Source organism: Mesoplodon densirostris, chromosome 2 (assembly GCF_025265405.1).
Source record: "Mesoplodon densirostris isolate mMesDen1 chromosome 2, mMesDen1 primary haplotype, whole genome shotgun sequence".
Taxonomy (NCBI): domain Eukaryota; kingdom Metazoa; phylum Chordata; class Mammalia; order Artiodactyla; family Ziphiidae; genus Mesoplodon; species Mesoplodon densirostris.
The window spans coordinates 32,770,315-33,314,811 of NC_082662.1; the positions used below are offsets into that span (position 1 = coordinate 32,770,315).

Genomic DNA, 544,497 nt, shown 5'->3' on the forward strand with positions numbered 1-544,497 from the left:
AGCATCTATCTTTATTCCTGATACCTAAAAGACAGTGTGGCATCATAGAACGTAGTCAGTTTGGGGAGCTTATGACTTCCCTATGGCACTTACAAGCTATGAGACCTTGCACAAGCCACTTATGCTTTCTGAGCCCTAATTTCCTCATCCGTAAAATGGGATGATGACAACACATACCTTGTAGGGCTGTAAGGACTGAATATACTGAAATTTGCGAAGCATGTGGCACCGCACCGTGCCTGAACAGTAAGGGTTCAACACATGGTAGATGTTTGAGTTTTGTATGCCAGAACCAGGAGCCTTGTGCAGAGGGCTTGGAAGGGAGAGTGACTCAGCATGCAGGAACTGGGACAAGAGAACAGAAGAGCGGAAAGGAGAAGCAGGCTCTAGGCAGCTGTCCCCAGCCGGAGCACAGGAGCTCAGAGCGGATGGAGAAGCGGCAGACGGTGGGCAGGAGCCCTCCCAGGATCACCTCTGCTCTGGGGGGTGTCTGAGAGCAACTAGCAAAGAAGAGTGGGCAGCAGGGCTGAGACAGCCCATGGGTCCCAGGAATCCAGATGGCGAAGGGACAGGGGCTACAGAAGGCTGGAACAGAGGCAGCCGAGCCTGCCGCCACCAAGTCCCCTACCTTCATCCCTGCTTACCCTTCTTCCACTCTACAGCCGGTCCCTCCCGCTTCTTCAGGAGCCTCACATCATCTGTACGCCATTCTTTCCAACCTCCCCCTCTTTATTACTTCTTTCAGATCCTGCTTAAAAACAAATAAGCAAACAAACACCCAACTCCACATCCCCTCTGTCACTACCCTATCATTCTTCCTTCCCTTCACTGCCAAACTTCTCTGTCTCCTTCCCACTCCTCCACTCGCTCCAGCCTGGCTTCTCCCTGCAAAAATCTGCTGAGGGCTTCCCTGGTGGCGCAGTGGTTGAGAGTCCGCCTGCCAATGCAGGGGACACGGGTTCGTGCCCCGGTCCGGGAAGATCCCACATGCCACGGAGCAGCTGGGCCCGTGAGCCATGGCCGCTGAGCCTGCGCGTCCGGAGCCTGTGCTCCCCAACGGGAGAGGTCACAACAGTAAGAGGCCCGCGTACCGCAAAAAAAAAAAAAAAAATCTGCTGAGCCTGCCCCTGCCCAATCACCAAGAACAATAGAAGACTTGCTGTGCATCCTGGTGCAGGCCTTCTATGTCTCTGGACCTCTAGTGCACAAATGAGAAACGAGAGGTAGCTGGTTTCCTTGTGCAGCAGAAGAGGGATAGAGGGCCCCACGCTGCCTCCCCTGTAACAGGAAACAGTAGAATGATAAGGAACATCTGCACTGCATTTCGTGTCACAATGGGACAGAATATGTTCCCTGCTCAGAGCCCTTTAGCGGTTTTCCAGTCACACTGGGAATGAGCCTCAAACTGCTTGTACAAGGCCTCCCAGGGACTATGGCTCCTGCCCTTCTCTTCAGCCAGCCTCGTCGTCTGTCACACCACCCACGTACCCCTCGCTCCTTTCTGTCCCTCCTGGCTCTCCTCAAACACACACAACGTACTCTTGCCACCCCTGCTTCGGCACTTTTGCACTTACTGTTTCCTTTGCCTGAAATGTTTTTCCTCTACGTTCTCCAGTGCAGAATCTACTAGCCCCCAGTGGCTCCTGAATACCTGAAACGTGGCTCCTCCAAATTGAAATGGGCCATAAGTGTAAAATGTACACGGAATTTTGAGGACTCAGTTCACAAAAAAAAGAATTTTAAATATCAAATGAATGCTTTTGATATGGACTGCATTCTGAAATGATAATATTTGGGGTATGTTAGATATGTAGGATTGTTGTGAGGACCTAATATGATGATATTCGAAATATATTATTGAAATATATTGTTAAAGTTAATTTTACCTGTTGCTTTTTATTTTTATTTTTTAAATAGACTTTTTTTTAATAGCAGTTTTAGATTCACAGCAAAATTGAATGGAAAGTACAGAGAGTTCCCGTATACTTCCTGCCCCCATAAACGTGCAATCTCCTCCACTATCAACATCCCACATCCTGTTACCTTCAGTACAGTACCTACCTACATAAACACATCATTATCATCCAAGGTCCTTAGTTTACATGAAGGTTCAATTTTAGTGTTGTACATTCTATGAGTTTTGACAAATGTGTAGTGACATGTGTGCACTATACAGAAGAGTTTCACTGCTCTAAAAATCCTCTGTGCTCTGCGGATTCTTCCCTTCCTCCCCCATAACCCTTGGCAACTACTCTGCTTTTTTACATTTCTAATGTGCTACTAGAAAATTTAAAATTGCAGGTGCGGCAGCAGTATATTTCTATTGGACAGCACTGCTCTGGATGGTCACAGGGCTGCTCTCTTCCTCTGTTCAAGTCTCTGTTCAACTATCACCTCCTCCATGTGTCTCTCTCTGACTACCCACCCTATTTAAAACACTAGCTCCCATGGGAGTTTCCTGGCAGGCCAGTGATTAGGACTTGGCGCTTTCACTGCTGTGGGCTGGGTTCAGTCCCTGGTAGGGGACCTGGCTCCCAAACTAAGATCCTGGCCCTGCATGGCGCCGCCCAAAAAAAAGAAAGAAAGAAAAGAAAAAGCAGCTCCCACTCTCATGTTTTCCTTTCTACTTTATTCTTCCTCATAGCAGTTATTATTAATTGCACTATACTGCAAATTTAGCTATTTGTTTAATATCTGTCTCCCCTATTAGAATTTAAGTTTTATGAGGGCAGAAATTTCTTTGGTCTTGTTTATCACTGTATCCCCAGCTCCTCTAACAGTACCTGGCACACAGTAGGCTCCCAATAAGTACTTGTTTAATTAATTAATAAGTGTAATTGTCACGAAATCCAAAGGTCTCTTGAGTCAAGTAACTGAAATGACGACAGGGACGACAGGAACGAAGTGATGACAGCAAGAAAAGCAACAGCAAAAGTGTCTCCTGGTAACTCTCTTGAGAGTAAGGAATCTTTACCAGTGTTCTTTGTGTCTCTGGTCTGAAGTGGTCCCAGGTCCATGCCAAAACCAGTCCCCATGGCCAGAGGAAAACCCATCACTGACTGGGTTAGGTGATGTCAATTTCATTCCTTTTCTTTTCTTTTTTTAAAATTAATTAATTATTTATTTATTTGGTTGCGCCAGGTCTTAGCTGTGGCATGCGGGCTCTTTTAGTTGCGGCATGCAGGATCTAGTTCCCTGACGAGGGATTGAACCCCGGCCCCCTGCATTGGGGGCACAGAGTCTTAACCACTGGACCACCAGGGAAGTCCCTTCATTCCCTTTCAGGTTTAACTTTTCAACCACTCCCTTCTTACTGAACGTGGCCTTTCCATTGTTCCATGACTCTCCTAGTTTTTCTCTTACCTCTCTGGGTTCTTCTCTTCCACCTAACCCTTAACTGTTGATACAGCTCAGGGCTCTGTCCTCAATCTTCTCTCCTCACTCTTCATACTTGTCTTGGGTGGGTACAACACGGAGTCACTTTCTATCCTTATGCAGACAAATTCCCACATCTATTTCCAGACCTGGCCTTTCTCCTGAGCTCCAGGCCTGGAGACCTCCACTGGGTAGCCCAAGGGCACTTCAAAGGGAACGTATCTAAAAATGAACACAACATCTTTCTCCCAAACCTGCTCCTCCTTCTATGTAGCCTTAGAGAATGACACTATTAATCTACCTGAGACAGAGATCTGGAAGTCACTCTTTGGCACCTCTTCTCCCTCACCCCGCAAGGACTTCATCCTTAAGTCCTGTGGATGCCATTCTCTATACCTTTGATTCTGTGCACTTCTCCCCATCTTCACTGCTATCACTCTCATCCGAGATCTTGTCCAATCTTGCCAGGACACGTTTAAATGTCTTCTAACTGACACCTATTTGTGGCTTTCTCACACTCAATTTAGGCTCCCTCTAGTCTGTTCTCCTACAGCACCCAGAGTGATTTGTTTTCTAGAATGCATATTGGATGCAGTCCTTCCCTGTTTCAAATGTTAGAATGGCTACCATCAAAAAGACAAGTGATTACAAGTGTTAGGATGGGGAGAAAATGGAACTCTTGTGCACTGTTGATGGGAATGTAATTTGGTACAGCCACTACGAAAAACTATATGAAGGTCCCTCAAAATATTAAAATAGAACTACCATATGATACAGCAGTCTCACTTCTAGGTATACATCCAAAGGAAATGAAAACAGAATATAAAAGAAATATCTTCACTCCCATGTTCATTGCAGCATTATTTACAGTAGCCAAGATATGGAAACCATCTGAGTGTCCATCAATAGATGAATGGATAAAGAAGATGTGGTATATATATATATATATGCATACAAGGGGGTATTATTCAGCCATGAGAAAGAAGGGAATTCTGCCATTTATGACAAAATGGATGGACCTTGAGGGCATTATGCTTAGTGAAATAAGCCAGACAAAGACAAATACTGTACAGCATCACTTATGTGTTCAATCTAAAAAAAAAAAAAGAAAAAAAAAAAGTCAAACTCATAGAAAGAGAGAGTAGAAAAGTGGTTGCCGGGGCTGGGGGGTGGGGGAAATAGGAAGAGGTTGGTAAAATGGTACGAACTTTCTGCTATAAAAAGAACACGTTCCAGGGGCTTCCCTGGTGGCGCAGTGGTGGAGAGTCCGCCTGCCGATGCAGGGGACACGGGTTCGTGCCCCGGTCCAGGAAGATCCCACATGCCGCGGAGCGGCTGGGCCCGTGAGCCATGGCCGCTGAGCCTGCGCGTCCGGAGCCTGTGCTCCGCAACGGGAGAGGCCACAGCAGTGAGAGGCCCGTGTACCGCAAAAAAAAAAAAAAAAAAAAAAAAAAAAAAAAAAAAAAAAAAAGAACACGTTCTGAAGCTCTAATGTAAAACATGGCGACTATAGTTGATAACACTATATTGTATAATGGAAATTTTCTAAGACAGTATAACTTAAATGTTCTCACCCCTCCAAAAAATAAAAATAAAAAGACAAATATGTGAAGTGATGGCTGTGTTAATTAAATAAACGAGGGGAATCCTTTTACAATGTATATGTATACCAAATCACCATGATGCACACTTTAAATATCTTACAATTTTATTTGCAGTTAAACCTCAATAAAACTGAAAATAAATCAACTGTCCAATGGCTTCACATGGAACTTGGAAGACAGTCTGAAACCCAACATTCTCCAGCCTCATTTTGGACAACTTATTCCCGTAGTGCTCTCTCTTTATGCCAATTATTCTGAACTTCTTCAATTCCTTGAGCACCCTGTCCTCTCAACTGCAGGTCTTTGTACATATTGATCTGGTTAGTCTCTTCCTCTGCTGTCCTCACTTCATTGATCCATTTGATTCAAGCTTTCATTCATTCAACAAGTATCTGTTGAAAGCCTGCCATGAGCTCGGCACCGTAGGGATACAGCAGTGAAGAGCACAGACACGGTCCTCCCTCTCATGAAGCATCCTGGAGAGGGAGACAAAAAATAAACCAGTAAACACATAAGCAAGATGATGGCAAAATAATAAATGTTAAGAAGGAAATAGGGCTTCCCTGGTGGCGCAGTGGTTGAGAGTCCGCCTGCCGATGCAGGGGACACAGGTTCGTGCCCCGGTCCGGGAAGATCCCACATGCCGCGGAGGGGCTGGGCCCATGAGCCTTGGCCGCTGAGCCTGTGCGTCCGGAGCCTGTGAAGGAAATAAAACAAGGTTTAAAGGAAGTCGCTACTTTAGATGGGTGGTCAAAAGCGCCTCTTTGTGAAGGGGACTTGCAAGCTGAGTCTTGGATGATGAAAAAGCCACCAGTTATGCATAGACTTTAGGCAGGGGGCAGGAGGGGGGTGGATTTCAGGCGACCAGAACAGCTTTGTGAAGCCCTAAGATGAGAATGAGATGTTTATTAAAGGAACAGGAAGGTCTGATTTGTTGGAATCCAGTGACCATGGGATCTTGAGATTAGGTCTAAGCAAGGGCCAGATTGTATAAAGCATTATGGACAATTATATGGAGTTGATATTTTATTCTAAGTGCAAATTGGAACTGTGTATGACATGATATGATTTATGTTTAAAAAGATTCACTTTGGCTGCTTCATGGATTGAAATGGGGTGGGAGCCAGAGTGGAAACAGATGATTCAGAAGGTGAGTGCAGCTGTCCAGGTGAGCGATGGATTAAGGTAGTAAGAGGAAAATGGAAGAAGTGGATGAATTCAGGATACATTATGGAGGGCTTTTGTCAGAACTTCCTGCTGGGGCTGAGGGGAATGAGAGAAAGAAAAATCAAGAGTAACTACTAGGGACTTCCCTGGTTGCGCAGTGGTTAAGACTCTGTGCTCCCAATGCAGGGGGCCCGGGTTCCAGCCCTGGTCAGGGAACTAGATCCCACATGCACGTTGCAACTAAGAGTTCGCATGCCACAACTAAGGAGCTCACCCACCGCAACTAAGGAGCCTGTGTGCTGCAACTAAGACCTGGTGCAACCAAATAAATAAATAAATATTTTTAAAAAAATAGAGTAACTACTAGATCTTTGACTTGAGTAAGTGGGCAGGTAGTGGAGCCATTTTCTGAGATGGCCAAGACTGGGAGAGAAACAATTTTGTAGGTGGTAGGGGGCAGATATCAAGAGTTCTATGTGGGACATTTTGAGTTTGAGATGCCTATGAGACATCCAGGTAGTGATGGGGATGTCAAGGAGGCAGTGGGATGTGAGTCTGGAGCCAGGAGGAGAGAGATGAGAGCTGGAGCTACAGATGGGACATAAGTCTGGATGTCATCAGTGTACGGATTGGGGGGAATCAATCAGAGAAAGATGGAAGGAAAACATTCTAGGGAGAGCTTAGAAATCTGTAAGGTCCCATCCAGTTTGGGGATTCTGTGCTACTTCCACTGTGTGGATACTTGAACTTTACAAGGCTCCAGCCTCTACCCATGCTCATGTTTCATCTTCACCTTTAGTCAGACACCTGTCTAATTCCAGAGGGTCCAGAGGAGGAGGTGGGGATAGAGGACAACAGTGGAAGGAACAGCCACTGTTGAAGAGCAAGCTTTTCCATGAAGCTGGATGACTGAAATTTTCCACTGGAACAAGAACCTAGAAGGACAAGGATGAAATGCCTGGTAAAAATACCTGGCCTCAAGCTTCTAGAAAGTGTCCCTTCTCTGTGCTCCCTTCCAGGGTATCCTGTACTTTCCCCATCTCAGCGTGAATCAGTAGAAGTATAATTGCCCTTTTGCTCGTCTATCTCCCACCTAGGCTGTGAGCAACACAAGGACAGGGGCTGTGTTTTTCTGGTTCATTTTAAAAGTGAATCAGCACAAAGCTTAGTGCTTGGCACTGAGTCGATGCTTAATTAGTGTTTGCTGAATGGAGAGTGAGTGTCATTCTTCTGATGTGTCTGGAAAGCTGGTGGCCCAAGCAGCAGTCTGGGAACCTAGTTCAGGACTCCAAATAGGATAAAAAGTTGTTCTGGCACCCCTCCAAGGAGAGAACTCTGCTCAAGTGTACAGGGTGTGAGGTTCCCTAGTTCCAAGGCCACTAACTTCTGGAGGGAATCGGCAGAGACCTCCAGTTGGTGAAATAAGGGACAGTAGAGGGGAACACTTATCGGGCCCAGAGGACATTTCAGAAGGGAATAATTTTTTTTTTTAAGGCTGCGCTGTGTGGCATGCACGATACAGGATCTTAGATTCCCCGACCAGGGATCAAACCCGTGCCCCCTGCGTTGTGAGCTTGGAGTCTTAACCACTGGACAGCCTGGGAAGTCCCATAGAAGGCAATGATTTTTAAATGCCTGCCCCCTCTATCACCCTGTGAATCCTCAAGGACAAAGACCTGATCAGATTCACATCCGTGTTCCCAACAGAACTCAAAACTCTCCCCAGCGCATAGTATTCCTCAATAAAAAATTGCTGAAATGAATCGAAGCCCAGTAGCCCAAGGTTACTGGCCAGCTGCCAGCTGCAAAAAACTTGGCATGTCTCACCAGCAACTCAACCCCAGGGTAGCACTGCTGGAGCTGGAGCGCCAGGGAGACACAACTGAATGTCCTAAGTCCAGAAGCTTCCAGAAGCTCCACCTTCTCACAGCCCACAGCATGAATAATTCAGGACAGGATTGGTGGTCAGATTTGGGAAGGACACTGAGGTTGGAGAGGAGGAAAACCTTTCGATGTTCTCTAGTCAGAGAGGCTGGGACTGCAGGCGTCCTAGGGGACTTGACAGCCCTCCCCCATGAGCTCCCCTCAGCTGGCCCAAGGTCCTGCCCACAGATCCCGGCACCTATGGAGACTCAGCTTCATCTTTCAGCTGGTCTTCCCCCTTGGCACCCATGTTCCCGTCTCACCAGGGAAGGGTTTTTGCACTCATTTCTAAGTTGAGAGTGATTCCTTTATTGCTTCTTCAGCTTTTTGCCTCAAGGCATAAAGGAACTTTAGAATCAGGCTGAAGAATTCTCCTGGGCTGAGGCCTCTGCAGGTTTCTGTGGAGAGATATCCCACACAGGAACCTGCACTACCGGCCCAGGTACCCTTTAGGTTACAACTGTGGACTCCTGACCTTTCTCTGGAAGTCTAAGCGGTACCTGTAGTCCAAGGAAAAGAACACTTGACTGAGTCAGAGGACTTGGGTTCCTTGCTTTGGCTTCAGACAGTGGAGACTGATGGTTAGAGCATGAAGTTTGGAGGCAGGCCTGGCAAGCCTCAACACTAGTTTGCTTTGTGGGCTTTAGTAAGTCACATAACCTCTCAAAGTCTCTATTTCCTTATTTGTAAAATGAGGATAATAAAGGTACCTACTGTACAAGGTTATGGGGAGGATTTAACAAGATAATATATACAAAAATACCCAGGGCATTGTCTAGTTCTTAGTAGGAGTTTAGTAAGTGATAGTTCCTTTCCCTTATTTAATGGGGGAGAATGCATGCAAACAGAAATCTAGAAGGTTTCAGTGAGTGGAAATCATCCTTTCCCATCCCCACTGTCCCTCCCTGGGATCAGAGCTTCCTTACCTTTTGCTGGGACTACTGCAGTAGTCCCCCAGCATAACCATCCACACTTATCTTGAGCCTGTCCTTGGTTTCTTTCACTCTTCTGCTTTCCACCTTCCTTGGCTGCTCATAACCATAAAATTTAGACCAAATTTCTTTTTTTTTTTAAGTACCGGTTTTTAAAGAAATATTTTATTTATTTATTTTTGGCTGTGTCGGGTGTTAGTTGCAGCCCGTGAGCTTCTCTATAGTTGAGGTGTGCGGGCTCAGTAGTTGTGGCAGGGGGGGTTGCCCGGTGGCATGTGGGATCTTAGATCTCCCACCAGAGATGGAACCCACATCCCCTGCACTGGAAGGCGGATTCTTTACCACTGGACCATCAAGGAAGTCCCTAGACCAAACTTCTTTGCTTGAAGATCAAGGGCCTCAGTAGTTTGGACCAACGCACATTTCCCCAATAGTTACAGTGAAAAAGAACACAGGACGCGGGGTGTGAAGACACGGATTCCAGTCTTGGATTGGCTCCTTTCTTCCCAGATGACTGAATAAATCATCTAATCTGTTTCCACATCCAGAAATTGAAGTATTGATCTTAACACTGCCTCATGGGATGCACTATGATTTACAGCTAATTGTCCATCTTTATTGCTAACCCAGTGGAGCCAGTGGGCAGGGACCATATGCATCTTGCTCATCACTGTATCCTTAGCGCCAGGCACAGGGCCTGGCACAGGGTACATATTTGTTGAATGAATGAATGAATAGCATGGTGAGGATTAGGTGTGGCATGACCCAGGTGAAGCAGCTTGCACGGTCTCCAGGAGGCACGCCCAAATGGTAGCTGTTGCTGTGCAGACTACTAGTGAAGTGACTTTAGACAAATACCCTTCCTTCTCTGGACATGTACATGGATCTGTACTAGGAGAGCATTGAAGGCACTCTTTCTTGGCTCTTACTTACTGGATCACTAGGCAGAGCATACAGAAGGAGCTCAATAAATGTTTCTCAGTGGATGAAGCCTCTTCCAAGGCTCTGAATGGGGCTACTGCTGTCTAAACCAGAGTCTGAGTTTCTTCCTGGGGCCTGGTTCCCCTCTGCCCTTTACCCCGCGGGGAAGACGGGGCCTCCTTCTGGTCCCTCCTACATTCAGTTCCCGAAGCCCGGAGTGTAAGTGGACCCGCAGGGCGCTCTCGGAGGGGGAGCAGGAGCCCCAGAAGTAGGGACGGAATATGGGTTTAGGGGAAGCAGGCAAAAGGGGGGCAGGCAGGGGGACGGGCTGTTCGAGAACCGGGTCCGGGCTGAGAGACAGCCCCGCAGCCTGGGAGAGCGACCCGGGGACCTGGGGTGAGGAGCTCCAAGGGGGCGGGCCGCGTGAGCCAGGCCCGGGTCAGCGAGCGGCCGCGGGGCCGGGACAGAGAGGGCGCCGGAGCCGAAGGCGGGGAACGTGGGGGTGTGAGTTGGCCCCGGGGACGCGGGCGGCCTCAAGGGAGGAGTCACGGGGGGAAGGACCCTGAGAGAGGGCGCGGGGTCAGTACGGAAGGCTTGTGGGCTCGAGGAAGCTGCCGCGGGTGGGGTGCAGGGCGGGGAGCGCGCATCGGGGAGTGGGGGCGGCGTCAGCGCCGGGGGTGGGGGAGCGAGTTGGGCGGCTGCGCCGGCTCCGCTTCAGCCGCCGCCTCTAGGGCGCGGGGGGCGGGGGGCTCGGCGCCGCGAGCTCGGCCATTGTGGGAGCCGCTCCCCTCGGCTCCGCGGCGCTCCCCTCCGCTGCGCTTCTGACCGGGGCGCGCCGAGCCGCCGCCGCCTTCGCTGCCGCTGCCGCTGCCGCAGGTCCTCCGCCGCTCCGGCTTCCAGGGTAAGGCGCGGGGCGCGGGGCTGGCGGCAGGCTCCCCGCCCGGCTGCACGGGGTGCACGGCGGCGGCCGGGGCGCGGTGCCTGATCTCGCGGGGCGGCCGCGCCCGAGCCCGGGTAGCGGGCCGCAGCGGGAGGGCGGGTTGACCGGCACAGGCATCGCGGCCGTCCGGGCCTCGCACCTGCAGTCCCGGCGGCGGGCAGCGCCGAGCGCGCGGACCCGGGGTTTCCCTCAGCGGGCGCTGCCCGGGCCAAAGGGAGGCGTGTTCTCCGGGAAAATGGGACACCGAGCCCTCCCGGGCCGGGCGAGAGACCTGCGGGGGCGGGCAGGGGCGGGCGGGGAAGGTGGCTTCACGGTCCCAGGTCTCGGCAGCTGGCCCAGGCGCCTGCTGGGTCCCTGGTCGCGCGTCCGCATGGCGCGGCCCCGCTCTTTGTCAGCCGCGCGCGGCGGGCACGCGGACCCACCCGCGTCGCCCCTGGCTCTCGGTGCGCCCCTCCCCTACCGTGGGGAATGGGACTAGAGGCAAGAGGGAGGGAGGCCCGCCACCGGAGAGCTGCAGGTGAGGTGCCCGTCGCCGGCCTGGCCTGCGACCTTCGGAACGGATTGGGGGCGTGGGCACGCGCTCCAGTAAATTGGGAATTGATGGAGTGGCTCAGGTGACCAAGGGGTGGGGCGGCAGCCCCGAGGTCAAACAGGTGTTTGTGAGGGTCCGGAGACTGACCCGGGTCGAGCCAAGGAGGGACGGGTTCTCCGGCAGGAGGCCTTGGCTGAGCGGGCCTTTGTAGTAAAATGGGCGTCTCGGGGAGGGAGCAGGTGGTCTGAGAGGAGAGGCGTTTTCCTGCCCCGGGCTGAGGGTAGGGATGGAAGCCCGGGCTGAATTTCCCTGCGATGGGGCATTCGTTCATGCACCTGACTAGGCTATACGAAGTGGAAGGCAGGCACCAGAAGGTAATGGGGGTTACATGCTAGGATAAAAGGCAAAGCTGTGCCAGGACCTGGGTCCTTTCCTTTCTGCCTTCTGGGGCTGGATTCCTTCTTGATCTTGCACGGGAAGAAGGCCCAAATGCTGCTGGCACAGGAGGTGCCCTGGCAGTGCTGTTCTGCCTGCTGGAGGCTGCTTAGAAGCCTTCTGCACCGTTGGATGTTTCTTTTGTTATCTCTCCTCACTCTGTGCCTATGGTAGGGATCTGCCAGTGACCCAGGAGGTGCTTCTGACCCTTGCTGCCTCCAGGCTGAGATTCCCAGAATCCAGGAGGGGCTGTGACCAGAGACCCATGGTGTCTGGCCATTTAGGCCACCTCCCAGTCTCCACACAGCCCTGTGTGCAGGTATTCCCCATAAGGGAGAGGCGATAGTCTCCTGCCCTCCCTGGACCCTGGAGCCAAAGTGAGAGTTGGTTACTTGGGCTGGATTTGGGGCTTGCAGGAAGGCTGGTAGCTGCGGGCATGCGCCATCGGGGGGCTCTGACGAGGCTGTTGGGGTGGTGGGCCGTGTGCAGCAGATGTGGTTCCGGGCAGTGAGCTTGGCCTGGCCAAGGGAAGGCCGCCCAGTCTGGCTAGTGGAGCCCAGCTGGCCCCAGAGTGGTTGTATTTCCACTCAGATCCCTCCACTGGCTAAACTGACCAGAAAAATGGACTTTCTGTACCACCTCGCCCACCCCCACTCTGTGCCACTTACTTCCACAACAGCCCCTGGAAAAGAATAGGCAAATGCACATTTTATCTAATGCCTGTTTTATGCCACGCATGGCACCAGCCAGTGTTTTACATTTGCATTTTGCTGTGTTCTTAAAACGTCAACTTAGAAGTTGAAATATTACCCCATTTTGCAGATGGGGAAACTGAGTCTCTGAGAAGTGAAATGACTTGCCCCAGATCACACCAGTTTTTAGTGGCCAAAACGGAAGCTATACCCAGGTCTGTCTTACTTCAAGTTTAGTGCTTTTTCTAATCTCTGTCTTTTGCCAGAGACAGTACAGGAGAAATCAAGAATTTCTGCCTATTCTAACTCATGCTTTATTGCATGCCTACCACTGAGATTGTGCTTTAGCTTTTTGAAAATACTTCCCATCTGTTGCCCCATTTTATCCTTATAACATTCCCAGGAGGTAAGTAGAACAGGAATGTAATAATAGATGCTGTTTGTTGAGTGCTTATTGGACACCGGGCTCTGTTAAGCACTTTACCTGCATGATCTCATATATTCCTTGCAAACAACCCTGTGAGGTAGGTGCTATTACATTCCCATTTTATAGATGAGGATGCTGAGGCTCAAAGAGGTTAAATGGCTTCCCCAGGGTCACTACAACTAGTAAATGATGGGGTAGAATTTGAATCCATATCTATCTGTAAGACTTGAAAGCTTAATCCTCCACAAGTACTAAGTAAGAAAAATAGTGGTTACTAATAGCTAACTTTTTTGGTGGGGGGGCCTCATGGCATGTGGGATCTTAGTTCCCTGACCCCGGATCAAACCCATGCCCCCTGCAGTGGAAGCGTGGAGTCTTAACCACTGGACTGCCAGGGAAGTCCCTAATAGGAGCTAACTTTTACATAGTGTTTTAAGATTTATAGGCACCTTCACATATATTACTTCATGTGATTTCCCCCAAATCCCATGAGTTAGTTTTGTCATGTAGTATAATTATCCCCATTTTCCAGATAAGGAAACTGAGGTTCAGAGAGGTAAAGAAATCAAGTCAGTGCCAGAACCAGGACTAGAACCTCCGCTTCCCAAGTATCAGCGTCCCTTTTGTGACCCCTTCGGTCTGTTCACATGCACTCCTCTCCCCTGCAGATCACTTCTCCCTGGGCCCTTCTGCTGCAGCCCCTGCCTGGGCCATGTCTTCCTCAGATGAAGAAACGCTCAGTGAGCGGTCATGCCGGAGCGAGCGGTCATGTCGGAGCGAGCGGTCTTACAGGAGTGAGCGGTCAGGGAGCCTGTCTCCCTGTCCCCCAGGGGACACCTTACCCTGGAACCTGCCACTGCATGAACAGAAAAAGCGGAAAAGCCAGGACTCGGTGCTGGACCCTGCGGAGCGTGCTGTGGTCAGAGTCGCTGGTAAGAGAGACCCCGAGTGAGCTGGAGACCAAGGGTGTGCTGGATGGGGGTGGGGGGGTGGAGGGGCCCTCCCCGGGCTCTCTGACAGCTGGAGTCCAATTTGGTATTATTACTACTGGAAAGATGATGAAAAGACATTAAAGAAAAATGTGAAAGAGGAAAGTCAGCCACTTCTAATGCCTGTGTGCTAAAGCCAGCCCCGTTTTCCTTTTTTTATCTTCTTCCCTGCCTCTGTCCACATGCAGTTATATTTTCCGTGTAGTCGCCTTCATGGCTCATGTACCATTCTGGATCTGACTTTTTTCACTTAACAACTCCTACATCGAAAAGATTTTCCATGTTACATCTTAGGCTTTATAGTTACCATTTTTAAAGGCTGTGTAATATTTCATGATTTAAAAATCCTACTAATTTTTCACTTTTTTTTTTTTTTTGCCACAATGGACAATGCTGCAGCGAACATCTTTATGAATAACAATACTTGACTTCCACTGAGTTATTTCCTTGGAATAAAGTCCTTGGAGAAGGCAGTTTCATGCACATGGCCTTCTGAAAATGTGGTCCATGTTTACCCTGTCTGCAGGGCAAGGGCTGGGGCTGCTGCCCCTTTGCCAAGCAGCAGAGCAGTGCAGTGCAGTGGTCACAAGCCCAGACTTTGGAGTCAGAGAGGGGAGGTGCTGGACTGTGGCCCAGCCGCCAACCAGCTGTGTGACTGTGGGCAAGTCTCTCACCCTGCCTAAGCCTCACCTTCCTCATCCTGAGAATGCTTCCTGTGCAGGGCTGTTTTGAGGATTAGATGAGCTAATGTACGTAAAGCTCTTCGCAAGGTTCTTTGCTCTGTAAGGGGGAAGTGCTCTCTCTGCTGCTTCCACCAGAGGCATCCAGAGCTGCCTCCGTGGGTTGTGTTCAACATCTCAGCAGGTGCTGGTGCCAGAGTGCAGACAGAGAGACAGACAAAGCAGCGCCTGCAGCGAATTCAGTGACATCACCCACTTTCAGTCCATCACCAAGGCCTGTCCCGCTACCTCCTTTGGGTCCCTCAAACAAGGCACCCTGCCTGCCTCCACTTTGTCATCTCTCACCTGGACCTTCCAACCTCCATCCAATAGTTCTCTTCCTTCTGGTCTTGCCCCCCTTCCTCCACATGACTGACAGAGTATTTTGTTCAAAAATGCAGAACTGATCCTGTTACTCAGCTGCTTACACACCCTCTTTGGCTTTTCTTCCCTGTGGAATAAAGGCTATGGCATAAACACCCATCAAAATCAGCCCTACGTCCAGGCACCCTGCCACATTGAGCTGTACCTCAGGTCCCACAGGCGTGCCTCCTGCAGGATCAGGCCTCCATGCCTGAACTTTCTCCTCTGCGAGGTGCCAGGAGCGCCTCCTGTTGTAAGGGCCGCCTCCCCTCTCCCTGTTACCCCCAGAGGTATCCAGAGCTCCCTCCTCCGCTCTCATTTCATACTTTTCTCTCCTCTGTTCCCTGGTACAGCATAGCAGGCATCCCACGGGGTGCCCGTCACTCCCTTAGGACTGTAAGCAATTGCAGACCATGTCTTATGTTTTTACCCCCAGCTCCTTTCACAGGGCCTTGTGCATGTTGGAGATCAACCAGTATTGAATGAACGAATGCAAGGAGTGCTTAGAGGACAATATGTGACCAATTGTGATCCAGGAACAGGCAGTGGGCTGTAGTGGAAAGCTAGGCGGGGAGAGGGCTGTGTGGGCTCAAGTAATCAGGAAAGGATTCGAGAGGGGGTGAGCTTCAAGGGAGGAGACTGGAAGACAGGCTGGAGAGCTTGAACCCCTTCTGTGGGCAATAGGAAGCCCTTGAGGAAAGACTCTTTAGTCCTTCTCGAGACCTTTGGGCCTATGGCATCAGCCAGTCAATAGGGTTTCAGAGCTGTCCCTACGATGCAGGAAGGGCTTTATTTGTCTGCAGCCTTGAAGGGTCCCCACTGAGGGGCCTCTGGACACACAAACCCCTCATTCTCCTGAAGGCAGCAGAGTGGAGGCCTCCTTCTCCCTTCCTCACACCCTCCAGCCCCATCCTCCATCACACATGAACACAGTGGGCCTTCCGTATCCATAGATGTGGAACCCGCAGATATGGAGGATCAACTGTATTACATCAATTTGTATATAAGGGACTTGAGCATCCATGGATTTTGGTATCTGCTGGGGTTCTGGAACCAATCCCCCCGCACATACCGAGGCATGACTGTACTTATAGATCCCTTTGTGACGAATTCCCCTTCCAGTCTTCTCTGAAGAACCGCAAGGGATGATTTGCCTGCTGTTTAACATTCCGAGTCTAGAACAGAAATGGAGTGGACCCAAGGGGGCTTAATCCTTCAGAACGCTGCTGGGTCCACTGAGCAAAGGGATGGGGGGTTGCTGTGCCATTTCTGGCATCCGTGGCTGATCTTCTTTACGTCCTGACACTGCCACATAACTCTCTTGAGAAGGGGGCTGGGCCAGTGAGGCTGAAAACAGGGAGACTGCCATGGTTAAAAATAACTTGTGCGCTGCAGTTGGGCGTGTTTCGTTAGCAGGAGAGAAGAGAGGCAGCAGAGAAGAGGCGGGACCGCTACTTCAGGGCCTGGCTGAGATCTTCCTGTGATTTAGAACATCATGGGGGTTCTACCAGAGTAATTAAAAAGGCAGCCTTCCTTCTTCGGGGATTGCTTCCTGTGAGGTGCAGGAAGGGCACGTCTGGGAGACCCTGTGTGCGCTGAAGCTCTCTGAAGTTAGAACTTACATTCTGGGAGGAAATGAAGTCAGTCTCATCCTGGAAGCCAGCTGTGGCCTGTGCAGAAATTTCTCCTCCCCATGGGCCTGGGTTCTGAAGCCAAGCAGGGGCGTCTGAATCAGTCTCACCAAATACACAGACCGCCCCCTTCCCTGGCCCCATTCGGTGTCCTGCGCTGGTCTCAGGGCCTCCCCTATGCTGGAGAGGCCGGATGGGGGACCCCTGCTGATCACACGTGTCAGATGGAGAGGCATGTCAGGGCCGGGAAAACTGCCGATCTCAGTCTACAAAGTCAGAACAGGTTCTAGGGGCCCCACGCATGATGTAACCCTATTCTTCCCATCCTCATCCTTTCCCTCCATTTTTTCTTTCTCTCGTCCTTGCTAGCCCTATTCTCAACTCCTTAAGCCCGGCCACATGGAAGTGGAATAATAGTCATTAACGAGAAAACCTTGTTTCTGTTGATCACAGAGATTTCACAGTGACAGTGCGTTAGGTGGGACACGTGTTAGGATCTGAGGCCCAAAGGGTTTAAGGGACTTGCCTATAGTCATACAGGACTGGTAGACCCAGATCTTCTAACTCCGGGTACATTGCTATTTCCATTCCCTTAGGCAATACCCGGCAACCAGGCCAGCCGGAAACTTCTGCAGGGGACAATCTAAATAGCTGCCTTGGTCTCCAGACTCACCAGAGAGTCATTCTGGTCACTTCTGGGAGAGGCCTCGGGATCCTGACCTATAGAGAAAAGCCGAGACAAAGATCTAGTAAACTGGCTCTTCGAAGCCCTTTAGCTCTCTGTTATTTTTTTATTTTTATTTTTTAAAATTTATTTTTATTTATTTATTTATTTTTAATTTTTAATTTTTTGCTTTATAACAAATTTAATCAGTTATACATATACATATGTTCCCATAACCCCTCCCTTTTGCGTCTCCCTCCCACCCTCCCTATCCCACCCCTCCAGGCGGTCACAAAGCACCGTAGCTCTCTGTTATTGAATAGCAATAGAAATATCCTTATTCATTGGTGGGGTGGCGGGGTGATAGGAAGCGGGGAGCTGAGGAGGGTACTTGAGCAAGGAACACAACCCCATAGCGTGGAACAGGGGAGAGGAGAGAAGGCTGTATCCCTTGGGGCTTATGAGAAGTGGGGGGGGAAAAAACAAGAGTGCAGGACCATGTCACATGGTTGTACACTGCATGACTCTAGGGGGCACCATTCATACTTTTGTCATTGTAGGTTTGTATTGTGGCAAATCTCCTGCAGATGGCAGTAAAGTATCTGGAGGAAGGAACCCTGTTTGGGCCGGGCTGGGTGCAGGAAGGATTCTTTATCTACCTATCAATCAGGTGTTCAACCATCTTAACATCACATATTCAGGACCCTCCCCGTTTTTGGCATTGATACTTAAGGATGACTGAAGATGTGATCCCTTCTTCATGGAACTCAGTCTAGTTAAGAGGACAGAAGGGACCAAATAATTACATTCCTGCACATATTGTGAAAGAAGGGAGCACAGGGACTCAGCGCTAAGGACTGGCCTCCCGGTGAACCAGTAGAAATCTATAGGATTTGTTTTTGGGAACCTCTCAGCAGGTGCTGGTGAAGTCATCATTCCCAACATTTGCTTCAACGTGGTCTCCCCCAGGAAGCCTTCCCTGATCTCTCCAGTCAGACAGCAATCGTATCTCTACCCAGCCCTTGTTTCAGCTGGCCTTATATTAAAGTTCATTGTTGCCACGTATGTTTCCCCCTCCAGATCTCGCTGGTGAGAGCTCGCTGTAGTCAGGAGGCCCATCTCATCCTTCATGGTGTTGCCCCAGGATCTCACTCTGAAAGCGTGGGCTCTAGAAGCTAGAGGCTCAGGGAGGGCTGTGAAATGCAGCTCGGATGCTGGTGTTTGCCCCTGCTTTCAGAGCCTAAGCTCAGCTGCTGGAATCACTCAAGGGCTCACTCCTGGGGAGATAGCTTTAAGAGCTTGTGCCTGGTCAGAGGAAGAAGCCTAATCCTCTGTGCCCACGTGTCTCTCCTCCAGGATGGAAGCTCTCAGAAGGCGCCTCTCTGCTTGTTCATTCATTCATTCATTCAGTTTAAAAAGTGGGTTTAGCCCCGGCTATGTGCCAGGCACTGTGAAGACAAGTGGATCTGGAGTCAGAAAACTTGGGCAGATGACTTCACTTCTTAGGGCTTCGGTTTCCTTATCTGTATAGGGGAGATAATGACATCTGCTTCAAATGATCATTGGATGAAAGTCAGAACATACTAGACAAACATGGGTTAACATGTCTATTACTGCACTTAGTGTGTCATTCTTTGTATCTTCCCTGGGCAACTAGAAGGGGCAGTGGGGACTCCAGGAAGCCAGTAGTCTCCTAAGTGAGCAAGGAAGTGGCCCCAGGCCTTAGTCCTGTCCCTTTCTTTTGTTCAGGGCTTTGTCAGAGAGCAGATGGGCGCGCGCGCGTGTGTGTGTGTGTGTGTGTGTGTGTGTGTGTGTGTGTGTGTGTTTCTGGCCAAGCCATTATGGGAAAAAGGGGATGCAGGGGTGGAATATGGAGCCCTAAAAGCAATTCTGTTGGGAATCCCTACTCCTGAGCCCAAGGCTCCTCCTCCTTTCCAGCTTCTCTACTTCTTCCTGGCAATATCCTCAGAGTCCCTGACCCTGTCTTGGAGCTCCGTTTCAGTAGCAGGAGAGATGAACAGGAGAGAATCCCTGAAAGTGGGGCAGAATGGATTGCAGCTACACACCACCGGCTCAGCTCCAGCTCTTTGAAAGTAAATCTGGGTCACATTAGCTGCAGGGATGGAAAATGACCACGTGGGCAGAATTCTGTGCAGGCAGCAGAAAAGACAGCCAAGCTGTCCTTTTTCCGAGGTTGAGGGTCCCTGTGGGACCACAGCTAGTCAGGGAAGGCGGTTGTCACATTGCAAGGTGCCGTCTTTTTTTTTTTTTTTTTTTTTTTTTTTTTTGCGGTACGCGGGCCTCTCACTGTTGTGGCCCCTCCCGTTGCGGAGCACAGGCTCCCGATGCGCAGGCTCAGCGGCCATGGCTCACGGGCCCAGCCGCTCCGTGGCATGTGGGATCTTCCCGGACCGGGGCACGAACCCGTGTCCGCTGCATAGGCAGGCGGACTCTCAACCACTGCGCCACCAGGGAAGCCCAAGGTGCTGTCTTTATGCCACTCGATTCCCATCATGCTTTTCTAGTGACTTCGCCGGTGACACAAAGACAGGTTTGGAATGTCGGTCTGACTCACGCCTTTCTGTTCTGGAGCAGCCTAGGACTGAGGTTAGGAATGCGGAGGAAGGATGGGTTAATTTGGGGGCTGTGGAAAGCTGTCATTTCTCAGCCCCGTGGGGTTAGAGACTTGATGCCTCCAGAGGCGCTGACAGTGCAGCAAGATCTGGGGCTGCACTTGTCTTTTATTCCAGCAGTCCTCCTGGGGAAAGGTCTGTGAACACACCTGGGCGTGAGTGTTAAGAACCCATCATTGCCAAAGTGCTATCCTGAGCCTGGCCAGTTGCTGTGGCTAGGACCTGCTGTGATTTGGCCCCTGGTCTGCCTGTTGCCACCTGTCGGGTAGAAGCCAGCCAGCTTCCTGGCTCTGCCTTGGCTCTCCTGCAGAAGCAGAACTGGTGCCCCTGGCTCAGATCTCCGCCCCGACTTAGGATGCTGCTGCAGAGAAGGTCTGGAAGCCCCTGTAACTTGAAGAGTGATTATGGGCTGAAGTTTCTGTTCTCAGCTGTGTCCCACCCCTACCCCAGAAGGTACCAGGCTTTTGCCTTGTGGTCAAGGGGAGGATTCTGCCTGGAGCATCAGTGGGTGTGTCTCTAGGCATCCTCTTCCCTTCTCATTCCCTCTTAAATCTTCCATTCATTCACTCCAGGGAATGGCTTTGGGAGTCAGCTGGAGTCCCAGTTCCATCACTTTATCAGTTGGGTGACCCTGAGAAGTTACTAACCTCACTGAGCCTCACTTTCTCACGGGTAAAATGGGGGAGCAAGAGTGCCACCGCCAGGTCTTGCAGAGTGGGTTAGATGAGATAGTGGGAGTGAGGGGCCTGGCCCATGCCTGCTATGTGGTCAGACTTGATACGTGTTGGCTATTCTCATTAATATCATTCATTCACTCATACACTTGTTCACTAATTCATGACTGCATTGATTCATTTCTTTGCTCATTCATTGATCATGCACATGTTCATTTAACACATATTCCTAGGACTGCTTTGTGCTAGGCTCAGACTGGGCTTCAGAACGCAGCTCCCACCTGTAAAGGCAGCCAGGATGTGACATGAGCTGCGCACATTGTCAGCCCAGAGTTGTGAGGACGTTCTGAGAGGGAGGGGCTTCCTCCTACTTCTGCCCTGCCTCCTAGCTTAGAGCAATGATGGCATTTGATCTGGGACTTGGAAAAGAAATAGGAATTTGCCAGGACGGTCTGAAAAGAGAGGGCATGTCCCTGTTGCTTGTTTCTATTCTTGCTCTCCTTTCTTTGGCCTCAATAGAAAGGAAGGAAGGGAAATGAAGAGAGAACAGCTGGTGGGAGTTAGGAGTTAAAGAATCCAGAGGTTAGTCTGGGGGATTGAACTCTGGACTCAGTCCAGGAGCTCCTGAGAGCTGATGCCAGCTGGGATCCCCTAGTAAATGGTAGTTGGAAAAGCTCCTGTGTATTGAGTCTGAGATGTGTGCCAGGCATTTTCCATATATTGTTTAAAACTCATGGAACCTTGGGAAGTAGGTGCTATTCTCCCTGTTTACAGAGAGGAGAGTTAAGGAACTTGTTTGAGCTCATACAGTTGGCCAGTAGTGGAGCTGGGATGCAGCATTGCTGAATGTGCACAGCGTCCCCTGAAACACAACACGGGCATGTGCCCTTTGGAATTGTTCATTGCTGGGGTTCAGGTTGGCCTAACTTCAAGTTCCCAGCTTTCTTCAGAACACTTTAAACGTGTACTAAAGTAGTGAGAATACAATGAACCCCTATCAGTCATCCAGATTCAAGAGTTATCAATTCACGGCTAGTCTTATTTCATACACACACCCCAATTCTGCCTCCCCAGTTACATAGGTGGAAGTTCCAGAAATCGCATACTTTCACCTCCCACACTTTTAAACTCTGATATTATATTGCCTTTCCCCCAGTAGGAAATATATCAGTTTATCTGCTCAGTAGTTCTATCTGAAGTCTGCTCAAGTTCCACTGAACCATTTCACAGAAATGTCAGGAGGAATCCTGCCTCCTGGCCCAGGGGTATTTCAGTGTCGCTTGTCTGATCCTCCATTCCTTCTAGCTTGAGATTCATGCCCTCCTCCCAGAAACACAGAGCCAGGCTGGAGCATACCTGGTTCTGTGAGTGAACTTGGTTTCGGAGGAATGTGTCCGTCTGTTTTGCCTAAAACATTTCAAATCCACAGACCCTGGGTTTGAATCAGCGCCCTGCCAATGTACTTGAGGAAAGTACCCCTAACATAGATTTTGAGGATTCTGTCTTGAGAGACTGAAAGTTGAGACGCAGTAGGAGTGAAGTCTTTTAAATCATAGAGGGAAGGAATTTTGTTCTTGTGGGTGGGGCCTATGCCCCAGGCCTGCCCTGTTGCTGGTGAACTGTTCCTGAGGGAGTACTGGTTGGGGAGATGTTGTGTCAACTGGAGGGAGCTTTGTCGGTCAGGAGCCACAGCTCCTAATCTGGGGAAGCTCCCAATTCCCCAAAGGGTACAGACTGCCCATGGCCCTGTTTGGTAGGAACTCGGGAGGGCCCACACAGGATGAGGCCCTCCCCTGCCCCAGAGAGAGGTTGGGTGCGGTTGAGCAAATAGGGCTCAGGTTGGCCTGATTCCTTAAAAAGGGAAAATGGAGCAGTTATATTCACAGAGACTGGGAGATAGGCGAGGGGCCAGTACCTTTTCCAGCTACTATTGATATGTTCCAAATGCTGGGCTTTGTGCTTAGGATCTTACATGCTATGTTTGACCTAATCCTCAAAATAACTTTAGGAGGCCGACGTGCTGTAGTAGAGGAAACAGAAACCCAGAGAGTTGGGTAACTTGCTCAAGGTCTCCCAGCCAGTGAGGGGACCAAGCTGGGAATGGCACTAGCTCTGCTTAGGGCAACCCACTGCCTTCCCCATTACAAGGAACAGTGGTTTAATGACAGCTAACATCTGTGTACCACTTCAGGGTTCACAGAGTGCCTTAACACCCATTATCTCCACTGAGCCTCGGGAAGCCCAGGGCGGGCAAGGCGTTCCACGCCCCTTTGGGACAGCTGCCTATCAGGGGTCCAGCTTCTGCTCATTTCCCCCAGTAAAGAGGGAAGATTCTTTGGCATTGGCTCTGACAAGCCAGGGGAGAAGGCCCAGGGAGAGGCTGAGGTGGAGAGACTTGGCCAGTTGCTATGGTAACCCAGATGGCTGAGTAACCATTTTGAAGGTTGCTATGGTGACGGGGTGATGGGCTGCCCGTTGGCTGGGATCTTGTCTTCCTGGGTGGCTGGCACCATCCCGGCCTCTTAAATTAGCAATTTTTCACTTTGTGAACAGAAGAGGGCAGCGCAATAGTAGGCAAAGCCTTCCTACCCCAGAGCAGATTTGGGAACTTGAGGCAAAGTTTAGCAAGGGTTTCCAGGGTCTGGGCCGAAAAGGAGCTTTGGCTGGGATTGGCTAAAGCTGGTGTCTAAAAGGATGGTGGGGCTGGACCTGGAGACGGGTCTTCTGAGCCTAGAACTAGATTTTCTCCCAAGAGCTGGCCAAAGGATAGGGCTTGGGGCAGCCCCTTCAGTGTCTGGCTGTCTGGCTCCAGCTACTATTAGGGCACAGGAGACAGCTAACCCCTTCAAAGAGGAACAGAGAAAACACACACACAGACACACACACACACACACCCTACTAGCAAAGAATTTATAAAGCATCAATTAACACGTGTAAAATAATGCCACATGAGCCAAGCTGAAGAAGTGCTAGGAGTAAACCTTCCAGAGATTGGAAGAGGAGCAGTAACAGGAGAAATGATTTTGCACTTCCCTCTTTCCTCCCTGCACATGAAATGCCGTCAGCTCTTGGCCACTGAGTGGACACTATGTTGGACTCTCAACTGCCTTGAATCGCAGATCTAGCTCACACCCCCATCTCCATATGTCTTCAGCGAGGCATCCACGCCTTCAGCACATATTTACTGAACACCCACTAGGTGCAAAGCATTGTGTTAGGCCCTATGATGAAGAAGGTGAAATAGATGCCTGCGCCTCAAAGAACTTATGAACCAGGAGGTTAAGGAGGCAGCGATGCAGACATGCACAGTGTGTGTGGTTGCCCGAGGAATAGGGGAAAGAAAATGCAGTTGGGATTTTGAGAAGAGCCTCTTCTACCTGGATTGACTAAAAATAACTTCAAGTCGTTTCAGGTGAGCTTTCAAGATGGGTAAAGGTTCAGTAGGTGGAGTTGAGGGTGGAGGACATTCCAGGCAAAGGCTCCGAGTTTGATTACAGGGGAAGAAGCTGAATGTGAGGGTATAAGGGGAGATCAGACTGTAAGGGAAGGTAGATGTCAAAATATGGAGGACTTTGAATGCCAGGCAGAGATAAGGGAAGCTGTGAGAGAAGCATAGTCTCTTCTTAAATACACTAGCCTTCTAGCTAGTCAGAAGCTACAGGCAGCTGAGTATTTTAGGATCATCTGGTTCACTCGTTCATGCATTTAATCAAAAGCTAAAACAAATATTTAATGAATGCCCTCTATGTGCCAGGTCATTTGCTAAATGCTAAGGACCCTGTGGTGAACAAGACACACAACAGCCCCAGCCCTCAGGGAGCTAATGATTTAGTAAGGATGAAAGACACTGAACCTATAACAACCCAAATAACTGGCTATTACTAAAGGGGAGTAGAGAGGCAGGAGGGCCTACTAATCTGGGGGATGAAGGCAGGCTTCCCTGCAGGATTTTCAGCAGAGGCCTGAGTAGGAGTGAGCCAGGCCCAAAGAGGAGAGCAGTGAAGGGTTCTGGCCTGGGAGAAAAGCAGGTGGGAAGGCCCTGAGGCGAGAGAACCCCTTAGAGGAGCTGAAAGAAGTTGAGCTTCAGGGAGAGGCACCTGGTGAGGCTTAAGTGGGGGAGGACACTCAGAAAAAGGGCTTTATTTACTTGCACTACCCCTTCCCCCCACTAGATGCCCTTCTGAGTACACCCTGCCTCCTTCAGCTTACCCCACTGCAGCCTCTTTAGAAATGCAACAGCATTCTCACCATTGGAGCAAAGGAAAATCATAGACCAAAAGGAGAAAGCCTCAGAGCTGTCCCAGTTGTGTGGTCTGGCTATAAATTTAGACTGTGGCTTGGAAAACCCCAAAAACCTCCCCTTCCTATGCTTCCTTCTTCCCATCCCCCCAGCAGCCGCTTTGTTCCTCTATCCTTGTAAAATTTTCTCTGTATAAAACAGGAACATCAGCCAAACATGTGGACTTCCCCCTTTCCATTCATTAGAAGAATGCATTACTTCGAAATCTCTTAGGAGCATTTAAATGCAAATCTTGTCAAGAAAGCTACTTGAGTCTGAGAAGCCCTTCTAGCCACAACCCAAACCAGAACTTTCTTCCTTGATTATCATGCTTCTTAATGGTAATCTCAATCCCTTGCCCTCTCCCCCAAATCGCCCCCAGGCCTTCAACAAAGCCTGGTTCCCAGAACAGACTCTTAATCCCTTCCTGCCCTGGTCTTTCCCCACCTTTGGCAAACCTCAGTCACAATTCTTGAGGAACCTGCTAAGTGGTGTATGTAGCGGCCCCAGGAGGGGATGGAGGGACTTTCCTATTTACTGTGATGAAAATGAGGAGGCAGATGTCTGTTTGGGGGCAAGGGTGGAGGTGTGTGTCTGTGTGTTTGTGTCTGGGCCTTCCTAGCCCCACTGGTATAAAATACTATAGGAAATGCAGATGACTCAGCACTGATACAGTCAAGATCCTCAGAGTTAGCATTTGATCCTCAGAGTGAGCATTTCTGTATTCTCTGCTGTTTACGAAAAATGTGCTTATGCCATCAATCACCGACTCCTTCATTCTGCATCTTCTACTAAAAGCTTCATATTTATTTTAAAAAGAATAAACCTCAAGCTTCTTCTCTTCCTTTTCTTTCTTTTTTTTTTTTCCCCCGGTATGTGGGCCTCTCACTGTTGTGGACTCTTACATTGCGGAGCGCAGGCTCAGCGGCCATGGCTCACGGGCCCAGACGCTCCGCGGCATGTGGGATCTTCCTGGACCGGGGCACGAACCTGTGTCCCCTGCATCAGCAGGTGGACTCCCAACTGCGCCACCAGGGAAGCCCCCTCTTTCTTTTCTTAAACTGAGCTCACTAGCCACTGATGCCAAACTGCAAACTACCTTTTTTTTAAGCACACAGGACTAAACTGGAAGGAAATGAGCATTTGCCCAAGGATCCTCCCTGTCCGTCCTCTTTCAGGCCTTTCCCTGTATGGTCTCTACGCCTAGAACTTGGGCAGGCCAGCAAAACTTGATGGAAAAAGATATGATTAATGACTTGCTCACCCGGTTTCTGATCGTGGTATGATGTGGAAACAACCATCGTGCACCTATTAGTGAAAAACATCAACTCGTCTTTTTTTTTTTTTTTTGGCTGCGTTGGGTCTTCGTTGCTGTGCGCAGGCTGTTCTCTAGTTGCGGTGAGCAGGGGCTACTCTTTGTTGCGGTGCGCGGGCTTCTCATTGCGGTGACTTCTCCTGCGGAGCACGGGCTCTAGGCACGCGGGCTTCAGTAGTTGTGGCACGTGGGCTCAGTAGTTGTGGCTTGCGGGCTCTAGAGCGCATGCTCAGTAGTTGTGGCGCACGGGCTTAGTTGCTCCCTGGCATGTGGGATCTTCCCGGACCTGGCCTCGAACCCGTGTCCCTTGTATTGGCAGGCGGATTCTTAACCACCGCGCCACCAGGGAAGCCCTATCATCTCTTCTTGTTATTAATGTGCTTGCTGAGCATTGACCAAATACTTGGCACTACTCATAGCGTACAGAGATGCAGGCCTTGCCCTGGGGGTGAGAAGCTTCTCTTAAAAATCTCAGAATGGGCACTGAAATGGAAGCCTGAGTCCCAGTTTTGTCTGCTCAGTGTCACATGAATTCTCCTTTTGCTTGCTAGCGTGCTGTTACTATGAGATCAGCCAGCCTAGCTTTTAACCCACAACTACTTTTCCACCTGCTCCCCCCATCCCCCAAATCAACAGGCTTGTTGAGGCTGGGGAGGATAATGGCTGGATGGGGGTAGATGTGGGCAAAAAATCACCTGCATTTACCTGAGTTCCTCGTTCACTGCTCTTGGCCCCAATGCAGTCCGTGAATATTGGATCTGAAGAATACACACTGAATGCAGGATCAGAGGATACTGGGAACTCCCTCCTCAAAATTTTTCCCAATACATCCCTACCCATATTTATCAGCGTCCTTTCTTCATTCTTTCCTTTTCCCTGATGACAGAGAATAATTGGCTTCCCTTTTTCTTCCCTGAGCAGCTATGCTCCAGAATTCTTTTCTTTGTTCCATAGCAGTCTTGATTCAGTCTCAGGTTCCCACGTTTCTCCCTTTTGATCTAAGCCTTTCTGTGCCTGAGGCTGTCACAGTATAATAATCCTGTTGCATCTTTTCCCCATAGATGTGTGTCCTCCTGTCTCTCCTCTTATTCACCCCACGGTGCAGTCAGAATCCTGTTTTCATTCCCTCAGTTATCATTTCTCAGGCTCTGGCTCCTCGTTCTCGGCCTGGTTTACTTCATGGTGCTGGGTAGGCTCTCTCATTTCGAGTTCAGTTTCTTCCGTTTCTGGAAAGCCCTTTGTTCCTGGGATTCTTTGTGGTCTGAGTGTTCCCTTGGCTTCACCCGGCAGCCCGTCTGGATCTTGCCCCGGCCTCATTCGGACTGCGTCTGGCCCTGCGATCTATCTAGGTCTTTGGCTCGCTCCCTTCCGTTCAGTGTCTCTGGGTTCTTCTCCAGCCGCCGCACAGGCCCAGCTCGGTTTCTCTCCAGCCAGCGGGCTCCCTCCTTTGTCCCAGTTCCGGGTGTGGGTCCGCCCCGAGCGGGGCAGCCCTCCTGCCCCGCAGAGGGGGCTCCGGCCTCTCGCGGCCCCTGCGGCCGGCCAGGCCTTTCATCCCGACGCGCCAGGGGCCTCCCACCCAGCGGGGCTCCGGCGGAACGCCCCCGCGGGGGGCGGCCTCCCGGCCCCCTCCCCTGCCCGGCCGCGCGGAGGTCCACAGCCCCCGGTGTGTGTGTGGTGGCGGGGGGCACCTGGGTGGGCCGCCCCGGGGCCGAGGACGCGCCGGGCCGCGGAGGCGGCGGGAAGAGGGGCGGGGAGCGGGCCGGGCCTGGCGCTCCTGACGGGAGGAGCCGCTGCCGCCGCCGCCGGCGGCGGGGTGGGCTGAGGGAGGAGCGGAGCCGAGGGGTGGGGAGGCGGAAACGCCAGCGGGACCGGCGGCGGAGCGCGAGCGGGCTGAGGAGCGGAGAGCGAGCGGCAGGCCGGCAGGGCAGGCGCGGAGCGGAGGACCGAGAGCCAGGGCGCCGCCGCCGCCGTCCCCGGGCCGCACAAAGGGCCGAGGCTGGGGCCGTCGCCTCAGCGCGCGGACCTGCAAGCGGCGCCCGCCGGGGCCCCGGGAGAGCGCGGCGCGGGCGGCCATGGCTGGCTACGTGCCGGGTCAGCAGCCGGCCAACCGCAGCCAGGAGAAGGAGTTCGTGCAGGCGTACGAGGATGTGCTGGAGCGCTACAAAGGTGCGGCGGCGGGCGGGCGGCCCGGGGACTGGCCGGAGCCGGGGCCCGCGGCAGGTGGGGCGGCGGGCGGGGTGGCACCCACCGGCGCTGGGGCCGGGCCGGAGCCGCCGGGGGCCGGGACCGGCTCGTTTCCAGAGTTGAGATGAGCCTCCCCTCTCCCACCTGGGACGGCGCCTTCACAGCACTAGTTACATTCTGTGCCCTGTTATCTGGCCCCCGCTGGAAGGAGGCGAGGCCGGGCGCTGTTTCGGAGACCTAACGCGGCGGGGAGTGCGGGGAGGGGGAGGAGAGGAGGAGGAGGAGCTGGGGCGGGAGAAGCCACCCGTTCCTGGAGAGGCTCGGACCTCCGCGTGCCCTCCGAGGGTCCCTCGTCCCCTTTTGTCTCCCTCGGCCTCCGCTCAGTCGCGTGGCAGCCGAGGTTGTGAACCACCTTGGTGACTTGGGGGTTGGGGGGGCAGCGGTCGAGCGTCGGCCGGGGTCGGTGAATGTGCAGTTTTGGTGGCGAGGCCTCCTCCCACCCCCAGCCCCCTGGGCTTCCAGCCTGATCGAGGCAGGGGTCTATGCTCCCCTGCGCCAAAGATTTGTCTTGGAGCTCGGATTTCCGCCCCTGGAAGCCCGTTTGCTAAGCATTTCTGCAAGTTAATGCCTTATCCAAAGCCCGGGTATCTGCAGAGAAAGTTTTGACAGGCCCAGAGTCTCGGTGGACGGCCTTTCCCTAACTGCTGTAGGTGCCCCTTAGTGGAAGCCAGGGATGCGTGGCCTTAGGAGGCCCCTGCTTTGATCTTTAACATCCAGTTCTGGGATTTTGCTTTGTGTGGCAGTTGTGCTTTCCACAGACATGGAGATTTTCCCAGAAACTACATAGGCAGCACTTTCTCCTATTTTATTCAGCTGGAGCCCTTGTGACTGGGCCTTTAGTTTCTTTTCATCTGAAGGAGAGGAAACTTCAGCCCTTCTGACCGAGTCCAGCATACTTGCTTACGGCAGCTACTCAGTGAAGGGAAACTAATAAAGAAGCTGTGAAACGCTTTTTTTTTTTTTTTTTTTTTCCTCGTGCCATTAGAGTTCTGCTTGGGAATGCAGCAGAGAGAGAGGGAGGGAGGGAGGGAGAGAGAGAGAGAGGTAAAATGCTGAAATGGACCTGCTTGGGAGTTCTACTTGTTCCCTTCTGCATTAGCTCCTGTAAGCTGTCCAGGTTTTCCTGCCTGCAGCAAGTTTTCTGTCACCCCCCTGTGGTCTTTCTTTTAAGAAATGTGGTTCATTTCAGAGCACAAAGAGGTTAGATTGTGCTGCTGAACTTCATTGAACAAAAATACTGCTAAGTGGATGGTTTCATTCAGTTTCCTTTGCAGGCTTTTGAGCAACTCTGCATTCTTCAGAGGGAGGACCCTCTGAGCCTGTCTCGGCTGTTACAGCTTTAAAAACCAGCAGAATTAAAACAAAAATAGGTGAAGAAATCCCAGTACTTCAGTGAATCATATTGCTGGTGGCCTCCAGCTGAAAGGAAGTTGAATCGCTGCCGTATGAAACTAGGAAAGCAGGGGGAAGTAGAGCGTATTCCAGGAGAGGCTCCTGTGTCCAGTCCTGTTAGCTGTCTCTCTCAGTTTGGCCTTCCTCTGAAGGACTTTGATCAGGTGTATAGGAATTCGGTCCTTCCCAGACACAGATCTCTCTCTTGAGGGGAAGAATGAGTCAAAAATGGTTGGCCAGAGTAAATTAACTTGAGCTGTGTGCGACTGTTGTGCAGTCCGCTTTATGATAGGTGTAGAAGAATTTCTCTTCCCCCCACTGCACCATTCTCACTGGGAAGTCAGGGTGGATTAGCACCCTGGCCTTTGTTACTTTGCTGTGTGGAATTCCTGCATTTTCCAGACTTAGAAATCCCCTTACTCCCTTATTGGAGAACTGTTTGCCTAAGCTGGAATCAATAGAGTGAGCAGGGGAGGTAGTTTGTGAGGTTAAAGCCAGGAATTAGATTTGGAGAGACTTGGGGAAAGAGATATTGATGATGATGGGGTCCTAGACACTCACTGTTTGGCCACTAAATTACTTGGATCTCTCCTTCTGCTGCTGTTAATTTGTAGTCACCTCATTCTACAAATGTAATAGGATTTTCGTATTCTGAAGGAGAGCTAAAGTTTTCAGCTGCATAAACTGCCCTGGAAGGGGCAAAGATGAGAAGGGAAGTGATGCATTTGCATTGTGAAGGGAGTAGAACAGTGTGTATTGCAGCTGTATTAAGGATGGTTGTCAAGCACTGGTTTTCCAGAATTGTGCTTGGCAACCATTTCCCTGTATGTTGGTCATGAGCATGGTTTTGGCAGGATTAAGATGATTTAGCATGGACGTAAACACTCTGTTTCATTTCCTAAATATCCCAAAGCCTCTTTCAGAGCCTGACTGGCCAGCAAACAGGAGGTATTAGGTAATAACTCTGGATCCTAACATTTCAGAGTGGGCAGCACCCCGACAGAGTCAGGGTAGGTTCTTCATTCTTCCAGTCCTCCAACGAACAATTATTATATATCTGTTAGAGATAACACAGCGTTAGCCACTGGAGATGCCAGAATTATGAATGAGATCTGGATCCTGCCCTTGGTTATTCAGTCTAGCACGGGAAAGATATATGCAAAACATGATAAATGCTAGAACAGAGGTGTGGATACAGTACTATAGAAGCAAGAGGAGGGATGACTATCCTACTTGGGGTCCACTGGGAGATTTGACAAAAGTGGTGACACTTGAGAGAGCCTTTAGGGATGAATGGGATTTAGACTGATGGAGGGCGGTAGGGAGGGGAGAAGGCAGAGGGAATAAATAACACGTGCAAAGGCATGAAGGGATGAACGGTTTGAGGAACAGGAGTAGTTGGATGCGACTGAAGGGCTAGAGTTTTGTGGGAGCAGATGATACTGTAAAGAACTCAGAGTCCAGCTTGTAAAGATTCTTTTGTGGCTTTATTCCGTGGGCACTGGGGGAGTCAGTCATTGAAAGTTAAAAAAAAAAAAGCAGCCATTTGTATGCCAATTTTATTACTTCATAATAGAGGACATACCTATTCAGTGATTGGAAATATTTACATTGCTATCTGGAGCACCCTTTTCCTTATACCAAAGTGCTTATGAAGCTTGTAATCAGATGGTTGCTTGGTAAACATGAAAACAAAAGAGGAATGTTTCATCCAGATGATGATATGGGCCCATCTCACAAAGTTCTCTTCTCTGTAGACTGAGGTCCCTGTGAACACCAACGGAAACTAAGAAAGAACAGTAGTCGAAGAGGTAGGAGGACCTGGATCTGATTCTTTTCTTGGTGTAGAGTCAAACTCTATTCTAGGCCACATATGGACAGAGTTTTAGGTTTTAGGGAGGAGGTTTAAAAACAAACACAATCTGGATTCGAGGTGGTTGGTTAAGCAGCAAGGGTAATATGTAAGTTGGTTCAGGAGGAATTATACTTTCTGTTTTCACAAAGCCCTAAAGACTGAAAAGCCTTTACATGCCAGGCTGGACTAGGAATAAAAGAGAACATTCACATTTCAACGTTGGTAACATGGACTATCTGGTACTTAAAAACTTCAGAGTTCTCACTAGGTGCCATGGGTTATACGAAGCTAATTAGGACTGATTTTTATTTATCATATCATAGAAAAGAACTTAAAAAACTTACTGCACAGAGAGTTAGGAGTGAAGGGTCTACCTACTATTTAATATGTAGAACCAGCAAGGCAGCATGATATAGTAGAAAGAGACAAGGCTTTGAATTTCTTCAGTCCTAATTTTGCCTCTTACCTTCTGCTGTGTGACCTTGGAAAAGTTGCTTAACCTCTGATCTTTGTGTTTCTCATCTGTTAAAATGGGGATGATAATACTAACTCCTTGGGATTCATGAGAATATAAATGAGCTCTTGGCACATATTAGGCCATTAATGTTTAGAAAAACCATCATGTATATAGTACCTTGTATTTTACAGAGCAGCTTCATATTCATTATCTTATTTGATCTCCATAATATCCTGTAAGGAAAGTGTTATATATACACCTGGGCAAATTTAGGCAGAGACTTAAATTATTGTCCAAGAGCCAGAGGATCCAGGCTTCTAGATGAAGGTTTCCTATTATAATTTCCTATTATAGAAGGAAATTAAAAAATCAGAGCAGTGACTTGGTTGATTGTGACAATGCTTTAGTTGTTAGTATCATTGTATATAAGTATCATTATTGTTATCAGTTTTTAGCCTCTGAACTACAGTCACACACCTTATGTGGCTTACCGGATCTCTGAACTGTGAAGGATTTCTTTTATTATGGGAGAGGTTTCATGGTATGTAAATCACTTTGAAATTTTTATACAAAAGCAGTGTAGTGCAAAGTGATAAAGTTTTGTTAACACAGTGGTTGGAAAGTACAGGTTTAGGATTTGGTATTGTTTAAGCGATACTCTGAAGCAACCTCTTGGTTAAATGTACACTCAGTTTTTAAGTTCCTTTTTAGAACACAGCCCATGAACTGGAGTGGATAGCTTCTAGACAGAACAATAGACTAATTGCTACTTTTGGACATGAACACTGTTAATTCAGAAAGTGAGTCAAGTCTGTCTGCTGGGAAATCACAAGCTTTGGCCACGTTCATGCTGTTGAAATCATAAAATGTGTGCGTGTGCTAACAGTGCTTATGAGAGCTACTGCTTGCTTGCTTGCTTGGCAGGTGACATCATGCACGCCAGGGAAATGCATCAGCTGAGGCCTTATTATCCTGGTACTTTTCAGTGCCAATTTCAGGTTTTAGAGATCACAGTAGAGAGAATACTTCAGAGTGCACATCTGGGAACAGGATCAAAGTCACAAGTGAACAATTATGGGTTGCACAATGAGTTGGTAGTGTTTTCTCAATGATCCTGAAAACACTCAGGCCCTCCTTTTACTAAGTAAGGTTCGCCCTTTCAGCTTCTGGTAATTATATGTTGAGCCACGTTGCAGCTAGGTTGTGTGGTGTGCTAAAGCTCCTGCTTCTGCTCTTCATGGTTTTGATTGGAGTTTAAGCCTCTGTTCTCTTGCTTCTGTCAGGAGCATTTACTAATTTCCTGGCCAGTAGGAGCCCTTTCAGGCCCATTGGCTTGGTTTGCAGTATCTAAGAATGTTTATTCCAACTTTTTTTGCTACTTCTAATAAAATATTATTTTTCCTTCCAGAACTCCTCAGTTCCTGGAATAAATTACACTGAATTTCTGATTCTTTGTCTCCAGCTTTTGGGGCCTTCCATAATTTGACTTGTCCTGCATACCTAACTATATCCACTGTGATTGGTTCTCTGCTTCATTTGGGCAGGTCTCAGTAATCCTTCCCCCTGGGTCCTCATACCTGCCTCTGTGTCTTTCTGTTCTCTCTTCCTGGAATGCCCTCTCCCTTTCTCTCTGATTCTTCAAGTCTTATCTCTTTCTTCTTAATTAAAGCTAAGCACGAGCCCTGTGTCCTCCATGCAGCTTTCTTCCATTCCTCTATCAAACATTCATCTCTCCCTTCCCTGATCTCTTAGAATGTCTACCTCATAATTAGTCCTTTAACTATATACTGTTTTGTGTTATTCTTGCATTGCCTGATGTCTGTTAGAATTGTTTCCCTAATGAGGTTTTATACTCTTACATTGTAGGGACTTTTTATACTTCTTTTGCATGTGGTCGATTGGCAGGGAATTTCTCTCAAGAGAAAGGGCAGGCATAGCACTTTCAAGTCATATTTTAAAACAATTTTATTTTCATATTGTAAAAGTAGTATGTGTTTAATGTAGAAAATGGTAAAAAATACAGGACAATGTATAGAACTTTAGATAATATGCCTTCCGTGTGTGTGTGGCGGGGGGTGGGGGGGAGTGTGGAGAGGCAGGCCAATTAACAGATAGATGTGCTTTAGCTGGAGAGAATGCAGCTCTCAAGGATAGGCCCTTTTTAGCCAGCCTGGGATCTGATACCCTTAGCTTGCTTTTGGCTCCATAAATTTGTGTTACATTGTGAGTCTGCTTTCACTGGGCCCAAACACTTATTTTTCTTTCTCTGTTCAAAACTGCTTTCTTCTGCATGACCATGTGTCAGTCATCAGGGATGTATGCCTGTTATCAGGAATGATTTGGGTTGTTGCCTAGGACAAGTTAATTAATTGGTCAGTCAGCATCTTTCTTTTGGGCAAGGGCTTTGCCAGCTGTACTGCTGGCTTCCCTCTTACCATAGCAAATTTCTCTCATCATTTTTCCTCAGAAATGTAAACACAGTTCCTTTGTGTTGATGAAAAGAACAAGCTTGCTTGAAGTGTCTTTTGGAGTTCAGATGGTTTCAACCCGCAGGAGCATGTTGGATTGAGATATATAGGAAGGGATTTTTTTTTTTTTTGGCTGTGTTTTTCAGTTGGTCACTAACAGTGAATAAGCTCACTGCGCACACTGTATTCTGCCAGTAGCTATAAGCAGATACTGTGTTGGGGAGTGTGTTAGTGGGGAGGTGGGAGGCACTTAGGAGCATTGAAAAAATATTAAGATTAGGGGTGGAGGGAAAGAAGGTCCTGTGAATGTTCATATGGGGAGCCTGAGTTTTATGCAATGGACAGGATTAACGTAGTGGCTGTGTAAATGATGGATGAGAGCGGAGACTGACTCTCTAGGAGGTCACTGTTGTAATTGAGTCAGGAGGTTAGATTAAGGGATATTTAAAGAGGGAGGGGCATATTTGAGAGACATTTTGGGCAGGTACAGGGACTTAAGTTCAGATACTATACTAACATTGCTAACTCTTTTCTAGAAGATTTTGCCTTAAAAAAAAAGAATGAACTACCCTTCATGCGAGGGCTATTCCAAAACAAACTCTTATTTCTTGTATAAAAATCTTCTTTTAAACATTTTACTCCATTCTGAACTTGTTAGATAGGGCTTTGCCTTTGAACCTATGACTTGAGGTTGTGATTCTGGGTCTTTACTTCTCATTTAAACTAACAATGCTGAGTACCTCAGAATACCTATTCTACCCATTCTCTGGACAGCCTTCATTGTATGCTTCCAGGAATACCTGCCGAGAATTGCATAAGAAATCCTCTTAAATCCCTTCTGAAATCTTCCATTATATCTTGAAGTGCTAATCCCCCAGGGTGTCAGGGGGCTTGTTTGGAGGATCCATTCATTCATTTAATTAGTAATCATTTATTGAATGTGTCTACTCTGAACCAGGCAATAGGCAAGGTGCTGAAGGAACAAAGATATTGTCCTTGCATCTCTATGACCTTACAGTTTAACAGGGAAAACATATTGGTAAACTGACAATTACTGTCCATTGTAGGGAGTGCTATCGAACGAATGAGTCTGGTGCCATGGTAGTGAAGAGGAATGCCCATGACAGCCAGGGTGGGAAAGGGCCAGGGAAGGCATCCAAGAGGAAATGACTGAGCTGTCACCTAAAGAATTCAGAACTCTGGGCAAAAAGCTCAGGTAAGGGGCATTCTGGGCAGCATGAACAGAAGTAGGGCTGAGAGAGCCTTAGGAGAGGAAATATGGAATCTTAGTAAGGTTGGAGTGCAGGATGTGAGGGAAGGAGAAGTAAGATGAGGTAGGAGAAGTAGGCAGAGCTAGAATGTTGACTGGCTGTGTATATCATACTGCAGAGTTTAGACTTCATCCTACAGGCTTTTGGGAGCCATTGAAGGATCTTAGGCAAGGAAGACTAGGGTTGGGTTTACATTTTAGAAATATCCCTGCTCTGGCAGAGTCGTGAAGGAGGCTTGGAGAGGGGCAAGTCTAGTGACAGACTAGTTAGGAGGCTGTTACCGTAATTTAGGAGTGATTAGAGTGTAAACTAAGGTTGTGGACCTAGTAATGTAAAGTGGACAAATCGAGAAACGTTAAGGGGTAAAATCCATATATTTATTTATTTATTTATTTTGGCTGCGTTGGGTCTTTGTTGCTGCGCGCGGGCTTTCTCTAGTTGCTGCGAGCGGGGGCTACTCTTCCTCTAGTTGCTGCGAGCGGGGGCTACTCTTCGTTACGGTGCGCAGGCTTCTCACTGAGGCGGCTTCTCGTTGCAGAACACGGGCTCTACGCGTGTGGGCTTCAGTAGTTGTGGGTCGCGGGCTCTAGAGCACAGGCTCAGTAGCTGTGGCGCACGGGCTTAGTTGCTCCGCGGCATGTGGGATCTTCCCAGACAAGGGCTCGAACCCGTGTCCCCTGCATTGGCAGGGGGATTCTTAACCACTGTGCCACCAGGGAAGCCCCCATGTATTTTGATGCCTATAATTGAATGTGGCATATGAGGGGAGAGGGAAGAACCTAGGATGACTTGCAGGTTTCTGTGTGGGTGGGTGGTGTCATTAACTAAAATTGGGAGTATAAGGAGAGGAAGGTTATTTGCAGTGACGTGGTGGCAGTGCTGGTGCCGGGGATGGTACTGAGTTCAGCTTTGGTTGCGTTGAGGTTGAGGTTTCTGTGGGATGCTGGCAGAGGTGCCCTGCAGTAGGTGGTTGTATACAATGTGGAGCTCAGGAGAGCTATAGATGGGGCAGCTGTCGGCTTCTGGAATCAGAGCCACAGGAGTGGACGGACCAGGAGATTGCTGAGCAAGTGTGTGTACAGTGAGAAGAGGTTTAAGACAGAAAAACTCTGGGGAACTCCAAAGAGAGGGTGGTTTGGGGAACAGAGGAAGGGGATCTTGTGAAGGAAACTGTCCACCAAAAGGGAGTGGCCAGAGATGTAGGAGGAAGAGGAGAGAAGTGAGTTCTAGAAGCAAGGTGTACCATACATTGTCAGATTATATAGAGGTCAAGCGAGGTAAGGGCTGCAGGCTCTGATAGAAAGGTCACCTATCCTGGAGCATTTTCAGTGGCAATGTGGGAAGTGCAGTCCAGTGGGCTGGGGAGTGAATGAGAACTGTGTTTTGAAACCTAGACTGATGGAACAGAGAGGAGGAAGGCATGACTATGTAGAGGGGGATGCAAGGTAGAGGGCGTTTTGTTTGTTAATTGTAACGCAGAAGAGACTTCAAGCGTGTTTAAGTGCTGTTTGGGAAGAGTCCGCAGAGGAAAGAATAAAATTCAAGGGAGGGAGAGAATAATCGATGAGAGCATGGGATCTGGAGTCAAAAGAGGAATGTGTCTGGTGAGAAAGGTAAGAGGGAGGAAGGCAAGAATGCAGGTGGTCAAGTTGGTTGATTAGAGGCGAGGGAATTTCCCCTGATGGCTCCTGTTCTCTCTAAAAGTAGGGGGTGAAGTTATCTGCTGAGAGTAAGGGCTGTGTGTGTGCGCGAGTGCAAGGGTGCATTCGTTCGTTCTTTCCCTCTAGCCCCCGAAGCACTCAACAACCTGAGTGTAGATACTGAGAAAGCAGACAGGTGGATTGATCCAGGATCCAAGTTTTCCAGTGTAGGTTTGATGGAAGAATAAGGGGTCCTTACAGAATAAGGGGGTCTTTCTAAAAAAAACCCAGTAACATCTGCTTTGTTATAGATTGTATTCTCTGGCTGACTTGTAGTTTGTGCCCCCAGCAAAATCATAAGCTCTTTCAGGGCAGGAACCATATATGTAACTTTTGTATTCTTTTACATCGTTTACTAAATTGCATGTCAGAAATTGATTTTTCTCTATTTGTTGACTTAATCTGACTTTTGTGGTCAGGGGCATCTTGACTCTTGACATAGAGAGAGGCTTTTGTCACCTGTGGTCTTTAATCCTCATCTCACTGTCTGATGTGGAGAGTGGCTTAGCATCGGCGTACACCTCAGGGGCTAGCTTCACTTACTCTCCCCAGGACAGTTGAGTTTAGGAATGTTTGTGCTTTCCATGAAGACTGCAGGATTAGTATTCCCTATTCTATTTGGACCGGACTTGTGAAGATCAGGTTCTTTGCAAGACTAGACAGAGTGGCTGTTGTGGAGGATGCAGCCTCCTTTTTGTTTATTTTGGCAGGCGGACAGCGAATGGGATGGATTTGTTCGCATGACTGAGAACCTTCCCTGCCTTAACCTTAGCAGGTTCAATATAATCACTACTTTTCAAATCATGATAGTGTCCTTCAGAGTTTATCTGACCTTTATATCTACAAAGTGTATTAGTTACCCTTTCCTTTGTCCTCTACTTGCTTGGGTTCTTCACCTTTAGTCTACTGTAGAGGATATTTCCTAGTGTGTTAGGTTACCTTCAGAATTGACTTAGGTCTTATTCCTTTGACCCACTCTACCTGCTTTAGCTGTTAACTGGTATGTTCTCCACATTGTGACTTGTTTTCTGCTCTTTGTTTTGTAAATTTGGACTCTGTTGGGTAAACTTGATGTGAGTCACCCCTGGGAGTGGAAGGTGTGTCTCCACTAATTTGGAGAATGCTTGATCTCATTTCTGTTCCTAGTTTGGCTGATCCGGTACAATTTCTCTCTTAAGTCCTGCGAGAGTTGTGTGTGTATGCTTGTTTGTCCCTTGCCTCTGGTTTCACAAAGTGCAGCGGACGGTCTACTCCAGGGCAGGCTGCTTTGCATGTATGGATGCCCTCTACTATCCTTGTCATCACCATCAGCAAAAATGCCTCTGTTAAGAGCCTCTTTGAATGTAGTACAGTATCTAACACTGAATAAGTAGAGCTCATAAACCCTCTGTCTGCCCCTGGGAGTTAAAGTATACAATAGACGATACAAATGACAAGAGACAATAAAGAATGTATAAGCAGTTGAACAAATAATAGATGGCTGCTCCTCATGCAGCTATCATCTTCCCGGTAGAAGGTTTCCTAAAAAGTGACCCCGTGCAGAGGGAAAGGGGTTCGACAGAGTCAAGCTTATCTTCTGTTCCAGCCAGAGTGACAGGGAGCTCCCATCCATGACCCTTTGGTGCCAGGCAGTTCCTCTCAATGTCCTTTCTAGTCATGCAGGACCTTATTGCCCTGTACCCTCTCCATACAGCTGGGTCAGGATCCTAATGGGGCCCTCACTCTCTGTGACCTGTGGCTGGAGTGGTAGGCAGGAGAACACCCGGAAGACCTGGGTCCTCTGTACAATTGTAACGTGAGGAAATTCATCCCAGACCTACTGCAAACGCTGGTGTGCACACAAACACCAGAAATGAGCCATGGGGTTAGTGTTGGGTTGGAAAGAAGCTGGTCTGGCCTGGTCTGGGGCATCTCTGGGGGTTAGAATGTAGGACCCATCCCAGCCTCTGTTTGGTTAGTTTCCCAAACGGAGAACAGGAACCAGACTAGTTCAGGTGGGGTGCTTTGAGATCCTCACCTCTCCCAGAAGACTGATTCATTGTTTTTATCGTTATTATTTTTAATTAGTATAATAACACTGTTCATGTAGTACTGCCTTTATTAAGAAGAATGGGCGGCTGTGAAGGGCTGGAATTTCCCTCCACCTTCCCTGTGGAAGACAAGAGCTAGAGGGAGCGTTAGATTCCCATCGCTCAGGCCTCCTCAGCCTTTGGGCGGCTCCAGGGAAGGGGTGAGGCGGTGGAGGCCCTAGCATGAATATGCCATTGAGAAGGGATGAGAGACAGGAGCTGACCTAGCTGTGGCACAGTTGGTATGTTAATAAGAGACGATCGGTGTGGGGGACACTACTAAGGGGGCTAACAGAGGCAGCGGATAATCTTTGTGGCTGTCATTAGCTGCTTCCCTTTGCCTTTGTCTAAAAGCAGAGACAAAACCCCTGCATCCTTTCCTCCTCTACATCCTTCTGTTGATTACATCTCATTTTCTGACTTGTAAAGATGTATAATACCTTCAACAAATAGGCTTGTGATGATATGGAAAGTTGAATAAATAAAAGCTCCAGAGATTAGAAAGCGGAGTGGGGATGGATTTTTTTTTTTTTTTTTGGCTGCGTTGGGTCTTCGTTGCCGCATGCAGGCTTTCTCTAGTAGCAGCGAGCCGGGGCTCCTCTTCGTTGTGGTTGCAGGCTTCTCACTGCGGTGGCTTCTCTTTGTTGCAGAGCACGGGCTCTAGGCGCGCGAACTTCAGTAGTTGTGGCTTGCGGGCTCTAGAGTGTAGGTTCAGTAGTTTTGGCGCACGGGATTAGTTGCTCCGCGGGATGTGGGACCTTCCTGGACCAGGGATCGAACCTGTGTCCCCTGCATTGGCAGGCGGATTCTTAACCACTGTGCCACCAGGGAAGTCCCGGGGATTTGATTATTGTGTTTAAGTATAACAAGTATTTTTCTTGCAATTCATCACAAACCAAAATTGCCTTGTAGCATTTCTTGTTTTTTTTTTGTTACTTAACTTTTTGTGTATATTTGTCTGAACTTTCCAACCTAATTGTGATCTTGTTCAGGGTGTAGATTGTGTCAAATGAGATGCATATGATGCACTTCACAATCGGAACCACTTTGCAAATGGTGGTGGTGGTCATATTTCTTTGTTTTTCCGGCAGCTTCCAGCACTCGTCTCAATGGCTTCTTCCATACGATTGTCCCACAGACATCTCAGAGTTGATACGTCCCAAATGGGCATCATTGTCCTCCTCCCTACTCCCAGACCTGCTTCTCTTCCTGGGTCCCCCAGCTCAGTGAATGCCTTCCTCACCCATCCAATTGTCCAAGCCAGGAACCTGGGCTTCATGCAAGCCTCCTCCCTCTCCTGCATCCTGCCGGGGGGGTGGGGGGGTGGGCAGTCTTTCAGCAAGTCCCGTGGATTCCATCTCCTACAACTCTCTCTACCTGTCATCTCCTCCAGCCCCACTGCTAATAGATGAGTTCAGGGCCTTATCTCTTACTGGGACTGCTGTGATTGCTCTGAAGTGCTCCAACATCACTCTTTCTTCCAAACTCCTACCTGAAAAAAACTTCCAAAAGTGCAAAACTAATTACATTTGGTAGTATGTTAATAAGAGAAGATAGTGTGGGGGCAGTTTTAAGGGAGCTAATAAGGCAGGAAATATTTGTTGCTGTTATTAGCTGTTTCCCTTTGTTTACATATTTGTCTGAGAGCAGAGCTGAAGCTCCTGCATTCTTTTGTTTATTAACTTTTGTATTCCTAGCACCCAGAAGAGTGCCTGGTATATAGCAGGTGCTCAGTAAATATTTGCTGAATGAGTGAACTGGAAATGATCAGTTCAGGTCACTCCTGTTCCTTGGAAGGAAATGAAATGAGGCATGGAAGGGTGCAGTAACTTGCTCAGGGTCATGTACCAGTTGGTGCTACACACAGCCAGATCTCACCAGGTGAGTGGTGTTTTTTTATGAAACCATGCTTAATCACAGTTCCTTTGTGTGATTTGATACTGATGTGCATTATCAGCTTAACTGTATATCCCTGTGAGCAGGGGTGGGCCTTACTAAATGCCAGGTGGTTTATCTCATTTAATCATCACAAATAGCATCCTATGACAGTCCAATGACTTTGATAGATATTACAGATGAGGAAACCAAAGCTTAAGGAACCTAAATAAGTTCCCTGAGGATCACACAGCTGGTAAGTGACTGCACTGGGTTTTGCACCCAGGCCTGCTGAACTCCACTGGCCCTCTTACCTTAAGGGGCAATATAAATTTTGATTTTGTAGTCTAAGTTGCTTTAAGATTTTCAAGTCAGACTACTCTTGAAAATGGTCTGATTTGAACTGCTCAGACAGAGTTGCAGTATTGTTTACCTTAAGACAACCCCATGGAACAGTGGGGTCATGGTAATAAAGAGGAGTCTGCAGGGCTCTTGAGTCCAACAACAGTCCTGTGCTCTGGGTAATGCTGTATCCCTCCGTTCAGTTATATCACGTATAACTGAATTTCACAGTTGTTTTCTAACCCAGGCATCCAGGACCACTGTAGAAAGGCTCGTGCAGTGCAGCACTTCTGTCTATGTTTGGTAGAGCTAGTAAACACTTAAGAGCACAAAGACAGTGCCTAAAATGTAGGACAGGTAGAGCAGGAGAGGACTGAGCCCGACTGAAACTAGCTGTTTCTGTAGGAAGTAGGCAGACCGTAATTACCTGTGTTGCTCAGAGACCTGAGCTGAGAGTGGGGGTGGGGAGAGGTCACACCCATTATCTTTGGAGAAATTATGGGAGTAAATAATCCTTAGTTTCCAGCTTACTCCAGAAACTTTTGCTCACTGTTCAGAGTCACAGTAGTCATGTGGACTTCGAGGTGGCACCTTGTCACCCCAGATCATCCACCCATTAGGTTAACATTTTTTTCGTTAGAGGTCTCCTTAGGTACGGCAGCCGTTCATTTTGAACTCCCTATTAGCTTCTCTCGGTAGCTTTGTGTAGCCTGCCTTAGAAAGGAGAGTGGAGACTGAGCTGAGGGGCCCAGGAGGGGAGAGGAAGGAATAGTGAAGGTGGCCGAGAAACAAAGGCTTAATTAGGAGGTTCCTCTGTCTTTGGGGAGTTAAAATCCTTTCCATTAGCTGATTGCTGAGATGAGGGTGGAGACCCAGGAGGGGGAGGAGGAGGAGTTGTTGTGATGGAAGCAGAATAGTCAGACACTTGGTGGTGATCCAGGACCAGCAGCATCTGTAGCACCTGGGAGCTTGTTAGGACTGCACAGTTTTAGGCTCCACCCCAGACCTGCTAAATCAGTTTTTATTTTAGCAAGATTCCCAGGTGATTCCACGCACATTAAAGTTTGAGCAGCACCGAGTTGGTAAAAAGTGGTTCAGTGTAAGGGGTTTTGGAGTCTGACAAATCTGGGATTGAAACCCAGTTTGGCCATTGAATAGCTGTGTGACCTTGGATGAATTCTTTAACCTCTCAGTGTCTCAGTTTCTTATCTGCAGAATAGGGGAACTCTCTACTTCATAGTGCTGTTGGGGAGAGTAAATGAAATATTGGTTCTTTCTGCAATTGATGGTGTCTTAAATTTAATGAAATTTAGTAATGGCTGTAACATACCAAGTACTGGGCCTGGTACAGAGTAAATAATAAATGTTATTACTAATAATTAAGGCAAATTTACGGGAACAAAGAGCCTCCTTCTCTTTTTCCTCTCTCTCTTTATCTCTCAATGAGTGCATTTGTCTGCAGTTTTATAAAACTATAGTCAGTGTGTATATACTCTTCGGTGTTTTACTTAGCTTTATTTAATAATAGTTGTAGCAGAAGTAGTTAACAAACATAATGCTTATTAATGTGCCAGGCACTATTTTAAGTACTTTATGTATATATTCATTCAGTCCTAAGAGTAACCATGTGAGATAGGTATTACTGTCTCCGTTTTTAGATGAGGAAACAGAACAGAGAGGTTAAGTGACTTGCCCAAGATCATGCAGTTGGAAAATTGCAGAGCCAAGATTTGAACTGAGGTAGTCAGATTCTAGCATCCATGCTCTCAATTTTCATGTACTGCTGTTGTCCTCAAACTTATGTGACGGAATGGAAATCAGGAGACTTGGGTTGGATACCTAATTCTGACACTAACTTAGTTGTGACTCTGGTCAAGTCAATCTACTTCTTTGGCCCCATCGCCTTACTGTAAAAATGGGAGAACTAGATGGGATTTATAAGGTCTCTTCATTGATTCACTCAAAACGTAGTGATTGAAATCAAAAGTCTGGTAGAAAATCATATCTAGGGAATTGGTTCAAAAGTACTTATTCAAGCAGATTGGTTTAGTTAAAAACAAGGGTTTTGAATCTTGGCTCAGCCACTCTCTGGCTGTGTGATGTTGGGCAACTTAACCTTTCTAAGCATTGATTTCCTCACTAGTAATGGGGAGGATAGTTCATACCTTGCAGGGATGTTGTGAAGTTTGAATAAGACAATGTGTATTAGCACCTAACATGTGAGGCACACAGTAGATACTCAATGTACAAGAGTTCTCTTACCTTCTTTCTTTTTATCCAGCAGTGGTTAGGGAAGCAGATATACCAGATTCAAAAGGAGTAAGAATCTGTCTTGGTCCTAGTGTCTTTTTCCCACAAGGGTATTTTCATTGTTGGTAGATGAGAATTAGCAAAGAAAAATGTAAGTATACCTATAGTCAGGTCCTGTCATTTATTTTATCATTTAATTTTTAAAAAAAATATTTATTTATTTATTTGGCTGCACCGGGTCTTAGTTGCGGCACGCGGGATCTTCATTGCGGCACGCGGGATCTTCGTTGCGGCTTGCAGGATCTTTTAGTTTTGGCATGCATACCCTTAGTTGAGGCATGCGGAATCAGTTCCCTGGCCTGGGATTGAACCCGGGCCCCCTGCATTGGGAGCGTGGAGTCTTTTTTTTTTTTTTTAAACATCTTTATTGAAGTATAATAGCTTTACAGTGTTGTGCTAGTTTCCACTGTATAACAAGGTGTATCCGCTATGTGTATACATATATCCTCATATCCCCTCCCTCTTGTGTCTCCCTCCCACCCTCCCTAACCACCCACCTAGGTGATCACAAAGCACTGAGCTGATCTCCCTCTGCTATGCAGCTGCTTCCCACCAGCCATCCATTTTACATTTGGTAGTGTATATATGTCCATGCCACTCTCTCACTTCATCCCAGCTTACCCTTCTCCCACCCTGTGTCCTCAAGTCCATTCTCTACGTCTGTGTCTTTATTCCTGTCCTGCCCCTAGGTTCATGAGAACGTTTTTTTTTTTTTTTTTTAGATTCCATATATATGTGTTAGCATATGGTATTTGTTTTTCTCTTTCTGACTTACTTCACTGTGTATGACAGACCCTAGGTCCATCCACCTCACTACAAATAGTTCAGTTTCGTTTCTTTTTATGGCTGAGTAATATTCCATTGTATATATGTGTCACATCTTTATGCATTCATCTGTCGATGGACACTTAGGTTGCTTCCATGTCCTGGCTATTGTAAATAGTGCAGCAATGAGCATTGTGGTACATGTCTCTTTTTGAATTATGTTTTTCCTAGGGTATATGCCCAGTAGTGGGATTGCTGGGTCATATGGTAGTTCTAATTTTAGTTTTTTAAGGAAACTCCATACTGTTCTCCATAGTGGCTCTATCAGTTTACATTCCCAGCAACAGTGCAAGAGGGTTCCCTTTTCTCCACACCCTCTGCAGCATTTGTTGGTTGTAGATTTTTTTTTTTTTTTTTTTTTTTTTTTTTTTGCGGTACGCGGGCCTCTCACTGTTGTAGCCTCTCCCGTTGTGGAGCACAGGCTCCGGACGCGCAGGCTCAGCAGCCATGGCTCACGGGCCCAGCCGCTTAGCGGCATGTGGGATCTTCCCGGACTGGGGCACGAACCCGAGTCCCCTGCATCGGCAGGCGGACTCTCAACCACTGCGCCACCAGGGAAGCCCTGGTTATAGAATTTTTGATGATGGCCATTCTGACTGGTATGAGGTGATACCTCACTGTAGTTTTGATTTGCATTTTTCTAATGATTAGTGATGTTGAGCACCCTTTCATGTGTTTGTTGGCAATCTGTATACCTTCTTTGGAGAAATGTCTATCTAGGTCTTCGGCCCATTTTTGGATTGGGTTGTTTGCTTTTTTTATATGGAGCTGCATGAGCTGCTTGTATTATTTTGGAGATTAATCCTTTGTCAGTTGCTTTGTTAGCAAATATTTTCTCCCATTCTGAGGGTTGTCTTTTCGTCTTGTTTATGGTTTCCTTTGCTGTGCAAAAGCTTTTAAGTTTCATTAGGTCCCATTTGTTTATTTTTGTTTTTATTTCCATTTCTCTAGGAGGTGGGTCAAAAAGGATCTTGCTGTGATTTATGTCAAAGAGTGTTCTTCCTATGTTTTTCTCTAAGACTTTTATAGTGTCTGGTCTTACATTTAGGTCTTTAATCCATTTAGAGTTTATTTTTTTTAATTTTTTTATTTTTGCGGTACGCGGGCCTCTCACTGTTGTAGCCTCTCCCGTTGCGGAGCACAGGCTCCGGACGCGCAGGCTCAGCGGCCATGGCTCACGGGCCCAGCCGCTCCGTGGCATATGGGATCCTCCCGGACCGGGGCACGAACCCGTATCCCCTGCTTCGGCAGGCGGACTCTCAACCACTGCGCCACCAGGGAGGCCCTAGAGTTTATTTTATTTATTTATTTATTTTTTTTGCTGTACGCGGGCCTCTCACTGCTGTGGCCTCTCCCGTTGCGGAGCACAGGCTCCGGACACACAGGCTCCGCGGCCATGGCTCGCGGGCCCAGCCGCTCCGCGGCATGTGGGATCTTCCGGGATCGGGGCACGAACCCGTGTCCCCTGCATCGGCAGGCGGACTCTCAACCACTGCGCCACCAGGGAAGCCCCCCTAGAGTTTATTTTTGTGTATGGTCTTAGGGAGTATTCTAATTTCATTCTTTTACATGTAGCTGTCCAGTTTTCCCAGCACCACTTATGAAGAGGCTGTCTTTTCTCCAGTGTATATCCTTGCCTCCTTTGTCATAGATTAGCTGACATAGGTGTGTGGGTTTATCTCTGGGCTTTCTATCCTGTTGCACTGATCTATCTTTCTGTTTTTGTGCCAGTACCATACTGTCTTGATTACTGTAGCTTTGTAGTATAGTCTGAAGTCAGGGAGCCTGATTCCTCCAGGGAGTGTGGAGTCTTAACTGCTGGACCACCAGGGAAGTCCCCAGGTCCTGTCTTTTTTTTTTTTTTTTTTTTTTTTTTGCGGTACGCAGGCCTCTCACTGTTGGGGCCTCTCCCGCTGTGGAGCACAGGCTCCGGACGCGCAGGCTCAGCGGCCAAGGCTCACAGGCCCAGCCGCTCCGCGGCATGTGGGATCTTCCCAGACCGGGGCACGAACCCGTGTCCCCTGCATCGGCAGGCGGACTCTCAACCACTGCACCACCAGGGAAGCCTATCCTGTCATTTTTTTTTTTTTTGCTGTACGCGGACCTCTCACTGTTGTGGCCTCTCCCATTGCGGAGCACAGGCTCCGGACGCACAGGCCCAGCGGCCATGGCTCACGGGCCCAGCCTCTCCGCGGCATGTGGGATCTTCCCAGACCGGGGCACGAACCCGTATCCCCTGCATCGGCAGGCGGACTCTCAACCACTGCGCCACCAGGGAAGCCCTATCCTGTCATTTTTAAATAACCCACCTTTTGATTTTAAATTAAAATTCCTTTAAAAAATACAGTTTATAATAGGATAAATGCCAATTAAAAAAAAACCATGGTGTATTATTACTTAACTGGGGCTGCCATAATAAAGTACCACAAACTGGGTGGCTTAAACAACAAAAATTTATTGTCTTACAGTTCTGGAAGCTAGATGTCTGAAGTCAAGGTGTCAGCAGGGTTGAGGGCTGTGAGGAAGGATCTGTTCCAGGCCTTTTGCCCAGCTTCTGCTAGCCTCAGGCGTTCGTTGGCTTGTAAATGACCTTTCTCTGTGTGCTTTCACATCACTTGTATGTGTCTGTCTTTGTGTCCAAATTTCCCCTTTTTATAAGAATACCAGTCTTATATTGGGTTAGAGTCCACCCTAGTGACCTCATTTTAACTTGATCATTTGTAAAGAGCCTATTTCCAAATAAAATCGTGTTCACAGGTGCTCCGAGGTAGGACTTCAGCATCTTTTGGGGGATATAATTCAACCTGTAACAGATAGTTTAGTTTAGCTACTTCTAACCTGGAGAGAAGAACATGTATGAAATTAACTTTTGCCTGTCTCTTAGCACTTATTACTAAGATTCTTTTGGTAGGGACCCAGGGAGAACCCAGGTTCACACCTCGTCCTGCTAATTCTGCACCTTGGTTTTGGCATTCTTTACGAAAGAGAGCGTAAATGGATCTGGTCCATAGCGTTGGTCGGAGATGTCTTCCTTTTATGAGCCGAATGGATTAATAATAATAATAGCTCCCATTAGTTGAGTTTTTACTGTGTGCCCGGGACTGTGTTAAGCACTTTATATGCACTAGCCCATTTAATTCTCATAACAGTGTCATGAAGTAGATATTATTATTATCATCATCATTTTACAGAGGAGAAAAGTGAGACTCATGCCAGTGAAATAACTTGCCCAAGGTCACATCTAGTAAACGGTAGAGTAGGAATTCAGATCTAATTCTGTGGGACTACAGAACTCCGGCTATTAACCACCATATTATACATCTCCTTGAATAGAATTGTCTGTCCTGAGTCTCCTTCTTTTCTCTAAACACTCCTAGTTCTGGAAACATGCCGACTGAAGGGTCAGGGGAGTGACCTTTACGTGCAGTCTTGGAAGCTCTTATTGTTTGTGAGTGGGGAAGGGCGTGTGACTTTAGTTGGCACTTCTTACCTAGTGGTTTAAGTCTTGCCAAGGGGCCCTAGTCAGGTGTGGGACATTGTGAGTTACTTTAAAACAAAAAATACTGCTCTAGAACTGAAGAGGAAAAAACACAGTCTTTCTATGCTTATCTAACTCTCTTATTACTATAGAATTACACGTGCTTATTGTAAATTTGAGCAGTACAGAGAAAAAGGTAAAAGTTCTCTTTTCTAGTCTTTCTCCATCTAGTGCCACTGGTTAGGGTAACTGGAGTTTAGTTTGTATTCTTTCAGCTTTTTCGTTGCCAGGCTTACTTTTTTTTTTTTTTTTTAATTGAAGGATAGTTGATTTACAATGTTGTGTTAGTTTCAGGTGTACAACAAAGTGATTCAGTTATATATGTATACATATATATTCTTTTAAAAATTAATTAATTAATTAATTAATGACTACTTTGGCTCTTCATTGTTGGGTCTTAGTTGCTGTGAGCGGGCTTTCTCTAGTTGCGGCGAGCGGGGGCTACTGTTCGTTGCGGTGTGTGGGCTTCTCATTGCAGTGGCTTCTCTTGTTGCAGAGCTTGGGCTCTAGGTGCATGGGCTTCAGTAGTTGTGGCACGCGGGTTCAGCAGCCGTGGCTCACGGGCTCCAGAGTGCAGGCTCAGTAGTTGTGGTGCACAGGCCTAGTTGCTCCACGGCAGGTGGGATCCACCCGGACCAGGGCTCAAACCCGTGTCCCCTGCACTGGCAGGCAGATTCCCAACCACCGCGCCACCAGGGAAGTCCCTCATATTATTTTTGAATATACTTTGTTGTAAAGATATTGAATATAGTTCCACGTGCTATACAGTAGGACCTTGTTGTTTACTTATTTTATATGTAGTAGCTTGTATCTGCTAATCCTAAACTCCTAATTTATTCTTCCCCTACCCCCTTTCCCCTTTGGTAACCATAAGTTTATTTTCTATGTCTGTGAGTCTGTTTCTGTTTGTAAATAAGTTCATCTGTATCATATATATATTTTTTTTCTTTTTTCAAAAATTTTTTGGCTGGGCCGTGTGGCATGTGGGATCTCATTTCCCCGATCAGGGATCGAACTTGTGCCCCTTGCATTGGAAGCACAGAGTCTTAACCACTGGACCGTCAGGGAAGTCCCTGTATCATATTTTTGATTCCACATATAAGTGATATCATATGATATGTGTCTTTTTCTTTCTGACTTACTTCACTTAGTATGATAATCTCTAGGTCTATCCATGTTGCTGCAGTGGCATTATTTCATTCTTTTTTATTGCCAGGCTTACTTTGAAACTGCCCCTCACCCTCCTTTACTCTTTCATGTTGGTCATGTCTCCTCTTATCTCAAAGCCTGACCTCTATTTTATTTATATCTATATTATTTATTTATTTATTTATTTATTTAGTCAGGGTGGCATTCACCTACATACCCTGTAAAAAGCAGCCTTTTATTGGGAAGGGCTATGTAGGAGAGATAGGCTGTAGATTGTATGCCAGTATAGCATATGGCCAAAATTTCTTAGTAGAAGACACGGTCTCTCCACACCCTGGCTACTCACTGCATTTCTTGCCTTATACCCCTGTAATCCTTTGCTGTATTCATACCCCTCTGCATGCAGTTTACTCATACTCCAAGTTGTTTCTAGTTCATTTGTCTTGCTCATATTACTGCCTCTGTCTGCAGAGTCCTCCTAAATCTGTTCTCTTGAAAAATTTTTCCTCCCTTACTCAGTCCAAATGTTATGTTCTTTTTTTTTTTTTTTTTTTTTTTGCGGTACGCAGGCCTCTCACCGCTGTGGCCTCTCTCGTTGCGGAGCACAGGCTCCGGACGTGCAGGCTCAGCGGCCATGGCTCACGGGCCCAGCTCCTCCGCGGCGTGTGGGATCTTCCCGGACCGGGGCACGAACCCGTGTCCCCCTGCATCGGCAGGCGGACTCTCAACCACTGTGCCACCAGGGAAGCCCTGTTATGTTCTTAATCTTAATGATAACTTTTTGAGTTCTTCTGAGTGAGTGAATTAGCCACTCTCTTCTCTCTGCTTTAATATTCCATGCATGCATATATTATTTTTTTAATCATAGCATTTATTTTTAATGCAAATGTTTTAGTATATTTTTCTTATGTTTATTAAGTAAATAAAAAACCCATTATGATTATTATTGCTTTATGCAGACAATATTCATTTAGATTTACCAAATATTTACCTTTTTAAAAAGTTGCTTTTCCTTTCTCCTAGCATGTCCAGTCTTCCATTTGGGATAATTCTCCTTCTGCCTGAAAAACTCCCTGTACTAATATTCTGTAGTGTGGCCTGCTGGGTGATACATTCTTTTAGTTTATATTTGCCTCATTTATTTTTGTTGCCATATATCTGCCTTTCTTTGGGGCCTTCGTTTGGTATTTAGGACTTGTGCCTCTGCTAGAGCCATCCCCTTTTCTGTAAGGTCTTTTCTCACCTCACCTAATGAAATCCTCCTTGTCTTTGGAGCTCAGCTTGAGTCCTCCCTTTTCCCATTAATCCTTTGCAACCCATGCTAACCTGTGATAACTCATTCTGCTTCTGAACTCACAGTGTTAATTTCTGTCACTCATTGGCCAGTTGACCATGTATATTATCACTTGTATTTTATCATTTGTTATTTAACTTTCCGTGTATTTGCCCAATTAGATTGTGCTCCTGGGGCTCACAGATTATTTGTCATTTTGCCTAGCACAGTGCCCTACATTTAGCAGGTATTCGCCAAATGTCAGTGAGATTGGATTTTCTTAGTATTTCACACCCTGTTAAAGATCTGGTGCTCAGAGCCGGAAGCCTGAGGGAGCATTCAACTGATGACATCATGTTGGCTGCCTATCACAAGGGGTGTGTGCCACTGAGGAGTGTTGGCAGATGAAATACTTGTGCAAGAGCTTATGCTTCCTCTTCATGAATGGGATTCAGACTCCACATTGGGGAAAAGAGATAGTAAGTGTAGGAGGAGGGCTGACAAGGGGATGGAAGGGAGGATGCTATATCATTAGATATGAGGATATGACTTTATTAAAAACATAAATAAAAGAATGGTGTAAGGCAGAGAGAAGCTTCTTGGAACCAGTAGGCTGATTAGGTAAACCAGCTTCTCTGGTGCTAACCAGTTATTAATTGCCATTCATTTTCTTTGCCATAAAACTGTACCACCCAGCTACTTGCTTTCTCATTCGGGTGAGTCTGGAGAGAGGGCTTAGTTTAGAATTAGGAAATCCAAAAGAGATGCAGAATAGTAAGGGTGGGCAAAGGGGTGGGGATATTCCTTTCATTTGTCTTTCCAGCCCTAGACCTTAGGGGCTGCCAGAATCTCCTTGAGTTTGCTAGTAGGGGTTGCTACTGGAGTAGTATAAAACCTCTTATTTCTACCCCTACTTCTTCCTTTTGCCCATCTTTCTTTCTTCCTTCACCGATGCCCACTTACCACACACACTAGTCATCAGCCGCATCTCTGAGGCCCAGGTATGCAGTGGACATTCTGCCGTTAACTGCCCAGGCCTTGAATGTAATCTGTCTTTCTATCCTCCACTTCTCTGCCCTCCCCAAATGGTAGGAAGGTAGAGAAAAGGAAACAGAGTATGATAGTTTAAACTCTTCTGTGGCTTAGAGAGCAGAATGGTTTTTGGGTTTTGTTTTGTTTTGTTTTGTTTTGGGTCGCGCTGTGTGGCATGCGGTATCTTAGTTCCCTGACCAGGGATCGAACTCGTGCCCCCTGCATTGGGAGCGTGGAGTCTTAATCACTGGACCACCAGGGAAGTCCCAAGGGCAGAATGTTTTGATTGCTTGGTTTAGGGGTCTTGGGGTCTCCTAATAGGAGAATCTATTCTTTTGTTGATAGAAAGGCCTCACTTCATTCTTCATTCTTTTTCTGTGAGTAATGTGGACCTAGAAAAAGTCTTGTGTTGAGGGTTTGGTACCTGCCCCCGAAGGGAAAAAGATCACTCTTGGACTTGATTTTTTTTTCCATTAGTGGTTTCCCATTATCAGAAGTTGAAAATTAGTGCTTTGAACAGAGTATAGAGTATAACAGTATAAATATAGCTAAGACCCTAGTACGTTTATAGTGATTGGGCTTTTTTTTTTTTTTTTTTTTGCTGCATTGGGTCTTTATTGCTGCGTGCGGGCTTTCTTTATTTGAGGTGAGTGGGAGCTACTCTTCGTTGCAGTGCACGGCTTCTTGTTGCAGTGGCTTCTCTTGCTGTGGAGCATGGGCTCTAGGCACGTGAGCTTCAGTAGTTGTGGCATGTGAGCTCAGTAGTTGTGGCTCACGGGCTCTAGAGCACAGGCTCAGTAGTTGTGGCGCACGGGCTTAGTTGCCCCGTGGCCTGTGGGATCTTCCCGGACCAGGGATTGAACCTGTGTCCCCTGCATTGGCAGGCGGATTCTTAACCACTCTGCCATCAGGGAAGTCTGGGCCTTTGGTTTTAAAAATACCTTTTTAAAGTACGTTGTTTTAGGCTAGATGTCTCCCCACTTTTTGTGGGATGATTTAGCTGCGGACTAATCTGGAGGGAATAACAATACTAAATGACTTTTTTTTTTTTTTGCAGTACGCGGGCCTCTCACTGCTGTGGCCTCTCCCGTTGCGGAGCACAGGCTCCGGACGTGCAGGCTCAGCGGCCATAGCTCATGGGCCCAGCCGCTCTGCGGCACATGGGATCTTCCCGGACCGGGGCACGAACCCGTGTCCCCTGCATCGGCAGGCAGACCCTCAACCACTGCGCCACCAGGGAAGCCCACTAAATGACTTTTAAATCATCAAACGTTGTGATGTTACTGAGACTGTCTTGGTGGGGAGAGTTTTGGTCCACAGGAATAATGTGGGTTTCCTTTCTTTCCCTTCAGATAAATCCTCCTACGTGTCCCATTTTCTGGCTATGGGAGGGATGGACAGTGGGGAAAAGTTTGTACACTCATCTCATTGTTCAGGTCATTTCCTGGGTGCGGTTCTGCTGAGCTTCCTCTGAGAGCTGACTCAGGAGTTTTCTTCCATTGTGGTAGTGTTCTTGTTTTTACATGCCATACCAATTTATAGCCTTGGCAACAAATTTGAGTTTGGGGCAACTTCATTTTGAGGTGTCAAGTTGGGAATGAGGAAAGTAAAAATATTTTCAGAGGATCCTTGAGAGAAAGGTTCCTTTCGTTGGGCACACCAGTTCTCGCTAGATGCTATGGCTTGAGAACTGAAGCATTCTAAGCGTATGTTCTTCCTTTTTGATGTCACCGATCCCTCTGAATAACAGTTATTTGTTTGTCTTTCTGTGCCCCATGAGACTGTGCATCTTGAGAGCTAACATCTCATCCATCTTTTTGTCCCCAAAGTTTAGCGCAGTGCCCAACTTGAAGTAAGTGTTTACAAATGTATGTTGAGTTGAATAATGGGGGGAGGCTTTAAATGCATTGTGTGCCGGCAGATGCATGCCTAGCATATTGAGTTGGGAGGCATTAGTAGAAAGCGGAGATAGGAGAGAGAGATAAATAAAGGAATTTTTGTGAATAGGACATAGGGAATTTTTGTTGCTGAAGAATTTCTTGAGAAACAGTTGTTTTGCAGTCTTCCTTTATGTGAGAAAGCATTTAAAAATTGAGCCTTAGGGGACTTCCCTGGTGGTTCAGTGGTTAAGACTCTGCCCTCCCAATGCAGGGGGCCGGGGTTCGAGCCCTGGTCAGGGAACTAGATCCCGCATGCTGCAACTAAAACAATCCCACATGCCACAACCAAGACCCAGCGCAGCCAAACAAACAAATAAATTAAAGAAATAAAATAAAATTAAAAAGTTGAGTGTTAGTTCCATCTGACTAGCTAATGACCTTCCATAAGGCTTCCAGTCACTGACCTTCTTTGTAGCAAGGACTAAAGATATGTGCCTGTACCTCTTAAATGGAGAGATTCAGCAAAGGGAGGGGATCAGGATTAGACTGTGCATGGGAAAGAAAGCATTGAGACCCTGCTAACCAGCACTGTGGAAATATAAAGCTGTTATTATGGCGGTTGCTGTTGGCAAACAGAAAGTCTCAGCCTCTTCCCTGGTTTGTATCCCACACCCAGCCACAACCTCAGATTGGGTGGATGCAGACTTTAAATACTGGGGTCACCTGTACCTGTTGGCAAATGTCCCTTGTGGTTTCTCTGAGTCTTGTGCCAACATTACTTTTTGGCTCTTTCCTACATCAGGAAAAAGTGGGAAGTTTGTGGAGTTGTGCTTTTGGTTGGCATTAGGGCACGAGGGGCCTTCATTTTCCACTTTTAACTAGTAACTATCTAAACTAGTGAATAGCTATAACAAAACAGCCCTGGCTTGGAAATTCTTACCTAGGTAGTGACTGAAGCTTGAGAGGAACTTGGCGTTCCTAAGCCCCAGCGTTGAGAAGAGGGCTGTCATTTCCCTGACATGGCTGGGATCGTGGTCGGCTGATTTCCTGTCTCTATAGGGATGTGATTCCTCCCCCTTCCTTCTGGAAGAATGGGAGTTTTTTCATTTCCTGTTGGATAGCATATTTTCTGAGTACTGGGAGATACTTGCTGGCTATAAATCATCTGGGTTGTGGGGTGGGATGGAAGCCACTTTTGTTTTCAGCAGAACTGCTTTCCTCTGAGGGATATACATATACACGAACCTAAGCTTCCCTGTGCCCCCGGGAGAGACACAGGGCCCCGAGGGATTGTTTTGAATCCTTTCCTGGGCTGTGCCTACTTGACCTGTGGTAGTGGAGCCCCTTCTCCCACTTAGGCCAGAAGAGCTTGGCCCCTCACGGGGCCGGCATGCCATGGATTCCACTCTTGCCTCATCCTGTGGTCAGCCCTTTTGGTGCCTGAATCTACCGGGGAGCAACTGTTGGTCCCTGGTGGAAGTGACACCATTCTTGGAATGGAACCTGGCAGGATGCCCCCCTGAGCCCTGACCGAGTGACACAGGCTGGGACTGGAATCTGGCCGTCCAGATTTCCTGCCCTCTGTCCTTACTTGCAGCTTCCTCTCTGGTGGCGTGGGAGCTGGTCATTAACAAGCGGGGCCACCTGTGGACCCACACAGCTGTTTCTGTTCTGCCCATCCAGACTGGCCTGCTCCTCATCCATCTGGAGGGAGAGCAGAAGACAGAAAAGGGAGGAATGGGGAGGTAGTCATTGTGATCCCCTTTGCTTCTCCTGGAGTTTTGCTTAGTGTCTGGGGACCTGGGGTTTAATTTTGTGGCACACTAAATCTTAGGGTTTTTTTTCTTGACTTTGGAGAAGTCCTTAAAAATTCTTACAAAATAGGACATTGCTTGGTAGGTTATGAGAAATGTCATTTCTGGGTTTTGTGTGTAACACAGCTTTTCTTACTGTGCCAGGGTTTACATGACTAGGTAATTGGTATATTTAAAGTTCTTAGAGGTCATCAGAAGAAGAACAGCCTTAGAAGTGGAATTAGTGAGCATGCTGTGACTTTAAAAAAAAATAAATTTATTTATTTATGTTTTGGCTGTGTTGGGTCTTCGTTGTGGGCTTTCTCTAGCTGCGGCGAGCCGGGGCTACTCTATGTTGTGGTGCACGGGCTTCTCATTGTGGTGGCTTCTCTTATTGTGGAGCACAGGCTCTAGGCGCACAGGCTTCAGTAGTTGTGGCATATGAGCTTAGCAGTTGTGGCTTGTGGGCTCTAGAGCGCAGGCTCAGTAGTTGTGGCGCACAGGCTTAGTTGCTCTGCAGCATGTGGGATCTTCCCGGACCAGGGCTTGAACCCGTGTCCCCTGCATCGGCAGGCGGATTCTTAACCACTGCGCCACCAGGGAAGTCCTAATATGATTTTTTTAATGTGGTAAAATGTACATAAAATTTACCATTTTAACCATTTTTAAGTGTACAGTTCAGTGGCATTAAGTACATTCACACTGTTGTGTAACCAGTACCACTGTCCATCTCCAGAACGTCCCAAACTTAAATTTCATACCCATTAAACATAATTTCCATTCCTCCCCTCCCCCAGCAACCACAATTCTGTTCTCTGTCTCTGTAAGTTTGACTGTTCTAGGTACTTCATGTAAGTAGACTCATACAATATCTATACTTTTGTGATTGACTTATTTCACTTAGCATAATGTCTTTAAAGTCCATCCATATTGTAGTATATGTCATAATTTTATTCCTTTTTAAGGCTGAATAATATTCCTTTGTATGTATGTACCACATTTTGTTTATTCATTCATCCGTTGATGGACCCTTAGGTTGCTAATAATATGATTATTTTTAGTGACAATATTGTTGGACTGATTCTCTATAGTTAGAACTCCCAAAGCTGGGAGGAAGAGGTTGAAGTGACGGAAGATACCGTTGTTTGTGTGTCGATGTCATCTCTCTGCGTTTTGGTTGCAGGACATATTTTGATTGGAGTCTGACAAATAATGGAGCCCATTCTGATTGGAGCCCATGTAGAGGGCCCAGGTCTGGCAGAACTCCAGGGGGAAAAGTATTGCTTCTTAGCCTAAGCAAGGATTAGACTTTTCCCCAGGAATAGACTGCTTTTCAGTGCCTGTAGCTTACCAGCTTTGCCTTTCCTCCTGCCCTCTTCTGCTCTTACTATGAATAGGACTCTTGCTGTTGTGACATACCTAGACTCTTAATTTGTTTTACACAGGTCAGGGCCTGAGGGGGAATTGTCGTACAACCGTACAATGAACGGCCAGCTGTGTGCCAACCTGGCTTGTAGGATTTGTAGGATATATACACACATGTGTGTACACGTATACAAATATATGTGTGTGTTCATATATATGCATGTGTATATGCACACACATATCCTGTCATTGACAGTTGACACAATATAGAAGCTACATGCTCTCCTTTGGCTTCCCCTCAACCAAGTCCACCACTAAAATGTGTACATTGGCAACAGGGGGTCCCAGGATAATGGGAGAGGTCTCCAAGGGGATTGAAGCACAAGAATCTAAGCACGGTGGTCTTGACAGCTTGAATAGTCTCTTGCAGTTTCTACCAAAATTCTGAAGAGAGTACTCTGCAGCTCTGACTTCTTTGCCCATCTTCAGGCCTGAGTTTGACCTGGAAAAGTCCAAGAGCTCAGGCTTCTGCATCCTTCACTTATGCTGGACATAGTGAGTGGAGGTCTAGAAGGAGAGGCCGCCCCTCCAAACTCCTGGATCCCTCTGTGTGGACTCTCTTGTTTGTTTATAGAGGTTAAAGGACAGTCTGTACTGATTTGTCCCCAGTCCCTCTCTGGGCTTAAGGGGACTTCGGTGTCATTGGGGTTTTTTGGCCCATTGTGTCAGGGATACAGGGGCACGTCCCCTCAGTGCACTCCTCCACCCATGTTGATCTACCTGCATATTTCCTGTTCCATACCTTCATTGTCTTCATACCAGTTATCTTTCAGAAGCTATTCAGGATGATTTTATGTTGTCAATATAATGTGAGTGAACTAATTCTATATTAAGTTAATGAAGATCACACTTATTATTCAGTTCTAGTTGTATAAATACTTATGATTAAAGAATTATGGTCATGCTTTGCGAAGGCTGCTACAGAAGAGGATCTAAAAATAAACCTTAAAAAAATCTATTTTAGAGAAACATAGATTAAATATGAACGACAGTAGGGGGCACTTGTATGACAGTGGAGTAAAGACAAGCACAAGTGTGTTCAGTTTGATTTTTGAACTTTAACTTGTTCCTTGGAAAGTTAATATTTTTTCCTTAGGCAATCCTCTTTAGGTAAAACTGACAGTTGAATTTTAAAGATAAAGATATTTGACATGATCAACAAGTTATATTTAACCCTTTGTTGACTAAAAATGGACTTTCTTCAAAGTTTGTTAAGTTTATTTTCTTACTTCAGATACTCTTTGGCAAGCAAGAATTACTAGGTTAAAATTATATTATTTCATTCAAGTGTAACAACATATAAAGCTTTAAAAATTTGTCTGAAACAATCTATTGGAAGCCTCAATTTCTGTATCAACAAATTTGTGCTCCTCTAGATTATGCGTTTACCGATCACTCAAGGATCTTGTTTAAACACTTTCTCCTACAAAAACAATGAGTGAAAACAAACAAAAAAACAAAGTAAATGTACTCATGTGTATTTAAATAGAGGTACCAGCAAACACTTGAAAAATGGCTAAGAGGGTTGAACACTTTGCACTTCATTTTGTAGCTGGTGTTAGGTGAACAAAGATTTGTCTTAATTGAATAATGATGTCGAATGGTCCGAAAGGCCCAGTCTTTGTGAGCTGTCTCTCTCCTGGATTCCCGAGGAGCAGCTTTGATGAGGAATAACAGTATCGTTTTCAAGCTGGCCCCTGCACAAACTACATAATTATAGTTATTCCATTTTCTATACATACAGTATAGCTGGCTCTTGACCCCTGAAAATGGAGCAGAGGCATGCTGAATACTTCAGGCTTATAGATAAATCCGGAAACTAATTTTAACCCACTGTTTCATCATTTACTCCTACTTGAAGTACCAAAGATGCTTAGAGGAGGAAAAGTGAACAGTGAACAGATTCTTCCCCCTTGTTTGCTCTTTTCCTGCCTTTTTAATGTTATCTCCCATTATTCTTTACAGCTGGAATGAACTAGTGCCCCCACCCCCACCCCCCATATATGCCCTGTGTTTTCATGCCTTTGCTTATGCTCTTTCCTCTACCTGGATTTTCCTTTCATTTCCATATCTTACTTGTCCTTCCGCATCCATCTCTCATGTCACTTTTTGGGGGGCAACATTTCCTGGTCCCTTCAGGTACAAGTCATATCTTTCTAAACTTACATAACATTATTGAAAGAAATTCACTTAAAAGTAATAGCAGTAGTAACAACTGACAACTGACATTCATACAGCCTTTTACAGAATGCTTTCGCATGTATTAGCTCTTTTGTGCCTCACAGGTAGTTATTTTGCTTGACAGCCCTGGAAACTAAGGCTCAAGGAGGTAAGGTGACTTGCCTGAGGTCACACACAGCTGGAACTGAGCCTAAGTATTGTGACCTCAAGTGCAGTGTTCTTCCCATCAAAGAATGCTATCTGCTGATTCTTATCACTTGCTGCTATGTGTTGCAGTTACTTCTGTAGATGTCATGCCTGATGCACTGCTTTGTGCTGTCCTTAAAGGAAGGGTTAATGCCTTGTTCTTTGTGGCCTTCATAATCCCATAGCACAGAGTACTGCATGTAATAAGGCATCGACAAACATTTGAAAGGCTGATGATGTGTTGGGGAGATGTTGATGAATGCATTGCCTGGCACAGTGCCTGGCACATAGATGCCTAATAAATATTTGTTGAATTTAGTTGTAAAATGAATCAAAGGCCATAGTTAATAAGAGCGTATATGGCACTTACCAGGTGCCACACACTTTTATAATTGCTTTGCCTGATACCAAGTCATTTAATCCTCACAACAATAAAATGAGGTGGGTACTGCTATTTCCATCTTACACTTGATGAAACTGAGCAACAGGAAGGCTAAGTGATGTGCCGAGGTCACACAGGTGGTGAGCAGTAGAGCTGGGCTTTATACTGACAGGCGGTCGGCCCTAGAATCCGCACGTACTCTTAACCATCATGCCACAATCAGTTGTTCGGGATATTTTTACACTGTTAAGTTCCTCCTGAACTCCTTTCTGTCTTGGGTGTGTCTCAAATAAAGCAAGCAGAAGCAGCACAGCTTGTGAATTGAGCAGTGGTTCTCAAACTTTAGCCTGCATCAGAATCACCTGGAGGGCTTTTTAAGCCATAGATTGCCGGGCCCCACCCCCAGCTTCTGATTCAGTAAGTCTGGGGTGGGGCTTGAGAATTTATATTTCTAACAAGTTCCCAGGAGATGCTGCCGGTGTGGGACCACTTGGGTAGAGTATAGGGGTTGAGAGCATGGACTCTTGAGGTTAAGCTACCAGGGTTTGAATCTTAGCTCTGCTGTCTACCATCAGTCCTCATCTGTAAAGTGTCTGCACTGATAGTACCTACGTCGTAGGATTCTCATGGAGAGCGAATGAAATAATACATGTAAAGTGCTTAGAATGGTGCTTGGTGCTTAGTAAACGTGCATTGTTAGCTACAGTAATGGTGATAAGACATGGTTCCTGCCTTTGTAGAGTTTGCAGTCTAATGACCATATAGACTTAAACCTAATAAATGATAAAATGATGTGAAATTAGGTATTAGTTCACGAGGTTCTGACTGTCAAGGGCCTTAGAGGTGAAGTGTGTGTATGCTGTGGGGCGGGAGAAGCAGTGAGGGAACAGGAGGAGGAGAAGTACCCGGGACGAGGAGGTAATGGAAAATTACACAGAGTTGAGGGAGGTTGGGGCGGTCAATGGTTTCCATTTTACAACCAGAGAATTGGGGGTGGGGGTGTTGGAGAGAGAGACACAGAGAGAGAGAGACTGAGAGACGCAGAGAGAGACTGAGAGACACATAGAGAGACTAAGAGACACAGAGAAAGAGAGACTGAGAGACACAGAGAGACAGAGAGACACAGAGAAAGAGACAGAGAGACCCAGAGAAAGAGAGACCTAGAGACACAGAAAGAGAGACTGAGAGACACAGAGAGACTGAGAGACACAGAGAAAGAGAGACTGAAAGACAGACAGAAACTGAGAGACACAGAGAAAGAGAGACTGAGACACAGAGAAAGAGACTGAGAGAGAGAGAGATGCTTGCACTCTGTTGGCCAGAGAGAGAACTAACTCGTTTTCCCTTTTCTCGGAGCTGGTAGCTGGTCTGAAGGTGAAGCTGCTGGCAGTGTGCTCTTTGTTGGGAACAGTGGCTAAGGAAGTGGCTTGCTACTGGCTTCTGGAACTGGGCTCTGCAGCCTTTATCCTCCACAGCTGATTCACATACTTTTGATTCTTGCTGAGAAAGGCAGTTGTTAGATTTGGAAGTTTTCAGATTCCAGCGCCAGCTGGACAGCTGACCCTCTGGTAACTGTTTCCCAAACTGCCAGCCCTCTGTTGCCTCATCTCCCTGGGCCCCTTCTTTTCGACTTTGAAGCCATATCCTATATTTAGTGAAGTAGCCAGTTAGGGGTTGGAGGAGGATTGGCGGGGAGTCTCTCCCACCTCAGAATTCTGGATGGATGGAGTATGGGCCTAGGAACAAGATGTATCCTGCTTAAAAACTTTAACCCCTTCTTTGTCGGGCATGCTCAGGTGACAGCTTACAGTGCTAAGAATGTGCCTCTCTCTAGCTCATGGGTAAGGAAGGAGCAGTGTTTATTTTTGGGTGTCCTGAAGAAAATATTTGGGAGAAGGAGTGGGGAGAAGCCCAGACAGCTCCATTTATGGTTGAGCAATGCTCGGTATTCTACAGAGGGACCGTATGGGCCGCGGGAAAGAGCTTAGCAGTCTCGTTGTTCACCTCTTGCTCCCTCCATTCAGGGATGATCAGGGACACCGTATGAGCCATCACAATGGGACAGGTGTTCCTTGGGCTGACATGAGCCTCACCCTCAAATCCCCGGCGTCTTCTGCTCCGCCAGCCTGCTGAATCACCACCTAGGAATGGCAGTAGCCAGGATGTCTCCTGCAGTGCCTGGAGCACTCTCGGCATGGTGCGCCGTTGACTGGTCTTGGTCTCCTAGACACTACAGCTCGGGCCTCTCCAGGCCTGCTGGAGTGTTAGGCTGGGTCTTAGCTCCCCTTCCAGCTTGTTCCACAAGGCGATGACCTACTTTTCAGAGACAACTAAGTGTTTGTGAGCAGAAGAAGGCGGTGACCCGAGTGAAGGTGAAGCAGAGCTGCATTAAACAAACATTGGGAGTTACTTTTTTTTGTCTCGCATAGCAGGGCCCACCCACCTCAGTCCCAATGGAACGGCTGACCAGGCTAATGTGGGGGCCAAGTTCCAGAAGCTTATGAAGATAGGCAGCCACCCTTGAATGCTCGTTTCTTCCATCGATGTACTTTAGTGTAAGAGAGAGCCTTTTATAATCATTGTACCCTTTGTCTTTTGGGTGATAGGGGAAGGCTTGAAAGGAAGTTGGGGCTCTTAACAGTGTGTCAGCGCTATAAGCCAGCAGTCCCTTCTGGTGACAGTATTCTGCTTCATTTGTAGTCCCTCTGAGAGGATTTGAATCTTTTTCTTTTGTACAGGCTGGGATAATAAGCTGGATGGGAGCCCAGATATTTAGGGAACAAGTGAGTAGCTTGTTTAGGTTTTCCTGTCCTTGTGAGACAAGGTTTAGATTCAGTTTTTGCAAGTGAAAGGAATTGAACTCACTTTTCTCTTCCCTGGATGTCACTTACCTTATTACCAGACCTCCAACTTCTGCTTCCCTGTTGAATGTGATTATTATGCTCGAGTTGTCACCCTTACAGTTGTAAGTTAGCACTGGGGGAAGGATCCAAGGCCCTGACATGAGATGGACAGTGACTCTTGTCCTATATCAGCTGGCTCTAGGGCCCTGGGGGAATTGCTATACTTGCAATTGGGCCGTTTCCTAAACTTTTATTTTCAGCAACTCCATACACACGACAGCTCCCAAATCTCCCTGTTAATAAAAAGAAGAGTTACTGATGTTGCACCCAGAGATCCAGATCAAATCTTAAAGTCCAGGAAGGAAGATGCTTAGGAGAAGAACTCAACCCTGCCACTCTCTCCCTGGAATTCCTTCTGATAACCTTAGAGGTGTCAGTCCCACTTGAAGAACTAGTTTACGTATCAGAGCAGGGCTTGGAAGGCAGCATGGCATCAATGTTGGTCTTGTAGATGGCTAAGTTTCTTGGGGAAGAGATTTGAGGTGACCTGAAATTGCCCCCCTCCTCCTAGGAATCCCAGAATCTGGTCACAACCTCCTTTCTTCCACTTTTCCCATCCCTTTATGCCCAGGAAACCTGGTCTCTGCTTATTTCGTAGTCTCTCAGCCTCTTCGTGGTGTCATTGTCCTCCCATCTGTCCTACATGGCCACTCTTGCACTGACGTTCTCAGGTCTCTTTCTTTCTGCCACGCCTTCCTGTCCTTCCTGGCAAAGCCAGACCCATGTTCACTTTCCCCACGGAGCTGCCGAGTTCTGCTGCAGAGCATTGTGCTGACGGGCTCCTTCACAGGTTCATGAGCTCCAGCCATAGCTTGACTCTCAACCCTGCCCTGAAAATCTCTCTGTTCTCTCCTGGGTGACTCCCATTCCTTTTCCTTACAGCAGCCATTCCAGACTTGCACCACTCTCCTCCAACTTGCTCCACCCCACCTTGTAAACTCTCAGCAAGCCAGTTAGCCTTTTACTGTCCACAGCTCTGCCTCTCAGCTTAACTGTAATCTTCCCCAGTCCTCACCTCATTCCCTCTTGTTTCAGAGGCAGTCCTCCGGGCAAGTACATAGTTTGTATGCTTAGTGTCTCCCCACCTAGTGACTCTTCATAAGTTTTCTCCATCCTAAGGAAGAAACATCTTTTAAGCTGTCTCTTCTTCGGCCTAACTCTGCTTTTTATTTTTTTAAACTCCTAAACCTCTTTAATAGCCTTTCTTATATTCCTTTAGTCATCTTGACCCATGATAGCATGGCTTTTGTGCTCACTGGCCCAGCTGAAATCGCTCTCACTTACGATGACCTACCTGCAGAATTCACTGTTTCTTTTCAGTTCTCACGTTTGACCTTGTTACAGCTTTTTAAAAAAATATTTATTTATTTATATTTATTTTTTCTGCGCCAAGTCTTAGTTTTGGTGCTCGGGATCTTCGTTGAGGCGTGCATGCAGGATCTAGTTCGCCAAGTAGGGATCGAACATGGGCCCCCTGCATTGGGAGCATGGAGTCTTACCCACTGGACCACCAGGGAAGTCCCTTGTCACAGCTTTTGACACTGTATTTGGGCCTCTTTTTTTCCCTTCATTGTGTGCTCTCCCTGGACGAGTTTACCTACTCTGGTGATTTCATTTATCAACATTGTCTACGTGTACAGTGATGACTCTAAAATCAAAATCCCTGAATACGAACTTTCCCCTGAGGTCCAAAATTGTATTACCAGATGACTATTGCCTTTTTCCACTTTGAAGTCTATAGAAGTTCTAATGTAACATATCCAAAACCAAGTTTATCCTCATCCCCCTTTTTTTCCCTGCCCAAACCTGCTTCGCTTCCTATTGATATATATACTATCTCAGATACCAGTATCACTCTCTGCCTGTTTGCCCAAGCTGGGAAATTCAGGTTTGTTTGTTTTTTTGTCTTCCTTCGTTCTCCACATCTGACACTAAGTTCTATTCGTTCTAGCACAGAAACATTTCCACATCCATCCTTTCCTCCCATCCATGCTGACTGGACCCACTGCCCTATTTTATTTTATTTTCATTTTTTAACATCTTTACTGGAGTATAATTGCTTTACAATGTTGTGTTAGTTTCTGCTGTATAACAAAGTGAATCAGCTATATGTATACATATATTCCCATATCCCCTCCCTCTTGCGTCTCCCTCCCACCCTCCCTATCCCACCCCTCTAGGTGGTCACAAAGCACTGAGCTGGTCTCCCTGTGCTATGCAGCTACTCTCTCACTTCATCCCAGCTTACCTTTCCCCCTCCCCGTGTCCTCAGGTCCATTCTCTACATCTGCGTCTTTATTCCTGTCCTGCCCCTAGGTTCTTCAGAACCTTTTTTTTTTTTGATTCCGTATATATGTGTTAGCGTACGGTATTTGTTCTTCTCTTTCTGACTTACTTCACTCTGTATGACAGACTCTGGGTCCATCCACCTCACTACAAATAACTCAGTTTCGTTTCTTTTTATGGCTGAGTAATATTCCATTGTATATATGTGCCACATCTTCTTTATCCATTCATCTGTGATGGACACTTAGGTTGCTTTCATATCCTGCCGTTGCCCTGTTTTAGGCACTCATCATCTTTGGCTGTCAGTGATCATGCCGTATCTCTTCTTAAAAACTCCAATTCTCACTGCCTTCTGTTCTTACACAAGGTAAAGTTCAGACTTGGCTTGGGTATGATTCTCAGTTGTATCCCTTGTTTATGTTGTTTCCTATGCCTTGGATGTTCTTTCCATTTTATCAGCTTCACAAACTCCTATTCATACTGTTAAATAATCTTCATCCCAGCTAAAATGAACTAGCCGCCTGTGATGTTCCAGCTTCTTTCCTTCTCTCGAGGAAAAATTTAACTTACCTCCTCATCTGAGTTTTCATGGTACTTTATACATCCCTTTGTGATAGTACTTATCGTCTTGTTTTACAGTTGTCTGTGTAATTGGCTCCCCTAGACCATGAACCATGAGTTCACTGAGGGCAGACTGTGCCTTCTTCTTCCTTTTTTTTTTTTTCTTTTTTTTTTTTGGTAGTATAATAATTGCTTGAATTGTTGTGTTGGTTGAATTGTATACAAAGGTCTTGCTATCTCCAGATAAAGGATGTTTGGAAAGTCTAAAAGAGCTATGTTGCTGTTGGATATTAGCTGTGGTAGAATCTGCTCTTCTCTTTTTATTTCACAAAATACCCTTGTTTATTGTATGAAAATTATAAAACAATAAACAAAACTAAAATTAAACTCACCTAAATTCCCACCACTTTTGAATAACCACTGTAAGTATTTTGCTGTATTTTCTTTCAGACATTTTCTTCTGCAAATATATACATATAAATACACATTTTGTAAAAATATACTATTTATAACTTGTTTTCTTCACTTACTGTATGGTGAAAATCTTTCAGTGTCAAAGGTATGTATTCCTATCATAGTTTACCTTGTTGTCAATATTCCTGTGTGTGGTGCAGTGAGACTTGAGCTGGCCTCCTAATTGTTGGACTTTTAGGTAATTTTGCATCATTTGATGTTATAAACAATGGGATGAATATACTTTGTGTGTGTGTGTATTTGCACATTTAACCACATTTCTTTTATATAAATTCCTAGGCGTGAGGTTGCTGTGTCAGAAGTTATTGGACACTTAAAAAATTTTTAGGTACATTTTGCTAAAGCCCTCTCCATAAAAGTTGTACCATGTGGTTGAGTTTTTATACTTCATTGAGATTTTTTCCGCCTGTGGTAGGTTTTATGTTTCTGTCAGAGGTTTTATCTATTGGAATGATTGAATTAAGGCTATGTTTTAGGAAGACTGATCTAGCAGCACGTGCAACATGGATTGGGTGAGAAAGAGGGAACTCCTTTTTTTTTTTTTTCTTTTTAAGGCTGTTTAAGCAATCCAGGTGAGAGGTAGTGAGAATTAGACAGGAGAGGTTGACTGTTGAATAAAGGAGAAGGTGACTGAGAGGTATTTGGGAGAACCGATAGGACTTGATAGTGGGTTGAGCAGAGGATGGTGCCATTACTCAAAGGGGGAAATTCAAAGGAGGCATTGATTTGAGGAGGAAAGATGTGGATTCACTTTTAATAACTTGAGTTCTAGTTGCTGTGGCATGCTCGGGTGGAAGTGCCCCACAGGCAGCGGGCACTGCAGAGCAGCAGTCAGGAGAGAGGCCGGGCTCAGTCTCCTCAGCCTGATCTTTAAAGCCCTCCATAATAACCTTCCCAGCATCCTCTCCAGCTACCTCCTCACATCGAAGCCCGACAAGACTGTCTTTCTGGAGCGTCTTCACTCACTGTGTGTGCTGTACAGATCTTACCCCTTGTTCATAACCCACCCCAAAGTCCTCTAGGAAACCTTCTTCAATCACCCCACTGGAAGTTAGTTCCTAGTTTCCTAAATTCTAGTGGTAATTTTTAAAAGTATCATTTATATTGTACTTTAACATCCTATTTGTACATATGCTTTATTTTCTTCTGCAAGATTGGAAGCTCCTAGAGGTTGAGGACTATATTGTAAACTCCATTTTATCTCCAACATTGCCAGCTCTGTATTTGGCACATAAGTGTCCCAAAATGTTTGGTGATTTATGGAGTAAGTGGAACCAGTTTTAATGTAGTAGTAATAATACACTGGATTATTATCATTCTACAGCTAACACCTAATAAAGTGCGAACACTATGTTTTGTGCATTTTCCTACTTATTTTTCTTAAAATAATACTCAGATATATCAATATTATGGGAGGGGAAGTGGAAGACAGGAGCTGTTCAGTGAGAATCCTCTTTTACTTGTTCGTTGTTTCCCCCAAGATTCTTAAGAGTAGTATATATCTGACCTTTAGCTTTTAACCCCCTCTGCTCTCCTGAAATTGCTGTTGTTAAGGCCACCGATCATCTCCTAATTGCCAAATCCAGTGGTAATTTTTCAGCCCTGATCTTACCTGACCTTTCTGTGGTACTTGACACCATGAAATGAAACACTCCATCCTCCTTGAAAGCTCTCCATCCTTAACCTTTTGTGACCTCATCCTTCCCTGATTTTCTTCCTTTGTTTACAGGTTTATCTTCCATTAAACAAAGGTGCTTTCTGGGATTCTGTCTTCGGCCCTCTACATAGTTTTCTTGAGTGGCCTTATTCGTACTCATGGCTTCAACTGCTGGGCCTGATCTCTCTCCTGAGCTCCAGACACTTGTCTCTGAGTGCTGGAGGACTTCTTTTGGATACTGTATAGGTGTCTTTTACTCAACATGTTCCAAACTGAACCCTTCATCTTCTTTCCAGGAAACCTGCTGTTCCTCCCTTTATTTAAGGTATTGTCTTCTACCCAGTCACACAAGTGACTTGACAGTCTTCCCTCTCTTGGTCCATCTCCCCTACCCCACCCTAACTCAAACAGTGATCAAATGCTGTGTAATTTTACTCTCACATTCCTTCATTTCTTCCCATCCTCAATACTACTTTCTTAGTTCAGATTCTCAGCATACAACCATAACAGTGTCCTAACTAGTCTCCCTCCCTTCTGTTTTGCTTCCCTCCTTTTCACTGCTGCTAAATGCTCTTTCTAGAATTAAAATCTGATCATAAAAAAAGTCATTCCCAAGCTTAAACCCTTTCAATGGCTTTCCATTGTCTTTAGGATGAGATACGGTTTCTTTAGCATGGCATACAAAGCTTACATGTCCTGCCATCCTTCCTCCAGGGCAGAGTGTACCCTGCACGCTATCCATATCAAACTTTTTTTCTTTTTTTTTTTTTTTCGCGGTACACGGGCCTCTCACTGTTGTGGCTTCTCTCGCTGCGGAGCACAGGCTCCGGACGCGCAGGCTCAGCGGCCATGGCTCACGGGCCCAGCTGCTCCGCGGCTTGTGGGATCCTCCCGGACCGGGACATGAACCCGTGTCCCCTGCATCGGCAGGTGGACTCTCAACCACTGCGTCACCAGGGAAGCCCTACTTATTGTATCTTGACGATTAATCCATATCAGCACATATAGACCTCTTTTTCCTCCATGCTTATTATTTCATTGAATGGATGTACTATTGATGGACATTAAGGGTGCTGCCAATCTTTTGCTCTTACAAAATGCTAAAATGAAAAACTTTGTTGTACACTTGTCATTTTACATATGTATATCTTTAGGAAAAATTCTTAGGTGTGGAATTGTTGGATCAAAGGGTATGCATATTTGTAAATTTGATGGATAGTTTCATCCATTGCTTTAACTTTTTATTATGACTATTTCAAGCATATAAACAGGTATAGGTAATACTGTAGCATATACATATGTATCCTCTACATATGTACCCACTACTCATTAAACAGGTGTTGCGCTGACACCCTCATTGAGGTTCTGTCTGCTGGGTGCTTTTAGTACCTCCTTAACATTGTAGAGTACTCCAACAGAATGTTATCTTAGACTCAGAGTAAGAAGATTCTCAGAACTCATACCCTGCCATCCTAGAGTCACCATTGAGCAGTCTATCTTGAACTTAAAAAAATATGTATAACCTCATTGTTAGCAAAAGACAGTTTCAGAGGAGAATTCCATTGTGTTATTTTTAGTACCTGCAATCTGACTCTCAAAAATGTTTATTTTGCTTCCTTTCTCTGCTCAAAAGCAACAAAGAAATGCTACCGGAAGTGGGTGGCCTGTCTTTTTGGAGACTTGTTTTATTTGATGGTGGAGGAGCCCAGTTGAATTGAGCCAGAAGCACAGCATCCCACCCCACTTTGTCAGAATAAGTAAATGTGGTTCTCCTTAGCAGGCACTTACCTTTAACTGACTTGGAGGTGCAGCTGTGTCTGGGTCCTCATGGAGTTGATGAGAGAAACTGTTCTTGGAGGGGGGAAGCTGTTGATCTCTATTACACCTGCATACCTGTAGCCGTTTCAGTAGGCTTTTGTTGAAATAAATTTCCTTCCCTCCCATCTGTCTGCTGGAGACCTCTAACCTTGTTCCAGTGGTAGGTGACTCTTCTGACCTTTTTCGTAGGTCCTCAGAGTGCCCAGCAGTGAGGCTTTTACATTATTTTATGATTTTATAAACCTAGTTTCAGTTGGGGCTATTATAATCTGAGGTCATGCAGGTTCAGATTCACCCTAGAAGCAGGTATTTCTGCCTTCCCTCCCAACTGCTCATTTTTTTTTTTTTTTTTTTTACTTTGTTTGGACTTGTACTATTATGTAATCACTGTAGGGAGGAGAGGATGCATAGGATTCACCCATTTCTCCATGGACCACACAGCCAAGAAGAAAAGGATCAAGGAGAGGGAGCTGGTTTGAGGGTCTGTGGCCTAAAGCACAAACTCCCTTTAAGCCTGTTGTCGGGCCTTAGTATAGGTCTGACCACACAAAGTACCTCTCCAGGCCACGGGCGAGCGCAGCGTGGGCAGAGCTCCTTGGGTGGGCAGAACTCCTTGGACCTGCACTTAGTTCCCGTTACAGCTTCCCTTTGTCTTGCCCTTTCAGTCCTTTCCTTCTAAGCAGGAGGTCTGACTTCTTTTGTCTTCAGTTCCTCAGCCCTGCAGAGACTGCCTTGGCCCTGGGGACAACCCTTCTTCAGATGGTAAACTCATTTTCTCTGTATAGGACCAGTGGGACAAGGTGTAATTCAACCCCGTGCTCCATCAGACACTGCTGCCAGGAGAGACAATGAAGAAAGTGATCTTTGTTGCTCCCTGAATAGGACTGTGAACCTGGCACCTGCTTTTGTTACTGGCTTCTTAAGTCACTGGAAACATTTTTGTTGTCTTCCTGGGTCAGCAGCTGCTCGGGGGTAACGGTAGCGACTGGCTGTCAGGGTGTCAGTCCTGCCTCAAAGAAAATGATGTCTTCAAGCAGCATTACCTTTTTTTTTTTTTTTAATTTATTTATTTTTGACTGTGTTGGGTCTTCGTTGCTGCACGCGGGCTTTCTCTAGTTGTGGCCAATGGGGGCTACTCTTCGTTGCGGTGCGGCGGCTTCTCTTCTTGTGGAGCACAGGCTCTCGGCGCACAGGCTTTAGCAGTTGTGGAGCGCAGGCTCTAGAGCGCAGGCTCAGTAGTTGTGGCAAACGGGTTTAGTTGCTCCGCGGCATATGGGATCTTCCCGGACCAGGGATTGTACCTACGTCCCCTGCATTGGCAGGCGAACTCCCAACCACTGCACCACCAGGGAAGTCCCAAGCAGCATTCTTTCATGTCTCTAGACCTCTTGTCTTCAGGGCTGGTGTTGAGAGTGAGCAGCTGGGCCTTCACTTTGACCACCCGTGACCCTTATTTTCTCTTGAGTCTGAGGAGACAGTTTCCTTCCTTTTTCCTTCTGCTCTCTCCTTAGGCTCTGAGTTCCGTGTTCCAGGCACGTAGGTTGGGGCCTGGCGCATGGTGAGTATGCAACAGATGTGTGTGGAATGGGTGAATTCCTTAACTGACTGTGCATATTTAGTGTCACTGACCCTGATGACGTGAGGGTGCCTTGTTGGAGGACAACCTTTGTTTTTAAGAGAAAGGTTGCCTCAAAGGAATATGGAAGGTCTTGATTTCTAGAGGCTTTGGGGAACTGTGGGAACTCCAACATAGGACTTGTTCTCTCCTTCTGGGCCTCGAACTTTCTCCTCAGCTGAAACTCTGCTGGCGGACTTGCCTTCCTGTTTCAGGAGTAATATCCTGCATCTGACTCAGGCCTTCTCTCTACCTGGGCTCCAGCGTCCCTGAGCCCACCCGAGGGCAGGGCAGGTAATTCCTTTTTAGCTGTCATCCTGTCACTATCCTGTCATGGTGTCCTTGAGGACCACACCTCATGCACTGTAGTCTGGACTTCCTGATCTGCCTGCATTCGGTGAAGCTCCACTCAGCTCTTTGGTGTCTGCGCCTTTGTAAAGGCTGTTGGAGACGGCAGGGCTCCCCCTCGTCAGCAGCTGGCCAGAGTGCCTGTTAGACTGCCAGATCCTGAGCCTTTCACATTTGTCTGCGTCTGCCTGGAACTTAGGGCAGGCTCTCTCTTACCACCCGAGGTTACCTCTCACTGTTCGCCATCATGGGACCTATGAGGATAAAAGATGAACGGCCACGAGGAGCACAGAGAAGTGTTGGACTGTGGTGCTTTGAAATGTTCTGATTCTGGGGAAAGGTCCCTGGTGTGCAAGAAAACAACTGGAGTCTGGGCCACTGTCCCCCCTCCCCCCTTCCCAAGAGCCTCAAGTTGGAACCATCCCTCATGTCATAGTTCTAAACATCCTTCTTTTTGTTTAATTTTTATCTGATAAAATGGTACTAAACAATTTCAGTGGTGAAACACACAGAGGAAATGACAGACTAGCATGTGTTGCCTTTTAAATGCACTTAGTTCAAGTGGCTATTTTAAAAGTCAGTTGTTCCTGCCGTTAGATTCCTGTTGTCTGGGCTGCTTTCCTCCCTTAGGTGGGAGGAGTCTCAGATAGAATTTTACGGGGGCATTAAAGGAAGGGGGCCCAGCTCTTCCCCTGCTGATTGACCATTCCTTTGCAGCTTGTTCTTTTCAGTACTTACATTCAGATTGTTCTATGTTAATTGCTCTCAGATCTTGACACAGAGGAGGTCTTAGAAATCAGCTCAGAGGTTCTTTACCTATGGTTCACTAACCCCTATCCACTTGTAAACAAAAGTTTGTAGGTAGGTGAATATGTGCCTTTTCCTAGGGGAGAGTATCTTTAGTTTTCATCATACTCTGACTGGAGTTTGTGGCCTAAAACAAAACAAAACAAGAAGTAGCATTTTATAGGAATTTGGAGCTCCTGCTCACATAGTTAGTTAAGGGCAAAGTTGGATCTAGAGATAAACTCTGGAATCCAGGTATCTTGACTCTGTAACCAAAGTTATTTCCACTGTGCTCTCTTGCCCATACTCTTCCAGGGGAAATAGTAGAATAAAGCCAGGAAACAGACATATGTGATCTGAACTGTCATTTAATGTTTGCCTTTCTCATCCACAGCTTCATTTCACAGATGAGGAATCCAAGGCACCTGGTCTGTTGGACTAGGTGACCTCAAAGACACTTTGATTCTCACAGTAGTATGTTGTAGAATCTATATTTGGTGTTGTGCATGTGTTTACTGTTTCCCCCTGTCTGTTATGCTCTGTAAGCATCAAACTCCCCCCCCCCTTTTTTTTTCTTCGGTACACGGGCCTCTCACTGTTGTGGCCTCTCCCGTTGCGGAGCACAGGCTCCGGACGCACAGGCTCAGCGGCCATGGCTCACAGGCCTAGCCGCTCTGCGGCATGTGAGATCTTCCCGGACCCGGGCACGAACCCGTGTCCCCTGCATTGGCAGGCGGACTCTCAACCACTGCGCCACCAGGGAAGCCCTCAAACTCCCTTTTAATCTTGCCCATTAAATGGTTCTTTGAGAAAAGAAACCACGTGTTGTGTGCCCCGTGACTCCTAACACTCAAGATCTGTACAGTGGCTGGCTACCTTGTTGGCACTGTTGACCGACTAGTAGCATGGGAAGGCACAAAAGCTTGGGATGGTTATTTTTAGTATCCAGAGATTTTCCCTTTCCATTATCTTAGCAGCTGTTAATTTTATTTAGCCCGATCTTTTCAAGTAGACATACTCCCTTTTTTTCTTTGTTTTCATAATGCTACTTACACAGTTTCTCCACCTGCATCCAGCCTGCATCATTGGGAGTTCTGTGGAGCATTGTATTTGGCACACTGTGAGTTCTTCCAGGTCACTGAATGGCAGCCTGCCTGGCAGGTTACTCTGAAAAACTTCAGACCTGGGAGAGGGGTGTCTTTCTTATGAGGGGTTGTTCAGTGGAGTCTGGCTTGGTTGTTGCTCATGGATACTTAGCTCAGGTTTGGGAAATGTATGTTCTTTTCATGCTGTCTTATTGGCCTAATGTGTGACTTTTGGATAGTTTGCTTAACCTCTGTGTATTTTCTCATCTGTAAATGAAAATTACGTACTTTCATATGTATGTTAATTTCACATGTTAACTTTTCATAAAAACATTTTCAAAGATGAATATAACAATGCAGATGAACTTCTTTGCCTTACAACAAAGATGCTAAGAAATTTAAAGATGCTAAGGAATTTGAAGAAATTTAAGAAATTTGCTAATTTTTCCCTCTAATTATAATCTGTGTAGCTTATCCTAAGAGCCTGTGACGGTTGTGGGGTTAGTCATCTTTTTGAGGCTGATGGAGTAGAAGGAAATTTGCATCAGCTACTGACATCACTAAAGCAAACTACAAACAAATTAGCTGAGTGAAACAGTGCCCCAGAATGGGGAGAATGCAGGTGGTGTCTGGGCTGCATTTTCCCCCTTGTTGCTTTTGGGGAAGGTCTTGCCTCCCTGAATTGGGCTTTTAGCATTTGGGGAGTGGCGTCCCAGAACAGTTTCTGCTTCTCTCCGGACTGTGTTCATATGCAGTGTCTCCTCTGTGTGTGACTGTATTCCAGTCTGTAAACGTGACTGCTGTGAGGAGAGTGCAGAGTTAGTTGTTTATTTTGTAAAACCTGTCTCATTGCCATGTGATATTTGCCCAGGAACTCGTGTTGTGACATTCTTGTGGTGAGTGTGGCCCTTTAAAAGTTTCATTCTCAGATGTTAGATGAGCCCCTAACGGGTGTCCTGAGGAGCATTTAAGCCTCTCTCCCTAGAGTTTAAACCAGAGGAGCAGTAATCCCAGTGGAGCCTGGGCTGGGGTCTAAAGAGAAGGTAGCAGATGAGGTGGCAGATGATAGGCAGGGGCTGCTGCGGTCTCCTGACTCATTTGCACAAAGGAGGGGCTGGCCTCTCCTGGGGAGGTATTTCCGCTCATTGCAACAAATGAGGGCGCACAAAGGGCTGTAATGTAATGAGGCTCCTCTGGTGACGTCACTTGCAAATGTGGTCAAAGTCCAGTTCTTGGGGGCTAGGAGACGGCAGTGGAGCTCTCCCTTCTCAGCTGTCACTGTGCCATGGTGCCTACTTCCAGCCACTGAGCCAGCACAGCTAGGCCCGGGGCATGAACGCTTACAAGTACCAGAAGTTCCTGGAGGGGCTCAACCACCTGAGAGGTATTCCAGGGCTTCTGGCTCCCCGCCTTTTGTCCTTGCTGTTTGTGTGAACACTTGCTGTGGTGTGTGTTGTATGGGGTCTTTACTCTCCATCAATCCCTAGGGGCTTAGAAAGGCCTCTGACTCAGAGCTGGCCATAGTTTTTTCTGTGTTTGGGCAATTACATAGAAGGGATAGAGTTCGTAAACGCAGTAGTGGGTGACGGGAGGGAATCCTCTCAGCTGCTCCAGCCGCAGCCTGTTCTCTTGCTTGAATGGGCACTGAAGCCACGTTGGGCCCCTTGAACTCAGCAGCGCTCAGGGTGCTCCTGGCAGGGTGGGCGGAGGGCTCCTGCTTTGGGCCCTGCGCCCTCACCTAGGTGTAGCTGGGGTTCTTGGGACAGATTTTCCACTTGCCTGTGTCTACAGTGAGTCAGAGCCCCATCTGGAGAGAACAGGGAGTTGGGAATGGTTGTGGAGGGGAGGAGGAATGCAGGTTGATAGGGCAGAGACGCCACTATAAAGGGTAAATCAGTGACTTTAAAGGGGACAGCTTTTTACTAAAATAATATTTAAGGGGATTAGTGTTTGCTTTGCATGGTTGGCAAGCTTTTCACTGATTATATAATATATGAGAAAAATGCTTCCAGGTATGATGATGCAAGACTCTTTTTGGCTATTAAGGAGGAAAATGAATGAACTCTTTTTACTTCCCTTTTTCTTATTAAGAGGTAGTTTTATTTCCATCTCTTAGGAAGGTGCTCAAACCATCCCTCTTCCATTGGCAGTCAGGGTTGTGGATCCAGAGTGGCCATGGGGTGTGGAGAGAGTCAGGGGAAATAGAGGAAAAGGGTAAAGTTGCTTCCTTCAGGGTTGAGGGGAATGGCAGGCGATCTGGACTCACATCCTGCCAGGGTCTATAGATACTTTACTTTCTTTCATTATCTGTAGAAGAACAGTTTCTAAGAGAACATGAAGAGCTTTGTTTGCTACAAAGGGATATACAACTAAAAAGTATTGTTCCATTGATCTCTATCTTCTCTTCCCTTGTCTCTCCCCCCATGCCATACAAACATTTTTTCCAGAACTTCTGACAGCTGGAGCCAGTCGCTTTTAGGTTGAGGGCTCTTCAAGCTCATCACACATCAGACAGGTCTTAGCAAGAATGAGCAACATCAACTGTTGCTTCCCTGTCAAGGAAGTTTTGAGAGGACAGGACAAGTCTGAACTCCTTTATCCAGACTCATGGGGAAGAGGTAGCAGGTGGGGAAAGAAAACAGTGGCGCTTCTCAGTGACTCTTCCAGTTCCTGGGCTTTGTTGCGGTCTGTATGAAGGTGCAGGACTGTACCCTTGTCCCGTACAAGAGCCCCTTTTCTTGCCTTCTTTCCTGTCTTAGGGAATCCTTCTATATTCCTGGGCATGAAGCCCACCCAACAGCAGGAGCCTTTTTCCCCCTGTGTTTACAAAACTCATGGAAGGATTATCAAACTTAATTAACCTGCATATTCCTTCAGGAGAGGAAAAGCCGCAGAGTAGGAATCCTAGGCCTCTCCTTGGATGCTGATCTCCGTAATATAGTTTTATTCCCTGTTATTCTTACTGTCATTCTTCTGATAAAAGGCCAGAACTTTCTAAAGACGTATTGGTGGTGGGTGGAAACTATAGGAGGTTAATATAACTTTTCCTTTTGGTTCCCCTTTTTTCAAGGGTTTAGAGGAGCAGTGAACCACAATAGGATGGCCACAGCCTATGTGGATCAGGTTTAGCAGTGACCTAAGTGGATTCCTGAGGTTCTCAGGAGACCATACCACTCATAACTCTGTCTTCCTCTGCTGTATGTGCTTCAGGAACAAAGTGCAGGTATGAGGGGTCGGGGGCACTTCTTGTTCTCCTCCCATAAAACATGCATGGGATGTTTACTCCCTAAATAGGAGTTGTTTTGGTCCCCAGTTTCCTGTAACTCTCCTGACTTTCTCAGGGGACTAATGGAACAAGTAGCTCTTGATTTGATCTTCTCAGGGCTGTAGAGGTTTGAAGTTACACCCTACATACATATTTTTGCTTTTGGAAGACGTTATATTGAAATCAGCTTGGCAATCATTTGTTTTCTCAGTTCACCTATAAAGTTTTTTTTTCTCCTTTGCCCTGTTTTTACTAGGAATGAATGAATTACATGGCTAGGAATGAATGAGTGACAGACTAGAAGTACCTGTCATAGTAAGTGTCCTGTATGGGGCTGAAATCAGAGAAGAGAAATGACCACAACAGCAGCAGCTCCCACTCCACTCTTCCTACCCAGACACTGGGGCTCTCTGCCGTGTTATTTTGGCTCTGCACGTCTAAGGTGAACTCAGAAACACTTACTGCAGTGGACATTAAGTAAGAAGACATATGCACTTAGTTCAGTGTCTGGTATGTGGTCGGAATTTACCAAATGTTCTGCCTCTTCTTTCTCCTGTTCCTCCCACAGACTTCTTTGAATCACAGTGAGTCTTGTGCCTGCAGTGGTCCAGGATGAGCTGGATCAGGGCACCTTCTGACTGAGGAGTTGTAGCCCTAGTCACCCATCCACATGTTTGGTTCCAGGTCTTACTTGATCTCACTGATTGTTGAGACTGGAAGACAGCAGCACTAGTGGTATTCTTAAAAATACTATGCACTCAGCAAATGTTAGTTATGGGCTAGGCACTGTTCTAAGCACTTCCCTGTACTAATCCATGCAGCGCTTATAATATTCCCATAACATAGGCTCTTTACAGTGGTATAACCAAAGCTTGGCTGGCCCGAGAACAGGGTCATCTGTCCTGCTAAGGAGATAACAGTGCCTGGGAGTATAGCAGCCAAGATGGCTGTATTGTATAGCTGCCTGATACTGGGGACCATATGAAGTAGGGAGAATACCCAAGTCTGACTGAGTGTATGTGTGAAACACACTTGGTACTACCTTCCTCTGAGGGACAGCAGCAGTAAGGTGCTTTGGAGTGAGGGCAATAGATGTCTCTCTCTGCACTAGCCTCCTCGAGCTGTGTTCTGTTTTCTAATCCTTCATTCACATATATACACTGTATAATAGTCTTTATGGCATTAAATGTATAATATACAGTAGTTTGTCCTGTTCACTCAAAGAAAGCATCTGATTCACTCCCTTGTCTCTCAGAACCTGACTCTTTTTCGGGTGGGAGAGGTGCCCAGAACGAGGGCATGTAGTTGTTTTGGTTTAGTCCTTATAATCATTTCTGGAACATTGCTACAGGTGTTAGATAAGTATTCCCCCAACTCTGAGTTGACAGGCCAACATCTAGACACAAACCGTGGCCTTTGTCAAACTCTCCTCTGGGTTGAGTTTCACCCACTGTCCCCTGATTATGGTGAATAGCTACTCCCCTTCTTCATTTCACCTGTACCTTTGTGTGTTCTGGAGGGCCTGACGGAAGCAGGTAATTGGCTCCCCTCTTTGTTTAGTTACAGACTTTGCTTTTCTTGACATGGTTCAGCTTGCAGCCACTCCTCCATCTAGTGGGTAACTGTTGAAGGGAGCCCTGTGGGAGAATAGAGACATTGTGTAAGTCTTGAAGTTCCTGTCTCCAATTTCCTGTGAATCTTTGATGCCAGGATTGAGGTGCAGTATATTCCATTGCTGCTGTTTCCTCTGGAAGGCTCTGACCTTTATTTGTCAAGCTCGCCAGCACCCACAGCTATTGAATGATTTCTGCCTAGATGCACCACTTTTATGGGCACGACAGGTTGAACTGTTTGCCCAAGTCCCGCCCTTTGGCAGAGCCCAGGCCTGTGCTGTAATTAGGGAGGCAGAGAGGTAGGTGAAGTTGAGTGATGAGAAAGTGGTTCTCTAGCCTTTGCTAAGAAAAGTTTGTGATAGGTCTGTGGGATAATAGCTGACTTTTTAAAGCAAATGTACCCCAACATACCCATGTACTTTCACCCTTCTCTTCCTTTGCATATATATACTGTCCTGTTCCCTCTGCCTGGAAGACCACTATCCTTTTCTCCTTGTGTCAAGCTCAATCTTACTTTAGTGCCTAGCTCAATCTTACTTTCCCCCCATGGTTTTTTGTTTGTTTGTTTTGTTTTGTTTGCAGTTCCACATATAATTTATTCTCTCTTTCTCGTCTGTGTTACTGTAGCACTTTAAACATATTTATTTTAAGGGTATCACATTATGGTATAGTTACTTTATTAAACATTTGATTTTTCCTGCTAGTCTTTACTTCTTGGGCAAGTTTCCTGTAACTTCTGTAAGCCTCAGTTTTTTTTTGTTTTTTTGTTTTTTTTTTTTCATTTGTAAGATGGGGATGATAATCTCACCAGTTAAATGAGACAGTAAATGTAATAACATCTAGCACAGATTAAGATCCCAGGAGATGTTAGCTATACTGTTGCTAAAGGTGGGAACTGTGTCTCATTTATTCTTGTATCTTCCTGACCCAGTAGTACCTGGCACAAATTAGGCATGAAAGAAACATTTGAAGAACTGAATTACACTAAACTCGTGTATCCAAATGTCATTCAATAGTCACAAAGACAGTTTAAAAAAAGAAAAATACCAAAACAACTCTGACAGTGGTGCCCATGCTCTATACATTTATAAAATCCTTTTTGTAGTTTTTCTCTTCAGCACCAGATTGTGATGCCCATAAGAAATTCCATACTTATTTTATAGTCGTACCTAATTTTTGGTCAGAAAATGATATTATCTGGGGCTTTCCTGGTGGTGCAGTGGTTGAGAATCTGCCTGCCAATGCAGGGGACACGGGTTCGAGCCCTGGTCCGGGAACATCCCACATGCTGCAGAGCAACTAGGCCTGTGAGCCACAACTACTGAGCCTGCGCGTCTGGAGCCTGTGCTCCGCAACAAGAGAGGCCGCGATAGTGAGAGGCCTGTGCACCGTGATGAAGAGTGGCCCCCGCTTGCCGCAACTAGAGAAAGCCCTTGCACAGAAACGAAGACCCAACACAGCCAAAAATAAATATAAAAATAAAATAATTAATTTTAAAAAATGATATTATCCAAGATTGGCTCTTTGAAACATTAACTCCAGTCTCAAAGAATGAAATGTACTGCTCTGGAAGACATTGGAAAGATGGTACTACTAGTCTGTAGGCACTTCCGAAGGAGGGGTTCCAGGTATATTTTGGGCAGCGGCAATGTTGTTGAATAAGTGAACTAGGTGACTCCTAAGGAGGCATGCTCATTTTTGGTTCTCTTAGTTCTGATGTGTTTGTCAAGTCATCTTTCTCATTATCTTACAGCTTTACTTTGGACATCCACTCAGTTGACCAGCCTGGAAGCCTGTTCCCAGTTGGCACATCTGGGCTAGCAGGACAAGCCCTCACATCCTGACATGTGCCTTCCCAAAGTGGCCTTTTTTGGGGGACTTTTCTCCCCTCTTCAGTGTGACTAATAAAGAACCCTAGGAAAAAAAACTTAGATTCCCCCCCGCCGCCCCCCCACAATTAAATAGATGCGGTATTTTGTCCTTATAGAAAGAATAGAAAAGCAAAACACCCAAATTACCAAAATCCTACAACCCAAAGATCACTGTTCCTATTTTATCGTATTTTCATCAAGTCTTTTTCTATCTCTCTCTCTATATATAATGTTGTGTTTTTATATATTTGGTATCATTGTAATTTAGTTCTGTCTTGCCCTTTATTATTTTGTGAGCATTTTTTTATGCCTTTAACTGTTTGTCTGCAATATCATTTCTTAACAGCTGTGTGGAATTTCATCAAATGTAAGGGTCATTTATGTAACGTCCCCCAATTGTGGGGCGTGTACGTTGCTAATTTTTCAGTGCTATAATATGATAATGAACATCCTTGTAAATAAACTTTTCTGTGCATCTCTGATTATATTTTTTGGATAGATTTCTAGAAGTGGAATTACTGGTCTTAATACATACATTCAGAGCTCTGGATGTTGGTTTTTAACTTTACTTCACCTTTAAAAGCTACTGAGGTTACCTGTAACCCTTTGAATACCTTTCTGAGAGCTCTCGGCCCTTGCCCTCCGGGGACAGCCCTGTCTTCGGGCTTAGTGGCCAGCTGGTTCAGATGTTTTATTATCCAGTTAATTTCATCATGGGACGGGTGCCAAGCGTCTCTTTCACTTAGTCAGCAGCTCCCACATGGCATCATCACATCACTGCCCTGTCTTACTCTGATGCTTTTTCCCCAGCAGCTCCAGCCTTCATTGAAAAATGGCTTCATTGATTCTCCCCACCCTAGTACCTTTTCCTTTTCTATCAGGAGAGATCCATAATGTTGATCTGGAAACTGTAGTACCAAGAATGACCTAATCAATGCTGTATAGAGATCCCACATTGGAACAAGGTTGAGATTCTCTTTTTCTTTTGCTGTTGTTACTGAGCTAGCATCTACCTAGTAAATTGCGCCAGCTTAACCTGATATAATAGGGTGACAACTTCTACTGTGTCATCACGCTTGCTTATGGTAGGTGTCTGCCTCTGGAAGAAACGGAAATGGTGCTGTGTGTTTAAATCAACATATTGCAGTCGAGTGCAAATTGGCTTCTGTTACTTGGGACTGGCAGCCCTTAGGGTTATTATTATGGACATGATGAGAGTACAGTCTTGTTTCTGACTTGGAGTTGACATCCTGCAGTAGACAATGTGGGGTTTTCCAGCTGATGATAGACTGGATAGACGGTGTTTGGAGATTAGCTTGAGGACTGAGAGAAGGAAGACACATGTGTGGGGCTTTGTGTGCCGGGGTCAATAAGAACATCCCGACAGCATCCAGGATGTTGGAAAATGGCTTGAGTTACCCCCAGGATTGCATCTTTCCCAGTGAGAACTGCCTGCCTCTCCCGTTCCCAGAGCCCTTAAACAAGCCTATCACAATGGGTTGGTTCTCTCCTCTGCAAGGAATTCAGGAGTCTGCATGTTTCTGGGGTGAGACCTGTCAACACCTTTTACACCTACTAGACCCTCAGTATATCCTATACTTTTTGGATGCTTGGCAGTTTTGTACTGTTAAAGTTTATCCCCTCCTTAATTGTATATTTTTAGGCTTACTGCTTGTCACTGGGCTGGAGAGGGGCATTCTGTGCTGGTTTGAAATGTGTGGGGAATATGGGGTTCCATGGTGTAATGGTTAGTACTCTAGACTGTCAAATGTGTGGGTTAGTTCTGTGGTGGGATGGGGCTTTTTTTTTTTTGGTTACAACAGGGGATGAGTGTTATATTCTCCCTCTTTCTCAAAGAGTGAGCCTATATGCTAACAAAGAATAAATTATCATTTCCCCCCCCATCCTTGGTCTTGTGTTTTTTTGAAGTAGGCAGTTCTGAAAGGTAAGGCTCTTGTCTGCACTATTCTGCCACAGTTTCCTTTGGCTACTCTCCTAGAGAAACCCCAGGCTAGTTGTCCTAACTGTGTATGTTCCTCGTTACAACTGTGGGGATGGTCCCTCTGAATGAATACCAGTTGCTAAACAGTGTCTTTTGCTCATTGTGGGGTGGCAGGAACCTTGTAGACTTCCTGGTTTGATGTATTTTGGAATCTTTTGATGTGGAAGATCATTTTTTACAATTTGTTATCAATTAACTACTTCACTCGCTCATAATGTTTCATGCTTCCTGTCTCTTTCACTGGAAGCCCCCATATCTGTTTCCTTCCTTCCTTTCTTTGAGAACCTTCTCTCTGCCGCGCCCTGTACAAGGCATTGGGGATACGAAGATAAATGACAGTCCCTGTCCTTGAGAGGTAGTCAGTCCTATACACAGCCTAGTGGGGATGGAGATATATAAATACATTTGTGGCCGGTGCTATTATAGAAATATGAACAAAGTGCTGTGAGGACAGAGGTGGAGTGATTACTAGGGGCAGATGGTGGGGGATTGGGAAGACTTTACAGTGGAGTTGGTATTTAAGCTGAATCTTGAACTTAGATAGAGTTTGCCAGTCAAAAAGGAAGAAAAGGTATTCTGGGAAGACAACAGGGTGTACAAAGGAATAGACTCATGAAGGTCTCTGTTTCCTCTGGGGAAGGTGAGAAGTGTTATGAAGTAGGAAGCTGGAGAGAATGGGTATAGTTGTTTAGGCTAGAATGGAAAGTTGAGCCTGTGTTATAAAAGGCTAAGGAATAATGTAGGTAGTAGGGGGCACTCAGTATTTTTAAGGCAAAGGAATGATATAAACAGGAGGTTTTTTTGGTGGAGAAGTATAACTCTGGCAGCAGAATGAAAGGTCATTTATAGGGAGGTAAGGCTGCAGCTAAAGTGGGGCTGTATGTACCTGATTTTATTTGTCTAGGATAAGAGAAGAAATAAAGAGAGCAGGCATGTGAAACTTCTAAAAGAGAGTTTGGTTTTAGAAACAAACAAATTTTTGTTGAACTATAGCCTGAGTGGAGATCCACTTTCCCCACAGCTCAAGTTGAACCCGACCCCGGGTTGTGCAATGTTCTGTGTTTGGGTTGATATTTCCTGGGACTGGTCAGATGATGCACCTTGGCATGAGGCCTGTGGAGTAGCTGAGACCAGCAGCCCCAGGTGTCTGTCAGTGATAAGAGGGAGAAAAGAGGCCCATTTAGGTCTGGGTAGGACTTTTGTTTCTTTGAAATTCTCTGGGCTGCAGTACCTGGCCCAGGGCTCCATCTTTACATGACTCTACAGAGAGATTTCATGTGTTGACGTCGTTCTGTGTTGAGTGTTGGCGTTTGACACTGTTGATCACATCCCTGCCTATTTAAAATATTCTGTTAGCTTCAATGAGGGCATTTCTTGGTTTTCCTTTACCTATCTGATTGCTGTTTGTCTGCCTTTGCTGGATCTTTTCCTTCTTCTGACTCACTCTCATAGTTTCCTAAGGGGTGAGGCAGTGTGGGGAGCTGGGAAGAGCATGGGCTTTGGATCCAGGCTAGGTTGGGTTACTTTCTACATTTACCAGGTGAGTGACTTAGACAAGCTACTCACTTTCTCTGAGCTTCAATTTTCTCATCTGTAAAACAGGGATAATAATATCTCCCACATAAAATTATCAGGGCTAAAGTAATGGCATAGGTAAAGCTCCTAACGAGGCTGGCACATAAACACATAACAAACATAGCTGGCATTATTATTAGGCTGTTCTTGACCTTCTTTTCTTTCTCTAGCCATTTCTTCTGGCTCCAGCTTTTCTTTTAAATTGCAAACTCCCATATCTGTCTTCTACTGTTTAAAATCTCTCAATTAAAAATTTTAAAAAAATTGTAGTAAAGACCATTTAACATGAAATCTACCCTCTTAACAAATTTTTATTAACTATATGAACATTTGTCGTACAGGAGATCTCTAGAACTTTTTCATCTTGCAGGACTGAAACTCTATACTGGTTGAACAGCAACTTCCCATTTCCCCATCCCCTCAGCCCCTGGCAACCACCATTCTACTCTCTGCTTCTTTAAGTTTGACTACTTTAAAAACCTCATATAAGTGCAATCATGCAGCATTTGCCCTCCTGTGACTGGCTTATTTCATTTAGCATAACATCCTTAAGGTTCATCCATGTTTAGCATATGAAGAATTTACTTCTTTTTAAAGGCTGAATAATATTCCATTATGTGTATAAAAATCTCTCAGTGTTTTAATCTCTCTTTTTCCAATTGCGTACAGGACATCCATACTTGGATACTGCTTCGAACTCAGCTTGGCTTCCCTCCTTCTTCCCCAGTTTTGACAACTGTGCCCACATTCTCTAGTCTCCGAGATCAGAAACCCTGGAGACATCTTTGACTCTTCTCTCTTCATCAACCCCCATTTTCATTCTGTCATCGAGTTCTTTTGTTTCTTCAGAATTTCTCCTAAATTTGCCCTTTCCTCCCCATTCCCTTTGCCAAGACTCTTGTCCGGTCACTCATTACCTCACGCCTGAATTACTGTGACAGCCTCATATTTTGTTTCCTGTGTCCTGTCTCTCCCTTCCAGTTAACGCTGCCAGCTACTTCCTACTGTTTTCTGTTACCCAAAGTAAGACAGACCTTTTATGCTCTGACCCGCTTCCTCCTTATCAAGGTTTATCTCACATGATTTCCTGGAACACACCTTTAGCTCCAGACAGATCCGCCTCCTCATCTCCTCTTGCCCTTTCTGTGCAGTTCTCTTTACCTGGAGTGCCCTGGTTCTTTATACTTCACTGAAATCCATCCATTCCTTCAAGCCTCACTGCAGGTCTTTCTTCTCCACGAAGATGTCTCTGATTATCATTGTCCATGTCGATGTGTCACTTTCCCACACTCTAGTTTTGTCTGCCTATGGAAACTGTAAGCTTTTTGAGGAGACTGAGCACTTACTTATAAGGCATGATGACCAAAAGCAAATCCTTCTTTCAGTTGACAAATATTTATGAGCACCTACCGTGTGTGCTGGGCTGTGCACAGGGGTCCAGCAATAAACCACATAGTGAGGAGACTAGTTACACTGTATATAAGCAGATAAATACTGGTTGGTCAACTGAATTTGAGGAAACCAGGTCAGACTCTTTAAGTGAGGACAAATGAAAAGAAGAGGGAGACTTCAGAAAACATGGCCTAAAGGAAACAATTATTGTAGGACAGAGGCATTTAATGGATTCATCGAGCAAATAGTCTACTGAGTATCCACTGATATCAATTTATTCTGGGTATTAAGGATATACCAGAAGACAAGATCAAGTCCCTTTCCTGGTAAAGCTTATATTCTAACATTTAGAGGCATTTATTTTTTTAAATGAAAAGCACTTAATATTGGGTGAAGCCCATCTGTAAGAGGTCAGCAGTGAAGGAGTTAATATGCTTGTAGGGCTCTAGGCTTTGTTGAAACAGATGGTTTCTCAGCCCTAGGGAGTGTTTTTAAGGGGGATTAGAGGACTGGGCTGAAGAGGGCCTGAGACCTCTCTCCCTCACCCCATAGCACACACACCTGCTGTTCGGCGCCTGATGAGCTATGTAACTTGTCCCACACTTGGGTAGACACTTATTTGCAGGTTTGTGGTTGTGGCTTTAGGGCTGGCTGTATGCTTCGGGCATTTTTATTTTCCTTTCCTGATTTTTATTTATCATCTAACATCAGCGAAGTCCCACTTTAATTTAACAGATGTTGGGACTTGTCAGTGTTCCTTTCTGATCCATATTTACTTTTACATAATTATGATCCTGGTCTGTATATACATTTTTTTCAATCCAGTTTTTTTATTGTGGTAAAATACTCATGACATAAAATTTACTATTGTAACAGTTTTAAAGTGTACAATTCATTGACATTAAGTACATTTACAGTGTTGAACAACCATCGTGACTATCTAGTTGCAGAACTTTTTCATGACCCCAAATGGAAATCCCATACCCATTAGGCAGTCACTCCCCTCCCCTCCCCTCTTCCCCTCCCCTCCCCTCTTCCCCTCCCCTCTTCCCCTCCCCTCTTCCCCTCCCCTCTTCCCCTCCCCTCCCCTCTTCCCCTCCCCTCTTCCCCTCCCCTCTTCCCCTCCCCCCTCCCCTCTTCTCTTCCCCTCCCCTCCCCTCTTCTCTTCCCCTCCCCTCTTCCCCTCCCCTCCCCCCTCCCCCAACCCCTGGCAACCACTAATCTGCTTGTTCACTTGCTTGTTCTTGATATTTCGTATAAGTGGAATCATATAACAGGTGGCCTTTTATATTTGGCTTCTTTCAGTTAGTTGTATATATATATATATATATATATATATATATGCCTTTTTCATGTGACATTATAAGGATTTTTTTAGTGTTTCCTTATAGTTATTATAATTTTACATTATAATGTTGATAATGGTTTCACTTAGCCATTATGTTAAATGTTGAATATTTGGATTGTTTCCAAGTTGTTGCTGTTATCAGAACTGCTGCAATGGACGTCTCCCTGACTGTGCTCTGCCTTCTTTCAGAGGACTCTGTATGTTGCACACCAGCTGCAGAAGAACCGTTGTCATCGATTAGGATAGTGTGGCCTGTTAGCCAACTCTCAGGGAGAACAGGAGAGAAATGATTTTTATACAGAAGGGAGCATTATACTTTGCAACAGGAGAGCTTGATCGCCAGGGAATGGCAGGGAAAAGAAAGGTTCCTCCCCCCCCCCCACTGTCTAGAATTCTTCTCTGACACTCCCTCCACCCCCTTGGGTGTAGGAAGGAACTGAGTATAGCAGTTGAAGATGAAATGTCTTATTCATTTATTCATTCAACAAATATTTGAGAGCCTACTATATGCCAGACATTTGAAGCTTGCCAGTGGTTTGAGCCCGGCCAAGCAGTACCTTTTACTCTACAGGCCTTTGGTCCTGCCTGGGAGCAAGATGCTGGAACTGCTTCCAGGGCAACCAGGATTCAGAGTCCTGAGCCACACAGGACCTTATTACCTCTTGGTTTAACACCTCAAGGTTTGGGAATGCTTCCTCTGGGAGATTTTACAGCCAGGCTGGGACTCCTCATACACAGCTACTCTTTTTCCCCATTGTGACAGAGACCTGGCTGCTAAGAGATGTGCCATTGGGCCTGTGGCCTCAGAGTGTTTTTATTCACAATATCCTGGCAAAGCAGCAAGGGGAAGGTGCTGTTGCCTGGGTCTAAAGGCTTCAGGCACTTTGTTATAGTGAAGTTACCATGTTCATGCAAAGCATGGAGGGTGGAGTGTCAATTCTGAGTTTAGCCCAGATAGCTCTGGGATTAGTGCTGCTGGGACCCTCTTGTCTTCTGGCAGACTGTCCCCCCGCTCCTTTTTATTTCCTTACTGACCCATTTTATAAAATAGTCTTAATGTCTCTTTACCCTGCTGGGAAAATGTCTACCACTTAAGGCCATTTAGGGCCACACTATGTCTTTAAAATCCAGTGTAGGGGCTTCCCTGGTGGCGCAGTGGTTGAGGGTCCGCCTGCCGATGCAGGGGACACGGGTTCGTGCCCCGGTCCGGGAAGATCCCGCGTGCCGCGGAGCGGCTGGGCCCGTGAGCCATGGCCGCTGAGCCTGCGCGTCCGGAGCCTGTGCTCCGCAACAGGAGAGGCCACAACTGTGAGAGGCCCGCGTACCGCAAAAAAAAAAAAAAAAAAAAAAAATCCAGTGTAAGTAGAGCAAGCACTGAAAGCCAGATCTTACCAGTTACCCTTAAGAAAGTGCTAAAACTCTGAATTGTTGCTGACTTGGGGTAAGAAGCACAGAGGTTGGTGAGAGGGCCAGAGTTAGGCCTAATCCCTGCCTCTTGCACCTACCACTTGTTACATTTCTTTCACTGTCAGAACTTGATCCATTATGTGTCTGTATCTTCAGATGCATCTTTCCTAGTGTACTTTTAAAACTGTTGAACATTCCCTCTCAAGTAGAGGAGAAAGGAGTTAGACCACCAGGAATAGAGACTCTGCTGTCTCTCCCCCTACACTGTGGAGTTAAGGGAATTGGCCTAGAGTTGCTGAGGGGCTGCTGTGTTTGTGTTTCAGTGGGCTGGCTTTACTGAGTGGGACACAAAAGCCCAAAGCACAAGCCATTCCCACAAGCCTAACATTTTCATATTTCTTTCTCTGCCAAAGAATCTTTGGTTAGGGTTAAGAATAACCAGTCTGTCTGTGGAGATACCAAGGCCTTTTGTTTGCCAGAAGAAAAGGGCTTTTGATTAAGGCTGTCTTCTCTCTCTCTCTTTTTTTTTTTTTCCTTAAGCTGCTGTGAGAAGACTTCAGAGCCTCTGAAGGTGCTGTGCTTGGGGGAAGGAAAGGTAGCTAAACAGAACCAGGAGAGACTTAACCATGCTCTGCCACCCATTTGTGAAGAGATTAAAATAAATAAATAAAATCAGTCCCATTTTTGGTGATTGCTTTTACTAGCCTTTCTTTCTTCCTGTCTTTTATGAAATCCATCCAAAACAGTAGTTCCCCAAGGACCTACCATACAGATGTCCTTGAAACCCACTCTATCACTTAGTGCGACCGTGGGCAAGTTATTTAACCTTTCTCTTTAGGTGAGTTTCTCAGCTACAAATTGAGGATTATAATAGTGCTATTTTCATAGAGTTTTAATGAGGATTGAATGAGGTAATATGTAGAAAGTACTTAGAACAGTGCTGGGCACATAGTAAGTGCTCAGTAAATATTGACAGCTATCTCAGTAAATACTATTCCTCCTATCTGTATCAAATGCTGAGTGTAGCTTTATTTTCCTGATTCCAGCTGTGGATTGCTAGGGCTGTCAGAGTCAGGCCTTTGTCTTTTTAGAGTGAAAAGGAGGCAGACATTCCCATTGGGCATGATCTTTTTATCAGTCAGAGGCAAAGGGAAAGATATATTCTCTGTGTGGACACTTCTTAGAGGCTCAGTGTGTCCTTAATTGAATGTCAGTAAGGGAATCCATTTCATTAGGAGGAACTTACTATTCTTTGGCAAAAGCAGTTCCTGTTTGTTGGATGGGAGTGGGTCATGACTAAGGCAGGTAATGACTTTCTTTCTTGGTCTTTGACTGAGGATAGTGAGGTTTCTTGTGCCCCAGGAGAGCCTGAACTAAGCTAAAGAGGAGGGCCCTCTGGTCCTTCAAATATACAGCAGTGGGAGAAGCAGGAGGCATGTTAATAGGGAAAGGGGGCATCCTCAGGGCTGGGCTGGTCCCCGTGACTTTAGTACCAGGTTTGGGAGTGTCATTAATGGAGGCTCCGAGAAAGTGCCTGGCCACTGCATTTCCCTGGCCGTAAGTAAGCGACCCGCTGCATGACTCACCCTAAGCCTCTGAGCTGTTTTATAAAGCTGCCACCTCCTTTCCCAGGTTGCTGGGGGTGGCTAAGGTAGTGACACAGAAATTTACGTTTGTTGTCTCTTTCTTGCCCTTGTCTGTATTGCCTTTAGCTTTTAGGAAGGATTTCCATGTCTGCCCCGCACCCACCCCCCAATCCCTCAAGGTGAAGTCTCATCTCACCTCTTGCAGGAGGTTCGTTTCTAAAGTTAGCACATAAAGTGAAAGTCCCAAATAATCAAAATTATCCTTGAAAAATATCTCAAATGATCCATAAATCCAAGTATATAAACCCGGCTTTGTATACATGTCAGGACAGAGTTGGAACACCATATGAAGTAGTTGGCCTGCAATCAGGGGGAAATTTATATGAAAGGATAAGTGTTCTCAAACACTAGAATCATATTCAGGATTCAAGGTGCTCATAACGTGAGAGGTACGCTGGAGCCAAGACTTGCTGATGTCTCAGATTCAAGTCCTGTCACCTCATGTTCACCTTGTACATAACCTCACCTTGGTGTGAAACCTCATTGAGTGGAATCTGAGTAAACCTCTGCACGTGTTTAAATTATTTCTCTCTCTCTCTCGTCAAATTTCTTTAGTTCAATGCAAGTGTTGAGATTCTCCATATTCTTCTTTTGTGCTTTCTGTTTTTCTTATTTCACTTTTTAAATCTTTATTTTCTTCTTCTAAACATGTTTCATAGCTCTCTGCATTCTTCTCTTATCCAAAATGCTTATTTGTGTGGCTGCTTGTTGCATTTCTTAATTATTTTCAGTGTTCAGGATTCTTTAAAGGGGGCTTGGGGGAGAGAGCGCGAGTGGGAGGGGAAGGCCTCTAACAGTCTTCATTTAATTCTGTAGTCATAGCTTCCACTCTCCTCCGCTCTGGTCCTCTGCTAACTTACAGTTCTTACCCCTTGCACATAAGGCCCTTTCTTTCCTTCATTTTCTTCCCCCTTTGGGTTATTCTTCAATAGAAAATTTCTGCTTGTGTTAGGCCAGTTAGAAATGAATTCTTGTTATACCTACTATGCATCACTGTTTTAGCTCTAGATGATTAGTTGGTTCATGGATCAACCCCAAAATCATAGTATCATGAAGAGATAGATGAGGAATGCAGCCCACCTAGAGAGGTCAAGGGACACTTTCCCCAAGTCACACAGCTGATTATTGACAAGCTAAAGTCATGACCCAGGTTCCTGACTTGGAGTTGAATTCCTTTTCCCCTAATCACATTGCTTGCCTTTGAAGCCTTGGATGGGAGCAGTCCTTTGTAACTGTTTTTTTTTTTTTTTTCCTTCTCCCAGCCTTTGGGGAATTGTGACTTCTTTTCTTTCGTTTAATTTTATTTCAGTTCCTTTCCTTAACAAAAATGCTAGATAATATGAACTTCAAGAGGGTTAAATTTAGTTCCTTGTCAAAGATCTATTTGAGAATTATGTCGCATCTCTTGACAAAAACTTAGAGCTGTGTTACAGCTTCTAGGACTGGGAATCACTGTCACTGGCATAGAGGTTTGAGACAAGGGAGTTTGGTGACCATAGTTCCAGGAGGGCGAGGGTTTGTGTAGGGAATCAGCTGGCACACAGAGGATAGTCAAGGTCAATAAACATTTGTTGAATTCCACTCTTTGCAAGGTACATGACTAGGTGTTGAGAATATACAGTCCCTGCTTTCAAGGGGCTCATGGTCCCTTGGTTCAACTTGAGAAAAGGAGGTAGTATGTGTATTTAGAGAGAGAGCTCAGCGAGGCTGTAATTCCTCTTGTCCTGATTTGGTCACAGAACTGGAGGAGATGGAATTGCTGTTCATTGGGACCTTGAAAAAATCTGAAAATATAAGGTACTGAATGCTAGTTTAGTACTCAAATAGGGCAAGGTGGGGTTTCGCAGGGCCTCAAGGGCCAGTTGTATCTACTCAGTGAAAAGGTTAGGTGGGGAAAATGGAGTTCTTTATCCCCTTTCCTCCCCCTTTCTACTGGTAAGTATTAAGCTAGGTACTTTCTAAAAAAAATTTTTTTTAAACTATTTCTTTTGAGCGGAGGGTGGGGGGCGGTATCAGAAAAAAATAACTAATGAGAAAAATGATTTGCAAAAGATAACCCTTGCTTCACGTAGATCAAGCAGTCAGTCAGGCCTGGGAGAAGTTTATGCGGTGTGTTCAGACATTGAGGCGGCAGGAGCTTCTGGCTGGGAGGAGCATACAGTTGTTCTGACCTTTGCAACCCTGCCCCAGCCATCCATTGTGAGTTTGCCCAGTTCCTTCAGCTTTTGTTGTTTTAAAACATCACATTGTAACAAAGTTCAAAGCTGTATTCCTTGTTTTCTCAATCCTAAGGAAAATGGGTTATTTTCAGCCAGGTACCTTTCTTCTTTGTCCCAGAAAAACTGTAAAACTAAAAACAAAACAAAAAGATGAGCAACTAAACCCTCCAATAAAACAAAAACTTCAACAGCTGTGATAGACTTGTGGAGCCTCTGGTGTTGGACCACCTAATGGGGTTTCTTATACTGCAGGAGTTTTCCAGATTGATGGCTAATGTACAAATAACTGTGTCAGGTTCTGGCTGTCGTCATTTTGCTGTTCAAGAAGGGAACATCAAAGAGGGGCCCAGGAACCACTCCATGTGACATTCTTAACATTTTTGGTGTTCACCGAGAGGGGGCTGGTGGTGGTGGGGGGAGTGTTTGGTCATGTAGAGGAAGGTAGGTGTGCACGGCCCATGCCCAGTTTCTGATTGGCATCCGTAATGCAGCCTTCTCTCAGAAAGCTCCAAGACGTGACTTTGTGGAACAGTCTCAGTTCTGCTCTGTGCACTGTTTACTTTGCTATCTCCACCAGCAGCTGTGTGAATGGGAGAGCCATTGCCTTCTGAAATACCCTTAGGCTGTTCCCACTGACCTTCAAGTCTTCAGAAGCATTTGAGTGAGAATAATGCTAAAATCCTTTAGCTATTTGGCTCAAAGGAAAAGCTTCACTGCCATAGTGATAAAGCTCCCAATTGAATAAGGAAAATGGCAATTTCCAAGAATCTGGGTGGTAGTTATTTTAATCAAGTTGAGAAATGGGAATCATTGAGAAGGGGATTTCCGCAGTACCTAGGCTGTCAGGGAAACAGTTATTCCCGTCTGCCTCCTGTTTACAAATTCCAGGAAAGGAGCATGAGGCCTAAGGTTGTATCCCTGTCCTCAGTAAGACAGGCAGTCCGCAGGGGCCCGCCAGCGTACTGCCTTATAGTTACACTGTAAAAAATACTTTATATACGGAACATAATCTTAGTATTTGCACATGTATGAACATCCTTCCTAAAATCTGCAAATATAAGAAATATAGAAATACACTGTAGTCTATAAGCCTTTGTTCTTGGAGAAGCCGACTGGGGATTTCCCTCATCTTTGTGTCCTATCAGACTCCTTGAGAGGGGTGACAAGAACATTTCTCTCTTTTTCCCCTCTCTTTCATTCACCCTAATGGGACAAATAGTTGCTGGATTCAACAACATTCTTTCCCAAATGATTCTTAAGGCATGAGGGTCACCGAGATTTATTTTTAAACTAATAACCTCAGGCTGAGGGAAAGCAGTTGTCCTTACTGAATTCCCTTGGGGGCTTTCAGCTGCCCAGACACCCCACGTCTTTATGGGGCACATTCCAGCGGTTTTAAAGCCCTGACCCTCAGAGTGAAATCTGGTCTGGCGTCTCACTCATGGAATCCCTGCATGAGCCATGGCCATGGCATGAAGTAGGTGTCAGATTGGAAAGCTGAAGGAACAGGTGGCCTGTGAGCTTAATATAATACTTCCGGCTTGGTAAAGTGGTTTTGGAGCCTTATGCTTATTGAAAGTTTCCTTCTGCTTTCTTGTCAGCTTTAGCCATCTCTTGATGGTTTCTTTTTTTTTTTTTTTTTTTTTTTTTGCGGTATGCGGGCCTCTCACTGTTGTGGCCTCCCCCGTTGCGGAGCACAGGCTCCGGACGCGCAGGCTCCGGACGCGCAGGCTCAGCGGCCATGGCTCACGGGCCCAGCCGCTCCGCGGCATATGGGATCCTCCCAGACCGGGGCACGAACCCGTATCCCCTGCATCGGCAGGCGGACTCTCAACCACTTGCGCCACCAGGGAGGCCCTTGATGGTTTCTTTAGTTCCCTTCCTGGATGTTTTAGGAGCATGCTGGAGACTGTCAGAATATAAGGAGTTAAAGCGCAGTGAACTTGTGGAGAATAATTAAGCAGTGATTACGTGATATTTTAACTCCTGTTTACAGGGGAGAAATGGAAATCATCAGGAAAAAAAGTTTGACTGAGGTCATCTTTGTTGGCCAGAGTTTGTCTGCCCTTATTCAGTTTCATTTTTAGCTGTAAGGGGAACTCCCACACATACTTCTTTACTGATGTCCATCTTTGTCTTTGGTCATATTTCTCCTTCTTCCCCTTCCCCTTTCCCCCTCTCCCCTTCTCTCTCACCCCACTTCACCTCTGCCTCGTTCCCTACCTCCCCTGTGTTGCTTTAATTGGTCTGGGAAAACCAGTTTCACCCAGAACAGTTGGAGTGGGACTCCCTTCTGTGTCTTCTCTTCCTTGAAGGTCTTGGGATGAAGCATAGATAGGCGATTTGGGATATTTGGAAAGCCACTGGACTAGTGGGAAAAGCACCAGATAAGGAATTGAAGATGCCTGGGTTTGAATCCCAGCTCTGCTACTTATTAGCTGTATAATCCTGAGCAAGTTACTTAATCTCTTTAAGTCTCAGTTTCCTCTTCTATAAAATGGGAGTGATAATTCCTACTTGAAAGAGTAGGAATTAGAGAGGATTAGAGTTATGTATGTAAAGATCATTGTCTGGCACACACAGTAGGCATTTAATTGTGTTTGAAAGTAGGAGCTTTGTGGGACTTCCCTGGCAGTCCAGTGGTTAAGAACTCCACGCTTCCACTGCAGGGTTGTGGGTTCGATCCCTGGTTGGGGAACTAAGATCCCGCATGCCAGGCGGCCAAGAAAAAGAAAAAAAGTAGGAGTTTTGCTGTGTGACTGGAGAGGTGAGAGTTGATGGTAGGGTTTAGATTGCCTTTGGTTAGCTTTTTGCCTATCTAACTACATGTTAATTGTATAGTTTATATATTGTAATATGAAGTTATGTTATTCTTTGCCTTTATTCCTGTCTGGTAAGTGTAGTAGCAACCCAAAGGAGAGCTAAGAGGGCCTTTAGCCCCCCTCCCCATAGTCTTCATCACCTTCCCCTCCTCAGCCACTCTAAATAAACAAATTTAAGGGAAAAGAGTTTATATATAAATGTAGAATTAAGACTTACTATGATTGCTTCTCTTCTTCCAACTGGATTGTTATATTTGAGTCCATTTTATATAAAATTTCTGTTTTCCTACTCTAATACTGATGCAAAGGTTTATTTCTCTCAGGAATGATTTGTGGCCAGTTTATATAAAGGAAGATGTTAATTTCTGAACACTTTTTATTTTGTCATATTTGAGGCATTTGTGGTGGAGAAGTGGCTCATGGTTATTCCATCCTTTTTCCTTTACTGAAGTGGAATGAGCCAAAGCCAGTGGGGCCTGGCAGAGCACAGGGCCTTTGTTGTTCCTTTCAGCACTAGTATGCTTGGCGATGTCTCTAGGTCTTAGGACTTTGGGTGCTCAGCTGTTTTGGAAACTTGTTATACAGCGTAATGTGTTGCTTTGCAATATGAAAGACATGTTGTGGCTTTATAATCAGTATCTTTTAGCGTATCACTTCTATTTATTTATTTATTTATTTTTGTCTTATTTCATTTTATTTTTCTGGCTGTGTTGGGTCTTCGTTGCTGTGTGTGGGCTTTCTCTAGTTGTGGTGAGCGGGGACTGCTCTTCGTTGCAGTGCGTGGGCTTCTCATTGCAGTGGCCTCTCTTGTTACGGAGCACGGGCTCTATGCGCGCGGGCTTCAGTAGTTGTGGCTCGCAGGCTCTAGAGCGCAGGCTCTGTAATTGTGGTTCACGGGCTTAGTTGCTCCGCAGCACAGCATATCACTTCTTTTGGGGAGGAATCTTCAAAATCAAGTGTCTCCAGTATATTTAATATTTGATAGAGTATAAGGAAATTTGAGTAGTTTTGTCTCAAAGTATCAGAAAACAGTGGCTCAGATTTCTTTTTATTTTATATGTTCATGAATTGGAAGACTTAATATTGTTAAGATGGCAGTACTCCCAAGATTGATCTACAGATCAATCAGTCCCTACCAAAATCCCTGCTGGCTTTTTTTTTTTTTTTTTTGTAGAAATTGGCAAGCTGATCTTAAAATTCATATGGAAATGCAAGGGACCCATAAGAGCCAAAATAATCTTGAAAAAAGAGGAACAAATTGGAGGACTCACACTTCCCAATTTGAAAACTTACTCCAAAACTACAGTAATTAAGACAGTGTGGTAATGGTATAAGAATAGACATTTAGATCAATGGAATAGAATTGAGAATCGAAAAATAACCCCCTACATTTATGGTCAATTGACTTTTGACAGAAATACCAAGACAGTTCAATGTGGGAAGAATTCTCTTTTCAACAAATTATACTGGGACAAATGGATATCCATATGCAAAAGAATGAAGTTGGACCCCTACCTCACACGATGTGCAAAAGTTAACTCGAAATGGCTCATAGACCTATGTGTAAGAGCTAAAACTATAAAACCGTTAGAAGAAAATTTAGTAATAAATCTTTATGACCTTGGATTAAGCAATGGTTTCTTGACTATGACACGAAAAGCACAAGCAACAGAAGAAAAAAGTAGATAAATCAGATTTGGTCAAAATTAAAAACTTTTGTGCTTCAAAGGATACTATTAGGAAAGTGAAAAGACACCCCACAGAATGGGAGAAGATATTTGTGAATCATATATATAATAAGGGACTTTTGTCTAAAATATATTAAGTCCTCTTAGAACTTAACAGTAGGAAGACAAATAATTTAATCACAAACAGGCATGAGATTTGAATAGACATTTCTCCAAAGAAGATATATAAATGGCCAATAAGCACATGAAAAGATACTCAACATCATTAGTCATTAGGGAAATGCAAGTCAAAGCTGCTGTGAGGTACCACTTCATACCCACTAGAATGGTTACTATAATCAAAAAGACACAGGATGTGGAGAAATTGGAACCCTCATACATTGCTGTTGGGAATGTAAAACTGTATAGCTGCTTTGGAAAACAATTCGGTGTTTCCTCAAAAAGTTAAAGACAGAGTTGCCAAATGATCCAGCAATTCCACTAAGTATATATCCAAGAGAAAGGAAAATGTATATCTGACAAAACTTGTACACAGATGCTTATAGCAGCATTATTCATATTAGCTAAAAAAGTGGATACAACCCACGTATCCATCAACTGATGAATGGATAAGCAAAATATGGTATATCCATATAATGGAATATTATTCATCAATAAAAAGGAATGAAGTACTAATTGGTGCTAACATGGATCACACTTGAAAATATGCTAAGAGAAAGGAGCCAACTTGAAAAAGTTCTGCTAGGCAAAAGAAGCCTGACGCAAAAGTCCACATATTGTATGACTCCATTATACAGAGTAGGCAAATTCATAGAGAAAGAAATAGATTAGTGGTTGCCAAGGTTAGGGGAGGGTGGAATGGGAAATGACTGCTGATGGATATAGGGTTTCTTTTGGGGGTAGTGAAATGTTCTAAAATTACACGGTGGTGATGGTGTACAATTCTATGAATATGCTTCCATTGAATTATATACTTTAAAAGGTATGGGTATGGTATATGAATGAAATTCAATAAAGCTGTTATGCCATAAACAAGATGAAAAGACAGCCCTCAGAATGGGAGAAAGTATTTGCAAATGAAGCAACTGACAGAGGATTAATCTCCAAAATATACAAGCAGCTCATGCAGCTCAATATAAAAAAAAACAAACAACCCAATCCAAAAATGGGCGGAAGACCTAAATAGACATTTCTCCAAAGAAGGTATACAGATTGCCAACAAACACATGAAAGGATACTGAACATCACTAACGTCAGAGAAATGCAAATCAAAACTACAATGAGGTATCACCTCACACCGGTCAGAATGGCCATCATCAAAAAATCTACAAACAATAAATGCTGCAGAGGGTGTGAAGAAAAGGGAACCCTCTTGCACTGTTGGTGGGAATATAAATTGATACAGCCGCTATGGAGAACAGTATGGAGGTTCCTTAAAAAACTAAAAATAGAACTACCATATGACCCAGCAATCCCACTATTGGGCATATACCTTGAGAAAACCACCATAATTCAGAAAGACACAGGTACCACAGTGTTCATTGCAGCACTATTTACAATAGCCAGGACATGGAAGCAACCTAAGTGTCCATCAACAGATGAATGGATAAAGAAGATGTGACACATATATACAATGGAATATTACTCAGCCATAAAAAGACACGATATTGAACTATTTGTAGTGAGGTGGATGGACCTAGAGTCTGTCATGCGGGGTGAAGTAAGTCAGAAAGAGAAGAACAAATACTGTATGCTAACACATACATGGAATCTAAAAAAAAGAAAAAATGGTTCTGATGGACCTAGGGGCAGGACAGGAATAAAGATGCAGATATAGAGAATGGACTTGAGGACACTGGGAGGGGGAAGGGTAATCTGGGAGAAGTGAGAGAGCAGCACTGACATATATACACTACCAAATGTAAAATGGATGGCTAGTGGGAAGCAGCTGCATAGCAGAGGGAGGTCAGCTCGGTGCTTTGTGACCACCTAAGGGGTGGATAGGGAGGGTGGGAGGGAGACGCAAGAGGGAGGAGATATGAGGATATATGTATATGTATAGCTGATTCACTTTGTTATACAGCGGAAACTAGCACAACAATTTAAAGCAATTATACTCCAGTAAAGATGTTAAAAAAAATAAAGCTGTTATGCAAAAAATTTAGGGTGATTTGTATGTCTGAATAGCATTTTGTCAGTTTGAACTTGACTCCTATCCCTGCCACCATGCATCTTGAAGTTAGAGCATCACTGTCTTGAGCACTGGGGCAGGTGACTGTTGCCCGAAAGCCTTTCTCATCTTGAGGTGAGAAATTATGTTTGCAATTATTTCTTGCAGGAGAATAGCTGATGGCACTTTGTATCAGGAACCAAATCTTTTAAGGTGAATGTTCTGAGGTTGAAGCCTTTGCAAGTTTTAAGTGTGACTGTGCCCTACCTTAGTGCTTATTTATCCTCTCAACTGTGTGTCCCACTGGAATAGATAGTTTATGTTTTGTGTCCCATGCCCCATTCCCACCTCCACCAAGAACCTTGATTCTTTTCACTTCTTACATTTTGCCTCCTGGCTGTTGATCTTGCTCTGAGGCATTCTTTCCTGGGAGGTATGGAGGTAGCTGAAGGAGCCTCTGGGTGGCGCCTTGCCCCCAGAAGATTGACAAATGAGAATGACTTGCCTGATAGAGGCTTAGGGCCTGTGTTGGCAGGAAGAGGTGACTCATTTTTCATCAGAAGCATTTCAAAGAAAATATAATGACAGGATGATGTCAGAGGAGCAGGTGGAGACAGGAACCTTGATTGAGGTGCTGGAGGGAGGTTTTGGGTAGTATCGTTGCCAAGGTAGTCAGAATGATTGACTGGCATGGATCACAAGAAACGTCACCTGTTTTTCACTTCCTTTCTCATGAGCCCTGTTGCGGGCAGTGCTGTTCAGTGCCTTCAGAGCATGCAAGTCTATGCCTGTCTTAGGTGTACTGTGTTTCTATCTGGGTGAGACATCTCATGACATCCGGTGCCAGTCATGGACTTATTTCACACATGGTGTGGTGTGTATGGGCTCCTGTACTCTGTGCATCAGCTCCATGGCTTGCAGGGTCTGTGTCTGAGAATTGAAAATCACATGCTCATGGTGGTTCGAGGTGTGGCATTTCCCCTGAGGTATTATCAATAGATATAGGAACTTGCCTAGATATCAGAAGGTCAGATCTCAGGGACTTTACCTTATTGCCAGAAGTGCTCTGGTTCCCTCCAGTGTTTTGGCAAGAGCTGGATCTTTGCTCTAATCTTAGTTAAGTCTCCTGTTTTTCATTTTTCTTCTTTGAGTTGGGTCCTCTCCTTGGTGTGTTTGGATGAAGCTGATAAGTGGGGGAAACTTACAGTCAGGAGGACGGATAGATAAGTTTTCGAATCTTTTCATATAAGTACTCAAGTTGGTTAGGTGTTCAGGCTCCCATTTACATTAAGACTGTAAGGAGTGCTCCTTGTCATCACTATGTTTTAGCACCTACCAGAGTCTGTGTGATTGTGAGGTTGGAGGCTAAATCAGCAGTTTACAAAAAGATAAAAGAGAAGGTATTTATTGCTAGTACTCTGCCTTAGGATTCAGGTCTCAAGGAATATCTGGGGAGGGACAGCTTTGCAATATCAATTTCTGCTTTTGTGCTTTATGTATTGTTCATCTGAAAGTGGTGTGGAGATAGGGACCTTTAGGTAGCATAGGAGACTGCCAAGAAATAGGAGGTATTGCTTCTCTTTAAGATATATCGTAAGCAAGAAGAACAAACAAAAACAAACCCCAAAACAGACAAAAAAGAAAACCCCTGAAATTGGAAAGGGAGGGAGGACAGCTTTATTTATTACTTGGTGCTGTCTTTAATGGTTGCATCCTCTGGCTGATCATGAGTTCTGTTTTTGGACAATACTGCTAGGTACACTGTGGGACTAAAGCTGATCTTTGGAGTAGGGTATGAAGGACATGAATCAGACAGCTTGTTTCTTAGAGAAGAGTGCTGGGCTTCCTTGGGCCCCAGTTAGCACTATTCCTCCTCCCTGCTAGTTGTGCTTCTCTCTGTATCTCTCCATGAAATAACAAGTCATTAGAAGAGACTTTTAACTTGAAGTGCCAAAGAACCCAGGGGAAAATATTCTCTAGGGTGGGTTTGATATGGGAGCCCCTTGAGGATAATTTGTGATGACAGTGTTTCAGAAATCACCACCTGACTCACTGAGCAGAAGCAGCAGTCTTGACCTGAACATGTTCTTTATATCTGCCCCATAATATATACAGGTCCTCTTTCCCTTTGGTTATGAGCTCAAGGCCTTTAATCATGAGGTTGAGCAGTGGTAAGGGAGAACTATTCTGATGTGCCAATTTACCAGAATGTTAAGAGAATCCACGTATGAGCTGGGATCCCAAACATCTCTTTGATTTTTTTGGTGGGGAAAGAAAAGGACTCCTTTAGGGGCTCATTATCACCTATAGAATAAATAAAATCCAAACTCATATTGTCACTTAAGACCTTTCATAATCCAGTGCAACTTTCTATAAAATTGTTTTTATCAAAACGATATTTATTCTAATTTTAAAAGGTCAAATATTACTATGAGGCTTCTAACAAAAGTAATCTGTTCTATCCCTCCGCACGTCTGAGAACTGCTTCCAAGTCTTCTAGCTGTTTCTTTTAGTATTTTCCACTACATTTCGTAAATATACCCTTCTACTAGTTATTCTTGAATTTTCAGTTTTAGACATTATCTGTTGATGTTCTACTCTAGGAAATTAGGGTTTAGTTCTTTCATCCCTGTCCCCTTTACACAGTCCCCCTCCCCCTTCTTTCTGCTGTTATACCTTACTACCATTGCCTGGTACTCAAGTGTTTAGATTATTATGATTATATAAACATTGCTTAAAGCTGAGCCACATAGTATTCTACAATTACATTTCCTTTCTTGACCAACTTAAAATTTTTTTTTCCTGGAATTAATAATTGCCCTATTTTATCATTTGTCTACTGTTCTATGTACCTATCTCCACACTCTCCTACAGGACTCTAAGACAACTCTTAGTATGTTGGAACATGTCAGATAATCTTTTGGTTCAGTATTTTCTTTGGAGACATCCCGCAAGAGCTTTCTGTTCTCCACCTGTAGCCTTTAGTAAAGCTATCACCCTGAGACTTCCCTTCATCATCATACTAGGAAATTCCTTTGCTTCTCTTCTGTATTGGATGCCATGTTTCCTGGATCTCATGCAGTCAGTTTTCTTGGTTTACTCCATCTCTTCATTGGAATATATCTTAGAGTAGCTTCCTGAGAAAGGATACATGAGAGGTTAATATTTTTGAGACTTTGCTTATTTGAAAATGTCTGTATTCTACTTTTCATTTCATGCGGGGTTTGGGCATAGAGTTCTAGGTTACAAATGACTTTCCATCAGAATTTTGAAGGTGTTCCTTCTTCTGGCTTTCAGTGTTGCTCTTGAGAAGTCCTGTGCCATTCTGGTTCCTGACTTTTGTTTTGTGATCTGTTTTCTTTTGATAGCCTTTAAGATTTTATTTTTATCCCTGGTATTCTGAAATATGATGATGATGTACATTGATGAGGATCTTTTTTCATTTGCTGAGTTGAGTTCTCTGTGGACCTTCTTTATTTGAAAACACATCTTCCGTTTATTAGTTCTTTGATAATTTCCTCTCTTCCATTTTCTCCTTCTGGTATTAGTTGGATATTGGACTCAATTTCTGTCCTCTCCCCCACTCTATATTCCTCTGTCTCTTTTTGTTCTTGTTTATGGTGAAGATCCTCAGCTCCATCTTCCAACTCTTCTTTGAATTATTTTTTTTTCTCTCGTAGTTTTTATTTTAAGCATGTCCCCCCTTACTCTCTTCATGTTCCATTTTTATATACTTGTTCTTTTCTTATAGCAATATTGCCTTTTAGGGCTCCTCTGAAGGTATTAATTATCAGTGTTTTCCTCTGCTTCCAGTATTGTCTCTGTCTCAAGCTCATTCTGTTTGTTCATTTGGTCTCTGTCTTTCATGTTAGAGGCTCTGAATGTCTGATGTTTCTTGGTGATCTTCATAATTAAGAGCCCCTAAAAAAGCTGATTGGAAGCCTAAAAAGCTGATTGGTGGGGCTTGTTGCCTGGTATGCTCTACTGAATGACCAGGTAGGGGGAGGTCCATTTCCCCAGGGAGGAACTGGCCGATCTCCTATCTGGGACCTCTTTAGCCTGGAAGCCAGATCTCTGGGGTTGCCAAGCAGGGCAGTAGGGCAGGGGGAGAGTCTTGTTGTTCATTATGTCATATTTCATTTAATGCTACTGTTTTCAGTGAGATACCTCACTTCTGACCTCATGTGAGCCTGAAGACATTCAACCAGCCTGTGTTCTGCCTCACCCTGCAGCTCTTCTTCCCCTCCCCCCAAGCCTTCAGGGGTACCTAGTGCTTCTAATTCTTGAGCCTTTCTGGAGTCCTGCAGCACTGTTTGCCTCGTCCCCGGTCCCCCACAAGCACTTAGCAGAAACAGAAAGCTGAAATTTAAATCAGGTACCATTTATCTTTCCATTCTCCAGTTTGTCAAATTTCTGTTGATATTTTGAATCCTTTATTCCTGTGGTTTTGTGCCATTTTTATTCCTTTAGTGTCATTTTTCTGAGGTTTCAGAAGGGAGTGGAGATAAATATGCATATTAAGTCTGCCATGTGTAACCTAAGGTGGGCAGAAGTGAATCTTCCCAACTTCTCCTTCTCTCTCTCAAATACACAAACCCTGTGCTCTAGCTTCGCTTGTTTCTTCCTCTTTTTCCATAATCTTGCTTGTGCCCTCTCTCCTCCTGGAACATCTACTCTTCTCATTTCAGACTGTTGAAATCCTACATATTCTTCCAGGCCCCTAATCGATGGAAGCCTTTCCCCCCACCTCCTCCCACATAATGACCATTCCATTGACTGAGTTACTAAAGTTCCGTTACTGAATTTTTGTGGTCTTGCCCTCCTCATGACAAAGCATATATTGCCTTATACTATAATTTTTTATACACTCACTGCTTCCCTGTTAGATTGTGAACTCTTAAAGGATAGTATAAGACTATTTTGTAAATTTTCAATTGTTGGTAACAATTAACATAGAACCTAGGCAACTAAATATTTCACGGAACCGCAGAGTTTTAGAACTGGAAAAGAATTTAGAGATCTAGACTATCAAATCATTTTATGAATAAATAAATAGATCCAGTGTGATTAAACGATGCTAGAGTCATATAATAAGCTAGGGACTGAACTGGAGCTGTAACCTCATCATCTAGCTCTCAAACTGCTAAATGTAGTGATAAAATCTGATATATGCTTAATTAAATATTCTGGTTAATCCAGAGTTAACCAGCAGGCACTTTCTGTTTCATTCTTGTTGAAAATTTTTATACATATCTTTTGGTCTTAGTAATGTAGGTAATTTTGTCATAGGTAATTTCTTTTTTCTTTTTTTTTTGACAAATCAGGATATTGAATATTCTGAATTTTGTCAAAAACTGAGTTGCATAACAGTTTTCTTCCAAGGCCTCAGGGACCCATGGATTATAGGTGAGAAAAATATAAGCAACTGAACTGAAAATGCCCTGATTTCAGGAAAATTAAAAAAAAAATCCGATTATGATGTTATGTGGGGTGATTCTTTTTCTTCTTCAGTGGTAGAGTGCGTACAGTAGGGGGCAGACCCAGTCTAGTTGGGTCCTAGTTAAAGTTTTGCTGTTTGATAATACACCAAGGATTATTGCTTGAAGTACTTTAAGGTAAATTGTCTGTGCCAGAGATCCTCCTTGATTTCCCTGAGTTATTTAGCTCTTGGCAGTCATTTCCAGAATGTTTGAGATGGCTCCATAGATTCATCATGTCTGAGGGGTTAGAAGATCTAGGAATATCTGTTGGGAGAAGGTTGAACAATAGCTATTGTGCATTTAGGATTTATTGAATATCAACTGTGCCAGTCACTAATCAAAAAAGCCAGGTGCCATTCTTTTCCTCACTCCCTACTTTGGGCACTTGGGGGTGGATGGGCATGTACTTAAGAGGCTGCCTCTTCCTCTGAGATGTGGTTTTCATCATGCTTTGCCTCACAGTATAAGGCTGCATGATAGCAGATGGTCTGATGCTGGGGCTGGCTTGCAGTCCGCATTGGGCAGAGCTGTTGCTAGACAAGCAGTCTATGGTGGAATGAACCAGAACTGACCAGTAGGCTGGGCTGGGCTCTGCTTCATGCCCATCCCTTTTGGTTTTATCCAAAATAGAAACTGTGGTCCTCAAATTTTAGATGTACTCATTGGTGTTTCTGCCTTTGCCTCTTTCTTCATTGCCACCTGGCTGTCATCGGAGGGAATTCACTATAGCTCTGAGTCCCTGCAGGGGGTTGAGAGGAGCTATCACTGTTTCCAGGACGGGGTGTGTGTTCTCTTCCATTAAAACTGTTACCCACATTTCCTTTTATTACTTGTTAAGTCAGAATCAGCTGGGAGGGTGCATTACTCACCAGGCACACACAGTGGCCCTGGCTGCGGGCGGGGAGAGTGAGAGTGAGTCAGCTCAGGGAATGGGAAAATTGCAGGGTAGTGGCGGGGGGTGGGGGTGGGTAGGAGTTGTGTGCCAGTGACTGTTCCTTCTCTGCCTGTGCTGTTCTCTATAAGGACTCATCACAAAGCTGTGAATACTGGGCATCCAGTTGGGGGTGCCAGTAAGCCAACCAAATTGTGGTGATGATGTCTCCTGTGAAAGGAATGAGCTGACAGTCTTCTATGTTATGGGTGTATGTGGGTTTTGAGGCAAGCTTGAGCTTGTATAATATTAAGTTCTGTGTGTAAGGGTTTCGCTAGAATAAAGCAATCACAGAGTCTCTGTCTTGGTTATAAAATTCAGTCTTCTGCATCTATCTTTGTCCAGTAGGGGTCACTGGGGTATTAAGCTCTAAATGAGAGAAACTCCAAATCCTATGATAGACCAATCAGATTCCTTGTCTTTATTGTACAGAGTACTATCTATTTTTTTTTATATTAGAGCAGAAACAAAAGATGTGAACTTGTTTTAAGAACGTTGTGGATGGGCTTCCCTGGTGGCACAGTGGTTAAGGATCCGCCTGCCAGTGCAGGGGACACAGGTTTGAGCCCTGGTCCGGGGAGATCCCACATGCCACGGAGCAACTAAGCCCGTGCACCACAACTACTGAGCCTGCGCTCTAGAGTCCGCGAGCCACAACTCCTGAGCCCACGTGCCACAACTCCTGAAGCCTGTGCACCTAGAGCCCATGCTCTGCAATGAGAAGCCCGGGCACTGCAACAAAGAGAAGTCCCCGCTCGCTGCAACTAGAGAAAGCCCGCGTGCGACAGCGAAGGCCCAATGCAGCCAAAAATAAATACATTTAAAAAAAGGGGGGCTTCCCTGGTGGCGCAGTGGTTGAGAGTCCGCCTGCCGATGCAGGGGACACGGGTTCGTGCCCCGGTCCGGGAAGATCCCACATGCTGCGGAGCGGCTAGGCCCGTGAGCCATGGCCACTGAGCCTGCGCATCCGGAGCCTGTGCTCCGCAACGGGAGAGGCCACGGCAGTGAGAGGCCCGCGTACCGCCAAAAAAAAAGAACGTTGTGGATCATTAAGTATTTGAAGAGCAGATTATTCCAAAGGCTGAGATGGAATCGATTTTATGAGTAAGATTTGAAGAGCAATTTTTAAAGAAAATGAAAGGAGATAGGGGAAGAAAACTGTTTATTAAGTATCTGATGTATACCTACATATTTTACATATATTTCTTATTTAATCTTATCAACAATGCTGAGAAACAGGATTTATATACACATTGTACATATCACGAACCCAAAGTTCAGAAACATTAAGTGGCTTCCCTAAGGTCACATAATTCTGAAGTGATACTGTCAGGAGAGATCCTACTAGCCATGTTTCATTTGACTTTGGTCCTTGGGCCCTGGTAAGGGGTCACGAGAGCAGAAGGTTTGATTAGAAGGTAAGCAGAGCCTGGTGGTAGACTCTCCTGAGAAAGACTAAAATAATTCTTGTGATGAATTAGGGTTTGGAGCAGGCTCCAAGGGTTCACAAGTGGAAAGAAGCTGACAAATCTGTCTTTGTCTTCAGTGGGCAAGTTCTACATCTTTTTCACTTAGGGCTGCTGCCTGGATGTGGAAAACTGTCTCACAGAGATCTAAAATTAGCTCTTTGTTTGTGTGCAAAGCTTGGTTTCCATGAATAAATAGTTTAAGTTGGTCTCTCTTACCTACCTCTTATCTCGGCCTGGACAACTCTTTTGAACCTTGAATGTTGCTACCTTAGGCATTCTCAAGCCTGCCTGGTTACATCATTGTTGAGCTCCTGACCCCTCTGTCAGCTGCATGCTTATTCTACTCTCTTGTGTTCTTGATTTTCTGGTATCTCAGGAAAACTGAAGTTGATCACGTGTTCTTAGCCAGACCACACTAAAAGACATTTTCCATTGAGACCATTTTTTGTTTTTATCTGGAAAAGCATTTAAAAAATGCATTTAGGCGGGATATGAGTAAGATGCTAACTCTCCTTCAATGTGCATTTACTTGGGATGACAGATATTTCTGGACAAAAATAACAGCCTTGGCAAAATTCAGAAGCAACCCCCATAGACAGGGCCTCTTATTCTTATATCATCTTTTCTCCATTTACTTAAGGTACTGACTCTCAGAGTATCCTGGAAAAAGTTTAATAGCTAGATCTTATTATTTTTACTTTCTTGGGGGAAACGGTCAGAACCCCAAAGAGAGGGATTATTTAAAATGGTAATATGGATACTATGGTTGACTAATAATGCTTGTCTTTTTCCTTTTTGAAGCAGTGCCATTGAAGCTCAATTTGTTTTATTCATGGAGTTGGTGGTTTAGAGCTGTTAAATACCACACACTTTGCTTTGACTTACCTCCTTGCATTGGCCACTGAAGATGATTTGATGCTTTGCTAGGGCATAAATGTTCTAGTGTAGGAACAATGGTAACAATAGTTAACATTAATGAGAGAATGTTTAATATTTAAAAAATAGTTAATAGTGCTTACTGCGTGCCGAATAGCCCATGCATTTTCTCACCTAATTCACACTGTAACACTGTGAAGAGGTAAGTTTATTATCCCCATTTTACAGATGGAGAAATTGAGGATTAAAGAGATTAAGTAATTGGTCCAAAGATACAGCTAGAAACTATGAAGTCAGAATTTGAGTCGAGGTTTGGCTAACAGATTATGTTAAGTTTAGAGTTCTGGGAAGAGGGAGAGAGAGGGAAAGAGAAGAACGGGGTTTGGGGAAAGTTTGGCTGTTGGACAGAATCCGTATCTGGAGAGACTTCTAGAAGTGGAATTTCTGAATCAATAAGTTAACTTTTTCTCTTAAACTAGTGGAGCATATTGAGTTATTTCTGCCATAAGAACAGTTTTCCAGGCAGTTGCTCTCTGGTGTATGTTTTTGTGGTGAAAATAGATGGATTCTCAAGGAAAGCTTATATTTTGGGAATCTTCATGATTTGTTGGACCCATTTTTACTCTTTCTAGTTTGCTCCCCCCTTGTACTCCTGGCCCTCACAGTGCTCTTCAGATCCTCTTGCTCTTTTTGTTCATTCATTCATTCGTTTATTCACTCATTCCACAAGTAGTTATTTAGTGATGAGATTTTATACAGGAGAACATTCATCTAACTTCAAAAACTTTAGTGGAGTCAAAATATACACACAACTATATTCTAAAGTAGAAACGTTATGAGAGAGAAACACATAAAGTATAAATTCAAGGGAGGTGTTTACTTCTAACTGGGATGGAGGGAGTCACCAGGGAAAATTCTGTGGAAGTACTGGTTTAAACTGACCCGTAGGAGTGGGACTTTGACTTGCGGAGATGGGAAGGAAATACAGTACATTCCAGGGTAAGCGAGGGAAATATTGTAAAGCCAGAGAGTTTTGGACTTAATTTGCTGACTGTGGAGAATTGAAAACTTTAGAATTAAATTACAAATGAGCATTTATTGAGCATTTAAGATGCACCAGTCATTATGCATGCTTCAGGGAGATTAATCTCACAGTGAATGAGGATAGGGTTGGCAGGTTGGAGACGGGGATCAGGTAAATTAGATTCGGTAATTTTGGTTATAGGTTAGGTAAATTATCAGTTTACCAAGGTTTTGTAAAGTCTGAGCAGTATTCAGAAGTCTTGTGATCAGATGTAGTTTGTTTGCTGTTCCGCCAAATAATGATAATAATAGGCAATATTTATTGAGCACATACTATGTGCCAGGCACTATCTAAACACTTTAAATACATTAACTCATTTAATACTCACTACAGCTCTGTGGGACAGGTACTATTACTGTCATCATTTTACAGGTGAGGAGATTGAGGTTCCTTGAAGTCATTTAAGTAACTTGCCCACAGGTGCTAATGTGGCATATCTAGTAGAGTCTGGATTTGAACTCAAGCAGCCTGGCTTCAGATTGGGCCTGTAATTGCCATTCTACTAAAATACTTATGGCATCTAGGGTACTGAGCAAGAAATTTGGATATTTTCCTAACTTTATTGTATTTGGTGACTCTGGGGTATATAGAAAATTCTTCGTAGGCATTCTGAGCCTTTGCATGTTTATTGTTGTCTCAATACCATATTGCTAAACCTTAGAGACAGGAGTCATGGATGTCTCCTAATTAGCTCCTATGAAGCCCACATCCTCTGCCTTCTGGACTCACAGGAGAAAACAGATGACAAGCGCTCAGGGCCAGGTTTTGAGGCCTGGACCTCCCATTTCCAGAAGCCCACGGTTTCCAATCCTATTAGTCATATGCTAGTCTCTCCACCAAAATTTTAATCTCAGTTATATATATATATATATATATATTTTTAAAGTCTCTCTTTGTACGCCTTTTTTTTCTAGATTTCAGTCTTTTAATCATATGGGTCTTAAGTTTTCAGTCAGTATCTGCTGAAGTTCTGATGCTTGCGGATGTCAGTTAATTTTGAAACCAGGTATACTCCATGACAGTTTGAATAAAACATGCAGCCTTCTTTCTCACAGGCTTGCTTTCATCTCAGTCGCAGACACTAAAGTGATTCTGGGGTGTTGCCCAAGATTTCTTGTGGGTAATGGTTGTGGGTGACCGTCCTAAATTCTTGTGAGTGAAGTAATCTGATAGAAAGGTAGGTCTCAAGTCTTAATGAAGTTCAGAGTCTTGCTTTTACAAGGCTTTCTGATGGTTTGGGGCCCTTCCCATTGGCTGTTAGCAAGGGGTATCCTGGGGGGTGCTAAATATGTCTTTAAATGGCCTATTCTTTGTATATTAAATGATCTCTAAGAAGAAAAGTAGTCACTCCCTCCTGCCAGCTTCTAACCACTTCCTGTAAATGACAGCACACAGATCCATCTTAGTTTTTCTGAGTGAAAAAGTTACTTTCACAAAGGCAGTTTCCCTGCTCATTTTTCTTCCTTCAAACATGCATACATACCTATACACAAAGGCTGGAAACAAACTTTTTAACCTGTCATATGTAGAAAAATGGTGTATCCAAGGTATAGCATGTCATCTTATAAAGATCTTATGAAGAGTAAATTACTTTGGGTACTTTTCATTGTCTTCTCTAATAATAACAGTAGATTCAGAATGTATCTTGATATTTGAGTCCTTGAATTTTTTTTTTTTCCTTCAAATTTCCTAGGTGTTTTTGAATGGCACAAGCATGATATATGATTTTCTAATTCAGACAGCTTTGCAATGGCTTCAGGTAGCAAAATAAGGCAGAGAAATGGTTTTCACTTTGGGAAATGAAAATATGGTGAAGATATTTGTAAGGCTGCAGAACGTGTTGTACACTGGTGACACAGACAGCACTAGCACTGTAACATTTTGTGTTGAAATTGAGATTCTTTCCTTAGAGCTGAGTAGAGCCATTTACAGGCTCTTGTCTTACAAAGAGGGAGTATTCCAAACATATAAATATCTAAAATTGTTTAGCTTCAGGTTAGCATACTGATTTTGCCAGAACTTTTCAGCGAAGGGAGGCAGTGTGATTAAAATCTATTGATTTGAAACCAGACAGATAAAAGTTCAGATGTCAGTTCATCTTCTTACTTACTTTGTGACTTTGGGCAAAATAACTTGAATTTTCTGAGCCTCAAGTTCTTGATTTATAAAATAGGGATATTTTAGGGGATACTACAGGGATTACATTGAAATAACAGATTGAAGATGCTTTCTAGTAGCTGCTTAATAAATATCAGTTTCCCTTCCAAGCAAGTCTGTCTTCTCTGACCATCGCAGCTCAGGAGCTTCTCCACAGTAAGAGGGGTGTCATCATCATCTTTGCGTCCATTGTGTCTAGCATAATGCTCCATATTTTAAATTGAATGAATGAATGAAGTGCTCCGTTTCACAAGAGAGCCCTGCTCCAGAGGGAGCTCTGGCTTAGTCTCCACTGGATTGCACCATCAGTTTTTCCTCCCTAGTGCTTATTCCCTTCAGCAGACACAATTATTGACAACATTTCACATGCCAAGAAAAATTCTCTTTTGGGCCTACATCCCTCTTTCTGCTCCCTTTTACAGCAAAATTCCTTCCTAAAAGAGTTGATGTTAGTTACTGTCACTGATTGTTTCCATTCTCTCTTGAGTCACTCCCGTTGGACCTTTTCTCTGCCATGCCATCAAGACTGCCCTTGTTAAAGGCCCTAGCGACCTCCACATTGCTAAATTCAATGGCCAATTCTCAGTCCTCTTCCTGACACATTAACAGCTTAGTCACTACTTAGAGCACATCCTTCACCTGGCTTCTGGGGCAGCATGCTCTTTTGGTTCTTTTAATCCACTGGCTTCTTTTTTTAGTCTCTTTTGGTGGTTCTTCCTCTTCCCTACCTAATGTTGGAGAGTTTCTAGGGCTTAGTCCTTGCACTTGACCTTTTCTCTCTCTGTGTTTACTCCCTAAGTGATCTCATCTAGTTTCCTGGCTTTAAAGCAACAGCCTGGGTCTCTCCCAGAACTCTGGATTCATATATTAAATTGCTTATTCACAATTCCACTAGAATGTCTACTAGGCATTTCAAAGTTAATGTATCCAAAATGGAATTCCTACCCCACTCCCCACAAAAACCACCCCAAACAACTGCAACCACCAATGAACCCCAAACCCGCTGCTTCTCTGGCTGCCCTTCCCATCTCAGTAAATAGCAGTTTGGTCCTTTGAATTTCTCAGGCCCCAAACCTGGAAGTCATTCTCAACTCTGTTTTTTCCCTGCTCACCCCACATCCAGTCTATCAGCAGATCCTGATGATTCCTTTATATATATATATATATATTATTAATCTTTTAAAAATATTCATTCATTCATTCATTCATTTATGGCTGCGTTGGGTCCTCATTGCTGCACGCGGGCTTTCTCTAGTTGCAGTGAGCAGCGGCTACTGTTCGTTGCGGGGCGTGAGCTTCTCATTGCGGTGGCTTCTCTTGTTGCGGAGCACAGGCTCTAGGTGCGCGGTCTTCAGTAGTTGCAGCACGCGGGCTCAGTAGTTGTGGCTCGCGAGCTGTAGACACAGGCTCAGTAGTTGTGGCGCACGGACTTAGTTGCTCTGCGGCATGTGGGATCTTCCCAGATCAGGGCTTGAACCCATGTCACCTGCATTGGCAGGCGGATTCTTACCCACTGCACCACCAGGGAAGTCCCTGATGACTCTTCAATTTGTCCAGAATATGACCACATTTCACCATCTCTACCACTGCACCCTGGTCTCAGTTATCATATCTCAGGCACTAGTTTTCACTTGGATTATTGTAATGGCATTATAACTAGTTTCCCTGCTCCCGCTCTTGTCGCTCTCTAGTCTGTTATCAATATAGCAGCAAGAGTGATCCTTTTAAAATCTAAGTTAAATCCTATCACTTGCTCACAGGAAACCCTTCAAAGGTTTCCCATTTCACTTAGAATAAAAACCAGATTCTTTACGAATAGCCTATACAGCCGTAGATGATCCGATCCCTCTCTGGCCTCATCTCCTGCCACTCCCTTTCGCTTTCAGCTTCAGCCGTTCTGGTTTCCCTGATGTCCCCTGAACACACCAAGCCTACTTCTGCCTCGGGGACCTTGTACTTGCTCGTTTTTTGGGGGGCTTATCCTTTCTCTAAAAAGCCACATGGGGCTTCCCTGGTGGCGCAGTGGTTGAGAGTCCGCCTGCCGATGCAGGGGACACGGGTTCGTGCCCCGATCCCGGAAGATCCCACATGCCGCGGAGCGGCTGGGCCCGCGAGCCATGGCCGCGGAGCCTGTGTGTCCGGAGCCTGTGCTCCGCAACGGGAGAGGCCACAGCAGTGAGAGGCCCGCGTACAGCAAAAAAAAAAAAAAAAAAAAAAAAAAAAGCCACATGACTTGTTGGTTTGTAATGTCATCTTATTAGAGAAACCTTCCCTGACCATCCTGTACATAAAACTGTAAACATCTCCCCTCTGGCTCTCCTTTCTCCTCTTCATCTCCTTTAGTATATGTTTACTTGTTTATGTTTATTTTGTGTATTCCTCTATTCTCCTACTAGCATATAAGCCCCATGAAAGCAAGATCTTTGTTTTGTTCACTACTCTGTTCCCAGTACCTAGAACAGGGCCTGGTACATGGTAAATATTTGATGAATAAAATGTAGGTTAGCACAAAATCGTAGATGGTCTTGATGCCAGATTAAAACATACACATTGTAAATATTAGTTCCCCCATCAAGGGCCCTTTGTCATCTTTCTGGTTAGTAGATTGTTCAAATCTAAAACCCTTCCCTTTTATTAAAAAAAAAGAGGGGGTAAAGTATCTCTTCATAGAGAAGTAAATGAGAAGAGGGGCAGTGGTACTGCAAGAACTTTGCATATTCAGCTTAGGTTGTACAGAGTTCTCTCTAGTCTTTAAATGTGTTTCTTAGGTTTATTGAAATATAATTTATATACAATAATATCCACCCATTTCGGTCTACAATGTTGTGAGTTTTGACAAATGTATACAGTCGTGGAACTATCATCAGAGTCAGCAAATAGAACATTTCCATTACCCCATAAAGTTTTTTTGTGTTCTGTGGTAGTCTAGTCTGTTCCCTTCCCTCACCCTGAGCCCCTGGCAACCACTTATCTGATTCCTCTCCCCGTAGTTTTGCTTTTCTAGAATGTCATATAAGTGGCATCACGCAGTACATAGCCTTTTGTGTTTGGCTTCTTTCATGTAGCATAATGCTTTTGAGATTCATCCATGCTGTTGTATGTATCAGGAGTATGTTCCTTTTTTATTGCTGTGTTGTAGTCCATTGTATGGATGCACCACCGTTTTTATTAGTTCACCAGTTGATGGACATTTGGGTTGTTTTCAGTTTTAGTTATTCTGAATGAAGCTGCTATAAACATTTACGTACGGGTTTTTGTGTGGACACGTTTTCGTTTTTCTTGGGTCAGTATCTAGGAGTGATACAGCTTGGTCATCCTGGTATGTGTATGACTGTTTTCTAGAGTAATTTCTAGAGTTGCCAATTTCACCCCCCACCAGCAGTGTATGAGAATTCCAGTTGCTTTATATCTTGCCAGGACTCTTAGTTTTATTCATTCTACTGGGTGTGTAAGTGTTAAAGTGTTTACAGTTGCTGCTACAATGTCCATGTCAAGTTTTCATTTGCAAGCAGGCTTTAGTTTTGTTGAAGGCATTCTTTTCTGTGGAGCTTGTTCTGCATGTGATCCTCTCTGTGGTGATGTTCAGGTCCCTTACCTCCTCCTCCCGGGTTGTGGGTGTGGAAGGGTTGCCCTCCAGCTAGGCCAGGGAACTTGTGGACACTTACACATCCCTACGTACTTCGCCTCCTCCCTGCAAGTGGCTCCCTAGTGTTTCTGCAACTTTCTTCTTCTGGCTCCATCCCAGCCAGGCTGGGAGTGGAAAGTTAGGAGTGTGGCGTCCTCTGACAGTCTCCCTTCTTGTAGAAGGGTCTGAGGCTTGTTTGTTTAAGCTGAACAGAGGATGCCAAACATAGAGTTTGAGTCAGCTCAGCAGTAGCTTAGACGCCCCTTTTTGCTCTCCTGGTTCCTCCTTCCCTTTCCCCTCCCCCTCTGGCCAGTTGTTTCCTGGGCTTTGTCTGAGACACACTGCAGAGTTTTAGTCCCCATCTACTACTGCCTGCTGTAAAACAGAGGCGAGATGGAGGAAAAGCCACCAGGAAGTGTCTGACAACACGGAGCTGCGGGCCTCTGCCTCTGTGCTGATAGTACAGGACAGCAGTAACCTCAGGAGAAAGGCATTTAGAGGCTGCGCTGAGCTGTGGGCTTGTGGCTAATTCAGGGGAGGAGAAAGGACGGGCCTGGAAATGCCTCTCTTAGATTCGTCTTATTTGCCACCAACCATCTTTATTTTGACGCACATTCTTGGAATTGCCGGTGTTCTGTACTGGAAGAGATGTGCCAGAGGCAGAGCAGGTAATGGGTGCCCAGTGCTTCTTGAAATCTGCTGTGGGGCTTTCGAGGGTGGGGTAGATGACGGAGGCCTTCCCAGTTGCCTTCCTTAAAGGGCCAGGACAGCCTCTGGGCTGGGTGCTGTCAGACCTGAGTGTGTGTGGGATCTACTGAGGAAACCAGACTGTCCTGGGACCAGTTTGGGACCTGGACCCTCTACTGTTTTGTGAGGTTCGTCTGGCTGGAGGGTGCTGGTTGGATGAGATGATGTCTGGGCTGGAGGCTGAGGGAAGTGGCAATTGTGCTGACTTTTGTTCTTCCTCAGAGATCAAGCCCTTCCATTCTTTACTTTCTCAGACTCAAAGTGGTTTTTGATCTTTTTTTTTAAAAACCAAAAACATACAGTAACTCTATCACCCTCCTTCAGGTGTAAATGTGGGAGAACTTGTGGGGTTAGAGAAGTTTCTAGATTTGGCGTATATTTGGGTGAGAAAAGGCAGAAGAGGAAAGGTCAGTGAGAGGAAAGGGTCACAGGGTGTCCTTGCTGAGGTGCATCTGCGAACACGGGGGTGCCTCTGTTCTCTTTGATGGGGTTGAAACTGTTCCTTTCCCCTCAGCCAGCTACACAGTTTGCTTTCTGTGTATCCAAGCCATCCTGCATCCTGTTCAATGCAAGGAAGTTAACTGTTCTTTCCCCCAGGCGAATATTTAGATCCTGATATTAAAATTTTTTTCTAAGTGGTAGCAGACCCCCCACACCCCTTATTATTTGTTAAATTATATTCCTTTGGCTTCTAAACGCCCAGTGCTGGGATCAGCCCCGTGTTTAGCTGATTCTAAATCTCCATAGTTGAGGAATAATAAAGTCCAGCTTTTGCTGGAGTACACCCTTGGATCTCAGTGCCTTTAGTACTGTCTGTGTGACCTGCTTACTGCCTTCAAGCCAACCTCTTGAGACACTTGTTACTTGTATCTCACAATTAAGATGGAGATTTGATGACATTACTTAGTTTCTTATTAGAAGTTCATGAATGCTTGACAGAATTAGAATTAGATTCAGTCATTCCCCAGTGTCTTTCCAGTAAGTCCCAGAAAAGCTTATGACTAAATACACAGATCCCAATGTGTGTCTGTATCAGCAAAAGCACACAGACATTTAGAAATATGTTTGCTTGTGTGGTGGTGTGTTTTAAAAAGTAGCTCAAAGTGGCTTTCCTGAAATGTAAGCCTGTATTTGAGCTTATAAGGAAAGGAGTAGACAGGCATGAGTTATTTGGCTGTATATACTGTGTCATATATAATGAGAAAGTAAATATTACTTAGGCAAAGGTTGCTGCTTTCATTTTCCTGTGCATTATGGTAATGGCATTTCTAAACCACTAGTTGATTCATATTTTAAGAAGTTTATCCTCAGTATAGGATTTGCTATTGAACTTAGAAGTCGTAGCCCTATCTTTGAAGTGCTTTCTTGTTTATGTTTTAGAAATATTAATTTCATAAACAGCTGTAAATACATTGAAATAAACAGAAGAAAAATAGATTGTAAAAGATTTTTATTTTTACGAAACAACATTGATTCTACTACCTAATAGTTATATTGGGAATGTGCTGTGTTCAGTTTATCTGTAAAATTAGAGCAGTGGTTTTTTTAATTGGAGAGTATGGGTTCTAAAACTTTCACAGGAGTACTTAAGAGCTTCTGTACCCATTTTATTTTCATTTCAATTTTAACATGTATTTTATCTGTTAAAATGTGTTTTTAAATGACGTGTATACTCACTCTACTGTACTACCTGCCAGTTGGACATCACCAGAATAAAGTTCCTCCGCCATGTCTCTGTATATATTTACAATGCTTATAAATGTATACTTGATTAAAAAAGGTGAAGACTGTGTCTTCTAGTCTGGTCTTTTTTTTTTTTTTTTTCTTCTTCTTCCCCTAATAGGAGGTGTGTACACTATTGCAGAACATACTGTAGAACATAGGTCCTGTGCCTAATAAATTCTAGGCAAGTCTCAGGTGTTTAGTCCTTAATAGTGAGTGGGTAACACATCGTTAAGTGATAACATTGTAATATTGGCTTAGTGTGTACTACAAGGTTTTGTGCTTTTTGTTCCACTTTTCTAGTCATATTTACACATTATAGGATGAACATAGTTTTTAGATATTGAAGGTATTTAACTTTGAAACAAATATTTCTGCAATTCCTTCATGCTCTTGTATTAATTTATTTGAATAATATCCTGAGGTTACAGGCAAACTATGAAACTGTTACTATTTGTTTCTATTTTTATGAAACAGTTTTTAAAAAAATGGTTCCCTACAGTAAAGCACAGTACAGAAATAAACAAGATGCTGAGACTGATATAACTGTAATTAAGTAATCTCTAATTTCAATCAAAATTACCTGATTGGTTATGTCAGTTGGCTTTAAAATAAGTAACATAAATTTGAATGTATAAAATTGATTTATGCTATTTAATACTGAAATTATATGTTATATATGTTGAGTTCCTTGTAAGATTTGTTTCAAAAAGTGTTCTGTCAGAGTTGAAAACTGCTAGGTTCCTTTTAGTGCTACGGTTCTAAGATATGATGTTCTAGTAAATCTTCATTGTGTTTTTATAGATTTAAGATTTCTTCCATTCTTAAAGTTGATAACAAATTCTATATTGCTCTTAGAGTTGGAAGGGACCTTACATATCAACCAAAGCAACTTCTCACTTAGTACCACTCTTGTCAGAAGTTATTCTTCCTTTGCTTGAAGGCCTCTGTAGAACATTCAACCGATGGACTATTCATTATGTTGGTAATGGAGGAGTTATTTTTTTTTTTTCTTTTTTTCTTTTTTTCTTTTTTTCTTTTTGCGGTATGCGGGCCTCTCACTGCTGTGGCCTCTCCCGTTGCGGAGCACAGGCTCCGGACGCGCAGGCTCAGCGGCCATGGCTCACGGGCCCAGCCGCTCCGCGGCATATGGGATCCTCCCAGACCGGGGCACGAACCCGTATCCCCTGCATCGGCAGGCGGACTCTTAACCACTGCGCCACCAGGGAGGCCCTGGAGGAGTTATTTTTTAATCTGAAAGTTGCCTCTTTGTAATTCACACCCATCAGCCAAGTTCTGCCTGGCAAAGATCTAGTATACAGACGGTCCCCAACTAGCTTGGTTCGACTTAGATTTTTCGACTTTAACAGTGGTGTGAAAGCAATATGCATTCAATGGAGATCATTCTTTGAATTTTGATCTTTTCCCAGGCTAGTGACATGCAGTACATAACTCTTTCCTGATGCTGGGTTGTAGCAGCAGCTGCAGCTCCCATTCAGCCATGTGATCATGAGGGTAAACAACTGATACAACCATTCTGTACCCATACAACCATTATGTTTTTCACTTTTGTAATGGTATTCAGTAAATTGCAAGAGTTATCCAGCACTTTATTATAAAATAGGCTTTGTGTTAGATGATTTTGCCTAATGTAAGTGTTCTGAGCACATTTAAGGTAGGCTAAGCCAAGAGTTGATGTTTGGTAGGTTGGATATATTAATTGCACTTTCGCCTTTGGATATTTTTAACCTGCGCTGGGTTTATCCAAATGTAACTGCATCATAAGGGAGATCTGTACTCCCTCTTGTAGGTGTCAGGCTTGCTTATACTTGAAGGCTATCTTTGCCAGCCTAGACACTTCCCTTTCTAATACTACATACAGTTTCCTAACTCCTTATCATTCTAGTATTCCCTTTGGACAGTTAAATTGATTATTTTTGCTTTGAAAATGTGTTGGCCGTGTGTGTGTAGAGAGGTGAGGGGAGTACAGCAGGAATGTGGGGAAGGAATCTCTGATGACTGTTTCTTAGCTTTCATTCACTATTTTTTTCTAGGTGTTAGGAGTCCGTTGGTGAGATCTAGTTATATGATGTTAAGTACATGGCTTTTACAACGGTGTTCCCAAGTCACCGTCTCTTCAGCAGATGTAAACAAGAACAGGAAGACACAGTTTGTACTGAAGCCATAATACCTGTAAGACAGAATTTGGTACTCACTTAGTATCAATACTTGGGATTTCAAATAGCTTTCAGTACACCCTGTCCACACTTGCATTCACATATATTATCTCATTGTTCGCCAAACTTCCTACTGTTTTAGCTTGCATCATCATTTTTCTTTTCCAGGACTGTTGAAATAATCTGTTTTGCCCATTCTCTGTGTTCCCCCCACCCTCTCGCCCCTAGTCTGTCTTCTACCTGTAGCCAGAATGATCTTTCTAAACTACAGAGCTGTCTGTGTCACTCTTCTGCTTAAAATCCATTAAAGCTTTCGTTCTGCTTTTAAAAGGAAGTTCAGACTCTTCAGCAGGAGATAAAAGGGTTTTCATGATCTGCCCCCTGCCTATTTCAGTAGTTTCACATCCTGTCTTGGCCTTATAAGCACTCAGTACTCAAGCATCATTTAAAAACTTGTAGATCACTACCTGAAATGCCCGTATCTTCTTTTTAACTAACAACTTGATGCTTGTCCTTCAAGGTAAGTAGTTATCACTTCTGGAGAGCCTTCCTTGACTGGAATAAAAGTTCCTCTTCTGTGTTCCAGTAGCATTCTGTTAATACTTCCTATTCAAACCTGTGTGGTCATCTTGTTTAGCTTGTTTCTTTCCCCACTAATTAGATTTTATTAGACTGTAAGATCTTTAAGAACAGGAACTCTTACTCATCTCAGTTTCTCAAGTGTCTGTGACAAAATAGATGTCAGTGAATGTTACTTGAACAAATAAATGAAGGAATTAAGATATCATTAGATTAAGCTGTAACAGGAACCATGCCCCGTTCATGTGTATATTTACAGGGCTGGGCTTAGCTTGATGTGTGGCCTGAGGTGAGTGCTTAGTATAGGTTAACTGAATAATAGAGAGTTGCCCTGTGTTTTAGTTTATTAATATCCATGTCATGGTAGTGTAAATAGGAAAAGGGCTTTATTTATATACTTGAGAAGAACATTTGAATTTTTTGTTTGTGAAAGGACAGACTAAGGTCTGGTTTTCTTTATCTGTAAAATGAAGGAGTTGTACAATCTGATCTCTTAAGGTTCTTTCCATTTCCAGCGTCCCACTAGGAGGACCAGCTATAATCCCTGGATCTGGACCATATGGAGCACAATCTAGAATTGTACCATGCCTTTTTTTTTTTTTTTTTTTTAAAGCAGCTCCATTACACTGTTGAGTCTCATTAACCTATAAGACAAGCTATGAAATGGCCAGACCTCGTGCAGGAACTGTTGTTGTCTCCCTTCCAGAGACTGCTGTTCCTTTGGTTTTCTTGAACTTCAGCATAAGACTTAAAGGCATCCTAGTTAAATTTCGTCCTATGAGATTTGGTATCGATTTTTGCAGTTGCTTTGAATTTTAATTCCTCCATTTATGACTTAGCTGTGCATCCTCCATTTGTAGTACCTAAATTTTGTTGCGCATGTAATAGACATGCAAATATTTAAGCAAATGGTCATATACCTAATATATCTTTGCTCAAATAACTAAAACAATAGGTGTTGTAGTCAAGATGTAGTCTTTCTCTGTTTCTTTCCTTAGCTATTTGTTTCTAGATTGTTCGGTGTGTAGGAAGACCACTGAACTTCGAGTCAGAAGATCTGGATTCTAAGTCCTGGCTTTTCTGCTTACTACTATGTGATGTTAGGTCACTTAATTCCTCTGGACTTCGAATTTCTAATTGGCATGAGAAGAAAAAAGACTAAAGTCTCTAGTTTTCTGCAATTCTGGCAGTACGATTATCTGGCCGACACTTGGATATAGTATGGAATTGTGGTTGAGAGCTTGTTGAGTCTGGGGTCAGACTGCCTGTGTTTTCATCCTAGCTCTGCCCTTACTGGCAGTGACATTAATCTGTCTGGGCCTCTGTTTCCTCATCTGTAAAATAGGGTTAATAATACTGCATGGTTGCTTTGAGTTAGTTCTTAGAATATGTTCTGCACGTGGTTAAGGACTGTATTATTGTTTACTATCATTATACTTTTTTTTTTTTAGCAAAACAAAACAAAACAGAAGATATCAGTGAAGACATTGCACTTTCCTGTGGGCTCCTGGGACAAAATATAAATGCTTATTTTTACAGTTGGGAATTAAAAAATGTGGTAGAAGCCAATGTGGAAGTGTTTAAAAAGTTAGTGATATATTATGAATCATTATCTCACACATTAGAAGGAAAGACTATGTCTGCTTTACTAGCCTCAATAGTGGGTGATTTTGATGTTTTAGGAAATAAATTAAATGTATAGCTTCAGTTTTCTGTACTAGTAAGAAAGCCAGTAGCTGTAAATTCTTAGATAACTTCTAGCCATGTGTGGAAATATTGGCTTGAATCTCTTCCTTCCATTCAACATTTTAACGAGTCTGCAGGTAGCAGCCAGATTCACCTTTTCTTGCCTCTCACATCTCTGGACATCTAGTGAACTATGAAGTGGCTCAACGTTGGGCTAAAAAGGAAGTGGACTGGCCTGGATAATCAGTATACAGGCTGATTTCCTCTGCGTAATTAAGAGCTGACTGTCCTCATCAGGGTCCTCTCTTTCCTGTTAGCAGCGGCTTCCCTTTTGAGGCTCAGGATCTCCTAGGATCCTAAAGGAAAGGCCTGTCTTCTGGTGGCTAGACTGACATTGTCCCCAAAACTCTCTCCTACTTTCCTCAGTCTGTAGTACCTTCCGGGGAAATAAGTTCTGCCTGATTGCCAGAAGAGTGAGAAAAAGGGCATGCTTTGGTTCACCTTCCTTAAACCTTACCCAGTAATGATTATTTTGATTTTTGGAGACTGTGGAATTATTTAGTATTTCTAGAAGTTGCTCTACATACTCATTTGGGATATGCCTTAAATCTTCAGTTGGCCATAGGTAAGTGTTTTTATTTCTTAACTTGCCAGGAACATTCTACCTCCTTACATATACAGCTTCCCTACCCCAGTTTAGTTACTCTGGTTTAGGTCCCTCTCAAAGACAGCATGGTGTAGCAGGAGGCCTAGCTTTGGAGCAGGACAGATGGATATGTAATCTTGGTCTAGTTATTTAACCTTTTAAAAGTAACTTCGTCTCTAAAATGGAAATGATAATACTTTTTTTTTAGAGAATTGTTGGGATTAAATGAAATGGTATTTAAAGTTTTTAGCACATTGCCTGTGAACTAACAGTAGGTGCTCAATTAATTTTAGCCTGGGTTATCGAGTGCCTTCTAAATGTGTTAGAGACTAGGATATGAAGAAGACAGTCCCTGCACTCAAGGAATTTAAATCTGATAAAGGAAAAGGTTACTAAATATGAATCAGGAAATCTTTATTCCCTTTTATTCTCTCTTCCCTATTTCTTATGCATTTCTTTTCCTAGGTTAAGGTAAATTCTAGAAGGACCCTTCCTCCAAGAGTGACCAAGAAGACTCTAATAAGAGGAACAAACTGAGTAGAGTTGTCACAGGTTATCGGGGTGACTGGGAGCTTAGTCAAGGAGGGATAAAGTCAGCTGTTAGTCCCGTTATTAGTAAGTAGTAACAGGATTATTACCAGTTTGTAGGTGGGAGAGATGCCTAATAGTGGGTAAGGAAACTGTCAGGGAACTGAGGCAGGTCACAGGGCTTGTTTAAACTGTGTGACCTGCTAGGTAAACTTGTGTTTACTTTTTTTCCCACTTGCAGTCTTTTGGGCTAATTTCTGGAAACCTGCTTTCCTGGGTGCTGCCCCTCCCTCCCTGTCTTCAGGAACGGGATTGGAAGTAGCATTAGCCTGAAGAAGTTGTTCTATTTAGGGAGCTAAAGCAGAGGGCCAGTGATTAGGCCCTTATCTGCAGTGGGGCCTTTCTGAGTGGTGTGGGGACAGGATCGGAGCATCTGTCCTGACATCAACAGAGGCTCTGCTTTTTCTATCCCCCGGTTGCATCAGAATTATGAAGAAGCACTGATGGGCCGGGCCATCTGAATGAAAAAGCCCTTCATTGTGTTTCTTCAGCATTCCAGTGTCTGGTACAATTAGCCAAGACTCAGAAAACAAGTTGGACAAACAAGCAAGCAGCCTTCCACTGAAGGATAAAGGGATTTCTGGCACAGCTGAGTTAAGTGCATTGACTGCAGAGACAAAGTGGGAGGGTCTGGGAAGAGGAAGGTGCCTTTGGGATGACATTCCTGGCTGGATGAGGGGAAAGAATGGAGCAAACAAGCAAATGGTATTTTTGAAGCTGATGAAATCTGTTGTGCCAGATCTCCCTAGAGGCTGGTTGGGGCCGGGCTACTCTGTAAGGAGGTGGAATCACTGGGGAGAGACTTTTGACTCTTTGGGCAGCTCAGAGTCGGGACATGAAGCTCCCTGTGGAATCTAGGAAATCCGTTGGCAGCGGACAGCGTGTGGGCTTGCCCCGTGATAGCCTCCCCAACCGTGCAGCTTTCTCAGTTGGTTAACACTTTACACACACTTCAGCCTGAGAAGAGTCCAGCCCCAGCAACAGGTTTTTGGGCAGTGGATGCACTGGGCCTGTCTCCGCAGTAAAAGCCACTTGACCTCACCAGCCCTCCTGCAACTGTCTCAGATTCACCGGGTCACAAGCTTCTGCCCTGCAAGTGGAGGGTACCTCAAAGACCGGCTTCTGCCCGCGCAGGCTTACTCACTCACTAACTTGGCTGGACTTCTGCATCTGAAGCGCCCACGTCTCCTGCTGCTGTTGGTCTGAAAACACTGCGCTGGTGGCGCTTTTGAATAGGATGCCTCTTGCATGAAGACCTGGACCCAGTTTGGAAATGCCCCAGGGAGGAACTTCCTCTCTGACCTCAAGGGGAGGGAGGAGGTCAGTAGGAAGTGGTGGGTGGAGCCACTTCTCCGAACTTCTGTCTCTGTTCACCTCGAAGCCTTTTTTAAGGAGCTGCAGGGCGTGCACAGGCCCCGAGCCGGCGGTTCTTTGGCACACCTTCCTTCTAGGCAGGGTCAGCTGGCGACATGTGGCCCAGTTACCAAGATGAGCACGAGTTCAGCACCCACCTGGTTTGCCGCATGTGCTGCATGGGTTAGTACGTGAAGTTTTTTTTCCTTGCCTGGGCCTGAGGATCCCAAATAGCCCTCAATCTCACTGACTCATATGAACGCATGGGCTCTAAAGCCTTGGAGGCGTTACAGCCTTTGGGCTTGTTAAAACGTGCAGTGGGAGAGACGGGTGCCCGACTTCCTGGGGAACTTCTTAAGCTTGTAATGATTGGCAGTTAAGAGCCTAAGCTTTGGGTGTGGGACTTTTTTATAGAGACTGAGTTCATGCTCATGCTTCTGTGTGTTATCAGGAAACCACTTTTAAGTTATGTTGCATAGTCCTGAAAGTCCAGGGCGTATTTTTAGGAGAAGTTGGTTGGTTACACAGAGTCCACCTCTGAGCAGACAGGATTGTGGGAGGAGGGGAGGGTGGAGTCATGACCCAGGTTTCCTCTTTGGGGCTGATTGCTAATTCTCTTACATTTACTCTCTTGCCAGCTGTGAGGAGGGAAAAAGGCTTGAAAGTGGTCTGGTGATGGGGATCTTAAGAAGAGTTGGAGGCTAGGAAAAGAGTCTTGTTGGCTTAGATCTCTCTTGATAAAGGAGAGGAGTTCATTTAGATAATGTTCTGTGACCTTGAGCAAGTGGCCTAGCCTTTTTTGGCCATAGGTTTCCTTGGCTTCAAACTGGAGGGTGTACAGACTGATGCTGGAGGTATCGTCATCAATTTCTGGTAAAATGGAAAAGATAAGGCAAATGTAGTGTGCCTTTCATAAAGATAAACTTATTTAAAGAACTGTCCTTTATTCTGAAAGTGCCCTTTCTACTTTTTTGATGTTAAAATGTCCATTATTTTATGAAAGAATTGTTGTCAGATGGTAGTTTGTTTTTAGATATCTTTACTTAGCAAAATAAAAAGTTGACAACTTTATATTAGGTTTTCTAATTTATTTTGGAATATTTACTCGTTTGTGAAATCTAAGTTTAGGAACTACTGGATTGATACTACTACTAATATCTTTTGGTTTTGTATTCTTAGTCTCTAAAGCAGAACAAAATTGTGACCCAAACAGGCAGATTGTCACTAAAATTGAGATTGCTGGTTGTTTGATCAAGAGGAGACCTCAGAAGAAATCTCAGAAGGGAAGTAGCAGAGCCAGGATTCCAATCCTGTCTCCTGACTGCTAGACTAGTACTGCCAAAATTTAAGTGCTTTCTGAGAAAAAGAGTTGGTACTATAATAATGTTTGGGCACAAGGAGTAACAGTTTTAGTCAGTTACTGCCACGGGGTCTAGCTTTTTATCTTTCCAGTATCATTGAGATTTCTTCCCTGAGATCTAGAGGAAAGACTCTTCTGCATCTGAAAATGCTTAGAGATAAAAGGGCCCTTTTTCTGTAACCAACAGAAAAGTATAAGGAAGTCTAGAATCTTTATTGAAATTTTCAGGGCAAAACATCATTCTCCTAGCTCATCCTACTCTGTTTAATCCCCTGGATAAATAAATACACACACACACACACACACACACACACACACACACACAGAGAGAGAGAGAGAGAGAGAGAGAGAGAGAGAGATTGAAATAGGCCCTAATTCATATAGTCATTATGAGGAGTATATGATATTAAAGAGCTTAGCTCATTGCAAGCTCCTCTGCTGATTTTGATATTGTTGATTCACAGTTGGTGTTTGTAAACCATTGACCTAGTCCAGACTCCACACTTTATAGATGAAACTCAGGCTCACAGAGGGCAGATGAGTATCCTATAAGGTAAGCCACAGAGTAGAGGCTAGGAAATCCAAGTTATAGCCCTGATTCTGCCCCTCTGTAACCTTATCTAAATTCTTAAATCTGGGCTTCGATTTCTTCATCTTTAAGATGATTATTTTGAGGATCGTTAACCCCTATATCTCTTTGTATCTGTGAAGTATTTTATTTTTTCTGGATGTGATACTCCATTAAATACTCTAGAAGCTATTGTGTTTTTCTCCCTCTTCCCTTCTCCGTATAAGCCTCTCGTTCTATCTCTGTGGCTCTTTCTTTTGCCACCAGTCTTACTCATGGCTTATTTCTTTATCTAACTTCTGCCTTGTACTCTCTGATTCCCAGTAGGGCAAAGAATTATTGGTAACAAAGTTCAGATTTTGCTAAGAAATAACAAAATTTTAATTGTGCACTGAAGGCTCTAGTTATCACTTCCCTAAATTCCCATGTCTCAATCCTCATTGAGACATTCTGAGTCTTCACCACGTCTTGGTGACAGATACCTTTCATGAACCCCTATTACAGTTATAGTTTGCACCTCTCCTCTTCCCTTCATTATATAGGACTATATTGTGTTGCCTTCTGATAATTTCACAGTGGCAGGAGAGTGTGGTGGTTAAAAGCCCATGATAGGGGCTTCCTTGGTGGCGCAGTGGTTGAGGGTCCGCCTGCCAATGCAGGGGACACGGGTTCGTGCCCCGGTCCGGGAAGATCCCACATGCTGCGGAGCGGCTGGGCCCGTGAGCCATGGCTGCTGAGCCTGTGCGTCCGGAGCCATTGCTCTGCAATGTGAGAGACCACAACAGTGAGAGGCCTGCGTACCGCAAAAAAAAAAAGTCCATGACAGACTTGGATTTGAATCTCAGTTCTACTACTTAGTAGCCATGTGACATTGGGCAAATTATTAATAAGCATTTCTGAGCCTCAATTTGAACTATGAAATGAAGTTAAATAATGTGTACTTGATAGAATTGTGAAGATTAAGTCAAATATCAATACTAAATGAAACAGGCCTTGCACAGTGCCTGACACAGAGTAAACACAATAAATATCGAGGCCATTCTTTTTTTTTTTTTTTTTTTTTTCTTTTTGCGGTATGCGGGCCTCTCACCGTTGCGGCCTCTCCCGTTGTGGAGCACAGGCTCCGGACGCGCAGGCCCAGCGGCCATGGCTCACGGGCCCAGCCGCTCCGCGGCACATGGGATCCTCCCAGACCGGGGCACGAACCCGTATCCCCTGCATCGGCAGGCGGACTCTCAACCACTGCGCCACCAGGGAGGCCCTCGAGGCCATTCTTATCTCCCACAGTTGACTTATATACTTCTAAGGAAAGGGATCATTTATAATACTGGTGCCATTGTATATTATTGGTAAACATTTTAATTGCTTGATCTCCACTTCAGACCATTTTCTTTGAGCTCACATTAAGTGGTGTGAAGTCTCCTGGGTGTAGATGTGGCAAGAAGAATTGAGAAAAGCTGTTAACTGTGGAAGGGACGTCTGAATGGAGATCCCTGCTCTACGCTGAAAAGCAGTCTTTTAATTATCATTTGAGGATATTTTTTAGTCTGACTTTGAAAATACCATCATAAAGTATCCATATAGATATAACCTTGGCACACAGTGGGCTCTCACATAGTGTACATGGTTAAATAAATGAGCATTCCTGAGTGCTTACTGTTGTCCTAAATGTTGGATATTTAACGAAATTTAAAACATGGTTCTTGACTCCAGAGAACTAAAGTTCAGATAGAGAAATGGGATTTACATGTAAAGATATCTAGCAATAGATTTTGTATGTTCGGTGCCAAGTAAATTAAATAAACACAGGCATCTAGAGATGGCTGGGATAGCCAGAAAGGTGTAAAGGAAGAAGTTGACTTCAGCTGGACCTTGTAAGGAGGCTCTAAGTTAGATAAAACAAGAAGAGAGGGTAGATATTTCAGTAGGGAGAAATAGGTGAACAAAGGCAAGAATGTGCAAGGTATATTTGGAAACTGAGATCAGAATGGTTGCAGTTGAGTCATGCAGGGGAGAGTCTAAAGATAAATTTGGAAGAGTAGATAGATTGTAAATTTCTTCAGGTTAGAGGCCATGTCTTATTTTTATCTCTTCCAACCACCTAACACATAGTGAATAAAAACTGGAATTGAATTTCAGAGGGTTGTAGTAGACAGTAGAAACAAAGGACTTGGGCTCGAGGCTCTGGTCGTCTGAGAGCCACTAAAGGATTTTGAATAGAGGGGTAATACGAGCAAAGTGGTGATTTAGGAAGACTTGTTGAAATAGGCTGGCTGTACTACCTGCCACGGCCTCAGCTATCAACTGTTAGCATCAAATCTGTATCCTCAATTCTGCCTGCTCTTCTGAACTCTAGACCTAAGGTTCCAACTGTCTGCAGGAAGGGCCTGCTGACATCTCATTATGTTTCTTCTACTTTACCCAACCTATCCTCACCCAATCTGTGCCACCTGTTTTCCTTATCTCCAGGTACTGCTCCTCCCAGTTGCTGTGACTAGAAACTTTTTTTTTTTTTTTTTTTTTTTGGTGGCTGCGCTGGGTCTTCGTCGCTGTGCGCGGGCTTTCTCTAGTTGCAGCAAGTGGAGTCTACTCTTCGTTGTGGTGTGTGGGCTTCTCGTGGTGGGTTCTCTCTCTTGTTGCGGAACACGGGCTCTAAGGCGCACGGGCTCCAGTAGTTGTGGCACGTGGGCTCAGTAGCTGTGGTTCACCAGCTCTAGACACAGGCTCAGTAGTTGTGGTGCATAGGCTTAGTTGCTCCACAGCATGTGGGATCTTCCCGGACCAGGGATCGAACCCGTGTCCCTTGCATTGGCAGGTGGATTCTTAACCACTGCACCACCAGGGAAGTCCCTGTGACTGGAAACTTTAGAGTTATCTTGAACTCTCCCTTTCCTTAACATCTAGCCAGTAGTTAAGGGCTATTGTTTCTTCCTCTACATTGGAGTAGGGATCTGGCTGCCCCTGCCCTATTCATGCTCTTAGATTTCTTTCTTGGTCTGTCACACACAGTAGGCCTCTCATTGCTTCTACCTCTTAGTGTGTCTCTGCTGCAGTCTGGCCTTCCATCCAATGCCAGATTAATCTTTCCAAAACACCCTCTGGTTCAGAAAATTTCAGTGGTGTCCTTTTATCTACTGAATTGAGTAGATGCTCCTCATTCCTGCTCTCTGGAGTGCTGTGGTCTCAGGTGACCTTGTTAGCTTCCCTTCTCATTACATGGCTAACTGTATGCTTTGTGTAGCCACACCATTCCTTCCAATGTATCCTGTGTACTCACATATCTCCAAGTCACTGCTCGTGCTTATTCTTCACTTTGGAATTCCTTAACCTCTTTTTGGGCTGCCAAAATCATACTTGTCACCCAAGGTTTACTTCAGATACCACACCTTTCATGAACTCTTCTCCTATCCCTCTGTCAGAATTAATCAGCTTTGTTTATCAGCATGATTTTGTGCAGCTTGTATCTGGTGTGCTGTTTGCTTGGTGTTATTGTTAATTATTTATTTACATATTGGTCTCTGCCACTAGATTGACCTCATGTGGTCAAGGAACAGGCCCATTCCAACTTTCTATATATTTATTTCCCTTTTTGTTTACTTATTTATTTAAAAGATTTATTATTTATTTATTTATTTTTGGCTATGTCAGGTCTTAGTTGTGGCGTGTGGGCTCTTTGTTGTGGTGAGTGGGCTTCTCTCTAGTTGTGGCGTGTGGATTTTTCTCTTCTAGTTCAGGCGCGTAGGCTCCAGGGCACGTGGGCTCTGTAGTTTGCGGCACGTGGGCTCTAGTTGAGGCGTGCGAGCTCAGTAGTTGCAGTGCGCAGGCTTAGTTGCCCCGCGGCATGTGGGATCTTAGTTCCCTGACCAGGGATTGAACCCACATCCCCTGCGTTGTAAGGTGGATTCTTTACCACTGGAGCACCAGGCAAGTCCCAGGTATCTCATTTTTAGATTTTCAGGTGGTTGGTGCTTCTTGGGCTTCTTGAACCACTTATAATTTTTCTGTGGCCCTCAGGGAAACAAGCAGAGGCTCTTCTCTCTTTGCTTTTTTAATGATTCATGATGCTGTGTTGGGCTGTGATGGAATAGAACACAGAACTGTTTGCCTCAATGCAGGCTTTCATTCCGACCCCAGGCCTATCCTCAAAATGCTCCAAGTAGAGCAGAGTAGGACAGATGGACAAGCAAACTATGATACCTTGAAATAGGCACAAGAGGGAGATCACTCAACTAGTGTATATAAGGGATGGAGGAGGTGATAGCTGAGTTGAATGCTGAAGAATGAGTAGTCAAGGAAATGGGGGAGCTATCTTCCATGCAGAGAGAACAGTAAATGCAAAGCATGGAAGTGTGAGAGCACATGCCTCATTTGGGCAAAACTGTACATTCAGCAAGGCTGGAAGTTAGCGTTTTTATGAAAGCGTGGAGAGGGAAGAGTGGCCACATCATATGGGGCCTTAGATCCCAAGCTAAAAAGTTTAAATGTTATCCTGAATGCAGGCATCAGGCTTTAGAATCCAGTAGCGCTGGGTTCAGACTTACCTTATGGTCTCCGGCAAGTTACTTAGCCTCTGTGGGCTTTATCTTTCCAGTAAAATAATGCCTCTCAGGGTTGTTGAGCATTGGAAACAATATATGTAAGGTACTTGGCATATAAGTAGAGGCTCGGTAAATGTTATCTGTTAATATTATTAGGATAAAGATTCAGTGTGGGCAGCATTGTCCACAGTGCTGGCAGCACTCAGGAGGGTGGTGTCTTAGTCAGTTTGGGCTGCTGTAACAAAACCATAGACTCAGTGGCTTAAACAACAGACACTAATTTCTCACACTTCTGAAGGTGGGGAAGTCCATGGTCAAGGCACCTACAGGTTTGCTGTCTCGTGAGGACCTCTTCCTGGTTCATAGACAGCTAGCTGTCTTCTTGCTGCACCCTCACATGGTGGAGCGGGAAAGAGAGCGCTCTCTGGGGTCCCTTTTGTAAGGACACTAATTCCATTTATGAGAGCTTCACCCTCATGACCTAATCACCTCCCAAAGGCTTCAACTCCTACTTCAAGATTTCAACATATGAATTTCAGGAGGACACAGACATTCAGGCTGTAACAGATAGATTATAGCAGGGAAACCTATTAGAAGCAGAGAGGGAGACAAGCAGAGTTCATTTTTAGACAAGTTGAGCTTGAAATGAGCATGAAATTTTTAGGAGTCAGTTGGACATACGAGAGTGGTGTTTAGGATAAAGGCCTGAGCTGAAGATACGGATTGGGAATTGTCAGTGTCCAGGTTACAGTTGAAACTATGGAAGTAGATTAAATCATTCTGGGAGAATGTAGAGAACAGGTATTATTTACTTTTTTTGAAATCTGTAGGTGGTTTTTTTTTTTTCCCATGCCATAGTATACATAACACCAAAAATTTTGCATGCGATTTTAGGTGGTTTATGACTCCCCCGAACCCCGCAAATCCATTTAGGCACCCTTAGGCCCATGGATATCTTAAGAAGCTTTAATACAGAATAAAAAGGAAAGGGGGCTAAGAATGAGTAAACATTTAAGGGGTGAACAGAAGAGAGGGAACAGTTAAAAGGGAAGGAGGGAAACCAGGGTAGAATGAAGTCTCGGAATCAAGAGGGAGAGTGGGTTTAAAAGGTAAAGGAATGGTCCCCAGTGTGTTCTGGGTTGGCAGCTAGGTGACTGTGGGGAGGGCAGTTGGAATGAATTTGTGGGGCTGGAAGCCAGGTCACATGGTGGAGCAGGAGGTGCAGCAGTAGAGAAGTGAGCACTGTCCTCACACCGTTCAGGAGCCCACGGGAAAGGAGAGGGGTATAAAGATACACAAGCTAGGGGATGGTGGTTGGATTAAATTCTCAAGGGGAAGGGAAGATCTAGGATCCAGAGTTCAGAGGGAAGGACTTGCCTAGGTAACAAGGAGGGACATCTCTGCCAATGAAACTAAAAGAAAATTAGGGTAGGTATTGGTAGCTCGGTGTCCTGTAGTGGTCTTAATAAAGTAGGAAACAAGTAGTAAATCCCTCTAATTAAGCAAGCCTCACATGATTAATTAGTGCCTCAATATGTTCAATCTAAGAATTTCGCAGTGGCCTGTTAGGTTCTTCGTGGTCAGTTCATAGCCTTTGGTGAGACTGAGCTTACAAGAAGCATCTAAAAGAATATCACCTTTTCTGTGATTGACTGTTTTCTTCTTACATAAGGGTACCTTCTTAAAATTCTACCTCCAGTGTTAGGTAGAAAGATCTTCACTGGGCCTGAATTAAATGAAGGATTTATGTATAGGGAATCAAACCTAAAGCTTATTAAAAACTTTAAAAGTCTGAGCTGTTTGGAGTGTTCTGTGATAAAGTTGCTCTTTGGCTTCCCTAATGAATTTCCTTGCTGATACTAAGATCTTAAAATCCAGGCACTGCAGTATTCTCTTATCCTGATACTTAAATCAGGAGAGAATGTTCATGTAATTGATTGGTCTGCAACATAGGATCCTAAAAAAGGATCCTCCAGCTTTGGGGCAAGGTTGTTCTATAAAACCCTTTCCTGGGAAACTTATAGCTTGGCTCTAAGCAGGCTAGCTGCTCTTGGGAAGGACTTGTAATCATGTTGCTTTTAGTAATTACATTCAGAATTAGTACTTGAACCTCTTCCCTCCTAACTGAAAGTCAGTTTTTTAGCTATTCGAAGCATGACTGATATGAGGCCGTCCGGTTTCCCTAGTGCATTATCCCCATGGGAGGGCTCGGTAGGTGAACAGCATAACTATGGGTAGTAAAATTCAAAAGACTCAATTGTGTTAATGGCATCTTCAGGTCTAAAATAAATGAGGCAGTGGACTGAACTCTTACAAGTGACTTGGCTTTGATTTCATTCTGTGTGTTTCTTTTTTTTTTTTTTTTTTTTTTTTTTTGTTTCTGAGATATGTGGGCCTCTCACTGTTGTGGCCTCTCCCGTTGCGGAGCACAGGCTCCGGACGCACAGGCTCAGCGGCCATGGCTCACGGGCCCAGCCGCTCCGTGGCATGTGGGATCGTCCCGGACCGGGCCACGAACCCGTGTCCCCTGCATCGGCAGGCGGACTCTCAACCACTGCGTCACCAGGGAAGCCCTGTGTGTTTCTTTAGCCAGTCTTCTAATCATATATTGGCCAATCAAGAATGTTTATTTATTACCTATAAGAGTCCAGTCCAGGGAATTCCCTGGTGGTCCAGTGGTTAGGGCTCGGGGCTTGCATTGCTGGAGCCTGGGTTCGATCCCTGGTAGGGGAAATAAGATCCCACAAGCTGCGTGGTGTGGCCAAAAAAACAAACAAACAAAAAACCGTCTAGTCCAATATGTAAAAACTCAGATACACCAGTGTCACCTTTTTGCTGGGACATGCAAACATAATGGAAAAACAGTGTTAAAGCTAACTAAAAGTTCTGCCCACCACATTTTCACCAATGCCAGGTCCACTCTGCTTTGCTCTATTTATTACCCTTATAAGCAAGAATAGTCTGTTTCTAATTTTACAGAGTTCTCACTCTGAAGACACAGGTTTTGTTTATAGAATTTCTTTTATTATAAAAGTAATATGGGTTTGCTATAGTAGGTTAAACAATACATGGATGGAAAAGAAAAAGTTAACAGATTTCCTTTTAAACTAGCCAATATTTTAAAGAGGTGGAATTCATGTGATTTCTTTTTAGTCCACTGCCTCAGTTCTTTTAGACCTGAAGATGTGATGAACACAATTGAGTCTTCTTTATTTTCTACGCATAGTTATTCTGTTAACCTACTAAGCCCTCCCATGGGGATAATGCACTCGGGAAACCAGATGGTTTCTCATCAGTTATGCTTCCAATAGCTAAAAAGCTGACTTTCAGTTCAGGTAAGGGGAAGGATTTCTTTTAGTCTTATAATGTAGAGCTTTAGATGTTAGAAGCTGTGGGACATGCAGAAAAGTAAAGCATGATCTCTTTCCTCAGGGAGTTAATGATCTCATTGATGAGTAAGAATGAGCATATTAAGAGATCAGAATTTATATAATTATATAAGTATGGATTGAGTGATTAGCATAGTCAGTACCATAAAAATTTGGAGAACAAAGAGACTCTTGAGAAATGGAATTGTCAGGAAACGCTGCCAGAGTAATTTTTCTCAAACACAAATCTCACATGTCATTCTTCTATTTAAAATCTTTCAATACTTTCCCTTACCTTCCCTTTACCAGTTTCTTGGTGATAAAGTTTGGACTCCTTAGCTTGTCATGAAAGGCCGTGATTTGACCCAATGCCATTCTATCCAGTTTTAAGTGTCACCACTACCTATTACACGTCCTGTCTTTCAACCATACTTAATTCCGTGCAGTTGTCTGAACATGAGCTCCTTCTTATCTCCGTGACTTTGCACTAGGTAGAACTTCATGTAGTAGCTTTGTCCCTTCTCTTTCCGGCTAACTTGTACTCATCTTTTAAGGTTTAGTTAGTCACCCACCTGGAAACGTTCACTAACCTCCCATGGGTCCCTCCTCTACTCAAACAGGTTAGCCATTTCTCTTACGTTCTTGAGCGCTGTGTGCTTACCTCTGTTAACAGCACTTGTCAAGCTGCATTGAAGTTATTTCTCCTTTCTGCTAGACTCTTTTAAAGGTAGGGAATGTGACTTTGTATAGCACAGGGTATGCCAAGCAGCTAGCTCCTTAATAAGGACTTATTCAAAGAATAAATGAGTGAATGAATGAGCTGAATTTTAAAGAATAAATAGCATTTGGAGAGGTGGAGAGGAAGACAGTAGCTTGCCATGAAGAGAAAACAAATGTCAGTGATTTAGATGAGATTGTAGCTGCAAGCTGATTCTAATTCAGTCTGCAGATGATACAGACTTGGAAAGGACGATGAAGAGGTCAGATAACTGAATCAGCATCTAAAGAAGATCAAAAGATCAAAATATGTTGGAATGACAGTGGTCAAATCTAATAAATATTCTGGCTTCAAATACTTGCAGGGCTCTATGAAGTGAAAATTAGATAAGACTTAAAAAAAAATCCCAACCGTTCCAAGTGAGCGCCAATAGGTAGAATTTATAAGGATGCAGATTATGACATGTTATGGAACTATTAAATTAGTATGTGTTGCTTTATGAGGTAGTGAATTCTCTATTAAGTTTTAAGAGTCAATAATATTGTAGATGTATGCAAGATTTGGACAGACCTTTCAGCTCTGAGCATATGATTCTTTGTTGTTGAGGGGATTTGTGAATCAGCAGGGAATTAGACTAAATCCATTCTAATTCCTAAGTTCTGTGGTCTGTAATAGGAAGAGATCACTGTTCCTTGCAAATAAAGCAGGAAAGGAAGAGGTAAAGGTAAGGTTAGAGAAAGAGATGAAAGAGCACTTACTGGATGGCTATAGATTCAGAAAAATAAGAAGATAGTGCATCCACCTGGAAGTGGAGAGAAAGCCTTAGCATTGTTTGGAATGGTACCTATGTGGCTTTTACTTGGGAGCCAGTAAGAAGGGAATAACTGTGGCAGTAGGGAGAGAAAACCTAACTGAAGTTTGTGTGAATTACTAGTGAGCCAGAGTTACATAATTCTGCTACTTTCTTCTGAAATTTCTCTGAGTTGGAGAAGAAGTGGAGGAGTCAAGCCATGGTAGTCATTCAGGTTTGGGGATTGTCCTGGTGAACATACTAGTAGAAGGTTAGGTAGGTGAGACTCCCTGGGGTATTAGTGCCTGCAGCTTTGAATTGCTTAACTATGTTGTCTAGCACAGACTGGGATGATCTTAGGTGTTCTTAATAAACAGGGTAAAATAAGAAGGGAGTGGTTGAAGGTTGAGAATGATGAGGAGATCTGAAAGATGATAAAATGACTGCTAAATAGGTATGTTTGGAGAAGGAATGAGGCTCAGGAAGTGGCATGGTGGTGGCTGGCTGTGAATTGGAGCTGAAGCTCAGTGGAGCCAAGCAGGCTCACATGCATTGTCCACACACATGCTGAAGTAATTTGAGGATGACGCCATAGGATACCCTTGCAGATAGTAAATGTGAACCAAGTTGTTAAGAGAAGTTAACGTAGATTTGCCACGTGGAGGGGCCAGGCAGCACGGAATGGTCGATGACAGAAAGGATGATTTGAACAAGATGGTACAGTGGAGGGCAAGGGCTTCAAATAAGTAGAAAAAGGACGGAACTGATGAATCAGTGGTCTGGAGGTGGCGTTGTGGGAGAAGGTGAGTTCTCTGCAGGATCAGGCCTCTGTGGCGCAGGCATTGTCAGGTGTTGACAGTCATGTTTCTGTTAAAGAGGTGAACAAAATTGAGAATGAAAGTTTGCCTACAAAAAAAAGGTGGGGCTCTGTAAGACTTGGGAGAAGGGAGGGAGGGAAGAGATGTGCGGGGCAGGGCATAGTGGGCAGCTCTGAGAGTTTGGTTGGTGAGGCTGGGGAGGCAGCTGGAGTGAGGGAGGACTGGGGAGGAGGGGGTGGGAGGAGAGCATCGATCAAGAGGACCGGTGTGTGGAGGGTGAGATGTAACCCCGCACTATAGTGTCCCGAATGCCAAGGGCACTCCACCCCTTCTGTTGGGGGTTTTCCCAACTTTGGCTTTTTGGAGCTTGCTGGGGGCAAGGGAAGCAGGGAATCACTGTGCTCCCCGGAAAATTACGATGCGAAGGAGACTTTGCCATGACAGGATTCTTGAGGCACATGATTCTGTCTAATGCATAAAGTGACAACATGATAAGGACAGAAGAGGAAGTTCAGACAGACTGAACCTTCCCAAAACAAGACGCTGTCTCATAGTCCGGAGGAAACTGTCTCCACTGTCCTGGAGAATCTGGGTGTGGGCAAGGCAGTAGTTGGGGAACGTGTTGCCGGGTAGCGCTAAGCCAGTGCCTTCTTCTTGTTTCCTCACAGATGAACGGGACCGTGTGCAGAAGAAGACGTTCACCAAGTGGGTCAACAAGCACTTGATGAAGGTAAGACCCCTTCATGGATGCCGCCCTGGCCCCTCTGGCTGCTCCTGATCTGGATCTATCAGTCCCTTCTCTAGTTCATGTTGCCGGCCATGTGCTCCAGTTGATGGGGATACACATGACCTTTTTTTTTTTTTTTTTTAAATATCTAACATAGTCCGAATAACGTGGAAACTTCCACTGATCAGTTTCTTGGTGAAGACAGTAACACCTCCATTACCTGAGGAGGCTGAGGTTGAGGATACCGTGGTGTGATTCCTGGGATTCCAAGAACACTTTGCACCAAACTTTACATACTATTTTTTTTTTTTTTTTTTGGTGGTGTGCGGACCTCTCACTGTTGTGGCCTCTCCCATTGCGGAGCACAGGCTCTGGACGTGCAGGCCCAGCGGCCATGGCGCGCAGGCCCAGCTGCTCCGCAGCATGTGGGATCTTCCCGGACCGGGCCACGAACCCGTGTCCCCTTCATCGGCAGGCGGACTCCCAACCACTTACACCAACAGGGAAGCCCCTACATACTATTTTATAAGCCCCTTTCTTGTTTTAAATTTTTTAACCTGATTACTGTGGAAGGGTGGGGCAGAGGAGATTTTGTTCTCTCTCTTAAAGTATGCAAATCTTGAATGATCAGTTTAATGAATTTTTAAAAAATATATATTCAGGTGTAACCCCCATGCAGTTTAAAATACAGAGCAAAATGGCCAGGGTTGGAGGGAGATCTTATTATTATTTTTATATTACTATTTTTAAATAGAGGAAAATCCAAGGCAGAGGCATACTAAATACTCACCTAAGGATAAACAGTATGACTAATGTGGCAGTCAGATTCGAAAACAAACTTTTAAGTTACAATAATTACTCAACTCAAATAACTGTGAGTTATAATAATTACTGCTCTGGGAAAGATTACCAGTGACCTCTTAATTGCTGTATCTAGTAGCCTAGTTTTATCTTCTTCTCATTTGATTTCTCTGTAGCATTTGACAGTGTTGACTAAGTCACTGCTCCTTTTGCTTTTAATTTATTTTATTTTACTTTATTTATTTTTGGCTGCGTTGGGTCTTCATTGCTGTGAGCGGGCTTTCTCTAGTGGCGAGCGGGGGCTACTCTTCGTTTTGGTGCGCGGGCTTCTCATTGCTGTGGCTTCTCTTGTTGCAGAGCACAGGCTCCAAAGGCACGGGCTTCAGTAGTTGTGGCTCGTGGGCTCTAGAGCACAGGCTCAGTAGTTGTGGCGCACGGGCTTAGTTGCTCCGCAGCATGTGGGATCTTCCCGGATCAGGGCTCGAACCTGTGTCCCCTGCATTGGCAGGCGGATTCTTAACCACTGTGCCGCCAGGGAAGCCCTCACTGCTCCTTTAAAGCTCTCTTTTATGTTGCCTTCTAGGATACTGCTTTTTCCTCAGTTACCTCTTCCCTCCATGAATGCCTCTTTCACTGGCTTCTCTTCCTCTGTCTGAGTCCTCCATGCTGACGTTCCCTGGGTCCTAACCATTTTCATGTTTTCGTTGGCAGTCTCATTTGCGTTAGCCACGGGGATCGTTCGGTTGCATGGAATGCAAGGAATCATAAGTAAAAAGGGATACAGGGTGATCTCCAGAGTCTGGTGTCCGGATGCATCTGAGTTTTATGAAAACTAAACTTTATTGGGCAGTTACTCTCTCTTTCTCTTTTTATGAGGCCTTGTGTTTCTTCATTTTTATATCTTTCTGTGTGTCTCCTACATTTAGTTCTCTGCATTCCTCCCGTTGCTTGTATGTGAGCCACGGTGGCTGTCCCTCAAATGGTAATGTAAACCCCTGCAGCTACATGATTCTAAAGACGCAAACACAAGCAATCTGGTTGGCTGAGGTTTGCTTCTCCTCCATGGGTCAGTGGTCTATCGATTTAGTTCCGTAAACTATGGCCGCGGAGATGGTTACATAAATCAGACATGGCTCGTTGGGGCCACTTGTTTAAGTACAAATGAGGGCAATTTTCTAACTATAAGATTTAGATAAGGAGGTGATGATAGAGCCTTTTCCTGCATTCTTTCCTAAGCCCAGGACCTGTATCTCACAGTGTACTTGACACGGTCATCTGGATGTTACCCAGACATGTCCTATATTCAAGACATCCCAAATTGCTCAAGGTTTTCACTCATGTACCTAGCTGTCCAAGTTAGGAACCTAGAATCATACTATATTTAGTCCTGCCCATCATCTCTCCCTGTCACCAACTACAATCAATCACTTCGAACTCAGAAAGATGCTTGCATCTGGTTTCTCTTCTCCATCCCCATTACCTCTGTTCTAGTCCAGGGCCTCTTCATCTCTTGACTTGGCCGTAATAGTTTCCTAATAAAGTTTTCTATAAGAACAAATGTAATGATAATGGTAGTAGTTTATTGAGTGCTTACTGTAAATCAGACTTTCTGTACTAAGTCTTTTACATGGATCATCTCATTTAATTCTTCACTGACCTTATGCTGTAGATTCTATTAATAGTCCCATTTTATCAGTGAGGTTCAGAGGGGTTAAATAACCTGTTCAAGGTCATACCACTGGAAAGAAGAAGAACTAAAATACTAGAACTCAGGCAGCCTAAAGTCTAGCACCTGCGCTCTTAACCTCTGCAGTCCTGACACTGGTCTGCCTGCCTTTCCAGGCTCATAGTGTCATATTCCTCTCAGACCTTAAGCTCTTGCTGAACTGTTTGCCATGCTATTTATGACTCTGTATCTTCGCTCATGGGGCTCCCTCTGCGTGGATTACCTTCCCCAACTCTGTTCTGCCTGGACAACACCAACTTAACACCTCCTCAATAGACATTTTCCTGACTCTCCTGCCTGGAACTGACTGGCCTTTCCTTTGTGCCCTCCCTGTATTCGTTATGTACGTCTGTTATAGCACCTGCAACATTCATCTTTCTGCCAGATTGTAACTTGAAGGTTGATGTTGTGTCCTATTTTTTTTTAGTCGGGACAAAGTAGGAAGGGAGAGAGACAGGGAGAAAAAAACCTGCAATTTTCCTCTAGTTTCTTCAACATTTACCAGTTAGTTGCCTCTGGTTTGGTGGCACCTAACTCTGTCATGGTGCAGAGCCTGTTTCCAACCAGGCATTGTCCCCTGCATAGCCTGTGCTGTAGCCGTACGAAACATCTCACTGCTTCCTAAACACTGTGTGCTTTCATACCTCTTTGCTTATTCATTTCTCTCTCCCTTGAATGCATGTCTTGGCCTCCTCTGCCTGGCCATCACCCACTTACCCTTCAAGACAGGTCCAGTATCCCCTTCCTGAGGCTCTGACCTCCATCCTTGGACTAAACTAATTGCAGCTCCATCTCTGTGCCACACCCCTTGGAAGAGATGGGCCTCTGTGTTCACACGTTGGTGTCCTCTGCTCCTTGAGGTCTGGGACTCGTGCTTCTGTCTCAGCCAAGTACTGCACCTGGAGCATGAGAAGTATCCAATAAGGATTTGTTACCTTGAGGAAATAATAGCTCAGTAGTCTTTTTAGCTTACAAAGCATATTCTAATCTGACTTGATCCTTACAGTAACCCTGAAGGAGGTAAAGGTATTTTATCCTTACAGTTTTAACAGCTGAGGAAAGTGAGAATTAGAAGAATGAAGTGACTTTCCCAAGGTCATACAGCTAGTGAAGGATGGAGCTAAAGAGCAGTCATGAGTCTTCTGGCCAGAATTACTTGCTGTTACTATTGAATATGCCCCCACCTTGCTCTGCTTTCATACCTCATCTCTTAACAGTTGGAAGAACTGAATTTATCCTGCCTCAAGCTTGTCCCCCTAAACTCTGTAGTTGGATGCAAGTGCTCTGGCTCCCTGCTCTGCACTTGTAGCTGATGTTGCCTGTTGGACCTCTGCCTCAGTTCTGTGTGATGACAGGAGGCCCAGGGCGGGAGAAACTAGATGAACACATAGCATTGTTAGGAATTGGAGGCCAGCCAGAGCTTTACTTAAATCCTTGGCAATTTTTCATCTCTTCTCAGGCCCCAAGACTTACAGTTCCAATGGCATTTTCTCATCTTGGAATATTTCACAGAGATTCACTGCTCATCAGAATCATTGCTCCATGTTGGAATTCTTTGAACTTTGGGCTGAGAATTAGGGATCAAATCTGTTTTTTGTAATTCAGGCATCCTTTGCTTTGCTCCCCAAGTACACATGAACTGCATTGGTGTTGCCATTGGCAAGTAGAATGATGTAAGATCAAAACAGCCAAGCCCTTCAAGTTCTAGATTTAGTTGACCTAATCTCTTGGATTCCCAAATATCTCTTTAGGAAACAGTTTGTTCTTGCATAAGCAAATCAGTTCCTCTTTATTAGCTGAGAACACTGTTGGTCCAATCATAAAAGAGATTTAAGGATGTAAGCATCTGAAATATATAAATAACCTAATTTAGAGCACAAGTCCTACAAATCGAAGAGTTCTGCTCATATGCAAGAACCATCAAAAATAAAAACCTAGAGTTTTAAGTGAGATTTTATTTACATTATCCTTGATATATCTCTGGGTTCTGGTAGCTGATAAAGTATCCCAAAGAGAACTTCAAGAAAGGCTGAGACAGGTCTTCCCTGGTGGTGCAGTGGTTGAGAGTCCACCTGCCGATGCAGGGGACACGGGTTCATGCCCCGGTCCGGGAAGATCCCACATGCCGCGGAGCGGCTGGGCCCATGAGCCATGGCCGCTGAGCCTGCACGTCCGGAGCCTGTGCTCCGCAGCGGGAGAGGCCACAACAGTGAGAAGCCCGCATACTGCAAGAAAAAAAAAAAAAAAAAGAAAAAAGAAAGGCTGAGACGATGAGACAGAACTGAGAGCATGAGCTCCTGAGGAGGAGGAAGGCTTTCTCTGGTCAGTGTCTACTGACTGTGGAGGTTAGTGGGTAGAAAGGAAGGAAAGCATTTAATCTAACAAATGGACTAGTTCTTTCCATCTTTAGTCATGTATGCAGTCTAGAAGCAACTGGCCTTCCTGGAATTTTAGTTAAGAATTCCAGATAAACCAGCAAAAGTTTTTAACTCCGAAGTTTTTTACTAATGTTCTCAATTTTTCTCCGCCTGTTTGAGGCTCTCTAGCTGAACACAGGGTGGGAGAATGCTCTAATGGTTCCAGGCCCTCTCTCCTGTGCAGCCTCTGTGCTGTGGCCACATGAGATGGAGACTGGCAGTGGAGTGTAATTTAAGAGGTTGATGGAGTCGTGCTGGTCGGATGCTGAGGAGAGGAGTGTTGCCTTTGTTGCCCAACTGTGACTGTATGGTGGTGGTTTGTGACCATGTCTGCCTAGACCTGAGTTTTCAGGGCTTGATTTCACCCTGAATGCATCTCGACCCCCACTGAAGATTTTGGTTCTACATTTGGACTTGGATTCTCTACTCCCTGAGCATTAGTGCCTGCCTATTAAGTAAAGATACCCTTGGTGGATTTTAGAATCCTCCTCATCCTCAGAGAATCTTTGTTAATCAGGGTTGGCTGTTAGCACTGTCAGATTCCTTAAAACTTAAGGAACTCTCAAAACAGAGAGGCGATAGGATTCTCATCTGCAAAGAGCCTCACACTTTGCTCCCCATCACACTCTACTTACTCCAAAAGGGGCTCTCAGCCCCCTCTCTTATTCCCTGCGTTCGAGCACAGTTCTCTCCAGAGTGAAAAGTCTGTGACAACTGTTATCTGTTTTTTTTTAGTATTGGGCTTTTCTGGAGGATAAATTTGGCCTTTGAAACAGTATGGAATTTTCCCTCTTACAGTTTAGAAATCTATAAATTCAGAAATCCATCTGAAGCTACCAGGCTCACTCTTGCTTTCCCGGTATCTTTTAATAAGTATAGATGAGAGTAAATAACATACTCTTCTCTTTAAAACTTTCTCCTCTGACCTATATATTGCTCTTCAACATAATGTGGATCAAGGAAGTTGAGCTGCTTGTGTTTTCTTTTAAGAGTCTTTGAGCAAAACTTTTCTAGATCAGGCTTTCTGCAGGTGTTAAAGAATGCTGCATGACGATCGTTCGTTCTTTTTTTGTGGGGGGGCTCTTACAATTTAGTAATGTTGTTAATATGTTGTTTCTACCCTTCAAGCATCATGGAAGCCTTGTGAGGGGAAAGAGCACTGAACTCAGAGTCAAGAGACAGTGATCTGACACTTTCCAGCTAAATGGTCTTACAAAGTTATTTGACTTCTCTAGACAATGCTTTTCTCATGTGTAAACTGAGTATATTAGAGTTAAGTAATATTTAAAGTCCCTTTGGGCTCAGATCCTGATTCCAAGCACTTAAGTGCAATTTATTCCCTTTGCTAAAGCCACTTGGAAATTGGGGGAAGCTGTTTAAGAAATTGGGGGAAGCTGTTTATTTTTTCATAACTTCAAGCCAATCTTTTAAAAATTGGGAGAGCAGAGTTTTCCTTGGCTTACTAATGCATGTTGATTAGGGAGGATTGGCTTGGTCTCAAAATTTTTAATTTTTTAAATTAAAAAATTTCATTAATTTTTTTTTTGGCTGTGTTAGGTCATTGTTACTGTGCGTGGGCTTTTCTCCAGTTGCGGTGAGCGGGGGCTACTCTTTGTTGAGGTGCACAGGCTTCTCATTATGGTGGCTTCTCTTGTTGTGGAGCATGGGCTCTAGGCGCGTGGGCTTCAGTAGTTGTGGCTCACGGGCTCTAGAGTGCAGGCTCAGTAGTTGTGGCTCACGGGCTTAGTTGCTCCGTGGCATGTGGGATCTTCCCAGACCAGGGCTCGAACCCGTGTCCCCTGCATTGGCAGGCGGATTCTTAACCACTGTACCACCAGGGAAGCCCCATTCATTAATTTTTAAAAATAGCTATGTTGAGATTTAATTCACATATCACATAATTCACCCATTTAAAGTGTACATTTCAGTGGCTTTTATTGTATTCACAGAGTTTTGCAGCCATCACCACAATCAATTTTAGAATATTTTCCTTATCCCCCAAAAGAAACCCCGTACCCTTTAATCATTATCCCTAACCAACCCCCCATCCTCTCCCCCAGCCCTAGGCAACTACCAGTCTAGTCTACTATCTGTCTCTATAGATTTGCCGATTCTAGATATCTCATGTAAATTGAATCATACAATATGTGGTTCTTTGTAAGTGGCTTCTTTCACATGTCATAATATTTAGGCATTTGGATTATTTTCACTTCTTGGCTATTGTGAACAATGAATGCTGCTATGAACATTCATTCATGTACAAGTTTTGTTTTTGTTTTTTTTCTGGACATACGTTTTTAATTCTCTTGGATATATACCTAGGAGTGGAATTACTGAGTTGTATGGTAACTTGTGTTTAGCCTTTTGAGGAACTGTCAGACTGTTTTCCAAAGCAGCTGCATCATTTTCATTCTCACTGGGAGTGTATGAGGGTTCCAGTTTCTCTATAGCCTCATGAACACTTATTATCTGTCTTTTTGATTACAGCCATCCTAGTGGTTGTGAAGTGGTATCTCACTGTAGTGTGATTTACATTTTCCTTATGGCTAATGATATTGAGCATCTTTTCATGAGTTTGTTAGCCATTTGTACATATTCCTTGGAGATTTCTAAAGAACTAATTTTGATGGTGATTTTCACAGGGAGTACAAACAGGCAAGGACCTGGATAGTTGAAGTTTTTCACTCATCTTGTTTGTTAACAGAGCAGCGTGATTATTTGTTGGAAAGAAACATATATATGGATGATTTCTGAGCACTCTTGGCTTCACTTGGTTGCCTCTAATACTTTTCTGGTGCTTAGTCCACCAGACTTTTTCTTAGGAGGTTTGTGGAAAGCTTCAGAGGCAATGTAGCATGTACAAAAATGGTGAAGACTTTAGAAGGGGGCAGACCTGGATTTGATTGGCCTGGTCATTAAGCTGTATGATCTTGGGATGTTAATTGAGCCCTCCAAATCCCCCCTCTGCATCTGAAAATTTTTTGAGGTAAAAGCACTAGTAAGTGTTAGCTAGTTCTTTTTCTTTTTTTGATTATCATAGTTCCTTATTTTTTTATTATTTATTTTTATTTTTATTTTATTTTTGGCTGTGTTGGATCTTTGTTGCTGCACGTGGGCTTTCTCTAGTTGCGGCGAGTGGGGGCTTCTCATTGCGGTGGTTTCTCTTGTTGCGGAGCACGGGCTCTAGGCGTGTGGGCTTCAGTAGTTGTGAATCGTGGGCTCTAGAGCGCAGGCTCAGTAGTTGTGCACGGGCTTAGTTGCTCCACGGCATTTGGGATCTTCCCGGACCGGGGCACGAACCCATGTCCCCTGCATCGGCAGGCGGACTCTCAACCACTGCGCCACCAGGGAAGCCCCTAAATTTCTTGTAAGGTGGTTGAATTTTGCTATTCACAGGTGTAAAACATAACCGGAATTTTCAGAAGGAGATATTGGAGCCTTGATGTAAAACTAACTTTACATTTTAAGTACTTCCTTTTTCTTTTCAGCACTCCATGGTGTTTGGTATCCTATTGATAACACGATCTCACCTGGTCCGCAACCCTATGTAATTTATTTAAATAATTACTTGATGACCACTCCTGATTTTTATACCCTATGTTCAGGTCTTAACTGTCAGTGATAAATCCCTCATTATTGTTTCTTCTCTTCTTTTTTTTTTAAATAAATTTATTTTATTTTATTTATTTATTTTTGGCTGCATTGGGTCTTCATTGCTGCGCACAGGCTTTCTGTAGTTGCGGCGAGCGGGGGCTACTCTTCGTTGCAGTGCGTGGGCTTCTCATTGTGGTGGCTTCTCTTGTTGTGGAGCACAGGCTCTAGGCGCGCGGGCTTCAGTAGTTGTGGCACTTGAGCTCAGTAGTTGTGGCTCGTGGGCTCCAGAGCGCAGGCTCAGTAGTTGTTGTGCACGGGCTTAGTTGCTCTGCGGCATGTGGGATCTTCCCGGACCAGGGATCGAACCTGTGTCCTCTGCATTGGCAGGCGGATTCTTAACCACTGCACAACCAGGGAAGTCCCTGTTTCTTCTCTTCTTAACCCTAATATCAAGTATTTAATAATTTCTGACTTTTTAAAACCTACTGTTCATTTAAAATCTGATTTCCATTCCACCACTCTCTAGAAAATTATTCTCACAAAAAGCACTCTTATTTGTAGGAAAATTCAGAAAGCCTTTCTTAGTCTTTGTCCTCCTTGTCCTGTAGCATTTGATACTGGTGATCATCTCTTCCTTGATTATACTTTCTTGGTTTGTTGCCTACCTCTTTCACTGCTTTTTCCCCTACCCGCCCCCCCTCCTTTGTTGATTGCTTTCCCATCTCCTGCCTTCTAATTTTGGCTGTTCCCTCAGGCTCAGTCCTTAGCACTCTGCTCTTCTTTTTTGCCCTAACCCAGAAAGCCCAACATCTCCCATGTCTTTAGCTAGCACCTCTATGCATATGACTTCTCAACTTAAGTTCTCAGCTGCCCCAGATTAAATTCTGGTATTTTCAGCTGCTTCAAGAACATTTCCATTTGTAGCTCCTTTGCTGTTGTTTTAAATTCAACATACTTCACATTGAACTTGTCAAATCAAACTTCCTTTCCAACTCCTATGACCTGCTAATTTCTTGAGTGGTGCACTGTGGTTGAACCCTTGGACCCACATGAGGGAGGGGTCTTGAAACCTTAGAGCCACTGGTGTGTTGGAGTCAACTGTCATGGGCTCGTGAGAGCCAAATATTAAACTTTCAGGAATTTTGTGAGCTATTTGCTGAGCACAGCCATTATTAAAAATTAAATTATGTAAACTTAAAATTAAATAAATTATATTTAAAATAAAGGTAATAAATATTCAAAGCTCATCACTTCAGTTACTTTACTATGTTATTACCATCTGTGCTGTTGAGGTCAGTTACGTCTGTTGTATCTCTCTGATGGAAATTCTATATATTGGTGTGCTACTGTACATTTCTTCCCAACATTGCTTTTAGTGATATTATATTAATAGCTTGAAATTAGTCATTTCAAGAGAGTATTTACACCATGGAAATCAACAAGTGATACAAGTCTGAGGTAAATGTATCATTTCATTCATTGTCTAAACTTAAGAAAGTGAGGGAGAAAATGTTAATATTGCAGATTAAACTAAAATGTGTGTCATATTGTCAGTAGCACAAAAAAATTGGAGAAATATTCTTTAAATATTTGAAACCTATATTTAATTTTTAAATATTTGAAACCTGTTATTCAATTTATCATGAACCATTTTCTCCAGTTGGATTATCTACCTGTCAACTTCTTATTCCTTCACACACACATACAAACATGCATGTCTTGCATGTTTCCACCCCTATACCCAGCCTTATGTGGTTTTCCCCTCCTCTTTCTTTCTATCAAACATTTTCTAATCCTTCAAGTCCTTTCTTTTCTAGGAAGTTTACTGAGATGTTTCCAGCCTTTATCTTTTCTGATTTGCAATCTGTTTTTTTCTTCTTTTAAATAAATTTATTTATTTATTTATTTATAGCTGTGTTGGGTCTTCGTTTCTGTGCGAGGGCTTTCTCTAGTTGCGGCAAGCGGGGGCCACTCTTCATTGCGGTGCACAGGCCTCTCACTATCGCGGCCTCTCTTGTTGTGGAGCACAGGCTCCAGACGCGCAGGCTCAGTAGTTGTGGCTCACGGGCCCAGTTGCTCTGCGGCATGTGGGATCTTCCCAGACCAGGGCTCGAACCCATGTCCCCTGCATTGGCAGGCAGATTCTCAACCACTGCGCCACCAGGGAAGCCCCCTGCAATCTGTTTTGAATGCTAGAATATTATAGTTGGAAAGGACTTATAGTTCAATCTTCCGTGTGAATGTAGAAATTCCAATATCCTAGTCTCTGTTTGAAAAACTCTAGTGACTAGAAATCCACTATTCTGAGAGTAACCCTTTCTCTTATTATCTAGAAAATTATGTTGAAAAGACTCTTCTTCCTTGTAATTTCCAATTGTCTTCTGATTCTGTGTTTGAGCATATCACTCAGTGAAGTTGTCACTAGACTTGGAATGAATCAGTCACTTTAGGCACTTTCTACAGCTATGTGACCATAACTTCTCAGAGCCTTAGCTTCCTTGGTTTCTGTTATAGAATGGGAGTAATAAATAAACTTCACAGGGCAGTTGTTTGGATTAAGTAAATAAAATGAGATTATGTCTGATTACAAAGCATTGTAGTAATGGCAGAGACTAATAGCAGAAAGACCAAACTGAGGCCAGTCTTTCCACTTGTGACCTTAGGCAAGTTACTTAACCTCTTTGTGCCTCATTTCCTCATGTGTAAAACAGGAATAACAATACCTACCTTATGGATATGAGGGATAGATGAGGTAACATCTAAAGCATTAGCACAATGTTTGACATTACCCACACATTTTTCTAAAGTGATATTTATTTGTTTTTGCATAGTTTCAGTTATAAAGTTAGAATTGCTTTTTCCCAAAAGGAAAGTAATTATCAAGTTCACTATTAGAAGTATTTGGTAAGGGGCTTCCCTGGTGGCGCAGTGGTTAAGAATCCGCCTGCCAATGCAGAGGACACGGGTTCAAGCCCTAGTCCAGGAAGATCCCACATGCCACGGAGCAACTAAGCCTGTGCGCTACAACTACTGAGCCTGTGCTCTAGAGCCCGCGATCCACAAATACTGAAGCCCGTGTGCCACAACTGCTGAAGCCCACGCTCCACAACTACTGAAGCCCTCGTGCTTAGAGCCCATGTTCTGCAACAAGAGAAGCCATCGCAGTGAGAAACCCGCACACCGCAACAAAGACTAGCCCTCGCTCGCTGCAGCTAGAGAAAGCCCGCACGGAGCAACCAAGACCCAACTCAGCCAAAAATAAATTTAAAAAAAAAAGTATTTGGTAAGAAAGAGGTTAAATTAAGGTACACTGTATGGAATACTGGGTATCTAGCATTTTAGTTTCCTTCATAGCACTCTGGAAGGCTTTTCTGACTCTGACTGGTCTCATCTGTCCATCACTGGCTCTCATTTCACATTTTGGTCCATAATAATTTCTGAGATGTTTCAGGATGATTAAGACTCCCCATCCCTAGTCCAAACTTGCTGGAGTATTTTTCATGGTTGGCTGGAGTGTGTAATGGATCTGGCCTCAATTTATTTATTAATTATAAATTTACTTATTTATTTTATATTTATTTTTGGCCGTGTTGCGTCTTTGTCGCTGCACGCGGGCTTTCTCTAATTGTGGTGAGTGGGGGCTACTGTTCGTTGCCGTGCGTGGGCTTCTCATTGCGGTGGCTTCTCTTGTTGCAGAGCACGGGCTCTAGGCGCACAGGCTTCAGTAGTTGTGGCTCACAGGCTCAGTAGTTGTGGCTTGCGGGCTCTAGAGCGCAGGCTCAGTAGTTGTGGTGCACAGGCTTAGTTGCTCCGCGGTATGTGGGATCTTCCTGGACCAGAGCTCGAACCCATGTCTCCTGCATTGGCAGGCAGATTCTTAACCACTGTGCCACCAGGGAAGTCCCTGGCCTCAATTAAAAAAAACACACATACACTTCTGTTAAGTGTTACTATTTCATATGTATTGTACTCCAACCTGAAAATTCCTGAATTTTTTGTTGTTTCCAGTTTCAAATTCTTTAATTTGTGTTTACCTAGGACCAGAGATTCTTGTGTAGATAATAAAATAATTCACGATAGAATAAAAATCAGTCTGTTTCACTTTCATGCACAGGTCCGGAAGCACATCAATGATCTTTATGAAGATCTGCGGGATGGCCATAACCTGATCTCTCTGCTGGAGGTCCTCTCAGGCATCAAACTGGTGAGCTCCTCTCTTCTCCTAATGAGTTGACCTCACAGGTGTGGCCCTATTAATGACATATGGGTCCACCTTGTTGAGTGCTAGGGCAGTGGCTGTCACTGTGTTACATGGGAGGAAAAAGTAGTAGAGGTAATTGGTGGACTTTATTTCTAACTCAGAGTTAACACTTTATAAATGATGTAATTTCATCTTAATTTAACCTGATGTATCATATATTCTCATTTCTTGATGGAATTAGGTATCGGTTCTGTTCCTTTCATATTTGCATGTTTTCTCCTTACTTGTTCTTTATCTATTTATAGATGCTAGTGTTTCAGGAATAGCAGATTTACATTTAAAGATTTTTGAATAAGGTGTATTTTTCTTCCTACAGCTTTATTTCTAGTCTATATAGACTCCTCCTATTTTCGCTTCTACTATGAATTGTTCTATTTCTATATTCAACAAAGACCTGAAATTTACATTTAAAAGCCCAGGTGTTTAGAGTCATTTTTTTCCCAAATCACCTCACTTTCTCCCTTCTGGGATTCACTGTCTTTCACAGGGCTGGAGAAGTGCTGAAGTTGATGTCTGAGCATAGCCCCAGATGGAGTACTCTGGGCTCCTTGGATAATTAAACATGCCTGCTTCCTCCCCAGATGTATTAAATGTGGCTTGTGGAAACACTTACCTATCTGAGAGCAAAGGCTGTCTGAACCTCTTGGCTCATGAGTTCTTACCTTCACTTTGAGGGATCAGCGTAACCCCTCTGTGGGCTCATTGTTTCCTATATGGGAGCCTAATGGAAGCCTGTGATCCTGTGCAGCTCCTGCTCTATCTCGAGCGTTGTAGACAACATACTTTTCATTTAGAAAAGGCCAGGGCTGAATACTGGAAACACCTGTGAGGGAGGTGTGCTCTGGAGAGGCACACCGCTCGAGGAGCTGGTGGAGCCAGCGTGCTCACCGCCTTCTGTGAATTCTTAGTCATTGTTTGTTGTGTTTCAAGGGCAGGATTTGGCACAGTAGATTTCACTCCCTAAGTAATAGCTTCTTCCACGGTTGGAGCTTGCCATCCCCTGGGGCCTTTGTTTTGGTTTCACTTTTTTTTTGGTCTTACAATAGAATTAATTTTATAATGTTTAATGGCCTAAAATTGACAGATGCTTTTATTAACATAGCCAGTACATATGAATTCTAGTTCTTCTCTGGCCCTCATTTATAAATCTCCTAAGTAATCAGAATTTTACTTTCACTGCTGGACTTAACAGTGCTCACAAAGTTATATTTTGGGCAATTTGGCTGGTATATTTGATGAACTTGTAGTGATTTTATATTGAAAAGTGATTCTTTTCAGTGATGTTGCTTAAAAAACAGGTTAAAACCACTCCAATCTAATTTCTTTTCCTAACCTTTGAAAACCTACAGGTGTTTATGAAGATAGTCGTAAAATATCATCTTTTCACAAAAAACCACCCAAATATGTCTTTCATGGTTATTCTCATCCTCCTCTCTGCCTTACTTGATTCACAGAAGTAGGGAGGGTGGGTGGCCGTGGAGAATTAAAGCTGTGTTTCAACATAAGAAGTGTTCAATATAACCATCTGCTCTGGTCTTAATTTGGTTTTTGCATCTTTCTGGAGGTGGGAGGGTATTTTCATATTTATTTTCACCTTTTTTTCCCTGAATTCATTTCCTTTTCATTTATGTGTTGTGAATTTCCTGTTACTCTGTCGTGTCTTTGTCTCGGTTGGTGGCCAAAGGAGCCAGCAGGGCTGAAGACCCTCCGTCTGGTGAGCATGCCCTCCTGGCGCCATACAGACAGCGAGGAGCAGGAGGAAGATGATGATGATGTAGTAGGTCCTCCTGGGGCCACCAGCATCCCAGCTGGCACTGCAGGGCCATCAGAGAGTTTGGGGTTCTCCAGGTCTTCAAGTAGCTCAGTTACCAGTTGCCTTCTTCCCTGTCCACCTGGGAATTTGGGTCCCAAAGAAAGTGGTTAAAACTAATTGTGCCTCTTGCCACTGTTTAGATGATCCTGGAGTGGGAATTGTTTTGCTTATCTGAAAGTAGCTGGCACGAAAAGAATAATGGTGTTTGGTGGCATCAAGTCCCTTTGTGACCTGGAGACCCATGGCTTTCTGGTGGCCTTGCTGTGTTGTCTGAGTCTAGATCGCAGAGTCGTGGAAAGCTTAGTTGACAGCATGACAGTTATTGCTTATGACTCCACACTCCAGACTAACGAGGACTCTCCATCTCTCTGGCCTCCAGGTTCTCACCACACACCATGTCACTTGTTTTCAGAAGAGCCTGGTGTTTGCAAACCACTCACTGCATGGAGATACTCTGCTTGGTCAATAACATCTCTAGTTGCTGTAGAGGACAGATATTTAACTTGCATGTTCTTAAGGGTCTTTTTGGTGGGGAATACTTAGGAGTAAAGATTAGAGTGTGTAAGAAGGCCATTTTCTGTTTGCAGGCTCTAAGTTATAGCCTATGATCTTTCTCCAGAAAGAGGGATTAGGCAATATCCCCATTCCCTGTCCTCTTAAAGTCATCTTTTCACCTCATTGATCTCCCTTCCCATTGCCTTAGAGTCTTCAGTTTCACAGGCTCTATCATCTTCTAAGCTATAGTCACAATTAGTTTAGCTGAAATGACTGAGAAGAGGTTCTCACTAAGAAGATTTTTCCTAAAACTTTGACTTATGAAGTCATCCTGTTTCACAGAGAGGCCTCATCCTCTCTGTCGATTACTCTGGTTTGGGAGTTTTGCTTAGAAGGGTTAGGGGACCCCCACAGAGATGCTTCCACCCCATCTTTCCACATGGTGGGTTACTTTTTGCCCATTTCAACCCGGGGCAGTGTTTCTTCTGTGCAGGTGCCCACAACAGAGCTACCTTGTATTTTATTGGCCTTTAATTAGTACCAATTTGACATTTACAAATGAATTGGGTATGATCTAGTGAGAGTAATGTTTTAGTCCCAATTGTAGTAAGATAAAAACAGCATTGGAAAGTGGGCAGGAGAAAATGTTCCAGAGGTAGGTAGCCGTCCCTGCCTGTACCCACTGGGGAAACACTTCCTGCACTTCTGGAGGGATAGGAGTTGAGCAGTGGATGAGGCGGTGGGGACGGGCACCAGGGGCACTGGGTGAAGGTGGGCCTCTCCCCTGTGGCTTGTATGACATCCAGGACTGAGTGACTGGCAGGAAATACCTTTCTTTGGAGGACTGTGTTAAACAGCCCTACATCATCAAGGTCTTTTTTGCTCTGGGTATTTCATACTGGGGTAAAGGGTGGCTTTGCTACACCAACACCCATCTTCCTAGAAAATAGGTTTCTTCCTGATTTCTGCCTTCCATTGTAGGTTTTTTCACTTGCTTGTTGAGCATGTGTAACTCCTCATTCCCTACTATAAAATTGGCTACCTCTAGTTTCTTTTGCCAGGTTTGTAATACACTTGGCTCTGTCCATTACTGTGCAGTATGCAATTAGGACTTTCTACCCTTCCTACAATAGCATTTAACTGCGATTCGGGGAGCCATAGAGGCAAGTCTTTGTTCCCATTAACGTCACATCCAGAATCAGGTTCTGCCACATACGACTGCAAAAGAACCTGTAGAGGAGCTGCAGCACTACCTAAGCGTTTGCATTCACACGGGCTGTGTGTTCACGGGGATCCTAGTGGTAAACAAGGCATTCTGGGGCCTCAGCAAGCATGGTGAAAACACACACAGCTCCTGCCCTGGGGGGTGCTTTATGTGATGCTACCACGCCTGGCTTCAATCATGAGGAATTCTTTGTGGTCTTTTAGTCCTTGAAATGAAAGAGGAAAGAGGTCTGCATGGGTAAATTGGTGTAGCTGAAATTAACATCCCTTTTGTTTGTTTGTTTGCAGCCCCGGGAGAAGGGCAGGATGCGTTTTCACAGGCTGCAGAATGTGCAGATTGCCCTGGACTTCCTAAAGCAGCGACAGGTAAGAGTGTCCCGTGTGTTCCCCATTCTGCCAGGGAATGTTGGCATTGGGTCCCTAGAAGTTCTCAGTGCTCCTGGTAAGCCCTCAGTAAATCTGACCGATGCAGTTCTGAGTCTTGCTTGCTAGTGAGCAGCTGTATTGTGTTTGGACAAATCATTTGTCGGTCCTTACATAGAGTTTGTGGCCTGTCTGAGGGGGAGAGTCTTAGAGAAGAGCAAGATATAAAAGATTGACTCACCTCGGGTGGAGGTCAAAGGGAAGATGAAAAATAAACCAGCACAGAAGATGGGAAAAGGTACATCGTCTAGGAAGAGGGAAAACCAGAGTGCTCCATCATCATGAGAACTGGGTGAGGGGATGGTCAGGATGGCTGAACGGCACATGGAGCTGAGGCGAAGGGCTCAGCTGTGCAGCACTGGTGACTTAAGAGAACAGCCTCAGTAGAGCAGAAAAGTGTTTAGGACATAGTAAAGAAGCTTTTCCCTCCCTAGATAAAGAAGGAAGATGGCAACATATTTTTAGACACAGGGAGAGAAGCCAGTGAAGAGAGGAGAACAGAATGAGAGTGAGGAGGAGTACGAGTCAGAGCATGTCACCCTGGAAGGTGCCTTGGAGACCCTCTAGTCCAGCCTTTTTGTTTCATACGGAAGGAAACTGAGAAATGACCTGCCCCAGATCACACAAGGTAGAGCAAAGCTGGGACTTCCACCCAGGTCTCCTGACATTTGTTTAACGCTCCTTCCATGCTGCTTTCTACACATGTTTCTTCCTCCCATTGCTTCCTAATTGATGGAACCAAGCCCAGGGATGGAGGGATGAGATACAGAGCATAGCTGACGTGGTTTCTTTGAAAAAGAATGGAAAAAATGCCTCTTCTGAGATACAGGGAGGAGGAAGGAAGGAGGGATAAAGACACAGAGAAAGTTTGTGGAGAGGAGGAAGGTGGATGGATAAGGGAGTCAGAGATCATCTGCCTAGAGAGCTGTTTGGAAAGATTTGGTATAGCTACAGTCGCCAGGCAACAGCACCGGTCACGATGACCTTAGATGGTACACATATTTTTGGAGTTAGTTCATTTTTGTCACTCTTACCAGTAATTCTCATTAACTTGGGAAATTCTTTTTCTGTGTACTCCTGTAGCAGTTTGCTTCTAATATAATACTTATTACTTTATTGTTATTTCTCTGTTTGCTCTAATGCACTGTAGGCCCGTGAGGACAGGGAACGTGATCTTACTTAACATTTTTATCTTCATCACCTGTCATCATGAATGGTCCATAATCAGCACTTAATAAATATTTGTTGAATAAATTGATAAATGAAAAGAGGTAGGAGCATCAGAGGCTGACATGTTTAGGGGACCGGAGAGAGCAGCGTTGGAATGTCTGTATGTAGAGTTACAGAAAATCAGAGAGGGCCTTAATGGGCAAAAGGTGAATTGAGAAGAACTGATTAGCTAGCAGTGTAAGTAAGGATGGAGAGGAGATTGGTTACTTGGCTACAGTAAAAATGTGAGCGGTTAACAGTGGACACAGAGAAGGGCAGAGAGAACTCTAGGTCAGTTCTTGCTTATGGTGAGGTTGTAGCTGTGCAGCTGGCCAAAGCAGAGTGAAAATGAAAGTCATCAGAAGTGGGAAGGCAGACGAGTTGTACAGATGGGTGATACTTGGGTCATCGAGATGAGTGTGACAATTACCAAGAAAGGTGATAGAAGATGAGGTAGGAAAAGTAGGAGTTAGGTGTGAAGTCTCCAAGGAACAGATTGGCAGAGGTTGGAAGGTGGCTTGGCCAAGGAAGGTAGACTTCAGAAAACAAGGGGAAAGCTGACAGAGTTGGGACTGAGGAACGTGGACTTGGCTGATACTGCCAGCCTGCCAGCTGTGGGCTGCTTGTGGTTAGAAAACCTTGCACTTAGACCAGAAGCAGGTTGTCCCACTCCCAATATACAGAAGAGGAAACTGAGATACAGAAAAGGGAAAGAATTTGCCCAGGTGTCTTGGCCCTTCAGGTTGCTGTAACACAATATCACAGCCCTGGTGGCTTATAAACAACAGAAATTTACTTCTCACAGTTCTGAACACTGGGAAGTCCAAGATCAAGGCAGATTTGGTATCTGGTGAGGTCCTGGTTCAGGGATGGCTTTTAGCTGTGACCTCACATGATGGAAAGGTCGAGGGAGCTTTCTGGGTCTCTCTGATAAAGATACTAATTCCATTCCCTCAAGACCTAGTCACCCCCAGAAGGTCCCACCTCCATATACCTTCAGATTGGGTGTTAGGATTTAACATATGAATTTTGGAGGGACACAAGCAGTCAGTCTACAGCACCGGTCACCACAGTGTAAGGGAGAAGTGAGGCTTCTGTTTGAGGTCGTTGGGTTCTTTAGTACATGAAAGATTTCGGTTCAGTTGAAGAGATAAGGGGGGGCACCTTCAGGGCGGCTTGCCACAGTTGTCAGGACCTCCGTGAGGGTACAGCAGACACTCGCAGGGGTGGGGGTGGAAGTGGAAGGAGGCTGGTTTTCCTAGGACCCTCTTGGTTTCAGCACTGAAAGGCCCACATCCCAGGAAACCCCTCGGTTTCCAGCATCCAGGGATGGTTGGTCACCCTGGTGGGGGAAGGGCCTGTGTGTCTGTGCACATCGTGTTGCTGGAATGAGATTTCAGGAGTAAAGCATATGCTATGGGAGGTGTGGGCAGGTGGGGATGTCTGCAACAAAGGAGGGGAAGTAGGCGGGAGCAGGCCAGAGACCAGTGAGGGACAAGGGGCAGATCTCCCCCTTTCAACCTTGAAGAAATAAGAAAGAAAAAGAAAAAAGTCAGGGCTGTGGTGACTTAATTAAAAAGCAACTCATAATAGCATGTGCTTGCAAGGTTGCTTTGCTGGTGGGATTGCAAAATGGTACAATCACGCTGGAAGATACTGGGTTGGCCAAAAAGTGCCTTCGCTTTTAAAGTAAAAATCAGACACATTTTTCGTTTTCACCGAGAACTTTATTGAACAAATATATTCACCCTCTTGTTCCACTGCTTTCTGCCATTTTTCAGGCAACTTCATAATTCCATCTTCCCAAAACTTTTTATCTTTTTGAGCAAAGAACAGTTCCAGGTGCCTTTTACAGTCTTCCAGGGAATTGAAATTTTTTCCATTAAGAGAATTTTGTAAATACCTAAATAAATGGAAATCTGAAGGTGCAATGTCTGGTGAGTACAGTGGGTGAATCAAAACTTCCCAGCCAAGCTGTAACAGTTTTTCCGGTCATCAAAGAAACTTATGGTCTTGGCGTTATCCTGATGGAAGATAATGAGTTTTCTGTTGACTAATTCTGAACGCTTTTTGTCGAGTGCTGCTTTCACTTGGTCTAATTGGGAGCAGTACTTGTTGGAATTAATGGTTTAGTTTTCCAAAAGGAGCTCATAATAGAGGACTCCCTTCCAATCCCACCATGTACACAACATCACCTTCTTTGGATGAAGATCGGACTTTGGTGTGATTGATGGTGGTTCATTTCGCTTGCCCCACAATCTCCTCTGTTCCGCATTATTATACAGTATCCACTTTTCATCGCCCATCACAATTTGTTTTAAAAATGGAACGTTTTCATTATGTTTCAGTAGAGAATCACAGGCGGAAATACGGTCAAGAAAGTTTTTTTCACTTAACTTATGTGGAACCCAAGCATCAAAGCGAACATAAACAAGCTGGTGCAAATGATTTTCAACGCTTGATTTGGATATTTTGAGTATGTCAGCTATGTCCTGCGTGGTATAATGTTGATTGTTCTCAATTAATGTCTCTCTGTGATCGCTGTCAACTTCAACTGGTATACCTGACCGTGGAGCATCATCCAGCGAGAAATCTCCAGCACAAAACTTCGCAAACCACTTTTGACATGTTCGATCAGTCACAGCACCTTCTCCATACACTGCACAAATTTGTTTTTGGGTTTCAGTTGCATTTTTACCTTTCTTGAAATAATAAAGCATAATTCGCCAAAATGTTGCTTTTTTTCTTCAACATTAAAATGGTTACACAAAAATTCACCAATTTTGATGCCTTTTTTTAAACGCACACTGATATGACAGCTGTCACATACAATCTAACAAAATTGTTTTGAATGAAGTTAAAGACAACTAAGTGCTACTAGAGCCATCTTACGGAAAAAAACGAACAAACCTTTTGGCCAACCCAACAGTTTGGCAGCTTCTTATCAAGTTAAACATACACCATATGACCCAGCAATCCCACTCCTGGGAATTTACCCTAGAGAAATGAAAACATGTGCTCGCACAAAAAACTGTACATAAATATAGGAGCTTTATTCATAATTGCCCCAAACTGGAAACAACGCAAATGTCCTTCCATAGATGAGTGGATAATTACAGTGTAGTATATTGGTATAGTGGAATACTCCTCCACAATGAAAAGGAGCAAACTGTTTTTACATGCAGCAACTTGGATGGGGATCTCATGGACATTATGCTGAGTGAAAAAAAGCTATTATCAAAAGATTACATACTGTGTGATTCCATTTATATGACATTCTGGAAAAAGCAAAATTGGGAACAGATCAGTGGTTGCCAGGATTTAGGGGTGGGGGCAGGGTTTGACTACAAAGGGGCAGCTCGAGATCACCTTTTTGGGTTGACGTACCTGTTCTGTTATCCTGACTGTGGTGGTACTTACACAAATCTGTACATGTGTGAAAACTCAGAACTGTACACCAGAAAAACCCAATTTAATTGCATATAAATAATGAAAATCTATAAAAATGAAATCAAAACAAAAAAGTCACAGAGCTCTGAGACCAGCTTTTGTTTCTTTTTCAGGTGAAACTTGTGAATATTCGCAACGATGACATCACAGATGGCAACCCCAAGCTGACCCTGGGCCTGATCTGGACCATTATTTTGCACTTCCAGGTAGGGTCTGTGAAGTTTGGGGTCCTGGTTGCTTGGTTTGGACATGGCCTAGAAAGAGTTAGAGGTTGCCCTGCCTTCCAAGGGCACACTGAGGCTTGCTTCTCTGTATGTGGCAGTGAATGAGGGTGAGAGTAGGAGTTGGAAAGGAAGATTAGGGTGGCCTGGAGACAAAGCTCTTGCAGTATAAACCCAGAACTTCCTCATCATTTGCATGATGAAATGGGATTTTTTCACTTGTTTGTGCTTTGGCCCTTTCATTGGCAGTCTGGTTATTAAAAGTCTGCTCAGCTGAGTCAAAACTGGCTCTTCAGGGGCTCAGAATGTGAGGGGTGGGGAGAGATGTTGGATTTGATGCTCTAGAAGGGTGGAGCGAAGCCTTATAATCCTTCTTTGTTGTAGACTTTTCCTCTTCTCTAATGATCTTAAACAAGCCTAGTTAATTGTAGCGCTGTCTTAGTCAGTTCAGGCTGTTATAATGAAACACCATAGGCTGGGTGGCTTAAACAACAAACATTCATTTCTCACAGTCCTGGAGGCTGGAAGTCTAAGATCAGAGAGCTAGCATGGTCGGCTCCTTGGTGAGGGCCCTTTTTCTAGTTATGCCCTTGCATGACCTTTCCTTGGGGCATGCGTGCAGAGAAAGAGATCTTGTGTCCCTTCATCTTTTTTTTTTTTGCGGTTCACGGGCCTCTCACTGTTGTGGCCTCTCCCGTTGCGGAGCACAGGCTCCGGACGCGCAGGCTCAGCGGCCATGGCTCACGGGCCCAGCCGCTCCGCGGCACGTGGGATCTTCCTGGACCGGGGCACGAAGCCGCGTCTCCTGCATCCGCAGGCGGACTCTCAACCACTGCGCCACCAGGGAAACCCCCCCCTTCATCTTTTTATAAGGACATCAATCCCATTATGAGGGCTCCACTCTCATGACCTCATCTAAACCTAATTACCTGCCAAAGGCCCCACCTCCAGATACCATCATATCAGGGTTAGGGCTTCAATATATGAATTTCGAGGGGACACAAACATTCAGTTCATAGCAAGCACCTTGGTCTATGGGTTTGTATATGTGTTTGTAATCAAAACCTTGTAGCATCCATCACACCCAAGAACAGTGGCATGTTGCTAGTGTTCACATGGTCACACAGCCTTCCTGTTGGTCCCCCCAAAGAAGGTGAATCCTTTTCCAGTCTGGATTGCTATTGGAAAATCACAGCCCTATTTTTATAAGTAGACTATCTTGAATCACGTTAGCTCAACTAAACAAAACTATTTCTCAGACAGTTCTCCTATACCCAACAGCTGTACACAAGGCTGATCGATTACAGGGAGCAGTTCTTTTTTTTTTTTTTAATTAATTTATTTATTTTTGGCTGCATTAGGTCTTCATTGCTGCGCGCGGGCTTTCTCTAGTTGTGGCGCGCGGGGCTACTCTTGGTTGTGGTGTGTGAGCTTCTCATTGCGGTGGCTTCTCTTGTGGAGCACGGGCTCTAGACATGGACTTCAGTAGTTGTGGCACGTGGGTGCGGGCTCAGTAGTGGCGTGGGCTTTTAGTTGCTCTGTGGCATGTGGGATCTTCCCGGACCAGGGCTCAAACCTGTGTCCCCTGCCAATAGGCAGATTCTTTACCACTGTGCCACCAGGGAAGTCCCAGGGGAGCACTTCTTGAGCAGGTGGGAAAAGAAAGCTAATATAAATATCTCAAGGCAGTGACTCCCAGGGCTGTGGCTGCTGTGATGTCCCAGTTGGGGAGTCAGCGCCACCTGCTGGGTGAAGGCAGAACAGCAGGTGTCTCAGAATTCCTGAGAATCTGGGAAATTCTGAGAGCTCAGGGTTTATTTCTTGGGGCTCTGGTTTGGAACCAGTGCTGGCAATCTGCAGCATAAGTAGGCTTAGCAAAGTGTGGAGGTAACGTGTGTTTTTGTGGAACCACAGGGTGTCCTCAGGCATGCTTCGGATATAGGGATAACCACGAACATGAACTTGGCAGTGTGCCTTGGCAGGGTGGGAACAAGAACTTTGCTGAGCTTTCATAGAGTTACCCTCTTGGCACCCTTATGAAAAGAGGAGTTTTTTAGAGAAACTTGGTTGGTTGTTTGTATTTCACCACAAACCTGCCTTCACTTTGAGAGACCAATGTTATTCTTCATAGGTGTGAGGTAAGAGGAAGCTGTCCGCTGGGTCTTTGTTTCTCCTGACGGGCAATTCAGGGGTCAAGGAATGAAAATTGAACTGGCTAATTAAAATTTTCCTGGGACAGAGGAGATGGTGGTAATGTTCCTTAACTGAACACCGCATCAGGAAAATGTTCTCTCTTACTCTCTCTTTAAAAATTTGTTATGAAAAATTTCAAACGTATATAAAAGCAGAGAAAATAGTATAGAACCACCATGTACCCATCACCTAGCCCTACAGTTACTAACTCATGGCCACTGTTATTTTGTCTATATCCTGATCCACTCCTCAAACCCCCCAGTAGGTTATTTTGAAAGGAGTCCCAGACATCATATAATTTCATCTGTAAATATTTCGGTGTGTATCTCTTAAAGACTCTTCATTTAAGCAAACCACAGTGTTATAACTGTAAAAATCAGTAATTTCTTAAAATCATTGAATATCTGAGCATTGTTCAGATTTCCCCAGTTATCTCATTTAAAAAATGGCTTGTTTGAATCAGAATCCAAACAAAGTCCACACATGTATTAAATTTTCCCCTCCTCTTTTTCTCCGCTTTTGGTTTGTTGAATAAATCAGGACTTTTGTCCTATGCAATTTATGTAAAGATGATGGTGGCATCTCTGGGATGTTTTTTCCAACAGCATCCTCCATCCCTCTCTTGTGTTGCCTGTAAACTGGTGTTTTAGACCTGAGGCTGGATCATACTCAGTTTCCCTTTTTTGTGTGTGTGGGGGGGCGGGCAAGGATGGTGATGTTGAGTTGTATACTTTTTTTTTTTTTGGCTGTGTTGGGTCTTCATTGCTGCGTGTGGGCTTTCTCTAGTTGCAGCGAGTGGGGGCTACTCTTCGTTGCGGTGTGTGGGCTTCTTATTGCCGTGGCTTCTCTTGTTGTGGAGCATGGGCTCTAGGCGTATGGGCTTCAGTAGTTGCAGTAAGCGGGCTCAGTAGTTGTGGCACACGGGCCCTAGAGAGCGTGGGCTTCAGTAGTTGCGGCATGTGGGTTCAGTAGTTGTGGCTCACGGGCTCTAGAGCTCAGGCTCAGTAGTTGTGGCGCACGGGCTTAGTTGCTCTGTGGCATGTGGGATCTTCCCGGACCAGGGATTGAACCTGTGTCCCCTGCATTGGCAGGCGGATTCTTAACCATTGCACCACCAGGGAAGTCCCGAGTTGTATACTTTTATTGCTACACATCAGAAGGCACATAATGTCTGTTGTCTGTCTTTTCATGATGTTAAGTTTGATTAGTGGGTTCAGGTGTTACCAGCCTGATCCATCCATTGTAGATCCACTCACTGTTAGCTCTTCCCCGAAAACTTTAGCAGCTACTGTTTGTCATTGCTAGTTCCATTATTTCATTAGAAGTTGCAAAATGGTGATACTCAAAATTCCATAATTCTTTTGTAAAGTAGAATTTTACTTTATCCATTACCCTGAGAGATAGCTCCTATAGGAAAGGCAAGATACAAAGATAAATCTTTCATCTTTCCCTGTTTTACCAGTTTTCAGAATAATTAGTTGATTCTCTAAGTTTCTCCAAAGACCAATGAAAGTTTCTTTGTTGATATTTATTTTCCTTTAGTATCAGTGTGACTCATGGATTTTTAACAGACTTAAATGTGTTCTAATCAAATACAGGTGTCATTTTTCCTAATACTCAGCTCCATCTTTGGCCAATGACTTTTTTCAGGTTGACTCTGCGTCCTTTGTCATGATCCCCATAGTCTTTGATAATGTCCTTTATTTCTTGTGTGAAGAGCTGTTCCAGATATTTTTTGTATATTTCCTGTTTCGGGCCTGGGATTAGCGATTTCTCCAAGGAACTGAAATTCTTTGTTGACAACAGTCTGAGTGCTACCGGGTTGGCCACTGTCTCTAGGCGTTTTCTATGGACAGAGCTCGCTAACACTTGTATTTTTCTCTTTTAAAAAAATCAGGAATTTATAATGATGTTTCTAATTCAAACTTAGAATTACAGAGTTTTTTTTTTTTTTTTTCTTCGGTATGCGGGCCTCTCACTGTTGTGGCCTCCCCCGCTGCGGAGCGCAGGCTCCGGACGCGCAGGCTCAGCGGCCATGGCTCACGGGCCCAGCCGCTCCGCGGCATATGGGATCCTCCCAGACCGGGGCGCGAACCCGTATCCCCTGCATCGGCAGGCGGACTCTCAACCACTGCGCCACCAGGGAGGCCCAGAATTACAGAGTTTTATTCAACTTCTTTGACTTTATGTTTGTATCCTTTTTTTTCTTATGCTGAAAATCTTGATGCTATCTAAGTAACACATTACTTTTTCCCTTTTTCATACACACACAAGCACACGGATGCACGCATACATAAAATCATATATATATTATAGCGTATATAGAAAGTCATATATATTATATGTAATATATTTGAATCAAAATAAAATGACAGCGTTATTATTAACAACACGATTACTGAAAAATTTGTGATTTCTTTGCGGTTCTTTTTGTCCTTAATGTTGATCTCCTAAGGACGTACAAATAATTTTGTTTTATAGTCATTTGAAGTAACTTCTCTCTGTGTTGTTAAGCCATTAATTCAATACACAATTAGGTTCATTTGTTTTTATGTTCCTTCAGTTTTTAAGGATTGTTTTTTTCCCTTTCAATTTTATTTTATGTTTTATAGACCATATACATTGTTCCAAAGGGAAATTTTAAAAAGTGAACACAAGGTGTGTTCAGTGAAGTCTAGCTTTCATCTCTGCCCCCTCCATTCTGTTTCTTCCCTTTCCATATAGTTAGCTAATTGTTTTAAAACATCTTTTGGTTATCATTCTATTGTTTGTTTAAGAAAATACATTCTTTTTAAAAAACTTTATTGAGGTATAATTTATGTACCATAAAATTGACGCATTTTCATTGTGTAATTCAGTGATTTTTATGAGTTGTATAACCATCACCATAAGCCAATTTCAGAACATTTTCATCATCCCACGAAGGTCCTTCTTGTCTATTTATAGTTATTCTCCATTCCCATCCCCAGCCTTAGGCAACCACTAATATGTTTTTTGTTTCTACAGATTTGCCTATTCCAGACATTTCATTTAAATGGAATCTTACAATAGGTGCTCTTTTGTGTCTAGCTTCTTTCACTTAACATAATATTTTTGAGATTCATCTATGTTGTAGCATGTATGAGTACTTAATTCCTTTATTGCTGAGGAGTATTCTGTTGTATGGATATACCATATATTTTGTTTATTCAGCAGTTGATGGACATTTGGGTTGTTTTCATTTTTTGGCTGTTATAAATATCGTTGATTTGAATATTTGTGTGGATGTATATTTTCATTTCTCTTGGCTATATACCTATGGGTGGAATTGCTGGGTTATAGGGTAGATTTATATATAACTTTTTAAGAAACTGCCAAACTGTCTTCCAAAGTGGCTGAACCATTTTATATTCCCACTAGCTCAATTGTGAGAGTTCCTGTTTTTCCATATCCTTGTAATTGTCTGTCTTTTAGATTATAGCCATCATAGTGGGTGTGAAATGGTATCTCCTTGTGGTTTTAGTTTGCAGGAGAATGTATTCTTTTTTTTTTTTAAGGATTTTATTATTATTATTTTTTGGTTGTGTTGGGTCTTCATTGCTGTGCAAGGGTTTTCTCTAGTTGCCGCGCGTGAGCTTCTCATTGTGGTGGCTTCTTGTTGCGAGCGTGGGCTCTAGGTGCGTGGGCTTCAGTAGTTGCGGCATTCAGGCTCAGTAGTTGTGGCTTGCGGGCTGTAGAGCGCAGGCTCAGTAGTTGTGGTGCACGGGCTTAGTTGCTCCATGGCATGTGGGATCTTCCCGGAGCAGGTCTCAAACCTGAGTCCCCTGCATTGGCAAGCGGATTCTTAACCACTGCGCCACCAGGGAAGTCCCGATTTTAGTTTTTTTTTTTTTTTTTTTAATTTTATTTATTTATTTATTTTTGGCTGTGTTGGGTCTTCGTTGCTGCACGTGGGCTTTCTCTAGTTGAGGCGAGCGGGGGCTACTCTTCGTTGCAGTGCATGGGCCTCTCACTGCAGTGGCTTCTCTTGTTGCAGAGCACGGGGTCTCAAGCACAGGCTCAGTAGCTGTGGCACACGGGCTTAGTTGCTCCGTGGCATGTGGGATCTTCCTGGACCAGGGAATGAACCTGTGTCCCCTGCATTGGCAGGCGGATTCTTAACCACTGAACCACCAGGGAAGTCCCCCGATTTTAGTTTTTAATTATGAAATTTTTAATTACCCGGAGAAGTACAGAAAAGTATGTAACAGATCTTCATGTGTGTAGTCACCTTCAAAATTAAACAGATGTTAATATTTTATATTTGCTTTTATATATGCTTTTTTTTTTCCAGTATACTTTTCATTTTTTCAGTCAGTCTGAGAAGGCCAGTATGACTTACAGGGTTGTGTGACACATACTGCTGTGTAACGTGGTTATTTGTTTCACTCAATAAGTATTTGTTAAATGAATGGATATTGTATGAAATTGGTCTCCTCGAAGCTGTGGGGTAGGTAGACCAGATAAATAGACTGTGATGTCTGTTTTCCTGTGCCCATTGTTCAGATGAGCAAACTGAAACACAGAGACCAACTGACTTTTTTTTTTTTGCTTTTAAAATTATTATTTTATTTTATTTTTTATTGAACTATAGTTGATTTACAGTGTTTCAGGTGTACAGCAAAGAAATTCACACACACACACATATTCTTTTCAGATTTTTTCCATTATATGTTATTACAAGGTATTGAATATAGTTCCCTGTGCTATATGGTAGGTCCGTGATGTTTAGTTCTTTTTCTTTTTATTCCTCTGTATTCTAATCTCTGTCAGAAGGGTCTTCCTCTGCTATAGCATCGTTATGATACTCCCTGTTAAAGAATCTACATTAGTCCACTCTTTTCTATTATATATACTTCTCAGCTATATTGCTCTTTGACTTCCCAACTGACTTTTTTAGGTTATACATCCAGATACTAATAATAGGATTTCTTATCTCTTGGTTTTGTCCAGGCCTGTTTTAAGGTTCATGTTAGGATTTATGATTTTTCTAGAAGATAAGTTCTTTAAAAATCAGAATCTGACAAAATTAGCTTTCCAACTTTCAAATGTTTATTAAATACTCGTGTATGTATAGCACTCTGAAATTTAAGAAGTCTGGGAGTTTAGGTCAAGAGTGGTCTTCGTTGGGTTTACATTTGTGTGTATTTTATGACACTTAGTGCTTGGCATGTAGATGAGGCATCATTCATGCTGGTGGAGTGAATGAATGACGTTTTTTGCTCTGGAGTCTTTCATGCCCGCTGTCTCTATGGGAGACCTATGGGCAGTAAACAGTTAACTAGAAAAAGCCAAAGGAGAAGACGTGAAAAATATGTGGGCACTAGAAATCTGCTCTCCCAGAAGGCAGCTGGCCATGTGTTGAGAGTTCAGGCTAGATGAGAAGAAGGTCCAGGGGAAAGCCCTTGTGATCAGTTAACTTACTCAGTAAACTAGGGGAAGCAGCGCCCCCTATGGAGAAAAACAAGCACCTAAACTTTGGACGTTAGAACATAGCTACTTTCCTTAGAGCCTAATCAAGAAAAAGAGTATATTAGGACCCTGGTGGTGGTGGAGTGCCTCATACCTCTTAGCTCCAGTAGTAAATGAGGAGAAAAGGGACTTACCATAGACCAGGCAGGGAGCCAAGCACTTTCAAGACACCATCCCATGAACCCTCTCTACAACCCCATTAAGTAAGGGGTAGCATCCATGTTTTAGAGGTAAGGAGACTGAATCACTTAGCAAGATAGTTACTTAGCTACTGAGTTAACAGAAGTGGGAATTTGAACCTAGGTCTACCTTGCTGAACTCTCTGCTCTTTTCCTAGACCAGTTTTCCTCTGGAGCAGAAGGAAATGAAAGCCTGATTTGCCCAACATAGGCAGAAGTTTAAGAAAGAAAAGGCTCCTAGAAGTAATCTGCTCAGCTCTGTCAGGCCCGTCTGTTAGAGAAAACTGCAGCAGCAGCGCTCATATCCAGAGGCTGTCTCTTGCCCCTGAGTTGATCGTTTTCAAGAATTCAGTTTGCTTGTATTTCATGAGCAAAATTCAAGCTTGAGCCTTGGGGTGTACATCTGAGAAGTTCCACAGTTCAGCGCTCTTCGTTGACGGAGTAGAGGCCTGGTGCCTGCCTGGAGAATTATACTGTCACGTCACATGTTTTGCCGATTAAGTGATTTTTCTGGAGTCTGACTGAGTTTCTCTCTCATGCTAACCTCCTTGTCTTGTTTCTTGCTGTGGTTTACAATGGCCATCAGAGGGTGCTACAGCTTCACAGTCAGCCTTTGTAAAGGCTTAGGGGAGAAAGAACACCTCCTGCAATGGTGAGGCAGATGGGGCATCAGTAGGGTCTCAGAAGTGCTGTGGAAGAGCTGTTGCTTAGGGGTTCTTATTGCTTTCCTTTGGTGGCGGGCACTTTTTCAGGTCTCCAGGAGAGGTGGGTAGGCTTACGTAGAACCAGGTCGACTATTTCTCTCCGCAGTGTGGTCTGGATCCTTTCGGTATAGAATAAGTAGATTTGACCAGGAGGAAACACATGTAAGCTCTGTCCTTCCACTCCACTTGGAGCCCTTTGGATTGTGCTGTCATCTTACCTGTCACACGCTATACTAAAAAAAACTGGGGTGGGCGAATCCCACTGGCACAACAGGGTGGTTTTTGAATCCAACGTTTTAGACTTTTTTTTTTTTTTTTTAAAGATGAGCTTTAAAGTAATTCCTGTAATTATTTTTTAAAATATTTATTTAATTAATTTATTTATTTGGTTGCACCAGGTCTTAGTTGTGGCTCGCGGGCTCCTTAGTTGTGGCATGAGAACTCTTAGTTGCGGCATGCATATAGGATCTAATTCCCTGACCAGGGATCAAACCCGGGCCCCCTGCATTGGGAGCACGGAGTCTTATCCACTGCACCACCAGGGAGGTCCCACCAACTTTTTAGACCTTTAATTCAGACTTCCTGCCCCGCTGCAATTTGAGTAAAAACCATCTGGGCCTCATTTTAGTGACTTCCTCTGTTACTCCCAAAGATCAAGAGTTATCTTTTTGTTTCAGCCCTTGGTCCATGTGAGTCTAGTTGCCAATTCAAAACAGTGGAGTATCTTCCTGTTTTACTTAACTGAGTACAGACTTCCATCCCTGCTGCAGGTAGAAGGCAGTGTAACAAGGGTTTGAAGTTCAAAGTCTTAACCAGGGGTTCATGTTCTGGCTTTGCCACTTTGTGTAGCCTTGAGCAAAGGAATCCACTTTCTTGAACCTCAGTTTCTTTATCTGTAAAGTGTAAAATAATAGTTTTGACTTCATTTGGTTACTGTGGGAATTAAATGAGACAATCTATAGCTTAGCATGGGGCGTGGCACATGACAAATGTAAAAACATGTTAGCTGTCAGTAGTAGCAGTAATTACTGTTGGACATTCACGTCAAGTATTGCTCAGCAGAAACGCTGCTTCTCTGTTGTATATGGAAGTGGTATCCTTTTTACCGAGCATCCATATACTGTACTCAAAGCCGATTTCCAGGTTTTTCCTCTGTGTGTCATTGGCCAGAAGAATTAACAGATGTCTCTCTCTCTCTTTCTCTCTCTCAAAAGTAGGGAAATAAATGCTACAGGAGACTAGATCTTTAAAGCTTGTGTTTCTTTTTGTAACTATGAGGATTACGCTCTGGTCTCTCTTCTGGTTATAATTTTATTGTTTCTGACCTGAAAAAATCGAGAGTATGTTAATCCTGCTTGATATTTTCTTTTGGACATCTTGGTGCAGCAATTGAAATCTGTTTCACTTCACAGTTTGGGGGCCATAGTCCCCGGCCCTGGTTCCTCTTGGCCCTTCCCTTCCTGGTTGCTCCCAGCCGCTGGCTTGCTTTTCCCCCTCTTTCTCCTCCTCCTTCCTTCACGTTACCTTCTCCCAGGGCCTCTTTTCTTTCCCCCTCCCTTTTCCATTTACTCTTACATTCCCTCCCTCCTTCCTGCCCTCCCTATTTCCTCCCTTCCCCTGGTTTCTAGCTCCTTTCTGCTTTCTGTTTGTGTTTCTGAAGGCAGTGCTCCAATTACCTCATATTTGGAGAGAGGAAGCTGCAGCCAATCCGGTTTCTGTCTGCTTTTAGGTCAAGTGATTTCTGAACTGCAGTGAGATGCTTTGAATTTGTCTTGTTGCAGCTCTGAGCCTGTAAGATGGCTGTCTGAATCGGCAGCGGCTGGAAGAGACAGAGAGAGGCGGGGAGGGAGGAAGAACTGGAGGGATCGCCGGCCTAGTGCATGTTTTTAAACGTGCATCTAATCCGATGAAGCCAAGGTTGGGATTTCTCTGGGATCCCAGGACTGGCTTAGCTGCGTTTTTGCTGAGATTAGGAGAGGAAGGCAATGGGAAATTCGCTGGGCTGTGTTAAGGAGCCGAAAGATTCAATAGCTGTTCCTGAGAAGACTCCCATATCTCCTAAGAAAAGGGTTCGGTTCAAAAGGAAGTGGAGGGGGAAGAAAACCCCTACTCCAGAGGTCCCTCGTGAGGAAGAACCCTTGCAAGGAACTGGAGTCATCGAAGAGACGGAAACCCTGACGAAGTTAACAGTGAGTCTCCAAAAGGAGGAAGGAGTGGGAGGGGTAGAGCCACCCCCAACAGACATTTTACTGCCTGGGGACTCGGCCCCCGACTCAGGGGTGGGAGATCAGGGGATGATCGTGCAGGTGAAGGAGAGATTCCAGGGGGAGATCCAGACTGCTCAGCTTTTGTTAGAGGATGAGTCATCAGTTGCCAGAGGGGTCTGGGATTCCCTGGAAGAGGGGATGACTGTCATCGCTCACCTGCTCGATAACCCCGCAGAAAGGAACTGTGAGAAGTCAGTGAGCCAACTGGTGGAATTTCCGAGGGCAGCATCCTGCAGCAGCAGGGCCGTGCTGCTGCCTTTGCATGGACGGACTGCAGTGGAGAAAGGAGATACTCAGCTTGGATTTGGGAGCAACACTTTCCCCAGGACAGACTGCCCCACCGACACAGGAAGTCAAGACCATCTTTCCGAGGGATGGAGTGTAGGGGGAGGAACCAAGGGCATTTTAAGTGCCCCTCAGACAGGTGCCTGGATTGTGGAACGTTCTCCTTCATCACTGCCGGCCCAGTCGAGGGGCCAGAGCTGCACAGAGCCTGCCCACGTGGGTCGAGTGCCGCCCCAGGTTCCTAGACTGCCTGCTTCTCAGAGTGATCTATCCATCAGTGGCCTGACTGAGAGCATCTTGCCCTCCTCCTCTGGCTATGGCAGCGACAGGCTGCACTTACGAGGGGTCCAGCCTAAAGATACAGAGCCTGAAAAGAGCTCCACGTCCTTCTCAGAAGAGGATGGCACCCTTTCTCTGGAGGCAAGCCCCACCCCCTTAGGGGGTCTGGAGGAGGTAGGTGGGCATGTTCAAGGGGTAGTCAAACAGCGGTTTGTATTACTGGCCTCAAACTTATGAGAGTGGAATGTGGCGAGCAGTGAGGAGCTTGGTGCTGCTTCTCAAACTTGACCTGTTAGTCAAGTACTAGTAGTTAGCGACTGCTGCCCTTGGCAAGCAAAATCTATTTCAGGTCTGCCCCTTGATGCTTGAAACTGTCTTGTGGTCTCTGGGGAATCCCTGACTCTGGGTAACCATGCCGCATAATTGCTCGAGCTATCTGGTGGGGTTATCTCTCCAGCTGCAGTGCTAGGTAATACTTAACTCTCAACAGGTCTGTTTATCAGCGTCCCTGCTGTCGGAAGTTGTGGTATGGCACGTCCCTGCTGTCGGAAGTTGTGGTATGGCACGGAGGTGATGGGGAGGCCTGGCTGACTCCAAAATGAGTGTGGAAGGGCTGAGGGGTGGTTGTTCTTCTCCCTGGAGAATGATGTTCTTATTGGAGCTGATGTAATTCCCCCCCCTGGGGACACTGCTAATGGCAACACCCATTCAGTATGTGTTTAGGTGGAGAGGCTAGTCCTCCTTTGGTTCCTAATTCCAGCATTAGAGGAGAGGAGCATGGATTTATCTGGAGATTAGTCCAGAGCTGGGGGGAGGGGGGGTAGAGAGGGAGTTAGGGCAGTTTGAAAGTTCAAGGCTAGAAACAGTTTGCTTTCTGATTGGACTTATTTATGGCTCTGACATGTTTTTGTTTGTGAGATATATATTCAGACATAAGTGGAGGTGGTGGTAGTTTTAGGTGGTGGGTGCTGTGAATGTTTTTAGGGGTCAAGGAGCAAGTGGGAATTCAAGAGCTCTGAACACTGAGAGGGAAGGAGACTCAGCAAGACCCTGGGTGGCACAGGGTCTGGTCTGTCACATAGGGGTGTGATTGTGTAGGTGACTAAAGTTATAATTCATCAGTGACTGAAGAACTTTTATTGGCATGTTAAGTCTCTGCAGCAGAAGAAATAAAAACTTAGGCTCCCAGCGCGGCAAGAGGTGGAAGACGGAGGATGGCATTTTCCTTGCTAGGCTGTGGGCAGCTGCCCTGATGTCTGCAGAGCAGACAGTGTGGCCCACCTACAGGTGCCCTGCTAATCATCAACAGTATGAGGCTGAGGAGAGACATAAATTTTAAGCTGATCTGTGCTTAAAATGACCTTTTGGGTGATGAATTTCCCCCATGGATAGGCCCATTTCAGTGCCCTTTGTTGTTACAGAGTTTGGAGACTCCAAACAGTTGGAGGAAAAGATGGCCATTGAAAAATATTTATTATGCGGTTGGGCAGGAGGCATCCTTGGGCTTTTCCATATAAAAATGTGTGTGCGTGCGTGTGTGTGTGTGTGTGTGTGTGTGTGTGTGTGTGTTAAAGTAGAAAGGGAGGCAGTGAGGCTGCGGGGGGGGTGTATTTGAGGTTCATCGGATAAGAGGGAATGTCAAAGTCACCTTTTATCTTTGTACAGAACAGATGTAGAGTAGTTGTGGCAGAACCAACTGCTGAACTGACCGCTCCTTTGATATTCCTGGGGTTAAAGTTGAAGCTGTGGAGGCATCACGATGATTTAGGATACATTCTTATAATTCGGTGTGAGACTTTCAGAAAGTTTGGAGTATAAAATGTGAAGGGACTCCTAGTGGAAATCAGTTCTAGATAACGGCCCATACATGACTCTGGTGCTTTTGATGTGGGATCTCCACCCTGGAGCAGGAAGGTTCTGGACAACTCTGTGAGGAGTCTCCAAGAAAAGATTGGTGAGGGCTTCCCTGGTGGCGCAGTGGTTGAGAGTCCGCCTGCCGATGCAGGGGACACGGGTTCGTGCCCCGATCCCGGAAGATCCCACATGCCGCGGAGCGGCTGGGCCCGCGAGCCATGGCCGCGGAGCCTGTGTGTCCGGAGCCTGTGCTCCGCAACGGGAGAGGCCACAGCAGTGAGAGGCCCGCGTACAGCAAAAAAAAAAAAAAGAAAAAAGAAAAGATTGGTGGGAGTAGACTCTGATCTGTAGTTTAACAGAATCAACAGCAGTGTGATTCTTGGGCTGCTCAGTATGAGAATCATACTGGTGTGTGGCGTTTTCTGGGCAGCCAGGCTCTACATCCCGTCCCAGCTACCCCTTGAGAGCAGACAACCAGACTACTCAGTGATGGCCCAGGCAGAAAAACTAGGTGGCCCGGAGTCAGCTCAGAAGGCTGACAAGTCTCTGAGGCTCTGTGTCCATCAGGTGATGCAGGGACCACAGGCTGACCATTCTGTATGACAGATAAGAAGTGACTTCTCAAGATAAGTGTGAAATCCCTTCAGGATGAAAGTCCTTAAGGTCACAGGGGCCTCAGACCCTCTTTGGTCTCTGAAGGCATTGTCTTCAGGGAGCTGCCCCCTCCCTGGCAGGCTGTTCACACGGCCTGGGGACAGCGTCAGCTGAGAGACAGGGCAGCGTGTTTTGACACTGCAGACCTCCTGTGAAATGTGGATTGCACCACAAGGCGAGAGCATCTGACTGGAGTGAGAGCCCTGGTAGGACACGGGGGTCAGAAGAGGGCCGCTGCTCGTCACACACCAGCTCCTTCGCGGAGAGGGGCAGCAGGCGCTTCAACAGGGTTGATTTTTTGTTTGTTTGTTGGTGCTCGCTTTGTTTTGTCTTTAACATGTCAGGGTAATAACCCTCCGCAGAAACAGTTCGAGCTTCAGAGTGGTGTCTGTCCTTGGCATAACTCAGGCCGCCTTGTCTCTCCCGTTGATCACTCCAGGGCATGGTGATGGGAGTGGGGCCAGGCTCCGGCTGCACGGAAACTTGGCAGTGGGTTTGTTTCTTTTCAGGATAGAGAGAAATGGGAACTGATTCTGATGCTTGCTGAGTGCCGGGTTTAGGTAATAGAAGACAGATGGTCTGCTTTTCTGTTCACCTGGTAGAGTTGATTTTTCTCTTGACAGGAAACAGTTAACAAGAGAAACAGGATGACAGGGGCCAGGGGACAAAAATGGTTTTCAGAATAAGTAGACTCTGATTTGGAGCCGGACGGGAGCGAGTTAACAGCAGTTGTACTTTGATGTCAGACAAAGGCCTTCGCTGGTCCGTTCCGTCTCTCAGGAGGGCTCCCTACTCCCAGCTGCCATCAATAGCCATAATACCTGACTTAATGGAACAAGGAAAATTGTTGAAAATCCTTTTCTTTTCTCTGTCTTGGCTCCACTGCCAATTGTTAGTGGATTCTGTTGATGGAAAATTGGCTGTATACCATTGCCCTTGCCACAAATCCTTAGATTTCAGGTGAATAGTCAGATAACTCTGGGGCTAGGAATGATGAGAAGGAAATCAGTAGGTATATTATTTTCTGGGCTGAGCCTTTTCAGTTATAAGTATCCCTTTCCCATTTCTCCTCTTTCATTATAGGGAAAGTAGTTTTACTAATACTGGCTTTGTATTACAAGAAGAAAGCAAAATTAACCAGATGATACTATTGGAGGAATGTAGCAGTTAAAGTTACAGTTAGAGCTTCATTTAAGAAAGGAATTTTCTTAAAAAAAAAAAAAATTATTTATTTATTTTTGGCTGCGTGGGGTCTCTGTTGCTGCCCGCGGGCTTTCTCTAGTTGCAGCAAGTGGGGGCTACTCTGCGTTGCGGTGCGTGGGCTTCTCTTGTTGCAGAGCATGGGCTCTAGGTGCACGGGCTTCAGTAGTTGTGCCACATGGACTCAGTAGTTGTGGCTTGTGGGCTCTACAGCGCAGGCTCAGTAGTTTTGACGCATGGGCTTAGTTGCTCCGCAGCATGTGGGATCTTCCCGGACCAGGGTTCAAACCCGTGTCCCCTGCATTGGCAGGCGGATTCTTAACCACTGCGCCACGAGAGAAGTTCCTTTCAAAAAATTTTACTTAATTGAAAATATTACCAAAGAATCATTATTTTTCAGGTATAACAATGGTGTTGTGGCTATGTTTAAAAAAAAGAGTCCTTTTAGAGATACATACTGAAGTGTTTTTGGAGGAAATGATAGTGTGGGATTTGCTTCATAATAATAGGGGAGGGGTGAAGTGGGTGGAGTGTAGATGAAACAAGATTAGCTATGAGTTGATATGGTTGAAACTGGGTGATGGGTACATAGGAGTTCATAATACCATTCTGCCTTTTTTGGTATATATTTGATATTTTCCATTTCAAATGGAAAGTTGTTTTTCTGGGATTTGATTTGCTTTTTGCTGCTCTTCTCACTAATTTGTTTTGGAAAATGTATTTTTGTCAAATTGTTATTTATATTATTAACATGTAATGTGTTTATTATTATCTTTATTATTATTATTGTCTTTTTTTTTTTTTTTTTTTTTTTTTTGCGGTACGTGGGTCTCTCACTGTTGTGGCCTCTCCCGTTGCGGAGCACAGGCTCAGCGGCCATGGCTCACGGGCCTAGCCGCTCCACGGCATGTGGGATCTTCCCAGACCAGGGCACGAACCCGTGTCCCCTGCATCAGCAGGCGGACTCTCAACCACTGCGCCATCAAGGAAGCCCTCGTTGGGAGGTTTTTGATTACTGATTCAATCTCCTTACTAGTAATCAGTCTGTTCAGATTTTCTATTTCATCATGATTCAGTCTTGGTAGGTTGTATATTTCTAGGAATTTATCCATTTCTTCTAGGTTGTCCAACTTGGTGTGTAATTTTTCATAGCAGTCTTTTATGATCCTTGATCTTTCTGTGGTATCATTTGTAGCATCTCCTCTTTCATTTCTGATTTTATTTGTCTCCTCTGTTTTTCTTGGTGAGTCTAGCTAAAGGCTTGTCAATTTTGTTTATCTTTTCAAAGAACCAGCTCTTAGTTTTGTTGATCTTCTCTATTGTCTTTTTCGTCTTTATTTCATTTATTTCTGCTCTTAATCTTTGTTATTTCCTTCCTTCTACTAACTTTTGGCTTCATTTGTTCTTCTTTTTCTAGTTCCTTGAGATGGAAAGTTAAAAATAATTGTAGAATTATATAGTGCATATACTGAAAAAGGACTAATGTCCCGAATATATGAAGTGTAGTATAGGTGATGTGGTTAAGAGTGTGGAGCCAGATTGGCTGAGTTTGAATTCCAGCTCTACTGCTTAGTAGCCATGTACCTTGGGGCAAGTTACTTAAATTCTCTGTGGCACAGTTACCTCATTTGTAAACTGAGGATAAGAGTAGTATGTACTCTGTAGGGTTGTTGTGAGAATTATATGAGTAAATTCAAGTAAAACACAATAGATGTTCGTTATTAATATTATTTAAATAATTCCTATAAATAAACAAGAAAAAGGTAAACACACTAGTAGAAAAATAGGGGAAAGCCCAGGAATAAGCAGTTCACAAAAAAAGAAAACCCAAATGCCTCATACACAGGAGTCTTTCTCACTAGCAATCAAAGATATAAAACTCAAAACAACAACAGGATGCAATTTTATACCCCTCAGACTGGCAGAAAATAAAATGTTTGAAAATACAGAGCGTAGGTGAAGATGCAGAATGATGGAAAAACCTCTTCACACCCTTGTGGATAGAAATATAAATTGGTATTGTTATTTGACAGTAGTTTGGCAGTATTTAGGAGAATTTAAAAATGCCAATAGTCTGTGACCTAGGATTTCCATTCTAATTGTATTCCCTAGAGCAGCGGTCCCCAACCTTTTTGGCACCAGAGACCAGTTACATGGAAGACAATTTTTCCATGGATAGGGGTGTGGGAGGGGGTGGGGGTGTTTCAGGCGGTAATGCGAAATGTGAGCGATGGGGAGCGGCAGATGAAGCTTCGCTCACTCGCCTGCCGCTCACCTCCTGCTGTGTGGCCAGGTTCCTAACGAGCCGCGGACTGGTACTGGTCTGCGGCCCGGGGGTTGGGGACCCCTGCTCTAGAGAGACCTCCATGACTCTGAACTTGAATATTGAAAAGAGCACCCCTGATCTTTACCTAACTCTTCTGTAGGGAATAAACACAGCTTCCATGAGATCCTTCTAGCCAGGCATTTGTAATGAATTATTGCATTGTGCCTTCACCTGTTTCTTGAATGGAAGTTTTGAAAGACTGATGCCTTCACTGTAGCGGGATGAAGTCAGCTAGAAACTTCAGGACATGTGAATCAAGTATCTGTTAGCTCATTACATCTAGTTCATTCCCTGAGACTTATGTAGACTTGCAAAGTCCAAAATCCTAAGCCTGGTATTCCAACCCCTCCATAATCTCTCTAATCTTCTCTCCTATATCAGTTTCCAGTTTGAGCTTTCATGTCTTTTGTTTTTAATATGCTGAAATTTTTATTTTTTAATTTTTAATTAATTAATTAATTAGGCTGCCTTGGGTCTTTGTTGCTGCCCGTGGGCTTTCTCTAGTTGCGGCGAGGAGGGGCTACTCTTCATTGTGGTGCATGGGCTTCTCATTGCGGTGGCTTCTCTTGTTGCGGAGCACGGGCTCTAGGCGCATGGGCTTCAGTAGTTGTGGCTCGCGGGCTCTAGAGCGCAGGCTGAGTAGTTGTGGCGCGAGGGCTTAGTTGCTTTGCAGCATGTGGGATCTTCCCAGATCAGGGCTCGAACCCGTGTCCCCTGCATTGGCAGGCAGATTCTTAACCACTGCACCACCAGGGAAGCCCTCTTCTTAGATATTAAAACTCAGCATAGATGTTGTCTTATCATCTCTGCAGAGTTCCTCGACACTGCTAGTTCGGGTTACTTGCTTACCTCTGTCACAGCATTGATCTCTCTGATTGGTATGTTGTCTCCCCTACTGAATTGCTTGAGCTTGAGGCCCAAGGTTGTGCTTCTGTCCCAAGATACCAAGAACTTGAACACAGCTCCTAGAACATAGGTGTTGCTCAAGAAATAACAACAGAATGAGTCAGTCCCATGGTGATTGACTGTTTTGTTGTTGTTCTTCTCCCTCGTCCTAACATATGACATAGTGTGAAGCACAGATGAGATGTTGTTCAGTAAAAACTTACTGACTTATTAGGAACATGCTCAGTTTCTAGATAATACTTCAGAGAAGGAATTAATCAAACCATGGGGAGTGTACGTTGAAAGAAAATTTAGGTAGATGAGTTTAGTCTCTGAGATGGTAATGAGGCTGTGCTCTCTCTCCAAATGGTTCCTTTTAAACATCCAGATGAGGGAGAAAGCTCCCTGACACTGAAGCTGGAATTCTCCATTTGGGAGATTAAGGTAAAAGCTTCTGCATATCCCAAAGGACAGCACTGTGCAATCACATGTGAATATTACATGAAAAGATGGACAAAAGCCAAATTTAATTATTGAGATGATTTTGATGATAATCCCATTTTTCTCATCCAGTTCACAATCTAGGAAAGGCCCTAATCCAAACAGGGTATTTTTCCTTCCCCTGAGGGATCTAAATATTTCCCTGTCTCATTACAGCTATGTGGAAAATCTGAAGTACAGCTGTTCATTGAACTGCTTCCAATGCAATATACAAAGATACTGTGATTGGCAGACAGGAGATGCCATTGGAGATACTGACTGTGATATTGTGGAGATACAATATCAATTGACTAACTGGAATTTCTTTTTTGGGTAAAGAACCCAAATACTCACATTTCATTTTGCTTATTCAAATTCTATCCCTTTTCACTTCAACAAATCTATCTCCTGTTCCCAGCAATGTTTTGCCTTAATATGTATGTGAAGCACTACAGTGGAAGAACTGGGATATGTCAATGTGGGTGGCATTTAGCCACTAAAATAAATAGCTAGAAATGTCGTTGAGGAGAACTGGCAGAGAATTGGTACTGGTGAGGGGCTGTTTACACTGGACTCACAGGATGATGGCGTGGGCACCATAATCCATCATTGGGTCCTTGGCTTGTTTGCTTATATACATTATATACATTATTTGCTAGGTAAGTTTGCTGTCAATAAAGTAATGTGTCTCAGGATTCTAGGTGGGTCTTGCTCCCAAATACATTTATTTGTTTATTTTTATTATTTTGTTTATTAACCAAGTGATTATTAATTAAAACATGTTAAGAGTCCACCATATGACCAGCACAACACCAGGTGCAATACAGAAGGACCTTGATCACTGAGTCTCAGAGATGCATCCCAGCTTCTGCTGGAACATATCCTGTGTTGAGGAGCTCTCCTTCATAGCACCTGCTATGATTTTAGGTCATTCTGATAGTTAAGATGTAGTATCAGCACCTCAGGAAACCTAATCTTGGGGAGATATTAAATAATAAAAATACATTAAATAATAGCCAATAATGCAAGATAGCATTTAATTGATGATACAGACTGACAGTGCTGTGGGAGTTAGACAGCAGTAACTGAAGGAGAACCACCATTTATACAAGGAAGAGAGAAGGGAACTTTGTCGAGCTCAGCCCCGTGTTTGGGCTGGTACTTCACTGTATAATACCGTTGACTGTCACAGCTATCCTGAGAAGGTAATAGGTGTGATTCCCACTTTACAAATGGTATAACCAAGGCCCAGCTTGTAGTTGGTGAACTTGAGATTCAACCCTAGGCTTGTGTGGAATCAAAGGCATGCACTTTTCTCCTCTCTCAGACTGACATTTCTTCAAAGTAGGTCCTGTGCTAGATTTTGGAGGTTTCTTAAAATAACTTTTTTCTAAATATAAAAGTTTACATAGGGCTTCCCTGGTGGCGCAGTGGTTGAGAGTCCGCCTGCCGATGCAGGGGACACGGGTTCATGCCCAGGTCTGGGAAGATCCCACGTGCCGCGGAGCAGCTGGGCCCGTGAGCCATGGCTGCTGAGCCTGCGTGTCCAGAGCATGTGCTCCGCAACGGGAGAGGCCACGGCGGGGAGAGGCCACGGTGGTGAGAGGCCCGCGTACCGCAAAAAAAAAAAAAAAAAAAATTACATAATGTAGAAAATTTGGGAAATATAAAAATCATCTATAATGCTACCACTTAGAGATAACTATGATTACTAGTTTGGTGTATATACACATACATATATGCATCTATCACATACATTATGCATATATATGACTATTACTTAACTATATGTTATATATTTTTCATGTAAAATCAGTGTTATTATATATTATTTTGTTTGTATTCTTTTTCTTTTTGTAAAATATGGTGATCATTTTCCTATCATTAACGTTTTCTAAAGCATATCTTTTTTTTCCATAAATAAGATTTTTTATTGGTAATAAAATCAGCAAACTTTATATGGTAGAAATATCTCAGAGTATTTTTACACTAGAGGAAGACTTAGCAAAGGCAGCCAGTTTATTTGACAACACATTTCCTTTTTTATTTTATTTCATTTTATTTGTTTATTTTTCCTCATCAATTACTTCCTTTTTTTACTAAAGCATACCTTTTTACGTGCTACAAAGAATTCTACCATGTATGTGTGCTATAATTTATAACCAATCAATCCCTCGTTAGAGTTTAAGCTCTTTATAGCTTTTTGCTATAAAATATTTATCATATTTTGATAAGCATTCTTGTGACATTTAAAGTGTACATCATGGTGATTTGATACACAGGCAGACCTTGTTTTATTGTGCTTTACAGATACTGCGTTTTTTACAAATAGTTTGTGGCAACCACGCGTTGAGCAAGACTGCTGGCATCATTTTTCCAACAGCATTTGCTCACTTCTTGTAATATTTCAAACCCTCCACCAGCAAAAAGATTACAACTTGCTGAAGGCCCAGCTGATGGTTAGCATTTTTTAGCAATAAAGTATTTTTTAATTAAGGTGTATACATTGTTTTTGTAAGACATAGTGCTATCGCGCATGTACTGATAATATAGTATAGTGTAAACATGACTTTTATATGTACCGAGAAACCAAAACATGCATGTGACTCACTTTATTGTGATTGATATCTCCTCTATTGCTGTGGTCTGGAACTGAACCTGTAGTACCTCCCAGGTGTGCCTTTATGTATATATTGAGAAAGGATTCCCACCTCTAGTTAACTACTAACATATCCATTACGTCACATTTTTGTGTGTGTGTGAGAACATTTAAGTTCTACTCTCTTGACAAATTTCAGTTATACAATACAGTGTTATCAACTGTAGTCACATATCTTTTACATTAAATCCTCAGACCTTATTCAACTTATAGCTGAAAGTTTATACCCTTTTTCTATCCTCTCCCTGTTTCCCCCACCACTATCCCTTGGCAACTACTTTTCTACTCTCTGTTTCTATGACTTCGACTTTTTTTCTTTTTCTTTTTTTTTAGATTCCACATATAAATGATATCATGCAGTATTTGTCCTTGTCTGGCTTATTTCACTTAACATAAGGCCCTCAAGTTTCATCCATGTTGTCACAAATGACGGGGTTTCCTTTTCCATGGCTGAATAATATTCCATTGTATATACCACAACTTTTGATGGACACTTAGGTTGTTTCCATATCCTGGCTATTGTGAATAATGCTGCAGTGAACATTGAGAGTGCAGATATCTTTTCGATATCTTGTTTTCATTTCCTTTGGATGTATCCAGAAGTAAGGTCGCTAGATCATATGATAGTTCTGTTTCTAATTTTTTGAGGAATCTTCATACTGTTTTCCAGAGTGATTGTACCAATTTATAATCCCACCAAGAGTGCACGAGTGTTCCCTTTACTCCACTATTTTACCAATACTTGTTATGTTGTCTTTCTGATGACAAGCCATTCTAATAGGTGTGAGGTCATAGCTCATTATGGTTTTGATTTGTGTTTCCCTAATGATTAGTGATGTTGAATACCTTTTCGTGCACCTGATGGCCATTTGTATGTCTTCTTTAGAGAAATGTCTATTCAGATCTTCTACCCAATTTCAAATCTGATTGTTTGTTTCTTTGCTTTGAGTTGAATGAATTCTTTGTATATTTTGGATATTAACCCTTTATCAGATATATGAATTGTAAATATTTTCTCCCATTCCGTAGGTTGCCTTTTCATTTTGTTGATGGTTTCCTTTGCTGCGCACAAGCCTTTTAGTTTGGTGTAGTCCCAATTGTTTGTTTTGCCTGTTGCCTTTGCTTTTTGATATTGATAAACATTCTTGTATAAAATTTTTTGCACATTTCTCTGATGATTTCCTATCAAGTGTATGTGTATTTTAAGACTTATTAAAAACCGTCCTCCAGAGAAATTAGGCCCTTTATACTCTCACCAGTGGCAATGTATGAGAATACCTAATTTCAGATATTCTTTCCAATACTGAGTAGTATCATTAAAAAAAAAAAAAAAGAAAAACTATTCTAATTTGACAGGTAAAAAAGTGACCTCTCAAAATTTTAATTTGCATTTCTTTGACTACCAAATAGGGTGAATATATGTTGGAGTTGTCATCTTGAAGTGCTGCCAGCCTTGGATTTCCCTCTTCTAAGAGCCATAATGTATGAAGAGAAGGTTAAAAGGCTTCATCTTATTTATACTAAATTACTTCATATCCTATCTTTTGGCAGATCTCTGACATCTACATTAGTGGAGAATCAGGGGACATGTCAGCTAAGGAGAAGCTGCTCCTGTGGACCCAGAAAGTGACAGCTGGTTACACAGGAATCAAATGCACCAACTTTTCCTCCTGCTGGAGTGATGGGAAGATGTTCAATGCACTTATTCACCGATACAGGTAAATACAGTGGAGTTTCAGTGGGCCTAGGGAGGCTTCTTCTCATCTCTTGTTTGTAATCAGCTGTAATGCCACATTTCCCCTCAACCAACATCCAGGCTCTGATTCATTTTATTTATTTTAAAAAGGAATATGTATTGAACTCCTACTATTCCAGGCACTGGGCTCATATAGCAGTGAAGAAAACAGCTAAATTCTTGCCCTCATGGAGCTTACTTTTCAGTGGGGAAGATAGGCAATAAACAAATAAGTGTATGCTGTCTTACAGTGGTTAGTGCAGTGGAGGGAAAGAGAATGATGGAGGTTGTGACATTTTGGACAGGGTGGTCGGAGGTGGTCTCTGATAAAGTTGTTGGAGCAGAGTCATGGATGAGGAGTAGTGGGCCATGCAGGTCTCTAGGCTCAGCATGTTTCACTCGGAGGAAATAACAAGTGCAAAGGGCCTGTAGTGGGGGACTTGCTTGGAGTGGGTGAGGAAGATGGGAATTTTGAATGACGAAAATCAAAATTTATTGTACTCTTAGTGGTCATAAACACTCATAGGGAAAGTTGATACCTTTCCCTTGAAATCCAACAAACCTACTATTATGTAAGTTTAGAATTACCGAGCACTGGGCTCCTGGAGTGTGATTAAAAGTGGGACTAGCGCTCCTCTAAACCTCTTGCTTTCTCTCTAACTCATCCAGTGTTTTTCAGCTCTGAGTACTTTTAAGAGGGTTTCTTTGTGTGAACTCCCATGTGCTATGTAGCTGGGGGCCTTTCATATACCTTGGTGGACTTTTACAGACCTGATCTGGTAGATATGGAGAGGGTACAGATCCAGAGTAACCGAGAGAATCTGGAACAGGCTTTCGAAGTAGCAGAAAGACTGGGCGTCACGCGGTTACTGGATGCAGAAGGTGAGAGCTGACTGAAGTTGATGATGTTTGACATATATTCATTATTCCTTCCCCCGGCGGGCTCCTTTGTTCTAAGACATTTCTTGCCTTTTGTCTCTCAGATGTGGATGTGCCATCTCCAGATGAAAAGTCTGTAATCACTTATGTGTCTTCTATTTATGATGCCTTCCCTAAAGTCCCTGAGGGTGGAGAAGGGATCAGTGCTACGGTAAAAGAACACTTTCCTAAAATACCTTCTGCTATGATTTGTTTGGGTGGAATGTATTGACTAGAGTAGGTTTCTTAAGCACTCAGTGTATACAGAGCACTTTTAAACAGAGCAAACTGAATCCACATCATCTTTATACATGGTTATTGTCCTTGGTCTGTGGGAATGAGTCTAGATATCACTAATTTTGCAGCGTCCAGCATAGGCTATTCTAGGTGTCAGGAAATTAAATCCCATCTTGAGAGTCCTTGAGGAGCTTTGAAACTGGGACTCTGAGCATTAAACTGAATGGCTGGTGTCTGTGTAGGCAATTAGAGGAAAAGATTTTATGTGGTTTAGGATGGCCTGAGCTACTTTCTCCTGTGCTTGTCTTGCATACTGCTAACCAGAAGGTGTGTGATATCTACCTTTTGGCAATAGGAAGTAGACGCCAGGTGGCAAGAATACCAAAGCCGAGTGGACTCCCTCATTCCCTGGATCAAACAGCATACAATACTGATGTCAGATAAATCTTTTCCCCAGAACCCTGTTGAACTAAAGGTAAAGTCATGGACTTAAATTGTTTTTTGTAAATTCAGTCTGGGGAGTAAGTCTCAGAGCTTGTTGCTGCTGGCTCCTGGGTGAGGTGGTATGAAAAATTAGACCAGGTTGCTTGCATTCATTCACCAAATATTAATTTTGTAGGCACTTTATAATCAATATATACACTTCAAAGAAACAGAAATTCTGGCCAAGGAGAGAGAAAAAGGAAGAATTGAGGAATTATATAAATTATTAGAGGTAAGGACACTTATCCTTTGCTGAGACTTAGGGTTTGCTGGCGTGCTCTTTGTTGCTTCTTTGTTAGGCAGATTCCCTGCATCTTCTTCCGAACCTTCATTATAATAGCAATATTCTCAGGGTGACAAATCGAGCATCACTCTCAGGCTGCTCTTGAAAATTTACGGTAAAGGGGAAGTAGCAACCATCTCTATTTTTTAAAGGGCCTGTTGAAAAATGGCATACAGTTATTCAGAAATCCTGAGTTTTATACATATTTTCCTGTTTCTCAGAGGGAAGCTAATTCTTTCCCTAGAATAGAAAGAAAAGAGACTTTCCCTCACATTTTGATTCCTAGAGAATTTGAAGCGGTAGAGATGGGCATTTAACCTTTCCACAGTGGGAGGGAGGGGTATGGGGAGGACAAGAGGATTTATGGAAAGTATAGAAGGAATGGAAGGATTTCAAGCAAGTGGTCCCTGTATTTTAGAGGTAATTTTTTTTAATACATTTATTTATTTATTTTTGACTGTGTTGGGTCTTCGTTGCTGTGCACGTTGTTGCTTTCTCTAGTTGTGGTAAGTGGGTGGCTACTCTTTGTCGTGGTGCGCAGGCTTCTCATTGCGGTGGCTTCTCTTGTTGCGGAGCACGGGCCCTGGGCTCACAGACTTCAGTAGTCGTGGCTTGCGGGCTCTAGAGCGCAGGCTCAGTAGTTGCAGCGCACGGGCTTAGCTGCTCCGCTGCATGTGGGATCTTTGCGGACCAGGGCTCGAAACCGTGTCCCCTGCATTGGCAGGCGGATTCTTAACCACTGCGCCACCAGGGAAGCCCCCTACAGGCGATTTTTTTCTGTCACCTAGAGGTGAGGTACTGCTAAAATATTTGGTTGTTTTCTCTTATTAGTCAATGGGGAAAACTGCTGAATGGCTGGGTAAAGAAGCAAAAAATTAATTAAAACTGGGACCTGAGGAGGGCATGGCTGTGCTTTTGGACTAAAAGGGTTATCTCTGGGTTTTTTAGGTATGGATTGAATTTGGCCGAATTAAACTGCCTCAAGGTTATCACCCTAATGATGTGGAAGAAGAGTGGGGAAAACTCATCATTGAGATGCTGGAGCGAGAGAAGTCACTTCGACCAGCTGTAGAGAGGTGGGTCCAGAGCCTGAAGGTGACATTACTTACTGGGCTGCTTTGAGGCCTGCACTTGACTATGGTCTTGATCTCATTTTAGGCTGGAATTGCTGCTACAGATTGCAAACAAAATCCAGAATGGTGCTTTGAACTGTGAAGAAAAACTGACATTAGCTAAGAATACACTGCAGGCTGTAAGTCTGACTGTTCTATCTCACTTCTTATGTTACATGTTTTCCACTTCTAACCTTGTGCTCTAATGGTTGAAGTCAACAGTTAAGGGATCCAGCTTCCTTTCTCTTGGAATTGCAGTGGACCGCCTGGCTCCCTTGGTCCTAGTGGGTGGGAGCAAGGGGAGTTTTCCCACTCTTCTTCTCCCTTTCTCTCTCAGGACGCTGCTCACCTGGAATCAGGACAACCAGTGCAGTGTGAGTCAGATGTCATCATGTACATTCAGGAGTGTGAAGGTCTCATCAGACAGCTGCAGGTGGATCTCCAGATCCTAAGAGATGAGAATTACTACCAGCTAGAAGAGCTGGCTTTTAGGTGAGGAACATGGGACTCAAATGGAGGGCTTGCTTACTGCTGAGGCTCAAGGATCAAGAGTCGGGTACTGAATCTTGTAACCTGGATGCTAGAGGTCAGCGTCTCAGTGGGGATGTTATAGGTATTTGGGGCAGGAGAATTCTCATGGTAGAAGACAGTTTCCCTTTACTGTTGGCCCTGCCCACTAAGTACCTGTAGGGTTCCCTAATCTTTGTGTGGCATCTTATAATGCACCCACATGCTTCAGGGTGACTGCAGCCGTGTGGGACCACGTCTGCTTTAGAACTGCTGGGGTGATTCGATGTAGCATTTCATGGAGGAGGAAACCAACACCCACAGAGGGGATGAGGATCTTTGTACAGAGCCGAGACTAAGAGCCGCATCTTTTGACCCCTAATCCATGGTTTATTCTGTTATATCATCCAAGAGTTATAGGAACTGGTATTGATTTATTGCCTCGAGTTAATGCTGTGACTTGGCATTTGCCTCAGTGACAGCTCTGAACGATGAAGATGTTAATAATATCACCTTGCATTCACAGAACACGTTTTCTTTCTCAAAACACTTTTCCTAATATAATCTCATTTTTATTTTTACCTCATCCTTGTCAAATGGATAGGGAAGATCTTAAAAAGCACGTTACAGATTTAATCTTTTCTTTCTCGTCTTCCATTTCAGGGTCATGCGTTTGCAGGATGAGCTGGTTACCTTGCGTCTAGAGTGCACAAACTTGTATCGGAAGGGCCATTTCACTTCACTTGAATTGGTTCCACCCTCTACTTTAACCACTACTCATCTGAAGGCAGAACCCTTGACCAGAGGAACCCATTCTTCTTCTACCTCCTGGTTCCGAAAGCCCATGACTCGGGCTGAACTTGTGTCTATCTCCTCCTCTGAAGATGAAGGCAACCTCCGATTTGTGTATGAACTACTGTCTTGGGTGGAAGAAATGCAGGTGGGTGTACATTCCAAATGCTTATGCAGTGCACTGAGGTTTACTGGATACAGCAGCTTGTCTCAGAGGGTTAGGTTGCTCTATGCCCCTTGTATAGATCCCCTCAATTATTGCTGCAACCTGGGACCCAAGCCTCCTTCTCTATTAAATTTTGAAAGGATAGGATCAGTTCAGATCCTCAAAATCCCATACTAAATGCATAGGCTTTTCTAATTTGAAGCCCTTTAGGAATCTCTTCCCTTCAGCCAACTGTGCTCTAACTGGGAGCTGGTGGAAGAAGTTGCAGAGTCTGTAAATCTGTTATCTTTTCTGAAATTCTCTCATTGTCAGAGGAGCTGCTTCTCTACTGTTGTTTTTGTCTCAGCTCTTAAGAGTAAGCAAGACTGCTGTGTTTCACAGTTCTCAGGGACATTATTTATATGTATTCTAGGATAATGGTTCAAGTTCAAGATTGTCCTCTTATCCTCTAACCCTTTTGTTTTGTGTTAAATTCTTCCCATCGTCGGATGATGGATCTTCCATGTACCAATAAATAAAAATATTCAAAGGCAAGCTGTTTTACATTGTCTTCCATTGGCCAATAGTTGGTGGCATGAATGAAGCTTAGTATTTATAGATATTTATTTCTTATCTCCATTCTGATTGTGAAATGAAGAGACCCCATAAAGGGAAATGCCTAAATTATAAAGTTAAGCATTTCAGCCTGTGGGAATGCCTTTCTGGTTGGTAAATGCAGGGATGTGTTCCCATAATTCAGCAGCAAAAGGCTGCTTCTGCTGCTATAGGTGGTGGGGTTTATTCTCCAGCTCCTTGGGGGTGGTTATGGCATACTTTCCTGTAAGAGACCAAGATGGAGATAGTTTAGATGTCCTTTTTCTCAATCCCCTCTCCCCAGCCCCCTTGTCCAAACTGACTGTGACAGTTTTCTTTTTCTGCCAACTTAGCAGTAAATTATATTCGTAATTTTTCTTTTTTTCAGATGAAACTGGAGCGAGCAGAGTGGGGCAATGACCTGCCTAGTGTGGAGTTGCAGCTGGAAGCACAGCAGCACGTCCACGCCAGTGTGGAAGAACTGGGCTCAAGTGTCAAAGAGGCCAGGCTATATGAGGTGTGTGGCATTCAGAATCCATTATGGGAGGCTGGGGTGGCTGTGCGCAATGGGACAGTGCACAGAGCAGCTGTCCCTGTGGAAAAGGATACCCACGAGCAGCACTTCACCACAGGTCCCCTCAGCACAGGAAGCGTCTCTTGCTCTTTGAAATAACCTTGTGAGAAAGGTGGGGTTTTTTGCTTTTTTGTTTGTTTGTTTGTTTTTTTGCGGTACGCGGGCCTCTCACTGCTGTGGCCTCTCCCGTTGTGGAGCACAGGCTCCGGACACGCAGGCTCAGCGGCCATGGCTCACGGACCCAGCCGCTCCGCGGCATGTGGGATCCTCCCGCACCGGGGCACGAACCCATGTCCCCTGCATCGGCAGGCAGACTCTCAACCACTGCGCCACCAGGGAAGCCCTGAAAGGTGTTTTTTATTAACCCCTTTTTAGTAAAAAGAATAGTGATACTGAAAGCTAAGGTCAAAATTAGTAAGTAGTGAATGCAGTTTCCAAACTCAAGCCCTCTGCTCCCAAAGTTCATGCTCTTTCCACTTCACCATCTACCTGCAACAGAGAACTGGCAAGAAAAACTATTCACTTGGTCTCTCCTCTCCCTCACTCTTCCTATCTTCCCATTTTAAATTTCAACTCTCCTCTTCCAAAAAAGCAACTGAGTAGTTGGAGGAATCACCAGGTATAGGTTTTGCTTAGAAACCTCCCAGAATTACTGGAAGCACAAGACCATGAGGTCATTCAGCTGTGCTCACTCTGCTGGACTGTCCTCACTCAGTGCTGCTCTGAGCTATCACATCTCACCTGGAGATTTGCTGTGCAAGCTTCTGTTTTCTCAGAGTGACCAATCTCTGTCTATGTGCAGATATAATATTTACATAGTTGAAATCATGCTGTAGATATAGTTTACTTACTCTTTTTCTAATATATTTTTATTTCATTCCTTTCTTATCAGGGAAAAATGTCCCAAAATTTTCATACCAGTTATGTTGAAACTCTTGGAAAGCTGGAGACACAGTATTGTAAATTGAAGGTGAGTTTTGACTAACTCTTTTGTTCTGTTCATGGAGAATGTGGTTCCCTAATTCAGAAAGCTCTTGGTTTGAGCCTGTTTTGGTTTTCTGTTTGTTAGTTTATATTGTTCACTGTGCAGTTGTTCATATGTATCATAACATTTTCTCAATTTTCTTAATGGATCAAAAACCACTGCCCCAGAAAGTTTTAAGTAAGTAGAGCTTATCCCAGTTATCATACTTCACCAAAGCAGTGGGTGTATGTGCCCTGAGGCATCAAAACTAAGTCTCCCCCCGCCGCCACCCCCGCATGGCTTGCGGGATCTTAGTTCCCCGACCAGGGATTGAACCAGGGCCCTCGGCAGTGAGAGCGTGGAGTCCTAACCACTGGAACACCAGGGAATTCCCAAAAACCAAAAGTTTAAGATTGACAAGGAGGGGACTCCTCTTCTGTCTGTTGTCCTTCATTCCTGTCTTTCAAGATGTCCAGAGTAGGACAGTTCCAGGATCATTCTTTATCCAGGGAGCCCCACACAGGCCTGGCGTGTTCTCACTTCTAGCTGGGATTGACCCGGGCTCTCTGGGAGTCCTGTACCAAACTTGTACTAAATTTAAGTCTGTGGAGAAGCACCCAGAGATTGAAAAAGCAAGGCTAAGTTCATTTTCTCAGCTATTCTTTGCTTTGATGTCAAATGTGATATATCCTACAGATGAAAGCCTAGCAGTCTAACCTTGTAATCCTGCCTTTGTCTAGGAAACTTCTAGCTTCCGGATGAGGCACCTTCAGAGCCTGCATAAATTTGTCTCCAGAGCTACAGCTGAGTTGATCTGGTTGAATGAGAAGGAGGAGGAGGAACTAGCATATGATTGGAGTGACAACAATCCCAGTATCTCAGCCAAGAAAAATTACTTCTCTGTGAGTCTAGCACAACAGACCTGTCATATTTTGTAATAGCAGCAGAAGGAGCCAGAGAGGCTAGTCTGCTGAGAGCTTGGGTTTCTGGATTTGCATTTTGTTAGATAGAAATAGGGGCCCCGCTTAATGCATCTGTTCCTGTGAGAAAGTGTATATAGAGAGAGGGGAAATCGAGCCCTAGAATGAATTTATTTAGAATGCATTTAGAAAGGTAGTGTCTTGGGTGAAGAGAGCAGCAGTCTGCAAATTGAATCATTTCAGAAGCAGTATAACTTTGTGGTCAAGGTTATAGGCTTTGGAATGTGATAGACCTAACATCAAATTCTTATTCCTCCACTTATTAGCTCTGTGACCTTGGCAAGTCATTTACTCTCCCTAGACCTCTGTAAAATGGGATAATAGTAGCACTTCAAAGCGTTGTGTAAAAGGTTAAGTAAGATTTAGTAAGTTAATATAGCAAAGCACTTAGTATAGGGCTTAATGTTGTTTGGGGTATATTCTTGGCTTCTTACAAATTCTGAATTCTCTTTAATTCATTCAACAATTTTTTGGTCTCCATCTCTTGGTTTGTAAAGTGGGAAGGAAAATTCAGCATTGGCCAATGCAACAATGCTTCTTATGCTTTTCAGTGAAAGATATAAAGTAGGATTGTTTTTTTGTCATTTTCAGTTTGCCCACATTTCAGAGAATTTTTCAGGACATTATGAACCCCACGAAAATAGGAAGATTTTTAATAACACTTAACTTCATTAGAGAATGGTATATGATTCTTCTGAAGTAAAGAAGAAACAATAGATACTGTAATACAATAAACAGTCTGTATGAGAACAGAAATTAGGCTATGATAGAGACATAAAGGAAGGGAGCATCGAGGAGAAGGGGTCAAATCTGATAGTGAGGATCAGTACCCAGCTGCACAGAAGAGCTGGCGTCTAAACCAGGTCCTAAAGTGTTAACAGAATGTAGAGCCGGAGCAGGGCACTGCAGCTGAGGGTACACTCTGAGCGGAGCCAGCCAGTCGGGGATGCGGATCAGGTACCATGTTCGGTGGGTGCTGACCTGAACCATCCACGCCAGCCACATTCCCTCCTTTCTTGCCTTCCGTCTCATCCTGTGTGACCCCACTTACTCAGGCCTGGCTCAGATCCCATATCCTTTTGATTCATTCTCCTGTAATTCCAGCACTTGTGCTCTTCTCTGAAACCCTCTGGGGTGCACTGTTTATGCCTCTCATTTTGGCACTAACCCTGGGTTGCGGGCTCCTTTAAAGTAGGGCGCTCCTCCCTTAACAGCACTTACTGAATAAAATTGAATTCAATTTTCAGGAATTGACAATGGAACTGGAGGAGAAACAGGACGTGTTTCGGTCTCTACAAGATACAGCCGAGCTTCTGTCACTTGAGAACCACCCAGCCAAGCAGACTGTGGAGGTATGTGACTTGAAGGTGTGAGGGTCAAGTGCTCAGACGTTGTTACTATACAAGTATTCAAATCAGAGACTTAGCTCTGATGAGGGACTTGGAGCAAGGGTCAGGGAATCATGTGTCTTGGGTCTTCTCCCTTTTCTTCCCAGCCCCCAAAAGACTGCAAACAGTTCTGTTAATAGTCTAAGGAGGATACTACGAGAAACAACAGATACGATATTGACTCCTTGCTTCACGGGGAAAGTGACTTGAACCGTATTTTTTCTTTTCTTTTTTTTAAGGTTTTTTTTTTTTTTTTTCTCCCACGTCGTGAGGCTTGTGGGATCTTAGTTCCCTGATCAGGGATTGAACCTGGGCCCTCAGCAGTGAAAGCGTGGAGTCCTAACCACTGGACCGCCAGGGAATTCTGAACCATAGTTTTTCAGATAACTGTCTAGACAGACCCTGCGTGCCTTTTGGTGTGGTGCCTGTGCTCGGAGAAGGGAGGCAGTGGAGGAAGCCAGGAGAGACTGGCTTAGGCCTGGGTTTTGCTGACCAGGTCATTTAGTTGCAAATGAGTGTGGAAGAGGCCTTTTCTGGGTAACCCCTTCTAACAAAACCATGTTGGATGAAAGACAAACCTCTGTCTCGTGGGAAACTTTGAGCAGATGCCAGTCAAGTATCTCCACTTATCCTCTGTTGGCCTCTCTAGCGTTAGCAGAGGTGTACTTGGAAGAGTGCATCGCACATGTGTAGCAGGTCTGTTAAACCCATGCCCTTCTGTCCGTGTGCCTGGTTGTTGCAGGCTTACAGTGCTGCTGTCCAGTCCCAGTTGCTGTGGATGAAGCAGCTGTGCTTGTGTGTCGAGCAGCATGTGAAAGAGAATACTGCTTACTTTCAGGTACGTGGGCTATTGTGTGTGTGTGTGTGTGTGTGTGTGCGCGCAGAGAGGATGAGGAGGATATTTTTTTTCATTCAGGCAAGAGATTGTGAGTGTGACTGCGTGTGTTGGTGTGTGCCTGCAAGCGTGCACACGGGAGGGGTGAGCTTAGAAACACATCTGTATCAGTTACCCTTTACTGTATAAACCACCACCCCAAAAGTTGGTTGCTTAGAGCAACAACCGTTAGCTCGAGATTCTGTGAGTTGGCAGTCTGGGCTAGGCTCAGCTGAAGACTTTTTTTCATCTTGCCTGGGTGACACATGGCTGTAGGCAGTGGGCAGGCAGGTTGGGGGCTGGTTGGCCCCAAATGGTGTCACTCACACGTCTGACATTTGGTTGGGGTGATGGGGTACAAGTCCACATGCAAGTCTCTAGCATCCAGTAGGCTATCCTAGGCTCCTTCACAGAATAGCTGTGTTCCACAAGCAGCCAGAGAAGGCAGGCCCTGGTGCACAAGCATTTTTTTCTGCTGTCATGTGTATTAATGTGCCATTGACTAAAGCAAGTGATGTTCCCCTGCCCAGCTTCGGGGGGCCGGGGGGAGAAAGAGACTCCACCTCCTGATGGGAGGGGCTGTAAAATATTAGAACCGTTTTTTGTTTTTTGGGGGTTTTTTTCTTTAATCTATTGCTACATCAAGAACATACTGCTTGGGCTTCCCTGGTGGCGCAGTGGTTAAGAATCCTCCTGCCAATGCAGGGGACACGGGTTTGAGCCCTGGTCCGGGAAGATCCCACATGCCACGGAGCAAATAAGCCCGTGTGCCGCAACTACTGAGCCTGTGCTCTAGAGCCGCGTACCACAGCTACTGAAGCCCGGATGCCTAGAGCCCGCGCTCCGCAACAAGAGAAGCCACCGCCCGCGCACTGCAACGAAGAGTAGCCCCCGCTCACTGAAACTAGAGAAAGCCGGCATGCAGCAACAAAGACCCAATGCAGCCAAAAATAAATAAATAAAATAAAATAAAATAAAAAAAGAAAAAGAACATACTGCTTGTTTTCAGGTGAGGGTGGGACTTAACTAATAAGTTCTTAACTCTGTTTGGATTTTCTCTTAATTAAATAAATAATTAATTAAATTAAATTAATTAATTAAATAACCTCCCTGATCATTTTGTAATCATATCAATGAATTGAGATACTCAACCTTTAGGCTTTTCATGAAATAAACCTGACAGTCAAGTGCTGCCACTAGCCAAAACTCAAGGGGAAAGAGCAGTGATTTCTGAGGAGTGAAGCAGACTAAGTGTTCTGTTGGGTTCGGTGGGCTTTGTGGCAGTTGTCACTACTGTTTCCCTGGCATGGCATTTGTAATCCAGGATTGTGTAATCAGCAGGCACGGTAAGGTGGTTTTTTTCTCCATTATCATCTTGGCGTTGTGATGTATTGAGCGCAAGGCACCCCTCCCTTTTATCCCTGCAGTTCTTCAGTGATGCCCGAGACCTGGAGTCATTCCTGAGGAACCTCCAAGAATCCATCAAACGGAAGTACTCCTGCGACCACAACACCAGCTTATCCCGCCTGGAGGACCTGCTGCAGGACTCCATGGTGGGTGTTGCGTCACTGGGATGATTGCTTCTGAGAAACAGTAAACCCCATCAGCTGCTGCTCTTTATATCCTTGAAAGCGCCAGGGCTGTGGGTCACCGTTACAAAGTTTGGCTCACATTCAATTAGAGTTTAATCTATGTTGTTCTTTTCCTTTTTTCTTTTCTTAAAGAAGTTGCTAATGAGTCCTTTGGGTATGCTGTGCAAGTAAGGGCCTAGCCATGTGCCCCTGAGCCACATAGTGCTCATCAAAGTTTCTTTGCATTGTTCCTATTTTAATTCAGTCGTTGGAGCCAAAGATGGGGGTGTAGAGCATGAAAAATAGGGTTGACGGGATTAGCTGACACCGAATTCTTTTTCACTCTCTCGTGCAAAGAGAATAAAACAAAACACCAGTGAACTAGACCTGAGCCAATTTTTTCCTCCTTGGGAATTTTCTTTTGGTAATGATGAAGTATTTGAAACATTAAAATCTTATGTTAGGTGTAATGCAGTATTTGTTCAGTTTATTTATGTAGTGGTATTAACTTTTTAAAAATAGTTTTGCAAGTAGTATTTAATCCAAATCAGTTTTACATTTATTTTCTCCAATGAACTATTCCTTCAGGGGTGGTGGTAGTAGAATCACCAGCAGACTACTTATAGTTATTGAGCGTATATTACACAGAGTTTGCAAGACAGGGCTCCAGCTACAACTCTGATTAAGATGGAAATGCATATGTGGTAGGGAAATTACTTTTCCTGTGTGAGAAATGCGGGTAGTCTCACATTTCAGTAGAAAATTATAAATAAGAGAACCAGAATAACCCAAAACAGTGTCATTTTATTCGTGGGTGAGACTTGGGAATTAGTGAACATACGTTGATTTTTTAAAAAACACTTTCAGGTATTGTAAAGCTATGAATGGGTTTAGATTCAGTGTTTCACCTGCGCAAATAACCTGTGAATTTAATTAATTTGGAATGAAGGGTAAAGACCTGACTTTTCCGATGTTGTCTCTAGAATGTCGCTCTTGGAGGTACATCAGGTATGAAGGAGGAATCTAATAATCCGTGGCTATTATCTCCTCCCTCCCACAGAGTACCTTCCTGTCATAGGGTAACTCCTCTGCAATTGTTGTCATATCTTCTCTTCTCGAGGGTCGCTGCTCTGTTCCCTCCTCTCCAGGTCAGGGGCATCGGGTTGGCGGCGTCATCGGGGCGTGAAGTCACCTGGGTCTGCTCCTCAGCTTGTCCTCAGCTTGTCCGTCAGGTTCGGGAGCATCTGTCGTGGCTTCTGGTTCTTTTCAGACCTTTTACCACGCTGAGCACTTGGTCTCTGGAGCTTGAGACGTTTGGCTGTGGTTTAGACAGAAATTGACATCTTTATTGCAAGGAAACTGAAATGGGTAGACCAGCTCTCAAGAATGGAACAGTGTGGCTGTCTCCCTGACCTATTCCATTCCTCTTTCTTAACTAATAAGTTAAAGTTGTATTTCTTCCAATCATGCTCCCGGGGACAGGCACAGGTAGTTTATTTAAGCATTTCTTTTTATTTACTTGCATATTCTTAATTCTTTAATGGCATTTCTTAACATTATTAACTCTTTACTCTCATCACATCTACTTCCATCCTAAGAAAGCCCTCTTCTGGGGACTTTTTTATACCTCAAAATGGGCTTGAAACATCCTGGTTAAGAGATAAAGCTTATCTTTTTACTCTTTAATGGAATTGGTAGTAGATTGCTACCAATTTCGTTGACAAGAAGTTCATTAGTTTTTAAGAAAATTGGGTTTGCAGAGACTTGAGTATTGCAATTTTGCATGAGACCTCTTTCAAATCAATCAAATTTATATAAATACAGCACAGCAAGACTCTGAAAGGTAAACCTTAAATCATTTGTCCCAATACCTTCACCAACAGCATTGGTTTATAGATTGTTGGTTGAAGAGCTAAGATCTTTCTCTAGAAAGTTTGATTCAATTTAAGAAAATAAAATATTTGTAATAGAGCTTGGGAGATAACATTATTAAAAAAAAAATTTTAAAGAGCATAACTAGCTTCTCCTAAGCAGAGAAGCAAGAACTGGCTTCTACCAGTGAGAAATTTGATAATAACAACAACCACAACCTAGTTATTATCATTGTTTTTAACTTCCATGTTCTCTGAACCTTATTTGGCAAAATCCTTTGTTAGCTGTATAGCTGTATTTGGCAGCTAGAAATTCTTTTTTTTTAATTTATTTATTATTTGTTTTTGCATGTGGCTTTATGGTTCATTGAAAAAGACACAGGGAGAAAGCTGCAAAATTTGAGTATAAAAGCACTTGGTAGCAGACAGAAGCATCCTCTCCTGTTTTCTTTATCCCTATGTTTCTAAGATGGCTCCACCAAGGATCCCTACTTAACCGAGAAGTGACATTCTCGGAGGGAGTGGAGCATTCAGTTTTCTTTGTTGACTGAGTCTCCCAAGGAGCAACATTAATGTCTTTTTCATTTTCTTCCCATTTTGTAGGATGAGAAGGAGCAGCTTATACAGTCCAAGAGTTCCGTTGCCAGTCTTGTTGGGAGATCAAAATCCATTGTTCAGCTAAAGCCACGCAGTCCCGACCATGTGCTAAAGACCACCATTTCCATCAAGGCCATCTGTGACTACCGGCAGATCGAGGTGAGGAGGCGGAAAGGGTACTTCCCGCTCCAGAAGGAAGCAAGGGAGAAGGGAAGCCTTCAGTTAGGGTTATGATAACAGGGAAAGGTCAAATGATAGAGTTCTTCTATTAGAACTTAAACATGCTCAAATCTCTTCTATCATGAAAAAAATAAGCCTCAACTCTATGATCTTGACCTGCTCCCTGCCTCAGTAATTGGCATCATTATCCACCCAGTTGCTTAAGTGTAGATAGAAACGGTGCTTTGTAGCACCCGGGAGAGATCCATGACTCCTCCCCTCTTATTCCCCACAGCTAGTAGGACTATCAAGTCAGTAGTATCAATACCTTGTAAATAAGTATCCCTCAAGGGTACTTCTTTCTGTCCCTGCTGCTACTACAAGTTAGACCCTAAGTTTCTTTCACTTGGATCATTGCATCAGCCTCCCCATTCAATGCATTCTTTATCCTACCACCAGCATGGTCTTTTAAAAAATTAATTAATTAATTAATTAATTTTGTTTTGGCCATGCCACACAGCATGTGGGATCTTAATTCCCCGACCAGGGATCGAACCCACGCCCCCTGCAGCGGAAGCGCAGAGTCTTAACCACTGGACCGCCAGGGAAGTCCAGCATTATTATTATTATTATTATTTTTAACATCACTCCCCTGCCTAAGTCCTACAACAATTCCCCATTTCTTTTTTTTCTTTTTTTTTTTTTTGCTTTACCTGGATTGTTTTATTTTATTTTATTATTTTATTTATTTTATTTTTTTTTATTAGTTTCTGCTTTATAACAAAGTGAATCAGTTATACATATACATCTGTTCCCATATCCCTTCAATTCCCCATTTCTGTGTAGAAAGTCTAAATTCCTTAATGTAGCTTTAAGATCCTGAATAATCTCTTTACCTCTCTAACCAAGACTGGGCCTCGTGCCTTCCATGCATTCCTTGGTAAATTGCATTTGTCACACAGTGTTGTAACCAAATACTGCATCAGAATATGTGGAATATAGACCATGGTTGTTGGCTTACGATTTTTACCATTTTTATCTCTAATGGCATAGCATACTTCCAAGCACATAATAGGCTCAATAATATTTGTTATACAAAGGAACAAATGAACTTTTCCTGTACTTTTCTTTGTCTCAGTATTTCTGTCTATAAAATAGAGATGATATTGTTGGTTACTCGTCTCCTAAGAGAAAGAATTGGTGATTCCAAAGGCTTAAACATTTCAGGGATTTGGGTGGGGTGACAGGAGGGGAGGAGGAAGAAGTATCAGAAATGCAAAGTTGTGAGTATTATGTCCCTTTAAGTTTTACCCTGTTGGTTGTAGGTTCAGAGAGATTGCTCTTACAGGTCTTACAGTCTCCTTATAAATTTCATATACTGTGTTACTTGACATGTAACAGGCATTTAATAAACACTTGCTTCCTTGATTTATTTCATTTCACAATGTTCCCTAGGTTGTTTATTTATACACATTATCCTTTTGTCTAAATCAGAAACTCTCCCTAGGTGATCTCCAAACGATTGGAGATCTCCAAAATAATTTTTCCTTAAGGATTTCATAGCCTTGGGATCAGCCACCAGGTAATAATAGGTTGTTGGTTTATCCATTAGCAATGATTTGTAAATTTGTCTCTTCAGATCACTATTTGCAGGAATGATGAGTGTGTGTTGGAAGATAATTCACAGAGGACCAAGTGGAAAGTGATCAGCCCCACAGGGAATGAGGCAATGGTGCCATCAGTCTGCTTCCTTATCCCCCCACCCAATAAGGATGCCATTGAGATGGCCAGCAGGTAACTCAGCTCAACTGCCAATCTGTACTTCCACCTCTGCTGTTTTGCTGGGTGAACTGATGGAGGTTATGAATCTGCGTTTGTGATTTTGAACAGAGAGACCAAGTTTTGAATATTCTTTTGGGAAAGATCTCCTATTACGATATCAAGTCTTGCACTGCCAGCCACATAGTAGATTTTCAGTAAATGCTATGGTCAATTGAGATATATTCAGTGATAATTCTTTTTAAAAAAAAAAAGTTTATTGGAGTATAATTGCTTCACAATACCTTGTTAGTTTCTGTTACACAACAAAGCAAATCAGCCATATGCATACACGTGTCCCCATATCCCCTCCCTCTTGAGCCTCCCTCCCATCCTCCCTATCCCACCCCTCTAGGTCATTGCAAAGCACCAAGCCAATCTCCCTGTGCTACGCTGCTGCTTCCCACCAGCCAACTATTTTACATTCGGTAGTGTATATATGTCGATGCTACTCTCACTTTGCCCCAGCTTCACCTTCCCACCCCATGTCATCAAGTCCATTCTCTATGTCTACCTCTTTATTCCTGCCCTGCAACTAGGTTCATCAGTACCTTTTTTTTTTCTTTTTTTAAGATTCCATATATATGCGTTACATACGGTATTTGTTTTTCTCTTTCTGACTTACTCCACTCTGTATGACAGACTCTAGGTCCATCCACCTCACTACAAATAACTCAGTTTCGTTTCTTTTTATGGCTGAGTAATATTCCATTGTGTATATGTGCCACATGGAACCAACCTAAATGTCCATCGACAGGTGAATGGGTAAAGAACAGTGAAAATTCTTTTTTAAATAATTCTTGGTTATAAACAGTTTACTCTCAATAGTTGATTTTTGTACTGACAGCTAACTTTCTTCTTTATATTTTATTGAAATACGTATAAAGATTTTAAAAAGTTGAATTATACCACAAAACTTATAGTAAAAACTAGAAATCACCTCCCCCACCCCAGAGTTCTGCTTCCCAGAGTGAACTATTTTCAACTCTTTGAGCACATTTTTCTGGTTTTTAACATCAAATGTCTAAATGTGATTTTTTTCCTGTTACTTCTTAATTTTTTTTCAACTTTGGAAATTACTGACTTCCTACTCTAGGAAATTAACAATTAGTTTTCTAACAATTAGTTTTCTACACACCTGTAATTCACTTCTCCTTTGCCCATCTTCCAAATGTAGTTATGTCATGATTTTTGTTTAAAATCGGTATCTTGTTTGTTATTTTTACATTAAGTTGTTTACAGCTGAACCGCATAGTACTCTAGGGCATATTGTAAGCCTTACCCAAGCACGTCTTACCTCTCTAAATCATCCTCTGCCACTGTCCTTGCTTGTGCTCAGCTCCAGTTTCTCAAGCACCACAAGCATACTCTTGCCTCAGGGCCTTTGCATTTCCTCTGCTTTCTGCATATATTAACGTGATTCACTCCCTCACATCTTTAGTTCATCTAATCACCTTCATATACTACCACCCCACTCACTGCCTACCACTATCTCCTCTCCCCATCAGAACACTTTATTTTTCTCCAGAACACTTAATACTGTCCAAAAGATTATAAATTTGTTTATTGCCTTTCCCCTCCCCTTAGAAGTTCTAAAAGAATAGAGGTTTTTGTCTGTTTTGTTTACCTCTGTATCCTCATCACCTAGAACCTGACATGTAGTAGGTACTCAATAAATGGTTGTTAAAGAAAAGAATGAACGAGTTAGGTGATTGAATATATGTATGAACAAATTATTTTGTATAACTTTATGTTTCCTTGGAGCTGATCATTGTTTTGTTTTTAAGTTTGCTTAGTTGTCTATTTGTATCTTACGAATGTATTCCCAAACTCTCCTATTTTACTGTAAAAGTCTTCTTAGTATGGCCAAACACCAGGTCATTTTCAATTTTATTTTCTCTTGGAAACGTCTCTTCTGAACCATTCTGTCTTGCTTTTCCAGTCTGAACGTGCTCTGTAGGCCTGCTTCATTACTGCCTCCCTGGCATTTCCCTTCATCCTCACCCTGAAGATTCCCTTTACATCTCTTCTGTGTTGGACCCTCTGCTTCCTAGATTCTAAGTCTTATTTATTGGTTTATTCCCTGGTTTGGGAGAGTACACTCTCCAGTAGCTTGCTGAAAAAAAGTGCAGGAGAAGTAAATTTTTTGAATCCTGTCATATCTGAAAATGTCTTTCTTCTCCCTTCATAATGAATTGGTCAGTTACAGAATTCTTCTGGAAATTCTTTTCACTCTGAACCTTGAAGGCACTGGCCCACTGTTTTCCAGCTTCCAGGGTTTGTTGTTGAGAAGTACAGTACGATTATCATTCTTTATCATTCTTTAAGTTTATGTAACTGTAAAATGCCGCCTTTGTAGTGAGCAATACTGTCATTTTGACAAATGCATAGAATTGTGTCCTCTACCACAGTCGTGATACAGAACAGTTTGATACTTTAACCTTGTGAATGGTGTCTTTATCTCTCTGAAGATTTTAAACTCCTCTCTGTCTTTAATCTTTGAAGGGGATGCTGTGTCTTCAGGTGAGCCTTTCTTGTGCTAACCCTGAACACAAACTGGAAACTCATATCTTTCAGATCTGGGGAAATTTTTCTTGGATTATTTCTTTAATTATTTCCTTCTCTATGTTTTTTTTTTTCTGTTCTTGCTTTCAAGAACTCCCATTTATCAGCGATTGGACCTCCTGAACTGTTTCTCTCATTTTCTCTTATTTTCTTTCTGTTTTTTCTTTCTTCATATTTTTATTTTTCTTTGAGATTTCCTGAACTTTTATTTCAACCTTACAGTCATTTTAGTGGGATTTTTGGAAAATGGAAAGATGAACTAATGGGTTTAATGTCTGACATCCTAGCTTCTAGTTTTCCATCCTATTCTATATATCTTACATTTCTTAGCTTGAAGAAATTCAAAGTAATTTTGTGTGTGTTGAGTGTGTCTGTGTATCTGAGTTTGTAAGTCATCTGTAAGTTGAGATTGAATTAGGCATGGGATGCTAAGAAAAAGATCTTCTCAAGCCCTTCACACTACAGTTTCATTTTATATGCCAGGTGAACTTCTTAAATTGCTATTAACTTTTAAACATTTTAGCAGTTTTGTAAAAATATAGAACACAGCAAATCGCTTTTTAAGCATGTTGTCATTTTTTAGCAATTTCAAATGGAGTTATTTTGTCTCTATTTTTCTCTATCATTGCTTTCCCTGGGTATTCCTCTCTCTAACTTCTCATAATTATATTACATTCAGGTAACATTTATGAGATTGCTAAATATGTGCTGACATAATGTATATAATAGTGTAGCAAATTGCTTGAGGATCTCAATTTATTTAGGTCTAAAGATTCCTGTGTTGTTAGTATTTGACTTATTGCCTTTCTCTGCTCAGCATATAAGCTCAGTTCTGCTAAGGCAATCACATTTTTTCCTTAGAAGGTCTCTAGTGTGGAGCTGAAGCCTTAGAAAAGCTATAGCCAGGTTCTGTGTTGTTTGTAGGGTGGAGCAGTCTTATCAGAAGGTGATGGCCCTTTGGCATCAGCTACATGTTAACACCAAAAGCCTTATCTCCTGGAACTATCTGAGGAAGGACCTTGACCTTGTAAAAACCTGGAACCTGGAAAAGGTAATTATGACAGCTTTACCGCAGGCTCATAACCTATTGGCAGGTTTTTTTCAGAAGGAACTTCTTACTGTGAGACTCCTCCTCACCCAATTGGTGTAAAATGGAGTCAGGGATACTGTTTTGGGGTTAGGGGCTTGAGGCTCTTAGGAACCAGAAACTTTTGCATAAGTGTGTGGAGTAGGGGAATACTGGTAAATTAACCACCATTAAGGTTTACATCCAAGAGGGCACAAAGAGTGCTTCTGAGATACTAGTAATGTCCTGTTTCTTGATCTGAATGCTGATTTCATAGACAGGTTCAATTTGTGAAAAATCAGCATGTTTATAATTATGGTTTGTGCACTATTTTGTATTATATTCCCATTCCACTGAAATGTCCTCTGGCTTTTTCTCTGCAGCTCCGCTCCTCAGCACCTGGGGAGTACCACCAGGTTATGAAGAACTTGCAGGCCCACTACGAAGACTTTCTGCAGGAGAGCCGTGACTCGGCGCTCTTCTCAGTGGCTGATCGTCTGCGCTTGGAAGAGGAGGTGGAGGCTTGTAAAACCCACTTCCAGCACCTGATGAAGTCCATGGAGAATGGTGTGTGCCTTGGGAAGAGGGAGAGGAAAGTGGAAAGAGAGCCCTGAAGGGTGCTGCTGGACCCTTCATATAAACTAGAAAGTATCATCACCACCTTTTTACCACTTGAGTTGCTAAAAAACTTAAGATAGAGAAAAACTTGTAGAGATGAATTCTCAAAATGAGATCATGGAAGAAGAGGCCATATTTCATTCATTATTGCTTATCAACCTATCACATTTTCCTGTGGAAATTACGTGTTTGGATCCTTAAAGAGTAGTATATAATGCAGGGAGTTTGGGAACAGGCAGAAGGTTCCCCACATAAGGCCTTGCTTTCATTCATGGAATATCAGGTCTGCTGGAACCAGTGTTGCTGATCTCCGTTGTCGTGCTTAATGGTCTTCTGTGCTTGTGCATTCACAGAGGACAAAGAGGAAACTGTGGCCAAGATGTACATTTCAGAGCTGAAGAATATCCGGCTGCGCCTGGAGGACTGTGAACAGCGGCTAATCAAACGAATTCAATCCTCTGCCAGCTCTAGGACTGACAGAGATGCCCGGCAGGACAGTGCATTAAGGATCGCAGAACAAGAGGTAAACCCTAAGAGCAACGGCTGCTGGATGCAGAGTAAACAGTTTCAGAATGAATTGGAGGGCAACAGAGTGTGGATCCTAAGGAATAAGGCAACAGACTCATGGCAATCCTACTCCAGAATTCTTCCCTGAAGCCTGTAAATGCCTTTCACCCATGGGAAAGCGTAGTTTCAGCTCCCAGGATATTGCTGAATGTTGATTAGTTTCCTACACAGTTGGGACGGCAGACACTGGCAAATTGTTCTAAGCGCTGTCTTTGGGCTACATATTTTAAGACTACTTAGTAGAGATGCTGCTCTCTGCTCTCTCCCTTATATGTATTGATATGTATTGTATTCTGTGACATGGTTACTGTCGGTCACATGACTTCAAAAATAGTAAGGAAAGACTCAGATTCTACTATGGCTCTGATACACACTTTCTCTGTGACTGAGAAAATTCTCTTCCTTAGTTTCCTTTCTTATAAAATGGAGATGGGGGGCTTCCCTGGTGGCGCAGTGGTTGAGAGTCTGCCTGCCGATGCAGGAGACGCGGGTTCGTGCCCCGGTCCGGGAGGATCCCACATGCCACTCAGCGGCTAGACCCGTGAGCCATGGCCGCTGGGCCTGCACGTCCGGAGCCTGTGCTCCGCAGCGGGAGAGGCCACGACAGTAGGAGGCCCGTATACCGCAAAAAAAATAAATAAATAAATAAAATAAAATAAAATAAAATAAAATGGAGATAGTAATATATGAGTCACACAAGTTGTTTTGAAAATTAAGTGATACAGTACATATCATGAGCTTCCTGGGAAAGTAGAATGCTGTAAAAATGTGGGGTTGTATTCTTGACATAAAAGCAGCAAATATTAATTGCTTTATTAAGTTCTCATGGGCATGCAAAGAAAGTAAGCCAAAGCTCCTTGCTTTTGGCTCCTAGTGTAAAGAAGAAGAAAAGGTTAAAGTTACAGTTAGAGACTTCAAGTATAAGAGATGTCATAAGATAGTACCTAGTGTACTTCCAGATTGCCAAGCAAACATTGCTGTAGGAATGTGGAGTGTTACTGGAACATTTCTACTTGGGGTGTGATGAGGGAGCTCTATGAAGAATGTTAGATTTGATCTGGGAGATTAAAGGAAATGGAAAGGAATGCCTAATGAGGAGTGAGTTTTCTCAGCTTGAGAAATTTCTCAGTAATTCCTAAGCCTGAAGAAGAGGATGTGAGCCCAGTATAATTTTTTTTGGTCAAGAAGGATCTAATATGTCTGCGTGAGGCATGTCATATGCACCTGCAATTCTCATATTAAAGTGTTTTTACTATTCTGTAGTCATGCAAAATAGGACAGTCAAAGAAATACAGGTTAATATTGAGCTCTTCTAAAGGACCTTTTCTTTTTAAAAAAATTATTCTGGAATAGATTCAGATATAGAGAAAAGTTTTTATTCTCATATAACCTTCACCTAGATTCCATAAGTGTTAACATTTTTCTACATTTGCTTTTATCATTTTTTTCTACATATGTATACATAATATTGATAATAATCTTTTTTTTTTTTGAGAGTAACTTCCAAACATGGTGCTCCTTTACCCCTGTGTAGTTCAATGTGCATTTCCAAAAACAAGGATAGTCTCACATAACCATGGGACAGTGATTAAAATCAGGAAGTGAACATTGGTATAATACTGTTATCCAAGACCTTAATTGAAATTTCTTCAGTTGACCTAATAAATGCCTTTTTGAGTAGTACCCCCACTCCCATAATTCCCCCCCTAAAAAAGACTATTTTTGTGTAGGATTCAGTGCAGTATCCCACATTGCATTTAGTTGCTGAGTCTTTTTAGATTTCTTAACCTGAAACAATTTCTTGATTTTTCATCATCTATCATGACCTTAACATTTTTGCAGAGTGCAGCCCATTTATTTTATAGAATGTCCCCCTATTTGTGTTTATCTAAGGCTTGCTCAAGATTAAATATAGGTTACACATTTTTGGCAGGAATACCGTAGAAGTGATAGTATGTCCTTGGTGCATCCTATCAGGAGGCATGTGATGTTGATTTGTCCCATTACTGGTGATAGCTTTTATCACTTGTTGCTATTTTCCTCATTGTGATTACTAAGTATCTTGTGAGGAGGTACTTTGAGACTATGTAAATATCCTGTTTTACATCAAACTTTCACCAAAATGTTATAGTATCTATTGTTGATTCTTTTTTTTTTGATTTTTTTAATAGATCTTTATTGGAGTATAATTGCTTCACAATACTCTGTTAGTTTCTGTTGTACAACAAAGTGAATCGGCCATATGCATACATACATCCCCATATCCCCTCCCTCTTGAGCCTTCCTCCCTCCCTCCCTATCCCACCCCTCTAGGTCATCGCAAGCACCGAACTGATCTCCCTGTCCTATGCTGCTTCTTCCCAGTAGCTAACTATTTTACTTTTGGTAGTGTATAATGTCGATAGTACTCTCACTTTGCTGCAGCTTCCCTCTCCCCTGCCGTGTCCTCAAGTCTATTCTCTATGTCTCTGTCTTTATTCCTGCCCTGCTAGCAGGTTCATCCTGCCCTGCTACTAGGTTGGTTTTTTTATTTTAGATTCCATATATATGTGTTAGCATATGGCATTTGTTTTTCTCTTTCTGACTTACTCCACTCTGTATGACAGACTCTAGGTCCATCCACTTCACTACAAATAACTCAATTTCGTTTCTTTTCATGGCTGAGTAATATTCCATTGTGTATATATGCCACATTTTTATCCATTCATTTGTCAGATGAACATTTAGGTGGTTTCCATGTCCTGGCTGTCGTAAATAGTGCTGCAATAAACATTGTGGTACAATGTCTCCTTTTTTATTTTTAATTAATTAAGTTATTTATTTATTTATTTTTGGCTGTGTTGGGTCCCCGTTTCTGTGCGAGGGCTTTCTCTAGTTGCGGCAAGCAGGGGCCACTCTTCATCACGGTGCACGGGCCTCTCACTATTGCGGCCTCTCATGTTGCGCAGCACAGGCTCCGGACGCGCAGTCTCAGTAGTTGTGGCTCACGGGCCGAGCTGCTCCACGGCATGCGGGATCTTCCCAGACCAGGGCTCGAACCCGTGTCCCCTGCATTGGCAGGCAGACCCTCAACCACTGTGCCACCAGGGAAGCCCACAGTGTCTCTTTTTGAATTACGGTTTCTCAGGGTATATGCCTGTGTGGGATTGCTGGGCCATATGTTAGTTCTGTTTTTAGTTTTTAAAGGAACCTCCATAATGTTCTCCATAGTGGTTATATCAGTTTACATTTCCACCAACAGTGCAGGAGGCTTCCCTTTTCACCACACCCTTTCCAGCATTTATTGTTTCTAGATTTTTTGATAATGGCCATTCTGACTGGTGTGAGGTGATAACCTCATTGTAGTTTTGATTTGCATTTCTCTAATAATTAGTGATGTTGAGCATCTTTTCATGTGCCTCTTGGCCATCTGTATGTCTTCTTTAGTGAAATGTCTATTTAGGTCTTCCACCCATTTTTTAATTGAATTGTTTGTTTTTGTTTGTTTTGTGGTACGCGGGCCTCTCACTGTTGTGGCCTCTCCCATTGCAGAGCACAGGCTCAGGATGCGCAGGCTCAGCGGCCATGGCTCACGGGCCCAGCCGCTCAGCGGCATGTGGGATCTTCCCGGACTGGGGCAAGAACCCGTGTCCCCTGCAGCGGCAGGTGGACTCTCAACCACTGTGCCACCAGGGAAGCCCTAATTGTTTGTTTTTTTGATATTGAGCTCCATGAGCTGTTTGTATATTTTGGAGATTAATCCTTTGTCTGTTGTTTCATTTGCAAATATTTTCTCCCATTCTGAGGACTGTCTTTTTGTCCTGTTTATGGTTTCCTTTGCTCTGCAAAAGCTTTTATGTTTCATTAGGTCCCATTTGTTTGTTTTTGTTCTTATTTCCATTTCTCTAGTAAGTGGGTCAAAAAAGATGTTGCTCTGGTTTGTGTCAAAGAGTGTTTTTCCTATGTTTTCCTCTAAGAGTTTTATAATGTCTGGTCTTACATTTAAGTCTTTAATCCATTTGGAGTTTGTTTTTGTGTATGGTGTTAGGGAGTGTTCTAATTTCATTCTTTTACATGTAGCTGTCCACTTTTCCCAGCAGCACTTATTGAAGAGGCTGTCTTTTCTCCATTGTATGTTCTTGCCTCCTTTGTTGTAAATTAGGTGACCATATGTGTGTGGGTTATTTCTGGGCTTTCTATCCTGTACCATTGATCTATATGTTTTTGTGCCAGTACCATACTGTCTTGATTACTGTAGCTTTGTAGTATAGTTTGAAGTCGGGGAGCCTGGTTCCTCCAGCTCCGTTTTTCTTTCTCAAGATTGCTTTGGCTATTCAGGGTCTTTTGTGTTTCCATATGAATTGTAAAATTTTTGTTCTAATTCTGTGAAGAATGCCATTGGTAGTTTGATAGGTATTGCATTGACTCTGTAGATTGCTTTGGGTGGTATAGTCATTTTCACAATATTGATTCTTCCAATTCAAGGACATGGTATATTTCTCCATCTGTTTATGTCATCTTTGATTTCCTTCATCAGTGTTTTATAGTTTTCTGAGTACAGATCTTTTGCCTCCTTAGGTAGGTTTATTCCTAGGTATTTTATTCTTTTTGTTGTGAGGGTGAATGGAATTGTTTCCTTAATTTCTCTTTCTGATTTTTCATTTTTGGTGTGTAGGAATCCAAGAGATCTCTGTGCATTAACTTTGTATCCTGCAACCTTAACAAATTCATTGATTAGTTCTAGTCGTTTTCTGACCGAATTAATTATTAGTATGACTTTTGCCAAAAGGTGATTTTCTAATTCTGTCATTCCTTTTACATTTAAAATTTTCCATTCTATCAATAGGGAAGAGCTTGCCTCTCCCGTTCCCTCCTTTCTTCCTTTGTTATGTCAGTATGAACTTATGGATTCTTATTTTAATTCAGTGGTTTGTATAATAATTTGCTACTGTCTTTATTTTGATGTTCAAAATTTCCCAAATTTAGCCATTGGGAGCCCCTTCAAGCTGGGTCCTATGTCATTTTTTTTTTTTTTTAAGATGTTGTGGGTAGGAGTTTTAGTAATTTATTTATTTATTTTTGCTGTGTTGGGTCTTCGTTTTCTGTGTGAGGGCTTTCTCTAGTTGTGGCAAGCGGGGGCCACTCTTCATCATGGTGCGCGGGTCTCTGACTATCGCGGCCTCTCTTGTTGCGAAGCGCAGGCTCAGTAGTTGTGGCTCACGGGCCTAGTTGCTCCGCGGCATGTGGGATCCTTCCAGACCAGGACCCGAACCCATGTTCCCTGCATTAGCAGGCAGATTCTCAACCACTGTGCCACCAGGGGAGCCCCTACATCATTTTAACACGCCCTCATCATTCTTTGAGTGCTTTATTATTTCTCAATAACACAGGATAATCTGGGTTCCTCTTGCATTTACCAGCCCCAACCCTAGAATCAGCATCTCTCCTAGGAGTCTTTCTTCCTTTAGGTTCCTTTATTTAGAAACCAAGATCAGGTGCTGAGTGTGCTCATTTTTATTGGCGTGTCTACTTCTAGGCCTGCTCAGCAGATAGAGCATACAAGTGATCACAAATTCATATATATCCATCCATTTTGGTAGTGTATAATGGAACTTCCATTTGGAAGTTCCATTTGGAACTTCCATCCAGTTCCAAACCAATACCTCAGGGCTTATTCTGTTCTTTCCTTTTTCCATATATGTAACTCCCCCAAGACTAAAAAACCTCCTTCACATTATCCACAGTAAATTTTTTTTTTTTTTTTTTTTTTTTTTTTTTTTTTTTGCGGTATGCGGGCCTCTCACTGTTGTGGCCTCCCCCGTTGCGGAGCACAGGCTCCGGACACGCAGGCTCCGGACGCGCAGGCTCAGCGGCCATGGCTCACGGGCCCAGCCGCTCCGCGGCATATGGGATCCTCCCAGACCGGGGCACGAACCCGTATCCCCTGCATCGGCAGGCGGACTCTCAACCACTTGCGCCACCAGGGAGGCCCCACAGTAAATTTATTTATTGCTCAGTTCTAACATGTACAGATAATGGTTTCAGAACTGCTAACTCATAGTATTACAAAAAGCAAACCTACTAACTAGAGTTTAATATAATTCTTTTTGTGTTTATCCTGAAGGTATGTCTGTAGTCAATTCTGTGTTCAGAAGTTACTTGTCTGTATTCTTTCCCCAGCTCCCCCTGCATTGCTGTTTCCTAGTTGATTCCATCATTCTCCTATATATGGCATTTGGTTTATTTCCAATATTTTGCTATTATGAACAAGGACTTCTTTTTAACTTCTTTGTTCAATTCTGTCTCTGTGTTTGTTGTGTGCCTTGTTCCTGACAGCACACCCAGGAGGATTTGCAGCAACTGAGGTCAGACTTGGATGCTGTTTCCACGAAATGCAGCAGCTTTCTCCATCAGTCCCCATCTGGTTCGAGTGTCCCAACGCTGCGCTCAGAGCTCAATCTGCTGGTGGAGAAAATGGAGCATGTGTATGGTCTCTCCATTGTCTATTTGAACAAGTAAGTGAGCTGAGAATTTGGGTCCAGAGGGCAGTGTTTTCCATTCAGATGAAAAAAAAAGTGCCTGGAATGTTTCACGAACAGTTCAGGGAGAGTGCATCCATAAAAAGGGCTTGTACCCATAAAAAGAGACCTTGGCTTTAGTTTCAAATAACATGGAGTGGGTTCATTTGGTCTGCAATGAACAAATGCCAGGAGTATAGAAGGGGAGTTGATTTACAGTTTTAGGACTAATTTTGAACCTAATTTCTGATTGATTAGATACCTCTTTTGAAAAAGAAAAAGGGACACTAAAGAAAGAAAATTTTTCATCTAAACTAAATACTGGGCTTTGAGGGTCTTCCCTCTACCCACCCATCCCTACCCATGACCTTGAGAAGCAAGATCTTAGAGTCTTCATGGTATTGAGTGGATTTCTGGCCTCATGCCTTTTTTCCCATGAGACCACCATGTGCATGTGTGTGTATGTTTGTGTGTGTCCCAGTGCCACCCAGAGCTTCATTTTTAATTGGCTTAAATTGGCAGCACTACACCATGCTTTCTTGTTTTTATGAAACCCTGTCATTATTTAGTAATGGCGAGGTTGATCTTTTTTTTAAATAAGTTATTTATTTATTTATTTATTTATTTTGGGCTGCATTGGCTCTTCATTGCTGCGCACGGGCTTTCTCTAGTTGCGGCCAGTGGGGGCTACTCTTCGTTCTGGAGCACCGGCTTCCCACTGTGGTGGCTTCTCTTGTTGTGGAGCACAGGCTCTAGGTGTGGGCTTCGGTAGTTGTGGCGTGCAGGCTCAGTAGTTGTGGCTCGCGGGCTCTATAGCGCAGGCTCAGTAGTTGTGACGCACGGGCTTAGTTGTTCTGCGGCATGTGGGATCTTCCCGGACCAGGGCTCGAACCCGTGTCCCCTGCATTGGCAGGCAGATTCTTAACCACTGTGCCACCAAGGAATCCTGCGAAGTTGATTTTGACAGTTACATTTGGTGAATCTCTCTGTAGTGCTCCAGGTCTGTAGCTCAGCTCTTTAAATGTGTATATTAATGGAAGTGATTTTATCCTCACAGGCTAAAGACAATCAGTGTTATAGTGCGTAGCATCCAGGATGCTGAACTCTTAGTCAAAGGTTATGAAATCAAGCTGAGTCAAGAAGAAACAGTACCAGCAGATCTCTCAGCTCTGGAGTCCCATCGGTCTACGTTACAGGTTGGTTGTTCTCACTTCTTAGGTTGACTTAACATATCCATAGCTGGGGGTTAGCAGAGAAATGCAGTTTTGGATGGCATGACACTAATTTAAGTTTGCATTTGAATTAGGCAGAATATCATGCTTAAAATCTTTTTTTTTTTTTGCGGTACGCGGGCCTCTCACTGTTGTGGCCTCTCCCGTTGCGGAGCACAGGCTCCGGACGTGCAGGCTCAGTGGCCATGGCTCACAGGCCCAGCCGTTCCGCAGCATGTGGGATCTTCCTGGACCAGGGCACGAACCCGCGTCCCCTGCATTGGCAGGCAGACTCTCAACCACTGTACCACCAGGGAAGCCCTTAATATCTTTTGATGTGGGTCCAAAGAAGAAAGGATTGAGAAATATTTCTAGCTAGAAAGGGGAGATAAAGGACTATGCTTCTCTATTTATTTCTTCCTATTTCTCCCCAGTAAAGTCATAGTTTAATTGGATATAATCAGTGGTTGTGCTATAGGTTTGTAACTCACTTAGCTGTTATCTCCTTGGATTCTCACAAGCAACTCTGTGAGGTGGATAGAGAAGGGATTTTTATCTCTATTTACATATAGAATACCAAGATTCAGATTGGCTAAGTGACTTATCATGGTTTCATAGTTTATAAGCGATAGAGCCAGGTTTCAGACACAAGTTCTTTGCACATTTTCTGTACTCTACTGGCTGGCCAGTTTGTATGAGGACTGTGGAGGCATTTCTGCCACAACCAGTATAGAGTCTAGGTTTCGAATCACAGATGTAATATGGAGCTGGCTATAGACAACGTTCTTGTTTTTTACCTTAGTCTGAGTCCTTTTTTAGCATGGAATATATTTAACCTGTTGCTGTGCTTGTGTTTTTATAGCACTGGCTCAGTGATGCGAAGGACAAGAATTCAGTGCTTTCAGTCCTGGGTGAGGAAATTGCGAAGGCCAAGGTGGTGGCAGAGCAGCTGAATCGTCTGACCCCAGAGCGAAACCTGGACTTGGAACGCTATCAGGAGAAGGGCTCCCAGCTGCAGGATCGTTGGCACAGGGTCATTGCCCAGCTCGACACCCGGTAAGTAGCGGCCCCACCCTTTTCTTCTCTTAGGGTTCAGGAACCAGGTTTTAAACAAAAATAGAGTTATTTCTGTGTATGCTTGTTTAAAGGCAGGAATTCATAGGGAGGGGTAGAAATTAAGTGACAATATACCATCTGGACAACATAAGTGACAGGAGGTTGGGACCACCAACCCCAAAGCAGTCCTGAGGCTTGCTTTTGGGGTGCAGTGATGGTCCTATTAGCAGTGCTTCTCCTGTGTCCCTGGTCTTAACCCATTTAAGCCATGGTGACAGTGGTGTCTTAGAATATAGACTGGATAGGTGACTTAATGATCTTTTCTCAAGGACAAAACCTGAGTTCTAGCTCTTGTTTTACTAGCTTTGAATCTTTTTTTTTGGCCGTGCTGCACGTCATGCGGGATCTTAGTTCCCCGACCAGGGATCGAACATGCGCCTCCTTACAGTGGAAGTGCAGAGTCTCAACCACTGCCATGCCGGGGAAGTCCCTAGCTTTGAATCTTAATATGAGTTATTATTCGTAGTGGAGCTTCGTAGAATTTCTTGCTTGCTTTTCATTTGCTGATTTAGTGGTTTTTATCTGTTATTTGAAGTCCTGCTTTTGATGACTGATTTGAGTAGCAAAGATAGGAAACTACCTATCGGAGGCTAGGCTAGTTAGGAAAATATATAGGAAGAGGGGTTATAGAGACTCAAATAAGCTTGGGTTGATTCTCTATAATTGAATTACTATCCCAAGGCTAGTTAGACTAACAAAAGTGGTATAGGAAGCTGTTACTGGAATTAACAGTCAATTACTACTATTTTTTACCCACTCCACCCCTACTTTTCTCCCCAAGAAACTACAGTGATTCATAAATCATAGCTGGAGTACTCTGACAGGTACTGTGTCATCAGGAGACAAAAGTGTACAGGCAGTACTACCTTATTGGCACCCTGGTAATCCTTGGCAACATAGGTGAAAAATTTGACAAGGATTATCATGGGATGCCAGGCCCCAAAGCCGATTCCAGGCCTAGCAGGGCACGACTGGCTTCTATTCACTTTTCACCCCATAGCGTAGTGGGTAAATGCATAGCTCCCCCTCAGTGCTGCATTTGTCTTTCCTCAAAATAAAAATGTATCCTCTGTGGTTAAGCCCAACTGGGCTTGGATGGAATTGCCTCATTTACTTAATTGTATTTATACCAAGATATCTGATAGCAGTTTCCCTTTGCTTCTGCAGCCAATCTGAGCTAGAAAGTATCCAGGAAGTTCTGGGAGATTACCGAGCCTGCCATGGAACTCTCATCAAATGGATTGAGGAAACCACTGCCCAGCAGGAAATGATGAAGCCAGGCCAGGCTGAGGACAGCAGGGTGCTATCTGAGCAGCTCAGCCAGCAGACGGTGGGTGTGGCTGTAGCCGAGTGGAAGTTGCACGGGGGAAGCTAGCTCATCATAAAGAAGATGATATGCTAGCAATTAGCTTCCCTCCAATGTTAAGACATTCTGAGCTCCTTCTGAAAAGGGTTCAAGCAGGATGGTCTCTAGGTACTGGTTTTGCATTTAGGCCAGGTAGCCTATAAGGCCCCTTCCAGTCCTGAGTTTCTGTGAGTATATATTGAAAGCACTAGATGGGCAGAGTAGAATTATCTTGCTTTATTTTGTTTCTTGATATTACATTTTGTTTTGCTAGGATTAGAATATAGGGGAATGAAAACCCAGGGAAAGCTATGAGTGGAAGAAAATTATTTCATTCAAAGCAGTTTTTATTTGTTGGTATTTTGGGTTTTTTTTGGCTCCCTCACTCATTATTGAGAACTTGAGCAAATTACTTAGTCTCTTAGTATTCTACTTTTCTTAACAATAAAACGGACATAGTACATTATTTGTTCAACTGCCCTCATGCGGTTTTTGTAGTTAGGATTAAATGAAATGATACATGTAAAATACTTAGAACAATGGTTTTCAAAGTGTGGACAACCAGAGTAGCAGCATCAGCATCACTTGGGAACATGTTAGACATGTGAGTTCTCAAACCCGAACCCAGATCTATCGAATCAGAAACTCTGGAGGTGGAACCCAGCAATCTATGCTTTATCCAGTGTTCTAGGTGATTCTGATGCAGCTAAGGTTTGAACATGGTAAATGCTCAGCTGTTTCAGTGATGATAATGACAATGATAAGGTTGTGATATTTTGGTTCCCAGGAGCTGTTTGCAGAAATCGAGAGAAATCAGAAAAAACTGGACCAGTGTCAAAAATTTTCCCAGCAATACTCCACTCTTGTAAAGGTAATGCTACCGTATCCCAGAAGGAGCGTAAATCGTCTCCAGCTTAGGAAGATCTGTATGTCACTGTAGGTTTTGGTTTTGGACAAGTAAGCAGAGCTCTTCTCCATCCTTAGGTTAATGCAGATGTGTGCTTCTCATGGCCACATATTTGGAGATGCTCGGAGAGGTACCAGACATCAGCTGAGATTTGAGGAGTCTCCATTTGGATGACCCACAGGCCTCTTAAACTTAACATGTGAAAAACAGAATGTTTGGGTTTTCTTCTCAAATATGCTTCTCACTATCTTGCACATCTCAGGAAATAGTGTCACCATTTTCCTAGTTGCTGAGGCAAAAAAAACCCCCCAAGAATCATCCTTAACTCTTCTCTGTACCTTAAACTTTATGTTTAACAACAGTCTGGGAACAAGTTGGCTTCATCTTCCAGTATGCCCCGGATCTGACTACCTGTCACTGCCCCTCCCCCATTTTCCTGGCTCACATCTAAGTGAAGAATCTTCCATGGCCTACTCCAGTACTCTGCTCTGCTCTCTTGCTTCTGCTCCTGCCCCCACAAGCTATTTTCCCACACAGTAGCCAGACTCACTTTTTAAGAACATACCACACATCACAGAACCTCAGACACCATCGATTATAAGCCACATTCTTTTATGCACTACCAAAAAGGGAGAAACTCTACCAATTATGCACATGTCAAGTAAGACATATTGCAAATTTTATTTTATTTTATTTATTTTTTTCTTTTTTTGCGGTATGCGGGCCTCTCACTGTTGTGGCCTCTCCCGTTGCGGAGCACCGGCTCCGGATGCGCAGGCCCAGTGGCCATGGCTCACGGGCCCAGCTGCTCCGCGGCATGTGGGATCCCCCCAGACCGGGGCACGAACCCGCATCCCCCCCATCGGCAGGCGGACTCTCACCCACTGCGCCACCAGGGAAGCCCGCAAATTTTAGAGATACTAAAATGTGAGGGAAATGTGTACCTTACCATAGCTGAAACATGACAGATTAGATCCTGTCACTCTTCTGCTCAGAACTGTCTCATGGCTTCATATCATACTTGTGCTAAAATTTTAAATCCTTTTGTGGTTTATGAGGCTATGCAAGATCTGGCTCCCCACTCCCTATTTCTCCGATGAGGTCTTTAAAAAAAAATGACCTGAGATTCTCATATATTTATTTGTTTAATGTCTGCTCTCCCACGAGAATGTAAGTTCAAGGGGAGCAAGATTTTTTCTGACTTGTCTCCCACTATGCATGTAGCACTCAGAACAATGACAAGCACATAATCGGTGCTCAACAAATAGTTTTTTAAATGAATACATTTCTTCAGTTAATAACAGGAGACTTGGTGTCACAAAGAGTTGAGTTCACATCCTAGCTTCACCATTTTCTAGGCTTAAGACTTTGAGCAAACACTTAGCCCCTCTGAGTTTCTGTTGCTATATCTACAAAATGTGAACAGTGACTACCTCACTTGTGATTGCAAAGTGTTTGCAAAGATTAAATGAGATAATTTATACACAGGACAATGCCTCAAACTTAAAATACATTCAGTAAATGGTAGCACATGTTTTTATTATTATTAATATTTTATTGTTACTACTACTATTTTTTTTTAATAGACTGCTTATGGAACTCATTCAGTATTTTCCTCCTGTCTAGAGTTTTCAAAGTTGACAACAGAAAGCAAGACATTCTAGGCAAAAGGAACTGCATAATCAAAGGCATGGAGGAATAAAATCCAATGATTATATGAGGAAAGAGCAAATTCTAGCAATTCTGGTATAGCTAGAAGGTGTACTTTACATGAGAAACAGTGATTGTGGAAAATGAGAGGGGAGATTGGGGCCAACCTTTGAAAGGCCTTGTTCAGTTCCTTTGTCTTTACCATCTGTTCTTTTTTTTTTTTTTTAATAAGAAAGAGCTTAACGGGTTCTCAGAACTGACAGGTTATGGCCTGGGCAGCCTGAGCAAGAAGAGTGGCATCAGATAAAGCTGAATATGTATACTGAGGGCTGGCTGGGGCTCACAGGCGTTTGGATTTTATTCTAAGAACATAGAGGAGTCAGCCAAGAAGTAAAATAGTAAGAAGTTAAGATAAATAATCTGAATAACATTTTATTTTTTCATTTTTTTATTTTTTGGATTCCTTTTTTTTTTGAATTTTATTTTATTAGTTTTTTTAGACAGCAGGTTCTTACTAGTTATCCATTTTATACATATTAGTGTATATATGTCAATCCCAATCTACCATCTGTTCTTGCTCCTCAAAACATGGTCTGTGAACCAAGAGCATCGACATCACCTGGTAACTAGTCAGAAATGCAGAATCTTCAGCCTGCTGAATCAGGATCTGCATTTTAAGAGGATCCCCAGGTGAATGTTGCTATTTGAGATCTTCTCTAGGTCACTGAGAATTTTCAAACAGGAATGAAGTGGTCACCTTTTTGACTTAGAAAAGTTATGCTAGTAGCAGGACAGAAAATAAATTGGAGGTGAGACTCTAAGCAGGAGAGTAAGAGGCTATTGCACTGTCATATGAGCTATGAAGAGGGCCTGGACCAAGGCAGCACTCTCAGGATTGCAGAGGAAGTGACAAGATAGCATGGTGACATGAGAAGAGCATTGGTTTAGGGACAGAAGACAGATTCCAATCCTGACTGTTGCTCACCCACTGAGTTAATTAGGGAAGCTCACTTCCTGTCTCCTGACCTCAGTTGCCCCATGTGTGAGATGAAAGGATGGGGTCAGCACACAACAAACTGCAAATTCAGGAGCAGCAAACTGTGACCCATAGGCCCAATCCAGCCTGCACACCTATTTTATATGGCCCATGAGAAATGCCTATAAAAAATCAGAAGAATAATACCTCACAACATAAGAAAGTTATATGAACTTCAGCTTTCAGTGTCTCTAAGTCATGTTTTATCATAATACAGCCATGCTCTTTCATTTACTTACTTTCTGTGGCTGCTTTCACTTGCAGTGGCAGAGGTGAGTAGCCATGACTGAGATAGTACAACTTTGAGGAAAAGTTTGCTAACCTCTATTCTAAAGGATCGTCAAAATGCCTTTCACCATTGACATGCTGTGATGCTACTGCATGCAAGTGTGAGCTATAAGCCCTGTGTAAATGTAGTTCAATATCTTCTTCCCCCAGGACTATGAATTGCAACTGATGACATACAAGGCCTTTGTGGAATCACAGCAGAAATCCCCGGGCAAGCGCCGTCGCATGCCTTCCTCTTCAGATGCCATCACGCAAGAGGTGAAAGGGTGGGGCAAGGACTTGTGCCGCTGTCCTCCCTCAAGGAAAGATTCGTTCATCGAGGCCTTACAGTTTGATTACTGTCAAGCGTGTGACTTCATGAAAACTTCCTCTTATTGTCAACTATTTAAATTGACTTTTCTGGCAGATAACTTACCTAAATTGTTTTTTTTTTTTTTTTTGAACCGTAGTTCATGGACTTAAGGACTCGCTACACAGCATTGGTGACATTAACAACTCAGCACGTGAAGTACATCAGTGATGCACTCAGGCGGCTGGAGGAGGAGGAGGTGAGGGCAACTGGGTCCTAAATCATCTTGAAAGTAGAATGAAAAATCTTGAACCTCATCTGTCAAGATTTAAAATGCACACACAGCCAGCCGATGTCCATTGTTCACAGTAGTCATGTTCTATGAAGGCACTGTACACACTGCACCAGCAAATTCTTTCTTTTTTTTTAACATCCTTATTGAAGTATAATTGCTTTACAATGTTGTGTTAGTTTCTGCTTTATAACAAAGTGAATCAGCTATACATATACATATATCCCCATATCCCCTCCCTCTTGCGTCTCCCTCCCACCCTCCCTATCCCACCCCTCTAGGTGGTCACAAAGCACCGAGCTGATCTCCCTTGTACCAGCAAATTCTGGATTCATGCATCCAGGGGAACACAGGGTTAGGTTCCTGCCAGCTTCTGGTCACATCACAACATTTTTGTCAACGGATAATGCACAACCTGGTTTTATGTGTGTTTTTGTTTAAAAACACATTTTAAAATATATCTTATTGATTCACTAACATTGAACTCATGGCCTAGAGCAATATAACTCACACCTGAACAAAGCTTATTAAGCGCATTTTCTCCATAAGGCACAACACAGCCTTCTAGTGAATAATGAGGACTGACTGTCTTGTCTGACACTCCCACCTCCAAGTATCTTTATTACAGAAACATTATAAGCATGAAGAAAGGGATATGAACAAAGATCCTTAATAAAGCATAACTTGTTAAAGAGAAATAGTGGATGGGCTTCCCTGGTGGCGCAGTGGTTGAGAGTCCGCCTGCCGATGCAGGGGACACAGGTTCGTGCCCCGGTCTGGGAAGATCCCACATGCCACGGAGCGGCTGGGCCTGTGAACCATGGCTGCTGAGCCTGCACGTCCGGAGCCTGTGCTCCACAACGGGAGAGGCCACAACAGTGAGAAGCCCGCGTACCGCAAAAAAAAAAAAAAAAAGAGAGAAATAGTGGAAATATCCAAATTCCATATGATGGAATGCTATGAAGCTGTTAAAAATAATGTAATAGATTTAAATGAACCAACAAGAAAAGATATTTATAATATATTTTTTGAGGAAAAAAGCAAGTTGAAATACTATATATAATTATGATTTCAGTAATAACAAAACTGTGTGTACCACAAAGGGACAATATGGGCATACAAACAAGTTTAGAAATATATATACCAAATTCCTGGGGAAATGAGATTAAAGGAACATATATTATGAATTTCAGATTGTTGGAATTTGTTGTAATGAGTATGCAGTCTTTCTGTAATTATGAAGATCTTCTATGTCTTTGCAAAATAAGTTTCCACATATTCAATAACATTTATAAAAGAAATGCTGTTGGAAACATTAACCCATACCAACTTTTGCCCATGTAAATTAGCAAAAGACTTCCTTTCTATCAGTACCTACCTCATTTAATCTCTGTAGATGTCCATCTCTTCATCTGTAAATCTAAGAATTATGAACATAAGTAAGATGCTATATGTGAAGGGCTTTTTAATTTATTTATTTTATTTTATTTATTTTTGGCTGTGTTGGGTCTTTGTTGCTGTGCGTGGGCTTTCTCTAGTTTCAGCGAGCGGGGGCTGCTCTTCATTGCGGTATGCGGGCTTCTCATTGCGGTGGCCTCTCTTGTTGTGGAGCACAGGCTCTAGGCGCACGGGCTTCAGTAACTGTGGCTCGCGGGCTCAGCAGTTGTGGCTCGCAGGCTTAATTGCTCCACAGCATGTGGGATCTTCCCAGACCAGGGCTGGAACCCACGTCCCCTGTGCATTGGCATGTGGATTCTTAACCACTGTGCCACCAGGGAAGCCCGTGAAGGGCTCTTTAAAATCAGTAAATAATTATTGACTACCCATCACATACAAAAACAGCATGCTTTTTTAGAAAAGTGCTAACCTAGATATAATGAATTTAGCTATTAGTATCACCCAGGCACTGGTGAGCGATGCTGTAGGCTGAGTAAATTATATTTAACTTGGGGTTATTTTAGCTATGATTTAGGTAACATTCATGTCTTTGTTTTAGGAACTCTGAATCAGGCTGGTGTAGTAAGACATTGGCCAAGATACTGATTTTCTATTTCCTCTTCTAGAAAGTGGTAGAAGAAGAAAAACAGGAACATGTGGAGAAGGTTAAAGAACTTTTGGGCTGGGTGTCTACCCTAGCAAAAAATACACAAAGCAAAGCTACCTCATCCCAGACCAAAGAATCAACAGACATTGAAAAAGCTATTTTAGAACAGCAGGTGAGTAGAAGGTCCATCTGTCACTTCCTGGGTAGCATAATATGTGATTACTCATTAAGTGGAATAATATGCCACATATGGGCCACCCAGGAACGATTATGATCTCAATAAGTGTTAACTTCCAAGACTTAAAGAAACTTAAGACGTCATCTTATTTGTACTTCTGCTTTCTAGATCACTGTATATAGTGGTAATAATCATCTTACCTAAGCTAAGTTTTTCCCTAGGATTTTATTTTAAGTTATTTCAAATGATTTTTGGTTCTTTAATATCTTGGGTTCTGAAACTTTTTTCTTCTACTGCATAGGTTCTGGCAGAGGAGCTAACAACCAAGAGGGAACAAGTCTCTGAGGCCATTAAAACTTCACAGATCTTCTTGGCCAAGCATGGTCATAAGTGAGTATTAAATGAGAGATTACAGCACATCTGGGGGAACTGGATCTACCTGGCTAAAACTTCAGGTCATGATCAGAATTTGGGCTGGAGAATTCAGGGTGGCAAGAGCCAGATTATGAAGAGCCTTGTAGTTCATCCTGAGGAGTCTGCATTCTACCTGTTGGCTATGGGGAAAGATTTTAAACATGATTGGACTTTGTTGATAAAGGTTTCTAGAACAGTTTTATAGAGAATGGATAGACATGGGACAAGAGTAGAGGCCTGAGAGACCAGTTAAGAGGCTGTTCTGATAATATAGGCAAGAAACGATGAGAGATGGAGAGGGGACAAAGATTCAAAAGATAGTATGGATAATGAACTTATAGGATTTGGTGACCAATGAAAATTATCAGATATAACTCCCAGGTTTCTGGCTTAGGCCACTGGGTATTTGGTGATGCTGCTAACCAAGACAGAGAATACAGGAGAAAGCATGGGTTGAGGAAGAAAGAGGCAGCTATAGTTTCAGACATTATGAATGTGAAGAACCCACAGGACATCAGAGGGTAAAATTCCAGTATGTATTTGGAAGTACCTGATACACTATTTATGCCTTATGTAGTTCCACTAAAGTTGTCCAGTGGGCAGCTTTATGTGTAAATTTAGAATTAATGAGAGACGTTTGAAGTGACAGAGATTTGAGTCATCAGCATAGAAGAAACCATGACTGGATTAGCTTACAAGGGTTCAAGGGCTTCTCGGCCTATAAAGGAAGCCTTAGAGAAGTAAGAGGAAATTATGAGTGATACCTTAGAACCCAAGAGAAACAGGGCTCCAAAAAGAAGGGAGTGGTCAAAAGTCAAGAAAAGTTAAGACTGAGACTTGGCTATTAAATTTGGTGAGTTGGCAGCTTTTGGTGTCTCTGGTGAAAAGCTGGGGGATGAGTCTGATTTAGAGTAATGGGGAGCACGTGAGGCGTGGAAGGTAGTGATGATGAAATTAGACTACTCTTCCAAGGAGCTTGGCCATGGGAAAGGAGAGAAATAATACAGCAAATACTTAGAGCAGAATTTATGATCAAGAAAAGGTTTTGTTTTGTTAAAAGATCGGGGAGACTTAACTGTGTTTATGGACTGAGTCTCAAGGACCAAAAGGGAGAGAGAAATTGAAGTCATAGGAGAGGGGTTGCAAAGGATGTAGGAGAGGACAAAATTTATCCATGGATAGAAAGTATGACCTTAAACAGGAGTTGAGACACCTTTTCCTCTGAGGTGTGAGGAAAAGGAGATTAGGAAAGGTATGGATACAGATAAATATGCCAGAAGTGAAGTCAGAAAGTGAGAGAATTAGTGCCCAGTGGTCTGTATTTTCTCTTTGAAATAGGGAGAGAGGTTGTTTGCTGCAAGTTAGAGTGGGAGCCTCCAAGAGGATTGTCAGGAAGCACGGAAGTCCAGTAGAGCTTAGAAACTAGGAAGACCTCTTCTGTCGATAACATGGTTTTGGAATCCCCCCACTAGATAGACTTAGGCTGCATGTGGGAACAGAGAAGTCCAGGGGTTTGGTTGATCTGGGACTGGAGTCTTGTTAGTGAGGAGAGAGTGCAAAGATAATAGGGACTAATTGAGATGGTGGCCTGTGGGTCTGGACTCCAAAGAGAAGAAACTGAAGATAATGGAGAGGACTGATGGATTAAGAGAGGTGGAGGAGTCAAGGAAGGTTTGGGAAATCTCAGTAAGCTGATGGATGCTTGTAAGATGAATCACAGGATTCAGTCTCAGAAACACCATGTAGAATGAGAAAAGGAATTCAAGATAGTGATAGCTTCTGGGGAGAGAGGGATAGGAACAGGGTTGGTGACAGATACACATGGGACTTTAATTCTATCAGTAATGTCTTATGTCTAAGAAAAGGATCTGAAGAAAATTTGGTAAAATACTACAGTAAAATTTGGTAAAGTTGGATAGTTGGGTAATGAGAGTATATTTTATTCTTCTCTTTTGTCTCTTTAAGATATTTTGTTTTTAAAAGAGAAGAGCTGTAGGAGTAAAGAAGGAAAACTAGCCAGGTAGGATTATAATCAGAAGTTACAATCCGAGAGTAGATTCTTGAAGTTTAAAATTTCAGAAGTGGACGGTCCTTGCACACAGGGGAACAAGGTCTTGAGGAAAGGAGTGCTTGATGTGCTGCCGCCATTTCTTCCACCTTCAGTTTCTGCGCCTTTCGCAGGGCTTCTGACAGCGCTACGTTGGGACAAAGCATTCAGAGGTTCACAACCTCTGATCCATAGGAGCCACTGTGAGGAGGGTCCAGGGAAGAATTTATCATTTTCAGTGGAAAACAAATGGCGGTTACTAGCTATGATCACTTTGTACTTTGGGTCTGACTTGCTGCACCTTTCTATATAGTAAGATACCAACTGCTTAAAAAATAATCCATGAGACGGATACGAAGAGGAGCATTTTAAGATGTACAGTCTCTTTGGAAAAAGGATCAAACTCTTGAACTCAGCATCCTAGATATGTTTATAAATAAATTCCTGGCATAAATCCTTAAAAAAATAAAATTTCAGAAGTGGAATAATTTTAGATGATGGTAGCATCCAAGTTTGCCATGTGTGGGTGGGGCTGAAGTGGCGTGGAGCGCATTTGCATTGAGAAGGTCGCAGAACTACAAGCATTGGGTGTTAGATAATTGGTGACATGAGCATTGACATAACCAAGAATCATGACTTGGTTTGAGATAGACAGGAAAACTGTGAACTGGATGCCAAAGTGTTCAATGAGTATGGAAGAGTGACCAGATGATCCATCATGAACAGTGATGAAGAAGAATACTATCCAAGGTGGAGAAGTCATTTTGAAGCAATAGAGAAGAGTTTGGGGAAAGGTTTTTCTCTAAAAGAGCTTTCATGCTTCATCTTCCAGGCTCTCAGAAAAAGAGAAGGAACAGATATCTGAGCAATTGAATGCCCTGAATAAGGCTTACCATGACCTTTGTGATGGTTCAGCAAACCAGCTTCAGCAGCTTCAGAGCCAGCTGGCCCAGCAGACAGAACAAAAGGTACTTTTAGTTTTCTCTCCAAATGTTGGAAGGGTACCTTTTGAACGGTATGAAGGCAGCTTTGCTGATTGGGAGTCATGATCACTAGCTTTCCATGACCAGTGTGACTTAATTTTTAACCTCACTGTAGCAGCCATATGTCTCGTGTTTCTTTACTGGGGTTCCACGATGTGTTGGTCAGTCAAAAATCACTAGAAGGTGCTTACGGCTAACCCGTTAGACCTGGTTCACTGTTGTGTGATCTTCCATTTTGTGGCAGACCACAGTCAAGGAGAACCTAAATGCTATATTATATCTGATCAGAAGGCAGTAAGGTTACTCTGTGGCATTGTCACTCAAAAGTTGATAGCCAAGAGTTCTGAATATTGGGAAGTAAAGGCTGTGAACCTCTTCCCCCCATACTTTTTTCCCTGTCTACTAAATAAATGAGAAATGTTAATTTCCAAAAGAAACTGGTGGATTAGCTGCACTGACTGAGACACTGGTTCCCCTTACCCATTGTCGCCCATCATGTGACATCTTTACCAGTTCCCTCTCATGTTCATTTCCTGGACCATATGGAAGTTGTTAATTTCCTGCTGGTTGTCCTAAGTTCTTCCTGGATACTTGTGTGTATATGTAAACTTACCATATTATATACATGTGTCTCTGGGATATATATGTGTGTTTGCCTGCTTATTTCCTATGTTGTGAAGCAATGGCCAAATTCCGTGGGGCAGGCCAGAATTGAAGCTCCTGTGGCAATCAGATTTAGTCTAGATGTTGCTCAAAATGATACTCATACAAAACATGCTTTGACTCTGGTCATGAAATTTGTTCAGTGGGAGCTAGAGTTGTAAAGACCACAATGCAGAACCAGCTGTGATTTATTTGAGAGCAGATTTCCAGAAAACATGCTGGTTTAACATGCTCTGTGTGAGGTAGCCCACTTCTAATGGTTCATTGCTTCACCATATACGGGAGTACATGAAGAGTTTTAACAATTGCTTGCTGAGAACATTCAGTTCTCATTTTGAAAGGTTAAAAAAGGGGAGAAGGAAAGAAAGAAAGTCAAGCTGCTGAGCACCACTACATTGAGCATGATGTGTCCCCTGTTACCGTTTGTGTGTTTCATGTGAAGTATTGTTCTGATTAACTGACATCCTTGCTTACAAGTTTCACTAACCCTTTGGAGTTTAAGCACAAATGCACAAAGGGAAAAGAGGACGACCTGTTTGGGGTTCTTTTTTGCAAAAAAACAAACAGTCGCATGCTGGACGCTAACACCAAGCTTACACTGTGTGTGCGATACGGCTGAGCTGCTCCGTAAGGCTCTCTCTCTTATCTGCCCAAGGCACACCCTGCAACCCTGGTAAGTAGAAGCCTTTTATGTTTTCTTTCCTCTTCTCCCTCTGTCTTTTTCTGCTTGTTTAGGTCAGAATGCCCATGTTTGGTGGGGCTGAAATGAGTTCCTCTGGATTATTTTCCGACACAGTGATTCCTGCCTCTCCTCCAATTATGAGGGTGTTAGAAAGAACAGTCTTTTCTCTTTGGCTGGACTCCAGGCCTTTTTTCAATACCAGCATTTCTGAGACTCTGTGAACTCACAGAAGAAATTAGAGTTTTCCCCAAAGAATCTTTTCCTTTGTCATATTGTCTGCTTCTGGATAGTCTTTATGTGGATTTTGTAAAAGGAATTTTTCATATATTTCAGAGAGTCACATGCCAGTGGGATTTTTCCTTCAATTTATAAAGACTAGCTAACTTGTCGATTCACATAGCATACGTTTACCTTATACAAGTTAAACTCTACATTCTGGGTCAGAAAACAGAGGGAGGATGAAGAATAACACATAATATTTTAAATAGTGTGGAGAATTCTCAGTTATTCCATTATTTGAACAAATACAGTGAGATGAACATGCGACCCAGATCTGCTTCCTCATTTGCTGTCTGTTCTGCGTCTCTGATAGTGTGCAACTAATCAAGCTTGAAAGGCTCAGGGCATGTTTTTAAAATCTGGGGGAAATAGGTTAATGATTCTAAGGATTTCCTTACTATTTATCAGTGTAGTTGTTTATTCATCAAATGTTTCTTTAACTGCTGGTACTAGTCCTAGATATCCACTGGGCAAAGTACCTGCTCTTATGGAGCTTACTTCTCACTGAGACAGAAATGAAATGCATTATATAGGAGGCAAGGAAGTGATTGGCAGTTACTTCAATAAGATCCTCCATGAGTAAGTTGAGTTAAATAAGGATCAAAAAGTAACACTGACTGAAGAGGGATAGATAAAAGCATGTATAGAAGACGAAGATAATGCACACTAACAAGAAGAAGTGGAAAGTTGGAGATGAATAAAAGTGATGAAGTGTTCTAAGTGGTAGAACACTGGAAAGATTTAATTTCTGAATAACATCATGTTGCGATGAAAGGCTTCGAAATAGGAATTCTTCAGAAGCTGTTTTCAGGCTTCTTTGTGAGGGTAATTTTGACAATGTGTAAGGCTTGCCTTATTCTCTGTCCTTATACCTAACTCCTGTGTAAGATGCAGCTCCGCTGTGCTTATCCTTCCTGCTCTTCCGGATCTGACTGGGGAGGCAGTATAATAATGTGAGATTTAGAGTAAGATCTTGGTTTGATTCTGGAACTCATTCATTTTGTGACCTTGGACAAGTTACCTAATCTCTCTGTACCTCATTTTCTTATCTGCAAACTAAAAATTAATTGCTTTCATAGGATTGTTGTGAGGGCGTCAGTGCTTAATAAATATACTAAGTGCTCAACAAGTAGTAGCTGTCGTCGTGATGATTGTACTACCCATTCTAGCCTGGACTGGAAGAGAAGTTATTAGTGGTTCCAGAGTCAAGAGTCCCTAGTCTGCTCCCTCCTTGACTTGCTACTTCCAATTCCTAGAGCTAATTTAACTCAGAGCCATTGCCATGGGACACGCTAGCACTGGCCACCAAGAGTATGACCGCTCCAGTTGCTAAACAGCTGCCTGAGTAATATACACAGGGCCATTTACTGAGCTGCACAGCTGTTGCTGGGCTGCTTAAGTCTCTCTTCGAATCCTGTGGACCCATCGCGCTGAACTCATCGGCAGGGAGGTCCTACTTCAAGAGTCTCCTGCGTGGATTGCAACACTGAGAAGTTGTTGTATGGGGTTGAATTCTCACTTTGGGGGAGCTGGTATGTGTCTGTAGGTGCCATTGTGGTGATTTAGTCTTATAAATAGCTGTCCCCTCACTTTCACTGCTTGCTACTTTGTAGAGCTTGTCACTCAGATATGCTTAATGCTACCATCCCTTGAGTAATCTGTGAACTTCTGGCCATGTTAAACATTGTGTAGTTTAGAAAAATTCTTTTTTAGCATTAACACTGCCAGGCTTCAGAATGTTTCCTACAGGTTGGGGCTCATCCAGGCTGGGTTTTTTTTGTGGTCAGAATTTGATATACTGTAGTTCTTTGAATGACTGTTTTCAACAATTGTGCTTCTCTGATTCAGTGTTCTTTTTCATTTTCTCTTGTAGGGCTGCAGAGCAGTTGCTGGGGTGATTGACCTAGGCACAGTGGAGATATTTCCCATCTTCAGAGCCATGCAAAAGGGCCTCATTGACCAAGACACAGGCCTTGTGCTCCTGGAATCCCAGGTTATCATGTCTGGCCTTATTGACCCTGAGACCAATGAAAAGCTGTCTTTGGAGGAGGGCCTAGCCAGAAACCTCATTAATCCCCAGATGTACCAGCAGCTGCAGGAGCTAGAGGATGCCCTGTCCTTAATCATCAGGCTTACTGAGAACAAAGGCCCTCTTTCTGTGGTGGAAGCAATTGAAAAGAAAATAATCAATGAGAAAGTTGGACTGAAAATCTTAGAAGCTCACCTGGCAACTGGAGGTTTCAGTCTCCCCCCTGATGAGAACTGTATTAACCTAGAGGAGGCTTTTCACCAAGGCCTCATTTCTGCCTGGCTTTACTCAGTGTTAGAGTCTCACCTGAGATCATCTAAGAACTTGATAGACCCAAACACAGCTGAGAAAATCGGTTTACTGGATCTGATGAGGAGATGTATTGTCTACCAGGAATCAGGGTTGAAATTGCTGCCTGTCAAGCAATTGGCAGGGGGAATGGTGAGCTTGAAATCAGGCCGGAAGGTTAGCATTTTCCGTGCAGTTCAGGAAGGGCTAATAGATAGGCAGGTCACTGTCCGGGTGCTGGAAGCTCAGCTTTTTGCTGGAGGCATAGTAGATCCAAGAACAGGACACAGACTTACAGTGGGAGAGGCTGTGAGACATAATTTGATTGACCAAGATATGGCCTGTGCTCTTCTTATAAGGCAGCTTCAGACAGGAGGCATCATAGACACTGTCACTGGGCGTAGGCTGACAGTAGATGAAGCAGTGAGCAATGATCTAATAGCTGCTAAGATTGCACTTGTGATTCTGGAGTCCCTTTGGTCATTCATGGGGTTGCTATGGCCCGAGTCTGGAGAGATTCTCCCAATTACAGATGCCCTGGAACAAGGTATTGTGTCTACTGAACTAGCTCATAAAATCCTTAGTGGCCGACAGCATATTAAAGCCCTATTTCTACCAGCAACCACAGAGATTTGGTCCTGGAAAAAAGCAATAGAAAGTGGTATGTTAGACAAAGATCTTGCCAATAACTTGAAGTCAATTTGTATCCCTGATGTGATGCCCCACATGCAATTAGCAGACTCTTTAGAACGAAGCAAATTGAGCACGAATCCTGGAGCAGCAGGTGTGCTGTGCAGCAAGGGCCAAACTGAGGGCATCACAAGCCACAACGAGAAGCTGCTGTTTCATCTGATGACTCACAGCTATATTAATGTGTGGGATGGACAGAGGCTGCTCCTCTTCGACAATGAGCTGCTAGAGGCACTAACAGCAAGAGGTGATCAAGCGGGTCCTCCAAAAGTGTTTGGAAGTGGGCATCAGAGACTAGAAGCTCCTGAGAAATTACAAGAATCGGTGAATGTGAAAATCACAGAAACTTTCTGTGATGGGCTGATTGTGAGGCCACATGAGTTCCAGTTTTCTTCTCAGAACAAAGAAGATCCTGATCAGGCAAATTGCACTGAAGCAAAAGACAAAAAGACCATTGTAGAAACAGAAGAGAACACCAAAAGGGACCTGTCTGTAGGGCAACAAAAAGTGGGAAATCCAAATGTTGATACTTTGAAGGTCATAGATAAAGTCAAGTCAGAGTTTAAAAGGCAGTTGTTAGATACCAAAAAGGAAGACCAAATAGAAGTATCTACCAGAGAAAATGTCAACAAAGGATTTCTCCTTATGGTACCTCCTGAGGAAGCAGAAGACGTGACTTTGGTGGAGGACAAAGATCCTTTTCCTGTTGAATCACCAAAGGAAGAACGTCAGCCTCTCAGAAAGACTTCCTTTATGTGTCAGAAAGAACAAGCAAACACACTTGAAATTGAATATACTCTAGGTGAAACTGGAAGACCTCTCATAAAACCCCAAAGCAAAAAGCCACAATTTCCGGTAGAGAAAACTCTAGTTTTAGAATCGGAACTAAAGTCTGAAAAGGATAAGAATATTCATTCTCTGGGCAGAAAGAAAACATTAAATAAGACTTGTTTGGGTAGGGATGACCATAAACAAAGTCCAGAAGGACACAACATGGCAGGTGGTGGTATGATGTTGTTAGAAAAGACAGACAAGGAAGCTAATGGCAGTGAAACTTCCCTGTCATGCAGTCATCCTTCAGAGTTGCTTGAAGAAGCTACCTTAAATATATTATCTGCACAATTACTAGAGGGCGGTATCTTTCATGAACAGACAGGTCAAAAGCTCTTACTAAATGAAGCAATAGCCCGAGGCCTTGTGCCTAGTCACACTGCTGTGAAACTTTTGGGAAAGTTGAACATGTTTCGGGGCTTCTTTGACTCTCAGACCTGCGAGTCTTTGAAAACTGAAGAAGTCATTGATGAAGGCTTAATGGATGAGAAATTGTTACACAATGTCCTCATGGCAGACAAAGCTATAAGTGGTATCTTAGACCCTCGTACCCACACACTCTGCTCTGTGAAGGAAGCAGTTGCCATTGGGCTTCTTGACACACAAACAGCCACCAGAATTTTAGAGGGGCAGGTGGTGACTGGTGGAATTGTTGACCTGAAACGAGGCAAAAAGGTTTCAGTAACTTTGGCCTCAAATCTTGGCTTGGTGGACAGTGCTGACCAGACAGAGCTTATAAATCTGGAGAAAGCTTCTAAAGGCAGAGATGCTGAAAAAGCAGTTAGGGAGAGATTAATTAGCTTACAATTGGAAACAACTGGAATTATGGACCCTGACAGCAAAGCCCCTTTAACAGTTGTGCAGTCCATTGACAGAGGGCTTTTGGAGAGGGATGAGGCCATGCAGTTGTTGACAAAGCAGGTGGTAGATGGAGGTATCATTCACCATATATCTGGGATGAGACTTTCTGTTGATAGTGCCTTTAAACATGGCATCATTGATGAAGATTTAGCCGAGCAACTCAAAAAAGTTGAGAACTTAAGCCTCCATCAGTTCTCTCATCCTGAAACAAAGGAAACTATTTCCCTGTCTGAAGCCATAAAATTAGATCTTGTTACCCTGGACTTGAAAAGAGAAATCCAAGAAATTCAGGCCTTGACTGGAAGCTTTGTAGATCTCATTTCTGGCCAGAGATTGACCTTGGCAGAAGCTGAAAAAGAAGGACTCTTAACTAATAAAGAAATATTGTCTTCAGGAATGATGAATGGGATTATAGATCCTGAGAATTACAGAATTGTTCCCTATGCAGAATTAGTAAAAAAGTGTAAGATTGATATTGAATCTGGACAGAGGTATCTAGAAGTAATTCCCTTCTCAGACATTAAAGATGGAGCAAGTGACAAAGTACTTACATTGTCTCAAGCAATTAAGCTTGGAAAAGTAGATTTTGCAGCTACACTGAAGGTTCTGGAAGCTCAGGCAAATGCTGGAGGAATTATAGACACTGCCACGGGGAAAAGATTGACATTGGCATCAGCTTTGGAACAGAAATTAGTGGATGAAAGCATGGTCCGAATTATTGCATCCCGTCAGGTGTTAGACGGAGGAATTATTGACATATTTAATGATCAGAGAGTGACTTTAAAGGAAGCTATTGAGAAAAGACTTATTAGCCCTGAACTGGCAACTATAATCCAAGCAGATACCATCGAGTCCAGTGATTACCAGGCTAAGAGTGAAAAGCAAGATGGAATTGAAGTATGTGAACTAAAGAAAGAATTTCTAAGAAAGGAAATGTTAATTGCTTGTAGTCAGACTGCTGAAATGAGTTGTGGTAAAGGAGAAAGTGAGAAATTATTTCAAACTGAAAACCAGTCTGCACAGAAAAAGGTTAAAGTGAGAGTTTCTAATGGGGAGCAGGCAAAAAAGAGCAGGGAAATTTCATTAAAGGAATTGGAATGCAAGGGTCAGGTTAGGAGATCTTCTCGAGGTGCTAAAGAATCTTTCAGTATCATAATTTCTAGTGATGGTAAAGGTAAATCATTGGGCCAAGATTCAGTGACACACCCTCACTCAGAAATTTGTGATTTTAACCCCAAAGAGGTGGCTTATAATACCATGGGAAAAAATACAACTGAAGAGCAAGAAAAAGTAGTGGCACAGACAGAAATTATTTCTCAAATGAAACAGTTTATATCAGGTCTAGATTCTAAAGAAATAAGGGAAAACCAAGGAGAAGTTATTTCAGAAGTACAAGAATCAAATTGTGAAACTCCGGGCAAATTGCCTAGTCAGCAGGTTATGCAGAAACCAATGAAAACCAGGGAGAAAGGTAAGAGAGGAAAGAGGGAGATGACTGTAGAAGAAAGTGTCAAAACACGCAAACCAGCAGTTCTTGCAGAAGAAAAGCTGAATCAGGAAACTGCCATTAGAGATGACCATGACTCTAATATAGAGAATCAACCTGTGAAAATAACTATAAGTGAAAAAGGGAAAGAAACTGATGGGGAGCTGGGATTTTCTGTTGTTGGTGAAGCTGAAGATTCTTCTTCCCAAATGATACCCAAAGGAACTTCTGTAAGAAATCAAGATGCTTTAACATTCTTCAACTCTACTCAGGTCAGTGAAGGAGATGTGAAAAATTTAAGACTCTACTTGACTTTAAAACCAGAAGAAAATTTATCTCAAGAAGTTACTGTTGGGACCCAGAGTGAAATACTCTCTTCTTTGAGCCCACAACCTGAAGGATTGTACTACCAGGAACCAGTTGGAGAAGCCCAAGTTGCAGACACATCCCCAATTTTCACAACAGACAAGTCTTTCCAAGGAACCACCAGACAGGAGACCAGTTATCATCAAGATTCTTGTGTTACATTTAAGATTAGGGAAACCAAAGATCTGATTTTCTCATCTAATGAAAGTAAACAAAAATCATACCAAGAAGTACCTTTTGACTCAACAAGCACTGTTAAGTTGGAAGAAATTAGAGTAGGCTCCAAAGGTGTCAGTTATTTGGAATTCTCAGACAGAAAGGACCTTCATCCTCAGGACAACAAAAGTGATCGTGAACGTTGCGGAATTCTTGAATCTAAAATAGTAACAACTCAGGAAATAATGGGGGAGAAATTTCTAAAAATGTCAGTCCCTATAGTTACAGATGCAGAAGCAGGGTCCTTTGAAGGCATAGTGACTCAGGGAGTTCCCAGAGTTTCATTGTCTCTTCTCCCAGAGAAACTGTCCAAAGATGTATCTAGAAAAGAGAGTACAGGACAAGAAGATGCCACCATTAGTCCTATTCCAGAGACCCATGAAGAAGAGATGGTACCCCTAATATCATACCCCACAATGAAGATGGATGAGAAGACACCACAGGAGAAACTCAGAGAGAGCTCAGAGCCTGGCAGTGAACAAACCCCCTTCATGACTGCACCGGGGGGAACGAGTGTGAACCCAGAGCCCTTCAGAGCTACCAAAGTAAGTTACCCAGTGGTGTGTTTGTGTGTGTGTGTGTGTGTGTGTGTGTGTGTGTGTGTGTGTATCTGTTATAGCTAATTTCATGCTAAGACTCTTGACAAGATACTGAGTTTTCATGTGTATAATTGTATACATACATACACTTCAGGGCACTAGATGATTCTCTAAGATATAACTTAGTTTATCATCATCTGTTTGTAACATAGTTGTTGGAAAATTAGGCAATGGCTCTGAATGTCTTTCTGAAATTTGCAAGGGCTTTAAGTTAGACACTGACATTGAAGCTAATTTAAAATACTGAGGCTATGGTACCTGAAGTCAGAATAGGTTTTGGAAGTTTTGCTAAAATAATGCTTATAGATTGATAATTTTGAGCTTCTGCTCCCTGAGGAAATATAATAAAATCACTTTTTTGTCTATTGATTTGAGACAATTTAGACAAAATAACATATTTGATTTCATTCCACCCAATGTGTAGTAAAAATTTCTATTCTATTCTAAGACCCTGCCTGCTTAAAAAACAGACTTAAAGGAGTATGTCAGATTTGAGTGAGTTTTCTTTTTGGCTCCACAGAATGTATTTAACCGGCAGCTCTGCCTAGAACATGATGAGAAGTTGGTATCCTATCTGTCTCTATTACGAGACATTGAAATGAGGACCAAACAAATTCAACCTCTAGAGCTAAATCTGGCAGAGCTACAGGATCTGCTGTGTCAGGCCAAGGTAGGTTCCCAGAGACTTCCTCCAGGCCCATCGACGTGGAGAAAATAAAGACTATTCAGGAAGAAAAACGTGTTCAAAAACACTAGCATTTAATGGACAAAAATAGATTGGAAAAGTGTAACTAGAGATCTATGAAGAACACCAGGGAGTACTAGTCTCACAGAAGCCAAAGCAGAAGAGACTCAAGGGAGGAGTAGTCGGCAGTGTTAAATACAGCAGGGAGACTGAGTTCAGTGAGGACTAAAAGGGGGTTTAGTGCCTGCGAGTTGCTGGGGACCTTGATAAGAACAGTTACAGTGGAGTCATGGGATATGAACTAGGTTGCACTGAGAATAAATGGGAGGTTGGAAGGTGCGGACAATTAGTGTATGTCATTCTTTCCAGAAGCTTGCTAGTGCAGGCAAGGAAAGAGAAGTAGGTAGAACACCAGCTAGAGGAGATGGACTAAAAGAGGAATGTTTTGAGTGAATTTTTAGGCTGAGGAAAAAGAACCAATAGAAAAGGAGAATTTGAAGTTAGAGGAGAGAGGAAGTGCTGACTGGTGGAATGAGGTCCCAGAGGACATGGAAAGACATAGACTTAGACAGCCTTGAGCAGGAGGAGGAATAGCTCTTTGACTGAAACTGGAAGCTGAGAGTTGTCACAGGATTGGAGTCACGATGAGGACAGAGGTTGTAGAGGTTTACCAGTTCTCTCAGTATCTAGAGTATGGCCTTGGGCAGGGGGGCTGAAGGGGAAATGAGGATGATGCCCAGAACAGCTACCAAGCTCTTCCACAGCTGGTTTCTGGCTTCTCTACTGAGGGGTAGCTGAGTGGGAAAGCTGGCTTGGGATATTTTTATGTGCATTGGTTCTGCTCCCTTGGACTTTGTAGTGGAAGACTTGTCCTTTGATTGACTTATATTGCATGACATTATTTAAAGCATAATGACACTCTTGGAGAGGCAGCAAGTTGTAGTGCAAGGAGCATTGCACTGAGTCAGAAAACCTGCATCCAAGTCTTGGCTCTCTTGCTTACCAGCTGGGTGACCTCAAGGGAAAACAAATTCACATTTTTAAGCACTGAGGCATCTCTACTGTAAATCCAGGATAATAGTATCTACTCTGCCTACTTCAAGAATTATTGTGGGAACCAAATAAACTAGTGAATGTCTATAAAAACATTTTATAAACCCTAAAGCCTGTGTAGGCCTGAGGTGACAGAAAAATGTGTTCACAGCTGATTCCTAGACAGCAAGATTTCTAGTGTTGATTTTGGAGGTAACTCTACTTTATGCCCTCAGGTAGTAGACAGGGAGCTAAAGGATCTGTCCACGGTGGTGAGTCAGGAATTGGAATGTGTGAATCAGATTATCATCAGCCAGCCTCAGGAAGTCCCAGCTCAACTGTTGAAGGCTCTAGAAAAAGATGCCAAGAATCTTCAAAAGTCCCTCAGCTCTGTGAGTGACACCTGGGGTTCCAGACTACTCCACCTCCAGAATGCTGCAGAAGGAAAAAAGGTAGCTTCTTGTTTTTATTCACAAAGGCTCACAAACTCTGCGTAGGCTTAGAGAGTTTTATCATCTAATTTGCCATGTATTTCTTAGACTAGAGTTTTAAATCAGTATGAACAGCTAGAAGGCAGACTTCAAGATCTGAGAGCCTGCGTTGGCAATACCCATCTTATTCTGAACAACAAGGAGCATGTCGATGAAACAGATGCCATCGACAGCCTGAATCACTGTCTCCAACAGTATGAGGTAAGCACTCCACCAGTTCTCAAGCATGTTATATTTGTCCTTTTGAGTTGTATCAATTTTATTTCTCTGCTAGGCAAACTGGTATCTGTACTTGCCTTTCTTAGAAAGTCTGACTTTGCATTTGAGAAATAAAGTCAGCTACGTTTAGTTTTTTAGGTTATCATACCTCTGGAGCTTCTTCAGTGATTATGATTATTTTTCCTTTCAGCTGTACTGAGAATCTGTGGAATGGCCTATGATTATCCAACTTCATCTTCTCTTTATAACTGAGCATCTAGTATACCTTTTTTCTGTTTTGCCCAAGATCTAATCCTATGCGCACACACTAGTTTTTGTTTTTTTAATGATGCTAGACTTTCTTTTTTTTTTTTTTGCTTTTTATTGTTTGAATTTTATTTAATTTTTTTTATACAGCAGGTTCTTATTAGTTATCTATTTTACACTTAGTAGTGTATATATGTCAATCCCAATCTCCCAGTTCATCCCACCCCCACCCCCTGCTTTCCCCCCTTGGTGCACACACACCAGTATTTTTAAAATTATTATTATTTTTTAACATCTTCATTGGAGTATAATTGCTTTACATTGTTATGTTAGTTTCTGCTGTATAGCAAAGTGAATCAGCTACGTGTATACATATATCCCCATATCCCCTCCCTCTTGCGTCTCCCTCCCACCCTCCCTGTCCCACCCCTCTAGGTGGTCACAAAGCACTGCGCTGGTCTCCCTGTACTATGCAGCTGCTTCCCACTAGCTATCTGTGTTACATTTGGTAGTGTATATATGTCAGTGTCACTCTCTCACTTCATCTCAGCTTACCCTTCCCCCTCCCCGTGTCCTCAAGTCCATTCTCTACGTCTGCATCTTTACTCCTGTCCTGCCCCTAGGTTCTTCAGAACCATTTTTTTGTTTTTTTAAGATTCCATATATATGTGTTAGCATACAGTATTTGTTTTTTTCTTTCTGACTTACTTCACTCTGTATGGCAGACTCTAGGTCCATCCACCTCGCTACAGATAGTTCAATTTTGTTTCTTTTTATGGCTGAGTAATATTCCATTGTATATATGTGCCACATCTTCTTTATCCATTCATGTGTTGATGGACACTTAGGTTAATTCCGTGTCTTGGCTGTTGTAAATAGTGCTGCAATGAACATTGTGGTACATGACTCTTTTTTTTTTTTTTTTTGTGGTACACGGGCCTCTCACTGTTGTGGCCTCTCCCGTTGCAGAGCACAGGCTCCAGACGTGCAGACTCAGCGGCCATGGCTCACGGGCCCAACCGCTCCGCGACATGTGGGATCTTCCCAGACTGGGGCATGAACCTGTGTCCCCTGAATCGGCAGGCAGACTCTCAACCACTGTGCCACCAGGGAAGCCCCCATGACTCTTTTTGAATTATGGTTTTCTCAGGGTATATGCCCAGTAGTGGGATTGCTGGGTCATATGGTAGTTCTATTTTTAGTTTTTTAAGAACCTCCATACTGTTCTACATAGTGGCTGTATCAATTTACATTCCCACCAACAGTGCAAGAGGGTTCACTTTTCTCCATAACCTCTCCAGCATTTATTGTTTGTAGAATTTTTGATGATGGCCATTCTGACCGGTGTGAGGTGATACCTCATTGTAGTTTTGATTTCCATTTTTCTAATGATTAGTGATGTTGAGCATTCTTTCATGTGTTTGTTGGCAATCTGTATATCTTCTTTGGAGAAATGTTTATTTAGGTCTTCTGTCCATTTTTGGATTGGGTTGTTTGTTTTTTTGATATTGAGCTGCAGGAGCTGTATATTTTGGAGATTAATCCTTTGTCAGTTACTTCGTTGGCAAATATTTTCTCCCATTCTGAGGGTTGTCCTTTCATCTTGTTTATGGTTTCCTTTGCTATGCAAAAGCTTTTAAGTTTCATTAGGTCCCATTTGTTTATTTTTGTTTTTATTTCCATTTCTCTAGGAAGCTGGGTCAAAAAGGATCTTGCTGTGATTTATGTCATAGAGTGTTCTGCCTATGTTTTCCTCTCACACACCAGCTTTGATCAGTGATCTAGAGCATGGGTTTGCAAACTTTTTCTATAAAGGGTTAGATAGTAAATATTTTAGGCCTTGCAGGTGACCTGTTTCTGTGGCAACCATTCAGCTCTACTGTTGAAACATGAAAGCAGCCATAGACAGTACATAAACAAATGGTTGTGGACATGTTACAATAAAACTTTATTTACGGGCTTCCCTGGTAGTGCACTGGTTGAGAATCTGCCTGCCAGTGCAGGGGACATGGGTTCGAGCCCTGGTCTGGGAAGATCCCACATGCCGCAGAGCAACTGGGCCCATGAGCCTGTGCGTCTGGAGCCTGTGCTCTGCAACAAGAGAGGCCGCCATAGTGAGAGGCCCACGTACCGCAATGAAGAGTGGCCCCCGCTCGCCGCAACTAGAGAAAGCCCTCACACAGAAACGAAGACCCAACACAGCCAAAAATAAATTTAAAAAAAAAGTGAAGTTGGAAAATATGAACTTATTTAAAAAAATAACTTTATTTACAAAAACAGGTGGCAGGCAGATTTGGCTCGGGGGCTGCAGATTGCCGACCTCTGATCTCGAGAGGTGGTTTTCTTTTTGTTAAACTCCAAGTTACTTGATTCTTTTTATAAGTCAGTGAGAGAAAGTTAAAGATTCTGAGATACATATGAGCCGAGGATTCTCCCCCGCATACCCACCTCCAGCATTGTTGTTTCTTTTGGTTATACTTAAGATAATATCAGATAATACTCACATTGGTTTATCCACGCTCTGCTATAGATATTCCTCTCCTGAAACTCTTTCTAAAGTCAGAGCAGAACTAGAGATGTTCCCTCCTATTCCATCCTCTTCATTTTCCCGTCTTAGGAGATACAGACCTAAATATTGTCTGTGGTCAGGCTTCCTTGTATGCAACCTTGTCCCTCTTTATCTTGCAAGAGTTGGCCTGCCTTCTTCTTTCATAGCCTTTTATCCAAATATACCATTGGAGGAGTGAGTAGCAGACTTTATCTGTTCACAGGCAGAGTACTAAAAGAAGCAAGGGGGAGAAAATTTTCTCAGATACAGTATGAGATATGAAAACAGAGCATCTCATGCATTGGGATCCTTGCCTAGTTATAACTTACACAAATTCTGTTATAGAAAGAGAGCCACAGCCGAAGCCTCATTTTCCTAGTGACAGTTTCCCAAATCCATGTGTTCACACATGAAGGAAGTATAGTCTTGTGATAAATATCCAAGAAGCCCTACTCCCAGCCTGCTTTTCAAGATTGCTGACTACGCTCAATTTCAGAGTGACAGACGTATAGTTTTTTATTGCATCCAGTATAACATAGTTGATGATCACTAAATGTTTGTGGGAAAATTGCATGCTTTTTAATTGTCTGAAAACAGATAAATTCTAGTGTTCAGGCAGTTTTCTACTGCTTTAAAGAAGCAATATAACTATGATATAAGAAAGTCTGACTGTAATCCTTTACAGTTTTAAAATGTGTAAGCAACATTATTTACTCTAAAAGTCAAATTTCAGTGAACCAAAAATAAATTGAATATTTTCTCACTTCTGCCCTACCAGGTACTCAGGGCTAGACAGATGCAAATAGGTATTTGAATCTAAGAAAATACAATTAGACAGATATATCTCAGACCAAAAATTCATGTTATACTTTCCAAAACTTAAAAAAATACATTTTTTCACAGACACCTGGGATTAGCTGTATTGTAATTCTGTTATTATAAATAATTGAAAGCTTAGTGCATTTAGAAATCAAGGGCTAGTAAAGGAAACCTAACTGTAATATGCGAGGGGTTTGGAGAGGCCAGAAGTGAGAGAGACTTTGGTTTGGCCCTAGAAATTATCCGTGTCAATTATAAAAATGCAAGAAATTAACCTCTGTTTGATCATGTTGATTCTTTGATTAGAACCAACAGCTTCTGCTTCTATAGAGAATAAGAAGTTTCTCTTCTTTTTTCTTTTTCTTCCTTTCCCCACTTACCTTAGGATTTGAAACAGCCCATGGCTGAGAGGAAATCTCAGCTGGATGCACTTGCCTTTGATATCCAGTTCTTTATCTCCGAGCACGCCCAGGACTTGCCTCCTCAGCAGAACCGACAGATGCTAAGGCTTCTGAATGAACTGCAGAGGTCCTTCCAGGACCATGTGGAACAGACCGCAGCCCAGGTGGATGCCTTGCAGGGCCGTCTTCAACAGATGGAGCAGGCAGCCCGGCTTAAGGTCAGGCTGAACCAGAAGCTGGGCTCAGTTGGTCTCTGGGATGTCCTCTATCTTTGGGTTTTCTGGCCAGACTCCGTTTGTCATGATTCCAGGAGCCTGCGTTTACCAGTTTTGATTGGTTTAGGCCAGTTTGGTTCTGGTCCAGGAGGCAGCTCTTCTGGCTGTTTTTCTTGCCGTGTTTTTGGTTTTATGTGTGTGTGTGAGAGAGAATATGTGTGTTTACATGTGTATGCATGTGCAAGTGTTTTCTTTTTAGTGAGACTCTACTGTCACTGTGTCTCACTGTCTCTGACTTTCAAATGAAAATTTTGTCTCTAGCCCTTATTTCACCTACTCCCTCCCTCAGCATTTTTTGAGGACTGTTAGGAGCATTTAGGTACTCTGAGCTCTTGAGAAGAATGGTCCTGAAATCAGTTTTATTCTGGGGCTTTTCAAATGATTGACAGTAAGATTCCTTGACCACCTTCAAACAGCTGACAAAAAGATTTTTATCAGAATCATATTAATTTTTTAGCACATTTGGAATTATTATTTTCTAGCACCGTTCTTTACACTGTTGTGCCCAGTGCTTATTCAGTTATTGGAAAACTGTGTGTAGAAGCACTCTTGATATATTTTGGGGGGTGGGAGGAAACAACTAATCATCTCACCACCTTCTATCCCAAGCCTCTTCTTGCAAGACTCAACATAATTGCATTAATGGTAACATCATAACCTCATAATACCAAGAATGATGCTTATGCCATTTCTGCTGTTTGAGTAATAAGTTGGAATTCAGCAAGATGATACTAGAATTGTCCTTGTTGCCAGCAAAACTGTCTCTGGGTCTCTTTTATTAAATATTGTGCAAAGTAGAATTGAGCTTTTGAGTCAGGCTTAAAGGATATTAAAGGCTTAAAGTCAAGTCTGTATGTCCCTTATTACTGCTTAGTTGTTTCAACTGTATTGAATTTGAAGTAAAATATTAATGAAATATGTTAGGTTACCTTCCATATCTGGAAATTTGCAGTGTCCTCACTTGGGAATTTATATAGCCTGGTGTAGCTTATGGATAATTAACGAAATAGCGTTGGTCTGGGCCACCTTAAGACACAGCGCACATCCAGGATAGGCTTCTGAGCTGCAGAAGGTGATACAGTTGCATGTGAACATTCTCTCTAAGCGTGTAATTAATTCCACAATGTTTATTAACCTTGTTATTGTCAGAAATGCTCTGCTTCTCTCTATATTTGCCCTGAATGCATGTGTATGTCTGTGTGTTAACTTGTTTGCTTTGCTTTTTTCAGATTCAGTCTGCACCCATCCTAACCCATGAAGATCCTGTTTTACAGCTGAAGAACTCTTAGGAGTTCTCTTCCAGAGCCCTTCTATTTGTCCTAAAGAGGGGGAGAGAGGGCCAATTTGGGCACCTGTTTGTAAGTGCAGGTGACTAAAACACCATCAGAAGGTAGAAACTGGTGGAAAACGGTTCTAGAAGGATGGTCAGGAGAACACATCATGCTCAATTGCTCAATCAGGTGCTTCAGTGTCGTGCGACTGAGAGGTCTGGAGAAAGGATCAGGCACAGAAGCGTACTCCCTCCTCCCCCCTGGGCTGGCTTTTCTCTTGGGTTGCTATTCTGGGGCAGTTCCCTTCTTCTCAAAATAGCCAAGCCCTTCATGCCTGGCATGTAATCATTCCATTTAATGGGTGTCTGCATTTGTGAGACATTTGATTTATATAAAATCAGCTCAATTACTAAGAAACTCAATTAGCTTATAAATTATCCAGTTTCTTGATTTTTACTCCTTGTCTAGTCCTTCTAATTTTCCATATTATGACTTAACATGTAATGTATCATCCAGTTCCAATAGAATTGATCAGAACCGCTAATTTATTATTACCTCCAATATCATCTGTGGATTTTAAGCATCTGGGCTCTCTGTTCTCCATTTCCAAGGATAATAACAGCAGTCTGGCAAAGGAACTTCCAGACCAAAACCTGGGAGTGTTCTCACCCTAAATCACCCCTGATTATAATCCCAACCATAGCCCCAGATTAACAGACAATCCAATTGAGGGGAGCTTTCTGAATATGATTTCTGTGCCTTTTCCTCCTCTAGTCTCCCACCAACTTTTCCATCCTTGAGATATAACCTTCCTGTTTTACATTTCAGGGAGTTATCTTGTATTTATAAAATGAGAATCATTAATTGTCTCTTGGCCCCTTTGCATTTTAATTAGACCCTGCAGAAACAACAAAATACCTGTCACCAGAAACTGGAGGATCTTTGCAACTGGGTAGGACAGGCAGAAAGAGCATTGGCTGGCCATCAGGGTAGAGCCACCCAGCAGGATCTCTCTGCTTTGCAGAAGAACCAAAGCGACTTGAAGGTCAGTAAGAGTTAACTCATTTTTTTCATTCCTTCAAGTATTTATAAAGGCTTGCTATGTGCCAGGCACAGTGCTTAGTGCCAATAACATAATGGTAAACGTCCCTGCTCTCATGAAGCTTACAGTGTAGTGGAAGAGACAGACATTACACAAATAATCACAAAAATGAACATATAATTTATTCAGTATTGTATCTATAAAGGAAAAGTTACATAAGAACATATAACAGAGAGACCCCATCTTGACTTGGATATCAAGATTACCTTAAAGAAGTGTCACTTAAACTGAGGAACAGAGGGTACATAGGGGTTGATGCATGAAGGTGTGGGAGGAAGAAGAAAATTGCCAGGCAGAGGCCTGTACATCAGTCTGGAGGTGGGAATGGGGTCGAGCACAGTGTATTCAAGAGCTGAAAGAAATCTAGTTCAATTGGACTGCAAAGAAAAAAAGGAAGATTAGTGAATGATGAGTCTGGAGGGTAGGACCCAGATCACTCTGGGCCTTATAGGCTACATTAGGATTAAGGAGTGATAACCAAGAGAGTTATAAAGGACCAGCCAGGCCTCAACTCTGCTAGAATCCTGTTATCAACTCTTCCATATAGAATGATCTCTTTGAGGATAACTCATTGAAGAATAAAAATCATGTTTATGGGCAGTCTCGTTTTTTGTCTTCACTAAATATCTTCTTAGAAATTTAAATTTAAATTTTTCTTAGAAAATTAAATGTTAAAAAAGTTTCTTAATTAAAAAGCATTTAAAATTTTATTATCTCCATTGGTTTAGGCATAAACCTTAAGCAAATTATACTCAGGGACATAACGTCAGTTGCAGATAATGTTATCCTAGTCATTCATCTTCATGCTGTTGAGAGGTCTTAGAAGTTCTAAAGTTGAAGCCTCTGCCATCCTGTTTTCATGTGTTAAGGATTTACAGGATGACATTCAGAATCATGCCACCTCATTTGCCAGTGTTGTCAAAGACACTGAAGGGTTCCTGGAAGAGAACCAAACTAAGCTGAGCCCCCATGAGTTGACAGCTCTCCGGGAAAAACTTCGTCAGGCTAAGGAGCAGTATGAGGCTCTCCAGGAAAGGACGAAGCTGGCCCAGAAGGAGCTGGAGGAAGTGGTGACCTCAGCCTTACAGCAGAAGACTGAAAAGGTAACCAGACTGCTATGATGCTTGGTATTTTTCAAAAAAGAAAATTTTGGTACCTACACAAATAAAAGGTAATGAAGAGAAACTGCTTTACAGAGAGCATAGAATCACAAAAAAAGGTTAATTCAGGAGCAGATCTGTGAGTCAATATTTATTTTTATAAGAAACATCCTGAAGGACTTTAAGTCAGGAATAGTTGGTAGTAAGTTCATATTCCAAATCATCACCACCATCATCATCATCATCATCCTTGGGGAAAAAGCAAATGGCATATTTCTAACATGAATCTGGACTGGTGATCCAGGGGTCCTAATGAAAATACCTGGGCAGTATTAATGGGCCTCAAGCTGCCACTGTAGTTTCAGTGGGAAGTCATGGCACTGGGATAAGCCTAAAAGAAGGTAAAGTCTCATGGTCTTCTGCACCCCACTCAGCACTGGCTTATTGAATCAAAGTTCTTTTTCTGGCTGTGAACTTGTACACTAATGAGGGAGGTAGAGAATGTGGAAAGAGAAGTAAGTTACCTGAAGATGAATTCTGAAATACATGAATATATCACTTGGCATAACCTGTTTTGTTAAAGTACTTGAAGAGTCAGAAAATAGAATTTCAGAGACAAGTTTCAGAATTCAGTGCTCTACTTGGCAGAGAAAATGCTGGGAGTAGTCTGCATTTTCCTTAAGGAAGAACAGAAAGGTAATTGAGTGTGACCGTGCTATTTTTTATCCTACCAAGGCAGTGTATAACTTCTGCGTACCTAGAAAGGATTCCATAAAGCTTGGAGGTGCCAGGACTAAATCATCTCTTTAAAAAGCCCTTTCAAATCCTGGGATTTGCCGCCCTCCTGCTCCTTTATTAAAAGCAGTAAGATATAGATCAAATTTAGGGATTGTTTTAAATAATTATTTTTCAACAGATTTAGAAGATGCTTATTTTTCTCTGTGGGTGCAAAGACTGTTTATACCCAGCCTTAGAGCTGCTGCTGCTGCTTTTTTTTTAAGCCTAAATGTCTTCCCCTGTACTTAACCTTTGGTTCATAGTTGAGTATCTAAGGCCTTCTCACTAGACTCCCCCTGTGGCTTTCAGAGTAAAGCAGCAAAGGAACTGGAAGAGAACAGGAGTAAGATCGATGCTCTCTTGGATTGGCTGACTTCAGTGGGATCATTGGGTGGACAGATGGAGCAGCTCTCAGGAGGTAACCTGGAGAAAGGAGCTTTGGATACCACTGATGGTCACATGGGGGTGAACCAAGCCCCAGAGACGCTGGACAAGCAATGTGAGAAGTTGAAGGTGAGCATGTTAGCTTGTTCTTACAATGCTGGGTGAATCTCTGCTCCTGGGCAAGTCACCATAACCTCCTGCCCTAAATCCAGTGAGCACTTCTCAGTTCACATCTTCTTTGATTTCTCAGCAGCCTTGACAGTCTTGACCACTCCCCTTGAAATAGTTTCTCCCTTGTTTCCGTAGCACTATCTCCCCTGATAATCCTCCTCCCTTTCCTCTGGCCAGCTTTTGAAATACTGATATGCTTCTAGGTTGTAGCCTAGGCCTCTTCTCGTCTTTCAGAATATATTTTCCTTGGGTAATCTCATCCACGCATGACACTTCACTTGCCATTTGTACTAGTGGTTTCCATGTATATATTTGTCTCCAGCCCAGATGCCTGCCCTGAGCTTCAAACCAGTGTATAAGTCCATCTGCCTATTTGCAACTTGGAACCACAAGCACCTCAACCTGAGAAATAGACCTCCTGTTTTCTAAAATACCCCTCCCCCATTGAACATGTTCTCCTTCCTATATTCCCACTCACTTACCTGGACTAAACATCACCCTAGATTCCTTTCCTTCCCTCACTCTCCCATATTGAATCAGTCATCAAATCCCACGCCTCTTATAGCTCTTTTAAAATCATCCACACGTTTTTATCTCCATCGAGATATTATTGCAGTTCAGACTACTATCAGCTCTCACGTGTGTTATAGTAACTTCTACTGGTCTCCTTGACTCTTGGCTTTTACCCTCCAATCCATTCCCACACTATTAAGTGATCTTTTTAAGATGCTGTGTCTCTGCTTAACCCTTTTAATAGTTCCCTGCTGCCCTTAGGAAACTATTTCTTACTCATCTCTACTCATCTATTCATTCAGCAAATATTGAGGGCCTGATGCATGACAGGTATTGGAGATAAACCAGTGAACCAGCCAGATCCACCATCTCTAAGACATTAACTGACATATGCAGGTATATTGTATTACATGATTGAAAGACTATTTAGGGAACTTAGAAAACACACGGATCACATATGTTAGTGATACCTTTATAGCATACAAAACTGGTTTAGCTGAAATGCTTCTGTTGAACAGCCTGTGTGGGCCATTGCCTTATTTTGTATTCATAGGATTTCTGCCTCTTGCATGCTACTTCTGTGCTTGGAAGATCCATTGTAGTGTGTACCCTAAAGCCATGACAGTCTTGGCACAGAGCAGAAATGGTCCTGCTGTCACAGGGGCTTCCTGATACTGCTTGCTGGCAGCTCCATCTAGGAAGGACACTGTCTTACCTGTGGGTGGATGAGAGTGGGGACATCTGGGCAGTATACAGACAAGCTGTAGTACTGTCCCTTACTGTCTCTTTGAGCAGGATATATTTGTCACCCCAGCTTCCCTGAGATGACGTCGGAAGCTGAAGCTATCAGGTTGCTATTGTCCTTCTCTAGGGAGTTGCATAAACAGTAAGATAGTTAAGAACACTTACTGAGCTCCCGGTGACTTCTGTTAGACTCAGGAAGAACATTTTAGGAACAAAACCAAGCAACCACAACTGTCCTAAAAGAGCTTACATTCCACTGAAACAGAAAAAAGGCCTACATGTCTGTACATAGACATAACACATACAAATAAAACGTACAGATTACCTATACTATCCAGAAATACAGTTTATTCTCACTAATATACAAATTGTTTATTTAAAGAATTAATTTTCCAACATTTTTTCTAGTAGGGACAGTCTTCAAGGATATGTGAATGACACATTTCACAGCTTAGCATTTGCAGTTTTTATGCTGTCATATGTATGACTTATGCAGCTTACTGTCTCCTTCCATCAGTGTGGGTAGTTTTAGTTGGCCATTTGTACCTTCTCTTAGATCTGGGGTAGTTTAGTGAAGAGAGTTGGGTTCAAGTCACAATTTGTCCCTTAACTATCTGCATGACCTTAGTCAAGACATACAACACCTTTTTGGTATTCACTTATCTCATCCTTGATATGGGAATTATATGGTCGGCCTACACTACAGATGGTGGCATGAGTATTATGAGATAATACATGAAAACTGTCAGATCCTAGATGAGTCAGTTCATCTGGGATTAGCAGATGGCATAATGCATAGAGAGTGAGAGATGTTGATGATTTCTGAGGAGCTGGAAAAGTGACCTATTGAGATCTCTCCCTACTTCTAGCTGTAGACATAAACAAGTTATTGTGGTGTCCCCACTGATTGTCCTTTGTTTGGGGGGATTTTTGCCAGGCTCGTCACCAAGAATTGCTGTCTCAGCAGCAAAATTTCATCCTGGCCACCCAGTCTGCTCAGGCCTTCCTCGACCAGCATGGCCACAATCTTACACCCAAGGAGCAGCAGATGCTGCAAGAAAAGCTCGGAGAACTAAAGGAGCAGTATGTGACTTCCCTGGCCCAGTCAGAGGCAGAACTGAAGCGGGTGCAGACACTACGGGATGAACTGCAAAAGTTTCTGCAGGATCATCGAGAGTTTGAAAACTGGCTGGAGCGGTCTGAGAAAGAGCTGGAGAACATGCACAAGCGAGGCAGCAGCTCCGAGGCCCTTCCCGCCCTACTGAAGCGACAGGGGAGCTTCTCGGAGGACGTAATTTCCCACAAAGGAGACTTGAGATTTGTGACTATCTCAGGACAGAAAGTCTTGGACACAGAAAACAGCCTTGAGGAAGACAAAGAACCATCAGCAACTGGAACCTTAGTGAAGGACAAGCTGAAGGATGCAACAGAAAGATACAGTGCTCTCCATTCAAAGGTAGAGGAGGGGTGCCTGGCAGCCCCTGGTGAAACAGTCATGGCAGCCCTCACACAACTGTGGGTGGTGTCTGGGGCTTACAATAAGAACCTCAGACACAGTGAACAAGCTGATTTGTAGATTGACCATGGGTAGAATGAGTTATGAGTGTGTATATAGAGGCCCAGGGGCTCATGCCTGATCTGAGCAATATCCAGGGGTATGTCTCACTGCAGTGGTGAAGGTGGAAGTGCTCACCTCCCTGTGTCCTGACCAGCAGCCATGGCCTCCCAAGAGACAGAGCACAGGGAGACTTAAACCAAATACACAGTCTTTATTCCTGGACAGAACATCTAGGGTAAATCCTTATCTTCCTTCCTATCAAAGAACTCCCTTTAGCTCCCAAGATATAGAATCCAGTCAGTTTTTCTTACCTCTCTTGTGCTTTTTGCCAACATCTTTCACCCCCAAAAAGGAACACGTTTTGTACCTCTCAGTCCCCACCTTTGCCTGCAACCTGATGTGTATTTCTTTGGTGGCTTGTCATACAACTAAATCTTCCCAAGTATATAATAAAGTGGGGGTGGATAGTATGGATCAAACAGTCAGGACCCCACTTACAGAAAATTGTTGCTACCATCTGTCTGTGGGGGCACACAGTAACCTTAACCGTAGTTACAGTCAGTTCCCTGTAACATAGCCAGACCTCTTTGGACTGTGCCTGGGAAGCTGCTGCCTTTGGCCTGACCCACTTAAGTCTGCTTTCCCTTCTTTTTTTTTTTTTTTTTTCTTATGGCACAGTGTACACGACTGGGCGCTCACCTGAACTTGCTGCTAGGCCAGTATCAGCGGTTCCAGAGCAGTGCCGAAAGCCTGCAGGCCTGGATGAAAGCTTGTGAGGCCAATGTGGAGAAGCTCCTCTCAGAAACTGTTGCCTCTGACCCTGGGGTCCTGCAGCAGCAGCTTGTGACCACAAAGGTGAGCCAATGCACAAGCTGTTTTACTGCATGGCTTAGAGTAGCTTCAAAGCGAAGCAAATGCTTGCATAGGTTAAAGGCAGTGGTTGGGATGCCTTGGACAACATATGATTCCTAAATACTTTATTCTGATGTCTGTGGCTATGGATAAACAGAATTTATTCTCTAAAGCTGCTCAGTAGCTCTCGATCCCTAGAACCAGCTTTGATTATGCACTGTGATGGTTTCCTTTTGTCTTTTTTCATGGACAAGCAGCAATTGCAGGAGGAATTGGCTGAACATCAAGTACCTGTAGAAAAGCTCCAAAAAGTAGCTCATGACCTCATGCAAATTGAAGGGGAGCCAGCCCCAGACCACAAGCATGTTCAAGAAACTACAGGTATGAAGCAGCAATAGCCAGAGTGTTCCCCTAATTCCTAGTATGTGCCTCTGTTCTATAACATATCACATTGTGTTGTACAAGTATCTGTGGTGCTAGCTAGGGGCTGTGGATATAAACACGAATAGCTCACCTTCTAATGAACTTTATTCTTACACCGTATGAGGCCTTCATGGTCTGACTTCAACCTCTTTTCCCCAGGCACTCGCCTTCTAGCCACACCCAACTTCTTTCCTTTCCCAAGTCATTTCCTCATTACTTTACCCCTGAAGTTTTTCCTATTGCTTAGCTGCTAATATTTATTGAGTCCTTACCATGCATGATGAAATCTTGCTCATGCGTCAAGATGTAACCGGGAAGTTACTTCCTTTGTAAAGTCCTGACACCACCCCCATCCCGACCCCCAAGAAGAAGTAAAAGATAAGAAATAATCATTCTTCCTTCGGGTTTCTCTAGTACAGTACTCCTAGTACCAATACAGCACTTATGATTTTATTATTATGGTTAGTTGATGTGCCTTCCACTACCAGTGCTCTCTTTTAGAGTTTTAAGGTTTGTAGAAGGTAGGGACTTTATCATAATTATCTTTAGTCCTCAGCATCGAGCACAATTTCTGGCACTTAGTAGGTGCTAAATATATAATGCTTCTTGAATTTGGTTCAAATAGTGATGTATTTAGGCTTATTATTCTTTCTGTTTGTCTTGATTTCTGTTGTTATTATAACTAACATGTACAATTTAAATACGTTTTCTTTTTAAAGTGCAACACAAAAATTGTCTTCACTCTCTCTTCTCACGGCCTTTAATTTCCAGATTCCATACTCAGCCATTTCCAAAGCCTCTCCAGTAGCTTGGCAGAGCGCTCTGCTCTGCTGCAGAAAGCCATTGCCCAGTCTCAGAGTGTCCAGGAAAGCCTGGACAGCTTGTTGCAGTCCATCAGTGAAGTTGAAAATAACCTGGAAGAGGAGAAGGTGGCACCGCTGTCATCAGGAGTCATCCAGGAAGCCCTGGCCACTAACATGGTGAGACCTGTGCCCCAAGAGTTAGCATAGAGGGTATATTTGCCATGTTCCATAATGACATCATTTTGAAAAAGTATCAGGAAAAGAATTCATTTCCATGAACCTTCTAATAAGACTTAGAAATGTTGACTAATCCCTGTAAAGGTTTGTCTACCCAATTTCCAAACCATTGGTAAGCTTGAGGAAAAGTGGTGATGGCAAAGTCACTGGTCGCATGGGGTGGAGAACTAAGGGTATTGATGGTATTCTGAAGTTTCAGTTGCAATCCTCCAACCCTCCTTGAGGAGGTGAGCATGTAGTTACTAGAAGCTTATTCGTTTGTGGCTGAGATATCCTGGAATAAGTGAGCCAGGAGCTGACAGATGTGTTCTTGATGACAGAAATTGAAGCAGGACATTGCTCGGCAGAAGAGCAGCTTGGAGGCCACGCGTGAGATGGTGACCCGATTCACGGAGACATCGGACAGCAACTCGGCCGCAGTGCTGCAGGGCAAACTGGCCGAGGTGAGCCAGCGCTTCGAACAGCTCCGGCTACAGCAGCAAGAAAAGGAGAGCTCCCTAAAGAAGCTTCTGCCCCAGGCAGAGATGTTTGAGCATCTCTCTGATAAGCTGCAGCGATTCATGGAAAACAAAAGTCGGTTGCTGGCCTCTGGGAATCAGCCAGATCAAGATATTGCACATTTCTTCCAACAGATCCAGGTGAGGATATATCTGCCAGATGGGCAGAATAAAGGGGAAAGAAAGGCAAGGAAAAAAATATATTTACTGAACACATAATATGTCAGTCAATGTACTGGAAACTTTACCTGCATTGTCTTAAAGAATTCTCACAGCCATCCTGTAAGCTAGATATTGTTTGTTCAATTTTTTAAAACACAGACTAGATTTATTTTTCACTCATATTACATGTTCAACCCAGATCAGCAGGAGTACTTAGCTCATCAAGGTCACTCAGTCTTTCAAGTTGATGGAAACTTCATCCTGACATATGTTTTCATGATTACTACTGCAAGGGGAAGAGGACATATCATATCCATTTACATTTTGTTAGTCAAAGCAAGTTTCACATGACCATAGCTGACTTTCAAGGGGGTGGAGAAATGTAATCCTACCATATATCTAGTAGGTGCAGAGCTGAAAACCTTTGTTGAAGAGTTATTACCTCCCGTAGATTTAGGTGTATATCCAGGAGCAGAATTGCTGGGTCATATACCTGCCTGTACTTAATTTGACCAAGTAGTAGCTAACTTGAGCTCCAGAATGGCTGCACCTGCCCACATTCCCACCTGTAGTACCTCAACATTGCTGTATTCTCACATCTCTGCCTTGGGTTTATCCAACTATCTAACATTTTCCATATTATACTGCGATCTCATTCTTTTGTTTGGTTTGCTCTCCTAACTTTTTGCTTTTTGTTTTGAAAAATTTTAAACTTACGGAAAAGTAAAGGGAACAGCATAATAAACATCAGCATACTTTTCACCTGGATCCACCAATTGCTGTTTTTTCTCTCTTTATAAATATATAAAAGAATATCACTATGGGCTTCCATTTTCATTATCATCATTGTTCTTTTTTATGCTCAAACGTTTTCAAATTTGGTCAATGGGTGCCCCTTTAAGCTGTCTCCTGGTATCTTTTTGACATGTCCCTACCAGTATATGAGTACTCTCTTACTTTCTGGCACAATAATATGTGTCACAGTCACCTTGTAGTTTTCCTGTCCCATACCTGAAATCACCTGTTTCTCCAAGGAGCCCTGTTTTTACTGGGGAATTGTAATTAGATATCAAAATCCAGATAACTAGATGAGCCATTAGGATGTCATTGCTTCTAGGTCCTTTAAGTGCACAGGATTAGGAAATCTTGAAAGTTTTTAATATCATGTATTCATACTGATAATCCAGCTCCAACTCAACACCATAGGATTCTTCCTCCATTCCCTATTTGTATCTTCCTCTGCCTACAGGGAGAACCCTTGTTTCCAACAACTTAATATATTATTTGCTATATCCTACAATCAAATAAGATCACTTTGGAATTACACTATTATTTCTACCAATAACAAACCTACTAAGTAAAATTCAAGATTTCTTTAGATTTCTTTTTGTCTTGAGGCTCTGACCTACTGTATCCTATGTTCAAAGTTACCTGAATTTTTTTTCCCTGTAATTTCTTATATAATTAGCTTTCTTTGTTTCTATTTGTATTCAACTCCAGGATTTTATTTTTCTTTGTAAAGTTTTATTTTTAAATATTGGAAACATTAAGAAAGCTCAGATTTTCCAAGACTGCTTTCTAAAGGATCAAGAGTTGGCTAAATTCTCATGGAATAATAATATCTATCTTGAAGAAACTATTTTGGGAATTAAAAAGTATCGGAGGTTGGAGATTGGTTTAAGATGGCAGAGTAGAAGGACATGCTCTCACTCCCTCTTGTGAGAGCACCAGAATCACAACTAACTGCTGAACAGTCATCGACAGGAAGACAGTGGAACTCACCAAAAAAGACACCCCACATCCAAAGGCAAAGGAGAAGCCACAATGAGACGGTAGGAGGGGCACAATCACAATAAAAGCAAGTGCCATAACTGCTGGGTGGGTGACTCACAAACTGGAGAACACTTATACCGCAGAAGTCCACCCACTGGAGTGAAGGTTCTGAGCCCCACGTCAGGCTTCCCAACCTGGGGGTCTGGCAACAGGGGGGAGGAATTCCTGGAGTATCAGACCTTGAAGGCTAGTGGGATTTGATTACAGGAATTAGACAGGACTGGGGGAAACAGAGACTCCACTCTTGGAGGGCACACACAAAGTAGTGTGCGCATCGGGACCCAGGGGAAGGAGCAGTGACCCCATAGGAGACTGAACCAGACCTACCTGCTAGTGTTGGAGGGTCTCCTGCAGAGGCGGAGGGTGGCTGTGTCTCACCGTGAGGACAAGTACACCAGCAGCAGAAGTTCTGGGAAGTACTCCTTGGTGTGAGCCCTCCCAGAGTCTGCCATCAGCCCCACCAAAGAGCCTGGGTAGGCTCCAGTGTTGGGTCACCTCAGGCCAAACAACCCACAGGGAGGGAACCCAGCCCCACCCATCAGCAGACAAGTGGATTAAAGTTTTACTGAGCTCTGCCCACCAGAGCAACACCCAGCTCTACCCACCACCAGTCCCTCCCATCAGGAAACTTGCACAAGCCTCTTAGATAGCCTCATCCACCAGAGGGCAGACAACAGAAGCAAGAACTACAATCCTGCAGCCTGTGGAACAAAAATCACATTCACAGAAAGATAGACAAGATGAAAAGGCAGAAGGCTATGTACCAGATAAAGGAACAAGATAAAACCACAGAAAAACAAGTAAATGAAGTGGAGATAGGCAACCTTCCAGAAAAAGAATTCAGAATAATGATAGTGAAGATGATGATCCAGGGCCTTGGGAACAGAATGAAGGCAAAGATCGAGAAGATGCAAGAAATGTTTAACAAAGACCTAGAAGAATTAAAGAACAAACAAACAGAGATGAACAATACAGTAACTGAAATGAAAAATACACTAGAAGGAATCAATAGCAGAATAACTGAGGCAGAAGAATGGATAAGTGACCTGGAAGACAGAATGGTGGAATTCACTGCTGTGGAACAGAATAAAGAAAAAAGAATGAAAAGAAATGAAGACAGCCTAAGAGACCTCTGGGACAACATTAAACACAACAACATTCGCATTATAGGGTTCCCAGAAGGAGAAGAGAGAGAGAAAGGACCCAAGAAAATATTTGAAGAGATTATAGTCAAAAACTTCCCTAACATGGGAAGAGAAATAGCCACCCATGTCCAGGAAGCGCAGAGAGTCCCATACAGGATAAACCCAAGGAGAAACACACCAAGACACATAGTAACCAAATTGGCAAAAATTAAAGACAAAGAAAACTTACTGAAAGCAGCAAGGGAAAAATGGCAAATAACATGCAAGGGAACACCCATAAGGTTAACAGCTGATTTCTCAGCAGAAACTCTACAAGCCAGAAGGGAGTGGCATGACATATTTAAAGTGATGAAAGGGAAGAACCTACAACCAAGATTACTTTACCCGGCAAGGATCTCTTTCAGATTTGATGGAGAAATCAAAAGCTTTACAGACAAACAAAAGCTAAGAGAATTCAGCACCACCAAAGCAGCTCTACAACAAATGCTAAAGGAACTTCTCTAAGTGGGAAACACAAGAGAAGAAAAGGACCTACAAAAACAAACCCATAACAATTAAGAAAGTGGTACTAGGAACATACATATCGATAATTACCTTAAACGTGAATGGATTAAATGCTCCAACCAAAAGGCACAGGCTTGTTGAATGGATACAAAAACAAGACCCATATTTATGCTGTCTACAAGAGACCCACTTCAGACCTAGGGACATATACAGACTGAAAGTGAGGGGATGGAAAAAGATATTCCATGCAAATGGAAATCAAAAGAAAGCTGGAGTAGCAATACTCAAGCAGGTAAAATAGACTTTAAAATAAAGAATGTTACAAGAGACAAGGAAGGACACTGCACAATGATCAAGGGATCAATCAAAGAAGAAGATATAACAATTATAAATATATATGCTTCCAACATAGGAGCACCTCAATACATAAGGCAACTGCTAACAGCTATAAAAGAGGAAATCGACAGTAACAAAATAATAGTGGGGGACCTTAACACCTCACTTACACCAATGGACAAATCATTCAAATAGAAAATTAATAAGGAAACACAAGCTTTAAATGACACAATACACCATATAGATTTAATTGATATTTATAGGACATTCCATCCAAAAACAGCAGATTACACTTTCTTCTCAAGTGCGCACGGAACGTTCACCAGGATAGATCACATCTTGGGTCACAAGTGAAGCCTCAGTAAACTTAAGAAAACTGAAATCATATCAAGCATCTTTTCTGACCACAACACTATGAGACTAGAAATCAATTACAGGGGAAAAAAATGTAAAAAACATAAACACATGGAGGCTAAACATTACATTACTAAAGAACCAAGAGATCACAGAAGAAATCAAAGAGGAAATTAAAAAATACCTAGAGACAAATGACAATGAAAACACGATGATCCAAAACCTATGGGATGCAGCAAAAGCAGTTCTAAGAGGGAAGTTTATAGCAATACAAGCCTACCTCAAAAAACAACAAATATCTCAAATAAGCAATCTAACTTTACACCTAAAGGAACAAGAGAAGAACAAACAAAATCCAAAGTTAGTAGAAGGAAAGAAATCATAAAGATCAGAGCAGAAATAAATGAAATAGAAACAAAGAAAACAATTGCAAAGATCAATAAAACTAAAATCTGGTTCTTTGAGAAGATAAACAAAATTGATAAACCGTTAGCCAGACTCATCAAGCAAAAGAGGGAGAGGACTCAAATCAATAAAATTAGAAATGAAAAAGAAGAAGTTACAACAGACACCACAGAAATACAAAGCATCCTAAGAGACTAACTACAAGCAACTCTATGCCAGTATAATGGACACCCTGAAAGAAATGGACAAGTTCTTAGGAAGGTATAACCTTCCAAGACTGAACCAGGAAGAAATAGAAAATATGAACGGACCAATCACAAGTAATGAAATTGAAACTGTGATTAAAAATCTTCCAACAGGGCCTCCCTGGTGGCGCAGTGGTTAAGAGTCCGCCTGCCGATGCAGGGGATACGGGTTCGTGCCCCGGTCTGGGAGGATCCCATATGCCGCGGAGCGGCTGGGCCCGTGAGCCATGGCCGCTGGGCCTGCGCATCCGGAGCCTGTGCTCCGCAACGGGAGAGGCCACAACAGTGAGAGGCCCGCATGCCGCAAAAAGAAAAAAAAAAAAAAAAAAAAATCTTCCAACAAACAAAAGTCCAGGACCAGAGGCTTCACAGGTGAATTTCATCAAACATTTAGAGAAGAGCTAACACCAATCCTCCTCAAACTCTTCCAAAAAGCTACAGAGGAAGGAACACACCCAAACTCATTCTATGAGGCCACCATCACCCTGATACCAAAACCAGACAAAGATACTACAAAGAAAAGAAAATTACAGACCAATATCACTGATGAATATAAATGCAAAAATCCTCAACAAAATACTAGCAAACAGAGTCCAACAGCACATTAAAAGGATAATACACCATGATTAGGTGGGATTTATCCCAGGGATGCAAGGATTCTTCAATATATGCAAATCAATCAGTGCGATTCACCATAATAACAAATTGAAGAAGAAAAACCATATGATCATCTCAATAGATGCAGAAAAAGCGTTTAACAATATTCAACACCCATTTATGATAAAAACTCTCCAGAAAGTGGACATAGAGGGAACCTACCTCAACATAATAAAGGCCATATATGACAAACCCACAGCAAACATCATTCTCAGTGGTGAAAAACAGAAAGCATTTCCTCTAAGATCAGGAAAAAGACAAGGATGTCCACTCTCACCACTATTATTCAACATAGTTTTGGAAGTCCTAGCCACAGCAGTCAGAGAAGAAAAAGAAATAAAAGGAATACAAATTGGAAAAGAAGAAGTAAAACTGTCACTGTTTGCAGATGACATGATACTATACATAGAGAATCCTAAAAATGCCACCAGAAAACTACTAGAGCTAATTAATGAATTTGGTAAAGTTGCAGGATACAAAATTAATGCACAGAAATCTCTGGCATTCCTATATGCTAATGATGAAAAATCTGAAAGAGAAATTAAGGAAACACTCCCACTTACCACTGCAACAAAAAGAATAAAATACCTAGGAATAAACCTACCTAGGGAGACAAAAGACCTGTATGCAGAAAACTAAGACACTGATGAAAGAAATTAAAGGTGATACCAACAGATGGAGAGACATATCATGTTCTTGCATTGGAAGAATCAATATTGTGAAAATGACTATACTACCCAAAGCAGTCTTCAATGCAATCTCTATCAAATTACCAATGGCAGTTTTTACAGAACTAGACCCAAAAATCTTACAATTTATATGGAGACACAAAAGACCCCAAATAGCCGAAACAGTCTTGAGGGTAAAAAATGGAGCTGGAGGAATCAGACTCCCTGACTTCAGACTGTACTACAAAGCTACAGTAATCAAGACAATATGGTACTGGCACAAAAACAAATATAGATCAGTGGAACAGGATAGAAAGCCTAGAGATAAACCCACGCACCTATGGTCAACTAACCTATGACAAAGGAGGCAAGGATATACAGTGGAGAAAAGACAATCTCTTCAATAAGTGGTGCTGGGAAAACTGGACAGCTACATGTAAAAGAATGAAATTAGAACACTCCCTAGCACCATACACAAAAATAAACTCAAAATGGATTAGAGACTTAATGTAAGACCGGACACTATAAAACTCTTAGAGGAAAACATAGGAAGAACACTCTGTGACATAAAGCACAGCAAGATCCTTTTTGATCCACCTCCTAGAGAAATGGAAATAAAAACAAAAATAAACAAATGGGACCTAATGAAACTTCAAAGCTTTTGCACAGCAAAGAAAACCATAAACAAGGCAAAAAGACAACCCTCAGAATGGGAGAAAACATTTGCAAACGAATCAACGGACAAAGGATTAATCTCCAAAATACATAAACAGCTCATGCAGCTCAATATTAAGGAAACAAACAACCCAATCCAAAAATGGGCAGAAGACCTAAATTTCTCCAAAGAAGGCATAAAGATGGCCAAGAAGCACATGAAAAGCTGCTCAACATCACTAATTATTAGAGAAATGCAAATCAAAACTACAATGAGGTATCACCTCACACCAGTTAGAATGGGCATCATCAGAAAATCTACAAACAACAAATGCTGGAGAGGGTACGGAGAAAGGGGAACCCTCTTGCACTGTTGGTGGGAATGTAAATTGATACAGCCACTATAGAGAACGGTGTGGAGGTTCCTTAAAAAACTAAAAATAGAATTACCATATGACCCAGCAATCACACTACTGGGCATATACCCAGATAAAACCATAATTCAAAAAGACACATGCACCCCAGTGTTTATTGCAGCACTATTTACAGTCGCCAGGACATGGAAGCAACCTAAATGCCGATCGACAGACGAATGGATAAAGAAGAAGTGGTACATATATAAAATGGAATATTACTCAGCCATAAAAAGGATCAAAATTGGGTCATTTGTAGAGATGTGGGTGGATCTAGAGACTGTTGTACAGAGTGAAGTAAGTCAGAAACAGAAAAACAAATACCCTATATTTACACATATATGTGGAACCTAGAAAAATGGTACAGATGAACCGGTTTGCAGGGCAGAAATTGAGGCACAGATGTAGAGAACAAACATGGACACCAGGGGTGAAAGTGGCAGGGGGTGCTGTTGGTGTGATGAATTGGGAGATTGGGATTGACATATATACACTAATAAGTATAAAATGGATAACTAATAAGAACCTGCTGTATAAAAAAATAAAATAAAATTCAAATTTAAAAAAAGGATAGCTCAAAAGTCAAAACTTTTCAAAAAGTTATATTCAGGGTGTAGGAAAGTGAATAAGGATATACTCTCACTATCTTCCGTGTGTCTTCTATCCCATTCACCCCCACAGGTAATGGATTTCACATTTATTATTTCTATTTCTTTTTTCCAAAATAAACACACCATTTCCAATTCTTCGTTACACAAAAGTAGGTACAATACATAATCTTTTGCACTTTCCTTTTTTACTTAATATGTCTTAGAAATCACTTAATTCATAGATAATCCTCTTTTTTTGTTGTTTTTAAACTATACATTCATTTTGAGGATGAACCGTAGTTTATTCCACCAGACTCTTGTTCTGGTTGTTTCCAAAATTTTTCTATTAAAAATGACACTGTAGTGAATAATTTTGTGTTTTTTCCCTGTATTATTGGAAGTGTATCTTCAGAGTAATTCCTAGAGTGGAATTGTTGCATCAGAGGTTAAACGGTTGTGTGGTTTTGTTAGATGTAGCCAAGTTCCCTCCATGAGGATTTCCCCATTTTGCATCCCTAGCAGAAGCGTATGACAGTGCTATGTATTTCCCCTGCAGCCTCACCAATAGAATGTATTGTCAAGCATTTGAGTTTTTGCTAATCTGATTAATAAAACATATCTCAATGTGGTTTTAATTTTTTATTTCTTCTCTAAGTTGAATATATTTTTATACATTTAAGAGACATTTATTTGTAAATCATTGGTTCATGTATTTTGCTATCTTCTGTCAAGAGTTTGATCTTGGGCCTCCCTGGTGGCGCAGTGGTTGAGAGTCCGCCTGCCGATGCAGGGGACACGGGTTCGTGCCCCGATCCCGGAGGATCCCACATGCCGCGGAGCGGCTGGGCCCGCGAGCCATGGCCGCGGAGCCTGTGTGTCCAGAGCCTGTGCTCCGCAACGGGAGAGGCCACAGCAGTGAGAGGCCCGCGTACAGCAAAAAAAAAAAAAAAAAAAAAAAAAAAGAGTTTGATCTTTTTTTTTTTCTTTCAACTTACAAGAGTTCTGTATTAGGGAAATTAGTCCTTTATAACATGTTGGAAATATTTTCTCACAGTTCGTCCTTTGTCTTTTGACTTTGCTTATGGTGGTTTTGGCCATATAAAAAAATTTTTTTTAATTTTTACACAATAGATTTTATCACTTTTTTTTAAACTGAAATATAGTTGACATACAATATTATGTTAGTTTCAGGTGTACAACATAGGGACTCAACATTTAAATACACTATGAAATGATTACCTTGATAAGGCTAGTAACCATCTGTCTCCATTCAGAGTTATTACAGTGTTATTGACCATGTTCCTTATGCTGTGTATTACATCCCCATGACTTAAATTTATTTTATAACTGGAAGTTTGCGCCTCTTAATTCCCTTCACCTATTTCACCCATTCTCCTAACCTTCTTCCCTCTAACAACCACCTGTTTGTTCTCTGTATTTATGAGTCTGTTTTTGTTCGTTTGTTCATTCACTTGTTTTGTTTTTGAGATTTCAAGTATGAGATCAACAGTATTTGTCTTTCTCTGACTTATTTCACTTAGCATGATATACTCTAGATCTATCCATGTTGTCACAAATGGCAAGGTTTCATGCTTTTTTATGGCTAATATTCCGGTGTTTGTGTGTGTGTGTGTGTGTGTGTGTGAGAGAGAGAGAGAGAGAGAGAGAGAGAGAGACAGAGACAGAGACAGAGAGAGAGACATCTTCTTTATCCATTTAGATTTATATTCTGGGCTTTCTGTTCTGTTCCATTGATGTATATGTCTGTTTTTGTGCCAGTATAGTACTGTTTTGATTACTGTAACTTTGTAGTATAGCTTGAAACCAGAGATATCACTCTTTCATTGAAGTTGTATTTTTAGTCATAGTTTGAAAGCCTTTTGCCACACCCAGGTTATGATGGAATTTAGCCACATGGTTTCTTTTTTTCTTTTCTTTTTTTTCTTTTACATTTGAATACTTTAACAATTTAAGTTTATTTTTGAGGTATAGTATAAGGTATGAATACAAGTTCATCTTTTTTCAAAGTTCTGTATAGTTATTCCCAATATCATTTATTTGAAAAGTCTGTCTTTACCCCAGTGATTTGAGAATCTGTCTTTATCACATATAAAATGTCTTATGTATTGAAGTTTATTTCTTGATTTTCTATTCTATTTCCCTGGTCTTTCTATTCATTAACAATAGCATACTATTTTTAATTCTAGAGGCTTTCTGGTATGTTTTACTATCTGGTAAGGCTAATCTCCCTTATTTCTTTTTTCTTTTTCTTTTTCAGGATTTCTCATAGCTATAATTGTACATTTATTTTTCCATATGAACATTAGAATCAATTTTATCAGTCCTAGAGAAAAAAGTTGGTATTTTTGTTTGGTTCACATTACTTTACTCATTCACACATGCATATATGCACACATAGATGCATACATACACATACACACATAGCTTTATGGACATCTTTTGTTTTTTTCCAGGTCTGCTTTCATGTCTTTCAGAAGTCTTTTAAAGTTCTATTTATAAAGGTTTTGTACCATTCCTAAAATTGTACCTTTTGTGTTGCTATTATATTATTCTTGATCTTTATATGTTGATTTTATATTCTTGCTTATTGGATTACTTCACTGTTCAATTTGGTTGTATTGTTGATTCTCTGAGGTTTTACAAATATACTTTCATGTAATCTGCAAATATAGTTTTACCTCTTCAAATTCTTATGCCACAAATTGTTTTCTCCTACCTAATTGCATTGGCTAATATTGTCAATACAGTGTTAAATAATAGTGAAGAGTGTGTTTACCTGTTTTAAAGAAGAGACAGACTGCAGAAGCTTAGAGAAGTTCAATAGCTTAAGATCACAAGCTAGTAAATGGCAAAGCCATGATTGACTTTCAGGTCTGTTGTACTCCAGAAACTTCCATTCTTTTTATTCTGTCATGCTGCCTCTGGAATCTTTAAAGATTTGTTTAAAGGAGACAAGACTCCTTTGTAATTTCCAGCCACTCTCAGGTGGATTGGAGAAATCCTACATATTTAATGTTTTGATCTAGCAGTTGACCCAGTGAACATGCCTCTTTTCTTGCTCCCTCTTTTTCTACAAGTAAGGGAGAACATGCCCCAGCTTTAATCTAGATATCTTTCATTCTTTAGAGTCGTTATTTACAAGGACCAGAGGATTGAATACATTTCCTTGTTTCCTTGACAGGAGCTCAATTTGGAAATGGAAGACCAACAGGAGAACCTGGATACTCTTGAGTACCTGGTCACTGACCTGAGCTCCTGTGGCTTTGCCCTGGACCTGTCCCAGCACCAGGACAGGGTACAGAACCTCAAAAAGGACTTCACAGAGCTATGGAAGACAGTTAAAGAAAGGTGAGTTTTCATATGTATGGATCAGTGTCATGGAGCTAATTTTTCTTGCTGTTGAATGAAATGACTTTCTCCTCCTTCCTTCTTCACCAGAAAAGATGGCATCAAAATTCTGCTACTGAGCCATAGGAGATTGGAAAGTGCCTCTTTCAGACAAAGCTCTTCAGTCTACTTAATGCTTAGTGGTCTTTCTGTTAGTAAATAGTGAGTTCCTTCTCAGTAATGGGACTCAGTTCCCCCTCAGTACAATCAAAAGCCCCAGGTCACCTGGACCAAACAGAACAAATTTGGGGCAGCAAGTTGGATTGTGGCAGGATTTGAAATAATGAGAAAAATTGGAAGAGCCTTCCCAGACATAATTAAGGATTATATTGGAACTCACACTGCTTGTTTTGACCACTGTTGCTGTTACAGAGGAGTTTCTGGATTCTTCTTTTAAGGCAAACATGGGAATATACAACAAGGGTGGATGACTTCAGGTTATTAGCTCACAGTTGAAAAGCCATAATTCCTCCATTAGAAAGCCTCATGTGGGTTTAAAAGCTTGATAAGACTTCTCTTGGTTTAGCCATAAATATCTCGATTTAGCAGATGACGGCTTTAGTGACTAGAGGAAAGCAGTTGCTGAAATCACCACTGTAAGCAGCGGTTATTTAGTGCAGGTGAAAGGGACAGGACAAAGACCAAGAAGACTTTGTTTTCCTTGCCCTCAGCTGAGGGCTGTTTAGCTATATGAAGAGCCAGGATCTCTGCCTTGAAGTCTAATAGATGTGACCATTTCCAAAACTTAATTTCAAAATTGAATTCTCCTTTCTCCTTGATTTATTTTACTCATTGGTGTGCTTAGCCTAACTTCTCTGAGCTTCAGTTTCGGCATCTTCCTTGTTAAAGGAATTAGCATTTGAATTGGGCCTTGAAAGAGTCAAATACCTAAAAAGTAGCAGAGCTGGCCTTGAGATCCAAAGCCTGCATTCTTTCCACTGTATCATAGTACCTAAATAGCAGGCTCCCGTTAGTTTTTCTCATTTTCACTTTAACCTAGAGTAAGACTGAAGACTCCTTACCCCAGAAATGTCCAAACAAGGGCAACAGATTCCTTAGTTTGATGCTCTCCTACATTATATGTGGTTGTTTAGCCAAAGCTGCCATGGAAAAGATTATGAGAAGGAAAGGCCCTCTTAGGAAACAGATGCCTAGAGTCCTAGAATGAATATAGTTTTAGTTCACGTTGACTTCCTTACAAGCTTAGTCTGGCAAGTAACAAATTGTCTCTGTTGACAGAGAGGAAGATGCATCATCTTGCCAGGAGCAATTAGATGAATTCCGGAAGCTGGTTAGGACTTTCCAGAAATGGCTGAAGGAAACTGAAGGGAGTATTCCACCTACAGAGACTTTCATAAGCACTAAAGAGCTGGAAAAACAGATTGAACACCTGAAGGTAGGTGAACAAAGTCTCTCCAGGAATCAGGCTGGACAGCAGTTTGGAATCTTGTGTGGACTCATTTCCACCTGTGGTGGGCAAATGGTGTGAGAAATCCAAGTTATCCATGTGTATCAGAATAGCAGTTCCTCCATTTTCTCCACGTGAGTCCAACCTACCCCTACCCAAGCACTGAGCACCAAAGCATCTCCTATTTAAAAACCAAAACCAAAAAAGTAATCTGGGAATGATATCTATAAAGTTTCAGCTGTCTTGGGGATGCCTGTCATGCTGTGGTAGATCATAAAAAAGACAGTTGTCAGAGTCCAGTCTTGAGAAGATTACACTCTTGTTGTATGTTTGAGAATTAGACAATTATATGTGAGCAAGTGACCAGATATGTGATCAGAAAATTGAGGAGAGAATTTCTCCTCAACTAGTAAAGGAAAAGTTACTACAACTAATAAAGGAAAAGTTACAGATCAGATGGTTGGAATGTACCTGCATGGGTAGCATCAGCCTTTCTCCCATCTGTTGCAGAATCCCTTCTCTCCTGTATTTGGTTCATAGTCATCCAGCTCTGTGTGCATCTCTAACATATTTCTTATTTTTGTTGAAACCGGTCTCCAACTAACTCTCATGCATTTGTCCTTATTTTCTTAGTAAAACAGGATTTATCTTGAATAGATGAAAGAGAAGAGCTTTCACAGAGAGAGTGCCAGGAGCATTTGCTGTGGGGAGTTCCCTAGGACAGAGGTTCCCTGATCTCTTAGTTCATGGTTCCGTTTGTGTTTCAAGACATTTTTCATAGCATCTCAAGGCAAAAAACAAACAAACAAAAAAACACCCAAAAAACTGAAAAACCTCACTTACTAAGTGGTCAGGTCCAAACAGCTTAGCAGTAGTTGTTCACGTGGTGTCCAACAGATGTCACTGTTTTTCCCTCAAAAATTTAAAATATCCTGTGAGTCAGTGCATAGTTTGGGAACTGTTGGCTCTTTGGAATCAAGAGTGACTAATAAAAGAACTGACACACTCTGAATTGACAAGGTTCAGTTTGAAGTTCGGCAGCATGAGTTTGCCAGATGTTCATGGCTCGATGTCTTTCTCTGCTGCTGCTTTGCAGCTTGAAGTCAAAAGCAGACTAAGTAGATTGTGAGGGAGATTCAGTATGGAGGAAGGGATTGAAGGCTAGGATGGTGTCCCAGCTTGGAAAAGAGTAAAATTCTACTTCTGTAGCAGGCAGTTCACAGCTTAGAGACAACATGATAGAGACCAGATACTTTTGTCTTAGAGCAAATGCCATTGTTTCCTAACAGCTTTCTGTGGTGGTTTGAGCTCTGACTTCAAACCCAATATAAAATTCTGTAGCCTATGATTCTGTATGTTTCTCTACATTTCAATATCTAACTCCTCATTTTACCCTCCAATTACCATTTCCTTTATATTCTTTACAAGCATGGTATTCCCTTTGTCCACCTGGCAAACTCTGATCTTAACTCCAATCTTTCCTCTCTCCAGGCAGAGTTAGATGTGTCTCCTTTTGTGCTCTCAGAGTCTAGTGGCTGTCCATATTTCTGTAATAGCATTTATCACATTATAATGCCACTGATAATCTGAGCTCTTGGTTTTAGGAACTGTGTCGTAAGCCTATTTTGTATCCCCAGTGTTTGGCACAATGCCTGGCCTATAGTAAGTGCTCAAAAAATATTTGCTTGATGAATGAATGAGAAGGGCCTGAATATTCCAGGATATCATTCTCCCACATCTTGGCTGGCTCAACCAAGTTCTGGAAATGGCTGAATAAATGAGGATGATTGTTTAATGCTTATCAAAACTTTTAAGGAGTGTATGTAGAACAGGTGTCCCTACTTATGAGGAGAAAGCCTCCAGATATTACATTTTGCGATTTTGTTCTTTAAACAGGGTCTCCTAGATGACTGGACAAGTAAGGGAACTTTGGTAGAAGAAATCAATTGCAAAGGTACTTCTTTAGAAAATCTCATCATGGAGATCACAGCACCTGATTCTCAAGCCAAGACAGGTGAGTGCAGGCTCTTGAAAATGTAGTGAATAAACATCATTCTTCCCTTTGCCCTTTGGTGATGACCCCTTATTGAATAAACATTAGAATCAAGGTTGGATATGAAAATCAAGGATGTTTCATGAAGCAGTCTTCCCCTCAACCTGATCTGTTTTCCCATTTCCTTTGTAACATTGCTCCATTTTGCAAAACCCCTTCCGGTGATGGGAAAAAGTAAAGGGACTAGTTGGCCCACTTAGAACTGTCAAATGAACATAGAAGGATTAAAATAGGATTTTCCATCTTGAGGAATTTCTGTCTTTTAAATATGTGAATGGATGGCTATGCATTAACTTTAAATTAGGGTCAGCCCTGGAGGGTATAAGCATGATATCTTGGGAGAGGCTAAGTGTTTAGGAGTCAGTATTGGTACACCAGGAACTGACACACTTCTTGGAAGTGCATACAAAGATTGTGCCCAACTATATGAATTATCTCTGCCTACAAATTAATTCTTTCAAACAAAATGCATTCTGAGCTCACAGTCACTTGCTGGTTGTCAATTGGGATCTCCTAGGTTTTATTACCAGACTATGTTAATGCACTCCTATAGTCATTTAAATAGTAAGGGCAAAGTTTACTTTCTTTCTTCCTACTGAGAATGTCTACTTTCCTATTGTATCCTAAAGTTTAAAGAAGTCTTGGAACTATCTAGAAGTGACAACATTTCAGAGATTTAGTGACTTTTATATTCTAACACTTAAATTTCAAAGTTCATTGACTTATTAGCGTGTGACATCACCCAGCAAACTTTTTCTATAAAGGGCCGTAGAGTAAATATTTTAGGCTTGTGGGCCATATGGTCTCTGTCACACTACATGTCTCTGCCATTGTAGCACACAAGCAGTCATAAACAATATATAAATGAATGGGCGTGGCTGTGTTCCAGTAAAACTTCACATACAGAAACAGGCGGAGGGACAGATTTGGCTGGTGCACAAAAGTTTTCTGACTTCTGGACTAGGTCAGTGGTTGTTCGAACTTTTTAAAGTGCTGTAATCTTTTTTAAAAATAAATCTCATGTAGAGCTATAAGACAAATAAAAATATAAGTGAATTTTAGCATTTATCTATTATGAAATTCATCAATGAGAATATTGAGGCTATTGGGACTTCCCTGGTGGCACAGTGGTTAAGAATCTGCCTGCCAATGCAGGGGACAAGGGTTTGAGCCCTGGTCCGGGAAGATCCCACATGCCGCGGAGCAACTAAGCCCGTGCGCCACAACTGCTGAGCCTGCGCTTTAGAGCCCACGAGCCACAACTCCTGAGCCCATGTGCCACAACTCCTGAAGCCCGTGCACCTAGAGTCTGTGCTCTGCAACAAGAGAAGCCACCACAATGAGAGGCACGCTTGCTGCAACTAGAGAAAGCCCATGCACAGCAACGAAGACCCAATGCAGCCAAAAATAAATTAGTTAATTAAAAAAAAAGAATATTGAGGCTATCTTAGTGAATATGAAAACTTGGAAAAAAAGAATTTTTGAATGACAGCTTCATTATTTATTTCTCAGTTTTTTCCTTGGTTGCATTGTATCCAGAAAATACGTTTCACACAGATAAATAGTTGCAAATGATGACAAATGTTTTTAAAAGTTCACTTTACAATCCGAAGTGTTAAGAATTCTCTTACTACACAATTCTACCCTGATGAGAGCCTGCTCTGAGTAGATATACCTCAGCCTTTTTTGTCATTTTATTTAATGGAATTCATGTGTGCTGTAGATGTTTTTCTTTGTACATAAGTGGACATATGTAGGTTTGAATATAGAGTGCTAATGAAGAACTACAACTTTTCCCATCAGTGACACTCAGAAAGAAGTTTAAATGTATGCACAGAGGTGCAGGAGCTACTTTATTCTCCCCAAAAAGCAGCATAAATTGGCTATATCTACTGGGTTAAAATGTGGTGTTCAACATAATAGAAATGTGCATGTTTTACTGCCATTTCTAAGTACTTAGGAATATATTCTGAATATTAAAATTAAACCAAACATTTACAGAGTCCCTAAAGCACCTCCTCAGGGTGCTTTGAAAATCAGTTTGAAGATCACTAGCCTGAGTGCTCTTAAAAAGTTCTCTTCCATCTCTGAAAACCCATGCGTGTTCTAGTTCCTTATGGTCGTGGAGCTCTCTTGGTTTCATAAAGTGCTTTCACATACACTACCTCACTACTTCTCACCAGTAACCCCACGAGAGCTGACAAGATAGGTTGTATTATCTTCATATCCCAGAGAAGATACCAAGGTCTGTCCATAGATTAAGGCTCACGTACTGAGTTAGTGACAGTCTTGGCTACGACTGTCTTCTCCAAATTACTAGTCCGGTTCCTTTTTGGTCATCACCAGACTGCAGTGGAATATGATCTTTTGGTTTGATCCATTTTTTAAATTGAAGATACAATAATGTTAACATTTAAAAGTTTTACAATCATTAATCATTATTGTCTAATATATAACCTTGCACTTGACCTTTTCCACAGTGAAATCAGTGCACGTGAGAGTCTTATTCTGCCCTTTGAATGTTACATTATGTCGTAACTATTCTTCACATTTCTTTATAATCATTGTAATTACATGATCTGGTTTTTACTTACTTGGGATACTCCTGAAACACAAGGAATCAACTTGGGGAGAATATAGGTGAAATTGTGGTAATGAGAAACAGAACCAAAGACCCTAAACAGAATTTATGGGAATGTTTATGAGCCAGATTTATTGACGCTTAGAATTTCTGTTTTCTGGTGGGGGAAGGGGAGCAGAAAGTCATGAGAAAAAAAAGACGGGATCTTTTGAAACAATATAGGAAAGGCTCATTTTAATGTCTTTACTAAACGAATGCTGCTTTTTATGTCCTTAATTGTACTTACTGTTTATTTTTATTATGTTGAAGAACATTGATGTTAAAGTTGAACCTTTTTGGCTGTATTATAAATCCTCCTCATTCTAAAGTATGTCAAATGCCAGTCTAAAGACTTAGTCATTCTACTAACACTTGCTTCACAAAATTAGGGCAAGGTCCAAAGAATCCAAATTGGAGATTTAAGAGGAGAATTTGGATTTCCTGTAGAAAGGGTTAGGGTTAGGGTTAAGGAGCTGAAACTCCTCCAGTGACCCTGTTGCCCGGCAGCTAAAATGATTTGTCTCTTTCCATGAGTATGTTGTCTTGTGCTGTGTTAACTTCCTGATATCTGAGCTTAAAGTGAGTGCCAAAGAATAAATTCAGTGCCTGTATGTATTCCTAACACATTTGTCTTGCCTTGTTTGTCTCTCTGTCCTTCTGCTCAGGTTCCATACTGCCCTCTGTAGGAAGCTCTGTAGGCAGTGTAAACGGATACCACACCTGCAAAGGTGAGAATGTCATTTTCAACAGTGCCTCTTCATTGGTTGTGTTAGGATAGTGTTCATGTTTGCATCTGTGTATGTTTCCATATGTGTGGAAGGATTGCTGCCAGGATGGGTGTGAGGGTAAAAGTCTGGGGAGAAGCAACTGTGATGCCTCTTTGTTGCTAGCGAGAGGCTAAACAGGTTGGCAACCAGTGAAATAAAGTTACTAAGCAAATAAACTGGACCACTAGATAAGACCAATAAGGAAAGACCCGGAAGAAAATATATGCAAATCTTTGAATTATAAAGAAGCTATACTAGAGGTGGTCTAAATCTAGCCCTCAGCCTCCCAGCTAGGTTTTCTTCTCTGCGGTTTAAAGAAGAGGAAGTAGAAGAATGCCCCAAATACTTCACTCCCTTCACCTTTGCTGCTCCCATGTTTGCTTAGCATTTTATTTATACATCTGAGTATATAATGCCAACATCAGAAATCAGATTAATGAGAGCTCTTTTGCTTTTTGTATATAAACAGGAACTTTTATGTGATTTAGCAGGAAGATCATCTCTAGTTCACTAGAAGGAGTGGGAGAGATACTTAATCCTGATGAATAATTTAGTGAGGAACCACTGGGGATGCTTGAGCTATTCCCAGTCTGATCTCTGTTTCTGTGATGCTAGATCTGACGGAGATCCAGTGTGACATGTCAGATGTAAACCTGAAATATGAGAAACTTGGGGAAGTGCTTCGGGAACGCCGGGAAAGTCTTCAGGCTGTCCTCAGCCGCATGCAGGAAGTTCAGCAGGAGGCAAGCTCGGTGCTGCAGTGGCTGGAATTAAAAGAGGAAGTCCTGAAAGGCATGGAGACCTCTTCATCTCCAACCAAGACAGAGACAGTGAGAGCCCAAGCTGAATCTAACAAGGTACTGTGTTCCCATTAGCTGCATCTCAAACACCAAGAGGAAGGGGCGGTTGTACCAGTGTTCCCGCCTGAGCCCGGGGGCCTGAGAGTGAGACATGGCCAACCACCCAGTCGTTACGAGCAGCATGTTTGACTTTCAAATGACTAGTATGCCTAAACTCTCCCAGAGAATTTTCTTACCTATGAAATTAGAAATGGTTACACATCAGACTGAGAAACAAAACCAGATCTGTCTGCAGAGGGAGAATAGCCCTCCTCAGAAGCATCAGTTCATTGAGAATGGGATCTCATTTTCAATGTGATGGTATAAGCCAAACCATTCCATCAGAGCACCTTTCCAACTCTTGGAGGGATCTAAACAGCTGTGATTGCAGTTCATCCTTAAGATTGACTTGTAGGCCTAGGGAAAATGTCAGAAGAAATAAGGCCATGTAGAAAGTCCGGTAACAATTTTTTGCCAAAAATTTTAGTATTCCTGTTGAGGCCTAGCCTGTCATATCCTACAACTGTATAAACATCGCCATTACTGTCGTCACCGTCATCATCATCATCGTCTTCATCAAGTCCTGACACTTTTAGTTTATAGGGATTAGCAGTTTTCTTATTGGGTTACGATGTGTTGTACGTAAAAGAAATTCAAATCTTGCCACCTAGATTTTCCTTTTAATTAAGTATTCAAGCAGAAAGGTTAAGTATCTTAAAACCATGAAACAATCATGGATAGAATCAGAAGTCGAGCCTGTAATTGCTGCCCCGTCTTGCCGTCATTTCCTCCACGCTCACAGCTTTGTTTCCTGTCCAGAAATCTCATGGCATTCATGATGTTCTTTCTCCTAGGCCTTCCTGGCTGAATTGGAACAGAATTCTCCAAAAGTCCAAAATGTAAAGGAAGCCCTGTCTGGATTACTGATGACATATCCCAACTCACAAGAAGCAGAAAACTGGAAGAAAATGCAAGAGGAGCTCAGTATGTTATCACTGGGGTGTTACAAATTCACTAAATTCCTTGTCTTCAAAGTAAATACAGGCTTTCGGCATACCCAATAAACAGGAGTGATTTTTAGTTAATTGTCATAAGCAAGCAAGAAGGGCAGGGAGGGTTAGAGAATGAGCCTGATTGTGGAAAAAATTTAGAGATTCCACTCAAAGTATCAGTATTGGCTTTCTTGGGCAAGTCAAACTGACAATCTGCTGTGACAAAGAGCATTGATGATAAAAATGAAAAATGGGTAATATCTAAACATTCTGTGAAGGAATTAAATTATGCTGCGCTCATAATATTGAACTATAAATGATGTAGGTGAATGTGTATTGGTATGAAAAAATTTTTTGGCATGAAAGATGCTCATAATTAGTAAGCTTAAAAACAGGTTAAAAATAATATATATGTCACATAAGGTATTTTACATGCGTTGTGTATGTATGTACCTACTTCTGTGCAGTTTTATCCCATGTGTAGTTTCATATAGCCACCACTGCAGTCAAGATACAAAACTGTTTGTTACTTTAGTTAAAATTAAATGCAGGTTATTTTTAACTTAAAAAATATTAAATAATGCTCCAGGGGTCATTTCCTGTAGTATATTAGGAACATAATTTAGGGACCAGGCTAGTGGCTGATGAGGGTAAAAGAAAAGAATACATTCTCTCATTTCCTCTCTACAGATTCCCGATGGGAAATGGCCACCGAGGTGACAATGGCTCGGCAAAAGCAGCTGGAGGAATCAGCAAGTCATCTGGCCTGCTTCCAGGCTGCAGAATCCCAGCTCCGGCCCTGGCTAATGGAGAAAGAGCTGATGATGGGGGTGCTGGGGCCCCTGTCTATTGACCCCAACATGCTGAATGCACAGAAGCAGCAGGTCCAGGTGAGCAGTATGGCTGAAAGCTTTCGAGCAAAGAAATCAGAGGCACTTGAACCTGGGTCTGAATGCTGCTCTCAACAGGTAGATTTACATGACCCTGGACAAGTCATTTAACTTCTCAGAGTCTCCATTTCCTCACTTTAAATGAGATGCTTGTAAGGTCTTTATCATGGTGCCTGTCAAATAGCAAACAGTATTGTTAATATCATTAATGTCAGTAACTGTATTATTAATATCGTTGACTGAGGCAGTAAGATGAGCAGATGGGAGACAGGGAACTTCTGACTAAATGGTAGAATCATATTTTATTTTCAATCCCCAGTGGTAGTGATCCACATTACTTCATGCAGTGTCTTATATCTGCCAGCTTTACTTAGAGATTTTCTGCTGATCAGATCTCAGTACCCAACATTTGCGAAATTTAGGTTGGTCCAATTGTGTCATTTCCAGTGAAATCCCGCCTAGACCCTTTCCTTGTTCTATAGCCTTCCCTAAACTTGTTCTGTTTCTTCTCACCACCCACCAAGTCCCCTAAGAGTAGTTTTTGAAAGAACCCTTTCTTTTAGCCCCTGCATCCATGTTATTTATCAAGTCCTATTTGGTCTACTTACAAATATTTTTCTAATCCAGTGGTTTTCAAACTTTTTGATCCCAAAACCCTTTACACTCTTAAAAATTATTGAGGATCCCAAAGAGCTTGTGTTTATCTACTAATATCTATTAATATTAACTGTATTAAAACACTGAGGAATTTTTGAAGTATGTATTTATAAATTAATTTTTTAAATTATGATGATACAACCATAACACTAACATACGTAACATTTTTATGAAAAAATAACATTTTCCAAAACGTAAAAAATTGAATAAGAGTGGCATTATTTTATATCTTTGGCAAATCTCTTTAATGATGTCTGGCTTGGGACTCCCTGGCAGTCCAGTGGTTAGGACTCTGCGCTCTCACTGCCAAGAGCCTGGGTTCAGTCCCTGGTCGGGGAACTAAGACCTGCAAGGCATAGCGAGAAATGAAATGAAATGAAATAAAATAAAAACGTCTGGCTAATAGAACAGTCTCACAGATTTTCATATCTACTTCTGCAGTCAGTCTGTTGTGATATCGGATGTCGTGAGAGAACAAGAATTTTAAAAGGCAAATAACATCTTAGTATTATTATGAAAATAGTTTTTACCTCACTGACCCCATGCAAGGGCTTAGGGACTGCCAGGGGCCACCAGACTGTAATTTGAGAACCACCATTCTAAGCTTCTCTTCTTCTCCACTCTAAATGCTGGTGGGTTGGATCTTGGGCCTGTTCCATTGCAGCAGCCCGCTAAAGGGCCTCTTGGTCTAGTTTATCCTCTACATAATTATCAAGTTATCCCCTTAAATCATATATCTGAATATATTAAAATGCTTCTGTGGCCCTTGGCTGCCTATTGAACAGAGTTCAAATACCTGCTCACTGTGGTGCATGAGGCTTTTCACAGTCTGGTCCCATTTTGTCTTGCCAGCTCTTCCCCCATATACCTGGGCTTCTTCCCACACCAGATAATGGGTTCTTTCCTGAACACACTGCACTCATAGATCTCAGGATCTCTGTGCCTTTGCTAATCCCAGGCCCTTCTCTGAACCAGCTTTACTCTCTGTTCTCTTGGAGAACTCACATATTCTTTATTGTGTCACCTGTGAAGCCTTTCCTGATTTCCCTCTTCTGCTCTTGTCATCCCCGGAGGAATTAACCACCTTTACTTCTTGCTTTCACAATTCCACGTTCACGTCAGCATTTTATCATTTTAACTTTTGTTACATTCTATTATAGTTCATTATTTACACATCTGTTAGTCCTTGAGGTCCTGTCGTATTTATTTTTATGCAGTGTAAGTGCTGAGTACTTTCCATAGGTTTTCTTGTTTAATCCTAACAACAGCCAAGTAAGTACTTTACTGTCTTCATTTTGCAGATAAGGAAGCTGAGATTTGGAGAACTTTTAAAAACTCGCCTAAGTTTATACAGTTTAGTGAGTGATGGAGTCAGGATTTGAACCCAGGCGTCTAACTACAGAGCCTGTAATCTCAACTTCTTTGATGAGTGAAACAGTGAATAGAAATAAATAAAAAGGAATGGTACTTGCTTTAAAGAAGCTTTTTATCTCATTGTGGTATATTATAATGTGCAGATTATATGTGCTGATGGGAATTCGAGAAAGGAACTAAGAAAAGTAGGGCATTAAGAGTTGAAATGGCAAGCCCAGCCAGTAATATAGCTCACTTTGGGACCCAGGGTTCCAAACTCCCAATTCAGAGGCCTGGGTTTTGCCTGGCAAAGCTGACAAGTGCCCATCCGGTAAACAAACTTTGGTTTCCCAAACAAGGCCAACCTTAGTAACTGATGTTGAAACTGTATAGGACAAATAAGGAAAAGAAATAAAATAGACACAATTGGGGCTTCCCTGGTGGCACAGTGGTTGAGAGTCCGCCTGCCGATGCAGGGGACATGGGTTCGTGCCCCGGTCTGGGAGGATCCCACATGCCGCGGAGCGGCTGGGCCCGTGAGCCATGGCCGCTGGGCCTGTGCGTCCAGAGCCTGTGCTCCGCAACGGGAGAGGCCACAACAGTGAGAGGCACGCGTACTGAAAAAAAAAAAAAAAAAAAAAAAAAAAAATAGACACAATCAATGATCCTTTCAAAACAGGTTTTTATTAAGCAGTTGTTAAAAGTGATACTGCATTTTCCTAGTTGACTGGTCTTTGGAGTTTTCTGGTTTATTTTCAAAAGGAGTTGGCACTGCTTGGCACAATCCAAAATCAGTTTTTGTTTTGACAGTGTTTTTAGATCTGTCTTTTCTCTCTAAACATCTTGGTGTCATTTCTATTACAGTTTATGCTGAAGGAATTTGAAGCACGTAGGCAACAGCATGAGCAGCTGAACGAGGCAGCTCAGGGTATCCTAACAGGCCCTGGAGATGTCTCTCCTTCCACCAGCCAAGTACAGAAGGAGCTCCAGAGCATCAATCAGAAGTGGATTGAGCTGACTGACAAACTTAATTCCCGTTCCAGCCAAATTGACCAAGCTATTGTCAAAAGCACGCAGTACCAGGAACTGCTCCAGGACTTGTCAGAGAAAGTGAAGGCAGTCAGACAGCGACTGAGTGGCCAGTCGGCCATCAGCACCCAACCTGAGGCTGTGAAGCAGCAGTTGGAGGAGACCAGCGAGATTCGATCTGATGTGGAGCAGTTAGACCACAGGATTAAGGAGGCGCAGACACTCTGCGATGAACTGTCAGTGCTCATTGGAGAGCAGTACCTCAAGGATGAACTGAAGAAGCGTTTGGAGACTGTTGCACTGCCTCTCCAAGGTTTAGAAGACCTTGCGGGTGAGGAATACACTGCTGCCATTCTTAGTGACAAGCCAAAAGGAGGAGTGGATTAGTGGTCCCAAGAATCTAGGGCGACCCTTAAGTAGCTTTTGGACTCAGAATAGTGTTACTCTATCCCTTTGTCCACCTACAGTGAGGACTGCCGTGGTCATTACACATTGATTGGGCACTAGCAATATGTGAAGCTTTACACACCATAATCTAAGAGATAAGAACACTAATATAAATCTAGCCAGCAGGTAGAGATTCATAGAGGTACTTATAGGTGGAGTTACACGCATACTTTCACTGATACTCACTTATTTTCTTCATACTACATGTGTACGCACACACACATAAACCATATATACAAAATTAGAACATGTTCTAGACTTTTTAGGATGGCCTTATACAAGAAGAAATTTGTCATTAATTTGTCGCCTCTTTTTCTAGAAACATTTATGGCTTTTTACCAGCTTAGAAGTTAAAAGTTTACTTCTGTTACTCATATCACCTTACAAGGTTGACGTGAGGGTTAAATAGGATATAGTCTATGAAAGAGCCTCGCTATGTGCTTCTTTTATGGTAGACCCTCAATTAGTGTTAGTTTCCTTTTCCTAAGATTAGACCATGTACTCTCAGCAAACATTTTAAATGCCATGTTCAGACTTGATGATTTAAATTTGATTTTCTCATTTCAGCTGATCGCATGAACAGACTCCAGGCAGCTCTTGCCAGCACCCAGCAGTTCCAGCAAATGTTTGATGAGCTGAGAACCTGGTTGGATGACAAACAAAGCCAGCAAGCAAAAAACCGCCCAATTTCTGCAAAATTAGACCGGCTACAGTCTCAGCTACAGGAGAATGAAGAGTTTCAGAAGAACCTTAACCAACACAGTGGTTCCTATGAGGTGATTGTGGCAGAAGGAGAATCTCTGCTTCTTTCTGTACCTCCTGGAGAAGAGAAGAAAACTTTACAAAGCCAGCTCTTTGAGCTCAAGAGCCATTGGGAAGAGCTTAGTAAAAAAACTGCAGACAGACAGTCCAGGCTCAAGGACTGTCTGCAGAAAGCTCAGAAATATCAGTGGCATGTGGAAGATCTCGTGCCATGGATAGAAGATTGTAAGGTCAAGATGTCTGACTTGCGGGTCACTCTGGATCCAGTGCAGCTGGAGTCCAATCTCCTGAGATCGAAGGCTATGCTGAGTGAGGTGGAAAAGCGCCGCTCCCTGCTAGAAATCCTGAACAGTGCTGCTGACATTCTGATCAACTCTTCAGAAACAGATGAGGATGATATCCGGGATGAGAAGGCTGGGATCAACCAGAACATGGATTCCATTACAGAAGAGCTACAGGCCAAAACAGGGTCCCTTGAAGAAATGACTCAGAGGCTCAAGGAGTTCCAGGAAAGCTTTAAGAATATTGAAAAGAAAGTTGAAGGGGCCAAACACCAACTTGAGATCTTTGATGCTCTTGGCTCTCAAGCCTGCAGCAACAAGAACCTGGAGAAGCTAAGAGCCCAACAGGAAGCGCTGCAGACCCTGGAGCCACAGGTGGACTATCTGAGGAACTTCACTCGGGACCTGGTAGAAGATGCCCCGGACGGATCTGATGCTTCCCAACTTCTGCATCAAGCTGAGGTCACCCAGCAGGAGTTCCTAGAAGTGAAGCAAAGAGTGAACAGTGGTTGCATGGCAATGGAAAACAAGGTGGAGGGCATTGGCCAGTTTCACTGCCGGGTCCGAGAAATGTTTTCTCAGCTGACAGACCTGGACGATGAGCTCGATGGCATGGGTGCTATTGGCAGAGACACTGATAGCCTCCAGTCCCAGATCGAGGATGTACGGCTGTTCCTTAACAAAATCCAAGCCCTCAAGTTAGACATAGAAGCCTCTGAAACAGAGTGCCGACAAATGCTGGAGGAAGAAGGGACTCTGGACTTGTTAGGACTCAAGAGGGAGCTAGAAGCCCTGAGCAAACAGTGTGGCAAACTGATGGAGAGGAGTAAAGCTCGGCAGGAGCAGCTGGAGCTAACCCTGGGCCGGGTCGAGGACTTCTATCGAAAGCTGAAAACACTCAATGACATGACCACAGCAGCAGAGGAGGGGGAAGCGCTCCAGTGGGTAGTGGGGACCGAGGTGGATGTCATCAACCAACAATTAGCAGATTTTAAAGTAAGTCTTACCCTTGTTTTTTAATCTTTTTCTGTCTAATATGTGTATTTCTTTTCTTGTAACTTGGAGACCGATTGAGTACACATCTTAACTTCTGTCCCTGGTTTCATTATTCTCACTTCTGTCACCACCATAGCACACAGTTTGGAGACTAGACAGTCTCTTGGACTTCTGGGCAACAGGTTTGAACATTTTTCTATTGTAATTTATTTTAATGTTTATAACAAATTAAGGGTATAGAAAGAAATGTCCAAACCTTATTTCTTACTCTAAGAATCTTCTCTTATGAATTCTTGAGAATTCAAATTAACCAATTTTATAACAGTAGTGAATGTTTGTTGAGGGCCCTGTTTTTCGTATCGAGGTATGAGAATCCATAAGATAAACATGGGCTCATCTTGCTAAAGTGTGGATTTTTTCACAGATTTTGAGGGAAAATTATTGATGTATTATGAGACAAAATGAAAAATTCTCATGAATTATTAAGACGAAACATGACACTTCAAAGAAATTTTCCACTTGCAGCAAGTAGTGCTTAAGACTACACCTTAGACTCCTCCAGAGCACAAGTTCTCTGCCCGTACGAGAGTTTGAGAAGCACTGCCTTAACTGCAAAAATATTTTGATTCTTTGCCTGAGTCAGAATTTCCAGTCCTGAGATTTTGTGAGTCTATATTAAAACAACCGGGAAGGTGAGAGGAGTTGACTCAAAAGCGCAAATTTGCCAGGTCTGGGTTTGGAACCCAGGGCTGTCTGTTGGGTCTTGGCTCTCACCGCATGAGCCTTTCACCCCAAGGCTTAACCTAAAAGCGCCTCGCTTCCCTGCCGGAGGCCTGTTTGCTTGCTCTTTCCTTCTTGGTGCCTGGAGTAGATTTGGAAAGGATACGTTACTTCCATCACCAGTGGTGATTGTTCCTACTTACACAGTAACACTCTGCCATCAGAGTTAATTTGTTCTCTCAGAGCCCCTGCCTGTTAGGATTCTTTCTGTTAAAAACATGGATGGAAAGGTGGTGTTGATGCCAGGTCAGAGCCACGTGGTCCTGAAAAAGATCACAAATTTGTAGACAGGATCCAGGTGCAGAAAGGTGGCTGCTTCAGAAGGGCCTTCTAGATTGGGGAATGTTTAGCACACTAAGGTGGGTCATTGGCTGAAGACCCCCTTACAGTGCCATGTGGAGCAACACAGGTCGTCGTGTTTAGGATTCTTGAGGCACCGGGTGAGGAAAGGGTAGGTAGAGAAAGTTCAAAGCCATGAGCCCACATGTTATCCTCTGGGAAATGCCCACACCTAATCCAGTGGCTGGGTGGCCTTTCCTGCTTCACCACGTGGGCTTTTCTTCCCTCTTCCATTGTAAGCCCCTCAAAAGGAGAGGCTCTGCTACAGGCATGCTTCATTTATCTGATTTACTTGGATCTGGGTTACTTAGAATCAGCTGTCTAACCAACTAAATGAGTTTTTTAGAAAATTGAAGCTTATCCCTTGAGGCACCAAAGTAGTTTTATCAAACTAGATTCTGGTTTATATGGAATGATTTTAACTTTTATTTGCCTAATTTCTTAAACATTATATTGTATGTAAGTTTTTATGAGTGCAGGTTAACATTACTAAACAGATTATACTGTTCTCTACTATGGTGAGGCTGCTTTGTACTAAATGTTCTTAAATTACCATGCAGTTTGAGTTCTGTATTGAAGTCCTTGTTTAGGGCCTCTAATTGCTGTACTGGTTGGGTTGGATGTATGTGTCTGTGTATGTATCCATGGGGGGATGTAGTTTCTGCCTCTTCCCCCATGACCCTGATATCAGGTATTATTTCTCACTGCTTTACCTTTCACTGCTGTCACTGAGTCTGCCTTGAGCAGTCTGTCCCGTCCTTCTGATCTTCAGTGAGCTAGAAAACAAACTAAACAAGCCTGTTAAAATTGTATTAAATATGACCTAGGATATAAAAAAGAATCCACAGGCAGACATATATAGTGTTTGGATTTGAGGACAAGCGATTGTTTCCTTTTCATTTAATCCTTGGTTTCTAGAGACATTCTGAATTTTGACGCTGCTGAAAGCTTTTGAGAAATTATTGGACATTCCCGTATTTTATTTGTATCCTAGTATGTAGCCCAGCAGCACTCAGGGTTCAGTAGCTGCTTAGTTGCTTGGGATAACAGACTTGTTTTGCTGCTTTCTAAGAAGAAGCCTCCCACCACCAATACTGTGGATGTGGCGGCTGGGGCCAGTGTGTTTATCTGCAGGGAACTGGTGGTGACAAGGCAAGATGAGAAGATGAGTGCGAGAAGGAGGGTGGTGAAGTTGGGTGCCCGTGTGTACCCTCCTCCAGCTGGGGGTGCAAATCAGAAACCTGGTTCCACAGGTCCACCTTGTAAAGTCAAGGGCTTTGGGAAGAGTTGTTGCCTCCTCCCAGCAAAGGTTTTAAGGCAGGAGGGGAGGAACACAGTACTGGCTTAGCTCATGCTGAGCTCATGGGAAGTGAAAATAATGAGAAGGGAAAAGCTCTGTGTGTCAGTTCACAGTTCCCTAGAGGCTGAGCCAAGGGAAGGTCTTTTTGGACCCATTCTGAGGACTGAGTCATTTTCGTGACTGAGCGTTGAGTTCCTGGGTTAATGTGCGGAGTAGTCCAGCGATAGGTTAATCTTGCCTCACACCAGCAGCAGACCAGATGCATACAGTGTGACTCTGCTTTCAGATTCAAATTGTTTTTAATAAGAAAAAGCAGAGATGAAGGTAAGTATTAAAAAAACAGTGTTCGCTTTAAGTTTTCAACTCTTGTCTTTTTACAATGAGATCACGTTCTCAGCACAGAATCTGCTGTAGAGAGGAGGGTATGAATCTGTGAGATGGAAACGTGGGCTGTGCTTTGACCTAGCTGACTCCACTGGGGATGGTCAGAGTAGAAAAATGAGTCAGGTCTGTGGAGAACCCCAGGCTTACTTGTGCAACAGTGCTGAAAAATGCTAGGAAAGGCAGTTAGCCTCTGGGAAAAGTTATTTCCTTCTTAAATGAATGTGAAAAACTGAAAGTCATTATTCCTAGGAAAGACTTTTCCCTCGATTGCTTCTGAATAATTGATAGAATCTGGACAGCCAGTGAGGACCTATCAGACGGGAATGGAAGAGAGTCCTTTCCCACTAACCAGGCAAAAACCTCAAACCTCCTGAGTTAGGCACTTTACTGGGTTCTGCTCTCTGTTGGAAGTAGAAAGGAAGAAGCCATTCCAGAAATCACGAAAGAGAATATTGAGCATGTTTGCAGAAAACTGGAAGGAAAAGACTTTGGCTGATCTCTTCAGGAATTTGTTTTCCTGAACAAGAGAGTCTCTGATTAGTGAGGAAAAGGAACTGTATATATATAACTAGTCTAACAAGAAAGGAGGGACCTTTATTTCACTGAAACTTAAGTCAAAGAATTCCCCCAGGGTGACCTTCCTAGGAAGGGAAAAGAAAGACTCCAGATTTGGAGAAGAAATCTGTAAGTCTGATGATAACAAGAAGCTTTCCTCATTTTGAAATTCCCTATGTAGGTTTTGTAATCAAGAATTGAGATCATTCTTTTTTTTTTTTTTGCGGTACGCGGGCCTCTCACTGTTGTGGCCTCTCCCCTGGCGGAGCACAGGCTCCGGACGCGCAGGCTCAGTGGCCATGGCTCACAGGCCTAGCCGCTCTGTGGCATGTGGGATCTTCCTGGACCGGGGCAGAAACCCGTGTCCCCTGCATCTCCAGGCGGACTCTCAACCACTGCGCCGCCAGGGAAGCCCAAGAATTGAGATAATTCTGAGTCTTACACCAGCCCCTCCCTTGCACCCCCCTCAGGAACCACGCCTGCCTCTCAGTCAGGACGTGTGGAGGTCTGGGGTTTGGTGGGCTACAGGTAAGGCAGCAGGCTTTCTTAGGACTGTTCTCAGTCCTGATTCAGTCTGAGTCTAGCCCAGGGTCAGGGACTGCATACACTTGCAGCTTCTGTCTGGGGACCTCTATCCTACTATGAAGCCAGAACAAGAAAGCCCCATAAACCTGTTCATCTGATTTTTTGGCCTCACGAAAAGCAAGCATAAGCTTCACTGTGAGCACGTGTGAAAACCCTTGGAGGACAGGGCCTGCCATGGAGCTGAGAGACTGCCAGTTTGCACAATGATAGATATTCACTCCTTACTTTCAAATAATTACAAAGACAGTATCAGCTCATCTTCGTCTTTGCCAGTTAGATTTACCAGAGAAGAAAGCAAGTGAGGTTAGCATTATCTACCTGCCCTTGGAGAGAAAGGAAATCACACTTGGTGTGACCTGTCTGTCACCGGAGGTTTAGGTACCTCCAGCTTTACAGCAGTCAAGATAAGATGAGTAGACCCTCACCACCCCTGCCTGCCCTGCCTTGTGCTGACCCTTGGCCTGCCTTGGTTTTTTCCTTCTTCCTTAAACAAGGCTACTCCAATAGGAACTACTGGGGTCCAAGGAAGTAAAACGAATGCCCTAGAACAGGGTTTCTCAACTTGAGCACTCCTGATATTTTGGGCTGGATGATTCTTTGTTGTGGGCAGCTGTCCGGTGCATTGTAGGATGTTTAGCAGCATCCCTGATCTTTGCCCACTAGATGCCAGTAGCAACCTTCCCCCAGTGTGACAGCCAAAAATGCCTCTAGACATTGCCAGATGTCCCCTGGAAAGAAAAATTTTCCCTCAGTTGAGAACCATTGCCCTAGATAGGAGAAAATTGCCACCCGTATGTGGGAAATTTAGGTCTCAGTTGGAAAAGGTGCTCGTTAAGATAAATATTGACGTGGCAAGCTACCTTCTGGTAATCTGGGTTTGACTGTGTAGTTAGCAACACCCTTAGGCTGGGCCCTGGATTCTTTATTTTTGCTGGTGCTGATCTGTGTTTGGTTTAAAAATCTCGTCACTTTTCCTGGCATCTGCGGTTTCTTTTGCGTAGAGTGGTTGTTGCAGGTGTTCAGCTGATGGAGCATTTCTGTGGAGAAGAGGAACTTCCTTTGTGGAAATACTTGAGGGAGCTTCCTTGCTCTGTGCCTTTAAGGGGAGACTACAGTCTGTTCTCGGCCCAGGAGCTCACAGTTCGGCTGCTGATATTTATAACCCTTATGTGACCATCCCCCTCTTTACCTCCCCCTCCCCCCAAGAATTCCAATGCTCTGTAATAATCCGCTCCACCCACACCGTAGCAGCTGGGTGGGGAGAAGGTGAAGGAGCCTTTAAGACCCTTAAGTTTGCTTCATGTTGAACTTTTTCCAGCCCCATTTTAAAGTATTGCCATTAATATTTTAAATATCAGCACCACAAGCAAAATCCCAAGGTTGTAGCCATTACATCATCTTGAAGGAGCCTCACGCCTCAGTGAAGGTAGTAAAATCAAATGGAAGGGCGACAAGAAACTGTTGATGGATTTCACAAAAATCCATCTGGAAATTTTGATAGCAAAGGGAAGATTTTAAAGCAAAAGCAAATATATCCTCAACCAGAAGGAAGGAGTGAGGAGTTTCTCTTTGAGTTTACTGAAATTCTTCACATGTAGTGTCAGCATGTAGCATTTGCAACCAAGATTGAGCATCATGTGAAACATGTGTGTCCAGAAAAACTAGAATTTATCCTGTGCAGAACTTGTGTTTATTGTTGAGTTTTGATTAGTGGACATGATTGAGATAAGCACAGACTTGCAGAATGGGACTGTTTCTCTCGCTGTGTCTTGAATGCATGGTAAGTGGTCTCAGCCTTAGCCTAGTCCTGGGCACTTTCCAGCTAGCTGGCTGGCACACGAGCCATAAGTGGTGATTCTCTAGGAAGTACGATGAGTTGCTTTTAAGGGCATTTTGTTGTTAGAGGTGGTTGGTTTACCAGGAATAAAATCAGTCCCACAGGGAGTCAGGTCAGGTCAGGTCACTGCACCAAAGCATTACTGCACCAAAAGGCTGTCTCCTGCCAGACAGACTCTTCCCAAGTCTCAGCTGTCCTGGTTGGAAAAACCTAGCTATGGGGAGAATGTGCTCCCTCCCCACCTTCCTTATTACTTTGCCAGTGCCACTACCGAGTGCTTTTCAAATACCAGTCTCTGTTTGTGGCTGTGGAAGATTAATGGGATACACTTATCCCCTGGGCCTTCACAAGCTATTTTCCTACCACCAGTACTGTGATTTGAAATGTGGACCTTTCAGAACTTTGGCCACCCAGGGATGAGAATAAGTGCTATAAGGTGATGGTCCGTGGATCACTTTTTGGGGGTTAGGAGGAAGGGGCTCTGTATTCCTTTCAGTCCATCCTTACTGAGCACTTGCTCTGGGCCAGTCCTTGTGGTGAGAGCTGGGGTCTCAGATAGTCTCTAGTTAACAGTGCAGTAGGAGAAACAGGCACAAAGAATTGCAGTGGTGGTGATACAGCAGTAAGAACAGTAAGAGAGACCTAAGTCTAAATTATCTCCGATCCTAACCCCCCCGTAAGTCAGACATTTAAAATCCCAGTTGCAGGTAAGAAAACTGAGATTTGAAGATGTTAAAGTAACTTGTTCAAGCACAGAGCAAATAAATGTTAGAGCCGGGATTGGAAAGATCTGTTTGGCACCAAAGCTCGTGCTTGACCAGTGGCCCTCAGTGGGGGTGGGAGGAGCAGTTTTGGCCCTTGGAGGACATTTGACAATGTCTAGAGACATTTTTTACTGTCACAACTGGGGAGGCTGCTACTGGCATCTAGTGGGTGCTGCTAAATTTCCTATAATACACAGGATAGCCCCTTGCAATAAAGGGTTATTCAGCCCACTTCTAGAAATATAGGGGGTTTTGATATTTTGCCCTTTTCAGATTCCATAACAAGTAAGAGTTAACTGACGAAATAGTCCCATTGCCTGGGGAAGCTTCGTGGTTTTCCTCCCTTTTTTCAAAATTTAGTTAAGAAACAGTGTTGGTTCTGAGAATGACTTGTACAGATCTGTTGGATCAGGTCAGGATCTTGGTGAACTAATTTGAGTCAGCGGCTAAAGAATTCTCTCCATGCTTGACCAGTCCGCACCCCACCCTGCCTGCCACAAGGTTCCTGCTGTGGAAATCAATCAGCTGTGTATCTCAAGCTGCTTCCTGTAGGGTGTGTTATGGAATGGCATCAGCCCTGCACCAGCTGGGAGTACTGACCTCAGTGTGATTTTATCAGACTGTCTCTTTTGAGCCTTGCTATTCGAAACAAAAGATCCTCTGTTAGGAATGCAGAGAGCTAGTGTGATTGGACAGCTAGTGTGTATGCACATGGTTCCCACGGAAAAAAACAGACATAAATTATGCTGTAGCCTTCTAAAACTTGGGCCTCCAAGGTGGTTTTCCCTTAGCGTCTGTCTGTATTCACCCTTCTTTCTGTGAGTACTTATCCTTCCCCCAGATCCATGCAGGAGCCATCCGATCTGATGGATTAAGTGGTGGCATCCTGCAAAACTGGTCTGTATCTGTGCCTCCACTTTTTTGCTTCCTCAGTCTTAGGAACCACATTTTTGATCCCTACTGTCTATCCAGTCTTGTTTCCTATATAGACCATCCACTCCATCCACTTATCCCAAGCACTTCTTATTCATTTTACCTATTTGATTTCTACTCATACCTGATCTCCTCAAAACCTTCTTGATCGCCCCCCCACCCCAGGCTAGCTCACTACTTCTCCCATTCTCTTAAATCACTTAATATGTGTAACTCATTTGGCCTTCATCATATACTGCCTAATTTTGGCGTTTAATGATTATATGCATTGTCTCATCCCTCATCTTAATATATCCATTTTTGTGTCTCTCAAAGTAGTTAGCACATGGGTATATGCATAGTTGGAGATTAGTGAATATTTGACTGATTGAGTGAATGCTCTTTATTTCTCATACGCCACGTGAGCCGTAGGATTCAAAATGCTGACTGTTCCGCAACACTTGAGGTAAATCCTTGTGTGTCCTGAGAAATTCTAATCCGAGCCTGGATTCCTCACCTCTACATCTTGCCTCTGGGCTCCCTTCCTTCTCTACTAGTTAGCATATGTTAAAGGAAGACAGTTTCATTTCAGTATTAGCCTGAACAAAGTAAAACTAAGGAATTTACTACTTTAGGTGCACCTGAAGAAAGCCAGGTTCTGAAATACTGTCTTGTAGTCATTTACTCAACCAGTTGACACCAAGAAGAATCTTCATACTTCATTCAGCTTGGCATAGTGAGAAAAACTGAATACGAGGTTGTCAGAAATATTCAACTTTGAATTCTGGCTCTATCATTTACTAGCTGAGTGACCTTGGGGGAAATTACTTAACCTCTCTGTATAGTTATTTAAACTATAAAATGTGAACAGTGGTAAATCCTACCTTGAGGGTTTTTATGGGAATTAAATGAAGTGATGTGGATGAAAACCCTAGGCAGATATTTAGTGCTCAGTAAATGATAATATTCTTTTAAGAAGTTTATCCAGACACACAAATTATAATATTGTGAAATCTTTTTAATAAGAAAAGTTATTCCCTTGGTGCCTACAGCTTGACCATTCCCCAGAAGATTTGATCTAAGACCCAGCACCAGATTAAATTAGTTCTTTTTCTTCTTGAAAAAAATGGAAATGATGAAGATAAAGTAAATTAGTTTGATGACAGCAATGAAACAGGTGGATGGACAAAGAGCCTTCCTGAGCAGTTTTTCTGGGGAACAAATGAAGAGCTCGTTTCCAGCCCTATACCAGCAATACATAGGCAGGTTTAGGTCATGACTCCTTAACACAGCTTTAAATATACTGTATGTACACATACATACATATACATGGTTATTAATTAATTTATTCATTCATTGCTATCAGAATCCCACAGCCAGCAAGTTTCTCTGAGACCATTTTGACCTTGGCTTATGTGCTCTACAAATCAGTATTATTTTCAAATCATTAACCAGAATTAACCAGAAGCCATTACCAGCTCAGTGACTTCCCCAGTCACTCAGTTACCTAGCAGATCAACTTTAATGATCTCAGGGTCCTTGGCCTAATTAGCTTTTAGCATAGACCATGTTAACCTTCCTCTGTTGCCATACAATGGCAACTACCAAGTCAGCATCTTTGAGAGAGACACCTCTTAATATTAATCAATCTTTAATTAAAACATTAAGATGTGAGGGGAAAAAATATCAGCTTAATTTCAGAGGAAGCAGCTTAAAAACACGGATATAATTAATCTCTCTGCCAAGCACATATACCAGATCAAGATGTTTTACAGAAAAGCTTTCAGCAAATATATGTTTCTAGTATTCGGTTACGTGTATTTGTGAGCAAGGGAAGAAGACGATAAGAATTCAAAGAAATTGAACTTGTCTTAGGTCTTCTCCAGCTTGAATTCATTGCATCCATTCAAGTAAACCATTTAATATCTCTCTCATCTTGCAGTTCACTCCCAGAGGAAGAGCTCTGATTTGGGTCTAATTCTTTAAATTCAAACCTAAGTTGTTTGTGATCAGTGATAAGAATTGTTTTAGTAACAAAATGAAAGAGTTTTCAAAAATCTCTTGACTCTGTATTACTTACTTTACCTCCTTTTCTAATATTGGAGAGAGGACGCCTACAGCAAGATTCCTTAGAGATTCAGCCCAGGGATATGTTTCATGGAAATAGCTAAGCACCTTTGTGAAGTTGCTACTTTGTGAAAGTTGTGAAGTCATGCCATCTTAGAATTGGAAAGGCTACTCTTGGTGTTAAGTGAAAGCCCGCATGGTCACTTTCTCAAGGAAACCTCCCCTGAACCTCCAGACCACATCAGGGCCCTTGACAGATGCTCTCATAGCACTGTTTGCTTTTCCTTCAGAGTACTTATTGCAATTGAGTTAAAATGAATGTCTCTCTTCTACTAGAACATAGGCTCCTGATCCTGTCTTGCTCATCACTTTCTCCCTTAGTGTCTGGCATAGTTTAGGGCACATAGTAGATCCCAATAAATATTTGTTGAACAAATGAAAAGAACCAAGGCTACACCTTGTGGAATTACTTGCCTTAAGAGGACGAGAAGAGGGGCTTCCCTGGTGGCGCAGTGGTTGAGAGTCCGTCTGCCGATGCAGGGGACACGGGTTTGTGCCCCGGTCCAGGAAGATCTCACATGCCGCGGAGCGGCTGGGCCCGTGAGCCATGGCCACTGAGCCTGCACGTCCGGAGCCTGTGCTCCGCAGCTGGAGAGGCCACAACAGTGAGGGGCCTGCGTACCACAAAAAAAAAAAAAAAAAAGAGGACGGGAAGAGGAGCCCAAAGACACAAAAGAAGGACTGGCTAGAAAGGTACCATCGGTATAGCACAGTGTCATGGAAGCCAAAAGAAGAGTCGCAATAAGGGAGGACCAATACTTACTTTCTCACCACTGCTTATCCTTAATCCCCTACAGCCTGACCCAGCCCCCATCACTGCACTGAAACCATTCTTTCGGAAGTACTCACTGACCTCCTAGTTGCCAAGGCTAGTGGCCTTGTCTAACTCATTGTCTTCCTCATTCCTTGTGCACCATTTAACGTCATATCTTCTTTCTTAAAACCCTCCTGTCCATTTACTTTCCTGACCTTGTGCTCTCTCCATTTTCTTCTCTGGCCGCTCTTCTGCTTTCTGTTTGGGTTTGTCTTTCTACCTCCCCAACATGTGGTGCCTGAGATCCCGTCATCTGCCCTCTTCTCCCCTCTCTCCACACTCAGCCCCAGGATGTCCAACCCCTCACTGTTCTACAAGAGAAGGTTTCCACGTATCCATCTCTGCCCTGAACTTCGGTCTTTCTGGACACCTCCACATGGGTAGCCTTTGAGTCCCTCACACTCAGTATGCTCCACGTGGAATGTGCTTTCTCCTTCAGTATTTCCTTCCTCCCTGCTGCTGTTTTATAGTACTGCTGTGCCCTCAGTCATCCAAGAGTAATATGACAGCCTTATTTTAAATGTATTCTTCCCCCTAACTGCTACCTTCTATCAGATCAGTTGTAAAGTCCAAATCGTCTGCCTCTGCAATTTCTTTACCACCCCCTTCCTCAGTTTCACAAGTCCGGGCTTTTGTTACCTGTTACCTAAACTGTGTAACCCTCCTAGCTGATTGTTCCACCTTCCATCTTCCCCAACTACACTCTGTTCTATACATATTGATACCAGTGCAGTATCAGCAGATCTAGGCTCAAATCTTAAGGGCTTAGGTGTTTAATAGCTGTGTTCCTTTGGAAAAGTAAGTTTAGCACCCCAAGCGTCATTTGTAAATTAAGGATTTGGATTTTTTTAATGCAATTATATATATTAAACGGCAGTTGAATGAGCAGCCAGGCTCAAATTCTTTGGAAACTTTCCACACACCACTGAGTAACTTGCATGACCCCCTGGTAAGTTAAATAAGTAAGTCTTGGTGTAGTCATGGTGTTCTGAATAAAGCAAAAGTTCATGCTTGGCATTCAGGGGCCTTCGTGAACTGGCCTTGAGCTACTTACCATTCTGACCTTTCATTTTTCCCTTGCATATATCCTATAACTTAAACCATGGTAACCTTGAATTTGCTTCTTTAGGGTCCCTACCTCTTTAGGTTTCCTGCCTCTAGTCCTTCACTTAGAAATCCTTTCTTTAGTGTCTCTGTATATCCAGATCCTAATGAGTAAATGTGATTCCCTCCGTAATCCCCTGCTTTCCTTCCTCCCCCTCTTCTGTTAGGCCTTTTCTCACTTACAAAGCCCTGTGCTTTTGTCATCACTACTGTCTTGGGGAGTGGCTAAAGAGGGATTAATACACTGTCTTTTGGAAAGTCTACAAGGAGGAAAGGGCTTACAGAGGTCATGAGAGTTCCTGAAGAGTGTGTGGAAAGTTTTCTCATGAGTTCAAAAATACACTTAGTATCCCATTTAAAGCAAGCTTCACATCATGCTGCATCGCTTAATGAGCCACTCTGTAGCCATCTTTGTGTAATAAAAGGATGGTAGTGACTGATGCCCAACAGGTTCAGACGAATACTGTGGAATTTCCACTTGCCACTAAATAAAAGCTTGTAAAATCTAAAGATCATAAGATGAAAGGCGTTTTGTAAATTTTAAACGTGCAAGATCCAACCAGTCTTCTGTCCCCTCCTCTAGTCAGCACGAATCCTCCGAGAGAGAGAGAGAGAGAGAGAGAGAGAGAGAGAGAGAGAGAGAGAGAGAGATGGATGAAAAGGCAGTATAGAATCTGAGGAAGTGTGGATCTGGGGTCTCCAGATTTTCCTAGGAGGCTGGTGGTTTAAGTCTGGAGCAGATAAAGGCAAAGTGCCAAGTCCAGAACTTGGAAAGGGAGCTGTGTTAGGGTGTGAGGAGACTCCACCTTGCTGTTTTAATTAGGAGACAGCAGGAAGGGCCAGGATTGTTCTTTCTTCCAAGTTCACCAAAGGAAAATCTGATACCAATTCTGTTCTTAGGAATTTTGAAATGAGTAGAGAATTCTTTGAACTCTGTAATCAACTAATTGGAAACTAATTTGAAATTTGGCATCAGCACAGATATTTGTGTTATAGGAATGGGGGAAGCATCCAAAGGGGGTGCTCCCTGTACTTCTTTTTTTAAAAGTTTATACACAGCATGTGAAATGAACAGATGCTTTTTTTGTTGTTGGAGCTGTCAGGGTAACAAGAAGTTGAAAGCTGTATCAGGTATTTATTTCAGTCACTGAGATGGCTATTGGCAGAGTTCCACATACCAAAACTAAGGAGAAACTCATGAACAGATTAAAAAAATAATAAGACACGGAGGAAAGAGACTTTGTGCCTCCTTTCCTTCTGAACACAAACTGATGATTTACACAAGGAGCGAAGTACTTTTTGCGGGGGAGGGGGGATAATTGGCCAACTTTATGTAATCCTTTCCACAAGGCTGTGTTTGAATTTTGGGGAGATTTATCTGTAATGGTCTCCTAATACGCTAGTCAGAGAGTGTGACTTAAGCTGATAAGTAATTTGAATCTGAACTTCATAGTTGCTAAAATGCTCCACTTATTTGTATTATAATATGGAGCATTGGCGAGAGTGGTGAGAATAAGGTAGATAGGTGTGGGGAGGGATTAAGAAAAGACTGAATTGACTGGCACCTGCCTTGGTGAGGAAACAGGAAAGGAATTTCTGGCCATGAAGTTTGTAATTCCACATCAATATCATTCTTTATAATAGAATAACCACACACCCTTAGTCCAGAGCCAGAATTGCTCAGATTCTTCCAACCAGAGGGCCCCTGGCACACTAAACAGTCTGTTATGATATCTCAACACATAAGTAAGTGTATTTGGCCAGGGAGATTTGCTAGTGAAATTGATCTTGCCTTCCCTGGGTTTTTCCAGTTGTACTTAATAATTAAAGGAAAATTAAAACCCAGATTCCCTGAAATGTAAAGTATCAGATCTGTAAGCTTATCAAGCCTTCCAGTCACATTGTGTTAGAGTTTGAAGGGACCTTAAAATTCATCTTGAACAAACTATTCGAGGAATTGTAAATCTCGTTCCCCAAATCTCTGCCAAGTGATTGCTTGAATTTCTGCTCAGACACCTCCAGGGTCAGAAAAGTCATCCCTTTAGGGGACACCCTATTCTTTGAATAGTTGTGAGAAAGCTCTTTGTTAGTTTGAAATCTGCCCTTGGATCTTAGTGTGCCAGCTTCAGTAGACATCCAGAACAAGCTTCCTTCCTCCCACTTCCCAGCCCTTTAGATACTTCATCATATTGCTTGGAACCTTCTCTAGGTCAAGCATTCTTGGTTCTTTCTGCTGTTTGTTCCTCAGAGGGCAGTGTTTCTAGTGTCTTGCAGTATAGGACCAAGAGGACTCAGGATTCTGGGGCAGCTCCTTTAACAGTTTTAGAACTAAAGACTATTCAAGTTAGAAAGGCTGTCAAGACACAATCTAGTCTGCACATCCTCCCTTTCAGTTACAGATAGAGTCTTCAGGATTTGAGTAGGCAGAAATTGATCAGCTTCAAAGTGAGAAATGAAGTGTAAGACATTTTGCCAGTCTTTTGGTTGCTTATTCTGATCACAGGCTTCAGCTGACACCTCATTTTTGTCAAGGACCTCTCTGGCTCAAGTAAGCCTAAGGCTCAGCTCAGGGTTTCATTGCCAGATCTCCATACACCAACTATTGGCTTCACTTACTGTCTGTGTAAAGGACAGAAATAACTTTTCCATAAGTTTTACCATCTGTATTGACCACTTGGTCAATTCAGTAATTTTAATAGATTTTTTTTCCTTCATAAAATCAGAAAATGACCATCACAAAGGGAGCAGCGTATTACACCCCTTCAGATATGCAGCTGCCTCTGGTGGACAGTTTCGTGGGTTGCCCTTTGTACTTTCTTTGTTTAACAGTCACCAGGTGACTAGATGGCTTTTCTTTTCTTTTTATAAATTTATTTATTTATTTTTGGCGGCTTTGGGTCTTCGTTGCTGCGCACAGGCTTTTCTCTAGTTGCGGGGAGCAGGGACTACTCTTCGTTGCGGTGTGGGGGCTTCTCATTGCAGTGGCTTCTCTTGCTGTGGAGCACGGGCTCTAGGCGGAGGGGCATCAGTAGTTGCGGCTCGCGGGGTTGTGGCTTGCGGGGTTGTGGCTTGCGGACTCTAGAGCGCAGGCTCAGTAGTTCTGACGCACGGGCTTAGTTGCTCCGCGGCGTGTGGAATCTTTCCGGACGAGGGCTCGAACCCGTGTCCCCTGCATTGGCAGGCAGATTCTTAACCACTGCGCCACCCGGGAAGTCCTAGATGGCTTTTCTAAAAGCCAAAAAGCTGTGGACGGGATTGTGGGCCACTTTTCTCTAGTATTTTCCATCTTGAGACTTGAAATACCCATTCTTTTTAGCTGGCCCCAAGGAGCTCACGTTTCCTTGGATGTGCCCAGCAGTAAAGGAGCCCAGGTATTTGGGCGTGGGGCACTGCTGCCAGTATCTCCACCGTCGCGCGGCCCCCCAATTCCCTACTCCTCAGTAATCAACACCATTCACATCTGTGGGCAAAGAAATCTTGGTGGGGGAAGGGAACAAGACCTGACGTACGTGAGGAGCCGAAGGGAGAAGGTGCTGGAGTTTATCCAATAACTTGGTCCGAATTTAAGTGCCAGGTTTAAGGCTGGAGTGTTATTGGGCCCGGCAGAGGCGCGCTAAAGGTGACATTGGAGGGACTAGGGACACCCCTTTGGCGGCAGAGCCGAATCCGGGAGCGATGCGGGCGGCATCGCTACCCTGCCGGCAGATGGGGCCCAGAGTGGCCCTCGCCAGAGCCGGCTGGCTGGGGGGCGGCGGGAGCGCCCCTTCTGGGTTCGCTCGCCCTTGGGCTAGGAGCCCGGCGGGTTGGTACGCGGCGGGGGCAGCGGGGGCCCGGCCCGCGGCAGGAGGGCGGGGCTTTCCTTTGTCAGGGGATTTGCGCGGCGCGGCCGAGACTCACGCGGGTGTCGCTCCCCGCCCCTCGCCCTCTCGGGGGGCGGGGCTTTCCCTCCGGCCCGGCGGGGCGCGGTGGGTGTGGGCCTGTGAGCCGAGCGGACGGCGCCGGGCTCTGTCGCCCGGAGCCGCGCAGAAGCCCCTCCTTCGGTGCCTCGGCTTCCAATCGCCTCCGCCGCCCCCTCCCTCCCGCTCGGGCAGCTCCCCGCCGCGGCTCCGCCCCTTCCCTCCTCCCCTAGCTGTCCGCGTCGCGCTCCCCGGCGTCCAGGGGGGCTGCCCGGGCGGGGCGGCGCGGGGAAGGGGAGGAGAGCCGCCCGCCAGCCGAGCACTTCCAGCGAGCGGCGGGCGAGCGGGCCGCGCGGCGCGAGGGAGGAGGGCTCGCCCCCGCTCGGCCCGAGAGGAGCCTTTTGTTCCCAGCCAGAAGTTTGCATGCCGGGACCGTGACAGCTGCGGGCGGGGAGGACGGCGGAGCCGGCGGCGGCGGAGAATAGAGGCGGCTGCTTGACATGCAGCCCGCGGCGCGGCGGCTGCGGGCCGGGGACTGGAGGCGGCGGGGGAGGCGGCGCCCACAGCACACGGGACTCAGCTGCCGGAGGGACAAACTAACTTCCTGAGCGCGGGACCGGAGGCCGGCGCGGCCGGGAGCCACCTGCCAGCCTGCGGTGAGGCAACCCTGGCCCTCGGGGCGCGCGGCACGGCGCGGGGGAGCAGCGCTGAGCGAGCCCTTCCGAGTGACCCTCGGCCGCCGCTGCAGCCTGCCGGCCTCTAAAAGGCCCGGCGCCGGGCTCCCCTCGCCTTGTTTGGCGGCCACGGCGCAGGGCTGTTCTGGGAGCCACAACAATGCCATGATGTTTTGGAGACAGGAAGCCCCAAGCTGGCCGCGAATGAAGGACTTCCTGTGTTTAAAGTTGCAGGAATATCCGCCGACCAGCCCAGTTCAAATGCAAACACCCGAACTAGGGAGGACGAATGGCTAATTCAGACCAGCTGGACTCTCCAGGGCTGGAACTGAGGGTAAAATGAAAGGAATTCCTAGGAGCTTGGGCCATACTTGAAGACCAGAGGGGCTGTGCCATTGTTATTAAAGGACACAATCGATATAAATCCTCTGCTTCCAACTCTGCTTGGGTGAGAAGTGAGTGGAACTAGATATTGAATAAGACTTGTCAATATCAGATGATTTTTTTTAACTGACTGAATTGGAAAGAGCAGTGCTCTTAAAAAAAACAAAAAAGCCATAGAAGGAATTATTTTGTTTGTTGAATACATTGTACCATTTATCTGCCTGCAACTATGAGGCTGCTAACCTGTGAGAAGAAAGCTGTTCTTAGAGCGTCTCTCAGAATGGTTTCAAAGTGGGACTTCCAGGCCTTTCTGGAGGGAAGTTCCAATTGGTGGTTTGAGGTTACGAACATGTAGAAGGATTTTTAATTTATGCAGAATGCATTTTGGGGGAACCCGTGAGAAACTTTTTAAAGGTTGATGGTTCATCTTGTTTGAAAAATATGGGTAAGCCACTCAGCAGGCCAGACTGTTTAAGGCAGAACCCCATCTGCCTGGGGAAAGGAGAGGAGGAGGATGGCTATATAGAGGATTGCTATGTTCCGCAGCGATCTATATATGATACAATGAGGATAAATGAACAAATTGACCAGGGGTCAAAGCTTAATCAGACTTCAAAAAGCACCATGGAAAAGATAGAAGGAAGTACTATATCCAGCAATGGTACATTAGGAGCAGCAGCTAATGTTTTTGAATCCAGAGCACCAGAAAGCAAAAAGTTGGATGAGAGAATAATATTTGATGCACTAAAGCTAAGCAGTGATGTGCAGAAGTCAGCACCTGTGCCACCCAGAAGGCGGCCAAATGCAGAACGCAAAGACAATGTTAACAGGAGATCATGGAAGTCCTTCATGCCACCGAATTTCCCAGAATTTGCAGAAAGGATGGAAGCTTCTCTCAGTGAGGTTTCCGAAGCTGGTGCTTCAAATCCTTGCTTGCAAGAGAAGAAGGAATCCAGTTCTGCATTAACAGAAAGTTCTGGTCATTTGGACCACAGGGAACCTCAGTCAGAGTCCGTAACTCTGGAACATGTGTCCAAATCCATAGGTATTCCAGAAGGGCAGGATGTGAAAAACTTAGGTGGAGATTGCCAAGACTTCAGATTTCAGCAGCACAGTGAGATCTCTCCCCGTGAATTCCAGCCTCTAGAGTCAGAAGCTGCAGCAGCAAGTGGTAACACAGATGTAACGCAGGAACACAGATTCTCAAGTGCAACCTGGCCCAGAGCCATGAAAAGTTTGGCTAAGGGAGGCTTTGGCGAGAAGCAGCACCCCCTTCAGGACACAGGTTGCACTGTAGAAATGCCACCTCTCTCCCCTTGCCTGAGTGAAGAGCTGTTGGATCCAGAGTTGCATATTCTCATAACCCCCAGCCTGAGAGAGAAAACAGAATCTGAGCTAAAGTTTGAGGAGGATGAACGATGGATTATGATGGAGGCTGAGGAGGAGTGGGAGGAAGAGAAACTGTCAGAGAGAGGAAAGACTTTTCTAATGGCAGATGAGGAAAGGAACAGCCTGGCAGATGTTTTCGAAGAAAGAGAGCAAGCAAACACTGTAGCAGTGGTGGAGGATGGAGCCGACTTCTCAGCTGCTGTCTTGGGGACTTTTGACCACCTAGCTCTTGGTCAGATCTGTTGTTCTGATGACCCACGGCCAGCTAAGAACCTTTTGGCGTCTGTTCTCAAGGATGCATCGCTTGATTACAGTTGTGTCCTAACAGGTGAGAGTGCTGTAGGAGAACTGAGAAACAGAACTGCTCAGGGGTTAGAGGGTCTTGTTTCAGATTTAGAATGTACTGTTGGTCCTGCCAATTCAGAGCAGCTCTCTGACACAGATTCAGTGCAGATGTTTCTTGAACTTGAAAAGGAGTGTTTATGTGAAGAAGGAGTAACTCCTTTAGTTGAGCTGGAGACTCAAGCCTCTTCTGAAGGGCTGGCCCCATCCCAGGATGCAGAAAATTCACTTGTAATTAGTCATTTTCCAGGGGCTGCCTTAGAAAAGGAGCATGTAGGCCTTTTAAATGTAAGAGCAGAGGACTCTGATCCTGGGTTGGATTGTGACTATTTTAATGCCCTGGATTCTTCCCAGGTGCCTAATACTTTGGAACTTACTGCCTACTCTGATACCGTGAGGGGCGCTTCCACTGTTAGTGAGGAGGAGGGTGAAAAAGTGCCTTTTAGCCCCGAGACTGCAGGGGAATTTAACTTTAGACACCCAGCTGATCTGGAGTCACCGGGAAAGCCAGACCCAGGAGGATTGTCCAACTCTGATCACAGGGCTTCTCATGAAGAAAATGTATCAGGCTTTGAAGCCAAGCTGGCCAAAGAAAATGGCAGTTTGTCCCAGCTGGACTGTAGTGAAGTTGAGGGGAATGCTGAGGAGTGTGTGGAGAGAGTCCCCCTCAGTTCTGCTGTTAGCTATGAACTAATAGATGTTACCTCAGGATCTGAAGTAGAGGCGTTACCATATGATTCACATTTACTAACAGATGAGATTCATTGGGAAGGTGAGAAAGGAGCTATTAATCAAGGAAATAACAGTCTGACTTCCTTGGGAGATGTGGACCTTTGTGAATTGTTGTCCGTGGAAGGAGCTTGTGATGAGGATGGTGAAGCACAGGCACTGGGTTATGATGCCAGGCTGGAGGACCGAGCCCCAGCACATCTTCCTAGTGACCTCCCAGAGTGGGTCTCCCAGGATCTCCAGAGGAAATCCCCAGAGTCAGAGATCCTGAGTCTGCACCTGCAGGTTGGAGGACTGGGACATAGCAGAGATGGAGTGGAAACTGTGAATGACTTAAAGCCCAAGCTGAATGTGGCCTCATTGGAGGGAGGGGAAACAGAAATGAGAGATTCAGATTCATTGCTAAATATCCTTCTGGAGGAACAAGTTACCAAGGCTAGTAATACGGAACCAATTTTGGAGGAATGGATACCCATCCCACAGAAGCCTGACCCAGCTGCTGCAGTGCCCACTGTAGAAGAAGATGCCCTAGATGCTGCAGTGCCTGCCCCAGAGGGAACTGCTATAGTTGCTCTTACAGTGCCCTTCCCAGAGGAGGATGTACTTGTTGTTCCAGTGGCCACCATGGAGGCACGTGTCCCAGCTGCTGCAGTATCAGCTACAGAGAGGGCTGCTGCCCCAGCTGTTGCAGTGCCTGCTCCTGAGGGGACTGCTTCACCTGCTTCAGTGGCCATCACAGAGGGGGATGTACTAGCTGTTACAGAATCCTCCCTGGAGTGGACTGCTCCAGCTGCTGCAGTGCCCACCCCAGAGGAGCCTGCTGCCCCAGCTGCTGCAGTGCCCACCACAGGGGAGCTTGCAGCTCCCACTACTCTGGTGCCCACCCCAGAGGAGCCAGCTGCTGCAGTGCCCACCCGAGAGGAGCCTGCAGCTCCCACTACTGTGGTGCCCACCCCAGAGGAGCCTGCCACCCCAGCTGCTGCAGTGCCCACCCCAGGGGAGTTTGCAGCCCTAGCTGCTGCAGTGTCCACCCCAGAGGAGTCTGCAGCCCCAGCTCCTGCAGTGCCTACCCCAGGGGAGTTTGCAGCCCTAGCTGCTGCAGTGTCCACCCCAGAGGAGCCTGCTGCCCCAGCTGCTGCCGTGTCCACCCCAGGGGAGTTTGCAGCCCCAGCTGCTGCAGTGTCCACCCCAGAGGAGCCTGCCACCCCCACTACTTCAGTGCCCACCCCAGGGGAGTTTGCAGCCCTAGCTGCTGCAGTGTCCACCCCAGAGGGGTCTGCAGCCCCAGCTGCTGCAGTGCCCACCCCAGGGGAGCCTGCAGCCCCAGCTGCTGCAGTGCCCACCCCAGGGGAGCCTGCCGCCCCCCCTGCTGCAGTGCCCACCCCAGGGGAGCCTGCCGTCCCCACTGCTGCAGTGCCCACCCCAGTGGAGCCTGCCGCCCCCACTGCTGCAGTGCCCACCCCAGGGGAGCCTGCCGCCCCCGCTGCTGCAGTGCCCACCCCAGGGGAGCCTGCAGCCCCAGCTCCTGCAGTGCCCACCCCAGGGGAGCCTGCCGCCCCAGCTGCTGCAGTGCCCACCCCAGGGGGACCTGCACCTCCCACTACTGTGGTGCCCACCCCAGAGGAGCCTGCCGCCCCAGCTGCTGCAGTGCCCACCCCAGGGGAGCCTGCTGCCCCAGCTCCTGCAGTGCCCACCCCAGGGGAGCCTGCAGCCCCAGCTCCTGCAGTGCCCACCCCAGGGGAGCCTGCCGCCCCAGCTGCTGCAGTGCCCACCCCAGGGGAATCTGCACCTCCCATTACTGTGGTGCCCACCCCAGAGGAGCCTGCCGCCCCAGCTGCTGCAGTGCCCACCCCAGGGAAGTTTGCAGCCCTAGCTGCTGCAGTGTCCACCCCAGAGGAGCCTGCCGCCCCAGATGCTGCAGTGCCCACCCCAGGGGAGCCTGCTGCCCCAACTGCTGCAGTACCCACCGCAGGGGAGGCTGCCGCCCCAACTGCTGCAGTGCCCACCCCAGGGGAGCCTGCTGCCCCCACTGCTGCAGTGCCCACCCCAGGGGAGCCTGCCGCCCCGGCTGCTACAGTGCCTGCTGTGGAGGAAGTGTTCCCTGCTGGCGTACCCTTCCAGGGAGATACTACCCATACTGACTCAGTGCCTGTCTTAGAAGAAGGAAGTCCTGTTCTAGAGGAGGCTTCCCCTGCTGGAATGTGGATCAAGGAGGACCTTGATTCCCCAGCATTTGGAATGAAAGAGGTGACTGGCACAGTGCTGCATGGGAAAGTGCCTCTGGCTGCAGTTGATGGATTAAATTCAAATGAGGTAATTGTTGCTCATATTGTTGGGGAAGGATTTGGAGAGTAAAGTGAGATTTGCAAGTTCTCTGACTTGGTGGTGATTAGAAAGGGCACAGATTGTTCTTTCTTTGGTTCCCTTTGGGGTGTCTGGGCTTTTCTGGTCTTTTTTGGTCTTTTTATTGAGTTTATGGGGAAAATGTGTTTTTACCTGCTGAAAAACTTTATAATTCAGACTCTCATTGTTTTTAATTCAGACATAAGCAAAACCCAAAGAAAACAGGGATGTAAACAGTTTTTGGCTTACATTTTGAAAAAGATTATTAACAAGAAAGGGTGATTCTGCTTTTGAATTTTACAATAAGCATGTTCTTTCCTAAATCAAGAGGCTGCTTATTCATTGGTGATGTCAGCAGTCAGGTAGAGGCTAGAATGTGGACTTTGGAGTGAGACCTGGAGTACTTTTTAACCACCCTGAGACAGTTAAATGTCCTGAGGCTCCAGTTTCTTCATTTGTTAAGGCAGAAGAACCCTGTGAGGGTTGTGAGGATAAAATGAGATAATCCATTCAACGCACCAAACATAGAAGATTTCAATTACTATCAATATGCTCCCCCCCTTTCCCTTTTTTCTATCTATCTATTTATTTATTTATGGCTGCGTTGCTGCTCACAGGCTTTCTCTAGTTGTGGCGAGCGGGGGCTACTCTTCATTGTGGTGCGCAGCCTTCTCATTGTGGTGGCTTCTCTTGTTGTGGAGCACGGGCTCTAGGCGCGCGGGCTTCAATAGTTGTGGCACATGGGCTCAGTAGTTGTGGCTTGTGGGCTCTAGAGCGCAGGCTCAGTAGCTGTGGTGCAGGGGCTTAGTTGCTCCACAGCATGTGGGATCTTCCCAGACCAGGGCTCGTGTCTCCTGCATTGCCAGGCGGATTCTTAACCACTGAGCCACCAGGGAAGCCCCCGCCTTTCCCTTTCAAATAGATATGTTGGTTAGTTGAAAGAATTCACCAAGGCGGGTTGGAGGAAAGCCATATATAGATGTGTGAATAACAGTTTTTTAATACAAATGTGTGTTTTTAAAAGCCTAATAAGGCACAATAATATTTATGAAAAAGAGGCATTTTAGTCATCTTGTCAAACTTTGTATCCTGAAGCAGTCACTTTTCCTTTCCTGGACCTCTTGTTTCTTAATCCATAAAATAAGAATTGGGCTGATGTCCTCCTGGGTCTCTCTTAGCTCCAGGATTTTGAGATTCCTGATGTTAGAAAACAGAATGTGTTGTGAACCCTCTTCCCAGGTTTCCTATCCTTGAGCATTCTTAGTCAAAGGATTTTGAGAGTGGCAGCTTTCTACAGTGCACTGTCCTGTCGTCATTTGGTCGCTGGTAAGCAGTGAAGGAGTTAAAAGTTTAGTCAAATACAGTCAGGGGTTACTGAGTGAGGAGGTGGTTTTGATTTTACACCATCCCCGGGACCCAGAACAGTGCCTTCTTCGTAGTATGCCTTCCCTATTGCGAGTGGATGAATATTAAATCTCCTGAATATCCATGGATGCTGCAAGAAAGATGGGTTCACCCCATTGCAGAACCTTTCAGGGCAGCCTTAGCTAGAGGACCAATTAAACATGCAGCTGCCAGCAATGAAAAATCATCTTGATTGTAGGCTATAAGCCGTCACCTGTGCCACAGATCCTCCTGCAGAGCTGAGTGGTGGTAGTGTCACCTGGGCTTCGCCAATTATTTTGTAATTAGGCATCCCATCAAATTAGAATGCATCACCTTTCAGATTGAGGGATTTGATTCAGTTTTCTGAGTTTTACTGAATTTGGGATTGACACTAAGATCCCAGCAACCTATCCAAAGGCACCAGCATTCTTGATTATACAGAATATTTCTAGTATAAAGCCTACAGCAGTAATCAATGAAATATAGGGATTACCTTACAAAGAGCCAGTCAAATCTGCATAAAGGAAGAATATTCAGAGAAACCCTTAATATCAGTCTCTGGGATCTCTGTTTCCCCATCTACGAAATGAGTAGGTGGGGCTAGGTAATCTCTAAGGATCCTTCCAGCTACAGGAGGTTGTCATTTTATGAAATATTACCTGATATAAATGACAGGAGAAGGAAATAGTAGCCCAGCTGCAAAATCTGTGATTTAAAATGAACTGCTTTAGATCCTCTGCACATGTATGTACAAATGTCCACATGTATACATGGTTAAAATAGATAGAAGCTTTCAGTTGCAATCACAAGAAGGTTTGATAGAGGAAACAGAAGGCCAGAACTTGCTTGCTATTTCTATTTCTTTTTTTTTTTTTTTTTTTAAGATGTTGGGGGTAGGAGTTTATTAATTAATTTATTTATTTTTGCTGTGTTGGGTCTTTGTTTCTGTGCGAGGGCTTTCTCTAGTTGTGGCAAGCGGGGGCCACTCTTCGTCGCGGTGCGTGGGCCTCTCACTATCTCGGCCTCTCTTGTTGCGGAGCACAGGCTCCAGACGCGAGGGCTTTCTCTTGTTGTGGCAAGCAGGGGCCACTCTTCATCGCGGTGCGTGGGCCTCTCACTATCTCGGCCTCTCTTGTTGCGGAGCACAGGCTCCAGACGCGCAGGCTCAGTGGTTGTGGCTCACGGGCCTAGTTGCTCTGCGGCATGTGGGTTCCTCCCAGACCAGGGTTTGAACCCGTGTCCCCTGCATTAGCAGGCAGATTCTCAACCACTGCACCACCAGGGAAGCCCCGCTTGCTATTTCTGTAGTGGGATCCTAGGCCCACTAAGAACAATATGTGGTTATTTAAGCGCTCTCCTCATGTATAGACTTCCTTAGTCTTATTTCCAGTCATTGGTTCAATGGAAGAAAAAAACCTTTTGTATAAAACAGTGGTTCTATAAAATTAAAATTTGCCAAGAAAGTCTTTTTAAGCAAAAAACTGGGGAGCCCCGCAACTTCAGGTCAGTGTTTGAATACTCAGCTGACCAGCAGAACTTTTATGGATTTGTTTGCTTTCTCTAACACCGTTTCTATGCAAAGATTCATTCATTTACTGGATAAATATTTATTGTGTAGCTACTCTGAGCCAGGCACTGGGGCTTCTGCAGTGAATAGCATCGGCATGGTCCCTGCCCTTGTGGAACTTATACTGTAGTAGGGGAGGCAGACATTAAGCAAAAATGACACAAATACATGGTTACAAATGTGGCAAATGCTTTGAATAAAAAATAAAGGTTATGATGAGAAACAATAAGGGTATTTAACTTCAATTGTGGTGTCAGGGAAGGAATTTTAAAACTAAAACCTGAAGGATAAGTTACTTAGTTACTCAGAGAGTCAGAGGGAAGAGCATTCCAGACAAAGGAAATGGTAGCTGGGAAGAGCTTGGCATGTTAGAAATAGAAGAAAGCCAAGTGGCTTGACCACAGTGAGCAAGGGTTCCGGAAGAGTGCCTTGCAGTAAACCTGGAGAGTTAGGAAGGGGCCAGATGATGCAGGGGCTGAGAAAGAAGTCCTCAAAAGGATTTCTACCTTAAGAGCCGTAAGAAGCTATTGAAAGATTTTAAGTAGGGGAGTGAAATGATTTCATTTACGTTTTTTAAAAGATGACTCTCAGCTTAAAGATAGAGAAAACTGGTTCACACTGACAGTAGCATTCTCAACATTATCCAGGGTTTATAAATCTCAGATTTCTTTTGTCTTGTATTTGTTAGTTCGTATTATGATTATTCACATGGAATACAGAAAACACAGAATGGTTCGCAACTTAAAAAAAAAATCACACTGACAGCTGTGTTTAGAGTGGATTGCAGTGGATCAAGGACAGAGTAAAGAAGCCTGCTACATTACTGCAATTGTCCAGGTGGCTTGGACTAGAGAGGTGTCAGTGGATTTGAAGACAATTGGATGGATCTAAGATACAGTTTGGAGGCAGAATCAATAAGACCTGATAATGGCTTTCATATTGGGAGGGAGTGAGGGGGAGTTATCAAGGATGGCTTCTAGTTCTGGTTTGCACAACTGAGTGGATGGGTGTTGGAGGGTGGAGGGAACAAAAAGTACTCATTAAACCGAGGAGGCATCTTGAGACCAAAAAAGGAGGCAGGTAGCTCCATATAATCAATGGATCAGTTTATTATAGGGTAACTTACTGTCAGGGTGGGATCAGACAGACAACAACTCTGAAGCATTCGCAGCTGCACTCTGCACCGCCCAGGGGGCCACTGGGACAATTCTACAGTTAACCTAGGGTCTGGGGTTTATGGGGTGGGGGCAGCAGGTGCTTGGAAAAAGGACGTGCATTCCTAAGTCAAGATTTATGAATGGGTACTAGTCTCATGGGCGCCAGGAATATATGTCAGCGAAGGTTTTCATCATTGTTTGGGGACTAACGGAGCATAGGGGCTACTGGGTCCTGATGATTATTAAACAATATCTATTACCTACAAAGCCCGTGACAACAGAGAAGTGATTTACTGTACGGTACAGTCCTGGGTTGGGTCAGCAAAAGGACGGGAGAAACTCTAAGGGCCCAAAATGGCGTCAGTTATGCTCACAGCCATCCAATGGGGGCAGTAGTAAATTGCTTAGGGAAGAACAGATTGGGGGGAGAGGAAGTTAGCAGGTTCGATTTTGGAATGGTTAAGTTCAAGATGCCTGTGACTCATTTGTATGGCAATATTAAGCAAGTAGTTGGATATCCAGATTTGAAGTTCAGAAGATACATATAAATTTTAGTGATGAGCATTTATCATGGTAAGTATTTAAAGCCATAGGAATGGATAGAATTGCCTAGAGGAGACTGTGGAATGAGAAGAGGGCTCAGGACTGACATGCTACTCTTATCCCTACCCCCAAAGGCTAACATTTGGAGATCTAGAAGAGGGAGAGGGCAAAGGACCTCAAAAAAGGATCAGTCAGGATGAAAACTGGGAGACTGTGGTGTTACCAAAGATAAAAGCATTTGAAGAAGTTCTTTGGGAAGTTTTCTGTTTTATGCCCCTGTTGCATCTTACAGCCTTGCAATAATTTTTACTAGTGTTCTGCTCTGGGAAATGTCTGCCAGCACTGGTTAGTTAATGACATGGCACAGTCCCATTGAAGTAGTTAGGAGTAGGAATTTAATGTATCTTAAAAGCACTGGTTTTGCACAACAGCTTTATTTGGGAGTTGAGAGAAAAGGAGCAAGTGTTTTCAAATTTACTTTCTTTAACCTTCTGTTCACTGGTGTTCAATATAAATATTTAAACTACTTAAGTATCTAGAGGCACTTTCATATATTTTTTAACTTCTGGGGAAAAAAATGAGACAAATACCCATTCCCTGTCAACTTAATCCATAGAGTGGGCATGGGAAATGAAGTAACCTCTAATGCTTCTATGTGAAATGTTCACGAACAAAGTAAATCCAACTTTTAAGAAAAGAATTCACTCTGTTATATGAAAGAGATTGTTAAGCTATTTAAATTTTATTTTTGCTTTTCTGTGTCATTTACATTGATAGCCCATAGAGCTTCTTGCCAGGAGAGGAGGTATTCTCTGTGTTGCCCAATACATTAGGCCCTAGCCACACGTGGCTGTTGACCCGATGAAATGTGGCTAGTGTGGTTGAGGAACTGAATTTCTAGTTAAAGAGCCACAAGTAGCCGTTGGCTACCATATTGGCACAACAGAGAATAAATTAAATGTCAGTCATAGCACGAGACAGGATTTAATTACTGAGTAAAAGGGGGCTCTTCAGTGTGGACTTGACATCTTCTCTCTGTACCTTAGGCATTTCTGCTTTCTTTGCCTTTCCAACCCCTGCCCCACAGCCGTTTTGTTGCACTCAGGCAGCTTAAGCCGTGGGAGTTGTTTTTCCCCCCTCTGCTCTGATTTTTCTGCAGTGAAAACATCTTTAACACAAAATAGAATCATAGTACTTGCTTTCTCTGGGAACCATGTTGTCAGAGTAACAGTCATTTTTAGCTGAACTGCCTTGTAGTGTTGCCTAACAAAATATGGTGTAATCAGATTATAGTGTAAAATGAAGCCCACTGGTGAGTACCCATATAACCTTCCTTTTTCAATGTTGCCTGGAGCCTTTCCTCCCTGGTGACTCACTTGTTCAGCCACAGACCACTCTTGCTAGAATCAGTTTCCTAATCCTAGTGTGATCTGTGGTCTCACATAGGCCAAAATTAGTCTTACCCAAACTTATAATTTTCTTTCACATTTATTTTTGTCCTCTTCGATTTTCTGTCATTCTTTGGCTTTAATTGGCTCACCTGTCTCACTGAAACTGAAGGAACTTTTTATGGAAGAGAAAAGAATGGAAATAGATCTAGACTAGTGGAAATATGGCTCATTTTATCCTCTGATAATTGAGAGGAATCTGATCTTAGGGACAAATATTTATCTCATTCTTTTCCTTAATACCATTAGTGGCAAAAATACTGTTCTCTTGTGACTCTTTGTTTCCTTTTAGGAAGTTCCAAGTAATAATGGACCTTGACTGCATTAGAAAGAAACATTCACATTGCTTGTTTACACTCGTTCATATTGTTTTAAAATTCCATTGTTTCATGGTGAACATGGATATATAGTATCATTATTTAAAAAATATTTTATGTATACCTGCGTCTTACTCAGAGTAGGTGTCTGAAGTTGTTAAGGACATCTCCCAGTATTACTGGCCCATTTCCCTTTGTAATCAGAGGAATACTATTTCAAGATTATTGGCCATGTGTGGTCTATGGCCTTGGAACAGAATGGAGTTAAATAGCCACAGGGGAATTAAGCTATGAGGTTGGTGTTCTTCACACCATTAATATGTTTTGGCTAATTGAGTTATTAGTCCAAGTCAGAGAAGAGCATTGCATGTATCAGTGGTCAATTAAAGCTATTCCCCAAGGTATTTTTAATCTTAAATACTAGTCAGTCTTCCCTTTTAGGACTGATATGCATCACACTTTCATGATATCTTGAGGCTGGTGCTGGTTTTATTCTCTATAGCTTTTTGCATTAAAAATTAAGAAGATTAAAAAACAAACAAACCATGAGTCATTGGGTTAAATGCCTAAGTAGTGCTGTAACTCTCTGTAATTACTTGTCCGTAAGAGAATGTATGTATTGAAATATGAAGCCACATGTTTCCTTGATACTTTCGCATACAAATGGCTTGTTTTCTCTTGTTATTCCTGGCCCTCCCTTGTTAAGTCATAAATCTCCCAAGAATAACCAGTCACTGTGTGGTGTAGAGGATCTCATTGCCTTTAGATTAAATCTTCTTTGGCTTACAATTATCTAGATGTTTCAGAAAGAGCAGGTGGATCCTCTTCAGATGAAACTACAGCAGGTGAATGGACTCGGCCAGGGCTTGATCCAGAGTGCCGGAAAAAACTGTGATGTGCAGGGTTTGGAACATGACATGGAAGAGATCAACGCTCGGTGGAACACATTGAATAAAAAGGTGAGTATACTGGGAATGGAGGGCAGAGAAAAGAGACATTGCAATCTCTGGTTTCCCTGGCACCTGAATGCAAATAAAAATTTGCAGTTCCAATCTGTAGTTACAAAAAGGGGTGAGTAGTCATTTAAAAGCTCTCTCCTTTCTCGTAATGAACCTCCATGTCTGTGATACAGGTTGCACAAAGAATCGCACAACTCCAGGAGGCTTTGTTGCATTGTGGGAAGTTCCAAGATGCCTTGGAGCCGTTGCTCAGCTGGTTGGCAGACACTGAGGAGCTCATAGCCAATCAGAAACCCCCATCTGCTGAGTATAAAGTGGTGAAAGCACAGATCCAAGAACAGAAGGTAAGTGAGAATGTTGGGGCAGTGAACTGTAACAGCCGTAGGGAATGACAGACAGCACATTTGCTTATGGTTTCAGGAGCATATTCAGGAGTTTTAGTAGAATCCTAACCTACCTGTGTGATCCAGAAAAGAAAGATGGAAATTGATTTTCATCATCTTACTTTATAATCTCCTAGATTACCATGACATGTATTGAACTGAACAATTTTGCTTGTTCACTTATCCTATTTCAGTGTTTCAGTCACCACTTTATCTTAAGAGGTTTTCAGTGTTTTTTGGGTCAGCAATATTTAAATAATGTATATCATGTATAAGGTTCTATCTATATATGTATATATTTTTGGTTTAATTTCCATTTCAGTGCCTTTTTCTTCTGGTTCAAACTAAGTTCCCTATCAGTCACATAATGATAGTCACTGCTCCATTTAAAACCCTAAGTGTATGAAAAGTTTATATGGGTGGTAGGAATTATATCTCATGTTTTTGCCTCAGGATGAAAAAAAAAAAACTTCATTATTCAATTAAACTTAGGGCTCAGTGGGGTGAGGTTTTGCATTTTGTTTGTTTTCCTTGTTTCAGATTTTAAAGTGACCCCATGTTATCACTTTTCATTCCTTTTAAACATGTACATCAGTTGCTCCAGCGGCTCCTAGATGATCGAAAGGCCACAGTAGACATGCTTCAAGCAGAAGGAGGCAGAATAGCCCAGGCAGCTGAGCGGGCTGATAGAGAGAAGATCACTGGGCAGTTGGAGAGTCTTGAAAGTAGATGGACAGGACTACTCAGCAAGGCAGCAGCCAGGTAAAGCCACTGGGGTTTTGAGGAATATAGGTCAGAGGCAGTTTCTGACTTGTATCACTGAGGTGCTCTAAAAGCCCCTGGATGATTCATACAGTGCTTTGGTAGGTGTTTAACGGCTTTTATCTTGAAGAGAGATAAGTTTTTAGAGGTGATCCTCATAACCAGAGTAACTCAGGAAATGAGCCTAAGCTACTCCATAAATTTCTGAGACCTGGAAGACTCATTGCTTTTTGGTGGTGTTCTGTTGCAATATAATCTTGGTTCCAAACAGCAGACGCAGACTCCTACAATCCAGCCAAGTTATTTTCTGAGTTTTGGAAACAGATTTTTTCCATTCATATTTATAAATAATGTTTTCGATACTTGGAGTTGAAATTTATCATGTTCTTTTCCGTTAGCTTATCCTAATATTAGATGTTCTTAAATCTAGGAGCTAGTCTGTGGTTCTGTTAAATGAGCATTCAAGAGATGCATGGACTTTCTTCACTAAATGGCCACAAGACAGGCAGTATACTTTTCTCCTCCAAGGAAGTGCTTTCTCTTTCCATAGCTATAAGTTAGCCCAGTGTCACTTGAGCTTAATAAGTCACACCGTGTCTTTACTTTTACTTTTACTTTACTTTACTGTTCTCAGTTTTAAAAATAAATGGTAAGTAATCAGAAATCAGTATGAGAGTTGTAGAGCTGATCATGTATTATCTAGGTAGCCACGGGCCGTCTTCAGATATAACCCCCTCTTCAGTCTCTTTACTTCTACCCATCCATGGCTTGCTTATTTCTTATCTGAGCTACAAAGTATTTGCTTGCTCCACGTTAGTGGGAGAAACAAATGAAAGAATTCAACTTATTTTCATTTCCAAATTGCACCACTTTTCTTCTGTCTCTCCATCCATTTCCACTAATAGCACCATTAACCTTCCAGTTTCCTAGGCTTAAAACCTCAACCTCATTTTTTACCCTTTTTTTCCCCCCTGCTTTGTGTCCCATATCTATCAGGATGCTAAATTCTGTCCATTTCACTTCTACAGTGTCTTTCCTCTCCGTCCATTTCTCTAATTCCCACTCGCCTCAGTTCATGACTTACAAACTCTCACTTGGGCTAGTTCCCATGAGGTAGCCTCCTGATCATCACTCCACTGCTGCTTACCCTCAGGCCTTCCCCTCTTTGCACGCTCAGAGACATTTAATGACTCCCTGTTGCCTATAAAATAAAGTCTCTTTAATCCAACATTCAAAGCCCTCTACTGTTTGGCCCTAACCTACCTTTTTTTTTTTTTTTCGGTTACGCGGGCTTCTCACTGTTGTGGCCTCTCCTGTTGCGGAGCACAGGCTCCGGACGCGCAGGCTTAGCGGCCATGGCTCACGGGCCCAACCGCTCTGCAGCATGTGGGATCCTCCCGGACGGGGGCACGAACCCGTGTCCCTTGCATCAGCAGGAGGACTCTCAACCACTGTGCCACCAGGGAAGCCCCCTAACCTACCTTTCTTAGTTTCCACTGTTCTCATTCCTTGGGGGCGCAGTAAACCGTATTCGGTTCTTCAGTATCTTCTGTCAGTTTCCTAATTCTGTCTTTGCTGATGGCGTTGCATCTTCCATGAAATGCTTCTGTTCATCTCCCCTGCTTTTATGAAGGTTTTCTGTATTCCCCAAGCATAGAACAATTTCACTTTCCTCTTAACTGCTGTAACTCATCATCTGTACCTTGTATTATGGTCATTATTTTATGTACTTACCTCCTAGGTCCTTAAGCTCACTAAAGTCATGGTTTGTTCCTAAGGTATCTTTTTATGACTCTTTCCTTCTGCCCTACTTGCTTCCATCCTAGTCTAACACAGTTTCTGAGCCAATATTTTAAAGAAATACCAAGAGCAGTGTCATTTGTTGTAGACATTCTAAAGACTTTTGTTTAGATTCTTTAATATTGGATTTTTGATGCCTCTAAATTATTTTAGCTCTTCTCTTTGCTACCCCAAATCCTATTACATTGATTCCTTCAAACTTTCAGATTCCAAAATCAGAGGTGAGTAAGAAAGACATAGAAATTAGGGGCTATTTTTTTAAGAATGAAATTTTTTAAATTTAGAATTTAAAAAAGAATAGGTACATGTATATGTATAGCTGAATCACTTTGTTGTACACCTGAAACTAACACAACATTGTTACTCAACTATACTCCAGTATAAAATATAATATTTTATTCTTTTTTAAAAAAAAGAATAAAATCTATAAGCAGGTCATTAACCAATTAAAATAACCCACCAAGCAATATTTTAAAAATGAAATTTTTGATTAATAATATTTAAGATTATATGTTTTAGTTGTATTATTAATTCAAGATGTATTTTGCAAGTGGACATAAACTAAGAAAGGAAATTCTATACTTTATATTGACATTTAAAAATAGCATCTAGAAATATATATATATATATATATTTTTTTTTTTTTTGGTACGCTGGCCTCTCACTGTTGTGGTCCCTCCCGTTGCGGAGCACAGGCCCCGGACGCGCAGGCCCAGCGGCCATGGCTCAAGGGCCCAGCCGCTCTGCGGCATGTGGGATCCTCCCGGACTGGGGCACGAACCCACGTCCCCTGCATTGGCAGGTGGACTCTCAACCACTGCGCCACCAGGGAAGCCCTATATTTTTCTTTATACTCGAGCATAATTAAATTTCCAGATAATTAAGATGGCAGATCTTTATATTAAATCATTTCTTATTAAGATAAGTTTGTCCAGAGTAGGTGTTCAGTGAAGGTTTTCTGAAATAAAAGTCACATGCTTTCAGGGCCTTTTCAGATGACATAGCACTGAGTCTGTTTTTAATGCTCCAGCGTCATCGTCATGGCCTTTGATTGTTAATCTGTGTGCTCGTGCAGTTCTGCGGTGGTTTTTCTGTCTGTTGCTTATTAGGCTGCCTCCAGCATTCAGGCTTCCTCTCTCCTTTTGTAATTTGCTGAGTTTAATCTACAGGGTATTTGAAATCCAAGCTAAGTGTGGATGTTACATTAAATAAGATTTAAGATTCCAGATTTAAGATTCCAGTTATAAAGTCCATAGATCTTTTGGCTGCTGTTGGCCTTGGCAAATTCAGCTAGTTTGAGGTCATTTTTTGCCTTGAATCAGAATTCAGAGTTATGCTCTGGGGCTTGAAATTACTAGAAGCCTGACTGGATTGGGGGAGATAGGAAGGGGGGTTCTCATTCATAGCTTGGTCTGCCTTTGCTCTTCAAATGCTCTCTCTTCTCTTCACTCACAAGTGAAGGTAGCAGTGATGGGGAAAGAGAAATGAAAACTGATGATTTTTTTTTACTCCTTTAAACTTTATTTTGGTCACATTTACAGAAGATGCACATGCCACATCCAACAGGAGAAAGAGTAGTAGAAGGTCTGATTATAATCCTCATTGTACTATTGCTACCCAGTGGGCAACCTGGAAAGATCTTCCTTTAAGCCTTCAGGGTTGGTTTTCTCTTTTGTAATAGTGGGATAATTCTGCCTACCTTACAAGGGCATGACAAAATCAAAATAAGGTACTGCTTATGAAAGCCTTTAAAACAGCAAAGTGCTGTTTATGTGTGTTCTGTTTACTATTGATATTTCAAATGTGCCTTATTAAGATTGGTCTTTTACTGAATATAGTACTATTATCAGTCTTAATGTGACTTTTTGCCTGAGCAGCTTGTTCTATATATTTGTGTAGGCAAAAACAGCTGGAAGATATCCTGGTTCTGGCCAAACAATTCCATGAGACAGCTGAGCCTATTTCTGACTTCTTATCTGTCACAGAGAAAAAGCTCGCTAACTCAGAACCTGTTGGCACTCAGACTGCCAAAATACAGCAGCAGATTGTTCGGCACAAGGTAGGAAGTAGTTATGGTAAATGAAAACACAGAATTGGAACCAGAAATCCTAGAAAACTGCCTGCAGCGTTCTATAAGATGTGTTTTGTGAGGGTTTTTTAATAAGTTTAATTTAAAATATGGTCCAGTTATTAATTGGATAGTCACATTCTTGAAGTAAAAATAGAAATGGACTAATAGGCTGCTATCAGGAAAAACAGCTTTTGTTCTCTGTCTTTATGTTATTTTTGCCCTTCAGTAGGTGAACTTTTATATTATTATTTATTATATCATTTGTGATTCATTGTTTCATGTCTACTTCTCATTTATTTTGTTTCTGTTATTCATTTTTTCCATCTGGATTTCCAGGCTCTGGAGGAAGAAATAGAAAGCCATGCAACAGATGTGCACCAGGCAGTCAAACTTGGGCAGTCCCTCTCCTCCCTGACATGTTCTGCAGAGCAGGGTGTACTGTCTGAAAAGCTAGACTCATTGCAGGCCCGATTCAGTGAGATTCAAGACCGGTGCTGTCGGAAAGCAGCCCTGCTTGAACAAGCACTGTCTAACGCTAGGCTGTTCGGGGAGGATGAGGTGGAGGTGCTCAACTGGCTGGCTGAGGTTGAGGACAAGCTCAGTTCAGTGTTCGTAAAGGATTACAGACAGGATGTCCTGCAGAAGCAGCATGCCGACCACCTGGTATTCGTGTTTTCCATTCTTACTGATTATGTTACTAAGTTATTTTGTAATTTTGATTCACGTTTCTCTTCATTTCTCTCTCTTTTTTTAAATTCCAAACATTTCAACTTTATTTTATACACAAGTGCATAGTTACAGACTGGACTAATCTATATTTTGATGACTTACATGGAAATACTTGTACTTAACAGACTGAATCAATAATTCTAGAAAATGATCCAGAATGTAATCAGGCCATCTCAATTCCAACTCATGTTTTACATCATTAAGGAATGTATCATTCAGTTTCCACTTGAGCAGTTATGTGAAAGAGAATGTTCTGTAACAAAACCAGATTACCTAAATAGTAGTGCCTAGGGTTTTTTAATGTTTCTAGAATTTATATCCTCAAATTCCAGGGATTCTGTGTCATCTGAGTAGAAACAACAATTTGCCCCTTTTTGTTTCCGTTTTTGTGACATTTCCCTGGGGATGGTAAAAATCAGCAAAGCAGGTTTTTGGTTTTAATAATCTTAGATTTTTCTGCTTCGTTGACTTCAGATATTGAGAGTTTTTAACCAGGATCCTGATTTAAGTCAGCCTGTTCTTGCTGACTTTCTTCTGTTGAACTTTCCACCTTATTCTTTATTTTGGACATAGTAGACATTTTTGCTGAATTCTACTTCTACCTTTCTTGGGTTCACGTTTGGTACCAATAGATTAGTAAAGTGGATTTAGTCCTAAATCTCTTCTCATCAAAGGAAAGTTTGCCTATAAGTAACTGATTTCATTGTTTTGAGTAATTAAAGAAGGGGGTCACCAAAGAGAAAATGAAGGAATCAAATATCTCATGTTTAAACTGGTATTCATCTCTTTACTTTAAATTTGGTCTCCTAAAGGGCTCACATTTGTTTCCCTTTGTTGTGCCATAGTTTTAGGATTAATGGTATTCTTTCCTTTCAGGCTTTAAATGAAGAAATTGTTAATAGAAAGAAGAATGTAGATCAAGCTATTAAAAACGGCCAGGCTCTTCTAAAACAAACCACAGGTACTTTGAAAAGTGCATCTCTTAGGGCTTCCCTGGTGGCGCAGTGGTTGAGAGTCCGCCTGCCGATGCAGGGGACACGGGTTCGTGCCCCGATCCGGGAAGATCCCACATGCCGCGGAGCGTCTGGGCCCGTGAGCCATGGCCGCTGAGCCTGTGCGTCCAGAGCCTGTGCTCCGCAACGGGAGAGGCCACAACAGTGAGGGGCCCGCGTAAAGCAAAAAAAAAAAAAAAAAAAAAAAAAAAAAAAAAAAAAAAAAAGTGCATCTCTTAGCACCTCTATGGTCCCACAGACAATTACATCAGCACCCTGCAGTAGCTACTTCTCTTTGCAGATAGGAGGAGCTTAGTACTCACTGATTGTATTACCATGTGCTCCCAGGTGACTGGCAGCTTGGGTTCCTATTTCCTGCTCAATCTTTTGAAAACTAAAACACTGTGTTGTCTCAGATCTGGTTATATATGAAGGCTCCCCCTGTCCTCCAATACGGTGAATGCCAGCATTTACTGAAAGGTGCTGGGAATGTGTAGGAACACCTGCAGTCAAACTCAGATCTTAATAATCTCAGGAGTCACTTCTTCTATTGATTGAAGGGGTATTTCCCACCTCCCTTAGTGTGGGATGCTAGGTGAAATCACTGCCATAGGGAGAGAGCATCTATAAAAGTTGAGCTCTGGTTTGAAGAAAGGGAGGTTAAGAGGGCTCCCTCATATCCTATTAAGTGTGAATAATTGTGTGCTGTCTCCCACAGGTGAAGAGGTATTGCTTATCCAAGAGAAACTGGATGGCATAAAGACTCGCTATGCAGACATCACACTCACTAGCTCCAAGGCCCTCAGAACCTTAGAGCAAGCTCGGCAGCTGGCCGCCAAGTTCCAGTCCACGTATGAGGAACTGACCTCGTGGCTGAGGGGGGTGGAGGAGGAGCTGGCAGCCAGTGGAGGACAGTCTCCCACAGGGGAGCAAATACCCCAGTTTCAGCAAAGGCAGAAGGTGAGCTGTCATTTCACACTGTAAAGGGGAAAAAATTTTCCTCTTAGAATCCTTCAGTTCAAATTCTTGTGTTTAATACCAACTATCTATACCTTAAATGTAAACCAGAAATTTCTGCCTGCCTCGTTTTTTGTTTATTCTTGGAAAATAAAATTTGATATACAGACCTATATAAGAGCACTTGTTATGGTCTGAAGAGGAAAAAAGATTGACTCTCAAAACCCTAGGAAGGGCTTCCCTGGTGGTGCAGTGGTTAAGAATCTCCACCTGCCAATGCAGGGGACACAGGTTCAAACCCTGGTCTAAGAAGATCCCACATGCCGTGGAGCAGCTAAGCCCACAACTACTGAGCCTGCGAGCCACAACTACTGAAGCTCGCGCACCTAGAGCCCGTGCTCTGCAACAAGAGAAGCCACCGCAATGAGAAGCCCGCACACCACAACAAAGAGTAGCCCCTGCTCGCTGCAACTGGAGAAAGCCTGCGCACAGCAGTGAAGACCCAACGCAGCCAAAAATAAATAAATAAAATTAATTTTTTTTTAAATTGTTAAAAAAAAAAAAACGTAAGAAGCTTGCTTTATATGCAGCATTTTAGAATTTACTGTCATAGTTCATTCTCTAAAAGAGTACTTCATGGTTATGTTTGATTCTCCTGCAGGATCTAGTGCAGTTCTAGATGTGCAGAAATACTGTGTAGGTACTTGTTGAGGTAAATATTTATGATTAAAGCATTATTTATCATTTCTACTGAAGTAAGGAGAAAAAAAGCAAAAAGCACCATTCATGTTACCCAGAGACAGTCTGGCTCGAGAAGTCTTGCAGACAGTTCTAAGCCGCTAAGCCTAAAGTCAGGCTGTGGAGTGACTGAAAAATCTGAGACAAGAAAAAAAATAAAACAAATAAGTGAAGGAAGGAGGTCAGAGCCCTGCTGGGATGTGTGGTAGAGAGAGCACTTTCCACCCAGCACAGCTGCTAATGTGCTTAATTTAGCAAGGGATGGCCTGAAAACTTTTTTCCCTCTTTAGGAGCTAAAGAAGGAGGTCATGGAGCACAGGCTGGTGTTGGACACAGTGAATGAGGTGAGCCGTGCTCTCTTAGAGCTGGTGCCCTGGAGAGCCAGAGAAGGGCTGGATAAACTTGTGTCTGATGCCAATGAGCAGTACAAGCTGGTCAGTGACACTGTTGGACAAAGGGTGGATGAAATTGATGCTGCTATTCAGAGATCACAACAGGTAATCTTTATAAACACCTCTGCATTAATATTTTAGGCAGCGTGAAGTACAAAACTATGACCCACATAAATACGGGCTCAGGAATAGGAATAAATGAGATCAAGCTAAATCTGATGCAACGGATCATTTCAGTGGTGGGAACTGATTAGGTAAAGGTATGTGAGGATGGATCTAGGTTTGACCAAAAATACTTGACCCCTTTGAGCAGAAAAGAACTTGGAGAAGAGAGTGTGTGAGCCCTTTCCTTGCTACTGCCCTGCTAAGAGGCAGATGGCGATGGGGGTAGTTAATATCTAGATCCAAAAGGTCCAAGTGCATCACAATCTTAGTTTGACATAATCAGCTGTTTTAGCATTAGATGGAAAAGGGGACAGAACCAAGAACTATAATTACTATCAAATACGCTAACCAAAATAGCAGAGCCATCCAAAATAGAACCCTTCCAAGTAAACACAGGTGTCATATTTCCCTCAATCCTTTTTCCTCCCTACTTTCTGGGAAAAGTTATTTGCTTTTCTTTGTAGCTGGATATGCACCTATTAATGTGCCATGGTGCAAAAAATAAATTAATATAACATGACTCCTTGAGTTCATAGTGATAAGCAAATGCTTTCTGAACCACAGAGAAGTTTGTTCTGATGCCCAGTGCATTCCTGTTGTGTCTTAATTAATATCCCTCATCCTGGACAGATATTTCAGTATGAAATTTATCACGCTTGGGAGCTCACTTTCCTTTAAATATTAGTGTAATTTGGCACCGTTGATGAGGAAGAGATAAAAGATTGAGGGACCTCATTAAACAGTGGTCACATAGAACATGTTCTTAGGTTTTGTATTTGTTGATGTCATTGCATTCCATTTAAAGGTTTGGTGTTCTTCTGGGGTCGTAGGGTTCTTCAGCTGAGCAAGTACTTCAAGTTAACTTGACTCAGCCGTCTGCCGCCATGTTAGTTTGTATTTAAACACATGACTACTACTGTTTAGAGCATGGGTAAGAAAGAGGATTGGCAGAAAAAGCACAGCCTCATAAAAGTACTCTCATTAGAAAGTGTATTTCTTTTGCAGAGTCTTGGTTTCCATGATTGTTTCTAGCCGTAGAACCACTAACTGGGTTCTGTAACGTCTTTCTAAAGAAGTTGAAATAGGATCAACTCATATTTGTTGAAGTATAATCAACTCTAAATTGTCTGCATCTTGATTTGTGATTTTATGAAATTCTCACCAATTTTGGCTTTACTTTGTGAGACGTAAACTGTGTTACTGAAAATCTAGGCCTTTCTATGTTGAATAAATTAGAATTCTCAGAAGGAGGACGTTGGCTGTAATATGTCCATTTTTCTTCAATATGTCTGTTAGTATGAGCAAGCTGCTGATGCAGAGCTAGCTTGGGTTGCTGAAACAAAACGGAAACTGATGGCGCTGGGTCCAATCCGCCTGGAACAGGACCAGACCACAGCTCAGCTGCAGGTACAGAAGGTAAGTGACATATTCACTGTGTCCTGAGCTAGAAGAATCATCAGTCGCTTAAGAGTGACTAGCAGAGAGTTTCTGACTATCCCAAGTAAAGTAGAATGAGTCAGTGTCATGATGGTGGATAGAGACTAATTATATAAATATTTGGTTAGGATGAGGAAGAGATTTTTTGCTTTATGAAAAGGGTAGAAATAGGCCCATTAATCCAGGAAAGAGTAGTTAGCAATTTTCTTCCTGGTTTTCAGGAGGGCAGATATTCTTGTAAGCTGCTAAAAGATAAGCATTGAAGATGTGAAGATAGGCAAAGTGTCAAACTTTATAAGAACAGTCTTTGATGTGGCTTTTTTAAAGCAAAGAATTTTTCATAGGGTATGTCTGACTTTTCACTAACACAGGCTCAGGCTTCTTATATTTCTTGACTTAACAATAGTTTACTTTTCAAAGGCTTTCTCCATTGACATCATTCGACACAAAGATTCCATGGATGAACTATTCAGTCATCGTGGTGAAATCTTCGGCACATGTGGGGAGGAGCAAAAAGCTATATTACAGGTAAACTACATTTATTTATTCACCATATTGTTCTTATCTTGATCATGGTGAATTAGAAGTACAATTGTGAAATGATAGTTTAAGATGGTTTTTTTTTCCCTCTATTACTGGTAGTGATACTTAAGTCCAGCTGGATGTTCTGGGGCATTCAGACTCCTAACTCTGTGTTCACAGATGTCTAAACAGCCGTACTGTATAATGTGAAATACACTGCAAATCCATCTTCTTTATAACAGAGGAATTGCTACTCATCCTCAGTCCATAATGAGTTATCTTTGAGTTACCTTTCCAGGTAGATAGATTTTTCAGAACCGGGTGCAGATATTAATTCCTGCTTCAGGTCCTTCTAAAAAATCATTACCCATTTCTAAAAGAATTGACCAACAGAGTCCATTTCTACACCAGTTTTGTTTTTTATAAAGGGTATGGGTAACCACTGTTTCCTCAGAAGTCTTCATAAATTGAGCTGCTCATCCTAAACATATAAAGCATAAATGCCAGGTTGGTGGACACTTTTATCAGAGGGAAAAAGACAAATGAAACTTGGTGAGCAAATACCCATCTTAGCCCCTGAGAGATTCAGTCAAACTGGCCTATTACAATAATGCTGTATCTAAAGTTGTAAAAGGTATTCACTAAAAGGTTAATTTTGGTGTGTTGTGCTTGTGCTATTTTACTGTTTGTGAAACTACTTTAATATTTCAAAAATTATAAAATTATGTATATGTATGATAGAAAAATTCAGTGGAGTATAAAGAAAATAAAAATCACTTGTAATCTTACTAGATTAATCCATATTTTTTAGCATTTTAGTGTGTATTCCTTTAAACTTTTTAGTGTATATATATACCTATATATACTTAACATTTTTACTTTAAAGAAGGGTTCATCATAATAATGCTTACCTTTTTTTTGTTGTTCACAGGAAAAGACAGAGTCTCTAACACAACAATACGAAGCCATTAGTCTGCTCAATTCAGAGCGTTACGCCCGCCTAGAACGGGCACAGGTCTTGGTGAACCAGTTTTGGGAAACATATGAGGAGCTCAGCCCCTGGATTGAGGAAACTCGGACACTAATAGCACAGTTACCTCCTCCGGCTATTGATCATGAGCAGCTCAGGCAGCAACAAGAGGAAATGAGGGTAAGGAGCATGCTGGGTTTTATTTAATCACAGAACTGAAAATGGGCTCTACAATTTATTCAAAAACAGCCTATTTATTAGTACCTACTGAGTATAAGTAAATGTTATGAAATTAATTCTTAACCAGTTAGAATTTTTTTGCACAGTAAAAATACATATCTGAATTATTTCCTTTGTCCTTTAATATGAATCAGTTAAAGAATAAGATTATGGAGGTGTCAGAAACCTGGGTATTACAGAAGTAAACAAAGCACCACGTAAAAATCAAGGGAGTTTAAAATCTTCCCAGTGACAGTGGGGTGTTATTAGACTTGGTTGTGGTTGGGTGGCCCTTTCCTTGTGGTTAGGCCGTAGCTGGAGTGAGAGCCTTCACTCAGGAATGTCAGAAAGCATTTGCTGCCTAGAGTTGAGATGAAAGGGAAATTTGTGGACACTTCAACTGATGCTGTTACCATTAAAGATAGTTTTTTTAATGTTTATTTTATTTGTGGTGTATGACTCGTGTTGATTGCTATCTCTGTATTCCTGTAAGAGGAAGGATGTAAACTGGAAGTAGCCAGCAGTAAAGTCAAGGAGCGATTGGATTACCAGAAATGTTGCTGTTTGTAGCTGGTCCTGCTTAGTGTCTCCCAGTCTGGGCAGGGAGACAGACATTAAATCATGCAAACTACAGTAGGGTACAAAGAAGTATTTACAAGTACAGAAGACAGTGGAATACATTTGTATTGGAGGGTGAGAGTGAGAGAGGATTTCTGGGAAGCTTCCTGGGTGGTGGAACATGTGAACTGGCTTTTGAAACTGAAGAGAATTAGAGTCAGAGCCTAAGACTTAGATTTTTTTTTCCTCCATAAACGGTGAGATGTTGGGACTTGCTGGGTTTTAGTAACTCAGTTTATTCATTTGGTATGAGCTCTGATCAAAGTATTTCAACAAAAACTGGTATAAGAAGGCTCATTTTATTTTAATCCATATTTCTTTGCATAGCAACTAAGGGAATCCATTGCTGAACACAAACCTCATATTGATAAGCTGCTAAAGATAGGCCCTCAACTAAAGGAGTTAAACCCTGAAGAGGGGGAAATGGTGCAAGAAAAATACCAGAAAGCAGAAAATGCGTATGCCCAAATTAAAGAGGAGGTGCGCCAGCGGGCCCTGGCTCTGGATGAGGCTATTTCCCAGTCAGCTCAGGTATGTGTGTGTCTTAAATTCTTATAACCTTCAACTGTCCTTTAGTCTAAGCAAGAGGCTCTGTATCAGTATGCCCCTATGCTCAGGAATGTCCAGACTAGTATGCTGGTGATACATTATCAAGAGACTGGGAGCCTTTGCCTGTCTGCATTTTTATTCCAGGGAGCATTGGTTATACTGACAACTATAAGAAGGGTGAAATGCTTCTTGGCTGGTATATATTGCCTGTTGATGGTTTCCTTGAAAATTTTATATTGTGATAATCCTTTAGCAGGGATGATTTTGGGTAAATTCATCTTGAAGCAACAAATGCCTCAAGAAGTCAAATTCCTATTGGGCCTGTTGCTTTCAAGATTTAGACAGCACATTTGTTTTCCTATTCGCTAGGCCACCAGCTAGCTCCTAGTTCAGAGAAAGATGCTTGACTAGGGAGAAGGTAGAGTCAAGGAGAAACAAACCACCAGCAGTGGAGTTTAAAGCATGTAACTACATACTTTCCCACTAATATATTACTGTTATGTCTGGGTAATTTATTCCTATGTTTGGTCAATATTCTTGGTTAATATTTGTACTTACTCAAGTTTTTCCCCCCCACCTTCCGTCCCATCTCTCACTCACATTGTGGAATGTGTTACTTTGTGTTGTTGCTGCCTGCTCCTGTCTTCCCCACATCGTCACATTTCATTGTTGTGTTGACCGCGCCCACCATTACAGATTACAGAGGTAAGGTACCCACCCCCTTGGGATTAGGGTGTTTTTATGAAGCTGAGAATTGAGAGGATTATTTATAAGGAAATTTCCCTTAACTTTAGTGGAATAAATTTTATTAATGCAGTTTATTATGCCAGTTTCATTTGGGGCAGAACCTAGAAGTGAGGGAGTGATGGGAAGGGATTTGTTTGTTTACCATGTTATTTCCTATAGGACATTTAACAGTCAGCAAGCGTTATTCTAATGAATGAATCCAGAGTTGGCTTTAGGGGGCAGACTTGTCTGTTTTGCTCCCCTTTGTCCCCTCTCTGCTTCATATTACAAATTAAGATTTTACAATTATAGATATGTTTTTCAGAGTACCAGAAAAGTGGAAAGGGCAGTAGTTCTCTCTGAATAAGGTTAGATTTGGCCTTCCCTAATTATCTTTCATCATGCAGACATTTTAGTTTCTTACTATTACACTGGTGGGTTGTCAAATTGCATGCCATGATACTTCTAAACTCCAAGTCATGTAGCATATTGAGTTCCCCATCCATTTATACAGTTGGTGCAGGGCATCTAACTTCTTGGTCTACTCTGTTGCATGCAACTGTCGTCTGAGATGTTGACACACTGACTCTCACTGGTTTCATAGTCTTGTCCCTTTTTCATCACGTTAGTTGGAATAGGGGAAGTATTGTGGCAGCATTAAGGATTTGAGTTGATTTTTCGTATAGTAAGTAATAGCTTTTTGATTCTTAAACATTTACTTTTTCTGATGGGCCAGCTCTGGTGTACTATGCCCAAAACAGTTTCTTAGACAAACCCAACACTTGACAGCCATGGGGCTAGGCTGAGCATAGGTTTTATCCTAAACAGTAGTAGGTTTATACACTGGCCTTAATCCCTAACATTTGCCCCAGAAGTGTGACGAAGTACTGCTGTGATGGCTAATGGTCCGATATTTGTTTAGTTCCATGATAAAATTGAGCCCATGTTGGAGACTCTGGAGAACCTTTCCTCTCGCCTGCGTATGCCACCACTGATCCCTGCTGAAGTAGACAAGATCAGAGAGTGCATCAGTGACAACAAGAGTGCCACCGTGGAGCTGGAAAAACTGCAGCCATCCTTTGAGGCCCTGAAGCGCCGTGGAGAAGAGCTCATTGGGCGATCTCAGGGAGCTGACAAGGATCTGGCTGCAAAAGGTGCTTGATTAATCTAATCATTTTTTAAAAGTCGATAGAATAAATTCTAGGCTGTGGTTACCTCCAGCATCCCACCAGATGTACTTCATTGAATGCAAAGACAGTGCCTAAGTAATGAGTATTCCACGAAGTCATTTAGAATTCAGAACACATCTCCCCATTGAAATAAGGTTACAATTGGTAGTTAGATTCCCAGACCAGGAAACAAATGCTCCTTTACCCCCTAATATGAGGAAACTGCAGTACCAGTAGTGGGTAGAACATAACTACCTTTTATAACACTTTCCATGGGAAACATAGCAGGTTCAACACAGAACACTGGAAACAGAGTTCTCATTTCAGCCCCTTTATAAGTATCTTAGCAGTACTTTTATAGTAGATGATGTATCTTAGCAGTACTTTTATAGTAGATGATAACTCATTTCCAGATTACCTCTGTGATCTCTTTATGTGGGAGACCAACGTAAGTGATAAATGAGAAGATAGAAATAATTAATAATAAAGCTAAGATAGAAAACTATCCTTCAGTTATACATTTTTAGAGCCTTTTAAGGATAATTTCAGTGAAAATAGGATTAGATCTAATTTCTGATGAGACTGATTTTAAGTCCTTAGAAAAAGCCTGTTCACTCTTCTGTACACCTCAGAAATCCAGGACAAATTGGATCAAATGGTATTCTTCTGGGAGGACATCAAAGCTCGGGCTGAAGAGCGAGAAATTAAATTCCTTGATGTCCTTGAACTAGCGGAGAAGTTCTGGTATGACATGGCAGCTCTCCTCACCACCATCAAAGACACCCAGGACATCGTCCATGACTTGGAAAGCCCTGGCATTGACCCATCCATTATCAAACAACAGGTTGAAGCCGCCGAGGTAAGAAACAAAACACCTTCTCTCATGTGTTTGTCCTCTGGGAAAGCACTGTATCCAACTGTGTTGGATGTTAACTGCTTAGCCAGGCTGAGTGCCTTAAAAGTTTTTGTGTTTTTTTTTAAGGTTAATAGTATGTCTTTACACTAGAAAAAAAATACCTGCTCATTATAGATTTTTCTTTTTTTAATGTACAAGTTTTACCACTTTGTATAGGTACATACAACCTCCACTGGTCGTGATATAGAGCAGATCCAACACACAAAAGTAATTCTGTCATCAATTTTAAACTTAACAGTTCATATTAGTAGCATGTGCTTTAAAAATCCAGTTTTGCTTTCATTTCTGAATTTAGTCCTCTCTTTGATGTACTTATTTCTCAAGTAAATTTATATACTGTAGACTTTCTGGACTTATCATCCAGAAATAACAATTGTTACTTCCACATACCTTTTTCTAGCCTTTTTGGGGATCCTAGTTTTTATTAAATGCATTTCTCACCTCATTTTGTCCATTTAGCCCAAGGCAAGACTGTCTTGCTATTCTATATTCTCTCTCTTATCACTCATATCTTTCTTTTACTTCAGCCATTTCCACCTCCCCACCCCTGTCATTGCCAGTCCGTGAACATTTTTTAGGATCTGGCACAGAACTGACTTTCTTTGAGATTATATAGCCTAGCATTCCTATTATGCTCATCTCCCAGCTCTTAGATATGTGACTTTTGTACTCTGTTATTTTATCCTAGTTAATTTTCTTCTCCGTAATAAACTTCTGCTTGTAGATTATAATCTCCTTGGACCTTTGGTAAATTATTGAAGCTCACTGCACCTTTCTCAGACTTTTATGTATTTATTGTTAATATATAAAAATATATTTGATGTATATATAAGAAAAATAACCAGACTCTGAAGCTTCACTATTTAGATGAGTGAAATATTAAGAACACTGGAAGACGTTAATGAAATTGACCGTTCTGTTCAACATCTGCTGTCGATGGGGGTATAAATTACATTTGCAAAGTTTGGGAAGTTCTGTTCTGCTTTCTGTTTTGGCTTATGTTCTGTTCATTTACATGTAGACTATTAAGGAAGAGACAGATGGTCTGCATGAGGAACTGGAGTTTATTCGAATCCTTGGAGCAGATTTGATTTTTGCCTGTGGAGAAACTGAGAAGCCAGAAGTGAAGAAGAGCATTGATGAGGTGTGGAGAAGTGGACAAGGGGTTCAGACAAAACGTTACTGGACTCACACTAAGAGTGGAATTCATTGGAGAGTCTGATCCACTGTTTTTCCCCTAGATGAATAATGCCTGGGAGAACTTAAACAAAACATGGAGAGAGAGGCTGGAAAAGCTTGAGGATGCCATGCAATCCGCTGTGCAGTATCAGGACACTCTTCAGGTGAGAGGCCATGAGGTGACCACCATGGAAACACAGGTTCCGTGGTCTCTTTGTCATATTCTAAGTCCAGCGTGAGTCGGTCACCTTCACAGGACTGCAACATTCTCGAACCAAAGACAGGCTGTTTCTTTATTTCTAGCCAAAGTTTCACACTTCTAGCAAGAAAAGTTTTGACATCCGAATTTCTAGTCTTCTTGCCATGTTTTTCATCATATTATCTATCCTCACAGTGGCTGTAGAGTAAAGCTGGCCTTGCTGTCAAAATCATTGCTTGCTAGAGGTCCCAACCCAGGTTATCTCAAAGCACAGCACAGTACGGTAGCTTCAGCACATTGTGGGCTTGCTAGCTGGCCATAAGAAATAGTAGTTTATTTTGGACATTATTCCAATCATGTTGGCTTTATCCTTAAGTCCCCATATTACTGAAATAAAGATCATTATCCCTTATTTCTGCCCCCAACCTCAGAACACAAACAGCACAAAGTATTGATACTTTGATTTATCTCTGCTTGTATTAGCAGAGATCATACTAATTGTCTCCCAAGTCCTCATGGTTTTGTTTTTTGACTGTTTATTTGTATGTTTATTTTAGGCTATGTTTGACTGGCTAGATAACACTGTGATTAAACTCTGCACAATGCCCCCTGTCGGCACTGACCTCAACACTGTTAAAGATCAGTTAAATGAAATGAAGGTTTGTACCTGGGAATGGTTTTTGAAGAAGGGTTGCTTCTTTTTAGTTTTTAAAGACTTGGTTTGATGTTAACATTCACTGTGTCTTTGATAGGAGTTCAAAGTGGAAGTTTACCAACAGCAAATTGAGATGGAGAAGCTCAATCACCAGGGTGAACTGATGTTAAAGAAAGCTACTGATGAAACGGACAGAGACATTATACGAGAACCAATGACGGAACTGAAACACCTCTGGGAGAACCTGGGTGAGAAAATTGCTCACAGACAGGTAAGGCAAATGGTAGAGTACATAAAGTGGACTACTATCTCCTGTTTTCTAATTTCCTAACAAACGTTCCCTTTAAATCATTTTCTGGGTAGCATAAGCTAGAAGGCGCTCTCTTGGCCCTTGGCCAGTTCCAGCATGCCTTAGAGGAGCTAATGAGTTGGCTGACTCACACTGAAGAGTTGCTAGATGCTCAGAGACCAATAAGTGGAGACCCAAAAGTCATTGAAGTTGAGCTCGCAAAGCACCACGTAAGTCTTTTCATTTTTCATCTCTAAGCCTATTGGTTTGAGACCAGATATTGCCATCAGAAGCTTTTTGATGTTTTTGTACCTTTTGATGTTGTGTGTACCCTAGGGAGCCAGGCTTAATGATACCTATAGAGGTAAATTATGTTGTTCAACATTTTTTAGGTTCTAAAAAATGATGTTCTGGCCCATCAAGCCACAGTGGAAACAGTCAACAAAGCTGGCAATGAGCTTCTTGAATCCAGCGCTGGAGATGATGCCAGCAGCTTAAGGAGCCGTTTAGAAACCATGAACCAGTGCTGGGAGTCAGTGTTACAGAAAACAGAGGAGAGGGAGCAGCAGCTTCAGTCGACACTGCAGCAGGTACACGCACTGTCCAAGTTAGGCAGGTGGGGCTATACACATGACAGCATTCAGAAGGAAGTCGATCTAAGTCGACAAAAGAAAAGCAGTTTGGGGTAGAACCCCCTCTGCCTTGAGAGGAGGGTCAGTTCTGTGCTGGACTTGTCTGGAAAGAACAGCTTTTAATTGGGTCATTCTTTTTGGATTAGTTTGTGGTCCAGTCCCTCTATCTACTATTCAAAGTTAGTAGATCTTTGCTGTAACGAACCTTGTTCACAGCTTTAGTTATTTTTTGGATCAAGTCAGGTCCCTCCATATCCATATTCAGCAGTACCTTAGTCAGTCAATTCATCAGGTTATATCAGGCATCTCTGTTACAGTGAGGTCTGAAGGATTCTGCTCAATTCCGAAAATAAGTAAATACATTGGCCCCATAATCATCCAGCAACAGAACAACCCTGCGTGAGAGCAGCCTAAAATTCCTCCCTCAAAGAGATTCCTCGTGGTCATTTAGAAAGTTTACTTTTGAAACTAGAATTGACTACTGACCTTGCTAATGTCTTTTCTCAAAAGGCCCAGGGTTTCCATAGTGAAATTGAAGATTTCCTCTTGGAACTGACTAGAATGGAGACCCAACTTTCTGCATCAAAGCCCACAGGAGGACTTCCTGAAACAGCTAGGGAACAGCTTGATACACATATGGTAATAGATTTCTTCAAATTGAGCATAAGCATCCCATTTTCAGTAGCTCCTTTCCGAATTCACAGAGATATATGTAGTTGGGAATCTACAAAGTAGTGCATTTTTACTGACAATATAGTACTTGGGGATTGCTGCTTAGGTACAGGCTTTTAACACCCTGCCATAGGCAGCAACAGGAAAGAGTCAACCAGAAATGCCCTGGGGAGCTGGCAAATTTCGAGTTAATCAGATTGACTGGCATAAGAATATTGATTTGAAGGTGAGAGCATCAAGACAAATACATGATACAGATATGGTTGTATTTAAGAAAAAGACTGCTGGGACTTCCCTGGCGGTCCAGTGGTTAAGACTTTTGTGCTTCCACTACAGAGGCCAAGCGTTCTATCCCTGGTTGGGAAACTAAGATCCCGCATGCCGCATGGAGCAACCAAAAAATTAAAGGAAAAGACTACTTGAGGGGGGGATTTAGGGAAATCCAATAGAAACTGACAGTATTTCCAGAAAGTGGCTGAGAACAAAAGGCAACATAATTTCTAGGCATATCCCTCGGGAAAAGGAGAACTAAATTATTGGCATCTATTTTTGTGATCTCTGATCCTTAAAAATTCTGTTGGTGACAAAATTATATTAAGGAAGAATGGGTTTCATTTCCTAATTGTTCAGCAGTTGAATTCAATCCAAAAGAAAGGATTTTAATCAAAATGAGACCTTCCTTGGCTTTTCCAAACTGTGCTTGTAAATCTGGGTGGGTGTCTTTCAGGGAACTGGCATTACTGATATCTTTCTTGCCCTTATAGGAACTCTATTCCCAGCTCAAAGCCAAGGAAGAGACTTACAATCAGCTGCTTGACAAGGGCAGGCTCATGCTTCTCAGCCGTGATGATTCTGGATCTGGCTCAAAGACAGAACAGAGCGTAGCACTCTTGGAACAGAAGTGGCACGTGGTCAGCAGTAAGATGGAAGAAAGAAAGGTATCACCACAAAATTCAGTTTGATTACTGTTTGAGTAGTTTGCTTAATGATTACATGCAATCATCATCTAGTTTCTATGGAAGATTTTTCATTATATTGTAGCAAGCTAGCAGAACTGATATCCTCAGAACTGGCTTTGTGCTAAATCAAGCCATCTTTTCTGCCATTACGTTTCTATTTTCCATCCATGTCAAGTTGCATTGATGCTGATAGTTTCTGCCGATACTTGCTTTTATAATACTGCATTCCTTTTCTGCATCTACCAATTAAGGCATTACTGCCTGTTACTGCTCAGTGATGGACTTAAAAATAGGTTTTGTTGGAGTTGGGAGGTTGGGAACAGCATGCAGGGAGTATCACTAATTATTCCTCACACGGAATTTGATGTCTAGTTACTAATACTCAAGAGCAGTAAATTGTACGTCCTCTTCTTACTCTTCCTCAAAAATCAAATTTTCCTCAAACAAAAAGTGATCAGAGATCAAGGCATTTGCCCCCAAACATTGTTTTTTATGAGTACAGAGTTCTAGAATATCACTCTGCATAGAGTTTCTGTGCTGGGCAGCTGCAATGGTAAAATATGTGTCCAAGTCCATTGGCCACATCCATTGAACAAGTAGTCATTAAGCATGTATGTACCAAGCACTGTGCTAGGTGTACAGTGGAAACAATAAGGGCATGAGCTCTGTCATCATGAATTTTAATGTGCAGAAGGAAGTAGACCACATCTTCACACATATCAATGAACACTTTGAGAGAAGCATTAATTTCCTAGGGTCCCTCTAGTGTGGGGTCTGGTAGCTTCGTTACATGAAGAGTGGGCAGAGGACCTGAGTGTGTGGCTGTGTTCTAATTCTTGGACAGGGTCTTGTCTGTAATTCCTGCTGAATGTAGAACTAAGACTAGTTAAAGAAACCAAGGTAGATTCTGGCTCAAAATCAAGTAGTTTCTAGAGGGTTTTGCCACAATGGAACAAGTTGCCTCAAGGAATATAGTTTTGACCCTTGAACAGCATGGGTTTGAACTGCGCAAGTCCACTTGTATGCAGGATTTTTTTTTCTTCACTAAGTATATCTACAGTACTACATGATCCCTTTTTGAAGGGATCTACAGTACTACATGATCCCTTTTTGAAGTTGGTTGAATCTTTGGATTCAGAACCGTGGATGTGGAGGGCAGACTTTAAAGTTACACACGGATTTCCAGCTTCTCGGAGGATCGACACCCCTAAACCCATGTTGTTAAGGGGTCAACTTTAGTTGGTGAATTGATCAAGCAAAGGCTAGTTGTCAATGACAGTTATTTCTGATTTTGTAAGAACATTACATTCCAGGATCACTAAAATTATTTAAGCCCTGTTAAAGACTATATAGATAAAATGATGTGGAAAGATTTCCTGCCATCTAGGAACTTGCAATATATTAATTGCTAAGCATTTCTATGATAGATTTGAGGTAGACTTCCTTTTCCCACTGAACTTGTTTAGACTGGGTCTGTGCATTTTTATAACATTCATCACAGTGTTTTTTAGGTTACAGAAGTAACCTGAAAACACCAAGAGGAAAGTAGAAAGAATACACAACCCATTTAACAGCAGTGAACATTTTTAGTGTACTTCTGAGGTTTCTTTCTGTGAACATTTTGCTTATATTCATTTTTAACAACCTGTCATTACTCTACTTTGCCCGCCTAGTAGACGGGCCAGGGGCAGAGGCCACCACTCAGATGTTTGGGGTAGAGGTCTCTGGGGATGGAGCTTGTAGACTGTGGAAGTGGGATGTACTCGTGGAGAGTAGCACACACCCTGAATGAGCCACTCTCTTTTGTCATTCTGATTTAGATCAAAATGACTAAAAATTTACATCTATGTAAATTGTCACATTTTTGTTTGAAATGTTCTGGCTTTTATTACCTTTGTTGCTGTAGCATAAGCATAAGTTTCAGACTCAGACATTTTCAAGTGCCATATTTTCTGAAAACATATTCAAATAGAGAGCACTGCAGTGACCGTCATCTTCACAGTAAAGTGCTTTTCATTTAGTTGTTTTATGCCACAAAAAGGACATGAAAGGAGACTGAGACTTTGCCCAAAGTAGGTTGCAGATCCTGCAGCTGTCACCACTAAAGGGTCTGTTCACTTACATTTATTGAATGGCTTGAATGCCTTTATTCCTGTTCTTTAATGTCCCAGGAAGTGGGGAAAGGCAGAGAAAGCAACTTAGCTGCAAACTGTGCTCTTTCCTTTTCCAAGCACAGTTGTTTCAGTTTCAAACACTAGCACTAAAATGTCCCCTTCTTTGCAAACAGGGCATGTTTGGAGGTTGATTAAATGAGGCTTCCTTCTTAGAAGTCATTTCATTTGGTGTACAATTCACGCCTTTGTCCTTAAAACTATAATTCTTGAATTTGGCACTTTTCTCTGTGTGTGTGTGTGTGTGTTACTTAAAATTTAGTCAAAGCTGGAAGAGGCCCTCAACCTGGCAACAGAATTCCAGAATTCCCTGCAAGAATTTATCAACTGGCTCACTCTAGCAGAGCAGAGTTTAAACATCGCTTCTCCTCCCAGCCTGATTCTAAACACCGTCCTTTCCCAGATAGAGGAGCACAAGGTAACAGTGGCATTACGACGCTGCCCTCCTTTGGAAAGCACCAATTGAAAGTGATGCTCCTTGATCTTACCTCCAGTTTAAAAAGAGCAATATTTTCCCCTCAGGTGTTTGCTAATGAAGTAAATGCTCATCGAGACCAGATCATTGAGCTGGATCAAACCGGGAATCAGTTAAAGTTCCTTAGCCAGAAACAGGATGTTGTTCTGATCAAAAATTTGCTGGTTAGCGTCCAGTCTCGATGGGAGAAGGTTGTCCAGCGATCTATTGAAAGAGGGCGATTGCTGGATGATGCCAGAAAGCGGGCAAAACAAGTAAGTTGTAAAAGAAAGATACTAATTTACTGAACAACCTTGGGCTGCATGTGTTGAGTCTCCGCATTGGTTCACATAAAAGTGCTGTGTAATGTGCGTAGTCATTCCTGTTATAACGTATTTCTTACATAATTTTAGTTCCATGAAGCTTGGAAAAAACTGATTGACTGGCTAGAAGATGCAGAGAGTCACCTAGACTCAGAGCTGGAGATATCCAACGACCCAGACAAAATTAAACTTCAGCTCTCAAAGCATAAGGTACAGCAGTTCATTGCTCTTAGGTCCTGAGCTTGGTATTCACTGATGATTGTAGCTTGATAAAAACAAAGAACTAGTCAAAAGAAAACTAATCGGTTAATGTTAAACAGCCAAGATCATAGAGCCATTTTGTATCTGGACAGTGTCTAACCATGACAATTGCTCATTTAAATAAGAGTTCAAACAAAGTGACTGTGGGAGTAACCAGCTAACTGTGGGCTTTTAGAAATAGTCATGCACTGCTGTATGTGACACAGACAAAACCTTATAAATTTCTTCAGGGTAAGCTGTTGTTAATTATAGTTCAAGAAGTAGTGACATTCATACTATTTCTGGTTACCCACCTGAAAACTCGATGTCATCTGACTTTTAGCGTGGTTTTTTTTTTTTTTCCCCTTTCTGAGAACAGGAGTTCCAGAAAACTCTTGGTGGCAAACAGCCTGTGTATGATACCACAATTAGAACAGGCAGAGCACTAAAAGAAAAGACTTTGCTTCCTGATGACACTCAGAAACTTGACAACTTACTGGGAGAAGTCAGAGACAAATGGGATACTGTTTGTGGCAAGTCTGTGGAGAGGTGAGTGTGAATGTCCCTTTCGTGGATCTGTGTGTTATCCCCAAAGTAACCAGGAGACAGTGACAGGATTCTAGAAAGTGGTAATAAAGCTAATGTATCAGTAACAGTAGCATCTTGCTATCTCCAGTTAATTCAGTGAGAGTTATGAAATAATTTGAATCAAATATATTAAAATTATCATATTTTAAACTTGAACCTTACTGTATTACAAAGAGAGAAGCCTATAAAATCAGGCCAACAGTAATAGAAGATCTGTAACTCTAAATACATGTAAATCACAAATTTGTAATGCCAGTAGCTGTCTCACTGAGTGTCTCTTGTGTCAGACGCTGTACAAATCCTCCAATGTAGTATCTCATTTAACCATCTTGAGGCTCATTAACCCTCACAACAACCACTGAGGTGTGGGTACTGTTCTTCCCATTTTACAGATGAGGAAATGGTCACAAAGAGGTTTCTTAACTCCCCCATGCTCACTCAGCTAAAGCGGCAGAGCTGAGACTTGGTTCTAAAAGTTGTACTTTTATCCACTTGTACCAGCTATGCTATGTAAGCATTATGATACCTCTGTATTATTTGTACTCCCAATTTTTCGGATGAAGTGACTGAGGTTCAAAGAGACAGCCAGAGTCTCACAACTGGTGGAGAGTTAGGAGTTGAACTCCTGGCTCCAGATCGCTAATAGAACCACCACCCTCTACTGGAGTGGTGTAATGTAAACAAAAAGACCTTGTAGGGTTGTAGGGTGTGTGCATAGCATACCGTGTGCATAGCAGTTGGACTCTAAAATGCCAGAAGGGCATCTACACCGGCCTCCTGCACTATGCTTAATCCATTTTAGAGAGTGGTTTAATTTAAAATGTCTAAACATCTCTTAGTCACTTTTTATAGTATTTCTAACTGTTCTAACACAGTAGTCCCTCTCTAGATAAAGTTCAAGCAGTATTCCTGTTCAGTGGTCAGAATTGTGAGCCATTCATAAAAGAACCACTAAAACCAGTGAAGTTTGTGTGCTTTTCTCAGGCAGCACAAGTTGGAGGAGGCCCTGCTGTTTTCGGGCCAGTTCATGGACGCTCTGCAGGCCTTGGTGGACTGGTTGTACAAGGTGGAGCCACAGCTGGCTGAGGACCAGCCTGTGCACGGGGACCTGGACCTCGTCATGAACCTCATGGATGCGCACAAGGTGAGGGGCGAGATCTGGGCTGCGTGGAGGGCAAAGCCGTTGGGTCCTGCTTCTGTGTGTGCCTTCGGCTCATGGTACCCTTCTACAGCTCCCCTAGAAAGAAAGTCTGAAAGAGCCTGTGTCTCTGCTTGTCAGAGAGGCAGCTCCCTGCTCTGTGTGTTTAAACAAACTGTTACAGGGATTCTGCATCAGCCACAAGGAATTTACCAAAGTTGGTTTGATTCAGATTTGCCAGTGTGTAAACTTCACATTGAGGGCCCCCCCCCCAGTTTCCTGTTTATATCTCTCAGTTGAGTCAAAATGGATTTAAATTCAGGAGACCCTCAAGATATCCATTTCCACTGATTCTTAAAATGAAAATGAGTGCTTTTTAAACTACTTCTGAACCTGACAGGCCAGCTCCGTGCACACCAGCATTTAGTGTAACCTACACCTGTATGTTGAACTACATACTGTCCTCCTGCTTCAGCACAAAGCGTTGAGCTTTACCTTGAAGTTACACCAAATTCTTATGTGCATGGCAGGTGGGCTCTTACCAAGGGGGAAGGGGGGAGGAAGGGATAAATTGGGAGATTGGAAATGACATGTACACACCACTACATATAAAATAGATACCTAATAAGAGCCTACAGTATAGCACAGGGAACTCTACTCAATACCCTGTAGTGACCTATATGGGAAAAAAATCTAAAAAAGAGTGGTTATATGTATATGTATAACTGATTCACTTTGCTGTATAGCAGAAAGGAACACAACATTGTAAATCAACTATAAAAATTAATTTAAAAAAAAAAAACCTTTCACAATTCTGGAGATGCTAGTACAGCATAATTCCTGTTTCACAGATGAGGAGACTGGGACTCCAGTTAAGCAGCTTACCCAAAGTCACGCCACTCACATTCAGAGCCACATCCTGTGGTGGTTCTTTCTTACTTGTGGTCCCACCTCCGTCTGTGCATAAAAGACACACAATTGGAACCTACCAAGGAGAATTGAAGGAAATGACTACTTTCTGTGTGGTTTTACTTCTTGAATTCAAAACATTTGTAAGACAAACTAATTCTCCTGTTTTCTTTTCCAGGTTTTCCAGAAGGAACTGGGAAAGCGAACGGGAACCGTTCAGGTCCTAAAGCGATCAGGCCGGGAGCTGATTGAGAACAGTCGAGATGACACCACTTGGGTGAAAGGGCAGCTCCAGGAACTGAGCACTCGCTGGGACACCGTGTGTAAACTCTCTGTCTGCAAACAGAGCCGGCTTGAACAGGCCTTGAAGCAGGTCAGACAGCGCTTGGGGGTGGGCCTGAGCAGAGTCAGTCTAGCCTCTTTATCAGGATGGGTTTCAGCCAGTCTTGTAAGGAACACAAAGTCAAAAATTGATATTCTAAATGTTCAACAAGCTTTTAACCCACATCCATATAAGAGAAATAATGAATTTAGTTGGTTTTTCAAGTTGTACAGATGAAAGATGACCTTTGTGGGGCTTTGATAGAGCCTTCAAGTGCCTGTGGTACTCCATTGAGTTCAGACCAGACCGTTCCCTGGCATATCGTGTCCAGGACCTTGGCTGCAGAGAGAGGTTCAGTCTTTTGTGCTTGGTTATTTCAGGCAGAAGAGTTTCGGGACACAATTCACATGCTGTTGGAGTGGCTTTCTGAAGCCGAGCAGACACTGCGTTTTCGGGGGGCACTTCCTGATGACACAGAGGCCCTGCGGTCTCTCATTGACACTCATAAGGTAATCCAGCCCCCGGGTGCAGGGACCCATGCCACCCACATGGGGAGGGCGGCCCCACTACCAATGGAAAGCAGCTTTTGCTTAGAAACGTTAGACCTCATGTGAAAAGGAGCAAAGCCAGAATGGGCCCAGCTTACTCGTTATCAGGAATGAGAGGGAAACGATTGGTGGGTTTTGTGACCCCTTAAAGATCACTCATCCACTCATTCTTACAAAAGTAGCACATGGTGGTTGTAAACAAGTCAAACAGCTGGTGTTAATATAGAGGAAAACATGGGCTGCTCTACCTTTACGCCCCACCTGCACATGCCTTGTGTGACTTTCCTTACGTTACCAGCTCCAGGCCCTGATTTGTGCCCCTAGAACTGCTCACCAAGCTGCAGAATATAATACAGTATCTGGGGCTTCAGTGTGACTGTGCTAACAAGGTGGGAAATGTTTCCTTTTTTAATTTTGGTGTTTCCCACCGAGAGATTTTCATCATGGTTTTGTCATTGCATTGTGTTGTAGGTATTTTTAAAACGTTGTAGTGTTGGCAACAAAGCAGATTCGCCTTTGAAATCTGTAATGTAATGTGCATATATGAAGTTTGGGAAGAGGGGGTTGAGGCACCTGGGGTGATTCTGATGGGAAGACAGGGCTGGGAGCTGGTGGAGCTCACAGACGTGTGTCTTCAGGAGCTTCCTCTCTGGTTGTTAGGAAGGACACTTGGTCTCTGAGTCCAGGAGAAAAGCTGTGGTCATTCGATTGCCTTCTGTTCTATTAGTATTCATAATCTTTTTCCTATCTCATCTTGAACATCAACAACAACCACAAAAAAGTCATAGTGTTTTGTATCTGTCACTATATGTGTCCAAGACAACACCATTTACACGTATGGAAATGAATCCAAGCAGGAATTTATAAAAAGAGAGAGAGATCAGGGAAAGGGTCATGCCTCTGTCTCTCTAGTCCTTATCATCTGTGCAGAGAAAGTCATTTTTGTGAAATCCCTCGCTTCCCCCCACCTCTGAGAACTGGAAAGAAAATGACAGAGATGCCTAAATGCAGGCTTTTAGAGTTCTGTGTCAACATATAGAGTCGAAAAACACACTAAAGTTGTTTTCCCCTCTCAGTGTAAACAGCGCTGCTAGACGAGGTTTAAGGTTTTGGTTTCAAATCTTGTTTGTTTAGGAATTCATGAAGAAAGTGGAAGAAAAGCGCGTGGATGTTAACACAGCAGTGACCATGGGAGAAGTCATTCTGGTGGTCTGCCATCCTGATTGCATCACCACCATCAAACACTGGATCACCATCATCCGGGCTCGCTTTGAGGAGGTGAGTTCCTAGTTTTAGGGGAAGACTGCATGTGCCCCGTAAAATGGGTGAACAGCAGTAAAATACTCCAGAGCTTCCCCACCCCCACGTAAGGAATCTTTCACTCACTGTGAATATCTCAACAAGAATCAAGTTATTCGCATTTTAGTAGTGACTGTTTTCTTGATAATGTGCAGAAAACTGGAAGGATGGTGCTGGTGTTGTGATGTGTTCCTTGATGACGCCCAGTGGACACGTGGTGTGTTCTTCCCTCCTTCCTGAGAAGTTCTGTGTCTAATACCACGTGCTACATTTGGTTTCAGGGGAGCTGATTTCTTATTCCAGCTCTGTCCCCAGAATAAGAGTGAAGCCTCTTGACTGCTTGGGTGGTCTTTTCCCTAAAAGTCATTGTTAGGCTCACACAAAAAAGGGCTTTGAAAACGAGGGATGTGCTTGACTGAGAGCCGACGGGTTCCCTCCCCCGCAGGTCCTGACGTGGGCCAAGCAGCACCAGCAGCGCCTCGAAGCTGCCCTGTCAGAACTGGTGGCCAACGCCGAGCTCTTGGAAGAACTTCTGGCGTGGATCCAGTGGGCCGAGACCACCCTCATTCAACGGGACCTGGAGCCAATCCCTCAGAACATCGACCGAGTTAAAGCCCTTATCGCTGAGCATCAGGTATCCTCACCACATCGTGTGGTCGCGTGTTTCCTGCATGGCTCACGGAGCCCGTTTCCTTGGCCCTGTGCATCCGTGTTTTAATTGCTGCTGGACATACTCCCACAGACTTAGCAGCTTAAAACACGCTTACTGTCTCAGAGTTTCCGTGGGGCGGGGCTCTGGGCCTGAAGTAGCTGGTTCCCCATCTAGGGGACCAGGGGACGTCTTACCAGGCTGAAATCAAGGTGTCGGCCAACACTGCAGTTCCCACCCAGGCTCTTTCAGGTTGTTGGTGTCATTCATTTCACTGCAATGTAGGATGGAGGTCTCCCTTTTCTCGCTGGCTGTCAGCTCCTGGAGGCCGCCCTCAGGTCTTAGGCACACGGCAGTCTCACAGCATGGCAGCGTCTGTCTTCAAAGCCAGCAGGAGACCCTCCATCCTGCTCTGACAGATCTTATATAATAAAACGTAATCCAGGGCTTCCCTTGTGGCACAGTGGTTGAGAATCCGCCTGCTGATGCTGGGGACACAGGTTTGAGCCCTGGTCCGGGATGATCCCACATGCTGCGGAGCAACCAGGCCCGTGCGCCACAGCTGCTGAGCCTGCGCTCTGGAGCCCACGAACCACAGCTACTGAGCCCACACGCCTAGAGCCCGTGCTCCGCAACAAGAGAGGCCACCGCAGTGAGAAGCCCGCGCACCACAATAAAGAGTATCCCCTGCTCGCCGCAACTAGAGAAAGCCTGCGCACAGCAACAAAGAGCCTACTCAGCCAAAAATTAATTAATTAATTAATTAATTTTAAAAAGACATAATCCAGGGAGTGACTGCCCACCCTTTCCACAGGTGTTGCCCTCACTTGAGGGGGAGATTACACAGGACATGTATGTCAGGAGTCTTGGGGCCTGGCTTAGAAATCTGCCTGCCACATCCTGTTTCTATTGACTTGGCCTCTGTGCCAAGGTCCCATTACCTGGGACCTATCCCACTACACCTGGATTCAGAAAGACGTCTTGCATGAACTCAGAGATGGCCAGACAACACATCAAACTAAACTGAACAGAGGAAAGCTCAGTTAGGAGACAAATGTGGTTTTTAACCATGATAATTTACACCAAATGCAAGCATGGATCTTGCCTAGTTATGCTGTGGACATAAGGTCTTTTTAGCTATGTAATTAGCCTGGCCAGTGAGGACTCCCTGTACTTCCCATCAAGTTTACGTACATTGACCCCTTCTCTCCTGAGTGAGATTATCTTCTTCCATCAGGGCCAGTCCCTCTCCCTTCTGTTACCACCTCTCATTCCTTGTGCCTTAAAGCTCCCCCTTCTTGTGTCCCCCGCATCTCTCTGACAATTCTTTCTCAGTCTTAGCTGGTTCCTCTTCCTCTATCCACTTGTTAACGTTGTTCCCCGAAGTTCCATTCTTGACCCTCTTCTCATACCTGAGGTTGTATCTGGCCTGACACCTTCAGCCAGCACCTGTACACCAAGAGCTTCCACATCTCCTGGCTTGTCTGCAGCATGCAGGAAGCCAGAGGCAGCTCTGAAACTCCATTTCATCCCTGCTTCCTGGCCCTGACCCCACCCCTCCCTTCCACACCTGCCTCCTCTCTCCTCATCCACCCAGTCACCCAACACAGGAGTGACTCCTTTTTCTTTACCCCCTACATTTAGCCAGTCATCAGGTCTTACCTGTCCTACTTTCAAAATACTTCTTGGCTCCTTCTCTCCTGCCCTGGCTCAGGCCCTCACTGTGTTTTGCCTCAGTTACTGCAATGGCTTCCCAACTTGCCTGCCTCCCCCCTTTCCATCCTCCCTCCTACACTGAGGCCAGAATGATAGCTCTAAAACAGAGATCTGATGGTGTCTCTTCTCTGGATCGGAATCCTTCAGTTGCCCTCCCCCTGCCACACACACACAGATTGCTCTCAGAATAAAACCCCAGTCCCTTAGCCTGACACAAGGCCTTTCTGGACCTTTCTCCTGCCTACCTCTCCAGCCGTCCCTCTTGACTCTCCTCTGATTGTATCCTCAGCTCAGCCAGTGATCAGCAGGGCTCTGGCTCGCTCCACTGTCAGGCGTCCGTGGGACTGCCCTGCCCCCAGTCTTTGGCTCATTCTTCATCCCGCAGCACACAGCTCAGGCACCAGCCTCCGGGCAGCCTTCCTCCCCACCTCGGGCTGTGGGTGCCTGTCCTAGGCCTTCTTTCGGAGCCCTGGGTGCCACTCATTGCTCTGACTGCCTGGTTTCCTCACTCAGCTGTGAGCTCCTGGAAGTCAGAGCCATGTCTTATTCCTTCAGGTCTCCAGCACCTGATGAAGTGCCTCACTCAAGGCCACAATCATGTTTCTTGAAAGGAGTGCAGCCGTGTACGAAGGCATTTGCAATTGCTCCATCTGTCACAGGCTTGGCCCTTGTTAGTAAGAAGTTGCCTAATTCCATCTTAGTCCAAGAAAGCTCTCAACCCTTTTCCTTGTTGTTTGCGTTTAACAGACATTTATGGAGGAGATGACTCGCAAACAGCCTGACGTGGACCGGGTCACCAAGACGTACAAGAGGAAGACCGTGGAGCCAGCCCATGCGCCTTTCGTGGAGAAGCCCCGTGGTGGCAGCAGTACGTGGCAGCCTCTCGTGCAGGGCGCTTCCCTCCTGCTCCTTGATGAGCGCTTCCCCAGCGCCCGGCAGAAATGGCTTTGTCATTTTCAAAAACCATATTGGATTTGAACGAAAATCGTTTTTTGAAACTCACTTTTCTTACACTGACAAACAGTAACTAGACTCCAGTTGTTTGAATTGGTATGAAATTTGGAGTGGTTAAGCAGATTCTTTTGCAGTGACCTTTCCATGTTTTGGTCCTCAGCGCTGACTGTTGCGCTAATTTCATCATAAAATAAATCTGCTCCTGTAGAACCACTGACATTTCCTCAGTTTGCAAAGGTAGGACAGAATTGATGGAAGGTATGAGACAGGTACCTGTGGGCTGGGGAAGAGCATCAATAGTTTTTAAGTCAGTGTGCTTCCACGTCTAAGTGTAGCCAGGTCCCGACTTCCTTTTCTCAGTTCCTGACCAGACATCATTATGAAGATCTTTCAGGTTCATACAGATGGCAGTTTCTCTTTGTGAACTGACAAAACCAGCTTTTCTAATCTCATGATTACTTTTCCTTTCAGGAAAGTCTTTGAGTCAGCCCACACCTCCTCCCATGCCAATCCTTTCACAATCTGAAGCAAAAAACCCACGGATCAACCAGCTCTCTGCCCGCTGGCAGCAGGTGTGGCTTTTGGCACTGGAGCGGCAGCGGAAGCTGAACGACGCCTTGGACAGGCTGGAGGAGGTGAGGCCCCGCCAAGCAGTCTTCCCTGGAGGGAGGTGACTTTTATCAAAACACAGCCTTTCTGAGGCCCTCTGAACGTGACCTGTGTGCCTTGACCTACTTATGCAGAAGGAGGAACCGAGCAGTGTAGGCCAGGACTCTCTCCTCCAGGCCCCCTGGGAGGACAGACACACGTGAGGAAACCAACAACAGATAGGCCGTAGCACTGGTGGCGGAAAGCAGTCAGCCAGGCAGTCAAGGAGGGTCCAGCCTGTGACACGACCCTCCTTGGCACCTGGCCTTGGTTGAGGATCAGGGGCATAACTTTGCAAGGTTACCGCCAAGTGTGGAGCTTCTCACAAAAAATGACCATTACTGAGCCTTTTGTGTAGATATAAGCTACCCAATTCTGAAACGAGTAATTTTTTTATCGTCCTGTTATTCTATCAGTATTATTCTTCAGTAGATTATGGAAAGCTAATCTATTTTGAAGTATCATTAACCAATCTAAAAAATATAGTACTTCACTTCCTAGTTTCTAAAACAAATTTCTAATATCTTCTATATTTTTTTATTTGTGCATATCAAAGCAGCTATGCCCAGAAGTGAGTGTTCTGTGTTTTCTGTTGTTATTTCTGTAGATCCAGTTGAGTTTTAAGCATATTTGGTTTTGGCTTTTTCTTTTTTCCCCATTCCTTCCAACTTTGGAGTTTGAAAGACCAGGGGGAAAACCGCTGCACTGTTTAAGTCATTCTGAGTCTGTGTCACTGACATAGTCCAAGTAGCTCAGCATCATTCTGCCCACTGCATAGGCCTGCTGCCATCTACCAGGGCCAGATATTTAAAATGGGAGTCAGAAGGACAGTTCACTCCCTCTGCTGCCATCCCAAAGAAATGTGCTTGGGTGCGGGGCTGGATTCTTGATGCTTCCAACCGGAACTCAAATTATCTCAGAAGACCAGTGGGGAGCGGGGCTGAGCCTCGAAAACATAGGCCTCTGTGTGATTACAGTTCCTTTCAAAATCACATAAGTGAGGAGTGCTGAGGATGTCTTTTCTGGGATAGAATCCATTCTCTTACATCTAAGGGGATGATCTTTTGAAAAAGTGCCAAGGGAAAAGCAAGGCTGGCTCCACCCATTCTTGTTCTGCGTGCTCCGTATTTTCCATGGTGGTTGTTCAGTTACCGTTTCTCTCGCTGCTCCATTTTACCACAGCTCGTGTAAATAATCATGGCTTTAAGTGAAGGAGCCAGAGTGTGCGTTCCCAAAAGATGCAGTACACAGATATCATTGTTGGTCCCCCTCAAAAGGCCCGCATGGCTTTGCTGGATGTCTGAAAGTTTTCGTATGCTCTGGACAGGTTTGAAGGCCAAACAATAGGTCTTGTTGACATCTCTGATTTCTGTCTAGTTGAAGGAATTTGCCAACTTTGACTTTGACGTTTGGAGGAAAAAGTATATGCGTTGGATGAATCACAAAAAGTCTCGGGTGATGGATTTCTTCCGGCGAATTGACAAGGACCAGGATGGGAAGATAACACGTCAGGAGTTTATCGATGGCATTCTAGCATCCAGTGAGTCCAGTCATAATTCCTTGCACCTACTTTGTAGAAGCAGGCTATATTCTGGCTAAACAGTCTTTCTCAAGTTAAAGCTGTAGTCTTAGGGAAGAAGTAATGTACCTGCTTACTAAAATTGGTCTATTGTTTTGATGGAGGGAAGAACCTCCATCATTTTGCTGGGAATAAAAAAAGTGGGTCTGTTTGACACATTATGGCAAGCAAAACACATTCGAGGTACAGAAAAGAAGCTAACTCTTGTGAATAACGAGGTTCTAAGTACAAGCAGGCCTTGGAGATATTGCAGGTTTGGTTCCAGACCACCGTAATAGAGCAAATATTGCAATAATATTGTTTCCCAGTGCATATAAAACTGATGTTTATACTATACTGTAGTCTGTTAAGTATGTAGTAGCGTTCTATCTTAAAAAACGATGTACATACCTTAATTTAAAAATACTTTATTGCTAAAGAATGCTGACCATCGGCTGAGCCTTCAGCAAGTCATAATCCTTTTGGCAATAGTAACTTCAAAGATCATTGATCACAGGTCACCATAACAAATATAATAATGATGAAAAAGTTTGAGATATTGCAGGAATTACCAAATTGTGACACAGAGACATAAGGTGAGCAAATGCTGCTGGAAAAATTGTGCCAACAGACTTGCTTGACACAGGGTTGCCACAGACCTTCAATTTGTTTTAAAAGGGGGAGGGAGGGGGCCTCCCTGGTGGCGCAGTGGTTGAGAGTCCGCCTGCCGATGCAGGGGATACGGGTTCGTGCCCCGGTCTGGGAGGATCCCATATGCCGCGGAGCGGCTGGGCCCATGAGCCGTGGCCGCTGGGCCTGCGCGTCCGGAGCCTGTGCTCCGCAACGGGAGAGGCCACAGCAGTGGGAGGCCCGCATACCGCAAAAAGAAAAAAAAAAAAAAAAAAGGGGGGGGGGAGGGAGAATATCTGAAGTGCAGTAAAGCGAAGCACAGTAACATGAGGTACGCCTGTTTTTTAAAATAAGTTTTTTACAATATCAGTTTCTCAATAGGAATTCAGATTAAATTTTTATTCCTTCCAGTTCTATTGAGATATAAGTAGCATACAGCAGTGTATAAGTTTAAGATGTACAGCATAATGATTTGATTTACAGACTATGAACTAATTATCACAATAAGTTTAGTGAACATCCATCATCTCATAGGTACAAAATTAAAGAAATAGAAAAAAATTTGTTTTCCTTGTGATGATAACCCTTTGGATTTACCCTCTCAACAACTTTCATATGTAACATACAGCAGTGCTAATTAATTATATTTATCATGTCGTACATCACGTCCCTCATGATGTCAGTTTCTGGCATCTGCATAACGGCTTACAAAATGTATGATCGCATTTATTTTCAACAGAAGGAATAAGGCATAAAGTTGTAAGTGACTTGCCAAGATCACAAAGCACATCTCACAGCTGTGTTACTTCACATGGGCGGCCCAGGAAGGCCTGTCTGGAGATAATATTTGAGCTGAGACCTAGGTGACGATGAGGATCCAGCCATGTCAAGATTTCAGGGGAGAGATAGAGGCAGAGCCCCAGCAGATATAAAGTGCTGAGATGGGAACGAAGTTGGCATGTTCTAGGAATGGAAAGGTTAACACGGCTGGAGTGTCATGACCTTAGAGATGGTAAGATGTGAAGTTGGAAAGGTAGGAAACAGCCATTAATGCAGGGCTTTGTTGGCCAACAGGAACGGATCAGATCTTATTCTAAAGACAGTGGGCAGCCAGCAGAGGTTTCCATCTGAGAGACAGTATAGTCCAGCTTACATTTTAATAAGTCACTCTGGCTATTGTAAACATTCACACTCTGGAAAGCAGTTGTCAGGAACCCAAGGCAGTAATCTAAATGTAGAAAAACTTTATCCTATTAATTCCAAATGGTCACTCTCCTGAAATAATCTATATATCCAACAACAGTGGAGTGCATAAGTAAATTCTGAAGTTTGTTGCTAGGCCTCTGGTTTTAAATTGCATTGGGAGGGGGGTAGATGAGTCTATAAGCTAAAATGCCAAAAAACTTGAGTATGCTCTGTGTAATATTTTTTTTGGTGATTTTTATCTTCTTTATGATATATTTTCTAAGTTTTCTAAAAGGAGTATGTACTGTTTTCCAGAAAAAAATCAAGACAAATTTTTTTTAAAGAAGTGTTTATATAACCACCAACCAACCAAGTAAGCCCTCTTAGTTAATGTTCCAAAATGTGATTAATTTTCTCCAGAGTTCCCTACTACCAAGTTAGAGATGACTGCTGTTGCTGACATTTTTGACCGCGATGGGGATGGCTACATTGATTACTACGAATTCGTGGCTGCTCTCCATCCCAACAAGGATGCTTATCGACCAACAACTGATGCAGATAAAATTGAAGATGAGGTACGGGAAATAGTTGTATTTTGAGTACATTTTTGACCATAGGTTACTACTGTCCTGAATTTGGTTGGGTGTAATTGCCGTATCAGCCCTTCAGCGTGTCTGTTGGGAGGTGATCATCTGGAGTTCTTTTTGGGGATCCCCTTTTGGATGGTGTTGCCCCAGTGGATCTCCGACTCTTGAGTTGTAGCTCAGTCTCAATGAATTGTTACCTAAGTGAGTCACCTCTGTGTGGTGCTGTGCAGCTTGCAGGGAACCTTTCCAGGGCACCATGTTGCTTAGAACAGACTCATCTCTCAGTCCTGAGATCCTACCTCGGGATGCAGGAGAGCGTCTTCATGTGTAGCATTTAAGGGGTGAAACATAAAGTAATGTTTAAGATGATGTGTACCCACCAAACTTTCTGCCTAATTAAGAACTGTATCACACTGAAAATTGTATCACACCAAAAAGTGTGAATTCATTGGTAGTACATAGAGTTGATCCTGGGATGGGAGAGGCGGTGGGCCTGGTCTTGGAGAGTGGCTTGGAGCACCCCAGGACTGACTTCCAGGGAATTTTGGGCTCCTAGGTTGAAGTTTAAATCAGCTCATAGTTTGCTTTATTCGTCAGTTAATATTGATGCATGCGTATTAGCACATTGAGGAAATTTTGAAGCAGGATGGAAGAATGTGTTGTATCATTACTGGGGAATTTCTTTCATACTCAGCGTCTGAGTATCCCAGTTAGCGAGACTCACAATAGAAGACAAAACGCATGTGTCAAAAGCCTGAGATGCCTAAAAAATATGTAATGAAGAGCTTCTCTGATGACATATAAAAATCTTTGTTTCTCTGAAGAGGAAGTCTTGCTTTACCCTTCACACTTTTCTCTTTTTCTGTTGTTCACAACCAATAGGTCACAAGACAAGTGGCTCAGTGCAAATGTGCAAAAAGGTTTCAGGTGGAGCAAATTGGAGAGAATAAATACCGGGTAAGAAAGAGAAAACCAGTCCTTTGTGGTGGTCATTCCTGCTGTGTGGCCCTTACAGGTGAAAGCAGCCTGACACACAGCAGATGGCTGATCCCACCTTCCCGTTACCGATGCTTGGAGTACCAAAGCCAGTGGAGACTTGGAATACAATCAGTCTGTGGCCCTCACCTCTGTAGGTGCCAAATGTCAGGTGTCCTGTGGGCTGAGCTTTAGAGCCCCAGATAGTTGCATCTGGAAAATCATGCCATATCTAGCCAGCAGTAGCTTGTATGGGATCCAACATAGGAGACGTTTCAGAGCCCTCTCTTCACTGCCACACAGGTCTTTGAGGAAATGGAGGCACCTTTATCATAAGGAAGCAGTTATCTAATGACTGACCATTGCCCCCAGGGAGCTGGTCATTGTGAGCCCGAGTGGCTCGCAGGCTCAGAAAGGGCTGGAGAAGCTCCGTCCAGGCCCACAGGACGCTCAGCCTGCTCAGTAGTCTTCCCTGGAAAGCTGTGCCGAGCGAGGCCATAACTGACAGTGAACTGTGCTGTGTTTTAGCTTCTTTGGGGACCAGGGCGGGGCACAGAAGGGATCTATGACAAGACCCCTAAAATGTATCCAGCAGTTTGTCAGGGTTCTCTACAGTCCTAAGGAAGATCTAGGATTGTCAAAGAGGATTTAGATGGCCGGATGGCACAGTTACGTGCATGCAGTTAGGAAAATGAGGTTCCATTAGCACGTCACAACTGTCTTCAACTGTCTTCAAGGTCCAGCAGAGCCACACTGTGCTGCCCTGAGCTGGGGAGTGGAGTGTTGGGTGACTCTGCCTTGGATCCAGCCCAGGGTTTTGAGTTAATAAGGCTCCAAGCAATCTTATAATGGTTTTCTTTCTTTTTTTTTTTTTTTTTTTTTTTTAATTACCTGTGAGAGAAATGAGTTAACAAAGAATATGGTCAGTATGTGTCGTTCTGCTTGGAACTGGTAATGTGATTACATGATTTTCATTCCTTAGTGTTAATTTGACAAAACGTTCTTTTCTCTCTTTTTTTTTTTTCTCTTCCTTTTCCTCCCTCCTTTACTCTTACTGTCTGTAGTTCTTCCTCGGCAATCAGGTACAGTGTGCCTTGCAAACGTTCTTTTTGGTGGAAATGGTCTGTGTGGCTAATGCTGCCTGTTCTTTGCTGTGGGGAGAGGACGTAATCTGAAGCATGCCTGGATCACGTCTGGTGGTCTTACCAAGTGGAGAAACTAACAGCAGGGCTGGTATTGTAAAGCTGTCTCAGAAGCAAAAGGATAGAAGTATATATAATTTTCCATTTAAAATTAGATTGGCTGAAGACGATATTTTGGTGGGCTGAGTTAAAAGTAGTATGGTTCTGGGGAAGTTAAAGCTATGGTATCAATCCATTCCCACTTCTAAAAAAGAGCCCAGTCTTGTCAGAATACCAGACAGCACAGTTCTGATTTACAGCCAAGTCTTTTGACCGTTAACACAAATTTTATAATGCACACTAAGTCAGAAAAGTCTTAGGGTATTTAAGATACTGTGTTTAAATACCTTACTAAAATTTTAGTTACCTGTGCTTATGTTATATTTTATAATCATAAGGGATGTGAGAAGGAGTGTGGAACTCATACTTGGCTGTAGCCCGACGTTTGCCAATTATGGCCAGCCAGCATAATCTAATGGGATCAAATTAGACTTGCAAAGATTGAATGCTTTTGACTCCACTTGGTAACTCTAACCTTTTAGATCTTTTTGAGGGCTCTGGGGTCCTATGTCTTAAAGTGGAAGGAAGTTGCATGGGTAAAATTTGTCTTGTGATATGAAATCAGAAACACTAAGAGTTGATTTGAAGCCTTCAATCAAAGTTCCAGGCACTGCTTTAACCACCAACTACAGTAACATTCTGGGCCAGTGGGAAGAGCAAAGGATGGAAAGAAACTAAAGACAAGAACAGTCAAACTGGCTTTAAATAAATCATTGCATAAGAGTGCCAAGTAGTACCTAAAGGTTGTACCTGTTTGCTAATGACTGCATGTGGGTACCAGGGGCCCCCTTCAAGTGGCACCGATGTCCTCCCCTACTCCACTGACCAGCAGAGGGTCAAAGGGTTAGTTCCAACGTTTGGAACAGAATTACGAAGTTCACTTTATACACGAGGCACCTGAGGCCTTAAGGACCACCGTGCCAACAGTCACACAGCAAATGTTAGAGCAGTGACGCAGAGAAGGAAACAGAGCTTACTGTTGCCTCTAAGACTGTTAGGTCTTTGCCTCACTGGCAACCCCTCTCTGCCGGGTTTCTGCAGGTCCCTGTTTTTAGAGCTGCTATAACTCGTTCCACATTCATCTCTCTGGCCTCCCCCAGACACTTTGGCCCCCGGCTTGGGTCAAACCTCCTTTTCCCTATAGCTCAGTAAAAGCAAGTTAGAATCGTTCAGAGAGAGCTTCAGTAAGAAATTAAGGGGGAAACAAGAATGAAATCAATGGAGTTAATTCTAAAGGTTGACAAATAAATTACAGGGCACAGTAATGTAAGAATAAAGTACAGCTTGGGGTTCCTTCCTGATTCCCTCTGGAGGACACATAGGCCCTTACTTCCTTCTTCCCCTCACTTATCCAGAGAGGACCCCAAACAGTGACTCGGGCCGGCACTGCCCTTGGGTCTGGTGGAATCCTCAGTTCCTCCCAAGGGGCCTCCCCGTTCCCACGCATGGGGCCAGTGTCTGAGGGCAGCTTCCTTCCCGGGACAGGACCTTTATTCCCTCATGTTTCTGGGTCCCGACTTCAGTGCTCTTTACACTACACCATGCTGTGGCTGCAGTCACTTTGTATGAAAACCTAAAACCTGCATGAGATGAAAGATATAGGACCATTTTTATTTTCAAAGAAAAGGGCTTGGGTGGGGGATGATATTTTTTCAATCACCTTGCCTGTATAAACAGTGAGCTTGAATCAGTGCAAAGTAATACAGAGAATTACCACAGAAATATTAATTTTGAGGGGGGTTGGTTACGGGTCCTTCTTAAACATCCTTTCTGGCATTTTCAATTTTTGTGCCTTCTTTCAAAGTTATGGTTCTCCTTTATAACTTTGAAAATCCTAATTAAGTGATTAAATTACCCCCCTCAGCATTCTCCTTGAATTAAACAATTTTAGGAATTCCATTTCTCCAACCATATGTTTGATTTTTGTTTTGAGATCTCAGCATGATTCTCTTGTTACTTCTTAACTTTTATTTTGGGAAGAAGATAATTTATGCAGTGGGAAACTCCAGATGTTGATAGGGCTGGGAAGTAGGAATATTTGGCAAGAAAAAAAGGAAAAAAAAATATCAGAAAATCATGCTTGTTTTAACATCCCAAAATGATTGTTGAAAACTACTCACAATCAGCATGGTAGATTTAAATTTTAATTTCTTCAACTAAATTTTAGTATAAACGCTAATCATTTGTTCAGCTGAAGAAAATTTTCTGCTGGTGACAACACGATTAGAGAATACTTGGGGGTTTATTTCTGAAAATGATGTGGAAAATCAAATTTCCTTCTAAGCTTGTAATAATGATGATGCTTTGCAAGGTTTTCCTTGAGACTTGAAATATTATTTGCTGTTCTCCATTTAACTTTCGAGCACACTGTATTCAGAAGCTGACATCCACCTTATAGCTAGCTACCTCTTCTTTTATGGAAACAAGCTAGCTTAACAAAGAATTGTATCATTGGGTTTAAATTTGGGCAGAATCTCTAAAAGAATCAAAGTGAGCTAATGCCTTGTCTGTCCTCCTCCCTCCCCTTTGGAGCAAGGTCGCAACCATCAACAGTTAACTTTATCCGAACAGAAAGTATGTCAAGATAATGACCTTCAGCTTTTCCATGTTTTAAGTTTTTTTGTGAAAAATGCAAAATAGAGTTAAAATTGCCCCCAAACTGTGAAGTTGTCATTCTGTCTGAATACAGTCTGCTTAGGAAAGAAAGTCTAGCCCTGCTCTCGGGCGCCCTCGCTCACCATTTCCCCTTGGCCCTGCAGTTTGGGGACTCCCAGCAGCTGCGGCTGGTCCGCATCCTGCGCAGCACAGTGATGGTCCGCGTTGGGGGAGGATGGATGGCCCTGGATGAATTCCTAGTGAAAAATGACCCCTGCCGAGGTAAGAAGCCGTTCGTTCTGAGCTCGTGTTACTTGTTAGCTACACCCTCACCGCTCATCTTTCATGATTCCACAGGGTGTTGGTGGTGGGGTCTGTTTGCTGATTCTGTTGTTAAGCTGCCCAGGTGTCATCCCACTAGCACAGATTGGGACTCAGGGTGCAGGGCAGACCAGGGAGAGAGAGCAGGAGGGTGTGATGCTGTCAGGGGAGACGGGTTTCTAGGGACACACTAACGAGAATTGGGAGTTTATTGGTGTCATCAGATGTTTCTGTGTGAGGGGTTAAATTAACACCAGCCTAGAAAGAAGCCTATAAAGCCCTGTCGGTTCCATGTTAGTGCTGCAGATGACTTTGCCTGTAATTCCTGCATCTGAAACTCAGAGAGGGTATTGGGCCCCTCCTAGGCAGGGGAGGATTGGGAGCTCCCTTAACCAGGAGAGGAACAGAGAACACCTAGCAGTGAGCCTGGGCACTGCATTGTGAGGCATATGGTCACCTAAGTAAGTCCTTGGGGTCTCAGTCTGCTTCGACCTAAAAAGGCCCATAGGCCAAAGAGAATGGTTTACTCTTTTAGCCCAAAGGCCAAAGATAACAGTCAACTCAATGTGAGTGATGACATCTGCAGCTAGAGGCGTGTGAGGGCCGCAGCAAGCGGGGACGATCAGATTCCAGTTGTTACATCCCATTCAACTGCTCCTTTCCTTTCTCCTGTTAGCCAAGCTGCATGTGGGTACACAGGAGCCTCCCCCACTGTCTGCCAGTTTGTCTTTCTTGACCAGTTTCTGCGTTTCCTGCTCTGTTTCTTTGTGTTTATATATTTTTTATTCTAGTTCACCATCCTGGGAGTAAAATAAAGCGCTCTGATTCCAGCTCTTCGATTTCCAGTCAGTCTCCCATAGGTTGGCTTTTAAGCTTTGTCCCTCTTACCCACATCCCAGCCCGTTGAGAATGGCTTTGCTTTTTAAACTGTAGCATCTCTTGGCTCTGTGGTATCTGCTGCCTTTATGAATGCTTTGAAATAGCCAAACCATAGCTTTTCTAACTATTATAAGTTGACAAAACATAAAATATGCCTGTTGAGACAGTACCCATGGAATTTGTTCTGAGTTTCTGTTTATTTAACAAATACTTATAGCTTTGTATACCACACACTGTTTTATTTTAAGACCTTACAAATAATAACACATTTACACCTCTAGGAGGTGTAGCTACTATTATTATCTCCATTTTATAGAATAGGAAATTGAACCATAGGAAAGTTACATAACTTTCCCAAGGAGAGGCAGCTAATGGCAGATACAGGATTCACATCCAACACAGTCTGGCTTCTGACCCCCATGCTGTGTCTCAGATGCTAACATACCCACCACCACCCCTTTTTACATGTGTTTTACTGGTTCCAACTGCATAATTAACTTAGTAAGGCTTACTTATAAACCGAGCAGAAATGTTTACAATACTGTTATGTCACTTCTTTGGAAGCGATTTATAGTCAGAATCTGAAGCATTTGAAGCTAAAGGTTCTCACATGAATTCAGATACGCTCATGAATTAGTTCCTCTTAACTCATTCTGCATTTACTCCAATAAACCAGAGTAATAATAGAGTAATAATTTTCATTAGGATTTCCTTTTTATAAAGTAGTCTTAAAAACACCTATTCTGATAAAAACTAGAGCGGGTTTAAATTAGTTTTAGAACTTAATTATATTGCAAACCAATTTCTTTGATATAAAAGTGCCCTCTGATTGTTTTAAATGAGGAACTATCTATATATATATATATATATATATATATATATCTTTAACCTTAACTCAGTAAAGCAACATTATTCCTTTCCAAGTCTATTAATAAGGTTTTATTTTTCATGCTGTGTGTGATTGAACTAAATAAACAAAAGAGATACTGCATGTGACATTTTGGAATCTTTGACTGCCTGTTTGCTGCCTGTTGTACTTGCTCTCTTTACGATAACATTGTGCTGCTGGCCAAGGAGAACACTGCTTGCTTTTTCCTTATCTTGTTAGCTAGACATTGGAACCCCAAGGAGATTTGGGAGGGCCATCTAGGAGCTATTTTCTATGGAACATAGTAGCCTTTTTCAGCATCCCTTGGAGCAAACAAGGTAAGGCTTTCCCCTGTGCCTTTCCAGGAATGCCCTCACCCCAATTCCATTGACTACAGGGTCAAGAACTCCCAGCAGTCTTAGATATCATAATCCTACCAGTGAGGGACAGGATGAGCTACATCTAAGCAAATAAAAAATGGTGCTACGAGGGGAACACTTAAAGGCCCAGGTGGACGTAATACATGACTTAGAAGGGCATGAACATCACAAAGAGAAAAGTTCCTTGAGGCTACCTAGGGTTCTGTGAGGATTACTGTGGCTTATAGAAGCACCACTTGGGGTGGATTTTTTTTTATTCATTTGGGTTTCATTTCCTTGGCTCTCTGCACCATAGAGAATGTTATTCTGAGGACAGTACCAAATGTATATGACAGGGTTATAATACCAGTGCTGCACAATCGTGTTATCTGCCTTTACACAGTTGTTTAAGAAGATGAAAGTTGTCTCAGACTGCACGTTGCTTTAGCCAAATGTAAAAGGTAAAAGTATTCAACTAGGTAGGTTCCTGGTGCTGCCAAAATTCACTTTCTGAATTGAGCCATGGCAAAGGAAATCATGATGTTTGGATGGAGGTAAAACAACGTCCCTGCCTAATGAATAGGTGCACATTTACCCTAGGGTTCCGAGAATGTTTCTGAGCATTAGACAAATTAATTCCCCAAATTTTACTGAAAATCTAGAAAAACTTTATGAGGATTTAAAAGACACAATTTGGCTTAGAACTGATTTTTTATTATTATTATGGTAAAATACACATAACATAAAAACTTACCGTCCTAACCATTTTTAAGTGTACAGGTCAGTAGCATTAAGTACATTCACAGTGTTGTGCTACCATCACAATCACCCATCCACAAAATTCTTCATCTTGTTATACCGAAACTCTACCCATTAAACAATAGAACTGAATTTTAACTAACAAGCCTGTTCCAGCCAACATCGGTGGCCAGCAGTAGTCTCTTAGAAAATCGTGGTCTCTCTGGTGGTTGAAAAACTGAACTTGAAATGGCTGTCTTTGGGGTCTGGCCCCCAAGATGTGATCTTCAAAAAATCATGGTCAAATGCGTTTGGGAGACACTGGGTTAAAACTAAACAGGTTTCTTTGCTGCAGGACTTCTCGGAGCTTATAAAATGCTGATTGATTGCATTAGAGAGAGAAATGTAGAATCCAGTGTTTACTAAACTGCTCTTCATAGGAAACCCCTCAAAAACCTCAGTTTGGGAAATTCTGCTGCAAGCAATGAAAGACCATGGAAAGATTTGGAGCTGTTTAGAGAGATCAGGTTTTTATTTAGAAATTCAGTGTGGGGAATGAGGAGTGAGGGAGGGATGGGGTTAAGATGAGAAGCAAGGAGACCATTTGGAAGCCTGTTACAGTGGTCCAGGGTGGAGGAGATACTCCATGAACCATGTAATTGTAAGGGGTACAGGGAAGGCTCGGGGATTCAAGAGGCATTAGAAGGTGGAATCAATAGTAGACTGAATTGCCATCAGGAGGGAGGGACCTACATCAACAACCAGGTTTCAGGCTTCACTCGTGTCTAATCAGTTAGATGTAAGGTCCTGGCATCCAGGAGAGGTCTATGCTAGGGATGTATTTGAGAGTTAGGCAGGACCGTATGATGGCGCTGACGTCTCAGATGCCTGAACTCATCACCAGGTCAAAAGTCTAAGGGAGAACAACAGGACTGTGGGTGGAACCAGGGGAACATTGGCGTTTAAGAAGTGGGTGGGATGGAGTAGTCAGGAGAAGGGGGAGAGGCAGGAGAGCGGGGGCCCTGGAAGCCAAGGGAGGAGAGTGTTTCAAGAACAAAATAGTAACTCCCCCGAGTGCAAATGACAACAGCAGAGAGGTGTTTTTACCCGTCAAATTATCAAGTTTTTACCTGACACATACACGTGTGTACACACACTCTCAATACAGCGAGCATTGGCCGGAGTGAAGTAAATTGAATATATTCATACATTATTTTTGAGAGTGTACATTGGTATAAAATTTTGCAGATCAGTTGAAAAAACCTTCAGTGTGCATCCCTTCTCCCCAGCAGATCCACTTGTAGAAATTTATCCTAAGGAAGTCATCATGGGTGGGCACAAAAACTTTTTACAAGTAGTTTGTCACAGCGTTGTGTACAGTGTTTTAAAAATTGTGAACAAAATACAAGGTTGGTGAAATAAATTATGTCGATATGATGAAACAATACTTTGCAGCTAGCTGAAGTTATGCAAGACACCTCAGGCATGGAGGAATGTTTCTGATATTTTGTATCTTTTATATATATATATATATATATATATATATATATATATATATATACACACACATATACACACACAGTTGTGCAAAGGAATAAAGACACCAACATTTTAATAGTGCTGTCCCCTAAGATTAAACAATTTTTATTCTTTGTACTTTTCTGTAGATCTCAACCTTTCTACAATCTAAAAGCATCCCCCTGAGGCAGAAGTTGTCCGTAACCTTTGCCAGTAGTTAAACAGTAGTGTGGTGGGGAAGGAAAGGCGGAGTGGGATGAGCTAGCGTAGATGAATGCAAGGAGCTGGGCCAGGCAGAAGGCAGCTCAGGTGGAACACCTTGGTTCTGGTCCCAGTTCTGCCACAGCATTCCTTGACCTCAGCCTCTGAATGCTTCAGTTCCTTTGTGACATGGGAATGCTGACTGGTCACTGATAACAGTCAAGTGCAGTATTACACGTGATCACACTCTGTAAACTGTACAGTGCATGGGGAACATGTTATTATCGTCACACTTAAAATGTCATTGCCCTCATCTGCAATGCCATTTCAGAGTCTTCCTCTTGTGTCACTGTGTTGTTTTCTGGGAGGGTGGGCTCAGTGAACTGTTAAATCTCTACTAGGTTTAAACCACACGTCTGAAGTTCTTTATGGCTTAGGGCCATAAACACTTCTTCTGGGGTCCAAGTCCTCAGCTGAGTAATGATTTCCACTTGTCCCTGTTAACTCAGTGCTTGCTGTGTGTCCACCCTTGTGCTTGGCCCTTTAGCAAACATAAGATAAATGAGTGTTTAGCGATGTGGAATCTTACTGAAGTACCCAGGTTAGCGCTGAAGGAAATTCTCTTTGAGAACTGGACACTGAGGAAAGTGCTGGAGTTTGAAAAATGGATGAGTAGGGAACAGAGGGCCAAGGAATGAACCTTGAAGGGCACGTTCTGTTGGGGCCTAAGAAGGGAGGAGACAGCTTAGCATTCCAGGGACCAAAAATCCTAGACCGTCCAGACAAGAAGGACTCTTGGACATCAGTGAGCCTGATTGATCACCTCTAGTGAGCCTGAGGAAACGGAGGCCCAGAGCAGGACGGATCCCAGTTGGGGGTGGAGCCTGGACTGTAATTCAGGGGTTTTGATAATGCAAGTTAGTCCTTTTAACCTCATACTTTGATATGTTATGTCAACTGAGTATATTGAAAAGAATTTTGGTTTGATTTAGGAATTTAGAACCTCTCTGCTTAGACACTCATGCAACCTGATTTACAATCTGATGCTACCAAGATTCCTCAAATTTCTTGAGGACATGTGGAGTTGGGCAGGAGAGGGTAGGCACAATTACCTGAAATCTTCTAAACTTGTAGTTTCTGGCCAAAGTAAAAAATCTAATATAGGAAAGAAAGACAAATACTTTGTTTCTAATGGTTCCCTTTTCCCAGGCTTTACCAGCAGTCCTGTTCGTTTAGATCTATCTAGTACATCCTAAAAAGTGAGCAGCTTGGGGATGAATGAGCAGACAGAAGGTGATTGCAGAATAGCACCGAAACAGTGAGGAATAATCTAAGAACACATTCCAGAGGAATTATTTCTTCTAAATTCATAACGTCTTTCACATTTAATGTTTGTGTTGGCTGTACTTGGTATCTTCTGACCGAATCCAGATTTTGGGTTCTGGTCTGCTGGCTCCAGGAGGCCCCAGGACAACACTGTTGGCCTTCAGTGGTGTTTCCAGACTCTCCAGCTGGATGTCCCTCTCCCACTGCAGGCGTGCCTTCAGCTTCTCATTGCTTTCAGCTTTTGACTTAACGGTTTCTCACTGGCAAGTTTTGTGCATGGTCTTGATCTCTCTCTCTCCTCCCACATGTTTACTTCTTAATGATTCAGTCCAGATCTTTTTACTGTCCTGAGTTCCTGGACCCCTTTCTTTAATATTATTATCGACTGAATTCAAATAGAAGAGTCTAGGTGACGTCAATTTCAATGATCTGTTTTTCTCTACTATTTCATTACCGTGTATCCTGCAACAGTTGAGCAAAAAGTACACATGTACTATGAGAGAGAAAAGAGGGGTTTTGATTTAACCTCAGAGGTTTGTGAACTGCTTCATCTCCTTTCTCTTGACCCCAGGGGACAGTGGCAAGGCAAGATCGTGACCACAGCATGGGATGGTGCTTTGTACACAAAGACTTCTTTATTACAGCAAACCAAGGGGCTTATTAGTTAGTGTGTCTGCTGTGGGTAAGAATCATGACAAGGCTGATAAATCATGAATTTATCCCTATTCTAAAAGAATCCACAGATGGTACTAAACCTATAAGTTATATAACTGTTATCATGGGGTCAAGCATCTGTATGACCATCGAAGATATATTTTTTTTCAAGGTTAACTGTTACTGTATGTGTGTGTTTATTCCCTTTTTAGCACGAGGTAGAACTAACATCGAACTTAGAGAGAAATTCATCCTACCTGAGGGGGCATCCCAGGGAATGACCCCTTTCCGATCACGGGGCCGAAGGTCCAAACCATCTTCCCGGGCAGCCTCCCCTACCCGCTCCAGCTCAAGTGCTAGTCAGAGTAACCACAGCTGTACGTCCATGCCGTCTTCTCCAGCCACCCCAGCCAGTGGCACCAAGGTACGTACAACCTGCAGTGTGACCTTCCCCGCTCCCAGCTTTGCGGATGTCCATTGTTCAGTGTAGCCTCTGAAAGACCCCAGTGAGGAGAGGCACTTGAAGACATGCAGACCAGGCTGGTCAAGCCCTAGTGGTACACAGATCCGGACCTTTAACATGACTGAAGAGGACATTATTAAATAGGAACTCGGGTTGTTAAGTCCAAAGCGCTTCTTTCCACATATTCCCATTTTGAGTTTGAGTCCATCCAGTTACTAATCCTGAAAATCCAGGCACTGTCTGTGCTGCTGGAGCTAACAGAGAAGTTTGTTGTTACGACAGGTGATGGATGAAGAATGCTGTTGCCTTTCTGCCTGGTCCCTTTCATCCCGTTGGACTGATGCGCATTTTATTTTGTCTTCTGTTTCTTTAAAATTTAGTGTCTTCTATTTATTTATTTTTTTATGTTCCCAATTTGCTCCCTTTCTGTTCCATTTTCAATTATTCCCATCCTTCCCTTTGGATTTCCGTTTCACAGACTCCACTTCACTTCTCTCGCTGTTATGACAAACCCTGGTTGGTAAACAGTAAAGCTGGCACCCCTGTCAGGGACAGCCACTATCCTGACCTCCAGCTGCCCAGCCCCGAGGTAGAGTATGGCTTTGCTGACTAAGGACACAGTCAAGACCAGGCCCTCGCTCATGCCGAGGACTTGACCAGCTCTTCTTCCTGACACGAGTCCATGCTCTTTTCCATCTCTGTGGTGCTTGCTCTCACAGCTGATTCATCTCGTCCAGTGTTTTTCAGGGGTTTCTAACTCGGATTCACCAGAATTGGAGATAAATAAGAGATGCCTAAGACTGGATTGTTTAACAACTTCCTAACAGTCTTTAGAATGATAATTTGTTCAGGGTGAGAAACAGTGGTCATTTGTGGTGATTTGTTTATTGATACTGTTTATAATCAGGCCTCTTGGAGCCTCCAAACGTCATATCTGACACACACGAGTTATGAACACTTGAAATTCAACGACGGTGCATGTTCAACAGTGTTCTGTCTTTGCTTAGGACAGAAGAGTGGCTGGGGGCCCCGCCTCCCGCCCGAGCCACATCCCCGGGTGGTGGTTTTGCCACAGTGGTCCGGGTGTGGGTGCTGTCTCCGTCAGCCAAACACAGTATCGGTGAACACTGCTCTGAGGCTCAGGTTTTAGCTTCGAATTCCTTGGCCTAGGCACTTGGGTTTCTATAGCCTTGATTTGAATACATATGCCAGCAATTAAGCATGTTCAAGTACAGTCATTAAAATGCCCAAGTACTGTTGGAAGAGCAGTGTTTCAGAAATAAAGTGTGGACTAGAGGCTTGTGTAATAGCACTACAATTTGCATTCTAGCTCCTGCTGGGAAACATTGGGTTCTTGTGCCGCAAAAGGTAGCATTGCCTTTAGTCATGTAAAGCTTCAGCCAATAAAAGCGGGAGGTACAAGAAGCCAATGCCCACGAATGGACTTGCTGCTTTGGGATTCATCCCACTCCAAGCTAAAGCTCCAATTCAGAAATACATCTGGCTTAGAATATGATCTGGGGACCCACTGACACTGAAACCCCACGACTCAACCTGCTTATCCTGCTTTTCTTCTCCTTTGATGGCTCCAGTTTCATGAAAGTCTCAAAAGTTCTAAAATTTTTAATGTTTTAATTATGAAGTGCCAATTCTCATAGGATTCTGATAGATCCGCATTTTTGTTTCATCTTAGGGTTTTACCTTTGGTTTCATTTCATTTCGAGGTTTCATCTTTCCTTACCCACTGGTGTTCTGCAGGCTGTGTCCTGACGTGGACGCCCAGCCCGGCATCTCTGGCGCCACGTCTTCCCAGCTGCAGTAGCTTCTGAAACTGGTGCTCTTCCTCCTGTGTGGGCCAGGAGGGTTTGTGCTGGAATGTTAATCCCTCTCTGTCGCTTTTGCTCTTTCTTAATAAATTAAAGATATAAGAAACACCATGCAATGGGTTGCTTTACTCTTCTCTTTGTATAAACATCTTAAAAGTCCTGGAAAACAACTTACACGATTGATTTCAAAGAAAAATTGGAATAGCACGCTGTGGCATGAGTGATACTTAAAACAGATTTAAAATATTCTTTCTCCAAACTAAATCTTTAAAAAAAAATACACTCAAATGGGAAATGGAGCTCCTATCAGCAGCAGTAATGATTATGTACATCTATCCAGCTCTTCTCCAGTTTAGGAAGTGCTTCCACACATGACTTATTCACTTAACAAGTTTTTATTGAGCCCCTCGCCTGTGCCAGACGTGGTATTAGGTGCCAAGGGTGTGACAGGGAACAAAACAAAATCCCTGCTTTTATGGAGTTTCTGCTTTAATACAAGAGATTCAGGCAACAAACAGGGAACTTTCCTGGGCTGTTACAGGAGGAAGAGCCAGGAGGCCAGTTGCTGCGGTGGACTGAACGAGAGGGAGTGTGGTAGGAATGGGGTCTGAGAGGCAGGACCCTGCCCTGGTTTCCAGAGGGAGAAGTGAAGGCACAGATGCCCATTTAGATAAGCCAAGAGCCCAGACCCAAGCTCAGTTCTTCTGGCCCCTCGTTCAGAGCCTTGTTCCTGATATCACAGCCCCACTCTTGTGTGTGCTTCTCCTAATCATTTATTTGATCAAGTCAAGTAATTTAATCTGCATTCTGCCAGTGAGAAAATAGAGCTTTACTTGACTGAAGTTACTGCATCTATCTAGTAGAGATTGGAGTGATATTTGGATCTCCATGTTAAATATTTGGGGTTAGGACTCATATGTCACATTTCTAATCCCAAAATTTGATACTTGGGAGTATTTGGATTTTTTTCCTTTACTCATTTACCATGTTTCTGTTTGTTATGACTACTATAATCTTAACATTTGAGGATTTTTTTTTTAAGTAGAAATTTGTCAGTAAGATAAAAGGTATTGGAAGACATTTTAAAACTTTTAATTGGGACATGAAACCTTTATTTTGGGAATCCTCAAAATACATGACCTAGGACACTTTCAAAATAAATCTTTGTTTTCCTGGACTTTTAATTGGCTTTTCAATTGATTAGACATAAGGAGGGCTTAAGTAGACCTTTTAAAGTGGAATTTCTACCAAAGATTACACCAAGTAAATATGACCTTTTTATTTTTATTTTTTTAAGATTATTCCATCAACAGGCAGCAAGTTGAAAAGACCAACACCAACTTTTCATTCGAGTCGAACATCGCTTGCTGGCGATACTAGCAATAGTTCTTCCCCAGCCTCCACAGGTGCCAAAACTAATCGGGCAGGTAAGTACCTGCCCCAGCATTTCTGCATCGGGATGAGGGTGAGGGGAGCGGCCAGGCTAGGAATTTGGAAACAGCAGCCTCTCAGCAATGCTTCACTGCTCCTCAAGGAGCAAATAATGAGAGTAGCACTGAGGTGTGATGCTGAAAGACAGCCCTGCAGATTTCCTGCCGACCTTGACTTCTTCTGTCAGTACAGGTAGCTCGAACCTTGCCTTCTGAGAGCAGATGCTCTCACAGCCAAAGCCAGACCACCTGTTCTTGACCAGAAATGATAGTATTTGAAAGTAGAAGGAAAAAAGGGCCTCCTGAAGCGGGGCCTTCCTCAGAAGCCCGTCCAGTATTGGACCTGGCAGTTTGCTAGTAATTTTTCCGACACCCCATGTTTGTTATCGCTGCTGGGGAGCTGAGAAAGTCAGGGAGAGATTACATCTGCTCACCTGTTGCTGTTCCTTTTGGGAGCCTAGGGATTTGGCTTCCGTTTCCTACCGTCTGTTTGCCATCCCTTCGCCCCCATTCTCAGTCTGCCCATGCAACTAGCAGGCTCTCTCCTCTGTGCCGAGGCCATGGGATAGCCCTGCTCGACTCCACCGCGGGGGGGTGTGAGGTAACAGTGCTGCTGATAGAAGCTGGTTTCTAATCCTCAGGACGCTTCTCAAGTAGAAGCACAAAGCCAGAAAGGGTTTCAGCAACTTCTGTGTAGGTGAGAGGACCGGGGTTCAGAAAGGCTGTGGTTTGCCCAAGGTCACACAGCATATCAGGTGGTATTAGGATCAGAACCCTGGCCTCTTGTGACAACCTAGAGGGGTGGGTTAGGGAGGGTGGGAGGGAGATGCAAGAGGGAGGGGATATGAGGATATATGTACACGTATAGCTGGTTCACTTTGTTATACAGCCGAAACTAACACAACATTGTAAAACAATTATACTCCAATAAAGATGTTTAAAAAAATTAATAAGTAATAGGAGATGCTGTACAGCAGAAATTAACGCAACATTGTAAATCAGCTATACTCTAATAAAAATTTTTTTAAAATAAAAGAACCCTGGCCTCTGGTAACTTGTTCCCCCCGCCGCCAGCCAACCCCGCCCAATGCTGTCTCTATTAAGTCTGTGGCTTTATTCTTAAATTCCAGACCCTAAAAAGTCAGCCAGTCGCCCTGGGAGTCGGGCCGGGAGTCGGGCCGGGAGTCGAGCCAGCAGCCGGCGAGGAAGCGATGCCTCTGACTTTGACCTTTTAGAGACGCAATCTGCTTGTTCAGACACTTCAGAGAGCAGTGCCGCAGGGGGCCAGGGCAGCTCGAGGAGAGGGCTAAACAAGCCTTCCAAAATCCCCACCATGTCTAAGAAGACCACCACTGCCTCCCCCAGGACTCCGGGTCCCAAGCGGTAACACTGCACAAGCACCCCCAAGCCTCTGTCCACTTTGAATCCTGCTCCACACATTGGGTGTATATTTATTCTGAATGGGAGAAGTTATATTGTTAAAAGTGTAAAAGAATAATTGTGTTATGAAGCTGCCTTATTTTTTTTCTTTTTGTAAGTTACTATTTTCATGTGAATATTTATGTAGATAAAATTTGCCTCCTGGTAACCCTGTAATGGATGGGGCCCAGAAATGAAATATTTGAGAAAAATAAGCGAACAGATCAAGATGCAAATGTGTATTAAAATTTTAAAAAGCCTCTAAATAGGGTTTCTGTGCGGTGCAGGGTTGTAAACCTGCTTTATCTTTTAGGATTATTCCTAAATGCATCTTCTTTATAAACTTGACTTGCTGTCTCAGCAAGATAAATTATATTAAAAAAAAATAAGAATCCTGCAGTGTTTAAGGAACTCTTTTTTTGGAAATCATGGACACCTCAATTAGCAAGAACTGAGGGGAGGGCACTTCTGACTGCTTTTTCCATTGTTTTTAATGTTGTGTAATTTTAGCTGAAGAGAGGGAACCTCATCTAGGTAATGTTTGCACATGATACAGCAAAAGGAGTTCATTGCAATACTGTCTTTGAATACTGTTTCAGTACTAGGTGTTTAAAGGACAAATAGCTGCTAGAATTCAGGGGTAAATGTAACTGTTCAGAAAACGTGAGAACATTGGGGTTTTTAAGAGTCCTGGTTTATAACTTCCTATCCAACCCGGCCACCAATAACTCCTGTGCTCACCGGGACCCAGGCCGTCGGCAAGGGGAGACTCCTTGGTGGCATCATGAATTACAGATTTGTTTATCTGCATTTTTTACTATTTATTTAAAATGGTCGATCAACTTCCCACAAACTGAGGAATGAATTCCACAAGCCTATTCTGAAAATGTGGACATAAAACACCCGCTCGTCCTTTAAAGGAGTTCACCAGCACACTTGTTAAGAAGTCCCGTTTGCTTCCGTCTTTTTTTTTTTGTGCGTAATAAAGTTAGCTGACCAAGTGATCATGAAGAGGGGCTGTCTGGGGCTCCTGGTTTTTAGCTGCTGTTCCTCTTCAGCTCCGACCACGTTGCTGTGTGATTATCTCAATTGATTTTAATTGAGGCAGAAACTGAAGCTCTACCAATGAACTGTTTAAAAACAAGACACACTTTTGTATTAAAATTGCTTGCAGTAACAAATATTTTGTATTTCCTGCTTTACTTCTGAACCATTACCTTATGTATAACATATTACTCTTTTAGGTACTTCAGTGCATTATTCAAATCCAAATATCTTGATGGATAAATTATGGAGCTCATTAATAGATTTTTTCTTATATATTTTATCCTCATTAATTTTATTTAACAAGGGAACAAAGGATCAGACTGTTGTTAATGTAAATCTGTAGGGCTATCTGGCCCACTTACATGATTAAACAAATAACCAGTATGTAAGAAGATTTTTGTTTTAGAAATCACAGGTCCTGGGTTTTGAGAGAATGGGGCCAGTTTCCCACAGTATGCTGCTATTTCTGGTTAAATGGTAGAATTCCAGAGGTAGAAACAAAATTGGTCATCAAATCTCACCTCCTTTGTTTTACAGAAGGAGAAATGAATGGGAAAGTGGGTGAGAAAGTGATCTGCCTGAGATCACATAATGAATAAATGGCAGAAGAGGACCTTGAATCTAGTCCTTGGCTCCCTATCCAAGTCAGGCAGTTCTCTTCCCTCCAGTCCCTGGTTGGCTTTATAATATTTAGAACAGCCAAATATTAACTAATTCTGATGACAGGAATTAGACTAATAAATAACTAGCGGGCTTTCCTGGTGGTGCAGTGGTTGAGAGTCCGCCTGCCGATGGAGGGGACACAGGTTCGTGCCCCGGTGTGGGAGGATCCCGCGTGCCGCGGAGCGGCTGGGCCCGTGGGCCATGGCCTCTGGGCCTGCGCGTCTGGAGCCTGTGCTCCACAACGGGAGGGGCCACAGCAGTGAGAGGCCCGCGTACCGCAAAAAAAAAAAAAAAAAAAGAAATAACTAGAGAACTTGAGAGGTAAAAGGGGTTGAACATCAGCCGCCTGTGTTCTTGATCATTAGGCCATACTCCCCTTGTGATAGGGGAATTTGGTAATATGGACACGTTTGCCAAAGCTGTTTGAAGCCAAATATCCAGATTAAAAGGAATGTGCAGCCTGATGGATTCTGAAGGAAGTGCTTAGTGTATTCTCCATGGAATTGAATAACTTCAGGCTGCCAGAACTTTGTAGGGTGGTGTTTTCACCCAAATCTGCTTCCCCCCCTCGGCCTCCTGGCTGCAGAAGCATGCTGAAAGGAGCTTGACTTCCATCTTCTCAAAGTCTGGACCATGGTCACTTGTTTTTCTTACTAAGTAATTCAGGTTTTCCCTCAGTCTTTGCAACAAAGCTCAGCTAGTGGTGCAATCTGCAGGAAGTGTATTTCCATTCAGTGAACACCTGTGTGCAAGACCATGTGGGAAACATAGGGATGGCAGGAAAGGGGTTAAAACTGCAGTTCTGGGCTTCCCTGGTGGCGCAGTGGTTGAGACTCCACCTGCCGATGCAGGGGTCACGGGTTCGTGCCCTGGTCCGGGAAGATCCCACATGCCGCGGAGCGGCTGGGCCTGTGAGCCACGGCCACTGAGCCTGCGCGTCCGGAGCCTGTGCTCCACACAGGAGAGGCCCCAACAGTAAGAGGCCCGCATACCGCAAAAAAACAAACAAAAAAACTGCAGTTCTGTGATACAAGTGCTAAATAAGTAATGCAAACTTGGTGTCTGCTAGGATAGATGAGGGCAGGTTCTGGGGCTTTGAATAACAATAGCTAACATGTATTGAGTGCTTCCTGTGTTCCAGTCACTGCTAAGTGCTCTGTGTATATTCTCATGTAATTCCCATCACAGTCCTACAATCGTGAGCCTTACTGACAGATGAGAGACAGCCTGAGAGAGGTTCAGTAACTTGCCCAAGGTCACAGAGTTGCCAGGTGGCTGGGGAAGCCCTTGTTTGACACAACTTCCTCCAAGAAACCTTCCCCATGTCAGTTCCCATCCAGTTGAGGAGTTCCAGGATTCCACTCGCAGATCGCCTGTCCCCACTTCCTCTGCCTATCTGGGCACTTTGCCAGCTCCTCTGTCAGAGCACAGCCTCTGTTTTGCCTTCAAAAAGACTGCATGTTCACCTGTCACCCCTGGGGTGACCCCTGGGAGCCACTAGAGGGCAGGGAGCTGGTCAGCTTCATCTCTGGCTCAGGGAACAGCACGGAGCAGCACCGCTGGTTTATGGGAATGTGAGGCCATTGTTTAAAGAGCACAGCCATCTCCACTCATCCTAAATTGAGATAAGTGACTTCTGTGAATCAGACCAGCACTGGGCTGCTTGCAGTCTTGCTGGGAGGCCAGCATTTTACAATACACAACTGGAGAATTACAGGCTAGATCTGAGACCTCCAATGATGTATGGACTCGGGAATGCAGAAGGATGCCCAGGGACAGTGAAGGGGGCAGGAGATTCAGAGACCCTGACCAACTCTGACAAGGGAACACCCCCTTGACTCTGCCCCCTGCCTCTGCATGCAGTCACCAAGCCCTGTGGATTTGCCCTCCTAACAGCCCTCCATTCCTCTAATGATTCTCCATTAGAGGATCATTGTCATCATCCCCTGACCCCTCCCATTACTGTACCTGTCTCCAACTGTGGGCCCTGACTCCAATCTCACTCCCTCCAATCCATAGTCCCCTCTGCATCCAGGCTCTGATCTTGCCTTGAGAACTTTCAATGGCTCATCTGCAGCATTCTCATCCAGCTTTAGCAGCCTGGTGGAGGTTTACCTGTTGAGTAAAAGGAAGACTAGGCATGGACTTAAGTCACCAGCAAATGATTGGATTTAAGATTTGATATTTTTTAAGTTTGAAGTGATCTTGGGGAAATGTGAATTTTACTGGACATCATACCTTTATTTTGAAGTTTAATCTTGAACCCACGTTGGGACGCCATAACCATCTGCTGTCCAGAGCCCCTCACCTGGCCATTTGCCCCCCAGGCTCTCCAGCCTCCACTGAACAGCTCACCTGCATGTGCCCACCTGCTGCAGCCCAGCTCCAGTGCTGTGTGACCTGAGGGAAGTCCCTTAACCCTTGTGGGCCTCAGTCTCCTCGTCTGTTAAATGAGGTGGGAGAGGGGCGGTTAGGTATCTACCCTATGACAACGTGTGAGCATGAAGAAATGGTACAGAACACGGCTGGCACACGGACAGTGCTCACTGTCACCTGCCACTGTTATGCTCCTTGGAGTCTCGGCCTTCGCACAAGCTATTTCCTCTGCCTGGAACATTCTCCTCCCACTGACCTTTCCTTCATCCCAAACAATTCCTTCCGGCATTCAGAGCTCAGTCTAAGTGTCTCTTCCCCTCAGCGCAGCGCCTTAACCATAAACGAATAAATGCGGTGAGAAGGCGCCTAGGGAAGAGCAGGGTGTGCAGAAGGGGGCTAGTCAATGGAGGAGTTTCCGTGAGGAGTCTTCTCTCGCAAGCCGCTGAGGGCCGTGACAATTCAGATGCGCAAAGGCTCAGGAACGGCACCAGAGCTCCTTGACCGGCGGGAGGCGGGAAGCGGGTGCGCGTATCCCGCGCGCGGCTGGACCGGCACCGGGGTCCGAAGTGCGCCCAGCCAGACCTAGTGGTGGCAGTGCGGCTGCTGGAGCTGCCGGGGCGGCCCGCCGGAGGCGCCAGCCGGGAGCGCGCGGAAGCCAGGCGGGTGGGCGCGCCAGGAGCAGTGACGGAGCCGGCGTCAGGTGTCCGGGAAAGAGCTCGCAGAGGCGCACTCAAGGGGACTGCGGGGAAGGCGCCAAGAGGCCAGCGAGGAGCTGCGGTGGCTGGGAACCCGGGCCCGGCTGCTGGCAGAGGGGTGTGCCCCACCCTCGGGCCTGCCTGTCACCCACGGGGCCCCTCTACCTCTAGACCCGACTGAGGCACTTCCGGTCCTGGAGCGACATTCGTGCACCAGGAGCGGCTGCCGGGTCACTCCTCGGGCCGGACCGAGAGTTGGGATGCCGCCCGGGCAGGGTGATCAAGGACACGCCCCGCGGGAGGGCAGGGTCCGATCTCCCCGAACCGCTCCACTACCCTGGGTCACCAGGCCGAGTCCCCGCGCCCGTCCGACAGCGCGGCCAGCGGCGGGAGGGGAGCCCAGGACTATCGCGAGGCCCCCGACGGCGGGGCTAGGGATTTCTCGCCGACCACCTACCAGCGGGTCGCATCTCACGGTCGCCAACACCTGGCATCCAGAGCCCCTTCCTGGGGCGTCTGTTCCTTGGCCTTGGTCCCGCCGCTGTGCCCCCATTGGTCGGGTCCGGAGGGGGCGGGACCCGACGGCTGCAAGTTGGACTGAGAGAGGCCACCTCGGCCCGGGGCACGCGGCACAGACTGAGGGTCCGCGCCTCCCGGAGCCCGGCGGGAGCTCGCCCTCCGCCTCTGAGCTGAGCTGCCTCGGCAACAGCCGGACTGTCTGGCGCGGCGGCACAGACAGACTAGCCAACGGTCCCCGGTCCCCGGAGGAGCCCTTGCCCGAGGAGGTGCGGCCCCATCCGACTACCCGGAGCCATGACAGGCGCCGCGGGCCGGGCGCTCTAGGGACCGCGCTGCGTTCGCGGGGGACGCCCGCCCCGTCCCGCCGGCCCCAAGCCCGTCCCGCCGCTCGCCCTCGGGGAGGCCCCAGCCCCGGGCCCGGCCGGGAGCGGATGCGCGCGCGGTGAGGCCGCCCGGGTCCCGCCATGGCCGCGCGCCCCGGGCCGCTCTGGCTGCTGGGTCTGGCACTGTGCGCGCTGAGCGGCGGCGGCGCCTCTGGCCCGCGCCCCTCGCCCGGCTGCTCGCAACGGCGCCTGGGCCCGCGCGAGCGCCGCGACCTGCAGCGCGAGATCCTGGCGGTGCTCCGGCTGCCCGGGCGGCCCCGGCCCCGCGCGCCGCCCGCCGCCGCCCGGCTGCCCGCGTCCGCGCCGCTCTTCATGCTGGACCTGTATCGCGCCATGGCCGGCGATGACGACGAGGACGGCGGGACCCCCGAGCGGCGCCTGGGCCGCGCCGACCTGGTCATGAGCTTCGTCAACATGGGTGAGAGCGGGCCCGGGGTGGGCGGCGGCGACCTAGCGTGAAGGCGCGTGGGGGACGGCGGGCCGAGGGGCCCCTCGGGGGCTGAGCGCGGGCTGCGGGGGCGTGTGCGCCACCTCGGGCAGGGCGAGCGCCCTGCTGGGAGCGGGGAATGCCCTCGTCGTGGACAAGGAACCGCGGGAGGGAAAACCGCCCGGGTCAGGGCAGCGAAGTCTCAGGGGGGTGGGGGTCGGTGAGCTGCCGATCCGACAGGGACAGATGAGGGATGTGAGTCCCAGAGGCGTACATTCACCCGCGGCCAAACACACCCGATGGTAAGATTCATGTAGTGTCGGGGGACGCGGGCAGTGCCAGGAAGACAGTCTCGTCCTGGGGGGACAGATGAGTAAACAGAGGCTGTGATGCTGTCACGTTGATAAGGGCGGTACTGAAGAGAGGGACAAAGTTCAGCGTGGAAAACCCTGGTCACGTCATCAAAGCACCAGAGTAGAGGTGAGGACCCAGATGTTCTGAGTCCACAGCAGCCTCTTCCCTGGGCCACCCGGGGGTGGGGTGCTGCTGGGGGGTGGGACGGTGGGGAAGGAGTAGACTCTGAGCTCAGCGGGGCAGGGACTGTGGTCTTGTCACCCTGGGCGCACACCCGGGACTTGGCTTGTCATGGCATGAGTGTCCAGGCCATTGAATGACCTGATGGGCAGCTTGGACCCTCTTTGTCCTCCCAGGTAAAGCCCAGCTTTTCCTCTCTGCAGAAATTATACTCCAAATCGTGGAGCCATTTACCCTTAAAGTTCTCAAAGATAAGTTTTCCATTACTAAACTCTCTTTAATCTACATTCATGAACGTATGTCCCCCATCTGCTTTGCCTTCTGTCTGTGGCCAGTGAGGGGCAGGAGTCTGGGCTGAGACAGACACTAGGCTGGACCTGGGGACCCAAGGACTACAGCTCAGCCCCAGGTGGGGAGAAGCTTTGGGACCCAGAGCAGGGAGAGGACCCTTGCCATGGTCACCAGCCTCCCTTCACCTACAGCACCGCTCTTGACCCTCCCAACAACCCTGTTAGCGACATGATATTCATCCCCATCTCCCAGATGAGGACAGTGAAGCTCAGAGAGGCAGTGTCTTGCTCAGGACAATGTGGCCTCTATGTGGCCAAGCCAGGACAGGCCCAGGTTGTTTGGCCCTCCATCCAGTGCTCAGGGAGGTGACATTTCTGTGTCAGGAGGGCAGGCTTTCAAGGTGGAGAGAGCTTTCAGAGGGATTTCAGCAGAGGAACCCAGGGGTTAGAGTGACAGTAAGTTTTGTGGGTCTTCAGCCATTTGCCTCAAGGAGGCCCGTCCCCCCCCCAAACCAGAGCTTGTGATGGGCTCAGGTGGGGGAGCGAGCAGCAGGAGGCAGCTGTTAACCTCTATGGAGAGCCCAGTGCCAGGCACAGGACTTGGGCTGGCGGGTTCTAGATGCCACCTTCCTGGTTAGAGGGCAGGGGTGGGGACTTGGGACAGAGGAGACCACATGTGGAACTGAGGCTAGAGCTCCGTGCTGGGGTCATGCTGACCCCGGGCTCAGGACCAAGAAGAGCTGTGGATGCAGTCACCCTGAGAATGCCTCCAGGGGAGCCGTCCATCTGAATGAGTCACCGCCTAGCCCATGTCCCTCTTCCCCCAGCATCCCCTGGGGCAAGGGGTGCACAGCCCTGGTGGGAGCTGCTGCTGTGAGTCAAGCAGCACCCTGAGCTCAGGAGGAGCTGGTTGCCCTCCTGCTTCTGCTCTGTGATCTTAGGGAAGTCCCTTGCCCTCTCTGAGCCTCAGATCTCTCCTTGTAAAATGGGGCTCCTAGTGATCCATCCTCAGAGTTGTTGTGTGATAGGTTGGCAGAGGGGGAAGGGCAGAAAGTCAGCCCCCTTTTTAGGGTGAACCTGGCCCTGGTCAGTGCTGATACCAGACCCTCCCAGCTGCTGCTCAGCCTTGGTGTGGATGTGATGGAAATGTCCCCACATGTCTTATAGACATGTGAAACCCAGAAACAGATTTTTAAAGTCAACCAAAGGTGTTTCTGTTTTTGAATAAAAACTAGCATTTGAAGTTCCATAGTCCTATAAATACTCATTTCATCCATGCAGCAACTTGTGAAGCTGTTTTACCAGCCTCATTTCATGGGCTCAGAGAGGTTAAATAACCAACCCAGGGCCACACAGCACATCCATGGCATCATCCAGGCTGTGGATTCCGAATCCCAGTTTCTTCCCACACCACCTCTGTGTGTTTCATGAAGATCTAAGGCCTCTAACGCTGTGGATTAACAAGCAGATCTTTGTTCAGTGGAAGCCTGGCCTGTGGGCAGTCCAGCCAGCTGTCTGAGGGCCTTCTTTATTCTCACGTACTAATTGCACTAGTAAAACTCCTTCAGTTCGAGTAGTTTTAACTGGTAATTACCTAGGCTGATGTGGGGGATTAGAACCTACCAGGATTGTTTCCTCCTTTGGAGGCCCCGGCTCCAGGCCCCTGAAGGTCAGCAGCCCATGAACCACAGTGGAGTCTTACAGCAGAGTTGCTGTGGCATCCGCGCCCACGCCAAGGCTCCCACACCTGTTGGCTCCAGCTCCACCTCTGCTATTGGCCTCATCAGCTCCTGAGCAGCCAGCCGGGCCTGGTGCTTGCTGGGCCCCTGATCGTCAGTGGCACCTGTAGGACCCAGAGGCCTGGGCCTGCCGTCCAGGGGTCAGGCCTCTGCTTTTGAGCAGATGCTTTAGGAGCCGTGTCATGACTGACAGGGCCTGTGTTGGGGGCCAAGGCTGCGGTCAGAGCTGGGCCCTGCCTGGCCTGCCTGTCGATTTCCGCCTGTGGACTCTTGGCTCCCCTTGGCCAGGACACAGTGACGGGGCCAGTGCCCTCGAGGAGCAGACAGAGCCTGTCCCTGGTGCCGCCTGAGCTCAGGGGAGGAGGCCCTGATCTGGGAGGCAGCGCCCAGGTTCTTGTCCCTCCTGGGCCTGCCGTGGACTCCTGCACGTCCCGAGCCACATCCCTTCCCTTCTCTGGGCCTCTGCTTTCCTGTCCAGTCCACAGCGATGGTGTCAGAAAAACGAGGTGCCTCCCAGCTCCGGCCCTGTGGCTCCTCGGAGGCAGCTTCTCACACCACCACCCATCCCTCCGCCCAGCTCGGTGTGACTGGCTGGACCCCTGAGGGCCTCGGCCGGCCCAGCCAGCCCTGAGGGAGGGATGAGGCAGCAGAGACCACCTCTGCATGTTCCTCCTGAGCCCTTCTCCGCCTCCTCTCCTTGGAGCACCAGGTGCCCATGCTCTAGAGTGAGAAACCGAGGCACAAACAGCACTGCAGGCAGAAGTGCAGTCAGAACTGGATGGGCCGTCTTCACTCTTGTCCTGACCTTTCCCTGGACTGGACTAATTCACTCCCGTGATCCTGGGTGGCTGAGGACAGGGGTGCGGATGAGCTGAGGCTGTTGGATTCGGGAGATGCAGGGCTCAGTGCGAGCGCGGGACCTGGCCCGGGTCCTGCTCAGCCCCCTGACCTTCACCTCCGTGAGCCCCAGGGTCACTTTCTTTGGTTCTTTAGTAGGCAATTCTTGCATATTTTCCTGAATTCACTCCACAAATTGTCATGTAGTACCTGCTCTGTGCCAGGCTCCATTCTAGTTCCTGGAATATAACAGGGAATGAAACTAAGTCCCCCCTTGTGGAGCTGACCTTCCAGTGGGAGAGAGAGACAGATAACAGTACATCAGCCACAAGGTGATTGTCACGTGGTCTAGACAGTGACGCCTCTCTCTGGAAACCGGGAGCGGATGGACAGTGGGAGGGCAGGCAGGACTGGGCTGGGGGTTCTGACCTGGGACTCAACAGAATTTGCATCTTGACTCCACCCACTGCTCTCAGTGTGATCTGGATTTTCAGTCCACCTCTAGGAACCTCAGTCTTCTCCTCTGTAAAATGGAGATACTCACAGTACCCACCCTAGGGGCTGTTCAGGGATTGTGTGAGATGACACCCAGGGATGACCACATGCCCAGAACCTCCATGTCTGTCCTTTCATTTCATCTCACATTTACTGTCACATCTTTGTTTAATAAGAGGACAGTGAGGCTCAGAGAAGCTAGGTGGTTTTCCCAAGGCCACACAGCTGGTCAATTCCCTGCCTGCACATCTTCTGCTCTTGTCCTACACCGAAGTGGCCTCTCCCCGAGTCCAGGGGCCATCGTTAGGTGCAGTACATGCTGCTGAATGTGACTGTGTTGAATGTGTGTTGTAAACTGAGAATCCTGTTTTTAAAGTGTCTTTATTGCTTTGGGGTTTACAAATAATGCATGCTCATTGTACAAAATTCAGACCACAGAGGAACATATAACACGAGTGCCCCTGGGAACCCTATTTCTACCAGCCAATCTCCTTAGGCAGCCACTTTCTGATTTCTATCACAAAACATTCCTTTGATCTGTTCTTGAACTTCGTGTGAATGGAATCATACAGTACCTACTCTGGGTCTAGTCTTTCACACAACATATTTTCTTGAAATTCATCCATGCTTTTGTTATGTATGTTGTTCTCATATAAATGAGTTGTTTGCCTTGCAAACCATTCTTATTAAGGAACATTTGGGTTGTTTCCAATTTTTGGTTGTTCATAAAGCTATCTGGACGTGCTTGTACACATTCCTCTGTGGATATATTAAACCTGGATTTTCATCCTGACTCTGCCACTGGGGAGCTGTGCGACATCACACAGTTTCCTTTTAAAGTCTCTGCACCTCATTTCCTCACCTTTAAAACAAGGTTCATAAGGGCTACCTCCCAGGGTTGTGTAGGACTAAGTGAAACATGCAGTCAGGCCAGCCTCATGCCTGCCACACGGTAGGAGAATAATAAATGGGAGCTGATATATTGCGTCCTACTTCCGTGCCTTTGCTCACACTGTACCCTCTGCATAGTATATACTCGCCCCCATTTCTTCTTTTAAAAGGGATGGGCAGGGCTTCCCTGGTGGCGCAGTGGTTGAGAGTCCGCCTGCCGATGCAGGGGACACGGGTTCGTGCCCCGGTCTGGGAAGATCCCACATGCCGCGGAGCGGCTGGGCCCGTGCGCCATGGCCGCTGAGCCTGTGCGTCCGGAGCCTGTGCTCTGCAACGGTAGAGGCCACAACAGTGAGAGGCCCGCGTACCGCAAAAAAAAAAAAAAAAAAAAGGAATGGGCAGGGTTTTCCATAAGTCTCACTCCTCCTACTGCTCCACCCCCGAAGAGACAGACTCCTTCCATGATTAGAGCCCTCAGCCTTGCTCGTCTGGATTCCTTAGGATTCTGCCTGTCTGATCTGGGGGCACATCTAACCCCTCTTTCTGCTACTCCCCAGGAAACCATGAATAACCTGAGAACAGGGACCAAATATGCGTCTCATGGCAACCCCCAGACTGTACCCCCTGCCCCCGCATGGCCACAGGGCAGCCTGGCAAAGTTGAGGGAAAGAGGAAGGCAGTGGGAAAGCAGGGAGTGCCCAGAGCCAGGCGAAGGAGGCTGGGCCTGGGCGGGTGGCACAGAAGCAGGGCCAGCCTCCCCGTCTTTGCAGACACCCTGTCCCTCCCCTGGGACCCGAGTCCCTGCAGGACCCTGCCTGGAGGACAGTGGCCTCAGCAGGCCACCTCTTAGCCACCTGTTCATGAAAGAATCTTGTGAACAGGTGACCATCCTCCCATCTCAGAATTGCCACCCAGAGGTAGTCCAGGGCCACTCATTTTACATGGGCTCCAAGTCTGCAAAGTTCACATGTCAGGTTAATCCAGGCCCCTAACCTGACACATGACCCCCAGCAAGTCCCTGCTCCCCTGGGCCTCAGTTTCCCATCTATGCAGGGTTGCCCCGAAGACCTTTCCAGCTCCCACAAAAGAATGTGTCCCCCACCCTCTCTGCCCACTAATGGGGCTCCTCCAGGGCTGAGGCACAGGGTGGGAGGACAACCGCCGCTCCTCACGGGCACCCATTCTCCACGGGAGAGAGGGGATGTGTCACCGTGACCACGTCTTTCTGGAAAGCCCCACAGTTCAGGTCTTTCCTGGGTTTGAACTGGAGGAACCGCATCCTTCTTGCTCACATCTCCTTGGATCTATTTTTGGCCTTGGCGGGCTTGATGTGGTGCAGTGGGCAGGTTGTTCCCTTTTAATTTGGGCTCTGAAGCCGGCCGAGGCCTGGACCAGTAATTATAAGCACAGAGCCATTTATGGAAACAGCTCTTGAAAAAGTCAGTAATGAGAACTGACTAAAAATACCCCCAGCAGTGAAGCGGGGGGCCTGCTCTGGGCAGCGCTGAGATTCCTGGGCGGGAGGAAGCCCTGAAGAGGCAGAACCGGGAGGTGATGGATTCTGCAGCTCACTCGGGACCCGCACGGGCCGTGGAGACCCGGGTGTTTCCTTAGGTCTGAGGGGCCCCTCGGCCTTGTTACCAGCAGGACCAGCCAGACGGGCCCAGCCCATCTGCCTCCGGGGCCCCGAGGGAGCCTGTCCTCCACCTCGGGGTCCGGGCCGTGAACGGAGGCGAGTCCCACAGTAAAGTGAGAACGTGGGTGGCTTGGGTTGGAAACCCTTGGTGACGCGGAAGCCACTCCCAGACCAGCAGGACACCCCAGCCCAGGGGCTGCGCTGCTGGATGCTGAGCCGCTGTCCTGGGGACCAGGAGCCCTTGGGATGAGGGGCCGGGCATCCCCTCTCTGGGCCCCCGGGACATGAGGGGCTGGATGAGCAGACTGCTGAGGCCTCCCGTTTCCACCCCACACTGTTCAGTCTCTGTCCTCAAATTGGTCACCGTCCAGAGGGCAGATGAACCGGGGACGGGGACCCCCGGAACAGGGAAAGGGAGAGACCGGCAGGCTGATGTGTGTGGGGTCAGAGGCGAGCAAGGGGGCTTTCACAGCTGGACCGAGAAGAAAGTAGCCTTTATACTTGGCGGAATGGGGCAACCCCGGAGAGAGCGGCTTCGAGGAGGGACTCCAGGGGGAGGGTGTTTGCACCAGAAGGCCCAGGAGGCCATGAGGATGGGCAGGGCCAGCCTGTGTGGGTGAGGGGCGGTGGCTGGACAGCAGAGCCAAGCGTAAGACCCTCCCATGGGCCCTGAGGGGCTGGGGAAGGGTTTGAGGGCAGGAAGGACTGTCAGGTCAGAAGATGCCATTCTGTCTCTCTTTCTAAAAACTTTATTGAAGTATAATTGATTTACAGTGTTGTGTTAATTTCTGCTGTACAGCAAAGTGATTCAGTTATATATATTCTTTTTGATATTCTTTTCCATGAAAGTTTATCACAGATGTTGAATATAGTTCCCTGTGCTATACAGTAGGACCTTGCTGTTTATCCATCCTGTATATAATAGTCTACATCTGCTAATCCCGAACTCCCAATCCTTCCCTCCCCCATGCCCCCTTGGCAACCACAAATCTATTCTCTATGTCTGTGAGTCTGTTTCATAGATAAGTTCATTTGTGTCATATTTTAGAGTCAACGTATAAGTGATATGGTATTTGTCTTTCTCTTTCTGACTTACTTTGCTTAGTATGATAATGTTTAGGTCCATCCATGTTGCTGTAATGGCATTATTTTGTTCTTTTTTATATATATATACCTCATGTTCTGTATCCTTTCATCTGTTGATAGACATTTAGGTTGTTTCCATGTCTTGGCTATTGTAAATAGTGCTGTTGTGAATATAGGGGTGCATGTATCTTTTCAGATTATAGTTTTGTCTGGATATATGCGTAGGAAGAGAATTGCTGGATCATATGGTAGTTCTATTTTTAGTTTCTTAAGGAACCTCCATACCGTTCTCCACAGTGGCTGCACCAATTTACATTCCCACCAACAGTGCACGAGGGTTCCCTTTTCTCCACACCCTCTCCAGCATTTATTATTTGTAGACTTTTTAATGATGTCCATTCTGACCAGTGTGAGGTGGTACTGCATTGTAGTTTTGATTTGTATTTCTCTAATAATTAGTGATGATGATTATCTTTTCATGTGTCTATTGGATATATGTCTTCTTTGGAGAAATGTCTATTTAGGTATTCTGCCCATTTTTTGATTGGGTTGTTTGTTGGGGGTTTTTTTGTGTGTGTTATTGAATTGTATGAGCTGTTTATAAATTTTGGAAATTAAGCTCTTATTGGTCCCATCATTTGCAAATATTTTCTCCCAGTCCAGTCCATAGGTGGCTGTCAAAGTTTCCTTTTTTTTTTTTTTGGCTGTGACGTGCAGCATGTGGCATCTTAGTTCCCCAACCAGCAATCGAACCCAAGCTCCCTGCAGTGGAAGCACGTAGTCTTAACCACTGGACCACCAGGGAAGCAGATTCCATTCTCTTAATAGGCATGCTGAACTGGAAGAAGAGGGTGTCTTTTGAAACAAGATAAATTTTAGTCAGAAACAAGACAGATTTGGGTTGTCTCAGTGACTCTAAATTTGGTCCAGGGCACAAAAATAGCCCAAGCCTTTATTGGTGTCAGGCTGGCGGATACAGGGTGTGACACCTGGAGATCTAGCCTTTGTGGAGGGTGCAGCCCTCAGACCTGGGAAGGCAGAACATGGACGGTGGCCGTGATGGTGGAGGCTGCCTCTTGCCCCCGGCAGGCTCTTCCTGCAAATGTGGGATCTGGAGGCCTTTTTATCAGAGGCTGGAGGAGAAGGCCGAGGGTCTGAAACTGCTTATTTTCCTAGAGCCACAATAAAGGGTTAAGAAAGTAAACACTCTGACTGCTTCCCCAAGCAGAGCTTTGTAGAAAAGAAGGTACCTGTGGAACCAGAAGTGGCATTGTGCGTCCCCAGTGCTGGGCCCATCCCTCACCGCTCAGGTATCTCAATGGAGCTGGATGTCAAGAGTCTCTGTTGGCTTCAGGAAACTACAAGTGGCTTCCAACCCACCTCACAGGGTCATGAAGTGTCATAGCATCAGCAAGAGTTGAACTTTATTAAATTCTTCCTAGGTCACAGAACTTCTTTGAATCACTGTGATGAATTCTTGAAGGCTGAGAAGTAGGATTTATTGTACATGAACTGGCCTTGCTTGTCACTCCAGCCTCATCTTGGACACCTAGACCCTGGACCACTAGAACCCAGCCCTGTGGACCTCCTGGATGTTTCTCAAAGATTCAGGGCCTTTGCATTTGTGGTTTCATCTGCCTGGAAGGCTCTTCCACCACCTCTTCACGTGACTGCTTTTTCTTCCTCCTCCAGACTTGACTATTTATTTCCCTCATTTAGCCAGGGTTTAGAAGAGTGAATTGATTCCTAACATTCTGCAAAGGCGGTGGTTCTCAGTCTCCCAGGAGACATTTGGCAATATCTGGAGACATTTTTGGTTGTCACAGCTGGGGAAGGGAAGGTGGTGCCACCGGCATCCAGTGTGCAGAGGCCAGGGATGCTACTAAATAGTCTACAATACACTGTACAGTCACCCACAGCAAAGAAAGAATTATCATCTGGCCCAAAATGTCAATAGTGCCAAGTTTGAGAAATTCTGTCCAAAGATGACCAACGCTGCTGCTGCTGACCTAATAGATGTTAATATACGTGATACTTTTCCATCTATTACAGTTCTCTCTGATGCTCAAATTGTCCCTTCCATGGCTCTTATGAAGCCTCTTCAGGTTAGCTTCAGAGTACTTTTAACTTTCTCCTAGGAGGTTCAGGGAGCTTCCTTGCCTTCTGGGATGAGATGTTCCAGGCTGTGCTTATGCGTTTCCTGCCCTGGGTCAGAAATGGGTCATTTCTCTAAGAGCCCTGGTGCCTTGTGGTGGAGTTGATCATTTAAGACTACACTCGGGGGCTTTCCTGGTGGCGCAGTGGTTGAGAGTCCGCCTGCCGATGCAGGCGACACGAGTTCATGCCCCGGTCCGGGAAGATCCCACATGCCGCGGAGCGGCTGGACCCGTGAGCCATGGCCGCTGAGCCTGCGCGTCCGGAGCCTGTGCTCCGCAACGGAAGAGGCCACAACAGTGAGAGGCCCACGTACCACAAAAAAAAAAAGACTACACTCGGGGCATTAGAGCTCCCCACTGTCCCTCCTTGGCCACCATTTCTAGACTTTTTCAGTGGACAGAGCTAGGGAATATGTATTTTCTAAGAGAAAAAAGTCACGAGTTCAAACAAATATTTCCTTTTTTAAAAAAATTATTATTTTTTGGCTGCGCCGGGTGGCATGCAGGATCTTAGTTCCCTGATCAGGGATCAAACTGGTGCCCCCTGCAATGGAAGTGTGGAGTCTTAACCACTGGACCACCAGGGAATTCCCCAAACTAATATTTCTTCTTCTTTTTAAAAAAAATATTTATTTATTTTATTTTTGGCTGCGTCGGGTCTTAGTTGCCCCACGCGGGATCTTCACTGCAGCATGTGGGATCCTCTGCTGTGGCGTGCGGGCTCCTCTTTCTTTGTGGCCCGCTCAGTAGTTGTGCGAGCGAGCTTAGTTGCCCCGCGGCATGTGGGATCTTAGTTCCCCAACCAAGGATCAAACCTGCGTTCACTGAATTTGAAGGCGGATTCTTAACCACTGGACCATGAGGGAAGTCCCCAAATATTTCTTTTTTTTTTTTTTTTTTTATTGCGCTACGCGGGCCTCTCACTGTTGTGGCCTCTCCCGTTGCGGAGCGCAGGCTCAGTGGCCATGGCTCACAGGCCCAGCCGCTCCGCGGCATGTGGGATCTTCCCAGACCGGGACACGAACCCGTGTCCCCTGCATCGGCAGGCAGACTCTCAACCACTGCGCCACCAGGGAAGCCCAATATTTCTTTTTTTTAATTTTTTTTTATATTGGAGTATAGTTGATTAACAATATTGTCAGGTGTACAGCAAAGTGATTCAGTTATACATACACGTGTCTATTCTTTTTCAAGTTCTTTTCCCATTTAGATTATTACAGAATATTGAGCAGAGTTCCCTGTGCTATACAGTTGGTCCTTGTTGGTTATCTGTTTTAAATATAGCAGTATATGTATATGTCAATCCCAAACTCCCAATCTATCCCTCAAACTAATATTTCCAATTCAAGCTTAGGATTATAGACTTACTTAAATTCTTTTTTTTTATATTTTATATTTCTATTTTCTTTTGCACTGAATAATTTGGTCCTAACAACATTAATATGATAGTCGTTTACTTTATCCTACAAGTATATATATATAACTTATATATATTATATATATAAATATGTTATATCCTACACGTATAATAGGTATAGAATAACATCATCATAGCAATATGATTACTGAAAAATTAAGATTTATTTTTAGTTTATTTTGCCCTTAAGCTATCCCACTAGGGATATACAGTCAAATTACTCTGTTTGAAAATAACTTGAAATAATTCCTCACTGTGTGGGTAAGCCACCAACTCAATATACCCACCATTTATTTACTTTATTCTGCATTTTAGTCTTAGGTATTACTCTTTGTTTTTTGAATTATTCTTGTTTTATACTTATGTGAAATATTTACAAAATTTACAAAGCAAGGGACATTCAGAGAGGCCTGGCTTCCATGCCTGTCTCCTACACTCTGTCTCTGTTCTCTTCCTCCAGCAAAAGATAATTACATTTTTTAAGTTGAAATATAGTGGACATATAATATTATGTTTCAAGTATACTACATAGTGATTTGACATTTGCACACATTATGAAATGATCACTGTAAGTCTAGTAACCATCTGTCCCCATACAAAGTTATTACAATATTATTTACCATATTCTTTATGCTGTATATTACACCCCATGACTTATTTATTATAATAACTGCAGATTTGTACCTCTTAATCCCCTTCACCTATTTCACCCACTCCAACTATTTTTTTTTTTTTTTTTTTTTTTTTTTTTTCTTTTTGCTGTATGCAGGCCTCTCACTGTTGTGGCCTCTCCCGTTGAGGAGCACAGGCTCCGGATGCGCAGGCCCAGCGGCCATGGCTCACGGGCCCAGCCGCTCCGCGGCATATGGGATCCTCCCAGACCGGGGCACGAACCCGTATCCCCTGCATCGGCAGGCGGACTCTTAACCACTGCGCCACCAGGGAGGCCCTCCAACTATTTTTTAATTAATTTATTAGTTTGTAGTTTATCTCCGTTTTAAAAATACAATTACATATATACGAACCTATGATGTGTATGCATTTTTATAATATTTTTATTTTGACCTGTTCTTAGATAAAAGGTATATTATCTGTACTGTTCACCTTAGTTCTCTTTTAAAAAACTGTCTCCTGGAGATCACTTTATTGCAGAATATAGATGATCTCTTTGTTCTAATTTACAGCTGTTTAGCACCCCATCATGAAGAAGTACCATGGTTCATTTATTCCATCTTCTGTTGATAGACATTTGGGTTGTTTCCAGTCTTTTTCTGTAACAAGTTACAAAATTGGGTCATAACAAATAGTCTTATATGTACATCTTTTTATATTTTTGTGAGTGTGTCTTTGGGGCAATTTCTTAGAAATGAGATGTTTGGGTCAAAACATGTATAATTTTGCTAGATATTGCCAGATTCCCCTTCATAGGGATTATGCCATTTTGCGTTCCTGCCAGCAATGCACGAGTGCTTGATCCAGTCTTAGAGTGTCTTTCTGGGAAGATTTCTCCAAAGTACCGCATCTAAAGTAAGCCCACACTGGGGCCTTCCCTGGTGGCACAGTGGTTGGGAATCCACCTGCCAATGCAGGGGACACGGGTTTGAACCCTGATCCAGGAAGATCCCACATGCCACAGAGCAGCTAAGCCCGTGCGCCACAACTACTGAGCCTGCGCTCTAAAGCCCGTGAGCCACATCTACTGAGACCACATGCCACAACTACTGAAGCCCATGCACCTAGAGCCTGTGCCCCGCAACAAGAAAAGCCACCACAATGAGAAGCCCACGCACCCCACAACAAAGAGTAGCCCCCACTCACTGTAACTAGAGAAAGCCCACATGCAGCAAGGAAGACACAATGCAGCCAAAAATAAATAAATTAAATAAATTTATTTTAAAAAAATAAAGTAACCCCACACTGAACTGGAACTAAAGGTATAACTCCAATTTTTAAAATAGATATATCCAGAAAAATAGAAATAAATACAGATGTGTGTTTATGCATGGGTTAGTATACACACATATATTTCCTAGCTCTGTCCACTGAGAGCGCCTAAAAGCATGACACTTTATTTTAATGAGTACTCCCTGTGCTCAGAGCTTGGTGTTTAAATCCCCATTCTATAAATGGTAAATGAAATGAACCAGAGCTCCTTGGAGAAGTTACTGATGTCAGCGGTGGGGAATGGGGAATCACAAGATGGGCCTGGAGCATCTGGTGGTGCCAGACAATTAGGAAGTACTCAAAAAAAGGATGGGGAGGGGGGCATGTCAAAGGGACAAGGGGCCCACACAAAGATGCTCCCAATGGGCAAAGCTAGAACAATCTGAGCAACAATTGTATTGGATTATAACCCATAGAATAAATGAAATATCCGTGAACCCATAATGATATAAATAAATAACAGAATAATTATGGGAAGAAGGGCAAGTCTTCCTTTCAAAAGAATTCCAATTAATAAAAGTAGAGGGAGGGGCTTCCCTGGTGACGCAGTGGTTGAGAGTCCGCCTGCCGACGCAGGGGACACAGGTTCGTGCCCCGGTCCGGGAGGATCCCACATGCCATGGAGTGGCTGGGCCCGTGAGCCATGGCTGCTGAGCCTGCGCATCCGGAGCCTGTGCTCCGCGACGGGAGAGGCCACAGCGGTGAGAGGCCCGCATACCGCAAAAAAAAAATATAAATAATAAATAATAAAAGTAGAGGGAAAGAAGGAAATAGAAAATCACTATTGCAGATATTACAGTGATAATTGCTAAAATTAGTGGGCAAAAGTTTGAGGAGAAATATACGTGCAAATCTCAAAATCTCTCCCTAAAGATATTTATTATTTCCAAAAGAAAAATAATGACATTACAGTGAAGATACCTGGCAGATACCACCTTAACCAAAGAATTAGTTACCATCACTAGTAATAATACATATTGACATTATATCACCCAATTTGACGTGCTTAGAAGAGGACACAAATTCCAAGGTGGATTTCTCCAAAATCTGTAACTTCAATCTAATAATGAGAAAACATCAGCTAAACCCAAATTGAGGGACAGCCTACAAAATACCTGACCAGTGCTGTTCCTAAGAAAGGGCATGAAAGACAGGGAATGGCTTAGCACTTGTTACAGGTCAGAGCACATCAGGGAGACCTAACAATGAAATGTGATGTGGGATCCAGGATTGAATCCTGGAACAGAAAAAGGACATAAGTCGGAAAACCGGCAAAATTCTAGAAAAGTCTGTAGTGTACTTAATAATATCGTACCAATATCAATTTCCTGGTTTTGGTCATTAAGCTGTGCTTTGGTTATGTAAGATGGTTATCATTAGGGAAAGCTGGGTAAAGAGTATATGGGGGCTTCCCTCGTGGCGCAGTGGTTGAGAGTCCGCCTGCCGATGCAGGGGATGCGTGTTCGTGCCCCGGTCCGGGAAGATCCCACACGCGGCGGGGCCCGTGAGCCATGGCCGCTGAGCCTGCGCGTCCAGAGCCTGTGCTCCGCGACGGGAGAGGCCCCAACAGTGAGAGGCCCGCGTACCGCAAAAAAAAAAAAAAAAAAAAGAGTATATGGGAAGTTTCTTGCAACAATTTTCTCTGAATCTAAATAATCTAAAATTACTACAAAATAAAGTTAGAAACATAAAGTAACCCCACACGCCCTCCCTGCATTATCCGCAATCCCACCTCTCTCTTGGTGTCCTTCACACGGCTTATCACATACAATGACTTTGTTTGTTCACTCTTTCCTACCTGACTTCCCCCCTGCACATAAACTTCACAGGCACAGGGCCACAGTCTCCCCAGTGCCTAAATACTGACTTGTGTTCAATAAGCACTGCTTTCAAATGTGTTGCATACACAAATTAATTAGTATTCCTAGATGTGCCCGGGAAAAATGAAGGGAAAAGTGAGTGTTCTAGAAGACCTCCAGAGCATGAGAAGGCAGCAGAGTCAGGCACTTCTCCCACGTGCCCAAAGGTGAACTTATAGGACCCCCCCCACCCCCACCAGATTAGGAATTCCTACCCCAGATTCTGCAGAGAGGGGGAATAATTTACTATCCTCTTGCTTCAAACATCAGCAGTCCCCCCAGGACGACCACAGAGAGCGGATTCTTGGCAGGACTTAGATGGCCAGGATCCAGAACATAGGCCAGGCAGGGAGCACCCCTTTCCCTGCACCCCCCAGCCTGTCTTAATCTGCCAGGGGACCCGGGAATGAACTTGCCAATTCCACAACCTGCAGCAAATTTTACCAGGAAAACCCAAGAAATCACATTGTGCAGACCTTGGCCTTTCCCCTAAATTCCCTCTACAGAGCATCCCACAGTAGCAGCGGGGCAGGAAGCAGGGAACTGCCAACTCCAAGGTGGAGGGCTTATGCTGTTTGGTAGCCTTGGACGGTGGAGGGCCACTGCAGTGAAAAGGAGCCCAGATGGGAGCCAGGACTCCTGGGCTCTGTCTCCACGTGTGCGTAAAAGTGAGAGGAGACTGTATGCAGTGATCTGTCCTTTGAGCTCTGATGTTTTGGAATCTTCAGCACTTTCATAAAGAAGGGGTCAGTTTTTGCATTGTGCCCGAGCTGGAACACAGTGGCTGGTACCACTGGCATTGCTGAAGGGCTGCCTCTCCAGGCCTGGGCATGTTTGGGAGATTCCAGACTTTGGTTATAGGGGAAGGTGGAGGCTGGGCATGAATGTGCACCAAAAAGGAAATGCTCCTGAAAAATAGGTTAGAAGCATTTGCTGGACCATACCAAGTGCGGCCACAGTAGCAGACAGGGCTTTTTACACTTTAATTTCAATTTCATCTCTGTATCAAACATTTTGCAGATGTGGATTCCGAGGCCCACAGGATCGAGTGTCTTCACAAAGGTCAGGCAGGTGGAAAGAAGGCAATTTGAAGCCATTCAAATGCCTTTCAGATGCATTGATATATTTTTATTTTATATAATCTTTCATTTCATACTTTTATTTAGAGGAAGAAAACTGAATGTCTCTCTTTTCTCTTCCATAGCTTTGGAGTCTCACACATGAAACTCCCGATGGAGCTGGCAGGATGTTATTACTTTGATATGTCAGTTAAGTTAGGAAATTAGAGGTCAACACCCCTCCCACCTCCTAAGGAATGGCCATCCCTCCTATCCCATGATCCCTGTCCTTTCTGAAGCCCTTTCCCAGCCTTATGTGGAAAGGATCCTAGGATCCCCACTTCCCAGATGAGCAGACTGAGGCCACCCAGGGTAAGTACCTGATTGCTGACAGGGTCAGGGCTGGGACCAGAAGCCCCAGCTGCAGGTCAGAGCATCTACCCTTCTCAATGCTGTTTTAGTGGCTAAAGCAGGGGCAGCCAGCCCAGGAACTACCATAGGGGACATCCAGGTCCCAACAAATGCTGTTTCTTAACACCAGCTTTTGAGAAACATCTTCCCCTAATCCACAGAAGCAACTACTGAAAAGCTGTACATTCACGTGCTTCCAGCAAAGAAATGGGGTGGTCTCCTTTGGCTAGCTACAGTAATGTCCAGTTTAATGATGCATCCCAGAAGTTTTATCAATTTCCAATGAAAATCATTTTCCTAAAAATGTCCCACCTCTAATGCTTGCCTGGAACACTGGGACAGGCAGTTTCCTGTGCTGGAACTATTGGGCAGGGGTGGGGGGTTGGTGGGGGCAGTTATCGATTTCACGAACCCACAGGACAGCAGATTGGAGCTGAGGTCAGTCCAGGTGAAGAGGGCTCGACCCAGCACTGGCGGGCCCCCAGGTCAGCAAGGGAGGGAGGCCACAGAGCTTGGTGCCTGCAGGAGCTGGCAGGTTTGTGGTTGTTCCCTCAGTCCTGGATCCAACATGAGTCAGTGTCAGGCCTGCAGACAGAGGCTCCCAGTGACCCACCAAGGGTCACCCACTGTGCCTTGGGGTCAGATATACTTAAGAATGCTTTGAGAGGGGTCGGGCTCAGGGCGTGGCTGAGTGACCCCTCCTTATTCTCGGGGCCACACCCTGTGACAGCCAACAGCCTGGACCTATTTCATCCTGCAGATCAGGGATGCTTACACAGCCATGTAACCGAGGTGGTCTCTGCAGTTACCAAATCCACAGAAATTGTCCCCAAAGCTCTGTGTGTGAGTGTGTAAGGAGGAGGGGACTCTTGTGGTGATATTCATGGCGAGCATCACTCGGCAAAGGTCCAGAACCCTGCCCTCCACATCCTGCCTCTGTGGGAGGACCCAGATCCGTCCTGTGTCATGCTGCCCCTGAAACAGTGTGGCTTGTAGGTGGGCATTTGCTGCAGGTCCAGCACCCTGTCAGATGATGGAGGCTCTATTTTCCCTCCTCCCTGGTCAGGGGATGAAACGCCCATCTCCTGCCCAAACATGTGTCCACTGGCCCCGCCCAGCACAGCCCATCCATCACCGGACCAGGTCTCCACTGCAAGGACAGGAAGTGCTCCCCCATCCGCCTCTGCCACCAGCCTGGTGACTTGTGGTCTCTGAGTACAGTAGTCAGAGAATTTTTAAAAAGACTCACAGACGTGTAATTAAAATCTCAGTGTTGGTTTTGGGGGAAGGCTCTGGGAGGCTCCCGCCCCTGCTTTGCGGAAATACAGATTTTTAGTGTTTGAAAGTGACAGGAGGCTAAAGTGAGACGCTCTAAATATACTGTCCTGGGCATTTCCGGGCAGCTGAGGAAATATGGGGTTTATTCTGCTCCTGTGGTCTCTCTCCCAGACTGTTAGAGCAGCCCTGCCACTGGCCTGCCTTGGGTCCCCTCCAGCCTGGGCTTTACCCTCGCCTCCACAAATAGCTTCCACTCTACCCTTAAACCACACTCCCTTGCTGCCCAGAGCCCTGACCCCCCACTGGCCAGAGCACAGCCCACGCTCCGAGGCCAGAATTCCAGCTCTCCGCAGTCAGGCCACAGCCAGACTTATGCCCTGAGCCGCACATTGCAGGATGGTGGGCGTCCCCAGCACCTCATACCTGCGCAGGACCTCTGCCTAGAATGTCTTCTCCCCGATCTTATCCACCTACCAAGACTCAGACCCATCCTTCAAGGCCAGTTCAGGTGCCACCTCCTCCGGGAAGCCTGCTCAGATCATGCCATGGGACCCTCCAGCTTCCCCAGCACTTGACCCAGCATCTCCAGGAGCTGTCATCCTGCCTCATCTCTTCCTGGTTCTTTCCATGTCTCCCTCCGGCCCCCTCCCTGCTTCCCCTTGTTCCAAAACGGGTCCTGCCATCCTTTCACCCTTTGCTGGGTCTTGCGGCTGTTGTTTTCCCTGCCAGTGCTGTCGTTCCTCGGCTCTAGGCCTTTGCTCAGGCTGGACCCTGCCTCTGCAGCGTCCTTCTCCCTTGACGTCGTGGCAAATTCACTCTCACCCCTCAAGGCCCAGCTCCAAAGCCCTCTCTCCCCTCAACTCCCATCCACATACCGGCTGACTCCGGGAGCCCCATCCTGCTCAAGTGTACTCAGCTATGTCCCTGCTGCCACCGTGCCCCTTTTCTGCCTTGGGTCTGATGTCCATCTCCCCAGAGGAGGGACCTGTCCTGTGCCCCATCTGTGGGTCCCAGAGCCAGCCCAGCAGGGTGCTGAGCTGGGCAGGCTGGGTTTGGGGCTTGCGGACCAGACATGGACACTGCCCTTGTGGCACCGCCGTGTGCCAGGTGCCGTGCCAGGCGCCTCACGACACAGCTCCCGGAGCCTTCTCGGCACCCAGGAGGCAGAGCTGGGACAAGCCTGTTCTCGAGGAGGGAGCGGTCCCACCCAGACTGCCCAGGCCCCCAGACCCCACCTGGCCCTGCCCACCCCGGAGCCCGAGCTGGAACCCCAAGTGACCACCAGTCCCACTTTGTCTTGCAGTGGAGCGGGACCGCACCCTGGGCCACCAGGAGCTCCAGTGGAAGGAGTTCCGCTTTGACCTGACCCAGATCCCGGCGGGGGAGGCCGTCATGGCCGCGGAGTTCAGGATTTACAAGCTGCCCAGTACCCACCTGCTCAACTGGACCCTCCACGTCAGCATGTTCGAGGTGGTCCTGGAGCAGTCCAACAGGTGCCTGCCCTGCGCCTCACGGGCCCGCTCAAGCCTCTGTTGGAGGGTCCGGCCCAGCCCTGGGTGCCGGGGGGGATATTTCCCGGAGGACAGAAGGGGAGCTTCCTGGGCAGCCTACCCTCAGAGAAGAAAGATGGTTGGCCCGAGGCCTCGTGTCACTGTGGGGAGAGGCCCAGCATCGGTCCTGGATTCAAGTCCCCATCCTACTGTCCTAGCTGTGGGACCATGGACAGGTCACTAAGCTCCTGAGCCTCAGTTTCCGCAGCTGTACACGGGCACAGTAACACCTTTGTACGGTAGACGCAGTGAGAAAAGACATGTAAGGCCCCCAGGTCAGAGCCAGGTGGGGTAGATGCCCCACTAATGGTCCCCCAGGAGGGCACTGGAAACACAAAGGCAGCTGTGCCGGCCCTCGGTTAATTGTTCTTTCGTGTCCACAGGGAGTCTGACTTGTTCTTTTTGGATCTTCAGACGCTCCGATCTGGGGACGAGGGCTGGCTGGTGTTGGACGTGACAGCAGCCAGTGACCGCTGGCTCTTGAACCGTAACAAGGACCTGGGACTCCGCCTCTATGTGGAAACAGATGATGGTAAGACTCGGGTCAGCAGCGAACCTTCCCCTGGGGGCTCCTCCGAGGAAGCTGCTGGCGGCAGACGCAGCTGGAGCCCCTCACGTGGCCCTGGAGGCCTGGCCTTTTCCACCTGTGCCGCTGGGGGATACCTCCACCCCTCCGCGGGGGCTAAGTGGGTAGAGAGAGGTTCCCACAGTGCGGGACAGCGGGATACCCCCTACCAGCCGAGAGTGCCTCCTCTCCTTCTGCAGGACCAACAGTTGTGATGCTCAGAGTGAGTCCATGTTTTCCCTCCCCAAGAAATGGGAGATTCTTTCTACTCTACGGAGCTGCCTTCTGCACCAGGAGTTCCCGTCCTGGGCTGGGCAAGGGGAAGCGCTCACACCCTCAGGCTCTGAGGCAGAGGCCTGGGTGTGAATCTCAGCTCTGCAGCCTTCTAACTCGGTGACCTTGGCAGGTTACTTACCTTTCTAAGCCTCGGTTTCCTCATCTGTAGAATGAGGATTCACACCTTCATTCATTTAGCAGGTGTTTGGGGGAGAGCCTCCTGGTGGGCCCAGGGTTGGTGTGTCTGCGGTACAGCGGGGGCCACCATGGCTGGAGCACAGGGGGCTAGGCAACGGCTGTGAGGAGGCTGAGAGAAGTGGGCAAAAGAGTAACTCTGAAATAAATGTCATCTTATTTAATAGCAGTGGAGGGGGACAGGATCTGATTCAGCGTTCTATAAAACAACCCTCTGAGACACTCCCCCTTAAGGGGGTGTAGCATCTCTCCCCCTCCTTCAGTGTGGGCTACGCTTACAGACTTGCTTCCCAAAGTATGCCGTGGGCTGGGGCAGTACCTTTGCAGGGGCAACCTGAGCGGCACCCCTCAGCCGGGTGCTCAGGCTCCCATGAGCACGTCATGTAGCTCCCAGACACCCTTGATCTGACGGGGTGGGAACAGCACTTCACCTCCATGGTCTTCGTCCCCAAAACCCAGAACCCCAGTCTCACCATAAGAAAAACATCAGACAGCCTGAAACTGAAGGACATTCTACAGAATACCTGACCAGTACTTCTCAAAACTGTCAAGGTCATCAAAAAACACGGGAGGTCTGAGAAATTGTAACAGCCCAGAGGTACCTAAGGAGTTGTGATGACTATATGCCAATGTGGGACCCTGGGTGGGATCCTGGAAAAAAGACACTGGAGAAAACTAATGAAATCTGAGTAGATCGTAAATAATAAGATACCAATATTGGTTGATTAGCTGTGACAAATGTGGTTCCAGGACAGTACGTGCTGGGGACACAGGCGTGGGAACTGACGTGCAGGTGGATCTGAGGGCGAGGGGACGGGAGTAGCGCGCCGGGGAGGAAGGGTGACGATGGAGAGGAAGGAGACGGCGCCCAGGCTTCCCCGGAGGGACGTCGCCTCGGGGCCTCCGTGCGCCAGTCCCCGGATCCCTCCAGTCCCGCCTGACGGTCCAGACCGGTCCCGCCTCCCGCCTTCTCGGCGCCTCGGGCCCTCGGAGCGCGGAGACGGAGCGGGGCGGCGGGGAGCCAGCCGGGCTGCTGCGTCACCGCCGGGAGCCCCCTGCCCTGTGACGCGCGGGTGGGCGCGCACGGCCGCCGCCTGTCCCCGCTGGGCCCGGAGCCGGAGCCCCAGCCGGAGCGGAGCGGACGATGGCAGCCCTGCGGCTCCTGGAGTCTGCGCTCGGGCGCCGGGTCCCCGCCGGCCGCTCGGTGCCCGCGCTGGCGACGAGCGGTGTGTGCGGCTTCGCCAGCAGCGCCCGCGCGCGTGCCAAGTCCTACGCGGACCCCGTCTAGGCCGTGAGAGACATCCCGGACGGCGCAAGGATCATGGCCCAGGGCTTCGGCCTCTGCGCGATCCCGGAGAACCTGATAGGGGCGCTGCTCAAGACCCGCGTGAAGGACTTGACCGTGGTCAGCAGCGATGTGGGGGAGGAGAACTTCGGGCTCGGCCTTTTCCTGGGGACCAAGCAGATCGCCCGCAGCGTCTGCTCGTACTTGGGGAAGAACTCGCTCTGCGAGCACCGGTACCTGGCGGGCGAGCTGGAGCTGGAGATCACGCCCCAGGGCACCCTGACGGAGCGCATCCGCGCGGGGGACGCCGGCGTGCCCGCCTTCCACACCCCCACGGCCTACGGGACCCTGGCCCAGGAGGGAGGCGCACCCAGCAAGTACTTAGAGGACGGCCACATCGCCATCCTGAGTCAGCCCAGGGAGGTGAGGGAGTTCCGCGGACAGCACTACATTCTGGAGCACGACGTCACGGCCGATTTTGCTTTGGTGAAAAGGTGGAAGGCCGACCCGGCAGGAAACGTCATCTTCAGGGCCAGCGCCAGGAACTTCAACGTGCCCATGTGCAAAGCTGCGAGACCTCAGTGGTGGAGATTGAAGAAATTGTGGACCTGGGGTCGTTTGCCCCAGAGGACATCCGTGTTCCTAACATGTACGTAGATCGAGGAAAACGGGGGAAAATATGAGAAAAGAAATGAGCGTTTAACGATGCGGAAAGAGGATGATGAAATATGCAAGTCTGCAGATAGTATAAGGACACGGGTCATCAAGCAGGCAGCTCTTGAATTTGAGGACAGCCTGTATGCCAATTTGGGCATAGGAATCCCTCTTCTGGCCACCAACTACATCAGCCCCAGTATAACTGTTCCTCTTCACAGTGAAAATGGAATCTTGGACTTGGGTCTGTTTCCACTGAAAGAGGAGGTGGACGGAGATCTCAACAATGCGGGCAAGCAAACAGTCATCCTTCTTCCTGGGGGCTGTTTTTTCTCCAGCGATGAATCATTTGCCATGATTCGAGGGGGACACATCAACCTAACCTTGCTGGGAGCCACGCAGGTTTCCAAATACGGTGACCTGGCTAACTGGATGATAACTGGCAAGAAGGTGAAAGGAATGGGGCGTGCGATGGATCTGGTGTCCAGTACCGAGACCAGAGTGGTGGTCACCATGGAGCACTCCACCAAGGCCAGTGAACCCAAAATCTTGGAGAAATGCACCAGACTGTTGACTGGGAATCGGTGCGTGGACCACTTTGACCAAGAAGGTGAAATCATCACCGAGAAGGCTGTGTTTGACAGGAGAGGACTGTCCCTGATCGAGCTCTGGGACGGCCTGATGGCAGAGGACATCGAAAAGAGCACAGGGAGCACCTTTGCCATCTCCCCGAATCTCAGACCCATGCAGCAGGTCCAAACCTAGCCGGAAAGTGAGCCTTGGTCCCAGAGCGTGTGCTTCTCCCTTTAACCTCTTGGATTGCATCCTGAGAAAGCCACAATCACATTTCTACATTTCACCAGCATCTGGCCGGCTTTCTCCTGCCGTCCCAGACTGGCTGCCACTGGGTAGGCTTTGTTCTCTCAAGAGGGACATGCCTTTAGTTAAAAAGAAAAGGAGACCAGAGGCACTGACCTTATACGTCCTGTGAGCTCTGAGAAAGGTCTGCTCCAATCACCCTCCGCCCTGTCTGTGGTTTTACATTAAATTCTATGCAGCTTGAGATGATCCCATGGGAAAGGTTTCACTGAAGTGCCTGCTCTTGTGAATGAATCATGAAATATAGGGGAAAGTGATGGGCGAGGAACTGTTACCGAGCCCAAGCTCACTCTGCTCACTGCATGACAGGCCAGTAAATCAGGAGATGAGTTGTTGAGACAAGGAAGAACGACTTTACTTGGAAAGCTAGCAGACTGAGACGATGGCAGACTAGTGTCTCCAAAAACCATCTCGTCCCAGTCCAAATCTGGGCTCCTTTTATACAGAAGAGGAGGAAAGGGAGGGAACTACTGCAGTGCCAACCAATGGCTTAGCGGGACCACTAATGGCCACTTGTTGACAGTTGCTTGCTTGGGGGAAGGGCTCACTGTGGCATTGACCAAAAGCTGAGCAGGATTGCTTAGGTTGCACCTGCCCCACCCCTATTACAGAACACCTCCACCCAGAGTCTATGTAAGGCACTGGTTTTTTTGGGGGTTTTTTTGTGGTATGAGGGCCTCTCACTGTTGTGGCCTCTCCCGTTGCGGAGCACAGGCTCCGGACGCGTAGGCTCAGCGGCCATGGCTCACGGGCCCAGCTGCTCCGCAGCATGTGGGATCTTCCTGGACCAGGGCACGAACCTGTGTCCCCTGCATCAGCAGGCGGACTCTCAACCACTGCGCCACCAGGGAAGCCCAAGGCACTGTTTTATTAGAACCATAAAAACATACACACTTACATGTGAACTTGTAACTGGGAGAAACGCTGTCTGAATGAAAGATGTTTTTCCTTTGGCCCTTCTGACTTTCCTTCTGGGGCCTTTCATTTTGTCTCCTTGTAGCCTCACCTCCCCTGCCTCCCACATTTCCCCTCCTCGTAGCTAAATAGATGTCTCTAGAAGGGAAGCAAGACGGTTTAGGCAGCCAGTAAACTGGTAATAGGGGCACCTGAAGGGGGAGAGACCGTTGGTGCAGACATTTCTCCGGGACGTCTCCTCTATGAATAAAGAGCTCGCCTGTGTGTGGCCGAAGGCTGCGGCTTAGGATGGGAGGAGTTCTAGAAACCCAGCCGATGGACTTCGATTGGTTTTTTCATCTCAAATCATAGCATTCCTGTGTCGTCCAGATCAGACCGTTAGACCCTTCTTCTCTGTAATGCAGCCCAAACCAGCCTCTTGTTCATACTCCCTTGAAACTCATGAGAGGCAGTGAGGTACTTCATCCTGAATCCACAGTCTCACAAACTAAACAGAAAAAAATGAGTTTCCGTTTGTGTGTGTGTGTGCATGCGTGCGTGCATGTGTAGGGTTCAAAGCCAGTCCTGCTGTGGAGCCCACACTTTCTCAGTGTGGCTCCAGGGCTGCACAAAATGAATGGGAGCCCGTGGGTAAGAACAGGAAGCTCCAGCTGGTCAAGGAAGGCCTTTCAGAGAGGTTTCCCAGAAGCCTCACCCTGACAGGAGGCCCGGATCCTGGAGTGGAGCGACAGTGCACCTGAGGGGACAGCCACAGAGTATCAGGGGACCGTGACCAGGCGGGCAGTGGATGGATGTCACTGAGTGGACTGTGCAGCACCTTCTGGGGCTTCTGGGGAGGAGGACTGATCTGCCCTGCATGTTGGGAGACGTCTTCCAGCATCAGCCTGGGACAGGCAGAGGTTTCCAGAAGCAGACGAGTTACAGGGCTGTTCAGCAGTAGAAGAAGGAAAAGCATTGAGTTCCTAGTTCTCATGCGGTGAGGAAATAGATACCCTGTGGGACAAAAGCACACCTGGTCACAGCTGGCTCCCCTCCAAGGGTTTCAGCCAGGCGTCCTGATTGTCCTTCAACGTGGCACTAGGGTCACATTCATGACCGCAGGGTGAGGTGGGACAGGGGCTGCAGGGAAGGGGCAGGTGGCACCCAGAGCAGAAAGAGGCCTTGGGGAGAGAACTTGGCCTGGCCCAGGGGGAGGGGGCATGAATCCCCAGGGATGTGATAGGTCAGGGGAGCTGCCAAGACATCCGGGCCCTGATGGGGTAGACTCAGAAATGGGGGGAGGCTGGAGGTGTCAGGGGCCTTCCTGGCCCAGAGGAGCAGCATCTTCATCTGGACCTGCGTGCAGGGGGAGGCCACAGTGTGGCCCCCATCTCGAGGTGTGGCCACACATCCCACGTCTCTCACAAAGGGGACAGCATGCCTGCCAGCACCCTCACAGTTCAGGTCTAGAAGCAGGGACCCTGGGCCTCAGAGGTTCCTGAAATTCCTGCCTCTGCTTTCTGGAAAGGATCCTGCCAGAGCCAGGCAGCCTGGGGGCCACCACCTGGACAGCTGGGGCCTGCCCTGTGACCCAATATCTCTGTGCCCAGGAGACCCCACCCCAATACGATCCTTGACCAGACAGTTGCACAAAGAAAAGCCTACAGTGAACACAGCCTCGGAAGCACCGAAGGTCTCCCTGGCCTCTCAGTGGACAGGGCTCTCCAGGGACTCACAGGACAGGGCAGCTGCACACACAGGCCTGGAGGGCTGCCGGGCCAAGGCCGCCGCATGTGTCCACCAGGTGTGGAGCTCCGCTCCAGTGCCGCGTGGAGGACAGCTGCCCGCCTGCCCCCGTCGCTCACGGCCTCCTCCTGCTGCCCTCACGGGCCTTTCCGGCTGTGGTGGCGCTGCTGTGTGTCTCGTGGCTCTGCATCCTCACGGGCCTGCTCTTCCTCGTGACCCTAACCTGCCATGACCCAGACTCCCCGAACGGCTTCTCCCTGGGCCCCTTCCAGTGTCAGCTCCTGTCTCAGCAGGGTCATCCCTGAGTGGCACCTCTGATGGGCCCAGTGCGTGTTTGTGGCAGGTGATGTCATAGGTCAAAGGTTAGTCTCTGGTCAATTAGTTGTTTAGTCAACTGTGGCGCATGGACTCAGGGATAAAGCACAGCTGTGTAAGGGCCGGCGATGTCCTTGACCTGTAATGTGCAGTGGAGGATCATGAGACCCACTAATAGAACACACATGTTTATGTATGTGCACATGTACACTAGCTGTATAAATGCACACGTGTGTGTACACATACATATATGTGCATGTGTGTATATGCCTGTACGTCACTGTTGCAACACTGGGGTGAAATGTACATGGAAGTGGGATGTTCGGCCCTGTGTTTTAAGAAACCTTAACAGTGAGCTTGTAGTCATCCCCTGTTGTTTAGTGTGAGAAAATTCCACAGGGAAAGGAAATGAAGAGGTTCTATCACATTCTCATCTTTATGATGAAAGCCAGGAAATAACTTAAGTGTCTAAAGATGAACTAATATCTAAATATTCAGATATACCTACTCAAAGGAATTTTATACATTTGAAATGTTCATAGTTGAGACTTAACCGAGAAAATGTTTATGTGGAAAAATTGGGAAAAATACAGACTTCTTTCTTACGCTCACAATATAAATTAACATACGAAAATATCCCAGAAAAATGAAAATGATGCGTTGTAGCAGGGGAGGGGTTTTATGGGTGATACTTTTTCTAAGTTTCTTTACAGTTGTTATATATCACTTTGACAATTAAAAAACAAGAGGTCATCGGAACTACAGAGAGCTACAGGAAGATAGTTTTTCTGGTGGAGGTGACTTTTCCAGGGATAACCAGTGTGTTTTTCCAGCATCGTCAGGCTTTAAGCAGCTGCGGGTAAAATCCCAGTTTTACAAAAGCATCACTACTCCTAGGCTGAGGCCCCAGTCATGTCGCTGCCCACAGCCTTTTCTCTCTTTCTTCCTTTTCAAACCACAAACCCGCTGGTTAAGAACCTAAATGGAGGGCTTCCCTGGTGGCGCAGTGGTTGAGAGTCTGCCTGACAATGCAGGGGACACGGGTTCGTGCCCCGGTCCGGGAGGATCCCACATGCCGTGGAGCAGCTGGGCCCGTGAGCCATGGCCACTGAGCCTGCGCATCCAGAGCCTGTGCTCTGCAATGGGAGAGGCCACAACAGTGAGAGGCCCGCATACCACACAAAAAAATAAATGCATGAAAGTTACCAAAAAAAAAAAAAAAAAATTCACTTAAAAAAAAAAAAAAAAGAACCTAAATGGATAAGAAGGGCTCTGGAATTAGATGCTCGTGTCTGAACGTGGACTCACATTGGGGTAAATGTCTCTGCCCGTGGAGCCTGGGGTCTCGTTTGGGGGCATCAGGACGGTGAGTGGCCTGCTCTCGGGCGGTGCTCAGCAGAGCAAGCACTGAGTCCTGGCAGCCGCTCCCGCCAGCCGGGTGTTGTAAATCCTACACTGATCCCCAGGAAGGATGGGGTGGAAGGTAGAACTCGGGCCTCGGAGCCCCGAGATGGACGGGAACCCTGGTTCTGAGAGTCCCCGGCAGTGGTGCTCCGAGCCGTCACCAAGGGGCTCTGATGTTGCCCAGTGAAATGATGGGTCTGGCGTCACCATGAAGACCGGTTGAGATCATCACGTGAACTGACTGAAGGCTGTAAAGCGCTGTCACAACTGGCGGTGCCTGTGCTCCCGAGGACCCTCCCCCTCTCCTGCAGACCTGCCCGCTGGGGGCTGGGGCTGGACTTGGGACTCGGGTCTTCAGAGGAGGAAACCGAGGCCCAGTGGGTCCCCTGCAGCCTCAGGCTCCGTGCTCCTGGCCCGCCCACAGAGAGGTCCCTGCTGTGTCCCCCTGCAGGGCCCCACCCTCGAGTGACCGCCCTCTCTGCTCTCTCCGTCTCAGGGCGCAGCGTGGATCCTGGCCTGGCCGGTCTGCTGGGGCAAAAGGCACCGCGCTCCAAGCAGCCTTTCATGGTCACCTTTTTCAGGGCGAGCCCCGGCCCCGTCCGAGCCCCTCGGGCAGTGAGGCCCCTGAAGAGGAGGCAGCCGAAAAGAACCAACGAGCTGCCGCCCCCAAACAAACTGCCGGGGATCTTCGGTGAGGTTGGGGACCAAGTGGTGGGGACAGAACCCTCCTGGCCTCAGTGGGGTCAGGCTGATGGTCAGTCACCCAGCCACCTTTCCTGACACCGCTTTGCCCCTGCACCCTGGGGACCAGCCACTGCACGGTCTCCAGGGCTCTGAGCATCTGCCCTCGCCGCCCTGAAGTCCCTTCCTGCCCTCCCTGGCTCACCAGGCCCCCCCTCACCCCCCCTTCCCCGTCAAAATCAGGTGCCCCTGGTGGCCCTCGGTGCTGCCCCGGGCGCCCTGCAGGATTCAAGCGTTTGTGTGAAGGTGTCCCTACCAGGCCAAGCCCCTCGGGATCAGAGCCCCCTGGTGCCCTCCTTTCCTTCACGGGGAGCCAGGCTTTGCTTGGCCTCAGTGGGAGCCACTTGTCCTGTGGAATGGGCGTGGCTGGAGAGGCGGATGAGGTCAGGGGTGTCTCCGGAGGAAAGGAGGAGGGGCTGCTGGACGGCAGAGGGTCCCCGGGCTGTTTAGTGGACCATCGGGAGTCACAGGCTGAAAGTCAGGGGAGGCTGGGTTGAGCGTGGGGTGGCTGTAACCACGGGGAATCATCTGGAGCCACTGAAGGTTCTTGACCAGGGTCACGGCACCAGCAGAGCTGCAGAGCTGGGCTTTATGAGACCAAATGTGTTAGTTTCCCATCATTCATTTACTCAACAAATGAGCCCATCAGGGCGTCCCCCGCCCCAGGAGCTCCCCGTGGTGGGTGCACAGGGCAAGAGCCCCAGCAAAGACCTTGCCCCTTCTGTTCCCCACAGACGACGTCCACGGCTCCCGTGGCCGACAGGTGTGCCGTCGGCATGAGCTCTATGTCAGCTTCCAGGACCTTGGCTGGCTGGTAATTCCTGACTCTCCCTCTTTCCTAAATGACAGTCCCCACCTTGAAGATGGCAAGTGTATGTCCAAGAGGAGGTAGAATCATGGGGGATTTGGATTTTCTTGTTTTATTTTCCTCTGTGTTTTTCCAAGTTCTCTAAAGGGAGAATGTGTTGCCTCTGTAGTGAAGAGTGCCTTTTTGTGAAAACCATGAAACTGGAGACTGAATCCTTAGTCATAAAATGTCAGAGCTGCAGCAGGAAAACTGAGGCCAGGGTGGGCAGTGCCTCTGGCCTTTGCTGTGACGGGGGCTGGGCTGGGGAGGACAAAGCTGAGCGCTGATGGCGCACGAAGGGGACGGAGATCGTGCCCAGCCCTGTCTGCTGAGGGTCTTCCGGTGGATGTCAGGCCTCTGGGGGAAACTGCCCTGGGAGGGGCCCGAGGGTGGGTTGATGGGCCCTGAGGCTGAGGGGGGGTAAGGGGCAGCCCTGAGTTGTGCTGTGACAGGTGCTGGACTGGGGGGCTCGGGAGGGGCACATGGATGGGACTCACCTTCTCCCATTACCTGCCCCCAGGACTGGGTCATCGCCCCTCAAGGCTACTCAGCCTATTACTGTGAAGGGGAGTGCTCCTTCCCACTGGACTCCTGCATGAACGCCACCAACCACGCCATCCTGCAGTCCCTGGTCAGTACCGCGTCCCTCTGCCTGGACGCCCAGGGGAGGGGTTTGCGGAGGAGAGGGGCGTGTGCAGCCAGCAGGTGATGGCAGCGCTGCTGTGTCAGGGAGCTTTCCCTACATGGAAACCTTTCTGCGTGCACGTGCAGTGAAATCCCACAGCGGTGCTGAAACTGGTCCCCGTGTGGGCCACCCCCAACCCGTGCACCTGAACACACATGCACGTGGGGGACTTTCATGTCCATGCGGTGGGTACCAGATTTATAAAGCCCCGCCTGCTGGTGGTCAGAGGCACAGCCCGTGCATGATAGGCGGGCATCCCACACGGCTACTTATGCCCTCGGAACACACACGTGCACCATGTTCACAGGCACGTTCGGCCTCCTGTGTGTCACACACGCCCTCAGGGTCGGGGTGGGTGACACACGTGTGGGTTCTGCCCCCTCTTCCTGTGCAGGAGTCACCAGGTACCCCCTGCCCTTCTGGTTTCCCCTCCCGTTCCTTTCCCGTTGGCTCTTTTTTCTGGGTCTCCCCTCTCGGCTCTGTGTCTCTACAGCCTTTTGATGCCCTGGTGTCTGGGGAAACTTTAAATGCTGAAAAAGTTTCTAATGGGAGCACTGTTGCTGCTGCTTATTGCTAAGTGTTTTAAATGTTTTTTAGTGCTGAGGCTTCTTTCTAGAACATTGACCTGGACACTGTAGTTACAGGTTGTTCAAGGTGATGCTCTAGAGCAAATGAGTTAAGGCAGCATGGACCCCAGGATAATGCCTCCTTTCCCAATGGTCACATGGGATTTGCTGGACCCCTGGGGAGCTGCCTTCCTTGAAGAAGGTCAGGGGTGATGGAGCCTGTCCTGGCAGCAGGCTGCTCAGAGCTGGGGCTTCTGGGGTAAGGCTGGGCTCTGGGGACCGGGCGCCAGGCTGCCGGACAGGGCCCCCCATGAGACGGCTTCGCCCAGGTCCTGCTCAGCGGCCTCCGTGAAGCCTGGGAGGTCCCAGTGGATGGAAGCAGGTTCCCTTTTCTCTCCAGCCCCTGACAGGCTGGGGGGCTGCCTTCAGGGCCCTTCCATGTGGGGCCCCGATGAAGAGTCCAGGGTGAACGGCAGCTCATCCTGCCGAGTCTCCAGATAAATATTTTTGTAGAGGCTGCAAGAGCTCACTCAGTCGGGCTGTCTTTAGGGGTAGAGCTGTTTGGAGGAGGGTAGCGGGATCCCCGTGCCAGGTCCCAGTCGTGCCGCGGCCTCGGCCTCAGCCATGGAACTGGGCAGGTGACTCGGTCCCTGTGCCCTCAGTGGTCATCTGCCCAGAACAATCCCTGCCTAGAAATTGTCAGAAGGAGTGGAGGTGCTTTGAGAAACAACAGTGTCGGACACCCCAAGGGTGAGCCTAGAAGTCTGGCCGCTAGCAGGTGTAACACGGACCTTCACCGGCTCCCAGTCTGGAGGGGGAGACGGACCAGAAACAGCTCATGCGGACAAGATACGATCAGGGACGTTGCAGAAGCGCAGGGAGGAGAGAGGAGCAGAGGGGACCCCGGGGGCGGCGCTGCGGGGGCGCAGGCAGGACCTGGCACACCTGCCGGGGGCCAGCAGGGTCAGGGTTGTCCTGTCTGGGGGGAGAGGCTGTGACAGGAGCCACAGGTGCCCAGGCTGGGCCTGAGGGCAGCGGCGGGGTGGCCAGGGGGGGGCGGGGCCGGGGCAGAGTTCGCGCCAGCACCTGCAGGGCTGCGGGGAGAGATGGCGCCGGGGAGGGGCGAGCAGCTGGAGCCCGGGCGGCAGGAGCTGGGGGCTGGGACGGGGTCCCCGCGGTTCTCACGCCTCTGCCTGCCGCCCCCTCCCCGCCAGGTGCATCTGATGAAGCCTGACGCGGTCCCCAAGGCGTGCTGCGCGCCCACCAAGCTGAGCGCCACCTCCGTGCTCTACTACGACAGCAGCAACAACGTCATCCTGCGCAAGCACCGCAACATGGTGGTCCGCGCCTGTGGCTGCCACTGAGGCCCCGCCCCGCCTGCTGCGCCGCCCCTACCGGGTCAGGTCAGCTCTCCGCAGGGGACACCCCCAACGCCCTCACAGCTCAGGCAGGGCGGCAGCGAAGGCGCCCCTCCGCTGCCCACATCCTGCCAGCAGCTGGTCCTCCTCAGGCCCCTCTGCCCCGCTCCCGCCCGGCGCCTGAGGCGGTGGTGGAACTCTGGCCTGGTGGTCTGCGTCCGCAGCAGAGTCCTACCCCAGCCCCTTCTCCAGAGGCACGGGCTGACCGTTCTTTGGGGTTGGCAGAGAGTCCTGAGGACCTGCCCTTGTCCACTGCTGGCCCAGCTGTGGGCAGGTGTGGGACGAACTCAGAGGCACCTGCAGCCCAGGATGGCCACCTCAGGCCCTTCACCGTCCACGACAGGGTCTGGGGGTGTGTAGACAGGTCCTGTTCCATCTCCAGTTGCCTGCCCTTCCCGGGGGCAAAACTGAGCATTTCTGGGCACTTCTGTTAAGAGTGTGGAGTTGCCCTCGGTGGGCTATATTTGTGGATCTGAATTACCAAACCGCTGGCCACAAGGAGGCATGTGGGTCACCTCCAGAAAGAGCTAAATGAACAGCATGATTTAGGGCCAAGGCTGATGGCGTTCATCTTCCCTGTCTTCCTCCCTTGACCTGCCTCTGCTGTCTGGGGAAGACGTGCAGTGCACGGACACTTTAGGGAAACAAAAAATCCTGGGGGCTTTATTGACCCCATCTGTCACCATGTTGAACCATCAGGAGTTCAGCTCTGTGGAAAAGTTATCTTTTTGCTGAGCCAAGTATGGTGGATACATCGGGTGGCCCAGGGTGACAATGCCCAGCACGGGTGACATAGTTTCCCTTAACCTTCTGCACGGCTGTCATCAATAATCAACCTTGATGTTTTTTCTTTCAAATCTGGATAGAATTTCAAAATGACCAGCACAGAACTCCAGGTGGCCACCACCAGGTTAGAGTTGGCGTGTGGAGTGAAAACTCTCTGCCATCTCCTGCCTCCAGTGCTCTGGGACGCGGGGCAGCGTGGGGCCAGGCGTGCAGCGAGGGCAAGGCTTGTTAGCACCTGCCCGTGTCCAGAAGCTGTCAGAAACAGCCTGGTCAGCCAAGTCTGCGTCACCCTGTGTGCCCAGGAGCCCTGTCCTGTTTCTTGGGGACTGTGAGCCAGAGAAAAGGCCCTGGTCCCAGGGGAGTGACAGGCGGCAATTAAGCTGAGCTGGGTGGGGAGGTTCCCGGAAACCACTGCTCTCCTTGGAGCGGCCGCCGGCAGTTGGAGTGTTTATTTGATTTCTGACTTGGTAAGCCTGTAATTTACCTGGTGGAGCAGACTGCGTCCAGCTGCCCGAACCCTGAAATACTGTGTCATTAAAAGCAGAGCCTGGGCCCGCCCCAACCCACGGGCACAGCTCGGGACGTGCAGCCCTGGAATTCACTCTGCGCCCCAAGGAGGGGCTCCAGGAGCGCAGGTCTGGCAGCAGGGGTGGAGGCTGGGGCCTTGCTGCAGGACAGCAGCCCCTCTGCCTGGACCTGGGAGGGCCTCTGGGAGCCAGTGCACAGGAAGAGACCCTCCCCATGGACACAGGAAGGTGGTGGTCTCTTCTTTAGCCTGGGGCTTTGAGCTCAGGCTGGCAGTGAGCAGACCAGGTACCAGCCCAAGTGTCAGGAGACCCATATTCTGGCTCCAGCTCAGCCACTGGTGTCTGGGCAAGTGCCCCCTGATTCAGGCTTCAGTTTCCTGTCTCTGGCATGAGGACATACAAGGACTCTCACATCTCCAAAGGCTGTTCCAGCCAGAGAATCCGCCTGCCACTCTGGCCGTCTCTTCTCAGAGAGCCAAGACATGGCCTGAGTGCCCAGCTGTCCTAGAACTTGGGGACAGGTCCCCAAATGACTTATGCCATTTCAGGGCCATATTCAGAGCTCTCTCCTCCCAACATCAAGGGCAGTGGAGGCTTGGAAACTTTTGACAAATGTCAATGTTAGGTTTCTTCAGTGCCTAAGCACATAACCTGGCATGGTTTGGGGCACCAGGGAAGTTTATGAAGTGAATGTTTTGAAGATGTGGACTGCCCTGCCATCAGAGGTGTAGAACAGAAGGAACATAAGATTGTGATACGACTCCCTTTTCATGCAATAAAGCCAAAAGTCCATCAGTCATGGCCTTCCTGACACTTCTAGCACCTTCAGCCATCCAGGTGGCCACCAAATGAAATCAAATAGAAAAGCCTTCAGAGAAGGGAGACAGTTAAGGACAGAAAGCTGATGAGGTGGCAGTGGTCAGTCACTAGGCCCACCTCGTTTATCTGGTTGCCCTTGGCAGTCTGGGTCACTTTCAAGGCTGCACATGAGAAGCATAAATAAGGGTGGTCAACTCAGGCCCACTGGCAGCAAAGTAAGCGCTGCTGGAGAGGGTGGGCCCAAAGGAACAGCAGCGCCTGGAGCCATGCTGTGTGGGCACGCTGCTCTATCACCTCACCCCTGGTGCACATCTTCATAACCGAAGCGTGATCCTGGCCCAGATGCCAGCTCATCTGGCGAAGCCCTATTCTTGTGTGTCTCTATGTAGGGAAGTAGTTGACATTCTTCAAGAAAGTCCCTGTCACTTCATAGGAAAGGAAGCTGTGACGGGAGAGGGTGAGCTTTGCAGCCAGCAGACCCGCTGGCAGCAAGCCCTGGCTCTGCCTCTTGTAGATCTGACCACACTGCGCACCGGGAAGCCGGCGCCGCCCTCTGTAGAACAGGCTACTGGCTCTGCCCTGGCAAGGCCAGCGCGGGGAGCAGGTCTGTCCGGAGCACTCGGCACTGGCTCTGCACACCTGCGCTCAATGAATAGCATTATTAGTGGCCTTATTTTAAATGAATTTGCAAACGTGGGCCTCTCCCGTGTGCCTTCCTATTAAAACCCCCTCCTCCCAGAATGTGTCCTTGGAGGTGCTGCTGTACTTACTTCAAAGCTGTGCTTTTCCTAAAAAAATAAAAACTTGGTAGTCTCCTGGGGTGAGGTGTGGACTTGCCCGGCCCTCCGTGGCGGGGGGTGGGGGACATGGCAGCGCTGCCCCCTCCCCATCCTCCCACGGCCCTGCTCACTAGTGCAGCTTAAGGGGAAACTTTCTGGGGTTTGTCTCCTCACTGGGAAGCCTTGAGCCAGCATTTGGCCCTCTTTAAAAAAAAAAGTTTTTCTCACTTAAGAAAATATTACTTGCATGTCGGGGACACTCTTGAAAATCAAAAGCAGAATACTAATACACACAATCTCACCACGTGGAGACAACCGGTGTTAATAATTCCTTCCAGGCTTCTTTCCTTAGCACATTCCTATCAGTCTCTTTATATAATATATGGGTATTCTACAAAGTTAGGATCGTACTCTATGCGCTGCTTGGTGATCTGAATTATTCAATCTATGACATATTTTGAACATTGCTGTTCTTAAATGTTCTCTGGGAACATAGTTTGCAGTAGCACTCCATCCCTTGACTTCTGCCTTAGTTTCATCACTTACAAACCAGGGCTCACTATTTCTTCCCCAGAGGGCAGGTGTGCGGCCCCCCGATCCTGTCACCTGCAGCCCTGGCCCAGCATCGGGAAGGCAGGGAGCCAGGGCACGGCCACCAGGCTGGCCATTAGCTCAGAACACCTGGACCAGGCACCTCAGCTCTGAGGCTCAGGTCACCACCTGCACAAGGGTCACAGGTGATGACCTGCAGTAGTTTCTGGGGAAGCCTTTACACAGGACAGGGTGAGCAATCGGCCCCTGATGATCCCCCAACCAGCCTCTCTGGCCAGTCCACTGGTCCCACCTTCCCAGGGCAATCAGGGAGGTCCAGTGACGAAGTCCCCCCGCCCCCACCCTGCCCTTGTTTCACAAGGGCTTTGTGACCAGTCTTCCCTCCTGGGGCCTCAGGCCAGCCTGCTCCCCATCCCCACGTTATCCCTAGGGCCAGCCATGCTGACTCTGAGTACTTCACACACTTTCCCTTGTCTCTTGGACATCACACCAGCCCTGAGTGGCTGGCATTCTCCTGGCCTCACTGCTGCGTGTTCTGACAGCCACAGCTGACCACCAGTGAGAGGGACACCTCTGTTAAGTAGCGAGGGCCCCAGCCAGGAATACTGCAGCAGTGGATCCCAGCCACGGGAGTGGACCCCAGCCAGCCAAACGGGACGAAGCCCCACCTGAAGGCAGAGAACCAGGCTGGCACAGGGCGGCAGAAGGAGGCCTGGCATCCATCCCTCCGCAGCAACTGACCTGGGGGCACTGGGGCCAGCAGGCTGCCCCACCCCCCCGGCTCAACCTGATCTCAGCCCAAAATGAGACACAGGCTGAGGGAACCAGCCCAGCGCAGCAGTTTCTGAATGCTGAGACTCGATCCAGACAGCCACTTGCAGGCGGCAGGGGAGCAGGTGGCAGCCCTGGATGAGGTTTCTGGTGACTGAGCACCTGACAGGGCTCAGCCTTGGCATGGCGGGTTGCTGTGAGGTGGCCTGGCTGGTGTGGGTGACAGGCGAGCCTAGAGCAGGTGACACCACAGCGTCGGAGCACAACTTCCAGGTGGGACTGGGGGCGGGGCAGGAACCAGCTCTGGCTGCTTTTATCTCCCCGGCACCAAGCTCACAGCCTGGCAAAAGAAGGGCCCTGGACTCTGCTGTAATACAATTCTGACTGTTGGTCCACTGAATGAACAATAAGTGAACGGGTCGCTGAGACGGACCACTGTGCCCATTAGACTCAAGACCAGCAGGTGTGAACGGGGCCTGGCTCACCCGCCTCGCCTGCCTGGCAGCAGGTCAGAGACAGGAGACAGAGGCATTTCTGCAGCAGCTCTGACCTCTGCTGCCCTGCCGTGGTCTGACAAGGGTGTGCCTTCTGGGCCAGCCTGGAGGGGAGGTGCTACAGTCTGTCATCCGTTGCAGCAGGACAGGTTAGTCACAGGTGCAACCTCTGAGAACACCTGGGACCTGGCTGCGTGGCAGCAGTGCAAGAACTAGGATTAATTTTACCGGAAGATACAGCCAAGATCCACACAGGTGGGCCCAGGAGAGGCCCTGGCCTGGAAAGGGCACGCACAGCCGTCCACGGTGCGGAGGGCAGCACCCTGGCTCACGGCCCCACTTGGGGAAGAGCCAGAGGCGGCCCAGGCCGTGCCTGCAGAGGAGCTGCCCCACGCTGACCCCAAGGAAGGGCCAGGACACAAAGCCCTGCTTGCTGCAAACGGGACACCTGGGCTGCCGGTTCCCCAGGCTGACAGCTGCCCTCTCACACGTACTCCCCACAGTCGGAGATGATGACCTTCTGCTTGGGTTTCCCGTCCTTGCTGCCCTGGGCCTTTGCAGGCAAAACAGAAGAGGAGGAATCGGGAGGGAGGGAGGGTGGAGAGGAAAGGGCAGCTCAGGATACCCGCCCCGCCCCCTGCCCCCACCCCCTCCAGCAGCAGCAGCCGTGGCCTCTCTCTCCAGGCCCCGGAGCCCCCGCTCCTGCCCTCCCACACGGCTGTGCACCGGGGGCCCGGGCGGCCGCCCACCTCAATCTGCCGCAAGACATCCAGGCCTTCTGTGATCTCCCCAAATACCACGTGCTTGCTGTCCAGCCCATCCATCTTATCACCTCAGGAAGAACTGGGAGCCGTTGGTGTTTGGGCCACAGCTGGCCATGGAGAGCAGGCCTGGGGGAGAGAATGACCACATCGACCCCCTCCACCCTGCTCCCGGCCCTCAGGACCTCTGGTAGTAGAGGGCGGAGCGTAAATGCTGCTGGGATGTCTGGCCCTCAGAGGACGTCTGTGCACACTGCTGTCAGCCTTTCAGTCAGGCAGGCTCAGACTCTGGGATGTACAGAGTCTTGGATGCCTTGTCTTCCACTCAACTGATAGTCAATGAAACGCTAAGCATGGTTGTTTCAATCATCTTATACTGGTTTGTCCTTTCATTAATTCATTCAACAAATACTTATTACTTCATAACCAGGCACCTGTTGAACCCTGGGGACACTGGTCCCAGCCCTGGTGCAGCCCACAGTCTAGCGGAAGAGAGTCACTCACAAGTTAAATATTGATTCATCTCAGGAATGCAAGCTTGGTTTAATATCCAGAAACCAATGTAATAAACCCTATCAATAGAATAAAGGACAAAAACCACATAATAATCTCAATAGATGCAGGAAAAAAATCCAACACCTTTTCATGATAAAAACACCCAACCAACTAGGAATAAAAGGGAACTTCCTTAATCTGATAAAGGATATCTACCAAAAAACACATAGTTTTCCAATTCTAGGTATATACTTAAGAGAAATAAATACATACGCCCATACAAAAACCTATATATGAATGTTCACAGCAGCATCATAATAGCCAAAAAATAGAAACAACCCAAATGCCCATCAACTTATGAATAAACAAACTGTGCTATATCCATAAGTGGAATATTAATTGGCAATAAAAAAGAATGAAATACTAATACACGCTAGTGTAGATGAACGTTTTTAAAAACATGCTAAATGAAAGAAGCCAGTCACAAAAGCCTACAATTTTATGATTCTGTTTACATTTAATGCCCATAATAGGCAAATCCACAAAGACAAAAAGTAGATTAGTGTTTGCCTAGGGCTGGGGGACAAGGGGATCAGAGAATGGCTGCTAAAGAGTGTGGGGGTTCTTTTTGGGAGTGATGAAAACATTCTAAAATTATATGTGGGGATGTGGCTACATGACTATGTGAATTCATTAGAAACCACTGAAATGTATACTTTATTTTTATTTTCTGGCCACACCATGCAGCATGCGGGATCTTAGTTCTCCAACCAGGGATCGAATTCACACACCCTGCATTGGGAGCGCGGAGTCTTAACCACTGGACCGCCAGGGAAGTCCCGAAATGTATACTTTAAATGGGTGAACTGAATGGTATGTGAATTCTATCTCAATGAAACTGTTAAAAAAAAAAAGGATAATTATGCTCTGAAATAGTGAAGCCTAGTGGCAGAGATGTTTGCTCAGTGAATGAGAGAACAAAAGACAGTCACCTCAGACAGACACACACACACTGGTGAGAGTATCACAGAAGGCTTTCTGGAGGAAGTGACATCCGAGTTTAGTCTAAAAGGCCTAGGTTTGGCAGGGGCTGATGGAGTGTAGCATGAGGAGCTGCAGTTCATCTGTGGCAACAAGAAACCCCACCCCTCATGGCTGGGCCTCTAGAATGTGTGCTCCCTTCAAATGGGGACTGAGTCCCATGCTACTTTCAGGCCGGAGTTGATCAGGGTGCCTGACACATAAAGGACTGGCCCTGTGAATATCTGTTTTAAATATTTAAATATTTACTGCAGGTTTACTATGTGTCAGACACTGTTCCAGAATACAATGGTGAACAAGAAAGACTAAGTCCTGCCCTCATGAGGCTGACATTCTCAGGAGAAATAAGACAATAAATAAGTAAAAGAGTAAATTTATAATATGATTTCAGGTAACGAGTGCGTGAAGAAAAATGAAGCTGATTAAAAAGAAGGCCCATTTTAGACAGAGAGGCAAGGGCAGGCTTCTTGGGCTAGACGACCTGTGGGCGATGCCCAGAGGAGATGAGGTGTGAAGCCTGTGGGTGCTGGAGGAGGAAGCCTCCAGGAGAGGAGCCGGCACCTGCCATGGCCCTGTGGGGAGTGAGCTCTGGGTGTTTGAGGAATAGCCAGACTGCAGTGGGGGCAGAGAGGGTGAGCAGCACAGTCCATGAGCTTGGAGAGGGGCGAGGACCCAGGGCAGCCAGCCTGTAGGACCAGATGCTACACGAGATGCACCACGGGGGCGTTGTCAGCAGGAGAGCAATGTGATGAGAGTTATTCTTAAAAAGGACTGCTCTTGGGGCTTCCCTGGTGACACAGTGGTTGAGAGTCCACCTGCCGACGCAGGGGACACGGGTTTGTGCCCCGGTCCGGGAAGATCCCACATGCCGCGGAGCAGGTGGGCCCTTGAGCCATGGCCGCTGAGCCTGCGCATCCGGAGCCTGTGCTTCACAGCGGGAGGGGCCACAACAGTGAGAGGCCCGCGTACCACAAAAAAAAAAAAAAAAAAAAAAGGACTGCTCTGACCATCTCGCAGAGATTAGACTCTGTGGGGGAAGAGGCAAGAGTGGAAGGAGGGAGACGAGCTCGGGGACGCTGGTGGTGGTGGAGGAAGGTGAAGAGCAGCTGCACCAGGAGGTGAACTGAAGACAGATGGACCTGCCATCCAGGCAACAGAGGAGCGGGGCAAGGATGAGTCCTCAGCTTCTGACCAAGCAGCTGGGTAGATGGTAGCTGAAACAGGGGAGATGGGGAGGGAGCGCTCGGGGGTGAAGAGCAAGAGCTGCTTGGGCACGTGAGGTCTGCAACCCCGCTGGGATGTCCAGGGAAGACAGCGGAGAGCAGCAGCGAGACGTACATGGGGGCGAGAGAAATTCAGCAGACACGAGGGAAAGCCCCGGGACCGGACAGGACTGTCGAGGGCAGTGACTCTAAATAGGGTACTGCTGCCCCCTCGAGGCTAGCTGGAAAGTTCAAGGCACGGTTTTGGTTGTCAGTAATACTGGGGAGGAAGCAGGCATGTCCTGCAATGTCCCACCTGATGAAGAATTATCCTAAATCCTCTTAGACTTTCAATGCCCAGACAAACATTCATGCAGATGACAAATATCTGTTTATAATGATCTAAGCTTAGAACCTAACTCCATTTTACATGTAAATCCAAAGATTTATTTTGTAGAATTTTTTCAGAAATGGACCTACCACATAAACTGAGGGAACAGTCATTTTCCTTTTGTTCAGAATACTACCAAGAGATTTTTCACTGTTTCAGAAAATCATGTTGCCGTGACTCTGGTGACATGACATGCCAGTGTCAGTTAGTCCATGTTGCTAAGCTGCTCCAGGCAGAAGTTCATGTTTAAATATTGTTTAATATTTGGGGCTTCCCTGGTGGCACAGTGGTTGAGAGTCCGCCTGCCGATGCAGGGGACGCGGGATTGTGCCCTGGTCCCAGAAGATCCCACATGCCACGGAGCGGCTGGGCCCGTGAGCCATGGTCGCTAAGCCTGCGTGTCCGGAGCCTGTGCTCCACAACGGGAGAGGCCACAACAGTGAGAGGCCCGCGTACCGCAAAAAAAAAAAAAAAAAAATTGTTTAATATTTAAAGTGTTTAAATATTCCATACATGCAGTTGTGTCCAAGCATCTAAATACCGAAATGCATATTATTTTATTCTAAATTACTTTCCTTTATGTTATAATACTACTTTTTAAAAATTAGGTATTGGCAGGATATATTAGCTGTGACTTTCATTTCAGCATATAGTAAAGTATCAGTTCTAAGAGGTGGGCATGAGGCTAACGCGTTAAGAACCGTTAAGTAAAGAGCAAGTGTAGACAGAGAAGAAAAACCAGGGCTGAGCTTTGAGTCCCTCTAACAACTTGGAGGTGGGGAGGAGGGGAAAGGAAAGGAGACTGAAGAGGAGCAGCCTGTGAGGCACAAAGAGAACGGAAGATGAGGTGTTCTGCCAGCAAGTGAAGAAAGGGGCTCAGGAAGGGCGTGATTCATAGTATCAAGTGCTACTGAGAGGTGGAAAAAGAGGGCCGAGGCTTAGCTGCTGGCAAGATGGAGGCTGTTGGCATCTTCAACAAGAGCAAGGCGTGGTGGGGAAGAAAGTCTCACTGGAGGGGGCTGAGGAAAGAAACAGAGGCCATGAGCTTACACAACTCTTAAGAAGTTTTGCCAAAAAGGGACCAGAGAATTAATGTGGCAGCTGGAGGGGCAACACAGGGTCGAGGGAGAGTTATTTTATTTCTTTAAAGGCTGGCAGCACTGCAGCATGAGGGGGACTGGAGGATGCAGTAGAGGGAGGGGAGGACCCAGGGTCTGATGGGAACTGGGAAGAAGGGTACAGCAGATCTTTCTCCCTGTTCCTACTGCTCAGTGAGATAAGAAGCAAGATCATTAGCTGGGAGGGAGAGTGGAGGGGGCAACGCTGGAGATCTGAGGATCGAGGAGAAGGAGTGCTTTCTTCTCAGACTGTGGATGAGGATCAACCAGCGATCTGTGAGGACTGCTGGGCTGTGCTCCTCAGCCTGAAGGGGATCCAGTGCGTGGGCACGTGCTTTTCTCCAGCACATGGGAGTTTTGTACCGGGTGAGCAGGAGAGAGCAAGAAAAAGGCAGTAGTGCAGCTGGAAGGCAAGAGTGAGGGAAGCACACTGGTGACGGAGCCCGGGATGTGCGGAGGCAGACGCACACAAACACAGTGTTTGGGGGGTGGGGGAGGGGAGGGGTGGGACCACGACTGTGTGAGCGGATGATACATTTCAACTATAAATACCTCGGAAAGGACATGACTGTGACCACGATGAAACCTGAACATGCACTGTAGGTGACAGTACTGTATCAGTGTTAATTTTCTGCTTTTGATAACTATATATTGTGGCAATACTAAAAATGCCCTTGTTCTTAGGAAATAACACAATGAGGTATTTAGTGGTGAAAGTGCGTGAGGTCTCTGACTTACTCTCAAATGGCTGCCCCCAAATAGACATCGTCTATAAATATATACAGAAAGAGACTAGAATAAGTGGGGAACGATGGGCACCAGTAAACAACTGGTGATGTGGGTGAACGGCATATAAAGGTTTACAGGCAGGGGCTCCTTGTTCTGTTCTGGTAAATTTTTGGTAAACTGGAAATTATATAAAATAAAAAGTTACAGAAACAGTAACAACACATCACTGTAGCAGCAGGACCAGGCTATATGCCTCTTCCTCTTAAAAGGAGGCAAGCATGAACTTGAGTAAGTCAAAATAAAAAACAAAAAACCTTTAGAAGCCTAAAGCTCTAGCCAGGCGGAACGCCTCTCCTCTGTTCACTGGGTGGCAGTCTGGAGGAGACCAGAACCACAGCCCATCACTCCCCCTGCTCAGCCATCTGGCCCCAGCCCGGCCCACCGATCACCACCCACCGATAGGGTCCCACCTGGTCCCATGTGTTTGAGGATGAAGTTTTCATCATCAAACTTTCCCACAGATAGACTTGCCCCCGGTGCTGCTGTGGTTGGTGAAATTGCCGCCCTGGCACATGAACTGGGGGATGATGCGGTGGAAGCTGCTGCCCTTGAAGCCAAAGCCCTTCTAGTGGGTGCACAGGCAGCGGAAATTCTCTGGGGCCAAGAAGGGAAAAGGTGCCGGGGTTAAAAATATCTAACTGAAGAGTTAAACCTCCAGCTCTCAGAATCTAAGAAAGTATATATTACCTTCAATTGAAGTAAATGTCTACTAGTGGTATGGCACACAAAGAGACTGAACAGACAGTCCAGAAACAGACCAAGGTACATATAATTCAGTATTTCATAAAAGTTGTCATCTTAAAATCGTTGGGGCAAAAATGGACATTTTCTAAAATGGTGCTGGGACATATGAACAAACATTTGAAAAAAGGTGCAGTTGGATTTACAACTTACCTCACTGCAAGAATAAACTCCAAATGGATCAGATATCTAAATGTAAAGAAAAAAATTAATTATCGGTACTAGAAGACAACATGGGTTGGATTTTTCTATAACCTGGGTGTAAGGAAGGACTTTCCAACTATCACCAAAACCCAGGGGCAATTAAAAAAAAAAAATTCTACAACTTTTGCATGGCAAAAAAACCACAAACAAAGTAAAAACAACAACAAAAAATGACAAACTGGGAGAAATATTCATTGGCAACATATATCACAGAAAATCTAATATCCCCATGTATGAAGAAATCTTAAAAACTGGAAGGAAAAAAAAGATCAAACTTAACAGAAAAAGCGACAGAAGACATAAAAAAATCATTTTGGGGGGACAGTTTTTGTTATAAGTCATTAAATATATAAAAAGATATTCTTTGACAATCATAATAAGAAAAACGTAAATTAAAACTATCAATACTTGAAGACTCCATTTCTTGCCTATCAGACTGGCCAAAATTCAAAAACTTAAAAACACAATCTGTGAGCGAAGCCAGGGAAACAGGTATTCCCACACATTACTAGAGGGAAGGCAAAATGATACCTCTTTGTAGGAGAATTTGGCAGTATCTAACAAAACTACCTGTGCATTTACCCTTTGACCCAGTAACCCTACTTTTAGGAATGACCCTGAAGATATACCTCCAACGATATGAAATCCTCATACACATTATTTGTAACCACAGTATAATGGAAACAACCTAAATGCCCATGCTCCAGAATCTTGTTGAATAAACTATGGTATGTCCACCTTGTGAAGTATTATGAACAAGAATAGGAGATTTCTGTGAACTGATATGGAGTGATTTCCAGGATATGTTGTTTAGTGAAAAAAGCAAAGTGCAAAAGAGAATACACAATATGCTACATGTTGTGAAAGAAGGAGATAAGGAAATGTTCCTATATCTGTTCATTTTTGCAAAAGGAAACAAAAGGAGGATTAACCAGGAACTAATGAAATTGGTTACTCATAGAAGGTGGGCGGGAATAGGGGCAGAGGGGGTGGGAGGGAGTGACACAACTCCATGTGTGCCTCTTGGTATAGTTTTGATTTCTGAAGCCTGTCAGTGTTTATTCAAAAAATAAAACTAAATCAATAAGGCTGGGGGTGGAACCCCAAAAACGGAACACAAAGAGAAACAAGTGAGAACTTAAGTTAAATGGATAACTTAGCCATACAGAAGGAAAGAAAGGAATCTAAGAACTCTTTGAACACAGTATTTGGACCCTCTACAGACTGAAGAAAAAGAACTGCAAAAAAACTATTTGTTGGTAGTGGTACAATTGTAGCACTTCTGAAACTATTTTGTACTGTAGGATTGAGCAGTATGTGAATATACTGATGTTACTGGGAGCCAAGGCTCTTGCTGTGGGAGAAAGGAGATATAAATATGTAGTATTAGACAGAAATTAGAGTATCAGTATGAATTCATGACCTAAAGATACACACACACACACACACACACAAACACACACACACACTTCCTACTGAAAGGCTGAAAGGGCCTAGGATCAATGACACCCCAGAAGCAGTGTACCTACTCAGGATCCAGATCTTGATTTCTAATTATTATTTCCTACTAAAAGGAACAGGATAGCCAAGATCTTTTGGGGGGTTTGCATTAAAAAAACAAACAAACAAACAAACAAAAAAAAACCCAAAAAACAAAAAATTAATAAACTACCCCCAACATCTTCATTAAAAAAAAAAAAAAAATCACACACAGAAAAAAGGAACAGGAGCTTCTTGGAGAAATGGCTGATTCCAGGGTCAGAGCAGAGAGAGTACCAGATAAGCCCAGATCTTTTTATTGTACCAGAGAGTAAGGAAATGCTCAAAAAATGAGTGTCAAATGGATATGATATAGGAGCAGACTTGAAGGGGCTCCTGATGGCCAAACTTAGGACAGTCGGAGCAACTGACAAGTGAGTGGGTGTAATGGAGTAGAACATGAATAAAAAGACTCATGAGTGCACACTGACACAAGGACTACTAACGCAAAACAAATAAAGGGGGAAGGAAGAAGAGAAAGCTCTTATTCATAGCAGAAGGCTAATCAGAATAAATGTAGAAATGCTAATGTTTTTAATACAGAGGGAGCAATAATTAGAAAATTACCATCACGGTAATAATTGACTTAGTCTAGAATCAAAAACAGAATACCAAAAATCACCAGGTGAAAAGTCTTAAAGTGTCTCCTTAAAAGTCACTTATCAATTACAAAGGGGAATAGAAGTACCTTGTGAGTGGGAAAAACTGGCAGACACAACCTTAACCAAGTAACCCTCACCAATAATGGAAAAATCAACATTAGTGACAGGGAGACAGACACATCACTTCTGGAGTACTGCAAAGACACCAAAAACAACCTGAATCTCATCATGAGGAACATTCTATAAAACAACTGGCCTGGAGGCTTCAAAGATGACAATGTCATAAAAGGCAAAGGCTGAGGAACAGCTCCAGACTAAAGGAGATTAAACTGACACATCAAACACAGTGCATGATTCTAGATTAGGGGGAGAAAGGTTTCTACGAAGGACAGTATTAGGATATCAGAAATGATATCCTGGGGACTTCCCTGGTGGTCCAGTGGTTAAGACTCCGTACTCCCAGTGCAGGGGGCACAGGTTTGATCCCTGGTCAGGGAACTAAGATCCTGCATGCTGAATGGCTCAGCCAAAAAAAAAAAAAAAAAAAAAGATTTCCTGTAAGGACAGCCCTAAATCAGTGCTCATTAGCGAGTGCTATGTCCCTGGGGGTCCAGGAACCAAGAAGTAGAAGCTGGAGTGGTCCTGGTTACCATCACTCCTGTTACTTTCCATCCCTGCAACTCAAGCCTCTGTGGGTCTAGAGGTCCTGGAGCCTAGCAGGCACACCTTCACCAGTGGAGACAACCAGACTCCCATTACACTTTAAGCTACGCCACTGGGTGATCACTTCGGGCTCCTTGTGCCAGGAGACAAGCAGGTAAGATAAGGAGTCATCATCTTGGTGGGATTCTTTTTTTTTTTTTTTTTTTGCGGTATGTGGGCCTCTCACTGTTGTGGCCTCCCCCGTTGCGGAGCACAGGCTCCGGACGCGCAGGCTCCGGACACGCAGGCTCAGCGGCCATGGCTCACGGGCCCAGCCGCTCCGCGGCATATGGGATCCTCCCAGACCGGGGCACAAACCCGTATCCCCTGCATCGGCAGGCGGACTCTCAACCACTTGCGCCACCAGGGAGGCCCGGATTCTTGACCTTGGTCTTTAGGAGGTAGGTCTGCTGTTACACAACAGGGCTGGTCAGAATATGTTTGGGGGACCCATGGGACCTCTCTTGTACTCCCCTGCCCAATCTTGATGGGCAGCCATGGCCTGGGAAGGGCACAATGACCAGGAGCTCAAATCCCCTTGGATAAAGGTCTAGGTCACCTCATCAGGTAAGCCATGTAGACAAGTAGAGAAGCCAGCTGAGGTGAGGGTGAGAGGAATCTGGAATAAAGTAGAGGAGGGAGATGACAAGTATCGTTTGTGGTTCTGAGACCAAGAGCAGCAATGGGATTATAGTTCCATTAACATTCCTCTAGAAATTTCCCCAGGAAAAGAGACCAACCAGAGTCCTGGAGGAGCCATTCCCAGGTGAAGTAAGCAGATCTGAGTTGCGAGATGGGTGGACTGCAGTGGATGCTGCAGTTAAGCCCACAGATCCTCTCCAAGACCAAGACCCACATTCCCTCACCCCCTCACCTCCCAGGAGTGTTGGATGCTACCAGCCCCAGGATGGGTCCCATCCAGGAAATGCCTTTGGCCAAAGAGAGCTGCCTCACCACTCCTGGGAATCGGCCAGAATTCATGACTGGTCCATATGAGGGTACAAAAGCCTGGCCCCCTGGCCTAAAATTCAGAGCTGGACATTCTGGAGGGATATCCAAGCTCCCAAACTCCCCATGGGATCAGCTGAGGTCTCCGTGTGACTGCGAGGCTGGTCAATTACTCTACTTTTGCCCCATCTACTCCACTCATTCTCTTACAGAAGTTGTTCCTGAGATCACTCCCCAATAAACTTCCTGCATCCACCTCTCCATGAGTCTGTTTCCCAGAAAAACTGACCTATAACAGCCAAAAACTGAGAAAAATCAAGTAGCAGTAACATGAATATATTTTTCAGAGATACAGCAATAAAAGTCAAAATAATCACCTAAAAGAAAAGAATGTGGCCTCTGGCAGGGCAGAAAAATTATGACGATGGGGGAGCAGAAGAATGTCATGTTTTGTAACAAACTCCAAAGGACAATTTTCTTTAACTGTATGCAATTATGACTTTGATAAGCATTAAAAAAAAAAAGCTAGATTGAAACAAACAAAAAAAAGGATCATGGGTAAAAAGAGTAGTTATGAATATTTAAGGAAATAGGCAACGTACAACAACTGTCAATAGTAGTTACCTCTGGGAGATGGGCTGGAGATAGTGAGGAGAAAAATTTTAGCTTTTAATTTATAACTTAAAAATTGTAACCTTCCAGGGGAGAAACCTGGCAGAGATCTCCTTAACCAAGTGGTCAAAGTTAACATCACAAACATTGGAACTGACCTCGAGTACTTCCTCATATGATGCACTAACAAGGAAACAATGTTCTTCTGAGGTATTCCTGCTGAAACACATAATCTAAATCTAATCACGCGGAAGTACCAGGCAAAGACAAACCGAGAAACAATCTTAGAAACAACTGGCCTGTCTCTTTAAAGATGTCAAGATCAAGAAAGACAATAAAAAACTGAGAAACTGTTACAAATAAAAGGAGACTAAAGAGACCCACCCACTAAATGCAATGTGTGACTCCTTGTCAAGGAACAGAAATTGTTAACATTACTATAAAGAACAATATTGGGATAAGTGATGAAATTTGAATATGACCTGAAGATTAGTTAATAGTGTTATACTGATGTAAAATTTCCTGATTTTGATAGCTGTACTATGATTATGTAAGAGAATATTCTTGTTCTTAGGAAATTCATACTGAAGAATGATGTATGTCTTCAACTTCCTCTCAACTAGTATGGGGGTAAAAAAATACACGTATGTATGTATGTATATAAACAAAATGATAAAGCATAAGGGCAAAAAAGTAAATTAATCAACAGTTAAAGGACATATGAGAGTTCCTTGTACTATTCGTATAGAATTCTTATTCTTTCTGTAAATTTGAAAATATATCAAAACAAAATTATTTTTTAAAAAACCCAATAAAATCAAATGGGAGAGTAATTAAAACAAATCACAAAACTTTCAACTGCTTACTCTTTCTAACAGTCCTAAGCCTTTATGGAATTTCAAAAATGCCTGTTCTGGGAGTTCCCTGGCGGTCCAGTGGTTAAGACTCCATGCTTCCACTGCAGGGGGCATGTGTCCGATCCCTGGTCGGGGAACTAAGATCCCACAAGCCATGTGGCGTGGCAAAAAAAGAAAGAAAAGCCTGTTCTGCCTCATTTGTCACTAGATGCTGGGATCTAAGATGCCTCAGATAGACTCAGGTAGAAACAGTCAAGGGCCCAGGAGTCCAGGCAGCTTCCTCAGCCACTAGCTTCCCAGCCATCCTGACCGGAGTCCTGCTCACCTGCTGTCATGGGAACAATGTCTGAACGCAGGAGCATCTGGATGCGGCCTGCTGGCTTGTTCCTGACCTTGATATCCATGTACATCTGAGGGTTTAACTGGGCCTGTATTACAGTGGGCTCTCCCTAGACGCAGGAGAAATGGCCAGGTTAGAGAGAACAGCCTGACTCCCCGACTAGGAGAGCGAGTGTTCTTCTGAAGACACCCCAGAACCCACTGCAGCGAGCGGGCTGAGCAAGGCACCGACAGGGAAGGCCTTGGACCCTGATGGGGCTGCAGAAGGCACAGGCCACGGCCACGGCCACGGCCCCCAGCTGGACACCCAGTGACAGGAGACTCAGCACCGTCTACCCGGAGCCCCACCCCTCAGGCATTTTATCTCATCTCACTCCCTCAGAAGCGTCAGCTCGCTTCACCTTCACCCTCCCCTGCAGTCACAGAACAACGCTTTTCTGGCTCAAAACACACAACTCTCAACAACTTCAACTTCCAGTTCAAGCCCACCCACCTTAGTCAGTTAAACGGACCCACTTCTGCAACACCACCCCCTTCCTCTATGCTTAGCCCTGCATATCCACAGCCTGGCTGCAGTGGAAGCAAGGAGGGCCTAAGTGCTCAGAAAGGAGACAGTGGAGCAAGTTGGGCCTTGCTTAGTGCTCCAAATGGACAAGGCTGATTAGACGATAAAACATTCAATAGAAACCTTCCCACCTGTTTTGACAGAGAAAACTCTACGGTCTCTGTCTGACCTCTTTGTAGTGTGGGCTAGGTCTCAGGCCAAGCCCTAGGTTATTAAATAAGATAGGGCTTCTGCCCTTGAAGGACTGGCTACTCAGTGAGGGTGGGGCAGCCACAACTGTGAGAGGCACACAGATCCTAGAGCCCCACAGCCTTGGTTCAAACCTCAGCCCCACCACTTCTGAGCTATGTAACATCCACAAGTTATTCGACCTCACTGTGCCCTAGTTTTGTCACCTAGACTTGGGGATAATAATAGTACTTACCTCAAAGGACTGCCAATAGGATTAAATATTTGTAAAGCCATTAGTGTCCAGCAAAGAGTAAGCAATATTTAAAATACGTTAAATAGGGCTTCCCTGGTGGCACGCTGGTTGAGAATCTGCCTGCCAATGCAGGGGACACGGGTTTGAGCCCTGGTCTGGGAAGATCCCACATGCCACAGAGCAACTAGGCCCGTGAGCCACAACTACTGAGCCTGCGTGTCTGGAGCTTGTGCTCCGCAACAAGAGAGGCCGCGATAGTGAGAGGCCCGCGCACCACGATGAAGAGTGGCCCCCACTTGCCACAGCTAGAGAAAGCCCTCGCACAGAAACGAAGACCCAACACAGCCAAAAATAAATAAATAATTTTTAAAATATAAAAAAATAATTTTTAAAATTATTTTAAAATAAATAAATAAATTTTAAAATAATTTAAAATAATTTTTAAATTTTTAAAATAATTTTAAAAACGTTCTCGGTTTAAATAAATAAATAAATAAATAAAAAATACGTTAAATAAGTAATGTCAAAACAATGCAGTAAACGCTAGGATAGCGGGTCCCATGGAAGCCCAGAGGCCATGCAAGCCCAGAAGGGAGGGATGTAAGATGAGTAGGAATTAGCCAGATTAAGTTGGAAAGGTCATTTTAGGCAAAGGAACTGCTTATGCAAAAACACAAGAGATTTGGGAACTCCCTGGTGGTCCAGTGGTTAGGATTCCCCGCTTTCACTGTCGAGGGAGCAGGTTCAATCCCTGGTCCGGGAACTAAGATCCTGCAAGCCACGCAGCGCGGCCAAATTTAAAGAAACAAAACAACACATGAGATTTGTAGGTAACTATAAATTTGTAGTCTCTTGTTTCCTAGAATGTAAAATGGGGCTACAATATAAAGAGATGAGCAGGGTCAGAACATGGAGAGCCCTCCTGTGCCTCTGATGTAGCCCAGACTCAATCCTATACATGAGGGAGGTCCTTCAAATGCTTGTGGAGAGTACTTATCCTCAGATCCATCCTTCAGAAAGCTCCTCCTGGCTACTCAGATCAGGAGGAAGCAGGCCTGCGACAGAGAGACCAGTTAGGAAGCTACTATCGTTATTCACAGGAGAGAAGATGGAGGCTAAACCAAGATAATGTAGTGGGAACAAACAGGAGAGGCAAGAGTCAGGAAGACTTAAAAGATAAAATAAGCAGAATATGGCAACGCATCATGTGTGAATTAAAATAAACTGAAGCTTCTGCTTTGAGTGACCAGAAGGCAGCAAAATTAGCTAAAATCGGGCACACAGGGAGACAAGAGTGAAAGGAAAGGGGAAATCCACTTGGGATGTGCTTTGTTTATTTATGGTGACTGTGAGACATTCAGACAGAAATATGTGAAACCCAGGAGAGAGGTCAGGGCTAGGACTAGAGATAAAGAAATCACCAGAACACTGCCTGAGTGGCTGCGATAATCTCAGACAAGGGACAAAAGTGGTTGAAATGCACAAGGACAGTGTGGAGAAAGGAGGAGAGCGCTACGGAAGGAACTCAGAGAAACACCACTGTGCAAAGGGTGGACAGAGGAGAAGGAGCCCCTGAATTATTCTGAGGAGCAAGGGTCAAGATGTGTGTCAAGAAGCAGGAGAAAGCGCCCAGGCATGGGGAACCCTGGACCTGGGGAAGGGGCCTCTGTGGAATCAGGGTAGGAGCAGGAAGACAGGGAGCCTGGAGCGGGAAAGATCAGTGGATGACGGGTACTGGTGGTGTCCTTTCTCATCTGAGATACCCCCTCGTTGAACAGCCGTCACAAATCGACACCAAGCACACATAAGGCATTTCTCACCCAGTGCCCTACAAGGACAAGACACCCACAGTTTCTCCATTCAATTCCCCCAACACCACCCACAGCAGAAGTGTGCTGGGTGCAGAGCGCCAGCCTCTCTGGAAGCGCAGCCTGCAATCTCACCTCCTGGGTTTCCACTTTGGGAGGCTCTGACCCTTCTTCCTCTTTCCTTTCCTCAAGAGTCTTCCTAGAAAACTTTTTCAACCAGTCACCATCTGACCAAAATGAAAGGAAAGAATCAAACAGATGTTAAGAAACTCAAGCTATCAGCCAACTGCTCATTAGCCATGTCCAATTCTTTGCTGCTTTGGTCAGCACTACGTGGACGCATAACGTGGACACACTACGTGGGCTCTCACAGGCCACAGAAAAGAAGTTACATCTTAGGAGCTCCCCAGGGCAATGAAAGCTGTCACTGGGAAATGTCAGGCCTTCAAGTCCAGCTCTTAGCAGAGGTGGGTGAGAATACGGAGGAAGGACTCAGCCATGTCAAAAGGGAAGTCCCAGCCCTTGTCAAGGCTGGAAGGGCACAGTCTATGTCTATGTCCCAAAGCAAGACTTTCATGGGGACAAGGCCTCTAGCTTTCTGAGAATCTCAAGCTCTTTATTTCCTTGGAGGTGCTGCATTCTCTTCTCTACTCTACACCACTCTACTCATGTACACATTACCCCACAGCAGGAAGTAAGACAGGAATAAAAATGTAACAGAGGCCACAGTTGAGGACATGATGGGGTATCTGTGGTTGCCCCCACTTACCTGGTCTGGACAAGCCTTCCTTAATTCTCACTGGTTTGGCCAAACTGACATGGATTGTCCGCCCAAACATTTCAGATTCATTCTGAAAAGAGTGCAATACAACTCAGCTGCTTAAACCTTGTTAGGTTGAAAGAAGACCTGGCAGCCTTCCATTTACTTCTAAGACGCCTGAGACTTGCTCATGACTAGTCTTTAAGTTGGGAGCCTGCAACCCCCAATGGCCAGCTAAGCACAAAGCTCACCACAGAAAGCCCCTGAGCCACCACACACTTCCTTTATTTCACCACCAACAACAGAAAGGTCTGTGCTGGCATAATCTTTGGATCTGAGCTCAGGACTCTGAAATTAAAAGGGTAAACACAGTTACCGAATACCTGAGTCCACCTTAAAAAGACAAGAGCAGTACTGAAGTGGAAAAAGATAGTATTGCTGACTGTTGAGGGGCATGTTTGATGAAAGAATGACAGAGAACATGGTAACATGGAATAATGTTTAAGAAAATTTCAAAATCCAAGAATAACTGATACCAGGAAAAGGTGGGTAGATAGATTTTTAAAAAAGGTTTGTGGGACTTCCCTCGTGGTGCAGTGGTTAGGAATCTGCCTGCCAATGCAGCGGACACAGGTTCGAGCCCTGGTCTGGGAGGATCCCACATGCCACGGAGCAACTAGGCCTGTGTGCCACAACTGCTGAGCCTGCGCTCTAGAGCCCGCGAGCCACAACTACTGAGCCCGTGCCACAACTACTGAAGCCCACGTGCCTAGAGCCTGTGCTCCACAACAAGAGAGGCCACCGCAATGAGAAGCCCGGGCACCGCAGCGAAGAGCAGCCCCCGCTCGCCACAACTAGAGAAAACCTGCACGCAAAGACGAAGACCCAATGCAGCCAAAAAGAAATAAATAAATTTATAAAATACTTTAAAAAAAAAAAAGGTCTGTTTGGGGCCTTTTCATGAAAAGTAAAAAAAGAAAGAAAAAGGGATTCCTTAATTTAATAAGATTTAGGTTACAATTATAGCTATGTCTTTGTTCTTAGAAACAGACAAATAAAGTACTAACTTTATTTCTAGCGATTAAGAAAAAATTGAATGATAGCATGAAATAACATCCTTATTTCACATTTAGTCATGAAGAGTGATCATAAAGATTTTTAACAAGGGCAAAAGCATTTGAGGGTTTTATATCAGGCAAACTAATGGCCTGCCCAAAGATGTCCCCCTAGGGACTTCCCTGGTGGTCCAGTGGGTAAGACGCTGCTCTCCCAATGCAGTGGGCCCGGCTTCGACCCCTGGTCAGGGAACCAGATCCCACATGCATGCCGCAACTAAGAAGTCCGCATGCCGCAACTAAAGATCCCACATGCTGCAACTAAACATGTCGCAATGAAGATCCCGCATGCCGCAACTAAGACCCAGTACAGCCTAAGTAAATAAATATTAAACAAAGAAAGATGTCCACCTACTCCCCAGAACCTATGAATATGTGATATTACGTGGCAAAAAGGAATTAAGGTTGCTAGTCAGCTGACCTTAAAATAAGGATATTATCCTGGATTATTCATATGGGCCCAACGTAAACACAAGGATCCTCTAAATGTGAAGAGGGAGACAGAGGGCTTTGTTTCAGAGTGATGCGCTGTGAAAAAAACTCACCCTGCCATTGCCAGCTTGAACATAGAAGGGGCTAAGAGTCAAGGAATATAGCCATTCTCTAGAAGCTGAGAAAAAGGCAAAGAAACATTCTCCCCTAGAGCCCCCAAAAGGAACACAACTCTGCCGAAATCTTCATTTTAGCTCCAAAGTGAGACTCACTTTGAACTTTTGACCTCCAGAACTGTAAGATAACACATTAATGTTGTTTTTAAGCCACCAAATTTGTGGTAATTCAGCAACAGGAATTCAAATCATTTTCTTTTGAAGTACCCAACCTGTCATAATCCTTCTATAGGTTTTCTCTTTCTCAGTTGTTAATTGGTTTAACTTTATGAGAGCATCACTATTCAGTGGCTCAAAAAAGCCTCACATTTTTGACTAGAGCCAACTACAGAAGTTCTCCACAATCCCTTCCATACACTTCATGAGACCCTGCCTCTTATACAAGATTCACCATTTCACCTTGCAGTCAAGTTACACTCTATTTGCAGTATATTGCCCTAGCCTACAGGTTGGCAAACTTTCTATAAAGGGCTAGATAGTAAATATTTTAGGCGTTGTGGGATACATAAAGTCTCTGCTGCGTGTTCTTCTTCTTTTTTTTTTTTTTTATAACCCTTTAAAAGTATAAAAACCATTTAGCTCATAGGCCATATAAAAAACAGCCTGCAGAATGGATTTGGCCCATAGACTTAGTTTGCTGACTCCTGACATAGATATAAAAATGTCAGGGAGAGACTGGCCAATAAGATGACTGACATTTATACAAATGTTAAATGGGGAGGATTTCTGAATAAGAATTAATTTTATAAGCAGCCAGTTCCTAGTGAATACTTTGAAATAACGGCAACTTCTGCTTCCTCTAACTTTGAAACTGTGGAAACTGGAAACACAATATGTGCATCAGGGTCCCATGTAGCACCAAAAAACAGCTTCAGTGAAAAGCAACATTCTCAGCCATACCATGTTTTTGATAGCTGCTTCAGCATCCTGCTAAAAGAATACAAGGAGGGCTTCCCTGGTGGCGCAGTGGTTGGGAGTCCGCCTGCCGATGCAGGGGACTAGGGTTCGTGCCCCGATCCCGGAGGATCCCACATGCCGTGGAGCGGCTGGGCCCGCGAGCCATGGCCGCGGAGCCTGTGTGTCCGGAGCCTGTGCTCCGCAACGGGAGAGGCCACAGCAGTGAGAGGCCCGCGTACAGCAAAAAAAAAAAAAAAAAAAAAAAAAACAAACAAAGAATACAAGGAAAAAGTTGATGTGTGTAGTTCAACTCTTTTTGTAGTTAGCATGCAAATTAAAACTCAGTACCACAAGCTTTGGAAAAAAAGATGCTACTTCCCTTCCTATGGCCTAGACTGTATGTATTTAACAAAGAGCATATACTAACTGCTTGTTGGAGCTGGTGGTGTAAAGATGGGTGCTCAGGTTATGGAGACAGAATACACACAGGAAATGGGAAACAGTAGTGCCAGGCCAGAAGGCTCAGGGCTCTGCAGGGCCTGTCTTTCACATTCTGACTACATGAAGGGAACTTTGAACCAGGGCTTGTGGGCCTTCCTTCAACCAGAACTTCCTGTCTCTTGGCAACTGTCACCACCAAGCCACTATAGGGGGTTGAATAGTGTCCCCCCAAATTTCAGGTCTATCCAAACCTCAGGATGTGACCCTGTTTAGAAATAGTCTTTGCAGATGAAATTAGTTAAGATGAGGTCATAATGAATTAGGGTGGGCCATAACTCCAATGACTAGTGTCCTTATAAGAAGAGAAGAGAGAGATACACGCAGTGGAAAAGACCATGGGAAGACGGGGGCAGAGACTGAAGTGATGCAGTTATAAGCCAAAAAAATGCCAAGGATTGCTAGGAAGAGTCAAGGAAAGATTCCTCAGAGGGACGCGGCCCTGCCAATACCTTGATTTCAGACTTCTAGCCTCCAAGTTATGAGAATAAATTTCTGTTTTTTTAAGCCACAAAGTTTGTAGTAATTTGTATGGCAGCCCCAGAAAATTACTACATCCACTCAAACGGAGAGTGGCACCTTTTGTAACCAATGACAACAGCAACACTAGTCAAATACTAACCAGGGAAAATTTCTTACCTCTGCCAACTCAGATTCAACAAAAGCAAATCCTCGGTGCTTTCCTATGATAGCAGAAATGGGTAGTTAATATGTGGGCAATAGGAGGAAATATGCCATAACCAGATGCCATTCAAAAAGCGAAAATCTAATTTTTAGATTTCTCTTGGTTTATTCAACAATGCTTCCAGAAATATTAAAGTCATTTTGTGTGTTTTAAATAAACATACTAAATAGTGAACTAAGTTTTTAAATTTTGTAGTATTCAATTCTACCACTACAGAATGGAAGATTTAAGTTACTTTCCAAGCATTTTGGGAATCTTTGTTTACAAGACTTACGGAAAGTAGAAAAAGTTGTCGATCTGTCAATTACTCATTCCAATTGAGCATCAACTGCATACAGAGCACTGACTTCACTACCGGGTTAGTTGACTATTAAAGCACAGTGCTTGGCCTCAGGAAGAAGTTAATTTAGTTGGTGGAGAGCAAGAGCAATAGGAGTTACTAATTTATAGAACTCAGAGGTAGAAGGACCAAAAAGCCAATCTTATCCTTTCATTTAAGCATTGAAGCAATGAAGGCTCAGAGAGTTTAAGTGTCGCACAAAGTTAGTGGCAGGGCTGGGTCTAAAACTCCTATCTTAGAAAATAACAGCCAAGGATCAAATAGAAACGTGCATATAACTGTGACACCAACTGAGGGAAAACTCACCCAGGTGAGCAGAGGCCAAGGCTCCCCTGCCAAGGCTAAGCTTGCCCGCTGCCCTCTGCTATTTAAAAGCATAGCTGCCGGGCTTTCCTGGTGGCGCAGTGGTTAAGAATCTGCCTGCCAATGCAGGGGACACGGGTTCGAGCCCTGGTCTGGGAAGATCCCACATGCTGCGGAACAACTAAGCCTGTGCACCACAGCTACTGAGCCTGCGCTCTGGAGCCCACAAGCCACAACTACTGAAGCTCGCACACCTAGAGCCCATGCTCTGCAACAAGAGAAGCCGCTGCAATTAGAAGCCTGTGCACTGCAACAAAGAGGAGCCCCCGCTCGCCACAACTAGGGAAAGCCCGCGTGCAGCAACAAAGACCCAATGCAGCCAAAAATAAATAAATTTAATTTAATTTAAAAAAATAAAAACAAAAATAAAAGCATAGCTGCCAAGAAGGGAGGTCTGGTCAACAGGCATGGTGGGGTGATACAACACCCAGACCTTTTAAGATTTTTCTAAGACTATCTTCCTACTGGTTCTTTTTTTTTTTAATTTTATTTTTTTATACAGCAGGTTCTTATTAGTTATCCATTTTATACATATTAGTGTATGTCAATCCCAATCTCCCAATTCATCCCACACACACACCCCCCACCGCCACTGGTTCTTACTATACGGTTTATATATTAAATGATCAGAAATCAAAGCCCCCAAATGATTCCAAGATAGAGAAAGCCTTTCCTCAAATCCAACAAATTGCCAATCTCTGTAAATTTCAGCCCATAACCACACCACCATCCTGGCCTAGCTGTCTTCAGAACATTCCAACACCAAGATCACAGTCACACTGACCTAGAGAGATATCCTCCTGAACTTCAATACATACCAACCATACGCAGAATGTTCATGACTTAAAATGTCTCAAGTTCTTTTCCTGGCATTAGGCAACTGAATATGAGTGACACTGAATAAACACCTGTTTCATAATCCAGTGGAATCTGAATACCTGTGATGTCTCCAAAAGGAATAAAAGCACCACGAAGAACTTTGCCATCCATCTCCTCTGCCAGCCCACCTGCAAAGACACCAAGTGCTTTCTGAACCGATGGCCTTCACACTCTTGGTACGGCTGCTGCAACACCCTGTCAGCAAGACAGCCACAGGGAGGGCAAGGAGGGGTCCCTATAGTCTTTTGGGTATACAAATGACTTGTGAGGTACACTCCTCTCCCCATCCCTCTTCAGACCTACATCTAGCCCCTGGTTATTTTGACAGCTTCCTAAATGGGCTCACTGCTTCCAGTTTCTCTCTCTCCTCTACACAGCCACTAGAATGATTCCAAGAAAGGGCAAATGCGATTACATCACTGTCCTGCCAAATAAGTCTCCAAAAGTTCACCAATGATCACAGGACAGAATCCAAATTCTTAGCATGGCACGTAAGACTTTCAGAACTTGAGCCCTGCCCACCTCTCTAGCCTCTTCTCTCCTTGCTTCCCCAATGCAAACTACTTGCCCCAAGTGCTAGACTGCTTCACCACTCTGGGCTTTCACTCTCGCTGCTCTCCATTCAAGCAGCAGCCTCTTCCAGCTTAGCTACTTGCTAAACTCCTAATCTTTCAAATCTCTGGTCCCTGTGCCTCCAAGAAGCTTGCCCGTACCTCTCTGGATGGAGTGGTCACTTCCCAAAACCCCCAACCCGCCTCTTGTTAACACTGCCATACAGTAGCATCATAGAGTTCACCAACCCGCGTAGCGAGGCTATTTCCGTAATTTCCCAACTATTCTTGGAGTTCCTTTACCTAAGGGGGCAGGGCTGCAGAACTTAGGGAATGAATGAGCATGACAGTTTGGGATGCGGTCTGAAGTCGCAATAACAGATCTCACTACCTCCCAGGGTCCAGGGTCAGAGGGGAAAGGGCTCTGGGCAGAGCTAGGGCCAGCAAAGCCATTAGGTCGCAGGTGCTGCTCACAAGCTGAGGGGTAGACCCCCACAAGAGACCCCGGCCCGGGCTGCCACACGCTGCCTGGGGCCCTGGGTCTGCACCCAGTCCACGCGGCCCCCAACTTGGACTCAGTCCGAGCCCCGCCTCACCCCGACGCCAGCTCACCCAAGTTGTGGACCCCTTTGGTGGCAGCCATCTTGCTCCTCGGCTCTTCCGCCGGAAGCCATTACCTGGGCCCCGCCCCCTCACCGGCTGGCGCCCAGGCTCCCACACTGCTCAGGTCCCAGGAAGCCAGGTTTGGAGGGACAGTCTGATGTTAATAGAAGAAACACATATACTCGCATTAACTGCGGACATTAGAAGGTAGGGGAACCTACTTTAGATTGGGCCTTTACATCAGTTATTTAAGGTAAAAGCATACCTTGAGAAAAAGGGGGAACCTGCCAAGAGGCACGAACCAGGGAACATTTCAGGGAAAGAGACCGCGTCGGTAAGGCCCTGAGGAAGGACAGCCTGCCAAGTTTCAAGGAAGAAGGGGAAAAAAAAGTGTTGCTGCAGGACAGGGAGGGCAAGTAGAGTAGTTGACCCTGACCAGGTTAAGGTCGCTTCAAGGACTGAAGGAACCACAGAACACTTAGGCCTTCAGCCACTTGGATCTCTGGAAACTTTTCCCACTGCCAGCTGCAGAATCTGAGCAAGTGGACCTGCCTGCAGGAAAAACTGACAGCAGGAGATAAGAGGGGACTGGCAAACCCCGAGCAACACAGTCCAAGAAGGGAGAGGCAAGATAGGTTCTGTGTGTCTCACCACGTGTCCTTGGAAAGCACGCCACCACCACCCTTTACCCGATTTTCCTGTGCCAGACCCAAGGTCTGCTGTGACTGCACTAGACTTCTGTTCCCAGTATAAAGGTCCTCCCACGGTAGAACACAATGGGACAGTTCTGCACACCTTGCTAATCCAAAATAATCTGCTTATAAACATCAGGAAAGGATATAAACTATACAGAACTTCATTTGACCCTATTTACATCCAAAAATTACTTGCAGTGAAAACTGGAATTTATATAGAAAACTGTGGTCAGAGAAAAACAGAGGCAGTTTTATGGAGATTTTTTCTTTATTGAGAAACTTAAGACTTGGGTACATCAAATAAAACCAGTTTCTGGGGGGGAAAAATCAAAACTCACAATAGAAAAAAAAAAGTTAACACTGTTTGGGCCATATCAGAACCCAGAGAATATATTCTTTTAATTGAAAAATTCTAGGTGCTTCATAATTGACCTTTTGATACAAAATGACCTATTAAATTTGCAATTTGTGGTTCTTGGTGTTGAGGTCCATAGGACAAGCTAGGACGTCTTCAAACCTTGAGCTGAATTCCATGAGGGTTTATTTGGCTTTTGAATCCTGAAAAGAAAAGCACCGACACTATAAATACAAAATCAAAAAAACCTCAGAGACGCATGGAAATCTCTGATATAAGTACTATAGAGCAGGGTCTCAGTCTTGGTGCCCACTGACATTTTGGCCCAGATAATTCTGTGGGGGCTGTCCTGTGTATTGCAGGACGTTTAGCAGCATCCCTGGCCTCTACCCAACTAGATACCAGTAATATTCCCAGTTGTGACAACCAAAAATGTCTCCAGATATTGGCAAATGTCCTCTGAGAAGGCACCCCTGGTTAAGAACCAGTGCCTTCAAGGGTACTTGTATGTAAAGCCCCACCTTTGACCCTTCCTGGCCATCCTTGTTTAAACTCCAAATGACAGGGCTCAGGCCCTTGATAAGGAGCTATCACTATGCCAAGTCAAGCCCTACCAACATACGAGCTCTGGCCCTTACCTTGTGCACTTTTCCCTTGCCTCTGCCCATGTTCATTTGGTCCTCTCTTTTCTCCATCTGGAGGCAACCACCAGTCCTCGTCAGAGGTCCTAGTTAAGCTTCACTGCCCCAAGTCCCTGCAGACAGAGGCCCTGGCCCCCAAACGCAGAAGTCGACGGGAACACAGCTTGTAACTGTAGCCAAGTGTGTCTGTCTCTCTCACTCTGACACCAAGGCCTCTGCCTGCTGTGTTTCCAGAGCTAAACTGTGGATGCCACACAACTGACCTCACAACCTCAAGCCAAACTAGGGAGATGCTCATAGAGTGGGATTGGATTATGACAATGTCTCATATATATATATATTATATATATATATATAATATATATATATTATATATATAATATATATATTATATATATATAATATATATATTATATATATATATAATATATATCCACCATTATTCGAGGGGCTTCCCTGGTGGCGCAGTGGTTGAGAGTCCGCCTGCCGATGCAGGGGACACAGGTTCATGCCCCAGTCCGGGAAGATCCCACATGCCGCGGAGCGGCTGGGCCCGTGAGCCATGGCTGCTGAGGCTGTGCGTCCGGAGCCTGTGCTCCGCAACAGGAGAGGCCACAACAGTGAGAGGCCCGCGTACCGCAAAAAATAAATAAAAAATAAATAAAAGTCATAACCATTGTAGAAAATAAAGAGAGTCAAACATACGGTTTGTCCTTGTCTAAGAGGTAGCAGCAGCAACAGCGCCCACCTTCTGGGCAGCTTCTTTCTTGGCATGATGAGCCTGTAGGACCGCCACAGCTTCATCCACCTGTGAGAAGCTCCAGGTGGTCAGTGACACCTGAGGAGAGCCCCTCCGCCCCTCCCTGGCACCCAGGCCCAGCGATGGCCTCTCCTGGTGCTGACCGCTTTCCTAGATACCCACGCGCCAGCAGCCCTCAGGTCACAGGCGAGGCAGGAGGAGGTCACAGGAGCAGCAGACCCTTCTCTCTGCCGCCCCTTGGTGTCCAAGGCCACCCCGTGTCCTCCTGAGCCGAGTGAGCGGAAGCTGCGGGCGTCTGGGAACCTGCTCACCTTGGAGCGGAGAGACTCGGGGGACTCCAGCATGTGCAGCAGCTCCGAGTTGTCAATCTCCAGCAGCATCCCCGTAATCTTCCCAGCCAGGTTTGAGTGCATTGTCTGGATGAGCGGGAACAAACGTTCACCTGTGGGAAGGTATTCTGTGAAAAACCCAGTGGCATCCCAGTAGAGAAGGGACGCTGGTGTCCAGGTCAGTAGCAGCTCTGGCGGCCCCCTCTTCTGCAAGCACGTGGGTCACTCACCCAGCATCTGTTTCTGTTCCTGCGGGGGTGCTGCGGCCAGCATGGACGCGGTCAGCGGCTCCTGCCCCTGCACGTGGACCGCAGGCTGGGGTGCCTGGGAACCAGGAGAGGCGGCGGGTTAGCACCCGGGTAAGTACAGTGACAGTGGTCATGTGCCCAACCACTCGAGTCTACTGAGTTAAAGAGGAGAAGGAGGTAGTTGTCTTTGCTGTCAGGGAACTGACTGCAGTCTTGGGGATGGAGAGAGAGGAACAGAGTGGTGTGAGCAAAAAACACAACCAACCACAGTTAAAATGCCACATGCTATTCAAAGAGAAGGGAAATGACTAAGAAAAACCTACAACGCTACACAATCATTTACCAAATGATTTTACTTTACTCAAGGCTACAATCATAATTTACCTAAGGCTGCCCAAGACATCGAAGCCTTGTTAATAAGGTACTGTGAACATTTGTGTGCAGCCCTTTCCTGAAAGTTAGTTTTCCCTTAGGGTGAATTCCCAGTAGAGACTGGGTTGAAGGACATGAATAGGAAAATGCTTATAATTACATCCTGTATCACTTTTACTGAACCGCATGCTTTTATTGTATTAAATGCTGAGGACCGTCAACACACAATGTCAATACCAGTCACAGTCCTAACAGTAGGGCTTTATAGGCAAAAATATTTCTCACAGCGCCAAGTTCTGGGAAATTTCCAACTTAGAGCACAGAGCAGGAGGAAGCAAGGCCCAGCACAGCTCCTCCAAGCAAACTGCAGAGCTCTGCCACAAGCTCGCTGCTCGGCCCGAGAGGCGCAACTCGAGAGACAGCAGCTCCAGCTTAGAGAACCTGAGATCCAGGTCCAATTCCTCCACCCAGCCTAATACCTCTGAAGATGAACCTTTCATCTAAGATGTTCTTTCCCACCCGGTCACCTGGAAGGGCAGCTAAGGATCAACTCGACCACTGGATGTGAAAGTGAAATGGAAGCTTCAAAGAGCTGAGAGCGCCCATGCAGGTGGTGAGGAGGAGAGCAGGAAGCACAGCTGCCTCCTCTGGGGCATTGCTGAGTCAACCGTTATCAGAAGAACACTTGCAAGCCCCCTCTCTCCCACTAGAGAGTCCCCCAAGGGCAGGGTCACCACATGGGACACAGCTCCCTGACACAGAGCAGGCATTTAATACCTGTTGAGGGAATCCAAGCAAGGCAGCCTTTGAATCATGTGGAAGCGGGGGGGGGGGACCCTTCTAGGGTTCTGTTTGGTGGACCTCACCTGCAGGGGCTGGATGGCGGGGTGAGGGCTACGGACACTGGAGGCGTACTTGTAAGGTGCAACAGCCCGAGGAGCAGCGGCAGCAACAGCGGCACGAGGCGCTAGGCTCTGCACAGCTGTGGGAACACCTTAGGAAAAGGACAAGTAAAATTAAAGCCCATCGGTCTGGGCAAAGACCCGTCAAATCCCATCTTTCCCCATTCTGTGTGCATCCAATACCACCTCCAGACTGGCAGCTGTCAGTCAGCCCTTGCTGGGCGGCACCAGCCCCACCAAAGTCCATAGCCAAGCGGTCCGGGCACTCAGACCCTACAACAGACCAGCAAATGCACATCAGTGTTGGCAGCAGATGTCCAACTGGCCACGTCCCACGGAAGGAGCAATTCCAAAGCATGTTCATACAGCACACATCACACATGGGGCCGCTACCGCTACTTTCGAGGAAGAGCCAACAGAAAACATACAACTCTTGCCACCTCTTGGAACACAGGACAGAATCTGGAAAAAAGTCCCTTGAATCTCCCAACCCCACCCAAAGAACAGGCTGCCTCTGTCATCATTCAGCTAACAAATTTCTACAATTAACCTTGTTCACCTGAGTCACCGATGAGGCAAAGAATCTTAAAAGGAACCAACACTCAGAACTCATATTGTTTCCCTGCTCCTTAAGTACCCACCTAAGCACACAGCTAAGAGTCAAGAACCAGGACCAGACAACACGGTGAGCCCAACGAACTGACCAACCCTGAGCAGAGCCTAGTCGTCCTGACTCCCTCCTCCCCGGGCCACACTTCAAGGCCAGTTTGCTCACCGACTCTCTGAGCGGTAGTAGGGAGGCCACGAGAGGCCGGAGCATTACCAGTTGGAGCCAGATGGCGAAGAGCTGGACGAGGCCCAGACTGGCGTATAGCACTTGGCATTCCTTGGAAGCCTGGTGAAGAGACAAAAAATGCACGTCACTGATGAACAACACAGCCGAACCTAGACTGTGTCTCGGAGGGGGCAGGGAGGGGAGGCCAGGACAGGTACATCCTGGGTGATCAAATCACTGTTCCCCACCACCTACCTTGAGGTCTCCCACCTTGCTGCCAGCGTGGATTAGGCCTCATCTGTGCTAACTGGTTAGGTGTGTAATATGGAGGTCTTCCCTGAGCCTGTAAGAAAAGAGCAGCCAAGCCCTTTTATTTAAGGACCTGAAGCCACACTAGAGAAGTATCTCATCTCACTGCCAGGCCCTAGGCTAATTATTCAGGACAGAGGCGCTCTCTGCTCAAGAGCCGGGGGAGGGACAGCCAGTTAACGGGGACTCCTTTACTCTACCCCTGCCACTGTGTGTGCACAACCACGAGTTAAGTCCTTCCTCGTTTTACTTGAAGGATCTTTACTGTGACATTCTAGACTCCAATATCCAAAAATCCCTCTCCCCAGCCACTGCGGACTATAGGAGCAGCTATCAGCAGGCAGGTTCCAAGGAGACATGAGCATACTGCAGACCCACCTGTGGAACTGCTGGCACAAAGTAGCCCCCAGCTGCAGGCTGGAACTGATTTAAGATGGCATTGGCGGGGAGCGCTCTCATCCCGGCCACCCGCTGCATATACTGGTTGGTCAGGTGAGCCTTTCTCTCTTCTTTTCTCTGGGCCAGGGCAACATACAGTGGCTTGGAGCCCACGATGCGTCCGTTCATCTCCGTGACTGCTTTGGTTGCCTCTTCAGGGGATGAGAAGCAGACAAAGCCAAACCCTTTGCTTCTCCCATCCTCCAGCATCACCTACAAAATGAGACCAGCCACTTAGGACAAAGGTGTCTGTGTGTTAAAACCTGGGTTCCACTGCAAGAGTTACCAGGTCTAGGTCAGGGCTTCACAGTCCAGTCCCACGATGGACCCCAGACCAACTGAGTCACCAACTGAATCACAAACTCTAAAGGGAGAAACTAAGCATTTTCCTTCCCAAATACTGTGATATGGCTAATGGTTGAACCAGGAACCCAAAGATGTTTCCTTGTACCTAGGAGCATAGCTATCTCTGGGAACTCACAGAGATCTGGACATTAGCACCAAGCAATTTACTTGTAAAACTCATCTGCCCAAGACCTTGGTGAACAAAACTTAATAAGCTCTTAGCAAGGTTAGGACATGCTTTTGAAATACCACATGTGGGCAGGAGTCATAAAATCAATGACTGCCACCATTAATTCAATGGGCATAAACACAGCAGAACTACGAGCAGCCGGGAGACAAGCAGCTGGATTCTAGTCTCGCGCTGTAATCTCTACATTTCACTCATGTCTTAGCTCACCGCCTGGTGAGCCTCCTGAAGCGGAGGACATGGGACTAAAGATGTGTATCAACCCAACACCTGTCTACCAACGAGGTGGACCAGTAAGGTGTGTGAAAGTAATGTGACACCTTGATCTTGGGCATGGTGCCGGGAAACTTCAAGATACGGCTCTTTTGCTCTCTTCTTGCAAATGCCATCTTGACTCCTGTGCTGGTCCGCTAGGAGAGACTATCATTCCTTGTGCTGCTGGAGGCCCGTCTCGGGGGTGATAGGAGGGAGGGGGTGAGGAACTGAGGAAGTTCCTGGGAGTGGCTTCTGGCCAACGCCCTGCAACCACTGATGATGCTCCTGGGGTGTGAGTGACACGCTAAGGGCCAGGGCAGGGTCACCAAGTCTTTACCCGCCCGCTGGCCGAGGACTCTGTGACACCCGCCTCACCTCTGTGGAGCAGGCAGAGTCTGCATCAGGTTATGCCCCCAAACTCTGTGATGCCATCAGTGCCCACCGCAAACCCAAAGCACTAAGGACACACAATTCAACATCCTCACCTAACCAGCATTCTCCTGCTCAAGGACTCAACTCCTGATCTTCACAAGCGGGTTTGTACTTACTCCCCCAGCTAACTCGGTTGCTATGACTATCAAAGAAAATCAAGCAGATGATGCACGTTGCAAAACACGGAAAAACAAACTTTCCACTCCCCTCTCCTCCTTTAGGACACCAGAGGGAAGTTCCCAACCCCAGCTCCAAAATCCTCAAACACCTTCGTTCAAGGAAAAAGTGTGGCAGAGTTGTAGAGACAGGCCTCAAGACAAATGGAAGATAACCCGTCTGGATTTCCTCTGCTCATGCTGTGGCACCATCTGTCCCCACACCAGCACAAAGCAGCAAAGAATGGGAAAGATTCAGGTGCTCTTCGGGGGCTGGCAGGGAGGGACTGAGTCAGATGCATCTCCACATCCCAGTACTTGGGAGACAGTGCAATGTTAACCTAACAAAATGTCATTGTCCAGAGCGTATACTCAGATGGGTAACCAAATGCCAGGAGGAATTTGCTAGATGAATGTGGTAGCTACTCTCAGAAATGAACAAAATTTAGATTCTATTCCTTCAATGAAACAAATGCAATAAACCTCTGCAAGTTCACAACTTCTGCTTTCAATCCCCACATCTCAGTATAAAATACCTTAGCACTGGTGATTGATCCAAAAGGAGAAAACTCTTTCCTTAACTTCTCATCATCAATGGTGTCATCCAAGTTCTTAATGTAGAGGTTCACCCCCTGAAGCAGAAAGATCTGTTAATTGAACTTCTATACCTCACACATTTCCTAAGACAGTGGTTCTCAAAATATGGGCCCCAGACACGCAGTAGCAGTATCTCTGGGTACTTGTGAGAAATGTAAATTCTCAGGCCAGAACCCACACCTAATGAATCAGAAGCTGTGGAACCCAGTGATCTGTTTTCACAAGCCCTAAAGGGGATTCTGATATAGGCTCAAAGCTGAGAATCTACTGCTGAAGACTCTGACAGGACCATCGATACAGTCCCAGCCTTTCTCACGGCTGGTCTGGCTGACCACTGACCTAGCAGGGCTCTCCTTACACCGTTCCAAACAAAGTGGTACCGTTTAAGTAAACAGAACACACATGACTAAGAACAACAGGCTGAGGCTTCCAGAATAGAGTCCCTAAATGAATAAATTATCTTCATCCTTGTTCCAGAACTGCTGCTGTATCTGGTATGTACATCCTGTTAAACCTGATGATCTTGAGAGAAATGAGAAAAGGAGACTCATGGTCCCCAAAGAGAAAGCCTGCCAAACTAAGGATGCTTTTGCCAACATCTCGTGGTACATCCCCTGCTGGTAGGCTGGGCTGAGACCACCTCTTACCTGATACCGACTAATTCTCTCCTGTTTCAGCTGTTCAAATTTTCGCTTTAACTCGGCCTGCCGTTCCACTTTCTTCTGTGCACGGCCGACGAAAATGACTTTCCCACTGATTTCTTTTCCATTCATCTCCTCCACGGCCTGAAAAGGAAATACATGATTTTAAATCAAGATGCAGAGGCAGGGGCCTTGCTCTGGAGGTCTGTTAAGTCACACCAAATATTCTGAGACAAAAATCTTCCCTACAGGGCTAAAAATTAATTTCACTCTGAAGTCACCTAAGCCACTCCAAACTTCCTCATCAGTAAAACGGGGTTAATATTTAAATGGGTCAGTGGTCCAGATAATTCAGTGAAAAAACTGTACAGCTGTATAAATACAAGCACAGTAGACATGGGCCTAGGTTGATAATCTGGCTGTCACTAAATTTCTTAGGTTCTTTCAGGGTATTGAGTGATACATGTTGAGGGCCTAGCACAATGCTTCTCCCGGAAGCGGCTACTGTTCTTTTATCAGATCAGCAACTCGGGGCCCTTGGTTCCCTCACCTATGAATGGGAACAAACGCCTGCCCTACTCTTTCAACCTACAGGGCGGAACAGCTGAGGTGATGGGCACATGCCAAGTGCTTTGAAAACAGTTATGTGAAATCCCTCAGGAGGACAATTCCAGAGCACAGTGACCATGCATCACTACTAGGTACTCAGACAATTACAGCTCCGCTCTACTATGTGCTGGCAAGGCCCTGCCCACACACTAGGGCCACTCTCCCTACAAATCCTCCCCGACCCTCATGGTGCTCTCACCTTATTGGCATCCTCGTGTTTTTCGTAACTCACAAAGCCAAAGCCTTTGGATTTCCCACTGGGATCTCTCATCACCTTGACACTTAGAGTCTTACCTATTACCAAAGACAGAACTATTAGTAACAGCATCTCTATCACAGCTCAAGGAGAGAAGGCTTCTCTAGGAGCCCACTTGAAGCAACCTCCTGCTGAGCCCAGATGGACTCTAAGAAAGAGGCACCATGCCTGGCCTTCTACTTCTGACCAAGCTGCTGAGATGGCCTTGGGGATGGGACAAAGTAGGATGAAGCCAAGAGCCGAGGCCTGGAGTCTATTCCTATCTACCCTGTGGCCTTTGTCATACAAGGCATTTTACTTCTGGGTCTAGGTGGACTCATCTGTTAAGTAAAAATAGATGAATTCCAGGTCTGGTGGACTGTGAAAGGGGACACATGGGGCAAAGGACCCTGACTTACCAAACTGGCTGAATAGCTCTTTCAGACTCTCATCATCCACCTCTTCCCCGAAGTTTTTGATATAAACATTGGTAAATTCCTTAGCTTTGGCTCCAAGCTCAGCTTCCCGCTCTTTTCGAGACTTGAATCTGCCCACAAACCTAAAAAGAAACCATGAAAAACAGTGGTCACTCAGAGGAACAAAACATGATTTCCAGGGGCCCGAAGGAATGCAGGTTAAAGGCTGACAGGAGAGGTTAAAACACATGAGTTCCCATCCAACCACCAAGAGAGCAAGCTCAAGAGACGTCCCAACTCCCCAGCAGAAAGAGAAAGAGGCAGGACTGTCCTACAAGGACCAGCCCCAGGGCTCCTGGCTCAGGCCAGGGCTCCTCCTACCACATCACACTGCCTTCGTGAAGAAACCTGATGACCATGTTTTTAAAACGTTCATTTCTGTGCATCTATGTAAATGCATAGAAAAGGTCTGGAAGGATACAAACCAAACTGTTAACAGTGGTTAATCCTAGGAATGAGATTGTTGGAGTGAACTAAGAGGTAGCCTTTGCTTTTTTTACTTTGTTTTGGTGCTGTTTACACTCAATAAGGAAAGGTATCCACATATGAAAAATCTTTAGGCTTCTTTCCAGTGATACCTTTAGAAGACCTGACCACTGGGCACATGCACATCATTAACACAAGCCATACCCTGGTCTGTTCAGTAACACAAAGGACAGAAATGACTTTTGCTTGTCATAACCAAGATTTATTGACCCTTCTCTCCTTGCATGGCTTAACTAAGATCCCCATCTCTCCATTCTGAAATAACCACACCAAAGCAACCAGGTCTATTATGAACAGTCATCTGCAATGGGATAAGACTTTTCATTGTAACCAAATTAATTATTGCTGTGGAGCCAGCCTTGTATTTGAAGACCACTGAGTCATAAGTTAGCCAAGTGGAGGGGACAATTTGCATCAACCCCTAGCGAGTCACCCCACGGACAGACCTGAATCACAGAAGGCCAAGGTCACATGACTAGTACACAGCTCCTGGTCAGTCCAGGGCCCTCTCCACTCTGCCGCTGGCCAAGACCCCTGCTCAGAGTGGGCTTAAGAGCTGCCTTCCAGCCAGCCCCTGTTGCCGACGCTCACAAAACCCACAGAAGGATGCTTTTAAGGGAGAGGCGGCAGGCCAGCCACGGCTTGGGCAGAAAGCCCACCTTGGCGAGTCAAAAGGGCTGCCACGGCTCGGGCAGGGAGACTCACCAGCCCTGGAGTGGAGAGGTAGGAGCAGGCCACACTTGGGCCGAGAACCAGTAGCCGCCTTGTGTGTGCCAGTTAATACCGAGGTGGGGCCACGGCTGGCTCATGCGACGGCTGTTGCTCCGGACTGGGACACTCACACTTTGCGGTCATTGAGGAGCATGCCATTCATCTTCTCGATGGCCTTGTCAGCAGCCTCCTGGGTCTCGAAGTGGACAAAGGCATAACCCTTAGAGCCGTTCTCATCACACACCACCTGTCAAAGACAAGGCGGGCCGCTTCAGCACCACTGCCCAGCTGCAGAGACTCGAGAGCCGTGTGGGCTCCTGGGTCTGAGAGGCCTCTAGCCCATCCATGTTCAAATGGCAGGAGACTACAGCAGGTACCCAGTAATGTTCCATTTACAAATGGTAGCCACCATTAAGCTGCTTCTATTCCAAATGTTTTCTTATTTCATTAAAAAAATATATTAAGATCTGGGTGCAAAACCACAGGGCCACAGAATGACAAACCACTTTCCAAGCCCACAACAGTTTCAGTCTAGTGTGGAGTCAGACATGTAAACCACCACCACACAAGCTGTACAAAATGCTCCACATAAACAGGTGTGTGGAGAAGGAAGAGGGTGAATTCATGCTTCTAACATGACTAAGTACAGCTTCCTGGAGACCAGAGGCATTGCTCTGGTACTTGCCAGCCCCCCACTCCCCAGGAGAAACCTTTTGATGCCTTCCAAAGCTAGAAAACAGGAAGGATATTTCAGGCAGAGGGAAGAATAAACAAAGACATGAAAGCGCCTGCTGGTTTATGCTGGGCCGTGGCACCGAGATTTGCTGCAGTGAACTTTTAGACTTCAGAGCCATTTCCAGCATTTTGAAAATTATCATACACGGTCACCCAATTCCAAGCAATTCCCCATCTAGTATTTGTTTTCATGATTCTGTAATTATTCTGCTGAAATCATTTAATCAGTGTTTACCTTGCAGGACAGAATGTTTCCAAAAGCAGAAAAAGTATCATAAAGTGCCTTGTTATCTATAGATTTGTCCAGGTTCTTGATGAAGACATTTCCCACGCCAGATTTTCTCAAAGAGGGATCCCTCTGAGACCACATGATTCGGATTGGCTTTCCCTTAATCACATCAAAGTTCATGGTATCCAAGGCCCGCTCAGCTGCAAGAGAGAAAGATATTTCAGTCAAGGATATAAAACGTTACCTGCCACCATCCCAGGAACAGATAACTCCAGAACTTTCAAGGTAAGCACTCTGATGAAATTCAACTCTATCAAAATTAAAGGACATCAGATTCCTCTAGCCTACAGTGCTACTGAGGCTAAGTTCTAGCTAATCGTCCTCCTTCATGGCAGAAGTCTCAACCCCTCTGGAGTAAGAAGGTTACACAAGATAATCTAAATGGGTTTATAGCACCAGGATCAAATAACACCTCACATTTGACTAAGCGTTATCATTTATAAACAACTTTGCAGCCTACTACCCACCAGGATGGAGGTGAAAGAGGTGAAATGATCCCTCTTATAAAATGGACAAACTTATGTTCAGGATGGCTAAACGGTATAGCTAACTACTGACTAAGAAACTAATGGCAGGTACTTTCTGAAAGCCTCAATCATCAAAATGATGGCCACACATGGAAATGTTCTTTGTATCATCAGGACAAGGATGAAACTGCAACCCCTTTCTGCCTAAGTTGACAGTGGAGGCAGGCCCTGCACCTAGTGGTTTCTAGGCTATCTAGAAGCCTTCATCTGCGTTCTACGGAATTCCAGGACTTTCAAATGCCCTGGTGCCCAACAAAGTTCTCAACCCAGTGCTTGGGGACGCTTCCTTAGCTTCCCAACCAAATCCATGTATACACCATGGAGACCATTTAAAGAACCAGAGACCAAAATAACCCTCACCTGTCAGCAGAACACTTCTCTTTACTGGTAGTAAAAAGGACCCAGACCCACTTCCCCTGACTTATGCACTGACATCTCCCAGAATCTCCTCCTCCACGAAGGGATGGAGGTAGAGGGTGTTTCTCCTGCCTCAAGGCACCGTCTCACTTAAAACAGGGACACAATCCCTAACTCTGCCCCCCCACAGGCTCAGCTGTCCAGTCAGCCAGCAAGGTATCTCCTTTGCCCTATTTCCAACCATCTTTCCCACTTTCCTCAGGTGGGCTGGTTCAGCATGAGAGGGGAGGAGATCAGGGAAAGGGGGGACGGCAGATCCAAGTCAGTGCAAGTCCGGGACAGAAAGAAGGGCTCGCTTGTGAGGACTCTGTGATCCACAGCCTGGGACCCCTAACTGTGTTGCGTGAATTAGCAACGAAGGAGCCCATTTCAACACAGCTCCTGTCTATTTCCGGAGAGGGCTGCACAAGGCAACTCAGCTTAGTCCGACAAATCTGGCTGCACTTATTTATAGCAGGGAGAGGTCCTGCAGAGGTATGTGCTGGCAGACACACTAACCAATGGCTTCTGCTATTATCTCTAAGTGACAGGACTTTTGCTCAGAAGAGTCGAGGCAGGCAACAGCCGATGTGCCCACTACTCCCCCCGAAAAAGGCCATACTCAGCTACCTTCTTTGTGCCCTGTGGCCAGACACAACTCAGAGCACACTGAACTGACGGTAGCAGTGCCTTGTGTCTCTCAACAAGTTCAATTCTCTGGTCTCAGCTGCATCCTGGGCAAGTGACATTCTCTGTGCTTCACGGACAGTGAACAAAGTGGCGACAAAAATAGGGACCCAGACATCCTTGGCCGCAGAATGGCTTGTTTCTCCCAGTAATGGTCTCTACAGTTGTTCCCTTTTATTCTGGAGTCACGTGCAGCCCCTGATTAGGTTTCTTCTGGCCTCACTCGGGCCAGGCCTGCAGCATACCTCTCCACGCCCCAGGCTATGGCCCCAGTCAGGGCTGGCAGAGTACTGCACCCACAGTCCCAGCTTAGCCTCCCACCTTTTGCAGCGGCTTTTCTCCCTCAGAAGTCCTATTTTCTTCAGATGGGATGAAGTAAAAGGGTTTTGACAAGTATAAAACACTGTGCACAGGTGAGGCGATAATCCCCACCAGCCTAGCGGATTTCCAAGAGGCGCTTCCCCAGACTACCTGCGTACCACGCTCCACAGCCCAGGGCTTGTCCAGAGAAAGAACTCCTCCGCCCTGGTGGCAAACACGCAGACGAGGGAGCTGGCCCAGCACCACACACACTCTGGTGGTGCTAACACAAGTGCCTGCTCAAATTCAACACACAACATTGTTCCCCTGCTTCCTACCTGCCCGGAAAAACCCCTTATCAGCACAAAGTCAAAGACTCTTAGCCCAGGGTACAGTAAGGGGAGGGGGCAACAGCTTTGCCTAGTATAATTTTTGAAGTAATTGTGTTTCAATCATCCTGCCTCTTCCACAGGCCTGTGAGGGGCCCGAACCCCTGGCCACAGACCAAACCGCCCACATACGGAATGACAGCGACTTCCTTCTGGTCCCGTTTTTACAGCCTCCTTGGGCTCCAACCCCACCAGCACCCATTAGCCCAAGGTCACCCGGTTAGCAAGTGTGATGGAAGCAAGACTGAAACTCCAGTCGTCTGATGCCAGGATCCCGCGTTCTCAACCACCATGGCCCGTCCCCGACTAGGGCTTCTGCGGCAACGTGCTGTCGCGATGCCCCCTCCACGGGGGTGGGGACCTGCCCGGAGAAGGAATCTTAGGGTCCCCAGAGAGCCCACGGACTTGTGGCCACCGCTTGTACTCACCGTCAGCCGGCTGCTGGAAGTTGACGTAGGCATAACCCAGGGAGCGGCGGGTGATCATGTCGCGGCAGACCCGGATGGACAGCACAGGCCCCGCAGGACTGAACTTTTCGTACAGCATGGCCTCGGTGACGTCCGAGTGCAGGTCACCCACGTACAGGGAGGCCATGGGGTAGCTGCTGGCCGCAGCGTTCATCTCCCCAGCCCCCAGTACCCCGAGCCCCGCCAGGAGGACTTCTTAGGGGGGGCCACACAGGACAAAAGGGGCTCCGCTCCGAGCCGCGGCCCACAGGTGGCAGTGAAGCTCAGAGAAGCTGGAGTCGGCTCCGAGGGCCGGAGAGGAGTGCGGGGACGGCTCGGACGAGACTGCCCAACCACAGACAAAAGGCTCTCAAAAACAATATGGCCCTCCCTGGGAGTTTGTTAATTTTCAGCTGTCCTGGCCTGGAAGCTCCCAATTTCAAAAAATGAAAACAATGAAAACAGGGACTGTCCTCCAAATTACAAAAATTCTTCCCGAGGCAACCCAGTGGTGCCCACGGCGGCCTCCGGAACGTGCGTTTCTCTATAAATATAGGCCTCGGGCTCCCGGCGGTTTAAGATTACAGCAACCCGGGGAAGAGGGAAACCAAATATTTGTCGGTGCCGACTCGGCAAGCCCCGCGCGGCCGGAGCGCGCAACCGCCTCCCACGCCGGGCTGGCGAAGGGCAGCGCGGACACGTGGAGCGCGGAGGCCGGCGCGCGGGGGGCGAGGGCGGCGGGCGCGGGGCTGCCACGCGGCGCGGCCGAGCGGCGGGCTGAGGCGCGTGGACGCGGGCGCGCGAGCGGCTCACCACCGGACCGACGGACGGGGACCGACGAACGCCCAGGTGCGGCGGCGGCGGCGACGGCGGCGTCGGGCAGGCCGGAAGCGTGCAAAAGTGACTTCCCCGCGGGTTCTCCGAGGAGGATTCGCTCTTTTTTTTTTTTCTTTCTTTCTTTCTTTTTTTAAGATTTTAAAGCGTTTTCGGGTTTTTTTTTTATCTTTTTCTTTTTTTTCCCTTCAGGCTGCTAGGCCCGAAAGCGGCAGAGGCTGCGGCGACCCGGGGCGGAGAGAGGCGGCCGGGGGAGCCACCGCTCCATTTATACCCGCCCGCCCCGGGCGCTGCTGGTCGAAGGGCGCCTCGCGACCTGGGCGCAGTCGTGCCCGCCCACTCGGCCCGGGGGCCCGAGGCGGGGCGGCCACGCGAGAGCGTCCCGGCACGGCCGCGCGGCGCCACAGCGACCCCTGGCGCGCGGAGGACCGCTCCGCTGGGGCCTCCGGCGGACCCAAGGGCCGCTTTCCGTACGAGGGGGTGGAGAGTAAATCACCCGCCCCTCCGGGACTAGAACCCAGGGATAAAGTTACCCACCGGCACGCATCATATTTATAATCGATGTCTTGCCTAACTGTAAAATAAAGATGACATAAAATAAATTATAGTTACATAATAGGTGCTCCGCTATGTAAATGACTGGGCCCTAATAACGGAGAAGACGTTCTGAAGATTTTAGAATACTGGGAATCATTGGGAACACGACAGCTACTAATGCAGTAGTGCCCATGGGTGACGGGATTCTCTGGAAAGATGAACAAATTTGGGGAAAGCTTCAATAAAACAAAATACAATCATCTTTCTATTTACAAGGTAGTGGTGTTCCTGGAAATTTAGTTGATATTTAAGGGCACAAAATATGTTCTGTTCCCATGTAAAAGGGAGTCAGGGTCTAAGCTCTGATAGTTATGAAAAGATTTTTCATCTGCATGAGGATCTGGCAGGTCATTTGAAAGTCATGTGGTAAATGGGACAAGTCTAGTCCATGTGGCACTGTCCCCATGCATTGCAAGATATAATAGAGACGGCATCTCTTCTTCCATAAATGCCAGGAACCACCCTCATCATCACTGTGATGACCAAAAATGGAAATGATGAAAAGCACACAGACACTCCCATTGAAAAGCATTGATTTGATTGAATGAATGAAGAAATATTAGTATTTATATATTCATTCAAAGAAATGGGCTCACTCTCTGTCGACACCAGATAAAGGTGCTGGGGGATACCATGATGGACAAGGCAGAGGAAGTCCATCTCTCCCTCGTGAAGTTTATATTCTAGTTGGTGTATTAAATCAAGAAACATTTAGGGAGCATTCCATCTATAGGTAGATCCCCTCCTCAGGGAAGACTTCCTAGACCACCCAGTGGTTCAAAGCCTGACAGCACGGTTCATCCCAGCACAGTGGGTCTGTACTGGATAGATGGTATGATCTGTCAAGAGAGAGAATGGGTCCAGGGTTGGGAAGAGGAAGGAAAAAAAACTTCATTGTGAGGTCATGGCTGCAGGTGAGGTCTCTGCAGCTGAGGATTCTGTAGTATAGCAGGAATGTCAGAGCTTTGCTTTCTGGATTCATTCATTTGTCATTCAACAAACTTTATATGGCATTTCTAAGAGCCAGTCTTGCTCTGTTCCAAGTACTAGGGAAGACATGTGAACCAAACATTGACGGACCATCCTGCCCTTAGGAAGGAGAGAGATGAAAAGCAAGCAAATATGGGTGTGTATAGAACTTGTGAAAAGGGCTTTGAATATAGGGACTGTTTGAGTGTAAGAGCAGGGGAAACCCAGCCCCATCCTCCCAGCAGGAGGTCAGTTCCACCTACAAAAGCTCTATTTCCTATAAGCAACAATGGCTCTGCCCCTCAGGAAGGAAGACCCTTCCTTGTCCACAGACAGGGTCTTTGAGATCTTGGGGGTTTGGTCCAGGCAAAAGACAGCACAACTTTGGACCGTTGTCACATCTCTGGGCCTCCTCCATCTGTATGATGGGCTCAGTCAGCCCTTTAAGGAAGAGGGGCCCAGTATCTGCCCACTAGAGGGAAGATGTTCTTCCCTTCCTATCCTCCAAGGAAAGCTTCCTGGAGGAGGTAGCAATGAAGCTGGACCTTTAAAAGAAGGTCGTGTTTTGGAAGGTAGAAATGGATGGAGGCAGGGAGACCATTCTGCAGACAGAAGTACAGAGACAGATAAACCATTTGTTAGCTTAGTAAGTCATTTTACACTCTTGGGGCTTAGTTTCCTCACTGGTAGAATAGACATGATATGAGATAGTATACGTATACCTTTACACAGTGCCAGGCATACAAGAAGTATTTGGTAGACAGTGGATAATATAATACTGTATTATTACAACATGACATTTTCAAGGTTGCTATGAGTAGCCCAATGAGGCTAGAACGTAGGGGTGTGTGTGTGTGTGTGTGTGTGTGTGTGTGTGTAGTGGGGAAGGAAACTGCAAAACAGAATTGAAATCTTGCAGAGGTCCTTGAATGCCATTCTAGAGTGTGGCATTTCCCAGGAGTAACTGATCCAATAAATACTATTATTTGGAAATAATGACATTAATAGCTAACACTGCACAGTACTTCCTACACCCCAGGCAGTATTCCAAGCTCTGTAGAGTAACTGGCCAAGATCAAAAAGCTGGCAAGAGTGGATTGAGGCTTAAGTTTTTTCTTGCTCTAAATCTCATGCTGTCTAAAATAATACAGGCAGACCTTGTTTTATTGCGCTTCGCTTTCACAGATACGGTGTTTTTTACAAACTGAAGGTGTGTGGCACCCCTGTGTCAAGCAAGCCCATTGGTGCCATTTTTCCAACAGCATTTGCTCACTTGGTGTCTCTGTGTCACATTTTGGCAATTCTCACAATATTTCAAACTTTTTCATCATTACTGTATTTGTTATGGTGATCTGTGATCAGTGATCTTTGATGTTATGACAGCCAAAAGATTATGACGTGCTGAAAGCTCAGATGATGGTTAGCATTTTTTAGCAATAAAGTACTGTTCAGTTAAGGTATGTGCATTGTTCTTTTGTTTATTTATTTATTTTAATTTTTGGCCATGCCACGTGGCTTGCGGGATCTCAGTTCCCCAACCAGGAATCAAACCCGGGCCACAGCAGTGAAAGTCCAGAATCCTAACCACTAGGCCACCAGGGAACTCTCTACAGTGTTCTTTTAGACATTATGCTACTGCACATTTGACTACAGTATAGTGTAAACATAACTTTTATACGCACTGGGAAACCAAAAAATTCATGTGACTGGCTTTATTGTGATATTTGTTTTATTGCAGTGCTCTGAAACCCAACCCGCAGTATCTCCAAGGTCTGCCTGTACTAATAATGATAACTAACATGTATCGGGGCTTACACACATTATTTCATTTAATGCTCACAACAGTCATAGAAAGTCAGTGCTATCATCCATCACCTTGCAAATGAGGGAACTGAGGCTCGGGAGGTTGAGTGACTTGTCCGCGGCTTGACCCCTGGTAGCTGGTGAGACACTGGGAGCCATGGAAAAGTGCCATCCTAACTCCTTCCAGAAAGCCTGCTGTAGGGGTGTATTTGATTGACAGCTCTGGCTCCCTCTGGCTCCACCATCGTGTTCACGCAGGGGCCACAGCCAATGACGAGCATGGAGGAGGTATGAGTGCTGGCCTATTCCTGCCTAGCATGAGCCTCTCCTACAGGATATCCTCAGCTTTAGGACTCCCCATCTACCTGGCCAAGATTCTCTCGAAGCCACACCGTAGTGTGTGCTGGCCTATTCCTGCCTAGCATGAGTCTCTCCTACAGAATATCCTCAGCTTTAGGACTCCCCATCTACCTGGCCAAGATTCTCTCAAAGCTACAATGAAGTGTGAAGATTTTCCTACCCAATCCTTCCTTCCCACTCTCCCACCAGGTGTCAGATCTACATCATGGTCTGAAGGCTCACCCTGCCTGCTTCTACTCCCATCTCCTTTATTTTTCATTGGCATTTTCCTGATAAATCTCTTGCACACCTAATCCCATCTTGGTGTCTGCTTCTCGAAGCACTAACACACCGACCATGTGCTACAGACTCTTAACAATCCTGCCTCTTGCGGGTGACCCCTGAGGTTGACAAAGCAGTTCACACACACTAATCCTTTCATGTCTACAAGAAGTATGTTCAGCAACCCTGTGTCTGAGCACCAGTGAACAGGAACCTGTCATGAAATTCTGGTGGCCATAAAGCAGGGAAATGGACACCCAGGAGGAATATGGATGTGTGTGCTGCAGCCTGCAGAGCCCAGGGTAGCTCTGCAGGCTGCAGCTTGACTTCCTGACCCATAGTCTGGCTTTGACACAGCAATAGGTACAGAGAAAAGAAGGAAGCCTCAGCAGGCTCCACTCATAGCTGGACGAAATCATCCCTCAGAAGTAGCCAGATGCCCTTGCTCTAATTCACTCACCATGCTGACTCTTCATGTGAAATCTCTGATGTCGGGAAAGAACTCACCCACCCAGAAAGGGGTGATCTTGGTGGCTAGCAGGGTTAAAGCCACGTGGATGCCGTGTATGAGAAAGAGCCCAAATTCCCTGCCTTTCTGGTAGAAATCCTCTTCATCTCTCGATATCACCTGGGAGCTTCTTAGCAATGCAGCATCTCAGGCCCCACCCCCTGCCTACTGAATGAGAATCTGCATTTTATCAAGATCCCCAATAAAGGTGTAGAAGCTCCATACTGTTGTGTCCTACCCACCACCACTCTGCTTTGCCCAGGCCCCAGGCACTTATGATATCCATACAATGCAATATTATTCAGCTAATAATAATAATAATGTACTGGTACATGCTACAACATGAATGAACCTTGAAAACATCATGCTAAATGAAAGAGTCAGTCACAAAAGATAGCATATTGTAGGATTCCATTTACAAGAAATGTCCAGAAGAGGCAAATCCATAGAGACAAAAAGTAAATTGGTGGTTCTTAGGGCTGGGGGTGGGAGGACCCTGGAAGGAAATGGGGAGTGACTGCCAACAGATGGGGGGTTTCATTCTGGGTTGATGAAAATGTTCTAGAATTGATTGTGATTCTGGTTGTACAACTCTGTGAACACACTCAAGACAACTGAATTGCACACTTTAAGTGGGTGAATTGTATGACTTATGAATTATAGCTCAGTGAAACTGGGATATATATAAAAGGGTCTGCCTCAAAGAATTGTTGTGAGAACTCAATAAAACCATGCGTGTAGAGCTTTGGTTCTGCAAGAATAGCTACCATGGAGCAGGCACAGACCCTACCTTTGAGTAGCTCGCAGTCTAGTGAAAGAAATGACACAGGCATAAGAAACCAAAAATCCAGAAATGAATGGATAATGATCTCTAAATTAGGTACAGAAAACATGTTGGGCAGATCGTAAGAGAGAGAAGTAACTTGATTATTCATCCATCCATCCATCCATCCATCCATTCATCCATCCATCCATCCATCCATCTATTCATCTATCCAGTAATTGCCTGACACCTATTATATGCTGCATATGGGGAGCAGAGATGAATAGATGAGAGGCAGGCATGCAAACATATAAGTTCCATCACAGCATGATAAATGCCTTGGAGAGGACATAGTGTAAGTCCAAGGGAGGGGTGTGTAATTAACTAACTGAAAAGGCCAGAAAGGGTCTCTCCAAAAGGGGACAGCTGGGCCCTTCTCTTTTTTTCTGATCTAACCTACTTTTCCTTTCAAACTAAAGAACAATGCTTGCTTATTGAAACAAACCAAACTCTGAGGAAGAGAATAAAGATAAAGGCAAATTTCCCTCTCCCCGACGTGGATTTTTAAAATACTTCTCTCTGTGGTCATAGAAATGTACATCTACTTGGCACTGTGTCATGTGTGATCTGGCATGCACTCAGGTCAACCCAGGTAGATCTAACTTGTTCCTTGCCAATGAGGGTGAAGCATAATTTGCTCAAACATTTTCTACTCACAGACACACATTGTTTTCAGGTTGGAGCCATGATAAAATATTGCCATGAACATCTTGACCTTAATTACCAGGGCCTTTAATTTGGCTGGATAGAGTCTCAAAAATGGGATTACAAGGGTCAAAGAGTACATGTATTGTAAATTTTAACAGGCACTACCAGAGTTTTCCAAAAGTTCGTTGTAATTCAGTCTCCCAAGAGAAATGTATGAAAAGGCCCAGTTCCCTGCATCTTTGCCAGCTCTGAATGTTATCAATTTTAAATATTTTCCTCAGTCTAATAGGTAATGGTATTTTGTTGCTGTTGTGCTGTTGGTGCTAATAGGGTGACTGTCTTTTCATATGGTTATTGGCATTTCCTTGTCTTTATTTGTGAGTTGACTGAGCCTGGGTTTGAAACAAGCAAATGGCATTTACAAAGCAAATGGGATCCTTAGCAGCAAACATTCTGCATAGAGTCTGTGCAAAGAGCCCAGAGGAGGAAATCTGTTGAGGGAATTATAAGTGGTTTAATGTTGATAACTTTGCAGAACGATGAGAATGGCAGGAAATAAAACTGGATATGTGGATAGAGGGCCAAATCTTAAAGTGTTTTCATGCCATACCCCTAGAATCCCTAGACTTTATCCTCTAGGTGGTAGAGCCATCTCTACCTGGGTGGCTGGTACGGAGTTTGAAATAGTGAGTACATTAGTGTCCTAGGGCTGCCGTAACAAAGTACCACAAATCGGGTGGCTTGAAAAAACAGACACTTTTTGTCTCACAGCTCTGGAGGCTCCCTCTGAAACCTGTAGGGGAATCTATCTTTGCCTCTTCCTGGCTTCTGGTGGTACCTACAGTCCTTGGTGTTCTTTGGCTTGTAGCTGCATCACTCCAAATCTGTCCTCACGTGGTGTTCTCCCTCTGTTTCCATCTTCACATCATCTTCCCTCTTCTTATAAGGGCACCAACTTTACTGGATCAGGGGCCCACCCTTTTCCAGCATGACCTCATCTTAACTAATTCCATCTGCAATGAAACTATTTCCAAACAAGATCACATTCTGAAATGACTGGGGGTTAGGACTTCAACATAGCTTTTTGCAGGGGAGGGGGGTACTCGATTCAACCGATAAGGATGGAAAAAGTGTACTCATAAAGAGACTATTTAGTGGAGCTCAAATGAGGACAGTGAAAGCAAGGACAGACAAAAAAGGATGCATCCCAGAGAAATTTAGGAAGTAGAATCAACAGGAGTTGGTGATGGAATGTGAAGGGTGGCAGAATATGCTACTTTGGCATATTGGTTACTTTGGTCTGTAGGCACCTGAAAAACAGTAAATGCAGGGAGAGGCTTTCTCTGAACTCCCCTTATCTGCCTAAAGACAGATCTTCTAGAAGGAACTGAATTGTCAAAAATCCACTCCCTGGACATTTCATCACCCAGGAAAGATTGACTCTCATAATAGGAGAAGACACTAGACATCAACACCACACCCAGACCAACTTCGTCGCAAACTGTTATATCTCCCATCTTCTAAGGGCCCATTCACTTTTCTAGAAATCATTTTCTCTCTTCTAAAAGGCCTAGATCTCCCCTCTTCTTTCCCTGTTAAGATGGTATTTAAACCTGAACTCTAAACCACTTCAGGGAGTTACTCATTTTTCCCTGGGTGTCTCCCATGTGTACCTGAGGTATACATGTTAATAAACTTGTTTGTTTTTCCCTTTTTAACCTGTCTTTTATTACAGGGGTCTCAGCCCAGAATTCTGTAGGATAGAGAGAAAATTATTTTTCTCCCACTACAAATGCAAGGGAAGGTGAGGGAGAAAAAGACACTTCCAGACTTCCAGCTTAGGGTATTGGATAGATGGGGACTCAGTGGGGAGGGAGGATGCCCAGCAAAGAGCTAGGTATACAAGCCCAGGTGGCTCCGCAGAAGAGAGGGTGCAGGCCAATATTTCTCACCTGGACCAATGCCATAACTTCTTAGTTGGCTGCCTGCTCCAGTTTTTGTTGCTTTTCCAATGCACTTTTCGTACAGCGGCCAGAGTAGACTTGTAAAAATCTTTTCCCCTGTATAAAACTCTTCAAGTTTTCTCATTGCTCTTAAAATAATACCAGACTCTTTGCTGTAACTTACAAAGCCCTGCACCGAGCTAATTGACACCCTTCTCCCCAATCTCATTTCACCTCATGTCTTGTTTAAGCTGCTCCAGCCACACAGCCCTTCTTTTTGTTCCTTGAACCCTCCCCATTTCAGGGCCTTTGCACATGTTCTCCCCAGGCTTGGAAGGCTCTTCCTCCAGTGACTCCCTGCCTGGCTTATTCACATTCTTTAAGTGCCACCCTAAATACTACCTCCCCCAAAAGGCCCTTCATGACCATCTTGTCTAAGGCAGCATGGCCACCACTTTACTCTGTCAATTTCCTTCCCATCCCATATCACTGTCTGTTGGTTCTAGTAAGGCCATCTTACTAGACTATAACCTGCACCAAGTCAAGGAACCATGTCTGTCTTGTCCACCCTTGTATCCCCAATGCCTGGCACAATGTCTGGCTTGGAGTAGGTTTCCCTGCATTTTGGTTGAGTGAACAAACGGCCGTATAGGATTGTGAGTCATCAGCCTAAGTATGATGGAGGAAGTCGGTGGAGGGGAGAAGGTAGGACGTTGAAACCCTGGGGAGCATCCACTTTGAAGGGGCAGTGAAGGAGACTAAGGAGGATCCAGAGAGGTGAGAACAGTGATGGTGGTGCTCGCTGGATGGGATTTCGAACCGTAAATCCATCCAGGGAGGCTTCTTAAGATGGTGGTGCCTGGAAGTGTTCGTTACTGAAGAAGATGAGCCAATGGAAGAAGTAGAAGATCCCAGATGGAGCGAAGAATCATGAGACAAGGTCCCCACAGCATGAGGAGGGGGTGTGGCCTGGGGCTCTGGTGTAGGGATTAGCCTGGGACAGAGAAATGGCACTCCCCTCCGTGGTCCCTCCTTAGGAGGAGAGGACAGGGTTCCTGTTCAGACTCTTCTGGAAGAACTCCTCCCTAGTTTCCTACATACACCCCAGCTGCACTGGCCTCTTGGTCCTTTAGGACCTTTGCATTAGCTGCGACTTCTCCTGGCAGGCACCTTTCTCATTCTCCTGGTCTCAGCTCAGGTATCTCCTCCTCCAAGAGACCACCTCTGCTAGGAGGTGCCTCTGCAATTCTCTATCCTGGCGCTCTTCCTTCCCAGAATTCATGAAGGTCTAGAAGGCACCATTCATTGCGACTGTGAGCTCCGTGGGGCAGGAAGCCTGTATCTTCAGTTCCTCGTATACAGAAGGTGTGCGATGCACCCCCCCCTTTCCCACTCATCTAGTTGCACAAACCAGAAGGACATGGGCATCAGCCGGTGTCTCTTCACACCCCATTGCCCCAACCCCCTCCAGCCAAACACCAAGTCATGGACCTTGGTCCCACCTACGAGAACCTCCAGACCTACCGACCCTCCCTTCCACTCCTGCTGGGCTCTCAGCCTGGGGGGTCCTCCTCACCCCTCCCATTCTCAGCTCAGAGCTGTCTTTCCAAAGTGCAAATCCTGCCCTGCCCCTCCCTTGCTCAACCCCTTCCGGAACTCTTCTTTGCCTTTGGAATACACTGTAAATGCCTTGAAAGTTTCCCGAAGTCTTGCCTCTGCTCTCCTCTCCTCCTGCCCCATAGCCCTGCCCTCTACCTTCCAGTATAGCTCCAGCCTTTTCGAAATCCGGCTCAGAACTCTGTCCCTTTCCTTCCTCACGTGGCTGTACTGGAAAGGGCTCCTCCCCCACCGCCCGGGGGGTGCCAGGTTGTCCATCTTGCTCACCATCCTACCCCTGGTATTTAGCACAAGGCAGCACAGAGCATCCTCCTTCCCCAACCCCTTCATCAAACAGCTAGTGAACTGGAGGCATGGAGGGCAGTTTTGTTTCGCAGGAGAGTGGACGAGTAATGGTTTTCCAGCAGCAGTGGGGAAGGGCCACTCTCAGTGGGGGTGGGAGGATGAGCAGACGCCCTCGGGGAGGCAGCAGCGAGGGAGTCAAGACTTCCAGTAGGTAGAAAGCTTTCGAGTGAGGCAGGCTACAGAGGGTGGGTAGTGAGGATGAATGAAGCAGTGCGGCCCAGTGGTTAAGGGTGGGGTCTGAGTCATCAAGATACAGGTGATAGAAACCCACCGTCATAGAACCCACTTAGTTCCTGAACATGAGCAAAGTGATCAGTCATGGGAGCCCTTGTTGCTGGATTGGAAGCCACAGGACCTGATGAGATGTGACCCAAAAGTCCTAACTGTGATCAGCCGGAACTGGCCCAGGAAGCTGGGCTCTCATGAGTGCACCGGACACATAGTCCGGAATCCTGGGGCTGATACTGAGATGGGAGGATCACAGAAGAATCTACTTATCAGGAAAGGCCATGAATCAGCACAGGGAGATAAAAGAAAGGAGATTTGGGGTTGGGTGGAGGGTGGGGCTTGTGTGAATGCTGGTGGGAAGGGCTGGTTCCCTCTCCCCTCAGGTCCCCATGGCTCGTCCCTGGATGCTGGCAATGGCCCCCTCATACGTCTCCTTCAGGAGCCCCTGCCATACACCCTGCACTGGGCAGCCAGAATTCGTTTTTAAAAATGTAAATGAGACCATGTCGCTGGCCTCACACAGCTGAAATCCTGTTAAAGGCTTTCCAAGGCTCTTAAGAGAGAGTTGGTGATAAAATGGTGTTTTCCAAACTGAGGTGGGAAGGGGGTTGATGTTAGGTAAGGCATGAAAGAACATTTTTTTTTCATTTTTTAAATTTATTTTATTGAAGTATAGTTTATTTACAATGTTGTGTTAATTTCTACTGTACAGCAAAGTGATCCAGTTATACATACATATATTCTTTTTCATATTCTTTTCCATTATGTTTATCACAGGATACTGAATATAGTTCCCTGTGCTGTACAGTAGGACCTTGTTGTTGTTGTTTTTTTTTACATCTTTATTGGAGTTTAATTGCTTTACAGTGGTGTGTTAGTTTCTGCTTTATAACAAAGTGAATCAGTTCTACATATGTTCCCATATCTCTTCCCTCTTGCGTCTCCCTCCCTCCCACCCTCCCTATCCCACCCCACTAGGTGGTCACAAAGCACCCAGTTGATCTCCCTGTGCTATGCGGCTGCTTCCTACTAGCTATCGATTTTACATTTGGTAGTGTATATATGTCCAAAGGCATGGGGGAACATTTTTTTATTTCAACTGTGTATTAGGAAAAATATGTGGTATGCCAATTCTTTGATGTCACGAATATTTGTGCTTAGGGTAAGGATACAAAGGAAGCCAATTTAAAGGAAAAAATTAAGGCAATGAGAGTACAGTTGGAGGCCCATGAAGGGGGTGCTCGATCTCAAGGCCCCTCTTCAATCTCATCTGGTCCTCTCACTCCTCCCTCCCTGGCTCTAGCTGTACCTCCCTGCAGGTCCTTGAAGATGTCACCCCCTCATCTGCCAGAAATGTTCTGAAATGTTCTCACCAGCCTCAGCCCGCACCACTGCCCCCACCTTTTGCTAAGATAACTCCACTCATCCTCCAGATCTCCACTCCAGTGTCACTCTCTCGTAGGGGGCATCTCGTGGTCAGGCCCGCCTCATAGTCCTTCATAGTGTTTCCGAACTGCCGTTTGTGACGATCTGTTTTGTGTCTGGGATTAAACCTGAGGCCCCTGCCAGAAGGTAAGCTTCTTGAAGCTGGATGTGTCTGGCTCACTACTGTAAGCCCAGCACCTAACACAACGCCAGACTCATACTAAGCACCCATCTGAATGAATGAATGCACGAGAGAATGAATGAACCCAGTGACCTAGAGGCTCCTGCATGCTCACACCGCCCAACTGGGGCTGCCTCTGTGGAGTTAGGCATCGCCCCTCACCAGTCTTTGAACAAGGGACTCCACATTCCCATTGTGTGCCAGCCTCACAAATGAGTTGGTCCTGAGTGGAGGGTGGAGGAGATTGGGAAGTGGGGACATGGGGGATGGGATGGGGGGGGCTTGGGGACTCCTTCCAGAAGCATGGCTAAGAAGGAAGGAGAGATGGGGTTTCAGCCTCCCTCTCTTCCTCCCTGGTCCTGGCTCTGCCAACAGGGAGAGGTCTTGGAGAGCAGATCTGAGCCCTCTTCCCAGGGGGCCCAGGAGAGATATTTGGGAGGGTCAGGGGCTTCTGAGCCAGGCTTCTGTGGGCCTCCAGCCACTCCTCCCTGGGCCTGGGCTGGGCCTCTTCCTCCGGGCCTCTCCCCACTCCCCAGTGCTTGCCCCCGTGGCCCCCAGATGCCAGACCTTTGCTGCAGGAGGGTTTAGGTCCAGAATATGTCTTTCAGTTTAAAGCATTTAAGAATATTCCAGAAAAGCCCAGAGAATAATATTCCAAACACCCATGTGCTCATCGCCCAGCATAACCAACTATTAACATTTTTGCTTCAGATAGACTTTTTTATATAAAATAAATAGAACATCGCAGATAAAGTTGAAGGTCACTCCGTTCCTCTCCCCAGTCCAATTCCTCTCCCTCCCTTTCATTCCTAGGCACAGTTGTTATTATTAATCTGATGTGTATCCTTCTAATCTATTTCTGGCACAAAACAGAATGTGCAGTTTAGAGTAGCACTGTTCACCATAGCCCCAAAGTGGAAACAAAGCACATATCCATGAGCTGATGAACGAATAAACAAATGTGGTATGTCTATATAATGGAATAAGCGATAAAAAGAAACGCAGTGCTACCATGCTAACACGGACCAGCCTTGAAAACATTATCAGTGAAAGAAGCCAGACACCAAAGGCCAAATATTATGTGAGTCCATATCTACGTGCAAATCCATAGACACAGAAAAGAGACGAATGATTGCCGGAGGCTGGGTGGGGAGGAAGGAGGAGTGACAAGTGACTTCTTAGTGGGTACGGAGCTTCTTTTTGGGGTGATAAAAATGTACTGGAGGGGCTTCCCTGGTGGCGCAGTGGTTGAGAGCCCGCCTGCCGATGCAGGGGACACGGGTTCGTGCCCCGGCCTGGGAAGATCCCACATGCCGCGGAGCGGCTGGGCCCGTGAGCCATGGCCGCTGAGCCTGCACATCTGAAGCCTGTGCTCCGCAGCAGGAGAGGCCACAACAGTGAGAGGCCCACGTACCACAAAAAAAAAAAAAAAGAAAGAAAAAAAAATGTACTGGAATTAGATGGTGGCAATGGTTGCATAACTCTGCAAATATAATAAAACCCACTGAATGTTCACTTTAAAATGGTTAAAATGGTGAATTTTGTTATGTGAATTTTATCTCAATAATAAGAAAAATGGAATGTGATTTTCAAATATTTTCCTAAGTGCTTTCACACTGCAGATACCTTTCTGCACCTTGTTTATTCTCTCAGCATGATATTGATACGTGTAAATCTGGTTCATTTATTTTAACTGCTCAACTATCTTTTATTGGAGGAACATGCCATAGTTTATTTTTCTACTACTAGGCATTATCAGTGATACAGTTTTTCTGTCAGAGGTGCTCCCATGAATGGCCTTGACAGTCTCTTGGAGCACATTTGGGGAAAATTTCTCTAGGGTATATAATTGCTGGGTGGTAGGGAATACAACTTTTCACAATATTGTCAGTGGTATCAATTACACTCCCATAGGCAGCTTGTGAGTTTCCACAGGTCCTTACCACTGACACTTGTCATTATCCGACTTTGATTTTTACCCATCTGATGGTTGTGCCATTTTAATTTGCAATGGTGTTTCCTTTATTTCTAGTTATATTTTCTTTTGTTTCCCTTGCCTCCTTTCCTCTCTTCATTCCTTCTTTCCTTTCCTTTTTGGTGTTTTCTTGACTGTTCTTGGATCTTTACACTTCCATATGGATTTGGAATCACTTTGTCTAGTTCCATGAAAAACCTTGTTGGATTTTTGATTGGAATAGTTCTGAGATCATAGATGTACTTGCAGGTTACCTGGCATCATTACTATATGAGTATTCCCATCCATGAACAAATAATATATTTCCATTTATATAGATCTTCCTTTACTTTTAAAAATAGACTTTATTTATTTATTTATTTTATTTTTGGCTGCGTTGGGTCTTCCTTGCTGCATGCATGCTTTCTCTAGTTGCAGCAAGCAGGGGCTACTCTTCGTTGTGGTGTGTGGGCTTCTCTTTGCGATGGCTTTTCTTGTTGCAAGTACGGGCTGTAGGCATGCGGGCTCAGTAGTTGTGGCATGTGGGCTCAGTAGTTGTGGCGTGTGGGCTTCGTTGCTCTGCGGCATGTGGGATCTTCCCGGACCAGGGCTTGAACCCATGCCCCCTGCACTGGCAGGAGGATTCTTGACCAGTGCGCCACCAGAGAAGTCCAAAAATAGACTTTATTTTTAAAACCAGTTTTAGGTTCACCGCAAAATTGAGTGGAAAGTGCAGAGGGCTCTCATAGGCTCCTTTCCCCCTACACGCACAGCTTCCTCCACTGCCAACATCCTGCATGTCTGCACACCCCACACCAGAGTGGTACATTTGTTACAATCGATGGACCTGCCCTGACACGTCATTATCATCCAAAATTGGTAGTTTACATTAGGGTTCACTCTTTGTCTTGTACGGTTTATGGACTTTGACAAATGTATTAATGGCATGTATCCACCATGATAGTATCATATAGAATAGTTCCACTGCCCTAAAAATCCTCTGTGCTCTGCCCTTCCCTATACCCTCCTCCCCGCAAACCCTTGCAACCACGGGTCTTTCACCGCCTTCATAGTTTTACCTTTTCCAGAGCATCATATAGTTGGAATCATGCAGTATGTAGCCAAATTAACTTTTTTCACTTAGTAATACTATGCATTTAAGTTTTCTCCATGTCTTTTCAAGGCTCGACAGCTCATTTCTTTTTAGAGCTAAATAATATTCCATTGTCTCAATGTACCACAGTTTACCCATTCACCTACTGAAGGACATCTTGGTCATTTCCAAGTTTTGGCAATTATGAAAAAAGCTACTATAAACACCTGGGTGCAGGTTTTTGTATGGACGTCTTTTCAACACATATGGGTAAATACCAAGGAGCGCAATTGTTAAATCGTATGGTAAGAGTACGTTTGGGGGCTTCCCTGGTGGCGCAGTGGTTAAAAATCCACCTGCCAGTGCAGGGCACATGGGTTCGAGCCCTGGTCTGGGAAGATCCTACATGCCACGGAACAACTAAGTCCATGCGCCACAACTACTGAGCCTGTGCTCTAGAGCCCGCGCTCCGCAACAAGAGAAGCCACCACAATGAGAAGCCAGTGCACTGCAGCAAAGAGTAGCCCCCGCTCGCCTCAACTAGAGAAAAGCCCGGGTGCAGCAACAAAGATCCAGTGTAGCCAAAAATAAAATAAATTAATTTTTTTAAAAAAGGGTACGTTTGGTTTGTATTTCTTTACATTTAAAAAATGTTTTACAGTTTCCCGATAAAACATCTAGAAACCTTTTGTATATATATTCCTAGGTCCCTTATAATTTTTGTTGCTATTGGAACAATAGCTTTTGATTACATTTTGATTATATCTTCCTGTTTCCTGTTGCTAATCCAGTAAGCATTCAATAAGAATGTCACTGATTTATGTAGGATGCTCTAGTATTCAGCAATCCTGCTGAACTCCTTATTAGTTCTAATACTTTGCAGGTAGATTCCTTTATTTACTGGAAAGAAAATAAATCATATGCATATAAGGATGGTGTAATTTCTTCCTTTCTATTTTCTAAACCTCTTTTTTTTTCTTTTATTACATTAGCTAGAAGTGCCAGTAAAGTTGAGACTAGAGAGCATCCTTACCTTATTTTCGATCTTTATGCTAGAATGCTAAAGTTTCACCCTTAAGTATGATGTCTAGGCATTTGGTAAATATCCTTATCAGGTTGACGTATTACCCTGCTAATCCTAATTTGCTAAAACTAAAAAAAATATGAGTGTTCAATTTCATCAAATGACTTCTATACATTTATTAAAGTGATCATATGCTTTTTATCTCTTAATATATCAAGGTTCAGAATACAGGAGTTGTTACCTGGTGTTAAACTATCCTTGCATTTTTGGCTAAACTCTACTATATATTTCTGCATTTTTATATACATTAAAATTTTTTTAATTTATTTATTTGGCTGTGCTGGCTCTTAGTTGCGGCACGCAGGATCTTTAGTTGTGGCCTGTGGGATCTAGTTCCCTGGCCAGGGATTGAACCCAAGTCCCCTGCACTGGGAGCACAGAGTCAACCACTGGACCGCCAGGGAAGTCCCTGTTTTTATATTTCTATACAATATGGATTCTGTTTTCTGTTTTATTATATAGGATGTTTGCATCTCTAATTACAATTAGGCTTGTTCTATAATGTTCTTACCTCTAGTTGGCCTTGCCTGGGCCTGATGTCAAGGTCATACTAATACTAGAAAATGAGTTAGGTAGCTTTCCCTTTTTTCCATCTTCTAAAACAGTTTGTATAAAATAGTCAGGGTTCTCCAGAGAAATGGAAACAGAACCAATAGGATGTATGTGAGTGTGTATCTATATCTACGTCTATATCAATCTCTCTCTATCTATCTATCTATCTATAGGGAAAGAGAGAAAGAGCGATTTATTATTAGGAATTGGCTCATGTGATTATGGAGGCTGAGAAGTCCTAAGACCTGCAGTTGGCAGGCAGGAGACCCAGGAGAGCTGCTGGGGTAGTTCCACTCTGAGTCTGAAGGCCTGAGAACCAGAACAACCAATAGTATAAGTTCCAGTCCAAAAGCCAGCAGGCTCGAGACCCAGAAAGATCTGATGTTTTAGTTTGAGTCCGGAGGCAGAAAAATGCCTATGTCCCAGCCCAACTGTCAGGCAGGCCAAGTTTCTTCTTACTCAGACTTTTTGCTCTAGTCAGGCCTTCAACTGATTGGATGAGGCCCACCCACATTATGCAGAGCAATCTGCTGACTCGGTCTACCAACTCAAATGTTAATGTCATCCAAAAATTCATAGACACACCCAGAATAATGTTTGACCAAATGTCTGGGTATCCTGTAGCCCAGTCAAGTTAACACATAAAAGTAACCATCACATAAGGAGGATATGTTCTTGGCAGGTGTGGAAGACTCAACTGTGAAACCTACTTAACCTGTCATCATTTTCGTGTGTGTTTGTTTGGACAGGGAGATTGGGTAACTTATTTTTCATGCGAATCATTTCCTTGGAGCCATTCTGCCCTTCAGGGACACACCTGGGCTAGTCCTTCCTGTTTCCCTTTGAGGAGGCCTTATCCTCATTTAGCCCCTGAAGACTAATAGGATCCAGGAGACTAAAGGAACCAAGAACCCTGAACTATTTTATTTGCAGAAACTATTGGCTTTGGGGCTACACCATGTAGGGATTCCGTATTTCACAGAGCAGGTATGAGTTATTTTAACCGACCACTAGGGGGCAGTAACTGACCAAAAACAGGTACTCTATACCGGATGAAACAGCTAACACTTGGTAGATAAAAACGTAGATTTTCCCCTTTTGGCCCATAAGGACCCTGGGATTTAGAGAAGCTAAGAAACCTATCCAAATCTTGTATTCTAGTACATAGAAAATCTAGAATTTTACCCTACTTTTGTCTAATTCTAAACTTCATTGTTTCTGGTGCAGGTACAATAAATAATTACTCTTCTTTCATTCATTTTTTTCATTCATGCATTCATTTATTCATTCATGCATTTGAGACCAATATAGCAGAGTGGCTAAGAATTTAATATCTGGAGTCAACCACCTGGATTAAAATTCTGGCCCCATCACATACTAACAAGCACCATAAGAGCCCTGTGCTTCAGTTTCCTTGTCTGTCTATGGGGATATTAGGATTCACCTCGTGAAACTATTGTAAAAGTGAAATGAGATAATACATGAAAAGTATTTTTGGAACAGCGTCTGGCACTTAGTAAGTACTTCACGCATTTCAGTTATTGTTATCATTTACTCAACCAATATTTATTAAGTGGCTTCTGTGTTCTAATACCGCCACCATTGTAGGTCACCAGGGCTGGAGCAACCACACACACACACACACACACACACACACACACACACACACACACACCTCCTTGCCTCCTGCAGCTTACATTCTATGGAGGGAGATCGACAACAAATACAATAAGAAAAAGTTTGTATTTTTCTTAGTATAAGTAATGAGAATGGCCAAAAATAGAGCATGGAATGGGGACAGGGAGAGCTGGGACTGGAGGAGGACTTGCAGTTTAAAATGGGGCTGTCAGGCGGCGCGCTGGGCACCCGCTTCCGCCTCCACACCCAGCCGGACCTCAACCACCGCTTCCAGGCCTTCTGTGGTGTGCTGGAGGCCCAGTGCCGCCGGCTGGACCCCGACGCATAGACCCTGCCGGGACCTTCCTCAGCCTCCCTCATGTTGCCAGGGGCTGTCGACCCATCTCGGCTTGGGGACACTTGTGCTGTTGCTGCCGGCGCGTGGGGTGCACGCCTGTCTGGGTGAGCTCTTCCCCGGGCTTGGGCGTAACGGAGCTCCAGCCAGGCTGAGTAGCCGGGCAGCTTCAGACCTGGGCCTCTGGGGCCACCGGGATTGTGTCTCCTTTTCTCAGGTGTCAGGAAACAGCTCTGACGTGTGAAAATAAACAACTGAAAACTAAAAAAAAAAAAAAAAAAAAATGGGGCTGTCAGGGACTTCCCTGGCGGTCCAGTGGTTAAGACTTCGCCTTCCAATGCAGGGGGTGCAGGTTTGATCCCTGGTGGGGAGCTAAGATTCCACATGCCTTGGGGCCAAAAAACCAAAACATAAAACAGAAGCAATATTGTAACAAATTCAATAAAGACTTTCCCCATCAAAATAAAAATCTTTAAAAAGAAATAAAATAAAATGGGGACTGTCAGGGAAGGCTTCATTGAAGTGACATCCAGCAAAAACCAGAGGAGGAGAGGGAGCCACCTTCTGGATATCTAGGAGCCATGTGGATGTCTGGAAGTCAAGCATTTGGGCAGAGAGGAGAGTAAGGGTAAAGGCCCAGAGATGGGATGATGCCTGCCTTCAAGGAATGGCAAAGAGGCCAGGGTAGCAGAAGACAGTGGGCAATGGGGTGAATACTATGAAATGGGGCCAGAGGTGAAGTGTGGAACTAGGTAGACAGCTGTGGGGGGCCTTGTAGCCTGGGGAGGGCTTTGGCCTTCATGGGGGCTGATAAGTCACTGGAAGGTTCTGAGCAAATGGGTGACCTCATCTGACTTCTGTATTCCAAGCCCCCTTCGGCTGCTGTGAGGAGAATGGAGTGCAGGGCAGGGTGAGGCAGGGAGCCCAGGGAGGAGGCCACTGATGGAATCCAGAGGGGAGATGCAGACGTGCTGAGGGCTTGGACTGGAGGATAAAGGTGCTGATGGTGAGAAGTGGCCAGATTCTGAAGCTATTTTGAAGACAGAGCTGATAGTATTTGCTGACAGACCCGATGTGGGCTGTGAGAGAAAGAGGTGTCAGAGACAACTCTAGGTCTTTTAGCCTGAGCAGCTTGCAGGACAGAGCTGTCATTTCCTGAGACCTTGAGGATCCAGGGAGGAGAGTGTCAGGGAGGGGCGCGGGACGGCAATCAGGAGTTTGCTTTCGGACCTGTTAGTTTTGGATGCCTCTGAGACATTTGGCTGTTGGGTTTCTGGATCTGGACTTCAGCGGTCTGGGCTGGAGATGTAACTCTGGCAGCTTTGAGCCGGCCTTACCCATGACCACACAGGGAGGCCGCGGAGCTCTGCCCAGGACCAGGGCCTGAGTTCTCCACTCTGCACCTCAAGCATGGCCTGTGTCCTAGGGAGGCTGCTGCAGCGCCCCCAGCTCCCCACACGGGGGCTCCCAACAGAAGCACCGACCTCCATGCCCGAGGCGGGGTGGGTAACACCCAGGCCTCCTCCCCGCTGTTCACAGGTCATTGCACTGCAGGCCACGGTTTTTCACAGAAAACAGGAACAAACCCCAAACCCAGTTACCCATTAACCCAGCCCTGAGTAAGAGCCAAGTGGGCAGGCCTCAGTTTCTCATCAAAGCTGGCTAGTCCAGGAAAGAAATCTTATATGCCAAATTCAGTTAATTAGGTTTGGCCCTGGGTAGTGCTGTCTTAACAGCGGGGAAGGGGTGCAGTGATTGATTAGCAATGTCTGCCATGGGATCAGGATTGGGGAGTAGTTGCTCATGTAGCAGATATTAGTTATTCCTAATCGAGCTTCAAATACTCATAGGCTTTTGCTTGAAAGGGCCTGCTGGGCCACCGTGGCAGTGTGGTCAGTCAGCCAGCTTCCTGAGATTCTCAGGTCGAGTGAGAAGCTTTCAGTCCTTCTTGAATCAAACAGAAAGAGCCCCCAAAGCCAATACTTGTCACTGTTTCACTCATCCCACCAGCTATATAATGAGTGCCTCTCAGTAGCCCTTTTGGTTGAATCAGTGATTCAACTTCACAAACAGAATTTGGGGCCCCAGAGAGGATGTGGCTGGTGACCACAGCCCCACAGATGTCTTTCTTAGTGGACAGGTGACTTCAATGAATGAAAGGGCTGTGGTCTTTTTTTTTTAAAGCAGACATACATTTTTCAGCCCTAGGAAGATGAAGAATTAATTAACTTCTGCTACCTGGATGGAATTTTCTTCCTTAGAGAGTACCTGATATACAACTTAACCTCAGAAGGTTTAAGGTTAAGTATATCATGCTAAACCAAGAATTAAAACTTGAGTATTAATATTTCTGTTTAAAGAGGAAATCTCCGTACATTGAGCTTTTTATATAAATATAATTTTAAAAGAACTTAAGTTTCACAGTTTTTATAAGTTGCACTTATTAGATTTATAAGAATGAAACTTCAGGAAGGTTTTGTTTCTACCAGATAAGTGAGGTACTGAAAAAGGAAATCAAAGCTATTCATTTACAAATGCAGGTAAAAATGTTTGAAGAAGCAAGTTTGTAAAAAGTCCCTTTAGGAGCATTTGCTAAAATCTGCTAGATTCTCAAACATGATTTGTAGGCTAAGTTTTAAAGGTTAAGAAAGAACTAGTGCTTTGAATTAGTAACATTAGTGAATAGAAACAAATTGTGTGCTCTCAAAATAAACTTGTAAACAGTCTTTTTGTGTTCAAAAACCATCCTCAGAAAACAACCCAAATGATCATCAACAGATGAATGAATCAACAAACTGTGCTCCATCCATGTGGTGGAATACTACTCAGCTGTAAAGAGGAAGGAACACCTGATTGACAGAACTTGATGGATCTCTAAAGCATGATGCGAAGTAAAGGAAACCAGACTCAAAAGGTTATACACAGTATGATTCCATCTATAGGAAAATTCTTAAAAAGGCAAAACTGTAGTGACAGAAAGCAGATCAATGATGGCCAGGGGCTGGGGTAGGAGGAGGTGATTGACTCCAAAGTGGTAAAAGGGAACTTTTTGGGTGACAGAAATGGTCTACATCTCAATTATGGTGGTTACCTGCCTGTATACATTATCAAGACTCATCGAATTGCACATTTTATTTTATTTTAAAAAATATTTATTTATTTTATTTATTTTTGGCTGCGTCGGGTCTTAGTTGAGGCACGCGGGATCTTCCTTGCGGCTAGCGGGATCTTTCGTTGCTGCGCACGGGCTTCTCTCTCTAGTTGAGGCGCATGGGCTTAGTTGCCCCGTGACATGTGGGATCTTAGTTCCCTGACTAGGGATTGGACCCGCGTTCCCTGCACTGGAAGATGGATTCTTTACTACCGGACCACCAGGGAAGTCCCGAATTGTACATTTTATTGGTAAATTTTATTGTATGTAAATGACACCTCAGTACTGTCGATTTTAGAAAGTAATACTATTCTCGGCACTTCCCTGGCGGTCCAGTGGTTGAGACTCTGCACTTCCAGTGCAGGGGACACGGGTTCGAACCCTGGTCAGGGAACTGGGATCCTGCATGCCGTGCAGCACAGCCAATAATAATAATAATAATAATAATAATACTATTCTCAAGGTCACCCCAAACCTCCATATTCAATGTGAGGAATGAAGCAGGATCATCCTCTTCTGTTTTTGGTTTTTTGTTTATTTTTGTTTGTTTTGCTTTTTGCAGATCATCTTCTGGAATGACATGGGGAGGGGAATGGGGTTGTGAGAAGAGAGGCCAAGTAATAATGTAGTTACCTTGAAAAGCTGGAGAGCCAGCCTGGTGGAGGGGCAGGGTGCCCCCCTCATTTGAGGTTTCTGATTACGAATTAAATCAAATCATTGGCTTTTCTAGTCGGTTGAATGACTCTTTTCTAGCAGGTGTAGGACAGGCAGGAAGCTGGTTGTAACCAAGATTCAGGTTTTGCCTGATGTGTTAATTATCTATTGCTGTGTAATGGTGACCACAAACTTAGCACACTAAACAGTACACACTTATTACCTCATGGTTCTGTGGGTCAGGAATCCTGGCACTGCTTAACTGGGTCCTCTGCTCTGTGTCTTAGGAAGCTGCAATCATGGTGTTGGCCAGGCTCATCTGGAGGCTCTCCTGAGGGAAAATGCACTTTCAACCTCATTCAAGCTGTTGGCAGAATTCATCCTGTGAAGGATGATGGGGCCCTGGTTATTTGCCGGCTGTTGGCTGGAGGACACCCCTGAGGCCCTAGAGACGATACACAGCTCCAAAGTGGCTACTTACTTCATCAAGCTTGGGGGGAGAGCCTCTCCCACCAGTCGGCTAAGACAGACTCCCTTTTTTTTTAAGTAAGTTGTATCTGACCATGAGCATTGTTTTACAGCTGGAAAGTCCTGCAGTGATCATCCAGTTTAAGCTCAAGGAAATTGAGGTCCACAAAAGTTAACGTATTTAACCATTGGTAGCAAAAATGAAATTAGAATTTAAATTAATTGATTCCTAGTCCAGGGATCTTTTTAACCACACCAAGCTACTTCCTGTATTTGCTTCATTGTTTAAGTGAGAATGATAACCAGTCATTACACACGATTCATTACCTGTGAGCAAACACTCTCCTTAATACTGACCAATATTCTGCCATTTTGAGTAATATTTAGCCAGTGTAGACAAAACAATGCCAATAATAATAGTGAGTACCTTCTACTTTCTGGGCATGTAGAATCGCCATTGATCTTCACATAAGACACAGTCTTATACAGATGAATGGGTAAATGGATATATATATATATGCAATGGAATATTACTCAGCCATAAAAAGGAATGAAATAATGCCATTTGCTGCAACATGCATGGGCCTAGAGATTAGCATATTAAGTGAAGTAAGTCAGACCGAGAAAGCTAAATTTCATATGATACCACTTATATGTGGAATTTCGAAAAATGATACAAATGAACTCATTTACAAAATAGAAACAGACTCACAGACAACCATAAGAAAACAAACTTATGGTTGCCAAAGGGGAAAGGAGAGGGCAGGAGGGATAATTTAGGAGTTTGGGATTGGCAGATACAAACTACTGTATATAAAATAGATAAACAACAAGGTCCTACTGTATTGCACAGGGAACTACATTCAATATCTTGTTATAAACTATAATGCAAACAAATCTGAAAAAGATATATATATATATATAATATATATATATCTGAATCACTTTGCTGTACACCAGAAACTAATACAACATTGTAAATCAACTATACTTCAATTAAAAAGTTTTTAAAGGGTGAAAAAAAAAAAAACACAGTCTTATATAAGGTAAGGTAATCATGGGAGTGACCGCCCACCACTTTTGCCACATGATGTAGCTTAAACAAGGGGTGACAATTCTCACATTTGCCATATTCTATTGATTAGAAGCAAGTTGCAGTTTCTGCCCACTCTCAAGGGGAGAGGATTATACAGGAGTGTGGGCACCGGGAGGTGGGGTCATGGGGTCCACTCTAAAGTCCGTCCCCACACCTGGTGACCACAACGGAGACAGGGATGGGTCAAGGAGTAAGGGCGTTTGAAGGGGTGATTTTGGACATGAGGGTCCGTGGGCCCTTAGCTAGGTAAGAAGTGAAGCCAAGCCAGTAAATGACCAAGGGCTGGGGAGGGAGTCGTAGGGTGATTTGAAGATCTTCTTAAGTTTGAGAGTTTTTACCACCGGAGGGTTGAGGAGAGGGAGGTTGGAGGAGAGTATGTAGTGTCTGGAGAATGGGATGTGTGAAATCAGGATTTCCTAGAGGAGCCATTTCGGGGGATGGTAAGTTCTGTGGGAGTGGGCAGTTAGGTGGTGTCAAGGAGGTCCCTGGAATTGGGGAGGTCTAGATGGTCTCCCTGCTCCCACCCTGGCCCTCTTGAGGTCTATTCTTCACTCCATGACTCCTAATGTGTACATCGGATCACGAGTCTCTTCCACACTTAACCCTCCACGCCTTCCTGCCTCACTCAGAGTAAAATCTAACACCCTCCTGTGAGCTGCCCCCCACCCCCCTCAGACTTTTATCTCTCACCACTCTCCCCCTGCTGTCCACACTCCAGCTACACTGGCCTCTGGGACCAGCCCTTGATGCTCCTGGCCTGGAACGCCCTGCTCACTGATGGCCTCATGGCTCCCTCTCTCCCTCTAGTGTCTGTTCAAACTGCTCCCTCTGGCCTTCCCTGTCCATCCTATGTAAAATAGTACCTCTCCCCCATCACTCTCTGTCCTCTCAGCTACCTTATCCTGCTTCCCCATCAGGCATTTCATGTATGTCTTTGTCTGGGTGTTTATCGTCTATCTCCCTCAATGAGAAAGTCAGCTCCAGGAATCTGGGGGTTTGTTTTATCCACTGCTGAATTCCAGTACCTAGATGAGTGCTGGGCACATGGTCAGAGCTCCCTAAGTGTTGTTATAAAGCCAGACCGAGCTGGTTTCTGTGTCCTGAGGGGTGACTGAGTTAATATTGATGGGTCTGAGGCCAAAGCCTTGCGGTGTAAGCCAGGAGCTGTGGTAGAAGCCTGGATACCCCATCTGATGTCTGGAAGGGGTGACACAGGAGATACAGCGCTTGGTAGGCTGTAGAACTTGGCAGTTAAGAGCTATGCTGCTTAATAGCTGTGTTACCTTGGGTAAGTTACTTAATTTCTCTGAGCCTGTTTCCTCACCTGTAAAATGGAGATAATAATAGAACCAAAATCTAAACCATGGAGTTACACAGATAAACCCACACTCTGCATGTAAAGCATGTGGTACAGGGCCTGCATATAGTGCATGCTTAGAAGTGATTGGATAATGTTATATTACTTCTCTGTGCCTGCTTACAATCTGTGACTTTCCACTACTGTCCAAACAAGCTTTGCCATTTACTATTATTCTGATCTGGGGCAGATCATTTTCCCTGAAACGAGATTCAGTTTCTCATCTGCATAATGGAGATAATAATTCCTGTCCTTGACTCCCTTGACCAAACTGTTCAGAGATGTAAGTGAGGTGATGCATGTGAAAGCACTTTGAAATGTTATGTTGCTGTACGATGTAAAGCATCCTCACTTCTCGTGCTTGTTGACTGGTTCCTTTCAGGGTTGCTGGTGTTGTAGGCAACGAGTGGTTTGTTAATTGTCAGAGGCTCCAACAGAACATCTGGGGTGCCCGGGATGGGGTGTTGCCACACTGGACTTCCTCGAACAGAGCAGTGGAATCCAGATTTTTCCCAAAGGCCTGAGCCAAACCTGAATTTAAATGGCCCCTGGGCTCTGGGCAGCATTGGTCAGCCAGCCAGCTTTCTGAGACTGATGGCCTGAATGACAGTCTTACTTCTTTTCACTCCTAGGTGAAGCAAAAAAAAAGAGTCCAGGGAGCCTGGGTGTCTGTCTTTGGAGACCTAACACCTGGCCCCTTTTCACCTGCCACTGTCAAGTAACTAACAAGGGCATCTCAGCAGCCCTATTCATGAGAGGCTCAACTTTGACAAACAGAACCCACAGCCCTGTGAGGCCCAGAGCTCCTGGGCTGGTTGTGTCCCTGGCAGCTGGGAAGACAAGAAAGCATGACCAGAGTCTGGGTCAGGGAAGGTGTGAGCATCTGTCAGTGCCTCCCCAGGTGGGAACCAGGATGGGGAAAGGCCCTCTGGGCACCATGTGGTACACAGGTAATGCTGATCATCAGTCAGCTTGGGGCTCACTGGCCATCCTAGAGCAACAAACCCTCTTTTCTTACACTGTGTTCCCTGGGGGAATTCTCCAGGGAGCTGGGTCCAGTAGATACAACTCCATTCAGGAGTATCCAACCTACCCCTGTAGCATCAGAGAGTGGTAGGTGGAGCCCCTATACCTGGTTCCTCCAACTCAAAGTAAATTGCCCTCCAGATCATGTACACACACACACACACACACACACACACACAAGCCAGGTGGTAACTACTGATGACTCTGATTCCCACATTCCTCTCAACCTCCCAGGCTGGGAGGCAAGAGTGAAGTGATAGAGACTATCTACCAATACCCATTCACACTCATTTCAGAGAACAGGGCAGAAATGCATTTCCCAGCCTCTTTTGCAGTTTGATGTGGCCATTCATCAAAGATCTCACCAGGGGAATCTGGATGGACTGGACATATATGTGCTACTTCGGGGTCTAGGCTTTAAGTCTGTGGTGGCCATGTCTCCACCAAGTCCTCTTTCCCTTCCTGCTGGCTTGAATCCATGGAGACCTAGCTTAGTGGTGCAGGGACAATGTTCTAGGGAATGGCAGGGAATCATGACGGAAGGAATCTGGAATGTCTGCATTGATTAGAGCTTCTGGCTGACCTGGAATGTACACCAGGCAGTTAGATGAGAGATAAATAAAATTCTATTTTCTTTTACCCACTGAGTTATTGTTGGGCCCCTTTGTTACAGCAGCTGATCTTTACTCTGACTAGCACGTGGGAGAAGAACATGGCCAAGCTGAAGGCTTCCCAGGCTAACATGAGAGTCCAGTCCACCAGCCCTGTATGACCTGTCACTGAATGGCTTCGGGTTTGTATTACAAGAGGCAGCTGGGGAAGGAAGCCGTGTACTGTATTGGTTAAGATGGAATCAGAGAGACCTAGGTTTTCATTTTGGCTAGGACGTTCACTAGCGTTATGAACTTTGGGCGCTTTCACCAACAAATTGAGTATCAATTTCTTCTTCTGTAAAACGGGGATAACAGAACCTACCATTAGATGAAATATATATCATCTCATATGATTATATGAGATAATGTAGGTCAAGGGCTTGAAAATGTTTGCTGCTATTAATGAGATCGGGTGATATCCAGACCTGATTTTTCCTGCCCTCTTTCCCCAGGAAGGAGGAAAGGAAGCTAATGTCTTGAGTTTTCCACGAAGTCATAAGATATTCAGTGACTCCTGAATGAATTACAGTCATCCCTCAATAACCATGGGGATGGGTTCCAGGACCTCCCGTAGATACCAAAATCCATAAATGCTCAAGTCCCTTATATAAAATGGTGTAATAGTCGCATATAACCTTCCCGCATCCTTCTGCGTGCTTTAAATCATCTCTAGATTACTTATAATACCTAATACAATGTAAGTGCTATGTAAATAGTTGCTGGCTGGGGAAAATTCAAGCTTTGCCTTTTGGAAGTTACTGGAATTTAAAAAAATGTTTTTTTGGATCCGTGGTTGGTTGAATCTGTGGATACAGAAGCCACAAACACATAGGGCCAACTGTACAAGTCCCTAAAGCTTTCAACACATAAAATTTCTTAAGTACCTATATAGGCCCAAGACTAGGATGGGGCTGGAGGACAGACATGCCCTTGTGGAAATTAAGTTCTGCTTCACTTCTTAGAAAGCAGCAGACTCTTCAGGCTCATAAGCTGGAGCCCAGTTCACTAATGGAACTGAAATTCACCTTGACTAGGAAAGAAATCCTGATTCTTCACACCTCCTTATGGGGTGCCTGAGCCCCACTGCAGGTGAGTTACATCATCACCTCTAGGGCCTGGACATTAATATGTCTCAAAAGCATCTAGGCGTTTCCAATGAATAGGTGGCACCGAGTCTGAATACTCTCCTCCCAGTCGTCCACACCACCCCAAACAGGAGTTTCTTAAACAAGGTCTAACCTTGGCATTCACCTGGCAACACTTTCCAGGGCTCGCACTGCCCACAGGCTGAAGTCTAAGCTCTGCGTGGCACTCACAACTTGGATCCAGCCTCTTTCCATTAACGACACTAATGGCTAAAACGGACTGAGTGCTTCACTTGACCCAGGCATTGTACCAAGGGCTTTATGTGTGGTATCCCATTCACTTGTCACCTAACTTTAGGAGAATATGTCTTGGCCCAGTTTCCTTATTGTAAAATGGGGACATTCTAAGCAAAGCATTTAGCACAGAGTCTGGTATGTAGTTACTGCTCAGTGAACAGTAGCTATTACGGCATCATCCCTGTTCTAAAGACGAGGAGGTTGAGGTTCAGGGGTGTTAAGTAACTCGCCCAAGGCCTCAGCCCTGATACGTGAGCAGAGGTGGGGCCTCAACCCAGGAAGTCTGGCTTCAGTGCCCAGACTAGCCTGCCTTTCGCTCTGCCACTGAAGGCCAGTGCTCACGTCAGGCCAACTTCCAGAGCTGCCCTCGACGACGGCCCCCCCGTGGTTAGAATGCCTCCCTTCGTCCTCCTCCGGGAAGGCTTCCTTCCAGCACTCTCTTCCCCCATGACCCCCCTAGGCAGAGGCTGATACCCCTCAGCCTTCTCAACAGACCTCTCTCTCCACTCTCATCCCACCCAACTGTCACTTAGAGGGTGCACCCCCTCAGGGGGACAGAGTCCTCGTCACCTCTGGCTCTGCCATGCCTGGCCTGGCATGGAGCAGACCTCTGCGAAGGTTGCCTGGGTTTGTTGTAAGCCAAATCCATGGGGGAGAGCTGGGCCAAGAGCGGAGAACAAAACCTTCTGGCAGGGACGGCCTGCCCGTTCTCGGCTGTCAGCATGCACTCCAGAGCAAGCACGCTCGTGCTTTTCTTTGGCCAGAGTCCCTTCACCATTTGCCAGAACTTCCAGTCCCCTGGACCTGGCTCTCACTTTGCTCTCCAGCCACCCCCTAAAGTTGGCCCGCAGGAGATTCACCCCTAAAGGACCGTGTACCATCCAACAACATGAGTCTAGAAGATTCCTCACCTCCCCCAGTTCATTTATTCAACAAATATTTATTGAACCCTGACGTTGAGCCAGGTACCATGGTTGGCACTGGATACAGGGTGGAGTGCAAACCAGGCGTGGTCCCTGGCCTCACGGAGCTTACGTGCTGGTGGGGGAGCAGCCCACAAGTAAATACACAAATGGATGTGCAATGGTAATTTCCATACGAGAACAACAACAAAAAGATAGAGGACGTTGAGATAGATTCAAGCCCAGTAGTCAGGGAAGGCCTCTCTGAGGAGGTGGCATTTATGCCAAGGCCTGAGGGCATGAAGAGCTCAGCCTGCAAAGGGCAGAGGAAGAGCATTCTGGGCAAAGGGCAAAGCACGTGCAAAGTCCAGGCCACTTTCCCTCTAACAGAGGGAACAAATGGCCCAGAGATCTTTCCCAGTGGAGCAGCAGAAACTGGACAAGACAGGGGCAGACCAGAAGCGGGAGGGAATGAGGTTGGAATGTGGAAGAAAGGAAGGAAGGCCAGGGTGTCAGAAGCACAGGGAACACGATTGGGACTGGCAAGAAAAAAGCTGGAAGTGAGTTCGGGACCAGATGAGGAAGAGCTTGGATTTTATCCTTAGAATAATAGGGTAATAGGGTAAGGATTTTAAACCAGAGTTGATATGATATGGTTTGCGTGTTTAAAGCTCTCTCTGGTTGCGTTGAGAACTGACTGGCAAAGCAGGAAGGAAGCAAAGTGACCTTTTGGAGGGCAGTGATCTGGGGAGAAGTGATGTGGCCAGACCAGGGTGAAGGCTGTGGGATCAGAGAGAAGTAGATGGACTCCAGAGATATTTAAGAAGTAGAACCTTGCAGAGGTTTCCAGAAGAGCTAAAGAAAAAAAACTTTATTGAATGTCTGCGACAACCCCGGGGATGGGGTGGGAGTCGGGGGCACCAGAAAGGCTTGGGAATATAAACAAACATATGAGTTCTCAACCACAGAAACCAATACACACAGTCACCTTTCCCTGCACAATCTCTCAGGGAGAATGAACCTAAGAGCAACTAAGATGCTCAAAGTTCTGGGCCATTTCCACCTCATTCAACGGTGTCAACTGGTTCTTTTGGAGTTGGGTATTTGAAATATGAAAATGTGTTTCCCACCGTCCTGCCATGAGTAAATGTTGGATTCTTGGGCTAGGAAGTGGTCAAACTGCAGGACTGGAACACTGCCCTGGTATCTTGGGAGCAGTGAGCCACCACCTGCAGTGGCCAGGGAGGAGGAGAGTGCAGGGGAGGAGGGGGAGGGGGAGGAGAGTGCAGGGGAGGAGGGGGAGGGGGAGAGTGCAGGGGAGGAGGGGGAGAGTGCAGGGGAGGAGGGGGAGGGGGAGAGTGCAGGGGAGGAGGGGGAGGGGGAGGAGAGTGCAGGGGAGGAGGGGAGGAGGGGGAGGAGAGTGCAGGGGAGGAGGGGGAAGGGGAGAGTGCAGGGGAGGAAGGGGAGGAGGGGGAGGAGAGTGCAGGGGAGGAGGGGGAGGAGAGTGCAGGGGAGGAGGGGGAGGGGGAGAGTGCAGGGGAGGAGGGGGAGGAGAGTGCAGGGGAGGAGGGGAGGAGGGGGAGGAGAGTGCAGGGGAGGAGGGGGAGGGGGAGAGTGCAGGGGAGGAGGGGAGGAGGGGGAGGAGAGTGCAGGGGAGGAAGGGGAGGGGAGAGTGCAGGGGGAGGGGAGAGTGCAGGGGGAGGGGGAGGAGAGTGCAGGGGAGGAGGGGGAGAGTGCAGGGGGGAGGAGGAGGAGGGGGAGGAGAGTGCAGGGGAGGAGGGGGAGGAGAGTGCAGGGGAGGAAGGGGAGGGGAGAGTGCAGGGGGAGGGGAGAGTGCAGGGGGAGGGGGAGGAGAGTGCAGGGGAGGAGGGGGAGGGAGAGAGTGCAGGGGGGAGGAGGAGGAGGGGGAGGAGAGTGCAGGGGAGGAGGGGGAGGGGTGGGGAGCGCCGTTCTCCCCGCCCCTTGTGAAAACGGTGAAGTTGGTCTTTGCCTTCTGCCACCTCCCTCTGCCCCACCAAATCCTGGGAGCCTGCTGACTGCCTTCCCTCCCTCGCTATTTCCCTCTATCTCTGTCTGCCTCAGGAGCACTCCTGGCCAGTGACCCGCTCCCTGAAATGACACCTCCTCCCTGCTGTACACACAGATGGGTCCAGGAGGAGAGCAATATCTGATCCAACGACCTCACACTGAGGAGTAAAAGAATTACTTTAGTTCTTTATCCCTCCTTGAGGAATTTGCCTTCTCAAAAGAGCTTTCTGGGTCATTTAAATGATCTCTGCCCTCCTACCCACTTCTCTGAAAGGGCCCTTTTTCCCCAGGGCTTTTGCAGACTCTACTTTTTGAGCTCATGGAGTCTCCTCAATTCAGCCTCTGGGGAGGGTAGTTCCATCAAAGGACGGGAGTGGGAGACTCTTCCAGGGGTGACATCAGAAGCATTTAATAACCAGTGCAGAATAAGCACCAACGACTTGCCAGCTGGAGGGCCCCACGGCCTTGGGTTGGCCGGGCATTAACCAGCATGGGGTCCTGGGAGAAAAGCCATGTGGTGGGAACACAGGGAAAGCAGGTTTGTCAGTGAGCACAGAAGTGTTTCTCCATTTTAACAACCATCTGGCAGCACTGGGCCGGCTGTGTGTCGCTTCTGGTCGGCCCCTGTCTCGTCCAGTTCCTGCTGCTCCATTGGGAAAGGTCTCTGGCCATTTGTTCCCTCTGTTAGAGGTAAAGTGGCCTGGGCTGAAGCTGGGTAACGCCACGCATGGCCTTTGAGCAGAGCCAGCCACGTGGAATCCCGGGTGAACAGGATCTCAGGCCCTCGACCCACTGTGTGACCTTGAAGGGCTGAGCCGCCTCTGACTGTCCTTCCTCTTGCCCCTCCTCGCAGTTATTTTCGTCCAGCCTGACAGCCCTTGGCGGTCCCAGCAGTCTGGGCCCTGTGAGTCGGATGCAAAACAGGCAGCACAAACGTCTGGTGCTGAATCCCAAGAGGATTCCTCTCGGGGCGCCATCACGTGGGAACATGGCCTCCGCACTGTGCATCCGACAGGACCACAGGCTGGGAGGACGGTGACCGTGTGGTAGGCAGGGAGCTGGGTTCTCTGTGGCTCAAGCCTGGCTCCTGTCTGGGGACGCCGTCCGAGGCCTGGTGGTGAGTACACCCTGTCACGGAGCCCAGAGACCTCCCAGCTGTGTGCAGGGAACTGCTGGTCAGCTGGAGGGTAGGTGTTGGCAGCTGGCAAGAGGGCAGGAACGGGCCCTGCTGGGCTCCCAGTCCCCAGCCTGGGCCGTGGTGGACAGCAGGTCTGTTCTGGGTTCATTGCAGTGGGCGGGAGACAGGTGGGCTGGGGCAGACGGGGTTCCCAGGAGACCTCTTTGTGGCCCCTGTGTGGTTACTGTCTCAGGAAGTGAGACAGACACTATGTTCCGACCCCTGGGGGCCTGGGAAGGCTACAGCCAGGCAGTCACTGCTCTTGGCTGGGGTCTCATCTCTAGGGGAGCAGCGTGCCTTAGGTCATTGTGCCTTTTAGGTTAAAGCGTTGTTCCCCAACCTGAGATTAATGCCTACTGCCCATATGTCCTGGGGCAGGAGAGGGGTCTGGGTACAGCTCTTGGGGGGCTCTCCTGGGACTCATTTCTCCAGGGAAAAAATGAGACCAAGCTTCTGAGATCAGAACAGCCCCAGGAGAAGCTGGGACAAGCAGTGAGGAGGGGAGAGGGGCCAAAGGAGAAGGGGGCCTCTGCTGGGTGAAGAAAACACCTTCATATATGAACCAGTCCAGAAAGCAGAGCAGAAAAGGCAACGCCATTTTTAGAGCTCCTGGAAAAAGAACTCTCCTCATTCCTGGGGGCAAAGCCAGCTCAGAAAGCCCCCACTTCAGTGATTTCAGAGACCCAGGAGTGGCAGAGCACAGCTCCCGCTGGCCTCCCAGCGGCCCCCTGGGAAGACCCAGGAACAGCCACATAAGCAGGAGACCCCACAATGCCAGGAGGGGCGGGGGAAGAAGATCGCAGGAGGGGTGCCATGTGGCTGCTCCTGGCAGCCCTGCCATTGGGGGGCAGGGGTGCGGCTGGCCTCTCCGGGGGGCGGGCCCTCCGGGTAGAAGATGCCCCTCGACTGGGCAGCAAATTCCTCTGGGATGGCAGGAGGGTGCCAGTGGCTCTGCGCAAGGGAGTGGTTCTGAAGGCCGGGATGGGGTAAGCCAGAGAGGAGGTGCTGGGGAGGATGGGGCCGGGCACTCTTCCTAGGATGGCGAGCTGGTTACTCGGGGCAGATAGCCCTGGACAGCTATGGAAGAAGGACCAGGGCCAGGCAGGAAAGGCCAGGGGCCCAGCGGGCGTGGGTGAAGGTTCCATCTCGGCTGCATAGCTGTTGAGGTGGGAGAGAAGGCGAATCCGCACCGGGTCTGCACGGCTGCTGGGCCCTTCCAGGACCCCCAGGTACCTGACGACCTCGGTAAGGCACTCCCGAAAACCGATGCTCCGGAAGTCGACTGCCAGGGCTCGAGCATCAAAGAATCCTGCAAAGTGAGGCACGATGAGGGCATGCCAGGCAGGAGACAAGCACTGAGCCTGGGGTCAGACTGTCTGAGTTCTGGACCTGCTTTCCCCACTCACCCCCTGGGTGACCTTGGGCATGTCACCTCACCTCTCTGAGCCCCAGTCTCACCATCTTCAAGTGGGAATAATCATCCCTACTGGGGTAGAGCGGGTAGACTGTGCGGATCAAATGAGTTCACTAAACTATGAAGCATTATAAAATGTAAAGTGTTATTTTCATCACCATTCATGATTAACCCCAAAGAAGGAAAGGTGCGGCCCAGATAACTTCATTTAAATAGACACTTGCCAGATGTGAAAGCGTCGTGCACATGGAGGTGGAGAACAACCCTGCCTGTTGATGGGGGCAGATGCTGGGAGGTGGCGGCAGCAGCCATCAGAGCTGGGAGACTCCTTGGAGAGGAGAGCATAGGGTAGCAATGAAGCATGTGGTCTTTGGGGGCCAGCTGCTTGACCATGGACTTAACTAGCGCCCTGACTATGGACAAGTCTCAATCTCTCCATGCCTTGATTTCCTTAGCTGTGAAATGGGTATATAACAGGCCTTGCCATGTACAGATGGGAGGGCGAAATGAAATGGTGCACAGAAATGCTTAACAAATGAAAAGTTAGCTATCATTTATATGACTGGTTTGGCCCCCATAAGCATTTGAGTTTGTTCCCCAGCCCAAAGGGCAGTCTAGAAAGCAGGACCCCACTCTGGTCCTCAGCTGCTGTCCTCAGGCCAGGGACCCTGTCTTTGGCTTGACTTCAGTGTGGGATGACCAGGGGGACTGCCTGCAGAAGTATTCACATTCTCACAGCTTCTCCACACCTGCCCGTCTCTCGACCACCTTCTGGGCAAAGACAGACCAGCCCCAGTGAGCACTGGCTTCATGATCATGGTAGCAAATATCAGGTCCCTGGTTCACGGCTGAGGTCCCCACAGAGGAACAGCTTGGCAGGAGACGATGCTTGGAGCCAGGCCTCCTAGGTGGCAAGACCTGGCTCTGCTGTCTACTTCGCTGTGCAACTTTGAGCAAATCCCATCACCTTTCTCTGTTCACTGTTCCTTTTTCACTAACATTTGCTGAGTTCTTCCTAAGCACTTAATTTGCATTAGCTAATTTAAACCTCATAAAAACCTATCATTATAACCATTATGGGGCAGTGGTTAAGAATCCTCCTGCCGACGCAGGGGACACGGGTTCGAGCCCTGGTCCAGGAAGATCCCACATGCCACAGAGCAACTAAGCCCGTGCACCACAACTACTGAGCCTGCGCTCTAGAGCCCATGAGCCACAACTACTGAGCCTGCGTGCCACAACTACTGAAGCCCGCATGCCTAGAGCCCGTGCTCCACAATAAGAGAAGCCACTGCAATGAGAAGCCTGTGCACCACAACAAAGAGCAGCCCTCGCTCTCCACAACTAGAGAAAGCCCGCGCGCAGCAACGAAGACCCAACGAAGCCATAAATAAATAAATTTATATTAAAAAAAACTCTATCATTATTCCCATTTTAGAGATAAGGAAACTGAGGAATAAAGAGCTTAAATCAGGGTTTCCCTGGTGGCGCAGTGGTTGAGAGTCTGCCTGCCGATGCAGGGGACACGGGTTCGTGCCCCGGTCCGGGAAGATCCCACATGCCGTGGAGCGGCTGGGCGCGTGAGTCATGGCCGCTGAGCCTGCGCGTCTGGAGCCTGTGCTCCGCAACGGGAGAGGACACAACAGTGAGAGGCACGCGTACCACAAAAAAAAAAAAAAAAAAAAGAGTTTAAATCATTTGTCCAAGGTCCTAAAGCTAGTAAGTAGTAAACTCAGTGTTAAAATACAAAGCCAGTGCTCTAAGCCAATTCTCTGTCTTCCCATCAGCCCTTAGCCAGAAAACAGTGAGGATAACAACACCCACCCTCGAGGTTCTTGTGAGAATCAAATGAGATAACATTAGAGAAAGCATTTGGAAAACTATAAAATGCTGCCCAAATATTAGTCACTAGTTTTCTTTTAATTGGATAAATACAAATGTAGCTTGAAATTCCTCCCCCACTGGTTGATTAGAGACAGTTTCCACTGTTGGCTGTGCATTCCTTTGGCACAAGTTCTCCAAGTGACCACCTGCAGCAGGGTCATCGGGCGTGTTTGCTAAACTGGCAGATTCCTAAACTCCAATCCAGACTTACTGCCTCAGGATCTCTGGGCTGTGACCCACGACACTGTCTGCCCCTACATGACACTGCTGCCCGCCGAGGCTTGAGAGGCACCAGGCTGGGCTGCTTAACATGCAACCATCCCCTTGAGGGGGTAGCAAGTGAAGGCTTCAAGACTTAAGTCTTTGGAGCCAAGGTCAGTGGAGCTTTCAAGGTTTCCCAATTGTGAAATTACCAAAATACACAGAGCGGCTTCAGGCACACAGAATTTCCATCTGTCCAGAAGTCTTTTAAAAGCCACAGTTCCGTGGCTTTTTTGTAGTGGACTAGCTCAAAATAACAGAATGTGTTAACATTCGCATCCTATTAAAATCCCACGACTGATCTTCAGCAGTGAGCGTGACATATCCCCCCAGCACTGCCAAGGACACAAGAGCTCAGAAGCCTAGACCAGTGCGTCGGCACACTAGCGAAGCGCTGTGGCTAAAAATCTCAGGCGTGTCCCTCCCACTGGGATCACAGTGAGAATAAGCTCATTCAGGCTGATGCTTAACGAGGCCCTGGGGGCAGGGGGATCAGTAATCTGCTGTAGAAGAGCCCCTCCAAGGTTCAAGGCTGGAAGGAGTGGAGTTGAGGAAAGGGCTAGGACACATGGAGACAATAAAAGCGGAGAGGGCAATGCCAAAAGAAGAAAGACAGGCTTTGCGAACGTTCCACCTGGATCTGCTTCAGCCCCTCTGTGAACTGTGAGCTCCATGAGGGCAGGGACCACATCTACTTTGCTCACCAAAGTATCCCCAGGGCCCAGCCCCCAAATATTGGCTGCAGGAATGGTTCCAGGAAAGTAGAGCATCAGTACCTGTCCCGCCAGTGGCGTGGAGCATTTTCAAGTGATCTACCGTCATCTGCAGGACCTCGGCTTTCTCCAGCTTGGAGGAGCCCTGTGTGTACAGAAGACAGAAGAATGGCGGCCTTCAGCTGACCTCTGTCGCCCACCTCCCCCGCATGGCGTCATCAGCACTCACGACCTCAGTTTTCTCCTCCTCCCCCGACGTCACCACTGCCTGCGATCGGGCTTCTGCTTTAGCCAAGCCCACCAAATCTAACCCATTCTCTTCAGTTCTCATTTTAGCCCACCTGTCCACCACATTGCCAACCATCCTTCCAGAAAGCCCTCCTCCCCTGCTTTCTTGCTCTAACTGTTTCTTAAAATGGTGGTGTTCCCAGTGGGTGACAGCTCACTTTTTTCTCGCTCTGTGCGCTCTCCTCGGAGGGTCCCCTCTACCTCCATGGCTTCAGGCACCATCACCAGAATGTCACTCCTGCATCCTCACCTGCCTCCTAGACCAGCTTTACTGGGAATCCAACTTCACACTCGCCACACACACCCAAGATCGGGCTCACTGTCTTATTCCAAAGCATCTGCTCTTCCTCCATTCTCTCTCTTGAGGAGTGTTTCCGAAGCCTCCAGCATCACCTGGTCTCCCAGGTGAAACCTGAGGGTCAGACTCTCCATGTGAGTCCCTTGAAGGTAGGCACTAGGTCTAGTTCACGGCTGGACTTGTGAAGGTTTTAGTGAATGTCTGTGGAATGACTCACTTGTTCTCCCCAGCAGAAAGGAAGACACGGGACCTATGACCGTGCCTTGGCGCACACGGTGAGAATCTTTGAGGTTGTCTGATTGATTCAACTGTCTGACTCCCCATTGGAGTCCCTCCACCCCAGCATGTTCAATGACAGAGACTTCACTCCCCAAGCGGCCTGTTCTACTTTCAGATAGTTCTGGAAATGTCAGTAGTGCAGAGGGATAGGGCACTTTAGGATCACACAGTCTGTGTCCAGTTCCGCTCTGCTACTTACTAGCTGTGTGATCTGGTATAAGTTACTTCACCTCTCTGTGCTTCAGTTTCCTTACCTGTGCAATGTGCATAATAATCCCTACCCTTCAGGATCATTCTGAGCATTCAGTGCAACCAGATGATGGACATAAAGCCACAACCCCTGAGACACCTCAGTAAATACGAATTTCCATCCCCCTTATTCTTGGCCATCAACAGATATCAGTAAATGATATCACAGCACTTCAGGCAGTTGCCACCAATCGATAAGGGATGCCGTGAGAAGTGAGCCTTATCTGCCACCCACAAAGCATTTCCTCTAGCACATTCAGCAATGTCACATACCTGCTTCTCAAAGGCAGTGGGGACCAAGCGCCGCAGTTCAGAAAGGCTGCTATTGATGCGGTCCCGGCGCCGTTTCTCTATGATCTAAAAAACAATGATGAAACAAACAAACAAACAAAAATCAAGTAGGCACTTCATCACAGTTTCCAACACGCCTTGACGGGCACTGACTCAAACCCTCCGTCACAATATTTCTGTCAGGGAGATAAATCCATTCTTACATTATGGAAGAGGAAAACGAGGCTCAGAGAGGGGCAGGATTTGCTTAAGGTCACACAGCAAGGAAGTGCAAGGCTGGGACTAGAACTCAGATCTCTTGTCTTGATCTAAGGGGTGGTATTCAAAACGTTTAACCACTGATACAGCAGGGCACCAACCAATTAGAACAGGAACACCAGCCACAGCACTGGAGCACATCCTGGAGGCCCCTCCTGGGCCAGGGAGACCCCTTGAGGTGCTGGGTCATGAGGTCTGAGGAGTCCCAGGCATTGCTCTCTCCAGCTGGGAAGGCCTTTCTTTCCCACAAGCTCACTCACATTTCACAATACTGGTAGCGGAATACTGATAGCAGGACAGAAATTACAGCACCCATTTTACCGATAAAGAGAACGAGGGCTGGGCGGACGTGGCTGCTTAAGGTCTTTTGGTTAGTGAGTGGCAGGGCTGGTCTCTGCCAGATTCCGGTCTCTGGACTCCCAGGGCAGAAGCACAGCTGCATCCTGGGGGAAAAGTAGGGCCAAGAGCAAGGACGGGCTCTTCCTTCTCCTGTCCCCCTTCCCTACCCCTCAGCACACTAAGAGGGAAGGAAAGTTCTGAGCTCAGACAGAAGCAGGGGAAGGCTGGAATAAATGATAATGGCTAATTGTGCGTCAGGTTCTGTTCTGGGTGCATTACATTAATTCACTTCAAAACAACCCTTTGAGGTAGGTACCATCATTATTTCAGTTACACAGATGAAAAAATGAGGCACACAGAGATTAAGTGGCTTGCACAAAGTCACCCAGCTAGCTACTGGCAAAGCTGGGACTTGAACCCAGGCAAGGTCGCTTCCCGGTGGTGTTTCTGACCAGGGTTCTCTGCGCCAGGCCCCTGGGAACTCAGGGCAAACATTTGTCCGACAGCTCTGCTGAGATACACACTCACCCCTCTGCGTTTCTTCCTGGCTTGCATTTGTGAAGGGCTGGGGGTGGACAGCGGCCGGGCCATCTGGCTGGAGAGGAAAAGAAAGGCTGATTTTTCAGAGGTCCATCTCCCTGGCCTGGGCTGACCTCGGAGGCCGGCTGTGGGCGGGCACAGACCCCTCCCAGGCGGCCGAGGTCTCCCAGGCCGGGAAGAGGCGCAGGGCAGGCGTGGGTGGGGACGCCTTCTCTCCCCTTCTCCCAGGGGGCTCATTTCTCCCCGGGCCAAGTCCTCCCCTGCACATAGCTTCCTGCTCCAGAGTCGCCGGCGGCTGGGGCCATGGGTGGGGAGGCTTGGCTCTCGCCCGGACCTGACCTGCTCGGCCTTGCCTCCTGCCCCTCGCCCCTCGCCCCTCGCCCTCGCTGCTGCCGCGGCCGTCGGGGGGAACCGCAGCCCGGCCGCCCGGCTCCTGCAACCCGATCCCCCGGGCGGGGCGGGCGAGGGCACGGGCGGCGGCGGCGGGGCCGGGCCTGCGGGTTAGGTTTCAGAGGGAGCCGCTGGGAACGAGCGTGGAAAGAACAGATGCCGCCGCTTCCCACGGGCCGGGCGCGCCGGTCGCCCGCCCTCCACCCGGCCTGCAGCTGCCGCCTCCTCCCACGCTGCGCGGCCCGGGCGAGGGGTAAGCGACATCTGGGTCACAGGGCCCTCTCGGACTCTCGGGACGTGGCCCCAGCCTCCCCAGAAGGCTCCAGCCCCGCATCGTGTCAGGCCTCCGGTCCCCGGGCTTGGCTGAAGGATGTATGTTTGCTGGCAACCCAGGAGTTCCCATCACCGGGAGGAGGCTCAGCCCTCTGGGGCTTTTCCTGCCCAGACTGACCAAATCCTCCTCAGCCCAACTGCTCGCCCTCTTAAAGGTTCCCCGCTTCAGAGGCTCTCTTGGAGTGAAGGAGATTCTCTGGGTTGCCCTTAGGATCATTCACTTGGCCAACATGCCAGAGGCCCCAGTCAGACCTAGGGCTGGACTGGATGCCCTCAGCCAGGCCCCAGCCCTCCAGAGCCCAGCTCCCAGCCCTCCAGAGCCCAGCTCCCACTGGAGACATCACAGCCACAAATAACTTTAGGCAAGGTGACTCCCCTGCTATTTCAGAACGCAAAATGCCACACATCTGAACAGGAACCCGAGAGCTTGCCTCCACCTCTCCTCTTCGGCCTAGGTTCCCATCTCAGCGAAGGCACCCATATCCCACTTCTGCAAGGTGGACACCCGAGGTTGATTCCTCCACTGTCCTCACCTACCCCATCAAAACCTGCCCATTCCATGTCTAAAATACATCTCACACCTGTCCCCCTTATCTCCACGGCCGATCTCGGGACCAAGCCTCCATCATCTTTCTAGACTGCAGGAGTCCATTACACCCACTACTTCCTACAAGCGGGCAGTGATCATCGAAATGCAAATCTGATCATGTCACTCTCTTACAGGGCCTTCCCAATGCTTTTAGGATCAAGGCTACCATCTTCCAGGTAGCCCAGCAGGCCCCTGTCACCTCCTAGACTCAATTCTCTTTTGCTCTGTGTGCTCCAGCCTGTGAATGCACTAACTCCTTCCTGTGGTGGCACATACTGTTCCCCTAGCACAGAACTCTCTGGTCCACTCCCTCTCCCCACCCCCAAGCCCCAGCGCCTTTGCCTAGTAACTTCTACCACCTTTCAGATCTCAACTCAAATGTCAACTTCCAGGGGAGCCTTTTCTGACATCACCCCTCCCACTTGATACCCCTTGCTTTACACTATCCTAGCATCCTGCATTCATAGCATTTGTGCCCATTTGTTGTTCTATATTGATATGATTATTTGATTAATGTCTATCTCTCCATCAAGTCTGTAAGTTCCATGAGGCCATGAACCGTATCTGTCTCATTCACAGCTGTACCCAGTACTCAGCAAGTGACATGACAGAGCTCGTGGTTGAGCTCCTCCTCCTGCCCTCATCTTGGCACCACCGGAGAACACAGAGGTGAGACCATAAAATCTATGTCTTGGGACTTCCCTGGCGGTACAGTGGTAAAGAATCCGCCTTCCAATGCAGGGGACGCAAGTTCAATCCCTGGTCGGGGAACTAAGATCCCACATGCCTCGGGGCAACAAAGCCTGTGCCACAACTACTGAGCTTGTGCGCTTCAACGAGAGAGCCCACGCGCTGCAAACTACAGAGCCCACGCACCCTGGAGCCCGCACTACACAACTAGAGAGAGAAAAACCCGCATGCCACAGCTAAAGAGAAGCCCATGTGCTGCAACGAAAGAACCCGCAGGCCTCAACCAAGATCCCGCGTGCCTCAACTAAGACCTGACGCAGTCAAATAAATAAACAAATACTAAAAAAAAAAAAAAAAAAAATCTATGTCTGAGGCCTTTGTGGAATGGGGGCATATGTGGCTCACCGGGAGGGTCCCAGCCCACGTGACGACCCTCTTGGCATTAGAGGTTGGATCATTTTCATCAACTGCTTAAAGAGATAAGTTTGCATGGGAGACCAGATCAACATTTGTCAAACCTACTGCTATGTCCCTGGCTTCATCTAGCTACATCTGGAAAAGGATATGTCCATCCAAACATCTGGACAAGAATGTAAGAGGCCTATGAAAGCTCGTGGGAGGGATGGGTCAGCAAGCTAGATCCAGGGCTCAGGTGGCCAGATCCTGAGATCTGTAGGGCAGCTTGTTTACAAAGCTTCACTATGGACAAGCCACAAGAGCCAAGGTCTACTAAGAAACACGGCCTTTGTCCCCGCAGCTTGGATAAGGTGTCTCCTGGGGTATTGGGTTACCACTGCTCACGTCACTGCCTCTCGGCCTGATCCTTCCTCAGGGACCATCTGTTGGAGGCTGACACACCCCTTTCAGAGCATGGCAGCTCAGCCACCCTTTTTCCACTCTCCTGGTTCTCTGCAGTGTTATCCCTCTCCCCCCACTCCCATATCCCACAGGCAAACCTCACTTCACAGCTTTCTCGGCATCACTACATATACTTCCCTCCTTTGAGGGGAAGCCCCATTTTACAGATGAGGATGCTGATTACTGGGGAGGTAAGGCAGCTTGCCCAGTCTATGCAGCTGCTGAGGAGCAAAGCCAGCATGGGAATCCACATCTTCTGGCTTCAAAATCAGCATTGTTTTCCCTTCTGATTCCTATTTCCTGTCTGTCTGAATAGCCCTCCAGTCCCCTTAGCCTTAAAGCTCCCAAGAGCTCAGCCAGAGCTAGCTCTTTTCCAGGCTGTGATCTGGCCCTGACATTGGGAGAGGGTGTGAGAGATTCTTGTCTGAGAGTCTGAAAATAAGACAGATTTTCATGGACCCAGAGAAGATATGTTGACCCGCAAGATCTGCTCCACGGGCCTCAAGGGGTCCCTAGCCAGAATTCTGGGGTGGTCTCTTGGGGGAGGGGCAGCTTTCCAGGTGGTCTGGCTGCTAGTCCTGACTACCCTCAGCGCTCACCCTCACTTCCTTTTTGGGAACTCCCCCGAGGAGCCCTTGCAGGTGACCCCACTCATTTTCCATCAACCAAAGGCAGAATCACAGTGTCTCCAATGAAGGGCTCTCAGAGAGCACTGAGCCTACTTGTAAAATGAGGAAACTCAGAGAGGGGAAGGCATCTGCTCCAGGCCACACAGCAAATTAGAGGAAATTCCAGAACTGGAGCCAAGTGTACTGGCTTTTCATCCAGTGCTCCCCATACAGTCATCGTCCCACCATGTACATTTCATAGCCAGTACTTTTTGTTCTAGAGAGCACTTCCATGTTCACTTGTCTCATTTATCATACAATGAGTTAAGTATATTATTGGGCCATTTCACACTTAGGAAAAATAATCACTTGATAGATGGAAAAACAGAGACACAAAGTCCAGTCTTCAGATGTCCAGGCTTTTCATTAGACCATGCTGCCTCACGGACACGGCACCCTCCAACTGAACGACGACCCCTCAGAGAGCAGCTTTCATTGGAAGTTGCCTTGTGCCAAAGCAGGGAGCTGTGTGCCTTAAGTTCATTACCTCATCAAAGCCTCACCCTGTGAGGTAAGGTATTAGCATCCCCATTTTGTAAAGGAGAACATTAGAATTCAGAAAAGGGTAGTCAGTTGCCCAAGTTAATGGTGGTGAGACTTCAAAGGCCACCACGTGCCTTAAATGACCCACAGACCCTGACCCAGTGCCTGACGTGGCAGGTGCTCATAAAATTTTTGCAGGGGGAGGGGGGAGACAATGTTCTCAGTTTGGACCCACATGTGTCAGGGGGCTGTGTTCAGATAGGAGCTCTGAGGGTGATTCCCATATATGGGGCAGGACACTGCCACCAGGTAGATGCCTACAGTGGCAATGGAACACAACCTGCTCTTTACTCTTACGGGGGGGGGGTGGATTTGCACCCTGCCTCTGACCCTGGGGAGGCTGGCTGCTCCAGTCCCCTGGCCTTGCCAATGTTCATCTGGCTTTCTTTGTCCATGAAGCTCTTCTTCTCTGAGAGTTCCCTGAGGGCAGAGGCTGAGCAGGATACATCTGGGCCCCCCACGCCCAGCCCAGGGTCTGGGCCACAGCAGGCATCGTTCAGCGCTCCCTGAATTGAAGCATTGATGTCTGCTGGGGGGAGGGTCCTTTGGTGAGTGCTACAAAGAGGGGTCTATAAGTCGGCCTCTGCCAGATGTCCAACTGCTTCTCTCCTCTGGGGGGGGTCTGCTCGCCTAAGAATCTAGACAGTCTAAAAAAATGGGCTCTAGTTGAAAGGACAAAATGTACAGGAAAAAAACTGCCTACTGATCCTTTATGCCATAGTCCAAATGCCACAGTCCAAATGCCACCACCTTCAGGAAGCTCTCCCTGCACTTTTGGTTGTGAGTGACCTCTCCCTGCTCAGGTGCCCTCACAGCCCACAGTCTGTCTCTCCTTCCATCTTCCATCCTGTCCATGGACTTTGTGTGACCTGGCAGGTCACTGAGCAGGCTGCAAATTCTTGGAGTACAGAAGGCAGCTCCAATCAGCCTAGCTCTCTGACACCAATTTCATGCCTCTGATTCATGAAGACCCAATGACACTGAGCTTGAGACACCTCCCCGCCAACCCCCCACCCCATAGTGCTGGGCCCTTCCCCTGCTCCTAGCAGGCACAGACTCAGAGAATTGATTCTCTAAAGAGCAGTTTCTGCTAAACAATTTTAAAAGGCTATTAAGTTGCATAGGGAATGCTATTATATACCCCAAAACCTCATGGACAGGAAATTACCTCCTATTATAAGCTAGAAAGAATTGGAAGCTGGTGGCACTTTACTGGGACTTGTGGCTGAGGCAGGATCCCCTGGTCTCAGAAAACTGGATATCACTGAAAGTATGAAATACCCTCAAAAACATCCCTAAGAATGAACTGAATCCCCCTTTCAAATCTATTCTAGAGAATCAGGTTTGGATGAGCCAGGAGGGACCAGATAGGCTTCCTTTTCCCACTCCCTGTTCTCCTTTATTTTACTGATGAGGAAACAGGCTCACAAAGGGAAAGCAATGCCCCAAGGTCACACGATAACTTGGTGGCAGATTTGGGGCTGGGACCCAAGTCTGCAGACCCAGTCAGTCCCTGCTGCTCTTTCAGGGTTCTGAGTATCACATATTGGGTGCTTGATACTACTTAAGCATTTGCTACGTGCTGGGCTCTGTGTGAAGCCCTTGACATAGGTTATCTCATCTGATTTTCCTAATTATCCTATGAGGTCAGTTCTATTATTTATACCCATTTTGCAGATGAAGAAACTGAAGCTTAGATTGTTCACAGAACTGGGACGTAACAGAACTTATACAAGTTCAGTTTGTTCTACAGGTTTGAAGCAGGGTCAGAAAACGTACCAAGAGTTGAAAGATATTGACAGCAGCCTGGTGCAGTAGGAAGAGCACTGGAATCAGAGTCTAGGCCCTTGCAAGGACCATGGGCAAGTCAGCGATTATTTTCTTCAATATTAAAAACTTAATTCCAAAGATTTTCTTCCCCTGGAAGTTTTGTGTCTCTCTCTGTGTGTGTGCGTGTGTGTGTGTGTACTATATGAAAAGTGCACCCCAGCTAGGATAAAATTAAGAAAGTATGGTTACTCTGCATAGTCACTGCAGAGTAGTGACTACTCTACTTCAGGACCAGGGGGTGTGATACCAACAGTCCATGAGGGTTCCCTAAGATCTTCAGGGAAAAGCCCTCCCTGGTAGCGCAGTGGTTAAGAATCCACCTGCCAACTCAGGCGACAGGGGTTCGAGCCCCGGTCCAGGAAGATCTCACATGCTGCGGAGCAACTAAGCCCGTTCGCCACAACTACTGATCCCACGTGTCACAACTACTGAAGCCCGCGCGCCTAGAAACCCATGCTCCATAACAAAGAGAAGTCACCGCAATGAGAAGCCCGAGCACAGCAACGAAGAGTAGCCCCTGCGCAGCAACAAAGACCCAACGCAGCCAAAAATAAATTAAATAAAAATAAATTTTTAAAAAAAAGTCCTCGCCAGTAGCCTCACTTGGACCTCAGACCCCGAGCTGAACTCTCCCTCCGTCCCAGCATCTCGAGCCCTAAATGGCCGAGAGCGCACAGGATCCCGGGCACTCGTGCGCGTAACGGTGGCGCCACACCTGCGTCTACCCCGGTCTCTCCAGCTCTCCAGGACTGGCCCCGGGACTGGCCCCGCGCTCGCCGGCCCGTCGGCTTGCTCCCCGGTCTGCTCGCCCCGGCGCGCCCCGCGTCCCCAGCCCGCCTTACCTCAGCTCGCCCTCGTGGCCCACGTCGATGGGTCCGTCGGACTCGCTGTCGGAGCCGCTCGGCTCCCGGGGCCGCTTCATCGTGAGCGCGGGCTACGTGGGTCTCCGCCCGGCGGCGCAGGCGGCGAGCCGGGAAGTCGGGCCCCGCCCCGGCCCCGCCCCGGGGGCGCAGCCACCGCCCTTTCCCAGGGCCCTTTCCTGCGTCGCATCCCCGGGCGCCCCCTCGCCCCATCCGTGACGCGCTGGCCGAGCCGTGGGAAGGCCCCGGGCGGTCACCGCCCCGCCGACGGCTGGGAGGTCCAGCTCCGCTCCCTCGGCCGCCGCGCGCTGGGTGGCCTTGGGCAGGTGCCCTTGGAGGCCCCCGGGGAAACCAAGGGGTCCCCGTCTGTCCCTGGTTCGCCCCCGGGGCGCTGTCGGCCTGTGGAGGCGCCGCTCCGCTATGCCCCAGCCTCTTTAGAGGTCCCCTCGCCGGCTCCAGCCTCCTGGGGTTCTGGGGGCGGCAGACACATCGGTTTGGGGAGGTCGGTGGAGTGGCTGTGGCCTGATCCTCGGCCAGAATTCTCTGGCAGCTTCTCCCAAAGGGGTCCAGAGCAAGTAGAATGTGGGTGAGGGGACCATCCCCAAAAGGGATGGCCGAAGTTGTGGCTGCACCACCTGCGCAGGACCGGCTCTGGCCAAGGTGCCTGAAGACCTGTCTTGATCGTGGGTGTCCCTGGGAATTAGTTCCCAGTTCACCAGAGGCAGAGCTGTCCTGGGAGGACAGACAGCTGTCCTGTCCAGAGTGCCTGGAGAAGGCCCATTCCTGAAGCTGTTGCAGGGCCTCAAAAGGGGGTGGGTGGCACCCTCCAGACTCCCTTCCTGGGACCCTCCTCCCCCCTACAACAGACCAAACTGTTCACTAGGTAGGGCCTCCGACTGCCCTGCCCCTAGGGAGGGAGACTCAAGGAAGATTCTGAGATTCACCTGCCATCCTCATGGGCCAGTGCCTCAGAGAGAACCCCCAAAGCTCAGAAGGAAATGGAATGGGGGCATCCTGGAAGGTGGACTTCATGAGCTGGGAGGAGGAGATGGGAAGGTGGTCTCCATGTGGTGGGTCAGAGACGAAGTCTTACCCTTTGACTCACCCCCCAGGACACAGAGGAAGCCATATCCTCATTTGGGAGAGTGGGGTTAGTCATCTGAGAATAACTGCACTTTCACTCCCACTGTAAGACCTGCTTGGGGACACTTGATTATGGTGGTGGGACAGAACAATCCCATGCCCCCTTCCACACGTGTCCACAGACACTACCACGTGGCCAAGTATACGGACACATAGGTATAGACATGCACGGGTACACAGCTGGCATGCACAGTCAGAACCTGCAGCTTGGGCTTCCTCAGGAGGCCCTGGTGTTCACCCCAGCCATACCTATGGACTCTCTTTTTCCAAATGCCCTCAGCACTCACATAACTTGCATGGACATGTACCGGTGGAGTGGAAACCTTAACCAACACAGAAGTTGGGCAGTCCGTGCACTCTGCATTCCCTGGAAAGGCAGAAATCAGCCATGTTGCCCAGAGATCTGCCCTGCGTGTGACTGAGGTCACAGAGACTGGCAGTGGAGCAGATTTGCAGGGGAAGATCAAGCTCTGTTGTAGGTATGTTCATGTGAGATGCCCCGGGTCATCAAAATGGAGTGCACAGGGACTTCCCTGGTGGCACAGTGGTTGAGAATCCACCTGCCAATGCAGGGGACACAGGTTCGATCCCTGGTCCGGGATGATCCCACATGCCATGGAGCAAGTAAACCCAAGCGCCACAACTACTGAGCCTGCGCTCTAGAGCCCACGAGCCACAACTACTGAAGCCCGCACACCTAGAGCCCGTGCTCTGCAACAAGAGAAGCCACCGCAATGAGAAGCCTGCGCACTGCAACGAAGAGTAGCCCCCACTCGCTGCAACTAGAGAAAGCCCGCTTGCAGCAATGAAGCCCCCCCCCCCCGCAAAACAAGGAGTGCACAGATAAATAGGAGCTCAGAAGAGGGGTCGAAGCTGAATATTTAAATTTAGAAGTCATTTGGTAATAGGTGGCACTTAAAGCTATAGGAGTAGACAGATTACCTAGAAAGAAAGTGTGGATGGGGCCTAGCTAAATAGCTAACGCTTGGTAAGCACTTATTATAACACCTGAACCTGTTTTGTAAGTATTAACTCACTTCATTCTCAACAACTCTATAAAGTAGTAAAGTTATTATCATCCCCACTTTGTAAATGAGAAAAAAAGGCACAGAGAGGTGGAGTAACTCTACAGAGGGTAAATGGAAGGGCTGGAATTCAACAAGGCAGTTTGGTTCCAGAGCCAAACCACCAGACTTTACTACCTGTATAGCTCTTAAACATCAGGCTATAGTATCTAGTGCTGAGCCTAGAGTTGTGCCATCAATACAATAGCCCTGAGACACATGTGGCTACTAAGCACTTGAAATGTGCCTGTACTGAATTGCTTTGTTAGTAAGTGAGATACACACCAGATTCAAGAAAGAAAGAAAGAGAGAGAGGAAGGAGGGGAGGAAGGAAGGGAGGGAGGGAGAAAGAGCGAGCTCTCATTTATATTTTTAATATCGATAACATGTTGAGATTATAATATTTTAAAAAATTTATTTATGTATGGCTGCGTTGGGTCTTCGTTGCTGTGCGCAGGCTTTCTTTAGTTGCTGTGAGCGGGGGCTACTCTTTGTTGCAGTGCGCGGGCTTCTCATTGCGGTGGCTTCTCTTGTTGCAGAGCACGGGCTCTAGGCGCGCGGGCTTTAGTAGCTGTGGTGCGCAGGCTCAGTAGTTGTGGTGCACAGGCTTAGTTGCTCCGCGGCATGTGGGATCTTGCCAGACCACGGCTTGAACCCATGTCCCCTGCATTGGCAGGCAGATTCTTAACCACTGCTCCACCAGGGAAGCCCTGAGATTATAATATTTTATACATATTGCATTAAATAAAATATATTATTAAAATTAACTTCACTTGTTTTCTTTTTAGTTTTTTTTTAATTAATTGTTTATGCTCCTCCCCATTCTATTTCTATTGGACCGTGCTAATCTAGTACAGGGGTGGCTTGACCTCAGTCCCACTTGACATTTTGGGTTGGAAAATTCTTTATCGGTGGGGCTGTTCTGTGGATTGTTGGATGTTTAGCAGCATCCCTGGCCTCTACTCACTACGTGCCAGTAGTACCTGCCCCAGTCGTGACAATTAAAAGTGTCTCTAGGTAATACCGAATGTCCCCTGGGGGAGAAATCACCCCCAGTTGAGAACCACTGGTCTAGAGAAACCCCAGGATTTAGATGTTGAGTAGAAGAGAAAGAGCTGCCAGGGGAGACTGAGAAGGAACAGCCGGGGAGGTGGAGGAGAGCCAAGGGTGGGTGTTACAGGAGCCAGAGAGCGTTTCAAGTACTTGGTCATGATCATTTAAAATGTCAGTCAGATCACATCACTTCCTGCTCAAAACCATCCATAGGCTTCCCATCACATTCAGAATAAAATGCCAACTGTTTACCGTGGCCTATACATAGGGTGACTCTATAATTTATCATCTAAGCCTGGGGCACCTCTGAGAGTGAAAGGAAGCAACACTAACTATGCCAACACAGTCCAGGGCATTACTGGATGTATGGCCACCCTAAGCCCTGGGCCCTGCCCCTGCCCTGCTCACTCAGCCACTAGAGCCTTCCTGCCCTTCCACCGAAATTTCCTGCTTGTAGCTGCTGCAGGACTTCAAATTCGTTGTTCCATCTATCTGGAAGCCTCTTCTCCTTGATGGTCTCAGATTAATTATCTCACTCTCTTCAGGTCTTGGCTCAAATGTTGCATCCTTAGAGAGAACTCTCCTGACCCTCTGTCTAAAACAGCGACCGATTTCCTGCTCACTCTGTGTCCCCTGTTTCACATCATCTTATTTGGTTTGCCCCAAAAGTTCGTTCGGTGGTTTTTTCCGTCAGATGGCTCTAGTAGTGGTTAGTTTCTTTAACTCATTCAAAACAATTATGTTAGATTGTATTGTGACAGCTGTCATATCAGCGTGCATTAAAAAATACTTATCAAAATTGGTGAATTTTTGTGTAGCCATTTTAGTATTGAAGATGGAAGAAAAAGAGCAACATTTTCAGCATATTATGCTTTATTATTTCAAGAAAGGTAAAAACACAACTGAAACATAAAGAAAGATTTGTGCAGTGTATGGAGAAGGTGCTGTGACTGATCGAACATGTCAAAAGTGGTTTGGGAAGTCTCGTGCTGGAGATTTCTCACTGGACGATGCTCCACAGTCGGGTAGACCAGTTGAAGTTGATAGCGATCAAATCGAGACATTAATTGAGAACAATCAATGTTATACCATGCGGGAGATAGCCGGCATACTCAAAATATCCAAATCAAGTGCTGAAAATCATTTGCACCAGTTTGGTTATGTTAATCGCTTTGATGTTTGGGTTCCACATAGGTTAAGCGAAAAAAACCTTCTTGACCGTATTTCCGCCTGTGATTCTCTACTGAAACGTAATGAAAATGTCCCTTTTTTTTTTTTTTTTTTTTTTTTTTTTTTGCGGTACACGGGCCTCTCACTGCTGTGGCCTCTCCCGTTGCGGAGCACAGGCTCCGGACGCGTAGGCTCAGCGGCCATGGCTCACAGGCCCAGCCGCTCCGCGGCATGTGGGATCTTCCCAGACCGGGGCACGAACCCGCGTCCCCTGCATCGGCAGGCGGACTCTCAACCACTGCGCCACCAGGGAAGTCCAAAATGTCCCATTTTTAAACAAATTGTGATGGGCGATGACAAGTGAATGCTGTACAATAATGTGGAATGAAGGAGATTGTGGGGCAAGCGAAATGAACCACCACCAATCACACCAAAGGCTGGTCTTCATCCAAAGAAGGTGATGTTGTGTATACATGGTGGGATTGGAAGGGAGTCCTCTATTAAGAACTGCTTTCAGAAAACCAAACGATTAATTCCAACAAGTACTGCTCCCAATTAGACCAACTGAAAGCAGCACTCGATGAAAACATTCGGAATTAGTCAATAGAAAACGCAGAATCTTCCATCAGGATAACACAAGGCCACATGTTTCTTTGATGACCAGGCAAAAACTGTTACAGCTGGGCTGGGAAGTTCTGATTCATCTACTGTATTCACCAGACATTGCACCTTTGGATTTCCATTTATTTCGGTCTTTACAAAATCCTCTTAATGGAAAAAAATTCAGCTCCCTGGAAGACTATAAAAGGCACCTGGAACAGTTCTTTGCTCAAAAAGATAAAACGTTTTGGGAAGATGGAATTATGAAGTTGCCTGAAAAATGGCAGAAGGTAGTGGAATAAAACGGTGAATACATTGTTAAATAAAGTTCTTGGTGAAAATGAAAAATGTCTTTTATTTTTACTTTAAAACCAAAGGAACTTTTTGGCCAACCCAATACTTTATAGCATCTATTAATCTCACTGACATATGTTGATATATTTATCATCTGTGTCCTCCACCACAAGATAAACTCATTGAGGGTAGACACTGGTTTCTCCTTTTCCCTGCTAACTCTCCAGCACCTAGCACAGTGCCTGGCATGCAGTAGGTGTGCAATAAATACTTGCTGGCAGAATAAACTCATTTAAGAAGCTTGACTGCGATGGGAAAGTAAGCTAGGACAATAGCTGGAGGGAGATGTGTAGTCTGAGTTTGTTTGCTTTTGCTTTTATTTTGTTTTATTTATTTATTTATTGAAAGGGAATTTTTTAAAAATAAATTTATTTATTTATTTTTGGCTGTGTTTGGTCTTTGTTGCTGTGTGCGGGCTTTCTCTAGTTGTGGAGAGCAGGGTCTACTCTTCATTGCAGTGTATGGGCTTCTCATTGCGGTGGCTTCTCTTGTTGCAGAGCATGGGCTCTAGGCACACGGGCTTCAGTAGTTGTGGCACACGGGCTCAGTAGTTGTGGCTCGCAGGCTCTAGAGCGCAGGCTCAATAGTTGTGGTGCACAGGCTTAGTTGCTCTGTGGCATGTGGGATCTTCCCAGACCAGGGCTCGAACCCGTGTCCCCTGAATTGGCAGGCGGATTCTTAACCACTACGCCACCAGGTAAGCCCTTTTGTTTTGTCTTAAAATGGAAGTGAGTAGGGCATGGTCCAAGCAGCAGGAAACCATCCCTCTGTGGGATTTTATGAAGAGGCTTCTAACTTGACTGTAAAGTTCTTGGGGGTAGGAATCGTTTGTGTTGTTCATTATTATGTCTTTCAGGGCCTAGTAAAGAGTCTAGTGCATAGTAAGCATTTAACATTGTTGTGAAATAAATAAATGATAATAATAACAACAATAAAAATAAATTCTTATTGCACCCTTATTGCACCATGTACCAGGCACTGTACTATTTGACTTGTATTAACTCATTTAAACCTCACAACAACCCTATAACAAGTTGCTATTATTATCTATTATAATCCCATTTTACTGAGACATAGGGAAGTTAAGCAACTTATCAGAGATCATACAGCTAGTAAGTGGTAGAGCTGGGACTCCACCCAGACAGGTTGGCACCAGAGTCTTTTTTTTTCCTTTAAATACAGTTTTTTTAAAAAATATTTATTTAGTTAGTTATTTTTGGCTGCATGAGGTCTTAGTTGCGGCACGTGGGATCTTTGTTGCAGCATGCGGGATCTAGTTCTCCCACCAGGGATCGAACCCAGGCCCCCTGCATTGGGAGCGAGGAGTCTTACCCACTGGACTGCCAGGGAAGTCCCGGCACCAGATTCTTTCTGGTAACCGTGGCATTGTGCGTTTAGAGTGGGGTAGACCAATCAGAAACCTCCTACGATAGGCCAGGCAATAGGGACTGGTTTAGAGGGGAAGAATACAGAACAAATCCACGTGATGCTGGGCTCCTGTCTGGATGACTGAGTGGGTGAAGGTGACAGGCACCAATGGGAAACACAGGAGAAGTAAGCTCAGTGTGGCCATGCTGCTTGTGAGACCCATGGGACACCCAGGAGGAGAGCCCGGGGAGATGTCTGGGCTGGAGTAGAGATTTGGGGACTGGTAGCTGAAGCCACGGGGTACATGAGGTAACTCAAGGAGCTAGTGCAGAGCAAGAAGGAGGAGAACCTAGCATAGAACCCTGAGAAAAACAGCCAGAGAAACTTTGGGAGGAGGAGGAAAATTGAACAAGGATAGAGCATCCGGGGCCGAGGTCAGAGAATGCTGAGTAAAGGGCTCGGTGGCCAGCCCAGGGGCTCTAAGAGGAAGACCTGCAAACATGAGGTCACAGAGGCTTTGGCATGAATAAAGGAGTCAGAGGCAGGGGCCGTACCCCAGGGATCTGGAAGTGTCTGTGGAGGATGCAGAAGCAGGTTTGAAGAAGGAGCAGGTGAATGAGAGAGGGCAACACAGGCGACTGCAGAGGCCGGCAAGTCCTTAGGAGGAATTTGCTTGCTGATGGAGAGGGGTCAGGGAGAGGCAGAGGGGTGAGCCCAGAAGTAGCAACTAGCCTCCGTCCAAAGGGAGGGAGGCAGAGAGGGAACCTGTACCCTCTCCACTTCTCCCATCCCCCTGCCCCAGAGCAGAATGAGCAGGAGAGATTTTCAGGGGCAGGTCTCAGCTCCAGTGACACTTTCTCAATCCCTGATCCCACACTAGGTCAGCCCCCTTCTTCTCCCAGGGCTGGTATTCAGATTAGTAGACTGACAGCGCCTGGGTGCCAATGGTTGGGTTGCATGTGGACCATATGTTGGAACAGGGTTCCAGAGCCCTTTGCTGGGCCAGACACTGAGCACATAACTGCTGAGTGATGGAGGTATTGGGTGTCCCAGAGGAGAGGACGGTTGTCACAGAGATGCTCCGGGCAGCTGTTGGTAGTTATTAATTGTGCAATAATTTATGTCTGTCTCTGGGACATAAAGGCAAAACCCAAGCTGTTCGCTCCCCATCGTCTCCCCATGCCTAGCAGTGTTTGACATGTAGTAGGCGTTTGGTAAATATTGGCGAGTGACTAGTGATGGGGAGGGGAGCTGGGGGGCTCCTGAAGGCCTCTACCTTCTCTGTGCAGGAGGTGGTGCCCAGTCCCAGGGAAAACAGCAGAGTTACAATGGGCAGAATCCTGGCCCAGGGCCTGGGGGGAGTGGCTGGAGCACCTGGGTGCTACTCAGCTCTCCCTCTGTAGGCCCTTGCCCCTCTCCTTGTGTCTGCGGACATTGAGACCCAGAGAGGGGCAAAACATCCTTAGGGCCACACAGTGAGGCAAGAGGTGAGCCAGGATAAGAAAGGACTTCCTGTGCCTTGGTTTTCTCATCTGTAAAATGGGATGATAACAAAGCTACTCACTCCATAAGCTTGTTGTGAGGATTAGATTAGGTAAGATGCATAGCACAGTGCCTGGTGTTTTTATGTTTTTATATTTTATTTTTATTTTTTTGAAAGTTTATTTATTTATTTTATTATATTTATTTTTGGTTGCATTGGGTCTTCGTTGCCATGTGTGGGCTTTCTCTAGTTGCGGCGAGCGGGGGCTACTCTTCTCATTGTAGTGGCTTCTCTTGTTGCAGAGCACAGGCTCTAGGCACGTGGGCTTCAGTAGTTGTGGCACGCAGGCTCAGTAGTTGTGGCGCACGGGCTTAGTTGCTCCGCGGCATGTGGGATCTTCCCGGACCAGGGCTCGCAACCGTGTCCCCTGAATTGGCAGGTGGATTCTTAACGACTGCACCACCAGGGAAGTCCCATGCCTGGTGCTGAGAAAGAGCACTTGGTAATGTTAGCATTTGGACTCAGCCTCCGTCTCCATGTGTTTTCGCCCTAGGTGATTCATCTACTCCCATGCCTTTACCTCCTATAAGCCAATGATTCCCCAATTTTTATCTTAATGCAGACTTTTTCTCTGAGCGTCAGACTCATCCAACTGCACCGTCTTTCTCCTTACACTCAGTTTGGCCCACCTATACACCAAGACCTAACCGGGTGTGCCAGGCCTGCCCTGGATGTCCCCCAGGCTCTCTTTGCCAAGGCCCACACTGACAGGGCCTCCAGCCCAGATGTCAGGTACCCCCATCACCAATTTCCTGCTCAGTGTTTTGTCCTGAGAACAAACTGAGCCTCCTTGCCTCACCCCTTCCCTGACCCCTGCTCCTCCCAGGCCCTTCCTGTCCTCCCCTTGCCCTCCTCCCCTGCTCCCCTGGGACCCATCAGTGCTCACTCCCCACCTCCCCAGCTGCCACCACAGCTGGTCACTGACGGAATGTGCAGCTGCTGAAAGCCACATGTGCAGAACAGGTGGTGCACATCCACCCCTGGGGCCAGCGGGAGTGGGAGCTGGGACCATCTGTCTGTGTCTGTTTGTCTGCGTACACACACACACACACACACACACACACACACACACACACACAATTCACAGCTCCTTGTTCAGGGGAAGTGGTGGACAGTATTGCTTTGGTTCCCTTCCCCATCCCCAGGCTACAGAATTCATGGAGGTCTTGCTCCATCTACAGGGGTCCAGCGACCCCAGCTCAGGACCCCTGAAAGCAGACAGGCTGGGCTGGCCCAGCTGTTTTGATGCTCATATAGTCCCCATGCGTGTGTGCAGGCAGCACAAAGCTCCACAAAGGCTGCCTGGGGCCAGAACAGCCAGCTGGGTGATTAGGGCCTTCCTAGCTTTCTCAGGCCCTGGGGGGTGGCCTGCAACAGAGGAATCCGGAGACCTCAGACACATCCCAGAGCCCCCTTGGCAGCTTCCAGAGGTTCCGCTACTGGGGTGGCGCCAGCAGCATCTGTCCTGGTTCCCACACTCTGGCCTTTCTGGATTCTCCACAGACTTCTCTTCCGTGTGTACATGATGTCAGCAGGACAAGGACACTGGGAGTGGAGGAGGGGGAGGGACTGGGGACACCATGCTCCCTGGAGTCAGATGGCCATGAGGGGGTGGGGTGGGGGAGAGCCTGGTCCTTGGTACTGCCCACCAAATAAGGAGAGGACGACTTGGCCTGTGGCTCCCAAGCCTGACTGGGGCCTGACACTGCCCAGTGCATTCTCGTCACAGCCCCTCACCATCTCTGGGGGCCTCAGTTTCCTCATCTGTAAAATGGAACTAAGACTAGCATCCACTGTCTAAGGGCAATATAAAGGCTGTCAAATCCTCAGCCTTGATGGAGGTCCTTCATGGTCTGGGCACAGCTCACTCACTATTTCCCTGACCTCCACCCCAGTCCTGCCATTTCTCTTATGTTTTAGGACACATAACATAGGTTCATGTCTCTGAGTCTTTGTATTCTGTCTATTTTGAAAGTCTTTCCCTTTTCTGTCTGGAAAACTCCTACTCAGCCTCCAAAGCCCAGCACAAAAGTCTCTCTCTCTAGGAAGCCTGTCCAACCTCCCTTGGGCACTGGTACTGCCTCCTTGTACTTCTGTGTTTCCCTCCCCATTCCGCTGCTGTCTGCTTACCTCCCCTGACTGTGGCTCCTCAGAGAGCTGTCCTTCCTGGGGTGGGCTCTCAGGAGCCCAGGCACAGCACTCTGCAACCTGCAGTGTCAGACCATAATCAGGACATGGCTTTAGGCCTGGCCTCGGCCCTAATGCTGCCGGGTAGAACTTCCTACCTGTACCCTCTGGTCTGGTCTTAACAAGCAGAAGAAATGGCTTAGTCCTCATCAGCTGCCAAGGCATTTCTTAAACCCAGAGCCCTTAAATCCCCCTTTCCCCACCCAGGCCAGCCAAGCCAAAGTCCCACTGTACAGATGGGGAAAACTGAAGCCCAGAGAAGGGAACTTAGCCACAGGGACAGGATTAGAACTGAGGGCTCTTACCCCAGTCCAAAGCCCCGAGGCCCTTTTCTCTACCGTGAACCTCCCTCCTGGACAGAGGATCTGGAGGCTGGGAAGTGATGATGGGGTCGAGGCAGGGCATGGGTTGGGTGGGAGCCCCAGGCTTGGAAAGCAGCTGTCCCTCACCTCTGGCTATGGCTGGAATTGGATTCCACCATGTCCCCTGGTGGTGACAGGGAAACCACACTTCTATTCCACCACTCAGTAATGATGGAGACTTGTAAGACCATCAGACAAGCTATCCTGAGGGGCAGATGGGTGTAGGGCTTACGGCCCAGAGAGGGTGTGTCATTTAGGTCTTCTAGAAGACAGATGCTAAGGTGAATTAGAGGTGCAAGAGACTTATTGAGGAAATGGCTTGTAAGGATAGAGGGAAAGAACAGGAGGAAGCAGGAAGAGGCTTCTGACCATGATGGAGGCCTGACACCTGTGAAGGGGAGGGAGAAGCTGGAGGATTGGGTAGGAGGAGCCCCAGACTGCAATGCAGCTCTGAGAAAGTCTTGGTCAGGCCCAGGGTAAAAACTGTGCATTAGAGGAGCCTCATGTAGGGAAGAAGTAGCCCCAGTCACTGACCCAGAGCAGCCCAGGGAATGCAAACTATATGCAGATCCACAGAGACAGCAGCTGAAGGAGTTAATGACACTCTTTGCAGCCAGTCCTCTTGAAGGCAGGTACGAGTGATGTACCCTCCTGGTAGCTGCAGAGGGTACGTGCTTTGCAAGGTCACCCAGACCAGCAAGCAGGTGACAAGTTCTCATGCCTGGGCTGTGGTTGCACTATCCTGACACAGGGGTGAGCTTTAAGCCACTTGGATCTTCACAGGGCTTCTAAGGGGGACTTTGTCAGACAAATGAAAGAATGAAGATTTGGGTGAAGTTGGGTGAAATTATGGTGTTTCAGAGAATAGCACTGAATTTGGAACAACAGACTGGCATTAAATTTCCTTTTTGCATTTACTGATATGTGTCCTCAGACAAGTTGCTTCCTGTCTCTTAAGACTGGGTTTTCACTTTTTTCTTGATGTGGTTGGAAATAGCTCACCCATGCTTCTCCTGCCCAGATCCAGAAACAATGGGGCAAGGGGAACCAATAGCTTTATCTTGGGAAAGATGGCTCAGCTTCTTACACAGGTACCCATGAAAGACCAATTCTCAAACTTTTCCCCTGGAGTAACCCAAATGGCAGAAAACTATTTGTACTACCTCTAAGATTCAGGGTGGCATATCTCAAACTAGCGATGTAAGCTCTGGGAATTCCCTGGCGGTCCAGTGGTTAGGACTCCGTGCTCTCACTGCCGAGGACCTGGGTTCAATCCCTGGTCAGGGAACTAAGATCCCACATACAAGCCTCGAGGCACGGACAAAAACAAACAAAAAACAAACAAACAAAAAACAATGTAAGCTCAGATTTTCTTATGTGTGTTTAATCTTAAAATGTACATGAGAGAGTCAGTATAGTGTAGCACTTAAGATACACAGTCTGGAGCCAGACAGCTTGAGTTTAAATTAAGCTCTGCAATGAACTAGCCATGGACCTTGAGTGAGTTACCTTACCTCTCTGAGCCTCAGTTTCCTCATCTGTAAAATGAGGATAACAGTAGTAACTGCTTCATAGCATTATTGTGAGGATGAAATGAATGGTTTGGATTAAGTGTTTAAAACAGAGTCTATTCTGTTCACTGTAAGACGTGAATTTGTAGTTTTATTTCTTGAGTGACCTGTTTATTAAAAATTGTTTTTTTTTAAAATGACTCATGGGCAAGTAAAACTGACCACCAATAAGAAAAAAAAAAAAGACAGAAAGAAAACACGTAGTTCTCAAGTCTTGGAAGAGCTTTGCAAGTGGAAAAGGGGGCGCACAGAGGAGGAGAAGGACTTTTGTCCCCAATTTCTCCGTCCCATTGCTCCTTCTTTTTCTGTTCTAAGCCACAGCCACATCTCTACCATATTATGGGGGTTTTGCTCCCAAATCTGGTCCAAGATCATGTCAGAAAATAGAAGATTTAGTACTGGCACCAGAGAGTTGAGTCTGTTCATCCAAGGTCCGGTTAGGAAAGGGTGTTAGGCCACCGCCCCTCTCTCCTCCCCTCCCTCCACCCCTGCCCTTCCCCTCACCTTAAACATGGTCCATTGGCTGCAAACCAGTGTAACCACCGGCCTTACGGACATTATAAAAACTTCACAGTGAGACCAAGACGTCTCAGAACACAAAGTTTCCATGACGTTCCCAAGTGGGTGACCCAAGGGCTCCTGAAAGAGTATGTTGGATGGGAGGTATCAGGAAGGAAGAAGATGAGGTGTCACATTTCTCCTTATCCCTGGTGACTGGGTGGGAAGTGGGGAACTTCAGGTTGGAGAATCAAGGAGGCACTTTTTGGTCTAGTCTTTTTTTTTTTTTTTAATATTTTTTAAAATTTTATTTTATTTTTTGCATTTGGGTCTAGTCTTAACCAGCGGAAAGGAAATGATGAAGATAAATGTAGAGGCCCCTAGTTATACCGGGCTGATGGGGTTATAATAATACATGGGAGCCAGCCTCCAAGACAGCCCCTGATTATCTCCACTCCCTGGCATTTCATACCCTTGTGTCATCCCCTCTCGCACTGGATCAGGTTGCTCTTTGTGATCAATAGAATATGGTAGACATGATAATATGTCACTTCTGAGGCTAGGTCATAAAAGAATTTTTTTTGTTTTTTTGCCTTTTTGAAACTTTATTTATTATTTTTTTTTTTAAAAGACAAATTCATCTGCTAATAGTGTTTATTTTATTTTTACTTGTTGACAGTTTGCTTTATTTATTTATTTATTTATGGCTGTGTTGGCTCTTTGTTTCTGTGCGAGGACTTTCTCTAGTTGTGGCAAGCGGGGGCCACTCCTCATCGCGGTGCACGGGCCTCTCACTATCGCGGCCTCTCTTGTTGCGGAGCACAGGCTCCAGACGCGCAGGCTCAGCAGTTGTGGCTCACGGGCCCAGTTGCTCCGCGGCATGTGGGATCCTCCCAGACCAGGGCTCGAACCCGTGTCCCCTGCATTAGCAGGCAGATTCTCAACCACCGCGCCACCAGGGAAGCCCCAGAAACTTTATTTTTTTTTATTGGAGTATATAGTTGCTTTATACTGCCGTCAGTTTCTGCTGTACAGCAAAGTAAATCAGCCATACATATACATATATCTCCTCTTTTTTTGGATTTCCTTCCCATTTAGGTCACCACAGAGCACTGAGTAGAGTTCCCTGTGCTATACAGCAGGTTCTCATTAGTTATCTTTTTTTTTTTTTTTTGCGGCACACGGGCCTCTCAATGTTGTGGCCTCTCCTGTTGCGGAGCACAGGCTCTGGACACGCAGGCTCAGCGGCCATGGCTCACGGGCCCAGCCGCTCCGCGGCATGTGGGATCTTCCTGGACCGGGGCACAAACCCGTGTCCCCTGCATTGGCAGGCGGACTCTCAACCACTGTGCCACCAGGGAAGCCCTAGTTATCTATTTTACACATAGTAGTGTATATATGTCAATCCCAATCTCCCAATTCATCCCACACACCCACCCCTTTTCCCCTTGGTATCCATACATTTGTTCTGTACATCTGAGTCTCTATTTCTGTTTTGCAAATGAGATCATCAATACCATTTTTCTAGATTCCACAAATATGCATTTAATATACAATATTTGTTTTTCTCTTTCTGACTTCACTCTGTATGAGAGTTCTAAGTCCATCGACGTCTCTGCAAATGACACAATCTCATTCTTTTTTATGGCTGAGTAATATTCCATAGTATATATGTACCACAAAAGACAGTTTTTTAAAGCAAGTTTGCCTTGCTCTGTCTTGGATTATTCTGGGCGAAGCCGACAGCTATGTTGTGAGGACACTCAGGCCATCCTGTGGCAAGGAACTGAGGCCACCTGCCAATAGCCATGCGAGTGAACCATCTTGGAAGCAGATCCTCCATCCCCAGTCAAGTCTTCAGATGACTGCAGCCCCGCTGACAGCTTGATGACAACCTCGTGAGACACTCTGAGCAAGAACCACCCAGCTAAGCTGCTTCTGGATTCCTTCCCCATAAGACTGTGAGATAATAAATGTTTGTTGTTTTGAGCAGTTAAGCGTTGGACTAATTTGTTACATAGCAACAGAAAACTCATCCACTGTAAGACTCCCATGCTTTTGGTTTACTTTTTAGAGAGATATTCAAAATACTTTACAACCAGTTCAGAAACGACATTGGCTGCAAACAGCTGGCCCAGTCCTATCAGCTCTGAATTCAATCATTCAGTTATAGGCAGGTTGATTCACAGCCACTTAGTCTGGCTCCCATAACTAATACTTTTTTGGGCTATGGGAGAAAGAACCGCAGACCTCAATATTGTTCAAGGGAGGAAGTGATCTGTCCCTCGTGATAGTTTTGAGGGAGCCTAGTTGAGGAAGTTGTGTGTGAGACGAGCCTTGACAGGGCCTCAGCGGATGGAGGTGAAGGGAAGTGTGGGAGAAATGAGGGTGGTGGACAGAATGGAAGAGAGGTATCAGCCCTAGGTTGGGTTTGCTGTGGAGGGGGCTGAGGTGCAGGAGGAAGGATGATGTGAGGGCTGAGGCTGGAGTCTGAGTCAGCCCCTTCCTCCTCCAAGAGGCTTCTTTCTCAGCGTTTCTTCTTCCTCCCACTCCATTCCCCTGCCCCTCCGCCTTGGTAGTTCCAGATGGGGACGTTGAGTCCACGCCAAGAGCACTGCTGGAGGAAGCTTGCCTTCTGATGGGCTCAGACTGCCGTCTATCACAGAATCCCCCTCAGGGTGGTCTTCGTGTGGGTGGGGAGGGTCTACGGAGAGACACTGGCACCCACGGATGGAACCAATCCCAGGCCTGCTCACTCCTTGCGTCCCCAGTGGCATTTCTTTTTGTTTTCTTTAAAAAAAATTTTTTTTATTGGATTATAGTTGATTTACAATGTAGTGTTAGTTTCAGGTGTACAGCAAAGTGAATCAGTTATACATATACATATATCCACTCTTCCCATTGGCATTTCTTAAAGGGACCCTAAGCCAGTTTGTGAATACAATTGTGAGGGGGGACAAGAAGGCAACCTAAGTTTATTTTTAAAAGTCTTCTATTTATTTGAATGGCTTTTAAGAAGCAGAAGGCCAGGTTGTAACATTAGGTATGGGACCAGCATGAGTAGTGAGAGGGATCCACACTGACCAGCACGTAGCACCCTGTATTGTGTAAGTTGGTAAATACCACAGAGCCAGACAGAGCTGGGGCTTTGGAGGTTGAGGGCAGACCATGGAGGGACCAAGCTGGGAAAAGTGTGAGCAGTCTCACCCCCAGGCAAGAGAAGTCCCACAGATGAAGAAACACAGGCCCCAACTGTTTAAGGAGGCACTTATAGGTTTACCATGGAAAGCAACCCAGAGAAGTTAGGTTATAAGGAAGACCAGGGCAGCCCATGTTTGCAAAAGACAGAAGTAGACCTATCATAAACCAAATGGTATAAAATAGGGCTTCTGACAGGTAGATACAAGTCTACTATGTGTAGAGACTTCATTTTAAATCTTGTGCTAAACTGGGGGTACAGAGATGCTTTTAGGTAGAAACTAGAACTTAAGGATATGTGTGCTGTTAATAAAAAAGTTTGTATGTACACAGTTTAAAACACACAAGGAATGAACTAGGTTATCTTTAAGTTTTCTTAAAGATGCAAAGCTCTGTGAGTCTGAGTGTAATATCCTCATACTCAATTACTCAGTTCTGAAAAACCCCATTCACTGGGCCTCGGTCAGAGGGTGCACACTGGAAATTCAAAGGCCAGGTTTTGCCTGTAAGATGTGGTTTATCTGGCATGCACAGTGTTTTCTAAATTCAGAATTCAGTTGCCAACATTTAGAAGTCCAGATTTCTAGCTTCTCTTGGAAAATGGGGAGGAATATCTGGCACCAGCAGGCCACATTCCCACACGGCAGCAACCGTGTCAGACTACAGCATATGTGTTCCGCATTTTGCTACAGTCCTTGCCTAATCCTCTTTGCTCATTGATGCTTCCTGCCCAGCTCTTGGAGGCATCAGAGTTTGTGACCTGGCACAGGTGTCCAGTCTATAGCGACCTCATGATTTTCTACCTGGTGCAGCTATAAACCTAGACTTGAGGCTTCTACCCTAATTCCATAGCAGAGCCATCTTAACAGTTGGCCCGTGAAGTCGTACTCACCTGCAGGCCAGGAGTGTGGGAATCAGCGACCTCATCTGCAGAGTTTTGGTTTGTCTTACAGTAACTGAAAAGTTGCCAGCCGTATTTCATTTTCATAAATTGAACCCAAAGGCCTCTTGGGGATGGCCCATCAGGGAGATACTTCCTGATCAAGGCCAAGGGTAAGTCACTTCTGGGCCAGACTAGAACACCCAAGCTGAGGAAGGAATCCCAGCCTAGGCTGGGCTGGGCCAGGAGGGAAGGGAAGAAGGCAGCTTTCTTAGCCATGGCCATGAGATAACCAAGGCAGCTGGGTACAGTTGGCAGCTTTTATAGATGCCTAGGAGGTACCACTCCTGGTGTGAATGGCTCCATCTGCCTTTGTTCAGTGCACAATCTGCCCAACTGTACATGTTGGACTCAGGACTGTCAAGGGGAGGGAAGAAATAAATGTAGATGGTGAGGCAGGTGCAGCCAAAAGTGATTCTACCACTTTGTCCCCAAGACTGCAGGGATAAGCGGGGGAGGCAGAGCGTTAGGAGCCAAGACCTTGTTGGCCAGAGGCTAGAAGCTGGAGAGATAGATAAGGGCCTCAGAGAACCCCACACTGCATATGTGCAAACGCCCATGAGATGATAGGAAGAGCCAGAACTAGTCCCAGGAAGCAGGGCTGGCCATCAGTATGTGGGGCCCAGGACCCTTAGTTAACAGAGATAACCAACCTGTACACACACACACACACACACACACACACACACACACACACACACTCAGTCATCAGCAGAGATATCTGCCCCATTACATACACCCACAAAAGCATGCATACATGCAGTTTTAATCCTGTTGCACACACTCATATGAGTGTGTCCATACATGCAATCACAGTGGTTGTTGGCAAGAGCTGTCAGCTTATCACAGTTATGTTTAGCAGCACCTAAAGTCCTTTTTGGCTAAGCTACTTGCGGGAGTCCAGCACAGTACCAAGTAACATGGAAGGAGAGAAAAGTAACCAGGGAAGAAAACCATGAACTATGGCCAGCAGCGGAGCATTGGCTTGCAGTGCCACCTACTGGTAGAAGGGCTATTTGTCCTTTGCTTGAAGACCATGAAACCTGGGACACTGCTTCTCAGGCACCTCCTCTAAGGAAGCCACCCACACAGGATGCCATTCTTCCTCCTTTTTGTGTTCTGCCTGAGTGGGGTGAGACCCTGGCATCCTCAGAGTTGCAGCACAACTTTGGGGAATGAACATTCAGGGCCTTGCACGCCCCCCAGGAAAGCAATATCCAACACCAGTAGGGATGGCAACATAGGTTTTTCATCTTTCATGCCAACTCCAACCCACTGGTAGTAGCTGCCTGGAATGCTGGGTTGAGAAGGATTCTGAGGTCGAGTCTGGGCTTAGCGTAGAAGAGTATCCTGATGGAACAGTGCCAGCCACCATGGCAGTAGGTAGGGCCACTTCTACCCTTGCCATTCCCTACATCGGCAGATTTCTCCTGATTCACAATTCCATCATCAGGGTATGCGTGTTTGTTGCTCACTCCCTAATACCACAAGAAAACTGTCATTCCAGCTTTCACTGGAGTTTTCTCTCTCACTTGATCAGTAACTTCTGAGTCAGCTAAAGTCCTCACTGGGACCATCTTCGTGAAGACCTTATTCTTGCTTCCATAGAAAGCATATGGATGACTTGTTAGATCTGGGTCCTTAAGTCAACATGGGGCACTTCACTTTACCCACAATTAATATTTACCTAAGGCCCATCCATCTACCAGCACTTATTACTTCTCAAGAGGCCCCTCAAAGGCAATGATGAGCTGAGAACAACATAGCCGTGCTGAGCAGAGGCCAGCCAGCTGGGCTCAGCCCTAGCCAGGGGTCCCGCTCCCTGCCCCTCACCCAGCAGCTTGGGAGAGCACACTAAAATCAAATGTGTGCCTCAACATTCCAAATTACAACAGGCCATGGGTCACTTGAAAATAGTCAAACTTTGAAATCTTCAGTCCTCAGATGCCAAGGGTCTGCTGGGTTTAGCATCAAGGTTCTCAGTTAGTGCCTGCCCTCCCTGACGATGCCTGCAGATGGGCACAGAGATGCCTCATGTTGCCCTCTCTGCAAACGAGCCAGCCTCTACCTCCGAATGCTTAGGTGGATGTAAGCTGGACTCTCCCGCTGAGGAGCGGGCCAGGGAGGTTTGCCTTAACCCAAGGGTCAGCAAACTCTTTCTGCAAACAGCCAGAGAAATATTGGGTCGGCCAAAACGTTCATTTGGTTTTTTCATAGGATGGAAATGAAAAACCCGAACGAACTTTCTGGCTGACCCAATATTTTCAGCTCCTTGGTCTCTGTTGAAACATTTCGACTCCATTGCTATAGTTTGAAAGCTGAAGACAGATGTAAACAAATGGGCATGACTGTATTCCAATAGAAGTTTCTTTGCAAAAACGTGGTGGGCTATATTTGGCCAAGGAGCTGCATTTGCCAAACCCAGCATTAGCCCAATAAGAACTGGGTTCTACAGAACGTTGGGGTTATCTGGAGGTGCTTCAGAAGATCTGCAAATGTTTGGCCCTAGTTTAAATTCCTCTTAGCTATAACAAAAATGTACCCTCTCAAGTCTATTATAGTATCTTAACATGCAGGGGGTCAACACATTAACAGACTGTCAAGGGAACACCATTGCTATGAAGCTTCTCTTGCTATGTCTATGCACGTATGGGCCGTATGGCAAAAGAGTTCAGGGCCTGAGTCCCAGCGTCAGACAGACATGAGCTTGAGTGCTCCCACTGTCACTCACCAGCTGTGTGACTTTGGGCAACTTACTTAACCTCTCCAAGCCAGCATGGCCAGGGGACCCCCAAACAGAGTGGACACTGGCCATCATGCTGGCACAGACTCCCAGAGCCCCTTTTTTCTGGATCGTGGGAAGACGAAGGGGCCAGGGCAGCTGAGGCCATGGGGAGGGGGAAGTCAGGGGCTCAGGCCAGTGCTATTTACAACCGTTATGGAGGCATTTCAATATTTTAATCACCAGTTTAGCTGGACTGGTGCACACCAGTTGAGTATCATTATAATGCTGGATCTAGCTTGGATTTACACTTCTTGCTGGTTTCAACTTCTTCTGCTACATCCCCGTCATTCTGATTGGGCTCTCAGAAAGTGGAGAGGGCTATTTTGCAGTGACCTTGGCAATCTCAGGGCACAGTAACAGGGCTTCTGTTTTTCTAAGTGGCAGTTTCCATTGGGTCTGGGATTTGGCTGGCAAGAATTTCCTGGGACGTGCTCTGCAGGCGCTGTTGGGGTGCCGTGCTTTGGGCTCCAGGGGCTCTGCATGTCAGGAGCTGTGGCTCCTCTGGCCCAGTGCTGCAGTCCATGGCTGGGCCTGGGGCTTTGGTGCTCACATGGCTTTTTAATTTGCCTGCTGATACAATAAGCGATGTTCTCCCCAGGACGCCTCATCACTTGAAACAGTCAGAAGGTGTGTCTGGCAGCTGTCTAAGCCTGCCCCCAGGACTTCTGGCCTTTTATTCCAGACACTGAAAGCTTTTTTCCAGGCCTGAAATGCTCATTTATGGTTTCAATAATAGAATTTGGACCCTAGTGTCTCTCATCGCTGAGGGCTGTCCAAGTCTATTAACAGTGCTCCAGTGAAATACACAGCTTTTACGGCGCCTTATCTTGCTGCTTCCCACATCATGTTTTCCTGCTTCCTGAGAGACCTGGAAGAATCAGGGGTGTTTATCACGAGGCCCTGGGGGCAGGACCTCTTGGTCTCAGCATCCCTCGGTGCATCTTAATTAGGTGACATCTGGTGCTGCCCTTGCAGTGCATGTGTCCACCCTGGTCACACAGCCTAGTGCCATGCAGTGAGCCTTGGCTGTGCCCAGGCTTGCAGGCTTCTCATGGCTACCAGCTGGCTCTGTGGGCCCTGGAGGCTCACCCAAGGGGTGATTCTGACCCCAGAGGAAGGAGAAGCAGGCCTTTGTGTGGTTCGGCCAAGATCAAGACTGACTGGGATTGAGTTCCTTCTCTCACTTCCTTTTGGTTTCCTGGAGGCTGTCCTTAGGTCTCACAGTACCTCTAGCTGGGCTGGGAGCTTCGGCAGAGGAAAGAACTCCAAACCAGACCCTCTGCCCCGAGGCCTCCTCTGTTGGCCAGAAGGATCCTGGCTGTTGATGGGATGACCCTGTGCAAGGACATCCTCGTCACCTGCCCGTCCCCTGGCGGTGCCCAGCCACCCAGCACAGCCTTGCCCTTCCTCCCCACGGCCAGCCTCTCAGCCGCTCCAGCACTAACAGGACAAGCCCAGCCCAGGACTCTCTTCTCATTCAATCTGTTGCTCATTTCCAGAACCACCTCAGTCTTCTGACTTTGTTCTCCCTCCTGCGTTATCTTTCTGACATTATGATCCTGCCCTCCACTGCCCAGAACCTGTGCCCATTCAGACTCTGGGCTGAGTCCTCAAAAGGATAAAGGTCAGGCCTCACGTGGCCTGTCACCCCTTTTCCTGCCCCCAGAAGTGTTCCAGCTCCCCTGCACACACCTCCGATGACACCTTTGGCTTTCTTCATAAAGTGCTTGCTCACGGCTGGGATTCGCCCAGGAAGCTGGGCAATCAGTCCCCGCCACTGACGTCTCCTCACCCCTTCTGCGTCTTCCTGAGGGACCAGCCTTTGGAGGTCCCACCCTCTCTCTGGAGAAAGCCAAGCTGGTCAGCAAAGGAGGAGGCTGACTCATCAAGCAGTGAGAGTTCTTCCCTGGAAGTGGTGACAAAGAGGCTGCAGGGGCTCCTGCAAGGATGGAGAGTTCACCAGTGCACCGCAGGGGGAGGTCATCTCATCCTGGAGTCCCTTTGACAGCATCCTAGTGACAAAGAGCTCGCTACCTCCAATCACAGTCCCATAGCTGGAGAATCTTGCTAATGCACATTGCAGCTCCTTCCTCTCTAACCAGTCAGTGCATCAAATCTGACCTCCCCACACTTCCTATATCACTCCAGGCAGGCCTTCCCTTGGGCTCAGCCTGGACCACCTCCCACTTCAGCCCCTAAGGTTTCTCCCCTTGCATTTGAGCTCACAACAGTAAACACCAATTCTCCACCTCTTCCCCCCAGCAGGGCTGCTTGGCAAGCAGAGTAGGACACAGTCATTGAGGGAGTGAGGGTTGAGGTGAGGGGGTTGATAGGCAGGAACAAATTAACTTTGGCTAAAAAGCAAAAGTAAAGGAAGCACTGAGCAGGCCTAGTAAAGCGCCTTCCCAGGGAGGGCCTGCAGTGCCCCCTGCTGGCTGGAGGAGAGTCTGCATGCAGGTTAAATTCACTCCCTCCCTCCTTCCACAAACCCTGCACCTGGCAGCTGACCCTTGATGACTCAGATTAAGGCATCGCAGGAAGTAGACAGGTCATCTCATCCAGTGGTTTCCAAACGTGTAAAATTATAGGGAAGGTTACTGTGGATGATTGTGTGCCTTGCCCATTTGACAAAGGCCTCTGGGCCGAGGAGCCGGTAGGGGCCAAAATCCAGCCTATATCCTGCTAACCAAGCTGTGTGCCCCTGCGTGGTCTGGGTCAGCCCAGAGGAAGGGCCGTCTTTCACAATTAATTCTAGAGACAGCGTCCTTCTATAATTTGTACAAAGGTGCTACATATATCAGGAGAAGCCCTGGCTCAGAATCCTTCCTTCAAAGAGGGCAATCTTATAAAACCAAGCTTCTTTAGCTAAAGGAGAGTTTGAAAACCCCCTAAAAGATGGGGAAACTGACTCATCACGCAGTGAGAGTTCTCCCCTGGAAGTGGTGACAAAGGGGCTGCAGGGGCTCCTGCAAGGCTGGAGAGTTCACCAGTGCACCACAGGGGGAAGTCACTTCATCCTAGAGTCCCTTGCAAGGGAACTTAAAGTCATGCACAATGCCAGGACAAAGCTTAGAAGCCAGATCCCATCTCTCTCAAAGCAGTGTTCTTTGTGCTACACTGAGCTAGTTTCATAAGCTCCTTTTGAGGCACCCTGCTGCTCTGACCCTCTCACCCTTTGTCCCATCAACTTCCCCCTGAAGCCCAGCTTTACTGCACAGTCTTACTTTCTGAGCCAGGATCATGGCACAGTGTTTGCCCAAAAGGGGAGCTGGTGAGAATGCCGGACCAGTCTGCATAATTTCCTACAAGTACCTCACTCATAGGGATGAGGGCGGACATGCAGAAGGGCAGAGAGGTGAGGAACTAGAAGGCTCCATTGGGCGACGTGTATGACATGGAGCCATGCCTGGAGCAATGTGGGTCAGCAAAGCTGGTGGTTCAGCTACAGGGCAGATGTGGCTTGCTTCGTGGGTGTGGCCCGCCGGGGTGTCTGTGCCACACCGTAAGGCACATGGGCGGCCACTGTGCCCATCTCCTGAGCCCCAGCCACATGGAACATCTGGTCATCAAAGAAAATATGTGGGCGGATCTTCTCCAGGAGGGGGCCCTTGGGCGCTCCCGCAAGGAACAGGGCCTCATCCGTCTCCAGGCCCCAGCTGCGCAGGGTCTTGAGAGCCCGGGCTCCAGAACTGGCTGCACTGCGTGCCGTCACCAAGTAGGTACGGATTGGACACTCCAGCCGCAGGCCCTTGGAGTAGAACTTCTTCTGCAGCCTACCCAGAGCCTCCAGAAAACCCTTTAAGGGGCCCTATGAGAAGGCAAAGGAACACTGTGAGCTCACCCATCTCCCAAACATTTGCCCCCTCCCCTGCTGGGCTCCTACCTATAACACTAGGATCTTGCTGTTTGGGGTGGGAAAGCTTCTCAGGATCTCTAAATCTCTCAGTTCTGCTATGCCTGCTCAGGCCACTGCATGCATCAGTTGGACTGTAGGTCCCTATGGCAGTCTAGGTGTCCATACTGCTGTGATTGGGGATGTCTGCATCAGAAAAACCATACCAGGGCTGTTACTATAGCAGCCCACCAGGTACATGGGTGTCTGTCCTGCAACTCCGTCAAGTGTGGCCTTTGTGCTCATCAGCAGGGAGGATATTAAGAATATTTAGTAACTATGGCATGGGCACCCTTCAATCAGAATGGACTCTAGCTGGGACAGACAGACCAATGTGTCACTGCCCAATATCAACCCTGCCCCTGGGGCAGGTGAGTGGCTCAGGGTGTCTGCTCCAGCTCTGTAGGGTCAGGGAAAGGATTTACTCTTTACAGTGCCTGGAGCAATGAAGCTTCATGAGGAGGTGTGACTAAAGAACCAGAGGATGATGAAGAAGAAAACTGTAACGCAGCTGGAAATCAGGAAAGGTGGGTTTCTGATCTTGGAGACCCCTCACTTGCTGGGTGACCTGGGGCAAGCAGTGGTCCTCCTGGGGCTCTGCCTACCACTTAGTGGAAAAACTGTCCTGCTCTGGATTCCCAAGGATTTCAGAGGGAACCAACAAGAGAGAAAGTGAAATGATTACTCTGGAGTCATAGCTGAGGCCTGCTGAGCTCTTGGAGAGAGAGGCTTTGGGGTTATTGAGCACCAAGATTTTTGTTAAAAGCACAGATAGGAGCTCCCTGGAGGGCTGGAGAATGCCACTAGCTCCAACCCCGGGGAATTTCCACCAGCTCTAGGGCGTATTGGGCTCTCAGTGACACCCTGAGCAGTTTAAGGGTGAGTGAGGGTCTCTGAGCCCCTGGCCAAGGGATGGATGGCAGAAGGTGTGAAGGGCTGGAGTGGCCCAAAGCAGATGGGCTGCCCAGACCCCACACTAGCTGGATCTCCTTGCCCCAATGAAGAGCACCAGCCCAGCTCTTCCTTTCCTCCAGTGAGGGAAGTAGGGACTTCTTGGGAGGATGGAATCCCTCTCAGAGTGGTGGGGGAATCTCTCAGAGGGGACAAGCATTCCAGAGAGAGGATGGCAGCTTCAGAGAGAGAGCATGAGGCCTTCAGAGTGGGATGGGGACTTTAGAGATGGGATGGAGACCTCAGAAAGAGGATGGAGGCTTCAGAGAGGAGCTGGGAGCTTAGAGGGAGGATGGGGGTTTCAGGAAGGGGATAGAGACCTACACTTGATTTTAGCCAATAGGCTGAGAAGCAATGGGAATGGAGACCTCATAACGGAGCTGCAAAGAAGAGGTAGGGGCTTCAGAGAGGGGTTAGAGAGAGAATGTGGGCTTCAAAGGGGGGATGGGAATGCAGTGAGAGAGATAGGAGCTCAAAGAAGAGGTAGAAGCTCACTGAGGGGACCCAGGGATCGGGTGAGAGGGAGGAAGGCTGGAGGCCTCAGGAGGGGACCTGGCTGGATTCTGGGCTGAGCTTGGGGTTTGGTTCTGGGCTGGAGGTTCCAGCCAAGGGCAGGTTCTGGGGAGCTTCCTTGCTCCACCCAAGGGTTCCAGGGAGTGTGTGGAGCACCTGGGCCAAAGGTTTGTTCTCGTGGGCCTTCTCATGCTCGAAGAACCTGTCCAGCCCGTGGGCCTTCACGATGCGTTCCGACTCATCTGAGAAGAGCACAGCATCCCCATCGAAGGCCACCCGCAGCTGACTCTGGGATACAGCCACATCCCTGCTGGGGCTGAAGATGGTGGCGGCTGCGATCCCTGGGCAGAGAAAGGCAAGCATTGTCTGCCTTCGTCTAGGTAATAGGGCCCTGACACCTGCCTCAGCTGCCTGGGGGCCAGGAGAGGGTTATCTCAGGCTATCCTTGCCCTGCTTGCCTCACCTAGGACACAGGGGCCGGCTAACGAGGGCTAATATTCAGAATATTTCAAAATGGGCCAGTAAGAATGGATAGTGGCTGTTGCTCTGAGTAGGGCTCTGAAGGCCCCAGCCTACGCCAGGGTTTCCCTTTTAGTTGCTGCTTTGATGGAAGGTCTGGGAGGTGTCCCAGGGAACAGGGGGCACTCAAGAGGACTCAGGGCAGGAGCTATTTATCAATCTGCATGGGGGAATTTCAACACTTTAATATCTAGTAAGTTCATGCTGGTATGGACCAGACAAACATCAGTCCTGGATGGAAGGGAGGGTCTCCCAGGCCACCACTGTCCTTGCTGGAGTTCCTCACAGGCCCCTGATGTAGATCTACAGGGGGGGCTGGGAAGGAGCCCCGACCCTGGCTGGGCCTCAGTTACTCTCTTGCTGTTGATTCTGGCAAGTCCCTCACCCTCTCTGGACCAAGATAAAATTAAGGGTGCTCAGCTCTGTCTGGGGCTGAGATTCTAGGCTGCAGTCTGTGGTGAGGTGGGTGTGGGCACCCCCTCAGTCTGCCGCCACAATGGCACAGACTCTGGGCTTCTCCAGAGGGCCCAGTATGCCTGTTGGGAACCCTGGCTCCAACGAGAACTCACTGGACAACAAAGAGCAGTACCAGGAGGCTGGAGACCCAGGCAGTGGGCTCAGCCCATCCCCGATTCTTCACCTCTCCAAAGGCCATGTCAGCCCTGCTTTTTGGGAATCTAGGGTCGCAGGCCTGGACAGAGGCAGAGCTTTGGGAGGAAAGAGCAATGCCAGCCTCTCCACAACTTCACTAGCCTGAGGATGTGTAAGTAAGCCCAGGCCCTGGACATCAGGCCAGGCACCTTCTCAGCTTTGCCAGTGCTGGAACCAAGATGAACCAGAACCACTGGACCTGGGGCAGGCCTGCCTCCTGACCATCCCCTGCTCCCTAGCCTGGGCTCAAATTATAGACATATAGACGCACACAGGCGGACCAATGCCAAGACCCCAACCAGAGGGAGTGACATCTGTCTAGGGAAATGGCTTCCGCTTCCTGGTTAAAGAAAGTCTCTTGGAACCCCAAGCAGCTCAGGGGAGTGAGGCATCAGCGGGAGAGAGGCCAGGCTTCCAGGCAGGAGACAGCATGAAAGAGGAAGAGGAAAGTAAACGTATCGTTGGTTGATAAACAAACTTATGGTTACCAACGGGGAAACACTGGGGGGAAGGATAAATCAGGAGCTTGGGATGAACATACACACACTACTATATATAAGATAGATAACCAACAAGGACCTACTGTATAGCACAGGGAACTCTACTCAATATTCTGTGGTAACCTATATGAGAAAAGAATCTGAAAAAGAATGAATATATATATATATATAACTGAATCACTTTCCTGTACACCTGAAACTAACACAACATTGTAAATCAACCATACTCCAATAAAATGTCAAAATAAATAAATAAATAAATAAATAAATAAATAAATAACAGTAGCTTTCAGGCTGAGGAGCCCTCTCAGGCAGTGGGGCAGTTCCTCCTCCCCTGTGAGCCTGTCTTCTTCCGTGAACAATAGGGAAACACACCTTGTCAGGAGACTATGGATACCATCCCCAAAACTGCCCCTTGAAAGAGACATGTGGAGGGAAATTCTCTTTGTCAGCACTTGCAGCTGTGTCTCTAACCTCACCTCAGCACTGACTGGCCCAGGTGCTGGAATGCTGGCCATTTCCCAGACTCTACTGCTCAGGCTGGACTAGGTACTGATTTCCCTCCTCATTGGCCCAGAGAAGGACAGAGGCTGCCCATGGTCACACAGGAATTAGAAATCCTACTGACCTGGAAGATTCTTGGAAGGGAGTAGCTTTCTGGACTGTAAGGAGGGTTCCCATGGAAACGGAAGGCTGGGTGATGCTGATGAGTAAAGGCATCCTTAACATGGTAGGGCAGGAGGTGGGACAGTGGAATAGATGGGCAATAAGTGAAATAGGTGAGGCCTTGTTCTCAGAGTTTACAGGACAGGTCATAGGAATTAAGGAAGGTACTCCCCTTCCAGTTACCATGGCAACCCCTAGAACCTGCTCAGAGCTTTAGGACCAGGCTTCCCATCTCTGAGACCCCTTAGCCAGACTCCCCACACTCTCCTTCCCCAGTCTGACTCACCTTCATCGATGGCTTCCTGCACTTTTTCTGCATCAGCCGACAAATAGAGATTGGTGTGATAGGCCTTGAGGTAGCAGATGGGGCTGTTCCCGCCTGTCATGCAGAACCTCTCAATGGACAGGTCTGGAGAGGAGGTAGAGAGTGCCCGGGTGATGCCTGGGTCAACCCTCAGGACCTCAGAGTGGTCCCTCCGTGTTCAATGGACGCCGTCTTGGCTCTGAGTGGTGGTGGGCCAGCAGAGTGATTCTCTGAGTGATTTTAGGCCAGCGTTCCCCCTCTCTGAGATCCTCCATTCTTCGACCATGAAATGGGGATGATCACATCTCTGGAGGGGTTGCTTGGCTCACAGTAATATCCCCTTTCAGGGGATCACAGTACGACAAAAGTAGGTCCCAGCCCTGTGGCTCGTGGTCCCACCTGGTCATAGCTGACTGGATAGGGGTAGGCACCTGACTTAAGCTGGGCCAATTAGATTCCCTCCCAGCCTGGGCTGAGTGAGAGTCACCTAGTACCTATGTCTGTGCAGGTTGTAAAACTTTGCTTGTTGATAAATGGCTGCTGCTCTGAGCCCACTGAGTTACCCCATCACTACCCCAGCCCCTCACACAGGAGGGTCCACAGTGGAAGGGCACAGCTGGGGTCCTTCAGGACTCTGCCCCAGTACCATAGGTGGTGTCGGTACTGATTCCTCGGTACTTATGTCACAAGGTGGTTAAATATTTTGAATATCACCCCTGCTCCTAACAATTTGAAATTAGGATTTAAAAATGCCAACTGGCCTCTCTTGGTTGCTGAAAACAAGGAACAAGGACTTGTAAACTTGTCAATTTTGGCCATATTCATGAAAAGCAGAGAAACCTAGTTTGAGGAAAGAGAAAAAGAGACAGAAAAAAAAGAGACAGAAAAAAAAAAAAAAAAAAGGAACAGATTTGCTGAGAGAAGCATAAATAAGGGCTCATGTGGTCCAGAGAGAAAAAAAAGCCCTGGAGAGATTGCCAGTACTTGGATTCAGGCCTTTGTGGGCCCAATTTCACTTCCTTCCCTGTGGTTCCAAGAGGCACACCTGTAACCTAATAAGAAATCATTTTCGGGAATTCCCTGGCAGTCTAGTGGTTAAGACTCCGCGCTTCCACGCAGGGGGCACAGGTTCAACCCCTGGTCAGGGAACTAAGATCCCGCATGCCATGCGGCACAGCCAAAAAAAAAAAAAAATTATTTTCTTCAGCTTAGGCTGGATCTGGAAGGTCTATTACTTTCATACAAGAGTTTGGACTAAGACACAAAGTCCCTTCACTCTGACGACTGCACCTGCCTCTGCCAGCAGACTTTAAGGCCTGTCAGCCCCCTTGCAGAGAAAGAAACTGAGGCACAGGGGTAGCAAGTGCCCTGCCCAACCACATAGGGAGTGGGGCCTGTGCAGCGATGTGCTGGAGCCGGCTTGTACCAGCTTGCAAGAGCCGAACGTTAAACATCCAGGGACTTTTGGAGCCAGTTAGATTGTTCAACTATTGGTAGCTTGACATCAGCCATGGTGGGAATACTTACACCCTGAAAATGGCAATGCTACACAAGCAGGGTCTTGGGGGTTTGTTTTGTTTCTTGAAAGGGCTTGTTTACCAACACCCCTCTGAGCTCGAGGTTCCAGTGGGTTTACCTGCACCCTGCAGAGGTGTGACCCCAACCCCGGGTGTCCGGTAGGGGTCATGTCATAGCCAAAGCCCTCATGCTCACCATAGTGGTTGATGCTGTTGATGAGACGGACGCCCACTTGAGCGTGGTTGTTGGTCACGAGGACAATGTCGAAGATGTCCTCGCTCTCAGGGTACAGCTCCCGCAGCCGCCTGTTCACAGCCTCCAGAGCCTGGATGGGAGAGTGGACCCTTGGGCTCAGACCCCCAGGGACTGATGCCTGGAGTTGGTAGCCAGGGTTGGGGAGGAGGGGTGAGTTGGGATCCAACACGGGGAGCAGAGGGGAGGTCCGGGGCCAGGCTCGGGGTGAGGCCAGTGGACGCGGGCTATCTCTTCCTAGTCTCTGCCATTGTGCGCATTGATTATTGCCCAGGGGTGCCTCACTAAAAGGGTGAGTGGGGGTCGAAATCCAGCTCAGGTTCCATGCACTAAGCTGGTTACCTGGAGTGGGGTCGCACTAGTCCAGAGGATGGGGTGGCCTCTTCTTCCCACAATGGCTGTCCCCTTGCCAAACTATGCTCCTGTGTGGTGGCATCTGCCCAGAGGGGACCCCTTTTCCTCACTCATACACCCATGGGAGTGCCTTTCTCTAACGCCCATGAAGGCTCTGTATGGCCAGTGGTGGAACTGCCCCTCACCTTCACGAAGGGGAAGGCCGGCCCAGGGCTGAAGGGCTCGTTCTCGTGTTCCAGCTGGTAGCGCACGTACTCCTCCACACCCTGTTCCGTGTAGATCCGCTGCTCCTCGTCCATGCGGAACAGGGCTCGGGAAGACACGGCAATGGTGACTGCATTCTGAGGCTTGGGCTGCAGGGCCGCAGGAGAAGGGGCTGACTCTCCGATTCTCTTGAGGCCGGTCTCAGGTGTCAGCCCCTCCGGGGACCGGGGACAGGGAGAAGACACAGGTCCAGCCTCTGCCCTAAGGAGCTCAGCCTTGGGCAGGGGCACACCTAGATCAGAACCCCCTCTGGGCAGGACCCAACTGGGGACTGAGGGAGTTGATGGCTCCCCACGGAGGAGGACAATCTGATGGGAGGCACAAGCCCTCAGGGAGTGTGCAATCTAGCCAGCCATCTGGACTCGACAGAAAAACGAATACAGCGTATGTAGCCAAAGTATGACTGATGCTCAAGACGGTCTCCAGATGGTTTCCATTACAAAATGGGAGCTACATGCCCTTAGGAAGAAGTGGTGCCCAGAAACATGACAATTATATAAGAACATCTATCTCCAGCCCAAATCTTTCTCCTGAGCTCCAGACTCATATATCTATCTGCCCCAGTTGACTATTAGACACTCAAACTCATCATGCCCATGGCTGAATTCCCAGCATTCTCTCCACCGCCAAACCTGGTCCCCTCCCCGCTTTCCTCATCTCAATGCTTGGCACCACCAACCACTCATCACCTAGACCAGAAGCCCGGAAGTCAACTGCAAGTCTTCCCTCTTCTTCCACCCCCTTCCCCCATCAATCAGTCACCAAAACCTGCCAACTCTACTAGAATTCATCCACTTCTTTCTGTCTTCCCTACCATGGTCCGGCCCATCACCATCTCTTATTCCCTCCAATATGTGGTCCATACTGTTGTCAGGGGATTGTTCCCAAATTCAGATCTGATCATGCCCCGCCTTCCCCTTCAGTGGTACCCACTCTTCTCACACTCGGATCGGCAGCCTTGAGTATGGAGTAGGAAGCCCTTCACGACAGACCCTACCTCTGTCTCCACTGTCACCTTCCCATTACCCCGTTTTGCTCAATCTGACCTTTCTCATGTCTGAGCACACCCACCCCCACCTTCTCTGAGCCTTCGCACATGATGTTTCCTTTGCCTGATGTGCTCTGCTAACTTCTATCCAGCCTTCAGGTTTCAAACTACAAGTCACCTCTAGGAAGCCTTCCCTTACCCCTAGTCATGGGCTTGCTACCTCTCCTAAGGATTTCCTTTGTGGTAAAATTTAGCACTAAATTATAATTACTTATTTAACTATTTCTACTTCTAGACAGAGCTCTAGAAGCAGGAACCATGCTTAAGTTCTCAGGGAGCAGGAACCAGGACTATCCCGTTCATTTATTGTATCTGTAGTGCTCAGAACTGTGCTTAGCACATAGTAGGTGCTCAGTAAATATTTAATGTCTCTGAACTTTTAAGCAATATAGTTTAATGAGAGACAGTATTTGCCATGACAAATTTAACATGAACTAGAAACTCCAGTGCAGTGCCCTCATCTGTTCAAATTGCTGGAAATATAGTAAATGCTCAGAGAATATTGTTTTGGTTGATGCTAATTTGACAAACATTTACTGGTTCTTTGTGCCAAGCACCTGGGCTCTGCCTGGGAATGATACTGAGAGATTTGGCTCCTGCCCTCAGAGTCACAGGCTGGTAGGGGAGAAAGACAGGTAAACAGAGAAGCAAAGGGGACTGAAATGAGTGCTAGAACCAGGTGAAAGCAAAGTCTCGATGACAAGTGTTCAGAGCAAGTTGTTATAGGACAGGAGGCGTTTCAGCAAAGCCTTGAAGGAGTGGGGTGAAGGAAGGCATGAGGAGGTGTGCACATACGCCGTGACTTCACAAAGGTGAACAGAGCCCTGTGCATGGGAGCAGAGTGTAGTTGAGCCCAGAAGAGTAGGCAGGTGCTAGATTGCAGAAGCCCTTCTTTCAGGGGCTCAGGAGGGCCTCAGAACTCCTTTGGCACCTCCAGCAGAATGGGGAGAGAGGAATGTCACCACAGGCAGCAGCTGGACCCTTCATAATCCCTGGGGTCCCCAAGGGACTCACAGACACCCAGAGAGTCCCACCACATCTCTGAGACTTGAGCAAACCTGGGACTATGATTCCCACTTTACAGATGAGGAAACAGGGACTCAAGTTGGGGGCAAGACTCATAAATGGACCTTGCATTCTGGCCTGCTTCTTATAGCCCGCAGGTCATGCACTCAACCCCATTTCTCCTCTCTGGAGTCAAGCCTGGATCCCAATCAGTTGACAACACTGAGTGATGATGACCATGTGACAGGCACTGTGCTGGGGACATGGCAGGGATCACACAGTTGTGATCCCTGCCCCCATGGAGCTTATGATCTATCCCCAAGGCAGAGATTTGTGCATGCTTTAGAAGAGCACTGTCCAATAGACCTTTCTGTGATAATGGAAATGTCCAGTGCTCTCCGTGTGGCTGCATGTGGCTAGGGAGCCACTTGAAATATGGCCAGTGAGACAGAGGGACTGAATGTTTAATTGTATTGAATTTTAAGTTTAATCAATTTAAATTTAAGTAGCCATGAATGGCTAGTGGCTAATGAAGCTTTAGAACCTCAAAGTAGGAATAAAAGACCAGAGTCCCCAAACTCAGGAGGAGGACCTCAGTTTGCATTTGACTTTTATCCCAACCAAGATGGTGTGTGGGCCCAGCAGGGTGAGTATAAGGCATTGGCAGCACAGGTGCCTGTCCTCTGGGGCCCAGCCCAGTAACACTCCCACCTGCCAACCGCCCCCAGGTGTCTGTGTGTTCTTGGGCTGGGTACCTCCCAAACCCCTCAGCCACCATGAGCCTTCAAGGAAGGAAGGTAAAAATGAAAGAAAAGGGGTGATAGAGGGATGGCCAGGGATGGGAAGGGTATGGTTGGGGGCGTGGGGAGGCCCACTCTCATAAACCCAGGAAGCCTGTTGGCCTTCAGGGCAAGGGCTGAGACTGCCTCGCCCCCTGGGCTTACTGCCCCAGGGCCATGCCCAACACCCCTTCAAGGACAGGGAACCAGCTACCCTCCAGCTTGTTCAGGCAGGTTCCCAAGCCGGCGGCTCCAGCTCAGGCAGCCAGCCAAGGTCTTGCTCATCACTTTCTGTCCCACAGTCCCTGCCAAACTGCTATGCTCTGGGTCTCCTCCGGCTGACCGGCCCAGACCCCATCCCATCCCACCTCTGGCCACTGCAAAAAAAATATCCCAGCTGCCTTGGTCCCAGGAGTCTCCACTTCCTTTTTTACAGATGGGGAAATAGGCCCAGAGAGGGGCAGACTATTACTCTTGGTCATCTAGCAAAGTCAAGGCAGAGCCAGGATAAGATCCCAAGTCTCTGGTCTCCAGCCTGGCCTCTGTCCACACAGCAGCACCCTACCCCCATATGCCCCTCCTCAATCACTCCCAGAAGACCCCAACCCCTGCTACTTCAGGCACTTCCCTGGGACACTCCCCACACCCCGGCCCTGCCTTTCCAGATCTGGGAGAATTGGTGAGGGGCACCATGCCCTCAGAGCGAGGTTTCTCAGGGCAGGGCTCTCTTTACCCCCAGAATGGAGGGCCCCAGGGCAAGGACCCTGCTTCCCTGCTCAGCCTGCTCTGACTCTGTACAAGTGAGGAGAAGTCTAAGGGCCTAGTGGTCATGAGCTGCTGTGGGAAATATGGAATCCCAGCTGGGAGAGAGAAGCAGTCTGTCTGGGCTCCAGGTGGAGCTGAAGGAACAAGTGAAAGGGGCTGGTTGGAGCTGGGGAGAAGCCAAGCATTTAGATACCCCCTTGGACCTCACTGCAGAGGGAGGCCACCCCGTCACGTGATGTCAGGTGCATCTAGAGACAGTTCTTCCAGAAATCAGAAAGAAGTCCAGATGCCAGACTGAAGCTTGGGTCAGAAAGACCCCCTACCCCAGACCAGGAGCTCAGCTTGGGAACACTGGGCTCCAGGGAGCCAAGGTCCTGCCAGCTCTCCCTGTCTTTCACTGGGTGGTGGTGGGGCAATTGGGGGGTCCAGCTGATTACTCCTGCTTCGGGGACAGGAATGGAGGGATAAAGGAGGACAGTCCAGCCCCACCCAGCCTGCCTGAGGAGCTCTCACTGAGGCCAAAGTGGGTTTGCCTGTTGGGCCCAAGATAGGAGCATAGCCAAAAGCTGTTATTTCTAGAAGGACTTAGAGTGAGAAGGGCTGCTGGAGGAGAGAGAAACAAAACAGGTTCGGACGGAGAAAGTCCTCTGACCTCATGTGGTGAGGGCCTCCTATAGGCCTTTGGGGGTTAAATATTTCACTCAGGCTCCTGGGGATGATAATAAGCCTAGGCCAGGCCCTGATGGGGCCCAGGAGGCCCAAAGCCCCCAGAATAGCTTGTAGGGGGAGGGGTTTCTGCAGGAAGGATTAGGGCCCAGGAAGCCATCAGTCTCCTTGCCTCCCAGAGAACAGTGAGGGCCAGGGGCTGACCGAGAGGTCATAACCGACGACTGGGCCTGAGCTCCCGGGTTCCTTGGTGCTTGGGGAGGAAACAGATTGGTGTGCTCCACTCACTCACCACCCTAGTTCCCAGTGTCCATCCCTTCCTTTCCATCCCCCAGGCCATGACATTAGTCCAGCTTCCTCCCCAGGCAGGGACCTGCTACCAGACACACCCTCTCCAATCCATCCACCAACACAGCCTCAGAGTGACCTTTCTAAACTGAAAATGGACCGAGTTAATCCCTTGCTGAAAAGTCCTGCGATAGCTCCATAATGGTTTTCATACTTTTTTAAAAAGTAGGTTGACATTTTATGCAAATGAACTCTTGGGAGGAGCCCCAATATGTAAACTATAGAGTACCATATTTTATTGGCATAAATTTATACTATAAATTCAAATGTATTACATATTCACGCTATATTTATTATCATGTCAACCCGTGAATACAGGAGACCAGTGTGGATTTAAGCTTCATCATCTAGTCAGTTTGTTTCTGTTTCAGTTTGTCGGTTTTTGCGCAGCATTGAGAAAGCCCTGATTCACACCAATAAGTGGTTGCAAACGGTAAAAGCCTTTTTTTTTAAGGTTTGGCTTGGTTTTTTAAAAAAAAATATTTTATTTATTTATTTTTGGCTGCATTGGGTCTTCATTGCTGCATGTGGGCTTTCTCCAGTTGCAGCGAGCGGGGGCTACTCTTAGTTGCAGTGCACGGGCTTCTCATTGCGGTGGCTTCTCTTGTTGTGGAGCATGGGCTCTAGGTGCACGGGCTTCAGTAGTTGCAGCATGTGGGCTCAGAAGTTGTGGCACGTGGGCTCTAGAGCACAGGCTCAGTAGTTGCTGGGCACAGGCTTAGTTGCTCCATGGCATGTGGGATCTTCCTGGGCCAGGGCTCGAACCCATGTCCCCTGCATTGGCAGGCGGATTCTTAACCACTGCGCCACCAGGGAAGCCCCAGGTACAAGCCTTTTTTGTTTTGTTCTGTTTTAAACTACAACCCGCAGGAGACTCAGCAACGATTGTCAGCAATCTCAAGATACTCTTCTATTAAAACAGATCACAGGAAAAGCTTTACTCTGAGATTTGCTAAAAAGGTAATCAACCTGTAGCATAAGTTAATATGTTGGCAGTCTCCAAGGTGCTAAAATGTCCCATAACACATTTGAGTAAGTTGAGTTTTATCACCTATTTTTACTTGTGTAAAACATAGTTTGAGAAAGAAAGAAAATGAATTGGCTTCACATGTGAGTAGACCTCCTGAAACATGGGGCTTCATGGAACCTAGTTTTAAGACCCCTAACCCCACTGAATAAGGTTCAGACTCCTTAATGTGGCATTCAAGGCCCTCTGTGGGTCTCTGGCATCACTTCAACTCTTCTCCTTCAGATCCTGCATCCTCTCAGTTTCAAAGACATCAGTCATGCTTTTTGCCCAGCCTGTTTCCCTCTCTGCCTGGGAAAGCCCACCTACTCAGGCTTTAAAATCAGCTCAAATGCCACCTCTAAAAGACTTCCTGAGTTGGCAGTCACTCCCGCCTCTATGCTCCCAGTGCTAGGGTCTTTCACCTGAGCACTCACCATGTCCAGGGTCTCTGTGAGCTCCTGAGGCGGGGACTCAGTCTAATTCATTCTCAATCCCCACTGCTGGGCAGGCCTGGAGGTGCTCTGGGGGAATGATTGTTGACAGGGTGGGCCTTATGGGAAGGGTCTCAGGCTGGAGCTCTTTGGAGGATGCTCTGAGCCAGCTTCGATCCTCTATCCCCTTCCCAAGCTCTGAGAGCTGGGAAGCTGGAGTGAGCAAGGCCCAGGGACCAACCAGGGCATCATGAATCTGTCCAATGGGGAGACGAGCTGCCTCCTCTGTGTGAATCCCCAAGGGATGAGACGACCACTGAGGTCGCAGAGATGTCGATGCCAGCGAGGGCTCCCCTGTGAGGTGAGCAGAACCCGGAGCTGGGGAGCAGAGTCCAGCGTTGGGATCCCAGAACCAGGGACGCAGAGCCCTAAGCACAGAGAGCAGATTCCAGTGCAGCTCCCTTCTCTTAAGACGCGGGGAACCCGGCACCCCGAGCCCAGGGCGCAGGACCTTGACTCAGACCCCAAACGCAGAGGTTCGGGTCCGGAGCCCGGTGCCCAGATGGCAGAAACCGGAGCGCACAGCAAGGAGCCGGGTTTTCAGAGTCGGGTTACCTGAGCCCGGGGCGTTTCCGCAGGTGCCGCTGACCGGCTTTGCCAACAAATGCTGTCCGCTAGCCCCAGGCTGCCCGCAAGGGGAGGGGCTGGGCCGCGGCCTGGAGCTGGGCCCTGATGACAGCATGAGGGAGGGGGATCCTGGCGTGGAACCCGAGCCCCGGGATAAAAAAAACACCGGAGCAGAGCTCCAAAAATAAACCCGAGCCCCTGCCAACGGCCTGGCGCATTCTGGTGCTGGGGAGCTGCGTCCCTTCTCGGAGGGGCACCACGGGTCCCTCTCCAGAGGGCTGACGACCCCCCCTCCGGTGACCCTGCCCTCCCCCATACCATGCCCTGCTTTTACCGATTTGGGTTTCTTCTTGGGCGCGAGGTTGTCGTGGAAAGTCTTGGCTTCCTCCCAGCGCGGGGCCGCGGCGGTCTCTGCCCCCGGCCCGGGCTCGCGGGACTCCCGGGGCTCCCCAGGCTCCATGCTCGGCTCTGACCCGGCCCAGCCAGAGCAGGCGGCTGCGGAGAGCGGAGCCGGCGGGGTGGGCTGAGGGAGGGAGGCGCGTCCCGGGCGTGAGAAGGGGGCGGGCAGCGGTGGAGAGTGCGCGTGCGGGCCGGCCGGAGGGCGGGATGGGGCGGGGGGGCCGCTGGGGTGCTCAGTTCGCCCTGTCGGCAGCCGGTGCGTTGCTGCTGTTGCTGGTGGATGTGTATTTCAGGACAGCTGCGCTCTCCTTCCCCGACCGCCCCACGCCCAAAATTGGAGGGGGGGAGGGGCGGTTGGACCCTCGGGCTCGCAGGAGGAGGGGGCCTAAGCCGGGCCTGCGGGCTGCTGCGGGTTCGGGATTGCGGGGATCGTGTTCTTCGCAGGAGCTATTCGGTACCGAGAGAAGGGGAGGCCTGCCAACTTTTTTCCCCCGGGGTGGGGATCCACAAAGGAGAAAATGCAAAGCTAGCCGCCCCCACAAAACAAAAGCTGGCCCCCGTCTTTCCCCTCTGATGCCAGGACAGTGGGACCCTGAGCGGCGTCCTCTTCCCTCAAACCCTAGTCCATTCCGCGGAGGGGGAGGAGGTGGTGGATGGACAGCTCCATCCACGAGCAGGAGCCTGCTCCTAGCTGGGGGCACAGCGGAGGGCCCAGCCGGGCAGCTCTTCCCCACCAAAGCGGAGGTGCCCTTGAAGCCGGTGGCGAGACCAGGCTCCCCTTGGCCTGGCGGGGGCCCCAGACCAGAGAGACTCCCGGGGCCCCCGGTTCCTGCTGGCCCCTTGATGGCCAGCAGGGGGAGCGCACTCCCAGGTACCACCTGCTGAGCTTGGTTAGTTACACGCCATGAAGTGGCTGGATGGAAAGAGGAAAGAAAAGGAGCCTAGGAACCCAAGAGTCTTAGACCAACATCCTGGAGTTCTAGGGCATTGCCCTCCTTGGTGCAGACCCCGAGGTGCAGACATTAATGCCCCTCATTCCAAGGCACAGGCTAGGAAGCAGACAAGGGGCATCGCTGCTTGTGTCTAGAAGTGTGCAAAGATGGCTGGGAGCAGCAGGAGAAAATACTGGCTTAGCCTGGTGGACGTCTGACTGGGATGCGGTACAGAATGGAGGGGTCTGCCCAGCCTCCATCATGACCTGGGAGGAACCAACCAAACCTTGCATGGGAGAAAAGGAGAAATAATCATAACAGAAAGTTTTAGGATTGGGGGAAGTATGTTTAGACTTGTCCTTCTCCAGGCTTGGTAGATTGTTTCCATAGATAGCCTCAAACTCTCTCCCATCCTGCTTGCTCTTTGGCAATGTGACTTGGACACTTCTCGCATCCAGAGGTGGAGCTGAATCTGAGTTGACCCAGCGTCTTGCTTTGACTTGCTTTGACTAATAGAATGCTGTAAAAGTGATGCTGTGTGATTTCTAAGCTTAAGCCTTAAGAGGCCTTGCAGCTTCCATTTTTGCCCTCTTGAGAGCCGGCTACTATGTAAAGAAGTCTGGAAAGGCCACATGGAGAGGCAGAGAGGCCCTGGAGGATAAGAAGCCAGTGGAGGACGGTGGTTTCCCAGGCAACTGTCAGCATCAATTGCCAGACATATGAGTGAGGTCATCTTACTGTTCCAGCCCCAGCGCAGCTCCTAGTGGGGTGCAGCAGGAGAAGTGACCTCCACCAACAGCACATAAAGTAGCAAAACCTCCCAGCTGAGCCCAGCCAACCCAAAGAATCATGAAAAATGATACGTTTTTATCGTTTTAAGCATTACATTTTGGGGTGGCTTGTTACACAGCAATAAATAATGAAACTCTAGGAAGGGGTCTATTATTCTCAGGTACCTCATGGAGGAGGAGGAGGAGGAGGAGGAGGTCATCAGGGAGAATGTATAGAGTTATTTGGATGGCAGTGAGCACCTGACCCAAAGGTGAACCATCCCCATGCTGTGCAGTGACCTTTGACCTGGGTAGTAGCCTGGGTTGAAAAGATGACCTGGGCCAACCAGATTCCTCTTTCTCAGGAATTATGAATTGGGAAACAGGGGCTGGATAGTCAACTGTAAGAACAGAAGCCAAGGATGCTGCGAAATACAGCTGGCTTCCAAGAGGCCTGGATGGGCCTTAGCCAGCTGCAGTTACATGCAACATAAATCTAAGAGGGAGCAGAAACTCTGTGAGCAGAATGAGCCCATCAGCATAAAGATGGAAAAGGGTTTCTGCAGAGGGCAGCAGAGACCCCATGAAAGAGAAACCGTGCTGCCCTGAGAGGGAGCTGCTTCTGGTCCTGATCGTTTCCCAAGTCCTAGCTGAAGCCTGGCTATAATGCCCATCTCTAAATTTCCATGAGATTCTCTACATTGCTTCAACAAATGCCCCTCAGAAAGGTGGTGGCTATTGGATTTGCTTGACTAGCAAATTTTCCCACCCTCTCCTCCTAGTAACAGGCCCTGCCTCCCTGGTCACAGGAATAGGCATGCGATGCTGCCCAGTCATATAACTCTATTTCCCTGGACACAGTGATTGAGCCACAGTGGGGATGTGACCTCAGCTGCGCCGGACTCTTGTACAGGGATGCTGGGAGATTTTGGCTCTGTCTTCTCTGGGGTTATTAATCGGGGACAATCTGAGCTGAGACCCATCTTTCCCTGTGGCGGGAGAAGCCCATCTGAAGAGGACTCATTATCCCCGCATCTGAACTGCTCCCGCTGTGGGCTGGTCTTCAGCAAGACCAGGGGTGGAAGCCACCTCCTCCATGAAGCCTCCCTTCATCCTTTACCTGTCCCCCTCCCCTTCTCCTCCCCTACCTCCTGCCCCGCCCCAGGCAAGACCCTCCCCTCCTCTGATGCCCAGAGCTCAAGCTTCGTTACCTCCCTTTTCACATCTTGATTTGGATTCCCTCCCGTGGGTGAGAAAGCACTATAAGCAGTGGCCTTGAAGTTAGGAGACCTGAGTTCAGGTCCCAGCCTTACCATCCATTCTCTAAGCCTTCATTTCCTGTCTTTTTTTTTTTTTTTTTTTCTTTTTTAAACAGAGACTTAAATGTGTGTTCAGCTCAGCTGACAGGGAATCACATGGGAAGCTCTTTGGTTACTATGATGGACTGTGTACACATGAGGGGCCAATTGTTTGAGGTCTGCGAGGGCTTCACAGAGGAGGAGATCATTGAGACAGGGGCACGGGTGGCCCAGGGAGGGGCAATGGCTTGCGCACAGGCACAGAGGCCTAAGAGATCCCTTAGGGAAACAGAGGGCAATTCAGGTGACTCAAGTGCAGGAGGGGGAGATGGGGCTTAGAGCAGACTTCTGAGGTCAGCAGGGGACAGATCATGCAGGGCTGTGAGGGACTTCGAAGGAGCTTATGATACTGAGGGAAGAAGGGGGGCATTGGAGAGTTGACATGGTCAGATTGCTGCTTTAGGAAGATCACTCTGGTTCCTTAGGGGCAGATGGTCCAGAGGGCAAACTTGAAAGCAGAAGCTGGACTGACCTGTGACCTCAAGACAGGCAGGAACTAGACTCCCTTTCCCCTCAGTGTGGTTTCAGCTGCAAGTAGCAGTCCCCCCACCACCAGTTCTCAGGCTTCTGAGTCACCTCCTTAGGTTCATGGTTGCCCTGAGGCCAGGTCAGCCTCATTCCTCTGTCCTAATTGCTTCCTGTCAAGGGAGCTGGCCCCCTCCAAGCGTCCTTGAGAAAACCCTTGCAAAAGTAATTGAGCGTTTCAGGAAGAAGCAGGCACCTCCAGCTGCCACTGCACCTGCCGCCCCCCCCACCCCCGCCCTGCCCCGGGCTCCCTGCAGAGAACAGCTCTTCTCTGGCTTTAGGGGGGGCGTTCTGAGAAAAACACTTCACCACCAATTCCCATCCCCACCCCACTACATTTGGGTCAGTGTAGGGTGTCTCAGGGCTCTGGACTCCTGAGGATGGTGGAACAGTGTCTGCACTACACAACACCCTTGACCAGGAGGGCAGGTAGAGGCTGAGATCCAGGCTGGCTGCCACTTGACAAGCTGTGCATCGTGGCATGACAAGGCTGTATTTGTTCAGAAAAGGGGTATATTTTTCTCATTAGCCCAAAGGTGCCATCCATTGGCCGAGCTGAATGCTTATGGGACTGTTACACTCAAAGGGGCACCTTTTCCTAATTCGTGCAAAGAGCCCCAGATGGACTACTTGTAATCCTGGCTCTCAGCCTTTCTACCCGCTGCCCACTACCAACTCATCTGGGCTCTCACAATGCCTTCCACTGGACACAAGGAGAAACTGAGTCCAAGGTCTCCTGCCACTAGCTCTGCCCACAGACCCCGCAAATCAGTTCTGGTCTGGCCATCGATGAATGGACCGTGGCCTCCCACCAAAAGATTCTTTCTCTTGAGAACTGGATGAAGAGACACAGAAGGGAACTGTCAGTTGCTGGTGAGTCTGGATACAGAGTTGGAGATGCAGCCACTTTGTGTTGGGAAACCATGGATGTCTGAAGAGAAATTAAAGAAGAGAGCACAGGGCTTCCCTGGTGGCACAGTGGTTGAGAGTCCGCCTGCCGATGCAGGGGACACAGGTTCGTGCCCCGGTCTGGGAAGATCCCACATGCCGCGGAGCGGCTGGGCCCGTGAGCCATGGCCGCTGAGCCTGCGCGTCCGGAGCCTGTGCTCCGCAACGGGAGAGGCCGCACAGTGAGAGGCCCGCGTACCGCAAAAAAAAAAAGAGCACAGATGTGAATGTTGCCAAAGGGATGAGAACCCGCAGGCCCAGAGATGAGAGGACAGAGGCCCCACTGAGAGTTCCAGTTCTCCTGAGGCCCAGACATTCTTGAATTTCCATCTTTAGGGTCCCTTGTAATCTGCTCACCCCTTTCTTTGAACTAGCTCGTGTGGGTCTCTGTTCCACGTAACCTAGAACAAGGACCTCAGCCCCAAGGAGGATGCTGAGGTTCCCCCACTGTGTGAGCTTCCTCAGGCCTCTTCTCCCCCTTTCCCCTCACCCCAGCCCTATCTCAGCTTAGGGAAGAGAAGGAGCCCTTGGTACGGTCACATCTTTTATTCACTGTCAGTGGAAAAAAAAAATACACCACACAGCACAGGGTCAAACACTGAGGACATTCACTGCAGGCACAGCCTGGAGCAGCACATCTGAAGGGGACAGGGGGCCATGCTGGAGAATGAGTTGGGAGGCCACCCAGCCCCCCACCCCCCACCCCACCCCCAGCTTTTCTCCAGGCCTCCACCCTCCTGCAGCCTCCACCAAAGCAGGAAGGGCCATACACCCTGGAGGTCCAGTCCTGCCCCCAACACTCTGGCAAAGGTAAAAGAAAACGCTGAAAAGTTCAGAAAAAAAAATTCCGTATTTTTCTGAGACTTTTCAATTGCATATTTGAATTGTTTTTCAAAACTGATGAATAAAATATGTAAGAAATGTATTCATGCCCCCACAGTGATCTCTAAAGTCAGCACAAAGCCTCACCCAGGGTGGATCTTCAGGAAATATTTGTTGCTTTAGTAAATTTTTGTGTAAAAATATTTAGTGTCAGCTTTCTACCCTGCCCAGCTTCTTCTCTTCTTCTCTCTCTTTCCCTTCTCTCCCCTCTCCTCCTTCTCTCTCTTTGCAGCAGGATGAATTTCTACCTCTGGGGACTCTGCCATTATCAGGAAAAGATTCAGTGCCTTTGCTTATGGGCTTCCTTCTTCTTAACTTTTGATTTAAACGTAAGTCATATAATCTTGAGTACAGCTCAAAAGACTAGAGTGGCCATCTGAAGTTGCCCTTGGTGGTGACTTTTAGAGATAAGAAATAAGGGCCCCCCTTCAATTAGCCCAAAAGGATGAATGAAGACAGAATACAGTATGAAGGCAGATTTGGGGACCTTGTAATTCACAGAGTTGCTGCAAGAAGATACAGAACTTCAAAAGAGAGTTTGGATATTTCAGCATTTTAACTGTGTATATTTTTGTGTCTAGGCGTGTCATACTTCAGTCTCTGCTAACCCTGTGCCCTGTGGCAAGTCCCTCTTAGCTGGGGCAGGGATGGGAGGCCTGCCTCTCTTCTCAAGGCAGGGCCGGTGCTCTACCACAGGAATTCCCAAGCACACAGTCCCTGGGGACATCCAGGAGCAAGTGGGAGCAAGATCTGGCCCGCCTGTGGCTCTTCCCATCAGCAAGATGGTGGTCCCAGTTCCCAGCCTGGCATTATGTGTTCACACTGCTGGGAAGTCTGAGAATCTTTGGCCTGACCATCAAACATCACCCATGGGTATATGTCCAGAAGCTTGGAGTGATCAAACATGCCTTCATGGGTAGGACTTGCCCACCATCTAGGAAAAAACAGAACAGTTCTCTCAGGGAGGAAGATAATAAAGACAGTGAAAGATGCTTCCCGGGTTGAGTCAGAGGCCTCCTAGGAGAGCATTGACCTGTTAGCAGAGCTGCCCAGAAATAGAAAATAAGATGCTTGAAAATGTGGGGACTTCAATCAAGCTCCTATTTCTTTATGGAAGACCACAGCCTCAGAAACTTCTTAGCAGGAAGCCTGTAGAAGACCAAAACCAACTTAGCTTGTCCTACAGTCAACCTCTGTACAACTCAGAGTCAGAGGAATGAGCAGGGAAGACGCTCTGAAGGGAAGAAACCCTTGTAGAGCCCTGGGTTCAAGTCTTGGCACTGTGCCACCTCCTGACTGTGCTCTGGCACAAGGAACTCTACTCTGTGCCTCAGCTTCCACATCTGGAGAAATGGAATGAAAACTCCTATTTCCCTAGGCTGTGAGGATAGAATGAGAGGGGTCAATGCAAGCCATGAAGTTCTGTGTGACTGTGAGTTAGGTTAGAGTCAACGTTGGGGGGATAGGAACCCCACTTTATAAAAGCCTTCCACTGGAAGTCTCAGCTGAGCTGGGCTGTTGAGTCCCTATGTATCTCTGGTGTTGACTGACAGCACAAGACACACTTAATGGCCAGCTCCTGAGAGCAATGAAACATTCCTTGAGACATTACTGGATAAAAACTTGCTAGTTACTGCCCAAGGATGTGAATTCCCCAGTCTTACCATGTGGCCGGTCATTGGCAGGATAAAAAGAGGGTGGCAACCCAGCGGACTTGCTACCCCTAAGGGCAGCAAGAAGGAAAGTCTAATAGAATTTGAGACCACAGGTCAGCATCCCCAAGAGTTTCCACCTGCAGAGAGGGAGGACAGGTGAGCACTCAAAAGTAAGAGGTATGCTGCATCTCTTTCCTGAAGATACAATCCCGCACCCCCCAACCCAGCAATCATTCCCTGCTCCCACCCTGGGCTGACAGCACCTGTGTACTAGACTATTTTCACCAGCAGTTCAAGAGAAAATCCACTGTCACTGCACATTGAAGCTAATTTCTGATTACAAGCACAGGAGAAAGTAAAGTGAAAGACTTGATGAAGAAGCAAGATTAATTTTCTGGCAGTCAAAGCATGCAGCTGTATAGCTCATGGATCCAAAATTGGAAAGCAGACATTGGGAAAGCAAAGCCAGTGCACTTGGAAGATGATGAATTACCTGGTGGACTTAGGATTTGGGGATAGAAAAAGCCTTTCAATGGAGCATGCCCAGCACATTTTTAGGCATTTGGTCCATAAGTGCAGCCTGGCAGCCAAAACAGCGGCCGGCTGGTCCTCTTCTTCTAGTTCCGTCTGCTTCTGTAGCAGTGAAAGAATAAGCCCATCCTTAAACTACACCAAATCCAGATGTGGGAACTACACTTGTCTCACTCTTGGCAAACACTGTGTTCTCTGTTTCTGAAGTCAGCACCTAATCAGAATAAATGCACAGCAGAGACTTGCTCACTGAATTGAAAAAGATCATTAAAAAGGAAGCAGCAGAAACTGCTGACTGTGACAGCTCAGGACTTAGCCTGATAAGAAAAACTGTCATCTGGTAAGTTGGGTGATATTTTCTCTTTTTTCTCAGTTCTTTTTTCCCCCTGAAAATTAGCATTTTCTGTATTCATTTAGTCATTTTACAAGAAACCAAGTAATATAAAGTATGTTTTAATATCCTCAACTAATAAAATGATTTTAGCTCTTTTAAAGGGTACTAAAAATATAAGTATTACATAAATTTCAATTTTTCTTAAAATTCCCCCTGACATGGTTCCTAGACTTCCAAACACTTTTCATTTCATCCTTCTGCAGCTCTGTGTGGAGCTGAGCAGAAAGATTTAATAGTTCCTCTCAAACTAACCAGCCTCACCGCACCCTCTGCTCACCTGTGCTCAACATCCCTGTCTGAGACCCTGACCACTAACTACCCTACGAGCTGCCGGAGGGCACAGAATGAGTCTTGTAAACTACCATAGCCTTAGCACCTAGAGGTGCCTGGCACTGAACAGGTGCTCAATAAATGTTAGCTGAAGAAAGGACTGAATGAACACTCCAAAGGCTGGGGCCAGTGGGGCCAGGTAGAGTCATGGGGGCAGGACACAGACCACCTTTAAGGGATCTGGGTCCTCAGCAAAGGACAGACCCAATTTGGCCCTTTAACCGGGGTCTGTGGGACCACATCCTATAAAGCACAATCCCAGGAAGAACAGAATTTCAAAGAAGAACCCAGCCCCCCTCCTTCACCCTGCACCTTGATGCAAAAACCAACTCCCCTATGCCCAGTGGATGTTGATTCTGGGCCAAGACTGGGGCTGGGGCTAGACCATAGGATACCTGAGGATCTGTCTCTATTCCAGAGTTAGGTGGTCCCTCAAGGATCTCGGTTGAGGGGAGCAAGGACTTGGGCAGAGGGGTGGGTGGGCCAGAGAGTGAGGCTGGAGTCCCCCTCCCCCTGGGGAAGGGCCAGCCAGAGGTCACTGGGTTGGGAGGTGGCCACGCCCCTCCTGGCCAGGGGCCCTGCCCCTCACCAGCCTCTACTTCTGCATGTCACACTGCAGCAGCAGCACAATAGACGGGTCACTCTTGGCCGCCTCCTTGAACTCCTCCAGTGTAATCTGGTCGTCCTTATCCTGGTCCATCTTCTTGAAGATCTTGTCCACACGCTGCTGGGGCGTGAGCCCATCCTGGTTCATGCGCATCATGATCACAGTGCCCACCATCTTGTAGATAGCCTGGTGGGGCAAGGAGGGAGGTGTGAACACTCACAATGGGAAGGGAGGATTGGGGGTGAATGAAAGGGCCTGGGGGTGGGCATGGAGAACACTGGGAGATGTGAGGATACTGGAAGGTGACAAATGGTCATTAAGACTGGATATTTGGGGCTTCCCTGGTGGCGCAGTGGTTGAGAATCTGCCTGCCAATGCAGGGGACACGGGTTCGAGTCCTGGTCTGGGAGGATCCCACATGCCACGGAGCAACTAGGCCCGTGAGCCACAACTACTGAGCTTGCGCGTCTGGAGCCTGTGCTCTGCAACAAGAGAGGCCACGATAGTGAGAGGCCCGCGCACCACGATGAAGAGTGGCCCCCGCTTGCCACAACTAGAGAAGCCCTCGCACAGAAACGAAGACCCAACACAGCCAAACATAAACAAATAAATAAATAAATTTATTAAAAAAAAAAAAAGACTGGATATTTAATGAGCATCTCACATCAAACATGTCTACTACCCAACTCTTCACCTCCAACCTGCTCAGGCCCCAGCATGCCCTGTCTCGGTGAACAGCAAATTCATTCTTCTAGATGTTCAGACCAAAAACCTTGATGCCATTCTCGACTCTCCTTTTCTCACACCCATATCCAATCTTTCAGCAAATCTTGTCAGCCTTCATTTTGTAATAGGTCCAATAACCAGCCACTGCCTACTACCTCCACTGCTCCATGGTTGTTGCCTCCAACCCCTCCTGACCAGACTGCTGTGGAAGTCTCCCAGCTGGTCTCCCTAATTCTGCTGCCCTCCCACCCCCTATTCCACACAGAGAAGAGAGACAGCCCTTAAGGGCCTCCCATCTCACTCAGAAGAAAGTCAAGTCTCTACCCCAGACTATGATGCTAAGAGATGGACTCCTGGCTACCTATCTGACCCTCTTCCTACCATTCTCCCCTTGCTGACTTCTCTCCCACCACCCTGGCCTCCTGGCCACTCCTTGAACACTGAAAACACAGTCTAACCTCAGGGTCTTTGCACTTATTGTTCCCCATGCACAGATCACTCTTCCCCCAGACACCTAACCTACGTGGTGAGCTCCCTCACCTTATCCAGGTCGCTGCTCACCTTTCACCTCACACAAAATTGCTTTTCCTCCATCGCTCTCTCCCCTCACTTTGCTTTGCTTACCTTCTTCATAACACTTACTGCCTGACACAGCCTAAGTTTTGTTGCTGTTAAATTTTCTCACTAGAAGGAATGTCTCATGAAACCAAGAACTTTTTTTTTTTTTTGCGGTTCGCAGGCCTCTCACTGTTGTGGCCTCTCCCGTTGCGGAGCACAGGCTCCAGATGCGCAGGCTCAGCGGCCATGGCTCACAGGCCTAGCCGCTCCGTGGCATGTGGGATCTTCCCAGACCGGGGCACGAAGCGGACTCTCAACCACTGCGCCACCAGGGAAGCCCAAACCAAGAACTTTGAACAGTGCCTGGCACGTGGCAGGCACTCAGTATACATTTGTTGAAATAATAATGAGTTAACTTAGACTCTGGAGTCAGACTCCTTCGACTGGAATCATGAACCGCCACTTGATTCATCTCCTCATCCGTAAAATGGGATTTCTAACAGTACCTACTCCCTGGAGTTGTTGGGTAAAGCACTATAGCACAAGACCTGTCCCACACTGAGCACCCAACCAATGCTACCCACTGGATCCTGGGAGGAGGGAGGAGGGAGGAGGGGAGTGGTGGGGTGTCCCGAGGTGGCTCCCGAGGCCTGGGTGGAGGGTGGCTGGAGAGGGCGGTGCCAGAGAAGGGCCCCGCAGCGAAGACAGGCGTGTCACCCCAGCACACCCCGGTCTCTGGGATCCGCCCCAGCGCACCTCGATGATCTCCAGCATCTCGAGGCGCGTGATGCGCCCGTCGCCGTCCAGGTCGTACATCTCAAAGGCCCAGTTGAGTTTCTGCTCGAAGCTGCCGCGGGAGGTGACCGAAAGGGCGCAGATGAACTCCCGGAAGTCGATGGTGCCGTCGCCGTTCTTGTCGAAGGTGCGGAAAGCGTGCTGCGCAAACTTGGAGGCGTCGCCGTAGGGGAAGAACTGAGGCGGGGACACTGGAATTGCGGCACCGCAACAGCCTGGCGCTCCCAGTCCGCCCCCGCCCCGCAGAGTGCCTGGCCCCGCCCCCGCCCGTCCGGCCCGCCCCCGGAGTGCCTGGCCCCGCCTACCTTGATGTAGAGCTGCTGGAACTCCTCCAGGTTGAGGATGCCGCTGGGGCAGTCCTTCAGGAAGCCCTTGTACCACTGCTTCAGCTCCTGCTCACTGAACTCGGTGTTTTGAACCAGGTCGTCCAGTACCTCTGGGGCCAGCTTGCTGTTGGTCTTCCCCATGGCAGGGCCTGAGGGGACAGGGAGCTCCCTCAGTTTGGTCCAGGGCAAGGCCCTCACCTCAGCAGCCTTCCCCCAGGTCTCTGTAGGACAAGGCTCCCTTTCTCCACCACAGCGCCCTCCCATAACAAACTCCACATCCCCACAGCCAGGACCCCTCCTTCCATAGCAGGGTGGGTCCCCCTCCCCTCACCACCACCCTGGACAACCCCCAACTCCTACAGCTGGGCGGTGTCCTTTCACCACACCTTTTCCCATAGGAGCTCCTCCCCCCCCCACCCCCTCCCCTACACACAACTGGGCTGGGGGCTTCCCCTCATTACAGGGCCTCCTCTGTCTACAGCAGGCCCCGCCCCTCTCCTCACAGCAGGGTTCCTCCCCTGGAAACCAGGATCTCAGCACTCTTCCTTCTGCCCAGTCTGCATGCTACAATCTTCATCCTCTTCTCTCCTCTTTACACCTTCCATAGCTCCCTACACCCATAGAAGAGAGCCTGAATCCTCCCCTTGCTATTCAGAGCTTTCCGCACTCAGCCCCTTCCCACCTCTGCAGGCTCCTCTCCTGCCAGGCAGGCTCCTCACATGCTCCCCCTGCATGTCTCCCAAGTTCTTCCTCAAGGTCTTCCAGGCCACCCCAGCAAGAAACTTCTCTCCCTCCTTCCTCTGTACAAATAGAAGTCCTAGCTGGTAGCACTGATGACGCTGATTGCATTCTCCTTTTCATTCGTTCATTCCCTGAGCATTTATTGGGGCTGACTGCGTGCTAGGCCCTGTGCCGGTGATGGGGATAAAGTCGACATGAGCCCACCTTTACTAACTCATAATTGGGTCAAAGAGGTAGATGGCTGACTGTAAAGGGCCTTCAATCCACGCCAAGGAGTTTGGCCCTTCTGGGGGACAGAAGCTCCTGGGGTTTTAAAGCAAGGGTTAAGAGGACCACATTCGTTCCACAGACACTTATAGATTGCTTACAATATGGTGCTGGGGACCCAGAGAGAAGGAATGTGTTTCAGGATGTTTCCTTTGGCTACAGTGTGCAAGATGACCTGGGTGGGGGAAGGAGGGAGAGCAGAGAGGTCCTGCTGCAGAGTTCAGGTGAGAGACGATGATACGAGGGTAGGGGTGGTGGAGGGATGTGGATGGACTGAGAGATGTTAGGAGGGGGCCTTAGGAGGACTTGGGGAATGACTGGATGCGGGGGTGAGAGGGACAGAGGAACTGCGGCAAATGCTCAGACTGGGGGCTGAATAGATAGAGGTGGTGTTGCTGAGAAACAGGTTTGGGGAGGATGAAGAGTCAGTCCCCAGTGGGAACATGAGCCCCTCAAGGAGCCTGTGCCCAAGGAATTGTTTGCAGAGGGAGGTACAGGCCCTCCCCATGAAGCCTGGCTAGAGTGAGGCCCCCACCAGACCCAGAAGGCTGAGTGGACATTCAGGAATGTCCCACTAGAGCCCCAGTTTCCCAGGACATGGCCTGGGAAGTGAATTTGACCTGCCTGGAGTCTCTTTGGCAGGGTGCTAGACTCCAACTGCAGGGTAGCTTGTCATGTAGACACTGTGGAAAAGGAAGCCCTCAGGCTGGCAGAAGGAATTCTACTTCCACAGCCCAGTGCATGCCAGTGTGGCTTCTAATCCTTACTGCTGGAAGTGCCCTAGACAACTAGATCTGAGATCGGTCAGGTCCGTGCCCCTTCCCTTGCTATGTGACCTCAGTGAGTTACAGGATAGCTCTGGGCCTCAGATTCCTCTACTGGGCCATGAGGCAGATCAAGGAGCAGCAGGGGTAGCAACATCCTCTCCCACTTACCAACCCCAGAGAATGAGGACTCCTATATGCTCCCAGAAGAAGGCAGGGAGGGGGAGGTGTGCCATCTTCAGGAACCTAGAACTGTGGGGTCCAAAACGGCTGCCCTGGGGCCAGAGTCAAGGGTACATGTGGAACACGCATGGGCAGAAGGAGGCAGGCTCCATCCTCAGCTGCCCCCTCCTCCAGCCCAAAGCACACTGAGGGCTCAGGGTATAGTCAAGAAAGCTCAAGAACCCAGGGGTGGAAGTATCTGACGGGGAAGGCAGAGCCTCTCCCTCTGCTCCTGTGGGGTGTGCCTGAGTGTCTGCGTAAAGGGCTGGGAGTGGGTGGGAGCACATCAGCGTATGAGACTGCAAATCTGCCAGAGTGCACACGTCTGTGTGTGTGTGTGAGATGGCGTCTGTGTGGTTCTCACTTCCTGCCCCTTTTCTCCTCCTTCCCTGTGCTGCCTTCCTACCATTTTCTGTCTCCTGGGGCCATACCTGTTCTTAGTGCCCATTTGATCCCAGGCCCACCAAGGACTATGACTCCTTCATCTCTCTTCATTCCTTCTAGTGCTCTTAGGTCAGCAGGCCAAAGCTGGTGATGCCCTTTAAGATCATCCTCTCATTTTAGTGAAAACTAGAACCCAGAGAGAGGAGAAAACTGGCTGAGTTACACCCAGGCTGAATCCATGCCACCTGCCTGGACCACCCTCTCCAAATCATGGCTACTCTTCTCTAGTACAGACTCCTACCTGCCTTCCAGGAAAACCATAGCTCTGATCTCCCCCTTGGCCTCAGTGGGACCATCTTGGTGGCTCCAGGCCACAGTATCTGATACCCAGGAAATATCGACCCTTTGGGGTGGCCCACCAGCGCCTCTGACTCAGCACATCTACCACCAGACTCACCCTCAACCCATGATGGTCCTTCTCTCTCCATTGCCCTTCCTTCCTTCCCTCCCTCATCCCAGTGGGGAAATGCGATCATAGTTACCCTTAGTTTCCCCTCTCCCTTTTCCCTAGGTTCAACTTGCTACCAAGTCCTATTGTTCCTTCTTTTGAAGTGTTCCTGAAACCTTCACCATGTCCTCTCTCCCCACATAGTCAGGGCCAGGGGCACAGCCAAGGGGCTGAAACCCAGCTGGGGCACTGCTTGCCAAGCCATCCTGTGGGCTCAACTGCCTCGGAGGGAGTGTGTTTCCTTCTGATTCCTCTGTTCCACGAGAATGTCTTTTCTAGTTTTGCCCAGAAGTACAATATAGGCTAGGGGTGGCCATGCCCATGGGCCCCTGAAACTCCAGAATCCTCTAGAATCTGGTGTCAAGGTGTCCACCTGTCTTGCCTCACCTCCCACTGCTCCCCTCACAATTACATACTTTCAAGTTAGTCTTCTCATAGCCAGAACCTACTTCAACTATTGCTTAGCTGTTTCCGTCTTCCTTAATATCCTCTCTTCTCTTCGGGGCTGATGCAGCTTTAATCAGCCTTCAGGCCTGACTGAAGCCCACTTCCTTATGATCGGCCTCTCCCAGCCTGGAGAGTGGACAGTCAGCAGCATGGACTTGGCATTCTGGGCATGAGTAGAACCTGTGAGCCCATGGAGTTGAGCCCCACAGGTGTGTAGACTCCAGAGCTCTCTGACCCTCACCTGCTGCTCTAGAATTCCACAATGGAGCCTGATTTGGGAGAGACTTTTGCATTACACTCTTGTCTGAGCCAGAAAAAGTTCTCCAGGACTTTTGCTCCATGGCAAAGAGCTTATTCCCTCCCGATATAACCCAATCTGTTTGGGAGCAGCTTGGACAATGAGGAAAGTACTTCTCCCCTTGTTCCTACTTGCCCTCTTGTAGCTGCCCCACACAGGTTGCCACTCTGCCCTCTGTGGCAACACAGAACCGCTCTGCAGAGACCTAAAGGCCACATCTGGAACACAGAGATGTTCAGTGAATGTCCCTTTGTGGATTATATGCAAGGGGCAGAACCCCCTTCTTTCTCCTTGGAATGGCATCAGGCTGTTTTGTTTATCTGTGTTCTCCTGCCATTGCTCCCACTTAGAGACAATGGAACCCAGACACTAGGAAAGGAAGAGTTCACCCAAGGTCAAGTAGAGCCTATCAGCAGAAAGGCGAAGGCCAGAACCCACTGGGGGCATGTTATGTTGGAGCTGTGGCCTGGCTGCATGTGGGCAGGCTCCTCTTGAGAGCTGCCCTCCAGCTGTGAAGGCGCTGGCACTGCCCCATACACAAAGCCGCTGCCCTTCTGGGCTCAGAGGCTTCTTTCAGAGGGCAGGACTCAGGGTTGTGGGCTCCAAATGGGGAGGTGGCAGGGAGGGTGGGAGGGACTGAGGGAGGCAATAATCCCACACCCTCACCCAGCTTCAGAGGAGCTGGTGCTGAGACTGTTGCCATGGTGACAACAGCTCCCTGGTCAGGAGATTTTTCTCTTTCCTCCCCTCCCTTTGCTCTTCTCCAAGCAGTGGCCATAGCAGCAAAAGCCAGGTCTTCTCCCTCTCCTTATTAGTGAAAGACAGGGAATGATAAACAAAAGGTGGGCTCTGTTGAGTACCTCCACCTTGGAGCTGCCCATGCCATGCGGGCTGATGGTCTAGGAGGGACTCCGAACTGCTGAGGAGGAGCCTGGGCCTGGAGAGTATGTGGGAAGGGGTTGGCTCGTACCCAGGCCTCGGTAAGAAGCAATGTCCTTTTGGTGAAGACTAAAGCCTCCTCTCTGAAATGTCTTAATGGTTCAGGGTAAGAGAGAAAGGGTCCTGTTCTCTCATAATCAATCACAGAACCAGAGTGCGTCAGTGTTGGAAGGCTGTCCAATATCATCTCATCAAGTCCACTCTCTGTCCTGCCCACCCTGCCCCCTGTTCCCCATCTCACGAAGGATGAGAGAGGGAAGTGACTTGGCCAAAGTCAAACAGCAACTGAGGCAAAGGCAAGATTTGAACCCAGCTCTTCTGCCCTCCAGGTTCAGGCTGCCTTAGGGAAGGAGCAATACAGTCCACACGGAGCTTTGGCACGATCCCTACTGAGACAGGAAGATAGGAGAGAGGGAGTGGCTGGGAGCAAGAAGGCTAGAGAGGGTACGAATTAGAAAGATATTTGAGAGGTGGAATGAGAAAACTTGGTGCTTTGGCCGTGAGAAGTCAGGGGAACGGAGGAGGTTGGGACCTTGGCAGTGGTGACTGACAGGTATGGATGGTCTGCTGGGGAATGGTGTCCCTGATTTATCTTGAAGCCAGGTGAAAGAGGCCAAACATGGGGCCTCTGCCTTGCACTGAGACCATGGGCAGGGGGACCTGTTGAGAGAGCGTCACAAGGAGGAGAACTGGGTGGTGAGCCTCTTCCCACCCCCAGGTATGCTGTGAGCTCTGTCACCTTGAGGGGTGGAGGTGGGGACAGTCTGAGGGGACAGTGTGAAGTGGGAGTGGGCTCTCTTTGGAGGTGGAGGCTGTCTTTTGGGGCAGGGACATTGCGATGTGAAGTGCAGTGAGCTGCCGGTGGGGCTGGGTAGGGTGTGGGTAGGGGCTATCTGTGGAGGTGGGAGGTTGCCATGGGGCTGAGCGGACTACCCACCTGCAAAGGAGGGAGGGTGATGGGTTCCTCTCTAGCACCGGCAACACCACACCCCCGTGTGTGTGTGCGTGTGACTGTGTATTGGGGGCCAGAGCAGTGGTTGCTCAGGGGGTAAGGAGGCAGCTCTGCCTCCTTGCCTGGGACCTGTGGGGCGTGGACTGGAGTGGGGGGTCCCCTGGCCAGGGGCGAGCCCTCCACATGCTGCCGCCTATGCTGGAACCAGGGGTCAGGGAGATGAATCAGAGGGGGCAGGAGACGAGGGAATGGGAATGAAGAGTGGAGGGGGAAGGGACAAGGGCCTCCACCCGGCCCTGCCCACGTTACCTGAGGCCGTTCGCCGGGTCGCTGGATGACTCTGAGCCTCGGCGAGCCGCGGAGACCGAGACTGGCTCGCGGGCCGGCGGCCAGGTTCTCCAAGGTCCGCGCCCGAGTCGCCTCCCAGCTCTTGTATCACTATGTGTCTCTCAGAGGCGACACGATTTGCATAAGCCCCGCCTCATCTCGGGCAGATTGGGCGTTGATTGGGTCGGCTGAGGCGGAGTGGCAGGCGGGGTTTCAGGTGGGGACCTGGTGCCCAGTGAGGCCCGGAGGCAGGAGAGCGCTCCGCCCACCTGCCCTGAGCTTCCCAGAGTAGCGAGGAAAGAGCGGAGAGCTGTACCCCCATCTGTACCCCGTCCTGAGGCTCAGACCCCGGGCCATCGTCTGAGGTTAAAAGTGTCCACGATTGAATTGGATTCGCAAAAACAACCGCATGGTTGCTATGGAAACGGAAGAGCCAAAGCTGAGTCTCTAAGCCTTTCCTTCTTGGGCCCCAGCGGGGGTGGGGATGGAAAAGAGGATGAGTCACAAGATGTGACCCCCCGACACACCCCATATCCCACCCCAAATCGGAGGAGGGCAACGAGGAGCTGAGTTGGGGAGGGAAGAGATGAGGTGGTCAGCAGCCCACGCCTTCGCATCATCCCCTCCCCCAACACATACACTCCCCTCAAGCCATGGCGGGTGGGCGAGGATGGCGAAGTACCCAGCCTCTACCTAGCCCCATGCTAGCCGTGGGCCCCCCACAGCCTCTAATTCCGATCCGTCCCTTCCTTGTTTCTCACGGAGTCCCAGAGGCCTCCCGAAATCTCCCCCAGAAGGATCTGCCTACCTCATGAACCCCTCCATTCCCCACCCTCCCGTCTTCCCGTCCCGTAGACGAAGCCTGTCCCCAGCCGCCAGTCTCCGGCCTCTGATGTTGACACAAGCCAGAAGCGGTTTACACTGTGTGGGTCTGGAAGGTTTCAGGGCCCTGGGAACACCTCCTCCCCGCACTTGGGGGTCTCCCCAAAGCCGGGCCCAGCAGCCCCAGCTGCAGTGGCAGCTGAGAGCTCCTGACCCAAGGCAATGAGAAGGAATCCTTTTACTCCAAACTGGGGGCGAAGGGGAAGCAGATAGTCTCGGGTTCGGCCACGTGCGGGGGAGGCACTTCTAGGCATCTGATAAAAGTAGGGCGGGGCATCTGGGGATTGGTTGAATCTGAGCCCGGATGTTGAAGAGGGGGGGAGGGGAGGCGGGGCTTCTGCCAACTGAGTGAGTGTTGAGGTGGGCTGCGCGATAGGGGCTGAGGACCAGCTTGCCAAGAGGGGAGGCTAGGTTTCTCTGGCTGATCCCAGAAACTTCAGGGCCAGGCTCGCTGGGGAGGAGCCAGTGGAGTTCTCTCTTTTTCTTTAGGAATCGTCCGGTTCCCGTGAAAACTGTTTTGCTATCCATCCTCCCAGCTGCAGGCTATGTCTTCTCTCTAGGGGCCTAGCAGGATGAGAGCATACCTGGGGCACCAATTAGCAGGCACGTCCCTGGCCCCTTTGTTTGGTGATTTACGAGAGACAGGTGTTTGAAAGCCCTGACTCTGTCACGTTCTGAGCACCTGGCCCTGGGGACCCAGAGACAGGCAAAAGCTCATCCTTGCTCACAGATACCATAATCTAAGGCATGAGGAAGTGGGGAGAGGCAGCATGAGATACTGGAAGTGGTCTCTGGAACTCTAAAATAAAATCCCATCTTTGCCAATGACCCCACATGTGACCATGGGCAAGACCCTACTCTCTCTGTGCCTCCCAGTCTGTAAAATGTGGGAGCTGGTACAGGAAGCCCAGGAGAGCAGGGGAAGAGTTTCAACTAGGAGGGTGAAGAAAGATTGTTTGTCACCCTGGACAGAATTATGTGGGCATGAATCTGACTGCTCCACTACACCTGTGAGCTTCTTAACAATAGGTAACATACAGATAGCTTACTTTGTGCCAAATGCTCTTCTAACACTGTATATGTATTGCCTAATTTATTTCTCATAAGAACTCTTCGAGGCAGGTACTTTTATCACTCCCATTTAACAGATGAGGACATTGAGGCACAGAACAGTTAAGGGACTAGCCCAAGTTCACATAGCTAGTAAAGCTGCAGAGCTGGGATTTGAATCCAAGCAGTCTGGCTCCAGAGCCCAGACTTGTTGCCAGTACACAATACCGCCTCTCTTTAAGATCATTCAAGTCCTCAATGGGAGGGGCCTTGGATTGGAATATTCTTTTCTGATCCCCCAAGGCATTAAAAAGACAAAGCCCAGCAGGATATAGTGGTCCTGCTCTGGCTCTTTAAGTCAGGCAGGACCACCCACACAGCTTTGCCCTTGACTCTTCCCAGGCCCTGTGACTGTTCCTGAACTGCCAGTCATAACCCATCTTCACCAGCTTATAATACTTGAGACCCTGATCTTGATCCTGCCTCTGCCCTTTAGGTTCGATGCTTAAAGCAATAGCAACTGACATTGATGAGTTGCTTCGCTATGTACCAGACACACTGTTAGGGGAAACACTGACTGAAACTGCCCGCCCTGGCCAGGCAAAGACAGTAACAATTTGCATGACTTATTTTACGACAGGAGATCCTGGTAAGGAACATGGAACTAATAAGCCACCACCAACTGGAAGAATATGGGAAAGGTCAAAAGGAGAGAGGAGACGCCAGTCCACATGTCCTACCAACATCCCAGACTCCTCCTCGCTGGAATCCATCTTGGCTGAGCGGTTGTGCGTGCCCCCAGAAAGGACCCTGAGTCAGAATGATTGGCCAGAGACAACCCAGAAACTAATCCCATCACCCTAAAACCTGAGACTATGAGCCACGTGGCAGAGCAGTCCTCCTGGGTTCCCTCACCCTCCTGCTCTCCGCCCGGGCGCCCCTTCCCAATAAAGTCTCTTGCTGTGTCAGCACGTGTGTCTCCTCGGACAGTTCATTTCCGAGTGTGAGATAAGAGCCCACTCTCGGGCCCGGGAAGGGGTCCCCCTTCCCGCAACAACTCTGCCCAGTCCTTTATCTGCATCATCCCAGAAATGACCTCTGCCAGGGGTCATTCCTGTTGAGGCACAGGCGTTACCAATCAGAACAGATGCTGGCCTTAGTGCTAGATCAAGGACTCTGTTCTGCCAAGAGTGAACACTTTAGTTACTGGATCAAGGGGAGCAGGCAGCAGAGAGGCTAGGGAGGTAGGGACCCAAGGCTATGGCTATCTACCAATCAATTTGCAGATATTTTGATGTTTTAACAACCAGCTGTACCAGTATGTAGGGACTGAATTTCCGTGCTGGTATCATTACTTTATTTCATGGCAGTGGATGGCAGCTCAGAGATGTTAGACAACTTGCCCACTGTAACACAGCCCACTAGTGACAGAACTGGGATTCCAACCTAAGTCTGACGCCAGAGCACAGTCTTAACCACTAACTGACCTGTGTTCCTGGGAAAGGAGAGTGTCCAGAACAAGAGTTGTTTCCACTGTTCGGCGGCTAAAGGCTGAGCCAGAGGAATGAGGTTTAAGTTCTGAAACTTTGTTGTGGCCTCTCTGTTCTCAGGCTTGGCAATACCTACTACGTATGTTGAGCGAGTGGGCTCTGCAGAATAAGGAGGGTGGAGCAGGCTGCAAGGAATAAGGAACGGTGTGTCTGTGTGGGAGACCCCAAAAAGGAGGCACAGAAGGCACTGAGCCCATAGGGTTTCAGTGAGGGCAGAAGTTTGCAGGCTGTGGCCACTTCGATTTGCTTCACCAGAATGCTAGCATTCCTCCCCTTGTTGGTCCCAAACTGTGCCTTTATGATGGATAATGCCTTCCTGACTCCCTGGGTTTCCTCAGCCTTGGCTAGTGCAGCCTGGTGACAGCTGGAATTCACCTTGGTTCTAGATATTTCATAGTCTTCTTAGTGGCTGGGAGAGAGTAAGATCACCAGCTTTGGGCTCTTTCCCTTTCTCTATTGGCTCAGCAGGATTTTTTTTTTTAACTTCCAAAATAGAAATCTATTTTTTTTTTCCTGTTAATGCATAGTGGCTAAGAAAATAATAGAGAGGTTGGAAGTTCCCCATGCTCTCTCCCTTGAGAATTACCTGCAGGGGACCTTGTGTTTTGGCTGGCCCTGCCCTCACTCACTTTCTGCTGGAGAAGCCCTATAGTGTAGTGGGTTAAATGTATAGACCCTGGGGCCAGGCTGCCTGGGTTTGCATCCCAGCTCTATCACTTTCCAGCGGTATGACCACAGGCAGTTTACTTTATCTCTCTATGTCTCAATTTCCTCATCTGTAAAATAGGGATAGTAAGACCAGTACCTATTTCAAAGTGCTACTCTAAGGATTAAAATGAGTTAATATATGCAAAGCGCTTAGAACCGATTTTGCTTTGGGGAATTAGCCCCCATTGTATACAGTCTTGGTGGGACTATCAATCCGGTGTCCTGCCTTCTCATGGGCAAGTGTTGGGCATGAGACTCGGGTAAGGCTAAATAGTCTCTCTCTCTCTCCCAAGCTAATCTGAATCTTGAGTAAGGTGACTCAAAGGTGGTAGATAATTAGCTCTGGTTTATTCCAGAGCAGTGCCCTGATGACACTGTATGTTCATTCCTGCTATCTGAATCCCCAGGGATCACTTTGGTACACATCTCTTCCAAGACCTGCTTTTCCTTTGTCTCTGTGAGCCATTTCACATCTCTCCCCCCAAATTTATTTTCTTTCTTTTTTTTAAACTGAAGCTATCTAGAGGTGACTTCTGTTTGCTTGCAGAAAGTTCATATGAGTTTGTCATATTTCTCTATTGGTAATGACTCTTGGTTGCAAATGACAGGAAATCCAGCCCACAATGGGCTAAGCAAAAGAAGGATGTAGTGGCTCTAGTAAGGGAAAACCCCAAGAGTAGATTGGACTTCAGGGGTGGCTTGATTCAGGGGCTTAAACAATGTGATTAATATCTGACCTCTTCCTAGGGCTTGGCTTTACTCACTTGTGTCAATGTCAATTTTGTTCTTGGGATCCATATAAAGGCAAGATATCTGCCATCATCTCTAGCCAACATCCTTTCAGGTAGAGTCCCACAGAAAAGAAGAGTTTCTCTTCCCCAGGGCAGCTAGTCAACATCCTGGGCTGGTTCTCATTGGCCTGATTTGGGACAGGCTAAGTTCAGAATCAATTGCTGAAAACAGGGGGATGCAGTGCTTTCATTGGCTAGGGCTGAGTCACTTGTCTACCCCTAGAACTGGGAGGTAAGGTCAACTCCTCCCAAAAGATGTGTATCCAGAGTAGGGAAAGAGGGTGTTCCTATCAAGGACAACAGAAGTTCCTAAATTATAAAAACACATACAAGTTATACTATCAGAGTACTGACAGGAAACAGATGGTACTCAAAGAGATAACTAAGATAGGTCAATGGGGGAACTATTTACACAGATATGGGCAGGGTTAAGAAATCAGCAAGGTATTGTCAAGCATCCTGGGGCTAGCGCCAGTGGAGAGTCATGACTATTTCTAGCCCTCACGTGGTGAGAAAGGGAACAGAGCTGTTACTTTAGGAGAGTCTTCCAGTGGGATCCATGACCTTTGGTAAAGGAACAGAGTCACTGCCAACACCTGGCCTGGTACAGAGAGACTGAGGGTCGGTGGAATAAATACACTGACCCCCTTCTATTCCCATGTGCCATTCTCATACTCATGTCTTCCATTGGCCAAACACAACAAGAAGCCAGAGGGCAAAGTAGCCCAGTTGATACAAGTTCACAAGTCAGTCTCCTGGGGCAGCACAGAGAGGGTAGAAAGTGGAGGCAAGCAGAGAACAAACCTAATGGGGGAAATAAATAGATGATATAGATATGGATACACACACATATATATGTATACTAAGTAGCTCTCTATATATAGACTTTCAAGTGCATTGACTTTCAAGTTAGGCAGCCCTTGGACAAGTTACTTAACTTCTCTGCAATTCTTTTTCCTCGTGTGGGATTGGGCATAATAAGAAGAATGACTTGTTATGTGAGGCATCCAAGGAGGATAAATTGCTTAGCAGAGTGCCTGGCACAAGTAAGCACTATGTTCACATAAATATATAAGCCACAGTTAAGGTGCTATATTTGCTGGGGCAGAGGCTAAGCTGCTGTAACAAATAGATCCAACCATACCATAACTCAAACGCAATAGAAATTTTTTCTTGTTTATGTACAGTCTAGGGTCAGTGTCAGGTTGGTGAATGGCTCTCCTTCTTATAGGAATTTGGGACTGAGGCTCCTTCTACATTGTGATTCTACCATTTCCTAAGGTCTCCAGCCAGTGAAAAGGGAAAGAGAATGGAGGAAGCTGGAAATGGCTCATATCGCTTCCTTTCATGTACCAGGGAAAACAAAAATGATTCTAGTATTTCCAAGAGTGCATTTAATACAAGAGATTGGACACAAAAATGTTAGAAGGGCTCTAGGAACAAAACACAGACAGTGAGGTTACCCAGAGATGTCTAATTAGGGGACGCCATTACCACCAGTGGGCTGGAGGGGTAAAAAGGAAGACGATGCTCTCCGGAGCCCATGTTCATTGCATTGCGAAGGCAGCTGGTGCACCTGCTGCTGTCACTACTAGAACCACCACCACTGCTGCCCTGCAGGAAGCCAGGAGCTCACACCCTTGCTGAAGTCACTTGCTGCTGCTGTTGACACTGCCAGACTTAGAGTTCAAGAGCACCATGCTGCTGAGGCTGCTGGAGTGCCAGCCACCTACCACGTCTGGAAGAGTGCTGCTTGAGCAGGAACCCAGGAGCCTGCAGCCACTCATTGTTTTTGCTGCACTTACAACTGCTGGAGAAAGAA

The 544,497-nt window shown here is 45.8% G+C and overlaps 7 protein-coding genes, 1 non-coding gene and 2 pseudogenes across 33 annotated transcripts; 4 read left to right on the top strand and 6 right to left on the bottom strand.

The window, feature by feature from the left end:
• The first annotated feature begins 28,075 nt into the window (after positions 1 to 28,075).
• On the top strand, positions 28,076 to 358,078 carry MACF1 (microtubule actin crosslinking factor 1). Of its 20 annotated transcripts, none has more exons than XM_060089544.1 (100): positions 28,076 to 28,381; positions 136,362 to 136,423; positions 149,073 to 149,162; positions 150,904 to 150,996; positions 153,040 to 153,117; positions 157,947 to 158,039; positions 181,061 to 181,227; positions 182,014 to 182,126; positions 182,228 to 182,334; positions 182,755 to 182,874; positions 183,019 to 183,114; positions 184,114 to 184,241; positions 184,324 to 184,417; positions 184,615 to 184,769; positions 185,448 to 185,724; positions 186,704 to 186,832; positions 187,782 to 187,859; positions 188,594 to 188,755; positions 190,081 to 190,185; positions 190,964 to 191,059; positions 192,523 to 192,648; positions 195,141 to 195,293; positions 196,933 to 197,087; positions 200,601 to 200,727; positions 201,126 to 201,309; positions 201,714 to 201,883; positions 208,243 to 208,421; positions 209,482 to 209,620; positions 210,498 to 210,691; positions 211,919 to 212,081; positions 212,884 to 212,967; positions 216,128 to 216,235; positions 216,427 to 216,525; positions 218,622 to 218,774; positions 219,082 to 219,170; positions 222,074 to 222,209; positions 225,722 to 231,160; positions 231,735 to 231,884; positions 233,168 to 233,383; positions 233,471 to 233,623; positions 237,640 to 237,873; positions 240,097 to 240,246; positions 241,173 to 241,406; positions 242,490 to 242,693; positions 244,930 to 245,448; positions 246,229 to 246,405; positions 246,660 to 246,783; positions 247,597 to 247,805; positions 248,186 to 248,503; positions 259,531 to 259,697; positions 260,976 to 261,132; positions 263,041 to 263,158; positions 266,483 to 266,545; positions 267,200 to 267,441; positions 268,278 to 268,407; positions 269,106 to 269,305; positions 272,180 to 272,675; positions 273,359 to 274,830; positions 303,304 to 303,465; positions 303,639 to 303,809; positions 304,444 to 304,610; positions 308,310 to 308,469; positions 308,818 to 309,144; positions 310,087 to 310,171; positions 310,921 to 311,162; positions 312,188 to 312,394; positions 313,751 to 313,870; positions 314,312 to 314,419; positions 315,345 to 315,563; positions 316,548 to 316,751; positions 318,418 to 318,649; positions 319,297 to 319,523; positions 320,602 to 320,724; positions 320,822 to 320,923; positions 321,516 to 321,617; positions 321,711 to 321,884; positions 321,977 to 322,132; positions 322,295 to 322,492; positions 323,045 to 323,173; positions 323,971 to 324,144; positions 326,599 to 326,754; positions 326,859 to 327,065; positions 327,204 to 327,323; positions 327,733 to 327,902; positions 328,926 to 329,085; positions 330,167 to 330,361; positions 330,691 to 330,819; positions 331,993 to 332,136; positions 332,603 to 332,791; positions 335,270 to 335,390; positions 335,948 to 336,111; positions 337,502 to 337,664; positions 339,918 to 340,072; positions 340,967 to 341,041; positions 342,124 to 342,141; positions 345,060 to 345,177; positions 351,972 to 352,183; positions 352,701 to 352,811; positions 355,346 to 355,475; positions 356,609 to 358,078. In XM_060089544.1, exons 1-100 carry the CDS (start codon positions 28,288 to 28,290, stop codon positions 356,863 to 356,865), a joined length of 22,551 nt encoding a protein of 7,516 aa, XP_059945527.1. In that variant the 5' UTR covers positions 28,076 to 28,287; the 3' UTR covers positions 356,866 to 358,078. The 20 variants fall into 20 exon arrangements, with proteins under 20 accessions (XP_059945527.1, XP_059945533.1, XP_059945526.1 ...); XM_060089543.1 differs by lacking the exon at positions 28,076 to 28,381 and adding an exon at positions 114,415 to 114,703; XM_060089547.1 differs by lacking the exon at positions 28,076 to 28,381 and adding an exon at positions 123,505 to 123,720.
• Positions 219,684 to 221,580, top strand: LOC132483447 (cytochrome c oxidase subunit 7C, mitochondrial-like; annotated as a pseudogene).
• Positions 358,079 to 362,661: 4,583 nt separating the features above from the next.
• LOC132483810 (bone morphogenetic protein 8B-like) lies at positions 362,662 to 394,604 on the top strand. The gene is made up of 7 exons (XM_060089565.1): positions 362,662 to 362,998; positions 381,942 to 382,131; positions 382,572 to 382,720; positions 390,898 to 391,092; positions 391,877 to 391,956; positions 392,510 to 392,620; positions 394,455 to 394,604. Exons 1-7 carry the CDS (start codon positions 362,662 to 362,664, stop codon positions 394,602 to 394,604), a joined length of 1,212 nt encoding a protein of 403 aa, XP_059945548.1.
• LOC132483809 (succinyl-CoA:3-ketoacid coenzyme A transferase 2, mitochondrial-like) lies at positions 384,369 to 385,928 on the top strand. The gene is given in 3 exon segments (XM_060089564.1): positions 384,369 to 385,077; positions 385,080 to 385,170; positions 385,172 to 385,928. Coding segments are annotated over 3 exon segments (1,557 nt in total).
• A 5,027-nt stretch (positions 394,605 to 399,631) lies between the features above and the next one.
• Positions 399,632 to 421,863, bottom strand: LOC132502767 (peptidyl-prolyl cis-trans isomerase E-like; annotated as a pseudogene).
• A 915-nt stretch (positions 421,864 to 422,778) lies between these two features.
• On the bottom strand, positions 422,779 to 437,688 carry PABPC4 (poly(A) binding protein cytoplasmic 4). 6 transcript variants are annotated; one of them, XM_060089567.1, is made up of 16 exons: positions 436,528 to 437,688; positions 433,747 to 433,940; positions 432,908 to 433,023; positions 431,523 to 431,662; positions 431,068 to 431,162; positions 430,266 to 430,403; positions 429,558 to 429,653; positions 427,588 to 427,860; positions 427,171 to 427,243; positions 426,901 to 427,020; positions 426,312 to 426,398; positions 426,090 to 426,217; positions 424,834 to 424,927; positions 424,586 to 424,716; positions 424,220 to 424,322; positions 422,779 to 423,076 (listed from the first exon to the last, which is right to left on the bottom strand). In XM_060089567.1, exons 1-15 carry the CDS (start codon positions 436,718 to 436,720, stop codon positions 424,233 to 424,235), a joined length of 1,968 nt encoding a protein of 655 aa, XP_059945550.1. In that variant the 5' UTR covers positions 436,721 to 437,688; the 3' UTR covers positions 422,779 to 423,076; positions 424,220 to 424,232. The 6 variants fall into 6 exon arrangements, with proteins under 6 accessions (XP_059945550.1, XP_059945551.1, XP_059945549.1 ...); XM_060089568.1 differs by having other exon boundaries at positions 426,949 to 427,020; positions 427,156 to 427,243; positions 436,528 to 437,687; XM_060089566.1 differs by having other exon boundaries at positions 427,156 to 427,243; positions 436,528 to 437,687.
• Positions 429,150 to 429,284, bottom strand: LOC132484803 (small nucleolar RNA SNORA55). Its single transcript, XR_009531351.1, has one exon. It is a non-coding gene; the product is annotated as a small nucleolar RNA SNORA55 (small nucleolar RNA).
• Positions 437,689 to 470,286: 32,598 nt separating the features above from the next.
• HEYL (hes related family bHLH transcription factor with YRPW motif like) lies at positions 470,287 to 483,273 on the bottom strand. Its single transcript, XM_060082459.1, has 5 exons — positions 483,194 to 483,273; positions 476,439 to 476,505; positions 475,296 to 475,379; positions 473,972 to 474,053; positions 470,287 to 470,945 (listed from the first exon to the last, which is right to left on the bottom strand). Exons 1-5 carry the CDS (start codon positions 483,271 to 483,273, stop codon positions 470,287 to 470,289), a joined length of 972 nt encoding a protein of 323 aa, XP_059938442.1.
• A 23,216-nt stretch (positions 483,274 to 506,489) lies between these two features.
• Positions 506,490 to 520,569, bottom strand: NT5C1A (5'-nucleotidase, cytosolic IA). The gene is made up of 6 exons (XM_060118900.1): positions 520,444 to 520,569; positions 513,353 to 513,520; positions 512,757 to 512,886; positions 511,026 to 511,148; positions 508,560 to 508,744; positions 506,490 to 506,855 (listed from the first exon to the last, which is right to left on the bottom strand). Exons 1-6 carry the CDS (start codon positions 520,567 to 520,569, stop codon positions 506,490 to 506,492), a joined length of 1,098 nt encoding a protein of 365 aa, XP_059974883.1.
• An 8,859-nt stretch (positions 520,570 to 529,428) lies between these two features.
• Positions 529,429 to 531,986, bottom strand: HPCAL4 (hippocalcin like 4). Of its 2 annotated transcripts, XM_060082473.1 has the most exons (3): positions 531,825 to 531,986; positions 531,481 to 531,696; positions 529,429 to 529,626 (listed from the first exon to the last, which is right to left on the bottom strand). In XM_060082473.1, exons 1-3 carry the CDS (start codon positions 531,984 to 531,986, stop codon positions 529,429 to 529,431), a joined length of 576 nt encoding a protein of 191 aa, XP_059938456.1. The 2 variants fall into 2 exon arrangements, with proteins under 2 accessions (XP_059938456.1, XP_059938464.1); XM_060082481.1 differs by lacking the exon at positions 531,481 to 531,696.
• Between the last annotated feature and the right edge of the window lie 12,511 nt (positions 531,987 to 544,497).

What these genes read in the sequence shown, in the direction of transcription:
- MACF1 (XM_060089543.1), top strand. Translation starts at nt 114,595, where the DNA reads ATGCCTCTCTTAGATTCGTCTTATTTGCCACCAACCATCTTTATTTTG. An exon ending in GAGAAGGGATCAGTGCTACG is followed by an intron (nt 182,335 to 182,754) that starts GTAAAAGAACAC and finishes TTTTGGCAATAG; the next exon opens with GAAGTAGACGCCAGGTGGCA. An exon ending in AAGAGGCCAGGCTATATGAG is followed by an intron (nt 186,833 to 187,781) that starts GTGTGTGGCATT and finishes CTTTCTTATCAG; the next exon opens with GGAAAAATGTCCCAAAATTT.
- LOC132483810 (XM_060089565.1), top strand. Translation starts at nt 362,662, where the DNA reads ATGGCCGCGCGCCCCGGGCCGCTCTGGCTGCTGGGTCTGGCACTGTGC. An exon ending in CTATGTGGAAACAGATGATG is followed by an intron (nt 382,721 to 390,897) that starts GTAAGACTCGGG and finishes TCTCCGTCTCAG; the next exon opens with GGCGCAGCGTGGATCCTGGC. An exon ending in CAAACTGCCGGGGATCTTCG is followed by an intron (nt 391,093 to 391,876) that starts GTGAGGTTGGGG and finishes TGTTCCCCACAG; the next exon opens with ACGACGTCCACGGCTCCCGT.
- PABPC4 (XM_060089566.1), bottom strand. Translation starts at nt 436,720, where the DNA reads ATGAACGCTGCGGCCAGCAGCTACCCCATGGCCTCCCTGTACGTGGGT. An exon ending in GCAAGGTGGGAGACCTCAAG is followed by an intron (nt 427,021 to 427,155) that starts GTAGGTGGTGGG and finishes TCTCTTCACCAG; the next exon opens with GCTTCCAAGGAATGCCAAGT. An exon ending in CCGAGTCTCTCCGCTCCAAG is followed by an intron (nt 424,323 to 424,585) that starts GTGAGCAGGTTC and finishes AGCTTCTCACAG; the next exon opens with GTGGATGAAGCTGTGGCGGT.
- HEYL (XM_060082459.1), bottom strand. Translation starts at nt 483,273, where the DNA reads ATGAAGCGGCCCCGGGAGCCGAGCGGCTCCGACAGCGAGTCCGACGGA. An exon ending in GGCCACGAGGGCGAGCTGAG is followed by an intron (nt 476,506 to 483,193) that starts GTAAGGCGGGCT and finishes TTTCCTCTCCAG; the next exon opens with CCAGATGGCCCGGCCGCTGT. An exon ending in CCACTGCCTTTGAGAAGCAG is followed by an intron (nt 474,054 to 475,295) that starts GTATGTGACATT and finishes CTGTACACACAG; the next exon opens with GGCTCCTCCAAGCTGGAGAA.
- NT5C1A (XM_060118900.1), bottom strand. Translation starts at nt 520,569, where the DNA reads ATGGAGCCTGGGGAGCCCCGGGAGTCCCGCGAGCCCGGGCCGGGGGCA. An exon ending in CCAAGAAGAAACCCAAATCG is followed by an intron (nt 513,521 to 520,443) that starts GTAAAAGCAGGG and finishes GCGGCCCTGCAG; the next exon opens with CCCAAGCCTCAGAATGCAGT. An exon ending in CGGCCTTCCCCTTCGTGAAG is followed by an intron (nt 512,887 to 513,352) that starts GTGAGGGGCAGT and finishes TCTCCCATCCAG; the next exon opens with GCTCTGGAGGCTGTGAACAG.
- HPCAL4 (XM_060082473.1), bottom strand. Translation starts at nt 531,986, where the DNA reads ATGGGGAAGACCAACAGCAAGCTGGCCCCAGAGGTACTGGACGACCTG. An exon ending in TCCAGCAGCTCTACATCAAG is followed by an intron (nt 531,697 to 531,824) that starts GTAGGCGGGGCC and finishes TCCCCGCCTCAG; the next exon opens with TTCTTCCCCTACGGCGACGC. An exon ending in AGATGCTGGAGATCATCGAG is followed by an intron (nt 529,627 to 531,480) that starts GTGCGCTGGGGC and finishes TTGCCCCACCAG; the next exon opens with GCTATCTACAAGATGGTGGG.